This window comes from Ranitomeya imitator, chromosome 1 (assembly GCF_032444005.1).
Source record: "Ranitomeya imitator isolate aRanImi1 chromosome 1, aRanImi1.pri, whole genome shotgun sequence".
In the NCBI taxonomy this organism is placed as follows: Eukaryota; Metazoa; Chordata; class Amphibia; order Anura; family Dendrobatidae; genus Ranitomeya; species Ranitomeya imitator.
Window position 1 is genome coordinate 71,939,686 of NC_091282.1, and position 506,543 is coordinate 72,446,228.

Below are 506,543 nucleotides of genomic sequence, written 5' to 3' on the forward strand. Positions count from 1 at the left end.
GTAAAAGTAAAAAAAAAAAAACAGTACATACTTACATTCCGGTGTCTGTCACGTCCCCCGGCGTCAGCTTCCCTGCACTGTGTCAGCGCCGGCCAGCTGTAAAGCAGAGCACAGCGGTGACGTCACCGCTGTGCTCTGCTTTACGGCCGGCCGGCGCTGACAGTCAGTGCGGGAAGCTGACGCCGGGGGACGTGACAGACACCGGAATGTGAGTATGTACTGTTTTTTTTTTTTAACTTTTACAATGGTAACCAGAGTAAACATCGGGTTACTAAGCGCGGCCCTGCGCTTAGTAACCCGATATTTACCCTAGTTACCAGTGAACAGATCGCTGGATCGGCGTCACACACGCCGATCCAGCGATGACAGCGGGTGATCAGCGACCAAAAAAAAGGTCCTGATCATTCCCAGTGACCAACGATCTCCCAGCAGGGGCCTGATCGTTGGTCGCTGTCACGCATAACGATTTCGTTAATGATATCGTTGCTACGTCACAAAAAGCAACGATATCAGTAACGAAATCGTTATGTGTGAAGGTACCTTTAGACGTCGATTTATCAGATGGTATCACACATGATAGGCTCAGACGCCGGTTTATCAGACAGTATCACACATGATAGGCTCAGACGTCGGTTTATCAGATGGTATCACACATGATAGGCTCAGACGTCAGTTTATCAGATGGTATCACACATGATAGGCTCAGATGCCGATTTATCAGATGGTATCACACATGATAGGCTCAGACGCCGGTTTATCAGATGGTATCACACATGATAGGCTCAGACGCCGGTTTATCAGATGGTATCACACATGATAGGCTCAGACGTCGGTTTATCAGACAGTATCACACATGATAGGCTCAGACGTCAGTTTATCAGATGGTATCACACATGATAGGCTCAGATGCCGATTTATCAGATGGTATCACACATGATAGGCTCAGACGCCGGTTTATCAGATGGTATCACACATGATAGGCTCAGACGTCGGTTTATCAGATGGTATCACACATGATAGGCTCAGACGTCGGTTTATCAGACAGTATCACACATGATAGGCTCAGACGTCGGTTTATCAGACGGTATCACACATGATAGACTCAGACGCCGGTTTATCAGATGGTATCACACATGATAGGCTCAGACGCCGGTTTATCAGATGGTATCACACATGATAGGCTCAGACGTCGGTTTATCAGACAGTATCACACATGATAGGCTCAGACGTCGGTTTATCAGACAGTATCACACATGATAGGCTCAGATGCCAGTTTATCAGACAGTATCACACATGATAGGCTCAGACGCCGGTTTATCAGATGGTATCACACATGATAGGCTCAGATGCCAGTTTATCAGACAGTATCACACATGATAGGCTCAGACGTCGGTTTATCAGACAGTATCACACATGATAGGCTCAGACGTCGGTTTATCAGACAGTATCACACATGATAGGCTCAGACGTCGGTTTATCAGACAGTATCACACATGACAGGCTTAGATACAGCAGCTCTGCAGACAGTATCACACAGGACAGAACTTGTCTGGTGCTGTGGCCCCTGCAGGTACAGATTGGTGATGAATATGAAGATTTGCTGACACTTACTGTCATTATGGGCAGGATACGTAGACGTAAGACCATGGCGCCCTGGGGCAGGTGACTCCCTATGGTTTACAGCTATCAGCAGCACAAATCTTTCCTTGTCCTGAGAGTTTTATATAATGTATCAGTGCAGGTAAAGTGTATCTGGGATTCTGGAAGTTTAACTCCCAAAGAATTGTCTACATCAGAGAAGTGTTAGGTCTTTTCTGTCCTATAGGTCCACCAAAGTCACTTCAAATGTGATGTGGTCCCTAAAGAAAATGGTTTGTAAATTTTGTTGTAAAAATTAGAAATTACTGATCAAATTTTAACCCTTCTAACAAAATAAAATTTTGTTTAAAAAATGATGCACACTTAAAGTAGACATGTGGGAAATGTTTACTTATTAACTACAGTTAGGTCCATATATATTTGGACAGAGACATTTTTCTAATTTTGGTTATAGACATTACCACAATGAATTTTAAACAAAACAATTCAGATGCAGTTGAAGTTCAGACTTTCAGCTTTCATTTGAGGGTATCCACATTAAAATTGGATGAAGGGTTTTGAAGTTTCAGCTCCTTAACATGTGCCACCCTGTTTTTAAAGGGACCAAAAGTAATTGGACAGATTCAATAATTTGAAATAAAATGTTCATTTTTAGTACTTGGTTGAAAACTCTTTGTTGGCAATGACTGCCTGAAGTCTTGAACTCATGGACATCACCAGACGCTGTGTTTCCTCCTTTTTGATGCTCTGCCAGGCCTTCACTGCGGTGGTTTTCAGTTGCTGTTTGTTTGTGGGCCTTTCTGTCTGAAGTTTAGTCTTTAACAAGTGAAATGCTGCTCAATTGGGTTGAGATCAGGTGACTGACTTGGCCATTCAAGAATATTCAACTTCTTTGCTTTAATAAACTCCTGGGTTGCTTTGGCTTTATGTTTTGGGTCATTGACCATCTGTAGTATGAAACGACGACCAATCAGTTTGGCTGCATTTGGCTGGATCTGAGCACACAGTATGGCTCTGAATACCTCAGAATTCATTCGGCTGCTTCTGTCCTGTGTCCCGTCATCAATAAACACTAGTGACCCAGTGCCACTGGCAGCCACGCATGCCCAAGCCATCACACTGCCTCCGCCGTGTTTTACAGATGATGTGGTATGCTTTGGATCATGAGCTGTACCACGCCTTCGCCATACTTTTCTCTTTCCATCATTCTGGTAGAGGTTGATCTTGGTTTCATCTGTCCAAAGAATGTTCTTCCAGAACTGTGCTGGCTTTTTTAGATGTTTTTTAGCAAAGTCCAGTCTATCCTTTTTATTCTTGATGCTTATGAGTGGCTTGCACCGTGCAGTGAACCCTCTGTATTTACTTTCATGCAGTCTTCTCTTTATGGTAGATTTGGATATTGATACACCTGCCTCCTGGAGAGTGTTGTTCACTTGGTTGGCTATTGTGAAGGGATTTCTCTTCACCATGGAGATTATTCTGCGATCATCCACCACTGTTGTCTTCCGTGGGCGCCCAGGTCTTTTTGCATTGATGAGTTCACCAGTGCTTTCTTTCTTTCTCAGGATGTACCAAACTGTAGATTTTGCCACACCTAATATTGTAGCAATTTCTCGGATGGGTTTTTTCTGTTTTCGCAGCTTAAGGATGGCTTGCTTCACCTGCATGGAGAGCTCCTTTGACCGCATGTTTACTGCACCGCAAAACCTTCCAAATGCAAGCACCACGCCTCAAATCAACTCCAGGCCTTTTATCTGCTTAATTGAAAATGACATAACGAAGTGATTGCCCACACGTGTCCATGAAATAGCCTTGGAGTCAATTGTCGAATTACTTTTGGTCATTTTAAAAACAGTGTGGCACATGTTAAGGAGCTGAAACTCCTAAACCCTTCATCCAATTTTAATGTGGATACCCTCAAATGAAAGCTGAAAGTCTGAACTTCAACTGCATCTGAATTGTTTTGTTTAAAATTCATTGTGGTAATGTTTATAACCAAAATTAGAAAAATGTTGTCTCTGTCCAAATATATATGGACATAACTGTATTTTGTGTGATATGACTCTCTGGTTTAAGGGCATAAGAATTCAAAGTTGGAAAATTGCGACATTTTCAAAATTATGAAGTTCTACAAGACTCAGGCAGGGGCATAACGACAGCGGTAGAAGAGTTCGCGACTGCGGCCGGGCCCATGCGGTAGAGCGGTCCGCCAAAGTCAATTGAAAGTTCAGCTGTATGTGCATCCTCCATATCAGAATGGGGGATATATAGCAGCATGGAGCATATATACACGGGTCAAAAAAATAAAGGGAACACTAAAATCCCACATCCTAGATATTACTGAATGATATATTCTAGATGTAAATCTTTATTCATTACATAGTGGAATGTGTAGAGAACAATAAAACCTAAAAATGATAAACGTAAATCACAACTAATATCCCATGGAGGTCTGGAGTTGGAATGATGCTCAAAATCAAAGTGGAAAATGAAGTTACAGGCTGATCCAACTTCAGTGTAACTGCCTCATGACAAGGAAATGATGTTCAGTATTGTGTGTGGCCTCCACATGCCTATATGATCTCCCTACAACTGGGCATGCTCCTGATGAGGCGGCAGATGGTCTCCTGAGGGATCTCCTCCCAGACCTGGACTAAAGCATCCGCCAACTCCTGGACAGTCTGTGGTGCAACGTGACGTTGGTGGATGGTGCGAGACATGATGTCCCAGATGTGCTCAATCGGATCCAGGTCTGGGGAACGGGCGGGCCAGTCCATAGCTTCAATGCCTTCATCTTACAGGAACTGCTGACACACTCCAGCCACATGAGGTCTGGCATTGTCCTGCATTAGGAGGAACCGAGGGCCAACCGCACCAGCATATGGTCTCACAAGGGGTCTGTGGAGCTCATCTCGGTACCTAGTGTCAGTCAGGCTACCTCTGGCAAGCACATGGAGGGCTGTGCGGCCCTCCAAAGAAATGCCACCCCACACCATTACTGACCCACTGCCAAACCGGTCATGCTGAAAGATGTTGCAGGCAGCAGATCGCTCTGTACGGCGTCTCCAGACTCTGTCACGTCTGTCACATGTGCTCAGTGTGAACCTGCTTTCATCTGTGAAGGGCACAGGGCGCCAGTGGCGAATTTCCCAATCCCGATGTTCTGTGGCAAATTCCAAGCGTCCTGCACGGTGTTGGGCTGTGAACACAACCCCCATCTGTGGATGTCGGGCACGCAGACCATCCTTATGGAGACGGTTTCTAACCATTTGAGCAGACACATGCACATTTGTGGCCTGCTGGAGGTCATTTTGCAGGGCTCTGGCAGTGCTCCTCCCGTTTCTCCTTGCACAAAGGCTGAGATAGGGGTCCTGCTGCTGGGTTGTTGTCCTCCTACGGCCCCCTCCACGTCTCCTGGTGTACTGGCCTGTGTCCTGGTAGCGCCTCCAGCCTCTGGACACTACGCTGACAGACACAGCAAACCTTCTTGCCACAGCTCACATTGATGTGCCGTCCTGGATGAGCTGCACTACCTGAGCCACCTGTGTGGGTTGTAGAGTCTGTCTCATGCTACCACGAGTGTGAAAGCACAACCAACATTCAAAAGTGACCAAAACATCAACCAGAAAGCATTGGTACTGAGATGTGGTCTGTGGTCCCCACCTGCAGTACCACTCCTTTATTGAATGAGTCTTTGGATCGCCCCCAGACACAGGGCCACAGGTTACTCGGTACCGGTCCTTTCTGTCTCAGTTCTGGGGTTGTCACGGTGGCTGGACCCGGTCGTGACCCTGCTAAGGGGCGTCCAATAAAGGTGGTGATGGAGTCTGTCAGGGGTTCGTGACGCCACCTGTGGTGTTCGGTCAGGGTGAGCGACGCTGCTGTGGGGTCCGCTGGGGTGATGGATTGGCAGCTGGATGGTACACCTTCCCACAGGTGAAGTATGTCCCCAGGGCTTCCCAGTAAAGTGGATGGTGATGGTGTGAGGTGCAGGCAATAACAAGGACACAGGGTTGCAGTCTCTTTACTGAAGACTTCAGGATCCTCAATCCAGAGCACGTTTAACCGGGCTATCAGAGACCGGCCGGTCCGATGGGCACATCCAGAGTTTCCTTCGCAGATGGAAATCGTTGCCTACCAATAGCGCCTGTGTGTTGTAGTCCTACCCTGCTGAGCATTCGGAATAGTCCTCACAACTGCTGTTCTCGTTTCGTTCGTTCTCTACAGCTCTCTCTCGTTAGTTCCAGATGTTGCTAGTTTCTCGTCCCCCAGTATGTTTTGGCTAGGATGCACCCGTATGACGGGAAGGTTTGGAGGTCTTCCGGGACCCTAGAGACGCCCCTCTCCCAATGTTGCCCCCTATGTCTTCTTAGGAAATTTAAGGTAGACAGCCAACCTATAATTGACTGTCCGGTGGAGTTTGAAGTAAGGCCTGAAGTCAGTTACTCCTACGGTGTTCCGGCCACCGACTACGCGCCTCAGTAAGATGTTGCCTCTCTCTCTCTCTCGGCACGACTCTTACTGGCTCTCCTTTGTGCTTGATCTCGTTTACACTGTTCCACAATATCCTTCCCTTCGTGTCTCTCTCCTGGATACCGCCGCAAGGTGTGCAGGCGTGGTTCCGTTACGTTCTGTTCGCTAGGCACCTGCCAGGTTCCCACGCCTGACAGGGACCCCCCTGTGCCTTCTCCCTGCAACACCCCCTGCCACGGGATGTTGCCTGGTTCCAACCCAGTCATCTTCTGACTAACTTCCTCCCCAGCCCCTAGTTTTACCAGTGTGAGGAGTGGCCCAATAAATAAAGCCTTTTTCTCCCCCTAGTGGCCGGAGTGTGAAGTGTTATGTGTTCTGGTGATACCTGGTCAGGAGAACTCTTTAGTGCCATCAGACGTACCGCCACTCTCCTTAGCGGCAGAGTGCCATACTGCAACGACCAGGTCTCTGGGGCGCTGCATCTTGATAATTACCAGTAATTTCCATCTGTTGTCTATTCCATTTACACAACAGCAAAACAGGACAGTTTGATTTCATAGAAGCTTGATTTATTGGAGTTATAATCTGTTGTTTAAGTGTTCTCTTTATTTTTTTGAGCAGTGTATATGTATCTATGTATAAGGCGGGGAGCAGCAGCTGAGTTGGTGAGATTCTTCATCAGTTGGGGAATATTATAGTGTTTTGGATCTTCTTGTGCATGTGTTATTTGGTTCTGTAGCAGTAAAGCAGTATTGTTATGCAGAATCTCTTACATAACAAGGACTTCAGGCACATGTGAGTTTGTCAAAGGATTAATGATAATCACATTTTCTCTCCAGGTTGTCATAAAGAAGAAGCAGTGATAGAATGAAATACCTACGGCCACCACTATAGGGAACTCCTTACATACAGATCTATACAGCTGTCATTGAAGTCAAAGGGAGCTGTATAGATACAACAGTAGAGAGCTACCCCTTGTGGCACATGCAGGCAGTCAAAGTGTAAAATGTAGTTATGAGAAAGAGGAAAGTTGGAGCTTCAGTTTCTTTTACCTTTGACATGTGTCTGTACAGAATTTATTAGACCTAAATATGTAATAGCATTATCCATTCTGCATCCCAAACTACCAGTGAGGTTAGGTGTTAATATCTAAACGACTCTATCAGTAGCACAGCTACCGGGGGGGGGGGGGGGGGGGTAGAGGGTGCGGATGCCCAAGACCCCGCACCCAGAGGGGCCCACCCAGTGCTACCGTTACCATTAACTGTATCGGCATGTGCAGCATATATCGGCATGTGGCGAACTCAGTCGAGGGGTTCAAGAGAGGCCTGGATTTCTTCCTGGAGCAGAACAATATTGTATCATACAATTATTAGGTTCTGTAGAAGGATGTAGATCTGGGGATTTATTATGATGGAATATAGGCTGAACTCGATGGACAAATGTCTTTTTTCGGCCTTACTATGTTACTATTGTCGGGGTCGTCACGACAATACCCTTCCTTCACCAGTCATTCCAAATCAGATTAGAAGCAGTGGTACCAGATAAGAATGAGTCAGACAAAATGCTGGTTCAAACTCATTGCATGCTCGTACTTCCACACGTAGTGGGAACGTCACAGCAACTGATTTATTTCCTAATACACAACATTATATGATCTATTGGGGGAAGGTGTGCAGAGGGCGGGGTTAGGCGGGGTTTAAGCAATGTATCTAGTATTCAGTCCCTCTGGTTGGCTCTGGCATCATCTGATAAATCTTCCTTTCTCCACGTCGTTCTAAGTTTCGATTTCAAGACAAATGATACTTGGCTTCTGGAATGCGAAACTTTCTTTTTCAGCAGAGCAAATCTGGGACAAAGGTGAATACTGGCAGCCATCTTAAATAAATTTACATATGCATTAGCAAGCAAAGGGGAAAAACTTATTGTTTCACAGCACAAGAACATACAAAAGTACAAAAGAGCACAAAGAAAATATATTTTTACCTTGACAATCCCCCCTAAACACTAAGTTTTTCCCTAAAAAGAAAGATCCTTCGAGACTGTCCATGTGATGGGGAAAGGGGAGGTGGATTTCTTCATCCAGACACCTCAGAAGCTCTCCCTTTGTGAGAGGCCTCCAGGCAGCCGAACCCTTCACTAGCTTCACATGGAGTTCTCCCGTTGTCCCTAAACTAAATCTCTTAGCATCATCTGAGAGTAAGGGGTATTGTCTATCTTCTTGAGGGGGACATGCTTAGGGATCTCCCCTGGATCAGTGCCATCGTACTCTGGTGGGTCTACTTCTTGGTTGAGGAAGGTGCCAGTCGAAGTTGCCTCAGTGATAACCTTTTTATACAGGGGAATAACACAACAGAGGATTATCGATCCAACTACAAGAAGGGCAATCAGTACCAGACAAGCTTGTTGAAGAAATCCTTTGAGCCCACCCAACCAGCCGGAAAAGAAAGATGTGTCTACTCCAGCATTAGATTTTAGTTCTGCTGCTAACCCATTTAACTTTTTAAGGTCTATCATGGTCTTTCCATTTACCCCAGAGTTCTGAGGGATATAGGTGCAACACTCCTCTCCCACCACCCCACAGACTCCTCCTTTTTCAGCTAAGATCATATCAAGGGCTAGTTGGTTTTGGAGGGTCATTCTAGTGTTAGGGCCTAACTCCTCAACTATACCCTGGAAAGCATCACAGATAAAATTGACAAACCTTTGTTCACTGTAATATATGTAATTGATCCCATCAACATTTTTATTAATCTGCACTTGTGGATTAAAGAAGCAAAGCTAGCATAGATCTGGTTCTGGGCTTTAAATTGGTCAGGCACCCCCCTTGGCACTCCAATGCCATCGACATATACTAATGGATCTTCTTCATAACTTTTGTGGAGCTGATCGAGACTTCTCCTCTTTCTGGTATATTCATCAGGTGTGTCCGGATCCCAAGGTAAAATCTTGAACTGCACAGCTAGTTTAACAAGGGTGCATTGACCTATCCAGGCATTAGGCAACCTAGGACGGAGCTTACCATCTCCACATAACCAATAAATGTCGTACATGTACTGTGTGTGATTAACTAGCAAGTCAGTATATAGGGAACTGTTCTCTTTGCAGAACCCTGTCTCGAAGACCCCTACTGGTGTACCTGTAGTGTCGTGGGAATTATAGCAGGTATAATTATCAGCTAACACAGTTATCCCTCCTGGGACCTTTAGTTTAGGTGCTTCATGAATTAGTGGGACATAATCTGAGCAATCAGTGGACTTTAGACCCCTCAACAGATTCATAACACAGGCAGTGGTATTAAGTATATCCAATATATCCCAAATTTGATCATCTGGATAATCTGTGGCCCTAACCAATTTATCCCACATTTGTATAACTGACAATTTTATTGGCTATACCCATCTGTACTACTAATCTTTCATGATATTGTACAAACTTATTATTCAAGAATATTGGGGAATTTAGACTGTCCCATGCGGTTACCAATATTATTATATGGAAATACGAAAAACCAAAACATCATGTCCCCTTATTTGCCACTAGTCTGTTTGACCAGCTTGCAGTGCGATACGTGGATCCACGTCGGCCTTCCTTCCAGCTTTACTGACATAGGAGTAATGAGGACTTGGTAGGGACCGTCATTCAAGGGTTCTAGTCCGTATTTTCTGACATAGCTTTTCACGACCATAAAACCACCAGGCTTCAAGTTGTGACCAATATCGGTTTCTGCTGAATCTGGAAGGGAAGAAGAAACTAAAACATGGGTGTTAGCAACATTTTTACTAAGCTGAATAACATATTGAACAGCACGGTCAGTTTCTTCTGACAACTACTGAGACTGAAAATTTACAACTGAGAACCTAGCACCAAATAATATCTCATATGGGGACAGGCCATGTTTTGCAATAGGGGTAGTACGAATATATAAGAGCCCTGGCCATGGAGCCGTAGTCTCCTGCATCATTTTGGTCAATTGTCCCTTCAGTGTGTCGTTCAGCCTCTTAACTTTCCCACTGGATTGTGGATGGTATGGAGGGCTACAGTGGATCCAAGCATTGTCAGAACCTCCTGATACACATGAGAAGAAAAGGCCGGGCCTTGGTCACTTTCAGCAACTTCTGGAACACCATATCTGCATATAACTTCCATCACCAGTTTCTTTGCTGTGGTCTTTGCAGTCACGTTGGTAACGGGGAATGCTTCTGGCCAACTGGAGAACATGTCGACAACCACCAGACAATATTCATACCTTCCAGACTTAGGCAACGTGATGTGGTCCACCTGGAGCCTTTGGAAAGGATAGTCGGGCTTAGCAAGGTGCTTCGGGGTTACACGTTGAAGTTGACCGGGATTGCAGGTCTGACAGATACCTCGATGTGTGGGCCCATGCGCCCACGTGGCAATAGCAGGGTACATCTGCTTAGGGAGACACACAAGTTGGTCCTTTTTCCAGCGACCATTGTCCATACGTGCTCCATCAGCTTTCCACTGCTTCACTTCTTCCTTTGGGGACATTCTCTGCATCGTCATTAAACGGTCTCGCGGGGTCCGGCAGAAAACCTCAGTCTGTCGTAGATCATCAGGTTCCTGTAGAGTCAGTGTTTCTTGTAACTGTTTACGCTGAGAGCGTGTGGTCACCATAGCTGGTATGGGCTGTTAACAGGCAGGAGAGCAGCAGCTTTTGCTTGCATATCCGCAAAGGCGTTACCAACAGTCTGTGGTCTGTTCCATAGTACCGTGCTCCTTAACTTTGATAATGGCCACCTGAGTAGGTAATTCGATTGAGTCCATGAGGGCTTTAACAGCTTCAGCATTCTTCACTGAGTCCCGGCGGTAGTAACAAACCCTCGATTGGTCCATAGGGCTCCGAAATCATGAGCAATACCAAATGCATACTGTGAGTCCGTATATATTAGCCCGTCTGTCTTTGGCCAAAGTACATGTAGTAGACATATCCTGACGTTCTGCTTCTTGTGCTGACAGGGAGGGAGAGAGTGCAGCTCCGTGCAATACAGTATCTTCCGTAGTAACAGTGTATCCGGTGTGTAATCTGCCAAAATCATCACCATATCTTGAACAGTCTTTCAGGGCCTTGTAGAGAGGTAGCATTATGCGGGATGTGTCCGGTATTCACTGACAACAATAAGTACATAGTCCAAGAAAACGTTGGAGTTCAGTCTCATCTTTTGTAGCTGACGGCTATTTTTCTTTCTTTTTTTTTTCTGTGAGGTGTCTGGCACCCTGAAGGAGACAGTGACCCAAAAATATCACTTAACCAAGGCAGAACCGAAGTTTCGAGGCCGAAACCCGACAGTTCAGATCTGCCAGATACTTGTGAAAACTAACAGTGGCAACAATGGCTTCCTGCTCTGTCTGTGCACACAACAAAAAAACAAAAAATTACCCACATACTGAAGCAGTGTGACATAAGGATATTCTAACTGCCAGGGTTAGAGACACTAGACCCCCCCCCCTTTTTTTTTTTTTTTTACAAACTGATTGGGAAAGGGCATGTAAGATACACATCTCATTATACTCATCTACATAGGGGTTATTTAACGTAAGGACCACCTGACCATCATCTTGGCTCACCAACTCTCTAGGTCTGCTCAGGTGCACTTATACATCCATCATATTGTCTTTGTCTGTAACATGGGAAAGGTTTGTTCTCAGGGTCAGACAATTATTTTAGCGTAGATAGCTAGTGAGAGGGCTTCCAGGGATAATACTCCTGTATCTGTCTTACACTACCTGATATGGTTGGTTCTCTGGTGGTGGGGGTGACTAGATGACCGGTTGGGGGTGACATGACATGCTGGTCTACAGCTCCTTCCCAAAAGGATTACTGTCAGCTTACTCCCAAAAGTTAATGTCCCCACTACACACAATCCTGTGTCAGCTTCTTATATCACTACATGTGATCTTATCTGGACAGGATTCAGTGTAATTCACATAGGTTGGGTTGCAGCACAGATTATACAAGCATTTCTCCAGTCTGGGTTTGTCTGACCGCAATGTTTACAAATCCATCTGTCTTGTCTTGGTCTGAGAATTAACATGGCGAGAGAGATTTCCAGACACAGGGTTAAAATGGATATTGGAATATGACACTGGATTTGTGTAAGGGAGGAGGGCTGGAGCTGAAATCTGTTTCTTGGGCCACTGATAAGGAAGCGAGCTGCGACCTGTGTCCTTGAAGCTGCGGGGGCTAGAGAGCGATGGGGGCCAAGAGCGCAGCTGCTGATACAGAATAGGTTAAGTTCTTCTGGACTCAGCGCGTACTGAACCAAGGACAGAATATACACAACTTTATATTCTTCAGCGCAGCTGGCCCCCCTTTCTCTGGCCCGCAGCACAAAGAGGAGAAATCAAAAAAGAATTCGCGCAGGGGTTCACCCCTCCCATCAGCTATAAACACAGAAATAAGAATTTACAGCATTCCTCAACACAAAAGAAGAAAGGCACAGCGCAGCTGTTTGACCCCTCCCATCGGGTGTCTCGGAAAACCACAGTAACGGAATACAGCAATTCTCAGACTCAATTAATTTCTACAAAACCTTCACACAATTCATATACCAAAACACCTTAGAAAAACCAATGATTGAGATATTTTATAGCCAAACACGGGCTCTGCATCCTCTCATCCTCCCTCTCCATCAACCTCTTTTTTTAAACCTCGCGCAACTCGCAGATGAGCTTGCACTTGTTCTAACAATCCTTTCTCTTTCAACATTCTTGATTGCCTTCTTGCCCTCCCGTGACTCTACTATTGTCTTGACTTCCACAGCATCCTCACTTAACTCGTAGGGCACGGACTTCTTCTGCCATAAGAGACGCAACATGACTCACAGAATACTACGCCCTGCTGCAGCCCAGGATTCCTGACAGCGGTAACAACACTGGTTTCCCATCGAAAAAAACACGGAGCCTCTCGTTCGACGTGCTGTCCCTAACCTCTGAACACCAGTGATTAACAGTCTACCCTGTCACGATATTCTAACCAGTCGGGAGGCGGTCTCCTAGTGAGAGCCCTCCACAGAAAAACAGGTGGTCCCCTCTCGGGACGTCTTAATTACCTAGTTGGTACAATATCACAGAGGCTGCGTCTCCTGTCCCTTCTCTCAGCCGCCCCCAATCCACAAACTTCTTCAATCTTTCACTCTATCACTACTAGGCAACAATCACGGGTAGGGTGGTTGAATGGAGTACAATGACCGGTGGAGGAGGTGTGGTGTACACGAGGATGCGCAGAGTGCGACGTCTCTCAGTTGCTGGTTCGAAGCGTGGCACGGGATCGCGCTCGGTCTCACCACTCGACCGGTCACTCCCCAGACCCAAGGAGACCACAGACTAACCAATAATGGCTGAAACACTAGCAAGTGTGACACATACAGAATTTATGATCTCCACTTACCGTGTTTGGAGGGTGATCAGTCCTCGAGGTCAGCCACTACGGGTGTCGTCCACGGACGTCCAGGCATGGGTCCAGGGGGTCTCGGATCGCGGGCCACGCCCCACGTTGGTTGCGCCAAATTGTCGGGGTCGTCACGACAATACCCTTCCTTCACCAGTCATTCCAAATCAGATTAGAAGCAGTGGTACCGGATAAGAATGAGTCAGACAAAATGCTGGTTCAAACTCATTGCATGCTCGTACTTCCACACGTAGTGGGAACGTCACAGCAACTGATTTATTTCCTAATACACAACATTATATGATCTATTGGGGGAAGGTGTGCAGAGGGCGGGGTTAGGCGGGGTTTAAGCAATGTATCTAGTATTCAGTCCCTCTGGTTGGCTCTGGCATCATCTGATAAATCTTCCTTTCTCCACGTCGTTCTAAGTTTCGATTTCAAGACAAATGATACTTGGCTTTTGGAATGCGAAACTTTCTTTTTCAGCAGAGCAAATCTGGGACAAAGGTGAATACTGGCACCCATCTTAAATACAATTACATATGCATTAGCAATCAAAGGGGAAAAACTTATTGTTTCACAGCACAAGAACATACAAAAGTACAAAAGAGCACAAAGAAAATATATTTTTACCTTGACACTGTTACTATGTTACTATAATATTGTTAAGCTATGTAGTAGAGTAGGGAGACATGATCTCTGCACTACCACTCCCCGTTCTGCGGACCGCAGGTCGCTTCATGCCAGCGGTTTACAGAACAGCAGGATGATGGAGTGACAGTAGCACTGGCGCATGCACAAGGCGTCAGTGTCCCGGCGTGGTGATGTCATTGTGCAGTGCTGAGAAACCCTAATGTCCAGTATGTGGGTCGCCGCTCTGCAGGTGGGCTTATCAGGATCCTGGATTTGGTGCGCACATGATATTCTTTATTTTAATTAAAATGTGTGATGTGACTGTGGGAGCATCATAAAGTATGGGGGCCCCTCATGCATTGTACGGACTACTGTGGGCGACTCTCATACAGTTTGGGAAGCCCTTAGGTAGTGTGGGAGGCTACTGTGGGGCGTCTTCGTACATTGTGGGGGCTACTGTTGGTTGCCATCATACAGTGTGGGGGTTACTGTAGGGGCCCCTTAGACCTTGTTGGAACTACTGTGGGGGCCCTCATACAGTGTGGGGCTTCTATAGAGTATGGGCCATTATACAGTATGGTAGCTAATGTGGGGGCCATTATAAATGTTGGGACCTGCCGTGGAGGCCATCATATGGTGTGGTGACTACTATGGGGGACATTATGCAGTGTAAGATCTAATGTCGGGCCATTATACAGTTTGGGAGCTAATGAGGGGGTGATAATACTGTTTTCAGGGCTACTGTGGTAGGCCCTCATAGAGTGTGGTGACCTTCATAAAGTGTGGAGGTCATTATATGATGTGGGAGCCTTTACACAGTGTGGGGGCCATGATACAGTGGACGAGCTATTATAAACTTTGGAGGCCATTATACAGTGTGAGGACTGCTATGAGGTTCATTGTACTGTGTATAAGGGGTTCAGTGGGAATATCATACTGTGTATAAGGGAGCTGTTGTGTCATCATAATACTATGTATAGGAGAGCTGTGAGTCCATCTTACTGTGTATAAAAGAGCTGTGGACCTCTCATACTGTATATTGCAGATCTGTTGGCCCATCATGCTGTATATAGTGGAGCTGTGTTCCATCATACTGTGTATAGGGGAGCTATGGATCATCATACCGAGTATAGGGGAGCTGTGAGTCCATTATACTGTGTATTGCGGATCTGTCAGCCCATCATACCGTGTACAAGGGAGCTATGGGCCATCATACCGTATATAGGGGATTCTGTGGTCTTATCATACCTAGTATAGGGGAGCTATGAGCCATCATACCGTATATAGGGGATTCTGTGGTCCTATCATACTTAGTATAGGGGAGCTATGGGCCATCATACCGTATATAGGGGATTCTGTGGTCCTATCATACTTTGTATAGGGGAGCTATGGGCCATCATACTGTGTATAGGGGAGATGTACATGGGGGGACACAGCATACATTATTAAATGTTAAATAGGTACTAAAGGAGCTGTGGACCTCTCATACTGTGTATTGCAGATCTGTTGGCTCAGTATTGGGGTATCAGCAGGATGAGGAGTTTATGCAGGTTGGGAAAGATGAGTGCAGGGCCCCAGGTTCCTGGGCATTGCAGTAATATCATTCTCCTCTAGGGGGGAGTGATGTTACGTTTGGAGGCAATAAAAGAGATCTCTTTACCAGGTACCACAAACATGCAACACATTTCATACTCCAGTCCACCAGGGGGAGCTATGCACCTATTTATTAGGGCACTCTTCACACTTAGGTAAAACTGGTTGCCTGGAGAGGAAGTTAGGCAGTTGCTGGCTGAGCTTCGGCTCAGGTAGTTGGTCCCTGACAGGGGTGGGATCCTGTCAGAGGCCTAGACAGAAGGACACGGAGCAGCGCCTGCCCCACGTGCGGCAGTTCCTAAGAAAGGACACGAACAGAGAACTGTATTGTAGAGAGTGAGAAAGAAGTCATAGCAAAGGAGTGTAAACCAGAAGGAGTTCTGCCCTATACAGGCTGCCTCCTTCTGAGGCGCAGGATCCGGTAGCCGGAACACTGAGTGAGCAACAGTCCTTTATGCCTTGCTCCAGAGACCGGCAGGACAGCTAATTGCAAGTTACTGATCCGCCCTATACCCAGCAGGCAAGGTGGCACCCACGAGAGGCCGGGGCGTGCTAGAGTCCCTGTAAAAAGCCTCAGGCCACCGGTCATACGGGTTGTCCTATCCATCTGGGGGACAGAGAGAGACATAACATCTAGAACATCTACGACAGTTGTGAGGACCTTATGAGAGGCTCAGCAATAAGGTACTACAACATCCAGGTGCTAGAGGAAGGCTACTGATTTCCACCTGAACAAGGGGACTCTGGATTTGCCTCCAAACCGGCCAGACTCTGCCTGCCCTGTGATCTGGTGCTCTGGACTGTGGATGCTGAAGCCTTCAGTAAAAAGGTAAAGAGACTGCAACCTTGTGTCCTCGTTCTTCACTGCGCCTCACACCATCCACCATCCACACACTGGGAAGCCCTGTGGACATACTTCACCTGTGGGAAGGTATACCATCTAGCTGCCATAACATCACCCCAGCGGACCCCTAGCAGTATCGGTCACCCTGACCGAATACCACAGGTGGTGAAACGAGCATTTCCCCGTTAAAGACCATTCCCTTTTACAACGGACCTCCCGAGGGCCACGGACCGGGTCAGCCACCGTGACATCCCCCTTGAGAACCGAAGGACCCGGTACCGAGTACCCCACTGCCCACGGGGGCGCTCCATGTGGTCTTTGTAATTTCTGCAGATGAGTCGTGGCTGGAGAAGTTGTCTTGTCGGTCTGGGCCTGATGGAAAAGGCCATCATAGTTGTAATCAGGGTTACCTGGTCAGGGGCCCACTCAGATGTCCAGATGTCTTGCCCCTCTGATCTGAACCTACAGCTACGCCTCTGAACTATATCATTTCTGGACAATATCCCCAGCCAGACCACCTATCCTGATCATGTCTCGATTATATAGGACCCTGTGCAGTTTATCAGACCTCTCTTTTTCAATAGTGTGAGCTGGATACACTATTTTGCCTCATTGTCTGTATTGAGCCCCTTCAGCTGTGAGCCTGGGATCATGATCAGGAGAACAGGGCCATAGTGTTCCTGACATATCACTGCTCTACGGTGGAGGCCTCAGTCACAGCTTGTTCCCTGCTCACAGGAAGGGAGGATTTTCCTGGCAGCTTCCAAAACATTCCAAAAAACATTCCTCGCATCTGTAGATGTCAGAGAAGAAGGGGATTCCAGACATTTCTCACTTACAGAGTAAACACAAAGACAGCATGGATGAGATAGATCTGGACGGATGAGATAGATCTGGACGCAGCTAGATGGGGAATAGTGACGTCAAATGTGTAGAAAACAATGTGTTTCTAAGCATGAACCTTTGAAGTATATGTGCTTTCACATTACATTCTGGCACCCGTTCGTTGGTCACGTCATGGCTTACACTCAAAACCCCAGCAAAATTGGATTTGAATGTATGCGCCGACAGGGCCTTAGACTATAATAATGCTGGCAGATCGAATATGTGCTCTGTTGTGCATAATTTTCCGGAAGACAGACACCCTGGAGACGGACATCCAGACACAGTCTACTACATCTGTGTGAAGTACCCTAATTCTGGAGGGATGCTGGAGCTCAAAAAGGAGACTCAGACAAATTTTTGGAAGACGGCCATATTTGTCAAGTGTGTTGTTCTGGCTCGCTTAATGGGGAGGTGCAGCTTAGTGGGAAGGGGAAAGATGCTCCATATTGCAAAATGGGTGTAAATGTTTACTTCTCAATTGCTCGCCACACATGGTATGATGCTCCCACAGTGCCCTCCACACCCTATCATGCCTGCAGTGACCCCAACACATAACATAGTGCCCCAGTAATCCCCACACATTATGATGTCCACAATCCCACCACTCCCATTATGCTGCCCACAGTGAAACCCATAGCATGATGCCCCCATATTGACTAAAAACAGTATTATGTCCCCAAGAAATGCTGTATGATGACCTCACATTCTCCCGCAAAGTATTATGACCCTACAGTCCCCCCACACAGTATAATGTCCTCACCGTACTATATGCCCCAAAAATTAGACTTTACCAGTGGTCTCTACATAGTATACTACCCACACAGTATAAATTCCTACAGTATAATTACCTACACACAGTATGAATTTCCCTTAGTGACCCACTTGTCTGTGTATCCTGCTTCTTTGCAGAGCTTTTGCTGCGCAGTTGAAATGTGGACTAGGGACAGCCACAAGACGAGCGGTACAATCAGGGACGGTTTTGGACAAAGTTGAGCCCTAGACAAAAGTTTAAAATGGGGCCCCAAATGCTAACATATTGCACATCACACAGAAGCATTTCTGTTGTATTTACATGCGCTGAGTTCAGGCTGTTAAATGAATATGATCGAAAATACTGATGTCGTTCGACGCTTGTTTCCTGGCCTCATTACACCAACTGAGAAAGAATGACAAAAACAGAACAATCACTATTAGATCAATCTGTCCCCGTACATTATCATGTTATCAGCAGCACATCTACAGTTTACACCGGCGATGTGCTGCTGAGAACAATGATTTTTGTTTCGACATAAACAATCCAATCACTCGATGAATATGCAGCATTTTGCTTGTTTAGTATATGTAATGAACCGTGGTTGTTTGGTCGCCCCAGTTGTTTTCTGAAGGGGATTTATTTATATCCCACTTCCCAGTTCCAGTTTAAAACTTGCAGCTCTCTGGCGCCCCCCTTACCTTCAGATCAGACAGGGAACTGCTCCTAGGATAATTAGTCACCAGAAAGGCTGCCTTGCTATGTACTGGCTATTGGGCACACTGCAGCGAGGGTGATATAACTACTCCCGCTCAGGAGTGAAAAATAATTATGAACACCGTCAGGACACTTCCGCTGTCACCAGCTCCTATTTCTTCTAATATATAATTGCCTAGAATACTACTTCCTGCAATTTGTGCCAACTTCCGTGGCTTTGTCCGGAGCTAATGTCCAGAGCTAATGTCCGGAGCTAATGTCCGGAGCTAATGTCCGGAGCTAATGTGCGGAGATAATGTCCGGAGATAAGTGACGTCAACAGTGTCTGATTGGTTGCCGCCTGCTGCGAGCGACCAATCAGAAACGTGCCGTACTGTGACACACTCCGCCCGCCATTTTGGTGTGATTTTTGAATTTTTACCTCACAGCAAGTTTCTACTGCGTGGAGGCGGGCCCAGTGACGTTGCTCAAGCTCCTGCCGAATTTCGTCAAAAAAATGATAATACCATTTACCAAAACTATATATATTTAGTTGTGAAGTGGTTCAGTGACATTTTCACACCAATTTTGAACTTTTGTTTGGTGTTTTCTCCATATACTGCCTATTATTTTTGTTCTTTCTTACTATTTATTAACTAGATGGCAGCCCGATTCTAAAGAATCGGGAGTCTAGAATCCATATATACCTTATTTATTCAAATGTAAGAATAATACAATTAATAAATAATAGTAAGAAAGAACAAAAATAATAGGCAGTATATGGAGAAAACACCAAACAAAAGTTCAAAATTGGTGTGAAAATGTCACTGAACCACTTCACAACTAAATATATATAGTTTTGGTAAATGGTATTATCATTTTTTTTACGAAATTCGGCAGGAGCTTGAAGAGCAACGTCACTGGGCCCGCCTCCACGCAGTAGAAACTTGCTGTGAGGTAAAAATTAAAAAATCACACCAAAATGGCGGGCGGAGTGTGTCACAGTACGGCACGTTTCTGATTGGTCGCTCGCAGCAGGCGGCAACCAATCAGACACTGGACACTGTTGACGTCACTTATCTCCGGACATTAGCTCCGGACATTAGCTCCGGACATTAGCTCCGGACAAAGCCACAGAAGTTGGCACAAATTGCAGGAAGTAGAATTCTAGGCAATTATATATTAGATTGTATTATTCTTACATTTGAATAAATAAAGTATATAGGGATTCTAGACTCCCGATTCTTTAGAATCGGGCTGCCGTCTAGTATTTAATAACGAGTCAGGAGCCAACGCAATTAGTAGCAGTGGCCTAGGTCAGAGGCTTTAAAGGGACACTGTCACCTGAATTTGGAGGGAACAATCTTCAGCCATGAAGGCGGGGTTTTGGGGTTTTTGATTCACCCTTTCCTTACCCGCTGGCTGCATGCTGGCTGCAATATTGGATTGAAGTTCATTCTCTGTCCTCCGTAGTACATGCATGCACAAGCCAAGATTGCCTTGCACAGGCGTGCACTATGGAGGACAGAGAATGAACTTTAATCCAATATTGCAGCCAGCATGCAGCCAGCGGGTAAGGAAAGGGTGAATCAAAAACCCCAAAACCCCGCCTCCATGGCTGAAGATTGTTCCCTCCAAATTCAGGTGACAGTGTCCCTTTAAGGTAAGTTTTAGAGCAAGGAAAACAATGCTAGCAAATATTATAACTTTTACTCCCAAAAAAATCAGGCAGTGTTTACAAACGTATATAAAAGATATTATAAAATGAGACAATTATGTATCTACAGGCAATTACAAAATAAAAAGGGATTAAAGGAAGAAAAACACTTACAGTTGCTTACATCATTTCATAGCAGACCATGCGGTGCGGGGGGAGGGACAATACATCAAAATGCATCAAAGAGCGTCTCTTAGCTAGCTCCCTGGACAAAGACTAGTGCAAAACGAGGTCTCCCTGTCTTATACCCCCTGGTCGTGACATCACTGAGTGGACTGAATACGCCCCCTTTTGAAAGGTATGGAAAACCATCTATTAAGCATCACTCAGCATATGAACTTCGTAGAAGGATGCCACAATTACCATTTTTCTCAGCACAAAATGGACGTTCATTTAAATCCAAATACGGCTTGGCTATGAGCCTCAGTTAAGCAGTAATGCGTTTCTCAATTTCTGCTAAGCGCTGAGCTCCCAAAACCCACCAGTTGGGAGCCCTGTCCCTGCGGTTTCCAGAAATATGAACTGCCTTTTTTTGTGAATATCCTGTGTTGATATATTTGGTCTTAAAGAACCACTGTAGCTAAACAAAGGGATTGCCATGTGTTGCTACTCTTTACTTTGGGATTCACAGCTGCATGCAGGAGAGAGGGGGGAATGGTTTACAATTACACAGAGCTGGCAGGCAGAGGAGAAGTGTATACAACCACAGGCAGCTGGGGGGAAGAGAGGAGGGGTCAGAAAGCCCACAGTGTGTGTCTATAAAGCCATGGAACCTTCTAGAAGTATACTCGGAACATGGCATATTTACATTATCGTGACAGTATAATACACCCCATAGTCCTCCATATGTTATAATGTGCCCTATTGTCCTCCATCTATATATATAATTGTCTAAGGGTTTTTCCGTCTGTCTGTCTGTCTGTCTGTCCTGGAAATCCCGGCTCTCTGATTGGTCGAGGCCGCCAGGCCTCGACCAATCAGCAACGGGCACAGCGACGATGATGTCATAAAGGACGTAGAAATCCCGCGTCTGATTGGTCGAGGCCGCCAGGCCTCGACCAATCAGCAACGGGCACAGCGACGATGATGTCATAAAGGACGTAGACATCTCACGTTTCTGATTCAGCGACGGGCACAGTGTGCCGCGAATTCTGGAATCATCATTGTCCATATACTACGTGGACATGCATATTCTAGAATACCCGATGCGTTAGAATCGGGCCACAATCTAGTATATTATAATACACTCCCCATGGTCCTCTAAATAGTATAACACACTCCCAATAGTCCTTCATATAGTATAATACACTCCCTATAGTCTTCCATATATTAAAATACACTCCTCAGTCCTCCATATAGTATAATACATGGATCGCCCCCATGGGGCCGTGGGACCCGTCGGTACCGGGTCTTGCCGTTCACGGTGTCACGGTGGCTGACCCGGTCCATGGCCCTGGGATGTCCGTGTAAAAGGGAAACATCTTTAAACGGATAAAGTTTGAGTTCGTGACGCCACCAGTGGTATTCGGTCAGGGTGACCGACGCTGCTTTAAGGGGTTCGCTGGGGTGATGTTATGGCAGCTAGATGGTATACCTTTCCACAGGTGAAGTATGTCCCCAGGGCTTCCTGGTGTGTTGATGGTGGATGGTGAGAGGCGCAGTGAAGAATGAGGACACAAGGTTGCAGTCTCTTTACCTTTACTGAAGACTTCAGCATCCACAGTCCAGGGCACCAGATCACAGGGCAGTCCGACCGGTTTGGAGGCAAATCCAGAGTCCCCTTGTCCAGGTGGAAATCAGTAGCCTTCCTCTAGCGCTGCAGTGTTGTAGTCCCTTACTGCTAAGCTTCTCATAAGGTCCTCACAACTGTTGTAGATGTTATGTCTCTCTCTGTCCCCCGGATAGGATAGGACAAACCCGTATGACTGGTGGCTTGAGGCGGTTTATAGGGACTCTATCATGCCCCAGCCTCTAAAGGGTGCCACTGTGCCTCCTGGGTGTAGGGCGGATAGGTAACGTGAAATTAGCTGTCCTGCCGGTCTCTGCAGCAAGGCATAAAGGTCGTTACTCCCTCGGTGTTCCGGCTACCGGGCTTCTGCAACTCAGAAGGAGGCAGTCTGTGTAGGGCTGGTCCCCTTCTGATATCCACTCCTTTGCTATGACTTCTTTTGCATGCTCGCTGCAATACAATTCTGCCTTCGATGTCTCTTTCTAGGAGCTGCAGCTCTGAGGGCATGAACAGCTCCGTGTCCTTATCCCTCGATCTCTGACAGGATCCCACCCCTGCCAGGGACCAACTACCTGAGCGAAGCTCAGTCAGCAACTAACTAACTTTCCCTACAGATCACCAGTTTTACCAATGTGGGGAGTGACCTAATAAATAAGAGCAAGAGCTCCCCCTGGTGGCCTGGAGTGTGAAATGTGTTGCTTGTTTGTGATACCTGGATTCAGTTGTCCTTCTTTGCCTCCAAACGTAACATCACTCTCCCCTAGAGGAAAATGACATTACTGCAACGACCAGGACCTTGGGGCGCTGCATACACTCCTCAGTCCTCCATATAGTATAGTACACTTCTCCGTCCTCCATATAGTATAATACACTATGGATACAAAAATTGAAGGAAACGGATGGCACTCACCACTCAAAAAAACTTCTTTATTCCAATACTTTAAAACATCGGTGTCGGGAAGATGAAAGCAGGAGTTTAATGGACGACAGCTGTTTCACGCTGCAGTGGCGAGTCTGCTGGTCACACAGGTGAGTGAAACTAACATCACCTCTTTACAGAAGGACGGCAGCTAAACCCCACCACCGGTGCTTGAACACATGTGCAGCAGCTATACATAACAATTAAAATGCATTTAGAAAACAAATGAAAACACTACAAAAACACAATAAAACTGTCTTATTACAGGAAAATGGACATATCCAATCTTTCATTCAAACCAGCAGATTCTTGCACTCGAAACGGCTGTGGTCCATTCCACTCCTGCTCCCATCTTCCCGACGCCGATGTTTTAAAGTATTGGAATAAAGAAGTTATAATGCAGCTACCCCACAGAGTATAATGCAGCTGCAGCGCCCCAGGGTCCTGGTCGTTGCAGTAATGTCATTTTCCTCTAGGGGAGAGTGATATTACGTTTGGAGGCAAAGAAGGACAACTGAATCCAGGTATCACAAACATGCAACACATTTCGCACTCCAGGCCACCAGGGGGAGCTCTGCTCCTATTTATTAAGGCACTCCTCACACTTAGGTTGACTGTTGACCTGGGGAGGAAGTTAGTTAGTTGCTGGCTGAGCTCTACTCAGTTAGTTGGTCCCTGACAGGGGTGGGATCCTGTCAGAGATGGAGACAGAAGGACACAGAGCTGTGCCTGCCCTAAGTGTGGCAGCTTCTAGAAAAAGACACTGAAGGAGGACTGTATTGTAGAGAAGGTGAAGAAGTCGTAGCAAAGGAGTGGATATCAGAGAAGTTCTGCCCTACACAGGCTGCCTCCTTCTGAGGCGCGGGATTCTGGTAGCCAGAACACCGAGGGAGCAACGATCCTTTATGCCTTGCTCCAGAGACCGGCAGGACACGCCCTACACCCAGGAGGCAAGGTGGCACCCCTTAGAGGCTGGGGCATGATAGAGTCCCTGTAAAATGCCTCAAGCCACCGGTCATACGGGTTTGTCCTATCCATCTGGGGGACAGAGAGAGAGACATAACATCTACAACATCTGTGAAGACCTTATGAGAAGCTTAGCAGTAAGGTACTACAACACCACGGCACTAGAGGAAGGCTACTGATTTCTACCTGGACAAGGGGACTCTGGATTTGCCTCCAAACCAGCCGGACTCTGCCTGCCCTGTGGTCTGGTACCCTGGGCTGTGGATGCTGAAGCCTTCAGTAAAAGGTAAAGAGACTGCAACCTTGTGTCCTCGTTCTTTACTGCGCCTCACACCATCCACCATTTACACACTGGGAAGCCCTGGGGACATACTTCACCTGTGGGAAGGTATACCATCTAGCTGCCATAACATCACCCCAGCGGACCCCCTTAAAGCAGCGTCGGTCACCCTGACTGAATACCACAGGTGGCGTCATGAACATTCCCTTTAAAGACCTTTCCCCTTTAACACGAATGTCCCAAAGGCCACGGACCGGGTCAGCCACCGTGACATCCCCCTGTGAACCGAAGGACATGGTACCAAGTACCCCACGGTCCCATGGGGGTGATCCACCTTTTGGCGTCACGAACAGGATCTACTTAAGCCTGAAAATCGGGTCATGTGTGCCTAGAGACTGTGCCAGAATTGTGCTTGAACTGTGATTTACTAAAGGACTGTGTATTGCAAAAGACCGCCAAAATTCCAGCCAAAACCACCACCATTACAGCGCCACGAGGAGCGCAGGATAAGAAGGGCGTGCCGTCGTGGGCGTGAACTAACTGAGAAGCGTGAAAAATAATGGCCGCCCACTCCAAGTAATACTGTACCATACGGACATGTCCATCAGCAACAGAGATCCGCCTCCTGATCCTAAATAGTGGAAGAAAGAGAAAGAAGAAGCTCCGCCCCCGAAGGAGAGAGCGGGAAAGGGATGAGGACCCAGCAACAAGGAACATAGAGGACAAGATGGCGAGCGGCCAGGACCCGCAGCGTGGGGTGGAAGCCAAGGACTCCCCCAGCTACCAGGATGGAAGCCACAGTGAGCCGTCACCAGAGGTCCTGGAGTTCCTCAAAGCGGAGGTGGAAGAGCTCAGCGACCAACTCCTGCGGACGCAGCTGAGCACCGTGGCCAGGTGGAAGGAAGCCTTCATCGCGAGCCTTACCCAACGTCCGTCGGCAGCATCGTCTTGTCCGGAGCAAGAAAGAAGTTCCGGCACTCTGAAGCCAGAAAGCAAGGCCCTGCCGGAAAGTGAGATGCTGCTGAGGGAGGCAACAGCACCGCGGCCCATCCAGCGACCAGCGACTGCAGCTTCAACAGCGGAGCAGACCGGCATCGGAGGGACCGCATCTGAAGCAGGTATGAGGAACAACCCTGCCCCGGTGAACGACCCCACTCCAACGACTGCTTGTGCCACAGCTACTGACCCCTCTCCAGTGACTGACCTTACCGCAGCCAACGACTGTGCCACGCTGCAGACCGACGAATCACTGGTAGGCCCGCTCCCAGCACCATCAGCTCTCCGACCTGGTTGGGGCTGTTACAGTGTTCCCTGGGACCTGGGATCCGGGATGGAGAAGCACATGAGAGCACTGCTAAAACTCACAGGCACACCACTGGAGGTGAGCACAGAGGAGGACATGATCATGCTCCAAGGGGAAATCCCCATGATAACCTGGCAAGAGCACTGTAAATGTCAGGAGAAGCAGGGAAGACAACCATCCCTGGCAGACAAGCATAAGAGAAAATAAAAAGAAAGAATGTGACTGTAAATAGTTAACTGTTTGCTGCAAGTTCTTGAATTGACTGTTGCTGTTTTCAAGTTTAATGAACCCTACCAGGGTTTCTTCTTAAAGGGGTCCCCTGTTTAAAGGGATCCTGTGTTTTGCACTGTTACCTTCCATTTAAAGAACATTGGAATCATGGACGGTGAATGATTCACAAACTGTCTTGTAAATAGTTTGCACCTTCTTAAAGGTGCTTCCTACTGGTTTTACAAAGGAGGCTTTTACAGAGACTGCCTCCAACAGAGACTGTTACTAATCTTGTTCTTTGCACTGTTTTGTTTTTCAGAGACATTGAAGAAAAACCCGTTGGTGTGGCAGAATTCCGGGTCAGGATACTCGCCTTGTAGCCCGCCCAAGGCAAACGGTGGGGGGTTCGTAACGGGTCCCTCGCATCACGTCACTTATGTTGCTAAACTGACTTGAATATTGATGTGATTGATATTGCACTACCTCATTGAGTTATTTGAACCCATAAAGGGTTCAATGTTTCATTGTTGCACTTGCCAGAAGGTTAATATAATACAGGGTTAATATAGCAGATAAAGTTAGAAATTTAAATCCAAATAGAAATGGTGTTTACATAGTCAATAGTATGTAGTTGAGAATATAGAGCACTTTGAATAAAATTGAGATTGAGTTAGATGAAAGCAAATGATTAATGATGCACTTTTGAATAAACTGAATGAAGATGCAGTGAGCCCGTGGGGGTTGATAGGCTGTCCTGCATCGGAGTGGAGAAAATGATTGTTTTGCACTTAATAGATAGCATACCTGTAAGGGTAATAATAATAATAATAATCTTTATTTTTATATAGCGCTAACATATTCCGCAGCGCTTTACAGTTTGCACACATTATTATCACTGTCCCCGTTGGGGCTCACAATCTAAATTCCCTATCAGTATGTCTTTGGAATGTGGGAGGAAACCGGAGTACCCGGAGGAAACCCACGCAAACACGGAGAGAACATACAAACTCTTTGCAGATGTTGTCCTTAGTGGGGCTTGAACCCAGGACTCCAGCGCTGCAAGGCTGCTGTGCTAACCACTGTGCCACCGTGCTGCCCAATAAGGGTACTTGTATGTCATAGCTAGTTTATGGCTATATTGTTTCATGACTAAGTTGCGCGCGCACAATGTAAATATGTTTTGTTATGCAACGTTTAAGTGTCCTCACCTCCCATAAAAGGAGGGGGGGGGGGGGTTTAGTGCAGCGCCCCAGGGTCCTGGTCATTGCAGTAACATCATTTTCCTCTAGGGGAGAGTGATATTACGTTTGGAGGCAAAGAAGGACAACTGAATCCAGGTGTCACAAACATGCAACACATTTAGCACTCCAGGCCACCAGGGGGAGCTCTTGCTCTTATTTATTAGGTCACTCCCCACATTGGTAAAACTGGTGACCTGTAGGGAAAGTTAGTTAGTTGCTGACTGAGCTTCGCTCAGGTAGTTGGTCCCTGGCAGGGGTGGGATCCTGTCAGAGATCGAGGGAGAAGGACACGGAGCTGTTCATGCCCTCAGAGCTGCAGCTCCTAGAAAGAGACATCGAAGGCAGAATTGTATTGCAGCGAGCGTGCAAAAGAAGTCATAGCAAAGGAGTGGATATCAGAAGGGGACTAGCCCTACACAGGCTGCCTCCTTCTGAGTTGCAGAAGCCCGGTAGCCGGAACACCGAGGGAGTAACGACCTTTATGCCTTGCTGCAGAGACCGGCAGGACAGCTAATTTCACGTTACCTATCCGCCCTACACCCAGGAGGAAAGGTGGCACCCCTTAGAGGCTGGGGCATGATAAGAGTCCCTGTAAAATGCCTCAAGCCACTGGTCATACGGGTTTGTCCTATCCATCTGGGGGACAGAGAGAGAGAGACATAACATCTACAACATCTGTAAGACCTTATGAGAAGCTTAGCAGTAAGGTACTACAACACCACGGTGCTAGAGGAAGGCTACTTATTTCTACCTGGACAAGGGGACTCTGGATTTGCCTCCAAACCAGCCGGACTCTGCCTGCCTTGTGGTCTGGTACCCTGGACTGTGGATGCTGAAGCCTTCAGTAAAAAGTAAAGAGACTGCAACCTTGTGTCCTCATTAGAGTTGAGCGACTTTTACTTTTTTCGGATCAAGTCGGGTTTCACGAAACCCGACTTTGTCAAAAGTCGGGTCGGGTGAAATCGGCCGATTATTGCGAAAAGTCGGGGGCCGACTGAAACACGAAACCCAATGCAAGTCAATGGGGAATCAAAGTCGGCAGTGAGTGGAGGACAGGAAAACACCTACAGTGCCCATTTTAATGCCAAAAACATCAATTCTTATTACTTAAGCTTGTCAATCTTAATTTACTTTATAATAATAGTTAGGCATTGAAAACTGGGGGTCATTTGGCTAAAGTTGTGGGGGGGGGTAGGGCTGACTCAAGATTTTCGTGGGCCCAGGAAACGCAGAATACATCACGGTGTCGGGGCAGGGAGAGGTAAGTATTTCAACTTTGCAAGTGCTGTGATCCAGAGCAAGCAGGGGGGCCCACTCGTTGGCACTGGCACAGGGCCCCTCATAGTACTGCGGTGTGTTTGACGGCGGGTGGCGCCTCCCACTGGCAGAGACACTTTTGCGTACTATGAGGGGCCCTGTGCCAGTGATGTCGCCAACGAGTATGCCCCCCCACCTGATGAAGGAACCTGCACTTTCATCTGCACCTTCCTCTTTGCCCCCGTGTAAGGTGGCAGAAAGGGGAACCTGACTTTCAACAGGGTCAGATTCTGGCTGTGTAGAGTGCAAGGGGAATGTAGTGGTCTGGGTCAATGCACCAGCAGACTCATCTAGCAGTGGCTGGGCAATGGGCAGGATGAGGAGGAAACACAGATATAGGACCAAATAATAAAGTAGGCTAAATGCAGTTCAAAATTGGTAACAGGACTAAACGGGTGGCATTGCTTTGTTCAGTGGAGGACAACTGTAATGAGTGGCAGACATAGTTAGTAGGCCCAAATACTAAAGTAGGCTAAATGCAGTTCAAAATTGGTAACAGGACTAAACAGGTGGCATAGCTTTGTACAGTGGAGGACAACTGTAATGAGTGGCAGACACAGTTAGTAGGCCCAAATACAAAAGTAGGCTAAAAGCAGATCAAAATTGGTAACAGGACTAAACAGGCGGCATAGCTAGGTACTGGGGTGGGCTCCTCAGCTGAGTAGCAGACAGTGGTAGTAGGCGCAAAGTATTAACTGGTCTAAATGGAGGCCAGGGCCCCTGTATATTTTAACTATCATAGTAACATAGTAACATAGTTAGTAAGGCCGAAAAAAGACATTTGTCCATCCAGTTCAGCCTATATTCCATCATAATAAATACCCAGATCTACGTCCTTCTACAGAACCTAATAATTGTATGATACAATATTGTTCTGCTCCAGGAAGACATCCAGGCCTCTCTTGAACCCCTCGACTGAGTTCGCCATCACCACCTCCTCAGGCAAGCAATTCCAGATTCTCACTGCCCTAACAGTAAAGAATCCTCTTCTATGTTGGTGGAAAAACCTTCTCTCCTCCAGACGCAAAGAATGCCCCCTTGTGCCCGTCACCTTCCTTGGTATAAACAGATCCTCAGCGAGATATTTGTATTGTCCCCTTATATACTTATACATGGTTATTAGATCGTCCCTCAGTCGTCTTTTTTCTAGACTAAATAATCCTAATTTCGCTAATCTATCTGGGTATTGTAGTTCTCCCATCCCCTTTATTAATTTTGTTGCCCTCCTTTGTACTCTCTCTAGTTCCATTATATCCTTCCTGAGCACCGGTGCCCACAGTACTCCATGTGCGGTCTAACTAGGGATTTGTACAGAGGCAGTATAATGCTCTCATCATGTGTATCCAGACCTCTTTTAATGCACCCCATGATCCTGTTTGCCTTGGCAGCTGCTGCCTGGCACTGGCTGCTCCAGGTAAGTTTATCATTAACTAGGATCCCCAAGTCCTTCTCCCTGTCAGATTTACCCAGTGGTTTCCCGTTCAGTGTGTAATGGTGATATTGATTCCCTCTTCCCATGTGTATAACCTTACATTTATCATTGTTAAACCTCATCTGCCACCTTTCAGCCCAAGTTTCCAACTTATCCAGATCCATCTGTAGCAGAATACTATCTTCTCTTGTATTAACTGCTTTACATAGTTTTGTATCATCTGCAAATATCGATATTTTACTGTGTAAACCTTCTACCAGATCATTAATGAATATGTTGAAGAGAACAGGTCCCAATACTGACCCCTGCGGTACCCCACTGGTCACAGCGACCCAGTTAGAGACTATACCATTTATAACCACCCTCTGCTTTCTATCACTAAGCCAGTTACTAACCCATTTACACACATTTTCCCCCAGACCAAGCATTCTCATTTTGTGTACCAACCTCTTGTGCGGCACGGTATCAAACGCTTTGGAAAAATCGAGATATACCACGTCCAATGACTCACCGTGGTCCAGTCTATAGCTTACCTCTTCATAAAAACTGATTAGATTGGTTTGACAGGAGCGATTTCTCATAAACCCATGCTGATATGGAGTTAAACAGTTATTCTCATTGAGATAATCCAGAATAACATCCCTCAGAAACCCTTCAAATATTTTACCAACAATAGAGGTTAGACTTACTGGCCTATAATTTCCAGGTTCACTTTTAGAGCCCTTTTTGAATATTGGCACCACATTTGCTATGCGCCAGTCCTGCGGAACAGACCCTGTCGCTATAGAGTCACTAAAAATAAGAAATAATGGTTTATCTATTACATTACTTAGTTCTCTTAGTACTCGTGGGTGTATGCCATCCGGACCCGGAGATTTATCTATTTTAATCTTATTTAGCCGGTTTCGCACCTCTTCTTGGGTTAGATTGGTGACCCTTAATATAGGGTTTTCATTGTTTCTTGGGATTTCACCTAGCATTTCATTTTCCACCGTGAATACCGTGGAGAAGAAGGTGTTTAATATGTTAGCTTTTTCCTCGTCATCTACAACCATTCTTTCCTCACTATTTTTTAAGGGGCCTACATTTTCAGTTTTTATTCTTTTACTATTGATATAGTTGAAGAACAGTTTGGGATTAGTTTTACTCTCCTTAGCAATGTGCTTCTCTGTTTCCTTTTTGGCAGCTTTAATTAGTTTTTTAGATAAAGTATTTTTCTCCCTATAGTTTTTTAGAGCTTCAATGGTGCCATCCTGCTTTAGTAGTGCAAATGCTTTCTTTTTACTGTTAATTGCCTGTCTTACTTCTTTGTTTAGCCACATTGGGTTTTTCCTATTTCTAGTCCTTTTATTCCCACAAGGTATAAACCGCTTACACTGCCTATTTAGGATGTTCTTAAACATTTCCCATTTATTATCTGTATTCTCATTTCTGAGGATATTGTCCCAGTCTACCAGATTAAGGGCATCTCTAAGCTGTTCAAACTTTGCCTTCCTAAAGTTCAATGTTTTTGTGACTCCCTGACAAGTCCCCCTAGTGAAAGACAGGTGAAACTGCACAATATTGTGGTCGCTATTTCCTAAATGCCCAACCACCTGCAGATTTGTTATTCTGTCAGGTCTATTAGATAGTATTAGGTCTAAAAGTGCTGCTCCTCTGGTTGGATTCTGCACCAATTGTGAAAGATAATTTTTCTTGGTTATTAGCAGAAACCTGTTGCCTTTATGGGTTTCACAGGTTTCTGTTTCCCAGTTAATATCCGGGTAGTTAAAGTCCCCCATAACCAGGACCTCATTATGGGTTGCAGCTTCATCTATCTGCTTTAGAAGTAGACTTTCCATGCTTTCTGTTATATTTGGGGGTTTGTAACAGACCCCAATGAGAATTTTGTTACCATTTTTCCCTCCATGAATTTCAACCCATATGGACTCGACATCCTCATTCCCTTCGCTAATATCCTCCCTTAAAGTGGACTTTAGACAAGACTTTACATAGAGACAAACCCCTCCTCCTCTCCGATTTTTACGATCCTTTCTAAACAGACTGTAACCCTGTAAGTTAACTGCCCAGTCATAGCTTTCATCTAACCATGTCTCGGTTATTCCCACTATGTCAAAGTTACCTGTAGATATTTCTGCTTCTAGTTCTTCCATCTTGTTTGTCAGGCTTCTGGCGTTTGCGAGCATGCAGTTTAGAGGATTTTGTTTTGTTCCAATCTCCTCACTGTGGATTGTTTTGGAAATGTTCTTACCTCCCTTCTGAGTATGTTTTCCTGGGTCGTCTTTGTTCGAGTCTAATGTTTTTCTTCCCGTCCCCTCTTCTTCTAGTTTAACGCCCTCCTGATGAGTGTAGCGAGTCTTCTGGCGAATGTGTGTTTCCCAGGTTTGTTGAGGTGTAGTCCGTCTCTGGCGAGGAGTCCATCATACCAGTAATTCACACCGTGGTCCAGGAATCCAAATCCTTGTTGTCTGCACCATCGTCTTAGCCAGTTGTTTGCATCAAGGATCCTGTTCCATCTCCTGGTGCCATGCCCGTCTACTGGAAGGATAGAAGAAAAAACTACCTGTGCATCCAGTTCCTTTACTTTCTTCCCCAACTCTTCAAAGTCCTTGCAGATTGTCGGTAGGTCCTTCCTTGCCGTGTCATTGGTGCCAACATGTATCAGAAGAAATGGGTGGACGTCCTTGGAGCTGAAGAGCTTTGGTATCCTATCGGTCACATCCTTGATCATCGCACCTGGAAGGCAGCATACTTCTCTTGCAGTTATGTCCGGTCTGCAGATGGCTGCTTCGGTGCCTCTCAGTAGTGAGTCTCCCACCACCACCACTCTTCGTTGCTTCTTGGCTGTACTTTTTGCTGTCACTTGTTGCTGTGTGCCCTTTTCTTTTTTGCTTGCTGGTATTGCTTCATTCTTAGGTGTGCCATCTTCATCCTCTACAAAGATTTGATATCGGTTCTTCAGTTGTGTGGTTGGTGATTTCTCCATGGTCTTCTTGCTTCTTTTGGTCACATGCTTCCACTCATCTGCTTTTGGAGGTTCTCTGACACTTTTTGCACCTTCTGTGACCAGTAGAGATGCTTCTGTTCTGTCTAGAAAGTCTTCATTCTCTTTGATGAGTTTCAAAGTTGCTATTCTTTCTTCCAGACCCCGCACCTTTTCTTCTAAAAGGGCCACTAGTCTACACTTCTGACAGGTGAAATTGGATTCTTCTTCTGGTCGATCTGTGAACATGTAGCACATGCTGCAACTCACCATGTAGGTTGTCACATCTGCCATGTTGCTCCTAGATCCTGCTGACTTGCTGTGTGTTTTCCTTCTTGTGTAATCTACTCAGCCAAGCTCTCTTGCAATAATGTCCTACAGGCAAAAATTTGCGCGCCTATCATCTATCATTTCAACAAATTTGTATTGACAGTGCCATTGAAGGATTTAACAGCACAGACTACACAGTGGTGGAGCAGGGAGAGGTAAGTATTGCAAGTGGTAGAGCACTGTTTGAGCTGGGGGGGAACACTCTCTCGTGGGCAGCGGTACTGGCACAGGGCCCCTCATAGTACGACGGTGTGTCTGACGTTGGTTGTGCACCACCACCGTCAGAGACACTTCATTGTACTATGAGGGACCCTGTGCCAGTGCCGTCGCCCAAGAGTGAGTCCACCCACCTGTCCAGGCAAACGGCACTCGCACGGGTAGTGACCACGGCCCTGTGGGGGAAGTCAGCCCATTTAGGGAGGTATAAAAATTGAACTTTCTGAAGAGGAGGTGAAAGAGCTAGAGGCTGAGTCAGCAAGGAAAGCCAAAACTTTTTCCTGCTGCTCCGGCTTTAAAAGCTGTTTTCCTACTCCCAGATAAGGGAGCCTTCGAGGCCTTGTGTAGACAGACGATGACGCTGGCTCAACACCTCCAGCCTTAGGTCTATTGTGCTTTTGCCACTACCACCAGATGCACAACCACCACCATCAGTACCAGCTGGCAACCACCGCTCACGGGCTCTTCCACCAGACTTCGTAATTTTTTGGAAAATTTAACCAAAATAACAACCGTTATATGGTACTGTAAAACAAGGTAGAAGGTGTATATAAACTTGTTGAGAATTTAAATCTCCCTTTTTTTGGGGGGGAGACTGAACCAAAACTCAGGCCAAGTGTATATAACAACGCAATCTAAGTGGCAGAAAGTGGCTGGCTGACATACGACAAACTAACAGGACTGCAGTAGATCCACTTTGTGAGAATTTGAATCTCACGTTTTTTTGGGGAGACTGAACCAAAACTCAGGTCCAGTGTATATAACAACCAGAGGCGTAGCTAGGGTTTCAACTTAAGGGGGGCAAAACATCTGAGTGGGCCCCTAACCAGCTAACCCTGATTACAGCTAAGGTTGCACACTCAAATTGTGAATATAGGGGAACCTCAGAATATGACCGCTCTGTTATTGAAAATAAATCTACCGGTATATACAAAAACGAACATTGACTTTACTGCCATATTGTGACCATATGCAACTTTGATGGTCACAATACTCTGAGTGCCCCTATAACAATGATGCTTAAGTGCCCACTTAACATTTAATAATGTCCCCTAAGTTCCCCCATATACTGCTCCATTATATACAGTATGATGAGCTTAAAGCTTCCCTATACACAGTCTAAGTCCCCCACAGCTCCCCTATACCCAGTATGATGATTCTATAACTCCCTGATACACCGTATGATGTTCCCACTGCTCCCCTTTACACAGTATGATGTTCCCACTGCTCCCCTCTACACAGTATGATCCCACTGCTCCCCTATAGATAGTATGAGCTCAATGCTCCCCTATACACAGTATAATGCTGACAGAACTCCACTATAGAAAGTATAATGCTCCCCAGAGCTCCCCTATATACAGTGTAATGGGCCAACAGCTCCCATATGCACAATATGCCTTCACAGTTCCCTATACACAGTATGATGGGCCTGCAGCTCCTATCAAACAGTATGATGTCCCCCACAGTTCCCCTGTACATAGTATGATGGGGCCACAGCTTCCTTATGCACAGTATGATGGGCCCGCAGCTCCCTTATCACAGTATGATGAGCCCGCAGCTCCCTTATACACAGTATGATGGGCCCACAGCTCCCTTATACACAGTATGATGGGCCCACAGCTCTCTTATACACAGTGTGATTGGCCCGCAGCTCCCTTATACACAGTGTGATTGGCCCGCAGCTCCCTTATACACAGTATGATGGGCCCGCAGCTCCCATATACACAGTATGATGGGCCCGCAGCTCCCTTATACACAGTATGATTGGCCCGCAGCTCCCTTATACACAGTATGATTGGCCCGCAGCTCCCTTTTACACAGTATGATGGGCCCGCAGCTCCCTTTTATACACAGTATGATGGGCCCGCAGCTCCCACATACACAGTATGATGGGCCCGCAGCTCCCACATACACAGTGTGATGGGCCCGCAGCTCCCTTATACACAGTATGATGGGCCCGCAGCTCCCATATACACAGTATGATGGGCCCGCAGCTCCCTTATACACAGTATGATTGGCCCGCAGCTCCCTTATACACAGTATGATTGGCCCGCAGCTCCCTTTTACACAGTATGATGGGCCCGCAGCTCCCTTTTATACATAGTATGATGGGCCCGCAGCTCCCACATACACAGTATGATGGGCCCGCAGCTCCCTTATACACAGTATGATGGGCCCGCAGCTCCCTTATACACAGTATGATTGGCCCGCAGCTCCCTTATACACAGTATGATTGGCCCGCAGCTCCCATATACACAGTATGATGGGCCCGCAGCTCCCATATACACAGTATGATGGGCCCGCAGCTCCCTTATACACAGTATGATTGGCCCGCAGCTCCCTTATACACAGTATGATTGGCCCGCAGCTCCCTTATACACAGTATGATGGGCCCGCAGCTCCCTTATACACAGTATGATTGGCCCGCAGCTCCCATATACACAGTATGATGGACTCACAGCTCGTTGTCATGATTTGGATGTCTCAGTTATTTACTCATCCTCCGGCATATTCACTCTTTTGTGGCACTGCTGCAGTGCCGCTGCTCAAACTTATGAGTGTAGCTTCTGACAGGCCAGAAGTTAGAAGCAATGTCACAAGCGCTCAATGTAAGACTATGAGGCTATGTGCACTTGTTGCGGATTCGGGTGCGGAATTACCGAGGATTTCCTGTGTTTTTTGTGCAATTTCACCTGCGTTTTACCACCTGCGGATTCTTATACAGGAGCAGGTGTAAAACGCTGCGGAATCCGCAAAAAGAATTGACATGCTACGGAAAATACAACGCAGCGTTTTCGCGCTGTATTTTCCGCACCATGTGCACTACGGATTTGGTTTTCCATAGGTTTACATGGCACTGTAAACCAGATGGAAAACTGCTGTGAATCCGCAGTGGAAAATCCGCACCGTGTGCACATTGCCTGAGAGTGAGAAAGAGGCCAGAACGAGGCTCCCATAGACTCACATTGATTAGTGACCACTGCGCTGCTCCATGAAACACTGGAGCCGCGGACAGGTCACAAACTGCAGGAGATGGAGCCGAGTGGAGACAAAAACAGATGAAAATGCCAGAAGGTGAGTATCAGACTGGAGGCAGGGGACTTGGATTTTCAGCACCGCTCCAGCAATGAAATAAAAAAAAATGCTGGAGTGGGGCTGTAAATGTGATGCAGCTCTTGGTTACTGTATGCGGGCTCCTTATACTAATACTCATAAAAGACCCAGGTGGTATGTTTCAATAGCCCCCTACCCCCCCCCCCCCCCACCTCCAATCTCCAGCCTCCCCCCAATCTCCAGGCTCCCCAGACAGCAAATATTACATGTGATGAAGTACATATAATATCATAACAAAACATAATATTCAGCCCCCAGTGACCTGTCCCCCCTCCCCAACTTCAGCCCCAATGCCCCCATCAACTCACATCCACCCCTCAGTGCCCTGTCCCACCTCACCCACCTTCTGCCCTCACAACCCCCAAATGGTCTCACATTCACCCCCCAGTACCCTGTCCCCCTTCACTCACTTTCAGCCCCCACAATACCCCAACGGTCTCACAGTGACAAACTTGAATTTAATAAACCTAAAAAGTTCCATCCCCACTTACTGATGAAGTTTGCACTGCTGGCAGGACCAGGAAGTAAGTGAAATGCACTAGGACCCAGCATGCCTGAGTCAATCCCAGCTTGCACAGACTGAAGAAATACTGCAGCGCCAGCCAGGAAAAGCTTCATGATCACCAGGTCAGACGGGCAGCACCATTCACTGCAGGAGGGAGACTCTGCCGCCGGCCACTGTACGACAAACTAACAGGACTGCAGTATATCCACTTTGTGAGAACTTGAATCTCCCTTTTTTGGGGGGAGACTTAACCAAAACTCAGGCCCAGTGTATAAAACAACACAATGTAAGTGGCAGAAAGTGGCTGGAAGATATATGAAAAAATACAAGGACTGTAGTACAATTTCAATCTCCCTACAATGATCTCAGGACAATTATAAAGGACTGCTGCACACAAAAGTGTGGACAAAGAAACAAGAGAACTGTGCAGAAAGGAGCAACAGGATTTTTGCTTTTAAAAAAGCAGTTGGTTTGCACAGCGGCGTACAAACAGCAATGCAGCTATCAGGGAGCCTTATAGGGCAGCCTAAAAAGCTACAGAGCTGATGCACAAAAATATAAACTCCACTGTCCCTGCAAAGAAAAGGTGGTGTTGGACAGTGGAAATCGGTACAGCACAAGCAGTTTCGTTGCTTAATCTTCCCTCCCTAACTATATCCCTTCCTCTGATGAAGCTGCAGCAACCTCTCCCTATGCTAAGATCGGCAGAAGTAAGATGGCGGATGGCGTGCATGCACCTTTATAGCCCCTGTGATGCCGCAGAAAGCAAGCCAATCACTGTAATGCCCTTCTCTAGGATGGTGGGGACCGAGACTTATGTCATCACGCTGTGAAGGGTGATCTCTTAAAGTGAGATCAATATGATTGCTTGTAGAGCGCCCCCAGACGCAGGGCCGTGGGTTACTCGGTACCGGTCCTCTGCTGGCTCGGTTCTGGGGATGTCACGGTGGCTGGACCCGGTCCGTGACCCTGCTAAGGGGGGGTCCAATGAAAGGTGATACGAGTCTGTCAAGGTTTTGTGAAGCCACCTGTGGTATTCGGTCAGGATGACCGACGCTGCTTGGGGCCCACTTGGGTGATGTGATGGCAGCTAGATGGTAAACCTTCCCACAGGTGAAGTATGTCCCCAGGGCTTCCCAGTAAGGTGGATGGTGATGGTGTGAGGTGCAGACAATAACGAGGACACAGGGTTGCAGTCTCTTTACCTCTTTACTGAAGACTTCGGGATCCGCAATCCAGAGCACAGTTAACAGGGCTGTCTGAGACCGGCCGGTCCGAAGGCACATCCAGAGTTCCCTTTGCAAGTGGAAATCATTGCCTACCGCTAGCGCCTGTGTGTTGTAGTGCTTCCCTGCTGAGCATTCGGGATAGTCCTCACAACTTCTATTCTCGTTCGTTCTAATTCGTTCCAGTTCTTTCTAGTTCTTTCTATTCTCCGTCCCCCAGGTACAGTTAGGGCCAGAAATATTTGGACAGTGACACAAGTTTTGTTATTTTAGCTGTTTACAAAAACATGTTCAGAAATACAATTATATATATATATAATATGGGCTGAAAGTGCACACTCCCAGCTGCAATATGATAGTTTCCACATCCAAATCGGAGAAAGGGTTTAGGAATCATAGCTCTGTAATGCATAGCGTCCTCTTTTTCAAGGGACCAAAAGTAATTGGACAATGGACTCTAAGGGCTGCAATTAACTCTGAAGGCGTCTCCCTCGTTAACCTGTAATCAATGAAGTAGTTAAAAGGTCAGGGGTGGATTCCAGGTGTGTGGTTTTGCATTTGGAAGCTGTTGCTGTGAGCAGACAACATGCGGTCAAAGGAGCTCTCAATTGAGGTGAAGCAGAACATCCTGAGGCTGAAAAAAAAGAAAAAATCCATCAGAGAGATAGCAGACATGCTTGGAGTAGCAAAATCAACAGTTGGGTACATTCTGAGAAAAAAGGAATTGACTGGTGAGCTTGGGAACTCAAAAAGGCCTGGGCGTCCACGGATGACAACAGTGGTGGATGATCGCCGCATACTTAATTTGGTGAAGAAGAACCCGTTCACAACATCAACTGAAGTCCAGAACACTCTCAGTGAAGTAGGTGTATCTGTCTCTAAGTCAACAGTAAAGAGAAGACTCCATGACAGTAAATACAAAGGGTTCACATCTAGATGCAAACCATTCATCAATACCAAAAATAGACAGGCCAGAGTTAAATTTGCAGAAAAACACCTCAAGAAGCCAGCTCAGTTCTGGAAAAGTATTCTATGGACAGATGAGACAAAGATCAACCTGTACCAGAATGATGGGAAGAAAAAAGTTTGGAGAAGAAAGGGAACGGCACATGATCCAAGGCACACCACATCCTCTGTAAAACATGGTGGAGGCAACGTGATGGCATGGGCATGCATGGCTTTCAATGGCACTGGGTCACTTGTGTTTATTGATGACATAAGAGCAGACAAGAGTAGCCGGATGAATTCTGAAGTGTACCGGGATATACTTTCAGCCCAGATTCAGCCAAATGCTGCAAAGTTGATTGGACGGCGCTTCATAGTACAGATGGACAATGACCCCAAGCATACAGCCAAAGCTACCCAGGAGTTCATGAGTGCCAAAAAGTGGAACATTCTGCAATGGCCAAGTCAATCTCCAGATCTAAACCCAATTGAGCATGCATTTCACTTGCTCAAATCCAGACTTAAGACGGAAAGACCCACAAACAAGCAAGACCTGAAGGCTGCGGCTGTAAAGGCCTGGCAAAGCATTAAGAAGGAGGAAACCCAGCGTTTGGTGATGTCCATGGGTTCCAGACTTAAGGCAGTGATTGCCTCCAAAGGATTTGCAACAAAATATTGAAAATAAACATAACCCAAACAAAATATTTTTATTTGTCCAATTACTTTTGACCTCCTAAAATGTGGAGTGTTTGTAAAGAAATGTGTACAATTCCTACATTTTCTATCAGATATTTTTGTTCAACCCTTCAAATTAAACGTTACAGTCTGCACTTGAATTCTGTTGTAGAGGTTTCATTTCAAATCCAATGTGGTGGCATGCAGAGCCCAACTCGCGAAAATTGTGTCACTGTCCAAATATTTCTGGCCCTAACTGTATGTTATGGCTAGGACGCACCCGTTTGACGGGTAGGCTCGGAGCTCTTCCGGGACCCTAGAGACACCCCTCTCCACGCGTTGCCCCCTATGCTTGCTTAGGTGAAGTAAGGTAGACAGCCAACCTATAATTAACTGTCCTGCGGTATTTGAAGTAAGGCATGAAGTCAGTTACTTCCTCGGTGTTCCGGGCACCGGCTTCGCGCCTCAGTAGGATGTTGCCGTTCTCCAGGCACAACTCCTACTGGCTCTCCTTTGTGCTTGATCTCGTTTCTCACTGTCCACAATATCCTTTGCTTCGTGTCTCTTTCTTAGGATACCTCCGCGGGTAGTGCAGGCGCAGTTCCGTAACGTTCTGTTCTTGTCGCTAGGTACCTGCCAGGTTCCCACGCCTGACAGGGACCCCCCTGAATCTTCCCCCTGCAACACCCCCTGCCACGGGATGTTGCCTGAACAAAACCCAGTCAGCTTCTGACTAACTTCCTATCCAACCCCTAGTTTTACCAGTGTGAGGAGTGGCCTAATAAATAAAACCTTTTGCTCCCCCTAGTGGCCGGAGTGTGAAGTGTAATGTGTGCTGGTGATACCTGGTCAGATGAACTCCTTTAGTGGCATCAGACGTACCATCACTCCCCTTAGTGGCAGAGCGACGTTACTGCAACGACCAGATCTCTGGGGCGCTGCACTTGTAACTGACCAAATATAAGCTGAGTGCTAGCTTAGAGGCTAAGAATGTATCAGATTCACAGAGACGATTCACACTGCCTCTCTCAGTCAAAGTTGGTGCCCAACTTTACTTAGACATACAGATTTTCTGTTGTTCTACACCATGCTAAAGTTACTTGCAGCAATTCCTCATCTTCCAACTTCCTTTTTTTCCTTTAATAACTCCCTGCCATTCTAACTACTGTAATCTGCCTTTCTCGGGGAATACACATATTTTCATTAATCACCTCATATTCTCTATATACTTCTTCCCCCCTCTGGCAAACACTATCCTACAGCAGTCTTATCTGCCATCATCACATTCCCTCTTCTCTTATGGAACTGCAAAAACTTCTCCACTTTCTGCTGGCTTTAGACAAACAAAAAGACAGAGTTATCCAGTCACCAGAAGTCCCAGCCCAAATCTATGAACCGCACAGAAGATGAGATGTGTCTGCTGTATTAACGCCATGTCTCCCCTCGGACCTGGACCGAGTTACCTGGTACCACACAGAATTTGCGCACACTCCAGCACCAACACTAATCTCGCCATAGCTGACGTGCGGTCACAGATAGGACGGCTAATTCTGGAAGAGGGACAACACTCTCAGACACACATAACCAGACGGACGGACAAACACAAAACTGACCATCCTCTGTAACTAGGATTTCCATCTCAGACCTTGTGCACAATGCTAGGGTTCAAAGAGGTTTCTACCGGTTTTTGCACTACATGGTTCGACCACCCATAATTCCATCATGCCATGCTCCGCACCCGAAACTCTAGGAACAACTTTGCGCTCACCGTATCATAGACAACCTCCTCTCCCCCTGCATGCTACACACAGGCAGAGACTCAGATAGCCCAGCACAGTGCTGGTATGAGACAAGACATGCAACAGGTTACAAGCAGTCAATCATGGTTTGTGCTCCTCACAGCCAGTAGCCGTGGGTTCTTTAGGCCACCAGGTGTACGTATCCCACACCCACCGTGTCAGGGCAGCACAGACACTCGGCAAACACAAGTACAGAACACACAGAATGGTTCGAAAAACACAGGCAAGTACTACAGATTCATAAAGGAATCAGCAGACTTACCGTGTATTTATGGAGGTGATCAGTCTCCTAGTCGAACCACTCTGGATGTTCTTCCTCGATCCATTCCGGGTGTCAATGTCTGGGGAGTGTACATCCTCATTGAGCCCCACGTTTTGCGCCAAAAATGTGAGGGTGATCTCTTAAAGTGAGATCAATATGATTGCTTGTACCTGACCAAATATAAGCTGAGTGCTAGCTTAGAGGCTAAGAATGTATCAGATTCACAGAGACAATGCACACTGCCTCTCTCAGTCAAAGTTGGTGCCCAACTGAACTTTATTCTCAAAACAAAGGAATATACTAAGAGCAGGAAATAGGGGGGTCACACAACTTCTGTACAGCTAGTCACTTTGTAATTGGTACAGTCCAAGTTTCATTTTCAAATATGGTGTATTCCAGTATCTTCACTCCTGCATTCCAAAGTTTCCTTCCAAGACAGTTTCAAGGATCTCCAAGACATCTTCAAAGACACAATCGCCATCTTGCTACACCATATCTGAACTGACTTATATAAGGTTTAATAATTGATTTTATTAGCCATTTTCTCCTTCACAACGCTGCCCACACTCTGCGTCCTCCTTCATTGGCTGAAAAATGGCACTGAAAGCATCATACGAAACGTGACTTTTGTGTGCAGATCGCCGACCTCATGGCCGATCCCACAGTAGGATTGGGTCGGGTTTCATGAAACCCGACTTTGCCGAAAGTCGGCAATTTTTGAATTTGTCCTCGTTCTTCAATGTGCCTCTCACCATCCACCATCTACACACTGCGAAGCCCTGGGGACATACTTCACCTGTGGGAAGGTATACCATCTAGCTGCCATAACATCACCCTAGCGGACCCCCTTAAAGCAGCGTCGGTCACACTGACCAAATACCACAGGTGGCGTCATGAACATTCCCTTTAAAGACCTTTCCCCTTTAACACGGACATCCCAAGGGCCATGGACCGGGTCAGTCACCGTGACATCCCCCTGTGAACCGAAGGACCCGGTACCGAGTTCCCCACGGCCCCATGGGGGTGATCCACAGCCACCCCAGAGTATAATGCAGCCACCCAACAGAGTATAATGCAGCCACCCCAGAGTATAATGCAGCCCCACCATACAATATAATGTAACCCCCATAGAATATAATGCAGCCCCCTTAATATAGTATAATGCAGCTCTTCCATAGAATATATGGTAGCCCCCTCATAGAGTATAATGCAGCCCCCCACAGAATATAATGCAGCCACTCCATAGAATATAATTCACCCCCTTATACAATATAATGTAGCCCCTCCATAGAATTCAATGTAGCCCTCCTCACAGAGTATAATGCAGCCCCCATAGAATATAATGAAGCCCCCCATACAATATAATGCAGCCCCCCATACAATATAATGCATCCCCCCATAGAATATAGTGTAGCTCCCATAGAACATAATACAGCCCACCCATAGAATATAATGTACCCCCATAGAATATAATACAGCCTCCCAAAGATTATAACACAGCCCACCCATAGAATATAATACAGCCCACCATAGAATATATTGTACCCCCCATAGAATATAATACAGCCTCCCCATAGAATATAATGTACACCCCATAGCATATAACACAGCCTCCCCCATAGAATATAATGTAGCCCCATAGTATATAACACAGCCTCCCCCATAGAATATAATGTACCCCACACAGTATATAACACAGCCTCCCCCATAGAATATAATGATCCCCCATCTATATATATATATAATTGTCTAAGGGTTTTTCCGTCTGTCTGTCTTTCTGTCTGTCTGTCCTGGAAATCCCGGCTCCCTGATTGGTCGAGGCCGGCACAGCATCGACGTAGAAATCCCGCGTCTCTGATTGGTCGAGGCCGCCAGGCCTCGACCAATCAGCAACGGGCACAGCGACGATGATGTCATAATGGTTGCCATGGCGACGATGATGTCATAAAGGTTGCCTCGACCAATCAGCGACGGGCACAGTCTGCCGCGAATTCTGGAATCATCATTGTGCATATACTACGGGGACATGCATATTCTAGAATACCCGATGCGTTAGAATCGGGCCACAATCTAGTAGTATATAACACAGCCTCCCCCATAGAATATAATGTATAATGTACCCCCATAGTATATAACACAGCCTCCCCATAGTATATAACACCGCCTCCTCCATAGAATATAGTGTAGTGCCCCAATAGTATATAACAAAGCCCACCATAGAATATAATGTACCCCCATAGTATATAACACAGCCTCCTACATAGAATATAATGTGCCCCCCATAGTATATAACACATCCTCCCCATAGAATATAATGTACCTCCCATAGTATATAACACTGCCTCCTCCATCTATATATATAATTGCCTAAGGGTTTTTCTGTCTGTCTGTCTGTCTGTCTGTCCTGGAAATCCCGGCTCTCTGATTGATTGGTCGAGGCCTGGCGGCCTCGACCAATCAGAGACCGGCACAGCATCGACGTAGAAATCCCGCGTCTCTGATTGGTCGAGGCCGCCAGGCCTCGACCAATCAGCAACGGGCACAGCGACGATGATGTCATAAAGGACGTAGACATCTCACGTTTCTGATTCAGCGACGGGCACAGTATCGACGTAGATGTCATAATGGTTGCCATGGCGACGATGATGTCATAAAGGTTGCCTCGACCAATCAGCGACGGGCACAGTGTGCCGCGAATTCTGGAATCATCATTGTCCATATACTACGGGGACATGCATATTCTAGAATACACGATGCGTTAGAATCGGGCCACAATCTAGTAGAATATAATTTGCCCCCCCCCCCCCCCATAGTATATAACACAGCCTCCTCCATAGAATATAATGTGCCCCCCATAGTATATAAGACAGCCTCCTCCATAGAATATAATGTGCCCCCCATAGTATATAACACAGCCTCCTCCATAGAATATAATGTGCCCCCTCATAGTATATAACACAGCCTCCTCCATAGAATACAATGTGCCCCTCATAGTATATAACACAGCCTCCTCCATAGTATATAATGTGCCCCCCATAGTATATAACACAGCCTCCTCCATAGAATATAATGTACCCCCCATCTATATATATATATAATTGCCTAAGGGTTTTTCCGTCTGTCTGTCTGTCTGTCCTGGAAATCCCGCGTCTCTGATTGGTCGAGGCCACCAGGCCTCGACCAATCAGCAACGGACACAGCGACGATGATGTCATAAAGGACGTAGACATCCCGCGTCTCTGATTCAGCGACGGGCACAGTATCGACGTAGATGTCATAATGGTTGCCATGGCGACGATGATGTCATAAAGGTTGCCTCGACCAATCAGCGACGGGCACAGTCTGCCGCGAATTCTGGAAAAATCATTGTCCATATACTACGGGGACATGCATATTCTAGAATACCCGATGCGTTAGAATCGGGCCACAATCTAGTAGTATATAACACAGCCTCCTCCATATAATATAATATAGAACCCCCCAATAGCGCCACAGTCCAGTACTCACGGATACATAAAAAAAAACACACAATCCTCACCTCTCTTCGTGCCCCGTGCTGCTCCTGGCTCCAGTCTCAGCCACTGCACTGCTCAGGCCCAGCACACAGTAGGTGCGCGATGATATGACGTAATTGCGCACCCGCAGTGTCAGAGGCAGAGGGGAATGATGGGAGAGGGAGCATCAGCTGACACTCTCTTCTCCTTCATTGCTATGAACTGTACCGGCGTCTATGATGCTGGTATAGCTCAATGCGGCGGTGGGGGGAGTCAGTGCTGGTGGCAGGCGGGCCCCCTGCCTCCCGGGCCCCATAGCGGCTGCGTGATGTGCCGCTAGTTGGGGGCCCCTAGGGGAGCGGGGGCCCTAGGTGGCTGCCAGGTCTTCCTGCCGCTAACGCCGGCCCTGGGTACAACAATCAGCAGACATGCACAAAGATTAGATAATATAAATATTTACTAACCAGTTTATGAAAACAAAGGAAATGATGGCAAGTAAACAATGTATAAGTACCAAATACAATGACAGCGATTACCCGCAATAATACCGACAGGTATATGAGAGTAAAATATATAAAAAAAAAATAACACAATTAACCCTTTCTATGCATAAATCAAGAAAACTACAGCGTTTACCTTAGTAATCACCTACTCGGAGCAGTTTTCGAAGTGTCTCTTAGGCTACTTTCACACTAGCGTCGGGCTCGGCCCGTCGCAGTGCGTCGGGCCGAGGTTACCGACGCTAGCGTTGTTTGCGCCGCACAACAGGTGCAGCGGATGCAGATTTTCATCGCATCCGCTGCCCCATTGTGAGGTGCGGGGAGGAGTTCCGGCCGCGCATGCGCGGTCGGAAAAAGCGATCCGTCGGCAGCAAAAAACGTTACATGTAGCGTTTTTTGCTCCCGACAGTCCGCCACAACATGGCGCAACCGTCGCACGACGGTTGCGACGTGTGGCAATGCGTCGCAATGCGTCGCTAATGTTAATCTATGGGGCAAAAACACATCCTGCAAACAACTTTGCAGGATGCGTTTTTTCCCATAAAAGACGTATTGCGACGTATTGCAGTTAACGCTAGTGTGAAAGTAGCCTTTCACACATCATGTTTTTGTTTTCAGGCTAAATCCCGCTAAGAGAGAGAGAGAGACGGCCGCCGTATTCATGGTTTCACACGTCTGTTTCATGTGTTTTTGGCCGATTCCGTCTATGTGCGTTTTTTTTCCGCCAGACAAAAAAAATGTTGCAGTGGACGTTTTCTCCGTCCGCCGGAAACGACAATTTGGACAGATCCGGAAAAAAAAAAATGGATGAAACGTCTGGCCATCAAGCACAATCCAGCACTATTAAAACACTTTGGGGAAAAAAAACAAAAAAACGGATCCGTTTTTAAAAAAAATTGCGCCTGAAACAAAAAACCTGATGTGTGAACGCAGCCTTACAGAAGAGGCCTTTTCTCGCGATTAACTGGACCTCTATAAGGCTGTTTATTTACGCGCATAATGTTCAGATGTAGGATAGTACCGATACATCCTGGAACTGAAGTAGAAGGGTCCTTGCTGGGCTGAGTCCCAAATAATCAGAAACGCCATCTTGAAGCTCTTAGGGAATGCCGATTTCTCCAACACAGGGTTTCTCTAAGTCCTTAGAGATAAGGCATCACATGAGCTACCCCAAGATGCTGGCCTCACTGAGTTGGCTCATGTCAAGCCCAACCACACACCAACCGCCAAAAACCCCAACTCAACTTCAGCCTCTCGCCTTTACTGGCCAGATCATATATTGCATCACAAATCTCCAACATTACGGTAAACTGTGATTAACACTTACACAGTTATCAGTCTCCAGGCAGATGGAAAGGTAGAACAGGAATCTGTCGGCTCCCTGCTCTACCATTGTGTTCAACTGTATTTATTGAACACGTTCTGTATCCGCTGGCTCTGGAACTGTGACAAATATGCAGCGCCCCAGAGTCCTGGTCGTTGCAGTAATGGCGTTCTTCCACCAGGGGGAGCGATGTTACGACTGATGGCACCAAAGGAGTTCACCCTGCCAGGTATCACAGCCACACACACACACACACTTCACACGCTGGCCACCAGGGGGAGCAAAAGGTTCTATCTATTAGGCCACTCCTCACACTTGGGTAAAACTGGGGGTTGGTTAGGAAGTCAGACAGAAAGAGTTTGGAGTCGGGAGAAGCTGACTGGAGGGAGAAGGAGGTAGTCAGGAGGAGAGGAGTAGAGCAGACTGGGCTCGGCCCAGGAAAGGGAAAGAAGGACACGGAGCTGCGCCTGCAACCCATGCGGCAGTCTCCTAAGAAAGGACAAGAAAGGAAGTGTGCCATAGTGAGTGAGCACAGAAATCGTAGCAACAGCAGTAAAACACCAGTGGGAGACCAGCTAGAAGCAGGCTGTCTGTTATGACCTGGTGGTTAGGACAATAATGGACCTGGTGGTTAAGAGCACACGGAATGACCTGATAGTTACTAATAATACAGGACAAGCTCTGGGACGTGGGAACTCTGCTGACCGCAATCCCTAATCCTATCACACACACTAGAAATAGCCGTGGATTGCTCCTAACGCTCCCTATGCAACTCGTCACAGCCTAAGGAACTAGCTAGCCCTAAAGATAGAAAAATAAAGCCTACCTTGCCTCAGAGAAATTCCCCAAAGGAAAAGGCAGCCCCCCACATATAATGACTGAGTTAAGATGAAAATTACAGACACAGAGATGAAATAGATTTAGCAAAGAGAGGCCCGACTTACTGAACAGACAGAGGATAGGAAAGGTAACTTTGTGATCAGCACAAAAACCTACAAAAGACCACGCAGAGGGCGCAAAAAGACCCTCCGCACCGACTCACGGTGCGGAGGCGCCCCTCTGCATCCCAGAGCTTCCAGCAAGCAAAAAAAAAAAAGACAAAAATCAAAATAGCAAGCTGGACAGAAAAATAGCAAACAAGAGAAAAACAAGCAGGAACTTGGCTTCTGCTGGGAAGACAGGTCACAAGAACGATCCAGGAGCGAACTAGACCAATACTGGAACATTGACAGGTGGCATGGAGCAATGATCTAAGTGGAGTTAAATAGAGCAGCCAGCTAACGAATTAACCTCGTCACCTGTGGAAGGAAACTCAGAAGCCGCAGCCCCACTCACAACCACCAGAGGAAGCCCATGGACAGAACCAGCCGAAGTACCATTCATGTCCACAGGAGGGAGCTTGACAACATAATTCACAACAGCTGTCTCCCACTGAGCGCAGATCCGGTGGCCGGAACACCGAGGGAGTAATAGACTCTACGCTTTACTTCAGAGACCGGCAGGACAGTCGATTCCAAGTTGGCTGTTCGACCTAAGAACCTAAGCAGACAAGGTGGCAACGCGGAGGAGGGGCGGCGCTAGGGTCCCTATAAAATAGCCTCAGGCCACCACCGTCATACGGGTTTGTCCTATCCATCTGGGGGACAGAGAGAGAAGAGTAACAAGAGTGATGACCTTATGGTAGCTAATGCAAGTAAGGACCTACTACATTACTGTGCGCAAGGGGAAGGCTACTGATTTCCACCTGGATAAGGGGACTCTGGAATTGCCATCAGACCGGCCGGACTCTGCCTACCCTGTCATCTGGCACCCTGGACTGTGGATGCTGAAGCCTTCAGTAAAGGTAAAGAGACTGCAACCATTGTGTTCTCGTTATTCACCGCGCCTTGCAACATCCACAATCACCATCTACACTTCTGGGAATCCCTGGGGATATACTTCACCTGTGGGAAGGTATACCATCTAGCTGCCATTCCATCACCCCAGCAGACCCCTAAGCAGCGTCGGTCACCCTGACCGAATACCACAGGTGGCGTCACGAACACTACCGTTATCTACAAACTTTACCCCTTTTACTGGGCGCCCCTCATAGGGCCACGGTCCAGGTCAGGCCACCGTGACATCCCAGCTGAGGGAACTGAAGGACCCGGTACCGAATACCCCATTGCCCTTACGTGGGGGCGTAGCAAAATCTTGGCATCACGAACAGGATCTACTTAAGCCTGAGAATTTGGGTCATGTGTGCCTTAGAACTGTGCTAGAATTGTGTGTGGACTGTTTCTGCTGAAAGAACTGTGCATTGCCATTTACCGCCAAAAATTCCCGCCAAGATTGCTGCCATTGCAGCGCCACGAGGAGCGCTGGAGAAGAAGGGCGTGGAGTTGTGGGCGTGAACGAACTGACGAGCGCAAACAGCAATGGCCGCCCAGTCTAAATATCTCTGTACCTTGAGGATGTGTCCGTCAGCGGCCGAGATCCGCCTCCTGATCCTCAATGGCGGGCGGAGACAAAGAAAACGAAACCGCCCCAGAAGAAGAGAGTGGGAAAAGGACGAAGAGGACAGCAGCCACATGGAGGACACCATGGCAAGTCACCCGGAGCCAGAGCGTGGGGTCGGAGCAGGAGACTTCCCCCAGCTACCCGGAAGGTTACCGCAGCCAAGTCCTCACTGCTGATGCTGAATCCTTGCAGCTCGGAATGGAGGAGCTAATAGATCAGCTCCTGCAGCTGCAGGTGAAGACTTAAACCTCGTACCAGGTGGTGCCTGCGGAAGCACTACAGACACTGTCACCATTCCCTGCACCGCTGCTGGAGCCGCTACCGACGCTGTCGCCGGTGGAGCCAGCTAGGACCCAGGACACCGAGGTGGTAGGTAAGGACGCTGATCCTGCCCTGGTGACTGAAGGCCTGCTTGTGGGCCCTGTCGCAGCGCCACCTCCCCGCGGTACTCACCGCCTCCAGCGCCTAGAGCCCTGGGAACAGGCCACGGGTATGGAGCAACTCCTAAAGGCCTCGATCGCGCCCACCACCCTGCCGGGCGAGGTCTACGTGGAGCAGACTGTATGCCGCTGGGTGAACCCCGGGCGAAATTTTATGGGATTTCCCGGGGCCAAACAGCAAGAGGGGGAGACGGTGGAGGTCCTCAGCTGGGAGGATTATCAGGCCCAACTACGCAGACCCCTGTGTGGAGTGAAGGAGCCCCTTATGTGGCATCTGGTAGCCGCCAGTATCCGGCTGGGCTACCTCGACCTTTGATACCACCAGAACTTCGATAAACCTCGAAAACCTGAAGAACTGTACATAGTTAACTGTTCTTTCTTTGCTGCTTTAAACCCGTCCAGGGTTAATTCTTAAAGGGATCCCTTAGTTTACCCGGGATCCCTATTTTGTTCCAGTTTGCACAAAAGTTCATCATGGTTTTAAAGGAACATTGGAATCATGGACGGTGAATGGTTCCCGAACTGTCCTCTGTAAATAGTTTGTACCTTCTTAAAGGTGGTCTCTACTGGTTTTACAAGCAAGAAGACTTTGCGAAGAAAATGTTCCCGATGACGACGTGAAAGTTTATCTTGTCTTAAAGTTTATAACTGACTTGTTGATTGTTTGCACTACCTCGGAAAAGACTAGTTTCTCTCTTAAAGGGAATGTTCGGTTGTTGCACATTAATAATGTTTACATAGCTGTTAGTATGTAGCTAGATAGTGATAAAATGTTAATCACGTACTTTATATAAAAGTAAGGTTTTAGGAAGAAAGATGCAGTAGGCCCGTAGGGGTAGACAGATAGTCCTGCATGTGAAGAAGAAGAATAAAAAAAAATGTTAAATTGCACATTAAGGGTTTATGATAGTATACCCTTAGAGGGTACTTGCACTTAGTAGATAGAATACCTGTATGGGAAATTGCATTTCATAGTAAGTTAGTAATTGTTCTCTTTTATAATACGCACAATGTGAATATGTTTTTGCTTGCAACATTCAAGTGTTCTCACCTCCCATAAAGGGAAGCACTGTTAAATTTATTTGTTTAAAGCATTCAAAAATTTTGCATGTCTTTTGCTAACCTGTAATTGTTGTGTTCTTTTCCCAGCCCGGGAGTGCTGGATTTAACGGGGGGGGGGGGGGGGGGGGGGGGGGGGGGGAAGTGCAGCGCCCCAGAGTCCTGGTCGTTGCAGTAATGTCATTCTTCCACCAGGGGGAGCGATGTTACGTCTGATGGCACCAAAGGAGTTCACCCTGCCAGGTATCACAGCCACCCACACACTTCACACGCCGGCCACCAGGGGAAGCAAAAGGTTCTATCTATTAGGCCACTCCTCACACTTGGGTAAAACTGGGGGCTGGTTAGGAAGTCAGACAGAAGGAGTTTGGAGTTGGAGTCGGGAGAAGCTGACTGGAGGGAGAAGGAGGTAGTCAGGAGGAGAGGAGCAGACTGGGCTCGGCCCAGGAAAGGGAAAGAAGGAAACGGAGCTGCCCTGCAACCCATGCGGCAGTCTCCTAAGAAAGGACAAGAAAGGAAGTGTGCCGTAGTGAGTGAGCACAGAAATCGTAGCAACAGAAGTAAAACACCAGTGGGAGACCAGCTAGAAGCAGGCTGCCTCCCACTGAGCGCAGATCCGGTAGCCGGAACACCGAGGGAGTAATAGACTCTATGCTTTACTTCAGAGATCGGCAGGACAGTCGATTCCAAGTTGGCTGTTCGACCTAAGAACCTAAGCAGACAAGGTGGCAACGCGGAGGAGGGGCGACGCTAGGGTCCCTATAAAATAGCCTCAGGCCACCACCGTCATACGGGTTTGTCCTATCCATCTGGGGGACAGAGAGAGAAGAGTAACAAGAGTGAGGACCTTATGGTAGCTAATGTAAGTAAGGACCTACTACGTTACTGTGCGCAAGGGGAAGGCTACTGATTTCCACCTGGATAAGGGGACTCTGGAATTGCCGTCAGACCGGCCGGACTCTGCCTACCCTGTCATCTGGCACCCTGGACTGTGGATGCTGAAGCCTTTAGTAAAGGTAAAGAGACGCCCCTCATAGGGCCACCGTGACATCCTCGCTGAGGGAACTGAAGGACCCGGTACCGAGTACCCCATTGCCCTTACGTGGGGGCGCAGCAAATACGTTGCTGTCAGCCACCTCTGGTCACTACTTATCTCCTATGATTATAAAAGATTAGGCATATTTAAGTTTGACTGGTCGTTATCTCCCACGATACCTGGCATTGTGGTAAGTGAGGACCTCACTTACATTAGACATTATATGGTCCTGCAAAAATCAGCAAGCAGGCAATATAATACGAGATAACATGAATAATTGAAATTTTTAATGACATGTAAGTGTGAAAATGAGAACGCTCTGCGGAGTATAATATGGGGACTATTACATGGAAATATAATAAGCAGCCATCGAGGGAGGGGGCCAGCCATAGCACAGCGAATCAGCCTGATCTATATCCATTAGGCTGCAGTATGGAGAAGCTATTAGCAGCCTCCTCCATCTTACATTATACCAGGAGAGCAGCTTCTTGTCCCTGGGGCTGGATCTGTCTTATCAATTTAAATGACATTAATCACCAGGTGGCCGATGCAGAATGGGGTTCAGAAAATGAGTCCTTCAGTTCAGGAAGTGGAGACAATCTAAAAAAAAAAAAAAAAAGTATAAAATGAAAAAAAAAAAAAAAAAAAAAAGTTGATTTTTGACAGGTCCTTTTTAAATAGATTGTGTCATCACAACATGACCAATTGTTTAAAGCAATATATTATTTTATCACTACCTGTATTGCAGAGGCATAGCTAGAGTTTTGGTTCTAGATGGTGAAACTTCTGAGTTGACTCCTAATCAGGTAACCCTGATTACAACTGAGTGGCGTCCCCACAATAGTGTAGGAGAACCTCAGCAGATGACCGCGCTGTCGCTGAAAAGAATGACCATACAAAGACCGACACTGATATTATCACCATATTGTGACCATATAGTGGTAAATACCAGTGCTGCAGAACATGTAATATATTACAGCACAGTTACAGATGGTGACAGTGTCGGACTGGAGCACCTTGGGCCCACCAGAGAAAATCATTCTTGCGGCCCACTATGTAGCTACATAGAAATAAAAACAAGACCACCAATTGCGTGTTAAAACACGCTAATATCAGGGTATAATATAAGGTAGTACACGTCTTAACCCCTTCATGACCCAGCCTATTTTGACCTTAATGACCTGGCCGTTATTTGCAATTCTGACCAGTGTCCCTTTATGAGGTAATAACTCGGGAACGCTTCAACGGATCCTAACGGTTCTGAGACTGTTTTTTTTGTGACATATTGGGCTTCATGTTAAATTTTGCAATTTTCAAATTTTGAATTTTCATTCTGTTAAACCAGAGAGTTATGTGACACAAAATAGTTAATAAATAACATTTCCCACATGTCTACTTTACATCAGCACAATTTTGGAAACAACATTTTTTTTGCTAGGAAGTTATAAGGGTTAAAATTTGACCAGCGATTTCTCATTTTTACAACGAAATTTAGGGACCACCTCACATTTGAAGTCAGTTTGAGGGGTCTGTATGGCTGAAAATACCCAAAAGTGACACCATTCTACCTCTCAAGGTACTCAAAACCACATTCAAGAAGTTTATTAACCCTTCAGGTACTTCACAGCAGCAGAAGCAACATGGAAGGAAAAATGAACATTTTACTTTTTAGTCACAAAAATGATGTTTTAGCAACAATTTTTTTATTTTCCCAAGGGTAAAAGGACAAATTGTACAATAACTTTTGGGGTCCAGTTTCTCCTGAGTACGCCGATATCTCATATGTGGGGGGGAACCACTGTCTAGGCGCACGACAGGGCTCTGAAGGGAAGGAGCGCCATTTAACTTTTTTAATGAAAAATTGGCTCCAATCTTTAGCGGACACCATGTCGTGTTTGGAGAGCCCCTGTGTGCCTAAGCATTGGAACTTCCCCACAAGTGACCCCATTTTGGAAACTAGACCCCCCAAGGAGCTTATGTAGATGCATAGTGAGCACTTTGAACCCCCAGGTGCTTCACAAATTGATCCGTAAAAATGAAAAAGTACTTTTTTTTTTTTCACAAAAAATTTATTTTAGCCTCAATTTTTTCATTTTCACATGGGCAACAGGATAAAATGGATCCTAAAATTTATTGAGCAATTTTTCCTGAGTACACCGATACCTCACATGTGGGGGTAAACCACTGTTTGGGCACGCGGCAGGGCTCGGAAGGGAAGGAGTGCCATTTGACTTTTTGAATGAAAAATTAACACCAATCGTTAGCGGACACCATGTCGCGTTTGGAGAGGCCCTGTGTGCCTAAACATTGGAGCTCCCCCACATGTGACCCCATTTTGGAATCTAGACCTCCCATGGAACTAATCTAGATGTGCGGTGACCACTTTAAACCCCCAAGTGCTTCATAGAAGTTTATAACGCAGAGCCATGAAAATAAAAAATCATTTTTCTTTCCTCAAAAATTATTTTTTAGCCTGCAATTTTTTATTTTCACAAGAGTAACAGGAGAAATTGGACCCCAAAAGTTGTTGTCCAGTTTGTCCTGAGTATGCTGATGCCCCATATGTGGGGGGGAACCACTGTTTGAGCACACGTCGGGGCTCAGAAGGGAAGTAGTGACTTTTGAAATGCAGACTTTGATGGAATGGTCTGCGGGCGTCACCTTGCGTTTGCAGAGCCCCTGATGTGCCTAAACAGTAGAAACCCCATACAAGTGACCACATTTTGGAAACTAGACCCCCCAAGGAACTTATCTAGATGTGTGGTGAGCATTTTCAACCCCCAAGTGCTTCACAGAAGTTTACAACGTATAGCCGTGAAAATAAAAAAATCATTTTTCTTTCCTCAAAAATTATGTTTTAGCAAGCAATTTTTTATTTTCACAAGGGTAACAGGAGAAATTAGACCCCAATAGTTGTTGCCCAGTTTGTCCTGAGTACATTGATACCCCATATGTGGGGGTAAATCACTGATTGGGCGCACGTCGGGGCTCGGAAGGGAGGGAGCACCATTTGACTTTTTGAATACAAGATTGGCTGGAATCAATGGTGGCGCCATGTTGCATTTAGAGACCCCTGATGTTCCTAAACAGTGGAAACCCCTCAATTCTAACTTCAACACTAACCCCAACACACCCCTAACCCTTATCCCAACTGTAGCCATAACCCTAATCACAACCCTAACCCCAACACACCCCTAACCACAACCCTAACCCCAACACACCCGTAACCCTAATCCCAACCCTAACCCTAATCCCAACCCTAACCACAACTTTAACCCCAACACACCCCTAACCCTATCCATAACCCTAACCACAAGCCTAATATTAACCCTATTTCCAACCCTAGCCCTAATTCCAACCCTAACTCTAATTCCAACCCTAACCCTAAGGCTATGTGCCCACGTTGCGGATTCATGTGAGATTTTTCCGCACGATTTTTGAAAAATCCAAAATTTGAAAAAAGGTAAAAGGCACTGCGTTTTACCTGCGGATTTACAGCGAATTTCCAGTGTTTTTTTGTGCGGATTTCACCTGCGGATTCCTATTGAGGAACAGGTGTAAAACACTGAGGAATCCGCACAAAATTGACATGCTGCAGAAAATACAACGCAGCGTTTCCGCACGGTATTTTCTGCACCATGGGCACAGCGGATTTGGTTTTCCATAGGATTACATGGTACTGTAAACCTAATGGAAAACTGCTACGAATTCGCAGCGGCCAATCCGCTGCGGATCTTTGGCCAATCCGCAGCGGATCCGCAGCCAAATCCGCACCGTGTGCAAATACCCTAACCCTAGCCCTAACCCTAACCCTAGTTCTAACCCTAACCCTAGTTCTAACCATAACCCTAACCCTAGTTCTAACCCTAACCCTAGTGGAAAAATAAAAAAAAATATTTTCTTTATTTTATTATTAGCCCTACCTATGGGGGTGATAAAGGGGGGGTCATTTACTATTTTTTTTATTTTGATCACTGTGATAGGTTTTATCACAGTGATCAAAATATACCTGGAACGAATCTGGCGGTGGCCAGATTCGGCGGGCGCACTGTGCATGCGCCCGCCATTTTGGAAGATGGCGGCGCCCAGGGAGAAGACAGACGGACACTGGGAGGCCTGGTAAGTATGAGGGGGGGAGATCGGGGCATGGGGGGGTGTCAGAGCACGGGGGGTGGCATAGGAGCACGGGGGGAGCGGACAGGAGGACGGGGGAGCGGAGCACAGGACGGAGGGGAGCGGACCACAGATCGGTGGACTGGGGGGGGCGATCGGTGGGGTGGGGGGGCACACCAGTGTTTCCAGCCATGACCGTTGATACTGCAGCATCGGCCATGGCTAGATTGTAATATTTCACCAGTTTTTTTAGGTGAAATATTACAAATCGCTCTGATTGGCAGTTTCACTTTCAACAGCCAATCAGAGCGATCGTAGCCACGGGGGGGTGAAGCCACCCCCCCTGGGCTAAAGTACCACTCCCCCTGTCCCTGCAGATCGGGTGAAATTGGAGTTAACCCTTTCACCCGATCTGCAGGGACGTGATCTTTCCATGACGCCACATAGGCGTCATGGGTCGGATTGGCACCGACTTTCATGACGCCTACGTGGCGTCATGTGTCGGGAAGGGGTTAATTATGTAGCAGGGGTTGAGGTAGCCCCCCTCATAGAATATAATGCAGCCCCCTCTCATAGAATATAAAGCAGCCCCCTCTCATAGAATATAATGCAACCCACCTCATAGAATACAATGCAGCACCCCACAAAATATAATGCAACCCCCTCATAAGGTATAATGCAGTCCCCACCATAGAATATAATGTAGCACCCTCATAGGGTATAATGCAGCCCCATCATAGAGTATACTGTAGCCCCCTCATAGGGCATAATGCTGCCCCCTCATATAGTATGATGTATGTTGTGAATAAGGCAATTCAGTACCACAATGGACATAGAAGCCAGAGCACATACAGTGACCTGACAATAGCCCAAAAACATAGAACGAGCTCTGAGACGTGGAAACTCTGCTGACCGCAATCCCTAATCCTCTCCAACACACACTAGAGGCAGCCGTGGATTGCGCCTAACGCTCCCTATGCAACTCGGCACAGCCTGAGAAACTAGCTAGCCTGAAGATAGAAAATAAGCCTACCTTGCCTCAGAGAAATACCCCAAAGGAAAAGGCAGCCCCCACATATAATGACTGTGAGTTAAGATGAAAAGACAAACGTAGAGATGAAATAGATTTAGCAAAGTGAGGCCCGACTTTCTGAACAGAGCGAGGATAGGAAAGGTAACTTTGCGGTCAACACAAAACCCTACAAAAACCACGCAAAGGGGCAAAAAGACCCTCCGTACCGAACTAACGGCACGGAGGTACACCCTCTGCGTCCCAGAGCTTCCAGCAAGCAAGCAAAAAACAAACAAGCAAGCTGGACAGAAAAAAACAGCAAACAAAATAACAAAGCGGAACTTAGCTACGCAGAGCAGCAGGCCACAGGAAAGATCCAGGAGGAAGCAAGTCCTATACTAGAACATTGACTGGAGGCCAGGATCAGAGCACCAGGTGAAGTTAAATAGAGCAGCACCTAACGACTTCACCACATCACCTGAGGAAGGAAACTCAGAAGCCGCAGTACCACTCTCCTCCACCAACGGAAGCTCACAGAGAGAATCAGCCGAAGTACCACTTGTGACCACAGGAGGGAGCTCTGCCACAGAATTCACAACAGATGTAGCCCCCCAGAATATAATGTAGTCCCCTGAGAGAATAATGCAGCCCCACCACAGAATACAATGTAGCCCCCCCATAGAGTATACTGTAGCCCCCTCTTATAGTATGATGTAGCCTCCAGAATACATTGTAGTCCCCTGAGAGAATATTGTAGTCCTTCCACAGAATATAATGTAGCCCCCTCATAAAGTATAATGCAGCCCCCCTCAGAGGGTATAGTGCAGCCCCTCTCCACCTCCATCATTGTTCTTCCCCTCCACCCCATCATTGCCTTATCCCCCACCACACCTATCATTGCCCTTTCCGCCACCTCCATCATTGCCTTCTCCCCCACAACCCCCATCATTGCCCATTCCACCACCACCATTGTCTTTTCCACCACTACCATCATTGTCATTTACACCACAACCATCATTGCTTTCTCCCCCACCACCCCATCATTGCCCATTTCATCACCTCCATCATTGCCTCCTTCCCCACCACCCCATCAATGCCAATCCCCAATACACACATCTTCAATACAAACACACACACAGCACCACTCTCTCTCACTCACACACACAAAGCACCACACCACATACACACACACACACCACCACTCTCACACAAAGCACCGCATCACACCACATACACACAGCATCACTCACCTCTCGCAGGACATCCCGGCAGACTCTTCCTCGCCAGCAGCTTTCTGTCTGAAACAGCCACACACTGAATGATGACATCATCCAGCTGCGCTGTCTCAGACAGGAAGCGCTGGGAAGGAAGCAGGACAGACACTGGGATGTGCTGCGAGATGTGAGTGGTGCTGTGTGCCTGTCTGCGTGCGTGTATGTGGTGCAGTGCGGTGCTTTGTGTGTGAGTGTTAGAGAGTGGTGCGGTGGTGATGGGGCTTTATATACGGGCAGTGTTAGCTGCAGCCTGCGGCTATCGCTGCCCGCTATTAAAGTGAAATAGTATTCACTCCTTTCCATGCCCATGAGGGCGTGGAGAAGTGTGATTATTCTTTTCTCTTTAGCAGCAGGGGCAGGCGTGGCTTCCTGTCACCCGCTGCTGCTTCACTGGCACAGGGCGGGCCTCCTTGACTCAGGGGCCCCATAGCCACTGGCTCTGGGCCCCTAGAGCAGTGAGGGCCTTAGGCAGCTGCTGGCCAGTATGCCAGCAGGTGTCAGTGCCTGGGCCCACCAGAGAATCCTCTGGTTCTCTTGTGGACCAGCACGACCCTGGATGGTGACTTACCGCTGACGTTCTTTCTGATGGAATCGTTCACTTTTCCCATATTTTTTATCTGGCCCAGACTGACATGACAACTTCTCCAGTCAGGACTCGGCTGCAGAGATTACAACAGACACATTTGACTTCTAACGTTTCCTGCACCATCTCCATCTATTCCCAACCTGCACAAACGCCTCATCTTGCTGAAACCCCAATACTGATCCACTGCTGCCGTATGTGTCCCTATTACTGCACCTGCTGTGTGGTACTATGTGTCCTGTAGATGGTAAAACAAACCACTAGAATATAGTAATGCCCTGTGCAAGTGCCCTAGAAAACAGTGCCCACATTTTGACCCCTAGAAAGTAATAATACCCTGTGTACCCCTTTGACAGTCACAATAACCTGAATTCCCCTATAACAATAAGTGCCTACTATAATGTCCTACGTCTCCCCCTCTGTACAGCTCCCCTCTACATATTATAATGCCCCTACACAGTATACAGACCACTTAGTAGTCCCCAAACTGTTTTATGACTCCAATACTGTTTGATGACACCACAATAACTTCCACACTGTATGATGCCCCCTCACTGTAATCCCCACACTGTACGATGGCCCCCTAAATAGCCTCCATATAGTATAATGCACCAGATTGTCTCCAATATAGTATAATGCATTCCCCATAGGAATCTATATAATGTAATGCACTTCCAACAGGCTTCCATATAGCATAATGCACTCCTCATAGACATATATATATATATACCATATATACTTGAGTATAAGCCGACCCGAGTATAAGCCGACCCCCCCAATTTTGCCACAAAAAACTGGGAAAACTTATTGACTCAAGTATAAGCCTAGGGTGGGAAATGCAGCAGCTACCGGTAAATGTCAAAAGTAAAAATAGATATCAATAAAAGTAAAATTAATTGAGACATCAGTAGGTTAAGTGTTTTTGAATATCCATATTGAATCAGGAGCCCCATATAATGCTTCATAAAGTTTATGATGGGCCCCATAAGATGCTCCATATTAAATTATGCCCCATATAATCCTGCATAAAGGTTAATAATGGCCCCATAAGATGCTCCATAGATATATTTACCCAATATAATGCTGCGCAAATGCTGATTATGGCCCCATAAGATGCTCCATAAAGATATTTGCCCCATATAGTGCTGCACAAACATTGATTATGGCCCCATACAGACACTTGCCCCATATAGTGCTGCACAAACGTTATGGCCCCTTATAGTGCTGCACAAACATTATGGCCCCATATAATGCTGCACAAACGTTATGGCCCCTTATAGTGCTGCACAAACGTTATGGCCCCTTATAGTGCTGCACAAACGTTATGGCCCCTTATAGTGCTGCACAAACGTTATGGCCCCTTATAGTGCTGCACAAACGTTATGGCCCCATATAGTGCTGCACAAACGTTATGGCCCCTTATAGTGCTGCACAAACATTATGGCCCCATATAATGCTGCACAGACGTTATGGCCCCTTATAGTGCTGCACAAACGTTATGGCCCCTTATAGTGCTGCACAAACGTTATGGCCCCTTATAGTGCTGCACAAACGTTATGGCCCCTTATAGTGCTGCACAAACGTTATGGCCCCATATAGTGCTGCACAAACGTTATGGCCCCTTATAGTGCTGCACAAACGTTATGGCCCCTTATAGTGCTGCACAAACATTATGGCCCCATATAATGCTGCACAAACGTTATGGCCCCATATAGTGCTGCACAAACGTTATGGCCCCTTATAGTGCTGCACAAACATTATGGCCCCCTATAGTGCTGCACAAACGTTATGGCCCCTTATAGTGCTGCACAAACGTTATGGCCCCATATAATGCTGCACAACAACGTTATGGCCCCTTATAGTGCTGCACAAACATTATGGCCCCATATAATGCTGCACAAACGTTATGGCCCCATATAGTGCTGCACAAACGTTATTGAGAATCCAAAGAGAAAAGCATTACTGCAACAAGTCGCACACCTGCAATTAATGAACAACAAAATACAAGCTGATTTTATTGACAGATCAAAGAAAAAACACACCATAAACAATAAAAACATAATGAAAAACATATAAGCACCATCAAAAACACACAGGAAAAGCGGACCATAATACAGTGTAATAAGGTAACCCAAAATTAACCCAAATGGCTCATGGGGTACAGCGCAAAATTGTAAATAGCGGGACGGTGCCAAAATAGTAAGCCAGGATGCACACAGTGCCAGGCCAACAAAACAATAGTAGGCACAACAATATGTCCCAAGCAGAAGTAAAAAGAAGCGAGCCCAAACAATGGCTAATGGGAAACCTATATATGGTGAAATCACTGGGTCACAGAAGGTAAACGGGAGATAACCTCCCACAAAGATACAACCTGGTGTGGTGATGCCCCACGCGTATCGCCCGGCGGACCAGGCTTCGTCAGGGAAGATGTGTGCTTGAGCTATCACACAGCCTTAAATAGTGTGAGCCAAATAGCTAATTAGAAACCGGTGTGGGCAGTCAGCTGACAGGGAAGCGGCATTGGTAGATAATGCTGACTGCAAGCCTTAGCTATAGATGCGGACATACACCACATTCAGGTAGACAATTACAGATCGGAAGAGGCAGGTGTCCATAGAGAATGTGTAAAGGGCATCGAGGCCATAATGCGCCGAAGATGTATGGCGTTACCGCTGGAACCCACCAAACAGCGGCAAACTGAAAAAGGCAGGCACTCACCATATAGGAATCTGGGGAGCCGCAGCCATATAGCGCACGCAAGCGCAGTGCGCAACAACACACTGCGCAAACGCCGATCGGGCCCAATAAAGAAATGAGCAGGGCGCCTACGTATAAGGCAGGGAACACGGACACAGGTCCAAGAGAGGCCTGCAGACCCGGATAAGGAGACCTAAGTAGGAGGAGGGGACGCAACACGGCAGAATGACCGTGACAAAGCTTATACAAAGCCTAATAATAATGAGTAATAAATACATAATAAACAGCCCTAAGTATATAAATATCGGCTATCTGCAAATAATGAAATAAAAATTGCAGATATAATGGGAGCCTGTGTGAGAGGAAAAAAAAAAAAAAGGGATCATAGACATATATGAGCACTGAAGGATGAAACCACTCTTAAATGCAAATATATAGCAAAGAGTAGATATAACCGCATGGAGCCAGGGTGGCAAAAAAATGCCAAAAGACTTAGTAAGAATAACAAGGTGACCTGAGACCTGAAAAGATATATATAAATTTTAATATATAGATAGGTCATGGAGCCCATATAAACCCAGACAACCATGCAGCCAGTCACTAAACACAAAGCATTCCCCCGGGGGCATACAAATACACACATTTGTACACGCTCTCATAATGTGAATAAAGTAGTAAAACATGCTGCATGATGACAAGACATAGTTTTATTAGAACAAAAATATAAACATCATGAATACATAATAGATCATATAAATGTTTAAATATAATTATAAACTAATCACATATAAATATAGTTATAAACTAGTCAGAACCTGCCAAGAGCCAAATTACCCATCATATAATGGAAATCCAAAAAAGTGGTGGAAATCACAAAGGAGGAGGACCATTATGGCCAATAACCGCTGTGCTGGAAGACAGCACCCCCCATGAGCCAACACAATATTATGTGTCTTAGTGCAAAACCCCTTAAGCCATTATATAATACAAATAGAGCCGAAAATACAAAATATATATATATATATATATATATATATATATATATATATATATATAAATATGCATATAAAAACATACACATGTATACACACATACATAAAACCACCCTCTCTCTATTACCCGGACTAATGGAAAAAAAAAAAAAAAGTGACAGTCCTGAGATGGACGACAACATGGACACCTCTACTCTTGGGCCAAGCACACCTGAAGGGATGCTGTGGAAACAATTTTATTCTGAAAAAATCAAATAAGACAATAAGATGTAATAAGCCCGCCGCTGATGTTAGAGGCAATACATTTCCAGTAAGGTCCATAAAAATTGCAGCCGGATAATGGTTTGTATGCACGATTTCAGACGGAGAGCAGAAAATGTCCAGATTCTGCAGACACCCAAGGTACAATAGGCACATATCACTAGGGCCGATCCATGATGAAGCACAAGGAGACTTAATTATCCAAGAAATCCAGTAAATAACAGTTCTTCAGTATAGTGTTTATTACTGTTACCGCACCCTCATAGATGTCTTTATATAATTATATGGCAGTGCGCCCAATCCCCTTTTAGCTTTGCTAGACTTTTTTACTCACCTTATGGTGGGTGTTTCTCTTGGGCCGCACGCGTTCTATCTAGAAATACATTTATTATATAGTCGTGCAGATTTATATTAATTGCACGTGTGTTTTCATGATTATATTTTTTTAGTTACCGGTAGTGTTCAGCCAGCACGGTTAGCTATGGACTGGGATGCCCATGAAGCCGCATGGCGGGCTCAATCTATGGATGTATTCTCATCAGGAGAGCAGACGGTTCCGGACTCTGATTTTAATAAACTTGCTTCGGAGTTGACAGCCGCACATCGGGCAGGTATCAGACTTTGGTGGAAAAGCCGCAGCCTTGAGGAGTGTATTAAACTCAGTATTGCTCCTCGGGGCCTTAGAGTTTCCATATATCCAGCATGGGAGCCCTCCTCTGGGTTTCGGGACACATGGGAACAAGGTCTTTTAAAATGTTCCAGTATCATCATGAATATGCTTTTGGAGCACGACCGTGAGTTATTGGCCAAAACAAAAGGTGACATCAAGGATTTAGAAGCTAAGTTGGTGAATTTTGACAATACCATACAGGTGCAGCCCTTTAGGATCAAATTAAAGGAGGGCTTGGACAAATATGACCGTGAAGTAATGTCAAAGAAGAAATCCAAATTTTCTAGGGATCGGAACGATTTCGACTCTAAGAGGGCATTTAAATGGAGGCATCAGGGGAATAGGAGACAGGGCTCTCAGCCTCAAAAAGTTGTCGATACTAAACAAACTGCTGTGGCAAGGATGACCGGCATCTCAGAGAGCGATTTTTTTATCGTCAGTAGAGAGCGACCCCGACACCGGACACGTAGGGGGCGGAGGCGCCGCATTCCTGCCACCACGGACGACGAGATACGGAGGTCGCCGACCGACCTCTCAGAGGCCCTACAAGACCCAACGCAAGTAATGGTTTTGGATTCTTCAATGGATGTTCCCACTTCTGCTCAGGTACCTTCTGATACGTTACAGGTTGTCAATCTGTCTGACCATGTCCTGTCTCCTATAGAGTTATCTGTATTACAACGTGGCCTAACTTTTTCTCCAGTCCATGAACTAGATAAGTTCACTGTGGTTAAGGACCTTTACTTATTTTGTAGGCGTCTCTTGCTACAGGTACTACACAATAGACCACATATGACGGAGGGAGTTGATCAAACCGACCAGCAAGTTTTTCGTGACTTACTACAACTCCTGCAAGAAAATGGTCCTGATGATGGTAAGGATCCTCGTCCTTTTAGGAACAAGTCTAAAGTAGCCCCACCGTTTTCCCTAGTTCCCGCCATTAGGGTGTTCTTTGAGCTCACTAAAAGGGATATTGTGGCGTTACGTCCATGTTCATCTACCCTGGGCAATCTCAGTGGGGAAGAAAGACGTGCTCTTAGAGACCTTAGGTCCAACAAAACCTTCTTAATTAAAGAAGCAGATAAAGGGGGCAATGTGGTCCTTTGGCCACACTCACTTTATCTTGAGGAAGCACATCGCCAGCTTGGGAATTGTCGGTTTTACAGGAAACTTCCGTCTGACCCTACAGCTGTTTTTGCGGGCAAGTTTAGACAGCTCTTGGAGAGGGCAAGGGATCTTGGAATAATTAGTCATCATGAGTTGGATTTTATGTGGGTAGAGGTTCCTATTACGGCAACCTTCTACATGCTGCCGAAAATTCATAAGTGCTCACAGAGACCGCCCGGCCGACCCATTGTGGCCGGCATTGGCAATCTCTGTGAGAAAGCTTGTATGTATGTGGATCACTTTCTGCAGCCTCTAACTAGGAATTTACCATCTTTTGTCCAAGATTCATCGCATTTCATCCGCATATGTCGAGAGGTGTCTCTGCCCACTGACTTTATTTTGGTTACGTGCGACGTGGAGTCGCTCTACTCCAATATTAGCCATGATGATGGAATTTCTGCTACTCTGTATTTCCTTGATCAATTGGGGCATTCGGACAGAATGCACGATTCCCTAGTGGTCGATCTGTTGGAGTTTATCATGAAGCACAATTTTTTCCTGTTTGACAGGGCCTATTACCTCCAGACCTCAGGGGTGGCCATGGGGGCGCGCTGTGCCCCGGCCGTTGCCAATCTTTTTCTTGGTTGGTGGGAGGCCACCATGGTCTACCCCTTGGAGGAATTTAGACGTCATGTCTGCCACTGGAGTCGATATATCGATGATGTATTTTTTATCTGGACTGGCAGCATTGACGAGTGTCAGCAGTTCATCAACTCTCTAAACAGGAATTCTCATAATATCGTGCTGACTTATTCTTTTTCTCCTACGACAGTGACCTTTTTGGATTTGCAGGTTATGGCTAGAGATGGTTTTCTCCACACCAAGTTGTTTCGGAAACCAACTGCGACTAACAGCCTCCTGGATTATAGGAGTTTTCACCCTATGCACACCAGGAATGGGGTTCCCATTGGGCAGTTCCTGAGAATCAGAAGAAACTGCACTTCAGATGGAGACTTTCGCCATGAGGCTCTCAAACTGACTAATCGTTTTCGACAAAGGCACTACACACGGAGAAGTATCTCTGCAGCCTTTCAGCGGGCGAACGCCCATACACAGGAGTCCCTTCTGGTGCCTCACAATAAGGTACGCGACCCAAAACCGAGATTCATCACCAATTTTAACAACAATTGGTCGCAAATTAGAACCATTCTTCAAAGGCACTGGGGCATTCTAACTACAGACCTTTCTACCTCTAGAATAGTGGGTGACCTACCACAACTTACAGCCAGGAGAGCGCCTAATTTTAGGGATCTCTTGACAAGCAGCCACTACAAACGACAGACTATCAGGCTTAATCGGGGCATTGTACTTCATGGTTCATTTGCGTGTGGTAGCTGTAGCATTTGTTCACATATGTGCCCTACTAGAGACTATTTTGTGAACCCCACCGATCAGAGTAGACATAGGTTAGCTTCATACATCAATTGTAGGACGACCCTTGTTGTATATGCCCTTATCTGCCCATGCCAACGTGTTTACGTTGGCCAGACTTCCCAAGAGTTAAGGCGTAGAATACAAAAGCATTTTTCTACCATTAGTTTGGCACGCAGTGACTCTTTGAAGGGCAGAATACTCACTCCAGTGGCATCCCATTTCTTGGCACAACACGATGGTCAGATTTCAGGTACCAAGGTCATTGGGTTGGACAAAGTACGAATTTCGAATAGGGGTGGTTGCCACAAACAGTTGTTGTTACGTATGGAGGCTAGATGGATCTTTAATCTCGGTTCCATTGCTCCCGCAGGCCTCAACGAAGAACTGTTATTTACTGGATTTCTTGGATAATTAAGTCTCCTTGTGCTTCATCATGGATCGGCCCTAGTGATATGTACCTATTGTACCTTGGGTGTCTGCAGAATCTGGACATTTTCTGCTCTCCGTCTGAAATCGTGCATACAAACCATTATCCGGCTGCAATTTTTATGGACCTTACTGGAAATGTATTGCCTCTAACATCAGCGGCGGGCTTATTACATCTTATTGTCTTATTTGATTTTTTCAGAATAAAATTGTTTCCACAGCATCCCTTCAGGTGTGCTTGGCCCAAGAGTAGAGGTGTCCATGTTGTCGTCCATCTCAGGACTGTCACTTTTTTTTTTTTTTTCCATTAGTCCGGGTAATAGAGAGAGGGTGGTTTTATGTATGTGTGTATACATGTGTGTGTTTTTATATGCATATTTATATATATATATATATATATATTTTGTATTTTCGGCTCTATTTGTATTATATAATGGCTTAAGGGGTTTTGCACTAAGACACATAATATTGTGTTGGCTCATGGGGGGTGCTGTCTTCCAGCACAGCGGTTATTGGCCATAATGGTCCTCCTCCTTTGTGATTTCCACCACTTTTTTGGATTTCCATTATATGATGGGTAATTCGGCTCTTGGCAGGTTCTGACTAGTTTATAACTATATTTATATGTGATTAGTTTATAATTATATTTAAACATTTATATGATCTATTATGTATTCATGATGTTTATATTTTTGTTCTAATAAAACTATGTCTTGTCATCATGCAGCATGTTTTACTACTTTATTCACATTATGAGAGCGTGTACAAATGTGTGTATTTGTATGCCCCCGGGGGAATGCTTTGTGTTTAGTGACTGGCTGCATGGTTGTCTGGGTTTATATGGGCTCCATGACCTATCTATATATTAAAATTTATATATATCTTTTCAGGTCTCAGGTCACCTTGTTATTCTTACTAAGTCTTTTGGCATTTTTTTGCCACCCTGGCTCCATGCGGTTATATCTACCCTTTGCTATATATTTGCATTTAAGAGTGGTTTCACCCTTCAGTGCTCATATATGTCTATGATCCCTTTTTTTTTTTTTTTCCTCTCACACAGGCTCCCATTATATCTGCAATTTTTATTTCATTATTTGCAGATAGCCGATATTTATATACTTAGGGCTGTTTATTATGTATTTATTACTCATTATTATTAGGCTTTGTATAAGCTTTGTCACGGTCATTCTGCCGTGTTGCGTCCCCTCCTCCTACTTAGGTCTCCTTATCCGGGTCTGCAGGCCTCTCTTGGACCTGTGGCCGTGTTCCCTGCCTTATACGTAGGCGCCCTGCTCATTTCTTTATTGGGCCCGATCGGCGCTTGCGCAGTGTGTTGTTGCGCACTGCGCTTGCGTGCGCTATATGGCTGCGGCTCCCCAGATTCCTATATGGTGAGTGCCTGCCTTTTTCAGTTTGCCGCTGTTTGGTGGGTTCCAGCGGTGCCGCCATACATCTTCGGCGCATTATGGCCTCGATGCCCTTTACACATTCTCTATGGACACCTGCCTCTTCCGATCTGTAATTGTCTACCTGAATGTGGTGTATGTCCGCATCTATAGCTAAGGCTTGCAGTCAGCATTATCTACTAATGCCGCTTCCCTGTCAGCTGACTGCCCACACCGGTTTCTAATTAGCTATTTGGCTCACACTATTTAAGGCTGTGTGATAGCTCAAGCACACATCTTCCCTGACGAATCCTGGTCCGCCGGGCGATACGCGTGGGGCATCACCACACCAGGTTGTATCTTTGTGGGAGGTTATCTCCCGTTTACCTTCTGTGACCCAGTGATTTCACCATATATAGGTTTCCCATTAGCCATTGTTTGGGCTTGCCTCTTTTTACTTCTGCTTGGGACATATTGTTGTGCCTACTATTGTTTTGTTGGCCTGGCACTGTGTGCATCCTGGCTTACTATTTTGGCACCGTCCCGCTATTTACAATTTTGCGCTGTACCCCATGAGCCATTTGGGTTAATTTTGGGTTACCTTATTACACTGTATTATGGTCCGCTTTTCCTGTGTGTTTTTGATGGTGCTTATATGTTTTTCATTATGTTTTTATTGTTTATGGTGTGTTTTTTCTTTGATCTGTCAATAAAATCAGCTTGTATTTTATGTACTTTGTTGTTCATTAATTGCAGGTGTGCGACTTGTTGCAGTAATGCTTTTCTCTTTGGATTCTCAGTATAGTGTTTATTACTGTTACCGCACCCTCATAAATGTCTTTATATAATTATATGGCCGTGCGCCCAATCCCCTTTTAGCTTTGCACAAACGTTATGGCCCCATATAGTGCTGCACAAACGTTATGGCCCCATACAGTGCTGCACAAACGTTATGGCCCCATACAGTGCTGCACAAACGTTATGGCCCCATACAGACACTTGCCCCATATAGTGCTGCACAAACGTTATGGCCCCATACAGACACTTGCCCCATATAGTGCTGCACAAACGTTATGGCCCCATACAGTGCTGCACAAACATTATGGCCCCATATAATGCTGCACAAACGTTATGGCCCCTTATAGTGCTGCACAAACGTTATGGCCCCATAGATGCTCAATACAGTCACTTGCCCCATTTGCTGTAAAAAAAAAAAAAAAAAAATCACATACAGGTCCTTCTCAAAAAATTAGCATATAGTGTTAAATTTCATTATTTACCATAATGTAATGATTACAATTAAACTTTCATATATTATAGATTCATTATCCACCAACTGAAATTTGTCAGGTCTTTTATTGTTTTAATACTGATGATTTTGGCATACAACTCCTGATAACCCAAAAAACCTGTCTCAATAAATTAGCATATCAAGAAAAGGTTCTCTAAACGACCTATTACCCTAATCTTCTGAATCAACTAATTAACTCTAAACACATGCAAAAGATACCTGAGGCTTTTATAAACTCCCTGCCTGGTTCATTACTCAAAACCCCCATCATGGGTAAGACTAGTGACCTGACAGATGTCAAGAAGGCCATCATTGACACCCTCAAGCAAGAGGGTAAGACCCAGAAAGAAATTTCTCAACAAATAGGCTGTTCCCAGAGTGCTGTATCAAGGCACCTCAATGGTAAGTCTGTTGGAAGGAAACAATGTGGCAGAAAACGCTGTACAACGAGAAGAGGAGACCGGACCCTGAGGAAGATTGTGCAGAAGGACCGATTCCAGACCTTGGGGAACCTGAGGAAGCAGTGGACTGAGTCTGGTGTGGAAACATCCAGAGCCACCGTGCACAGGCGTGTGCAGGAAATGGGCTACAGGTGCCGCATTCCCCAGAGGCGCCTGACCTGGGCTACAGAGAAGCAACACTGGACTGTTGCTAAGTGGTCCCAAGTACTTTTTTCTTATGAAAGCAAATTTTGCATGTCATTCGGAAATCAAGGTGCCAGAGTCTGGAGGAAGACTGGGGAGAAGGAAATGCCAAAATGCCTGAAGTCCAGTGTCAAGTACCCACAGTCAGTGATGGTGTGGGGTGCCATGTCAGCTGCTGGTGTTGGTCCACTGTGTTTCATCAAGGGCAGGGTCAATGCAGCTAGCTATCAGGAGATTTTGGAGCACTTCATGCTTCCATCGGCTGAAATGCTTTATGGAGATGAAGATTTCATTTTTCAGCACGACCTGGCACCTGCTCACAGTGCCAAAACCACTGGTAAATGGTTTACTGACCATGGTATTACTGTGCTCAATTGGCCTGCCAACTCTCCTGACCTGAACCCCATAGAGAATCTGTGGGATATTGTGAAGAGAAAGTTGAGAGACGCAAGACCCAACACTCTGGATGAGCTTAAGGCCGCTATTGAAGCATCCTGGGCCTCCATAACATCTCAGCAGTGTCACAGGCTGATTGCCTCCATGCCACGCCGCATTGAAGCAGTCATTTCTGCCAAAGGATTCCCGACCAAGTATTGAGTGCATAACTGAACATTATTATTTGATGGTTTTTTTGTTTGTTATTAAAAAACACTTTTATTTGATTGGATGGGTGAAATATGCTAATTTATTGAGACAGGTTTTTTGGGTTATCAGGAGTTGTATGCCAAAATCATCAGTATTAAAACAATAAAAGACGTGACAAATTTCAGTTGGTGGATAATGAATCTATAATATATGAAAGTTTAATTGTAATCATTACATTATGGTAAATAATGAAATTTAACACTATATGCTAATTTTTTGAGAAGGACCTGTACTCACCTCTCCGTTGCTCAGGCCCCCGGCGCTTTCAATATTCATATGCTGATCGTTCCGGCGCCACTCCATCTTCAGCACTGGCGTTCAGGCTGAGGGCACGCACTAACCACGTCACCGCGCCCTCTGACCTGAGCACCACTGCTGAAGATGGAGCGGCGCCGAAACGAGGAGCAGGTGAATATCGCGCAGCGCTCCCCTCCCTGTTATACTTACCTGCTCTTGGCGCTGTGCAGTCCCTGCTTCCCTGGCGCTGCAGCTTCTTCCTGTAGTGATCGATCACTGTTACCGCTCATTACAGTAATGAATATGCGGCTCCACCTCTATGGGAGGTGGAGACTCATATTTATTACTGTAATGAGCGGTACCATGTGATCGCTCAGTACAGGAGGAAGCTGCCGGCGCCGGGAAGCCAGGGACCTGCAGGGACCGCGCCAGGAGCAGGTAAGTATAATTAGACAGCCCCCGCTCCCCCTCACCTGCCGACCCCTGGGTATGACTCGAGTATAAGCCGAGAGGGAGACTTTCAGCCCAAAAAAGTGGGCTGAAAATCTCGGCTTATACTCGAGGATATACAGTATGTATATATTGTATAATGCACTCCACTTAGGCCTCTATAGTATAATGCCCTCTGCATAGGCCTCTGTATAGTATAATTCACTTTCCATAGGCCTATACTGTATATAGTATTATGTACTCCCCATAGGCCTTTATAGTATAAGGGACTCTCCATAGGCCTCTATATAGTATAATGCACTCTCCATATGCCTCAATATAGTATAATGCACTCCCCATAGGCCTCTATATAGTATAATGTACTCCCCATAGGCCTCTTTAGTATACTGCACTCTCCAAAGGCCTCTATAGTATAATGCACTCTCCATAGGCCTCAATATAGTGTAATGCACTCTCCATAGGCCTCTATATAGTATAATGCACTCCCCATAGGCCTCCATATAGCATAATGCACTCTCCATAGGCAGACTCTATATAGTATAATGCAGTCCCCATACTCCTCTATATAGTGTAATGCACTCTCCATAGGCAGACTCTATATAGTATAATGCAGTCCCCATAGGCCTCTATATAGTATAATGCAGTCCCCATAGGCCTCTATATAGTGTAATGCACTCTCCATAGGCCTCCATATAGCATAATGCACTCTCCATAGGCAGACTCTATATAGTATAATGCAGTCCCCATAGGCCTCTATATAGAATAATGCATTCCCTATAGACCTCTATATACTATAATGCACTACCCATAGATCGCTATAGTATAATGCATTCCCCATAGGCATCTATAGTATAATGCACTAGGCCTGTCACGCTGGGAGTAGTTGTCCACATTTTCCCATCCTGCCTGTACACCATTAACTAAGGGTGATGCCTCTGACTCCATGTTAGTGGTCAGTTGGATATACAGTACTTTCAATTTTTTTTATTTTTTCAATTTTTTATTTTTCATTTCATACTTTTTGTATTAATTAATTATTCATTCTTGTTTTCCCCCTTTTTTTTTTTACACTTTCCCTCTTGTTTGTGGCGCTTTATTAACCAACAGTTAAAGCTTCTAACAGATACCGCTCTGTTGTGAGTTCTGTTTTTGGGCTCCCTCTGGTGGTTACTGATGGTACTGGGTGACTTGTCTTTCCTGGGTTTCTGGGTTCCACCTGTTCCATCAGCATATGGGAGTTTCCTATTTAACCTGGCTTTGCTGGCATTTCCTTTCCGGTTATCAATGTATCCAGTGTGTCTTGTTACCTCTGCTCCCTGCTCCTAGAACCTTCTGGACAAGCTAAGTTTGGATTTTCCTGTTTTGTGTTTTGCTTAATTTGGTTTTTAGTCCAGCCTGCAGATATGTGATTCTCTGCTGCTGGTTGCTCTAGTGGGCTGAAATTGCTTTTCATGTACCATGAGTTGGCACATGAGTTCAAGTAATTTCAGGATGGTTTTTTGAAGGGTTTTTCGCTGACCGCGCAGTTCACTTTTGTATCCTCTGCTATCTAGCTTTAGCGGGCCTCATTTTGCTGAAACTGTTTTCATACTACGTATGTGCTTTCCTCTCATTTCACCGTCATTATATGTGGGGGGCTGCTATTTGCTGTGGGGTATTTCTCTGGAGGCAAGAGAGGTCTGTGTTTCTTCTGATAGGGGAAGTTAGATCTTCGGCTGGAGCGAGACGTCTAGGATCATCGTAGGCACGTTCCCCGGCTACTTTTATTTGTGTGTTAGGTTTAGGGTCGCGGTCAGCTCAGGTTCCATCGCCCTAGAGCTTGTTTGTATCTGTGCTTGTCATTTTTGTGATCCCCTGCCATTGGGATCATGACTGTATAACCGGCCACAAAGTGTTAATTGTATTGGCTGAAGTAGGAGGATAAGTAGTCTGAGGAAGTTTTTTTTTTTTTTTTTTCTTCCCCTTTCCCTCAGAGTTTGCTGCCTAGCCTTATTGCAGCCTGGCTACTTCCTCCTCCTCTTAATCTTTGAATGGCTCTAATCTCAGCTGTTTATCATGGACGTCCAGAGTTTGGCTTCCAGCCTGAATAATCTTGCCGCTAAGGTTCAAGATATACAGGATTTTGTTGTACATGCTCCTATGTCTGAACCTAGAATTCCTGTCCCAGAGTTTTTTTCTGGAGATAGATCTCGTTTTCTGAATTTTAGGAACAATTGCAAGTTGTTTCTTTCTTTGAAATCTCGCTCCTCTGGAGACCCTGCTCAGCAAGTCAAGATAATTATATCTTTCCTGCGGGGTGACCCTCAGGATTGGGCATTTGCATTGGCACCAGGGGACCCTGCGTTGCTTAATGCGGATGCGTTTTTTCTGGCATTGGGTTTGCTCTATGAGGAACCTAACCAAGAGATTCAGGCTGAAAAAGCTTTGTTGGCCCTCTCTCAGGGGCAAGATGAAGCAGAAATTTATTGTCAAAAATTTCGGAAGTGGTCGGTACTTACTCAGTGGAATGAGTGCGCTCTGGCTGCAAAGTTTAGAGATGGCCTTTCTGAGGCCATTAAAGATGTTATGGTGGGGTTCCCTGCGCCTGCTGGTCTGAATGAGTCTATGACTATGGCTGTTCAGATTGATCGGCGTTTACGGGAGTGCAAACCTGTGCATCATTTGGCGGTGTCGTCTGAACCGTCACCTGAGATAATGCAATGTGATAGAATTCAGTCCAGAAGTGAACGGCAAAAGTATAGGCGGAAAAAAGGGTTGTGCTTTTATTGTGGTGATTCAGCTCATGTTATATCAGCATGCTCTAAACGCACAAAAAAGGTTGATAAGTCTGTTGCCATTAGTACTTTACAGTCTAAGTTCATTCTGTCTGTGACTCTGATTTGTTCATTATCATCCATTTCCGTCGATGCCTATGTGGATTCAGGCGCTGCCCTGAGTCTTATGGATTGGTCATTTGCCAATCGCTGTGGGTTTAGTCTGGAGCCTCTGGAAGTCCCTATTCCTTTGAAGGGAATTGACTCTACACCTTTGGCTATGAATAAACCTCAGTACTGGACACAAGTGACCATGCGTATGACTCCCGTTCATCAGGAGGTGATTCGCTTCCTGGTACTGTATAATTTGCATGATGTTCTAGTACTTGGTCTGCCATGGTTACAAACTCATAATCCAGTCCATGACTGGAAATCAATGTCTGTGTTAAGCTGGGGTTGTCAGGGGGTTCATGATGATGCACCTCCGATTTCTATCGCTTCATCTACTGAGATTCCTGTGTTTTTGTCTGACTATCGGGATGTTTTTGAGGAGCCTAAGCTCAGTTCGCTTCCTCCTCACAGGGATTGCGATTGTGCTATAAATTTAATTCCAGGCAGTAAATTTCCTAAAGGTCGTTTGTTCAATCTGTCAGTGCCAGAGCATACTGCTATGCGGGATTATGTTAAGGAGTCCTTGGAAAAGGGACATATCCGTCCATCTTTGTCCCCTTTGGGAGCAGGTTTTTTTTTCGTGGCCAAAAAAGATGGTTCCTTGAGGCCTTGTATAGATTATCGTCTTTTGAATAAGATTACCGTAAAATATCAGTATCCTTTGCCATTGTTGACTGATTTGTTTGCTCGCATTAAGGGGGCTAAATGGTTCACTAAGATTGATCTTCGGGGTGCGTATAATCTTATACGAATAAAGCAAGGTGATGAGTGGAAAACCGCATTTAATACGCCTGAGGGCCATTTTGAGTATTTGGTAATGCCTTTTGGACTTTCTAATGCTCCTTCAGTCTTCCAGTCCTTTATGCACGATATTTTCTGTGAATATCTGGATAAATTTATGATTGTGTATTTGGATGATATTTTGGTTTTTTCTGATGACTGGGAGTCTCATGTTCAGCAGGTCAGGAAGGTGTTTCAGGTCCTGCGGGCCAATTCCTTGTTTGTAAAAGGCTCAAAGTGTCTCTTTGGAGTCCAGAAGATTTCTTTCTTGGGGTATATTTTTTCCCCTTCTACTATTGAGATGGATCCCGTCAAGGTTCAGGCTATTTGTGACTGGACGCAGCCTACATCTCTTAAGAGTCTACAGAAGTTCTTGGGTTTTGCTAATTTCTATCGTCGTTTTATAACTAATTTTTCTAGTGTTGTTAAGCCTTTGACGGATTTGACTAAGAAGGGTGCTGATGTTGCTAATTGGTCTCCTGCGGCTGTGGAGGCCTTTCAGGAACTTAAGCGCCGGTTTTCTTCTGCTCCTGTGTTGCGTCAGCCAGATGTTTCGCTCCATTTTCAGGTTGAGGTTGATGCTTCCGAGATTGGAGCGGGGGCGGTTTTGTCACAGAGAAGCTCCGATGGCTCAGTGATGAAGCCATGCGCGTTTTTTTCTAGAAAGTTTTCGCCGGCTGAGCGGAATTATGATGTTGGTAATCGGGAACTTTTGGCCATGAAGTGGGCATTTGAGGAGTGGCGTCATTGGCTAGAGGGTGCTAGACATCGTGTGGTGGTCTTGACTGATCACAAAAATTTGATTTACCTTGAGTCTGCCAGGCGTCTGAATCCTAGACAGGCTCGTTGGTCACTGTTTTTCTCTCGTTTCAATTTTGTGGTTTCATACCTGCCAGGTTCAAAGAATGTGAAGGCGGATGCTCTTTCTAGGCGTTTTGTGCCTGACTCCCTTGGAAATTCTGAGCCCTCTGGTATCCTTAGGGATGGGGTGATTTTGTCTGCTGTCTCCCCAGACTTGCGACGTGCTTTGCAGGAGTTTCAGGCGGGTAAACCTGATCGTTGTCCGCCTGAAAGACTGTTTGTTCCGGATAATTGGACCAGTAGAGTCATCTCCGAGGTCCATTCTTCTGCGTTGGCAGGTCATCCTGGAATATTTGGTACTAGAGACTTGGTGGCCAGGTCTTTTTGGTGGCCTTCCTTGTCGAGGGATGTGCGTTCTTTTGTGCAGTCTTGTGAGGTTTGCGCTCGGGCTAAGCCTTGCTGTTCTCGGGCCAGTGGATTGTTGTCACCTTTGCCTATCCCGAAGAGGCCTTGGATGCACATTTCCATGGACTTTATTTCGGATCTCCCTGTCTCTCAAAAAATGTCCGTCATCTGGGTTGTGTGTGATCGCTTTTCTAAAATGGTTCATCTGGTACCCTTGTCTAAGTTGCCTTCCTCCTCTGAGTTGGTCCCTCTGTTTTTTCAGAATGTGGTTCGTTTGCATGGGATTCCTGAGAACATCGTTTCTGACAGGGGATCCCAGTTTGTGTCTAGATTTTGGCGGACGTTCTGTGCTAAGATGGGCATTGATTTGTCCTTTTCGTCTGCATTCCATCCTCAGACGAATGGCCAGACTGAACGAACTAATCAGACCTTGGAAACTTATTTAAGTTGTTTTGTTTCTGCTGATCAGGATGACTGGGTTACCTTTTTGCCGCTGGCCGAGTTTGCCCTTAATAATCGGGCTAGTTCTGCTACCTTGGTTTCTCCTTTCTTTTGTAATTCGGGGTTTCATCCTCGTTTTTCCTCTGGTCAGGTGGAACCTTCTGATTGTCCTGGAGTGGACATGGTGGTGGATAGGTTGCATCGGATTTGGAGTCATGTGGTGGACAATTTGAAGTTGTCCCAGGAGAAGGCTCAGCAGTTTGCTAATCGCCGTCGCCGCGTGGGTCCTCGACTTCTTGTTGGTGACTTGGTGTGGTTGTCTTCTCGTTTTGTTCCTATGAAGGTCTCTTCTCCTAAGTTCAAGCCTCGGTTCATCGGTCCCTATAGGATCTTGGAAATTCTTAACCCTGTGTCGTTTCGTTTGGATCTCCCGGCATCGTTTGCTATTCATAATGTGTTCCATCGGTCGTTGTTGCGGAGGTATGAGGTACCTGTTGTTCCTTCGCTTGAGCCTCCTGCTCCAGTGCTGGTGGAGGGAGAATTGGAGTATGTTGTGGAGAAGATCTTGGATTCTCGTGTTTCCAGACGGAAACTCCAGTATTTGGTCAAGTGGAAGGGTTATGGTCAGGAGGATAATTCTTGGGTGGTTGCCTCGGATGTTCATGCTGATGATTTGGTTTGCGCTTTTCATAGGGCTCATCCTGGTCGCCCTGGTGGTTCTCGTGAGGGTTCGGTGACCCCTCCTCAAGGGGGGGGTACTGTTGTGAGTTCTGTTTTTGGGCTCCCTCTGGTGGTTACTGATGGTACTGGGTGACTTGTCTTTCCTGGGTTTCTGGGTTCCACCTGTTCCATCAGCATATGGGAGTTTCCTATTTAACCTGGCTTTGCTGGCATTTCCTCGCCGGTTATCAATGTATCCAGTGTGTCTTGTTACCTCTGCTCCCTGCTCCTAGAACCTTCTGGACAAGCTAAGTTTGGATTTTCCTGTTTTGTGTTTTGCTTAATTTGGTTTTTAGTCCAGCCTGCAGATATGTGATTCTCTGCTGCTGGTTGCTCTAGTGGGCTGAAATTGCTTTTCATGTACCATGAGTTGGCACATGAGTTCAAGTAATTTCAGGATGGTTTTTTGAAGGGTTTTTCGCTGACCGCGCAGTTCACTTTTGTATCCTCTGCTATCTAGCTTTAGCGGGCCTCATTTTGCTGAAACTGTTTTCATACTACGTATGTGCTTTCCTCTCATTTCACCGTCATTATATGTGGGGGGCTGCTATTTGCTGTGGGGTATTTCTCTGGAGGCAAGAGAGGTCTGTGTTTCTTCTGATAGGGGAAGTTAGATCTTCGGCTGGAGCGAGACGTCTAGGATCATCGTAGGCACGTTCCCCGGCTACTTTTATTTGTGTGTTAGGTTTAGGGTCGCGGTCAGCTCAGGTTCCATCGCCCTAGAGCTTGTTTGTATCTGTGCTTGTCATTTTTGTGATCCCCTGCCATTGGGATCATGACACCGCTCTCCATTCATTCCGATTGCTCTGTAGTGGTCTAATCATCTTTACAGCAACAATACAGAGCCATCTGCGCCTGTGCGCTCTCTAAACCGCTGAGTGATACGCAGTGCTTCGGCTACTTTCGGCCGTCACAACCCTGCACACACGCACTAGCGCGTTCAGCCTTAGCCGGCTTATACCGGAAGCTTTTGGTAGTACTTCCCTGCCTTACGCTTACATGCCGGACGCTGGCAGTAGCGATTCAGGCACTGGCACCTCGCCATCGAACGGTAGTTCCCGTACCACGCAGGTAAATAGAGTCACTGGGCAATTCCGGAGCATGTATTCCTTTGCTACTAACCGTACCTGGCGTTCTTTGCAACCAAACCCCCCTCCCCTTTTTTGGCGCCTATTCCACTATAGGCAACGTTCCTTTCTGTATTTTTTTGCCCTAAGACTTTTTGATTAATAGATGGGTATTTATTTTAGGCATGACTGTGAATTAAATTCCATGACCAGAGACCCGTGTCTGCACAGGTAACCCTGGTCTATGTCTGTATGTCTTAACGTCAGCCTTTAGTATAATATTGTATATATTCTTTATTGTTTCACTAACATCGGTCCAATGCCAACTGCTTTATTTCGCTAGTGAATATACACTCTTACAAAACTTCTTTTTTTTTTAAATTGAATATTTGTCTTGTTACTATTTTTGCTTTTGGTGACTTATGGGACTCCTATGATTATTTGATTATTTAATATTCTCGTTTTTGATGGTCATGCCCTGTTTTGTGAACAATTCTTGGAGTAGATAATTTTCTGCGTATTAATTTGTATTTCTAACACTATCTAATATATAATTACCTAGAATACTACTTCCTGCAATTTGTGCCAACTTCCGTGGCTTTGTCCGGAGCTAATGTCCGGAGCTAATGTCCGGAGATAAGTGACGTCAACAGTGTCCAGTGTCTGATTGGTTGCCGCCTGCTGCGAGCGACCAATCAGAAACGTGCCGTACTGTGACAAACTCCGCCCGCCATTTTGGTGTGATTTTTGAATTTTTACCTCACAGCAAGTTTCTACTGCGTGGAGGCGGGCCCAGTGACGTTGCTCTTCAAGCTCCTGCCGAATTTCGTCAAAAAAATGATAATACCATTTACCAAAACTATATACAGTGGGGCAAAAAAGTATTTAGTCAGTCAGCAATAGTGCAAGTTCCACCACTTAAAAAGATGAGAGGCGTCTGTAATTTACATCATAGGTAGACCTCAACTATGGGAGACAAACTGAGAAAAAAAAGTCCAGAAAATCACATTGTCTGTTTTTTTAACATTTTATTTGCATATTATGGTGGAAAATAAGTATTTGGTCAGAAACAAAATTTCATCTCAATACTTTGTAATATATCCTTTGTTGGCAATGACAGAGGTCAAACGATTTCTGTAAGTCTACACAAGGTTGCCACACACTGTTGTTGGTATGTTGGCCCATTCCTCCATGCAGATCTCCTCTAGAGCAGTGATGTTTTTGGCTTTTCGCTTGGCAACACGGACTTTCAACTCCCTCCAAAGGTTTTCTATAGGGTTGAGATCTGGAGACTAGCTAGGCCACTCCAGGACCTTGAAATGCTGCTTACGAAGCCACTCCTTCGTTGCCCTGGCGGTGTGCTTTGGATCATTGTCATGTTGAAAGACCCAGCCACGTTTCATCTTCAGTGCCCTTGATGGAAGGAGGTTTGCACTCAAAATCTCACGATACATGGCCCCATTCATTCTTTCATGTACCCGGATCAGTCATCCTGGCCCCTTTGCAGAGAAACAGCCCCAAAGCACGATGTTTCCACCACCATGCTTTACAGTAGGTATGGTGTTTGATGGATGCAACTCAGTATTCTTTTTCCTCCAAACACGACAAGTTGTGTTTCTACCAAACAGTTCCAGTTTGGTTTCATCAGACCATAGGACATTCTCCCAAAACTCCTCTGGATCATCCAAATGCTCTCTAGCAAACTTCAGACGGGCCCGGACATGTACTGGCTTAAGCAGTGGGACACGTCTGGCACTGCAGGATCTGAGTCCATGGTGGCGTAGTGTGTTACTTATGGTTGGCCTTGTTACATTGGTCCCGGCTCTCTGCAGTTCATTCACTAGGTCCCCCGCGTGGTTCTGGGATTTTTGCTCACCGTTCTTGTGATCATTCTGACCCCACGGGGTGGGATTTTGCGTGGAGCCCCAGATCGAGGGAGATTATCAGTGGTCTTGTATGTCTTCCATTTTCTAATTATTGCTCGCACTGTTGATTTCTTCACTCCAAGCTGGTTGGCTATTGCAGATTCAGTCTTCCCAGCCTGGTGCAGGGTTACAATTTTGTTTCTGGTGTCCTTTGACAGCTCTTTGGTCTTCACCATAGTGGAGTTTGGAATCAGACTGTTTGAGGGTGTGCACAGGTGTCTTTTTATACTGATAACAAGTTTAAACAGGTGCCATTACTACAGGTAATGAGTGGAGGAAAGAGGAGACTCTTAAAGAAGAAGTTATAGGTCTGTGAGAGCCAGAAATCTTGATTGTTTGTTTCTGACCAAATACTTATTTTCCACCAAAATATGCAAAAAAAATGATAAAAAAACAGACAATGTGATTTTCTGGATTTTTTTTTCTCAGTTTGTCTCCCATAGTTGAGGTCTACCTATGATGTAAATTACAGACACCTCTCATCTTTTTAAGTGGTGGAACTTGCACTATTGCTGACTGACTAAATACTTTTTTGCCCCACTGTATATTTAGTTGTGAAGTGGTTCAGTGACATTTTCACACCAATTTTGAACTTTTGTTTGGTGTTTTCTCCATATACTGCCTATTATTTTTGTTCTTTCTTACTATTATTTATTAATTGTATTATTCTTACATTTGAATAAATAAAGTATATATGGATTCTAGACTCCCGATTCTTTAGAATCGGGCTGCCATCTAGTTTGTACATATTCTCATAACAGATTTGACTTGAAAAAGGCATCTTTTTGCCACATCCTTGCAGCAGAAGTACATCTGTTTTACACCTGGGTCATTTTTTCCTTTTTTTCTCTTTTTATATGGTAGTGGTTTGCCTCATTTTTCATATGAATATTTGGTAATAAATTTATCTTTTGAGTGCCGAAGTTTTTTGTTTCTTTACTTTTTGGAATTTTCTTCAGAGCACCATGATTCACTAACAGTGAGCACCCCTTATATTCCATATATCAGAAGTGACTGAGTCAGATGGGAGAGAAAACGCCCATGCTTGTGAGTCCTCCGGAGGAGCGCGATTATAATCCCCACCCGTTGCTGCTCTGTACCTGAGGGTACTGTGTAGGAAGATGGATCAGAATAGTGGTCTCTCTTGCGTGTCTGGGCCAGAACTGTCGGGACTGTCACCATTGTTGCCGGGGGAAGCACTTTCTGACTGGAGTAGACCTTTGCATCTGACTATTGGGGGCGGGTGTGATATAAAAGAGATGGAGCGAGCGGGAACGGGGCTTTTGGCGGGTACCCAGCGTGCGCTACAGGAGAAGGTTGACTCCCTCTCTGCTGATCGACGCAAACTGACAGGCCCGCATTGCATCGTTCCATCCCCTGCACATACAGACTGTGCATCTCCCGAGACCAACTCCCCGTTACCCTCTGACCCCTACAGTACTAACCAGTCGGTGCATCTGACATCTCTGCTGACTCTTTGCAACGCTGATTCGGCATTGCACGCGGTTCACAGCGGTAAGGCTGCAACCTTCCCTTCGTGACTTTGTACATCCTTAGCTGTGCAGCAGACCTTTCCTCTGTCAGCACCTTGTTCCAGGATCACAAGAACACGTACAGGAAGACCAGGATACTTCGTCGCCGTACAGAGAGTGCTTCACTTTTCTCCAGGACCGGCTCAGAGACTTCTCGCACCACCTACGGCGCCATCGTGGGATTTTCCAGCCACCATCATCCAGGAACCAGAGACTGATTACTTTATTGCTGTATACATATTGTGGGCCTGTATACTTACAGGCCCTAACTCCCTGCGTGAAGTATTAACTGCTGTGATAACTATATATAAAAAAGTTAACTCTTGATCTGCCTCCTGCTCATCACCGCATCCCACATTCCTGCTAGTTCCTTACACTGGACGCAACCTGAAATAAAGTTTGCAGGCCTCACGAAACAACTCCCCCAGAGAACCTGTCCGGTAAAGTGACCTTGGGCTCAACAAAGGTTTGCCTGGAGAGCGATATCCCCACACCAGATGTAATAAGGTGCTATGAAACCACCATGCGCAAATCTGCCACCTCTAGACTTAGCTTCGATTCAATTCGAATAATAATCTTTATTTTTATATAGCGTTAACATATTCCGCAGCGCTTTACAGTTTGCACATGACGAGTGACCTGGGACCAGGGGGTACCTTTCTTGGCCCTAACACTAGGGGGCGCCCTAGCTCGTTCTGTTCCCTGGGATATTTCAGATGGCGAAGATGCCAGGGCCTCCACCCTTGCCTTATCTCCTAGAACAGCCCATCATCTGTCCTCTTCCCCCACCCGGGGAAGTGTGGCACTACTGTGTACCATAGTACATCAACCCAACAGACATGGTGACAAAGACAAGGGTAAAATGAAAACTCCACACACACAAAATATACACTCACATATAACAGAGGTATTCACCAGGGTGTGCAGGGATGGGGAAGAAAGTAAAATGGGAAAGGATAAAGAATTTCCAAGTGTACAAACCAGGCAACAGTCGCTAATAAACTCCTCCAGCTCTCATTCACAACACCAGCTTTGTCCACTCCAAAATCAATGTAGCTATTGCTAACTCTGATGATGACTTGGTAATTGAGCCCAGATTTTATAGGGAAAAGGAGTGGCTAACTAAGCACTGCAGAATGTAGGAGCTTTCCAATATGGCCCAATAATCCCTGTTCTGCTGGAAGAAACAAACACGTTTAATACACTGGAGAGGTGCTTCTTCTCAGCGTAGTAGGAGCAAACAGACGCTGTGGACTTTTGACTCCGCTCCATTGCGGTAACTCCGTGACACCTGCCTTCACACTCTGGTCACCCAACTGCCTCCTTCTGCCTATTGCGGTGCTGTGGATTCCTCCCCATCTGCTCTGCTGTCCTCGCTCTGCATGGCATCTTTCCATATTGGGTCAGTGACTTCATCATTCACCACCTCATCTTCCTCTTCCATACTCTTGTCCTCCTGACTTGTTGACGTAAAAACATCACTGTGCTTCATCATCTACCTGTTGAAACACTAATTGCTGTTCCCCACCGTCATCTTCTTCTGACCGTGGCTGCTCAAATATTTGGCCATCACTACACATGAACTCCTCATGTACCTCTGGCAAGAGGCCATAATCAATAAATGGAATTGTAAAGAGCTCCTCCGAGTGTGGAATCACTTGTCTCCTGGGACTCGCCATGGTGGGAGGAAAAAGGATCAGGGTGAGGATTCTGTGGTCCAGACTGCTGGCTAGTGAGACTGGATCGTGTGTAAGACAGGTAGTGCTGGGAAACAGACTGGAAGCATTATCTGCCATTTAACTGACCAACTGGTTGCACTATTCTGGCTTTAAGAGTGGTGTCCTGCAACCCCCTGAAAAGTGGGACAGGAAGCTATGTCTCATGGATGAGTGTGTTTGTTGTGTTCCCGCAGCACACAAAGTTTCACCTGGCCCATGGACTCAGCCCCTGCATGCACCATTAGCAGCACGTAAACTTTCCTGTCCCTTACCCCACACCTTGTGCTTTTTTATATTAGGTATAAAATATGTTTGCAAATTTTGGGGTATTAATAGGGAAAAGAAAATATGTAGCCTTACAGCAGCAGTATACCTATGGAAGGACTGTAAGGCAATAAACCCTTCCTATATGCCTCTAATCCAAAACTACTTGAGAATGGCGCTTGAGTACCCACGATGCTTGATCGAGTATCGAGCAGTGGTAAGCATGCTTGCTCATCACTTCTAGATGCACCTCTGGCTCATACCGTATATAGGCGGCTATGTGTTGTCTCATACTATATACACAAGGCTACGTGAGGGCTCATATTGACTATAGAGAGGCTAGGTAGGGGCTCATACTCTATATAGAGAGTGTTCTGCCTTCCTCCATGTAGGATGCTGTGTGGATTCCAACATACGGCTAAACCTTCATCCACATCCCAGTAAACAGACTGTGTTGATGTTTAAGTCTTATTTATTAGGGTGATGATAACCAATACTATAACGTTGAACAACAATGGTGGACAGTATTCATAGTAAATGATCGAATAGTGAATGATGTTGATGTACAAAGTGGATGTTCAGTGAATAATCATAGTGGATGACTGGTGAAAAACTGTAAAGAATAACAGCATTTCAGTATATGCACATACAGGGTGCAATCACATAAATAACTGGGACATTATAGCAAAAATTATACAGAGTGCATTACACAGTAATTCTGCAGCACTGCCCTATTCTATACAAAGATGCATCTATCTAAATGCAGAGTACACATTAACCTAACTGCAAGCTGCAAAGCACAATCTGCCTAACTATATCTGACTATAGGAGCTGCATAAGGCTTAAATACTAACACAAACATAAGATGCATTAAACCTTTATAAACGTACCGAGATCCATTAGGACAGGGGTAAGAAAGTAAGCGAGACAGGAGCACGTGTGCCTCTCTTCAGACCTGAGGAAAAATGGCTACTGAAGCTTGTCTTCCACAAGAAGAATGAGGGCGGAACTCACCCAGAAGACATTGCTCTTCTGAGGGAAAGGTTGGTAAACAACATGAAAAGTAGGCAACTGATGACCTCCAGTGGCCACAACTTGAGTAACAAGATAATTAACTTTCTGCACATTAAGATGGGCAGAACACTCCCCGCTTGGCGTCAATAGATGCCACAATTAGGTTCTTTTGGGGAAAATAATAATACAAGCTCGGTAATGGGCCTGAGGAACAGTTTGTTCTCCCCAAGCTTGCACACTCTGACCTCTACTTTCCGTACTTTCCCATCTTTACTGGGAAGGGTCTCAATGACTAGGCCGAGTGGCCACTCGTTCTGATGAGACTGACTGTCTTTGACGAGTACAACATCTCCAGATTGAATGTTTGGGCGGTCTTTCTGCCACTTTGTCCTGGTTTGCAGAGTGGAGAGATACTGTTTCCTCCATCTATCCCAGAAGACGTTGGACACGCTTTGTACTTGCCTCCATTGTCGTCTGTAGAGGTCTTTGTCATTGAATTCTCCGAGTGGAGCTTTCGGGACACAGGTTTTCTGTGTGAGTAACATTGCAGGAGTAAGGATGGATGATCTCCAGAATCACTAGAAAGTGCTGTAAGTGGCCTGGCATTCATGATGGCTGAGACCTCTGCCAAGAACGTGGATAAACTCTCTTGTGTAAGTCTGGTGTTAGCTTGCAAGAAAATAGAGTCTAATATTCTGCATGCTATCCCTATCATCCTTTCCCACGCGCCTCCCATGTGCGAAGAGTGTGGTAGATTAAAGGTCCAGGTACATCCTTGCTCACCTAGATACCTTTCCACATTAGCGATGTCCAGATTGGAAGGGATTTGGAGTTCTCTTGCCGCTCCGACGAAATTCGTACCTCGGTCAGAACGAATATGCTTCACAGGGCCTCTGATTGCGATGAAGCGTCGAAGTGCGTTTTTAAGAAAGATAAACTTGGCACACACTCAGTGGGATGCAGTGAAAGATTTTAATGAGGAGAGTACATACAGAGTTGACGTTTCGGTCAAACATAGACCTTCATCAATGTACTGAAACAGGAAAAAGGCAATAACAAAAATCAAAAAAATAAAGTATTTACAGTATAAGTCCATAGATGGGTCAAACGTAAATAAATAGGTCTATTCACATAGATGTATTCACATAGATAGCAGTATCCGGTTATAATGTATACATGGATAAATAACCGTTATTCCAAGCATCATAGAATATCCTAGCATGAAAAGAACAATAGTAACGCTAAGTGAGGTCAGTGTGCGTGCTACTATATTAGGACCAGTGTACCATATACAGGGGGAATGGAAAGGTACCTACCCTCTCAAAACACCACAAAATATAATGGGTCACTATGGTGATCATAAGAAGAAACCTAAAGCAGCATAAGGGGGAATAATAAAAGGGGCCACAGTTACATAAGACCGGACCGCTAGTGCCCTGCCAATATGTGGTGACACAAAAACAATTACCTACCCTGCTTGCTGCAGAGAGAGGGAAGAGAGGATGGACGGCACTGTGGGGTTAAAACAGTCACTGTGAACTAAATGCAGAGTATGCAGGAGCGGTGTCTCTGGTGTATATCTATATGACTTACCAGGTGCCAGAAGTGGAGACGGACGCGGTTTCCGCCGCTAGTCCAGGGAGTGACAGAGGTGCTCTGATGCAGCCTTAAAAAGAGCGCTGCACATGGGACGCGCTACCGGAAATGCCAACCTGGAAGTGACGTGGTTGTTCAGGAAGACTCAGTGCGTTCCACTAAGGGAGAGGTGGGTGGGGAAATGCGTTCCACACTGGGCATGCGCATAGGGGATGAGCTGCAGACAGCGTTAGTGGCCCTTTCCATAGGTTAACAGTGAATGTGCCACTTGCAATAGGTGTGATAGAAATTCGCTGCTTTATATCCATGTGACGGGTGAATAGGTGAGGGAGAGGATGCTGATCCTGGCCACAACAGATTAGTATAAGCGATTCTGTAAGACAAATGTTACAATTAGTACAATGAATAAAAGGAGGCGCACCTAAAGAAGTAATAACAGCATGAAAATGGAATGTTAGGACAAGGAGGATAACATATCATAGTCCCTATTTGATATAGAGGCGCACATCAGACAATGGTACCAATATAAGGGAGATATGGGTTATTAGGACAAAAAGGGTAAAATATCATAATCCCTATTTAAACCCACAGGGGACAGAGTTTGCAGCTCATGTATCCAATATGCTTCTCTTTTTTTTGAGCAGGTTCACCCTATCGCCCCCTCTTCGGGGCGGTGTGACCTGCTCCAATACCTGAAACTTGAGCTGTGCGATCGTATGTCCTTGTGTTATAAAATGGTGTGGAATGGGCAGTAAGGTATTCTTGCACCTAATAGTGGATTTATGCTTGGAGATTCAATTTTTTATTGGTTGCTTCGTTTCTCCTATATAGCATAGCCCACACGGACATTTTATCAAACAGATTACAAATGATGTCTCGCAGGTGAAGTAACCTTTGATGTTATATTGCTTTCCATTGTGGGGATGGTGGAAGGTGGCACCTTTTATGACGTTGTTGCATTGTGTGCACTGTAAACATGGAAAGGTTCCATATTTCGGGTTAGAAAGGAAGCGTTGTCCTTGTGTCGGATGTGTTGAGCCCAGGTCAGCCCTTACTAATTTGTCACGGATGTTACGAGGCCTCCTAAAGCACGGAAGAAAGGGTTCCTTGAATTCCTTAATCCTAGGGTGAGCTGTGCCTAGGATATGCCAGTAGCGTCGTATGGACCTATGTAAAATGTATGATAGGGGGTGGTAGTCATGGACAAAGGGGATGCGATCCTTAGACTTCGTTCTGGTACTGGAAGTGGTTTCTGATGTATTAAGAATCTGGGGCGGATAGCCCCTTTCTAAGAATTTAGAGCGCATCTCATCTAACCGTTGTGTCTGTCTAGTTTTGTCCGAGACTATCCTATGGACCCTTTTAAACTGAGATTTGGGAATGGAATTTTTCATTCTGGTGGGATGGAAGCTTTGATAGTGGAGGAGACTGTTCCGGTCGGTGGGCTTGGTAAACAGGTCTGTAGAGAGTTCGCCTTCCTCATTTTTGCAGACCAAGGTATCTAGAAAGTTAATCTCTTTCAAGTTGTATGACATCGTGAAATCAAGGCCAGGCCATGATGATTTCAGAAAGAGAAAGAAGGTTTTCAATGTTTCTTCAGGCCCATCCCAGATACAGAATATATCGTCGATATACCTTTTCCACACTCTAGCGTGTGTCTGGAAAAGGTCATTGGTGTAAATGGCAGTCTTCTCATAGTCCGCCATGTAGCAGTTAGCGTATGGAGGCACTGCGTTACTGCCCATGGCGGTCCCACAGGTTTGTAAGAAGAATTGATCTTCAAAAAGAAAACTTTTTTTAGTCAAAATGATAGAAAGAAGGTCACAACAGAGGTTGATTTGTACCGGGTCCATATTAGAGGATGTGAGTAATGTCCCGACTGACTGGATTCCCTCTAAGTGTGGTATCGATGTGTATAGGTCTTTGGCATCCAATGTCACTAAAAACGCTTCTTTTGGAATGATGGTCAGGTTCTGAATGAGTTGTAGGAATGTCCCTGTGTCTAGTAGGAAAGAAAGGGCTTGTTGGATTAGAGGGGTAAGGATCTTTTCTAGAAATTTCGAGATTGGAGATAGGATGGATTCAGTTGAGGCGACAATAGGTCTACCTGCTGGATTATCTAGGCTCTTATGGATCTTTGGCAAGATATAGAAGACTGGGGTGATAGGATTTTGTTTTGTCAGGTATTCACATGTCTTCTGATCTAGAACGCCTTCCTCACAGTATTTCATCAGAGTAACCTTGATCAGTTCCTTGACCGTGTTGGTGGGATCCCTATTAAGGGGGGTATAGATGGATGTATCATTTAACTGGCAATGTGCTTCTTGGATATACTTAATCTTATCCATAACCACTATCCCACCCCCTTTATCCGCTGGTTTAATGATAATCTCCTTATCAGTCTGTAGGGAGTTAAGGGCATGTTGGTCAAGAGGAGTAAGGTTTGAAGTTCCTTCCTTCCTTCAAACCTTAGGGTACCGTCACACTATACGATTTACCAACGATCACGACCAGCGATACGACCTGGCTGTGATCGTTGGTTAGTTGTAGTGTGGTCGCTGGAGAGCTGTCACACAGACAGCTCTCCAGCGACCAACGATGCCGAGGTCCCCGGGTAACCAGGGTAAACATCGGGTTACTAAGTGCAGGACCGCGCTTAGTAACCCGATGTTTACCCTGGTTACCAGCATAAAAAAAAAAAACAGTACATACATTCCGGTGTCTGTCCCTTGCCGTCTGCTTCCCGCACTGACTGACTGCCGGCCGTAAAGTGAAAGCACAGCACAGCGGTGACGTCACCGCTGTGCTCTGCTTTCACTTTACGGCCGGCAGTCAGTGAGTGCGGGAAGCAGACGGCAAGGGACCTGACGGACACCGGAATGTGAGTATGTACTGTTTTTTTTTTTTTTTTTACATTTACGCTGGTAACCAGGGTAAACATCGGGTTACTAAGCGCGGTCCTGCACTTAGTAACCCGATGTTTACCCTGGTTACAAGCGAACGCATCGCTAGATCGGTGTCACACACACCGATCTAGCGATGACAGCGGGAGATCCAGCAACGAAAGAATGTTCCAAACGATCTGCTACGACGTACGATTCTCAGCAGGATCCCTGATCGCTGCTGCGTGTCAGACACAGCGATATCGTATGGATATCGCTGGAACGTCACGAATCATACTGTCATAGCGACAAAAGTGCCACTGTGTGACGGTACCCTTACTCCTCTTGACCAACATGCCCTTAACTCCCTACAGACTGATAAGGAGATTGTCATTAAACCAGCGCATAAAGGGGGTGGGATAGTGGTTATGGATAAGATTAAGTATATTATTTACTTTTGACCTATCTATGGACTTATACTGTAAATAATTTATTTTTTTTATTTGTGTTATTGCCTTTTTCCTGTTTCAGTACATTGATGAAGGTCTATGTTTGACCGAAACGTCAACTCTGTATGTACTCTCCTCATTAAAATCTTTCACTGCATCCCACTGAGTGTGTGCCAAGCTTAGCTTTCATATTATATGGTTTGGGCACCTACTTGAGCACCACTGTATTAAAGCTGTGCCTACGGCTATCTATCTAGAAGTGCGTTTATAAAACTTGATGTGTCCATCGATTCGATTACTTCGATATGAATGGCTCTGATGGACAGACACGTGAATAGAACTGCCCAATACTTTGCTTCCGTAAGTATTTTTCTAGTCCGTCGTGTAGCCACAGACCAAGGACCGAATACATCTAGTCCAACGTTGGTGAAGGGGGGTTCAGTACTGAGTCTGTCGGGTGGAAGATTGCCCATCTTCGGATTTTGGAATGTGCCCCGGAGTTTGCGACACATAACACAGTCGAAGATGAGTTTGCTCACTCTTCTCTTAGCACCAACTATCCATAGTCCAGCTGCCCGTAGGTTTCCTTCAGTGAACAAACGGCCTTGATGTCTCACTAAGACATGATGATGTTGAATCAGCAGGGTTGTTACGTGATGACGTCCAGGAATTATCACGGGGTGCTTCTCTGAAACTTCTACCTCAGCTTCTTGAAGACGACCACCGACTCTCAGCAGCCCATCTTGATCGACAATCGGATCGAGCTTCCTCAGCCCACAGACTTCAGGAATGGGTTGTCCCTTGTTGAGGTTGTCTATTTCTCTGCCATAGGTTTCTCTTTGTACGTTATGAAGTATTATAACCTTGGCTCTTTCCAGATCGGGAGCAGTAAACGCAAGCCTGCAGTGATGCCAACCTTTACAAGGTCTCTGGCTATCAGGTAGTGCTGACTTGTAGGACTGGGTTACATGAAATAGACAAGCTATAGCTCGAACGAGTGACTTCCAGGTGGAGAACCTGCTGAACCGGTGAGATTCGAGGTGGCAGCTTGAAATCTCTGTATGTAGAGCAGACACTTGAGGTCGGATCTCTTCGTCTGTGTCTGGACCCACAAGTTCGAAAGTTTCAGGCCTGCTGATGTGGGGCATCGAACGGTAAAAGAGGTAGGACCTGTGAACCATGAAGTGTCCTTCAGATATCTGGGTGCAACGGATCTAGTCGCGTGGTCCGCAGGATTGTGGTGAGTAGGTACGTAGTGCCACTGATTAGGGCCGGTGGATCTTCTTATCCGAAGTACCCGGTTGCTGACGTAGACGTAGAAGCGTCATGTCTCGTTACAGATGTACCCCAGTACCACCTTGCTATCGGTGTAGAACTCTACATCCTTGATCTTCAGACTCATCGCATCCGAGATCAGTTCGGCCAACTCAACTGCGAGGACAGCAGCACAGAGTTCCAGTCTGGGTATCGTGTGTTCACGAAGTGGCGCCAATTTCGTCTGACTCATAACGAACCCGATATGGCATTGTCCGCTTACGTCTATGGTTTTGAGGTACGCTACTGCTGCAATCACTTTGACTGATGCATCACAGAAAATACAAAGTTTTTCCGTTTTAACCTTTGTGGATGGCACAGGAGCATACGGTCGTTTCACATGAAGGTTGGTCAGGGCTTCAAGAGACTTCCTCCACTCCGCCCACAGGTCAGCCTTTTCTGCTGGAAGTGGATCATCCCAATCAGTAGTGTCTTGGGTGAAGTCCCTGAGCATCAGCTTTCCTTGGATGATTACTGGAGCTACAAATCCCAAAGGGTCGTATAAACTATTCACGAAGGAAAGAACTCTTCCGCGCGTGAAGGGTTTCTCATCCTTAGTAGACTGATTGTGGCCTCACTTGTCGGTGTGGACTTCAAACAGTCATCCACGTAAAAATCCTTTTCCACAAAGAACCTGACGTCCGAGTCATACTCTTCTTCACCCTTTTTGGCAGAATGTCGGAGGCCGTAGATTGCGACCGCTGGGGAAGGGCTGTTCCCAAAGATGTGTACCCGCATCCGGTACTCTTCGATGTCTTTGCCCGGGTCGTTGTCACGGTACCAGCAGAACCTCAGGTAGTTTCTGTGTTCTTCTTTGATGAGAAAACAGTGGAACATCTGTTGTATGTCAGCCATAAATGCCACTGAATCTCTACGGAAACAGAGTAATACTTCCAGAAGTCTGTTGTTGAGGTCTGGGCCCGACAGTAAGACATCATTCAATGACACGTCTTCGCATTTGGTGCTTGAGTCGAATACCACTCTAATTTGACCTGGCTTCTTAGGATGGTACACTCCGAAGATGGGCAGGTACCAACACTCCTCTGCGTGTCGAAGTGCAGGTGCAATCTCTGCGTGGTTGTTCTGGAATATCTTTCCCATGAAGGTAAAGAAATGTTCCTTCGTCTCAGGTGACTTCTGAAGCTTGTGTCTTAGGGACATGAATCTGCTGTAGACCAATTCCTTGTTGTTGGGTAGACGTCTCCTCTGAGGTCGAAATGGTAGAGGTGCGACCCAACTATTCGACGTATCCTTGACTGTTTGTTCGTCCATGATGTCCAAGGATATCCTGTCTTCTATAGACATCGCTACCTTGTTGTCTTCCTTCGTTCTGTGGAAGACTGTACATCCTACGTGGTCTTGTTCACCTTCACAGGCGTGGTCTTCGTTAATAGGAACTGAGAAAGGGCAAGGTAGGGGAGTGCTGCTCGGTAGTTCCTTTACCAGCAGACTATTGTGACATGGCTGGAAGAGAGATGGACCTCCATTTTCTAGTGTGCTGTTAAGCATACTGTTGACTGAGACCGGCTTGTGTGCTCCTCCTAGACAGACATCTCCTACAATGACCCGTCCAAGGTCTTGCCTCTGAGCGTATGGAGCATTCCGTGAGCCGTTGATATATTCTCTAGTCTTGTGGACTCGTAGTATATCTCTTCCCAGAAGTAAAGCTATTGGGGCTTCTGGTTCCAACTCAGGTATCAGGTGGGCTACACGGTTCAGGTGGGGGTGATACTTTGCCACCTCTGGTGAAGGTATCTCAGACCTGTTGTCAGGAATCTGGTTGCACTCCAGGATGGTCGGTAGTGACAGACAGGTCTGGCCATCCATGGACTCCACTTTGTATCCGGTTGCTTTCCTCCCCGCCGTCTCGACGGTACCTGAACATGTCCTAAGGGAGTAGGGAGAACCGGGGGCCTACAATGTTGAAGTTGTCAAAGAAGATGGACCTGGCTAAAGACCTATTACTTTGGTCATCTAGGATTGAGCGCTTTGTCTCTGTGGCCTGTTGGATATACTCGGACAAGGCAGATTTTTGAGCAGGATCTTCCTCCCGTGAGTCCCTTACAGATCTCCGTACATTGAGAGATGACCTCAGGGGTGTCTTCGTCGGTGTTCTTCTGTTTCTCATCGTGCTCCTCTGCTTGTGACAACACTCCTGGAGGTGGTCCAGGATGCAAGGCTGTATTGTGATCCGTGCTGCTGCATTCTGCACATTTCACGCTAGCTCCACAGTTCCTGGCGAAGTGAGAGGTTGTAGCACAGCATTTGAAGCAGATGTTGTTTTCCTTGAGGAAACCTTTGCAATCCTCTAAAGTCTTCTCCCTGAAGGCTCTGCACTTTAGTAGAGGATGTGGTTTCCTGTGTAGAGGACACTGCTTACTGACATCCTGAGGTTTGCTCTCTTCCGTAGGGGGCTTAGTTGTCTTGTGTGGAGGACCTGTGTAATCAATATCAGTTTTATGGACTGCCACAGGTGTCTTACTGGGTTTGACACCAGGGGTAGTGGAACATGACAGAGTGAAGTCAAAACTAGGCTCATTTCTGATCTTGGCTTGCTGGGTGACAAACTCAACAAATACAGTAAAAGGAGGGAATGGTACGTTATGAATTTGTTTATACCGTGAACCATGTATAATCCACCTTTCTTGAAGATTGTAATGAAGTTTTTGTACTATTGGATTGACACCCCTAGCAGTGTCTAAGAATGCCAATCCAGCTAAGTGACCTTCCTTCTGGGCCACCTGTAACTCTATCAATAAATCACTCAATTCTCTAAGTCTTTGATAACCCTTGGGCCCTATCTTAGGGAAATCATCAATTCTTTTGAATAAAGCATTCTCTATTACTTCTATGGACCCATAGCATTCGTCAAGTCTTTCCCACACTTTACGTAGACCTATGTGTGGGTATTCTATGTTAATGTCTCTTAGTCTTTTAACATGCTCGACCGATTCAGTTCCAAGCCACTTTACCAGGAGATCTAACTCCTCACTACTAGAAAGGTCCAGTCCCTGAATGGCGTTCTGGAACGAAGTTCGCCACGACCTATAGTTTTTGGCTTTGTCAGTGAACTTTACAAGTCCTTTTGTTACCAGTACTCGGCGGGCAAAGAACTTTGCCAAGTCTACGGTGGCTTGATCAGTGTTGGTACGAGCCGGTATGTTATAGCTATGTCTAGTGTGTGGTGCATCACCATACCTGTGAGACGCTCTTGGCTTCGGACAGTCTGCATAGTACCTTTCTGGTGAAGAAGATGTCTCTTTAAGGTGAGGTGAGAGCTGTACCTTCTTCTCAGTGGAACGGTAGCTGTGGTCGACTCCTCTGTGTTGGACGTCTTCTTGTTTGTAGTAGCGAAGTTTGGGGTTGGATCGATGATAATCGACATACAGTAGGCTGATCGATGTAGTCTGTCGAGGGTGTTGTCCATGCTGGAGTGTCGATGAACGTACTCTGCAACGCGCTGAGCTGGATCTTGCTGCTCTAGATCTGTTCCAAGAACGTTGCTGCGTCTCTCATAATCAGGATCCTTCATGGCTTCCAAGTACTCTGCCTTAGCTATTGCAGCTGCTGCCTCTTTGTCTGCCATAAGTCCTTCTAGAGACACTTGCAGGCACGTACTTTTTGCCTCTTGCTCTGCCCGCAAACGTGCGGTTTCGTCTTGCAGGCGTGCAGTTTGTTCTGCCTGCAAACGTGCTTTTTCTGCCTCATGCTCTGCTTGTCTCAGCTTTAGATGCATTTCTTTCTTGGCAAAGGAGGACCTCGCTTTGGCTGCTTCAGCTTCAGCACGAGCGACAGCAGCCAGCTCTGCTAATGATGACCTGTTAGAGCTTGCTCGTGACCTCGTCTTGAGTGAGGATGTGCTGTTTCGAGACATTGTGCGCTTAGCTGCGTACTGCTGAGTATTTTGGCGGGAAACCAAGTCTATGGGCGGCGAGCTTCCGCGTGGCGGGAACGATGTAGCTCTTCTTGGCGGGCTGCAGTATAGTTGCGGCTGTATGGTGGCTGCTGTGATACCTGAATGCGGAGCAGTGAGGGTGTTAGCGGTTCCATACAGTCTGATCAACTACAGCCTGAGACCAGCTATAAGTTTCACTGAAGGCAGCTAATCTGTTCTTACTTTACAATCACCGCCGGCGACTGGCAGTCTCGTTTTTCACTGTTCTGCATTCCTCCACGTAGGATGCTGTGTGGATTCCAACATATGGCTAAACCTTCATCCACATCCCAGTAAACAGACTGTGTTGATGTTTAAGTCTTATTTATTAGGGTGATGATAACCAAAACTATAACGTTGAACAACAATGGTGGACAGTATTCATAGTAGATGATCGAATAGTGAATGATGTTGATGTACAAAGAGGATGTTCAGTGAATAATCATAGTGGATGACTGATCATAGTGGATGACTGATCATAGTGGATGACTGGTGAAAAACCGTAAAGAATAACAGCATTTCAGTATATGCACATACAGGGTGCAATCACATAAATAACTGGGACATTACAGCAAAAATTATACAGAGTGCATTACACAGTAATTCTGCAGCACTGCCCTATTCTATACAAAGATGCATCTATCTAAATGCAGAGTACACATAACCTAACTGCAAGCTGCAAAGCACAATCTGCCTAACTATATCTGACTATAGGAGCTGCATAAGGCTTAAATACTAACACAAACATAAGATGCCTTAAACCTTTATAAACGTACCGAGATCCGTTAGGACAGGGGTAAGAAAGTAAGCGAGACAGGAGCACGTGTGCCTCTCTTCAGACCTGAGGAAAAATGGCTACTGAAGCTTGTCTTCCACAAGAAGAATGAGGGCGGAACTCACCCAGAAGACATTGCTCTTCTGAGGGAAAGGTTGGTAAACAACATGAAAAGTAGGCAACTGATGACCTCCAGTGGCCACAACTTGAATAACAAGATAATTAACTTTCTGCACATTAAGATGGGCAGAACAGAGAGGCTCTTACAATTTATGGAGAGGGGCTATGTGAGGACTCATACTGTATGTAGGAAGCTAGGTGTGAGCTCTTACAGTACATAGAGGTATAGAGGGGAGCTGTATAGGGGCTCATATGGTATGTAGGGGGTGTCAGCATACTTAATTCTGCTCAATATTAAGTTACACAATTATTATTAACTAGATTGTGGCCCGATTCTAATGCATCGGGTATTCTAGAATATGCACGTCCCCGTAGTATATGGACAATGATGATTCCAGAATTCGCGGCAGACTGTGCCCGTCGCTGATTGGTCGAGGCAACCTTTATGACATAATCGTTGCCATGGCAACCATTATGACCCATTATGACATCTACGTCGATACTGTGCCCGTTGCCGATTGGTCGAGGCCTGGCGGCCTCGACCAATCAGGGACGCGGGATGTCTACGTCCTTTATGACATCATCGTCGCTGTGCCCGTCGCCCGACGCGGGATTTCTACGTCGATACTGTACCCGTCGCTGATTGGTCGAGGCCTGGCAGCCTCGACCAATCAGAGACGCGGGATTTCCAGGACAGACAGACAGACAGACAGACGGAAAAACCCTTAGACAATTATATATATAGATATAAAATAATAATTGTAATTAATATGTTACGGTCTCTCATGTAGCCCCTTGGGAGAATTAATAGCCCAACCCTGCTATATAGTAACATAGGCCGTAGTGTCCTCTTCTATTTACTGGCCATTTATCCTACAGTAGGATGTCCACCTCTACATCCAACCATCCATATAATATAATCTTCTGAAATAAAGTGGGATATATAGGTTATTATTGGTGATTTATCACTGTTCAAATCAGTAGAAACTACTCCGGAATTACATTGTATGGTAATAATGACATTTTGGCATTTTATAAAAGTTTTAAGAGGTCAAGGTGGATAATTAGAGTCCATTTCATTTATATAGTAATGAATTGGTTGTATGGCCTGCTCTGGTAGCTTTAACCCCTTCATGACCCAGCCTATTTTGACCTTAAAGACCTTGCCGTTTTTTGCAATTCTGACCAGTGTCCCTTTATGAGGTAATAACTCAGGAACGCTTCAACGAATCCTAGCGGTTCTGAGATTGTTTTTTTCGTGACATATTGGGCTTCATGTTAGTGGTAAATTTAGGTCAATAAATTCTGCGTTTATTTGTGATAAAACCGGAATTTTGGCGAAAATTTTGAAAATTTCGCAATTTTCACATTTTGAATTTTTATTCTGTTAAACCAGAGAGTTATGTGACACAAAATAGTTAATAAATAACATTTCCCACATGTATACTTTACATCAGCACAATTTTGGAAACAAAATTTTTTTTTGCTAGGAAGTTATAAGGGTTAAAATTTGACCAGCGATTTCTCATTTTTACAACGAAATTTATAAAACCATTTTTTTAGGGACCACCTCACATTTGAAGTCAGTTTGAGGGGTCTATATGGCTGAAAATACCCAAAAGTGACACCATTCTAAAAAATGCACCCCCCAAGGTACTCAAAACCACATTCAAGAAGTTTATTAACCCTTCAGGTACTTCACAGCAGCAGAAGCAACATGGAAGGAAAAAATGAACATTTAACTTTTTAGTCACAAAAATTATCTTTTAGCAACAATTTTATTTTCCCAATGGTAAAAGGAGAAACTGAACCATGAAAGTTGTTGTCCAATTTGTCCTGAGTACGCGGATACCTCATATGTGGGGGTAAACCACTGTTTGGGTGCACGGCAGGGCTTGGAAGGGAAGGAGCGCCATTTGACTTTTTGAATGAAAAATTGGCTCCCCTCTTTAGCGGACACCATGTCACGTTTGGAGAGCCCCCGTGTGCCTAAAAATTGGAGCTCACCCACAAATGACCCCATTTTGGAAACTAGACGCCCCAAGGAACTTATCTAGATGCATAGTGAGCACTTTGAACCCCCAGGTGCTTCACAAATTGATCCATAAAAATGAAAAAGTACTTTTTTTCACCAAAAAATTCTTTTAGCCTCAATTTTTTCATTTTCACATGGGCAACAGGATAAAGTGGATCCTTTAATTTGTTGGGCAATTTCTCCTGAGTACAACAATACCTCACATGTGGGGGTAAACCACTGTTTGGGCACATGGTAAGGCTCGGAAGGGAAGGAGCGCCATTTGACTTTTTGAATGAAAAATTATCTCCATCGTTAGCGGACACCATGTCGCGTTTGGAGACCCCTGTGTGCCTAAACATTGGCGCTCCCCCACAAGTGACCCCATTTTGGAAACTAGACCCCCCCAAGGAACTTATCTAGATGCCTAGTGAGCACTTTAAACCCTCAGGTGCTTCACAAATTGATCTGTAAAAATGAAAAAGTACTTTTTTTTCACAAAAAAATTATTTTCGCCTCAATTTTTTCATTTTCACATGGGCAATAGGATAAAATGGATCATAAAATTTGTTGGGCAATTTCTCCCGAGTACGCCGATACCTCATATGTGGGGGTAAACCACTGTTTGGGCACACGGCAGGGCTCGGAAGGGAAGGCACGCCATTTGACTTTTTAAATGGAAAATTAGCTCCAATCATTAGCGGACACCATGTCACGTTTGGAGAGCCCCTGTGTGCCTAAACATTGAAGATCCCCCACAAATGACCCCATTTTGGAAACTAGACCCCCAAAGGAACTAATCTAGATGTGTGGTGAGGACTTTGAACCCCCAAGTGCTTCACAGAAGTTTATAACGCAGAGCCATGAAAAGAAAAAAAAAATTATTTTCTCAAAAATGATCTTTTAGCCTGCAATTTTTTATTTTCCCAAGGGTAACAGGAAAAATTTGACCCCAAAAGTTGTTGTCCAGTTTCTCCTGAGTACGCTGATACCCCATATGTGGGGGTAAACTACTGTTTGGGCACATGCCGGGGCTCGGAATTGAAGTAGTGACGTTTTGAAATGCAGACTTTGATGGAATGCTCTGCGGGCGTCACGTTGCGTTTGCAGAGCCCCTGATGTGGCTAAACAGTTGAAACCCCCCACAAGTGACCCCATTTTGGAAACTAAACCCCCCCCAAGGAACTTATCTAGATGTGTGGGGAGCACTTTGAACCCCCAAGTGCTTCATAGAAGTTTATAATGCAGAGCCATGAAAATAATAAATACGTTTTCTTTCCTCAAAAATAATTATTTAGCCCATAATTTTTTATTTTCCCAAGGGTTACAGGAGAAATTGGACCCCAAAAGTTGTTGTCCAGTTTCTCCTGAGTACGCTGATACCCCATGTATGGGGGTAAACCACTGTTTGGGCACACGTCGGGGCTCAGAAGGGAAGTAGTGACTTTTGAAATGCAGACTTTGATGGAATGGTCTGCGGGCATCACGTTGCGTTTGCAGAGCCCCTGGTGTGCCTAAACAGTAGAAACCCCCCACAAGTGACCCCATTTTAGAAACTAGACCCCCCAAGGAACTTATCTAGATATGTGGTGAGCACTTTGAACCCCCAAGTGCTTCACAGACGTTTACAACGCAGAGCCGTGAAAATAAAAAATAATTTTTCTTTCCTCAAAAATGATGTTTTAGCAAGCATTTTTTTATTTTCACAAGGGTAACAGGAGAAATTGGACCCCAGTAATTGTTGCGCAGTTTATCCTGAGTATGCTGGTACCCCATATGTGGGGGTAAACCACTGTTTGGGCACACATCGGGGCTCGGAATTGAGGGAGCACCATTTGACTTTTTGAATACAAGATTGGCTGGAATCAATGGTGGCGCCATGTTGCGTTTGGAGACCCCTGATGTGCCTAAACAGTGGAAACCCCTCAATTCTACCTCCAACACTAACCACAACACACCCCTAACCCTAATCCCAACTGTAGCCATAACCCTAATCACAACCCTAACCACAACCCTAATTCCAACCCTAACCCTAAGGCTATGTGCCCACGTTGCGGATTCGTGTGAGATTTTTCAGCATCATTTTTGAAAAATCCGCGGGTAAAAGGCACTGCGTTTTACCTGCGGATTTTCCGTGGATTTCCAATGTTTTTTGTGTGGATTTCACCTGCAGATTCCTATTGAGGAACAGGTGTAAAACGCTGCGGAATCCGCACAAAGAATTGACATGCTGCGGAAAATACAACGCGTTTCCGCGCTGTATTTTCCGCACCATGGGCACAGCGGATTTGGTTTTCCATAGGTTTACATGGTACTGTAACCCTGATGGAACACTGCTGCGAATCCGCAGCGGCCAATCCGCTGCGGATCCGCAGCCAAATCCGCACCGTGTGCACATAGCCTAATTCTAAAGGCATGTGCACACGCTGCGGAAAACGCTGCGGATCCGCAGCAGTTTCCCATGAGTTTACAGTTCAATGTAAACCTATGGGAAATAAAAATCGCTGTACACATGCTGCAGAAAAACTGCACGGAAACGCAGCGGTTTACATTCTGCAGCATGTCACTTCTTTCTGCAGATTCCGCAGCGGTTTTACAACTGCTCCAATAGAAAATCGCAGTTGTAAAACCGCAGTGAAATGCGCAGAAAAACCGCGGTAAATCCGCCATAAATCCACAGCGGTTTAGCACTGCGGATTTATCAAATCCGCAGCGGAAAAATCCGCAGAGGAACAGAATACGTGTGCACATACCGAAACCCTAACCCTAACACTGCGCATGCGCCCGCCATTTTGGAAGATGGCAGCGCCCAGGAAGAAGACGGACGGACCCCGGCAGGATCGGTAAGTATGAAGGGGTGGGGGGGAGCACGGGGTGGGGGATCGGAGCATGGGGGGGTGGATCGGAGCACGGGGGGGTGGAACGGAGCACAGGGGGGTGGAACGGAGCACAGGGGGGTGGAACGGAGCACGGGGGGGTGGAACGGAGCACGGGGGTGGAACGGAGCACGGGAGGTTGGATCGGAGTGCAGTGGGGGTGATTGGAGCACCGCGGGGTGATTGGAGCACGGGGGGAGCGGACAAGAGCACGGGGGGAGTGGAGCACAGGACGGAGGGGAGCCGGAGCAGTGTACCGGACAGATCGGAGGGTTGGGGGGGCGATCGGTGGGGTGGGGGCACATTAGTGTTTCCAGCCATGGCCGATGATATTGCAGCATCGGCCATGGCTGGATTGTAATATTTCACCAGTTTTAATAGGTGAAATATTACAAATCGCTCTGATTGGCAGTTTCACTTTCAACAGCCAATCAGAGCGATCGTAGCCACGGGGGGGTGGGGGGAGTGAAGCCACCCCCCTGGGCTAAACTACCACTCCCCCTGTCCCTGCAGATCGGGTGAAATGGGAGTTAACCCTTTCACCCGATCTGCAGGGACGCGATCTTTCCATGACGCCACATAGGCGTCATGGGTCGGATTGGCACCGACTTTCATGACGCCTACGTGGCGTCATGGGTCGGGAAGGGGTTAAATAACAACTGCTGCTCCTGCTGATGATGTCACGGAATGTTGTGGTTTCTGGCTCCGCCCCTTGCATTATGACATCACACACATTGTGTAAGGAGCTGCAGAGCCAACATTCCATGTGACAGTTGCGGACGGCGGAGAGAGAGGTAAGTCGGCTCTATGTCGTCTCTTGTGTCCTTCATTCTCTTCTATCATCTATATCTCATTTATTTTTTATTCATTATGGAGTCATTATTCTATATAATGTAAACAGGCCTAAAATAAATAGTGACCCCCTCATATTAGGAGATGTCCACATTTTACAGCATTTCTTCCAATAGTTAAAAAGATATATAGGATGAGAAGGGATTTATCTTCAAGTACAGAAATGACAATGATTTACCGATTATCCATCACATTTTATTGGTTTCTGACTTTCTTGCTCATCAGGTTCATAGATTAGTTATAATTGAGAGAATCCCCTCAGCCATAACTGGAACATGACAACTTCTCAATTTTTAGGGTAAGTTCACACAGGACTTTTTTGGTGCGTATTTAGTGCGGTTTTTTTCCTCTTTTTCCAGGCTAATGTCCTTGGATTTTCAGCAGCAAAAACGCAGCAAATAATGATACCTGCGTTTTTTCTGCATTTTTGCTGCGTTTTTTTCAACACCCATTCAAGTCAATGGGTGAAAAAACGCAGCAAAAACACTGAAAGAAGTGACATGCTCTATGTCAAAAAACACAGCAAAGCACAAAATACTGATCACACAAAAAACCAATGTGTCTGCATGAGATTTCTGAAATCTCATAGGCTTTGCTGGTACTGTAAAAAGCAACTGAAAATTAGCATAAAAAAATGCAGCAAAAAAGTCCTGTGTGAACTTACCCTTAGGCCATAAATTGTTATCGGATCATAGAAATCAGGGAGATTAAAGTTATATCCTGTAAAGGGAACACGTGTAAAGGTACCGTCACACTTAGTGACGCTGCAGCGATACCGACAACGATCCGGATCGCTGCAGCATCGCTGTTTGGTCGCTGGAGAGCTGTCACACAGACCGCTCTCCAGCGACCAACGATGCCGGTAACCAGGGTAAACATCGGGTAAATAAGCGCAGGGCCGCGCTTAGTAACCCGATGTTTACCCTGGTTACCATCCTAAAAGTAAAAAAAACAAACACTACATACTTACCTACAGCCGTCTGTCCTCCAGCGCTGTGCTCTGCACTCCTCCTGCACTGACTGTGAGCACAGCGGCCGGAAAGCAGAGCGGTGACGTCACCGCTCTGCTTTCCGGCTGACCGACGCTCACAGCCAGTACAGGAGTAGTGCAGAGCACAGCGCCGGGGACAGACGGCTGTAGGTAAGTATGTAGTGTTTTTTTACTTTTAGGATGGTAACCAGGGTAAACATCGGGTTACTAAGCGCGGCCCTGCGCTTAGTTACCCGATGTTTACCCTGGTTACCAGTGAAGACATCGCTGAATCGGTGTCACACACGCCGATTCAGCGATGTCTGCGGGAGATCCAGCGACGAAATAAAGTTCTGGACTTTCTTCCCCGACCAGCGACAGCACAGCAGGGGCCTGATCGTTGGTCGCTGTCACACTGGACGATATCGCTAGCGAGGACGCTGCAACGTCACGGATCGCTAGCGATATCGTCTAGTGTGACGGTACCTTTACATGAAGATAATTATGTAATTGTCGGATGTTATTGAGACATATAGTAATATACAGTTCAGATCAAAAATATAAATCCAACCAATATTGGGAAATCCTTGTACAACACCGATGTATTTACATATTAGCTCCATATGTAGTAAAACTATTCAAATATTCCCCACATTGGTAGGATTCGTATTGTTTGATCTCTAGTATATTATTGGGCAATGTCCTTCAATGGAAGTGAGGCTGTTGGATCGCACCCATTAGCTGCTACTTGTGATGTCACGGAATGTGGTGGTTGTTGGCTCCGCCCACATTAGCTGCTCCTTGTTATGTCTTAGAGTGATGGGATTGTTGATTCCACCCCCATTAGATGCGTCATATGATGTCACGGAATGTTATGGTTGTTGGCTCCGCCCACATTACCTCTTATTCGGCATTTCACGGAATGTTTTGGTTGTTAGTTTTGCCCCCATAAGCTACTACTTGTGATGTCACTGAATGAGGATGGTAGCCCTTCAGAAGAGAATGGCTCTTGACTGTCTGTTAGCAATTGAAGGGGCACTTGTGCTGTTATAGGTGAGGGATGCTGCCCCTAGATTAAATATGCTCATGATTCAATAGAGGAACATGGATAAAGTAAAGGAGCTGCAGCAAAAAGCTAGAGATATATCCAAGGAGGGATGGAATCCCTTTTCTGGATGGGGTCTATCAGAGTTGGATTAAACAATTTACTCTCATCTTTTCAATAGCCCATAGTTGTAGTGATAGCATTCATTGCATAGTTTGCTCTTCATGTTGTGTTTTTTTGAATTTTTTTATGTTAGCTGTTTTTGATATTAGAGTAGCACTCGCAAGTTTATGAGGACCCTTGACGTTGGGTTGCGGGCTTATCCATTTTGGCCAAAATTGTAACCTATACCTCATATAATGTATTTCATACATTATTTAATTTTTCATTTTTTTGCACTTTTTATCATCTTTTTGCAGGGTGCAGCAGGGCCTCTTTATGTTGTTTCTTGTGTGTTGCATGTATATATATATTGCTGGATGGACGGCCGGCCTGCTAATACTATGGGCGTGATCAATAGGTTGTCCAGACACTGTGCATCACATTTATCTGTGTGAATAGTGTCTTATACAAGCCTTACCTGTGTGCATTTTTTCTACTAGGCAGCCAACCCCTCCAATGTTTGGGCGAGTGGGTGGTTGCTCTCATCAGTAGCTCGCACCTGTGCTGCTTTAGTATTTATTATCGGGGGCCTGCTGCATCCTGCGAGTGCATTTGTCATCTGACAAGGTTTTGGTGAGTTTTCTCTTCATGTTGTGTTTTTTGGATTTTTCTATGTTAGCTGTTTTAAACAATTTACTCTCAACTTTTCAAAAGCCCATACTTGTAGTGATAGCATTCATTGTATTGAGCTTGATTGCCTGGAAATTATTAATGTGATGTGATTCTCATTGCAGGAAATTAATTATACATTGGAGCCACTGGAAGACACAGACAGAAGAGGGACACTGTGCATGAACAATATATGGACCCTTTGCAGGCCAATAACTCATCATAACGCACAATTTCATCTGCTTTGGGGGTGGAAATGGGTCCCCTTACATCTTGGCCCGTATGCAGTTGCACAAGTTGCACCAATAACATGTCCGCCCCTGTCCACCCCTGATTGGAACCATAGGAAAGATGACACTACAGCTACAGAGGTGACCGTCTGATAGCCTAGCTCGACTACCCATCTCTCCTGAAGACCCTTTCAGCTTTTTGAGACTTGGGTGGAGGACATCATCTCTGAAAATAGGGTCCCACAGCTGCCAACCATTTGAGCACTCTAACACGAGTAAATTGCCTGAAAGCAGAAGGGGGTGCGTAACCCCTGACTGTGTCACTGAGGATGATAGCATTCTCCAGGGATTTCTCCTGAGTGTTTCCTGTGGTGGGATGCAGGTCTGGACAGCTGTCGTCATCATATTTGATAGATTAGAATTAATGCGTGTTTATGCTTTATAGGGAATCTGTCACCCCCCCGAGATGTATATGACCTATTAATATGGGCATACAGGTAATAGAAATGTTAAGCTATTCCTACCTGTATGCTTCATATTAATGGTCTTGTTGTGGAGAAATGTTACATTCAGTATTTATGCTAATGATCAACCCAATAACTCATCATAACGCACAATTTCATCTGCTTTGAAGGTGGAAATGGGTCCCTTTACCTCTTGGCCCATGTGTAGTTGCACCAATAACATGTCCGCCCCTGTCCATCCCTGAATAGAACCATAGGAAAGATGACACTACAGCTACAGAGGTGACCGTCTGATAGCCTAGCTCGACTACCCATCTCTCCTGAAGACCCTTTCAGCTTTTTGAGACTTGGGTGGAGGACATCATCTCTGAAAATAGGGTCCCACAGCTGCCAACCATTTGAGCACTCTAACACGAGTAAATTGCCTGAAAGCAGAAGGGGGTGCGTAACCCCTGACTGTGTCACTGAGGATGATAGCATTCTCCAGGGATTTCTCCTGAGTGTTTCCTGTGGTGGGATGCAGGTCTGGACAGCTGTCGTCATCATATTTGATAGATTAGAATTAATACGTGTTTATGCTTTATAGGGAATCTGTCACCCCCCCCCCCCTCGAGATGTATACGACCTATTAATATGGGCATACAGGTAATAGAAATGTGAAGCTACTCCTACCTGTATGCTTCATATTAATGGTCTTGTGGAGAAATGTTACATTCAGTATTTATGCTAATGATCAACCCAATAACTCATCATAACGCACAATTTCATCTGCTTTGAAGGTGGAAATGGGTCCCTTTACCTCTTGGCCCATGTGTAGTTGCACAAGTTGCACCAATAACATGTCCGCCCCTGTCCATCCCTGAATAGAACCATAGGACAGATGACACTACAGCTACAGAGGTGACCGTCTGATAGCCTAGCTCGACTACCCATCTCTCCTGAAGACCCTTTCAGCTTTTTGAGACTTGGGTGGAGGACATCATCTCTGAAAATAGGGTCCCACAGCTGCCAAACATTTGAGCATCACTCTAACACGAGTAAATTGCCTGAAAGCAGAAGGGGGTGCGTAACCCTTGACTGTGTCACTGAGGATGATAGCATTCTCCAGGGATTTCTCCTGAGTGTTTCCTGTGGTGGGATGCAGGTCTGGACAGCTGTCGTCATCATATTTGATAGATTAGAATTAATACGTGTTTATGCTTTATAGGGGATCTGTCACTTCCCCCCCCCCCCGAGATGTATATGACCTATTAATATGGGCATACAGGTAATAGAAATGTTAAGCTACTCCTACCTGTATGCTTCATATTAATGGTCTTGTTGTGGAGAAATGTTACATTCAGTATTTATGCTAATGATCAACCCAATAACTCATCATAACGCACAATTTCATCTGCTTTGAAGGTGGAAATGGGTCCCTTTACCTCTTGGCCCATGTGTAGTTGCACAAGTTGCACCAATAACATGTTCACCAATGTCCACCCCTGATTGGAACCATAGGAAAGATGACACTACAGCTACAGAGGTGACCGTCTGATAGCCTAGCTCGACTATCCACTTCTCCTGAAGACCCTTTCAGCTTTTTGAGACTTGGGTGGAGGACATTATCTCTGAAAATAGGGTCCCACAGCTGCCAACCATTTGAGCAGCACTCTAACACGAGTAAATTGCCTGAAAGCAGAAGGGGGTGCGTAACCCCTGACTGTGTCACTGAGGATGATAGCATTCTCCAGGGATTTCTCCTGAGTGTTTCCTGTGGTGGGATGCAGGTCTGGACAGCTGTCGTCATCATATTTGATAGATTAGAATTAATACGTGTTTATGCTTTATAGGGAATCTGTCACCCCCCCCCCGAGATGTATACGACCTATTAATATGGGCATACAGGTAATAGAAATGTGAAGCTACTCCTACCTGTATGCTTCATATTAATGGTCTTGTGGAGAAATGTTACATTCAGTATTTATGCTAATGATCAACCCAATAACTCATCATAACGCACAATTTCATCTGCTTTGAAGGTGGAAATGGGTCCCTTTACCTCTTGGCCCATGTGTAGTTGCACAAGTTGCACCAATAACATGTCCGCCCCTGTCCATCCCTGAATAGAACCATAGGAAAGATGACACTACAGCTACAGAGGTGACCGTCTGATAGCCTAGCTCGACTACCCACCTCTCCTGAAGACCCTTTCAGCTTTTTGAGACTTGGGTGGAGGACATTATCTCTGAAAATAGGGTCCCACAGCTGCCAACCATTTGAGCAGCACTCTAACACGAGTAAATTGCCTGAAAGCAGAAGGGGGTGCGTAACCCTTGACTGTGTCACTGAGGATGATAGCATTCTCCAGGGATTTCTCCTGAGTGTTTCCTGTGGTGGGATGCAGGTCTGGACAGCTGTCGTCATCATATTTGATAGATTAGAATTAATACGTGTTTATGCTTTATAGGGAATCTGTCACCCCCCCAAGATGTATATGACCTATTAACATGGGCATACAGGTAATAGAAATGTGAAGCTATTCCTACCTGTATGCCTCATATTAATGGTCTTGTTGTGGAGAAATATTGCATTCAGTCTTTGATCAGCCCAATAACTTATCATAACGCACAATTTGTTTTCTCTTTTGTCATTGGCACTGTAATTTTGCACTTTATGTATTTGACCAAAGGATTTAACTAAATGACTCTTATTAAAATAGATTTAGTTAGCAAAATATTTGGTGGGAATGTGTTATGAAGCTTTTATGTTTTGGGCATTGACCACTCTCTGGTTATTATTAACCAATGTGTATAGTATTATTAATATTATTATTATTTATTATTATAGCGCCATTTATTCCATGGCACTTTCCATGGGAAAAGGAGTATACACAATAAAAACAAGTACAATAATATTAAACAATACAAGTCACAGTACAGGAGGAGAGAGGACCCTGCCCACGAGGGCTCACAATCTACAACTATATGAGATGATTTAAAGGCATTTAGTGTAGAAATTCAGCATAGCCTATATTTCTATTTCCCATATTTCCTATTTGGTGCTGAAATTCAAGAAAGGCCATATTAGGACTATTACTATCATCTCAAACACATTCATCAACAATAACCAGAACATGGCCAAACCTTTTAATCGTAGTTTAAAGTTTTGCAAGAATTTATTTTAAAGTATGTCACCCTTTATATCATAAAATAAACAGAAACAACTTTTCTAATAGACTGGCATGTCCAGAAGAGATCCCTTATTAGCAGTCACCTCATTATCATAAGAAGCAGGATTACAATGAGAGATAACAGAATCCACCATTCACAGTAGGTAGTGTCACAGCTCACCTCTTCCCCCTTGCTGTACAATAAAATCTGCATTTCACTAAACATGAGAACATGAATAGAAATATCTCCCAAGGAAATAGAGTCCCCTATAATGTCTTACGATATATACTGTATATGTCCAATGTCCATATCTCCAAACGGGCAAGAGCGCAGCTTCCATAAATGTACAGGAAACAGAATACAATAATCCGCAGTCAGAAATACAGATTATACAAAAGATTATAACAATCTGATTTCACTTGGTTTAAAAAATGTATGTGACACATTCCCTTAAAGAAAAATAAATAAAAATATACCTAAAAAGATTATTGGATATTTTAAGAAATGTTTAATACGTTAGAGTAGAGTAGGGCCCTGCCAAAAGAGTCTACCTTGTCGTGGTGGCAGGCTTAAATAATCTGTTGGTCAAAACAAAAGCTGATTGGTTATGTGATATGGTTCTATGGGAACTGTTACCGTGTGATTTCCTTTTCTTTTCCTTCATGTTGTTTAACTCCATTTTGTATATTAATTAGAACATTTTCAATAAAAACAATTCGAACAATAAATAGAATATCTGCTTAGTAAAAAAAAATGCTTTTGTGACTCCTTCACGAACATCCTGTGCTAAAGAAGAGCCACGTCCAGATGAACCAAGGTGAAGAATGATAATGGGCTTTATCTGGTCACTTCACAAATATTCTTGATGGTGCCCATCAGGAGGTGGCCAGTTGCTGTGATTTTTATTCTCATGCCGAATTAATATGAGAAAAAAAATGCAGATCTGCTCTGCCCCATGGTATAACATTGGGCCTAGTGCTATCTGACAAGACATCAGATAGTTCTAGGCCATATTATATGGTTATGTGAACAAACTCTTATTGTAATTAACTAATTTACTTTTAATTTGGAACAGCTGTGATCATGTTGGTTTATTATCCAAAACAAAGCAAAACAGGGAAGGAATTTCCAAGCATACAAACCTAGCAACAATCCCTAATAAATTCCTCCAGCACTCCTTCACAAAACCAACTTCTCCCACTCCTATGTCTCGCAGCAATGGCTAACTCAGAAAAGGACTTGGTAATGGAGCCCAGATTTTATAGGGGAATGGAGTGGCTAACCGAGCTCAGCTGAACGCAGGAATTTCCAACATGGCTGATTAACCCATTTTCTGCTGAAAGAAACAAACACGTGTAATACACTGGAGAAGTGCTTCTTCTCAGCGGCGGAGTAGGAGCCACCAGACGCTGCAGTCTTCTGGCTTCGCTCTGTAGCGGTAACCCTGTGACAGTACCCCCTCTTGTACGAGGGAGCTCCGGAACCTCAGGGCCAGGATTATCTGGGTGTGCAACATGAAAGGTTCAAACCTGTCTGGTCGCATGGACGTCAGAAGCTGGTACCCACATCTTCTCCTCAGGACTGTACCCCTTCCAATGTACCATATATTGAAGCGACCAACGAACGAGATGAGAGTCTAAGGCTATGTGCACACGTTCAGGATTTCTTGCAGAAACTTCCTGAGCAAAACAGGGCATTTTCTGCAAGAAATCCGCATTCGTTTCTCTTGCGTTTTTACCGCGTGTTTTGTGCGTTTTTTTGCAGATTATTCCGGAGGTTCCCAATGCAATAATATAGTGGAAAATTAATGAACATGCTGCGTTTTTTTCGTGGAAAAAAATGCATCATGTGCACAAAAATTGCGGAATGCATTCTAAATGATGGGATGCATAATGTATGCGTTTTTTTCACGTTTTTATAGCAAAAATGCGAAAAAAACGCAAAAAGTCTGCAAGTGTGCACATAGTCTAAGACCTTTGCTATCTGGACCTCCAGATTACCATCAATAATGACAGGAGAAGGTGGTAGAGGCGAAGGTACTGCAGATGCCACGTACTTCTTGATAAGCAAACGGTGAAAATCATTATGGATTCTAAAGGTAGGTGGCAGAGCAAGGCGGAATGCTACCGGATTTACGACCGCTAAGATCTTATAAGGACCGATAAACCTGGGACCTAGTTTCCAAGACATAACCTTCAGCTTAAAGTTTCTCGAGGACATCCATACCAAGTCACCAACACACAGGTCTGGACCCACCAAACGTCTCTGATCAGCCACACTCCTATACTTGGAACCCATCTTTCGCAAAATATTAGTCACCCTCTCTGCCATATGGTAGGAATGGAAGATGAAAACCTTTCTACATCTGGTAATCCGGTAGGGTGATTACCATTGAAAGAACTAAACTGCGGATGGAATCCATATCCCGAAAAATTAACCAGTTGATTCTTGACAATGATTACTTACCGCAAATTCAGCCAACGGGAAGTAGGTAACCCATTCCTCCTGATTCTTGGACACGAAACATCTGAGATATGTCTCTAAATTCTGATTAACCCATTCAGTTTGCCCGTTAGACTGCGGGTGAAAAGCAGAAGAAAAAGACAAATGGCTCCCCAGACACACTGTTATGGAAGATCTGTGGATGACACACTGTTATGGGGATCTATAAGTGACACACTGTTATGTGGCACCTGTGGATGACACACTGTTACGGGGAATCTGTGGGTGTCACACTGTTATAGGGGATCTGTGGGTGACACAGTGTTATGGGGGATCTGTGGGTGACACACTGCTATGGGGGATCTATGGGTGACACACTTATTGGGGATCTCTGGGTGACATAATATTATGGGGATCTGTGGGTGACACACTGCTATGGGGGATCTATGGGTGACACACTTATTGGGGATCTCTGGGTGACACAATATTATGGGGATCTGTGGATGACACACTGTTATGGGGGATCTGTGGGTGACACTGTTATGGGGATCTATGGATGACTCACTGTTATGGGGATCTCTGGATGACTCACTGTTATGGGGGATCTGTGAATGACACACTGATATGGGGGATCTGTGGGTGACACACTGTTATAGGGGATCAGTGGATGACACACTGTTATGGGGATCAGTGGATGACACACTGTTATGGGGTGTGAACGAAACCCAGTTCCTCCCATGTTACCAATCTGTGATGTAACTACACAGGCACAGCTCTCTGGCGCCCCCTTTGTCTCTCAGGTCAATAAGGGAAATGCACCTAGAGCAAATGACCGCCGGTGAGACTTCCCTATTACCCACGCTGGATATTCTAAGACTCGCAATCAGAGTAAAAGTATCAGCCCAAAATTAATTTATGATTTAATTGCCTTAAGGGCGCACTAGGTAATTACAAAAAATATACAGTCAAAATATATCAAGAGTTACAGTCAGAGTAAAATATAATAATCATAAGACAAGGCTTAAAGGTATAAAGCTGGAGGTCAATTTACCAGGTTGAAGGTCGCTTGTGGAAGCCGGGGGGCTCAGCGTTCTGCAGGTCTAAGACTTAGTTGCCGGGCAGCCCCCAGAAAGCGTGTGCTTGCTCCCCTCTGGCTGGCATACCCTCTCCCTTAGTTAGACATCTTCCTTTGTTCTGTCTTACTCTCCAAGGGCCCCAGCTCTTAACCCTGCTGTGTCCCTCCCCTGTTATGACCTGGTGGTTAGGAGCACCCGGAATGACCTTATAGTTAAACCTCATACAGGACAAGCTCTGGGATGTGGGAGCTCTGCTGACCGCAAGCCCTAATCCTATCGCACACACTAAAAATAGCCGTGGAGCGCTCCTGACGCTCCCTAGGCGCCTCGTCACAGCCTAAGGACTAGCTAGCCCTAGAGATAGAAAATAAGCCTACCTTGCCTCAGAGAAATTCCCCAAAGGTAAAGGAAGCCCCCCACATATATTGACTGTGAGTAAAGATGAAAGTCACAAACGCAGAAACAGGTTTCAGCAAAGGGAGGCCAGACTTACTAAATAGACAGAGGATAGGAAAGGTAACCTTGCGATCAGCACAAAAACCTACAAAAGACCACGCAGAGTGTGCAAAAAAGACCTCTGCACCGACTCACGGTGCGGAGGGGCCACTCTGCATCCCAGAGCTTAAAGCTAGCAGGACAAAATCATGATAACCAGCTGGACAAGAAAACAGTGAACAAATAATGACTATCAGGAACTTAGCTTCTGCAGGAGAAGGCAGGTCACCAGAGAGATCCAGGAGCGAACTGAACCAATGCAAAAACATTGACAGCTGGCATGGAGTAATGATCTGAGAGGAGTTAAATAGAGCAGCCAACCAAAGGATAAACCACGTCACCTGTGTAAGGAACCTCAGAAGCAGCAGCTTCACTCATAGCCACCAGAGGGAGCCCATAGACAGAACTCGCCGAAGCACCATTCACGACCACAGGAGGGAGTTCTGTTGTGAATTCTGTTGTCGGACTCCCTCCTGTGGTCATGAATGGTACTTCGGCTGGTTCTGTCCATGGACTTCCTCTGGTGGGTGTTTCTGAGTTTCCTTCCACAGGTGACGAGGTTAATTCGTTAGCTGGCTGCTCTATTTAACTCCACTTAGATCTTTGCTCCATGCCACCTGTCAATGTTCCAGTATTGGTCTAGTTCACTCCTGGATCATTCTTGTGACCTGTCTTCCCAGCAGAAGCTAAGTTCCTGCTTGTATTTCTTTGGTTTGCTATTTTTCTGTCCAGCTTGCTATTTTTATTGTTGTCTTGCTTGCTGGAAGCTCTGGGACGCAGAGGGAGCGCCTCCGCACCGTGAGTCGGTGCGGAGGGTCTTTTTGCGCCCTCTGCGTGGTCTTTTTGTAGGTTTTTGTGCTGACCGCAAAGCAACCTTTCCTATCCTCGGTCTGTTCAGTAAGTCGGGCCTCACTTTGCTAAATCTATTTCATCTCTGTGTTTGTATTTTCATCTTTACTCACAGTCATTATATGTGGGGGGCTGCCTTTTCCTTTGGGGAATTTCTCTGAGGCAAGGTAGGCTTTATTTTTCTATCTTCAGGGCTAGCTAGTTCCTTAGGCTGTGCCGAGTTGCATAGGGAGCGTTAGGAGCAATCCACGGCTATTTCTAGTGTGTTTGATAGGATTAGGGATTGCGGTCAGCAGAGTTCCCACGTCCCAGAGCTCGTCCTTTATTATCAGTAACTATCAGGTCATTCCGTGTGCTCTTAACCACCAGGTCCATTATTGTCCTGACCACCAGGTCATAACAGAGTTCGACAACAGAATTCACAACACTCCCCCCTGTACCTGGGCGGGCTAAGAATCTCCACCCCTCAGCTTCCCTGCAAGATCTGTATCCAATATCTAATAAATGGGATAACTTCTCTCAGGATGATCAGATGAGCACACGGGTGGTACCAGCGCACAAGGTTTGTTCTGCCGGTCGCCCAGGGACCAAACCCGGACCCATTCGGTCACTGTGGGAGGCTGATCTCCATATCTCAGGTACCAGAACTCCCACGGACCCGGGAGTTGCACTGTCAGATGCGCAATTTCTTTAGGGCGAGGGGGATATTTTTTATGAGCCTGTACCTCAGACGATGTGTCCATAATTCATGGTTCCATGTTGGAGACGGTTTGACTGGAAGGCCACAATAAATGTGTATCCTGTGGCCACTTGATATGCGTGCTTTATTTAAGGCCCCAGGCACCTCCTTGTCCCCTGCTGGTATGGCTTCCTCATTGAGCTTTGAAGTACCTTCTGCCTGCTACACTGCTAAAAGGAACTTTATTCATGAGAAAAGGTGGGGGCCGGGAGCGCTCATCTCTGCAGACCTGTGACCAGGAGACAAAATGGAGTCACGCCAATCTCTGTTAGTATGCCCGTATCCAAAATGGCGGCGGCTCCCTCATCACATGGGGGATCTGTGAAGGACACTGTTATGGGGGATCTAATAATAATAATAATAATAATCTTTATTTTTATATAGCGCTAACATATTCCGCAGCGCTTTACAGTTTTTGCACACATTATCATCACTGTCCCCAATGGGGCTCACAATCTAGAATCCCTATCAGTATGTCTTTGGAATGTGGGAGGAAACCGGAGAACCCGGAGGAAACCCACGCAAACACGGAGAGAATATACAAACTCTTTGCAGATGTTGTCCTGAGTGGGATTAGAACACAGGACTCCAGCGATGCAAGGCTGCAGTGCTAACCACTGCGCCACCGTGCTGCCCGATCTGTGAATGACATACTGTTATGGGGGATCAGTGGATGACACACTGTTATGGGGGATCAGTGGATGACACATTGTAAGGCCTCCTTCACATGTCATTGTGTATGGTACGTGTGGTGACAATTTTCACAAGTACTGGAGATACTTAAACAAGTAGACTCATTCAAATCTATGGGTCTGTGCATGTCAGTGTGTTCACATGGAACGTCTGTCCAAGTGCAAAACACATAGACATGTCACTGATGACACATAGATAACAGTACTCTAATTCCTGTATATTCCACAGTCTGATGATGGCTGGTAACAACTCATGAATATTGTAGGAACTGGCTTGACATTGCAATTCCTATGTGTGCTAAGCTTGGTGATGCATACATGTACTCATGATAGTGCTGGTGCTGTATTCATGTACTAATTATGATTCTTTATGTTCTGATGATGGTTCTGGTGCTGCATTCATGTACTAATTTTTGTTCTGATGCTGCGTTCATGTACTGATTTTGGTTCTAGTGCTGCATTCATGTATTGATGTTGGTTCTGAAGTTGTATTCATGCACTAATCATGGTTCTGATGCTATAGTCATGGATACATAAAATCCCTCGAAAGGTGGACTGGAATACATTTGGAAAACATTTTGCGACTATTCAAAAAGTTGCAAATGATGAATCAGGCAAAAAGCTTAAACTCCACTATAGAGGATGAATATATATATACAGTCATTTATTCATCTGTGAAAAAAAAATATTACATTTGTTACAGAGACAGGAAACAAACAAATGACAGGAATGATACAAAATAATAAAATGTCTGCACAGCACAAGGGCTCCACAGCATATTATAGTGCAATGTCTCCAAGATTGAGGCATCAACGTGATGGGGAAGTGAGGGGTACATATTTTAGTTTCTAGTGATTTTTTTGGCAGTGACCACATTTTATATTTAAATTATCTTGCAAAATATTAAACATCCATGAAATGATTACATTATTATGCATTGGGATACCTTTATATTTTTTTTCATTTAAGTGCCTTTTCTTCATTTTTTTACTTTATTAGACAAGTATATAAAAGTATATAAATATGCTATTGAAAAATATATAAAATGGAGGACCAGAGTCTCCGGGAAGACAATCAATTATACTGATATATGCAGTCTCTGCTTAGTGTTGCGAAATTCCAGATGAAGCTGCAGTGACTTGCTAGAAACAATCGCCTGACTATCTAAATTTCTGGAATATCAGATGTAAAGTTGTAGAAAAACTGGTGGTTGTCACTTTCCTGAATACCCCATCCGCCCCAACAGCTTCTTCCTAGCAGAACCACATTTTATAACATGGATTCTGCATAAAATGCACCAGCTGGTGGACACATTTCAGACTTTAAACCCGGTCAAATCCTTTAAATATGACTGGTCACCTGCATAAATGTATGTATATTTTTTTCACCTGGTGTAAATGCTGCTTTTTACCAAGTGGGTGTGGTCATCAATACTTCTCACCAGGAATCATCTTGATAACCATGCCCTGTTGGCTACACACATCTGTGTATTATGGTTCGAGCCTGGACTGTCTGCGGTCTCTTGATCTGACCTGCCGAGGCTGCCAAGTTGGGGCCAAGAGACCTGTGGATGGTCCAAGCCCGGACTGTCTGCCATTACCTAATATGACCTGCCGAGGCTGCCAAGTTGGGGCCAAGAGACCTGCGGACGGTCCAAGCCCGGACTGTCTGCAATTGCCTAATCCGACCTGCCGAGGCTGCCAAGTTGGGGCCTAGAGACCTGCGGATGGTCCAAGCCCGGACTGTCTGCCATTGCATAATCCGACCTGCCGAGGCTGCCAAGTTGGGGCCAAGAGACCTGCGGACAGTCCGTGCTCGGACTGTCTGCCATTGCCTAATCCGACCCGCCGAGGCTGCCAAGTTGGGGCCAAGAGACCTGCGGACGGTCCGTGCTCGGACTGCCTGCCATTGCCTGATCCGAACTGCCGAGGCTGCCAAGTTGGGGCCAAGAGACCTGGGGACGGTCCGTGCTCGGACTGTCTGCCATTGCCTAATCCGACCTGCCGAGGCTGCCAAGTTGGGGCCAAGAGACCTTGGGACGGTCCGTCTTCGGACTGTCTGCCATTGCCTAATCCGACCTGCCGAGGCTGCCAAGTTGGGGCAAAGAGACCTGGGGACGGTCCGTGCTCGGACTGTCTGCCATTGCCTAATCTGACCTGCCGAGGCTGCCAAGTTGGGGCCAAGAGACCTGGGGACGGTCCGTGCTCGGACTGTCTGCCATTGCCTAATCCGACCTGCCGAGGCTGCCAAGTTGGGGCCAAGAGACCTGGGGACGGTCCGTGCTCGGACTGTCTGCCATTGCCTAATCTGACCTGCCGAGGCTGCCAAGTTGGGGCCAAGAGACCTGGGGACGGTCCGTGCTCGGACTGTCTGCCATTGCCTAATCCGACCTGCCGAGGCTGCCAAGTTGGGGCCAAGAGACCTGGGGACGGTCCATGCTCGGACTGTCTGCCATTGCCTAATCTGACCTGCCGAGGCTGCCAAGTTGGGGCCAAGAGACCTGCGGACGGTCCGTGCTTGGACCATAATACACACATATGTTACATTAATGATTTTATTAGCTGGAAGTGCCCTGACAACTGGTTTTCTACATCCGATATGCGCTCATGGTGGTTGTTACTTCCCATCTTACATGTAATCTCAGGTAATATAAACATCTATTAAAAGAATGAAATCCCTGAACATCTCTTACAGGAGAATTTATAAGGCACTTTATATAGAAACGTTATATACAGGAGAGCTGTCTAGTCATAATAGGGGCTGCATCAATGAGGGTCCGACAGCTGGGATGTGAATAATTAAAATGAACACGCACCTCCTCTGCTTGTCCACACCAGTTTTTTTTTGGCCACTGGTATTATTGGGGTCCTTGGCTGACAAATTTAGATAATGTCTATTGTCTGACCAGAAAAATATTTAGAATTGAGAGTCCTCAGTGGTTGATACCTTTTAATGGCCAAGATATATATCTTTCCTGTATTGTCTGACCAGTAAGTAATAATATATTTTTACTAAAAAGAAGGTGGTTCTTAAAGGGCAACACATGGAAAGATGATTGCCCTTTTTGGAGGATCAATCCCGTTGTTGCAAGTGTATAATGCCTAATGAAGTCAGGTAGTGTTTACTGAAAAAGTGGCGAGAAAATCTTAGAATAATTTTTCTGGGTAACTGATGACAATTGCCCATTTCCGTGGTTTTGATAAATAAAATATTCACATTTTATTTAGTCCGCCATGATTTTCTGCCTCCTATAATCCTTGTATCCTATGAAAAAGTAAACAAGATGCTGTAGAAATGCCCTAATTCCTCAAAAATAGAGGATGCAAATGTGTTTGATAAAGTAATCCCAGAAGTTCTAAGTGGGAGGTGGAAATACAGTTTCACCCATGCCCCTCCCTTATGTGAACCTTCAGAACCAATCAGAAGGAACAAGCCCTCCCCTAAGGGAACCCCCAGAACCAATCAGCAGAAAGAGGTGGAGCCACATGACTTCACAGGAAGTAGGCTGCTTATAAGGTGTCAGACGCCAGAGATGACTTTTTCTGGCTCCTGATTGGCACTTCAAACGACAAGTTTTAGCAAGTATTTATGGCTGATATTTCAAAAAGAAGTCACATTCCCCTTTAAGATCTCTTTTTGAATGACTTCTTTCCTTCCTCACTAGGTCATTATTCTTTCATCCTGGCAAAACTAGAAGGAACCTGCATATAGTGAAGGTTAAAAACTAATTAGAATAGTCTGAAATTTAAAATAAATAAAAGTGTGTATTTTTAGTTTGTGTGACTTTATAAGAGGTATGAAAAATTAAACACCTTAAATGACTCATAGTGCCATATAAATGCTGGGGCTACATGGTGGTGGCACAGCCAAAATTCGGTCTATGCCGCTGCTATATCGTGGCATAATGGAGACCCCTAGGTTAGTACGACAAGCAAGTCACAAAAAAACAATTGTTGTGACTATCTGCAACTCGCTTGTCGAGGTACCGTAGTGGTGACAGTGCAACCCCCATTCACATGCTTTATGCTGTGACATCTTTGGCTGTGCATCTGGCATTGTGGCCAAATTTGCTAATTAGCCTCGGCCTGAATCTCAATTATTGTATAATGAAATGTACAACTGCTACAATGCCTCATCAATTTCAAGATCTCTGCATGCTGTTGGTACAGTTTTCTGAACATCTAGATGCAGAGTACCTTCCTGACATGGTCCCGTGCACACTGCTGGTAGGTTTATCACAATGTTTCTGCTGCAGTGTAAATACAATGGCTCCGATTCATCATTTGCAGGTTTTTTTTTAAATTCCCTTTTCCTTCTACATCTTGTGTTATTTGTTGACTTTTTTTGTCCAAAATGGTGCACGTGGTTCAATAATGTTCTTTATTTTTGTTGTTTACAATTTTTGCGCCTTTTTAGCACAAAAAGTCGCATGATCCTAACATAAAAATGTGGCACGTTAGTCTACAACTGGGGAAAAATATATATCCAAAAACTTTACTCCAGGCAGTGACTGTCGTCAGATGTGCCACAAAAATGCGACATGTTAAAAAGTCGCGTTTCATGAATCTATCCAAAAACATCTGGATTGGTAAAGTTGTCGAAGAAAAATAAAAAAAGACTAAAAAGAGAAAGACAACTTAAAAATGGTGCAAAATGCATAAATACTAAAGTTACTAAAATTACTCCCAGAAACGACAATGATGAATCCGAGCCAACCTATTTTTTGTGCACTGGTAGCAAGCAGAGATTTTGACATTGGTAAGGAATGGAAACACAAAGTATAAAATGAATTTGGAGAATTTCTCATCAATAAAAAAGCAACGTTTTTATCCTCTTAATATCTTAATATTTTGCAATCATCATATTATACAGCACAGTGTACTTACAATTGCTCATTTTGCCTTTCTACCCAGCTAATTCTTCACTTTTCTTTGCTTTATGTAGAAACTGAAGTCTTTTTTCTCCTACATGAGTCACCCACTCTTCAACTCCCAGCTGCTCCTTGCTCTGTCAGGGACTTTTGCAGTGACTAATGACTCATGCAGGTAAAACTGACCTCCTATTTCTACATAGAGCTTAGAAGGATTCAGCTTGTTAGTTTTTAATCACCTGTCATAGACCTATAGAAAAGAGAAGAATTATCTGGGTAGAAAGGAAAATGAGCAATTGTAAGTACACAGTGCTGTATAATATGATGACTGCAATATATTAAGAGGATAACAATTTTGATGGGAGGAGGAGGAGGGCTTCTTTAAGCTCATATAGGAGAACAGACGGGCACTTTGTCCCTTTGCGTTGCTCTATCTCACTACGTTTCCTGCTAATTTACATAATTAAATACAGGCACAAAAAACAGGCTTAAATTATAACAGCATGGGGACAAAAAATGATTATTAACTTGTGAAATCACAACACTATGGACACCAAAGTTCTAATTACCAGGTGACATTTCAGGCAGCATTTAATCCTTATTCCGGGAGGAATTTTCAAATCCATATAAAGATGCCATTAAGAAAATTGGTTGCAAAAACAAAAATAGAATTAAGGAAAGTAAAACGGTTTTCTATAAAACGAGGAAGCCAAGTGCAATGGAAAATTTCTACAAAAATAAGCTTTGAAATCCTTTGGCAACGTATCGATCCCTGTGTGATAAATTTGGCACTGATATCTGAAAATGTTACATTTAAATAATTGAAATCTTTAGTAAACAGCTTCTGTCTCTTTAAAATCCCCAAATCCAAGATGGCCACCGCATGACGTAAACATGGAGGCCACTTGCTTATATGGCTTTTTATCCCGTCTCGTTCATCCACAAGGAGCTCAGTAATAGGAAAAGTTGGAAACCAGCCGTTGTCCTTTCTCGAGGCACGATGACATTCATAGTCGTGGATTGGCGCTGTCATGCCCTCTGTCTTATCGCCTCTCATTGGGGGAGAACCTTCCTGTTTGGTGGAAAGGTATCTTGGAACGGAAAGTTTTGCCAGAGGTGATGAGGTCTCCATAACCTTGTGTGTGGGAGAAGGCGTATCCAGACCGGCGGGAGCTGGTGCGGCGTATCTTCACTTTGCGCGGAGGTGGAACTGGGCGCTTTTTCGCCTCTTTGATTTTCCTTTGAATCTGGAGATTAAAGAAACCATTGTTAGATATTTCTAGAAGAAGCAAAAAAATATATTGTTAATTTATATAGCACCATTAATTCCATGGTGCTGTACATGAGAAAGGGGTCACATACAGGTTACAGATATCGTTTACAGTAAACGAATTTACAATGACAGACTGGTACAGAGGGGAGAGGACCCTGTCCTTGCGGACTTACATTCTATGGGATAATAGGGAAAAGACAGAAGGTCGGGGGTGCGGCAGCTTGGGAGGTTGGTGAGGCCGCAGCTCGGGTAGTTGGTGACGCTGCAGCTCGGGCGGTTGGCGACGCCACAGAATGGTTATTGCAGGCTGTAGTCTTTCCTGAAGAGATGGGTTTCCAGGTTCCATCTGAAGGATCCGAGGGTGGAGGATAATCGGACGTATTGAGGCTTGGAATTCCGGAAGAAGGGGGATATTCGGGAGACATCTTGGAGGCGGTTGTGTGAGGAACGAATAAGTGTGGAGGAGAGTAGGAGGTCTTGGGAGGATCGGAGATTACATGAGGGAAGGTAGTGGGAGATTAGTTCAGAGATATAGGGAGGGGACAGGTTGTGGATGGCTTTGTAGATCAGCGTTAGTAGTTTGAATTGGATTCGTTGGGGAATTGGGAGCCAGTGGAGGGATTTGCAGAGGGGAGAAGCAGGGGAGTAGCAAGGAGAGAGGTGGATTAGCCGGGCAGCAGAGTTGAGGATGGACTTGAGTTGTGCAAGAGAGTTAGTGGGGAGGCCACAGAGGAGGGTGTTGCAGTAATCGAGGCGGGAGATGATGAGGGCATGCACAAGAGTTTTAATAGAATGTGGGCTGAGGAAGGAACGGATTCTGGCAATATTTTTGAGTTGGAGACGACAGGAGGTGGCAAGAGTTTGGACATGCGGTTTGAAGGACAGGGCAGAGTCGAGAGTTACCCCGAGGCAGCGAATTTCAGGTGCGGGAGAGAGCGTGATGCCTTTTACTGTAATAGATAGATCAGGTAGGGGGGGAACGCGAGATGGGGGAAAGATTATGAGTTCGGTTTTGTCTACATTGAGTTTTAGGAAGCGAGAGTTGAAGAAGGAGGATATGGCTGATAGACACTCCGGAATTCCGGACAGCAGAGAGGTGACATCTGGGCCAGAGAGGTAGATCTGAGTGTCGTCCGCATACAGGTGGTACTGGAAGCCATGGGACTTTATGAATTGTCCTACACCAAGGGTTTAGATGGAAAAAAGTAGGGGCCTTAGAACAGAGCCTTGAGGGACTCCAACAGAGAGAGGGCGGGATGAGGAGGTGGTGTGGGAGTGGGAAACGCTAAATGTGCGGTCGGAAAGGTATGAGGCAATCCAGGACAGGTGTTATGACCTGGTGGTTAGGAGCACCCGGAATAACCTGATAGTTAAACCTCATACAGGACGAGCTCTGGGATGTGGGAGCTCTGCTGACCGCAAGCCCTAATCCTATCACACACACTAGAAATAGCCGTGGAGCGCTCCTGACCAGACCCTAGGTGCCTCGTCACAGCCTAAGAACTATCTAGCCCTAGAGATAGAAAATAAAGCCTACCTTGCCTCAGAGAAATTCCCCAAAGGTAAAGGAAGCCCCCCACATATATTGACTGTGAGTAAAGATGAAAGTCACAAACGCAGAAACAGGTTTCAGCAAAGGGAGGCCAGACTTACTAAATAGACAGAGGATAGGAAAGGTAACCTTGCGATCAGCACAAAAACCTACAAAAGACCACGCAGAGTGTGCAAAAAAGACCTCTGCACCGACTCACGGTGCGGAGGGGCCACTCTGCATCCCAGAGCTTCCAGCTAGCAAGACAAAATCATGAAAACCAGATGGACAAGAAAACAAAGAACAAATAATGACTATCAGGAACTTAGCTTCTGCAGGAGAAGGCAGGTCACCAGAGAGATCCAGGAGCGAACTTGAGCAATGCAAAAACATTGACAGCTGGCATGGAGTAACGATCTGAGAGGAGTTAAATAGAGCAGTCAACCAAAGGATAAACCACGTCACCTGTGTAAGGAACCTCAGAAGCAGCAGCTTCACTCACAGCCACCAAAGGGAGCCCATAGACAGAACTCGCCGAAGTACCATTCACGACCACAGGAGGGAGTTCGACAACAGAATTCACAACAGACAGGGCAAGGTCTTTGATGTCAAGGGAAGAAAGAATCTGTAGCAGTAGGCAGTGGTCGACTGTGTCGAAGGCAGAGGACAGGTCAAGAAGGAGGATTATGGAGAACTGTTTGTTAGCTTTGGCTGTGAGTAAGTCATTAGTAATTTTTGTCAGGGCAGTTTTGGTGCTGTGTTGGGGGGGCGGAAGCCAGATTGGAGGTTGTCAAGAAGAGAGTTAGATGAGAGGTGGGAGGAAAGTTGAGCATGGACATGCTGCTCAAGGAGTTTGGAAGCAAATGGGAGCAGTGATATGGGGCGATAGCTGGGCATAGCAGTTGGGTCAAGGTTAGCTTTTTTGATGATGGGTGTGATGGTGGCATGTTTGAAGGCAGAGGGGAAGGTATCAGAAAGGCAGAGGGGAAGGTATCAGAAGATAGCGATAGGTTGAAGAGATGGGTTAGGGCTGGAATGAGCATGTAAAAAATATATCTCTCCCATCCCATCCCATGCCCAAGGGTAAGTAAAGAGGATGTTACAGTTTACATTTACATATACACCTGTAATGTGTTCACAAAGTGGTGTGGATTGTGTGGGTACACTGGCCTTTGTAGGACAGAAGTGGATTCCTCAATCAGGGGTGGTGTAAGTAATGCAGATGGACACCTGTAGGAATCAGATCACTATCTCTTTTGTCTCCTTCACAACAACTACATTTATATTGCGCATTTGTCACTATGGACTTATATCCCCAGAGCTTCATGGCCCCATCTTAAAATCACCTCTCCTGGCAGCAGGACTCTGCAGTAGCTCTTGTCTGGGACCTTGCACACTCTTGCGGTCTTCTCACTCTCTTCTCACGGATATGCCATACAGTGTCAATGGACTTTGGGGGAATCATATATTGTGTGGGTGGTCGTGGGGGTATAATTCTATTTGTAATGAGTTTTTGGGGCATCATATTGTGTGTGTGTCACTATAGAGGCATCATTCTGTGTGGTGAACATTTGGGGCATCAAGATGTGGGGGGATGAACTATGGGTGTCATCATACTGTGTGTGGGGACACTGGGAGCATCATGTTAAGTGGAGGTGTAGCATAATCTGTGTCAGCGTCTGTGGGGACAATATACTGTGTAGGGGGCAATAGGGGCATCATAATGTGTGTCAGTAGCTGTGGGGATAATATATTATATGTAGGGGACACTGGGAGCATCATATTACATGTAGGGGCATCATACTGTGTGTTGATGGCTGTGGGGACATCTTACTGTGTGTGGAAGAAACTGGGATCATCATTTGCGTGTAGGGGCATCATACCATGTGTCGGAGGCTGTGGGAACAACATACTGTGTGTGGGGCAAACAGAGCATCATATTGCGTGAAGCGGCATCATACTGTGTGTTAGTGGCTGTGAGAACAACATACTGTGTGTGGGGGACAGTGGGAGTATCATATTGCATGTGGCGACATCATACTATGTGTCGGCAGCTGTGGGCACAATATAATGTGTGTGGAGAACAGTGGGAGCATCTTATTGCATGTAGGGGCATCATACTGTATGTTGGTGGCTGTGGGGACATCATACTGTGTGTGGGGGACAGTGGGAGTATCATATTCAGTGTAGGGGCATCATACTGTGTGTCAGCAGCTGTGGGCACAATATATTGTGTGTGTGGAGAAATTGGGAACATCATATTGCGTGTAGGGGCATCATACTGTGTTTTGGTGCCTGTGGGGACATCGTACTGTGTGTGGGGGAAAGTGGGAGTATCATATTGTGTGTAGGGGCATCATTCTTTGTGTCGGCAGCTGTGGGTACAATATACTGTGTGTTTAGAACAGTGGGAGCATCATATTGCGTGTAGCGGCATCATACTGTGTGTGGGGCACACTGGGAGCATCATATTGTGTGTAACGGCATCATACTGCATGGGAGGCTGTGGGAACAACATACTGTGTGTGGGGCACACTGGGAGCATCAGATTGCGTGTAACGGCATCATACTGTGTGGCAGGCTGTGGGAACCACATACTGTGTGTGGGGAACACTGGGAGCATCAGATTGCGTGTAACGGCATCATAATGTGTGGCAGGCTGTGGGAACCACATACTGTGTGTGGGGCACACTGGGAGCATCAGATTGTGTGTAACGGAATCATACTGTGTGGCAGGCTGTGGGAACCACATACTGTGTGTGGGGCACACTGGGAGCATCAGATTGTGTGTAACGGCATCATACTGTGTGGCAGGCTGTGGGAACCACATACTGTGTGTGGGGAACACTGGGAGCATCAGATTGCGTGTAACGGCATCATACTGTGTGGCAGGCTGTGGGAACCACATACTGTGTGTGGGGCACACTGGGAGCATCAGATTGTGTGTAACGGCATCACACTGTGTGGGAGGCTGTGGGAACCACATACTGTGTGTGGGGCACACTGGGAGCATCAGATTGCGTGTAACGGCATCATACTGTGTGGCAGGCTGTGGGAACCACATACTGTGTGTGGGGAACACTGGGAGCATCAGATTGCGTGTAACGGCATCATACTGTGTGGCAGGCTGTGGGAACCACATATTGTGTGTGGGGCACACTGGGAGCATCAGATTGCGTGTAACGGCATCATACTGTATGGCAGGCTGTGGGAACCACATACTGTGTGTGGGGCACACTGGGAGCATCAGATTGTGTGTAACGGCATCATACTGTGTGGCAGGCTGTGGGAACCACATACTGTGTGTGGGGCACACTGGGAGCATCAGATTGTGTGTAACGGCATCATACTGTGTGGCAGGCTGTGGGAACCACATATTGTGTGTGGGGAACACTGGGAGCATCAGATTGCGTGTAACGGCATCATACTGTGTGGGAGGCTGTGGGAACCACATATTGTGTGTGGGGAACACTGGGAGCATCAGATTGCGTGTAACGGCATCATACTGTGTGGCAGGCTGTGGGAACCACATACTGTGTGTGGGGAACACTGGGAGCATCAGATTGCGTGTAACGGCATCATACTGTGTGGCAGGCTGTGGGAACCAGATATTGTGTGTGGGGCACACTGGGAGCATCAGATTGCGTGTAACGACATCATACTGTGTGGCAGGCTGTGGGAACCACATACTGTGTGTGGGGAACACTGGGAGCATCAGATTGCGTGTAACTGCATCATACTGTGTGGCAGGCTGTGGGAACCACATATTGTGTGTGGGGCACACTGGGAGCATCAGATTGTGTGTAACGGCATCATACTGTGTGGCAGGCTGTGGGAACCACATATTGTGTGTGGGGCACACTGGGAGCATCAGATTGCGTGTAACGGCATCATACTGTGTGGCAGGCTGTGGGAACCACATATTGTGTGTGGGGCACACTGGGAGCATCAGATTGCGTGTAACGGCATCATACTGTGTGGCAGGCTGTGGGAAGAACATACTGTGTGTGGGGCACACTGGGAGCATCAGATTGTGTGTAACGGCATCATACTGTGTGGCAGGCTGTGGGAAGAACATACTGTGTGTGGGGAACACTGGGAGCATCAGATTGCGTGTAACGGCATCATGTCGTGTGTCAGTGGCTGTGTGCACATCATACTTTTTTCATGGATAGAACTCAATCACTATAATCTTTAGGACTGTACACGTGTCTATGTTTTTCTGATGTCTGAGCAATCTGAACCAAAACATGGAGACACGTCTTCATTTTATCACAGTCACAAATTAAACTCACCAATGCAAGTCTATGGGTCTGTGAAAAAAAAGATAAAATCGGACAGCACTCAGATGCCATCAGTGTGCCACTTATATAATATCAAACTTTCATGTTTTCATGTTTTTTGGTAGGAGAAACTGGAAATCTTTTTATTTTTTTGGATGAGAGATAAATCACTGATGTCTGAATGAGCACGTACTCTTCTGCTGACCTAGGCCTTCTCACACAGGCTTTGGGCTTGTAATAAGGTGTGACCAACAGCACAGAGAAAAATATATAAAATATAACTTTTATTAATTCATATTAAAAAAAACTACCTTATAAAAAATGTGTCCAAGTGCCAAAAACAAAAACACTTAACCACAACATGTCCGAACGGACCAAACAACATAGGGATCCGAATATTAGTTGCAATAAGAACGTGCACAGGGATGTTTAGGGCTATTGACAAAAGGGTCAGCTGTGGACTGCCATTGTAAGGGCGGGAGCAATTTGTGGTTAGGGCCGCAATAGCCTTTACAGGGCATAATAGGGCAAGACTACCCCATTTTCCTGGCTTACAGAGCGGCTACCTGGAAGGGAAGAACTAATGGTCGGCACCGGAGCTGCTGATGGGTGAGATCTTTCCAGATTACTTGCTTTGCAAAATAGTGTGGGAATTTATGCATGCACCCAAGTAAGCAAGTCCACGTGGAGACTGTGATTTTTTGCGGATCAAACATCGTACTTAATACTGGGATCCTTGGTTTAATTTCATAGTCTATAAACGTATATGATTTGGTATCTAACCTAAATGTGGATCGGAATTGGAACTGGTCATGATTACATTATATAGGGTTCTTATTGCAACTAATATTCGGATCCCTATGTTGTTTGGTCCGTTCGGACATGTTGTGGTTAAGTGTTTTTGTTTTTGGCACTTGGACACTTTTTATAAGGTAGTTTTTTTTAATATGAATTAATAAAAGTTATATTTTATATATTTTTCTCTGTGCTGTTGGCCACTTGAAGGAGAGAGAATTGCGGGTTTTGACCCTGTGCTATTTTTCTGCTTGTAATAAGGTGTGACTAGCGACCTAATCTAAGTCTCCGTCAGTGCAAAAATCTGTTCTGTGCTTCCAACTCCTGGATGTAAACAGAAATATTTCATTTTACTTACAGCAAACAGTGACCTGAAACTGAAAACCAATATATCCAGATAATCAGGATGGATTCTGAGGTTCCTACTGTAATGTATCGCCAGGTTCAGCTACGTCTGATGTTGGTGGTCCCTCCTCTCATGCCCCATCGTGCCCCATACAATAGGCGCTCAGTAGATAACCATTTCTGATCGCTTTGCACTATGCTGTCCTGAGGATGCCAGATTATCAGAATTTAACAGTAATTTCAGTTTAGAACGAGCTTTATATTTTTGCAGCTAATGTAGGAGTCTGAAAAATCGTTCAACAGTCAATAATCACAGCCACACTATAGTTCCTGAGACTTGCGGTCCTACCATGTAATGAGAACAAATCACGGCAGCGGCTTCTTACCCTGTCGCTGAATGTGGGTTTGAGCTGTGATCTCAGGAACCTGTAGGCCACCACCGGCAGCACGCAGAGCACCATTGTCAGGAAGATGGCGAGCCAGATGCTGGGCTGGTTCAGAGAATTCCGAGCCGTCCCTGATGGAGAAGAAAACATGGCTGTTACATCTCTGGGTACCACCACACCGATGTGTCAACGTTATATACAAACAAATGAACATGAAAAAAGCACAGGTCACTCACCGATGAAGGGGAACGAGCCCGTGAAGATCAGATACATGCCGTCACTGTACGTGGTGAAACTGATGGCAAAGTACACCGCCAAACTGCCCCAGATGAAGAACTGGTTTACTGCAGTCCAGTAAGCGGTGTCCAGGCCAATCTAAGGAGACAAAGGGAGGGCTGATGAGCCGAGACTATAGGTATGACACTTGTGGTACAGGATAATGACACTGACACTTGTGGTACAGGACAATGACACTGACACTTGGGGTACAGGATAATGGCACTGACACTTGGAGTACAGGATAATGACACTGACACTTGGGGTACAGGATAATGACACTGACACTTGGGGTACAGGACAATAACACTGACACTTGGGGTACAGGACAATGACACTGACACTTGGGGTACAGGACAATGACACTGACACTTGGGGTACAGGATAATGACACTGACACTTGGGGTACAGGATAATGACACTGACACTTGGGGTACAGGACAATGACACTGACACTTGGGGTACAGGACAATGACACTGACACTTGGGTTACAGGACAATGACACTGACACTTCGGGTACAGGATAATGACACTGACACTTGGGGTACAGGATAATGACACTGACACTTGGGGTGCAGGACAATGACACTGATACTTGGGGTACAGGACAATGACACTTGGGGTACAGGGTAATGGCACTTACACTTGGGGTACAGGATAATGACACTGACACTTGGGGTACAGGACAATGACACTGACACTTGGGGTACAGGACAATGGCACTGACACTTGGGGTACAGGATAATGGCACTGACACATGGGGTACAGGATAATGGCACTGACACTTGGGGTACAGGATAATAATACTGACACTTGGGGTACAGGATAATGACACTGACACTTGGGGTGCAGGACAATGACACTGATACTTTGGGTACAGGATAATGACACTGACACTTGGGGTACAGGACAATAACACTGATACTTGGGGTACAGGATAATGACACTGATACTTGGGGTACAGGACAATGACACTGACATTTGGGCTACAGGATAATGACACTGACACTTGGGGTACAGGACAATGACACTGACACTTGGGGTACAGGATAATGACACTGACACTTGGGGTACAGGATAATAACACTGACACTTGGGGCACAGGGCATTAATACTGATACTTGGGTACAGGACAATGACACTGATACTTGGGGTACAGGACAATGACACTGACACTTGGGGTACAGGATAATAACACTGATACTTGGGGTACAGGACAATGACACTGACACTTGGGGTACAGGACAATGACACTGACACTTGGGGTACAGGATAATGACACTGATACTTGGGGTACAATACAATGACACTTGGGGTACAGGATAATGACACTGATACTTGGGGTACAATACAATGACACTTGGGGTACAGGACAATGACACTGATACTTGGGGTACAGGACAATAACACTGATACTTGGGTACAGGATAATGGCACTGACACTTGCGGTACAGGACAATGACACTGACACTTGGGGTACAGGATAATGACACTGACACTTGGGGTACAGGATAATGACACTGACACTTGGGGTACAAGATAATGACACTGACACTTGGGGTACAAGATAATGACACTGACACTTGGGGTACAGGATAATGACACTGACACTTGGGGTACAGGACAATGACACTGACACTTGGGGTACAGGACAATGACACTGACACTTGGGGTACAGGACAATGACACTGACACTTGGGGTACAGGATGATGACACTGACACTTGGGGTACAGGACAATGACACTGACGCTTGGGGTACAGGATAATGACGCTGAAGCTTGGGGTACAGGGCAATAACACTGATATTTGGGTACGGGACAAGGACACTGATACTTGGGTACAGAACAATGGCACTGACACTTGGGGTACAGGATAATAACACTGATACTTGGGGTACAGGACAATGACACTGACACTTGGGGTACAGGACAATGACACTGACACTTGGGGTACAGGATAATGACACTGACATTTCATTTAGGGTACAGGATAATGACACTGACACTTGGGGTACAGGATAATGACACTGACACTTTGGGTACAGGATAATGACACTGACACTTGGGGTACAGGATAATGACACTGACACTTGGGGTACAGGATAATGACACTGACACTGGGGGTACAGGATAATGACACTGACACTTGGGGTACAGGACAATGACACTGACACTTGGGGTACAGGACAATGACACTTGGGGTACAGGACAATGACACTGATACTTGGGGTACAATACAATGACACTTGCGGTACAGGACAATGACACTGATACTTGGGGTACAGGATAATGGCACTGATACTTGGGGTACAGGATAATGACACTGACACTTGGGGTACAGGATAATGACACTGACACTTGGGGTACAGGATAATGACACTGACACTTGGGGTACAAGATGATGACACTGACACTTGGGGTACAGGATAATGACACTGACACTTGGGGTACAGGACAATGACACTGACACTTGGGGTACAGGACAATGACACTGACACTTGGGGTACAGGACAATGACACTGACACTTTGGGTACAGGATAATGACACTGACACTTGGGGTACAGGACAATGACACTGAAGCTTGGGGTACAGGATAATGACGCTGACGCTTGGGTTACAGGACAATGACACTGACGCTTGGGGTACAGGGCAATAACACTGATATTTGGGTACGGGACAATGACACTGACACTTGGGGTACAGGATAATGACACTGATGCTTGGGTTACAGGACAATGACACTGATACTTTGGGTACAGGACAATAACACTGATACTTGGGGTACAGGATAATAACACTGATACTTGGGGTACAGGATAATGACACTGACACTTGGGGTACAGGATAATAACACTGACACTTGGGGCACAGGGCAATAATACTGATACTTGGGTACAGGACAATGACACTGACACTTGGGTTACAGGACAATGACACTGACACTTCGGGTACAGGATAATGACACTGACACTTGCGGTACAGGATAGTAGCAATGACACTTGGGGTACAGGACAATGACACTGATACTTGGGGTACAGGACAATGACACTTGGGGTACAGGGTAATGGCACTTACACTTGGGGTACAGGATAATGACACTGACACTTGGGGTGCAGGACAATGACACTGACACTTGGGGTTCAGGACAATGACACTGATGCTTGGGGTACAAGACAATGACACTGACACTTGGGGTACAGGACAATGACACTGACACTTGGGTTACAGGACAATGACACTGATACTTTGGGTACAGGACAATAACACTGATACTTGGGGTACAGGATAATAACACTGATACTTGGGGTACAGGATAATGACACTGACACTTGGGGCACAGGGCAATAATACTGATACTTGGGTACAGGACAATGACACTGACACTTGGGTTACAGGACAATAACACTGACACTTCGGGTACAGGATAATGACACTGACACTTGCGGTACAGGACAATGGCACTGACACTTGCGGTACAGGATAGTAGCAATGACACTTGGGGTACAGGACAATGACACTGATACTTGGGGTACAGGACAATGACACTTGGGGTAGAGGGTAATGGCACTTACACTTGGGGTACAGGATAATGACACTGACACTTGGGGTACAGGACAATGGCACTGACACTTGGGGTACAGGATAATGGCACTGACACATGGGGTACAGGATAATGACACTGACACTTTGGGTACAGGACAATGACACTGACACTTGGGGTACAGGATAATGGCACTGACACTTTGGGTACAGGACAATGACACTGACACTTGGGGTACAGGAGAATGGCACTGACACTTGGGGTACAGGATAATAACACTGACACTTTGGGTACAGGACAATGACACTGACACTTGGGTTACAGGACAATGACACTGATACTTTGGGTACAGGACAATAACACTGATACTTGGGGTACAGGATAATAACACTGATACCTGGGGTACAGGACAATGACACTGACACTTGGGGTACAGGATAATGACACTGACACTTGGGGTACAGGACTGACACTGACGCTTGGGGTACAGGATAATGACGCTGACGCTTGGGTTACAGGACAATGACACTGACGCTTGGGGTACAGGGCAATAACACTGATATTTGGGTACGGGACAATGACACTGATACTTGGGTACAGGATAATAACACTGATACTTGGGGTACAGGATAATAACACTGACACTTGGGGCACAGGGCAATAATACTGATACTTGGGTACAGGACAATGACACTGATACTTGGGGTACAGGATAATGACACTGATGCTTGGGGTACAAGATAATGACACTGACACTTGGGGTACAGGACAATGACACTGACACTTGGGTTACAGGACAATGACACTGATACTTTGGGTACAGGACAATAACACTGATACTTGGGGTACAGGATAATAACACTGATACTTGGGGTACAGGATAATGACACTGACACTTGGGGCACAGGGCAATAATACTGATACTTGGGTACAGGACAATGACACTGACACTTGGGTTACAGGACAATGACACTGACACTTGGGGTACAGGATAATGACACTGACACTTGCGGTACAGGACAATGGCACTGACACTTGCGGTACAGGATAGTAGCAATGACACTTGGGGTACAGGACAATGACACTTGGGGTACAGGGTAATGGCACTTACACTTGGGGTACAGGATAATGACACTGACACTTGGGGTACAGGACAATGGCACTGACACTTGGGGTACAGGATAATGGCACTGACACATGGGGTACAGGATAATGACACTGACACTTTGGGTACAGGACAATGACACTGACACTTGGGGTACAGGATAATGGCACTGACACTTTGGGTACAGGACAATGACACTGACACTTGGGGTACAGGATAATGGCACTGACACTTGGGGTACAGGATAATGGCACTGACACTTTGGGTACAGGACAATGACACTGACACTTTGGGTACAGGACAATGACACTGACACTTTGGGTACAGGACAATGACACTGACACTTGGGGTACAGGATAATGACACTGACACTTGGGGTGCAGGACAATGACACTGATACTTTGGGTACAGGACAATAACACTGATACTTGAGGTACAGGACAATGACACTGACATTTGGGGTACAGGATAATGACACTGACACTTGGGGTGCAGGACAATGACACTGATTCTTTGGGTACAGGACAATAACACTGATACTTGGGGTACAGGATAATGGCACTGACACTTGGGGTACAGGATAATGACACTGACACTTTGGGTACAGGACAATGACACTGACACTTGGGGTACAGGATAATGGCACTGACACTTTGGGTACAGGACAATGACACTGACACTTTGGGTACAGGACAATGACACTGACACTTGGGGTACAGGATAATGACACTGACACTTGGGGTGCAGGACAATGACACTGATACTTGGGGTACAGGACAATGACACTGACACTTGGGGTACAGGACAATGACACTGACACTTGGGGTACAGGATAATGACACTGACACTTGGGGTACAGGATAATGACACTGACACTTGGGGTACAGGATAATGACACTGACACTTGGGGTACAGGACAATGACACTGATACTTGGGGTACAATACAATGACACTTGGGGTGCAGGACAATGACACTGATACTTGGGGTACAGGACAATAACACTGATACTTGGGTACAGGATATTGACACTGACACTTGGGGTACAGGATAATGACACTGACACTTGGGGTACAGGATAATGACACTGACACTTGGGGTACAGGATAATGACACTGACACTTGGGGTACAGGACAATGACACTGATACTTGGGGTACAATACAATGACACTTGGGGTGCAGGACAATGACACTGATACTTGGGGTACAGGACAATAACACTGATACTTGGGTACAGGATATTGACACTGACACTTGGGGTACAGGATAATGACACTGACACTTGGGGTACAAGATAATGACACTGACACTTGGGGTACAAGATAATGACACTGACACTTGGGGTACAGGATAATGACACTGACACTTGGGGTACAGGACAATGACCCTGACACTTGGGGTACAGGACAATGACACTGACACTTGGGGTACAAGATAATGACACTGACACTTGGGGTACAGGACAATGACAATGACACTTTGGGTACAGGATAATGACACTGACGCTTGGGGTACAGGATAATGACGCTGATGCTTGGGTTACAGGATAATGACACTGACGCTTTGGGTACAGGGCAATAACACTGATATTTGGGTACGGGACAATGACACTGATACTTGGGTACAGAACAATGGCACTGACACTTGGGTTACAGGACAATGACACTGATAATTTGGGTACAGGACAATAACACTGATACTTGGGGTACAAGATAATAACACTGATACTTGGGGTACAGGACAATGACACTGACACTTGGGGTACAGGATAATGACACTGACACTTGGGGTACAGGATAATGACACTGACACTTGGGGTACAATACAATGACACTTGGGGTACAGGATAATAACACTGACACTTGGGGTACAGGATAATGGCACTGACACTTGCGGTACAGGACAATGGCACGGATACTTGGGGTACAGGATAATGGCACTGATACTTGGGGTACAGGATAATGACACTGACACTTGGGGTACAGGATAATGACACTGACACTTGGGGTACAAGATGATGACACTGACACTTGGGGTACACGATAATGACACTGACACTTGGGGTACAGGACAATGACACTGACACTTGGGGTACAGGACAATGACACTGACACTTTGGGTACAGGATAATGACACTGACGCTTGGGGTACAGGACAATGACACTGACGCTTGGGGTACAGGACAATGACACTGATGCTTGGGGTACAGGGCAATAACACTGATATTTGGGTACGGGACAATGACACTGATACTTGGGTTACAGGACAATGACACTGACACTTGGGGTACAGGATAATAACACTGATACTTGGGGTACAAGACAATGACACTGACACTTGGGGTACAGGACAATGACACTGACACTTGGGTTACAGGACAATGACACTGACACTTGGGGTACAGGATAATAACACTGATACTTGGGGTACAGGACAATGACACTGATACTTGGGGTACAGGACAATGACACTGACACTTGGGGTACAGGATAATAACACTGATACTTGGGGTACAAGACAATGACACTGACACTTGGGGTACAGGACAATGACACTGACACTTGGGTTACAGGACAATGACACTGACACTTGGGGTACAGGATAATGACACTGACACTTGGGTTACAGGACAATGACACTGACACTTGGGGTACAGGATAATAACACTGATACTTGGGGTACAAGACAATGACACTGACACTTGGGTTACAGGACAATGACACTGACACTTGGGGTACAGGATAATAACACTGATACTTGGGGTACAGGACAATGACACTGATACTTTGGGTACAGGACAATAACACTGATACTTGGGGTACAGGACAATGACACTGACACGTGGGGTACAGGATAATGACGCTGACGCTTGGGTTACAGGACAATGACACTGACGCTTGGGGTACAGGGCAATAACACTGATATTTGGGTACGGGACAATGACACTGATACTTGGGTACAGAACAATGGCACTGACACTTGGGTTAGAGGACAATGACACTGATACTTTGGGTACAGGACAATAACACTGATACTTGGGGTACAGGATAATAACACTGATACTTGGGGTACAGGATAATAACACTAATACTTGGGGTACAGGATAATGACACTGATACTTGGGGTACAGGATAATAACACTGACACTTGGGGCACAGGATAATGACACTGATACTTGGGGTACAGGACAATGACACTGACACTTGGGGTACAGGACAATGACACTGACACTTGGGGTACAGGATAATGACACTGACACTTGGGGTACAGGATAATGACACTGACACTTGGGGTACAGGACAATGACACTGACACTTGGGGTACAGGACAATGACACTGACACTTGGGGTACAGGATAATGACACTGACACTTGGGGTACAGGATAATGACACTGAGACTTGGGGTACAGGATAATAACACTGATACTTGGGGTACAGGACAATGACACTGACACTTGGGGTACAGGACAATGACACTGACACTTGGGGTACAGGATAATGACACTGACACTTGGGGTACAGGATAATGACACTGACACTTGGGGTACAGGATAATGACACTGACACTTGGGGTACAGGACAATGACACTGATACTTGGGGTACAATACAATGACACTTGGGGCACAGGGCAATAACACTGATACTTGGGTACAGGATAAAGACACTGACACTTGAGGTACAGGATAATGACACTGACACTTGGGGTACAAGATAATGGCACTGACACTTGCGGTACAGGATAATGGCACTGATACTTGGGGTACAGGATAATGACACTGACACTTGGGGTACAGGATAATGACACTGACACTTGGGGTACAAGATAATGGCACTGACACTTGCGGTACAGGATAATGGCACTGACACTTGGGGTACAGGATAATGACACTGACACTTGGGGTACAGGATAATGACACTGACACTTGGGGTACAGGATAATGACACTGACACTTGGGGTACAGGATAATGACACTGACACTTGGGGTACAGGATAATGACACTGACACTTGGGGTACAGGATAATGACACTGACACTTGGGGTACAGGATAATGACACTGACACTTGGGGTACAGGACAATGACACTGACACTTGGGGTACAGGACAATGACACTGACACTTGGGGTACAGGACAATGACACTGACACTTTGGGTACAGGATAATGACACTGACACTTGGGGTAAAGGACAATGACACTGACGCTTGGGGTACAGGACAATGACACTGACGCTTGGGGTACAGGGCAATAACACTGATATTTGGGTACAGGACAATGACACTGACACTTGGGGTAAAGGACAATGACACTGACACTTGGGGTAAAGGACAATGACACTGACACTTGGGTTACAGGACAATGACACTGACACTTGGGGTACAGGACAATGACACTGATGCTTGGGGTACAAGACAATGACACTGACACTTTGGGTACAGGACAATGACACTGACACATGGGGTACAGGATAATGACACTGACACTTCGGGTACAGGACAATGACACTGACACTTGGGGTACAGGATAATAACACTGATACTTGGGGTACAATACAATGACACTTGTGGCACAGGGCAATAACACTGATACTTGGGTACAGGACAATGACACTGACACTTGGGGTACAGGATAATAACACTGATACTTGGGGTACAGGACAATGACACTGATACTTTGGGTACAGGACAATAACACTGATACTTGGGGTACAGGATAATAACACTGATACTTGGGGTACAGGACAATGACACTGATACTTTGGGTACAGGACAATGACACTGACACTTGGGGTACAGGATAATGACGCTGATGCTTGGGTTACAGGACAATGACACTGACGCTTGGGGTACAGGGCAATAACACTGATATTTGGGTACGGGACAATGACACTGATACTTGGGTACAGAACAATGGCACTGACACTTGGGTTAGAGGACAATGACACTGATACTTTGGGTACAGGACAATAACACTGATACTTGGGGTACAGGATAATAACACTGATACTTGGGGTACAGGATAATAACACTGACACTTGAGGCACAGGGCAATAATACTGATACTTGGGTACAGGACAATGACACTGATACTTGGGGTACAGGATAATGACACTGATGCTTGGGGTACAAGACAATGACACTGACACTTGGGGTACAGGACAATGACACTGTCACTTGGGTTACAGGACAATGACACTGATACTTTGGGTACAGGACAATAACACTGATACTTGGGGTACAGGATAATAACACTGATACTTGGGGTACAGGATAATGACACTGACACTTGGGGTACAGGATAATAACACTGACACTTGGGGCACAGGATAATGACACTGACACTTGGGGTACAGGATAATGACACTGATACTTGGGGTACAGGACAATGACACTGACACTTGGGGTACAGGACAATGACACTGTCACTTGGGGTACAGGATAATGACACTGACACTTGGGGTACAGGACAATGGCACTGACACTTGGGGTACAGGATAATGGCACTGACACATGGGGTACAGGATAATGACACTGACACTTTGGGTACAGGACAATGACACTGACACTTGGGGTACAGGATAATGGCACTGACACTTTGGGTACAGGACAATGACACTGACACTTGGGGTACAGGATAATGGCACTGACACTTGGGGTACAGGATAATGGCACTGACACTTTGGGTACAGGACAATGACACTGACACTTTGGGTACAGGACAATGACACTGACACTTTGGGTACAGGACAATGACACTGACACTTGGGGTGCAGGATAATGACACTGATACTTTGGGTACAGGACAATAACACTGATACTTGAGGTACAGGACAATGACACTGACATTTGGGGTACAGGATAATGACACTGACACTTGGGGTGCAGGACAATGACACTGATACTTTGGGTACAGGACAATAACACTGATACTTGGGGTACAGGATAATGGCACTGACACTTGGGGTACAGGATAATGACACTGACACTTTGGGTACAGGACAATGACACTGACACTTGGGGTACAGGATAATGGCACTGACACTTTGGGTACAGGACAATGACACTGACACTTTGGGTACAGGACAATGACACTGACACTTGGGGTACAGGATAATGACACTGACACTTGGGTTACAGGACAATGACACTGATACTTTGGGTACAGGACAATAACACTGATACTTGGGGTACAGGATAATAACACTGATACTTGGGGTACAGGATAATGACACTGACACTTGGGGCACAGGGCAATAATACTGATACTTGGGTACAGGACAATGACACTGACACTTGGGTTACAGGACAATGACACTGACACTTGGGGTACAGGATAATGACACTGACACTTGCGGTACAGGACAATGGCACTGACACTTGCGGTACAGGATAGTAGCAATGACACTTGGGGTACAGGACAATGACACTTGGGGTACAGGGTAATGGCACTTACACTTGGGGTACAGGATAATGACACTGACACTTGGGGTACAGGACAATGGCACTGACACTTGGGGTACAGGATAATGGCACTGACACATGGGGTACAGGATAATGACACTGACACTTTGGGTACAGGACAATGACACTGACACTTGGGGTACAGGATAATGGCACTGACACTTTGGGTACAGGACAATGACACTGACACTTGGGGTACAGGATAATGGCACTGACACTTGGGGTACAGGATAATGGCACTGACACTTTGGGTACAGGACAATGACACTGACACTTTGGGTACAGGACAATGACACTGACACTTTGGGTACAGGACAATGACACTGACACTTGGGGTACAGGATAATGACACTGACACTTGGGGTGCAGGACAATGACACTGATACTTTGGGTACAGGACAATAACACTGATACTTGAGGTACAGGACAATGACACTGACATTTGGGGTACAGGATAATGACACTGACACTTGGGGTGCAGGACAATGACACTGATTCTTTGGGTACAGGACAATAACACTGATACTTGGGGTACAGGATAATGGCACTGACACTTGGGGTACAGGATAATGACACTGACACTTTGGGTACAGGACAATGACACTGACACTTGGGGTACAGGATAATGGCACTGACACTTTGGGTACAGGACAATGACACTGACACTTTGGGTACAGGACAATGACACTGACACTTGGGGTACAGGATAATGACACTGACACTTGGGGTGCAGGACAATGACACTGATACTTGGGGTACAGGACAATGACACTGACACTTGGGGTACAGGACAATGACACTGACACTTGGGGTACAGGATAATGACACTGACACTTGGGGTACAGGATAATGACACTGACACTTGGGGTACAGGATAATGACACTGACACTTGGGGTACAGGACAATGACACTGATACTTGGGGTACAATACAATGACACTTGGGGTGCAGGACAATGACACTGATACTTGGGGTACAGGACAATAACACTGATACTTGGGTACAGGATATTGACACTGACACTTGGGGTACAGGATAATGACACTGACACTTGGGGTACAGGATAATGACACTGACACTTGGGGTACAGGATAATGACACTGACACTTGGGGTACAGGACAATGACACTGATACTTGGGGTACAATACAATGACACTTGGGGTGCAGGACAATGACACTGATACTTGGGGTACAGGACAATAACACTGATACTTGGGTACAGGATATTGACACTGACACTTGGGGTACAGGATAATGACACTGACACTTGGGGTACAAGATAATGACACTGACACTTGGGGTACAAGATAATGACACTGACACTTGGGGTACAGGATAATGACACTGACACTTGGGGTACAGGACAATGACACTGACACTTGGGGTACAGGACAATGACACTGACACTTGGGGTACAAGATAATGACACTGACACTTGGGGTACAGGACAATGACAATGACACTTTGGGTACAGGATAATGACACTGACGCTTGGGGTACAGGATAATGACGCTGATGCTTGGGTTACAGGATAATGACACTGACGCTTTGGGTACAGGGCAATAACACTGATATTTGGGTACGGGACAATGACACTGATACTTGGGTACAGAACAATGGCACTGACACTTGGGTTACAGGACAATGACACTGATAATTTGGGTACAGGACAATAACACTGATACTTGGGGTACAAGATAATAACACTGATACTTGGGGTACAGGACAATGACACTGACACTTGGGGTACAGGATAATGACACTGACACTTGGGGTACAGGATAATGACACTGACACTTGGGGTACAATACAATGACACTTGGGGTACAGGATAATAACACTGACACTTGGGGTACAGGATAATGGCACTGACACTTGCGGTACAGGACAATGGCACGGATACTTGGGGTACAGGATAATGGCACTGATACTTGGGGTACAGGATAATGACACTGACACTTGGGGTACAGGATAATGACACTGACACTTGGGGTACAGGATAATGACACTGACACTTGGGGTACAAGATGATGACACTGACACTTGGGGTACACGATAATGACACTGACACTTGGGGTACAGGACAATGACACTGACACTTGGGGTACAGGACAATGACACTGACACTTTGGGTACAGGATAATGACACTGACGCTTGGGGTACAGGACAATGACACTGACGCTTGGGGTACAGGACAATGACACTGATGCTTGGGGTACAGGGCAATAACACTGATATTTGGGTACGGGACAATGACACTGATACTTGGGTTACAGGACAATGACACTGACACTTGGGGTACAGGATAATAACACTGATACTTGGGGTACAAGACAATGACACTGACACTTGGGGTACAGGACAATGACACTGACACTTGGGTTACAGGACAATGACACTGACACTTGGGGTACAGGATAATAACACTGATACTTGGGGTACAGGACAATGACACTGATACTTGGGGTACAGGACAATGACACTGACACTTGGGGTACAGGATAATAACACTGATACTTGGGGTACAAGACAATGACACTGACACTTGGGGTACAGGACAATGACACTGACACTTGGGTTACAGGACAATGACACTGACACTTGGGGTACAGGATAATGACACTGACACTTGGGTTACAGGACAATGACACTGACACTTGGGGTACAGGATAATAACACTGATACTTGGGGTACAAGACAATGACACTGACACTTGGGTTACAGGACAATGACACTGACACTTGGGGTACAGGATAATAACACTGATACTTGGGGTACAGGACAATGACACTGATACTTTGGGTACAGGACAATAACACTGATACTTGGGGTACAGGACAATGACACTGACACGTGGGGTACAGGATAATGACGCTGACGCTTGGGTTACAGGACAATGACACTGACGCTTGGGGTACAGGGCAATAACACTGATATTTGGGTACGGGACAATGACACTGATACTTGGGTACAGAACAATGGCACTGACACTTGGGTTAGAGGACAATGACACTGATACTTTGGGTACAGGACAATAACACTGATACTTGGGGTACAGGATAATAACACTGATACTTGGGGTACAGGATAATAACACTAATACTTGGGGTACAGGATAATGACACTGATACTTGGGGTACAGGATAATAACACTGACACTTGGGGCACAGGATAATGACACTGATACTTGGGGTACAGGACAATGACACTGACACTTGGGGTACAGGACAATGACACTGACACTTGGGGTACAGGATAATGACACTGACACTTGGGGTACAGGATAATGACACTGACACTTGGGGTACAGGACAATGACACTGACACTTGGGGTACAGGACAATGACACTGACACTTGGGGTACAGGATAATGACACTGACACTTGGGGTACAGGATAATGACACTGAGACTTGGGGTACAGGATAATAACACTGATACTTGGGGTACAGGACAATGACACTGACACTTGGGGTACAGGACAATGACACTGACACTTGGGGTACAGGATAATGACACTGACACTTGGGGTACAGGATAATGACACTGACACTTGGGGTACAGGATAATGACACTGACACTTGGGGTACAGGACAATGACACTGATACTTGGGGTACAATACAATGACACTTGGGGCACAGGGCAATAACACTGATACTTGGGTACAGGATAAAGACACTGACACTTGAGGTACAGGATAATGACACTGACACTTGGGGTACAAGATAATGGCACTGACACTTGCGGTACAGGATAATGGCACTGATACTTGGGGTACAGGATAATGACACTGACACTTGGGGTACAGGATAATGACACTGACACTTGGGGTACAAGATAATGGCACTGACACTTGCGGTACAGGATAATGGCACTGACACTTGGGGTACAGGATAATGACACTGACACTTGGGGTACAGGATAATGACACTGACACTTGGGGTACAGGATAATGACACTGACACTTGGGGTACAGGATAATGACACTGACACTTGGGGTACAGGATAATGACACTGACACTTGGGGTACAGGATAATGACACTGACACTTGGGGTACAGGATAATGACACTGACACTTGGGGTACAGGACAATGACACTGACACTTGGGGTACAGGACAATGACACTGACACTTGGGGTACAGGACAATGACACTGACACTTTGGGTACAGGATAATGACACTGACACTTGGGGTAAAGGACAATGACACTGACGCTTGGGGTACAGGACAATGACACTGACGCTTGGGGTACAGGGCAATAACACTGATATTTGGGTACAGGACAATGACACTGACACTTGGGGTAAAGGACAATGACACTGACACTTGGGGTAAAGGACAATGACACTGACACTTGGGTTACAGGACAATGACACTGACACTTGGGGTACAGGACAATGACACTGATGCTTGGGGTACAAGACAATGACACTGACACTTTGGGTACAGGACAATGACACTGACACATGGGGTACAGGATAATGACACTGACACTTCGGGTACAGGACAATGACACTGACACTTGGGGTACAGGATAATAACACTGATACTTGGGGTACAATACAATGACACTTGTGGCACAGGGCAATAACACTGATACTTGGGTACAGGACAATGACACTGACACTTGGGGTACAGGATAATAACACTGATACTTGGGGTACAGGACAATGACACTGATACTTTGGGTACAGGACAATAACACTGATACTTGGGGTACAGGATAATAACACTGATACTTGGGGTACAGGACAATGACACTGATACTTTGGGTACAGGACAATGACACTGACACTTGGGGTACAGGATAATGACGCTGACGCTTGGGTTACAGGACAATGACACTGACGCTTGGGGTACAGGGCAATAACACTGATATTTGGGTACGGGACAATGACACTGATACTTGGGTACAGAACAATGGCACTGACACTTGGGTTAGAGGACAATGACACTGATACTTTGGGTACAGGACAATAACACTGATACTTGGGGTACAGGATAATAACACTGATACTTGGGGTACAGGATAATAACACTGACACTTGAGGCACAGGGCAATAATACTGATACTTGGGTACAGGACAATGACACTGATACTTGGGGTACAGGATAATGACACTGATGCTTGGGGTACAAGACAATGACACTGACACTTGGGGTACAGGACAATGACACTGTCACTTGGGTTACAGGACAATGACACTGATACTTTGGGTACAGGACAATAACACTGATACTTGGGGTACAGGATAATAACACTGATACTTGGGGTACAGGATAATGACACTGACACTTGGGGTACAGGATAATAACACTGACACTTGGGGCACAGGATAATGACACTGACACTTGGGGTACAGGATAATGACACTGATACTTGGGGTACAGGACAATGACACTGACACTTGGGGTACAGGACAATGACACTGTCACTTGGGGTACAGGATAATGACACTGACACTTGGGGTACAGGACAATGGCACTGACACTTGGGGTACAGGATAATGGCACTGACACATGGGGTACAGGATAATGACACTGACACTTTGGGTACAGGACAATGACACTGACACTTGGGGTACAGGATAATGGCACTGACACTTTGGGTACAGGACAATGACACTGACACTTGGGGTACAGGATAATGGCACTGACACTTGGGGTACAGGATAATGGCACTGACACTTTGGGTACAGGACAATGACACTGACACTTTGGGTACAGGACAATGACACTGACACTTTGGGTACAGGACAATGACACTGACACTTGGGGTGCAGGATAATGACACTGATACTTTGGGTACAGGACAATAACACTGATACTTGAGGTACAGGAAAATGACACTGACATTTGGGGTACAGGATAATGACACTGACACTTGGGGTGCAGGACAATGACACTGATACTTTGGGTACAGGACAATAACACTGATACTTGGGGTACAGGATAATGGCACTGACACTTGGGGTACAGGATAATGACACTGACACTTTGGGTACAGGACAATGACACTGACACTTGGGGTACAGGATAATGGCACTGACACTTTGGGTACAGGACAATGACACTGACACTTTGGGTACAGGACAATGACACTGACACTTGGGGTACAGGATAATGACACTGACACTTGGGGTGCAGGACAATGACACTGATACTTTGGGTACAGGACAATAACACTGATACTTGAGGTACAGGACAATGACACTGACATTTGGGCTACAGGATAATGACACTGACACTTGGGGTACAGGACAATGACACTGACACTTGGGGTACAGGATAATGACACTGACACTTGGGGTACAGGATAATAACACTGACACTTGTGGCACAGGGCAATAATACTGATACTTGGGTACAGGACAATGACACTGACACTTGGGGCACAGGATAATAACACTGATACTTGGGGTACAGGACAATGACACTGACACTTGGGGTACAGGACAATGACACTGACACTTGGGGTACAGGATAATGACACTGACACTTGGGGTACAGGATAATGACACTGACACTTGGGGTACAGGATAATGACACTGACACTTGGGGTACAGGACAATGACACTGATACTTGGGGTACAATACAATGACACTTGGGGTGCAGGACAATGACACTGATACTTGGGGTACAGGACAATAACACTGATACTTGGGTACAGGATATTGACACTGACACTTGGGGTACAGGATAATGACACTGACACTTGGGGTACAAGATAATGACACTGACACTTGGGGTACAAGATAATGACACTGACACTTGGGGTACAGGATAATGACACTGACACTTGGGGTACAGGACAATGACACTGACACTTGGGGTACAGGACAATGACACTGACACTTGGGGTACAAGATAATGACACTGACACTTGGGGTACAGGACAATGACAATGACACTTTGGGTACAGGATAATGACACTGACGCTTGGGGTACAGGATAATGACGCTGATGCTTGGGTTACAGGATAATGACACTGACGCTTTGGGTACAGGGCAATAACACTGATATTTGGGTACGGGACAATGACACTGATACTTGGGTACAGAACAATGGCACTGACACTTGGGTTACAGGACAATGACACTGATAATTTGGGTACAGGACAATAACACTGATACTTGGGGTACAAGATAATAACACTGATACTTGGGGTACAGGACAATGACACTGACACTTGGGGTACAGGATAATGACACTGACACTTGGGGTACAGGATAATGACACTGACACTTGGGGTACAATACAATGACACTTGGGGTACAGGATAATAACACTGACACTTGGGGTACAGGATAATGGCACTGACACTTGCGGTACAGGACAATGGCACTGATACTTGGGGTACAGGAGAATGGCACTGATACTTGGGGTACAGGATAATGACACTGACACTTGGGGTACAGGATAATGACACTGACACTTTGGGTACAGGATAATGACACTGACACTTGGGGTACAGGACAATGACACTGACACTTTGGGTACAGGATAATGACACTGACGCTTGGGGTACAGGACAATGACACTGACGCTTGGGGTACAGGACAATGACACTGATGCTTGGGGTACAGGGCAATAACACTGATATTTGGGTACGGGACAATGACACTGATACTTGGTGTACAGGATAATAACACTGATACTTGGGGTACAGGACAATGACACTGATACTTGGGGTACAGGATAATAACACTGATACTTGGGGTACAAGACAATGACACTGACACTTGGGGTACAGGACAATGACACTGACACTTGGGTTACAGGACAATGACACTGACACTTGGGGTACAGGATAATAACACTGATACTTGGGGTACAGGACAATGACACTGACACTTGGGGTACAGGATAATAACACTGATACTTGGGGTACAAGACAATGACACTGACACTTGGGGTACAGGACAATGACACTGACACTTGGGGTACAGGATAATAACACTGACACTTGGGGTACAGGACAATGACACTGACACTTGGGGTACAGGATAATAACACTGATACTTGGGGTACAAGACAATGACACTGACACTTGGGGTACAGGACAATGACACTGACACTTGGGTTACAGGACAATGACACTGACACTTGGGGTACAGGATAATAACACTGATACTTGGGGTACAGGACAATGACACTGATACTTGGGGTACAGGACAATGACACTGACACTTGGGGTACAGGATAATAACACTGATACTTGGGGTACAAGACAATGACACTGACACTTGGGTTACAGGACAATGACACTGACACTTGGGGTACAGGATAATAACACTGATACTTGGGGTACAGGACAATGACACTGACACTTGGGGTACAGGATAATAACACTGATACTTGGGGTACAAGACAATGACACTGACACTTGGGGTACAGGACAATGACACTGACACTTGGGGTACAGGATAATAACACTGACACTTGGGGTACAGGACAATGACACTGACACTTGGGGTACAGGATAATAACACTGATACTTGGGGTACAAGACAATGACACTGACACTTGGGGTACAGGACAATGACACTGACACTTGGGTTACAGGACAATGACACTGACACTTGGGGTACAGGATAATAACACTGATACTTGGGGTACAGGACAATGACACTGATACTTGGGGTACAGGACAATGACACTGACACTTGGGGTACAGGATAATAACACTGATACTTGGGGTACAAGACAATGACACTGACACTTGGGGTACAGGACAATGACACTGACACTTGGGTTACAGGACAATGACACTGACACTTGGGGTACAGGAAAATGACACTGACACTTGGGTTACAGGACAATGACACTGACACTTGGGGTACAGGATAATAACACTGATACTTGGGGTACAGGACAATGACACTGATACTTTGGGTACAGGACAATAACACTGATACTTGGGGTACAGGACAATGACACTGACACTTGGGGTACAGGATAATGACGCTGACGCTTGGGTTACAGGACAATGACACTGACGCTTGGGGTACAGGGCAATAACACTGATATTTGGGTACGGGACAATGACACTGATACTTGGGTACAGAACAATGGCACTGACACTTGGGTTAGAGGACAATGACACTGATACTTTGGGTACAGGACAATAACACTGATACTTGGGGTACAGGATAATAACACTGATACTTGGGGTACAGGATAATAACACTAATACTTGGGGTACAGGATAATGACACTGACACTTGGGGTACAGGATAATAACACTGACACTTGGGGCACAGGATAATGACACTGATACTTGGGGTACAGGACAATGACACTGACACTTGGGGTACAGGACAATGACACTGACACTTGGGGTACAGGATAATGACACTGACACTTGGGGTACAGGATAATGACACTGACACTTGGGGTACAGGACAATGACACTGACACTTGGGGTACAGGACAATGACACTGACACTTGGGGTACAGGATAATGACACTGACACTTGGGGTACAGGATAATGACACTGACACTTGGGGTACAGGATAATAACACTGATACTTGGGGTACAGGACAATGACACTGACACTTGGGGTACAGGACAATGACACTGACACTTGGGGTACAGGATAATGACACTGACACTTGGGGTACAGGATAATGACACTGACACTTGGGGTACAGGATAATGACACTGACACTTGGGGTACAGGACAATGACACTGATACTTGGGGTACAATACAATGACACTTGGGGCACAGGGCAATAACACTGATACTTGGGTACAGGATAAAGACACTGACACTTGAGGTACAGGATAATGACACTGACACTTGGGGTACAAGATAATGGCACTGACACTTGCGGTACAGGATAATGGCACTGATACTTGGGGTACAGGATAATGACACTGACACTTGGGGTACAGGATAATGACACTGACACTTGGGGTACAAGATAATGGCACTGACACTTGCGGTACAGGATAATGGCACTGACACTTGGGGTACAGGATAATGACACTGACACTTGGGGTACAGGATAATGACACTGACACTTGGGGTACAGGATAATGACACTGACACTTGGGGTACAGGATAATGACACTGACACTTGGGGTACAGGATAATGACACTGACACTTGGGGTACAGGATAATGACACTGACACTTGGGGTACAGGATAATGACACTGACACTTGGGGTACAGGACAATGACACTGACACTTGGGGTACAGGACAATGACACTGACACTTTGGGTACAGGATAATGACACTGACACTTGGGGTACAGGACAATGACACTGACGCTTGGGGTACAGGACAATGACACTGACGCTTGGGGTACAGGGCAATAACACTGATATTTGGGTACGGGACAATGACACTGACACTTGGGTTACAGGACAATGACACTGACACTTGGGGTACAGGACAATGACACTGATGCTTGGGGTACAAGACAATGACACTGACACTTTGGGTACAGGACAATGACACTGACACATGGGGTACAGGATAATGACACTGACACTTCGGGTACAGGACAATGACACTGACACTTGGGGTACAGGATAATAACACTGATACTTGGGGTACAATACAATGACACTTGGGGCACAGGGCAATAACACTGATACTTGGGTACAGGACAATGACACTGACACTTGGGGTACAGGATAATAACACTGATACTTGGGGTACAGGACAATGACACTGATACTTTGGGTACAGGACAATAACACTGATACTTGGGGTACAGGATAATAACACTGATACTTGGGGTACAGGACAATGACACTGATACTTTGGGTACAGGACAATGACACTGACACTTGGGGTACAGGATAATGACGCTGACGCTTGGGTTACAGGACAATGACACTGACGCTTGGGGTACAGGGCAATAACACTGATATTTGGGTACGGGACAATGACACTGATACTTGGGTACAGAACAATGGCACTGACACTTGGGTTAGAGGACAATGACACTGATACTTTGGGTACAGGACAATAACACTGATACTTGGGGTACAGGATAATAACACTGATACTTGGGGTACAGGATAATAACACTGACACTTGAGGCACAGGGCAATAATACTGATACTTGGGTACAGGACAATGACACTGATACTTGGGGTACAGGATAATGACACTGATGCTTGGGGTACAAGACAATGACACTGACACTTGGGGTACAGGACAATGACACTGTCACTTGGGTTACAGGACAATGACACTGATACTTTGGGTACAGGACAATAACACTGATACTTGGGGTACAGGATAATAACACTGATACTTGGGGTACAGGATAATGACACTGACACTTGGGGTACAGGATAATAACACTGACACTTGGGGCACAGGATAATGACACTGACACTTGGGGTACAGGATAATGACACTGATACTTGGGGTACAGGACAATGACACTGACACTTGGGGTACAGGACAATGACACTGTCACTTGGGGTACAGGATAATGACACTGACACTTGGGTACAGGATAATGACACTGACACTTGGGGTACAGGACAATGACACTGACACTTGGGGTACAGGACATTGACACTGACACTTGGGGTACAGGATAATGACACTGACACTTGGGGTACAAGATAATGGCACTGACACTTGCGGTACAGGATAATGGCACTGATACTTGGGGTACAGGATAATGACACTGACACATGAGGTACAGGATAATGACACTGACACTTGGGGTACAAGATAATGGCACTGACACTTGCGGTACAGGATAATGGCACTGACACTTGGGGTACAAGATAATGACACTGACACTTGGGGTACAGGATAATGACACTGACACTTGGGGTACAGGATAATGACACTGACACTTGGGGTACAGGATAATGGCACTGACACTTGGGGTACAGGATAATGACACTGACACTTGGGGTACAGGATAATGACACTGACACTTGGGGTACAGGACAATGACACTGACACTTGGGGTACAGGACAATGACACTGACACTTGGGGTACAGGACAATGACACTGACACTTTGGGTACAGGATAATGACACTGACACTTGGGGTACAGGACAATGACACTGACGCTTGGGGTACAGGACAATGACACTGACGCTTGGGGTACAGGGCAATAACACTGATATTTGGGTACGGGACAATGACACTGACACTTGGGTTACAGGACAATGACACTGATGCTTGGGGTACAGGATAATGGCACTGACACTTGGGGTACAGGATAATGACACTGACACTTGGGGTACAGGATAATGACACTGACACTTGGGGTACAGGACAATGACACTGACACTTGGGGTACAGGACAATGACACTGACACTTGGGGTACAGGACAATGACACTGACACTTTGGGTACAGGACAATGACACTGATGCTTGGGGTACAAGACAATGACACTGACACTTTGGGTACAGGACAATGACACTGACACTTGGGTTACAGGACAATGACACTGACACATGGGGTACAGGATAATGACACTGACACTTCGGGTACAGGACAATGACACTGACACTTGGGGTACAGGATAATAACACTGATACTTGGGGTACAATACAATGACACTTGGGGCACAGGGCAATAACACTGATACTTGGGTACAGGACAATGACACTGACACTTGGGGTACAGGATAATGACACTGACACTTGGGGTACAGGATAATGACACTGACACTTGGGGTACAGGATAATGACACTGACACTTGGGGTACAGGATAATAACACTGATACTTGGGGTACAGGACAATGACACTGACACTTGGGGTACAGGACAATGACACTGACACTTGGGGTACAGGATAATGACACTGACACTTGGGGTACAGGATAATGACACTGACACTTGGGGTACAGGATAATGACACTGACACTTGGGGTACAGGACAATGACACTGATACTTGGGGTACAATACAATGACACTTGGGGCACAGGGCAATAACACTGATACTTGGGTACAGGATAAAGACACTGACACTTGAGGTACAGGATAATGACACTGACACTTGGGGTACAAGATAATGGCACTGACACTTGCGGTACAGGATAATGGCACTGATACTTGGGGTACAGGATAATGACACTGACACTTGGGGTACAGGATAATGACACTGACACTTGGGGTACAAGATAATGGCACTGACAGTTGCGGTACAGGATAATGGCACTGACACTTGGGGTACAGGATAATGACACTGACACTTGGGGTACAGGATAATGACACTGACACTTGGGGTACAGGATAATGACACTGACACTTGGGGTACAGGATAATGACACTGACACTTGGGGTACAGGATAATGACACTGACACTTGGGGTACAGGATAATGACACTGACACTTGGGGTACAGGATAATGACACTGACACTTGGGGTACAGGACAATGACACTGACACTTGGGGTACAGGACAATGACACTGACACTTGGGGTACAGGACAATGACACTGACACTTTGGGTACAGGATAATGACACTGACACTTGGGGTACAGGACAATGACACTGACGCTTGGGGTACAGGACAATGACACTGACGCTTGGGGTACAGGGCAATAACACTGATATTTGGGTACGGGACAATGACACTGACACTTGGGTTACAGGACAATGACACTGACACTTGGGGTACAGGACAATGACACTGATGCTTGGGGTACAAGACAATGACACTGACACTTTGGGTACAGGACAATGACACTGACACATGGGGTACAGGATAATGACACTGACACTTCGGGTACAGGACAATGACACTGACACTTGGGGTACAGGATAATAACACTGATACTTGGGGTACAATACAATGACACTTGGGGCACAGGGCAATAACACTGATACTTGGGTACAGGACAATGACACTGACACTTGGGGTACAGGATAATAACACTGATACTTGGGGTACAGGACAATGACACTGATACTTTGGGTACAGGACAATAACACTGATACTTGGGGTACAGGATAATAACACTGATACTTGGGGTACAGGACAATGACACTGATACTTTGGGTACAGGACAATGACACTGACACTTGGGGTACAGGATAATGACGCTGACGCTTGGGTTACAGGACAATGACACTGACGCTTGGGGTACAGGGCAATAACACTGATATTTGGGTACGGGACAATGACACTGATACTTGGGTACAGAACAATGGCACTGACACTTGGGTTAGAGGACAATGACACTGATACTTTGGGTACAGGACAATAACACTGATACTTGGGGTACAGGATAATAACACTGATACTTGGGGTACAGGATAATAACACTGACACTTGAGGCACAGGGCAATAATACTGATACTTGGGTACAGGACAATGACACTGATACTTGGGGTACAGGATAATGACACTGATGCTTGGGGTACAAGACAATGACACTGACACTTGGGGTACAGGAAAATGACACTGTCACTTGGGTTACAGGACAATGACACTGATACTTTGGGTACAGGACAATAACACTGATACTTGGGGTACAGGATAATAACACTGATACTTGGGGTACAGGATAATGACACTGACACTTGGGGTACAGGATAATAACACTGACACTTGGGGCACAGGATAATGACACTGACACTTGGGGTACAGGACAATGACACTGATACTTGGGGTACAGGACAATGACACTGTCACTTGGGGTACAGGATAATGACACTGACACTTGGGGTACAGGACAATGGCACTGACACTTGGGGTACAGGATAATGGCACTGACACATGGGGTACAGGATAATGACACTGACACTTTGGGTACAGGACAATGACACTGACACTTGGGGTACAGGATAATGGCACTGACACTTTGGGTACAGGACAATGACACTGACACTTGGGGTACAGGATAATGGCACTGACACTTGGGGTACAGGATAATGGCACTGACACTTTGGGTACAGGACAATGACACTGACACTTTGGGTACAGGACAATGACACTGACACTTTGGGTACAGGACAATGACACTGACACTTGGGGTGCAGGATAATGACACTGATACTTTGGGTACAGGACAATAACACTGATACTTGAGGTACAGGACAATGACACTGACATTTGGGGTACAGGATAATGACACTGACACTTGGGGTACAGGATAATGACACTGATACTTGGGGTACAGGATAATAACACTGACACTTGGGGCACAGGATAATGACACTGACACTTGGGGTACAGGATAATGACACTGATACTTGGGGTACAGGACAATGACACTGTCACTTGGGGTACAGGATAATGACACTGACACTTGGGGTACAGGACAATGGCACTGACACTTGGGGTACAGGATAATGGCACTGACACATGGGGTACAGGATAATGACACTGACACTTTGGGTACAGGACAATGACACTGACACTTGGGGTACAGGATAATGGCACTGACACTTTGGGTACAGGACAATGACACTGACACTTGGGGTACAGGATAATGGCACTGACACTTGGGGTACAGGATAATGGCACTGACACTTTGGGTACAGGACAATGACACTGACACTTTGGGTACAGGACAATGACACTGACACTTTGGGTACAGGACAATGACACTGACACTTGGGGTGCAGGATAATGACACTGATACTTTGGGTACAGGACAATAACACTGATACTTGAGGTACAGGACAATGACACTGACATTTGGGGTACAGGATAATGACACTGACACTTGGGGTGCAGGACAATGACACTGATACTTTGGGTACAGGACAATAACACTGATACTTGGGGTACAGGATAATGGCACTGACACTTGGGGTACAGGATAATGACACTGACACTTTGGGTACAGGACAATGACACTGACACTTGGGGGACAGGATAATGGCACTGACACTTTGGGTACAGGACAATGACACTGACACTTTGGGTACAGGACAATGACACTGACACTTGGGGTACAGGATAATGACACTGACACTTGGGGTGCAGGACAATGACACTGATACTTTGGGTACAGGACAATAACACTGATACTTGAGGTACAGGACAATGACACTGACATTTGGGCTACAGGATAATGACACTGACACTTGGGGTACAGGACAATGACACTGACACTTGGGGTACAGGATAATGACACTGACACTTGGGGTACAGGATAATAACACTGACACTTGGGGCACAGGGCAATAATACTGATACTTGGGTACAGGACAATGACACTGACACTTGGGGCACAGGATAATAACACTGATACTTGGGGTACAGGACAATGACACTGACACTTGGGGTACAGGACAATGACACTGACACTTGGGGTACAGGATAATGACACTGACACTTGGGGTACAGGATAATGACACTGACACTTGGGGTACAGGATAATGACACTGACACTTGGGGTACAGGATAATGACACTGACACTTGGGGTACAGGACAATGACACTTGGGGTACAGGACAATGACACTTGGGGTACAGGATAATGACACTGACACTTGGGGTGCAGGACAATGACACTGATACTTGGGGTACAGGACAATAACACTGATACTTGGGTACAGGATATTGACACTGACACTTGGGGTACAGGATAATGACACTGACACTTGGGGTACAAGATAATGACACTGACACTTGGGGTACAAGATAATGACACTGACACTTGGGGTACAGGATAATGACACTGACACTTGGGGTACAGGACAATGACACTGACACTTGGGGTACAGGACAATGACACTGACACTTGGGGTACAAGATAATGACACTGACACTTGGGGTACAGGACAATGACAATGACACTTTGGGTACAGGATAATGACACTGACGCTTGGGGTACAGGATAATGACGCTGATGCTTGGGTTACAGGATAATGACACTGACGCTTTGGGTACAGGGCAATAACACTGATATTTGGGTACGGGACAATGACACTGATACTTGGGTACAGAACAATGGCACTGACACTTGGGTTACAGGACAATGACACTGATAATTTGGGTACAGGACAATAACACTGATACTTGGGGTACAAGATAATAACACTGATACTTGGGGTACAGGACAATGACACTGACACTTGGGGTACAGGATAATGACACTGACACTTGGGGTACAGGATAATGACACTGACACTTGGGGTACAATACAATGACACTTGGGGTACAGGATAATAACACTGACACTTGGGGTACAGGATAATGGCACTGACACTTGCGGTACAGGACAATGGCACTGATACTTGGGGTACAGGATAATGGCACTGATACTTGGGGTACAGGATAATGACACTGACACTTGGGGTACAGGATAATGACACTGACACTTGGGGTACAGGATAATGACACTGACACTTGGGGTACAAGATGATGACACTGACACTTGGGGTACACGATAATGACACTGACACTTGGGGTACAGGACAATGACACTGACACTTGGGGTACAGGACAATGACACTGACACTTTGGGTACAGGATAATGACACTGACGCTTGGGGTACAGGACAATGACACTGACGCTTGGGGTACAGGACAATGACACTGATGCTTGGGGTACAGGGCAATAACACTGATATTTGGGTACGGGACAATGACACTGATACTTGGGTTACAGGACAATGACACTGACACTTGGGGTACAGGATAATAACACTGATACTTGGGGTACAAGACAATGACACTGACACTTGGGGTACAGGACAATGACACTGACACTTGGGTTACAGGACAATGACACTGACACTTGGGGTACAGGATAATAACACTGATACTTGGGGTACAGGACAATGACACTGATACTTGGGGTACAGGACAATGACACTGACACTTGGGGTACAGGATAATGACACTGACACTTGGGTTACAGGACAATGACACTGACACTTGGGTTACAGGACAATGACACTGACACTTGGGGTACAGGATAATAACACTGATACTTGGGGTACAGGACAATGACACTGATACTTTGGGTACAGGACAATAACACTGATACTTGGGGTACAGGACAATGACACTGACACTTGGGGTACAGGATAATGACGCTGACGCTTGGGTTACAGGACAATGACACTGACGCTTGGGGTACAGGGCAATAACACTGATATTTGGGTACGGGACAATGACACTGATACTTGGGTACAGAACAATGGCACTGACACTTGGGTTAGAGGACAATGACACTGATACTTTGGGTACAGGACAATAACACTGACACTTGGGGTACAGGATAATGACACTGACACTTGGGGCACAGGATAATAACACTGACACTTGGGGCACAGGATAATGACACTGATACTTGGGGTACAGGACAATGACACTGACACTTGGGGTACAGGACAATGACACTGACACTTGGGGTACAGGACAATGACACTGACACTTGGGGTACAGGACAATGACACTGACACTTGGGGTACAGGATAATGACACTGACACTTGGGGTACAGGATAATGACACTGACACTTGGGGTACAGGATAATAACACTGATACTTGGGGTACAGGACAATGACACTGACACTTGGGGTACAGGACAATGACACTGACACTTGGGGTACAGGATAATGACACTGACACTTGGGGTACAGGATAATGACACTGACACTTGGGGTACAGGATAATGACACTGACACTTGGGGTACAGGACAATGACACTGATACTTGGGGTACAATACAATGACACTTGGGGCACAGGGCAATAACACTGATACTTGGGTACAGGATAAAGACACTGACACTTGAGGTACAGGATAATGACACTGACACTTGGGGTACAAGATAATGGCACTGACACTTGCGGTACAGGATAATGGCACTGATACTTGGGGTACAGGATAATGACACTGACACTTGGGGTACAGGATAATGACACTGACACTTGGGGTACAAGATAATGGCACTGACACTTGCGGTACAGGATAATGGCACTGATACTTGAGGTACAGGATAATGACACTGACACTTGGGGTACAGGATAATGACACTGACACTTGGGGTACAAGATAATGGCACTGACACTTGCGGTACAGGATAATGGCACTGACACTTGGGGTACAGGATAATGACACTGACACTTGGGGTACAGGATAATGACACTGACACTTGGGGTACAGGATAATGACACTGACACTTGGGGTACAGGATAATGACACTGACACTTGGGGTACAGGATAATGACACTGACACTTGGGGTACAGGATAATGACACTGACACTTGGGGTACAGGATAATGACACTGACACTTGGGGTACAGGACAATGACACTGACACTTGGGGTACAGGACAATGACACTGACACTTGGGGTACAGGACAATGACACTGACACTTTGGGTACAGGATAATGACACTGACACTTGGGGTACAGGACAATGACACTGACGCTTGGGGTACAGGACAATGACACTGACGCTTGGGGTACAGGGCAATAACACTGATATTTGGGTACGGGACAATGACACTGACACTTGGGTTACAGGACAATGACACTGACACTTGGGGTACAGGACAATGACACTGATGCTTGGGGTACAAGACAATGACACTGACACTTTGGGTACAGGACAATGACACTGACACATGGGGTACAGGATAATGACACTGACACTTCGGGTACAGGACAATGACACTGACACTTGGGGTACAGGATAATAACACTGATACTTGGGGTACAATACAATGACACTTGGGGCACAGGGCAATAACACTGATACTTGGGTACAGGACAATGACACTGACACTTGGGGTACAGGATAATAACACTGATACTTGGGGTACAGGACAATGACACTGATACTTTGGGTACAGGACAATAACACTGATACTTGGGGTACAGGATAATAACACTGATACTTGGGGTACAGGACAATGACACTGATACTTTGGGTACAGGACAATGACACTGACACTTGGGGTACAGGATAATGACGCTGACGCTTGGGTTACAGGACAATGACACTGACGCTTGGGGTACAGGGCAATAACACTGATATTTGGGTACGGGACAATGACACTGATACTTGGGTACAGAACAATGGCACTGACACTTGGGTTAGAGGACAATGACACTGATACTTTGGGTACAGGACAATAACACTGATACTTGGGGTACAGGATAATAACACTGATACTTGGGGTACAGGATAATAACACTGACACTTGAGGCACAGGGCAATAATACTGATACTTGGGTACAGGACAATGACACTGATACTTGGGGTACAGGATAATGACACTGATGCTTGGGGTACAAGACAATGACACTGACACTTGGGGTACAGGACAATGACACTGTCACTTGGGTTACAGGACAATGACACTGATACTTTGGGTACAGGACAATAACACTGATACTTGGGGTACAGGATAATAACACTGATACTTGGGGTACAGGATAATGACACTGACACTTGGGGCACAGGATAATGACACTGACACTTGGGGTACAGGATAATGACACTGATACTTGGGGTACAGGACAATGACACTGACACTTGGGGTACAGGACAATGACACTGTCACTTGGGGTACAGGATAATGACACTGACACTTGGGGTACAGGATAATAACACTGACACTTGGGGCACAGGATAATGACACTGACACTTGGGGTACAGGATAATGACACTGATACTTGGGGTACAGGACAATGACACTGACACTTGGGGTACAGGACAATGACACTGTCACTTGGGGTACAGGATAATGACACTGACACTTGGGTACAGGATAATGACACTGACACTTGGGGTACAGGACAATGACACTGACACTTGGGGTACAGGACATTGACACTGACACTTGGGGTACAGGATAATGACACTGACACTTGGGGTACAGGATAATGACACTGACACTTGGGGTACAAGATAATGGCACTGACACTTGCGGTACAGGATAATGGCACTGATACTTGGGGTACAGGATAATGACACTGACACATGAGGTACAGGATAATGACACTGACACTTGGGGTACAAGATAATGGCACTGACACTTGCGGTACAGGATAATGGCACTGACACTTGGGGTACAGGATAATGACACTGACACTTGGGGTACAGGATAATGACACTGACACTTGGGGTACAGGATAATGACACTGACACTTGGGGTACAGGATAATGACACTGACACTTGGGGTACAGGACAATGACACTGACACTTGGGGTACAGGACAATGACACTGACATTTGGGGTACAGGACAATGACACTGACACTTTGGGTACAGGATAATGACACTGACACTTGGGGTACAGGACAATGACACTGACGCTTGGGGTACAGGACAATGACACTGACGCTTGGGGTACAGGGCAATAACACTGATATTTGGGTACGGGACAATGACACTGACACTTGGGTTACAGGACAATGACACTGACACTTGGGGTACAGGACAATGACACTGATGCTTGGGGTACAAGACAATGACACTGACACTTTGGGTACAGGACAATGACACTGACACTTGGGTTACAGGACAATGACACTGACACATGGGGTACAGGATAATGACACTGACACTTGGGGTACAGGATAATAACACTGATACTTGGGGTACAATACAATGACACTTGGGGCACAGGGCAATAACACTGATACTTGGGTACAGGACAATGACACTGATACACTGATACTTGGGGTACAGGACAATGACACTGATACTTGGGGTACAAGATAATGGCACTGACACTTGGGGTACAAGATAATGACACTTACACTTGGGGTGCAGGGCAATGACACTGATACTTGAGGTACAGGACAATGACACTGATACTTGGGTACAGGACAATGACACTGACACTTTGGGTACAGGACAATGACACTGATACTTGGGGTACAATACAATGACACTTGGGGCACAGGGCAATAACACTGATACTTGGGTACAGGACAATGACACTGGCACTTGTGGTACAAGATAATGATACTGATACTTGAGGTACAGGAGAATGACACTGACACTTGGGGTACAGGAAAATGACACTTGGGGTACAGGAAAATGACACTTGGGGTACAGGGCAACAACACTGACACTTGGGGTACAGGACAATGACACTGACACTTGGGGTACAGGATAATGACACTGACACTTGGGGTACAGGACAATGACACTGACACTTGGGGTACAGGACAATGACACTGACACTTGGGGTACAGGATAATGACACTGATACTTGGGTACAGGACAATGACACTGACACTTGGGGTACAGGACAATGACACTGACACTTGGGGTACAGGATAATGACACTGACACTTGGGGTACAGGACAATGACACTGACACTTGGGTTACAGGAGAATGACACTGACGCTTGGGGTACAGGACAATGACACTGATACTTGGGTACAGGACAATGACACTGACACTTGGGGTACAGGACAATGACACTGACACTTGGGTTACAGGAGAATGACACTGACGCTTGGGGTACAGGATAATGACACTGACACATGGGGTACAGGATAATGACACTGACACTTCGGGTACAGGATAATGACACTGACACTTGGGGTACAGGACAATGACACTGATACTTGGGGTACAATACAATGACACTTGGGGCACAGGGCAATAACACTGATACTTGGGTACAGGACAATGACACTGATACTTTGGGTACAGGACAATAACACTGATATTTGGGTACAGGACAATGGCACTGATAAATGGGGTACGGGACAATAACACTGATACTTGGGTACAGAACAATGACACTGGCACTTGGGTACAGGATAATGACACTGACATTTCATTTAGGGTACAGGATAATGGCACTGACACTTGGGGTACAGGACAATGACACTGACACTTGGGGTACAAGATAATGACACTGACACTTGGGGTACAGGATAATGACAATGACACTTGGGGTACAAGATAATGACACTGACACTTGGGGTACAAGATAATGACACTGACACTTGGGGTACAGGACAATGACACAGATATTTGGGGTACAGGATAATGACCCTGACACTTGGGGTACAAGATAATGACACTGACACTTGGGGTACAGGACAATGACATAGATATTTGGGGTACAGGATAATGACACTGACACTTGGGGTACAGGACAATGACACTGATACTTGGGGTACAGGACAATGACACTGACACTTGGGGTACAGGATAATGACACTGACACTTGGGGTGCAGGATAATGACACTGACACTTGGGGTACAAGATAATGACACTGATACTTGGGGTACAGGATAATGACACTGACACTTGGGGTACAGGATAATGACACTGACACTTGGGGTACAGGATAATGACACTGACACTTGGGGTACAGGATAATGACACTGACACTTGGGGTACAAGATAATGACACTGATACTTGGGGTACAGGACAATGACACTGACACTTGGGGTACAATACAATGACACTGACACTTGGGGTACAGGACAATGACACTGATACTTGGGGTACAGGACAATGACAAAGATACTTGGGGTACAGGATAATGACACTGACACTTGGGGTACAATACAATGACACTGATACTTGGGGTGCAGGACAGTATCTATGGCTAGAGACTCACCTGTGCAGATACCACAAGCAGCAGACAGGTCTGAGCCATCAAAGCAAATGACTGGTAGTCAGATATGGCTTTGCCATCATCCCTCACTGTGTCGTACAGGGCTCCATAAGGCACAAAGAACAGAACGAGGGAGCTGTAGACTCCATGGATCACACACTTCATAAACTCCTTCTTATTGAAGTAGCGGTTCTTCTGTCCGGGATCATACAGCTGCGGATACTCCATGCTCCAGCGGTCGTCCACGTCCTGGTGACACGATATGGCAAATATGACAAAGACCATTATACTAAAATCTGTCTAGTTCTGTAATGATGCTCTTCAGAGGTCCCAGAAAACTGTCTCACGATCCCTGAGGATGACCACACTGGTGAACTAGACTTTACTTGCCTACTTTTACTGAAGGTAATAAATTGCATTGGAGTCCATACCTGATCAAACAGACTCATCCCCAGCACCGGCAGCGAGGTGTACACCAGATTGTACAAGGTGATGAACCATTCGTCATACACGGTCTGTAAAAACAGCACCAGATGAATCACACGACTAAGCTGCGGCACAGATAAATGGCCACAAGATGGCAGTACTGAGCCAGCATGAACATCGGTCTCGGTGGTGTTACTGGCGGGTTCATATGTGATCAGCGGTACAATTATAAGAAAAGCATTGATAAAGCTCATTTTATTCATTTGCTCCAAGAAACTTAACCCTATAATTCTATTTTCTATATTCCCACCTGAAAATTATCACATTTATTGGCTTTTTATTTCATGGAGCTTACAATCTACCTCACTGTAGGGTTTTTGTCATCTTACCTGGGCAGAGAAGCCGCAGAAGAATGCATACCAGAAATGAACCAACGTGAAGGTGAAGTTCTTGTAGAAAAAGTATCTCAGGAACTGGCACATGCGGATATAGGACCAGCGGCCGTGTACCAGCAGGAGGCGCTGCAGGTATCGAAACTGGGCGAAGGAAAAGTCACTGGACAGCACAGCTTGCATCCCCTCCTGTCCGCTGATCCCCACCCCAATGTGAGCCGCTGGGGAAAGAGGGAAAAAGAATTAGCTATGGATATACAAATATATAATACCAGGGGCTTTATCATCAGGGTGATGACATTGCTCACTATTCAAGGCATTATATGTAATACATGTCCCAATCTGCTGAGAAAAGAAATGATCCATGTGAAGCCATCATCATCTCTATAATAATAATCTTTATTTTTATATAGCGCTATCATATTCCGCAGCGCTTTACAGTTTGCACACATTATCATCGCTGTCCCAGATGGGGCTCACAATCTAGATTCTCTATCAGTATGTCTTTGGAATGTGGGAGGAAACCGGAAGAAACCCACGCAAACACGGGGAGAACATACAAACTCCTTGCAGATGGTGTCCTTGGGGGGATTTGAGGAGCAAGGAGTCTTCTCTGATCACAGAACGGAGAGGCTGATATGTGGCAGCTGCTCTGTTCCATCTTCTCATGATAAAAGAGTTGTGTAAGAACATCAAAGACTGGGACAAGAAACTACTGGAAAACTCCAACTGGGAAAAGAAACCACTGGACACCTGCAACTGACACATGAAACCACTGGTCATTTACAACTGGGACAAGAAACCACTAGATACTTCCAACTGGGAAAATAAACCACTGGACACTCGTCTGAGACAAGAAACTACTGGACATGTCCAACTGGGACACTAAACCACTAGACACTTCCGACTGGGAAAATAAACCACTGGACACTCGTCTGAGACAAGAAACTACTGGACATGTCCAAATGGGATAAGAAACCACTAGACACTTCCGACTGGGAAAATAAACCACTGGACACTCGTCTGAGACAAGAAACTACTGGACATGTCCAAATGGGATAAGAAACCACTAGACACTTCCGACTGGGAAAATAAACCACTGGACACTTCTGACTAGGTAAAGAAACCACTGGACACATCCGACTGGGTAAATAAACCACTGGACACTTCTAACTGGGTAAAGAAACCACTGGACACTTCCGACTAGGTAAAGAAACCACTGGACACTTCCGACTAGGTAAAGAAACCACTGGACAGTTCCGACTAGGTAAAGAAACCACTGGACAGTTCCGACTAGGTAAAGAAACCACTGGACAGTTCCGACTGGGTAAAGAAACCACTGGGTACTTGTGACTTGGATAAGAAACACTGGACAAATCTAACTGGGACAAGAAAACATTGGATATTTCTAAATGGGACAAAAACCACTGAGAACTTCCAACTGGTATATGAAACACTGGACACTTGTAAATGGGACAAGAAACCGCTAAACAAAATACCAAGTCTTGTGGAACCAAATCTTTAAATATGCTGGACTGGGGCTGAAGATCAGGAGAACAAAAACAATGAATAAGACAAACAAGACCAACAGACATCTGAAACTGTGGAATCACACAACTAACCATACTGGACTATGGAACCGAACAACTAACCATACTAGACTGTGGAACCGAATAACTAACCGTACTGGACTGTGGAACCGAACAACTAACCATACTAGACTGTGGAACCGAACAACTAACCATACTGGACTGTGGAACCGAATAACTAACCATACTGGACTGTGGAACCGAACAACTAGCCATGATGGACTGTGGAACCGAATAACTAACCATACTAGAGTGTGGAACAGAACAACTAGCCATACTGGACTGTGGAACCGAACAACTAGCCATGATGGACTGTGGAACCGAACAACTAACCGTACCGGACTGTGGAACAGAACAACTAGCCATACTGGACTGTGGAACCGAACAACTAGCCATGCTGGACTGTGGAACAGAACAACTAGCCATACTGGACTGTGGAACCGAACAACTAGCCATACTGGACTGTGGAACCGAACAACTAACTATACTGGACTATGGAACCGAACAACTAACCATACTGGACTGTGGAACCGAACAACTAGTCATACTGGACTGTGGAACCGAACAACTAACTATACTGGACTGTGGAACCGAACAACTAACTATACTGGACTATGGAACCGAACAACTAGTCATACTGGACTGTGGAACCGAACAACTAGTCATACTGGACTGTGGAACCGAACAACTAGTCATACTGGACTACGGAACCGAACAACTAACTATACTGGACTGTGGAACCGAACAACTAACTATACTGGACTGTGGAACCGAACAACTAGTCATACTGGACTGTGGAACCGAACAACTAGTCATACTGGACTACGGAACCGAACAACTAACCATACTGGACTGTGGAACCGAACAACTAACTATACTGGACTGTGGAACCGAACAACTAACTATACTGGACTATGGAACCGAACAACTAGTCATACTGGACTGTGGAACCGAACAACTAGTCATACTGGACTGTGGAACCGAACAACTAACTATACTGGACTGTGGAACCGAACAACTAACTATACTGGACTGTGGAACCGAACAACTAACTATACTGGACTATGGAACCGAACAACTAGTCATACTGGACTGTGGAACCGAACAACTAGTCATACTGGACTGTGGAACCGAACAACTAACTATACTGGACTGTGGAACCGAACAACTAACTATACTGGACTGTGGAACCGAACAACTAACTATACTGGACTGTGGAACCGAACAACTAACCATACTGGATTGTGGAACCGAACAACTAACTATACTGGACTATGGAACCGAACAACTAGTCATACTGGACTGTGGAACCGAACAACTAGTCATACTGGACTGTGGAACCGAACAACTAACTATACTGGACTGTGGAACCGAACAACTAGCCATGATGGACTGTGGAACCGAACAACTAGCCATGATGGACTGTGGAACCGAACAACTAACTATACTGGACTGTGAAACCGAACAACTAACCATACTGGACTGTGGAACCGAACAACTAGCCATGATGGACTGTGGAACCGAACAACTAGCCATGATGGACTGTGGAACCGAACAACTAGCCATACTGGACTGTGGAACAGAACAACTAGCCATACTGGACTGTGGAACCGAACAACTAGCCATGATGGACTGTGGAACCGAACAACTAACCGTACCGGACTGTGGAACCGAACAACTAGCCACGATGGACTGTGGAACCGAACAACTAACCGTACCGGACTGTGGAACAGAACAACTAGCCATACTGGACTGTGGAACCGAACAACTAGCCATGCTGGACTGTGGAACAGAACAACTAGCCATACTGGACTGTGGAACCGAACAACTAGCCATACTGGACTGTGGAACCGAACAACTAACTATACTGGACTATGGAACCGAACAACTAACCATACTGGACTGTGGAACCGAACAACTAGTCATACTGGACTGTGGAACCGAACAACTAACTATACTGGACTGTGGAACCGAACAACTAACTATACTGGACTATGGAACCGAACAACTAGTCATACTGGACTGTGGAACCGAACAACTAGTCATACTGGACTGTGGAACCGAACAACTAGTCATACTGGACTACGGAACCGAACAACTAACTATACTGGACTGTGGAACCGAACAACTAACTATACTGGACTGTGGAACCGAACAACTAGTCATACTGGACTGTGGAACCGAACAACTAGTCATACTGGACTACGGAACCGAACAACTAACCATACTGGACTGTGGAAACGAACAACTAACTATACTGGACTGTGGAACCGAACAACTAACTATACTGGACTATGGAACCGAACAACTAGTCATACTGGACTGTGGAACCGAACAACTAGTCATACTGGACTGTGGAACCGAACAACTAACTATACTGGACTGTGGAACCGAACAACTAACTATACTGGACTGTGGAACCGAACAACTAACTATACTGGACTATGGAACCGAACAACTAGTCATACTGGACTGTGGAACCGAACAACTAGTCATACTGGACTGTGGAACCGAACAACTAACTATACTGGACTGTGGAATCGAACAACTAACTATACTGGACTGTGGAACCGAACAACTAACTATACTGGACTGTGGAACCGAACAACTAACCATACTGGACTGTGGAACCGAACAACTAACTATACTGGACTATGGAACCGAACAACTAGTCATACTGGACTGTGGAACCGAACAACTAGTCATACTGGACTGTGGAACCGAACAACTAACTATACTGGACTGTGGAACCGAACAACTAGCCATGATGGACTGTGGAACCGAACAACTAGCCATGATGGACTGTGGAACCGAACAACTAACTATACTGGACTGTGGAACCGAACAACTAACCATACTGGACTGTGGAACCGAACAACTAGCCATGATGGACTGTGGAACCGAACAACTAGCCATGATGGACTGTGGAACCGAACAACTAGCCACGATGGACTGTGGAACCGAACAACTAGCCATGCTGGACTGTGGAACCGAACAACTAACCATACTGGACTGTGGAACCGAACAACTAGCCATGATGGACTGTGGAACCGAACAACTAACCATACTGGACTATGGAACAGAACCGCTAAACATCTTGGGTTGAATTACTAGACATTCTGGACTGGGGTGCCAGCTATTACCACCAAGAAATGGAGCAACATAACAATGGACCCTAAACTATAAGGCTGCCGTCACACTAGCAGTATGTGGTCAGTATTTTACATCAGTATTTGTAAGCCAAAACCAGGAGTGGGTGATAAATACAGAAGTGGTGCATTTGTTTCTATTATACTTTTCCTCTAATTGTTCCACTCCTGGTTTTGGCTTATAAATACTGATGTAAAATACTGAGCAAATACTGCTAGTGTGACGGCAGCCTAAGACAGCAAGGAAAGGAACAAAACCAGAGACCAGGTTAAAAAAATATAGAGCAGACAGTGGGAAATAGAGCAGCAAATCATTAGACAACCATGAATGCTGAACATCGGGGAGTGACCCACAAAACCACAGGAACTGGGCAGACAAAGTGAATTAGACATTACTAGCAAGTTATTAGGCGGGTACTATATGACAAGGACCTAACTTTTGGAGATGGGTGAATCTATGTATATTTAAAGGGGCTCACCAGTGAAAATACATAACTTATTGATCAGTGAGAGTCCAACAGCTGGGATCTTCACCAACAGGCAGAATGGAGAACGTTCATCCCCCATTAGCATGGAGCCGCAGTGTACATGTCTGAGCTGTGCTCCATTAATTAAATAGTTAGTATTGCAACATTTGTAAACATCCGATTTACGAAAACAGAAAATGATTTAACCTGCACTGTAAAAAAAATTAAAATGTAAGAATTGCAGGGTTCTTTATTAACAAACCTGCCCAAAAAATGTTCTAAAAATTAATCAACACTTTGAATGTACCACAAAATAAAACTACCGCTCGTCACACACAAAAAAAAACCATTCATACAGCTCCATTGAGGAAACAAAATTATGAAACTTAGAAAATGGTGAAACAAACTAATTGTTTTTTTTTTTTTTTTACAAATTAGAGAATTTTTTAAAACAAGTTTGGTATGATAGTGATTGTCTTGACCTGGACAATCATGTCGCTAGGTGACTTTTACTGCACAATGAAAGTCACCTTTTCACCACAATGGAAATTTTTTCCCTCCAATGTATAGTTCTTCAAAACTACTATTTGCCCCACATACAAGTTCCCATACAAGAAAAAATTAAAAAGTTCTGACTTTCAGAAGAAAGTGAAGAACAAACGAAACTGCTGAAATGAAAATTGGTTGTGGCATGAAAGGGTTAAGTGTTCGCTTTGGGTTTTCGGAATGTTCAGCTCAGCTCTTTTCACAGAAGATTTGATTTCTTTTGCCTATTTTCTGCCCGTGGTGGAAACATTCAGGTCAGTGAGAATAAATATTTTCCGTTTTATTTTATAACAATTTTTTTTCCCATTAGAACTGGAAAAGTCTCAGCGCGGAACGAGCATCTGATTACATATCCAGCTGACGGCGCGTCCCTACCATGGGCTGCCAGGACAAAGAGCGAATGTTGGGTACTGGTATAATCTCCTCCAGATGTAACTTCATCGTTTTCATTTCCTTATTGTCGGAGCAGGAAATAATTACACCAGAAATAACTCTGTGAATGATACCCCGAGGCCTGGGGCAGTGACCGCGCCACTATATAATGCCACCCAGTGCCACCCTGCAACCACCAGGACTTACTCTTGATCATGCTGACGTCATTAGCTCCGTCTCCTATGGCCAATGTCACCGCCTTTTTATACTTTTTCACCAGCTGCACCACCTGCGCCTTCTGGAGAGGGGTCACCCGACAACATATGACCGCCTGACACATGCACGCCGTCCTCAGAAGTTCCACCTCCATACTCTCGTCCAAAGCAAAAGCCTGTGTGACCGGAAATCAAGTAGTGATGTGTCAGAAGAAACAATGATCAAACTCATTTTACATCTTACTTCTATATATAAATTTATCAACTTTGCAAAAACTTTTTTTTTTTTTACATTATTACACTTCAGTGCTGCAATCATAATTCTGCTCATTTCCTATTATGAATGCAGTGACAAACAGGTGTCAAAATGTATTGTCTTTTTTAATGTTTTTTTTTACATATATGCATGTAATTGGCTTTAAAAAATCATTTTTTCAATTGGTTTTCATAAAAAATTTTCCACTGTTAGCTTTTTACTTTGAAATCCAATTTATTAATGCTTTTTATCCCAATTACACATTGTCCTGGAAGGTGGACAAGCCCTTTAACACCGTTTCCCATCTGCATCGCAGCAGAGCGTCCTCGGTGCAGAGACTGGACCAGCAGCAGCCGGCACTGCGAGGACATGTGCTGCAATTCCGGAGCAGCTTGATTGTCCGGTGACCGGAGTACAAGACATCGTGTGACTTCAGATTAGCCCGAGATAAGTAACACAAAGTATTTACAAAGTGGCTGGACATTATATCTGAGTGTAAACTGTGAGATCATTTTCAAAAGTGGAGTTATGGCTTAAAGTAAATATTTTCCCTGGCTGTAAACGAAGTTTCCATTTCCTTCTGTACACAAGTCAGTATGTGACTCTTGGAGAACTTCACTCTGCTCCATATTTGTGAGTAACGAGGACTTTTATGTTCAGATACAATCATGGTCATCAATCCAGACGTGTATATAACCTGGGGGACTGAGGACGGAGCACCCAATCTTCTTCCTGAGCTAACAATGCTTCCATCATTATATGGAGCTGTGCAGGAATCCGAAAAATGGTTGTGCTATTTATGGTTGAAAGGAATCAATATAATGTTATAGGGGTTATCATGAAGAAATAAGGTTCTGTACTCACCTTCCCCAGGTCCACCAACGAGTCTCTGCCACTGCTCCCGATGCCTGGCACTGGCTGTGCTGACATCACTTCAACAGCTGGAGAACTAATCAGCGAGGTCAGGAAAACGGCCAGTGTAGACGGAACGTTTCAGAGCCGCTGATGTCAGGGGAAGGTGAGTATAGCATTTATATACTGAAAAGGGATCAAGACCTTTAAAGTCTCATCTAGTGGGATTTTACTGCAATCCACTGGACTACAGTACCACAATCTATTGGCTTGCACAACAATCTAGTGGGCTGCACAACAGCACTGCCATCTAGCAGACTGCACTGCAGCACTGAAATCCAGTGGACTACACTACAGAACTGCCATCTAGTGGACTGCACAGTAGTACTGCAATCCAATGGACTACACAACAGCACAACAATGCAGTGTACTGTACAGCAACACCACCATTTAATGACCAGCCCATTGGGTACCGCCATCTAGTGACCAGCATATTGGGTACCGCTATCTAGTGTCCAGCCTATTGGGTATCAACATTTAATGACCAGCCTATTGGGTACCGCTATCTAATGACCAGCCTATTGTGTACCACTATCTAGTGACCAGCCTATTGGGTACCGCCATCTAATGACCAGCCCAATGGGTACCGCCATCTAGTGACCAGCTTATTGGGTACCGCAATCTAGTGACCAGCCTATTTTGTACCGCAATCTAGTGACCAGCCTATTTTGTACCGCTATCTAGTGACCAGCCTATAATAATGACCTATTGTGTACCGCAATCTAATGACCTGCCTATTGGGTACCGCCATGTAGTGACCAGCCTATTGGGTACCGCCATCTAGTGACCAGTCTATTGAGTAGCGCCATCTAGTGACCAGCCTATTGGGTACCGCTATCTAGTGACCAGCCTATTGGGTACCGCCATGTAGTGACCAGCCTATTGGGGACTGCCATCTAGTGACCAGTCTATTGAGTAGCGCCATCTAGTGACCAGCCTATTGGGTACCACCATCTAGTGACCAGCCTATTGGGTACTGCCATCTAGTGGACTACCCAACAGCACTGCCATCTACTAGACTGCACAGCAGTACCACCATCTGGTGGACAGTACAGCAGCAAAGACTGGACTGTAAAAAAGAGCCACCATCTCGTGGACTGCACTATAGCACTGCCATCTAGTAATTTGATTTACATTAAAGGGACACTGTCACCTGGATTTGGAGGGAACAATCTTCAGCCATGGAGGCGGGGTTTTGATTCACCCTTTCCTTACCCGCTGGCTGCATTATTGGATTGAAGTTCATTCTCTGTCCTCCATAGTACACGCCTGCGCAAGGCAAGATTACCTTGTGCAGGCATGTACTACGGAGGACAGAGAATGAACTTCAATCCAATATTGCAGCCAGCATGCAGCCAGCGGGTAAGGAAAGGGTGAATCAAAAACCCAAAAACCCCGCCTCCATGGCTGAAGATTGTTCCCTCCAAATTCAGGTGACAGTGTCCCTTTAAAGTGGATCCTAGAAACTACAGTGTTGTGAACATAAAACTAAAATTGCCATTCAGCCTTATTCATTTGAGCAGGACTAATCTGCGGTACCAGATACGGGGTCACGTAGGAATAATGGAGCATCAGCCAAAGCAGTTCTGGCATTCTACAAGCGCCATTACTCCCTTTGTTCTCCACATCAGTGGCAATGCTAATGGTGGCATATCCAGTGATTAAATTACATTGGTCAATGCTGCCATCACACCCCGATTTTTTGACAAAGTTCCTTGCTCACACCCCCTATAAGGTAGCACGCTTTTTCTCAGGCTGATAATCGGCCAAATGAGAGTGCGCACAAATCCTCACACCACCCATGAGGAAAGGGGAAAATCTGAACTTGTGCCTCCACATTCTAAGGGTCCCTAAAATATCAGCCTCTGTGGTTTGTCCTCCTTATTTATGAGCTGCACTGAATATGTCACAGTCTTATCCATCTCAGATCTGTTATTGATCTGTAGATCTTTTATTGGATCACACATTAACTTTGGTTAAGAAAGATCTGATTTGTTAAGAAAGATCTGATAAACTGTGGCACTCTGCGCCCAATAAGTATCACCCCCATCAGCACAATCCGAGCTCACACACCAGACTGTGGCCGTTGATGATGATTCCGTAGGAGTGTTCTCCTTTCAACTCGTCATCTGGGATCACTTGTGACCTTTTCGACCATTTTTTTATCTGCACGTTGACATCATAATTGTCCATAAATGAATCTGGATTCATTTTCCTCCGCGCCGTCCTGGGTACAAACATAACTGTGTTTAGATGAAGTCCACCATTCACCCTTCTGGTGGAGCAATCAGATTGTGGGAAACTGGGATTTTACCTGAGCTCCTCCTGAACCTCCTCAGGGCTGGTGCCTCTAATGATGAAAACCTCCTTCATCTCATCTTGCAGCATGTTACACGAGTAACCAATGTTCTCAGCCGTTTCTGTGGAGAATTGGAGAAGATTAGATCAATACCAACACAGAAACAATCCTCCTCAAGCTGATGTGAAGTCAGAAGCGTTCTAACCCAATAGAGATCCACTGACGTGTTTCACGGACTTGACACTTTTGTCACTAGAACTTCAAAGAGGAATGGAAGTTAGCGGGCCCCATAGAAAAAAATAGAAATTAAGACTCCTTTCTAAGAACGGGAAAGACTCATGCGTGCACGCTATGTACCCCCTTTAAACCACCCAATAGTAAGGTCCTTACAAGTGGTAAAAATACCATGTACCCAACATAACATAGGACTCCCTTCATTACATTAGCCCCAAAGCATCTTAAAATATATACCACTAAATTTGGGGGCAATTAAGTCCCGCCCCATAACTTCTCCCAGCTTTAAAAAAACTCAGCCTCCTCTAACCTTGTGCCAAAAAACAGGAGCCATGAGTTCTTCTAAGAAGCAGTCTAGCACTCAGAAAAGTAAAATGGTGGAGGCCCACAAAGCAGGAGAAGATTATATGAAGATAGCAAAGCATTGTCAAGTTGCTCCGTTCGAACTGTAATTAAGAAATGGAAGTTAAGAGGAACAGTAGAGGTAAAGATAAAGTCTGGAAGACCAATGAAAATTTCAGTGAGAGCAAGACCCCTGTATAAATATGGCCTTCGTGGAAAAGTCAACAGAAGAAAACTTCTCCTGTGTCCTCATCATAAAATTCAGCCTCAGAAGCATGCAAAGCATGCACTTTAGAAACAAGTCCTGTGGACGGATGAGGTTAAAATAGAACTCTTTGGCCACAATGATTAAAGTTATGTGTGGAGAAAAAAGGGCACAGAATTTCAGGAAAAGAACATCTCGCCAACCATTAAGCATGTTGGTGGATCAATCACGCTTTGGGATTGTGTTGCAGCCAATGGCATAGGGAATTGTTGATGGAAACATGACACCATCTGTAAAAAAGCTGAAGTTGAAAAGAGGATGGCTTCTACAAATGTATAAATGTATGTCTAAATCCACAACAGACAACCTCAAAATGCACAAGCTGACGGTTTTACAATGGCCCTCACAGTCCCCTGATCTGAACATCATTGAAAATGTGGCTAGACCTCAAAATAGCAGAGGATGCAAGACGACCCAAAAATGGCACAGAACTGGAAGAATTTTACAAGGAAGAATAGATTAAAATCCTTCAAACAAGAATTGAAAGACTCTTGGCTGGCTAAAAAAAAAGTGTTTACAAGCTGTGATACTTGCAAAAGGGGGTGATACCAGGTAATAACCATGCAGGGTGCACAAACCCTTGCATAGGCCCATTTTCCTTTTTGTAATTTTTAAAATGTAAAAACTGACAATATATTTCTTTTTTTGAATAAAATACAAAGGAAATGTGTCATCTTTAACTTTAGGCCTTTTAGAGATGATTTCATTTTCAACTTGCTTATCTGTTCAAAATAACAATGATTTTGACTAAGAGTGCCCAAATTTTTATATACCACTGTATATGTATGTATATATAATATATATACATACCATAGCATTAATTGGAACCCACGCATTTCACCTACAGGGGTTTTTCTGACTGCCCATCCTTCATGCATAGACATTAATATGGAGTCGATATTTGCAGTATAACAGCTTCCATTCTTCTGTGAAGGTTTTCTACAAGATTGTGGAGGGGTCTGTGGGAATTATCGCCCACTCATACAGAAGAGCATTTGTGAGGTCAGACACTGACGTTTGGGAGAGAAGCAGGATCATAAAGGTGTTGAATAGGGCTGAGGTACAGGCTCTGTGCGGCCGGTCATGTTCTTCCATCAAACTCCCCTCACCATGTCTATATGGACCTTCTGCACTGGTCACAGTCATGGGGAACAGAAGAGGGTCTTCCCTAACCTGTTCCTACAAAGCTGGAGGCTACAACAGTCCACAATGTCTTGTGCTGAAAGATTAAGATTTCTCTTCACGTGAACCAACAGGCCGACCCCTGAAACCAGGCCCTTAGCATTATCTCTCCTCCACGAAACTGGCAGTCAGGCGGGTAAAGTTCACCAAACCCAGTGACTGATCAGTCACTCCAGGTAGAGTTTCCCTTTAACCTTCATCATGGTGAAAACAGGAAGGCCATACGAAATCTTCCATACCCCTATCTTTATATCTGTTATGTACCTTGTTTGTCTCCTGTTAGCACCCATATTTTAATGTTGGCCTTGGTGAGGGTCTCAATGGTCTGGGGGACGCCATCTTGTAGTTTATCTTCTATTGCAGATGCTCCAATTAACTAAAACAAAGATAACGATTCAGTAACACTGTGGTGACATACGATTGAATGTAAAGTTGAAATGAATGGGTTCCACCGGTGATCAAGAAGAGGGGGAAGTGGGAGTGGGGTAACATGACTGCAGAATCAGACTACAGAGTGTTTATTTGTAGTCTGTTACCATGGAGACACATGACTGAATAGGAAATGTAGGTACAAAACAGGTGCACAAATAGCATTAATTGTTTCATTTTTTGTTATAAGCAATAAGAGAAAAAAATGCAAAAGTGTTCAGACTCTAATATGAGCGGCAGACCAAGAATTTTTATTATTCTCAAGTAGTTCTGATAAAAGAAAAAAAAAAAATCTGGGAAAATTCCCAAAGACATGCAGCCAATAGAAAATACGTGGACTTAGATGCAAAGTAGCAGAAACGTCCTCTACACGGACCTTCAAGTCTTTTTCAATCTCCTCATACAGGACTGACAACTTCTCCTCGCGATTTTCCAGTGACGTGCTTGCGTCGTGGTGACGCCTCTTCCAATCGGTAAAGTAGACCTTGTCCAAATCCTTATAGGCTAAAACCAGTGTGCGCAGACCTTCCCCGGCAAACTCCTGTAACACGGGACCAAAGAGAGATGATGAGGGATAATGATAGAGGATGAAGCAGCCCAGAGACCTAGTGAGGAACGCCCGATAATCGGGGCATAGAGGTGCGGAGCAGAGCATCGGCAGGGTAGACGTGAGACTTCTCAGATATTTCACACCTCTAACTTATAACTTATAAGAGGACATCCAGTATTAGTAAAACAAGGCAGCTTTTTAACCAAAAACAGTGCCACAGTTGTTCACAGGTTGTGTGTGGTATTGCAGCTCAACACAATTTATTTCAATAGGGCTGATCAGCAGAGTCATAACTAAAATGGGTTCAGGGGTTGCACCCGGGCCCTGGAGCTTAAAGGGCCCAAACGGTCTCTTTGGCCAATATTAGGTGGGTTATCCACCTTTGGAGACATTTTTTTTAAATTTAAAAGCATATATTTGGGGATAAAAAAAAATCATATTTGCAATTGGGTTTATTAAAAATTTTGCGCCGCTTTCCTTGCACTGCCAATTGCTGGCTTCAAAATGAGTTAACTGAGAATGCGTCAGAAGGGCCTGTAAAAACTAAACGGTGCAAAAAATTTAATGAAACCCACTAGCAAAAATGAATTTTAGCCCAAAATACATGTATTTACGGTAAGTAAAAAAAATGGAGAATCCATAAACTGATGACAACTCACATTCAGATGTTCAGTGGTCACTTCCTTCAAATCTTCACTGGAGCGGTCAAGGAGTTCATAGACGATAGTGTCGGCTCCTTTACAGTACAAGGTCAGGCGGCCCTCCGGGCTCCGAACTGCGGCACAGGAGAAATCATTAACTTTCCAATCTATACGAATAGTCATAACCACACATCACCCCCACACCATACATATATATATATATATATATATATATATATATATGTTACCTCTATGTGCAGTCACCTAGCACATTGTAAAAATCCAGTATTTTACCATTTTTGCAATTTTAATTCCAAGCATAACATTTTCTATGAACGATATCTACTAAAAATAAAAATACAACATGTTCTTGTATGCACTTACCAAATCCCCAAACCTGCATGTCCCCCTCCCCAGCCAAGAAAAAAAATAAAAAATCAGTCACGTAAATTAAATAAATGAAAAGAATAAAAATTAAAAAAGGACAAAAAAAATAACCAGGTCCTCTGTATACTGTGGATATGAGTCCCTCACTTTTCTTTCCCTCTGACCACAGGACTCACCAATCACAGACATCCTTTTACGTTCATTGTTGAAGTCCAATATGGCCAAAACATCATACACCTTGGTCTTCCCCATCTCTACCACCGTGATGGTTTCTGGTGTACGGGAACGGAAGACGAAGCCAAAGTTCCTGGCGGCAGTGACCAGTGCCCCCTCATCCGGAGACTGCGCCTGATAGATCAGTTCCCCTGAGATTGACATAGGAAGAGGAGATGTTACGGGATGTCCTTCCTAATGGGCCAGTAGAGTTTGGACTGCTCATAGTGTGAAAAGGCCGAAAAGCCAATGAATAAATAGGAAGAGGAGAGAAATGAGTAGAAGGAAGGGGGATAAGGATGTGCTGGGTAATTAGGGTGGAGTATGAAAGTAATATTTGGGAACTGAGTTGCAGTATTATGTGGGAACAATATAGCAGCATTATGTGGCTTTTTGTCTTCCAGACATTTTAGAGTAGTGAACTGTATATGCCATTACTATTTTGGCGGTAACATAAGGGTTAAACTGATAAGAATAAATGTCTAAATATATAAGCAGGGGACCCCACTGTTGCCAATGGCTGAACTTTTTATAAATCAGTCCTGTTCCCCTTAAAGTAAAAAATCCTTCTTCATCGTTGACTGCAGGATGAGTGGTCTTTCTAAATACTGTTTTCATCCAAACTCCTGACGTCAGGAGGTTGTACGGCTACATGACCAGCAGATAAACCATGGTTCAAGACATCTGTATCTACATCCTGTACCTCCAGGGGACTTTTCACTATCTTAGTGCATTATCATAAAATCATGCACAGTTGTACAAACCCTTCCATATAAAAAAAAAGTGTCCAGTTTTTATTCTTGTTTTATTCCCACTGCTCCCATGATTATTTCTTTATTTTGTTTTTTTTTCAATTCCGCCATACGGATCCAGAGATAAGGGTCTTTTCATTTTCTGCAAATTTGTATGGTCTTTACCAAAGGGGGTGTGGCTCACAGGGTAATAATGCAGAGCAGTCTAATGACGCACCCCAGAGGATCCTTTGAGCCACACCCCAGAGGATCCTTTGAGCCACGCCCCAGAGGATCCTGTGAGCCACATCCCCTTATTAAAAGACAACAAAAATTAGTACTAAAATAGGCCCAATCTCTGGAACCATATGGCGGAAATAAAAAAATGTTGAATACTCAGAGGAGCATATATATATATATATATATATATCCTCCAAGTCCAAAAGTCTCTTCCTCACCTTGTTTTTTCTCTTCGGACATTGCTGTGTGACACACCGCCAAGAGCCGGAAGAACTCATGTGCAGCCGAGTCTTCCATCTTTACCGTTTCCACCAATTTGTGATCGTGAAAGAAGAACTTGGGATCGGCCAGAGGGTTGTAGGAAAAATCCACCTTTTCTGTGTACTGAGATGCAGAAGGGATGGTTTTATTAGAAGACTCAATGTCTGAGCTGTCTGTCTCTCGATCTACGGGCACTTTGTTTTACTATATTAGACTCTCCCTACCATGCAAGTCACCAGAGCAAGCTGGGTGCAGACACCGAACAAGCTAGGAAGGCTCAGAGATTTCAGCTCCAAAGCATGCAGACCAGTGAATGCAGCACTGTGCATATGTACACTGTAAGTGAGGTTTAATGCTTGATATACAATAAGAATTTTTTTTATTATTAAAACGGTTTGGGAAAAATTCCCCTACCTCATTTATTTCAAGCCTATTTCCTGCATAGTCAAATACGTCACCTGTAAGGAAAAAAAACCAATGTATTATCAGGATACAAGAGATATCTGTAATAAATAATGTGTAGGGTGCTGGAGTAGAGTCCAGAAGGGCACTAAGTTATGAGGCCCCTCAGTGACCACGTAATGGCTGAGGCCAATGATATACGGGATTTCATCTCCGGTAGCCTAGAACCAAAGACTGAGGCGGGACCACCAAAGCATCTCTGCTGGATTGGGGGAGAATGTGGGAGGGGAGTATTTCTTTTAGAACATTTTGTGCCCTCCTTTTTTTTAATCTAGAACGACCCTTTAAACCATTACTGATATGCGACAACCAACCTGAAAACTAATGTGGCAGGCACTTGTGACAATCATGACAGTTTAACCCCCTACATGCCATAGTCAATAGCGACCATGGCACCTAAGTCGCCACAGAGGGGTCTCGCTCTGTCACCCCAACAGCCGCCTTCTGTGACATAATCACTGAGTGTGAATGGATTGTCGTGACAGCCGAGGACTTTAGTGTTTGCCAGCATTTACTCGTATTATCACAGGAAGACTAGGGTTTAAAAAACAAAGGTTGCGGTGAGAAAGCATTAAACTGATTGTCCACTCCTCGGACAACCCTTTCTGAATCCATTTGTTTTTCCCAGTAAAATAAAACTCTTATACTCACCTCCGGTGCTGGTGCCGTTCCAGCGGTATCACACACCCGGGGCTTGTGTGACATTATGTCACACGATCCCTGAGGCCAATCAGCGGTGGCTTCATGCACCCTTCCTTCCGACAAATCAAGACATCTGGAGGAAGTGAGAGCTTTGGCTGCGCTCTAACTTCCTCTGGATAACAATTACTTCCGTAGGAGAGTGAAGCCGATGCTGTTTGACCGCAGGGATCACGTGACATAACAACGTCACGCAAGCCCCGGGAGGTGGAGAGTCGACACTGCTGGAATGGAGCTGGAGGTGGGTATTTGTCGTCATTTTACTGGGGGAAAACATAGGGATTCGGAAGGGGGGGGATGTCCAAGTAGTGGACAACCCCTTTAAGCATAAGCAAGGAAACAAGGTGTAAAAGATGCACAAAAAAAATGTATGTGATGAAAAAAGGATTGACAAGAGGACATTCAGAAGGTTTCACCTGACCACATTTACACCCAGTATAGAGAGCTTTGGATGAGAACAGCAATAGAGAAGATGTCTAGCCCTAAAATTAAAGGTGTACTGTCAAGTTTGAAAGTTATCCCCTGGATAAGGGTTAACTTTCTGTTCGCTGAGGACTCGACTCCAGGGACCCCTACTGATCCTGAGGTCGATCATGCGCACTGCATTCATTCTCATGGGCAGACGAAGGCTAACAGAGAGCAGCGCTTGGCTATTTCTGTCGATCTGTTAACGAACGAATGAATGAATGAATGAATGAATGGAGCAGCAGTATGAAGATCGACCAACGCTCCATTTACACTGGGATCTTTAGAGCCCTAGATCTCTGGATTGGTGGGAGTCCTACAAGTCGAACCTCTACCGATCAGGAAACTATTCCTTATCATAAGGATAGGGGATAACTTCTAGATTTGTGAATATCCCTTTAAGGAGGTTTTTTCCTACTTAGAGACGTTTTGTCAATGAACCCATGGTCTGGAAATAAAACAAGAAATCTATAATCACCTCCCGGACTGGTACCACTCACTGCTGTGTCCCTCACTGGTCTCGTAACATTTTGTCCATATGACACCTATGATGGATGTGGAGGCCTGTTATGAAAGGTAATTCAGTACCACAATGGACATAGAGGTCAGCGCACATACAGTGACCTGGCAATAACCCAAAAAACAAGAACGAGCTCTGAGACGTGGGAACTCTGTTGACCGCAATCCCTAATCCTCTCCAACCACACTAAAGGCAGCCGTGGATTGCGCCTAACGCTCCCTATGCAACTCGGCACGGCCTGAGAAACTAGCTAGCCTGAAGATAGAAAATAAGCCTACCTTGCCTCAGAGAAATACCCCAAAGGAAAAGGCAGCCCCCACATATAATGACTGTGAGTTAAGATGAAAAGACAGACGTAGAGATGAAATAGATTTAGCAAAGTGAGGACCAACTTTCTGAAAAGAGCGAGGATAGGAAAGGTAACTTTGCGGTCAACACAAAACCCTACAAAAACCACACAAAGGGGGTAAAAAGACCCTCCGTACCGAACGGCACGGAGGTACACCCTCTGCATCCCAGAGCTTCCAGCAAGCAGTAAAAAACAAATTGACAGGCTGGACAGAAAAAAACAGCAAACAAATAGCAAAGAGGAACTTAGCTATGCAGAGCAGCAGGCCACAGGAACGATCCAGGAGGAAACAGGTCCAATACTAGAACATTGACTGGAGGCCAGGATCAAAGCACTAGGTGGAGTTAAATAGAGCAGCACCTAACGACTTCACCACATCACCTGAGGAAGGAAACTCAGAAGCCGCAGTACCACTTTCCTCCACCAACGGAAGCTCACAGAGAGAACCAGCCAAAGTACCACTTGTGACCACAGGAGGGAGCTCTGCCACAGAATTCACAACAGTACCCCCCCCTTGAGGAGGGGTCACCGAACCCTCACCAGAGCTCCCAGGACGACCAGGATGAGCCATATGAAAGGCACGAACAAGATCGGGAGCATGGACATCAGAGGCAAAGACCCAGGAATTATCTTCCTGAGCATAACCCTTCCACTTAACCAGATACTGGAGTTTCCGCCTTGAAACACGAGAATCCAAAATCTTCTCCACAATATACTCCAACTCCCCCTCCACCAAAACCGGGGCAGGAGGATCAACAGATGGAACCATAGGTGCCACGTATCTCCGCTACAATGACCTATGGAATACGTTATGTATGGAAAAAGAATCTAGAAGGGTCAGACGAAAAGACACAGGATTAAGAACCTCAGAAATCCTATACGGACCAATAAAACGAGGTTTAAACTTAGGAGAGGAAACCTTCATAGGAATATGATGAGAAGATAACCAAACCAAGTCCCCAACCCGAAGTCGGGGACCCACACAGCGTCTGCGATTAGCGAAACATTGAGCCTTCTCCTGGGACAAAGTCAAATTGTCCACTAGATGAGTCCAAATCTGCTGCAACCTGTCCACCACAGTATCCACACCAGGACAGTCCGAAGACTCAACCTGCCCTGAAGAGAAACGAGGATGGAACCCAGAGTTGCAGAAAAACGGTGAAACCAAGGTAGCCGAGCTGGCCCGATTATTAAGGGCGAACTCAGCCAAAGGCAAAAAGGACACCCAGTCATCCTGATCAGCAGAAACAAAGCATCTCAGATATGTTTCCAAGGTCTGATTGGTTCGTTCGGTCTGGCCATTAGTCTGAGGATGGAAAGCCGAGGAAAAAGACAAGTCAATGCCCATCCTACCACAAAAGGCTCGCCAAAACCTCGAAACAAACTGGGAACCTCTGTCAGAAACGATATTCTCTGGAATGCCATGTAAACGAACCACATGCTGGAAAAACAATGGCACCAAATCAGAGGAGGAAGGCAATTTAGACAAGGGTACCAAATGGACCATCTTAGAGAAGCGATCACAGACCACCCAAATGACTGACATCTTTTGAGAGACGGGAAGATCTGAAATAAAATCCATAGAGATATGTGTCCAAGGCCTCTTCGGGACCGGCAAGGGCAAAAGCAACCCACTGGCACGAGAACAGCAGGGCTTAGCCCGAGCACAAATCCCACAGGACTGCACAAAAGTACGCACATCCCGCGACAGAGATGGCCACCAAAAGGATCTAGCCACTAACTCTCTGGTACCAAAGATTCCAGGATGACCAGCCAACACCGAACAATGAACCTCAGAGATAACTTTATTCGTCCACCTATCAGGGACAAACAGTTTCTCCGCTGGGCAACGATCAGGTTTATTAGCCTGAAATTTTTGCAGCACCCGCCGGAAATCAGGGGAGATGGCAGACACAATAACTCCCTCTTTGAGGATACCCGCCGGCTCAGATACACCCGGAGAGTCGGGCACAAAACTCCTAGACAGAGCATCCGCCTTCACATTTTTAGAGCCCGGAAGGTATGAAATCACAAAGTCAAAACGGGCAAAAAACAACGACCAACGAGCTTGTCTAGGATTCAACCGCTTGGCGGACTCGAGATAAGTCAAGTTCTTATGATCAGTCAAGACCACCACGCGATGCTTAGCTCCTTCAAGCCAATGACGCCACTCCTCGAATGCCCACTTCATGGCCAGCAACTCTCGATTGCCCACATCATAATTTCGCTCAGCAGGCGAAAACTTCCTGGAAAAGAAGGCGCATGGTTTCATCACCGAGCAATCAGAACTTCTCTGCGACAAAACAGCCCCTGCTCCAATCTCAGAAGCATCAACCTCGACCTGGAACGGAAGCGAAACATCTGGTTGACACAACACAGGGGCAGAAGAAAAACGACGCTTCAACTCTTGAAAAGCTTCCACCGCAGCAGAAGACCAATTGACCAAATCAGCACCTTTCTTGGTCAAATCGGTCAATGGTTTAGCAATACTAGAAAAATTGCAGATGAAGCGACGATAAAAATTAGCAAAGCCCAGGAACTTTTGCAGACTTTTCAGAGATGTCGGCTGAGTCCAATCATGGATGGCTTGGACCTTAACAGGGTCCATCTCGATAGTAGAAGGGGAAAAGATGAACCCCAAAAATGAAACCTTCTGAACACCAAAGAGACACTTTGATCCCTTCACAAACAAAGAATTAGCACGCAGAACCTGAAACACCGTTCTGACCTGCTTCACATGAGACTCCCAATCATCCGAGAAGATCAAAATGTCATCTAAGTACACAATCAGGAATTTATCCAGGTACTCTCGGAAGATGTCATGCATAAAGGACTGAAACACTGATGGAGCATTGGCAAGTCCGAATGGCATTACTAGATACTCAAAATGGCCCTCGGGCATATTAAATGCAGTTTTCCACTCATCGCCTCGCTTAATACGCACAAAATTATACGCACCACGAAGATCTATCTTGGTGAACCAACTAGCCCCCTTAATCCGAGCAAACAAATCAGATAACAATGGCAAGGGGTACTGAAATTTAACCGTGATCTTATTTAGAAGGCGGTAATCTATACAAGGTCTCAGTGAACCATCCTTCTTGGCTACAAAAAAGAACCCTGCTCCTAATGGCGACGATGACGGGCGAATATGCCCCTTCTCCAAAGACTCCTTCACATAACTCCGCATAGCGGCGTGCTCAGGCACAGATAAATTAAACAGTCGACCTTTTGGGAATTTACTACCAGGAATCAAATCGATAGCACAATCACAATCCCTATGCGGAGGTAGGGTATCGGACTTGGGCTCATCAAATAAATCCCGGTAATCAGACAAGAACTCAGGAACCTCAGAAGGGGTGGATGACGAAATAGTCAGAAATGGGACATCACCATGTACCCCCTGACAACCCCAGCTGGACACAGACATGGATTTCCAATCTAATACTGGATTATGGACTTGTAGCCATGGCAACCCCAACACATGGCAACCAACAACATCTGGTAGACTGGGACAATATCCTCAGAAATAAGAATACAGATAATAAATGGGAAATGTTTAAGAACATCCTAAATAGGCAGTGTAAGCGGTTTATACCTTGTGGGAATAAAAGGACTAGAAATAGGAAAAACCCAATGTGGCTAAACAAAGAAGTAAGACAGGCAATTAACAGTAAAAAGAAAGCATTTGCACTACTAAAGCAGGATGGCACCATTGAAGCTCTAAAAAACTATAGGGAGAAAAATACTTTATCTAAAAAACTAATTAAAGCTGCCAAAAAGGAAACAGAGAAGCACATTGCTAAGGAGAGTAAAACTAATCCCAAACTGTTCTTCAACTATATCAATAGTAAAAGAATAAAAACTGAAAATGTAGGCCCCTTAAAAAATAGTGAGGAAAGAATGGTTGTAGATGACGAGGAAAAAGCTAACATATTAAACACCTTCTTCTCCACGGTATTCACGGTGGAAAATGAAATGCTAGGTGAAATCCCAAGAAACAATGAAAACCCTATATTACGGGTCACCAATCTAACCCAAGAAGAGGTGCGAAACCGGCTAAATAAGATTAAAATAGATAAATCTCCGGGTCCGGATGGCATACACCCACGAGTACTAAGAGAACTAAGTAATGTAATAGATAAACCATTATTTCTTATTTTTAGTGACTCTATAGCGACAGGGTCTGTTCCGCAGGACTGGCGCTTAGCAAATGTGGTGCCAATATTCAAAAAGGGCTCTAAAAGTGAACCTGGAAATTATAGGCCAGTAAGTCTAACCTCTATTGTTGGTAAAATATTTGAAGGGTTTCTGAGGGATGTTATTCTGGATTATCTCAATGAGAATAACTGTTTAACTCCATATCAGCATGGGTTTATGAGAAATCGCTCCTGTCAAACCAATCTAATCAGTTTTTATGAAGAGGTAAGCTATAGGCTGGACCACGGTGAGTCATTGGACGTGGTATATCTCGATTTTTCCAAAGCGTTTGATACCGTGCCGCACAAGAGGTTGGTACACAAAATGAGAATGCTTGGCCTGGGGGAAAATGTGTGTAAATGGGTTAGTAACTGGCTTAGTGATAGAAAGCAGAGGGTGGTTATAAATGGTATAGTCTCTAACTGGGTCGCTGTGACCAGTGGGGTACCGCAGGGGTCAGTATTGGGACCTGTTCTCTTCAACATATTCATTAATGATCTGGTAGAAGGTTTACACAGTAAAATATCGATATTTGCAGATGATACAAAACTATGTAAAGCAGTTAATACAAGAGAAGATAGTATTCTGCTACAGATGGATCTGGATAAGTTGGAAACTTGGGCTGAAAGGTGGCAGATGAGGTTTAACAATGATAAATGTAAGGTTATACACATGGGAAGAGGGAATCAATATCACCATTACACACTGAACGGGAAACCACTGGGTAAATCTGACAGGGAGAAGGACTTGGGGATCCTAGTTAATGATAAACTTACCTGGAGCAGCCAGTGCCAGGCAGCAGCTGCCAAGGCAAACAGGATCATGGGGTGCATTAAAAGAGGTCTGGATACACATGATGAGAGCATTATACTGCCTCTGTACAAATCCCTAGTTAGACCGCACATGGAGTACTGTGTCCAGTTTTGGGCACCGGTGCTCAGGAAGGATATAATGGAACTAGAGAGAGTACAAAGGAGGGCAACAAAATTAATAAAGGGGATGGGAGAACTACAATACCCAGATAGATTAGCGAAATTAGGATTATTTAGTCTAGAAAAAAGACGACTGAGGGGCGATCTAATAACCATGTATAAGTATATAAGGGGACAATACAAATATCTCGCTGAGGATCTGTTTATACCAAGGAAGGTGACGGGCACAAGGGGGCATTCTTTGCGTCTGGAGGAGAGAAGGTTTTTCCACCAACATAGAAGAGGATTCTTTACTGTTAGGGCAGTGAGAATCTGGAATTGCTTGCCTGAGGAGCTGGTGATGGCGAACTCAGTCGAGGGGTTCAAGAGAGGCCTGGATGTCTTCCTGGAGCAGAACAATATTGTATCATACAATTATTAGGTTCTGTAGAAGGACGTAGATCTGGGTATTTATTATGATGGAATATAGGCTGAACTGGATGGACAAATGTCTTTTTTCGGCCTTACTAACTATGTTACTATGTTACTATGTTAACACGACCACATCATGCAGATTATGCAACACCAGAAAGCGAATAACCTCCTGATGTGCAGGAGCCATGCACATGGTCAGCTGGGTCCAGTACTGAGGCTTATTCTTGGCCAAAGGCGTAGCATCAATTCCTCTCAATGGAATAGGACACTGCAAGGGCTCCAAGAAAAACCCACAACGCCTATCATACTCCAAGTCCATCAAATTCAGAGCAGCGCCTGAGTCCACAAATGCCATGACAGAATACGATGACAAAGAGCAGATCAAGGTAACAGACAGAAGAAATTTTGACTGTACCGTACCAATGGTGGCCGACCTAGCGAACCGCTTAGTGCGCTTAGGACAATCAGAGATAGCATGAGTGGAATCACCACAGTAGAAACACAGCCCATTCAGACGTCTGTGTTCTTGCCGTTCAACTCTGGTCAAAGTCCTATCGCACGGCATAGGCTCAGGTTTAAGCTCAGGTAATACCGCCAAATGGTGCACAGATTTACACTCGCGCAAGCGTCGACCGATCTGAATGGCCAAAGACATAGACTCATTCAGACCAGCAGGCATAGGAAATCCCACCATGACATCCTTAAGGGCTTCAGAGAGACCTTTTCTGAAAATAGCTGCGAGCGCACCTTCATTCCACTGAGTGAGTACGGACCACTTTCTAAATTTCTGACAATATACCTCTATTTCATCCTGACCCTGACACAGAGCCAGCAAATTCTTCTCTGCCTGATCCACAGAATTAGGCTCATCGTACAGCAATCCGAGCGCCAGGAAAAATGCATCGATATTACTTAATGCAGGATCTCCTGACGCAAGAGAAAATGCCCAGTCCTGAGGGTCGCCACGCAAAAAAGAAATAACGATCCTAACTTGTTGAACTGGGTCACCAGAGGAGCGAGGTTTCAAAGCCAGAAATAGTTTACAATTATTTTTGAAACTCAGAAATTTAGTTCTATCTCCAAAAAACAAATCAGGAATAGGAATTCTCGGTTCTAACATAGAATTCTGAACCACAAAGTCTTGAATACTTTGTACTCTTGCCGTGAGCTGATCCACACATGAAGACAGACCTTTAATGTCCATTGCTACACCTGTGTCCTGAACCACCCAAATGTCTAGGGGAAAAAAAAGGCAAAACACAGTGCAAAGAAAAAAAAATGGTCTCAGAACTTCTTTTTTCCCTCTATTGGGAATCATTAGTACTTTGGGCCTCCAGTACTGTTATGAAAGGTAATTCAGTACCACAATGGACATAGAGGTCAGCGCACATACAGTGACCTGGCAATAACCCAAAAAACAAGAACGAGCTCTGAGACGTGGGAACTCTGTTGACCGCAATCCCTAATCCTCTCCAACCACACTAAAGGCAGCCGTGGATTGCGCCTAACGCTCCCTATGCAACTCGGCACGGCCTGAGAAACTAGCTAGCCTGAAGATAGAAAATAAGCCTACCTTGCCTCAGAGAAATACCCCAAAGGAAAAGGCAGCCCCCACATATAATGACTGTGAGTTAAGATGAAAAGACAGACGTAGAGATGAAATAGATTTAGCAAAGTGAGGCCCAACTTTCTGAACAGAGCGAGGATAGGAAAGGTAACTTTGCGGTCAACACAAAACCCTACAAAAACCACGCAAAGGGGGCAAAAAGACCCTCCGTACCGAACTAACGGCACGGAGGTACACCCTCTGCGTCCCAGAGCTTCCAGCAAGCAGTAAAAAACAAATTGACAAGCTGGACAGAAAAAAAACAGCAAACAAATAGCAAAGAGGAACTTAGCTATGCAGAGCAGCAGGCCACAGGAACGATCCAGGAGGAAACAGGTCCAATACTAGAACACTGACTGGAGGCCAGGATCAAAGCACTAGGTGGAGTTAAATAGAGCAGCACCTAACGACTTCACCACATCACCTGAGGAAGGAAACTCAGAAGCCGCAGTACCACTTTCCTCCACCAACGGAAGCTCACAGAGAGAACCAGCCGAAGTACCACTTGTGACCACAGGAGGGAGCTCTGCCACAGAATTCACAACAGAGGCCCTAAGACCAGGGGGAACACAGCAGCGAGTGTAGAGAAGTTGCGCCCATTGACAATAATTTCTAAAGTAGGGAAAACTCCTTTAAGCTGATAAAAAGGTAACATTAAAAAAAGGAGATGGTTCCCAGAGTGGACGAGGCTACTCACCGTATGAATTGCCATTGATAGAGCACTTATTGAAGGTCATGATGTTCTGAGTGAGAGTCCCGGTCTTGTCAGAAAAGATATATTTAATCTGTCCCAGCTCCTCGTTGAGGGTGGTGGTGCGAGCCTCTGATGGAGTGTCCTTCTTTGGGTAATACATCTTACGGTCCCAATTGATATAGAAGCTGTTACCAAGACGAATGATTTCAACACTAAGGACAAAAAAAAAGTAAAGAAATTCAGCAGTGGCTTAAAAAGTGACAACTATTTTGTCTGCACGTCCCTTGATCACTTTTGCAAAAACGACAGCTGAAACTCAATTGACAATATTTCTTTAAATCTGTCAGCAGGTTTTTGCTATGTAATCGGAGAGCCGCATGATATAGGGACAGAGACCCAGATTTCAGCGGAGTGTCACTTAGTGGGCTGTTGTTTCATGAAAATCAGTGTTTTATCAGCAGGAGATTATCACTACAGGACTAGTTGTCTCGTGCCTTCTAGTCAACTGTGGTGTGTAACCACGCCCCCACCACTGATTGGCAGTTGTACATTTATAGAAAGCTGCTAATCAGTGGTGTGGGCGGGATTATATAGTGGTGTGGGCGGGGTTATACAGGGCTCAACATTTGAGCACTGCATGATCTGCAGCAGAGAAAACAGGGATTGTATCAAAATGGCAGCAAGCAGACAAGAAAGTGACACATCACTAGAATCAGGGTCTCTGCCCATACATCATGCTGCTTTCAGATAATAATGTTATTTTCATACTCTCCTTCTCTTTTTATGTTTGTCAATATATCAGGCGTTACCGGTTCATAAATAAAGAAAAGACCTATCAGTTTTTCACCATTTTTTATAACCACCAAAATAAATTTTTAAATTTGTTCCCCCATCTGTAATAGTTATTTTTCTATATCAGATGAGGTTTTTCTTTTCAATGGGTTTTATTTACTTTTCGCCAACTTTTTAATCTTCTTATTTTTAATTTTTTTTAAATATATATTTTACATGTTGTGCTCTCCATAAGGTCACGAAGGACCTCTGGGAGCAATTTTGAAACTTGAAAACCCTATTTTTGTAATCCAATTTCCTATTACTGTTGCTGTTATATTGGCCTTCTCGCTACATAGCAAACCTGACTGTGTCTCCTAGGACCAAACAGCTCCTGCTTCCTCCCTACACCCAGCGATCATGAGTGCTGTTAGCGCTTCCTATTACTGCATACCAAACGCTGCTTCAGAGCTGTGTAAATAGCCATCAGGAAGGCAGAGTTGGTAATTAACCATCTCTGCCTTCTTTATGGGGATCTCAGCAGTCAAACAGCCGGCTCCCTGCTCAGGTAATTGTGTGCGCCTACTCTTCTCTACAGTGCAGCGTAGAACGTGGACCGCCCGGACTTTTATAATCTGTGGCTGGTGGGGAGGTAGTAAAAGGGATGTCCACTTATGGGGTCTTTTTTTCACTTAAAATACATGTATTTTGGGTATAAAATCAATTGTGTTTCATTAAACATTTTGAACCGTTCGGCTTTTAGAGGATCTTTGTTTTGATGTGGTCAGTGTCCATAAATCAGCTGAAAGGATTGAAAAAGATAAATAAAAGGGAGTTACAAACTCCTCTTCGGATTGTCAGAACGAGCTCAGTGATAGATTCAGCCAACAAAAAATCAACACAGAGACGATAAGATGCAAATGGTGGATTTTTTTTTTTTTTTAACTAAACCCTACTGCAAAATGACTCCAAGAAAACAGCTTCACCAAGCTTTGAATCGGCAGCTGCACAAGGAGACATGACAGCGAAAGGAGGCATTAGAAAAAAACATAGAGCTAACCATAAACTGGCCAAAACAGAGCAATTTGAAGCTTTCAAGATTTCTTTTGTATAACAAACGGTCTTAAGTCTAACGAGTCAAGAGAAAACCGAATTATTTCCAGATGGGCTCCTGAATCCCAAAGAAACTCAACCCAAAGTTGCTCCACAACCATTAGAGATATAGGAGATCATCTTCATTTATTTTCTAAGGGTCGTAGATTAGTAGACAAAAGTCCAACCTGACGTAAAGTGAGATGGGAACCACAGTATTGAGGATAATGACATAGGACCAAAACATGAGGAACCCGGAGAAGGCTGCGTTGTTGACGTCTTTTGGCCATGGCAGGTAGACTTGGAAATAATAGCCTTGTTTGCTTTCCCAAATTCCATTCCCAATAGCAAGAATAATGCACATAATCGCCAGAAACCCAAAGATCTGTCGAAAAAAAACGAGAGAAGAAACGTAAAGGTTTGTCCTTCGTTATCATAAATTAGGTCATTTTATACATAGATATAAATTACATGTTTTATAACTTTCCAACTTCTGATTTAAAGAAAAGTGTGTGTGTGTGTGTGTGTGTGTGTGAGAGTGTGTGTGTGTGTGTGTGTGTGTGTGTGAGTGAGTGAGTGAGTGTGTGTGTGTGTGTGAGAGTGTGTGTGTGTGTGTGTGTGTGTGTGTAAAGGAGGAGGGGATGTCAATATTTTTGCAATGGACCCAGTAGGCTTAAATTTGTTGGATGGATTAAGTGAAAATACACGTCCATACATATCATATCCATTTCTCTCTCCTCCAGTAATGAGATGTATCGGAGCACGTTGTTATAAGTGACGTACCCAAAGGACAAGGATGTTCATAAGCCGGTCAATGCTGGTCCTTTTTAGGGTTGTCCGACCACTGTTCTGCATCAGTTTTGTGTCAGGTCCTAAAATTAAGAAATTAGGTCAATTAACATATGTCTTTTCCTAGGAAACTTGCCAGGGGGAAACTTGGACATCAACTAACCTGCGAAGATGACCATCCCAAAGCACCACTCTGTGTTCCTAAGAGTGCAGCCCCGCAGTAAGATCTTGCCATTGTCCAGGGCATATTTTTCTCCCTGGTAGGTCAGGGTCCCAGTGAAAGTGTCCAGTCTGTTATTGGGAGCCTCACATGCAATTTCACCTAGAAGAACAAATTGAAAAATAATAAGATTTTTCTTAGATAGTTGATCTTTTGCCCGATATTGACAGCTAAAACATTAGAAATATGGTAACTACGATAGATAACCATGAAAGTAAAGTTCTACAGCCAGGCGGAAGAGTGAGCCATGTGTTACAGACAACAGAGCTGCTTGCCTGTTGATTTGGGAAGTTCTGGCTTTTTACAGTGGGGTGTAATAAAATGTATGTCTACATCTGTGGACAGGACGGACAGTCTCCATGTGACTCTACATATTAAATTTGTGGCCCTAGGCTAAAACACATATCTGGCATACCATCAAACTGCGAGAGATCTGTCAGGTTCTCTCCAAGGTCTCCTGTTATGGTAAGAGCCTGCTTCACCTTCAGATTGGTCTCCCTGAAAGAAGTTACATAAAATTAGGTGCCTATGGGGTCAATACAAAGACATTAAGGGATTCTCTACACAAGCCGGGCTGCTGAGCTCCACGATGGGCTGCAGCGCTGTTGATGTGACCTCACTGCAGACAATAACAGACATAAAGCAATAACGGAGACTCAGTGCCAGGATCTTATTTTTTTAAACAAAAACGGCACCTGGGGACAATTTTCCTAAAAAACCCATTTCATTTCCAACAATAAAGTGATTTCAAGCAATAAAAACTACTATAATACTGCCCTTATGTACAATAAAATAACTACTATAATACTCCCCCCTATATACAATAAAAATAACTACTATAATACTGCTCCTATTTACAAGAATATAACTGCTAGAATACTGCCCATATGTACAATAATATAACTACTATAATACTGCTCCTATTTACAAGAATATAACTGCTATAATACTGCCCCTATGTACAAGAATATAACTACTATAATACTGCTCCTATTTACAAGAATATAACTGCTATAATACTGCCCCATGTACAAGAATATAACTACTATAATACTGCTCCTATGTACAAGAATATAACTACTATAATACTACCCCATGTCCAAGAATATAACTACTATAATACTGCTCCTATGTACAAGAATATAACTACTATAATACTGCTCCTAAACACAAGAATATAACTACTATAATACTGCTCCTATGTACAAGAATATAACTACTATAATACTGCCCCTATGTACAAGAATATAACTACTATAATACTACCCCTATGTACAAGAATATAACTACTATAATACTGCTCCTATGTACAAGAATATAACCGCATGACAAACATAGAGATTGGAACAGCACCAGGGCTCGCCTTCTGGTTCTATGCCCCTTTGCTTATTTCACCGATATATACCAATTGCGTTTTCCAGATAAAGCTACTGGATACGGTGCTCTGCTCAATAAGTAACAGCAATCTTCATATCTCATCAAAGGATAATAAAAGAAGCGGCACTCACCAGTTTGCTGAAAAAAGTGTCTTTAATGCAGCCTTAATCCATGCTTACAGGCTATTCAGACACGTTGCAGGTGATTGTGAGGGTGCGGGGAGTGAAGGAGGACCTTCACTCCCCGCACCCTCACAATCACCTGCAACGTGTCTGAATAGCCTGTAAGCATGGATTAAGGCTGCATTAAAGACACTTTTTTCAGCAAACTGGTGAGTGCCGCTTCTTTTATTATCCTTTGATGAGACAAGAATATAACTACTATAATACTGCCCCCTATGCACAAGAATATAACTACTATAATACTGCTCCTATGTACAAGAATATAACAACTATAATACTGCTCCTATGTACAAGAATATAACTACTATAATACTGCCTCTATGTACAGAATATAACTACTATAATACTGCCCCTATGTACAGAATATAACTACTATAATACTGCCCCTATGTACAAGAATATAACTACTATAATACAGCCCCTATGTACAAGAATATAACTACTATAATACTGCCCCTATATACAGAATATAACTACTATAATACTGCCCCTATGTACAAGAATATAACAACTATAATACTGCTCCTATGTACAAGAATATAACTACTATAATACTGCCCCTATGTACAGAATATAACTACTATAATACTGCCCCTATGTACAAGAATATAACTACTATAATACTGCTCCTATGTACAAGAATATAACTACTATAATACTGCTCCTATGAACAAGAATATAACTACTATAATACTGCCCCTATGTACGAGAATATAACTACTATAATACTGCCCTCTATGTACAAGAATATAACTACTATAATACTGCCCCATGTACAAGAATATAACTACTATAATATTGCCCCTATGTACAAGAATATAATTACTATAATACTGTCCCTATGTGCAAGAATATAACTACTATAATACTGCTCCTATGTACAAGAATATAATTACTATAATACTGCTCCTATGTACAAGAATATAACTACTATAATACTGTCCCTATGTGCAAGGATATAACTACTATAATATTGCCCCTATGTACAAGAATATAATTACTATAATACTGTCCCTATGTGCAAGAATATAACTACTATAATACTGCTCCTATGTACAAGAATAAAACTACTATAATACTGCCCCTATGTACAAGAATATAACTACTATAATACTGCTCCTATGTACAAGAATATAACTACTATAATACTGCCCCATGTACAAGAATATAACTACCATAATACTGCCCCCTATGTACTAGAATATAACTACTATAATACTGTCCCTATGTGCAAGAATATAACTACTATAATACTGCCCCCATGTACAAGAATATAACTACTATAATACTGCTTCTATACATGAAAATGTAGTTGTTTTTCTAAGAACCATTAGGCTATGTGCACACGTTCAGGTTTTTTCTCATTTTTTTATAAAAACTCATTAAAAATGCATACATTATGCATCCTATCATTTAGAATGCATTCTGCATGTTTTGTGCACATGATGCATTTTTTTCCGCGAAAAAAAAGCATCGCGGTAAAAAAAGCAGCATGTTCATTAATTTTGTGGATTTTCTGCGTTTTTCCCGCTATTCCATGCATTTGGGAAAAAACGCACAAAAACGCATCAAAACGCGAAAGAAAAAAACGCATGCGGATTTCTGGCAGAAATGTCCGGTTTTTGTCAGGAAAATTTCTGCAAGAAATCCTGACGTGTGCACATACCCTTATAGTTCTGAGCTGTGGATTGTGAGATAGAATCACTTACCCGTCCAGCTCGGCCGTTTCGACATATATCAGGCTGTTGGGTTCGCTGCTAGAAAGTAACAGCAGATCTGCCTAAACACAAGAGAGCAGTGATATCTCTTTGTACTAGAACAGTGGACGTTACATAACAGAGGAAACGCTCTTATCTCTATTGGAACGGACTGGTCACCATCAGAAATCTCAATCTATAAAATGAAGACAGACAGGGCCGACCCGGGGCAGGAAAGGCAACAATCCCAACCAGCTATTATTAGCTAAACGTATTTCAGATCTCAAATAACTGGACGTGGAAGAGGTAATGGGACATTTATTTCTATTTTATATTTTTTATTGTTGTGTTGTGCTACGTTGCAATTTTTTATGCATTTTGGCTGCAACATTTTTTTTGGCAATATCAACAGTATATGAATTCTGCAATCTCTTGTATTTGTGGCTATTTTTTGTCTAGTTTTTCTGTTTTAGGGCTATTTTGTGCTTTTTTTTTTAAGTTGTGCCTATTTTGAAGTCTGATTTCTACTTCTATTCTCTACTTTAGTTTTTGCCTGCTTTTCCGTTTGTTCGCCAGCACTGATGTGATTTTTGTAATTCTGATATTCACTATTTGCAAGTTTTTTCAAAGTCGTATAAAATTTTGCACAAACATACTTCAGGTCCGCAAAATATGACAAACATGTTTATATTCTTTGTGTGTATCAGAACAACACAGAATAAAACAGATAAAATAAGGCAAATTGGACATAATTTCACACAAAACTCAAAAATTGGGCCGGACAAAATAGTGGGTAAATAACTGTTTCAAGCATGTGATGCTCATTCAAACTCACCTGTGGCAAGTAACAGGTGTGGGCAATATGAAAATCACACCTGAAATCAGATAAAAAGGGAAGAAGTTGACTCAATCTTTGCACTGTGTGTCTGTGTGCCAAACTAAGCATGGAGAACACAAAGAGGAGAGGAGAATTGTCTAAGGACTTCAGAACCAATATTAATGAAAAATATCAACAATCTTAAGATTACAAGTCCATCTCCAGAGATCTTGATGTTCCTTTGTCCATGGTGGGTAACATAATCAAGAAGTTTACAACTAATGGCACTGTAGCTAATCTCCCTGGACAAGAACGGCAGAGAAAAATTGATGAAAGGTTGCAACGCAGGATAGTCCGGATGGTGGATAAGCAGCCCCAATCAAGCTGTCCTGCAGGCTCGGGGTGCATCAGTGTCATCGCGAACTATCCGTCGATATTTAAATGAAATTAAAAGCTATGGCAGGAGGCCACAAATTTTGGAAAAGTGTCAACAATTTATCTGGCCCATTTTGGGGATTTGGTGTGAAATTATGTCTAATTTTATTTTTTTCTCTTTTTTTGAGTTGTTCCAATACACACAAAAGGAAATAAACATGTGTGTAACAAAATGTGTAACTGCAATCATTTTCTGGGAGAAATATTATATTTTCTGGAACACTTTCAGCCATGACCGATTATATATATATATATATGTATATATATATATAGGAAAAAAACAAATCAGCACTTCCAATGTGAACACGTGCAAGCTGCAAACTGCAACACAGATATAAAAAAAGACCACAGCAGCACATGTACATGAATCGGCCATGTGAGAACACAGACAAATATACATTTCACAAAAATATTTTTTCATAAAAATTTTTTCAAAAATTTTTTTTTTCATAAAACTTACAGTTAAAATGGAGATTCTTAGCGCATAAATTGTCCAATTCATGTGTACCCATCAACCACAGCAAGGTGATCTCCCCCTGATGGGTCCTACTCTACTGTACATGCCACTCTTGGGCCACCAGCCTACAACTTCGGACAAACACGTCACTCTGGGCTAGACCTACAATTTATGGGCAGGTAGAGTTAATTACCGCCACCTGCTGATTTGTTTTTTTCCTCTATTTGTATGGATGTGGCAACATCCAGACTTATCTTGCACTCCCCCCATTGACCTTGCAGGTGGCGGTAATTAAATCTCTATTTTAACTGTAAGTTTTATGAAAAAATTTTTTTGTGAAATGTATATTTGTCTGTGTTTTCACATGGCCGATTCATGTACATGTGCCGCTGTGGTCTTTTTTTATATATGTATATATATATATATATATATATATATATATATATATATATATACATATATATATATATATTTATATATATTTTTTATTTATTTATATATATATATACCGTATATATATATATATATATATATATTATAACGTTGGGAGCGTCACTCTGTCCGAAGCCTTTATAGACTGCGCAAGTGCAGTGCGCCGGCGCAGTCTGGACCCCACAGGGCGACGCTCCCAGGAGATCGCGGTATGCGTAAACACTGAACGCACACCACGATCTCCAAAGGAGAGGCAGGGACCGCCAGAAGGGTGAGTATATTCACCTGTCCCCCGTTCCAGCGCTTCGTGCGGCTCCGTCTCCGTGTCCCGCTCCTCTGCCTGTGACGTTCACAGTTCAGAGGGCGCGATGACGCGCTTAATGCGCGCCGCCCTCTGACTGAACAGTCACAGCCAGAGGAGCCGGAAGAAGCGGCGGGCAGCGCTGGAACGGGACAAACAGGTGAGTATAGCAAGTGCTGGGGGGCCTGAGCTGGCAGCGATACCGGAACCTGACCCCCACAGCGCGCCGGTGTCCCCGCCTGCTCAGGCCCCCCAGCACTCAGCGCCCAGCGACGATAGGTGAGTATGGTATTTTTTTTTTAATATATCGCAGCAGCATACGGGGCATATATTATGGAGCATCTTATGGGGGCCATAAACCATAATGGAGCAGTGTACGGGGGCATATACAATGGAGCATCTTATGGGGGCCATAAACCATAATGGAGCAGTGTACGGGGGCATATAATACCATGGAGCATCTTATGGGGCCATCAACCATAATGGAGCAGTGTACGGGGGCATATATTATGGAGCTTCTTATGGGGGCCATAAACCATAATGGAGCAGTGTACGGGGGCATATATTATGGAGCATCTTATGGGGGCCATAAACCATAATGGAGCAGTGTACGGGGGCATATATTATGGAGCATCTTATGGGGGCCATAAATCATAATGGAGCAGTGTACGGGGGCATATACAATGGAGCATCTTATGGGGGCCATAAACCATAATGGAGCAATGTACGGGGCATATACCATGGAGCATCTTATGGGGGCCATAAACCTTTATGGAGCAGTGTACGGGGGCATATAATATGGAGCATCTTATGGGGGCCATAAACCATAATGGAGCAGTGTACGGGGGCATATAATACCATGGAGCATCTTATGGGGCCATCAACCATAATGGAGCAGTGTGCGGGGGCATATATTATGGAGCATCTTATGGGGGCCATCAACCATAATGGAGCAGTGTACGGGGGCATATAATATAGAGCATCTTATGGGGGCCATAAACCATAATGGAGCAGTGTACGGGGGCATATACTATGGAGCATCTTATGGGGGCCATCAACCATAATGGAGCAGTGTACGGGGGCATATAATATGGAGCATCTTATGAGGGCCATAAACCATAATGGAGCAGTGTACGGGGGCATATACTATGGAGCATCTTATGGGGGCCATAAACCTTTATGGAGCAGTGTACGGGGCATATAATATGGAGCATCTTATGGGGGCCATAAACCTTTATGGAGCAGCGTATGGGGCATATGGATGGGAGCAGCAAATTACAGAACGGTGGCGCAGGATGGGAGCAGCAAATTACAGAACGGTGGCACAGGATGGGAGCAGCACATGACAGAACGGGGCACAGGATGGGAGCAGCACATGTCAGAATGGGGGCGCAGGATGGGAGCAGCACATGTCAGAACGGGGGTGCAGGATGGAAGCAGCACATGACAGAAGGGGGGCGCAGGATGGCAGCAGCACATGTCAGAATGGGGGCGCAGGATGGGAGCAGCACATGTCAGAATGGGGGCGCAGGATGGGAGCAGCACATGTCAGAATGGGGGCGCAGGATGGGAGCAGCACAAGACAGAATGGGGGCGCAGGATGGGAGCAGCACAAGACAGAATGGGGGCGCAGGATGGGAGCAGCACATGACAGGATGGGGACGCAGGATGGAAGCAGCACATGACAGGATGGGGACGCAGGATGGAAGCAGCACATGACAGGATGGGGACGCAGGATGGAGCAGCACATGCCAGAATGGAGACCATATACCAATATAAATGCTCACCACCCGGGCGTAGAACGGGTTCAATAGCATATATATATATATATATATATATACATATATATATATATATATATATATGTATATATATATATATATATATACAGTTAGGGCCAGAAATATTTGGACAGTGACACAATTTTCGCGAGTTGGGCTCTGCATGCCACCACATTGGATTTGGAATGAAACCTCTACAACAGAATTCAAGTGCAGATTGTAACGTTTAATTTGAAGGGTTGAACAAAAATATCTGATAGAAAATGTCGGAATTGTACACATTTCTTTACAAACACTCCACATTTTAGGAGGTCAAAAGTAATTGGACAAATAAACATAACCCAAACAAAATATTTTTATTTTCAATATTTTGTTGCAAATCCTTTGGAGGCAATCACTGCCTTAAGTCTGGAACCCATGGACATCACCAAACGCTGGGTTTCCTCCTTCTTAATGCTTTGCCAGGCCTTTACAGCCGCAGCCTTCAGGTCTTGCTTGTTTGTGGGTCTTTCCGTCTTAAGTCTGGATTTGAGCAAGTGAAATGCATGCTCAATTGGGTTTAGATCTGGAGATTGACTTGGCCATTGCAGAATGTTCCACTTTTTGGCACTCATGAACTCCTGGGTAGCTTTGGCTGTATGCTTGGGGTCATTGTCCATCTGTACTATGAAGCGCCGTCCAATCAACTTTGCAGCATTTGGCTGAATCTGGGCTGAAAGTATATCCCGGTACACTTCAGAATTCATCCGGCTACTCTTGTCTGCTCTTATGTCATCAATAAACACAAGTGACCCAGTGCCATTGAAAGCCATGCATGCCCATGCCATCACGTTGCCTCCACCATGTTTTACAGAGGATGTGGTGTGCCTTGGATCATGTGCCGTTCCCTTTCTTCTCCAAACTTTTTTCTTCCCATCATTCTGGTACAGGTTGATCTTTGTCTCATCTGTCCATAGAATACTTTTCCAGAACTGAGCTGGCTTCTTGAGGTGTTTTTCTGCAAATTTAACTCTGGCCTGTCTATTTTTGTATTGATGAATGGTTTGCATCTAGATGTGAACCCTTTGTATTTACTGTCATGGAGTCTTCTCTTTACTGTTGACTTAGAGACAGATACACCTACTTCACTGAGAGTGTTCTGGACTTCAGTTGATGTTGTGAACGGGTTCTTCTTCACCAAATTAAGTATGCGGCGATCATCCACCACTGTTGTCATCCGTGGACGCCCAGGCCTTTTTGAGTTCCCAAGCTCACCAGTCAATTCCTTTTTTCTCAGAATGTACCCAACTGTTGATTTTGCTACTCCAAGCATGTCTGCTATCTCTCTGATGGATTTTTTCTTTTTTTTCAGCCTCAGGATGTTCTGCTTCACCTCAATTGAGAGTTCCTTTGACCGCATGTTGTCTGCTCACAGCAACAGCTTCCAAATGCAAAACCACACACCTGGAATCCACCCCTGACCTTTTAACTACTTCATTGATTACAGGTTAACGAAGGAGACGCCTTCAGAGTTAATTGCAGCCCTTAGAGTCCATTGTCCAATTACTTTTGGTCCCTTGAAAAAGAGGACGCTATGCATTACAGAGCTATGATTCCTAAACCCTTTCTCGGATTTGGATGTGGAAACTATCATATTGCAGCTGGGAGTGTGCACTTTCAGCCCATATTATATATATAATTGTATTTCTGAACATGTTTTTGTAAACAGCTAAAATAACAAAACTTGTGTCACTGTCCAAATATTTCTGGCCCTAACTGTATATATTAACCAAATATTCAAGATGCACATAATGAATCTATGGGATCGGAAAGTTAGTCAGGGTAATGCAGTTCCCTCATAATAGAAAGAATATACGAAAGTGGAGTACTCCTGATCATTGCTAGCAGAAAGAAAAAATGGAGTAACCATAAACCACAAAAAGTGAGGCAAAAGAAGAAATGTATTAAAAAAAATAATTTACATTAAGATATCACGTACCAAAGAATAAGTCATGAGAACAAAGGAGGAACAAACAATAGGGGGATATACTCTAAAAAGATGATATATATGGGATCAGAAACACAGAGTAATGATAAATTATGTACGGTAAGTGCAGCCATATCAATATACTGCATATTGATCATAAAATGTGACATTAAAATGTCAGGCATCGGGTATTAATTATTCAACATATTATCATTTTAATTATCCAATATGTTAATATTACAATCTGCAATTTAATGCTGAGACAATCCGGACTCTAGAGTGAGAAAAACTCACAAGTTTTGTTGCTAGCATGTGGTATATAGTAATTAACCCCTTCTTGATGGGGCGATTTTCCATTTTGTGCAATTTTGTTTTTTCATCTTCTTCTTCCAAGAGCCATAATTTTTTTTATTTTTCCATCCACACGGCCTGTTTTTTTGATGAGTTTTACTTTTGATAGACACCATTCATTTTATCATATGATGTACTCGATAGCAGGCAAAAAATTCCAAGTGTGGCAATAAAGCAAAAAAAAAAAAGCGCAATTATTTTTTGGGGGGGTTTTATTCACCATGTTCCCTATATAGTAAAACTGACCTAGAAATATGATTCTCCAGATCAGAATGATTATGCAAATACTAAACATGTATAGTACTGAAAAAAACCAAAAAAAAATTGTGAAATAAAAACAATTTCACGTGTAAGATTTTGAAGTTTTGGTCGATGAGGCTTTGTGAAGGCGTATTCTTTGTTCACAGAGTTGACATTTTTATTGATATCACTATGGCCGAAAACGGTAATTCTGACGTTTTGATTTTTTTCTCGTTACGCTGTTTAATGATTGTGATTTATTTTATATTTTGATAGATCGGACATGAAGGAGCGCAACAATACCAATTATGTGTATTTCTTTTCTTTATTTTTAAAGGGAGATAAGTTGGAAAACTTTGAAATATTTTTTTGTTTTCTTCAAAACATTTTTTTTCCACTTTCTACTATATTTCTTAGCTTGAAGTTGCAATCATTTGTACTATACACAAGAATACCATAGTATTCATATCTACAGCAAAAATCACTTTCCTTCATAATGTAAGACGGGGCTGAACTTGTTTTGTAGAAATAATCAAAACTATGAAATGGAGTTATGGATAAAGGCTGGAACAAAAAAAGTTCAACTTTCATGTTAGGATATGGCTATAATATCCTTATTTTAGCACAAAACTGTTAGTGAGTGCAAACATTTGTACTGGGACATAAAGAGACAGAAGTTTGGACACGGACACGTCACTGCTTCCTCAGTGTGAGAGGTGGAGAGAGGCGGATGATTCGGGGTAGGGACACAGAGCGTTACATATGGCTGCTAGAATGAGCAACGACTGGCGGTAAGTGTAGGAGGAGTTTGTTAATTAATTTTGTTTAAACAGTTTGTTTACTTATTCTCCTTTATTTACAAATAAGGAATGTTTCCGGTTATTCCAAATGAATGATGACCATGAATGAACGTAAAGTATCAAACTTACCGTCACAAAGTTGTTGTTTTCCAGTTTTATGATGTCGCCCACTTGTACTTTCATCCATTTCTCACTTGTAAACCTGAAGAAATCACTAATTGAGTGACATGAAATATCCAAAGCATCAATCCCCTGATGAGCGGAGCTCCGCACGATCACCGCACCGTTCTTACTCGACTGAGACTTTTCAGATCCAGTGGGTTTTTTGCACTATTAGATTATTTATTACTTCTATATATAACTAGTAGTGTCACAATGAGGATTCGCTAACCAGAGAACTTTTACTGTATCCTGTAATAGATTTATTTAGGGGTTGTCCAGTCTTGGGTTACAAGTCTGCAGTCACATTATATGACTGCAGACCTGTGAGTCCTCACTGCTCGCCCAGTGCACGCTGTCAGGATTCTACCAGGAGCGGGCGAGCGCATGACTAAAAGTATGCGATTTGGTGACCTGGTGGCCTTACTCAATATATGTGAATTAAGAAAGGCTTGGCAGGTCTATTCGTAATGTGGCTGAAAGTATGCATATCGAATACTTGAGGTCATACATGCCACTACCATAGGATCCTGACAGCATGAACTGGGGTTGCTGTGAGGACTCACAGGTCTGCCTTCATAGAGTGACTGCAGACTTGTACCCCAAGACTGTGGGGCTAAGGAGGGTTTAAATAAGGCGTACTTTACTGCACAGGTCTGAACAGTGACTACTGCTTTGCTGCATTGTCAAGTGGAGTCAGAGGTAGCCTGAAACCCTTCTCCTTTCCAATCAGCTGCTCAGGCTGATGTTGTGCCATCCCCAATGCTTTACACTGCTGTCAGCTGCTTTACTTCTGCTGTACATAAGCATAAAGTAATCAGGAAAAGAATAATAAAAGACTGCAAGCAACGCAAATAAAAATAAATAAAGGGAATTTACACTGTTCAGCGCTGCATCAGAATGCAGACTCAGCCTATAGGGATATGTACACCTATTACCTATTACTAGTACTTCACTATTGGACAACCCCAGTTTTATCAATTCAGGACCCCATGTGGGGTAAAGTCAGTAAATACTCACCTCCCGCAGCTGTTCCCGGAGAGTGCCGTGATTTGTTGTGTCACAGGCAGGCTACAACCTATGAGCGGCCATCGTCAGCTGCAGCCTTTACTATTTGGTCATAGCGGACCTAGCTGATGGCATATTGTTGAGCCGCAGCGGACGAGTGGCTGCAACAAGGTCACCGCCGGGACAACAACACCAACATCGTTGGAATAGCGTTCCTGCTGGAAATCAGTATAGGTTGTTTCTATTTGTGGAATCCTGAATTGATTAAGCTGGGGTTGTCCTGTATTGAACAATCCCTTTAAATACACTGTACTGTTGACATTAATATATGAAGCATATGTAGTAATTAACTGTACCCCCTACGTACAACCCGTGATGCAATGACCGATGCTGCAGCTAGGGGGTGCTGTGTGTGCTTCTCAGGATACGCATGGAGGTGTAACTGTAATGGTGATAATGAGTTAGTGACTGGCATTATTGTAAATGGCTGGTATGTGTCGCAGAGGGAGTCTGCACTGTAAGCCAGTAATGTTGTTGTTCTGAGCCCTGTAGTCCCACAAGTATTTGTATAATTGCAAAGGGAGGCTTGCAGGATTAGTTGTAGACCAGGGCGGGTCTGACTAACCACACACACCTCCCACCCAGGGGAGAGGTTACAGATATATAATGTGACCATGGTGGTCACATGAGAGAGTGTGTAAGCCCTGGAAGGCTTGTGTGTTGAGAGGTCCTGTGTGTGGACCGGATCCCTGAATAGCACACTGAGAGGCCGTGGACCTGAAGGCTTGTTTGTTGGGAGATCCTGGGAGTAGGATCGGATCCCTGAATAGCACACAGAGAGGTCGTGGACCTGAAGGCTTGTGTGTTGGGAGATCCTGGGAGTAGGATTGGATCCCTGAATAGCGCACTGAGAGGCCAGGGATCTGAATGCCTGTGTGTTGGGAGGTCCTGTGCGTGGACTGGATACCTGAATAGCGCACGGAAAGGCCGAAGGTGCAGAGTCGGTGACGGCTACTGTGTTGGGGAGCTACCGATCTTCGCAGGGTCTGGACTGTCGTGAGTGCCCTGGTCGCAAGGACAGTGATCCCTGTTAGGCTGCTTCCCAGGAGTGTGGACTGACAAGGAGACAGCGTGTGGAGCAGGAGCTTCAGTAAGGTAACTCAGAGTTGGAGAACTGTGTACACTGATGAGGGTCAGTAATGAACTGTGTGGTCTCCCATGGTAACTGGACGAAGTGAGGTCCGTCGGGTTTAGAGACTGCGAACCAATATCGTGTGCGCTATATGAGTAGAGACATCATTACGGCATACGGACACCCCAGGGAACTAGTCAAGGAGGACTGGCGGGTGTAGTGTCTGAACTGTGAGTTAAAGCCGTATATGAAAGTATCTAGGTTAAAGCTGCAAGTTAATGTTATCTGTTGGTGCCTATTGTGTGACCCGGTTTATGACTGCATCATTAACCGCATGGACTGTTGAATAGAGAAAATCGTGCCTGTGTGACTGAATCTCGTGGCTAAGCGAGTGTTCCCCAACACATGCAGTAAGCGCTATCTTACATATGGTGGAGAATGCAGACAACAGTCCAGAAAGCATGTGTGGAGGTGATTGCTGTAACTCGGCAGGTTACGAAGTTTGTTGTGGATCGGCGGGTCCACGAAGCTTACAAGCGTCTGGCTGTAACTCGGCAGGGTTGCGAAGTTTGCTATGAATCGGTGGGTCCACGAAGTCTGCGGTGCAGAACCTTGTGGAGAGGAGCTGCAGTTGCAGCAAGAAGTTCTGCAGCAGCCGGAGCTACAGTGGCAGCAGCAGTGGCTTGTGATCGGCAGCCGGAGGTGCCGGCGGTTTGTGATTGCAGCAGGAGCTGTGGCAGTACCAGCAGGAGCTGGTGAGGTGTCATAAAAATATTGGTGGTCCAGGTCGTACAAACTCTTAAAGGGCAGTGCGACCCTAAGAGATGTTTTGTTTGTACTGTACCTAAGAGTACCATGGGAAGTCCATGGGGTGTACCCCAGGGAAGGGGTGGTGTCCCTAAAAGTAGGCGGTGACCCAAACAGGGAAGGTTGCCCAAAAAGGGGTGGAGTCCCAAAAAGGGGTGGTAACCCAAACAGGGATAGTTGCCCAAAAGGGGGCGGTATCCCAAAAGAGGGTGGAGTCCAAAAAGGGGGCGGTGAGCCAAAAAGAGGCGGCGGCGAATGTGCCATTGGACAGTAGCTGGGAGCAGAGAAGTTCCTGCAATGCAGGTCCATGCTATACGGTGGATTGCTCGGCCAATAAGGCGTCACGACACTGTTCCTCATGGCTAGATGGGGAAAGTGTGATGGGGCCGATAGACCCGGGGAGTAGAGTGTCTTTGATGAGGATCCCTCCTGAATGTTCTGTGTCACCTGGAACAGGGTCGAGAGTGAATGGCTCCGGTGGGGACATTAAAAGACGTTTGACAGCCTACCTCTACATTGACGCGACTGAGGGGTCCATGTACCAGGAAGTGACTGAAGTCCCGGACTTACTATACACTATGGTAATAGGGCGGGACATGGAAGCCCTATGGGATTAGTGGATAAAAGGGAAAGTCTCGGTAGAAATAATGTGTATGGGAGGTAGTAATGCGGAGAATGCGCCCCCTAGAGTTGACAGTCCTAAAGTAGGCATGACCAAGGAAAATGGTGGACGGGCCCAACTAAGTGACACGACGGTGGCAGTAACACCTCCCAAAACTGATGGGTCAGACATACGGATGACCAGACGAAAGGATGCGTCTGCCCAACTTACTGACCTGACGTCCCCTGAAGTGTATGAGAGTATGGCTGATGATGATGTGGTAGTTAAACAGAGTGGAGCTGACACCCAGATAGAGAGTAATTTGAGGGTTCACCATACTGTGGGGTGTGACAACGACTCCGGGGGTGACTGTGACTCTGAGAAAGTAAGGGAGTACAGTAAAGAAGAGCCCCACAAGGAGGGCAAGTCCTTTCATCGCCGGAGAAACAAGGGCCACAAAGAAGTTGTTCAAGTGACTATTGGTGATAATAGAAGGTCGTGTACTTCTACCTCCCAAATGAGTTCTCTTTCAGACGCTGAAGAGATCGGGAAGGAAGGTGTCGTGTCATTGCCCCCAGCAACCGCTAGGTTGGAGTCGGATGACCGGCCAGTTGATGGCGCTGTAGGAGAAAAAACCTGGAGAATCCACAAAGATCATGAAGAACTGACCCACAGACCCACGTCTGCGGTGACAGAGAGGTGTGAAATAGCGGAGTATGGTGAAGGCTCCATAGTACCTGATGCTGAAGAGCTGGAGTTCTCTGAAGTTACCAAGAGTCGAGAGGTACCTGAGGGTGACCGGGCCAAGAGCCCAGCAGAGACCCTAGAGGTGGTCAAAGGTGATAGATGGAAAACCCAAGAAAGAGTTGAACCTGCGGATGAAGAAACAGGTGGGCAAGATGGCCCATCTGAATATATATTTAAAGAAGTGATGGTGCGACAAGTGCTAGCCAAAAGAGAACAGGTTCACGAAATAGAGCTGATTAAAGAGACAGTGAAAGAACTTGTCGAACGAGAAAGGGTCCTGAGACAAGTGGCTGAGCACAGGGTGGATGAGCTGGAGAAGGAAGTCTCTGAGCTCAGAGGTCACCTGTCCACGTGGCAAAGTGTGTATAAGGACTTAAGGGAAGATGTGCAAGAGAAGCATTAAGAGGTCTTCCGCCAGAGAAGATGGTGGTCGCAGACTTACAGTGGCAGTGCCAGAGAGGTTACGAGGTGAAGCGGCCAATGCCCATCTTAGCCAGGGGCACGGAAGAGTGTAAAGTAGAGGAAGAGTTAGCACTAAAAGCAGAACAAGACAGTCACCTGGTCGTGGCAGATGTCTTGATGGAAATATCTGAGGCAAAACGGGAGCCGTCCGTTCGTGAAGTAAGTGAGACCTCGCTCTTCAAGTGCGTGAAAAAGATACCTGAGGACGTGCGGGATGCATGTACCAGTGAGGGTGTGCATCAGACCTTTAAAAAGGCATAAAAGCATGAAGTGTGCACTGGGCACCAGAGACGAAACAGTTGGTGATACTGTCGACTAAGGAAGTCACAGCAAAGCGGGTGGCTATCCTGAGAGATACGCACCTACAATGCCTCCACACAAAATGGATGATCCTGTTGAGGAATAAGGAAGCAGCTCGACGTGTGGAGCCTGCAAAGAGAGCTCAAAGTTGGCTGGGCTTGGTGGAAGACATAGTGCAAGTACCCAGAAATCTGGTTGGGAAAGTCATTGGAAGACTTGGAAAAGTGATGCAAGAACTCGTGAATAGATCCAGTGTGGCTAGAGTGAGGATTCCAGCTGATGGTGAAGTCCAGGTAGCTGGTGAAGATGGGATGGTACCATTTGTCATTGTTGGCTCAATGGAAAGCCTTACGTATATGCGAATACTCCTCGAATATCGGGTGACATAAATGAAAGAGCAGTTTAGACTGGACCGACTGCAGGTTAATAAACAGCTGCAGGACATAAGGTGGTGGCCGCCTTCAACCCAAGGAAAAGGGAACAAAAAGGACACTCCAAATAATGGAATGGCTGACCGCCAAAGACATTCAGAAAGACAAGGAGGTCGAGTATCTGAAAGTGGAAGTTCTACTCCCAGTACAAAACTAAGGGACTTGGACAGTAGCGGACGCAGTAACGAAGGGTCAGACTCAGATCAGTCGCTAGGCTCGACTGGACGGTGGACGCATGACCGCAACAACCGTGAGTGGCGGCCATGGAAAGAACGGTCACATGAAGGGGCGCACTCGGAAAGTGTGGTGACGAAAGGTCTGGTGACACAGACAGACTGTGACTTAAGGGCCAAAGCTCAAGGCCTACATGTGACCGCTGGGGGCGGGGTAAACCTAACAAGGGTGTGATGATGTATGATGCTCAAAACCAACTGAGACGGTTCTCTCGACTGGTAGGGCAAGGTAACGTGCGTGACCCCTCTAGAGACCCTGGGTGTATGACAGGTGTTCAATCCCACAAGTTGGAACAGAGGGGGAAGGGGTATGTGATGCAGTGACCCGTGCTGCAGCTAGGGGGCGCTGTATGTGCTCCTCAGGATACGCATGGAGGCGTAACTGTAATGGTGATAATGAGATAGTGACTGGCATTATTGTAAATGGCTGGTATGTGTCGCAGAGGGAGTCTGCGCTGTTAGCCAGTAATGTTGTTGTTCAGGGACCTGTAGTCCCACAAGTATTTGTATAGTTGTAAAGGGAGGCTTGCAAGGTTAATTGGAGAGCTGGGCGGGTCTGACTAACCATACACACCTCCCACCCAGGGCAGGGGTTACATATATATAATGTGACCATGGTGGTCACATGAGAGAGAGTGTGTAGGCCCTGGAAGGCTTGTGTGTTAAGAGATCCTGGGAGTAGGATCAGATCCATGAATAATGCACGGAAAGCCCGAATGTGCAGAGTCGGTGATGGCTACTGTGTTGGGGAGCTACCAACCTTCGGAGGATCTGGACTGTCGTGAGTGCCCTGGTCTCAAGGACAGTGATCCCCATTAGGCTGCTTCCCAGGAGTGTGGATTGACAAGGAGTCAGCGTGTGGAGCAGGAGCTTCAGGAAGGTAACCCAGAGTTGGGAACTGTGTGCTCTGACGAGGGTCAGTAATGAACTGTGTGGTCTCCCACGGTAACTGGATGAAGTGAGGTCCGGCGGATTTAGAGACTGCGAACCAATGTCGTGTGCGCTATATGAGTAGACACATTGATACGGAATATGGACACCCCTGGAAACTAGTCAAGGACGACTGGCGGGTGTAGTGTCTGAACTGTGAGTTAAAGCCGTATATGAAGTATCTAAGTTAAAGCTGGAACTTAATGTCATCTGTTGGTGCCTATTGTGTTTCATGAAGTATATAATGAACTGTGCATGACCCGGTTTATGACTGCATAATAAACCGCATGGACTGTTGAATAGAGAAAATCGTGCCAGTGTGACTGAATCCCGTGGCTAAGCTAGTGTTCCCCAACACATGCAGTAAGCGCTATCTTACAAACCACACCCATTATTCACATGTTTGGCACCAATTTTATGCATATTTATATGTGAGTTTGTCATACTATTTGCATTAGTGCAACTGATCTGAAGAAGGGATATTAACCCCATATGTTACCAATAAAACACCTTGAAATGAGCTACATGAGGCGCTGGCAACAGAAATTTTTTTAACTTCATCATATAGGATTCAATTAAGGCTGAGTTTTAGGATCTTTTTTATTTATGTAAGAACAAACACTGGCGCTCCAAAAAAATTCCAATGGAGGAGAAATCCTCTATGTAGAGAGCTGCTGGCGAATATAACAGGTTCTGTGTATACCTGTTAACTGTATAGTATGCTTGCTAGTATGGATAGTATTCGCTGCGCTATTTATATATGGAACAGTACATAGAAAAAACCTGAATAATAAAATACACTTACTGCTGATATCGTCGGTGATATAGTGAATTGTAGATCCTAATCTGGTACCATTTACAAGTAGAATCTTAAAAAATAAATAAATGGATTAAAATTTTATAGCAACTCTGGTTCTAAGTGAACCAGGATAATGAGATGCATATAGATAAATATACAGATTTACTTACGTAATTTGTCATTAAAGGTATAGTTTGCCGAAGATCCAAAAATGCTGTGGATAGCGTGTTGCTAAGGGATGCTCTTCATCATAGGATTTAAAATTTCCCACTGATTAAACAGATTTGTATTAATAATGTGGGGATATATGTAGTTTAGATCTGTAAATGTTTGGTATACTTACTAATATTTTCGTTGGTGATATAGAGAAGGACCTTAGGCTACGTTCACATTTGCATTTGTTGGTGCAGCGTCGTCGACGCAATGCACAACGCATGGCAAACGCATACACAACGCAGCGTTTTTGTCCTATACAATTGAAGATCCAAAACGCCCCCAAAAAATACATTTAGTCAAAAGATGCATGCGTCAAAAAACGCGGCTCAACGCAGGCACCTGCGCCCTATGCGTTTTTCATAGACACTAATGTGTTTTTTTGGCGCATTTACGACACAGGTGCGTTGCATGCGTTTTTCTTCAGAAATGTGATGCATCAAAACTGCAACCTGTAGCATCGTCCGTGTCCTATCTGGTGCGCCAAAAAAATGCATGCGTCATAAAACGCATGACAAGGCATATGGCGCATGTCCATGCGCCCCCCATGTTAAAGATAGGAGAGCATGATGCATGCGTCGATATGCGTCGACGACGCTGCGCCCCACGGCGCAAATGTGAACGTAGCCTTAGAAGCAGGCAATGTAGTTATACTGTGCAGGGTCCGTTGGCAGAGATGTTTTGCTCAAGGACATGTGTCCCGTGAATTTGAGTACGGAGGGACCTTCCCTTTCCCATTAGCAACACGCGATCCGCAGCATTTTTGGATCTTCGGCAAACTATATCTTTAATGACAATCTAAGTAAGTAAATCTGTATATTTATCTATAATCAAACAAAGTCCAGCTGACCATCGTCGACATCCTTGGAGACTCGGAGCACGGAACCGCTGTGTCAGGGCATAGAAGAATCAAAGAAATGACGAGGAATCCAGCTCAATGAGATAGTGAAAAAAAACCTTTTCTTAGTCATGACTAAGGCCGGCTTCACACTTGCAAGTTTTACGGACGTAAGAGCGCAGAAACTACGTCCGTAAAACTCGCAAAACATACGGCACAATTATTCTCTATGTCCCTGCTCCTATCTGCCGTATTAAACTGATCAGTATTATACGGCTTTCTACGGCCGTAGAAAATCGCAGCATGCTGCGTTTGTCACCGTATTGCGCAAATAAAACGTCAATGAAAGTCTATGGAAGCCCCAAAAATACGGATCACACACGGACCAGCAGTGTGACTTGCGAGGAATACGCAGCGGTGTTAGAGAGAAAAGCCGGTAATTCAGTGCGGTGTACAGTAAAATCACACTGACAGCTTCCAATAGAATAGGTAGAATAAATGTGTACACATAGAATAGGTATATATATATATATATATATATATATATATGTCAGTGAGACACATATATATATATACAGTATATATATTAATATTTCTTCCAGCGCTAGACAGCTTTAAAGCCGGTAATTCAATTACCGGCTTTTGCTATCTCCTTCCTAAACCCGACATGATATGAGACCTGGTTTACATCCAGTAAACCATCTCATATCACCATTTTTTTGCATATTCCACACTACTAATGTCAATAGTGTGTCTATGCAAAATTTGGCCGTTCTAGCTAGTAAATTAAGGGGTTAAATGGCGGAAAAAATTGGCGTGGGCTCCCGCACAATTTTCTCCGCCAGAGTAGTAAAGCCAGTGACTGAGGGCAGATATTAATAGCCTGGAGAGGGTCCATGGTTATTGCCCCCCCCCCCCCCCCCTGGCTAAAAACACCTGCCCCCAGCCACCCCAGAAAAGGCACATCTGGAAGATGCGCCTATTCTGGCACTTGGCCACTCTCTTCCCATTCCCGTGTAGTGGTGGGATATGGGGTAATGAAGGGTTAATGTCACCTTGCTATTGTAAGGTGACATTAAGCCAGATTAATAATGGAGAGGCGTCAATTATGACACCTATCCATTATTAATCCAATACTAGTAAAGGGTTAAATAAATACACAAACACATTATTAAACATTATTTTAATGAAATAAAAACAAAGGTTGTTGTAATATTTTATTGATCGCCCAATCCAATCACTGAAGACCCTCGTTCTGTAACAAAAAAAACATAATAAACCAACAATATCCTTACCTTCCGCAGATCTGTAAATCCATCTGAAGGGGTTAAAATATTTTGCAGCCACGAGCTTTGCTAATGCAACATTGCTCATGTCTGCAAAACCCCGGAGAATGTAGGTAAAGTAGGTCAATGACCTATATTTACCTGCATTTGCGGTGAGGCGCCCTCTGCTGGCTGTTCCTAGATCGTGGGAACTTTCCTAGAAAGCTCCCTGGCTCGAGATCATAAGAGGCGCCCTCTGCTGGTTGTCCTCATATGAACTCGACCGGCTTTCTGCTATATCGCGCTGGATGAAATATAAATATATGTACATATATGTGTCTACTGACATATATGTATATATATATATATAGACAGTATATATATATATATATTTTTTTTTAACACATGGATCCCTTGTATATCCGTATGTCGGTTTTGCAAGCCTGCGATAAAAACACGCAGTACGGCTGCCATACGGATTACATACGGAGGATGCCATGCGCAAAAAACGCTGAAACACCCTGCCTACAGAGGAGCTACGGACCACTATTTTCGTGACTTTTCAGTGTATTACGGCCGTAATATACGGACCTTATTTTCATACGCTGAGTGTGAAGCCGGCCTAAGGGGGCTTGATCACCAGAAACGCGTTGATATAGCATTTTATTCTCTGTAATTGCTGATGTTTTTATCCTCCACTGAACACATTTTCCAAGTGAATAAAGAAAAGCTTTTTTTCACTATCACGTTGAGCTGGATTCCTCATCATTTCTTTGATATTCATCTATATGCATCTCATTATCCTGGTTCACTTATAATCAGATTTGCTATAAAATTTTCATCCATTTATTTATTTTTTTAAGATTATACTTGTAAATGGTACCGATTTAGGATCTACAATTCACTATATCACCGACGATATCAGCAGTAAGTGTATTTTATTATTCAAGTTTTTTCTATGTACTGAGTTTTAGGATCTGCTTTAAAGAGGAATTATCACCAAGTCAGAAGTGGCCATTTTTGCGCTTATTTTATTCCCACTGCTCCCCTGATTATTACATTTTTAATTTTTTCTAAATCCACCATACGGTTCAAGAGATATCGGTCTTTTTATTTAGTGCTATTTTTTATATTCTTTTCCGTGGGGGCGGAGCTTACAGGATCCCCTGGGGCGTGGCTTTAGGCTGCTCCGCATTATTACCATATCTCTGGATCCGTATGGCGGATTTTAAAAAAACAAAAATCAGAATACTCAGTGGAGCAATGGGAATACAATAAAAGCATAACTGGCCACTTATCACCTAGAGACAGGTCCTCTTAACAGTTGGCAGTGCATGCTGAGTAGTATATTATTATATACAGTGCTAAACAAGTGCTAAAGTTAGAAGGCTGCCAAAAACTGCTGACCACTTACCCTCCTCTACTAAGTACCTGGACTGTCCGATTATTGACATGGTTGTCACTTTTGTGTCGATACTGAAACAATAAAATAAAATTATTCAGAAATCCAGGGGAAAACACATAGAAGTTTAGGAAATAAACCACATTTTATGAAACTATCTCCCTACATCTTAATATTAATTAACAGAAATTGTAACAAATCGTACAATGTGGAGAGTTAGATATCATATTATTTTAAAACTGACATTTTATTTATTGGGGATTGGGATTGAAATGGTTAATATTAACCTAGTGACTATAAGGTTAATATAGAAAAACTGGCAAATCACATTACAGTTTGCACTAAATAAGATAAGACTAGAATCTTACAAAATCATCCATGGCATCTTTTACTGCGGACACAGTGAGCACCAATACCAATGGGACTACGGTAGTAAACCATGACAGGGAAGACACTTGAGGAATGAACTGAGAAGGGAAAATAAAATAGATTTTTTTTACACATTGAAAAACATAGTTATGACTCACATCCACACACGAGTAGTAATCGGTCATCTCCTGTTTGCTGTGTCATAGCAGCTTCCTGCACCTGACACTAGAGGGAGCTCTCGGCATATACAGAGTAGTGATACAAATTCAAATACAAAGAGCTCCCCCTAGTGGCGACTCCAGGCAAAAAGTATCATATTATTCTTTAAGTCAGAGAAGAAGAACTCCTCTATACAAATGTTTTAATAGATTATTCAACATAAAGTAATGGAATTAGAATGGTGGACATCCATGATACAAAAGCTATAGAACATTTATGAAGCTCCTAGTAGGGAATGAGGCTCAATGTGATTTTTTTTCCATGGAGCCCTATGGTTCATGTGTATACCCTTGTCCACAGCTACATTCACAATTCTGATGGCAGCCTAAATTTATTAACCAGCGAATGACTCTTTATAGATTTCTTGTGAAGCCCGTGCCCCAAAAATGGAAAACGACAGCTATGTGGCATCGATTTTCATCATAAGGACGCAGTAAGACTGAGGACTGAGATAGGACTACAATGCACGGACTGGCCGGTGGGTCTACCCACCCGAGCGTGACAGCTTCATAGAAATATATAGAGATGTCACGCATGGGTAGGGAGACCCACCGGCCAGTCCGTGCATCGCAGTCTGATCTCGAGCTGATTTATACAGCCGTCTGACTGCACCTTAATTGACCCTAATTTTTTGCATATGTGACAGTAGATCTGTGAGTCCGTGAGCAGCCTCATCCCCTCCCGATAAGACCTGTCCACTCTTTAGACAAGGAGCAAAGGAATCCAAAAATAAAATAACACAATTTTGAGCCACTAGGATTTGCCCCCTAAAATATGAAGCTTTCCAACAGCCAAAAACTGGAGCAGGGTCCATCATACTTACATGTCAGGACACTAGGCTCCATAATGAGCCCATCAATATCTAAAAGAAATACTCACCTGCAGGATGAGGAGGAAGACGAAATAGGCGTTGGCCACTCGCTGGAACTGCTCAAAGAGGTTGAGGGGCAGGAAGGTAAAAACATTGTATTTGGAGGTCTTGATTTCATTGGTCTGCAATTAAAATAAGTAAATAAATGAATGAACAGGTAAATACTGTACACAGATGAATCAATAGGAAAATAAACAAATAATTAATAAAAACGAACGGGTAAATAAACAGATAAAAAGGAGCCGGTTACGCATTGTAAATTTCACCCAACACAATGACCTCTCTGTAGACGGCCATGACTGAATCCTTCCCACCGTAGATGATACAAGACATCCTGTGTTATGACTAGTAACAAGATGGGTGGCTCAGGGGTTCACCCTGCAATCATCGGCCGCTGGGTCCGCACAACAGCTGTGGAGATTACATGTTCTTCCGTTTTGCATTTCGTCTGGGTACTCCAGTTTAGGCTACATGCAAAAGAACATATTTTCCGTCAGTGCTCTCTGCGTGCAACGGACTGCACGCGGACCGATGTTTGTCAATGTACAAGAGGAATACATCCCTGTTGAAAAAGTCCCAACATGCATTGGTCTCACAATGCCAGCTCCAGTGATGGTAGCAGATACTTCCCGTATGAGGAGTGCACACAGATGCATATGGGCCCTATGGGCCTAGCCACATCCACAACATGCGGACTCGACTTGTCAGGGAATGGCAAAGTAGAGGCTTTTAAATAGACATTAAAGTCACCTTTCTTATCCTAAGTGCCCAAGGAAGCATCTATATTGTCTCCTTCTTTTACTAGAGTCTGTCAAGCAATGAGTTTCAGAACAGTCACCTGACCTAGAATGTTTTGTCCCAGTTTGGAGGCAGCTAACGACAGCAGAAATCTCCGACACTGCTCACTTTGCAATAGAGTCCTTCCCTGAGCCTCATCTTAGGATCTTACGGAACTATCTAAATTTTTTCAGATTTGCAAAATGTCAGAATATTTAATAGGGGTATAACAAAACCAACTCAGGCCCTTTTAACATTGTGTTCTTCCCCACGTTCAGTCGGGGTTACGTCCAAACCCTTGCAAATTGGAATTTGGCATACGCGCCGACGGTGCCATTTGCTACAATGGTGCCTACAGAGTCAACGTGTGCTCTGATGTAAATCATTTCCACGCGTATACGCCTACTGGACGTGGATACTCAGACGTAGTAAACTGCGAAGTAGTTCCAGAATAAACAGGATCTTAAGGGGGTTTCCTCATCTTCTGTCTTCCGGAGCGTGCTGGTCGCTCCTTTACTTCTTGGCTTTCTTCTTGCCGGAAGGGGAAGAAAAGGAGGGAGTGAGCTCCTGAAGATTTAGGCCACATTCACACGTTCAGTATTTTACCTCAGCATTTGTAAGCCAAAACCAGGAGTGGAACAATTAGGCTATGTGCACACGTTCAGGAATTCATGCAGAAAATTCCTGAGAATTCCGGACATTTTCTGCATGAAATCCGCAAGAAAACCGCATGCGTTTTTGCCGCGGTTTTGCCGTGTTTTTTTCCGGACACTTCCCAATGCATTTTGGAGTGGGAAATCCGCAAAAAAACCGCAAAAAGATAGAGCATGTCCGGATTTTGTGCGGTATGCGTTTTTTTTTGTGGAAAAAAACGCATCATGTGCACAAAACATGCGGAATTCATTCTAAATGATGGGATGCTTATTGTATGCGGTTTTTTTGCGGTTTTATAGCGTTTTTATCGGGAAAAAACGCGAAAAAAACGCGAAAAAAACGCAACGTGTGAACACAGCCTTAGAGGAAACGTATAATAGAAACATGTGCACCACTTCTGCATTTATCACCCACTCCTGGTTTTGGCTTACAAATACTGAGGTAAAAAACTGACCAAATACTGATCGTGTGAACATGGTCTAATACTGTGGCCAGTGACATGACTTGCCTCTGCTCTCCAACCTGTGCTCTCCTCCATGCTGCACACAAAGGTAGATTTCACTCTGCAGCATTATAGGAGCGCAGGAGAGCATCCAGCCGGCTTCAGAGCAGCGCTTCTTCCATTCCATGCTTCCAGACAAATAACTTTAAAAGCGCTGCACTCCTTGCCCAGGAAACCAGTAGCCCGTTCTAGACTGCAGTGGTGGTTGGTAACCTAGGCAAAGAGTAGTAAACTATAGAAGTAAAAATCCCTCCGTTCTTGAGAAAGGAGAGGAGTTTTAACAAACGGTAAACGTGAGGTGAAATTACCGAATTTTCTCTCTCAAAATTTTTTAAAAATTTGACGGATCCTGCCTAACAGCAAAAACTAATGTGTGAAAGTAGCCTTAGTCAGGGTTTCTTTTGTAATGGCAACCTCAACACATCCTGGATGGAGCCACTCACTGGAATGAAGCTGATGGAGTCTCTTAGGACTCTCTCCGACCTCTGCTCTGACAGTATTGTTTTTTTTCAGACATGCACAAAAACATGGCAGACCACTTTTAGAATCATATCTCAAAAAGAGGAATACTGCTGAGACACATGGGAAAAAATGTCCAAAGTCGCTCAGTTTGCTTCACTAAGTGAATGGCTCCGTCCGGGATGTGTCGAGGTTCCCATTGGAATCCAATTTTTCAGGGATTGAGACAGAAACCCTGACGTAGTGCTTAGCGGAGAGCATTGTAATTGTGTGTGAACCTAGCCTAAAAAAATAACACGTTGCAGATAGGTGACCTTTAAGCATTCAGTGTCAGGACAGTTCTACTACTAATTTGCATGTAGCTTTAAAGGGCACCTGTCACCCCGAAAATCGCGGGTGAGGTAAGCCCACCGGCATCAGGGGCTTATCTACAGCATTCTGGAATGCTGTAGATAAGCCCCCGATGTTACCTGAAAAAGGAGAAAAAGACGTTATATTATACTCACCCAGGGGCGGTCCCGCTGCTGGTCAGGTCGGATGGGCGTCTCCGGTCCGCTGCGGCGCCTCCTATCTTCTGTCCATGACGTCCTCTTCTGATCTTCAGCCACGGCTCCGGCGCAGGCGTACTTTGCTCTGCCCTGTTGAGGGCAGACAAAGTACTGCAGTGCGCAGGCGCCGGGCCTCTGACCTTTCCGGCGCCTGCGCACTGAAGTACTATAATCTGCCCTCAAGAGGGCAGAGCAAAGTACGCCTGCGCCGGAGCCGTGGCTGAAGATCAGAAGAGGACGTCATGGAAAGAAGATAGGAGGCGCCGCGGCGGACCGGAGACGCCCATCCGACCTGACCAGCAGCGGGACCGCCCCTGGGTGAGTATAATATAACGTCTTTTTCTCCTCTTTCAGGTAACATCAGGGGCTTATCTACAGCATTACAGAATGCTGTAGATAAGCCCCTGATGCCGGTGGGCTTACCTCACCCGCGATTTTCGGGGTGACAGGTTCCCTTTAAAGCTCGATTTCTCAGAGCTAGCGCATTGGATTACAACAAGGCAGGTATCATTTTTTATTGTTACACCAGGACCTAAGAAGCCTTATCAAAAGTGTTAGCGGGAGATTAATTTCTGTACTGTCCAGCTGTTCAACAGTGAAGACATATTTATTCGGGAACAAAAATAACAGCTTACAACTAATATTTCTTTTAGCTTAGGATCTTAGCATCTTGTCTGTCAGCTTACAAAGTGAAAGTAAACCTGTGCTCCAGCTACACACACAGTGAGTGAACAGGAACTTCCTGTTTTGTTTTGCTGTTAACATTGCTTTATTGGCAATATACAAGGGGTGTTCATTAAAGGGAATCTGTCATCAGTTTTGGCCTATATAAGTTATGGCCACGACCTTTCAGGGTTGATATACAGCATTCTATAATGCTGTATATCTGCCAGAGGCGTAGCTAGGGTTTTGGTTCAGGGGGGCGAAGCTTCTGAGTGGGCCTCTAACCAGGTAGCCTTGATAACAACTGTGTGACACACCCTAATAATGAGGGCAAACCTCAGCAGATGATCGAGCTATTACTGAAACTAATCTCTACATCAAGACCAACATGGATATTACCGCCATATGATCAGTGGTAGATACCAGCCCTACAGAACATATAAGAGATCACAGCACAGTTACAGATAATGGCTTACCACTGACGTTCTCTCTCATGGAATCGTTCACTTTTCACGTCTTTTCCATCTGGTCCAGACCGACATGACAACTTCTTCCAGCTACAACTCGTCTGCAGAGAATACACCAAAGACACGTTTCACTTCTCATATTCCAGCCATCACCATCTATTCCCAACCTGCACAAACTCCTCATCCTGCTGATACCCCAATACTGAGCCGCTGCTGCCGTATGTGTCCCTATTACTGCACCTCATACCCCAATACTGAGCCGCTGCTGCCGTATGTGTCCCTATTACTGCACCTGATACCCCAATACTGAGCCGCTGCTGCCGTATGTGTCCCTATTACTGCACCTGATATCCCAATACTGAGCCGCTGCTGCCGTATGTGTCCCTATTACTGCACCTGCTGTGTGGTTCTCTGTACCCTCTAAATTCTAAAGTAACCCACTATACCATAGTAATGCCGGGTGCAAGTGCCCTAGAAAACAGTGCCCACATTTTGTCCCTTAGAAAGTAATAATGCCCTGTGTGCCCATTTGATAGTCACAGTAACCTGAGTTCCCCCATAACAATAAGTGCTCACTTTACATTTAATAATGTCCAGAGTCTCCCCCTGTACAGCTCCCCTATACACAGCATGATGCTCCTTTATACACAGCATAATAACCCCTCACTGTATAGTACCACCCACACAGTATACTGACGGCTTAGTAGCTCCCAAACTGTTTGATGGCTCCAACACTGTATAATGGCCCCTTCACTGTAATCTCCACACTGTATGATGGCCCCCATAGATAACCTCCATATAGTATAATGTGCCAGATAGTCCTCAATATAATACAAGGCAGCACCCCCATAGGCAGATCCTGTAGCATAAGGCTGCACCCCCCCATAGGCAGATCCTGTATATCAGGCAGCACCCCCCAAAGGCAGATCCTGTATACAAGGCAGCACCCCCCCCATAGGCAGATCCTATATATAAGGCAGCACCCCTCATAGGCAGATCCTGTATATAAGGCAGCACCCCCCCATAGGCAGATCCTGTATATAAGGCAGCATCTCCCCATAGGCAGATCCTGTATGTAAGGCAGCACCCCCCATAGGCAGATCCTGTATATAAGGCAGCATCCCCCCATAGGCAGATCCTGTGTATAAGGCAGGACCCCCCATAGGCAGATCCTGTATGTAAGGCAGCACCCCATCCCATAGGCAGATCCTGTACATAAGGCAGCACCCCCATAGGCAGATCCTGTATATAAGGTAGCACCCCCCCATAGGCAGATCCTGTATATAAGGCAGCACCCCTCATAGGCAGATCCTGTATATAAGGCAGCATCCCCCATAGGCAGATCCTGTATATAAGGCAGCACCCCCCCATAGGCAGATCCTGTGTATAAGGCAGCACCCCCCATAGGCAGATCCTGTATATAAGGCAGCATCCCCCCATAGGCAGATCCTGTGTATAAGGCAGGACCCCCCATAGGCAGATCCTGTATGTAAGGCAGCACCCCATCCCATAGGCAGATCCTGTACATAAGGCAGCACCCCCCATAGGCAGATCCTGTATATAAGGCAGCACCCCCCCATAGGCAGATCCTGTATATAAGGCAGCACCCCTCATAGGCAGATCCTGTATATAAGGCAGCATCCCCCATAGGCAGATCCTGTATATAAGGCAGCACCCCCATAGGCAGATCCTGTATACAAGACAGCCCCCACATAGGCAGATCCTGTATATAAGGCAGCACCCCCAAAGGCAGATCCTATATATAAGGCAGCACCCCCCATAGGCAGATCCTGTATATAAGGCAGACCCCCATAGGCAGATCCTGTATGTAAGGCAGCACCCCCCCAAAGGCAGATCCTATATATAAGGCAGCACCCCCCATAAGCAGATCCTGTATATAAGGCAGCCCCCCAAAGGCAGATCCTGTATATAAGGCAGCACCCCCCATAGGCAGATCCTGTATATAAGGCAGCACCCCCCCATAGGCAGATCCTGTATGTAAGGCAGGACACCCCCCATAGGCAGATCCAGTATATAAGGCAGCACCCCCATAAAAAAACCTACAATAAATACTCACCTCTCTTCCTCCTTATTCCAGCAGCACTCCCTGCTCCCGCTCATCTCCTGACAGCGGGCGCCGGGTAGTGACGTCATCGCGCCCGCTGTCAGACGATGTGAGGGATGATGGGAGGAGCGCAGCACTCCTTCCCTCATCATTGCGGTAAACTGTATCGGCTAGTTGCCGATACAGCTGACCATGCGATGACGGCCGGGGGCTCACTGCTGGCACCGGGCACCCCCGCCTACTCAGGGGCCCCATAGCGGCAGAGCAGGGAGATTGATGCTCCCTGCTCTGCTGCAGAATGTAACTGCATCGGGGGGTGCCAATGCAGTTACAGTAGCGTAGCTTCGGGTGGGCCCCCTCAGAGCGCGGGGCCCGGGGCGATGGGCCCTCTGCCCCCCCCCCCCCCGGTAGCTACGCTACTGATATCTGCCCCCAACCCAACTTGTAAGAGTAGAAAAATTACTTTTTTATATACTCACCAGCGGGGTGGCGCCTCCCATCTTCATACGTTCACATTCAGTTCACAACTCTACATACGTTCTCATTCAGTTCACAACCCATATGTAGCCCAAATAGAAGCATGCTCCTGTGGCTTTGACATTCTAACGAATCCCCCTTATTCACCCAACCTCTCAACATCGGACTTCCACCTGTTTCCAACAATGAAGTTATTTTTGAAGGTCAAGCATTTTCCAGATGAGACTGATTTCCGAAGTCACAACGTGGCTTTTGGAGCAACCTGTCGACTTCTACAAGCGAGGTGTGCACAGTTGCTTAAAGAGATGGGAGCCGTGTGTCCCTTGGTGGCACCTACGTAGAGAAGGACTAATAACTGTGCCAAGGTTCATTGCTCTCAGTCCACAGGAAGAGGGTCAGGGGAAATCTTCAATAAACTTTGAAATATTATTATTTTTGCAAATACAATGATTCAGAATATTCTATTATGACAATTTTCTGATATTTAAACAGAAATTAAAACTGGAAACAAGATGGAAAAACAACACTTAATCAGATTTTTGAAAACGAAATGTTATTATCGTTTGAACAAATTCATGGCAAGTTCGGAATTCCCCATAGAAACTTTTATAGATATCTGCAGCTGAGACACGCCATAATGTACCAGTTCCCGTTTACCTAGAATGGGAATATCTAAATCTCCATTGATAGGAGTATTATCAACTCAAGGACCCACAGGTCTGATATCCTCCCCATATACCTTTTTGTTAAACTCTAGAATTGCATCCACTCAGCTCGCTGTAGAAAGTAAGTGTTGACGCCTAATACCCACTATCACTGATGATCAGTGGAACGATGCCCTAGATCAGTGTTCCCCAACTCCGGTCCTCTAGAGCCACCAACAGGTCATGTTTTGAGGATTTCCTTAGTATTACACAGGTCAGTGAATGCTTGCTTGTGCAGGTGATGCAATTATCACCTGTGCAATACTAAGGAAATCCTGAAAATGTGACCTGTTGGTGGCTCTTGAGGACCGGAGTTGGGAACACTGCCCTAGAGGCACACACGATGGTGTCGCCAGCTGCAAATAACAAGTTAATACAATTGCATATTCTTCACCAATCCTATCCGACCCCAAGTAGATTACATACATTTAGTAGAGGGGTAACTGATGAATGTCATAGGTGTGGGGAATCGGGAGCGGATTTCTGGCACCTTTTTTGGGACTGTAGAATTATACGAAGATATTGGAGTGAGGTCATTGGAATACCGATCGAATGTGGACCGGAATTGTGCATCCCGGGTGCCGTGGATGAGGAGATGTCGGTCCACCATGATAGAATATTTCTTCGGGAAGTTCTATTTATGGCTAGGAAAGCGGTAGCGTTGAGGTGGATAGGCAGGAAATCTCCTTTGATTAATCAGTGGAAGAAACTAGTGAATGATATAATTCCTTATGAAAACATATTATATAGAAACAGAGGATGTCCCCAGAAGTTCCATAGGATTTGGGAAAGGTGGTGCGATTCACCCTTGATGCACTTGGTCTCCTCGATCTCGCGATACAGTCCCTGATGTATATCCCTTCCACACCATGAAAGTGATGATTTGGGTAGGCATAATAATATGTGTCTACTATAATTCGACCTGGAATGGGTTTAAAACTCGTATAAAGAATCTGTTGGTTAGGAGGTGCAATGCCTGGTAGAGTATATTGTGCTGAATGTTACGTTTCATTTGTTTTGTTTGTTTACTTTATTATTGAAAGTGTGATGTTATGTCTATGTCAATGTGAATGGTGATCATACGGATTATTTTGACTACATTGTCATATGTTTGTTATCTTATTCTGTGGAACTTTTCAATAAAAAGAGTTTTAAAAAAACATAAATAAACATAATTAAAACATAGCTTTTACTTATAAGTACCAAAATCTAACCACAAGATTTTAAAAATGAGCGATGATCATGCAACCAAGGTGATTAAATATTAAATCACCAATAGAAACAACTCCGATATTGAGAATATCGATGAGATAATCTGATCCGATAAAGGAAACACAATCATCCAATCAGATGAAAACTGCAGTATGTGCAAAGTAGAACGGTCAGCTAAGGGTTAATCTGCTGGCTAGAAGAACATGACAATGGGCAAATCCTCTAGTAGTACAAGTAACCTAACACGTAAGCAGAAACCACACAAGAATGGGGTTGAAAAACGGAGTTTTGGCAATCGCCAGTTGTCAGATGTCACCCAGTTCGTTCCAGAGATATGGGACTTTCTATTTAGTTCTACTTTCTATTGTCTTTACCAAGGGGACGGGCTCACCAGATCCTCTGGGTCGTGTTCTTAGGCTGCATTAGTACCCTGTAAGTACTGCCCCCATAGAAAAGACCATCAAAATGCACCAAATACAAATAATAATCTTTATTTTTATATAGCGCTAACATATTCCGCAGCGCTTTACAGTTTGCACACATTGTCATCACTGTCCCCAATGGGGCTCACAGTCTAAATTCCCTATCAGTATGTCTTTGGAAAGTGGGAGGAAACCGGAGAACCCGGAGGAAACCCACGCAAACACGGGGAGAACATACAAACTCCTTGCAGATGTTGTCCAAGGTGGGATTAGAACCCAGGACCCCAGCGCTGCAGTGCTATCCACTGAGCCACCGTGCTGCCCATAATAAAGACCCATAACTCTGGAACTGCATGACAGATTTAAAAAAAAAAAAGAAGCGGATAACACAGTGGAGCAATGGGAATAAAATGAGAGCAAAAAATGTCCACTTTTGACCTGATAACAGGTCCCTTTTAAAGGGATAATCTGATTAAGGCATGAAACATATTGGGAGTCAACTTGTCGGACACCAACTAAGAACCTAAAATAGGGGTCCTGTCCAAGAAATGATCCAGGCAGACAGATATGTGGGGTTCCAGGCAGACATATGTGGGGATCCAGGCAGACAGATATGTGGGGATCCAGGCAGACAGATATGTGGGGATCCAGGCAGACAGATATGTGGGGATCCAGGCAGACAGATATGTGGGGATCCAGGCAGACAGATATGTGGGGATCCAGGCAGACAGATATGTGGGGATCCAGGCAGACAGATATGTGGGGATCCAGGCAGACAGATATGTGGGGATCTAGGTAGACAGATATCTGAGGATTCGGGCACATATGTGGGGATCCAGGCAGACAGATATCTGAGAGGATCCAGGCAGACAGAATTCGCCCTTTTCTTAATTTCGACTCTGCAAAAACTCTGACTGTTTCACTTATTCATTCTCGTCTGGACTATTGTAACTCTCTACTAATCGGTCTCCCTCTTGCAAAACTCTCCCCGCTCCAATCTGTCCTGAATGCTGCAGCCAGGATCATATTCCTCACCAACCGTTACACCAATGCCTCTACCCTGTGCCAGTCATTACACTGGCTACCCATCCACTCCAGAATCCAGTACAAAACTACTACCCTCATCCACAAAGCACTCCATGGCTCAGCACCACCCTACATCTCCTCCCTGGTATCAGTCTACCACCCTACCCGTGCCCTCCGCTCCGCTAATGACCTCAGGTTAGCATCCTCAATAATCAGAACCTCCCACTCCCGTCTCCAAGACTTTACACGTGCTGCGCCGATTCTTTGGAATGCACTACCTAGGTTAATACGATTAATCCCCAATCCCCACAGTTTTAAGCGTGCCCTAAAAACTCATTTGTTCAGACTGGCCTACCGCCTCAATGCATTAACCTAACGATCCCTGTGTGGCCTATTTATAATAAAAAAAAAAAAAAAAAAAAAGGTTCCTCGCATCATGTTCTCATACACTTTATGCAGTATTAGCCCTCTGTGTCTGTACTGCTACATACTTAGGCAGGTAACTGGTTCATGCAGCTTTACATGAACACCTGAGCCTTACACTATAGCTGGTCCGAATAACTAAAGCAATTGTTACCATCCACCTCTCGTGTCTCCCCTTTTCCCCATAGTTTGTAAGCTTGCGAGCAGGGCCCTCACTCCTCCTGGTATCTGTTTTGAACTGTATTTCTGTTATGATGTAATGTTTATTGTCTGTACAAGTCCCCTCTATAATTTGTAAAGCGCTGCGGAATATGTTGGCGCTATATAAATAAAATTATTATTATTATTATTATATGTGGGGATCCAGGCAGACAGATGTGTGGGGATCCAGGCAGACAGATACTGTATGTGGGGATCCAGGCTGAAAGATATATGTGGGGATCCAGGCAGACATATATGTGGGGATCAAAGCAGACAGATATGTGGGGATCCAGGCATACAGATATGTGGGGATCAAGGCAGACAGATATGTGGGGATCCAGGCAGGCAGATATGTGGGGATCAAGGCAGACAGATATGTGGGGATCAAGGCAGACATATGTGGGGATCAAGGCAAACTGCATGACAGATTAAAAAAAAAAAGAAGCGGATAACACAGAGGAGCAATGGGAATAAAATGAGAGCAAAAAATGTCCACTTTTGACCTGATAACAGGTCCCTTTTAAAGGGATAATCTGATTAAAGGCATGAAACATATTGGGAGTCAACTTCTCGGACACCAACTAAGGACCTAAAATAGGGGTCCTGTCCAAGAAATGATCCAGGCAGACAGATATGTGGGGATCCAGGCAGACAGATAAGTGGGGTTCCAGGCAGACAGATTTGTGGGGATCCAGGCAGACAGATATGTGGAGATCCAGGCAGACAGATATGTGGGGATCCAGGCAGACAGATATGTGGGGATCCAGGCAGACAGATATGTGGGGTTCCAAGCAGACAGATATGTGGGGATCCAGGCAGACAGATATGTGGGGTCCAGGCAGACAGATATGTGGGGATCCAAGCAGACAGATACAGTATGTGGGGATCCAGGTAGACAGATATCTGAGGATCCAGGCAGATATGTGGGGATACAGGCTGACAGATGTGTGGGGATCCAGGCAGACAGATGTGTGGGGTCCAGGCAGACAGATATGTGGGGATCCAGGCAGACAGATGTGTGGGGATCCAGGCAGACAGATGTGTGGGGTCCAGGTAGACAGATATCTGAGGATCCAGGCAGATATGTGGGGATCCAGGCAGACAGATATGTGGGGATCCAGGCAGACAGATGTGTGGGGATCCAGGCAGACAGATGTGTGGGGTCCAGGCAGACATATGTGGGGATCCAGGCAGACAGATATGTGGGGTTCCAGGCAGACAGATATGTGGGGATCCAGGCAGACAGATATGTGGAGATCCAGGCAGACAGATATGTGGGGATCCAGGCAGACAGATATGTGGGGATCCAGGCAGACAGATATGTGGGGGTTTAGGTAGACAGATATCTGAGGATTCAGGCAGATATGTGGGGATCCAGGCAGACAGATATGTGGGGATCCAGGCAGACAGATATCTGAGAGGATCCAGGCAGACAGATATGTGGGGATCCATGCAGACAGATGTGTGGGGATCCAGGCAGACAGATACTGTATGTGGGGATCCAGGCTGAAAGATATATGTGGGGATCCAGGCAGACAGATGTGTGGGGTCCAGGCAGACATATGTGGGGATCAAGGCAGACTGATATGTGGGGATCCAGGCAGACAGATGTGTGGGGATCAAGGCAGACAGATGTGTGGGGTCCAGGCAGAGAGATGTGTGGGGATCCAGGCAGACAGATATCTGAGGATCCAGGCAGTCTGACTCTTTGACTTTAACACCAACTTATGGGAATTTTCCAATACAAAGAGTCACCAAGGGAAATATCACTTTGTGAATGTTCTTGTAATTTGAACTAATGCCATAAATTCTTGCGATTATATTGATAAGCAGTGCCACTGATACTACACTCCCCATTGTATCACTATATGCAGGGTGGTGGTAATGATAGCTGATGTGACCGGGCACCGGTACCCCGCTCCTTGTTGTTTCCACTATGCCGTCCTGTGATACAGAAAGGTGATATCACACGGCACTGATACTACACTACCTGCATCTCATCCTACACAAGGCAGTGGTAACGACAGGTCATGTAACAGGCACTAATATCATGCCCCTTATACTTACACAACCAGGTTTAATAGCACACAGTAATGCCACATCTAAGAGTTTCCCAGAGGACAAGGACATAGTTGAGTCATGAGATAAGAGATTGATTAAAAATATAATTTATCATTCAGGTTTCATTTTAATAATCAATTCCATTACCTTCAGATAATTAAAGGGAACCAGTCATTAAATTCATGCTGCTTGAACAACAGAGCAGCAGGAATCAGAGCATGTTGGAAAAGCCATCCTGGGACTATACGCAGAGGACTAGTCCAGCTCAGCACAGCCCCGCCCCCCTCCAGTTGATTGACAGGTCTCTCTTGAATGAGTGTATGTATAAGGTGTGTAGAACAGAGCATGGAGACTCTGGATGAAGATGTCATCAGATTTGTCAGATTTCTCCATATGATCACTGGCCCCCGTGCCCTCCAATCCAGCAGCATTCAGCTATGTGAGATTACACTCCCTCCCTAACCAGCTCTGTATAACATAATTCAGGTTAATAAAAGCTTTATGAAAGCATTTATGACATCCGCTTTTCCTATGCTAATGAGAGCTTTGACTAGTCGATGGGACATTAGTTGCCCCAGGCTAGCCTGCCCTCTTTCCATGTTATCAATCCCCTGTGGGCGACATAATTTGTAAAAGCCGGCGTCATCACCGCTTATGCAATTCTAGCGCATGCGCACCGCTCATTCGGCAGCATCACTTCATCCCTGAAGCTGGGTGAACGCTTCCCAGCTTCAGAGGTGCACCCTGCGCATGACCAGAAGCCATCCCCTGAACTTGCGGTCATGCATAGTGCGCCACTGAAGCTGGTTGAAATACACAGTAATCTCCAGAGATCTCAGGCAGGAAGGTAAGTATAAAAATGATTCCTTTATTTCTTTCATTAAAAGAGCATGTTACTGGCAGTGGAATGCTGTAGATAAGTCCCTGATGCCGATGGGCTTAGCTCACCTTCGATTTTGTGGGTTGGGGGTGACAGGTTCCCTTTAAGGAGTAGCTATTACTTTTTATTTCCCTAGTTATCCTCCTAGTTATGAAATATTATAATATACTTCATTACCTGATTTTGCTTCCTCCTCTCCCAAATACCTACTGCAGTGCTCTTTCAATGCCCGATTCAAGCTCCTCTAGTATCTGCTTTCAACTGCTGCTCAGCCAAGATCTGTACACTGTAATCAGACTGTGTACAGGACTTTCCCTGTCTGAGCCTCTCTTACATGTCCACTGCTCTCGTCCTTAGAGCCCAGTGCCTGGTACCACTCAGTGTTAGAACAGCAGGGCATGATGCTTATAATTAATTATGGCCTCTGCTCCCTATTTAATACACAGAGGCCAAATTTGACAATAAAGGAGTTGTCAGATGTCAAAACAATACTGTCTGCTCTTTACGAATTGCAAAAAAAATAAAATTGAACTTACCAATACAGTTTATCAAATTTGCTCAGATTATGTTACTTCAGACCTTTCATTTGGTCCCAGCACCACAATTTCCATGATTATTCTAACACAGGGAACTTTCTCCTCTCTCTCTCTGTGTCAGTGATGCGTATGAAGGGGGCTGGCTGCTGTGCTCAGCTCGTTAGCCAAGCCAGCCTCCTTCTCATAATAACCTGAGTCAGCCAGACAGTCCCTTTCATCACAGCATCATCACAGTTTGTGTATAAGAAACGCAAAAGTGGAGGTACTGATATCATTAGAGGCGGGGTGAAATAGCACAATCTGAATAGATATGATGAGTAACGTATGTTGAATTTTTATGACTTATAGACCTTGGAGAAGCCCTTGGTTTTACTGTGACTCACAAGCAACTGTAAGTCATTAAAGGGATTATTGGGGGACAATTTCTTTTTTACCATGGGCATAAGTACTAACAGGCAGGTAGTTGCTACCTACCTGCCTGCTGTCCCCGATGCAGATCTCTGCTGCCACAAAGCTTTCACAGACTGCTCTCGTTGGCGATTCTGCAGCTTCCGGTAATGTCACGTTGACAGGGCAGCGGCTTCTCTTCTGCTCTGCTCTGCTGACGTGTATGATTTCCAATGTCATGCTGATAGTTAGCCGGCTACCCGTTGTCACATTGCGACTGTCAATCAGCATGATGTCGGAAGTGACAGCTCTGTGCCAGCGCTGGGTAGAACAAACAGGTAGTTTGCAACTATCTGCCTGTTAGTTTTTAGGCCCCATAGTTAAAAAAACAAAAAACAGTCCTGGATAAACCGTTTAACTGTAAGTCTTGATGTTAGAGATGAGCTATGGGATTGCATGTCTTAGATTGGGGTGCAACTAGATGGAGGTTCAGGCCCCCATACACATTAGATGAGACGGGACTTCCTGCTGACAGGAGGGCGTGGGGAGAGCAAAGAAAGGGCGAGCAGCAGCAGAGGGATAAGAGCCAAGAAAGGGCGAGCAACAGCAGAAGGATAAAAGGAAAAAGCAGGAGGAGGGTTTGGTGCCAGGGCAGAGCAGCGCGCAGTCGGGTGAGCAGCGCGCTCCGCTCCCCCATCCAGAGACAGAGTACCAGTCCTGCGACCGGATGTGCTGCAGTTGAACAAGCGGTCCGGGACATCGTTCTGCAGAGAGAGCCATGCAGAGCGGAGGAAAGCCGTGCAGAGCGGAGCAAAGCCATGCGGAGCAGAGCCGTGCAGACCACAGGTGTGCAGAGCCGTGCACACAGAGCGGAGCCGTGTGTCGCAGCAGCCACAGAGGGGAGTGCTCCGTCAGGGATTATTAGCACCAAGCAGTTCAGTGTCACCCGCCGCCAACAGCGGGGACCCAGGAGAGCGGGACGTGCTGTGTGTGTCCAGTGACCGCCAGAGAGAACCAGGTGCTGTACACGACGTGACTGTGAGTACTGCACATGCACTGCACAAGAGAGACCACATGCAGAACTGACACTTGCGCCCTGATGTGGGCACAGAATAGTTGTCCGGACCCTTGGTGTCTGACCACACCAGTTAAGACAGTAAAGGAGCTACGTTGGGCTCGTACAGGTCTGTGGCCCGTACCTCTATTAGCCACATTATATGGACAAGGGGCAGTAGAAGGTACCGGAGACTGACCACTTCCGCCAGAAGACGGACCATCGTCCCACGGTGTTTTCCTGGAAAGGACACCGCGCCAACCATTGCCGGCGTTTTCAGTTCGCAGCAGGAGCTGCAGTTTACGGACTTCCTGACACAAGTGCTAACGACCTGCCTTTATCTGAAAGGTATCCTTTGCCACTGTTTTATCCACTGTTTAACCCTACACCTCCCTGCGTGGAGTATTCCCCTGTAAATGAACCTGTTAACCCATCACTGCATCCCACGTTCCTGCTAGAACCTTACACTTCCATGACAGATGATATTGGGGGAGAGAAAGACCCAGCCAGCTAAATTTTAACAGCCTCTCATCTTGCTTGGTGGGGGGGATAAGTTGCCGCCCTAAGTGCTTGGCAGCGGCTCTCTCAGACAGAAGACAGCAGCGCTCAGGAATCGACCATGTGCATGGAGCCGCCAGAAGAGATAGCTGGCAGACCTCCGTCTCATCTAATGTGTATGGTCGAGCTTAGTTTTCAACCCAAAAAATAAGTAAAGCACAGAATTTGCAAAGTTACTATTTATATAGATACTAAAGGTGAAATTTTATTTTAAAAAAATCGAGTCTTCTCCTGGCAGCTATTGCTGCTCATGCACTGTCTATTTACTGCCAGTCGCCCGGTGCTGATTTATATAGCTACAGCTAACATTTACACACAGCTCAAGTCAATCATCCGATTGCATGCCCGGTAATTGCCAGGTCCCACGCTGGCAGTGCCCTGTGCTCTCGGGCTGTGTATCAAGCAGGAGGAGCTGTCCGGTTCCCAGGGCACAGGGAAATTATGGTGATGGCGCTGTTTATAGCATGTGGATCTCAGAATATTTCACTGGCAGAGAATTACAGGACCCTGCGATGTGCAATCAGATGTTAACTGTGTGGGAACGGTCACCATAAGTCCGGTAAAACACTTTTTTTTGGAGGAGGGGGAATAAACATTATGCTCGGTGATGATGGCAATAGAGTAATAATGGAAAAAGAAGCTGGAGAAAGGAAGAATATGGTGCAGACGCAAAAAGTCCCGACAAAGAGGAATAGTAAATAGTTAAAAGTAATTGAAGGTAAAACTAAGGAAGTGACATTCCCCCTGAGCTAAAATGATCTCTAAAGTGTTTTCAGTTGGACAAATCCAATGAGTTTTTAAAGCCAAACCACATCAGGAAACACTTCTTTTTGGGGAGGTTTAGAGGAGTCCTTCTTTTCCGAAAGCAGTTTTGAAGAGCTTTGGAACAGTTATTTTTTTCTTAAAGAGGTTGTTCCCTTTCAGTTAATGTTCATTCCTGGGTGCAATTTCGTATATATATATTCAGTATATATTTATATATGTATACATAGCAGTAGGTCGGCTCACTCAGCTGCTCACAGAGGCAGCCACAGGAGCCCTTTCTGTTTCAACTGGTTTATTGAAAAAAGGTGCTGCATAAACCAGTGCAAAATTAGATAAACATACACAACCCTTCTGGCATAACGGGAAAGCAAAATTACATACAATACAGTCTGTGTGGCATTATATGAAAAAGGACACCCCCTTTAAGCATCTTTTTTTTTTTTTTTGCAGCCTTTTGATTTGACAGTGGCTAATTTGGAACAGATCCTTCAGGAGACGCTTCAAAGTCGAAACAGAAACTTTTTCTCTCCTAACATTTGTTTTTTAGAAAAATAAAACAGGCTAAGAACTCTCTATATAATCTGAGCAGTGGATTTCCCATAGAAATAAATAAGAAGAGATTGTCAATCCTTTTCGTTGCAGTTTTGGAAGAAGTTTTTGATGAAAATCCCCCCCCAAAAAAACTACTAAAAAACACAGTGTGAACTTAGATTATCCCCTTAGTGACAGCCAATTTGGTACTTCATGACCAAGCCAATTTTAACAATTCTGACCACTGTCATGTTCTGAAGTTATAGCTCCGGAATGCTTCAACGGATCGCACTGATTCTGAGTTAGTTTTTTCGTGACATATTGTACTTCATGTTAGTGGTAAAATTTCTTCAATATAACTTGCGTTTATTTATGAAAAAAAATGGAAATTTGGTGAAAATGTTGCAATTTTCAAACATTTAATTTTTGTACCCTTAAATCAGAGAGTGGTGTCACACAAAGTAGTTAATAAATAACATTTTCCGCATGTCAACTGTACATCAGCACAATTATGAAAACATTGCTTTTTTTGTTAGGAAGTTATAAGGGTTAAAAGTTGACCAGCGATTTCTCATTTTTTCAAAACAAAATGTACAAAAACATTTTTTAGGGACCACCTCACATTTCAAGTGAGTTTGGGGATGGTCAATATAAGAGAAAATGCCCAAAAGTGACACCATTCTAAAAACTACACCCCTCAAGGTGTGCAAAACCACATGCAAGATGTTTATTAATCCTTCAGGTGCGTCACGAGAACTAAAGCAATGTGGAAGGAAAAAATGAACATTTTACTTTTTTCACAAAAAATTTACTGTGGACCCAAATGTTTTTATTTTCACAAGAGTATCAGGAGAAAATGGACCACAAAATTTGTTGTGCAATTTCCCCATAAGTGGGGAGCATGGCAGGGCTCAGAAGGGAGGGAGCACCGTTTGACTTTTTGAACGCAATATTGGCTGGAATCAATGGCAGGTGCCATTTCGCATTTGGAGACCCCCTGATGTACTTCAACAGTGGACCCCCCCCCCCCAATTCTAACTCCAACCCTAACCCCAACACACCCTTAACCCTAACCTGAACCCTAACCACAACCCTAACCCCATCACAACCCTAACCCTAGCCCAGCCCTAAACCTACTCTAACCCTCGCCCCCAACCCTAACCCTAGCCCAACCCTAAACCTACTCTAACCCTAGCCTCAACCCTAGCCCAAACACTAACCCTAGCCCAATCCTAACCCAACCCTAACCCTAGCTGTAGACCCAACCCTAACCCTAGCCCAACCCTAACCCCAATGGAAATAAATACATTTTTTTAATTTATTGCCTTTACTTAACTAAGGGGGTGATAAAGGGGGGTTTGATTTACTATTTTTTTATTTTGATCACAGTGATCAAAATGAACCAATAGGAAGAAGATACAGACGGCCAGGGGATGCAAGAGGGTCCAGAGACACCTGAAGTACCGGGGGGCTCAAGGGACCTCATTTCTCTCTCCTCTGATGTGCTAGATCATATCAGAGGAGAGAGAAATTAAATGGGAAATCAGACTTTTTTTTTGTGGTCGCCACTCTTCCATGAATAATGATGATCGCAACACTGGAGACGGTAAAAACCGACCTGAATCATGTTCTCTGGGGTCTCAGCTACCCCTGGTAGCCGAGACTACATAGAAGTTCTGACACTGGGGAGCACTATAACCTTATTTCTCAGCGCCGTTAAAAAGCGGCACTGAGGAATAACTTCCCTTAACTGCTGCCGTTAAAAGGCGTATCGGTGGTCATTTAGGGGATAAGATTTTAAGTGATTACCATGTAGGCACCACCCATGTCTCTCAGTCTATAGCCCATCACTTGTTAGTAAACAGTAGTAAAATGCACCAAATTTATTAAGTAATGCAATACCTCTTACAGGGCATCTGTCAGTAGGACCAACCCTCCCGAAACCATCTATATGGGCATTCAGATCATAGAAAGCTGAATAAATGATGCCTTGATATCTGCAATCTGATGTCTTGTTTCAGAGAAATCTACGTTTTTCTTAATATGCAAATGAGCTGTTAAGATCTATGGGTCAGACATAGATCTCTCTGAGAATCTGCCTCAAGAGCTTATTATAAATGACAGGGGCCATTACCAGTATGAGACATGTAATGACTGACAGCCTGCTCCCCTCATCTGTAACTGGGAGACAGGACAAGTTATGACTGATCTGCTTTGTTTTATGTGATTAGTTTCTATGGCATAGATTTTGTTTTAGAAAGTTTCAAAAATATGACCCTGTAAGGGTCCACAGGGGCGCTTGTCACTTTTTGAAACTTGAAAACATTGGCAAAGTACAGAAAGGTTAGATTGGAACTTCCATCGTTGGCATCATTGATAAGATCATCACTAGTAAAAAGGAGTTGGCGCTAGGAACTTCCCAAAGCAAGAAAGCACTTTGGATTGGGTGAAAATAAAAAGACAATGGTTTAGAATCTCCTCTTATGTGGCCCCTGGATTACTGGAATTTGGGTGTAGTAGTGTCCTGCTCTGGATACTATCACCTCCTCGTGAGAAGCGGCTCATGGCGTCTAATCCCGGTCATCAATCCTCCACAAGTATGCCTGGTATTAGCGGATTTCCCCGCCCTACATGCACGGTTTCATGATGTAGCTCAATGTATTAGAAGGCTGTGTAATTACAACAGGTAGATAAATAATTGGATAAATAATAATCCTCACATGGAGCCTGTGGCCTGAAATAATCTGCTTAAAACCCAGCAGTGCCGTTCGGATGCCTTTTAATAACTTGCTTTTAATTAAGAGGCGTCTTACTCCATGGAAAAGAAAAACGTTATATAACTTGCTACTATGGATGATTGAGGAGCACATGCCCCTAAAAATAACCTGACTTTTACTTTTGCGTTAAAAAGTTTCTTATGGCCGCCATTAAAGTATCTACCCACATGTCAGACCACGAAAGGGGCACAGTGTGCGCTAATTTGCATTAATCTAGGGGCAGAAAGGAGCAATTCAATTTGCGTTGCCCTAGTGTGGCGCTCAGTCCGGTCCTCCATGGCTGGTGGTCTTCACTTCTGAGCCCGGCATCTGCAATGTCATGAAGTGTCTCGAACCGTGATGCCATATCCTCATCTGGCCTAGTAAACACCAAGGATGTGGGAACAAAAATGAAGACCGGCTGCCACGGACGACCCAACTGGAAACCAAGCCAAGAGCTAGAGTGGTTTTACGGATGTATAATAAAGGTGACCTATCATTAAAAGATCTGATTGTTGGGGTCCAGCTCCCCCACTCCACTTATCAGCCGAATGGGGGGCTACAGCACTCTAGTGAATGAAGTGCCCACTCATTGCCAGCCAGCAGAACTATAACGTTGGCGGTGACTGTGCCTGAAGCAACAATTTATGGCAGCTTAGTACCTGTCAAATAACTAGGACTCATCAGAAGTACCTGCTACAAACACATTAAAATGTATGGTGCTTTGCCACATTAAAATGTATGGTGCTTTGTCTGGTAAGAAACAAAGCACCAAAACCTTAGCTCGATGTCACATCCTAAGGGTAAGCCATCAACATTAAAGATCCAGAAATCCCAATATAAAGGCATTCCCATTTTGAAATGGGAAGAGGACTGAAAAGTCCTACAATTTGGAGTTCCTACATTAGTTTCTTTCCTCTGTGGTTTTCTGCTGTGTTTCCTATGTATCAGCCTTTACTATAGAAATGGAATTATACATAATAGAAACTAAAGGGTAAAATAATTCTGCATCTAAGATTGGCAAGTTTTGTAGTTGAATTTTCATAGAAAGATTAGAGGGCATACCCCGATACTAGAAATCAGCAAATAGATTTGCAGGACCCTTGTCCAGCCGCCACCTCAGTACTCCATGTCCCCTGGAAGGAGACCTACGTACCACCTCCTACCCATGCATCCCATTTCCTCTTTTGATCGGACGGCCTAACGAGCCATGATTGTTGTCGCACATAGGCAGGAAGGAAGCAGTTTGCAGGCTCCCGTCCAGGGGGCAAGTAGTAGTGTTGTGGCCTCTGGACCGGGGCCCGGAGATGCGATTCATTCCAATGAAGAAACAACCGAGATTTATCAATAACTATTAACAAAAAATGACATTTACAGAATGATAAGTTTGGTACAAGTCTGGGCACCCTAGGCACATTTTTCTTCATGGCTACAGTACACGTGCACCAATATATACTTTAGATTTTATATTTATCTTTAGCCACAGCTCCTGTGTAGAAACAGTAGGCAACAAAATGAAAAGCGCATGAAAACTTTACACAATTATGATTTCAGTAAATTGCAGAGCCTTTGAGCATTTGGCTCAGTAAATCTCCCACAATGATTCCAAATCATGAACTCACCGCATACTTGAATTTGAGGTTGAATTCCCGGTCGTTTGCTCGCAGATGCCTCTCTTTTTCTGCAACGGGGAAAATAAAATTATAAAAAAATCCCCAAATTTAAACAGTGAAAAAAATGCACTAACACTTTCCATGGTTGCTCAGTTTCCCCATTTTTAGCTAATTTGCCGTTTCATGTAAAAGCTAAATCAGCATAAATTTTCTAAGATAAATTGTGTTTCACTTCTCACTTTTTGCATGATTGCTATCAGTGAATGGGTTCATAATTTTTTACATCCAAAGTCAACATAACTCTTTTTTTTATACTTCTCACGGCTGAAGCTTTGTTACAATTGTATCCATTATAAACACATCTGAAGATGCAATCTTTCTCCTGCCCCGATAGATTGTTCCAATGTTTCAGTGTCAATTAACTATATCAAGCAGTTTATCTATATTATATTATCTATATCAAGGAGGGAATTCTCTATAATGGAAACAACTGTAACAAACCCTCAGCAGTGAAAAGTATTAGATCTCCGGTGGCCTGTAAAATATTGGGCATCCCTGGTCAAAATTACTGCTATTGTGAAGAGATAAGGAAGATGAAGATGAAATGATCTCTAAAAGGCCAAAAGTTAAAGATGACACATTTCCTTTCCCAATATGTGTGTGTATATATATATATATATATATATATATACTAGATTGTGGCCCGATTCTAACGCATCGGGTATTCTAGAATATGCATGTGCCCGTAGTATATGGACAATGATGATTCCAGAATTCGCGGCAGACTGTGCCCGTCGCTGATTGGTTCGAGGCAACCTTTATGACATCATCGTCGCCATGGCAACCATTATGACATCATCGTCGCTGTGCCCATCGCTGATTGGTTGAGGCAACCTTTATGACATCATCGTCGCCATGGCAACCATTGACATCATCGTCGCTGTGCCCGTTGCTGATTGGTCAAGGCCTGGCGGCCTCGACCAATCAGAGACGCGGGATTTCAACGTCGATACTGTGCCCGTCGCTGATTGCTCGAGGCAACCTTTATGACATCATCGTCGCCATGGCAACCATTATGACATCATCGTCGCTATGCCCGTTGCTGATTGGTCGAGGCCTGGCGGCCTCGACCAATCAGAGACGCGGGATGTCTACGTCCTTTATGACATCATCGTCGCTGTGCCCGTCGCTGATTGGTCAAGGCCTGGCGGCCTTGACCAATCAGAGGCGCAGGATTTCTACGTCGATGCTGTGCCCATCACTGATTGGTCGAGGCCTGGTGGCATCGACCAATCAGAGACGTGGGATTTCCAGGACAGACAGACAGACAGACAGACAGACGGAAAAACCCTTAGGCAATTATATATATATATATATATATATATATATATATATATATATATATTAGATAGATAGATAGATAGATAGACAGATATTATATTTTACAAACTACAAAATAGAAGAATGGGCCAATGCACAAGTTTGGGCACTCTTGGAGATTTGTGTTCTCAGATAACTTTGACAAAGGTTTCAGACCTTAATTGGCCTGTTAGGGTTATGGCTTGTTCACTACCATCGTTAGGAAAAACCATGTGATGCAAATTTCCCAGCTTTTTAAAACCCAGCCTCCTCCAACCTTGTGCCAAAAACAGAAGCCATGGGTTCTTCTAAGCAGCTGCCTAGCACTCTGAAAGTTGAAATGGTGAAGAAGGCTATAAGAAGATAGCAAAGCATTTATAAGTTGTCCTTTCCTCGGTTCAAAATGTAATTAAGAAAATGGCAGTTAACACGAACAGTGGAGGTCAAGATAAGCGCTGGAATACCAAGCAAAATTTCAATGAGAGCTGCTGGTAGGATTGCTAGAGAGGCAAATCAGAACCCCCGACTGACTGTAAAAAGACCTTCAGAAAGATTCATCTGACTCTGGAGTTGTGGTACATTGTTCTACTGTTCAGAAGCATCTGTGCAAATATGGCATTCATGGAAGAGTCCTCAGAAGAAAACCTCTCCTGCATCCTCACCATAAAATTCAGCGTGAGAAGCATGCAAAATACATCTAAACAAGAGCAATAAGTGGAAAAGCAGAAAAAACGGCACCAAACTGTTGACTGCAGTCTGAATCAGTCCTTAATATAAAGCATACCACTTGATAATGAGCTAGGTGGTGCCTGAAAAATGTGTTGAAGGTCAAGTGGAAACAAGTCCTGTGGACTGATGAGGTTAAAATATAACTCATGCTTTGGGGTTGTGTTGCAGCCAATGGCATGAGGAACATTTCATGGGTAGAAGAAAGAATGGATTCAATGAAATTATAACAAATTCTTGATGCAAACATAACATCTGTAAAAAAAAAGCTGGAGGTGGAAAGAGGTTGGCTTCTACAAATGGATAATGATCCTAAACACACGTCAAGATCCACAATAGACAACCTCAAAAAGCACAAGCTGAAGGTTGTACAATGGCCCTCACAGTCCCCTGATCTGAACATCATTGAAATTCTGTGACCTCAAAATAGCAGCATATGCAAGACGACCCTGGAATCTCACAGAACTGGAAGAATATTGCAAGGAAGAATGGATGAAAATCCCTCAAACAGAAACTGAAAGACTCTTGTCTGGCTACAAAAAGTATTTACAAGCGGTGATACTTTCAAAAAAGGGGGTGCTACTAGGTATTAGCAATGCAGGGTGCCAAAACTTTTGCATTGGTCCACTTTTCTTTTAATGTAAAAGATGAAACATATATATATATATATATATATATATATATATATATTGCCTAAAATAGGAAGGAAATGTATGCTCTTTAACTTTAGACCTTTTAGAGATCATTTCATCTTCAACTTGCTTATCTGTTCGCAATCACAGTAATTTTGATGAGGGGTGCCCAAACTTTTACATGCCATTGTATATAGATGTTTTGCCCTTGGAGGTAAATAAGAATATTACAGTTTCTGACAGCAAGCAGGGAGGATTTTTGTTCACACAAATGGTTTTGATGCGATTTGGCTGCTGCAGAATTTGAGAGGACGAGACGTGTAGAGATCCGAATGAAACCTTTGCAGCATTATGGGCTTGAAGCAGTTTCTATTTCCTTTCTGTATGATTTTCGCCAATCCTTGAACATGTGTCCCCCCTATCAGGCTACGAGGCGACGTATTTAAAGGGGTTGTCCACTACTGGACAACTCCAGCTTAATCAATTCAGGACAGCTCTAGTACTGTGCTTTCCTCCTTGTCTACAACTTGTTTTCTGAGCCCTCATACTATCACTAAGTCTGACTTTGCATATCTTGGTCTGAGTGCGTCCAGGAAGGACGAACCGGTCGATGGTCTCCTGACCTGAACTCAACAGCCTCATATATACTTATACGTCGTGGTCTGTACTCAGACTGTGATTTCCAGATCTGTGGAGCTAGTCTAAGGGCAGGTGCAGACGGCCATGGATTCTCTCATCCGAGAGAATGGGGTCGATTATGCAGCTGACACTCCGATCTGAATTTGATTAGTATAATTCAATTCTCTCAGAGGAGGAGAATATAGACAAAATAATGCCTCCATCTTCTCCATTCCGTCAGCGTATGGAAATCGGACTGCACTCAGTTGTCATCTGAGTGCAGTACAATGTTTTCCACAGACTCATTCATTTGCATGTCAGATCAATACTGCGATTTTTAAAAAAATCTTGGACAGAGTGTTAGGGGTCGAGTTCCCGCTTCTGCACAGGGGGAATCTCGAGCCACTTCCGCTGCGGTCTCCCATTCTTGTCCAGCCGCAGTGGAGCCTGCTCAGCAAGGACGTCGGTCCCAGCGTCTTGCTCATTCTCACTCTGTTCTGAGAGTTAGTGCTGCTTCTCCAGTCTCTGCCTTTAAAGTCAGTGCTGGTCAGCAGCGAGCGGACTTCTCTGGGACTAAGTCCTTGTCTGCATGTACTGAGCATGCCCAGCGTAAGGTCTCCCGTTGGAGATCGAGGGTCATGTGCTCAGGCTCTGCAGCACATTCCATTGGTCCTCTTGGCAGGTCCTAGAAGGGCAAAAGTGCTGTGGCCACTTCCTGTGCTGCTGTTATATAAACTGCGCATGACCGCACGGCCATGCGCTAGTATTGTTTTACAATTGCTTATGTGTGTATGTTGTGAGTGCAAGTCGTCCTTGGAAACCCCTACCCTATTGAATGTCTGTTCGCGGAAGGTGTATGGCTGCTACCTAGCGCCCGACTTAGCCTACAGCACTAACACACATCACAGCGTCCTGTAGCTGTGCCTGCCAGTACGGCGCCGTGCGCCTGCCTTGCGCTTTCCATACCCGAGTCTGGGTGGTTAGTGGCGTCCGTTAGTGCGGCATCGCTCGCACTCTTGTGCACAGATTGCTTAAGGTTCTCTACACACCCAGTTGCGGTGTTACGCCAGCAAGGGTCTAATCGGGCTCCAATCCCTTCTGGGGTTAAGTCCGCTGACCACTTGCTCGCGCACTAGTGCGGTACTGCGGTCCTGTGAATTAACAGGATCGCTTTCTTCACGCTGGGTGAGGTTTAACCCACGCGTGTATACTTTAGTGTACCGCCATATTGTCTGCTAATTGCTAGCAGCAGGTTCTCACCTGCACGGTGGACCCCGGACTGCGAACGCACCTTTATCATCTGTCTTGGTGCGTTCCGCCAGTCCTAACAGAATACTAGCGCCAGGGTCTGGCTAGTAAAATGGCGGACGATCAGCGTTTACAGCGGTACATCCAGCAGCTGGAGGGAAGGTTGGCGGCTTTTGAGCGTTCAACCTCAGCTGTGGATGTTACTGCTGTCGCTGTTCAGGCTGCAAGTGTGGCTGCAGCTACCTTGTCCACTGCCGCTCCTGTACCGACGCTATCTCGCCTCCCGCTACCAGAGAAATTTTCTGGTGACAGTAAGTCCTGTAGGGGTTTCGTGAGTCAGTGCTCAATACATCTCGAGCTTCTGGCCTCTCGTTTCCCTACAGAGCGGGCTAAGGTGGGCTTTATAATTTCCTTATTGTCGGACAGGGCGTTGCAGTGGGCTACGCCGCTGTGGGAGCGTGGCGATCATGTGGTGCAGAGTGCTCCGTTATTCCTGAGCACTCTGAAACAGGTCTTTCTTGGACCTCGTGTCACCCATGACACGGCGCTCCAACTGTTGGCACTGACTCAGGGCTCGTCCTTGGTCAGCCTTTTTGCCGTCCATTTCCGCACTCTGGCATCTGAGCTGGAGTGGTCGGATAAAGCCCTTATCCCTATATTTTGGAGGGGGCTGGCTGACCACGTTAAGGACGCTCTGGCCACTAGGGAGATTCCCGCCACACTGGAGGAGTTAATAGCAGTATCTACTCGCATTGACCGCCGTTTTCACGAGCGGAGGTTAGAGCGAGCCCAGTGTAGGCAGAGGTTTCGGCTGGCTCCCACCTTCGCCAAACCTTTGGAATCTCCAGTTCAGGCTCCTGAGGTTCAGGAACCTAAGGTGGTGTCACGAGCGGGATCTAAGTCCCAGACTGCTCGTGCACTCCAGGGTTGCCAGGTTTGCCAACAGTCAGGACATCTTGCCACCAGATGTCATCAGCGGTCGAGGAAACGTCAGCGTCTAGTGGTAGTAGGTGGAGGTGCACTAGACACTGCGACGTTTGCCTCCAAATTGTCCTTTAAGGGGACAATTACCTTTGGCTCATCCTCCCACTCGGTAGACCTCTGCGTGGATTCTGGGGCGGAGGGCAATTTTATGTCTTCTGCCTTCGCCCAACGTCACGCAATACCACTGGTTATGCTATCCCAACCAGTAACGGTACGAGTGGTGAATGGGTCGACACTCCCCGCACAGATAACACATCAGACCATCCCTGTTACTCTGTCCCTGTCGCCATCCCATCAGGAGATTATTTCTCTACTCGTCATTCCTGAGGGTATTGATGAGGTCCTGTTGGGGATACCTTGGCTACGGTACCACTCTCCTCACATCGAGTGGTCCTCAGGCAGAATTCTGGGATGGGGTGAATCATGTGGGGGTAGGTGTCACCGAGAGTGCGTTCAGGTTGCTACTACTGAGGTACCCGCAGATCTATCCTCCCTCCCCAAGCAATATTGGTCTTATGCAGACGTGTTCTCCAAGAAGGCGGCGGAGACCCTTCCGCCCCATCGCCCCTATGACTGTCCTATCGATCTCTTGCCTGGTGCTGAGCCTCCCCGGGGTCGAGTCTACCCATTATCTCTCCCGGAAACGGAGGCAATGTCTCAGTACATACAAGAGAATCTGGCAAGAGGGTTCATTAGGAAGTCAGTGTCACCTGCTGGGGCAGGGTTCTTCTTCGTGCAGAAGAAGAATGGAGAACTACGTCCATGCATAGACTACAGGGGTCTTAATGCTATCACAGTTAAGAACAAGTACCCTTTGCCGTTGATATCTGAGCTTTTCGATAGGCTTCGGGGAGCTAGAGTGTTTACGAAACTAGATCTGCGGGGTGCTTACAACCTGATTCGCATCCGTGAGGGGGACGAGTGGAAAACGGCATTTAACACCAGAGATGGGCACTATGAGTATCTGGTGATGCCCTTCGGGCTCTGTAATGCACCTGCCGTTTTTCAAGACTTTGTCAACGACATCTTCCGGGATATGCTTTCCACCTCGGTTGTAGTCTATCTGGATGATATTCTCATCTTTTCTCCAGATATTGACTCCCACCGGAGAGATGTTGGCAGAGTCTTCGACCTCCTACGGGCAAACTCTCTTTACGCAAAGTTGGAGAAGTGTGTGTTTGAGCAGGAGTCCTTACCTTTCCTGGGCTATATCATCTCCGCCCAGGGATTGGCTATGGATCCTGCCAAACTACAGGCTGTGATGGACTGGCAAGAGCCCCATTCTCTTAAAGCGGTGCAGCGCTTTATGGGGTTCATAAACTATTACCGCCAGTTCATTCCCCACTTCTCAACTCTGGTGGCTCCCTTGGTAGCCCTCACCAAGAAGGGAGCGAATCCCAAATTGTGGTCGGAAGAGGTCTCCAAGGCCTTCACTTCTATTAAGTCCCACTTTGCTAGCGCTCCCATCTTACATCGTCCCGATGTGGATAAGCCATTCCTACTGGAGGTGGATGCCTCGTCCGTTGGTGCTGGAGCAGTCCTCTACCAAAAGGATGCTCAAGGTCGGAAGCATCCATGCTTCTTCTTCTCCAAGACCTTCACGCCAGCGGAGAGGAACTACTCCATCGGGGACAGGGAGTTGCTAGCAATGAAGTTGGCCTTTTCGGAGTGGAGACACCTTCTGGAAGGTGCGCGGTTTCCCTTCCAAGTTTACACGGACCACAAAAATTTGGTCTATTTGCAGACAGCCCAGCGGCTAAATTCTCGCCAGGCCAGATGGTCCCTGTTCTTCTCCCGGTTCCACTTTTCCCTGCATTATCTCGCCGGGGAGAAGAATATCCGTGCTGACGCTCTCTCTCGCTCCCTTATGTCAACTGAGGAGGAGGAAGAGGAGCCTCGGCTTATTGTCCCTTCCGAGAGCCTGAGAACTGTGGCGCCGGTATCGCTAGAGTCTGTGCCTCCGGGCAAGACTTTTGTGCCCATTAATTTGCGACCGGAGGTTCTCTCTTGGGCTCATTCGTCCAGGGTGGGTGGACACTTTGGGACAAAGAGGACATCTGAGCTACTGGCGAGGACGTACTGGTGGCCGCATATGGTCCGGGATGTCAGGGATTACGTTCTGGCGTGTGTCTCCTGCGCCAAAAATAAATCTCCGCGTCAAAGGCCAGCTGGTTTGCTCTATCCCTTGCCGGTGGCAGATAGGCCCTGGGAGATGGTCGGGATGGACTTTGTTGTGGGTTTGCCCAAGTCTCGCGGCTGTACCATCATTTGGGTCATCACCGATCATTTCTCAAAAATGGTGCATTTGGTGCCGCTGCCGCGGTTACCTTCTGCACGGGCCTTGGCAACGTTGTTCATCAGACATATCTTCCGCCTACATGGTATGCCAGACAAAATTGTCAGTGACCGGGGTCCCCAGTTTGCGTCTCGGTTCTGGAGAGAGCTCTGTCGTCTTCTCAGTATTGAGTTGAATCTCTCTTCCGCTTATCATCCCGAGACGAATGGGTTGGTAGAGAGGGCCAACCAGACCTTGGTCACATACCTGCGACATTTTGTTTCAGCCAGGCAGGATGACTGGGCATCCTTGCTATCATGGGCAGAGTTTGCACTGAACAACGCCGTTGCCGACTCCACTGGACAAACCCCATTCCTCCACAACTATGGTCAGCATCCACGGGTACCTGTGCCTATGCCCGTGTCTTCCGCCGACTCCAGGGTGGCAGACTGGGCTGTGGAGGCACGGGATATTTGGGACCGCACTCAGGATGCTATTCGGGCCTCTAAGGAGAGAATGAGGTCCTCCGCTGATGCTCATCGGCGCCCCGCCCCGACCTTTGCTCCTGGCGACTTGGTGTGGCTCTCCGCCCGTAACATCAGGCTGTGAGTTGAGTCCACTAAATTTGCTCCTCGCTACTTGGGTCCATTCAAGGTCCTCGAGCAGGTTAATCCTGTGGTCTATCGTTTGGCCCTTCCGCCACGCCTGGGTATCACCGACACCTTTCATGTGTCCCTCTTGAAACCCGTGTATATGTCCCGCTTTTCCGAGTCATCTGCTGGGACATCGGGTTCGTCTACGGACGATTATGAGGTGAACGCTATTTTGGGGTGCAAGGTGGTGCGTGGTAAAAAATTTTATTTGGTGGACTGGAAGGGTTATGGCCCCGAGGACAGGTCCTGGGAACCTGTTGAGCACATTCGGGCCCCGCAGCTCATTGCTGCCTTCGAACGTAGCGAGGCCCAAGGAGGGGGGGGCCCTAGGAGGGGGGGTAATGTTAGGGGTCGAGTTCCCGCTTCTGCACAGGGGGAATCTCGAGCCACTTCCGCTGCGGTCTCCCATTCTTGTCCAGCCGCAGTGGAGCCTGCTCAGCAAGGACGTCGGTCCCAGCGTCTTGCTCATTCTCACTTTGTTCTGAGAGTTAGTGCTGCTTCTCCAGTCTCTGCCTTTAAAGTCAGTGCTGGTCAGCAGCGAGCGGACTTCTCTGGGACTAAGTCCTTGTCTGCATGTACTGAGCATGCCCAGCGTAAGGTCTCCCGTTGGAGATCGAGGGTCATGTGCTCAGGCTCTGCAGCACATTCCATTGGTCCTCTTGGCAGGTCCTAGAAGGGCAAAAGTGCTGTGGCCACTTCCTGTGCTGCTGTTATATAAACTGCGCATGACCGCACGGCCATGCGCTAGTATTGTTTTACAATTGCTTATGTGTGTATGTTGTGAGTGCAAGTCGTCCTTGGAAACCCCTACCCTATTGAATGTCTGTTCGCGGAAGGTGTATGGCTGCTACCTAGCGCCCGACTTAGCCTACAGCACTAACACACATCACAGCGTCCTGTAGCTGTGCCTGCCAGTACGGCGCCGTGCGCCTGCCTTGCGCTTTCCATACCCGAGTCTGGGTGGTTAGTGGCGTCCGTTAGTGCGGCATCGCTCGCACTCTTGTGCACAGATTGCTTAAGGTTCTCTACACACCCAGTTGCGGTGTTACGCCAGCAAGGGTCTAATCGGGCTCCAATCCCTTCTGGGGTTAAGTCCGCTGACCACTTGCTCGCGCACTAGTGCGGTACTGCGGTCCTGTGAATTAACAGGATCGCTTTCTTCACGCTGGGTGAGGTTTAACCCACGCGTGTATACTTTAGTGTACCGCCATATTGTCTGCTAATTGCTAGCAGCAGGTTCTCACCTGCACGGTGGACCCCGGACTGCGAACGCACCTTTATCATCTGTCTTGGTGCGTTCCGCCAGTCCTAACACAGAGACTATTCGAGGGAAAAATCGGACATGTGCGTGGCCCCATAGATAATATTGGTCCGAGTGCGATCCTATGTTTTGAGAATACGGTCATCTGCACCTGCCCGAACACTGAGGGACGGAAGGGGGCGAGCACAGAGCCAACAGGGGCGCCTATACCACTCCGTCAGATAAAGAATGGAAACACTCTGCAGCAACAGAACATTTTTAATGGAGACTAATTATAAAGTTGCTTAACTTTGCATTTAGGAAGCAAATAAGCAATAAAAAAAAGTTCTGCGTAAAGGTGTCCGTAGCGTTTAATACCACGTGTTATAATGTCGGCCCGTCATTCTCTCCGGGGGAGGATTATACGGCAGCTGCTGCTTAGCTACTGTAAGAATTCAGAATGTGAGGCTGTTTACTTTAATTAAAAGTTATTGACTTAACTTATTAACGGGCAAAGTAGCGTCATATCAAAGAAATAACACAAACATGTCTATTCATGAGGGGCAGAAGTGAAATGGAGCCCCCGAAGCCAATCACGTGCCCCAATTACCACAGCAAATTCAGAACACATGAGCGTTAGGTGACCGGACTGGATTACCGACCCCTGGAAAAAGTCAAGTCCAGCACAGTCCCACAAAGAAGCCATACAAAATGGAGTTGTCTGATGCAGTGCTCTTCATCTCTATAAGTCAGGTACCCCCAATGTTAAGAAGATGAGAACCCCAAATGGACGATTAGTTAATCCAGGAAATAAAGAGAGATTGTGCACAACAGTGACTACGTACCCCCAGGTACAAGAAACTCCAGCTGAGAACCCCCGAGGAAATGCTCAGTAATAAATGCACGCACATCAGATCCTTCCATCATGTTGGGACCTCAATGAACTGCTCTATAGGTGTGTGGATGACAGCGCACGTTTAGAGATGAAGTCTACGCTCCTGATGAAAGGCCATCAATGGCAAGGGTTAAAAGGTTTGTCTCTGCAGTCAGTGTCAGATTGGTAGGGATCTGTGATCCTCACCCCACTGATCAGCTGTGCAGAGCTCCTGCTATGACCTGTGTGCACAGAGTGCGCAGTTCAGCTCCCGTTCATATCAATGGGAGCCAAGTAAAACATTGCACAAGAAAGTAGAAGAATGCGGCACTCACCCAGGTTGCGAAGTGAATATATTTAATCTGTCTTTAATCCATGTACAGACTTTGCATAAAAGACAAACGGAGACGACGAGGGTGCGGGGAGAGTGAGCTGGACGATGGCCGTTTCGCACATGGACCCGTGGAAGCACTAATTGTGCGAAACGGCCATCGTCCACCTCACTCTCCCCGCACCCTCGTCGTCTCCGCTTGTCTTTTATGCAAAGTCTGTACATGGATTAAAGACAGATTAAAGATATTCTCTTTGCAACCTGGGTGAGTGCCGCATTCTTCTACTTTCTTGTGCAAAGTTTTACTGTGCTGTTATGGCTATTGATGCTGAGCACCACGCTCTAGTACCGCATGGATACCGCACGCTGTGGGTCTAAAGAGGTGTATTTGATTCAGCGCTCCTGATACTGCATTGCTGAGTCCTGGTGCCGTTCGTCTCTTTGAACTTTTCAATGATTGACAGGTCTGGCTTTTTACTGATTGACAGGTCTGGCATAGAGTCAGAAAAAGGGAAGAAAAGCTTAATGCGCCACACAAAAGTTCTCCTGATGCCTTCTCTCGTTTGAATTACCATTGTCATTTATGACTTCCTTCAGCAAACCTAAAAATCAATACATTCCACACAACCTGAACAAGGTTATAGACCCCTGGCCAGATCAACCTTCATACAGAAATGACACACGCACCCTCATCTCCCCTCCTGCCACCCAGCATACAGATCCTACACACTTGTAGTATCTCTCACAATGCGCCATATTTGTAAACAAAAACCAGGAGTGGGTGATAAATACAGAAGTGGTGACGTGTTTCTATTATACTTTTTCTCTAATTGTTCCACTCCTGAATTATTGATGTAAAAAAACTGACCAAATACTGACCGTGTGAACAGGGCCTAATAGGGTACGATATGTGGAAATATGATCCAACAGGGGGCAGAAGAGAGCTGCTGGGCTCAGCATCTTGCCAATCAACAGAGCTTTTGAATGCAGCTTTGGATGTAACTAGAATGTAAATATTTACCAGATAAATAAAAATATTTAGAATGTTGAACATCCCATACAGAATGAAACTGTGCGGGTATGTGCACACAGAGGATTTTCTGGAGTCATTCAGAGCAGGTAGGCTCCGGAGATGACAGAAAAAATGCTCAAAAAATGCTCGAAAGACTCTTGTTATATTATATATGATATTGACATTTATATTGTAAAATCACTTTGCTGTTCATCTGTTCGGTCTTTTTAGCTTTTTTTTTTTGTACTTCAACTTCAGGTTTTGAAAATCATCTGATGGGAGAAAAAAACTACCTGTCATTTCATTAAAGAGGCTCCTGATGGTGAATACGCCAAAGTTGGCACCGTCCAATCAAAAGGATACAAAACACACTGCAGGTAAAACAAACACTTTAAAAAATAAATAAATTCAAAAACTTTCAAAAACAACTGGAATCCAAGAAGTATCGTTTCTCCTTGTGGAGAGTGACATGTTCAGCATGCTGAGATGAGGAGACTTAAAGCCGCAATGCTCTGGGAAACATGCAAATTGTCTATTCAGAGAGGGATCCCGGTCAGATGCCTCCCACTCAGCCAAACCAGATCTCACACTTTGCACTGATGAGGGGCAGTACCCCGAAACATAGTGTCTGCAAAAAATTGAGATTCTGGTTTTGGCTTTTATTCTAAGTCTTGTGACAAGGCTCGTTAAAAGGTCGACATTGACTTTTAGGATTGCTACTTGCAATAGGTGGCGCTACAGTTCTAGTTCTCTTCCTCTCTGAAGAGATAATTTGCAAAAATAATTGGAAAAAAACTCTTCAGAACCACTTCAAGAAACAAAAAACGTCTCCAAAAACTTCACGAAAGAAAGCTCACCACTTTTAACCAACTCAAACAAGCCTAAAATGATGTTCCCAGGAATGGTGAAGCGGGGGTCTCGGGGTGTGGACATACAGGACATGCACTATTCACCCCGGGATGGAGCGCACAGTCTGGAGCCACTCCTTCCATACACTATACAGACACACCAGGAATGCCTTTATAAAGAGCGCGCTTCCCTTCTCACACTCTCTTCACGGAGTAACACTCCACACAAAACAATCATCTCGAAACACAAAGTGTAAGGCTGCCGTCACACTCGCAGTATTTGGTCAGTATTTTACATCAGTATTTGGAAGCCAAAACCAGGAATGGAACAATTAGAGGAAAAGTATAATAGAAACATGTCACCACTTCTGTATTTGTCATCCACCCCTGGTTTTGGCTGAGAAATACTGATGTAAAATACTGACCAAACACTGCTAGTGTGATGGCAGCCTAAGAAGTTCATGGTGAGTTCCCGGAGTTCAGCGTAAACCATCAAAAGCCAGAAGTCTAAACATCAGGAAACAATGTGACAAGTGTAAGAGAAACAATGTGCTCAGCTCAGGCATCAGATCCAGCATGAGGCTTCTTATGGCACATGACTCTGTGGTCAGACATGGGCCCCAGGAGCAGAAGATAAGAAGACCATTTCAGAGAGAAGGATCGGGCAGGTGGAATTTCAACAGCCGATCATTGGCTTTCATGAGAGATAAGCCGCTGTCAGATGACTCGTCCTACCGTTATCTCATATGGGAGTTGACGGTTTCAGAAAACCTTTGTCCCTTGCCGTTTATTTAAAAAAACAAAAAACTGAACTTTTCTCACCCTCCCCAGGTCCAGCACTGAGTCTCCATTGCCGCTTCTTGTGTGTGTTATTTTCTGCAGCACTGACTTCACCTCAACTGCACTGCAAGCCAATAACTGAGCTCAGTGCCTCCGCACAAGATGACAAGAGCCGCTGAGCTCACTGATTGGCTGCAGCGCTGTCTACGGTATGTCAGCACTGCAGATAATAACACATATCAGATCAATGGCGGAGACTCAGCGCTGGATCTGAGGAGGGTTGTAAAACAAATTACAGCCAGGGGACAAGAGTTTTTGAAAACCGGAAAACCCCTTTAATGTAAAATCTACAAAACAAGCAAATTGTGACTCCATGGCGTTAAACTACAGATCCCAGCATATCATGAAAGCTGCGCAGGCTGATTATACACTGAAATATGGGACAACTAAAGTTAAAAAAGCTCTACTCCTCCTCCTCCTCCCATCAAAATCTTTATCCTCTTAATATATTGCAATCATCATCATATTATACAGCACTGTGTACTTACAATTGCCCATTTTCCTTCTACCCAGATAATTATTCTGTTTTCTCTATGTAGAAACAGGAAATCTCTTGTCCCTGCATTTATCATTTCCCATCTTTAACTCCTGACCCAGCTGCTCCTTGCTCTGCCAGTGACTTTTGCAGTGACTGATGACTCATACAGGGAAAATTGACCTCCTGTTTCTACATAGAGATTAGAAGGAATCAGTCTCTTTTTAATCGCATGATGTAATAGACCTAATGGAAAAGAGTAGAATTATCTGGGTAGAAGGGAAAATAAGCAATTGTGAGTACACAGTGCTATATAATATGATGACTGCAATATATTAAGAGGATAAAGACTGACGACAGGAGGAGGAGGAGAGCTTCTTTAATTTACTACAACCCATAAACAGTTACAAACACACAAAATAAACATAGACAACAAAAACATTTACTGCCCTCTACCAAGACTTCAGTCTTTACCGCTTTGCTATATACTCGGTATATGGCAGTACTACTTAGGCAGCATTAATTGGTCATTGAATGACATTACTACATTGGATATATATGGCTGTTATGTGGACACTATATGGCAGTATATATGGAGATCATGTGGGCAGCACTGTATGGAAGCAGATTTCGGTACTATATGCTAGCATTAGGGTATAACATTGGGGTAAAGCATAGATACAATGTGTATATTGGTTTGATCCATATATGTTTCTGATATATAATGATGCCAGTAGAGCGCTGTGCAAATTAATAGCACTAAATAAACAAGTAAAATAATTAAAAAATACATAAATATCTGAGGGTAGACTCATAATGAACTCATTATATAAATATAACTGGCGCTCATGATGAAATATAGACATCTCAGGAAGAGGAACCAAGGCGGCTGAGTGCCAAGAATTAATAATAACACTACAACATTACAATAATTACACAAGTATAAAACAGAGTTGCCAACATGACTTTTTATTTTTTTTTCTGGACAGCTTATCATAAAATCACAGACAGACACTACTTTTTACAGACCGATGGGAAAACCATAATAAACTATTACAAGTGATCCATGTCTACAATCAGGGTTGGACTGGCACACAGGAGAACAGGACAATCCTCCGGTGGGCCCCTGTGCAAGAGTGGTCCACCACCCTCCTATGTGAGCAGTACTGGGCCCTATATACATGAATCACTATGTACAGGCATCTTACTCATTTATCAATCTACCAGTTCATTGTTCTATAAATTTGTGATTGACGATAATGTCACATTTGCATGTAGCTGAAAAGTGGGGCCCTGGAGTTGGTTACTGGTGGGCTCTTGGCACCCCAGTCCGACTCTGTGACTACAGCCCATTATTCTGATATGAAGACATCATTTGCATTCACTGTAAAATGATGGTAATTACAGTCAGGTATGGGTGTTGTGTGTGACCTCCAATTACATGGTGGCGTAGCGTGTGATTCACAAGAAGTCTCCTGCAGTCTTATATCATCAGGCGGGTTACAAATTAACTACATAGTGAGACCTCCCCTCCATCGTTGCCAGACATTATAGCTTATCCTCACCAGTGATGAGTGATGCGGACTGTGAATAGGAATGATGGGAATGTGCACGGCTCCCTGGGGTCCATAAACCTTCTAAAATCTTATATTTTTCTTGTCACATAACATGCAGAATAATTAATTCAGCTTAATTAAAGAGTAACCATTGCTATAATTTTTATTTCATAATACACATAAAAATAAGAAACTTTGAAATATTTATTATGAGAGAAATCTGCTTCTTTCTCCATCTGGACTGATCAGTCATAGTGATGAGTGAACGTATAAGGTGTTATCCGAGTGTCTCCAGCGTGCTCGAAAACTATGTTTGAGTCCCCACGGTCGCATGTCTCGCGGCTGTTAGACAGCCACAACATATAAAGGAATAAGCCTGTTTGTTAGGTAAGGCTACGTTCACATTTGCGTTGTGCGCCGCTGCGTCGGCGACGCAACGCACAATGCAAATAAAAACGCACCAAAACGCACGCAAAAACGCTGCGTTTTGCGACATATGCGTCGTTTTTTGCCGAAATTTGGACGCAAGAAAAACTTGTTGCGTTTTCTGCGCCCGACGCTTGCGGCAAAAAAAACGCATGCGTCGCACAACGCAGCACAACACATGTCCATGCGTCCTGTTATGGCTGGCAATCAGGCAACACAGCGTGCAGTAATCAGCGCACATACAGAGATCTGGCAAAAACCAAAAACAATAGGACGAGCTCTGAGACGTGGAATCTCTGTAGACTGCAGTACCTGATCTATCCTCACACAACTATAAGCAGCAGTGGATTGCGCCTAACAACTACCTATGCAACTCAGCACTGCCTGAGGAGCTGACTAGCCTGAAGATAGAAATACAAGCCTGACTTACCTCAGAGAAATACCCCAAAGGAATAGGCAGCCCCCCACATATAATGACTGTTAGCAAGATGAAAAGACAAACGTAGGAATGAAATAGATTCAGCAAAGTGAGGCCCGATATTCTAGACAGAGCGAGGATAGCAAAGAGAACTATGCAGTCTACAAAAAACCCTAAAACGAAAACCACGCAAAGGGGCAAAAAGACCCACCGTGCCGAACTAACAGCACGGCGGTGCACCCCTTTGCTTCTCAGAGCTTCCAGCAAAAGTTAATAGCAAGCTGGACAGAAAAAACAGAAAACAAACTAGAAGCACTTATCTAGCAGAGCAGCAGGCCCAAGGAAAGATGCAGTAGCTCAGATCCAACACTGGAACATTGACAAGGAGCAAGGAAGACAGACTCAGGTGGAGCTAAATAGCAAGGCAGCCAACGAGCTCACCAAAACACCTGAGGGAGGAAGCCCAGAGACTGCAATACCACTTGTGACCACAGAAGTGAACTCAGCCACAGAATTCACAACAGTACCCCCCCCTTGAGGAGGGGTCACCGAACCCTCACCAGAACCCCCAGGCCGACCAGGATGAGCCACATGAAAGGCACGAACAAGATCTGGGGCATGGACATCAGAGGCAAAAACCCAGGAATTATCTTCCTGAGCATAACCCTTCCATTTGACCAGATACTGGAGTTTCCGTCTAGAGACACGAGAATCCAAAATCTTCTCCACAATATACTCCAATTCCCCCTCCACCAAAACAGGGGCAGGAGGCTCCACAGATGGAACCATAGGTGCCACGTATCTCCTCAACAACGACCTATGGAATACATCATGTATGGAAAAGGAGTCTGGGAGGGTCAGACGAAAAGACACCGGATTGAGAATCTCAGAAATCCTATACGGACCAATAAAACGAGGTTTAAATTTAGGAGAGGAAACCTTCATAGGAATATGACGAGAAGATAACCAAACCAAATCCCCAAAACGAAGTCGGGGTCCCACACGGCGTCTGCGATTAGCGAAAAGCTGAGCCTTCTCCTGGGACAAGGTCAAATTGTCCACTACCTGAGTCCAGATCTGCTGCAACCTGTCCACCACAGAATCCACACCAGGACAGTCCGAAGACTCAACCTGTCCTGAAGAGAAACGAGGATGGAACCCAGAATTGCAGAAAAATGGAGAGACCAAGGTAGCCGAGCTGGCCCGATTATTAAGGGCGAACTCAGCCAACGGCAAAAATGACACCCAATCATCCTGGTCAGCGGAAACAAAACATCTCAGATATGTTTCCAAGGTCTGATTGGTTCGTTCGGTCTGGCCATTAGTCTGAGGATGGAAGGCCGAGGAGAAAGATAGGTCAATGCCCATCCTACCACAAAAGGCTCGCCAGAACCTCGAGACAAACTGGGAACCTCTGTCAGAAACAATATTCTCAGGAATGCCATGTAAACGAACCACATGCTGGAAGAACAAAGGCACCAAATCAGAGGAGGAAGGCAATTTAACCAAGGGCACCAGATGGACCATTTTAGAAAAGCGATCACAGACCACCCAAATGACCGACATTTTTTGAGAAACGGGAAGGTCAGAAATGAAATCCATCGAAATATGTGTCCAAGGCCTCTTCGGGACCGGCAAGGGCAAAAGCAACCCACTGGCACGTGAACAGCAGGGCTTAGCCCTAGCACAAATTCCACAGGACTGCACAAAAGCACGCACATCCCGTGACAGAGATGGCCACCAGAAGGATCTAGCAACCAACTCCCTGGTACCAAAGATTCCTGGATGACCGGCCAGCACCGAACAATGAAGTTCAGAGATAACTTTACTAGTCCACCTATCAGGGACGAACAGTTTCTCGGCCGGACAACGATCAGGTTTATTAGCCTGAAATTTCTGCAACACTCTCCGCAAATCAGGGGAGATGGCAGACACAATGACTCCTTCCTTGAGGATACTCGCCGGCTCAGATAACCCCGGAGAGTCGGGCACAAAACTCCTAGACAGAGCATCCGCCTTCACATTTTTAGAGCCCGGAAGGTATGAAATCACAAAATCAAAACGAGCAAAAAATAACGACCAACGGGCCTGTCTAGGATTCAAGCGCTTGGCAGACTCGAGATAAGTCAAGTTCTTATGATCAGTCAATACCACCACGCGATGCTTAGCACCCTCAAGCCAATGACGCCACTCCTCGAATGCCCACTTCATGGCCAGCAACTCTCGGTTGCCCACATCATAATTACGCTCAGCAGCAGAAAATTTCCTGGAAAAGAAAGCACATGGTTTGAACACTGAGCAACCAGAACCTCTCTGTGACAAAACCGCCCCTGCACCAATCTCAGAAGCATCAACCTCGACCTGGAACGGAAGAGAAACATCAGGTTGACACAACACAGGGGCACAGCAAAAACGACGCTTCAACTCCTGAAAAGCTTCCACGGCAGCAGAAGACCAATTAACCAAATCAGCACCCTTCTTGGTCAAATCGGTCAATGGTCTGGCAATGCTAGAAAAATTACAGATGAAGCGACGATAAAAATTAGCAAAGCCCAGGAATTTCTGCAGACTTTTTAGAGATGTCGGCTGAGTCCAATCCTGGATGGCCTGAACCTTAACCGGATCCATCTCGATAGTAGAAGGGGAAAAGATGAACCCCAAAAATGAAACTTTCTGCACACCGAAGAGACACTTTGATCCCTTCACGAACAAGGAATTAGCACGCAGTACCTGGAAAACCATTCTGACTTGCTTCACATGAGACTCCCAATCATCTGAGAAGATCAAAATGTCATCCAAGTAAACAATCAAGAATTTATCCAGATACTCACGGAAAATGTCATGCATAAAAGACTGAAAAACAGATGGAGCATTGGCAAGTCCGAACGGCATCACCAGATACTCAAAATGACCCTCGGGCGTATTAAATGCCGTTTTCCATTCATCTCCCTGCCTGATTCTCACCAGATTATACGCACCACGAAGATCAATCTTAGTAAACCAACTAGCCCCCTTAATCCGAGCAAACAAGTCAGAAATCAATGGCAAGGGATACTGAAACTTAACAGTGATCTTATTAAGAAGGCGGTAATCAATACACGGTCTTAGCGAACCATCCTTCTTGGCTACAAAAAAGAACCCTGCTCCCAATGGTGACGACGATGGGCGAATATGTCCCTTCTCCAGGGACTCCTTCACATAACTGCGCATAGCAGTGTGTTCAGGTACGGACAAATTAAATAAACGACCCTTAGGGAATTTACTACCAGGAATCAAATCGATAGCACAATCACAATTCCTATGCGGAGGTAGGGCATCAGACTTGGACTCTTCAAATACATCCTGAAAGTCCGACAAGAACTCTGAGATGTCAGAAGGAATGGATGACGAAATAGACAAAAATGGAACATCACCATGTACTCCCTGACAACCCCAGCTGGTTACCGACATAGAGTTCCAATCCAATACTGGATTATGGGTTTGTAGCCATGGCAACCCCAACACGACCACATCATGCAAATTATGCAGTACCAGAAAGCGAATAACTTCCTGATGTGCAGGAGCAATGCACATGGTCAGCTGGGCCCAGTATTGAGGCTTATTCTTGGCCAAAGGTGTAGCATCAATTCCTCTCAACGGAATAGGACACCGCAAAGGCTCCAAGAAAAATCCACAACGTTTAGCATAATCCAAATCCATCAGATTCAGGGCAGCGCCTGAATCCACAAACGCCATGACAGAATACGATGACAAAGAGCACATTAAGGTAATGGACAAAAGGAATTTGGACTGTACAGTACCAATAACGGTAGAGCTATCGAACCGCCTAGTGCGTTTAGGACAATTAGAAATAGCATGAGTAGAATCACCACAATAGAAACACAGTCTGTTCAGACGTCTGTGTTCTTGCCGTTCTACTTTAGTCATAGTCCTGTCGCACTGCATAGGCTCAGGTTTACTCTCAGGCAGTACCGCCAGATGGTGCACAGATTTACGCTCGCGCAAGCGACGACCGATCTGAATGGCCAAGGACATAGACTCATTCAAACCAGCAGGCATAGGAAATCCCACCATTACATCCTTAAGAGCTTCAGAGAGACCCTTTCTGAACAAAGCCGCTAGTGCAGATTCATTCCACAGAGTGAGTACTGACCATTTCCTAAATTTCTGACAATATACTTCTACATCATCCTGACCCTGGCATAAAGCCAGCAGATTTTTCTCAGCCTGATCCACTGAATTAGGCTCATCGTAAAGCAATCCGAGCGCCAGGAAAAATGCATCAACATTACTCAATGCAGAATCTCCTGGTGCAAGAGAAAACGCCCAGTCCTGTGGGTCGCCGCGCAAAAAAGAAATAATAATCAAAACCTGTTGAATAGGATTACCAGAAGAATGAGGTTTCAAGGCCAAAAATAGCTTACAATTATTTCTGAAGCTCAGGAACTTAGTTCTGTCACCAAAAAACAAATCAGGAATCGGAATTCTTGGTTCTAGCATCGATTTCTGATCAATAGTATCTTGAATCTTTTGTACATTTACAACGAGATTATCCATTGAGGAGCACAGAGCCTGAATATCCATGTCCACAGCTGTGTCCTGAAGCACTCTAATGTCTAGGGGAAAAAAAAGACTGAAGACAGAGCTAAGAAAAAAAAATGATGTCAGGATTTCTTTTTTCCCTCTATTGGGAATCATTGGTGTGGCTCCTTGTACTGTTATGGCTGGCAATCAGGCAACACAGCGTGCAGTAATCAGCGCACATACAGAGATCTGGCAAAAACCAAAAACAATAGGACGAGCTCTGAGACGTGGAATCTCTGTAGACTGCAGTACCTGATCTATCCTCACACAACTATAAGCAGCAGTGGATTGCGCCTAACAACTACCTATGCAACTCGGCACTGCCTGAGGAGCTGACTAGCCTGAAGATAGAAATACAAGCCTGACTTACCTCAGAGAAATACCCCAAAGGAATAGGCAGCCCCCCACATATAATGACTGTTAGCAAGATGAAAAGACAAACGTAGGAATGAAATAGATTCAGCAAAGTGAGGCCCGATATTCTAGACAGAGCGAGGATAGCAAAGAGAACTATGCAGTCTACAAAAAACCCTAAAACGAAAACCACGCAAAGGGGCAAAAAGACCCACCGTGCCGAACTAACAGCACGGCGGTGCACCCCTCTGCTTCTCAGAGCTTCCAGCAAAAGACAATAGCAAGCTGGACAGAAAAAAAACAGAAAACAAACTAGAAGCACTTATCTAGCAGAGCAGCAGGCCCAAGGAAAGATGCAGTAGCTCAGATCCAACACTGGAACATTGACAAGGAGCAAGGAAGACAGACTCAGGTGGAGCTAAATAGCAAGGCAGCCAACGAGCTCACCAAAACACCTGAGGGAGGAAGCCCAGAGACTGCAATACCACTTGTGACCACAGAAGTGAACTCAGCCACAGAATTCACAACAGCGTCCCCAATGTTAAATATAGGGGCGCATGATGCATGCGTCGCCACTGCGTCGCCCGACGCAAACACGCAAAACGCTAATGTGAACGTAGCCTAATCCCTGTTTGTGTTGTGACTGTGAACAGGCGAACCGCAGAAGGCATATTATGACTTGGCCTTGCAGGACGATAGAGAATACGCCAAGTTAAAAGCTGAGATCGTGGCACACTTAGGAGTGACTCTATCAGGGCGCAACGGGTGCACCAGTGGGCCTATTGCAGTGACAAACATCCCCGGTCCCAAATGTTTGACCTCCTACACCTGGTCCAAAAATGGTTGCAACCTGAATTTTCCTCCCCAGCACAGATGGTGGAGAGGGTCGCTATGGACAGGTTAATACACTCCCTAACAAAGGCGATGCAATCCTGGGTTTCCCATGGAGATCCCCGAAATGTTGATGACCTAGTGAGCCTGGTGGAAAAGTACCAGGCGATCGAGAGTTCCTTAGGGAAGAAAGGGGTCTTAGCATCTCCATACTGGGGTTCAAAGGGGGGCTGACACCCAAAAGAGGGGAGCTAGACCCACACCTGGGGTGAGTCCAAGAGCCCAGGAGTTATTGTCAAAGGCCCCATCCAATAGTGTAATTTGTTGGAGGCATAATACCACAGACCACATAGCCGCCCATTGTCCCATGACCACCGAGGCAATAGACTGCAGCACAGGACGGCGCTGCTCATATTTTGTATATCTTGCCTGCAGTGATGTCCCTCTAACGGTAGAGGGGCCACAGGCATGCCCCATGTCAGTAAACGGAGTGCATATGACTGGCCTGATGGACTCGGGTTGTTTGGTAACCCTTGTGAGGGCTACCATTCCTCATTGGTTGATTCTTGGGAAGAAGGTGGGCGTCTGCTGTATTCATGGCGTTGCTAAAGACTTGCCTGTAGCCTGAGTGGTCATAAACACTAAAGGCCCCTTCACATTAAGCGACGCTGCAGCGATCCAGACAACGATCCGGATCGCTGCAGCGTCGCTGTTTGGTCGCTGGAGAGCTGTCACACAGACCGCTCTCCAGCGACCAACGATGCCGGTAACCAGGGTAAACATTGGGTAACCAAGCGCAGGGCCGCGCTTAGTTACCCGATGTTTACCCTGGTTACCATCCTAAAAGTAAAAAAAAAAAACAGTACATACTTACCTAACGCTGTCTGTCCCCGGCGCTCTGCTTCTCTGCACTCCTCCTGTACTGGTTGTGAGCACAGCGGCCAGAAAGCAGAGCGGTGATGTCACCGCTCTGCTTTCCGGCTGACCGACGCTCACAGCCAGTACAGGAGGAGTGCAGAGCACAGCGCCGGGGACAGACAGCGGTAGGTAAGTATGTACTGTTTGTTTTTTTTACTTTTAGGATGGTAACCAGGGTAAACATCGGGTTACTAAGCGCGGCCCTGCGCTTAGTTACCCGATGTTTACCCTGGTTACCAGTGAAGACATCGCTGGATCGGTGTCACACACGCCGATCCAGCGATGTCCACGGGAGATCCAGCGACGAAATAAAGTTCTGGACTTTGTTCAGCGACCAACGATGGCACAGCAGGGGCCTGATCGTTGGTCGCTGTCACACATAGCGATTTCCTTAACGATATCGTTGCAACGTCACCAAAAGCAACGATATCGTTAACGATATCGTTATGTGTGAAGGTACCTTAACTGTGGCACCGAATCCCATGAGGTCAGCGCAGTCAAGGACCTATTTCACCCTATTAAAATAGGGCGGGACTTTGCATGATTTTGGGACTTATGGGGAAAAGGAAGACATCTGGTTGCCTGGACAAAAGCCAGGTCACTCCTAAAGAAACCTCGTCGCAGGCCGCAGTTGACCGTTTTCAAATTTGTGTGTTTGTTGGCGATGAGGATGAAGCAGCATCCCTAGCCGCCAACATCCCTGAGCTGGAGATGTCCAAGGAAAGCTTTGGAACCGTCCAACTCAGGGATTTAACTCTAAAAGGTGCGTTTGATAATGTGATGTTACTTAATGGTGTTGCTCAAGAGCCATGGGCTGACACCCCGTACCCATATTTTGCCCTGAATGAGGAGTTAATATATCGGGTCACTAAGCTGAGAGGGGAGGTAATAGAACAGCTACTAGTACCAGGGCTCTACAGACGCAAGGTGTTCGATATGGCCAATACTCATGTGTTAGGTGGTCATCTAGGGGTAGAAAAAAAACAGGAACTGATCCTTCAGAGGTTCTATTGGTCTGGTTGTCACCTGCCAGCTGATTTCCCCAATGGCCCACTTTCATAGCCCCTTAGTGTGCATTGCCCATTACTGAGGTGCCATTTGATAACACTACAATGCATCGAGTGGGACACCTGGTCATGTTCCCCAGAGGGCATCAGTATATCTTGGTGTTTCTAGACTAGGCTACGCGATCCCTGGAGGCCATTACACTACGTAACTCCTTGGCCAAGTATATCGCCCAACAGTTGGTCCATGTCTTCTCTAGAACGGAGTTGCCTAAAGAGAGCCTGACGGACCAAGGGACACAGTTTATGTCAAAGGTGAAGAAGGAGTTGTGAAAACCCTGCAAATCACACAACTCCTGACCACAGACTACCATCCACAGACGGATGGCTTGGTAGAAAAGTTCAATAAAACCTTGAAGGCCATGTTAAAGAAGGTCGTAGAGAAGGATGACTGGGGTTGTGCCTGTCTAATTCTGTACCTTCTATTCTCCATCAGAGAAGTCCCACAGGCCTCTACTGTGTTCTCCCCTTTTGAACTTTTGTGTCTCCGACACCACCCGTGGGCTCCTCGACGTAGCAAAAGAGACATGAGAGGTGGAGTCTACACCCTATCGGAGTGTAATCGAGAATGTGGCCCAGATGCAAGAGAGGACTGCCAAGGTCATGCCCATTGTGAGACAACATCTCCTCAAAGCACAAGAGGTGCAGTCGAGGGTGTACAATAGGTCTGGGAGGGTGAGACACTTTGAACCTGGGGATCGAGTACTGGTGCTGGTACCTATGGTAAAGATCAAATTCTTGGCCACATAGCAGGGTCCCTACGAAAATGTTGAAAAGGTTGGTGAGATGTCAACTATAAAGTCTACCAACCAGGGAGAAAGAAGCCCTTCCAGGTATACCACGTCAACCTGATTAAGCCATGGCGAGATAGGGAGCCCGTGAAAGCTTCGTGTTTGGTGGCCAAGCCTAAAGCTGATGTGGAAGAAGTTAAGGTGGCAGAGATGCTGTTATGTTCCCCAAAGCAACAGTGCTGAGAGTTGCTACAGCGGAACAGAGACCTGTTCTCAGAACTGCCAGGTTGTACGAAGGTCATAGAGCATGAAGTTCAGACGTAGCCTCATGTCCGGGTCAACTTGAAGCCATATCGGATTCCCAAAGCCCGCCGAGAGGTAATATCAAAAGTGGTGAAGCTGATGCTGAGCCTGGGGAGTCATCGCGGAATCCAATAGTGGGTGGTCCAGTCCAATTGTCTTAGTGCCAAAACCAGATGGAGATTGGCGATTTTGTAATGCCCCGTGTCAATGAATTGAGAGGCTAGGGCCAGCTGGGTACATTACTACTCTTGACCTCACAAAGGGTTTTGGCAAATCCCCATTTCCCAAGACGCTAAGGGGAAGACTGCCTTTTCAACACCAGATGTATGCTTCCAGTACACTAGGATGCCATTTGGGTTACAAAGGCACTACAGTCACATTTCAGAGAGCCATGGACCAGATTCTAGATCTCAAAAAGAGGTACGCAGTGGCCTACCTGGACGACATTGTGATCTTCAGCCAAGATTGGGGAAGCCATCTGAGCAAGGTCCAGGCGATACTTGATGCTCTACGGAAGGCGGGGTTTTACATAAACCCGAAGAAATGTGCCTTGACAATTGAGGAAGTGACATACTTGGGTTATGTTCTAGGCAGGGACGAAATAAAGCACCAGATAAATAAAGTTGAGGCAAACCAGTGTTGGCCACAATCCCTCTCAAAAAAGCAGGTCAGAGCTTTCCTGGGTATTGTGGGATATTTCCTCCAGTTTATCCCAAACTTTGCCATGGTAGCTGCCTCTCTGACGGACCTCCTTAAAGGTAAAAAGTCAGATATGGCTAAGTGGTCTCCAGACGGTAAGCAGCCTTCCAGGAACTGAAGCTAGCCCTGTGTAAACAGCCGATGCTGGTGGCACCGGATTTCTCTAAGGAGTTTGTGGTCCAAATGGAAGCGTCTGATGTCGGGCTGGGCGCTGTCTTATCACAAGAGGTGAACGGGGAAGAGCACCCCATAATGTATCAAAGTCAGACGTTGTCATCCTGCGAGAAGAGAAGAATTACGCCATGGTTGGACACTCTTAAGATACTACCTCTTAGGCAGGAAATTCAGACTAGTGTCAGAACATGCCCCACTGAAGTGGATGAGGGAGAAGAAGGGGAACAATGCCCGAGTGACCAGGTGGTTCCTAGCACTTCAGGATTTTAACTTCCATGTGGAGCATAGACCAGGGAAACTGCATGGCAATGCTGATGCTCTGCCAAGAGTCCACTGTTTGATGGCAGAAGCCAAGCCCCCCGGCTTTGGGCAGATGAGGGGTATGTAAGATGGCTGCCGGACAGGTCCTTGAGGGGAGATATGTGTCATCGCTGCTATTAGCTGCCGTGCTGTGAGCTCGAAAGCATATTTCAGTACATATAGTGCTGAGAGAGTTATTAGGCCATTCTAGGGCCAGGTTTTATGTACAGTCATAAGAGATGGGTGGGAATGACAGCTCACATATCCCAACCCCAGAGGCGTGGTTTCGCTAATAAAATGGAGGCCGAGTGTGTCATTCACAGTGTCTGGAGCTGGAGATGTGTGGATCTCCTGTGTGTTGGTCTGTGCTAAGGCCTAAAGAACCGAACACTTTCCTGAGCGGGCGGACCCACTGTATGCTGTATGGACTTTTTGTTTTATGTTTTCACTTTGTGCCGGAAAAGGCTGTTCTTTTGTTTTGCTATCCTTAGCAGTTTATGCAGTAGTGACCGAGCCAAATTTTTGAAATCTGACCAGTGTCACTTTATGTGGTAATAACTCTGCAACGCTTCAACAAATCCCAGTGATTTTGAGATTGTTTTTTCGTGACACATTATACTTTATGATAATGGTAAATTTAGTTCAACATTTTTTGTGTTTATTTATAAAAAATATAAAAATTTTTAGAAAAATGTTAAAAAATTAGCAATTTTCTAAATTTGAATGATTATCCCTTTAATCCAGATAGTCATACAACAGCTAAACATTAATAAATAACATTTCCCACATGTCTGCTTTACATCAGCACCATTTGTAAAATGTTATTTTATTTTGATAGCATTTTAGGAGGTTTAAAAATGTAGCAGCAATTTTTCATTTTTTCAAAGAAATTTACCACATTTATTTTTTTAGGGACTTATCCATGTTTGAAGTGACTTTAGGGGTCCCATATATTGGGAAACCCCCAAACGTGGTACCATTTTAAAAACAGCACCCCTAAACATATTGAAAACTGCTGTCAGGTAGTTTATTAACCCTTCAGGTGCTTTACAGGAATTAATGCAAAGTGGCATGACAGAAATGAAAATGTGTATTTTTACCACCTAAATGTTGCTAACTTCTAAACAGATTACCGTATTTTTCGGACTATAAGACGCACCGGACCATAAGACGCACCCCAAATTTGGGGTGAAAATTGCAGAAAAAAAGATTTTTTATAACATGGGGGTCCGTCTTATTGTCCGAATTTACAGTATCTTATGGCGGTGGCAGAGCAGGGTCACAGGAGGCAAGGTGGGGTGATGCTGGGATGAGGAGGTACTGGGATGAGAAGGTGCTGGGATCAGGAGGTGCTGGGATCAGGAGGTGCTGGGATCAGGAGGTGCTGGGATCAGGAGGTGCTGGGATCAGGAGGTGCTGGGATGAGGAGGTGCTGGGATCAGGAGGTGCTGGGATCAGGAGGTGCAGTGAGAGGTATGGCGTGAGAGGGGTCCCTGGCGTACCATGCAGGCTTACCTAGGTGGCAGAGGTGCGGTGGCAGAGGTCCGGTGGCAGAGGTGCGGTGGCGGGGGTGTGGCAGCAGAGGAGGCGCAGGAAGCGGGGTCCCTTTCCCCGGTATGGTGATGCAGCAGGCCCGGTATGCAGCAGAGCCGGGTGAATCCTCTTGTTATCGGTGGGCGCGGCCATCTTCCTGAGGCCGCGCGTGTGCAGATGAAGCGCTCTGCTCCCGGGGCTTCAGGAAAATGGCCGCGGGAGGCCGCGCGTGCGCAGATGGAGATCGCGGCGGCCATTTTCCTGAAGCCCCGGGAAGCAGAGCGCTCCATCTGCGCATGCGCGGCCTCCGGAAAATGGCCGCCACCACCGATAACAAGAGGATTCACCCGGCTCTGCTGCATACCGGGCCTGCTGCATCACCATACCGGGGAAAGGGACCCCGCTTACTGCGCCTCCTCTGCCGCCACACCCCCGCAACCGCACCTCTGCCACCGGACCTCTGCCACCGCACCTCTGCCACCTAGGTAAGCCTGCATTGCGACTATTAGACGCACCCCCCATTTTCCCCCCTTTTTTGGGGGGGAAAAAGTGCGTCTTTTAGTCCGAAAAATACGGTACTATAGCCGTCAGACTCTAAGGCCACTATTTGGTCATGAATTGCCATCGCAAACATCAGGACAACAAAATCATGATCTGAGGGCACCAATTGGGATAAATAAGAAGCCCCCACACTCTGTTAACCATTTATAATGATGTAGTCACTATTGACAGCAGCATCTAAGGGGTTAAACAGATTTAGAAGGTGCAAATACTGATCGTGGCTGATACAGCAAGTTGTCAGCTATAGTGTACAACCAACAGATGCTGGATTGTCATCTGTATGGGGAGGCTATTCTCTTATATCTCAGGTCAGTTAAAAGACGTATTGGCGGTCATTAAGGGGTTAAATACACTTGCCTGGACATTTCAGCAATACCGCTTTCTGTGCCCACCTCAACCGCAGCCGAGTGAGTACAATCCTCTACACTGCTTATAACTGGTCAGCATCATACAGGGTGAGAAGCACACTGCACCCCATGAAAACTATCTAATAGCAACCAATTGTTAAAAAACTTAACTTATTAGATACCAAAATTTAAAAAAAAGTTTTATTCCAATCTGCAGCCATTACATCCTCTGTCTAGTACAACATGAAAAATTTGGTGAAAAGTTTGTAAACAATGAGTTGTTTTCTGATGATAAGCTGCATTACTGCCATTATGTGCACCTTTATAGTCTTAATATTACCCAAGCTCTGTAAAATTCACTACAAATACAGTAGTAAAGTTATAAATTTCCATATTATTTAAATACGGTTTCCGTTTTATTTGATACTGCGTATGGTTTTTTTGTTCTTCATGGAACTATTCATAAAGATTCTCTTGTTGCTTAAAGAGGCCTTGTCACCAAGTCAAAAGTGGTCAGTTTTTGGTCATTTTATTCTGACTGCTCCCCTGAATATGTCATTTTTTGGGTTCTTTTATAATCCCCCATAAGGTTCTAGTGATGTGAGCTGTTTTATTTAGTGCTAATTTCTATAGTGTTTACAAAGGGGTGTGGCTCACAGGAACCTCTGGGGCGTGGCTTCTAGCTGCCCATTTGAGTCTCACCCCCTTGTAAAGACCAAAAAAAAGTGCACTAAATAAAATAGTCCATATCTCTGGAACCGTATGGCAGATTTGAAAAAAAAAAAAAAACGTGTAATATTAAGAGAAACAATGGGAATAAAATAAGAGCAAAAACTAGTCACTTTTGACCTGCTGACAGGTTCTCTTTAAGCTAATTTTTCAGCTTTGCTGTGTAACCTGGGACAGAATCTGCCATCTAACAGACCCTGAAGAAACCCCTTTAGGCCGGTTTCACACTAGCGTTTTGAGGAGCTGCGAAGGGCTGCGGACTTCCTCCGTGAAGCCCCACCCTCGGCCGCACCTCCGCCGCCAGCTCCGCCTACTTCTGCATGCAGCCTGCATGCGGCCTGCGTACCTATCTTTAACATTAGGTATGCAGGTCGTGCGGCTGTATGCGGATGCTTCCGCATGCGTCGTTTTGACGATGTGGCAACCAGCATAGGACGCAGCTGGTAGCAATTTTTTTTCTCCGCATCGTCAAAACGACGCATGCGGAAGCATCCGCATACAGCCGCACGACCTGCGTACCTAGTGTTAAAGATAGGAACGCAGGCCGCATGCAGAAGTAGGCGGAGCTAGCGGCAGAGGTGCGGCCGAGGGTGGGGCTTCACGGAGGAAGTCCGCAGCCCTCCGCAGCTCCTCAAAACACTAGTGTGAAACTATCCTTAGTTTAATAAAAAAACACAAATGCCATAACATATTAGGCAGTTGATGATCAGAAGATGGGACCCTACTAATCCCCCCAGCTTAGGGTAAGCGTGTTTTATGAGCCTGCCTATTTTAGTAACATTGGGGACTCACAGCCTCCGCTCTGTGTTGGACATTTTGGATACTTGCACTGAGCTTGCATGAATTATTAGTAAAACAACCTGGATCCCAGTCTCCTAGAACCAGAACACACAGACCGTAGCTGCTGCCTCTGTGAGAGAGCTTTCTCCCAAGACCATGTTTGGTGATGGCTGTGGAGCCATCGGCCTCGTACAGAGCGGAACTCACTGGATATTGAACGTTGTCAGAGGTCAGTGATCATACACGACAAGCTATAAGCCAGCTGCTGCACACTCCTCTCAGATTCACATATTCACTTTTGCATATTTCTGGAAAGTTTTTTCCTGCAACCTTATTTGAGGGCACCTAAGCCTTAAAGGGGTTGTCCACTTACAAAATATTGATGACCTATTTGCAGAATAAGCCACCAATATCAGATCGGTGGGGGTCCGACACCTGTTATTTGCTCCGGCAGCTGCCGAATGTAAACACGGTAAATAGCGTGGTGCGTTTATCCAATAGGAAGTCAAGTATATATTAGCGAATGGATATAATAAAACTTTACCTTTATTTAGGTCTATTAAAAAATTACCAAAAACTCCAAAACAAGAGGAGGAGGGAGGGGGAGAAGAGGAGAACCCCAGTGTATGATGTGCCCTAGTACCAACACAGAATAGGAAGACAAAATGCAAACAACAAAAAAACAAAAACACACTATATAAAAACCAACAGTGCAAGATGGTCACCGTCTTTTCTGACCTGACAATCAAAGCAAAAGGACTGGAGGCTGTGGAGCTCCTCTACAGTATAACGCACACAGTGTGCAATAGCAAATAATAGTGGGGGAAAACTGAATACTGTTTTGTATTTTATATCATAGACATCACTTTTACATCCTAGGGACTAATAGGGTCAGCTGTTTTGGGACAGTCTTCGTTGAGCGGGGGCGCCATATGCGCAGGTTCTCCTAGGGTGCCAACCTCCACGATAGGTAGGGCACAAGGAGTGTAGGAGTATATCTGTATAGGGTACATTAGGGACACGTCTTCCAACCTGTTGGGTCGGTCAGGTGGTATTCCGTACATTGTAATGTGATGATTCCGCAAGGTTGAAACGCGTCGGGGACGCTGTCCACAGCAAGAGTTTCACCCCTGTCTTACCCCACTAGCATTAGAGAGATGGCATACAGAATGGGGCTTCTCCAACTTGTGGGTTTATGTAACATGCTGACTCACGTATATTAGATTTGTGTTATATTGCTACAACAACTGCAACCAAGAATCCATATGGGACACCCATATGTAATATATGAGGAAGCATGGTCCTATGAGCATATGGATAATTATTTTTATATAGCGCTAACATATTCCGCAGCGCTTTACACACATTATCATTGCTGTCCCCATTGGGGCTCACAATCTAAATTCCCTGTCAGTATGTCTTTGGAATGTGGGAGGAAACCGGAGTGCCCGGAGGAAACCCACGCAAACACGGAGAGAACATACAAACTCTTTGCAGATGTTGTCCTTAGTGGGGCTTGAACCCAGGACTCCAGCGCTGCAAGGCTGCTGTGCTAACCACTGTGCCACCGTCGCTACTACCGATTGGATGGTTTAGTGAGGTCCTTGAATCGGCCCCGCCGGGGTCCGCCAAGACCCTGGCGGAGAGCCGAGAAGACGATCGAACTTGACTATCTAGAGGAAGTAAAAGTCGTAACAAGGTTTCCGTAGGTGAACCTGCGGAAGGATCATTAACGGGCGAGAGAGACCGTAACCGATATGAGGCGCGGAGCCGGAAGCCGAGGCCAGCCACCCGCCAAACCGCGATAAGGGGGCGGTGGTGGGGCCTCCTTCCGCTTCGCCGGCGCGCTCCGCAGGGCGGGGGGCGGCGAGGGCACGCGAGGACAGCGGGCGGGGGACGTCGGGAGGGCGCGGGGAGCCCCTCTCGCTCCGTCGCCCGGGAAAGACGCCCGGCCTCGCGACGACGATTATTTTTTTGCTCTGCCGCTGCCCGCCGAGGAAAAACGAAGCCCCCCGCGAACGCGAAAGGCCGTCCCGGGTACCATTATGGATAAGTGGTTGCGCTTTAGAATATAAATTTGAAGCCTTGTGGACATGCTGCTATGTGCACCGACAGTCACCAAATATATTTGTATATGAGTAACAAATTACTTGGCATAATGTATTTTTATAGGACTCGTAGGCTAAACAATGGGGCACAGGTACCATTTGAACCAGCCGTTTGATAGATCAGATAGATAAACCAGACAGTGAAACCATTTGACTAACAAGGTATTGGGTTTCACATGCTGCGAAGGCATGTATAGGCTTGGCTTACTGTACCATTTTAGCGTAAAAGTGGTGTCTATGATATACAATACAAAACAGTATTCAGTTTCCCCCCACTATTATTTTCTATTGCACTCTGTGTGCGTTATACTGTAGAGGAGCTCCACAGCCTCCAGTCCTTTTGCTTTGATTGTCAGGTCACAAAACACGGTGACCATCTTGCACTGTTGGTTTTTATATAGTGTGTATTTGTTTTGTTGTTGTTTGCATTTTGTCTTCCTATTCTGTGTTGGTACTAGGGCACATCATACACTGGGGTTCTTCCCTTTCCCCCTCCCTCCTCCTCTTGTTTTGGAGTTTTTGGTAATTTTTTAATAGACCTAAATAAAGGTAAAGTTTTATTATATCCATTCGCTAATATATATACGAATGTAAACACATTGCTTTCACCTCAGTGTGATGAGGCTGCTGCCGGGTGCTGCAGAACAGCCGTGTACCTTTCAATAGGAGCTGCTCTGCAGCACCTGGCAGCCACCGCTATTCGCTGAATGGGGCTGCACTTTGCAGCTCTGTTCAAAGTGTTTACATTTGGCGGTTGTCAGAACTTCTAACACCTGATCAATGGGGGTGTCGGACCCCACTGATTTGATATTAATGACCGATCCTATAGATAGGTCATTGATATCCCATTGTTCCTCAGATATATTATGTTATTCCACTGAAGCAGCATTCTAAATTCTACTGTTTCTTATTAGTCCTTTGAATGAATTTAAAATCTGCTGTAAAGTCCACAAGATTTTTCCATGGATTAACCTCTGTACTGTGAAAAATATACAGTAGATGTTATTTTAAGCTGCAGGATCTCAAATCTTCATTCTGCCCCAAACCGTAGCTGCGCTCATCTCTTTCCATCAACCCCATAGGGTTCCATGTTTCAGTTACACAGCTACATTACCCTGAATTCCATTGTACGGCCACAGAACGACACGATAATAATCTTGCAGCAGCCACCACTAGAGGGAGCTTTTATAGGATACAAAATACAGTAGTTATTGAGGTCAGTGAACTCTTAAATTCTGCATGCAATGAGCGCCCCTTAGTGGTGGCTCCAGGAAGAAAGAATTTTATCATGTAACTCAGGCCTGCACGGCATAGGGCCCACGGGCCACATGCAGCTCACAAAGGGGTTAGGATTAAGGAGATGCCGGCTTCCTTCTTCATGTATTTAAATGTATTTGCGTCTTTCAGTGAATACAGTACAGACCAAAAGTTTGGACACGCCTTCTCATTTAAAGATTTTTCTGTATTTTCATGACTATGAAAATTGTACATTGACACTGAAGGCATCAAAACTATGAATTAACACATGTGGAATTATATACTATAAAAGTGTGAAACAACTGAAATTATGTCTTTTATTCTAGTTTCTTCAAAGTAGCCACCTTTTGCTTTGACAAGACATAATTTCAGTTGTTTCACACTTTTTTGTTAAGTATATAATTCCACATGTGCTAATTCATGGCTTTGATGCCGTCAGTGTGAATGTACAATTTTCATAGTTATGAAAATACAGAAAAATCTTTAAATGAGAAGGTGTGTCCAAACTTTTGGTCTGTACTGTATATCTGAAGACTTGGGCACTGGGACAGGAGCTGAGGAGCGCTTATCTACCACCGCCCCGACGTACGATGCTGACCTCATCACACTGCTGCTGGGCCCGGCACTACAGACGAGCGGAGACGTCGGGCGCCGGCGATGAAAATTAAATGTGGTATCAGTTTAGATGAGGGGGCCGGGGCAAGCGAGGATTGGTGTTACTTCCCAAGGCACATTATAGAGCAATGGAGGACTTTATGGGGCTATGGGGGACATTATGGAACAATTTACCTGGAAGTAAATGTTTATTTGTGATACTGATTGCGTCTCATCAATACTGTGTTTCCTGTATGGTCCGCAGTGTGATGATGGCTGGAAGAAACAACTGCCAGTGTCTCCTTAACATTTTTAAAGGGGTTGTCTGGTCTAAACCAATAAGTCTGCAGTCACTCTGTGTAACTGCAGACTTATGAATCCCCCCAGCACACGCACTGTACGCTGTGGGTTTCAGACCCGGGATCAGCTGTTATGTATGAATTATACATATGCTTGGCCAGTGGATGTGGCCTCCCTCTCCATACACGCCCACTAGCTGTCCAAGTCACTAGACGGGATGCAGTCTCGCTCAAAACAAGTGTATGGAGCGAGGCCATAATTCATACATACCCGCCGTTACTGGGTGTGAAACCGGCAAATCCCCACAGCACATAGTGAGTGTGCTGGGGGATTCATAAGTCTGAAGTCACATGAAATGACTGCAGACTTATCGATTTTGACCAGACAATCCCTTTAAGGATATACTAGGAATTGTAGGTTCAAGCAATACAATTATATATGGGGCTGACCTGACATTACAGTTGATCGCTGTACTAAGCTTGGTGCTCTATACATGTACTGATGGTGGTTCTGGCGTTGCATTCATGTATTGATGGTGTTTCTGGCGCTTCATTCATGTACTGATGGTGATTATAGAACTGCATTCATTAACTGACAGTGGTTCTGGCGCTGCATGCATGTACTGATGGTGGTTCTGGAACTGTATTCCTGTACTGACGGTTGTTATGGTGCTGCATTCATGTACTGACAGTGGTTCTAGTGCTGCATTCATGTAGTGATGGTGGTTCTGGTATTGCATTCATGTACCAATGGTAGTTCTGGTGCCGTACTCATGTGCTGATGGTGGTTCTGATCTTGTACACATGTAGCAATTCATAACGTAGTTCATTGCTGTGTTACAACTTAAAAATCCTCAAAAGTTAAAGATTTAAGATTATAAGGAGGATTTGGCGAGTTTCTGGTCCAAAAACTCAGTTTAGGTTAGCGTGTGTTCATTCTGATTTTTTTGGAGCAAAAACTTAGCAGAACCTTCCAAATCATCCAAAAATACTCAAAAGTTGGTTCTGGTGAAGTATTATTGTATTGATGGTTGTTTTGGTGATGTATTCATGTAAGTACCGTTTTAAAAATGTTTGCAGCCCTTGGGATTGGTTCAGTATGACAATGTTGCCCTTGGACCAAAAAGTGTTGTGCACCCTTGATGTAATTATATAACTATAAGATGGAAAGCAGGGAATTTGGAGCACTATGGAAATCCTTTTTCCACTGAATTTTGCAACTAATGAGATTAAACAGATAGTTTTAGGAGTGGTATTGAATGAATTGTGAAACATCAGTATTTTTACTCATACTGTATATGCTGCTCGCATCTCACACATTCCACATCCAGTGCAAACTTTGCCTCTTAACATTCTTCTCCATTATTTTACAGCCCCCTTAATGACTAAAAGCAAACACTGTAAATATGCTTTTTGAAGGGTAAAATGTAAATGGCTCTTGAACATCGCACTTATCCACACCTATATATCTGTGGGTATACTTTCAGTTTCAAATATTCCTTTAAAAAAGGTGTGGGGAACCGTTTTTCTGTCAGGAGTCATTTGGATATTTATACCATCATTTGTAGGCCATAACAAATAATTTATTTTAAATTTATTCTGCTATATTTGGTCAAACAATTAATTAACCCCTAATGTGATGACGGGATATCACAGGAGGGACTGGGGGCATATAAACATCACAGGAGGGGCTGGGGGCATATAGACATCATACGAGAGGCTGGGCATATAGACATCACAGGAGGGGCTGGGGGCATATAGACATCACAGGAGGGGCTGGGGGCATATAGACATCACAGGAGGGGCTGGGGCACATAGACATCACAGGAGGGGCTGGGGGCATATAGACATCACAGGAGGGGCTGGGGCATATAGACTGTTGTGAATTCTGTTATTGAACTCCCTCCTGTGGTCATGAATGGTACTTCGCGAGTTCTGTCCATGGACTCCCTCTGGTGACTGTGAGTGGAGTTGCTGGTTCTGAGGTTCCTTCCACAGGTGACCTAGGTTATTCTTAGGCTGGCTTCTCTATTTAACTCCACTCAGATCGTTACTCCATGCCAGCTGTCAATGTTCCTGTACTGGTTCAGTTCGCTCTTGGATCTTTCTGGTGACCTGTCTCTTCCTGCAAGAAGCTAAGTCCCCGATTGTTATTTTCTGTTCATAGTTTTCTTGACCAGCTTGCTTTCATGATTTTGCTTTGCTAGCTGGAAGCTCTGGGATGCAGAGTGGCACCTCCGCACCGTGAGTCGGTGCGGGGGTCTTTTTGCACACTCTGAGTGGTCTTTTGTAGTTTTTTGTGCTGACCGCCCAGGTACCTTTCCTATCCTCTGTCTGTTTAGTTAGTCTGGCCTCCCTTTGCTAAAACCTGTTTCATTTCTGTGTTTGTGACTTTCATCTTTACTCACAGTTAATATTTGTGGGGGGCTGCCTTTTCCTTTGGGGAAATTTCTCTGAGGCAAGGTAGGCTTTATTTTCTATCTCTAGGGCTAGCAAGTTCTTAGGCTGTGTCGAGGCGTCTAGGCCATGTTAGGTACGCTCCACGGCTATTTCTAGTGTGTGTGATAGGATTAGGGATTGCGGTCAGCAGAGTTTCCACTTCCCAGAGCTTGTCCTGTATCGGTTTAACTATCAGGTCTTTTCGGGTGCTCTTAACCACCAGGTCCATAACAGTACAGCTGGCCCGAAAGTGTTAATGCATCTCAATAGAGGGATAAGTTCTGAGACCATTTTTTTTTCCTTTGCAGTGTGTTTTGTCTTTCTTTTCCCCTTGATCTCTGGGTGGTTCAGGGCACAGGTGTAGATATGGACATTCAAGGTCTGTCCTCTTGTATGGATCATCTCACTGCAAGGGTACAAAGCATTCAAGATTTTGTAGTTCAGAATCCGATGTTAGAACCTAGAATTCCAATTCCTGATTTGTTTTCTGGGGATAGATCTAAGTTTTTGAATTTCAAAAATAATTGTAAACTGTTTCTAGCTTTGAAACCCCGCTCCTCTGGTGACCCCGTTCAACAAGTAAAAATCATTATTTCTTTGTTGCGTGGTGACCCTCAAGACTGGGCATTTTCCCTTGCGCCAGGAGATCCTGCATTGCATGATGTTGATGCGTTTTTTCTGGCGCTTGGATAGCTTTATGATGAACCAAATTCAGTGGATCAGGCAGAGAAAATCTTGCTGGCTTTGTGTCAGGGTCAGGATGAAGCGGAGGTATATTGTCAGAAATTTAGAAAGTGGTCTGTGCTTACTCAGTGGAATGAGTGTGCCCTGGCGGCAATTTTCAGAAAGGGTCTTTCGTAAACCCTTAAGGATACTATGGTGGGATTTCCCACGCCTGCTGGTCTGAATGAGTCTATGTCCTTGGCCATTCAGATTCGGCGTTTGCGTGAGCGCAAAGCTGTGCACCATTTGGCGGTACTCTCTGAGCATAGGCCTGAGCCCATGCAATGCGATAGGACTTTGACCAGAGCTGAACGGCAGGAACACAGACGTCAGAATGGGCTGTGTTTTTACTGTGGTGACTCCACTCATGCTATTTCCAATTGTCCTAAGCGCACTAAGCGGTTCGCTAGGTCTGCCACCATTGGTACTGTACAATCTAAATTTCTTTTGTCCGTTACTCTGATTTGCTCTTTGTCGTCCTATTCTGTTATGGCATTTGTGGATTTAGGCGCTGCCCTGAATTTGATGGACTTAGAGTTTGCCAGGCGCTGTGGTTTTTTCTTGGAGCCCTTGCAGTATCCTATTCCATTGAGAGGAATTGATGCTACGCCTTTGGCCAAGAATAAGCCTCATTACTGGACTCATTTGACCATGTGCATGGCTCCTGCACATCAGGAGGATATTCGCTTTTTGGTGTTGCATAATCTGCATGATGTGGTCGTTTTGGGGTTGCCATGGCTACAGGTTCACAACCCAGTATTGGATTGGAAATCAATGTCTGTGTCCAGATGGGGTTGTCAAGGGGTACATGGTGATGTTCCATTGCTGTCAATTTCGTCTTCCACTCCTTCTGAAGTCGCTGAGTTTTTGTCGGATTACCAGGATGTATTTGATGAGCCCAAATCCGGTGCCCTACCTCCTCATAGGGATTGTGATTGTGCTTTTAATTTGATTCCTGGTAGTAAGTTTCCTAAGGATCGACTGTTCAATTTATCTGTGCCAAAACACGCCGCTATGCGGAGTTATATAAAGGAGTCCTTGGAGAAAGGGCATATTCGCCCGTCGTCATCACCGTTGGGAGCAGGGTTCTTTTTAGCGGCCAAGAAGGATGGTTCTTTGAGACCTTGTATTGATTACCGCCTTCCTAATAAGATCACGGTCAAATTTCAGTACCCTTTGCCGCTGCTGTCTGATTTGTTTGCACGGATTAAGGGGGCTAGTTGGTTCACCAAGATAGATCTCCGAGGGGCGTATAATCTTGTGCGTATTAAACAGGGCGATGAATGGAAAACAGCATTTAATACGCCCGAGGGCCATTTTGAGTACCTGGTGATGCCATTCGTGCTTTCTAATGCTCCATCTGTGTTTCAGTCCTTTATGCATGACATCTTCCGAAAGTACCTGGATAGATTCATGATTGTATATTTAGATGATATTTTGGTCTTTTCAGATGATTGGGAGTCTCATGTGAAGCAGGTCAGAGAATGGTGTTCCAGGTCCTTCGTGCGAATTCCTTGTTTGTGAAGGGGTCTAAATGTCTCTTTGGGGTTCAGAAGGTTTCATTATTGGGTGTCCTTCTTGCCTTTGGCCGAGTTCGCCCTTAATAATCGGGCCAGCTCGGCTACTTTGGATTCGCCTTTTTTCTGTAATTCTGGTTTCCATCCTCGTTTTTCTTCAGGGCAGGTTGAGCCTTCGGACTGTCCTGGTGTAGATTCTGTGGTGGACAGGTTGCAGCAAATTTGGACTCACGTAGTGGACAATTTGACATTGTCCCAGGAGAAGGCTCAACGTTTCGCTAACCGCCGTTGCTGTGTTGGTCCCCGACTTCGTGTTGGGGATTTGGTTTGGTTGTGGTCTCGTTATGTTCCTATGAAGGTTTCCTCTCCTAAATTTAAGCCTCGTTTCATTGGCCCTTATAAGATTTCTGAGGTTCTCAATCCTGTGTCATTTCGTTTGGCCCTTCCAGCTTCTTTTGCTATCCATAATGTGTTCCATAGGTCGTTGTTGCGGAGATATGTGGCACCTATGGTTCCCTCCGTCGACCCCCCTGCCCCGGTGTTGGTCGAGGGGGAGTCGGAGTACGTGGTGGAGAAGATTTTGGATTCTCATATTTCGAGACGGAAACTCCAGTACCTGGTCAAGTGGAAGGGTTATGGTCAGGAAGATAATTCCTGGGTTGTTGCCTCTGATGTTCATGCTGCCGATCTGGTTCGTGCCTTTCATTTGGCTCGTCCTGATCGGCCTCGGGGTTCTGGTGAGGGTTCGGTGACCCCTCCTCAAGGGGGGGGGTACTGTTGTGAATTCTGTTATCGAACTCCCTCCTGTGGTCATGAATGGTACTTCGGCGAGTTCTGTCCATGGACTCCCTCTGGTGGCTGTGAGTGGAGTTTGTTGTGAATTCTGTGGCTGAATTCACTCCTGTGGTCACAAGTGGTACTGCAGCTTCTGGGCTTCCTCCCTCAGGTGTTCTGGTGAGCTCGTTGGCTGCCTTGTTATTTAACTCCACCTGATTCTGTCTTCCTTGCTCCTTGTCAATGTTCCAGTGTTGGATCTGAGCTTCTGGATCTTTCCTGTGGCCTGCTGCTCTGCTTAGATAAGTGCTTCTTTGCTTTTGTTGCTGTTTTTTCTGTCCAGCTTGTCTATTCGTTTTTGCTGGAAGCTCTGAGACGCAGAGGGTGTACCGCCGTGCCGTTAGTTCGGCACGGTGGGTCTTTTTGCCCCCTTTGCGTGGTTTTTTGCTTTAGGGTTTTTTTGTAGACTGCAAAGTTCTCTTTGCTATCCTCGCTCTATCTAGAATATCGGGCCTCACTTTGCTGAATCTATTTCATCCCTACGTTTTGTCTTTTCATCTTGCTAACAGTCATTATATGTGGGGGGCTGCCTTTTCCTTTGGGGTATTTCTCTGAGGCAAGTCAGGCTTGTATTTCTATCTTCAGGCTAGTCAGTTCCTCAGGCTGTGCCGAGTTGCATAGGTAGTGTCAGGCGCAATCCACAGCTGCCTTTAGTTGTGTTTAGGATAGGTTCAGGTATTGCGGTCTACAGAGATTCCACGTCTCAGAGCTCGTTCTATTGTTTTTGGGTTATTGTCAGATCACTGTATGTGCTCTGATTACTGCACACTGTGTTACTGGATTGCCTTCATAACAGTACAAGGAGCCAAACTAATGATTCTCAATAGAGGGAAAAAAGAAGTTCTGACATCATTTTTTTTTCTCAGCTCTGTGTTCAGTCTTTTTTTTCCCCTAGACATTAGGGTGCTTCAGGACACAGCTGTGGACATGGATATTCAGGCTCTGTGCTCTTCAATGGATAATCTCGTTATAAATGTACAAAAGATTCAAGATACAATTGATCAGAAATCTATGCTAGAACCAAGAATTCCTATTCCTGATTTGTTTTTTGGTGATAGAACTAAGTTTCTGAGCTTCAAAAATAATTGTAAGCTATTTCTGGCCTTGAAACCTCATTCTTCTGGTAATTCAGTTCAACAGGTTTTGATTATTATTTCTTTTTTGCGCGGCGACCCTCAGGACTGGGCATTTTCTCTTGCGCCAGGAGACCCTGCATTGAGTGGTGTCGATGCGTTTTTCCTGGCGCTCGGATTGCTGTACGATGAGCCTAATTCAGTGGATCAGGCTGAGAAAAATTTGCTGGTTTTGTGCCAGGGTCAGGATGATATAGAAGTATATTGTCAGAAATTTAGGAAGTGGTCAGTACTCACTCTGTGGAATGAATCTGCGCTGGCAGCTTTGTTCAGAAAGGGTCTCTCTGAGGCTCTTAAGGATGTCATGGTGGGATTTCCTATGACTGCTGGTTTGAATGAGTCTATGTCTTTGGCCATTCAGATCGGTCGTCGCTTGCGCGAGCGTAAATCTGTGCACCATCTGGCGGTATTGTCTGAGATTAAACCTGAGCCTATGCAGTGCGATAGGACTATGACCAGAGTTGAACGGCAAGAACACAGACGTCTGAATGGGCTGTGTTTCTACTGTGGTGATTCCACTCATGCTATTTCTGATTGTCCTAAGCGCACTAGGCGGTTCGATAGGTCTGCCGTCATTGGTACTGTACAGTCCAAATTCCTTCTGTCCATTACCTTGATATGCTCTTTGTCATCGTATTCTGTCATGGCGTTTGTGGATTCAGGCGCTGCCCTGAATCTGATGGATTTGGATTATGCTAAACGTTGTGGGTTTTTCTTGGAGCCTTTGCGGTGTCCTATTCCGTTGAGAGGAATTGATGCTACACCTTTGGCCAAGAATAAACCTCAGTACTGGGCCCAGCTGACCATGTGCATGGCTCCTGCACATCAGGAAGTTATTCGCTTTCTGGTGCTACATAATCTGCATGATGTGGTCGTGTTGGGGTTGCCATGGCTACAAACCCATAATCCAGTATTGGATTGGAACTCTATGTCGGTATCCAGCTGGGGTTGTCAGGGGGTACATGGTGATGTTCCATTTTTGTCTATTTCGTCATCCACTCCTTCTGAGGTCCCAGAGTTCTTGTCTGATTATCAGGATGTATTTGAAGAGCCCAAGTCCGATGCCCTACCTCCGCATAGGGATTGTGATTGTGCTATCAATTTGATTCCTGGTAGTAAATTCCCTAAAGGTCGTTTATTTAATTTATCCGTGCCTGAACACACCGCTATGCGCAGTTATGTGAAGGAATCCCTGGAGAAGGGACATATTCGCCCATCGTCATCACCACTGGGAGCAGGTTTTTTTTTTGTAGACAAGAAGGATGGTTCGCTGAGACCGTGTATTGATTACCGCCTTCTTAATAAGATCACTATTAAGTTTCAGTATCCCTTGCCATTGTTATCTGACTTGTTTGCTCGGATTAAGGGGGCTAGTTGGTTCACTAAGATAGATCTTCGTGGTGCGTATAATCTGGTGAGAATCAGGCAAGGAGATGAATGGAAAACGGCATTTAATACGCCCGAGGGTCATTTTGAGTATCTAGTGATGCCGTTCGGACTTGCCAATGCTCCATCTGTTTTTCAGTCTTTTATGCATGACATCTTCCGTGAGTATCTGGATAAATTCCTGATTGTTTACTTGGATGACATTTTGATCTTCTCTGATGATTGGGAGTCTCATGTGAAGCAGGTCAGAATGGTTTTCCAGGTCCTGCGTGCTAATTCTTTGTTCGTGAAGGGATCAAAGTGTCTCTTCGGTGTGCAGAAAGTTTCATTTTTGGGGTTCATCTTTTCCCCTTCTACTATCGAGATGGATCCGGTTAAGGTCCAAGCCATCCAGGATTGGACTCAGCCGACATCTCTGAAAAGTCTGCAAAAGTTCCTGGGCTTTGCTAATTTTTATCGTCGCTTCATCTGTAATTTTTCTAGCATTGCCAAACCATTAACCGATTTTACCAAGAAGGGTGCTGATTTGGTTAATTGGTCTTCTGCTGCCGTGGAAGCTTTTCAGGAGTTGAAGCGTCGTTTTTGTTCTGCCCCTGTGTTGTGTCAACCAGATGTTTCTCTTCCGTTCCAGGTCGAGGTTGATGCTTCTGAGATTGGAGCAGGGGCAGTTTTGTCACAGAGAGGTTCTGGTTGCTCAGTGTTGAAACCATGTGCTTTCTTTTCCAGGAAGTTTTCTGCTGCTGAGCGTAATTATGATGTGGGCAACCGAGAGTTGCTGGCCATGAAGTGGGCATTCGAGGAGTGGCGTCATTGGCTTGAAGGAGCTAAGCATCACGTGGTGGTATTGACTGATCATAAGAACCTTACTTATCTCGAGTCTGCCAAGCGCTTGAATCCTAGACAGGCCCGTTGGTCGTTATTTTTTGCTCGCTTCGATTTTGTGATTTCGTACCTTCCGGGCTCTAAAAATGTGAAGGCGGATGCTCTGTCTAGGAGTTTTGTGCCCGACTCTCCGGGTTTATCTGAGCCGGCGAGTATCCTCAAGGAAGGAGTCATTGTGTCTGCCATCTCCCCTGATTTGCGGCGAGTGTTGCAAAAATTTCAGGCTAATAAACCTGATCGTTGTCCGGCCGAGAAACTGTTCGTCCCTGATAGGTGGACTAGTAAAGTTATCTCTGAACTTCATTGTTCGGTGTTGGCTGGTCATCCAGGAATCTTTGGTACCAGAGAGTTAGTGGCTAGATCCTTCTGGTGGCCATCTCTGTCACGGGATGTACGTACTTTTGTGCAGTCCTGTGGGATTTGTGCTAGGGCTAAGCCCTGCTGTTCACGTGCCAGTGGGTTGCTTTTGCCCTTGCCGGTCCCGAAGAGGCCTTGGACACATATTTCGATGGATTTCATTTCTGACCTTCCCGTTTCTCAAAAGATGTCAGTCATTTGGGTGGTCTGTGATCGCTTTTCTAAAATGGTCCATCTGGTGCCCTTGGTTAAATTGCCTTCCTCCTCTGATTTGGTGCCTTTGTTCTTCCAGCATGTGGTTCGTTTGCATGGCATTCCTGAGAATATTGTTTCTGACAGAGGTTCCCAGTTTGTTTCAAGGTTCTGGCGAGCCTTTTGTGGTAGGATGGGCATTGACCTATCTTTTTCCTCGGCTTTCCATCCTCAGACTAATGGCCAGACCGAACGAACCAATCAGACCTTGGAAACATATCTGAGATGTTTTGTTTCTGCAGACCAGGATGATTGGGTGTCCTTTTTGCCGTTGGCTGAGTTCGCCCTTAATAATCGGGCCAGCTCGGCTACCTTGGTCTCTACATTTTTCTGCAATTCTGGGTTCCATCCTCGTTTCTCTTCAGGACAGGTTGAGTCTTTGGACTGTCCTGGTGTGGATTCTGTGGTGGACAGGTTGCAGCAGATCTGGACTCAGGTAGTGGACAATTTGACCTTGTCCCAGGAGAAGGCTCAACTTTTCGCTAATCGCAGACGCCGTGTGGGTCCCCGACGTCGTGTTGGGGATCTGGTTTGGTTATCTTCTCGTCATATTCCTATGAAGGTTTCCTCTCCTAAATTTAAACCTCGTTTTATTGGTCCGTATAGGATTTCTGAGATTCTCAATCCTGTGTCCTTTCGTCTGACCCTCCCGGACTCCTTTTCCATACATAATGTATTCCATAGGTCGTTGTTGCGGAGATACGTGGCACCTATGGTTCCATCTGTTGAGCCTCCTGCCCCTGTTTTGGTGGAGGGGGAATTGGAGTATATTGTGGAGAAAATTTTGGATTCTCGTGTCTCTAGACGGAAACTCCAGTATCTGGTTAAATGGAAGGGTTATGCTCAGGAAGATAATTCCTGGGTTTTTGCCTCTGATGTCCATGCTCCAGATCTTGTTCGTGCCTTTCATGTGGCTCATCCTGGTCGGCCTGGGGGCTCTGGTGAGGGTTCGGTGACCCCTCCTCAAGGGGGGGGTACTGTTGTGAATTCTGTGGCTGAATTCACTCCTGTGGTCACAAGTGGTACTGCAGCTTCTGGGCTTCCTCCCTCAGGTGTTCTGGTGAGCTCGTTGGCTGCCTTGTTATTTAACTCCACCTGATTCTGTCTTCCTTGCTCCTTGTCAATGTTCCAGTGTTGGATCTGAGCTTCTGGATCTTTCCTGTGGCCTGCTGCTCTGCTTAGATAAGTGCTTCTTTGCTTTTGTTGCTGTTTTTTCTGTCCAGCTTGTCTATTCGTTTTTGCTGGAAGCTCTGAGACGCAGAGGGTGTACCGCCGTGCCGTTAGTTCGGCACGGTGGGTCTTTTTGCCCCCTTTGCGTGGTTTTTTGCTTTAGGGTTTTTTTGTAGACTGCAAAGTTCTCTTTGCTATCCTCGCTCTATCTAGAATATCGGGCCTCACTTTGCTGAATCTATTTCATCCCTACGTTTTGTCTTTTCATCTTGCTAACAGTCATTATATGTGGGGGGCTGCCTTTTCCTTTGGGGTATTTCTCTGAGGCAAGTCAGGCTTGTATTTCTATCTTCAGGCTAGTCAGTTCCTCAGGCTGTGCCGAGTTGCATAGGTAGTGTCAGGCGGAATCCACAGCTGCCTTTAGTTGTGTTTAGGATAGGTTCAGGTATTGCGGTCTACAGAGATTCCACGTCTCAGAGCACGTTCTATTGTTTTTGGGTTATTCTCAGATCACTGTATGTGCTCTGATTACTGCACACTGTGTTACTGGATTGCCTTCATAACAGGAGTTGCTGGTTCTGAGGTTCCTTCCACAGGTGACCTAGGTTATTCTTAGGCTGGCTTCTCTATTTAACTCCACTCAGATCGTTACTCCATGCCAGCTGTCAATGTTCCTGTACTGGTTCAGTTCGCTCTTGGATCTTTCTGGTGACCTATCTCTTCCTGCAAGAAGCTAAGTCCCCGATTGTTATTTTCTGTTCATAGTTTTGTTGTCCAGCTTGCTTTCATGATTTTGCTTTGCTAGCTGGAAGCTCTGGGATGCAGAGTGGCACCTCCGCACCGTGAGTCGTGCGGGGGTCTTTTTGCACACTCTGCGTGGTCTTTTGTAGTTTTTTGTACTGACCGCACAGATACCTTTCCTATCCTCTGTCTGTTTAGTTAGTCTGGCCTCCCTTTGCTAAAACCTGTTTCATTTCTGTGTTTGTGACTTTCATCTTTACTCACAGTTAATATTTGTGGGGGGCTGCCTTTTCCTTTGGGGAAATTTCTCTGAGGCAAGGTAAGCTTTATTTTCTATCTCTAGGGCTAGCTAGTTCTTAGGCTGTGTCGAAGCGTCTAGGCCATGTTAGGTACGCTCCACGGCTATTTCTAGTGTGTGTGATAGGATTAGGGATTGCGGTCAGCAGAGTTTCCACTTCCCAGAGCTTGTCCTGTATCGGTTTAACTATCAGGTCTTTTCGGGTGCTCTTAACCACCAGGTCCATAACAATAGACATCACAGTAAGAGCTGGGGGCATATAGACATCACAGGAGGGGCTGGGGCATATAGACATCACAGGAGGACTGAGCGCATATAGACATCGCACGAGAGGCTGGGAGCATATAGACATCACAGGAGGGGCTGGGAGCATATAGACATCGCACGAGAGGCTGAGGCATATAGAATCACAGGAGGGGCTTCGGGCATATAGACATCACAGGAGGGGCTGGGGCATATAGACATCACAGGAGGGGCTGGGGGCATATAGACATCACAGGAGGGGCTGGGGCATATAGACATCACAGGAGGGGCTGGGGGCATATAGACATCACAGGAGGGGCTGGGGCATATAGACATCACAGGAGGGGCTGGGGGCATATAGACATCACAGGAGGGGCTGGGGCATATAGACATCACAGGAGGGGCTGGGGCATATAGACTGTTGTGAATTCTGTTATCGAACTCCCTCCTGTGGTCATGAATGGTACTTCGCGAGTTCTGTCCATGGACTCCCTCTGGTGACTGTGAGTGGAGTTGCTGGTTCTGAGGTTCCTTCCACAGGTGACCTAGGTTATTCTTAGGCTGGCTTCTCTATTTAACTCCACTCAGATCGTTACTCCATGCCAGCTGTCAATGTTCCTGTACTGGTTCAGTTCGCTCTTGGATCTTTCTGGTGACCTGTCTCTTCCTGCAAGAAGCTAAGTCCCCGATTGTTATTTTCTGTTCATAGTTTTCTTGACCAGCTTGCTTTCATGATTTTGCTTTGCTAGCTGGAAGCTCTGGGATGCAGAGTGGCACCTCCGCACCGTGAGCTGGTGCGGGGGTCTTTTTGCACACTCTGCGTGGCCTTTTGTAGTTTTTTGTGCTGACCGCACAGATACCTTTCCTATCCTCTGTCTGTTTAGTGAGTCTGGCCTCCCTTTGCTAAAACCTGTTTCATTTCTGTGTTTGTGACTTTCATCTTTACTCACAGTTAATATTTGTGGGGGGCTGCCTTTTCCTTTGGGGAAATTTCTCTGAGGCAAGGTAGGCTTTATTTTCTATCTCTAGGGCTAGCTAGTTCTTAGGCTGTGTCGAGGCGTCTAGGCCATGTTAGGTACGCTCCACGGCTATTTCTAGTGTGTGTGATAGGATTAGGGATTGCGGTCAGCAGAGTTTCCACTTCCCAGAGCTTGTCCTGTATCGGTTTAACTATCAGGTCTTTTCGGGTGCTCTTAACCACCAGGTCCATAACAGTACAGCTGGCCCGAAAGTGTTAATGCATCTCAATAGAGGGATAAGTTCTGAGACCATTTTTTTTCCTTTGCAGTGTGTTTTGTCTTTCTTTTCCCCTTAATCTCTGGGTGGTTCAGGGCACAGGTGTAGATATGGACATTCAAGGTCTGTCCTCTTGTATGGATCATCTCACTGCAAGGGTACAAAGCATTCAAGATTTTGTAGTTCAGAATCCGATGTTAGAACCTAGAATTCCAATTCCTGATTTGTTTTCTGGGGATAGATCTAAGTTTTTGAATTTCAAAAATAATTGTAAACTGTTTCTAGCTTTGAAACCCCGCTCCTCTGGTGACCCCGTTCAACAAGTAAAAATCATTATTTCTTTGTTGCGTGGTGACCCTCAAGACTGGGCATTTTCCCTTGCGCCAGGAGATCCTGCATTGCATGATGTTGATGCGTTTTTTCTGGCGCTTGGATAGCTTTATGATGAACCAAATTCAGTGGATCAGGCAGAGAAAATCTTGCTGGCTTTGTGTCAGGGTCAGGATGAAGCGGAGGTATATTGTCAGAAATTTAGAAAGTGGTCTGTGCTTACTCAGTGGAATGAGTGTGCCCTGGCGGCAATTTTCAGAAAGGGTCTTTCGTAAACCCTTAAGGATACTATGGTGGGATTTCCCACGCCTGCTGGTCTGAATGAGTCTATGTCCTTGGCCATTCAGATTCGGCGTTTGCGTGAGCGCAAAGCTGTGCACCATTTGGCGGTACTCTCTGAGCATAGGCCTGAGCCCATGCAATGCGATAGGACTTTGACCAGAGCTGAACGGCAGGAACACAGACGTCAGAATGGGCTGTGTTTTTACTGTGGTGACTCCACTCATGCTATTTCCAATTGTCCTAAGCGCACTAAGCGGTTCGCTAGGTCTGCCACCATTGGTACTGTACAATCTAAATTTCTTTTGTCCGTTACTCTGATTTGCTCTTTGTCGTCCTATTCTGTTATGGCATTTGTGGATTTAGGCGCTGCCCTGAATTTGATGGACTTAGAGTTTGCCAGGCGCTGTGGTTTTTTCTTGGAGCCCTTGCAGTATCCTATTCCATTGAGAGGAATTGATGCTACGCCTTTGGCCAAGAATAAGCCTCAGTACTGGACTCATTTGACCATGTGCATGGCTCCTGCACATCAGGAGGATATTCGCTTTTTGGTGTTGCATAATCTGCATGATGTGGTCGTTTTGGGGTTGCCATGGCTACAGGTTCACAACCCAGTATTGGATTGGAAATCAATGTCTGTGTCCAGATGGGGTTGTCAAGGGGTACATGGTGATGTTCCATTGCTGTCAATTTCGTCTTCCACTCCTTCTGAAGTCGCTGAGTTTTTGTCGGATTACCGGGATGTATTTGATGAGCCCAAATCCGGTGCCCTACCTCCTCATAGGGATTGTGATTGTGCTATTAATTTGATTCCTGGTAGTAAGTTTCCTAAGGATCGACTGTTCAATTTATCTGTGCCAGAACACACCGCTATGCGGAGTTATATAAAGGAGTCCTTGGAGAAAGGGCATATTCGCCCGTCGTCATCACCGTTGGGAGCAGGGTTCTTTTTTGCGGCCAAGAAGGATGGTTCTTTGAGACCTTGTATTGATTACCGCCTACCTAATAAGATCATGGTCAAATTTCAGTACCCTTTGCCGCTGCTGTCTGATTTGTTTGCTCGGATTAAGGGGGCTAGTTGGTTCACCAAGATAGATCTCCGAGGGGCGTATAATCTTGTGCGTATTAAACAGGGCGATGAATGGAAAACAGCATTTAATACGCCCGAGGGCCATTTTGAGTACCTGGTGATGCCATTCGGGCTTTCTAATGCTCCATCTGTGTTTCAGTCCTTTATGTATGACATCTTCCGAAAGTACCTGGATAGATTCATGATTGTATATTTGGATGATATTTTGGTCTTTTCGGATGATTGGGAGTCTCATGTGAAGCAGGTCAGAGAATGGTGTTCCAGGTCCTTCGTGCGAATTCCTTGTTTGTGAAGGGGTCTAAATGTCTCTTTGGGGTTCAGAAGGTTTCATTATTGGGTGTCCTTCTTGCCTTTGGCCGAGTTCGCCCTTAATAATCGGGCCAGCTCGGCTACTTTGGTTTCGCCTTTTTTCTGTAATTCTGGTTTCCATCCTCGTTTTTCTTCAGGGCAGGTTGAGCCTTCGGACTGTCCTGGTGTAGATTCTGTGGTGGACAGGTTGCAGCAAATTTAGACTCACGTAGTGGACAATTTGACATTGTCCCAGGAGAAGGCTCAACGTTTCGCTAACCGCCGTTGCTGTGTTGGTCCCCGACTTCGTGTTGGGGATTTGGTTTGGTTGTGGTCTCGTTATGTTCCTATGAAGGTTTCCTCTCCTAAATTTAAGCCTCGTTTCATTGGCCCTTATAAGATTTCTGAGGTTCTCAATCCTGTGTCATTTCGTTTGGCCCTTCCAGCTTCTTTTGCCATCCATAATGTGTTCCATAGGTCGTTGTTGCGGAGATATGTGGCGCCTATGGTTCCCTCCGTCGACCCCCCTGCCCCGGTGTTGGTCGAGGGAGAGTTGGAGTACGTGGTGGAGAAGATTTTGGATTCTCATATTTCGAGACGGAAACTCCAGTACCTGGTCAAGTGGAAGGGTTATGGTCAGGAAGATAATTCCTGGGTTGTTGCCTCTGATGTTCATGCTGCCGATCTGGTTCGTGCCTTTCATTTGGCTCGTCCTGATCGGCCTCGGGGTTCTGGTGAGGGTTCGGTGACCCCTCCTCAAGGGGGGGTACTGTTGTGAATTCTGTTATCGAACTCCCTCCTGTGGTCATGAATGGTACTTCGGCGAGTTCTGTCCATGGACTCCCTCTGGTGGCTGTGAGTGGAGTTGCTGGTTCTGAGGTTCCTTCCACAGGTGACCTAGGTTATTCTTAGGCTGGCTTCTCTATTTAACTCCACTCAGATCGTTACTCCATGCCAGCTGTCAATGTTCCTGTACTGGTTCAGTTCGCTCTTGGATCTTTCTGGTGACCTGTCTCTTCCTGCAAGAAGCTAAGTCCCCGATTGTTATTTTCTGTTCAAAGTTTTGTTGTCCAGCTTGCTTTCATGATTTTGCTTTGCTAGCTGGAAGCTCTGGGATGCAGAGTGGCACCTCCGCACCGTGAGTCGTGCGGGGGTCTTTTTGCACACTCTGCGTGGTCTTTTGTAGTTTTTTGTACTGACCGCACAGATACCTTTCCTATCCTCTGTCTGTTTAGTTAGTCTGGCCTCCCTTTGCTAAAACCTGTTTCATTTCTGTGTTTGTGACTTTCATCTTTACTCACAGTTAATATTTGTGGGGGGCTGCCTTTTCCTTTGGGGAAATTTCTCTGAGGCAAGGTAGGCTTTATTTTCTATCTCTAGGGCTAGCTAGTTCTTAGGCTGTGTCGAAGCGTCTAGGCCATGTTAGGTACGCTCCACGGCTATTTCTAGTGTGTGTGATAGGATTAGGGATTGCGGTCAGCAGAGTTTCCACTTCCCAGAGATTGTCCTGTATCGGTTTAACTATCAGGTCTTTTCGGGTGCTCTTAACCACCAGGTCCATAACAATAGACATCACAGTAAGAGCTGGGGGCATATAGACATCACAGGAGGGGCTGGGGCATATAGACATCACAGGAGGACTGAGCGCATATAGACATCGCACGAGAGGCTGGGAGCATATAGACATCACAGGAGGGGCTGGGGGCATATAGACATCGCACGAGAGGCTGAGGCATATAGAATCACAGGAGGGGCTTCGGGCATATAGACATCACAGGAGAGGCTGGGGCATATAGACATCACAGGATGGGCTGGGGGTATATAGACATCACAGGAGGGGTTGGGAGCATATAGACATCACAGGAGGGGCTGAGCGCATATAGACATCGCACGAGAGGCTGGGAGCATATAGACATCACAGGAGGGGCTGGGGGCATATACAACCCCTGGCAAAAACTATGGAATTGCAGCGCCCCAGAGATCTGGTCGTTGCAGTAACGTCGCTCTGCCACTAAGGGGAGTGATGGTATGTCTGATGGCACTAAAGGAGTTCTACTGACCAGGTATCACCAAGCACACACTACACTTCACACTCCGGCCAATAGGGGGAGCAAAAGGCTTATTTATTGGGCCACTTCTCACATTGGTAAAACTAGGGGTCGGACAGGAAGTTAGGCAGAATGAAGCCTGGGAGAGGTCCAGCGAGGACCTGTCAGAACTGGGAAATCTGGCAGGTACTTAGCGAAAGAACAGATTGTTACAGAACCGCGCCTGCACTACCTTGCGGCGGTATCCTCAGAAAGAGACAAGAAAGGAAGGATATTGTGGAACAGTGAGGAACGAGATCAGCATAAAGGAGATCCAGTAGGAGTCGTGCCCCGAGAACGGCAACATCTTACTGAGGCGCATAGTCGGTGGCCGGAGCACCGAAGAAGTAACAGTCTCCACGCATTACTTCAAACAGTGGCAGGACAGTTAATTACAGGTTGGCTGTCTACCATACAACACCTAAGAAGGACATAGGAGACAATTGTGGGAGGGGGGCAACACTAGGGTTCCAGAATAACTCCAGGCCTACCTGTCATAAAGGTGCGTCCTAGCCATAACATACTTGGGGGACGGAGAAGAGAAAGATCTAGAACGAACGAGAACAGAAGTTGTGAGGACTATCCTGAATGCTCAGCAGGGAAGCACTACAACACACAGGCGCTAGTGGGTAGACACTGATTTTCACCTGCGAAGGGAACTCTGGATGTGCCTTCGGACCGGCCGGTCTCAGACAGCCCTGTTGAAAGTGCCCTGGATTGAGGATCCTGAAACCTTCAGTAAAAGGTAAAGAAACTGACCCTGTGTCCTCGTTATTCCTCGCACTACGCCCCATCACTCTTTATTGGACGCCCCTTAGCAGGGTCACGGACCGGGTCCAGCCACCGTGAAAACCCCAGAACTGAGACAGAAAGGACCGGTACCAAGTAACCTGTGGCCCTGTGTCTGGGGGCGATCCAGAATCACCGGCCTTGGAGAATGTTCATTCAGTTGTTTAATTTTGTAGAAAAAAAGCAGATCACAGACATGGCACAAAACTAAAGTCAACTTTCTGGCTTTAAGAAACACTAAAAGTAATCAAGAACAAAAAATGTGGTAGTCAGTAATGGTTACTTTTTTTAATCAAGCGTAGGGTAAAAATTATGGAATCACTCAATTCTGAGGAAAATATTATGGAATCACCCTGTAAATTTTCATACCCCAAACTAGCAACTGCATCAAATTAGATCTGCTCGTTAGTCTGCATCTAAAAAGGAGTGATCACACCTTGGAGAGCAACAGCACCAAGTGGACTGACATGAATCATGGCTTCAACGCAAGAGATGTCAATTGAAACAAAGGAGAGGATTATCAAACTCTTAAGAGGGTAAATCATCACGCAATGTTGCAAAAGATGTTGGTTGTTCACAGACAGCTGACTCTAAAATCTGGACCAAATACAAACAACATGGGAAGGCTGTTAAAGGCAAACATACTGGTAGACGAAGGAAGACATCAAAGCGTCAAGCCCGAAAACTTATAGCAATATGTCTCCAAAACAGGAAATGCACAACAAAACAAATGAGGAACGAATGGGTGGAAACTGGAGTCAACGTCTGTAACCAAACTGTAAGAAACCGCCTAAAGGAAATGAGATTTACATACAGAAAAGCTAAACGAAAGCCATCATTAACACCTAAACAGAAAAAAACAAGGTTACAATGGGCTAAGGAAATGCAATCGTGGCCTGTGGATGACTGGATGAAAGTTATATTCAGTGATGAATCGCGAATCTGCATTGGGCAAGGTGATGATGCTGGAACTTTTGTTTGATGCCGTTCCAACGTGATTTACAAAGATGACTGCCTGAAGAGAACATGCAAATTTCCATAGTCATTGATGATATGGGGCTGCATGTCAGGTAAAGGCACTGGGGAGATGGCTGTCATTGCATCTTCAGTAAATGCACAAGTTTATGTTGATATTTTGGACACTCTTCTTATCCCATCAATTGAAAGGATGTTTGGGGATGATGAAATTATTTTTCAAGATGATAATGCATCCTGCCATAGAACAAAAACTGTGAAAACATTCCTTGAAAAAAGACACATAAGGTCAATCTCATGGCCAGCAAATAGTCCGGATCTCAATCCAAGTGAAAATCTTTGGTAGAAGTTGAAGAAAATGGTCCATGACAAGGCTTCATCCTGCAAAGCTGATCTGGCTACAGCAATCAGAGAAAGTATTGGAGTGTTTTTTTATTTGTTTTTCATGATGCCATAATTTTTTCCTCAGAATTGAGTGATTCCATATTTTTTTCCCTATGCTTGGTTAAAAAAAGTAACCATTACTGACTACCACATTTTTTGTTCTTGATTCCTTTTAGTGTTTCTTAAAGCCAGAATGTTGCCATTTGAAATGACTTTAGTTTTGCGCCATGTCTGTGATCTGCTTTTTTCCCCACAAAATTGAACAACTGAATGAGCATCCTCCAAGGCCGGTGATTCCATAATTTTTGCCAGGGGTTGTAGACATCACCTGAGACTACCATAGATGTTAAATGTGCATCGGGTGTGGTTCTTTCATTGTTTTGGAGTCCTCCCCATGTCCTTGTGTATATGGGTGCCCTTTATTCATGGAGCTATATTTCATAATACCCATATGCACTGACTTTTGTTTATATACTATGCATGCCGTTTTATTATAACTGGTATCCATATGCAATATTGGGATTAAGGTTTAATTCTTATTTTTGATCTCTGATCAATTTATATTCATTCTATATTTACTACTTTGTACTTATTTATATTTCATTATTCCATATATATACGGTATTTTGTGCTTGGTATTGAATTTATTTATGTATCATGTTACTCATTATTGTTATGCTCTCCTGCTTTGAATATCCTGTGCCCTAATGTTTTTAATAATGTTTTAAATAGTATCCCACCGCTGCCACCACTTGTAAGGAAAACACACACACGCGAGAGGACCGGGGGAATACAGATATCACCCCGCCATCACCAATCTGTGATGGAGCTTATACAGTCACAGCTCTCTGGCGCCCCCCTTACCTTCAGGTCAGTCAGGGAACTGAGAGGCTGCCCTGTCACGCACTGGTTATCGGGGCACTCTGCAGTGAGGGCGGTATATATATCACCAGCCCCAGCCCATGAATATATATATATATAAACCTCTGATCCGTCACTACCAGGATCCCCCAAAAACATCAAAACGCTATGCTGCCACCAGTTCCTCGTTAGATATAAGTCCGGTTCGTTAACAAGCTTATATCGGGTCAGAAACCAACCCCAGGTAGCATTTTAAGTACTAGCCGAACTCACGGACGTCGGAAATCGGGTTTTGAGATAAAAGAGCATCCCAAAATTAATTGATATTTTATTGCCGAAAGGGCGAACTAGAATCTACAAATATACACAGAGAAATATGCAGAAAAACCAGCCAGAGGTACAGATAAAAATTAGGGTACGTCAAGTTACCAAGTCTTCTAGCATGTGGGCCCCAGTGAAGCTCTTGTACCCACAGTTACTTCCTTAGTTTCTGGTCCATCTCCACACGTGATGCGACATGGCAAAACAAAGACGGGGCTAAAAGTGTGTAGCTAGCTTTTAACCTTTTGCGCGCCCCCTCCCATATTTGCCATCGCCCCTCTGGGTTGGGCTGAATTCTCCTCATAACTTCTCAGTGGGAGGTCCAAACGGGACGACTGACATCTCAACGAGTTCGTTGGGGCTGGACCGATACAGAGTCCAAACTCGGGTCAGTTAAGTGGTTCTGGAGGACCAGTCTTGATAGATCGGAATCTGGGACTGCTGGAGAAATATAAGATGCAGGGGTGCGTGCACGGGGACCCCAGGGTTCTGGTGGTATATCGGACATAGCCCTGAGACGCACGGTACTTTCATAATTCATCTCTAGATGTCAGTGATGTTCGGTCTAGAGTTTGCTTTGATGTTGTATGCCTTGTACAAAAAAGACAGCAGGGGGTCCTAGCTCTGTTCGTCTTCATTATTACAGTTATATGAAAAGGTTTGTGCACCCCTATTAATCTTAAGCTTAATGCTTTATAAAAATTATTTTTGTTTGCAACAGTTATTTCAGTTTCATATGACTTCTGTGACTTCTTTATTTCTATACCGTTCCCCTATCCTGCTGGGCTCGTGGTATGCTGCACATGTCACCGGGGGGTATAGGGGCCATTATGGCTGTTACTTTCTACCTGCCCCATACCGCTGATTAGGTCCTGCGTACGGGCTGCTACACATTGGTTAGGGTGATACTGTGGTCACAGAGGCTACTCCAGTTGCCAATACAGATTTCTTCCTTATTTCCTGGGCCCTGTTATGGTTGCATTTCCCTTTACTTTCAGTGCACCTATTTTATGATGCTCATTATATCACCAGCATTTGTTACAGTGTGTTGGGGTGGCTAGATGTGGGGTGTTCCTTCCCCCCTTCATGTGTTATGCTGTGGGTTACCATGTGATACTACTGATGTCCAATGACTGTTTTAACTCTTTTGTAGTAATAAAGATTATCTTATTTATATCTTTACCATATGCTCCCTGTTTTTCTCCTTGCTTTATAATCTAATAACTGTTGGACACAGTAATGTTTCTGCCTTTAAATGAGGTTTATTGTACTAACAGAAAATGTGCAATCTGCATTCAAACAAAATTTGACAGGTGCATAAGTATGGGCACCTGTTGTGGATTCTGTTTTTGGGCTCCCTCTGGTGGTTACAGATGGTACTGGGTGACTTGTGTTCTCTGCGGTCTCTGGTGTCCACCTGTTCTATCAGGATATGGGAGTTTCCTATTTAACCTGGCTTTCTTGTCATTTCCTCGCCGGCTATCAATGTATTCAGTGTGTCTTGTTACCTCTGCTTACCGCTTCTGTATTCTTCAGGACAAGCTAAGTTTTTGATTTTCCTGTTTCACGTTTTGCTTAATTTTTGTCTTAGTCCAGCTTGCAGATATGTGATTCCTTTTTGCTGGTTGCTCTAGTGGGCTGATATTACTCCTCATGTTCCATGAGTTGGAACATGAGTTCAAGTAATTTCAGGATGGTTTTTTGTAGGGTTTTTCGCTGACCGCGCAGTTCACTTTTGTATCCTCTGCTATCTAGCTTTAGCGGGCCTCATTTTGCTGAATCTGTTTTCATAACTACGTATGTGCTTTCCTCTCATTTCACCGTCATTACATGTGGGGGGCTGCTATTTCTGTGGGGTGTTTCTCTGGAGGCAAGAGAGGTCTGTGTTTCTTCTAATAGGGAAAGTTAGTTCTTCGGCTGGCGCGAGACGTCTAGGAATCATCGTAGGCACGTTCCCCGGCTACAGCTAGTTGTGTGTTGAGGTTCAGGATCGCGGTCAGCTCAGTTTCCATCACCCTAGAGCTTGTTTTGTTTTTTGTGCTTGTCCTTTTGTGATCCCCTGCCATTGGGATCATGACAGTATAGCCGGCCAAAAAGTGGTAATCGTATTGGCTGAAGTAGGAGGAAAAGTAGTCTGAGGAAGTTTTTTTTTTTTTTTTTTTTTTCCCCTCAGAGTTTGCTGCATAGCCTTAATTGCAGCCTGGCTGCGTCTTACCTCCTCTTAATCCTTGAATGGCTCTGACCTCAGCTGTTTATCATGGACGTCCAGAGTTTGGCTTCCAGCCTGAATAATCTTGCTGCTAAGGTTCAAAATATACAAGATTTTGTTGTACATGCTCCTATGTCTGAACCTAGAATTCCTATCCCAGAGTTTTTTTCTGGAGATAGATCTAGTTTTCTGAATTTTAGGAACAATTGCAAGTTGTTTCTTTCTTTGAAATCTCGCTCTTCTGGAGACCCTGCTCAGCAAGTCAAGATTGTTATATCTTTCCTGCGGGGTGACCCTCAGAATTGGGCATTTGCATTGGCACCAGGGGATCCTGCGTTGCTCAATGTGGATGCGTTTTTTCTGGCATTGGGTTTGCTCTATGAGGAACCTAACCTAGAGATTCAGGCTGAAAAAGCTTTATTGGCTCTCTCTCAGGGGCAAGATGAAGCAGAAATATATTGTCAGAAATTTCGGAAATGGTCGGTGCTTACTCAGTGGAATGAGTGCGCCCTGGCTGCAAGATTCAGAGATGGCCTTTCTGAGGCCATTAAAGATGTCATGGTGGGGTTCCCTGCGCCTACAGGTCTGAATGAGTCTATGACTATGGCTATTCAGATTGATCGGCGTTTACGGGAGCGCAAACCTGTGCACCATTTGGCGGTGTCTTCTGAACAGGCACCTGAGACAATGCAATGTGATAGAATTCAGTCCAGAAGTGAACGGCAAAACTATAGGCGGAAAAATGGATTGTGTTTTTATTGTGGTGATTCAGCTCATATTATATCAGCATGCTCTAAACGCACAAAAAAGGTTGATAAGTCTGTTGCCATTAGTACTTTACAGTCTAAGTTCATTCTGTCTGTGACTCTGATTTGTTCATTATCAGCCATTTCCGTCGATGCCTATGTGGATTCAGGCGCTGCCCTGAGTCTTATGGATTGGTCATTTGCCAACCGCTGTGGGTTTAGTCTGGAGCCTCTGGAAGTCTCTATTCCTTTGAAAGGAATTGACTCTACACCTTTGGCTATGAATAAACCTCAGTACTGGACACAAGTGACCATGCGTATGACTCCCGTTCATCAGGAGGTGATTCGCTTCCTGGTACTGTATAATTTACATGATGTCTTAGTGCTTGGTCTGCCATGGTTACAAACTCATAACCCAGTCTTGGACTGGAAAACGATGTCTGTGTTAAGCTGGGGATGTCAGGGGGTTCATGATGATGCACCTCCGATTTCTATCGCTTCATCTACTCCTTCTGGGGTTCCGGTATTTTTGTCTGATTATCGGGATGTTTTTGAGGAGCCTAAGCTCAATTCGCTTCCTCCTCACAGGGATTGCGATTGTGCTATAGATTTGATTCCTGGCAGTAAATTTCCTAAAGGTCGTTTGTTCAATCTGTCAGTGCCAGAGCATACTGCTATGCGGGATTATGTTAAGGAGTACTTGGAAAAGGGACATATCCGTCCATCTTCGTCCCCTTTGGGAGCAGGTTTTTTTTTGTGGCCAAAAAAGATGGTTCCTTGAGGCCTTGTATAGATTACCGTCTTTTGAATAAGATTACAGTTAAATATCAGTATCCTTTGCCATTGTTGACTGATTTGTTCGCTCGCATTAAGGGGGCTAAATGGTTCACTAAGATTGATCTTCGGGGTGCGTATAATCTTGTGCGGATAAAGCAGGGTGATGAGTGGAAAACCGCATTTAATACGCCTGAGGGCCATTTTGAGTATTTGGTGATGCTTTTTGGACTTTCTAATGCTCCTTCTGTCTTCCAGTCCTTTATGCACGATATTTTCCGTGAATATCTGGATAAATTTATGATTGTGTATTTGGATGATGTTTTGTTTTTTTCGGATGACTGGGAGTCCCATGTTCAGCAGGTCAGGAAGGTGTTTCAGGTCCTGCGGGCCAATTCTTTGTTTGTAAAAGGTTCAAAGTGTCTCTTTGGAGTCCAGAAGATTTCTTTTTTGGGGTATATTTTTTCCCCTTCTACTATTGAGATGGATCCCGTCAAGGTTCAGGCTATTTGTGACTGGACGCAGCCTACATCTCTTAAGAGTCTACAGAAGTTCTTGGGCTTTGCTAATTTTTATCGTCGTTTCATAACCAATTTTTCTAGTGTTGTTAAGCCTTTGACGGATTTGACTAAGAAGGGTGCTGATGTTGCTGATTGGTCTCCTGCGGCTGTGGAGGCCTTTCAGGAACTTAAGCGCCGGTTTTCTTCTGCTCCTGTGTTGCGTCAGCCAGATGTTTCGCTTCCTTTTCAGGTTGAGGTTGATGCTTCCGAGATTGGAGCGGGGGCGGTTTTGTCACAGAGAAGCTCCGATTGCTCAGTGATGAAGCCATGTGCGTTCTTTTCTAGAAAGTTTTCGCCCACTGAGCGGAATTATGATGTTGGTAATCGGGAGCTTTTGGCCATGAAGTGGGCATTTGAGGAGTGGCGTCATTGGCTTGAGGGTGCTAGACATCGTGTGGTGGTCTTGACTGATCACAAAAATCTGATTTACCTTGAGTCTGCCAAGCGTCTGAATCCTAGACAGGCTCGTTGGTCACTGTTTTTCTCCCGTTTCGATTTTGTGGTTTCATACCTGCCAGGTTCAAAGAATGTGAAGGCGGATGCTCTTTCTAGGAGTTTTGTGCCTGACTCCCCTGGAAATTCTGAGCCCACTGGTATCCTTAGGGATGGGGTGATTTTGTCGGCTGTCTCCCCAGACTTGCGACGTGCTTTGCAGGAGTTTCAGGCGGATAAACCTGATCGTTGTCCGCCTGAAAGACTGTTTGTTCCGGATAATTGGACCAGTAGAGTCATCTCCGAGGTCCATTCTTCTGCGTTGGCAGGTCATCCTGGAATATTTGGTACTAGAGACTTGGTGGCCAGGTCTTTTTGGTGGCCTTTCTTGTCGAGGGATGTGCGTTCTTTTGTGCAGTCTTGTGAAGTTTGCGCTCGGGCTAAGCCTTGCTGTTCTCGGGCCAGTGGATTGTTGTCACCTTTGCCTATCCCGAAGAGGCCTTGGACGCACATTTCCATGGACTTTATTTCGGATCTCCCTGTCTCTCAAAAAATGTCCGTCATCTGGGTTGTGTGTGACCGCTTTTCTAAGATGGTTCATCTGGTACCCTTGCCTAAGTTACCTTCCTCCTCTGAGTTGGTCCCTCTGTTTTTTCAGAACGTGGTTTGTTTGCATGGGATTCCGGAGAACATCGTTTCTGACAGGGGATCCCAGTTTGTGTCTAGATTTTGGCGGACGTTCTGTGCTAAGATGGGCATTGATTTGTCCTTTTCGTCTGCATTCCATCCTCAGACGAATGGCCAGACGGAACGAACTAATCAGACCTTGGAAATTTATTTAAGGTGTTTTGTTTCTGCTGATCAAGATGACTGGGTTACCTTTTTGCCGGTTGCCGAATTTGCCCTTAATAATCGGGCTAGTTCTGCTACCTTGGTTTCTCCTTTCTTTTGTAATTCGGGGTTTCATCCTCGTTTTTCCTGTGGTCAGGTGGAGCCTTCTGATTGTCCTGGAGTGGACATGGTGGTGGATAGGTTGCATCAGATTTGGAGTCATGTGGTGGACAATTTGAAGTTGTCCCAGGAGAGGGCTCAGCAGTTTGCTAATCGCCGTCGCCGCGTGGGTCCTCGACTTCGTGTTGGGGACTTGGTGTGGTTGTCTTCTCGTTTTGTTCCTATGAAGGTCTCTTCTCCTAAGTTTAAGCCTCGGTTCATCGGTCCCTATAGGATCTTGGAAATTCTTAACCCTGTGTCGTTTCGTTTGGATCTCCCGGCATCGTTTGCTATTCATAATGTGTTCCATCGGTCGTTGTTGCGGAAGTATGAGGTACCTGTTGTTCCTTCGCTTGAGCCTCCTGCTCCGGTGCTGGTGGAGGGAGAATTGGAGTATGTTGTGGAGAAGATCTTGGATTCTCGTGTTTCCAGACGGAAACTCCAATATTTGGTCAAGTGGAAGGGTTATGGTCAGGAGGATAATTCTTGGGTGGTTGCCTCTGATGTTCATGCTGATGATTTGGTCCGTGCGTTTCATAGGGCTCATCCTGGTCGCCCTGGTGGTTCTCGTGAGGGTTCGGTGACCCCTCCTCAAGGGGGGGGTACTGTTGTGGATTCTGTTTTTGGGCTCCCTCTGGTGGTTACAGATGGTACTGGGTGACTTGTGTTCTCTGCGGTCTCTGGTGTCCACCTGTTCTATCAGGATATGGGAGTTTCCTATTTAACCTGGCTTTCTTGTCATTTCCTCGCCGGCTATCAATGTATTCAGTGTGTCTTGTTACCTCTGCTTCCCGCTTCTGTATTCTTCAGGACAAGCTAAGTTTTTGATTTTCCTGTTCCCCGTTTTGCTTAATTTTTGTCTTAGTCCAGCTTGCAGATATGTGATTCCTTTTTGCTGGTTGCTCTAGTGGGCTGATATTACTCCTCATGTTCCATGAGTTGGAACATGAGTTCAAGTAATTTCAGGATGGTTTTTTGTAGGGTTTTTCGCTGACCGCGCAGTTCACTTTTGTATCCTCTGCTATCTAGCTTTAGCGGGCCTCATTTTGCTGAATCTGTTTTCATAACTACGTATGTGCTTTCCTCTCATTTCACCGTCATTACATGTGGGGGGCTGCTATTTCTGTGGGGTGTTTCTCTGGAGGCAAGAGAGGTCTGTGTTTCTTCTAATAGGGAAAGTTAGTTCTTCGGCTGGCGCGAGACGTCTAGGAATCATCGTAGGCACGTTCCCCGGCTACAGCTAGTTGTGTGTTGAGGTTCAGGATCGCGGTCAGCTCAGTTTCCATCACCCTAGAGCTTGTTTTGTTTTTTGTGCTTGTCCTTTTGTGATCCCCTGCCATTGGGATCATGACAGGCACCCTTATCATTTTCTTGTTTTAAATACTCCTACCTACTTTTTACTGACTTACTAAAGCACTTTTTTTGGTTTTCTAACCTCATTGAGCTTTGAACTTCATAGCCAGGTGTATGCAATCATGAGAAAAGCTACTTAAAGTGGCCACTTGCAAGTTGTTCTCCTGTTTGAATCTCCTCTGAAGAGTGGCATCATGGGCTCCTCAAAACAACTGTCTAATGATCTGAAAACAAAGATTATTCAACATAGTTGTTCAGGGGAAGGATACAAAAAGCTGTCTCAGAGATTTAACCTGTCAATTTCCACTGTGAGGAACATAGTAAGGAAATGGAAGAACACAGGTACAGTCCTTGTTAAGTCCAGAAGTGACAGGCCAAGAAAAACATCAGAAAGGCAGAGAAGAAGAATAGTGAGATCAGTCAAGGACAATCCTCAGACCACCTCCAGAGAGCTGCAGCATCAACTTGCTGCAGATGGTGTCACTGTGCATCGGTCAACTATACAACGCACTTTGCACAAGGAGAAGCTGTATGGGAGAGTGATGCGAAAGAAGCCATTTCTGCAAGCACGGCACAAACAGAGTCGGCTGAGGTATGCAAAAGCACATTTGGAGAAGCCAATTTCTTTTTGGAAGAAGGTCCTGTGGACTGATGAAACCAAGATTAAGTTGTTTGGTCATACAAAAAGGCGTTATGCATGGTGGCCAAAAAAACACAGCATTCCAAGAAAAACACTTGCTACCCACAGTAAAATTTGGTGGAGGTTCCATCATGCTTTGGGGCTGTGTGGCCAATGCCGGCACCAGGAATCTTGTTAAAGTTGAGGGACGCATGGATTCCTCTCAGTATCAGCAGATTCTTGACAATAATGTTCATGAATCAGTGACAAAGTTGAAGATACACAGGGGATGGATCTTTCAGCAAGACAATGATCCAAAACACCGATCCAAATCTACTCAGGCATTCATGCAGAGGAACAATTACACTGTTCTGGAATGGCCATCCCAGTCCCCAGACCTGAATATCATTGAACATCTGTGGGATCATTCGAAGAGGGCTGTCCATGCTTGGCGACCATCAAACTTAACTGAACTGGAATTGTTTTGTAAAGAGGAATGGCCAAAAAAACCTTCATCTAGGATCCAGGAACTCATTAAAAGCTACAGGAAGCGGCTAGAGGCTGTTATTTTTGCAAAAGGAGGATCTACTAAATATTAATGTCACTTTTCTGGTGGGGTTCCCATACTTATGCACCGGTCAAATTTTGTTTGAATGCAGATTGCACATTTTCTGTTAGTACAATAAACCTCATTTCAAGGCAGAAATATTACTGTGTCCAACAGTTATTAGATATATGAAACTGAAATAGCTGTTGCAAAAAAACAATTTTTATAAAACATTAAGCTTAAGATTAATAGGGGTGCCCAAACTTTTTCATATAACTGTACGTGGCCTCTAATTCTCTGGCCAAATGGCGAAGTTAGACTCTTTATAGGTTTTCTCTGTACATAAAGATGGCGGAGGCTATAAGAAGATTGCCAACACTCTGAAACTGGGCTGCGTTTAACAAGATGGGTTCCACTCAGAACTGGCCTTGCCATGGTCAACCAAAGAACTGAAGTGTCATATCCAGAGGTCATCTGTCACGACTCTGTTGTCAGGTGTCCTGAGACCAGGCGCTCCTTCCCTGTCCCTAACAATAGGTGGCACCCTAGTTCACCCTGTTCCTCATGTTACTTCTGATGGTGAAGATGCCAGGGCTATGTACCTTGCCTTAGCTCCTGAATCGCCCTCAGTTTGTAACCCCCACCCAGGAGAGAGGGTAGTAGTGTACCATAATACACCAACCAGACTAACAAGGTAACGGAAAATACCAAACATACAAATATACACTCACATATAACAGAGGAATGCACCCTGTAGTGGAGGATGGGGTTAAACCAAAGTAGGAGAAGAAAGGGAATTATCACACTCACAAAAACCAAGCAACTGTCACAGATAAATCCACCAACTGACTACTTGAGAAACCACCAACACCTCTCCTCCAGCCATGCAGCATAAGGTAGCTCTGACGATGTGTGTTAGTCAGGTCCCAGATTATATAGGGGATGGGAGTGGCTAACAGTGCTCAGCTGAGAGCCTTAGCTCCCAAAGCTCTCAACATGGCAGTGCACTGCACTACCCAACGAAGTTAACAATGTTTAATAAGAAGGTGAAGTGCTTCTATTCAGCGCAGGAGTAGGAGAAATCAGATGCTGCAGTCTTCTGGCTCCTCTCTGTCACGATAGCCCTGTGACATCGTCTTTTCAAAATAGACGTATTGCTGCAGAAGTTACAGGGGTGCGGGGTCCCCCTGTGGCTGCTCAGACCATACACATTGTTACAGAAGTTACAGGGGTGGGGGGTCCGCCTGTCAATGCTCAGACCATATGCCATACACTGCATCTAATTGGTCTGCATGGCTGTCATCCTAGAAGCTTCTTCTAAAGATAATGCACAAGAAAGCCCGCAAACAGCTTGCCAAAGACTAGCAGACTAGGGACATGGACTACTGGAACCATGAACTCTGGTCTGATGAGAACAAGTTAAACTTGTTTGGTTCAAATGGTGTCAAGCGTGTGTTGTGGCAACCAGGTGAGTAGTATAAGGAAAAGTGTGCCTTGCCTACAGTCAAGCATAGTGGAGGGAGTGTCATGGTTTGGAGCTGCCGGCTGTGAGGAGCTACAGTTCATTGAGTGAACCATGAATGCCAACATGTACTGTGACACACTGAAGTAGAGCATTATCCCCTCCCTTCAGAAAATGGGCTGCAGGGCAGTATTCCATCATGATAACGACCCCAAACACCTTCAAGACGACCACTGCCTTGCTAAAGAAACTGAGAGTAAAGGTGTTGGACTGGCCAAGCATGTCTCCAGACCTAAACCCTATTGAGCATCTGTGGGACATCCTCAAACAGAAGGTGGAGGAGCGAAAGGTGGAGGATCACAAGGTCTCTAACATCCACCGGCTCAGTGATGTCATCACGGAGGAGTGGAAGAGCATTCCAGTGGCCACCTATGAAGCGCTAGTGACCTCCATTGAGAGTTAAAGAAGTGCTTGAAAATAATGGTGGCCACACAAATTATTGACACTTTGGGAACAATTTGGCCATTTTCACTTAGGCATTAATAGCTGTGTGTTGACTATTTAGAGGGCACCAAATTTACACTGCTATACAAGCTGTACACTGACTACTTTACATTGCATCAAAGTGTCATATCCTCAGTGTTGTCCCAAGAAATTATATAAAATATTTACAAAAATTGGGAGGGGTGTACTCAGGGCCGGTGTTAGGGGAAGGCAAACCAGCCGGCCGCCTAAGGCCCCGGCTCCTCCAAGAGCCCACAGCCAGCCTCTATGTGGCACCTGAGTAAGAGGTGCCTGGCGCCGCCTCTCCCTCCCGACCCCTGCATCCAACTTATTGGCATCATAGATGCCGATACAGTTGAAAGCAGTGATGGAGGAGAGAGCATCATGTGACTCTCCCTGTCCCATTACTCTCCTTCTGCCTCGGACTCAGCAACGTGTGCAGGCAGTGGAGCTAAGATGCTCTGCCAAAGCCAGAGCAGAGGGGGAAGGAGGAGGAGAGGTAAGCAGTGTGTGTGTGTGTGTGTATGCATTATAGTGTGTGTCTGCTGCACCATACTGTGTGGGGGGACTGCACTATACTGTGTGTGTGGGGGGCTGCATTATACTGTGTGTGTGGGGGGCTACATTATAGTGTGTGTGGGGGATGCATTATACTGTGTGTTGGGGGTGCTGCACTATACTGTCTGTGTGGGAGGGGGTTGCATTATACTGTGTGTGGGGGCTGCATTATACTGTGTGTGTGTGTGGGGCTGCATTATACTCTGGGGGGCTGCATAATACTGTGTGTGTGTGGGGGGGGGCTGCATTATACTCTGAGGGCACTGCATTATACACTTAGGGGGCTGCATTATACTGTTTGTGTGTGGAATGCTGCATTTTACTGAGTGTGAGTGGGGAGCTGCATTATACTGTGTGTGAGGGGCTGCACTATACTGTGTGTTTGTGGGGGGGCTGCATTATACTGTGTGTGTGTGGCTGCATTATACTGTGAGGGGAACTTTATACTTTGGGGGGCTGCATTATACTGTGTGTGGGGCTGCATTATACTGTGCGTGTGGGGCTGCATTATACTGTGAGGGAGGTGCATTATACTCTGAGGGGGCTGCATTATACTGTGTATGGGGGCTACATAATACTCTGCTGGAGCTGCATTATACTCTGAGAGGCTGCATTATGCTCTATGAGGGGGGCTGCATTATACTCTATGAGGGGGGCTGCATTATACTCTGAGTGGGGCTGCATTATACTCTATCAAGGACCATGGAGAGTGCATTTTACTATATGTACTATACCTGCATTATACTGTATCGAGGACTATCTGTACTAATCATTTTTTCTCAGCCGGAGTAAGGGTAGGTGCACACGGTCAGTAAACGCTGCAGGTTGGACGCTGCGTACTTCTGACAATTTCCAATTCAGTCAGGGAAAAAAACAAGTGTGTGCACAACATTTCTAAGAAAATATTGTAAAAACTACTGTATTACTGAACTGTAAAAAATGGCTTTCAATTTGCATGAAAACTTGCTGAAAAAATGCAATATGTAAACAACCCGACCTATAAGAACTGAAAAATAACTTTTATTATACTCACCTGCAGGGTGGTCCGGTCCGATGGGCATCACAGGTCCTGGTCAGGCGCCTCCAATCTTCTTGCGATCATAAGTAGATGGGAAGTGCCAGACCAAGACAAGTGATGCCCATCGGACCGGACCGCCCCGCAGGCAAGTATAATAAAACTTATTTTTCAGTTCTTCCAGGTCGGGTTGGGGGCAGATATACAGCCCTAAAAGGTGATGGCCGTAACTCGTACCGGCCAAAACTGCTGACAGATTCCCTTTAATAGTAAAAACGTTTTTCAAATTTGGTGCATTTTCCATAAAGTTTTTCTATTACAAGTACAGTATGTTCTAGGTATACTTTTTTCCCAAGACCAAAAAACACCACCTGAATCACTTACCGTATTTAACCCCTTAATCCCATATGACGTACTATCCCGTCCAGGTGACCTGGGACTTAATTCCCATGGACGGGATAGTACGTCATATGCGATCGGCCGATCGCGGCCGGGTGTCAGCTGCCTATCGCAGCTGACATCCGGCACTATGTGCCAGGAGCGGTCACGGACCGCTCCCGGCACATTAACCCCCGGCACACCGCGATCAAAGATGATCGCGGTGTGCCGGCGGTGCAGGGAAGCATCGCGCAGGGAGGGGGCTCCCTGCGGGCTTCCCTGAGACGATCGGTACACGGTGATGTGCTCACCGTGTACCGAGCGTCTTCTCCCTGCAGTCCCCGGATCCAAAATGGCCGCCGGGCTGCATCCGGGTCCTGCAGGGAGCACTTCCGGGTCAGGATCAGGCTGCAGCTGCAGCTCTAATCCTGCCCGGCTGTATGTCAGATCACCGATCTAACAGAGTGCTGTGCACACTGTCAGATCGGTGATCTGTGATGTCCCCCCCTGGGACAAAGTGAAAAAGTAAAAAAAAAAATTTCCACACTTGTAAAAAAAAATAAAAAAAAAATTCCTAAATAAAGCAGAAAAAAAAAAATATTATTCCCATAAATACATTTCTTTACATAAAAAAAAAACAAAAAAAACAATAAAAGTACACATATTTAGTATCGCCGCGTCCGTAACGACCCGACCTATAAAACTGGCCCACTAGTTAACCCCTTCAGTGAACACCGTAAGAAAAAAAAAAAAAAACGAGCCAAAAAACAACGCTTTATTATCATAACGCTGAACAAAAAGTGGAATAACACGCGATCAAAAAGACGGATATAAATAACCATGGTACCTCTGAAAACGTCATCTTGTCCCGCAAAAAACGAGCCGCCATATAGCATCATAACCAAAAAAATAAAAAAGTTATAGTCCTGAGAATAAAGCGATGCCAAAATAATTATTTTTTCTATAAAATAGCTTTTATCGTATAAAAGCGCCAAAACATAAAAAAAATGATATAAATGAGGTATCGCTGTAATCGTACTGACCCGAAGAATAAAACTGCTTCATCAATTTTACCAAACGCGGAACGGTATAAACGCCTCCCCCAAAAGAAATTCATGAATAGCTGGTTTTTGGTCATTCTGCCTCACAAAAAATCGGAATAAAAAGCGATCAAAAACTGTCACATGTCCGAAAATGTAACCGATAAAAACGTCAACTCGTCCCGCAAAAAACAAGACCTCACATGACTCTGTGGACCAAAATATGGAAAAATTATAGGTCTCAAAATGTGGAGACGCAAAAACTTTTTTGCTATAAAAAGCGTCTTTTAGTGTGTGACGGCTGCCAATCATAAAAATCCGATATAAAAAACTCGCTATAAAAGTAAATCAAACCCCCCTTCATCACCCCCTTAGTTAGGCTAGGTTCACATTGCGTTAATGGGTTAACGCTAACGGACAGCGTTGCACGGCGAAAATGTCACAATTAACGCCGTGCAACAGGTCCGTTAGCACAACCATTGACAGCAATGTGATTTTCGGGTGTAGCGCATCGCTAGAGCGTGCCATTTTCGGCTCGCGCTAGCAAGGTGCCGTTCTTTTGTGGCGCGCCTCAGACGCTGCTTGCAGCGTCCGCGGCGCGCCCGAGGTCCGATCCCCGATCTTCCAGAGCGGGGACGTTAACGCGACCACTAAACACGACACCTAAAAAGACATTGCGTTAGCGCAATCCGCTAGTGCTAAACGGATTTCCCTAATGCAATGTGAACCTAGCCTTAGGGAAAAATAATAAAATTAAAAAAAATGTATTTATTTCCATTTTCCCATTAGGGTTAGGGTTAGGGCTAGGGTTAGGGCTAGGGTTAGGGTTAGGGTTTGTATTACATTTACGGTTGGGATTAGGGTTGGGATTAGAATTAGGGGTGTGTCAGGGTTAGGTGTGTGGTTAGGGTTACAGTTGGGATTAGGGTTAGGGGTGCGTTTGGATTAGGGTTTCAGTTATAATTGGGGGTTTCCACTGTTTAGACACATCAGGGGCTCTCCAAACGCGACATGGCGTCCGATCTCAATTCCAGCCAATTCTGCATTGAAAAAGTAAAACAGTGCTCCTTCACTTCCGAGCTCTCCCGTGCGCCCAAACAGGGGTTTACCCCAACATATGGGGTATCATCGTACTCGAGACAAATTGGACAACAACTTTTTGGGTCCAAGTTCTCTTGTTATCCTTGGGAAAATAAAAATTTGGGGGGCTAAAAATCATTTTTGTGGGAAAAAAAAGGATTTTTTATTTTCACGGCTCTGCGTTGTAAACTGTAGTGAAACACTTGGGGGTTCAAAGTTTTCACAACACATCTAGATAAGTTCCATGGGAGGTCTAGTTTCAATATGGGGTCACTTGTGGGTGGTTTCTACTGTTTGGGTACATCAGGGGCTCTGCAAATGCAACGTGACGCCTGCAGACCAATCCATCTAAGTCTGCATTCCAAATGGCGCTCCTTCCCTTCCGAGCTCTGCCATGCGCCCAAACAGTGGTTCCCCCCCACATACGGGGTATCAGCGTACTCAGGACAAATTGAACAACAACTTTTGGGGTCCAATTTATTCTGTTACCCTTGTAAAAATACAAAGCTGGGGGCTAAAAAATCATTTTTGTGAAAAAAAAAAAGAATTTTTATTTTCACGGCTCTGCGTTATAAACTGTAGTGAAACACTTAGGGGTTCAAAGTTCTCACAACACATCTAGATAAGTTCCTTGGGAGGTCTAGTTTCTAATATGGGGTCACTTGTGGGGGGTTTGTACTGTTTGGGTACATCAGGGGCTCTGCAAATGCAACGTGACTCCTGCAGACCAATCCATCTAAGTCTGCATTCCAAATGGCGCTCCTTCCCTTCCGAGCTCTGCCATGCGCCCAAACAGTGGTTCCCCCCCACATATGGGGTATCAGCGTACTCAGGACAAATTGGACAACAACTTTTGGGGTCCAATTTATTATGTTACCCTTGTGAAAATACAAAACTGGGGGCTAAAAAATAATTTTTGCAAAAAAAAAAAAAAATTATTTTAACGGCTCTGCGTTATAAACTGTAGTGAAACATTTGGGGGTTCAAAGCTCTCAAAACACATCTAGATAAGTTCCTTATGGGGTCTAGTTTCCAAAATGGTGTCACTTGTGGGGGGTTTTAATGTTTAGGCACATCAGGGGCTCTCCAAACCAACATGGCGTCCCAACTTAATTCCAGTCAATTTTGCATTGAAAAGTCAAATGGCGCTCCTTCCCTTCCGAGCTCTGCTATGCACCCAAAAAGTGGTTTACCCCCACATATGGGGTATCGTCGCACTCAGGACAAATTGCACAACAACTTTTGTGGTCTAATTTCTTCTCTTACCCTTGGGAAAATAAAAAATTGGGGGCGAAAAGATCATTTTTGTGAAAAAATAAGATTTTTTATTTTTACGGCTCTGCATTATAAACTTCTGTGAAGCACTTGTTGGGTCAAAGTGCTCACCACACATCTAGATAAGTTCCTTAAGGGGTCTACTTTTCAAAATGGTGTCACTTGTGAGGGGTTCCAATGTTTAGGCACATCAGGGACTCTCCAAACGCAACATGGCGTCCCATCTCAATTCCAGTCAATTTTGCATTGAAAAGTCAAATGGCGCTCCTTCCCTTCCGAGCTCTGCCATACGCCCAAACAATGGTTTACACCCATATATGGGGTATCAGCGTACTCAGGACAAATTGGCCAACAATTTTTGAGGTCCAATTTCTTCTCTTACTCTTGGGAAAATAAAAAATTGGGGGCGAAAAGATCATTTTTGTGAAAAAATATGATTTTTTATTTTTACGGCTCTGCATTATAAACTTCTGTGAAGCAATTGGTGGGTCAAAGTGGTCACCACACATCTAGATAAGTTCCTTAGGGTGTCTACTTTCCAAAATGGTGTCACTTGTGGGGGGGTTTCAATGTTTAGGCACATCAGTGGCTCTCCAAACGCAACATGGTGTCCCATCTCAATTCCTGTCAATTTTGCATTTAAAAGTCAAATGGCGCTCCTTCCCTTCCGAGCTCTGCCATGCGCCCAAACAGTGGTTTACTCCCACATATGGGCTATCAGCGTACTCAGTACAGATTGTACAACAATGTTTGGCATCCATTTTATCCTGTTACCCTTGGTAAAATAAAACAAATTGGAGCTGAAATAAATTTTGTGTGAAAAAAAGTTAAATATTCATTCTTATTTAAACATTCCAAAAATTCCTGTGAAACCCCTGAAGGGTTAATAAACTTCTTGAATGTGGTTTTGAGCACCTTGAGGGGTGCAGTTTTTAGAATGGTCTCACACTTGGGTATTTTCTATCATATAGACCCCTCAAAATGACATCAAATGAGATGTGGTCCCTAAAAAAAAATGGTGTTGTAAAAATGAGAAATTGCTGGTCAACTTTTAACCCTTATAACTCCCTAACAAAAAAAAATTTTGGTTCCAAAATTGTGCTGATGTAAAGTAGACATGTGGGAAATGTTACTTATTAAGTATTTTGCGTGAGATATCTCTGTGATTTAAGGGCATAAAAATTTAAAGTTGGAAAATTGCGAAACTTTCTAAATTTTCGCCAAATTTCCGTTTTTTTCACAAATAAACGCAAGTTATATCGAATAAATGTTACTACTAAAATGAAGTACAATATGTCACGAGAAAACAATGTCAGAATCGCCAAGATCCGTTGAAGCGTTCCAGAGTTATAACCTCATAAAGGGACAGAGGTCAGAATTGTAAAAATTGGCCCGGTCATTAACGTGCAAACCACCCTCGGGGCTTAAGGGGTTAAAAACACAACAAAGTCTAAATAAAGAAAAAATAATAAAAAAAGCTATGTGTGAAGTAATCCATAGGGAATGTGTACATATGGAAAAGGCAGCCTCGTTCACTTTTTCTGTACTGATGACGTAAAGTGTTAATTTTGGCAGCACTGGTTGTTCTTTCTATTTCTCCACTATTTAGGGATGTTTCCATTCTCAGAGTCTCAGGGCTATAAGTGCAAATCCAAATGTGACTTTAGTGGGAAAGAAGCAGGGAATTTTTCAGGAAACACAAATACAAATGAAATATCAAGATTAATAAACAGAGGCATTAAAACAGGAAGTTCCCCGGACAAGGGCTGTTTGTTTTCATTGCAGGGGAAAGTTTAAAACTTGGTCACACCTTTCACTGAATGTCAATGGTTAAGCATTGAGGAGTTACATTTTCTCCTATCTCATGCGATGAGTTTGGAGGCATAACTACCATAATACTATTTTAATGTATAAGACTATAACTACGGTACTATAATACTGCTCCTATGTACAATAATATAACTACTATAATACTGCCCCCTATGCACAAGAATATAACTACTATAATACTGCTCCCCTATACACAAGAATATAACTACTATAATACTGCTCCCTATATGCACGAATATAACTACTATAATACTGCCCCCTATGTACAAGAATATAACGACTATAATACTGCTCCCTATGTACAAGAATATAACTGCTATAATACTGCCTCCTATGTACAAGAATATAACTACTATAATACTGCTCCCTATATACAAGAATATAACTATTATAATACTGCTCCCTATGTACAAGAATATAACTACTATAATACTGCCTCCTATGTACAAGAATATAACTACTATAATACTGCTCCCTATATACAAGAATATAACTACTATAATACTGCTCCCTATGTACAAGAATATAACTACTATAATACTGCTCCTATGTACAAGAATATAACTACTATAATACTGCCCCTACGTACAAGAATATAACTACTATAATACTGCCCCTATGTACAAGAATATAACTACTATAATACTGCTCCCTATGTACAAGAATATAACTACTATAATACTGCTCCTATGTACAAGAATATAACTACTATAATACTGCCCCTATGTACAAGAAGATAACTATTATAATACTGCTCCTATGTACAAGAATATAACTACTATAATACTGCCCCTATGTACAAGAATATAACTACTATAATACTGCCCCTATGTACAAGAATATAACTACTATAATACTGCTCCTATGTACAAGAATATAACTACTATAATACTGCCCCTATGTACAAGAATATAACTACTATAATACTGCTCCTATGTACAAGAATATAACTACTATCATATTGCCCCTATGTACAAGAATATAACTACTATAATACTGCTCCTATTTACAAGAATATAACTACTATAATACTGCCCCTATGTACAAGAATATAACTACTATAATACTGCTCCCCTATACACAAGACTATAACTACTATAATACTGCTCCTATGTACAAGAATATAACTACTATAATACTGCTCCCTATGTACAAGAATATAACTACTATAATACTGCCCCTATGCACAAGACTATAACTACTATAATACTGCTCCTATGTACAAGAATATAACTACTAAAATACTGCTCCCTATGTACAAGAATATAACTACTATAATACTGCTCCCTATGTACAAGAATATAACTACTATAATACTGCTCCTATGTACAAGAATATAACTACTATAATACTGCCCCCTTTGTACAAAAGTATAACTACTACAATACTGCTCCTATGTACAAGAATATAACTACTATAATACTGCTCCTATGTACAAGAATATAACTACTATAATACTGCCCCTATGTACAAGAATATAACTACTATAATACTGATCCTATGTACAAGAATATAACTACTATAATACTGCTCTTATGTACAAGAATATAACTACTATGATACTGCCCCTATGTACAAGAATAGAACTACTATAATACTGCCCCTATGTACAAGAATATAACTACTATAATACTGCTCCTATGTACAAGAATATAACTACTATAATACTGCCCCCTATGTACAAGAATGTAACTACTATAATACTGCCCCTATGTACAAGAATATAACTACTATAATACTGCTCTTATGTACAAGAATATAACTACTATGATACTGCCCCTATGTACAAGAATATAACTGCTATAATACTGCCCCTATGTACAAGAATATAACTACTATAATACTGCTCCTATGTACAAGAATATAACTACTATAATATTGCCCCCTATGTACAAGAATATAACTACTATAATACTGCTCCTATGTACAAGAATATAACTACTATAATACTGCCCCTATGTACAAGAATATAACTACTATAATACTGCCCCCTATGTACAAGAATATAACTACTATAATACTGCTCCTATGTACAAGAATATAACTACTATGATACTGCCCCTATGTACAAGAATATAACTGCTATAATACTGCCCCTATGTACAAGAATATAACTACTATAATACTGCTCCTATGTACAAGAATATAACTACTATAATACTGCCCCCTATGTACAAGAATATAACTACTATAATACTGCCCCTATGTACAAGAATATAACTACTATAATACTGCCCCTATGTACAAGAATATAATTACTATAATACTGCCCCCTATGTACAAGAATATAACTAATAATACTTCCTCAATCCGCTGTTGTTGCTGAGCACTCATTTTCTTTATGTACAACATAGCTTTACTCATTTTCACAGGGGATTGTCCCATAAACAATATTTATCACTTATCCACAAGATATCCAGAGTTTGGAGTCCAGTTGATAATGAAATCTGTGGTGCTAAAGTCCTCTATGAGAACAGAACAGCAGTAGTGCACCTCTGCTCTCACGGACAGTAAATGGAACAGTAATAACGTGTGCTCACTACCGCTATATTCATGGAGACTGTAGGATTCCCATATGTGTAATCGGTAGGGGGGTCACAGCTTTCAGGATGCCCATTACAGGCCAGCCCTGCACTATCGAGCAGGAAGAGGACTCTGCTCACCACAGGAGTATGGACAGGTAAGAAGGATAAGTTATTGGGAAAGTTTCAGGCTAGGGATCATGGTTACAAAATTCGAGACAAAACGGGGGACATTATTACAGGATGGGGGCAATACAGGTAGGGAGCCAGGATGGGAGACATTATTACAGGATGGGGGCCAGAAGGGGAAACATTATTACAAGATTGGGCCAGGATGGGGGACATTATTACAGGTTGGGGGCTAGGATGGGGGACATTGGTGCAGGAAGGGATCCAGAACTGGAGACATTATTACAGGGAGGGGTCAGAAGGGGAAACATTATTCCAAGATTGGGCCAGGATGGGGGACATTATTACAGGAAGGGGCCAGTACTGAAGACATTAATACAGGATGGAGACATCATTATAGGATTGGTACAGAATGTGGACGTTATTACAGAATAAAGGCCAGACCAGGGGTTATTATTACAGGAAGCGGCCACAACGAGGTACATTATTATAGGATGGGGCCCTGGACAAATGACATTATTACAGGATAGGTGCCAGGATGGAGGACATTATTACAGGATAAGGGCCAGGACATGGGTGATTATTACAGGAAGTCGCTATAACAAGGTACATTATAATAAGATGGGGTTCAGGATGGAGGACAATAATATAGGATGGGGCCAGAATGAGCGACACTTCTACTGGATAGGGGCCAGGACAGAGGACATTGTTACAGGATAGGTGCCAGGACTTGGGACACTACTACGGGATAGCGGCTACGATGGGGGACCTTATTACAGGTGCCACGACAGAGGACATTATTTCAGAATATGGGACATGATGGGGGACAGTATTACTGGACAGAGGTCAGGACTTTATTACAATGGCCCGTACAACTGACCAATGTGTTGGTGGGGATCCAGGTTCAAATTTTGCATCGTGACCCATAGGACTCTAGTTACGCCACTGGAAATACGCGTCTGTATTCACATTTTTTTACATTTTTAATACCACAGAGGGCCACTAAAATATATATTAAATTGTGTTTCATTTTCTATTTTTTTATCGTTTTTACTTGTTTAACTACGATGGGATAGGGCTAGAAACAGCATTTCAGATTAGCAGTTGGCTTTCTACTTTTTTGGTTCATTTATTTATTACATTTTATTGCTCTTTCTTTGTATGTTTATTTCTTGCTTATTTCACACAGATAAGATCAGAAAATACCTTTGGCGATGGGGATATGTGAACAGTAAATTACTTTTTTTTATATAGCTGATTTTCCCTCATATAAGTCCCAGTTACAGGGCACTAACCGCAAAGTCGCAGCAGCTCTGGCTCTCTCCCATCATCCCACGACCACTAGAACTGGTGAAAGTGCTGATAGAGCTTCCTAAATTGTATAAACCGCGCGCTTTCTTTCAGTGTATACAGGCATCAGTCGGGCAGAGATGGTAATGAACCAACTCTACCTTCTCTATGATCTGGCCGTTTCTAGCATTAATCCAGCTGCTCCCCAGTCCTGCAGCTGTTGGCTATGCGATGACTTTCTAAAACGTCTACGCAAAGTCACATGCGGATCATTCCAATGTTTTAAGCCGATGGGCCGTCCACAGGTAGTTAAACAATGAAAGGTCTTCAAAAAATGGAGGAGGATCATGCAGAAGAATGGAATGCGGGAGATTTCGTGGTTGATCTGTTCGTGTCTAGCAAGTCAACCAGAACTTTTGGTATTAACCTTTTCATTACACATAAACTACAAGGGATGTTGTTATTCTCACCTTTTAGGCTCCAGTATGTGCACACGCTGCGGATTTTGCTGCGGATCCGCAGCGGGTCCGCAGCAGTTTCCCATGCGTTTACACTACAATGTAAACCTATGGGAAACGCAATCCGCAGTGCACATGCTGCAGAAAAAAACGCGCGGAAACGCAGCGGTGTATATTCCGCAGGATGTCAATTCTTTGTGCGGATTCCGCTGCGGTTTACACCTGCTCCTCAGGTGTAAAACCGCACTAATTCCGCAATAAATCCGCAGGTAAAACGCAGTGCCTTTTACCTGCGGTTTTCACAAATCCGGTGCGGAAAAATCGGCAGAGCTCCAAAATACGTGTGCACATACCCTAATACTCTGGACCACCAGGGAAGGGGGCATTCACGGTACCCTGGACCAATGATGATGTTAGAACTATTTCTTTCATTACCAAAGACACCAAGTAATGGTTCCATTATCCTATTCACTATTGTAGCCCACAAGGCACATAGGCATGAATCCACCAGGGACAATGGCATTAACCCTTACAATACACTATCCACTAGAGATGTTGGTTTTTACACCTTTGCTACTTTAGACAAAACTATGTAGGTGCTACATTGGCACTATGTATCAAGGTAACAATGTCAGGTCATGATATCAGATGTCTAAATGTCTGGTAAAAGCTAGGAAAGCACTGAGTGTGGCGGTGGGCAAGAGAAGGACTCATTTCACAGTTTTTGAGAAATCTTTGGAGTGTAGTGCAAATCACAGCTCAGATGCCTTCTTGCAAAGCACCTACCTTCTTCCTTCTTTTTCCCACAGTTTATCCCGCACAGAGGCATTCCCAGATATTACCGTAATCCGGCTACAATCCCATGGAACTTCTAGGAAAAACACAAAGATACAATGTTATTACAGCTACAGGTGAAAAACACATTTTTACTGCCTGACTGAATAAAAATAATAATTTCTCAGCTCAACAGATTCCATATGTTCCCCGATGGGCGACTTAACAGCCAATGTCAGCGGAAAATGCACAAATATGTGAGGGACAGATAATGAAAAAAATAGCGTAGCTTTTAGAACAATTAAGGTCCTGTTCAGATTACCCTACTGAATTCCTATTTGCTTGACATATACAGTAGCAGGTCAATAGGATTCCATTAAAGAGTCTTCTTTTTGCCTCATAGAAAAGGACATTAGTATACAAATAAGTTCTAATGTTATAAATTATGCCAGCGCCATACACTAGAATGCATTAAAAAATGTAAAATGCACAGTATACTTTTTTTAGTGCAACATAACAATGGAAAACTAAATGTGCCTGTCCCTCAATTTATGCAGCACAATCCACAGATCAGAGATGTGAATTTTCGGGGAATACAGTTTGAAGACCTGGATAATTGACAGGTCTCTCCATATGTACACACAAGAGAGATTCCTGTCCATCACCTAGAGTAGTATGGAGAGAAGCCGGCAGGAGGTGGCGATGGCACCGGAGGAATATTATCTCTGCCTTTGGTCCCTGGACACCTCAAGTATTTTCTCTGACATGTCAGATTGTTTCAGAGAAAAATATACCAGGCTGCAATCTTGCATCTAGGCTCTGATTCATGCTGCTCGAGGTTTGGACAGCATGAAGAAGCTTTATTGGACCAAAAGCAATGTCAAATCCAAAGCAGCTGTTGTAATCGCAGTGCACCACTAGCCACAGTATATAACCAATATAACACTGCCCCCTATGTACAAGAATATAGCTACTATAATACTGCTCCTATGTACAAGAATATAACTACTATAATACTGCCCCTATGTACAAGAATATAACTGCTATAATACTGCCCCTATGTACAAGAATATAACTACTATAATACTGCCCCTATGTACAAGAATATAACTATTATAATACTGCTCCTATGTACAAGAATATAACTGCTATAATACTGCCCCTATATACAAGAATATAACTACTATAATACTGCCCCTATGTACAAGAATATAACTACTATAATACTGCCCCTATGTACAAGAATATAACTGCTATAATACTGCCCCTATGTACAAGAATGTAACTACTATAATACTGCCCCTATGTATAAGAATATAACTACTATAATACTGGAAAAGAAAAAGCAACGAAGATCAGCTCACCTCCTCTCAGGCCCAGCGCACGGATCATGCAGTGCAGCAAGTAGTTTGAAGAAAAAGCAGAAGTCCAGCGCGGGTGATGTCCGTAAAAAATACCTTTTATTCCATATTCGTTAAAAGGACATAAATCCAAAGTCCATCTTCATATCCATAGACACAAAAACGGGTGATTCATACCAGTGACAGTCACAGGCTTAAAGTGCATTAAAATCATACGCGTTTCAACGGTCGTGCCGCCTTACTCATTGTGAGTAAGACACAAAATGAGTAAGGCGGCACGACCGTTGAAACGCGTATGATTTTAATGCACTTTAAGCCTGTGACTGTCACTGGTATGAATCACCCGTTTTTGTGTCTATGGATATGAAGATGGACTTTGGATTTATGTGCTTTTAACGAATATGGAATAAAAGGTATTTTTTACGGACATCACCCGCGCTGGACTTCTGCTTTTCCTACTATAATACTGCCCCTATAAACAAGATTATAACTACACCCACAATTAAAAAAAAAGAGACACACACACTCAGTCACCAGCTTCGGTAGGAGCAACATAATTAGCCTACATATACAGTAACAAAACAGCAACTGTTATTAGGCTACATTCTCACGATCAGTAATCGGCAGCACTTTGGACACAGCACATGTCCGCTGTATCCAAAGTACTGCTGGCTTCTGAACGCATGTGTTCACTGAACCGTGCGGAATCACCGCGCCCTATACATTGGATGGGTGATATTTATCTTGTGGAGACTGAGAGTCTCCGCAAGATAAACAGACATGACGCGGTCTGGAAAGACACACCGCATGTCCATCTCCGCAGGGAAGCCGCGGGCACCGATGCACGCACAGTGGACATGGGATTTCTTGAAATCCCATCCACTATGCTGTAACATCTGGACGCTGCGGGTTGAACGCTGTGGATGTACGCAGCGTCCAACCCGTAGCGTTTACGGACTGTGGGAACATACCCTCAGAAATCTGCATGAAATGCAATATCTGTTTATTTTATTTTTTTTAAATGTAAAAAAATTGCGTGAGTTCCCGCGTAATTTTAATAACCAGCAGAGGGAGAGCCGACAGCTGAGGGCTGATGTTAATATTCTGGGAAGGAGCCAATAGCCATAAAAGTTCCCAGGCTATTAATATCAGCTCACAGATGTTTGCTTAGCCTTTACTGGCTAGTTTACAGGGGAACCCCAGAAAAACATTGACATGGGGGGCCCCCCTATAAATCGAACCAGCAAAGGCTAGATTGACAGCTGCGGGCTGATCTTAATAGCCTGGGAAGGGGCCATGGATATTGGCACCCCCCAGGGTAAAAACATCAGCTCTCAAGCCACCCCAGAAAAGGCACATCTCTAAGATGCGCCAATTCTGGCACTTAGCCTCGCTCTTCCCACTTGCCCTGTAGTGGTGACAAGTGGGGTTCATATTTGTGGGGTTGATGTCACCTTTGTATTGTCAGGTGACATCAAGCCCACGGCTTAGTAATGGAGAAGCGTCTATTAGACACCTATCCATTACTAATCCTATAGTTATATGGTAAATGTAGTCCATTACCGAATGTCCCACGACGATCTCACATGTAGAACAGTCACAAAAAGTGTCAGAGAACCTCCAAAAGCAGATGAGTGGAAGCATGTGACCAAAAGAAGCAAGAAGACCATGGAGAAATCACCAACCACACAACTGAAGAACCGATATCAAATCTTTGTAGAGGATGAAGATGGCACACCTAAGAATGAAGCAATACCAGCAAGCAAAAAAGAAAAGGGCACACAGCAACAAGTGACAGCAAAAAGTACAGCCAAGAAGCAACGAAGAGTGGTGGTGGTGGGAGACTCACTACTGAGAGGCACCGAAGCAGCCATCTGCAGACCGGACATAACTGCAAGAGAAGTATGCTGCCTTCCAGGTGCGATGATCAAGGATGTGACCGATAGGATACCAAAGCTCTTCAGCTCCAAGGACGTCCACCCATTTCTTCTGATACATGTTGGCACCAATGACACGGCAAGGAAGGACCTACCGACAATCTGCAAGGACTTTGAAGAGTTGGGGAAGAAAGTAAAGGAACTGGATGCACAGGTAGTTTTTTCTTCTATCCTTCCAGTAGACGGGCATGGCACCAGGAGATGGAACAGGATCCTTGATGCAAACAACTGGCTAAGACGATGGTGCAGACAACAAGGATTTGGATTCCTGGACCACGGTGTGAATTACTGGTATGATGGACTCCTCGCCAGAGACGGACTACACCTCAACAAACCTGGGAAACACACATTCGCCAGAAGACTCGCTACACTCATCAGGAGGGCGTTAAACTAGAAGAAGAGGGGACGGGAAGAAAAACATTAGACTCGAACAAAGACGACCCAGGAAAACATACTCAGAAGGGAGGTAAGAACATTTCTAAAACAATCCACAGTGAGGAGATTGGAACAAAACAAAATCCTCTAAACTGCATGCTCGCAAACGCCAGAAGCCTGACAAACAAGATGGAAGAACTAGAAGCAGAAATATCTACAGGTAACTTTGACATAGTGGGAATAACCGAGACATGGTTAGATGAAAGCTATGACTGGGCAGTTAACTTACAGGGTTACAGTCTGTTTAGAAAGGATCGTAAAAATCGGAGAGGAGGAGGGGTTTGTCTCTATGTAAAGTCTTGTCTAAAGTCCACTTTAAGGGAGGATATTAGCGAAGGGAATGAGGATGTCGAGTCCATATGGGTTGAAATTCATGGAGGGAAAAATGGTAACAAAATTCTCATTGGGGTCTGTTACAAACCCCCAAATATAACAGAAAGCATGGAAAGTCTACTTCTAAAGCAGATAGATGAAGCTGCAACCCATAATGAGGTCCTGGTTATGGGGGACTTTAACTACCCGGATATTAACTGGGAAACAGAAACCTGTGAAACCCATAAAGGCAACAGGTTTCTGCTAATAACCAAGAAAAATTATCTTTCACAATTGGTGCAGAATCCAACCAGAGGAGCAGCACTTTTAGACCTAATACTATCTAATAGACCTGACAGAATAACAAATCTGCAGGTGGTTGGGCATTTAGGAAATAGCGACCACAATATTGTGCAGTTTCACCTGTCTTTCACTAGGGGGACTTGTCAGGGAGTCACAAAAACATTGAACTTTAGGAAGGCAAAGTTTGAACAGCTTAGAGATGCCCTTAATCTGGTAGACTGGGACAATATCCTCAGAAATGAGAATACAGATAATAAATGGGAAATGTTTAAGAACATCCTAAATAGGCAGTGTAAGCGGTTTATACCTTGTGGGAATAAAAGGACTAGAAATAGGAAAAACCCAATGTGGCTAAACAAAGAAGTAAGACAGGCAATTAACAGTAAAAAGAAAGCATTTGCACTACTAAAGCAGGATGGCACCATTGAAGCTCTAAAAAACTATAGGGAGAAAAATACTTTATCTAAAAAACTAATTAAAGCTGCCAAAAAGGAAACAGAGAAGCACATTGCTAAGGAGAGTAAAACTAATCCCAAACTGTTCTTCAACTATATCAATAGTAAAAGAATAAAAACTGAAAATGTAGGCCCCTTAAAAAATAGTGAGGAAAGAATGGTTGTAGATGACGAGGAAAAAGCTAACATATTAAACACCTTCTTATTCACGGTGGAAAATGAAATGCTAGGTGAAATCCCAAGAAACAATGAAAACCCTATATTAAGGGTCACCAATCTAACCCAAGAAGAGGTGCGAAACCGGCTAAATAAGATTAAAATAGATAAATCTCCGGGTCCGGATGGCATACACCCACGAGTACTAAGAGAACTAAGTAATGTACCGTATATACTCGAGTATAAGCCGAGATTTTCAGCCCAAATTTTAGGGCTGAAAGTGCCCCCCTCGGCTTATACTCGAGTCACGGTAGCGGTGGGGTCGGCGGGTGAGGGGGTGAGGGCGCTGAGGAATACTTACCTAGTCCCAGCGATCCTCGCGCTGTCCCTGCCGTCCCACGGGCTTCGGCGCTGCAGTTTCTTCCTCTCTTCAGCGGTCACGTGGGACCGCTCATTACAGAAATGAATAAGCGGCTCCACCTCCCATAGGGGCGGAGCCGCTTATTCATTTCTCTAATCAGCGGTGCCGGTGACCGCTGATAGAGAAAGAAGCTGCGGCACCGAAGACAGGAGGGGACAGCGCGAGGATCGCCAGGACTAGGTGAGTATAGCATATTCACCTGTCCTCGTTCCAGCCGCCGGGCGCCGATCCATCTTCCCGGCCGGCGCCTCCATCTTCCCGGCGTCTCTGCTCTCTGACTGTTCAGGTCAGAGGGCGCGATGACGCATACAGTGTGCGCGGCGCCCTCTGCCTGATCAGTCAGAGCAGAGACGCCGGGAAGATGGAGGCGCCGGAACGAGACGCCGGGAGCTGCAATCAAGGGAGGTGAGTATGTGTTTTTTTTTCTTTATTGCGGCAGCGGCGGCACAAATTTATGTGGAACATCTATGGGGCACAGTGAACGGTGCAGAGCACCGTATATGGCACAGCACAGCTATGGGGCACAGTGAACGGTGCAGAGCACCGTATATGGCACAGCACAGCTATGGGGCACAGTGAACGGTGCAGAGCACCGTATATGGCACAGCACAGCTATGGGGCACAGTGAACGGTGCAGAGCACCGTATATGGCACAGCACAGCTATGGGGCACAGTGAACGGTGCAGAGCACCGTATATGGCACAGCACAGCTATGGGGCACAGTGAACGGTGCAGAGCACCGTATATGGCACAGCACAGCTATGGGGCACAGTGAACGGTGCAGAGCACCGTATATGGCACAGCACAGCTATGGGGCACAGTGAACGGTGCAGAGCACCGTATATGGCACAGCACAGCTATGTATGGGGCACAGTGAACGGTGCAGAGCACCGTATATGGCACAGCACAGCTATGGGGCACAGTGAACGGTGCAGAGCACCGTATATGGCACAGCTAGGGGGCACAATGAACGGTGCAGAGCACTATATGGTTCACACCTATGGGGAAATATGAACGGTGCAGAGCACTATATGGCACAGCTATGGGGAAATAATGATCTATTTTTATTTTTGAAATTCACCGGTAAATGCTGCATTTCCACCCTAGGCTTATACTCGAGTCAATAAGTTTTCCCAGTTTTTTGTGGCAAAATTAGGGGGGTCGGCTTATACTCGGGTCGGCTTATACTCGAGTATATACGGTAATAGATAAACCATTATTTCTTATTTTTAGTGACTCTATAGCGACAGGGTCTGTTCCGCAGGACTGGCGCATAGCAAATGTGGTGCCAATATTCAAAAAGGGCTCTAAAAGTGAACCTGGAAATTATAGGCCAGTAAGTCTAACCTCTATTGTTGGTAAAATATTTGAAGGGTTTCTGAGGGATGTTATTCTGGATTATCTCAATGAGAATAACTGTTTAACTCCATATCAGCATGGGTTTATGAGAAATCGCTCCTGTCAAACCAATCTAATCAGTTTTTATGAAGAGGTAAGCTATAGACTGGACCACGGTGAGTCATTGGACGTGGTATATCTCGATTTTTCCAAAGCGTTTGATACCGTGCCGCACAAGAGGTTGGTACACAAAATGAGAATGCTTGGTCTGGGGGAAAATGTGTGTAAATGGGTTAGTAACTGGCTTAGTGATAGAAAGCAGAGGGTGGTTATAAATGGTATAGTCTCTAACTGGGTCGCTGTGACCAGTGGGGTACCGCAGGGGTCAGTATTGGGACCTGTTCTCTTCAACATATTCATTAATGATCTGGTAGAAGGTTTACACAGTAAAATATCGATATTTGCAGATGATACAAAACTATGTAAAGCAGTTAATACAAGAGAAGATAGTATTCTGCTACAGATGGATCTGGATAAGTTGGAAACTTGGGCTGAAAGGTGGCAGATGAGGTTTAACAATGATAAATGTAAGGTTATACACATGGGAAGAGGGAATCAATATCACCATTACACACTGAACGGGAAACCACTGGGTAAATCTGACAGGGAGAAGGACTTGGGGATCCTAGTTAATGATAAACTTACCTGGAGCAGCCAGTGCCAGGCAGCAGCTGCCAAGGCAAACAGGATCATGGGGTGCATTAAAAGAGGTCTGGATACACATGATGAGAGCATTATACTGCCTCTGTACAAATCCCTAGTTAGACCGCACATGGAGTACTGTGTCCAGTTTTGGGCACCGGTGCTCAGGAAGGATATAATGGAACTAGAGAGAGTACAAAGGAGGGCAACAAAATTAATAAAGGGGATGGGAGAACTACAATACCCAGATAGATTAGCGAAATTAGGATTATTTAGTCTAGAAAAAAGACGACTGAGGGGCGATCTAATAACCATGTATAAGTATATAAGGGGACAATACAAATATCTCGCTGAGGATCTGTTTATACCAAGGAAGGTGACGGGCACAAGGGGGCATTCTTTGCGTCTGGAGGAGAGAAGGTTTTTCCACCAACATAGAAGAGGATTCTTTACTGTTAGGGCAGTGAGAATCTGGAATTGCTTGCCTGAGGAGGTGGTGATGGCGAACTCAGTCGAGGGGTTCAAGAGAGGCCTGGATGTCTTCCTGGAGCAGAACAATATTGTATCATACAATTATTAGGTTCTGTAGAAGGACGTAGATCTGGGTATTTATTATGATGGAATATAGGCTGAACTGGATGGACAAATGTCTTTTTTCGGCCTTACTAACTATGTTACTATGTTACATCAGGAGATGTGACAGCTCTACTCGGCCGCCGGCGATACACTGACAAGAGGTAATTGCTCCCAAAGTGTATCACTGCGCTGCCGTGAAAGTTCACAGTATCACAGTATCGCAGTATCACTGTGTGAGAACTTTCCCATGCAGCGGTGCCACAAGTGACAGCACTGGAGCTGATCAGCTGAAACACTGCGGGAGATATTACCTCCTGTCAGTGTATCGACGGAGCCCGGGTAGAGACCGCCGTAGGACACTCGGATTACCTGGACTACGGCGGAAAGGAAGTATATGTTGGTTTATTATTTTACATTATTTCTAGGAGACGAGGGTGTTGGGTATTTGATGTTAGGTGAGTATAATGGTTTTTTATTTTTCTGTGAATATGTAAATAATTTAACTTTTTTTTTTAACTACTGTGAGCACAGGCACCGGCAGATGATACTACTCTCGAATCAGTGGCACCTGCTGTCACTCTTATCAGTGGAAGCAGATATAGCCAGATGGGAAGAGTAGTCTCATCGGCCTACGTCTGCTTTTTTACCGCAGGTCACCGCTGTGGGACACAGTCAGCTGCGGAATCACACTGACATCTGCCAGCTTGATCCCGCAGTGCTGTGACCGACAGTACAGGCGGTAGCATTACCACACACAGCAGCACACACCAGCACACACACACACAGACATCCGCACAGACACAGACATCCGAGCACACACAGCCGCACAGACACCAGCACACACACAGACACCCACAGACAGACACGTATATTCTCTGCTCACACACATTCTACGCCCAAACACACATTCTACACCTACAGACTATTCCTCCTTCTGACATCATTTTCTTTTCTGCACCATTTTTGCCAGGACATCCACAAACCTTTTTACACCGGTGGTTTTGCTGCGGATTTGACTGACTCAATGGAAGGCAATGGGAGCAGAAATGGTGCAGATCCGCAAAAAGAATTGACATGCTGCGGAAAATAAAATGCTGAGAATAAGGACAGAATTTTCTGCAGCATGTGCACAACAATTCAGGAATGCCATTGATTAACACTGCTTTAATAATCCAGTGCGGATTTAAAGCATTTCTGCGCAGAAAAAACGCTGCGGAAACGCAACAAATCCGCAATGTGTGCACATAGCCTTAAACTGCACCCATGTACAAGAATATACAATGGGTACGGAAAGTATTCAGACACATTTAAATTTTTACTCTTTGTTTCATTGCAGCCATTTGGTAAATTCAAAAATGTTCATTTTTTTCTCATTAATGGACACTCTGCACCCCATCTTGTCTGGAAAAAAAACAGAAATGTAGAAATTTTTGCGAATTTAATAAAAAACAAAAACTGAAATATCACATGGTCATAAGTATTCAGACCCTTTGCTCAGACACTCATATTTAAGTCACAAACTGTCCATTTCCTTGTGATCCTCTTTAACCCCTTCCCGACCTGTGACACAGCGTATGCGTCATGAAAGTCGGTGCCAATCCGACCTGTGACGCATATGCTGTGTCACAGAAAGATCGCGTCCCTGCAGATCGGGTGAAAGGGTTAACTCCCATTTCACCCGATCTGCAGGGACAGGGGGAGTGGTAGTTTAGCCCAGGGGGGGTGGCTTCACCCCCTCGTGGCTACGATCGCTCTGATTGGCTGTTGAAAGTGAAACTGCCAATCAGAGCGATTTGTAATATTTCACCTAAAAAAATGGTGAAATATTACAATCCAGCCATGGCCGATGCTGCAATATCATCGGCCATGGCTGGAAATACTAATGTGCCCCCACCCCACCCCACCGATCGCCCCCCCCAGCCCCCCGATCTGTGGCCCGCTCCCCTCCGTCCTGTGCTCCGCTCCCCCATCCTCCTGTCCGCTCCCCCCGTGCTCCAATCACACCCCCCCGTGCTCCAATCAAACCCCCCCGCACTCCGATCCCCCCCCGTGCTCCGATCCACCCCCCCTGCACACCGATCCACCCCCCCTGCACACCGATCCACCCGCCCGCACACCGATCACTCTCCCCCATGCTCCGATCCCTCCCCCCCGTGCTCCGACGCCCCCCCGTGCCCTGATCTCCCCCCCCCTGTGCCCTGATCTCCCCCCCTTATACTTACCGATCCTGGCGGGGTCCGTCCGTCTTCTTCCCCGGGCGCCGCCATGTTCCAAAATGGCGGGCGCATGCGCAGTGCGCCCGCCGAATCTGCCGACCGGCAGATTCGTTCCAATGTGAATTTTGATCACTGTGATATAATCTATCACAGTGGTCAAAATAAAAAAAACAGTAAATGACCCCCCCCATTTGTCCCCCATAGATAGGGACAATAATAAAATAAAGAATTTTTTTTTTTTTTCACTAAGGTTGGAGTTAGAACTAGGGTTAGGGTTAGGGGTAGGGTTAGGGGTAGGGTTAGGGGTAGGGTTAGGGGTAGGGTTAGGGGTAGGGGTAGGGTTAGGGGTAGGGTTAGGGGTAGGGTTAGGGGTAGGGTTAGGGGTAGGGTTAGGGTTAGGGTTTCGGTATGTGCACACGTATTCTGGTCCTCTGCGGATTTTTCCGCAGCGGATTTGATAAATCCGCAGTGCTAAACCGCTGCGGATTTATGGCAGATTTACCGCGGTTTTTCTGCGCATTTCACTGCGGTTTTACAACTGCGATTTTCTATTGGAGCAGTTGTAAAACCGCTGTGGAATCCGCAGAAAGAAGTGACATGCTGCGGAATGTAAACCGCTGCGTTTCCGTGCAGTTTTTCCGCAGCATGTGTACAGCGATTTTTGTTTCCCATAGGTTTACATTGAAATGTAAACTCATGGGAAACTGCTGCGGATCCGCAGCGTTTTCCGAAGCGTGTGCACATACCTTTAGAATTAGGCTATGTGCACACGGTGCGGATTTGGCTGCGGATCCGCAGCGGATTGGCCGCTGCGGATCCGCAGCAGTGTTCCATCAGGTTTACAGTACCATGTAAACCTATGGAAAACCAAATCCGCTGTGCCCATGGTGCGGAAAATACCGCACGGAAATGCTGCGTTGTATTTTCCGCAGAATGTCAATTCTTTGTGCGGATTCCGCAGCGTTTTACACCTATTCCTCAATAGGAATCCGCAGGTGAAATCCGCGGTAAATCCGCAGGTAAAACGCAGTGCCTTTTACCCGCGGATTTTTCAAAAATGGTGCGGAAAAATCTCACACGAATCCGCAACGTGGGTACATAGCCTTAGGGTTAGGGTTGGGTTGGAATTAGGGTTGTGGTTAGGGTTAGGGGTGTGTTGGGGTTAGGGTTGTGGTTAGGGGTGTGTTGCGGTTAGGGTTGTGGTTAGGGTTACGGCTACAGTTGGGATAAGGGATAGGGGTGTGTTGGCGTTAGAATTGAGGGGTTTCCACTGTTTAGGCACATCAGGGGGTCTCCAAACGCAACATGGCGCCACCATTGATTCCAGCCAATCTTTTATTCAAAAAGTCAAATGGTGCTCCTTCCCTTCCGAGCCCCGACGTGTGCCCAAACAGTGGTTTACCCCCACATATGGGGTATCAGTGTACTCAGGACAAACTGGGCAACAATTACTGGGGTCCAATTTCTCCTGTTACCCTTGAGAAAATAAAAAATTGCTTGCTAAAACATCATTTTTGAGGAAAGAAAAATGATTTTTTATTTTCACGGCTCTGCGTTGTAAACGTCTGTGAAGCACTTGGGGGTTCAAAGTGCTCACCACATATCTAGATAAGTTCCTTGGGGGGTCTAGTTTCCAAAATGGGGTCACTTGTGGGGGGTTTCTACTGTTTAGGCACACCAGGGGCTCTGCAAACGCAACGTGACGCCCGCAGACCATTCCATCAAAGTCTGCATTTCAAAACGTCACTACTTGACTTCCGAGCCCCGACATGTGCCCAAACAGTGGTTTACCCCCACATATGGGGTATCAGCGTACTCAGGACAAACTGGGCAACAATTACTGGGGTCCAATTTCTCCTGTTACCCTTGAGAAAATAAAAAATTGCTTGCTAAAACATCATTTTTGAGGAAAGAAAAATGATTTTTTATTTTCACGGCTCTGCGTTGTAAACGTCTGTGAAGCACTTGGGGGTTCAAAGTGCTCACCACATATCTAGATAAGTTCCTTTGGGGGTCTAGTTTCCAAAATGGGGTCACTTGTGGGGGGTTTCTACTGTTTAGGCACACCAGGGGCTCTGCAAACGCAACGTGACGCCCGCAGACCATTCCATCAAAGTCTGCATTTCAAAAGTCACTACTTCCCTTCTGAGCCCCGACGTGTGCCCAAACAGTGGTTTACCCCCACATATGGGGTATCAGCGTACTCAGGAGAAACTGGACAACAACTTTTGGGGTCCAATTTCTCCTGTAACCCTTGGGAAAATAAAAAATTCTGGGCTAAAAAATTATTTTTGAGGAAAGAAAACGTATTTATTATTTTCACTGCTCTGTGTTATAAACTTCTGTGAAGCACTTGGGGGTTCAAAGTGCTCACCTCACATCTAGATAAGTTCCTTTCGGGGTCTAGTTTCTAAAATGGGGTCACTTGTGGGGGGTTTCTACTGTTTAGCCACATTAGGGGCTCTGCAAACGCAACGTAACGCCCGCAGAGCATTCCATCAAAGTCTGCATTTCAAAACGTCACTACTTGACTTCCGAGCCCCGACATGTGCCCAAACTGTGGTTTACCCCCACATATGGGGTATCAGCGTACTCAGGAGAAACTGTACAACAACTTTTGGGGTTAAATTTCTCCTGTTACCCTTGGGAAAATAATAAATTGCAGGCTAAAAAATCATTTTAGAGAAAATAAAATTTTTATTTTATTTTCATGGCCCTGCGTTATAAACTTCTGTGAAGCACTTGGAAGTTCAAAGTCCTCACCACACATCTAGATTAGTTCCTTTGGGGGTCTAGTTTCCAAAATGGGGTCATATGTGGGGGATCTCCAATGTTTAGGCACACAGGGGCTCTCCAAACGTGACATGGTGTCCGCTAATGATTGGAGCTAATTTTCCATTTAAAAAGCCAATTGGCGTGCCTTCCCTTCCGAGCCCTGCCGTGCGCCCAAACAGTGGTTTACCCCCACATATGGGGTATCAGCGTACTCAGGACAAACTGGACAACAACATTTGCGGTCCAATTTCTCCTATTACCCTTGGCAAAATAGGAAATTCCAGGCTAAAAATCATTTTTGAGGAAAGAAAAATTATTTTTTATTTTCATGGCTCTGCATTATAAACTTCTGTGAAGCACCTGGGGGTTTAAAGTGCTCAATATGCATCTAGATAAGTTCCTTGGGGGGTCTAGTTTCCAAAATGGGGTCACTTGTGGGGGAGCTCCAATGCATAGGCACACAGGGGCTCTCTAAACGCGACATGGTGTCCGCTAACAATTGGAGCTAATTTTCCATTCAAAAAGTCAAATGGCGCGCCTTCCCTTCCGAGCCCTGCCGTGTGCCCAAACAGTGGTTTACCCCCACATATGAGGTATCGGCGTACTCGGGAGAAATTGCCCAACAAATTTTAGGATTCATTTTATCCTATTGCCCATGTGAAAATGAAAAACTGAGGCGAAAAGAATTTTTTTGTGAAAAAAAAAGTACTTTTTCATTTTTACAGATCAATTTGTGAAGCACCTGAGGGTTTAAAGTGCTCAATATGCATCTAGATAAGTTCCTTGGGGGGTCTAGTTTCCAAAATGGGGTCATTTGTGGGGGAGCTCCAATGTTTAGGCACACGGGGGCTCTCCAAACACGACATGGTGTCCGCTAACGATGGAGCTAATTTTTCATTCAAAAAGTCAAATGGCGCTCCTTCCCTTCCGAACCTTACCATGTGCCCAAACAGTGGTATACCCCCACATGTGAGGTATCGGTGTACTCATGAGAAATTGCCCAACAAGTTTTAGGATCCATTTTATCCTGTTGCCCATGTGAAAATGAAAAAAATTGAGGCTAAAAGAATTTTTTTGTGAAAAAAAAGTACTTTTTCATTTTTACGGATCAATTTGTGAAGCCCCCGGGGGTTCAAAGTTCTCACTATGCATCTAGATAAGTTCCTTGGGGCGTCTAGTTTCCAAAATGGGGTCACGTGTGGGGGAGCTCCAATTTTTAGGCACACGGGGGCTCTCCAAACGTGACATGGTGTCCGCTAAAGAGTGGAGCCAATTTTTCATTCAAAAAGTCAAATGGCGCTCCTTCCCTTCCAAGCCCTGCCGTGCGCCCAAACAGTGGTTTACCCCCACATATGAGGTATCAGCGTACTCAGGACAAATTGGACAACAACTTTCGTGGTTCAGTTCCTCCTTGTACCATTGGGAAAATAAAAAAAAGTTTCTAAAAGATAATTTTTGTGACTAAAAAGTTAAATGTTCATTTTTTCCTTCCATGTTGCTTCTGCTGCTGTGAAGCACCTGAAGGGTTAAAAAACTTCTTGAATGTGGTTTTGAGCACCTTGAGGGGTGCATTTTTTAGAATGGTGTCACTTTTGGGTATTTTCAGCCATATAGACCCCTCAAACTGACTTCAAATGTGAGGTGGTCCCTAAAAAAAATGGTTTTGTAAATTTCGTTGAAAAAATGAGAAATCGCTGGTCAAATTTTAACTCTTATAACTTCCTAGCAAAAAAAAATTTTGTTTCCAAAATTGTGCTGGTGTAAAGTAGACATGTGGGAAATGTTATTTATTAACTATTTTGTGTCACATAACTCTCTGGTTTAACAGAATAAAAATTCAAAATGTGAAAATTGCGAAATTTTCAAAATTTTCGCCAAATTTCCGTTTTTATCACAAATAAACGCAGAATTTATTGACCTAAATTTACCACTAACATGAAGCCCAATATGTCACGAAAAAACAATCTCAGAACCGCTAGGATCCGTTGAAGCGTTCCTGAGTTATTACCTCATAAAGGGACACTGGTCAGAATTGCAAAAAACGGCCAGGTCATTAAGGTCAAAATAGGCTGGGTCATGAAGGGGTTAAGATGGTTCTACTCCTTCATTGGAGTCCAGCTGTGTTTAATTATCATAGTTAGCAAGGCCAAAAAAAGACATTTGTCCATCCCATTCAGCCTATATCCCGTCAGAATAAATCCCCAGATCTGCGTCCTTCTAAAGAACCTAATAACTGTAAGATTCAATATTGTTACGCTCCAGAAAGACATCCAGGCCTTTCTTGAACCCCTCGACTGAGTTCGCCATCACCACCTCCTCAGGCAAGCAATTCCAGATTCTCACTGCCCTAACAGTAAAGAATCTTCTTCTAAAGGCCCCTTCACATTAAGCGACGCTGCAGCGATACCGACAACGATCCGGATCGCTGCAGCGTCGCTGTTTGGTCGCTGGAGAGCTGTCACACAGACAGCTCTCCAGCGACCAACGATGCCAGTAACCAGGGTAAACATCGGGTTACTAAGCGCAGGGCCGCGCTTAGTAACCCGATGTTTACCCTGGTTACCAGCGTAAAAGTAAAAAAAACACAAACACTACATACTTACCTACCGCTGTCTGTCCCCGGCGCTCTGCTTCTCTGCACTCCTCCTGCACTGACTGTGAGCACAGCGGCCGGAAAGCAGAGCGGTGACGTCACCGCTCTGCTTTCCGGCTGACCGACGCTCACAGCCAGTACAGGAGGAGTGCAGAGCACAGCGCCGGGGACAGACAGCGGTAGGTAAGTATGTAGTGTAAGTATGTAGCGGCCCTGCGCTTAGTAACCCGATGTTTACCCTGGTTACCAGTGAAGACATCGCTGGATCGGTGTCACACACGCCGATCCAGCGATGTCCACGGGAGATCCAGCGACGAAATAAAGTTCTGGACTTTGTTCAGCGACCATGATCTCCCAGCAGGGGCCTGATCGTTGGTCGCTGTCACACATAACGATTTCCTTAACGATATCGTTGCTACGTCACAAAAAGCAACGATATTGTTAACGATATCGTTATGTGTGAAGGTACCTTAAGTTGGTAGAAAAACCTTCTCTCCTCCAGACGCAGAGAATGCCCCCTTGTGACCATCACCTTCCTTGGTATAAACAGATCCTCGGAGAGATATTTGTATTGTCCCCTTATATACATATACATGGTTATTAGATCGCCCCTCAGTTGTCTTTTTTCTAGACTAAATAATCCTAGTTTTGCTAATCTCTCTTGGTATTGCAGTTCCTCCATACCCTTTATTAATATTTTTGCCCTCCTTTGTACTCGCTCTAGTTCCATTATATTCTTCATGAGCACCGGTGCCCAAAACTGTACACAGCACTCCATGTGCGGTCTAACCAGGGATTTGTACAGAGGCAGTATAATGCTCTCATCATGTGTATCCAGACCTCTTTTAATGCACCCCATGATCCTGTTTGCCTTGGCAGCCTCTGCCTGGCACTCGCTGCTCCAGGTAAGTTTATCATTAACTAGGATCCCCAAGTCCTTCTCCATGTCAGATTTACCAAGTGATTTCCCGTTCAGTGTGTAATGGTGATATTGATTCCTTCTTCCCAGGTGTATAACCTTACATTTATCATTGTTAAACCGCATCTGCCACCTTTCAGCCCAAGTTTCCAACTTATCCAGATCCATCTGTAGCAGAATACTATCTTCTCTTGTATTGACTGCTTTACATAGTTTTGTATTATCTGCAAATATCGATATTTTACTGTGTAAACCTTCTACCAGATCGTTAATAAATATGTTGAAGAGAATAGGTCCCAACACCGACCCCTGCGTCACAGCGACCCAGTTAGAGACTATACCATTTATAACCACCCACTGCTTTCTATCACTAAACCAGTTACTTACCCATTTACAGACATTTTCCCCCAGACATAGCATTCTCATTTTGTGTACCAACCTGTTGTGTGGCACGGTATCAAACGGTTTGGAAAAGATATACCAAGATACACCACATCCAATGATTCACCTTGGTCCAGTCTATAGCTTACCTTTCATAAAAACTGATTAGATTGGTCTGACAGGAGCGTTTCCTCATAAATCCATGCTGATATGGAGTTAAACAGTTATTCTCATTGAGATAATCCAGAATAACATGATAATTAAAGTGATAGGTCTTGATTTGGAAAGGCACACAGAAATGTCTGTCTGGACCTGGTCTACCTTTATCTTCGCTTGCCTACTCTGGCGCCATGGGGGTTACTCAGTATATGCTCCAGGTACAGCATGTTTTTAATGTGGTCTTGCATTTAGTTCATTTAGGAGGCCTTTATGGCACAGCGAATAAAAAAAACGTAGTGTAGGATTGCCCCAATATGAGATTGCCGTGAAGAGGCGGGGTGGCTCAAAGAATTGATCAATTGTTTGCTAAATGTCTCATTTTGAAAATACAGTTAGAAATTAATATGTGCATTTGCACTTTATGTATTGCGTCTTAACCTTAGGCTGCGCTGGCTTCTCCCCTTTTTTGCTCTACTATAATACTGCCCCTATGTACAACAGTATAACTACTATAATATGGTTCGTATTTACAGGAATATAACTACTATAATACTGCCCCTATGCACAAGAATATAACTACTATAATACTGCTCCTATGTACAAGAATATAACTACTATAATACTGCTCCCTATGTACAAGAATATAACTACTATAATACTGCCCCTATGTACAAGAATATAACTACTATAATACTGCTCGTATGTACAAGAATATAACTACTATAATACTGTCCCCTATGTACAAGAATATAACTACTATAATACTGTCCCCTATGTACAAGAATATAACTACTATAATACTGCCCATATGTACAACAATATAACTACTATAATACTGCTCCTATATACAAGAATATAACTACTATAATACTGCCCCCATGTACAAGAATATAACTACTATAATACTGCTTCTATATACAAGAATATAACTACTATAATACTGCCCCTATGTACTAGAATATAACTACTATAATACTGCTTCTATATACAAGAATATAACTACTATAATACTGCTTCTATATACAAGAATATAACTACTATAATACTGTCCCCTATGTACAAGAACATAACTACTATAATACTGCTCCTATGTACAAGAATATAACTACTATAAAACTGCTTCTATGTACAAGAATATAACTACTATAATACTGCTCCCATGTACAAGAATATAACTACTATAATACTGCTTCTATATACAAGAATATAACTACTATAATACTGCCCCTATGTACAAGAACATAACTACTATAATACTGCTCCTATGTACAAGAATATAACTACTATAATACTGCCCCTATGTACAAGAATATAACTGCTATAATACTGCCTCCTATGTACAAGAATATAACTACTATAATACTGCCCCTATGTAAAGAATATAACTGTTACACTACTCCTTACCGTGGATCTGTATGTTCACATCTGAGTGGAGCTGGTTTGTAATAATGTCGGGTGTTTCTGTCTGTACCATATGTGACTCTTCCAGGTTGTTTGTTTTTCATAGTATATACAGTATGTATCAGGAACATGCAGTAAGTGGAAGCACAGGACTTACATTACACGAACCCCGTCCCCACTTGCAGCAGGTGGGACTCATCTTCCCAGCAGGACACCATGGTTGCTGTTTGATCTCAGTACCTCCATGTGGACAGGAATCACCCAGAACCGCTGCCAAGTCTGCACAGGCTTCATAGGCAGCACACTGAGTTATGGCTGAGGCCACTTATCTGTTTACTTTTAGGATCATGCAGTGATAAAGTCTCTGGATTAACCCTTCCAAAACTCCTGTTATGAAAACTGGAATTAACTCCAATAGTAACGAGGGGCTTTAAACCCACTGCATCCCCCACCATGGAGTGTTACTGGTTGCTGGTGCATCTAAGCCTATCATGTGTGATACAGTCTATGGAGCTCGAATTTCCAAGTGCATTATGCGTAATATTGTCTGACGACCAGGAGTGTATCTAAGTCTAGCATATAATATGATACAAGTACACCTATCATGTGTTATGTTATCCAATGGAGTATCTAAGCCTATCCTGTTATGATCAGGTCACCTTGGAGCAGCATGAAAAACTTTCCCTGGAGTAGGTGGTAACTATACAGACCGCAAACCCTGATCTTAACACCGCAACTAGAAGTTGCCGTGGGGTGTGCCTAACAAAACCTAGACACGTCGACACAGCCGGAGGACTAAATACCCCTATAAAGGGAAATAGGAATACTATCTTGCCTCAGAGCAGAACCCCAAAGAATAGACAGCCCCCCACAAATAATGACTGTGAGTAGCAGAGGAAAAGACACACACAGGCAGGAAACAGGATTTAGCAAATGAGGCCACACTAGCTAAATAGGAAAGAATAGGACAGGATACTAAGCGGTCAGTATTAAAAATCCTTCCAAAAAAATCCACAGCAGAAAATACAAAAACTCCACCATCTAACTAAAGATGTGGAGCGTATATCTGCAACTCCAGAGAATCCAACAAGACTGAGAAAACCCTGACACAGTCTAAGCTGGACAAGAGAAAAACAAATGAATAGCACAAAATACAAGCACATTGCATGTGTGCCACGGAAAAAGAAACAGACACTTATCTTTTGCTGAATTGGCAGCTAAGCAGGAGAAGCCAGAAAGTGATCCAACACTTCACAAGAAACATTGACAACTGGCAAGGACTAATGAGTCCTGCAAACCTAAATGCCCCAGTCAGATTTGCAATCAGCAGATACACCTGTCCAGAACTGCAGGCCAGGGACAACTGCATTACCACCTACAGCCACCGGAGGGAGCCCAAAAGCAGAATTCACAACACTATCCCATGTGATACTGTCGGATAAGGTATATGTTAAACCTATCACGTCCTACTGACAGCAGAATCAGGGTCTGTAAATGTATCATGTGGAAGAACACCATCAAAAGAGGCGACAGTGAGTTATTATACATCTAAGTCAACCAGTGTCTTATTGTAATGGGGGCACACGAACGGTTGCCCTTAGGGGGTGATGCTGTATCTAAGCTTATTTGTGTAATACTGTACAGTCAGCTGATGTATCTAATCCTGTTATGTCTGGTAGTGTATGGTAAACTGCTGTAAGCATATTTGTGTAATATTGTATGGTAAGTTGATGTATCTAAGCCTATTATGTCTGGTAGTGTATGGTAAACTGCTGTATCTAAGATTATTTGTGTAATATTGTGCGGTAAGTTGATGTATCTAAGCCTATTATGTCTGGTACTGTATGCTAAACTGCTGTATGTAAGCTTATTTGTGTAATATTGTATGGTAAGTTGATGTAGCTAAGCCTATTATGTCTGGTACTGTATGGTAAACTGCTGTATCTAAGCTTATTTGTGTAATATTGTATGGTAAGTTGATGTAGCTAAGCCTATTATGTCTGGTACTGTATGGTAAACTGCTGTATCTAAGCTTATTTGTGTAATACTGTACGGTCAGCTTATGTATCTAAGCCCATTATGTCTGATACTGTATGGTAAACTGCTATATCTAAGCTTATTTGTGTAATACTGTACGGTCAGCTTATGTATCTAAGCCTATTATGTCTGCTACTGTATGGTAAACTGCTATATCTAAGTCTAGTATGTGTAATACTGTAAAGTAAGCTGATGTATCTAAGCCTATGATGTTTATAGCAACCTGCGGTACATAAACTTTTTATGTGCACTGTATGGTAAGGTACTGCATCTAAGTCTGTAATGTGTCATACCCTACGGTAACTCACTGTATCTAAGCCTATTAAGTGTAAAATTGTTGTAAGCTGCTGCCTATTAGGTGTGATATGATCGATCTGATATATTGCTGTATCTAAGCCTCTCTTTTGTGATATGATCTTGATGAATAGTAATTCTAAGCCTATCAAGTATCACACTTTCCAGTAAGCTAGTGTATCTCAGCCTATCATATGTGATACAGTCTGATGAGCTATTGTATCTAGGCGTATAATGTGTGATATATTCTTATGAGCTAGTGTATCTAAGCCTATCATCTGTGATACAGTCTGTGGTTCACTTCTATATATTTCTTATCAGGGTAAATACATAATGTCTGTTTCACAAGAGACGCCACAAGAGAAGTCGCCCACATTTCTTTGAGACGTTACAAAACTGCGCAGAAGGTGTAGACGCCATTATTAAAAAATCAGGGGATACATAGTGTTGTCTTCTAGTAGCAGCCAATCATATTCTGCCTTCCATGTCAGTGGTAAAACACATTGTGTGATTGGTTGATGATCAATTTCAATCAATACTCACTAGGGAAGGTTTTGGCCATAACAGCCAATCAGAAGAGTCCTTCCATATACGAGTCTGCAGTACCAAACTGAAACTCGAGATCTGATTGGTCGCTATGGGAAACACATTCCCTTTGTGCGGTTACATATGTAGATAAGAATAAAGATGTTGCGCCAGTAATGGAGCCAGTAAGCGCAGCACGTGCTGTCCAGACTATGTGTGAATAATAGAACATGAGTGCCCAATACTCTACCTCATATACAGTACACATAGTGCACCCCCGATAAACAGTACTGACAGCAGAGAGCCAATAACAATATGCCAGCATGGCATCAATAATGCCAACCAATAAACAAACCGAGAAGACTGTCCCAGAAACAATAATGCCAGAACAGTACCCATACAAACAGTGGGAACAGAGTGATATCTAACAACCAATAGTCCCATTATTATGTCCGACATGAACAGTAGAAACAGAATGCACTGTAATAAATAATCCCGCCAGCAGTGACTCACATAAACAGCACCAGCAGAGTGCCCCGATGGTGCCCCAAAAAACGTTTCAGATTTTCCCTCTGAAAGGCTGGTAGCATGGCACCCTGTTAATCAGTACTGGCATTAAAGTCTTGAGCATCCCAGCAAAAATAATTCCAACAAGACCATCCTCAATAAACAGCGTCACTTGGGTGCCCCACACAAATAATGTCAGCATTGTATCCTCAGTAAACAGTACTGCCACTAGTGTCCTGCACAAATAACGCCTCTAGAGTGCTCTGGATAAATAATGCCTCCAGTGTACTCTGCATAAATAATGCTTCTAGAGTACTGTGCATAAATAACGCCTCTAGAGTGCCCTACATAAATAACGCCTCTAGAGTGCCCTACATAAATAACTCCTCTAGAGTGCCCTACATAAATAACGCCTCTAGAGTGCCCTACATAAATAACGCCTCTAGAGTGCCCTACATAAATAACGCCTCTAGAGTGCCCTACATAAATAACTCCTCTAGAGTGCCCTACATAAATAACGCCTCTAGAGTGCCCTACATAAATAACGCCTCTAGAGTGCCCTACATAAATAACGCCTCTAGAGTGCCCTACATAAATAACGCCTCTAGAGTGTGCTACATAAATAACGCCTCTAGAGTGTCCTACATAAATAACGCCTCCAGAGTTCTCTGCATAAATAATGCTTATAGAGTGCTGTGCATAAATAACGCCTCTAGTGTGCGCTACATAAATAATTCTCCTAGAGTGCCTTACATAACATAAATAACAACGCCTCTAGTGTGCCCTACCTAAATAATTCTCCTAGAGTGCCCTACATAAATAACGCCTCTAGAGTGCCCTTCATAAATAACGCCTCTAGAGTGTCCTACATAAATAACGCCTCTAGAGTTGCCTACATAAATAACGCCTCTAGAGTGCCCTACATAAATAACGCCTCTAGAGTGCCCTACATAAATAACACCTCTAGAGTGCCCTACATAAATAACTCCTCTAGAGTGTCCTACATAAGTAACGCCTCTAGAGTGCCCTACATAAATAACGCCTCTAGAGTGCCCTACATAAATAACGCCTTTAGAGTGCCCTACATAAATAACGCCTCTAGAGTGCCCTACATAAATAACGCCTCTAGTGTGCGCTACATAAATAATTCTCCTAGAGTGCCCTACATAAATAACGCCTCTAGAGTGCCCTACATAAATAACGCCTCTAGTGTGCGCTACATAAATAATTCTCCTAGAGTGCCCTACATAAATAACACCAGCAGAGTGCCTGCAGTGACAACAGTACAGCAGAGTGCATGGGAGCAGGGCACCCCAATAAACATTTCTGTGCAGAATCCTGTGAGCTAAGGCCCACTTGGCAAATAGCAGAAAAATGGTCACTAAATAAAATCTCTAGAAACATATGCAGGTTTAAAAAACCCAAAGAAAACAGAATACTCGGGGGAGCAGCAGGAATAAAATAAGAACAAAACATGGCCCTGTTTGACCTAGTAACAGGCTCTCTTCAGATATATAGATAGGTAATTCTATTATCTATCATTGATCTCCTGCTTATTTCCATTCTCCATTATTACATCGCCCCTTACATGAGTGGCGGTACTACTGTGCGGTACATGATGCCAAATACTCTATATACAGTCATGGCCAAAAGTATTGACACCCCTGCAATTCTGTCAGATAATACTCAGTTTCTTCCTGAAAATGATTGCAAACACAAATTATTTGGTGTTATTATCTTCAATTAATTTGTCTTAAATGAAAAAACACAAAAGAGAATGAAGCAAAAAGCAAAACATTGATCATTTCACATAAAACTCCAAAAATGGGAACAGACAAAAGTATTGGCACCCTCAGCCTAATACTGGGTTGCACAACCTTTAGCCAAAATAACTGCGACCAACCGCTTCCGGTAACCATCAATGAGTTTCTTACAATGCTCTGCTGGAATTTTAGACCATTCTTCTTTGGCAAACTGCTCCAGGTCCCTGATATTTGAAGTGTGCCTTCTCCAAACTGCCATTTTTAGATCTCTCCACAGGTGTTCTATGGGATTAAGGTCTGGACTCATAGCTGGCCACCTTAGCAGTCTTTAGTGCTTTCTCTCAAACCATTTTCTGTGCTTTTTGAAGTGTGTTTTGGGTCATTGTCCTGCTGGAAGACCCATGACCTCTGAGGGAGACCCAGCTTTCTCACACTGGGCCCTACATTATGCTGCAAAATTTGTTGGTAGTCTTCAGACTTCATAATGCCATGCACACAGTCAAGAAGTCCAGTGCCAGAGGCAGCAAAGCAACCCCAAAACATCAGGGAACCTCCGCCATGTTTGACTGTAGGGACCGTGTTCTTTTCTTTGAATGCCTCTTTTTTTTCTCCTGTAAACTCTATGTTGATGCCTTTGCCCAAAAAGCTCTACTTTTTTCTCAGCTGACCAGAGAACATTCTTCCAAAACGTTTTAGGCTTTTTCAGGTAAGTTTTGGCAAACTCCAGCCTGGCTTTTTTATGTCTCGGGGTAAGAAGTGGGGTCTTCCTGGATCTCCTACCATACGGTCCCTTTTCATTCAGATGCCGACGGATAGTACGGGTTGACACTGTTGTACCCTCGGACTGCAGGGCAGCTTGAACTTGTTTGGATGTTAGTTGAGGTTCTTTATCCAACATCCGCACAATCTTGCGTTGAAATCTTATCCTCTTCCCTAATCCCCATAATGTTGTGTTAACCCCTTCGCGACATGCGCCGTACTAGTACTGCGCTGCCGGCACTGCATTTGTGCCAGCAGCAGTACTAGTACGGCGCACCAATCACCGCGGTCTCACGCTGAGCGCCGCGGTGATCGGGTGCGGGTGTCAGCTGTATATGACAGCTGACACCCCGCAGCAATGCCCACGATCGGCGCTAGCGCCGATCGCGGGCATTTAACCCCTCTGATGCCGCTGTCAGTAGTGACAGCGGCATAGAGGGGGATTGCGCAGGGATGGGGGCTCCCTGCGCTCTCCCACCGGAGCAACGCGATGAGATCCAAGATGGCCGCGGGACTCCTTCCGGATCATGAAATGACCTGGCTAGCCGGCACCTGCTGAGAGTTGCTGAGAGCAGGCGCCGCAAAGCCACCTAAACTTGCCTGTCAGATCGTTGATCTGACAGAGTGCTATGCAGACTGTCAGATCAACGATCTGATATAATACAGTGATGTCCCACCCTGGGACAATGGTAGAAAGTAAAAAAAAAAAAAAAATAGTATGTATAAAAAAAAATTAAAAAAATCCCCACATAAAGAAAAAAAAAACATTTTCCAGTAAATCCATTTATGTAAATTAAAAAAAAAACAATAAAAGTACACATATTTGGTATCGCCGCGTCCGTAACGACCCGCTCTATAAAACTATCCCACTAGTTAACCCCTTCAGTGAGCACCGCAAAAAAAAAAAAAAAAACAGGGCAAAAAACATTGCTTTATTATCATACAGGCGAACAAAAAGTGGAATAACACGCGATCAAAACGACGGATATAAATAACCATGGTACCGCTGAAAACACCATCTTGTCCCGCAAAAAAAAGCTGCCATACAGCATCATAAGCAGGAAAATAAAAAAGTTATAGCTCTCAGAATAAAGCGATGCAAAAACAATTTTTTTTATATAAAATAGTTTTTATTGTGTAAAAGCTCCAAAAAACAAAAAAAAATTACATAAATGAGGTATCGCTGCAATCGTACTGACCTGAAGAATAAAGCTGCTTTATCAATCTTACCACACGTGGAACAGTATAAATACCCCCCCAAAAAGAATTTCAGGAATTGCTGGTTTTTGATCATTCCGCCTTCCAAAAATCGGAATAAAAAGCGATCAAAAAATGTCATCAGCCCGAAAATGGTACCAATAAAAATGTCAACTCGTCCCGCAAAAAACAAGATCTCACATGACTCTGTGGGCCAAAATATGGATAAATTATAGCTCTCGAAATGTGGTGATGCAAAAACTATTTTTTGCAATAAAAGCGTCTTTTAGTGTGTGACAGCTGCCAATCATAAAAATCCGCCAAAAAACCCGCTATAAAAGTAAATCAAACCCCCCTTCATCACCCCCTTAGTTAGGGAAAAATAATAAAATGTAAAAAAAATGTATTTATTTCCATTTTCCCATTAGGGTTAGGGTTAGGGTTGGGGTTGGGGTTGGGGCTAGGGTCAGGGTTGGGGTTAGGGCTTCAGTTAGAATTGGGGGTTTCCACTGTTTAGGCACATCAGGGGCTCTCCAAACGCGACATGGCGTCCGATCTCAATTCCAGCCAATTCTGCTTTGAAAAACTAAAACAGTGCTCCTTCCCTTCCGAGTTCTCCTGTGCGCCCAAACAGTGGTTCCCCTGTTGTGAATTCTGTGGCTGAATTCACTCCTGTGGTCACAAGTGGTACTGCAGCTTCTGAGCTTCCTCCCTCAGGTGTTCTGGTGAGCTCGTTGGCTGCTTTGTTATTTAACTCCGCCTGATTCTGTCTTCCTTGCTCCTTGTCAATGTTCCAGTGTTGGATCTGAGCTTCTGGATCTTTCCTGTGGCCTGCTGCTCTGCTTAGATAAGTGCTTCTTTGCTTTTGTTGCTACTTTTTCTGTCCAGCTTGTCATTTCGTTTTGCTGGAAGCTCTGAGACGCAAAGGGTGTACCGCCGTGCCGTTAGTTCGGCACGGTGGGTCTTTTTGCCCCCTTTGCGTGGTTTTTTGCTTTAGGGTTTTTTGTAGACTGCAAAGTTCTCTTTGCTATCCTCGCTCTATCTAGAATATCGGGCCTCACTTTGCTGAATCTATTTCATCCCTACGTTTGTCTTTTCCTCTTGCTAACAGTCATTATATGTGGGGGGCTGCCTTTTCCTTTGGGGTATTTCTCTGAGGCAAGCCAGGCTTGTATTTCTATCTTCAGGCTAGTCAGTTCCTCAGGCTGTGCCGAGTTGCATAGGTAGTGTCAGGCGCAATCCACAGCTGCCTTTAGTTGTGTTTAGGATAGGTTCAGGTATTGCGGTCTACAGAGATTCCACGTCTCAGAGCTCGTTCTATTGTTTTTGGGTTATTGTCAGATCACTGTATGTGCTCTGATTGCTGGCACACTGTGTCACTGGATTGCCTACATAACAGTACAAGGAGCCAACCTAATGATTCTCAATAGAGGGAAAAAAGAAGTTCTGACATCATTTTTTTTTTCTCAGCTCTGTGTTCAGTCTTTTTTTTCCCCTAGACATTTGGGTGTTTCAGGCCACAGGTGTGGACATGGATATTCAGGGTCTGTGCTCTTCAATGGATAATCTCGTTACAAATGTACAAAGGATTCAAGATACTATTGATCAGAAATCTATGTTAGAACCAAGAATTCCTATTCCTGATTTGTTTTTTGGTGATAGAACTAAGTTTCTTAATTTCAAAAATAATTGTAAGCTATTTCTGGCCTTGAAACCTCATTCTTCTGGTAATCCTATTCAACAGGTTTTGATTATTATTTCTTTTTTGCGCGGCGACCCTCAGGACTGGGCATTTTCTCTTGCGCCAGGAGACCCTGCGTTGAGTAATGTCAATGCGTTTTTCCTGGCGCTCGGATTACTTTACGATGAGCCTAATTCAGTGGATCATGCTGAGAAAAATTTGCTGGCTTTGTGCCAGGGTCAGGATGATATAGAAGTATATTGTCAGAAATTTAGGAAGTGGTCAGTACTCACTCTGTGGAATGAATCTGCGCTGGCAGCTTTGTTCAGAAAGGGTCTCTCTGAGGCTCTTAAGGATGTCATGGTGGGTTTTCCTATGCCTGCTGGTTTGAATGAGTCTATGTCTTTGGCCATTCAGATCGGTCGACGCTTGCGCGAGCGTAAATCTGTGCACCATTTGGCGGTATTGTCTAAGATTAAACCTGAGCCTATGCAGTGCGATAGGACTATGACCAGAGTTGAACGGCAAGAACACAGACGTCTGAATGGTCTGTGTTTCTACTGTGGTGATTCCACTCATGCTATTTCTGATTGTCCTAAGCGCACTAAGCGGTTCGATAGGTCTGCCGTCATTGGTACTGTACAATCCAAATTCCTTCTGTCCATTACCTTGATATGCTCTTTGTCATCGTATTCTGTCATGGCGTTTGTGGATTCAGGCGCTGCCCTGAATCTGATGGATTTGGATTATGCTAAACGTTGTGGGTTTTTCTTGGAGCCTTTGCGGTGTCCTATTCCGTTGAGAGGAATTGATGCTACACCTTTGGCCAAGAATAAACCTCAGTACTGGACCCAGCTGACCATGTGCATGGCTCCTGCACATCAGGAAGTTATTCGCTTTCTGGTGCTACATAATCTGCATGATGTGGTCGTGTTGGGGTTGCCATGGCTGCAAACCCATAATCCAGTATTGGATTGGAACTCTATGTCGGTATCCAGCTGGGGTTGTCAGGGGGTACATGGTGATGTTCCATTTTTGTCTATTTCGTCATCCACTCCTTCTGAGGTCCCAGAGTTCTTGTCTGATTATCAGGATGTATTTGAAGAGCCCAAGTCCGATGCCCTACCTCCGCATAGGGATTGTGATTGTGCTATCAATTTGATTCCTGGTAGTAAATTCCCTAAAGGTCGATTATTTAATTTATCCGTGCCTGAACACGCCGCTATGCGCAGTTATGTGAAGGAATCCCTGGAGAAGGGACATATTCGCCCATCGTCATCACCACTGGGAGCAGGGTTCTTTTTTGTAGCCAAGAAGGATGGTTCGCTGAGACCGTGTATTGATTACCGCCTTCTTAATAAGATCACTGTTAAATTTCAGTATCCCTTGCCATTGTTATCTGACTTGTTTGCTCGGATTAAGGGGGCTAGTTGGTTCACTAAGATAGATCTTCGTGGTGCGTATAATCTGGTGAGAATCAGGCAAGGAGATGAATGGAAAACTGCATTTAATACGCCCGAGGGTCATTTTGAGTATCTAGTGATGCCGTTCGGACTTGCCAATGCTCCATCTGTGTTTCAGTCTTTTATGCATGACATCTTCCGTGAGTATCTGGATAAATTCCTGATTGTTTACTTGGATGACATTTTGATCTTCTCAGATGATTGGGACTCTCATGTGAAGCAGGTCAGAATGGTTTTCCAGATCCTGCGTGCTAATTCTTTGTTTGTGAAGGGATCAAAGTGTCTCTTCGGTGTGCAGAAAGTTTCATTTTTGGGGTTCATCTTTTCCCCTTCTACTATCGAGATGGATCCGGTTAAGGTCCAAGCCATCCAGGATTGGACTCAGCCGACATCTCTGAAAAGTCTGCAAAAATTCCTGGGCTTTGCTAATGTTTATCGTCGCTTCATCTGTAATTTTTCTAGCATTGCCAAACCATTGACCGATTTGACCAAGAAGGGAGCTGATTTGGTTAATTGGTCTTCTGCTGCTGTGGAAGCTTTTCAGGAGTTGAAGGATCGTTTTTGTTCTGCCCCTGTGTTGTGTCAACCAGATGTTTCTCTTCCGTTCCAGGTCGAGGTTGATGCTTCTGAGATTGGAGCAGGGGCGGTTTTGTCACAGAGAGGTTCTGGTTGCTCAGTGTTGAAACCATGTGCTTTCTTTTCCAGGAAGTTTTCGGCTGCTGAGCGTAATTATGATGTGGGCAACCGAGAGTTGCTGGCCATGAAGTGGGCATTCGAGGAATGGCGTCATTGGCTTGAAGGAGCTAAGCATCGCGTGGTGGTATTGACTGATCATAAGAACCTTACTTATCTCGAGTCTGCCAAGCGCTTGAATCCTAGACAGGCCCGTTGGTCGTTATTTTTTGCCCACTTCGATTTTGTGATTTCGTACCTTCCGGGCTCTAAAAATGTGAAGGCGGATGCTCTGTCTAGGAGTTTTGTGCCCGACTCTCCGGGTTCATCTGAGCCGGCGAGTATCCTCAAGGAAGGAGTCATTGTGTCTGCCATCTCCCCTGATTTGCGGCGAGTGTTGCAAAAATTTCAGGCGAATAAACCTGATCCTTGTCCGGCGGAGAAACTGTTCGTCCCTGATAGGTGGACTAGTAAAGTTATCTCTGAACTTCATTGTTCGGTGTTGGCTGGTCATCCTGGAATCTTTGGTACCAGAGAGTTAGTGGCTAGATCCTTCTGGTCGCCATCTCTGTCACGGGATGTACGTACATTTGTGCAGTCCTGTGGGATTTGTGTTAGGGCTAAGCCCTGCTGTTCACGTGCCAGTGGGTTGCTTTTGCCCTTGCCGGTCCCAAAGAGGCCTTGGACACATATTTCGATGGATTTCATTTCTGACCTTCCCGTTTCTCAAAAGATGTCAGTCATTTGGGTGGTCTGTGATCGTTTTTCTAAAATGGTCCATCTGGTGCCCTTGGTTAAATTGCCTTCCTCCTCTGATTTGGTGCCTTTGTTCTTCCAGCATGTGGTTCGTTTGCATGGCATTCCTGAGAATATTGTTTCTGACAGAGGTTCCCAGTTTGTTTCAAGATTTTGGCGAGCCTTTTGTGGTAGGATGGGCATTGACCTATCTTTTTCCTCGGCTTTCCATCCTCAGACTAATGGCCAGACCGAACGAACCAATCAGACCTTGGAAACATATCTGAGATGTTTTGTTTCTGCAGACCAGGATGATTGGGTGTCCTTTTTGCCGTTGGCTGAGTTCGCCCTTAATAATCGGGCCAGCTCGGCTACCTTGGTCTCTCCATTTTTCTGCAATTCTGGGTTCCATCCTCGTTTCTCTTCAGGACAGGTTGAGTCTTCGGACTGTCCTGGTGTGGATTCTGTGGTGGACAGGTTGCAGCAGATCTGGACTCAGGTAGTGGACAATTTGACCTTGTCCCAGGAGAAGGCTCAACTTTTCGCTAATCGCAGACGCCGTGTGGGTCCCCGACTTCGTGTTGGGGATCTGGTTTGGTTATCTTCTCGTCATATTCCTATGAAGGTTTCCTCTCCTAATTTTAAACCTCATTTTATTGGTCCGTATAGGATTTCTGAGATTCTCAATCCTGTGTCTTTTCGTCTGACTCTCCCAGACTCCTTTTCCATACATAATGTATTCCATAGGTCGTTGTTGCGGAGATACGTGGCACCTATGGTTCCATCTGTTGAGCCTCCTGCCCCGGTTTTGGTGGAGGGGGAATTGGAGTATATTGTGGAGAAAATTTTGGATTCTCGTGTTTCTAGACGGAAACTCCAGTATCTGGTTAAATGGAAGGGTTATGCTCAGGAAGATAATTCCTGGGTTTTTGCCTCTGATGTCCATGCTCCAGATCTTGTTCGTGCCTTTCATGTGGCTCATCCTGGTCGGCCTGGGGGCTCTGGTGAGGGTTCGGTGACCCCTCCTCAAGGGGGGGGGTACTGTTGTGAATTCTGTGGCTGAATTCACTCCTGTGGTCACAAGTGGTACTGCAGCTTCTGAGCTTCCTCCCTCAGGTGTTCTGGTGAGCTCGTTGGCTGCTTTGTTATTTAACTCCGCCTGATTCTGTCTTCCTTGCTCCTTGTCAATGTTCCAGTGTTGGATCTGAGCTTCTGGATCTTTCCTGTGGCCTGCTGCTCTGCTTAGATAAGTGCTTCTTTGCTTTTGTTGCTACTTTTTCTGTCCAGCTTGTCATTTCGTTTTGCTGGAAGCTCTGAGACGCAAAGGGTGTACCGCCGTGCCGTTAGTTCGGCACGGTGGGTCTTTTTGCCCCCTTTGCGTGGTTTTTTGCTTTAGGGTTTTTTGTAGACTGCAAAGTTCTCTTTGCTATCCTCGCTCTATCTAGAATATCGGGCCTCACTTTGCTGAATCTATTTCATCCCTACGTTTGTCTTTTCCTCTTGCTAACAGTCATTATATGTGGGGGGCTGCCTTTTCCTTTGGGGTATTTCTCTGAGGCAAGCCAGGCTTGTATTTCTATCTTCAGGCTAGTCAGTTCCTCAGGCTGTGCCGAGTTGCATAGGTAGTGTCAGGCGCAATCCACAGCTGCCTTTAGTTGTGTTTAGGATAAGTTCAGGTATTGCGGTCTACAGAGATTCCACGTCTCAGAGCTCGTTCTATTGTTTTTGGGTTATTGTCAGATCACTGTATGTGCTCTGATTGCTGGCACACTGTGTCACTGGATTGCCTACATAACATTCCCCCCAACATATGGGGTATCAGCGTTCTCAGGACAAGTTGGACAACAAGTTTGGGGGTCCAATTTGTCCTGTTACCCTTGGGAAAATAAAAGCGTGGGGGCTAAAATATCATTTTCGTGGAAAAAAAATATTTTTTATTTTCACGGCTCTGCGTTATAAACTGTAGTGAAACACTTGTTGGTTCAAAGCTCTCACAACACATCTAGATAAGTTCCTTGGGGGGTCTAGTTTCCAATATGGGGTCACTTGTGCGGGGGTTCTACTGTTTAGGTACATCAGGGGCTCTGCAAATGCAACATGACACCTGCAGACCAATCCATCTAAGTCTGCATTTCAAACGGCGCTCCTTCCCTTCTGAGCTCTGCCATGCACTCAAACAGTGGTTCCCCCCCACATATGGGGTATCAGCGTACTCAGGACAAATTGGACAATAACTTTTGTGGTCCAATTTCTCCTGTTACCCTTGGGAAAAAAATTGTGGGCTAAAACATCATTTTGTGGAAAGAAAAAATGATTTTTTAATTTTCACACCGCTACATTCTAAACTTTAGTGAAACAATTGGGGGTTAAAAGTGGTCACCACACATCTAGATAAGTTTCTTATGGGGTCTTCTTTCCAAAATGGGGTCACTTGTGGGGGGTTTCCACTGTTAAGGCACGTCAGGGGCTCTCCAAATGCGACATGGCGTCCGATCTCAATTCCAGCCAATGTTGCATTTAAAAGTCAAATGGCGCTCCTTCCCTTCCGAGCTCTGCCATGCGCTCAAACAGTGGTTTATCCCCATATATGAAGTATCAGCGTACTCAGGTCAAATTGCACAACAACTTTTGGGGTCCAATTTATCCTGTTACCCTTGGGAAAATAAAAAATTTGGGGCAAAAAGATCATTTTTTGTGAAAATTAATATTAAATTTTTTTTTACGGCTCTACATTATAAACTTCTGTGAAGCACTTGGAGGTTCAAAGTGCTCACCACACATTTAGATTAGTTCCTTAGGGGGTCTACTTTCCAAAATGGTGTCACTTGTGGGGGTTTCCACTGTTTAGGCACGTCAGGGGCTCTCCAATCGTGACATGGGCTCCGATCTCAATTCCAGCAATTCTTGCATTGAAAAGTCAAATGGCGCTCCTTCCCTTCTGAGCTCTGCCATGTGCCCAAACAGTGGTTTACCCCCACATATGGGGAATCGGCGTACTCAGGACAAATTGTACAACGACTTTTGTGGTCCAATTTCTACTGTTACCCTTGGTAAAATTAAACAAATTGGACCTGAAGTAAAAATTTTGTGAAAAAAAAGTTAAATGTTACATTTTTTTTAAACATTCAAAAAATTCCTGTGAAGCACCTGAAGGGTTAATAAACTTTTTGAATGTGGTTTTGAGTACCTTGAGGGGTGCAGTTTTTAGAATGGTGTCACTTTTGGGCATTTTCTGTCATATAGACCCCTCAAAGTCACTTCAAGTGTGAGGTGGTCCGTAAAAAAAATGGTTTTGCAAATTTTGTTGCAAAAATGAGAAATTGCTGGTCAACTTTTAACCCTTATAACTCCCTAAGAAAAAAAAATTATGTTTCCAAAATTGTGCTGATGTAAAGCAGACATGTGGGAAATGTTGTTTATTAACTATATTATGTGATATAACTCTCTAATTTAAGGGCATAAAAACTAAAAGTTTGAAAATTGCAAAAATTTCATAATTTCCGACAAATTTTTGTTTTTTTCACAAATAAATGCAAGTCATATCGAAGAAGTTTTACCACTATCATGAAGTACAATATGTCACGAGAAAACAATGTCAGAATCACCACGATCCGTTGAAGCGTTTCAGAGTTATGACCTCATAAAGTGACAGTGGTCAGAATTGAAAAAATTGGCCCTGTCACTTAGGTGAAAACAGGCTTTGGGGTGAAGGGGTTAATTATTAAGAATTTAATGTCAAAAAGATGTAATGCTCGACACAATTTGTAAAGTAATAAAAATTTATGTTTAAAAAAAAAAAAAGAAATCTCTTGTCAATTTTTCTTTTCCGTCCACATCTAGGGAGGTTAGCCACAGTGCCATGGGCTTTAAACTTCTTGATGACACTGCGCACGGTAGACACAGGAACATTCAGGTCTTTGGAGATGGACTTGTAGCCTTGAGATTGCTCATGCTTCCTCACAATTTGGTTTCTCAAGTCCTCAGACAGTTCTTTGGTCTTCTTTCTTTTCTCCATGCTCAATGTGGTACACACAAGGACACAGGACAGCGGTTGAGTCAACTTTAATCCATGTCAACTGGCTACAAGTGTGATTTAGTTATTGCCAACACCTGTTAGGTGCCACAGGTAAGTTACAGGTGCTGTTAATTACACAAATTAGAGAAGCATCACATGATTTTTCGAACAGTGCCAATACTTTTGTCCACCCCCTTTTTTATGTTTGGTGTGGAATTATATCCAATTTGGCTTTAGGACAATTCTTTTTGTGTTTTTTTCATTTAAGACAAATTAAATGAAGATAATAATAACAAAGAATTTGTGTTTGCAATCATTTTCAGGAAGGAACTGAGTATTGTCTGACAGAATTGCGGGGTGTCAATACTTTTGGCCATAGTTAAATAAATAAGGCAGCACACTGCAGCGCTAGAACATACAAACTTGAAATACGAAATTCGAACTGCATTACTGCACTAGAAATATGAAAAATGAGAGCGTTTAGCGCATAAAAATGTCCAATTTTATGTGTACCTGGTAGCCACTTTACGGCATCTCTCTTATACCAGGTCCTACGCTTGCCTTACCTCGCTGAGAATAAAAGTCTACATCTGAATGGGTACATGTGAAACCTCTTCCTAGACTAAAATTCTCTCTCTCTATGGAGGGGTATTGGACCTGCTGTAATTAAAACACCTGTGGCTAGAAGGCGGAGTGCACGATCAGAAGGCTAGAGAATACATTTCAAAAACCTGACCTGCACATCCAAACATAGAATAAGTGTGAACAGGTGCTGAACCTAGAGTCGCCAACTCGTATATAGTTAAATAAATAAGGCAGCACACTGCAGCGCTAGAACATACAAACTTGAAATACGAAATTTGAACTGCATTACTGCACTAGAAATATGAAAAATGAGAGCGTTTAGCGCATAAAAATGGCCAATTTTATGTGTACCTGGTAGCCACTTTACGGCATCTCTCTTATACCAGGTCCTACGCTTGCCTTACCTCGCTGAGAATAAACGTCTACATCTGAATGGGTACATGTGAAAGTACAAGTTTGTATGTTCTAGCGCTGCAGTGTGCTGCCTTATTTATTTAACTATATACGAGTTGGCGACTCTAGGTTCAGCACCTGTTCACACTTAGTCTATGTTTGGATGTGCAGGTCAGGTTTTTGAAATGTATTCTCTAGCCTTCTGATCGTGCACTCCGCCTTCTAGCCACAGGTGTTTTAATTACAGCAGGTCCAATACCCCTCCATAGAGAGAGAGAATTTTAGTCTAGGAAGAGGTTTCACATGTACCCATTCAGATGTAGACGTTTATTCTCAGCGAGGTAAGGCAAGCGTAGGACCTGGTATAAGAGAGATGCCGTAAAGTGGCTACCAGGTACACATAAAATTGGCCATTTTTATGCGCTAAACGCTCTCATTTTTCATATTTCTAGTGCAGTAATGCAGTTCAAATTTCGTATTTCAAGTTTGTATGTTCTAGCGCTGCAGTGTGCTGCCTTATTTATTTAACTATATACGAGTTGGCGACTCTAGGTTCAGCACCTGTTCACACTTAGTCTATGTTTGGATGTGCAGGTCAGGTTTTTGAAATGTATTCTCTAGCCTTCTGATCGTGCACTCCGCCTTCTAGCCACAGGTGTTTTAATTACAGCAGGTCCAATACCCCTCCATAGAGAGAGAGAATTTTAGTCTAGGAAGAGGTTTCACATGTACCCATTCAGATGTAGACGTTTATTCTCAGCGAGGTAAGGCAAGCGTAGGACCTGGTATAAGAGAGATGCCGTAAAGTGGCTACCAGGTACACATAAAATTGGCCATTTTTATGCGCTAAACGCTCTCATTTTTCATATTTCTAGTGCAGTAATGCAGTTCAAATTTCGTATTTCAAGTTTGTATGTTCTAGCGCTGCAGTGTGCTGCCTTATTTATTTAACTATATACGAGTTGGCGACTCTAGGTTCAGCACCTGTTCACACTTAGTCTATGTTTGGATGTGCAGGTCAGGTTTTTGAAATGTATTCTCTAGCCTTCTGATCGTGCACTCCGCCTTCTAGCCATAGGTGTTTTAATTACAGCAGGTCCAATACCCCTCCATAGAGAGAGAGAATTTTAGTCTAGGAAGAGGTTTCACATGTACCCATTCAGATGTAGACGTTTATTCTCAGCGAGGTAAGGCAAGCGTAGGACCTGGTATAAGAGAGATGCCTTAAAGTGGCTACCAGGTACACATAAAATTGGCCATTTTTATGCGCTAAACGCTCTCATTTTTCATATTTTTAGTGCAGTAATGCAGTTCAAATTTCGTATTTCAAGTTTGTATGTTCTAGCGCTGCAGTGTGCTGCCTTATTTATTTAACTATATACGAGTTGGCGACTCTAGGTTCAGCACCTGTTCACACTTAGTCTATGTTTGGATGTGCAGGTCAGGTTTTGGAAATGTATTCTCTAGCCTTCTGATCGTGCACTCCGCCTTCTAGCCACAGGTGTTTTAATTACAGCAGGTCCAATACCCCTCCATAGAGAGAGAGAATTTTAGTCTAGGAAGAGGTTTCACATGTACCCATTCAGATGTAGACGTTTATTCTCAGCGAGGTAAGGCAAGCGTAGGACCTGGTATAAGAGAGATGCCGTAAAGTGGCTACCAGGTACACATAAAATTGGCCATTTTTATGCGCTAAACGCTCTCATTTTTCATATTTCTAGTGCAGTAATGCAGTTCAAATTTCGTATTTCAAGTTTGTATGTTCTAGCGCTGCAGTGTGCTGCCTTATTTATTTAACTATATACGAGTTGGCGGCTCTAGGTTCAGCACCTGTTCACACTTATTCTATGTTTGGATGTGCAGGTCAGGTTTTTGAAATGTATTCTCTAGCCTTCTGATCGTGCACTCCGCCTTCTAGCCACAGGTGTTTTAATTACAGCAGGTCCAATACCCCTCCATAGAGAGAGAGAATTTTAGTCTAGGAAGAGGTTTCACATGTACCCATTCAGATGTAGACGTTTATTCTCAGCGAGGTAAGGCAAGCGTAGGACCTGGTATAAGAGAGATGCCGTAAAGTGGCTACCAGTTACACATAAAAATGGCCATTTTTATGCGCTAAACGCTCTCATTTTTCATATTTCTAGTGCAGTAATGCAGTTCAAATTTCGTATTTCAAGTTTGTACGTTCTAGCGCTGCAGTGTGCTGCCTTATTTATTTAACTATATACGAGTTGGCGACTCTAGGTTCAGCACCTGTTCACACTTAGTCTATGTTTGGATGTGCAGGTCAGGTTTTTGAAATGTATTCTCTAGCCTTCTGATCGTGCACTCCGCCTTCTAGCCACAGGTGTTTTAATTACAGCAGGTCCAATACCCCTCCATAGAGAGAGAGAATTTTAGTCTAGGAAGAGGTTTCACATGTACCCATTCAAATGTAGACGTTTATTCTCAGCGAGGTAAGGCAAGCGTAGGACCTGGTATAAGAGAGATGCCGTAAAGTGGCTACCAGGTACACATAAAATTGGCCATTTTTATGCGCTAAACGCTCTCATTTTTCATATTTCTAGTGCAGTAATGCAGTTCAAATATCGTATTTCAAGTTTGTATGTTCTAGCGCTGCAGTGTGCTGCCTTATTTATTTAACTATATACGAGTTGGCGACTCTAGGTTCAGCACCTGTTCACACTTAGTCTATGTTTGGATGTGCAGGTCAGGTTTTTTAAATAAATACTTTTGGCCATGACAGTACAAGAGGTTACCCTTTGTCCTGCAAACTATTCTGTAGGAAATGCAGATTATCAGAGCTCTCCAATCTCAGTGTCTGTACAGGAGGATGGGTCGGGGGGATACAAGTATAAGGACCACGCTGGATTATAATTTCTTAACTGTACTAACATTATATATAACATCTCGCTATAAAAGTCGCTGCTGTACGGGCGGTGCTGGCGATATGCAATTGTCCTGATCCCATTTCCACTTTTATTTCCTCAGCCTTATAATTGTCCACATGTCCTGGCGTCGTGACAAGACAGAGTTACACAGACTGTCTCCACCCAATTAAAAATGCCTTCTTTATATAAAGCAGATATGAGTCCTCTGGGAGTCTCCGGGTTATTGATTTTCCTTCCGGTAAAAAAAAACAAAAAAGTATTTTGTTTTTGTTTCTGGGGAATATAACATACCGGTAATAATATCACTGTTCTAATGCTGTACCAAAAGTTGGAAAGTTTAAAGGGCAATTACACTGAAATCTAATTATAGGCGGTATTACAGAATGACCCTATACAAAGTGGCATATCTTGAAGCTTGTGGGCCACAATGCAACATCTCCAACAGGGCCTATAACTACAGCTGCTTCTCACAAGATCAGAATATCATCAAAAAGTTAATTTATTTCAGTTCTTCAATACAAAAAGTGAAACTCACATATTATATAGAGTCATTACACACAGAGTGATCTATTTCATGTGTTTATTTCTGTTAATGTTGATGATTATGGCTTACAGCCAATGAAAACCCAGAAGTCATTATCTCAGTAAATTAGAATACTTTATAACAATAGCGTGAAAAATGATTTTAAAATCCGAAATGTTGGCCCACTGAAATGTATGTTCAGTAAATGCCCTCAGTACTTGGTCTGGGCTCCTTTTGCATCAATTGCTACATCAATGCGGCGTCGCATGGAGGTGATCAGCCTGAGGCACTGCTGAGGGGTTATGGAAGCCCAGGTTGCTTTGATAGCAGCCTTCAGGTCATCTGCATTGTTGGGTCTAGGGTCTCTCATCTTCCTCTTGACAATACCCCATAGATTCTCTATGGGGTTAAGGTCAGGCGAGTTTGCTGCCAATCAAGCACAGTGATACTGTTGTTTGTAAACCAGGTATTGGTACTTTTGGCAGTGTGGACAGGTGCCAAGTCCTGCTGGAGAATGAAATTTCAATCAAAAAGCTTGTCGGCAGAGGGAAGCATGAAGTGCTCTAATTTTCCTGGTAGACGGCTGCGCTGACTTTGGTCTTGATAAAACACAGTGGACCTACACCAGCAGATGACATGGCTCCCCAAACCATCACTAATTATGGAAACTTCACACTAGACCTCCAGCAGCTTGGATTGTGACCCCTCCACTCTTCCTCCAGACTCTGGGACCTTGATTACCAAATGAAATGCTAAATTTACTTTCATCTGAAAACAACACCTTGGACCACTGAGCAACAGTCCAGTTCTTTTTCTCCTTGGCCCAGGTAAGACGCTTCTGGTGTTGTCTATTGCTCATGAATGGCTTGACACAAGGAATGCGACACTTGTAGCTGTGAGGCAGTGACCGATGTTACATGTGAGGGGCAGTGTTGTGAATTCTGTGGTCAGGCTCCCTCCTGTGGTCATGAGTGGTACTTTGGCTGGTTCTGTCCATGAGCTTCCTTTGGTGGATGTGAGTGGGGCTGCGGCTTCTGAGTTTCCTTCCTCAGGTGACGAGGTTAAGTCGTTAGGTGCTGCTCTATTTAACTCCACCTAGTTCTTTGTTCCTGGCCTCCAGTCAATGTTCCAGTATTGGTCTTGCTCTCTCCTGGATCTTTCTTGTGGCCTGTCTGCCCTGCATAAGCTAAGTTCTGCTTGTGTTACTTTTGTTTGCTATTTTTTCTGTCCAGCTTGCTATATTGGTTTGTTTTGCTTGCTGGAAGCTCTGGGACGCAGAGGGAGCACCTCCGTACCGTTAGTCGGTGCGGAGGGTCTTTTTGCACCCTCTGCGTGGTTGTTTGTAGGTTTTTGTGCTGACTGCAAAGCAATCTTTCCTATCCTCGGTCTATTCAGTAAGTCGGGCCTCACTTTGCTAAAATCTATTTCATCTCTGTGTTTGTATTTTCATCTTTACTCACAGTCATTATATGTGGGGGGCTGCCTTTTCCTTTGGGGAATTTCTCTGAGGCAAGGTAGGCTTATTTTTCTATCTTCAGGGCTAGCTAGTTTCTCAGGCTGTGCCCGAGGCGCCTAGGTCTGGTCAGGAGCGCTCCACGGCTACCTCTAGTGTGGTGTGATAGGATTAGAGATTGCGGTCAGCAGAGTTCCCACGTCTCAGAGCTCGTCCTATGTTATTAGTAACTATCAGGTCATTTTCAGTGCTCTTAACCACCAGGTCCATTGTGGTTCTAAATCACCAGTTCATAACAGTACTGGAGGCCCAAAGTACTAATGCTTCTCAATAGAGGGAAAAGAGAAGTTCTGAGACCATTTTTTTTTCTCTGCACTGTGTTTTGTCTTTCTTTTCCCCTAGACATTTGGGTGGTTCAGGACACAGGTGTAGTGATGGACATTAAAGGCCTGTCTTCTTGTGTGGATCATCTCACTGCAAGAGTACAAAATATTCAAGACTTTGTGGTTCAGAATTCTATGTTAGAACCTAGAATTCCTATTCCTGATTTGTTTTCTGGAGATAGAGCTAAGTTTCTGAGTTTTAAAAATAATTGTAAACTATTTCTGGCTTTGAAACCCCGCTCCTCTGGTGACCCAGTTGAACAAGTTAAGATCATTATTTCTTTATTACGTGGCGACCCTCAAGACTGGGCATTTTCCCTTGCGCCAGGAGATCCTGCATTATGTGATATTGATGCGTTTTTTCTGGCGCTCGGATTGCTGTATGATGAACCTAATTCAGTGGATCAGGCAGAGAAAAATTTGCTGGCTCTGTGTCAGGGTCAGGATGAGGTAGAGATATATTGTCAGAAGTTTAGGAAGTGGTCTGTGCTCACTCAATGGAATGAATGTGCGCTGGCAGCAATTTTCAGAAAGGGTCTCTCTGAAGCCCTTAAGGATGTCATGGTGGGATTTCCTATGCCTGCTGGTCTGAATGAGTCTATGTCTTTGGCCATTCAGATCGGTCGACGCTTACGTGAGCGTAAAACTGTGCACCATTTGGCGGTATTATCTGAGCATAAACCTGAGCCTATGCAATGTGATAGGACTTTGACCAGAGCTGAACGGCAAGAACACAGACGTCGGAATGGGCTGTGTTTTTACTGTGGTGATTCCACTCATGCTATCTCCGATTGTCCTAGGCGCACTAAGCGGTTCGCTAGGTCTGCCACCATTGGTACGGTACATTCGAAATTTCTTTTGTCCGTTACTTTGATCTGCTCTTTGTCGTCCTATTCTGTCATGGCATTTGTGGATTCAGGCGCTGCCCTGAATTTGATGGACTTGGAGTATGCTAGGCGCTGTGGGTTTTTCTTGGAGCCTTTGCAGTATCCTATTCCATTGAGAGGAATTGATGCTATGCCTTTGGCCAAGAATAAGCCTCAGTACTGGACCCAACTGACCATGTGCATGGCTCCTGCGCATCAGGAGGATATTCGCTTTTTGGTGTTGCATAATCTGCATGATGTGGTCGTGTTGGGGTTGCCATGGCTACAAGTCCATAACCCAGTATTGGATTGGAAATCTATGTCTGTGTCCAGCTGGGGTTGTCAGGGGGTACATGGTGATGTTCCATTCCTGTCTATTTCATCATCCACCCCTTCTGAGGTCCCAGAGTTCTTGTCAGATTACCGGGATGTATTTGATGAGCCCAAGTCCAGTGCCCTACCTCCGCATAGGGATTGCGGTTGTGCTATCGATTTGATTCCTGGTAGTAAATTTCCTAAACGTCGACTGTTTAATTTGTCTGTGCCTGAGCACGCCGCTATGCGGAGTTACGTAAAGGAATCCTTGGAGAAGGGTCATATTCGCCCGTCGTCGTCGCCATTGGGAGCAGGGTTCTTTTTTGTGGCCAAGAAGGATGGTTCGTTGAGACCTTGTATTGATTACCGCCTTCTAAATAAAATCAGTCAAATTTCAGTACCCCTTGCCGCTGCTGTCTGATTTGTTTGCTCGGATTAAGGGGGCTAGTTGGTTCACCAAGATAGATCTTCGTGGTGCGTATAATCTTGTGCGTATTAAACAGGGCGATGAATGGAAAACAGCATTTAATACGCCCGAGGGCCATTTTTGAGTACCTGGTTATGCCATTCGGGCTTTCCAATGCTCCATCAGTATTTCAGTCCTTTATGCATGACATCTTCCGAGAGTACCTGGATAAATTCCTGATTGTATACTTGGATGATATTTTGGTCTTCTCGGATGATTGGGAATCTCATGTGAAGCAGGTTAGAATGGTGTTCCAGGTCCTGCGTGCGAATTCTTTGTTTGTGAAGGGGTCAAAGTGTCTCTTTGGTGTTCAGAAGGTTTCATTTTTGGGTTTCATTTTTTCCCCTTCTACTATCGAGATGGACCCTGTTAAAGTTCAGGCCATTTATGATTGGACTCAGCCGACATCTCTGAAGAGTCTGCAAAAGTTCCTGGGCTTTGCTAATTTTTATCGTCGCTTCATCAATAATTTTTCTAGTATTGCTAAACCATTGACTGATTTAACCAAGAAGGGTGCTGATGTGGTCAATTGGTCTTCTGCTGCTGTGGAAGCTTTTCAGGAGTTGAAGCGTCGTTTTTCTTCTGCCCCTGTGTTGTGCCAGCCAGATGTTTCGCTCCCGTTCCAGGTCGAGGTTGATGCTTCTGAGATTGGAGCAGGGGCTGTTTTGTCGCAAAGAAGTTCTGATGGCTCGGTGATGAAACCATGTGCCTTCTTTTCCAGGAAGTTTTTGCCTGCTGAGCGTAATTATGATGTTGGCAATCGAGAGTTGCTGGCCATGAAGTGGGCATTCGAGGAGTGGCGTCATTGGCTTGAAGGAGCTAAGCATCGCGTGGTGGTCTTGACTGATCACAAGAACTTGACTTATCTCGAGTCTGCCAAACGGTTGAATCCTAGACAGGCTCGTTGGTCGCTGTTTTTCTCCCGTTTTGACTTTGTGGTTTCGTACCTTCCGGGCTCTAAGACTGTGAAGGCGGATGCCCTGTCTAGGAGTTTTGTGCCCGACTCTCCGGGTTTGCCTGAGCCGGCGGGTATTCTCAAAGAGGGGGTAATTTTGTCTGCCATCTCCCCTGATTTGCGGCGGGTGCTGCAAAAGTTTCAGGCTGATAGACCTGACCGTTGCCCAGCGGAGAAACTGTTTGTCCCTGATAAATGGACGAGTAGAGTTATCTCTGAGGTTCATTGTTCGGTGTTGGCTGGTCATCCTGGAATCTTTGGTACCAGAGATTTGGTGGCTAGATCCTTCTGGTGGCCGTCTTTGTCACGGGATGTGCGTTCGTTTGTGCAGTCCTGTGGGATTTGTGCTCGGGCTAAGCCCTGCTGTTCTTGTGCCAGTGGGTTGCTTTTGCCCTTGCCAGTCCCGAAGAGGCCCTGGACACATATCTCTATGGATTTTATTTCGGATCTCCCCGTCTCTCAAAAGATGTCGGTCATCTGGGTGGTTTGTGATCGCTTCTCTAAGATGGTCCATTTGGTACCCTTGTCTAAATTGCCTTCCTACTCTGATTTGGTGCCATTGTTTTTCCAGCATGTGGTTCGTTTACATGGCATTCCGGAGAACATCGTTTCTGACAGAGGTTCCCAGTTTGTTTCGAGGTTTTGGCGAGCCTTTTGTGCTAGGATGGGCATTGATTTTTCTTTTTCCTCGGCTTTCCATCCTCAGACAAATGGCCAAACTGAACGAACCAATCAGACCTTGGAAACATATCTGAGATGTTTTGTTTCTGCTGATCAGGATGATTGGGTGTCCTTTTTGCCTTTGGCTGAGTTCGCCCTTAATAATCGGGCCAGCTCGGCTACTTTGGTTTCGCCGTTTTTCTGCAATTCTGGTTTCCATCCTCGTTTCTCTTCAGGGCAGGTTGAGTCTTTGGACTGTCCTGGTGTGGATACTGTGGTGGATAGGTTGCAGCAGATTTGGACTCATGTAGTGAACAATTTGACATTGTCCCAGGAGAAGGCTCAACGTTTCGCTAACCGCAGGCGCTGTGTGGGTCCCCGACTTCGTGTTGGTGATTTGGTTTGGTTGTCGTCTCGTTATATTCCTATGAAAGTTTCCTCTCCTAAGTTTAAGCCTCGTTTCATTGGTCCGTATAGGATTTCTGAGGTTCTTAATCCTGTGTCTTTTCGTTTGACCCTCCCAGCTTCTTTTTCCATCCATAATGTATTCCATAGGTCATTGTTGCGGAGATACGTGGCACCTGTGGTTCCATCCGTTGATCCTCCTGCCCCGGTTTTGGTTGAGGGGGAGTTGGAGTATATAGTGGAGAAGATTTTGGATTCTCGTATTTCGAGACGGAAACTCCAGTACCTGGTTAAGTGGAAGGGTTATGGTCAGGAAGATAATTCCTGGGTCTTTGCCTCTGATGTTCATGCTGCCGATCTGGTTTGTGCCTTTCATTTGGCTCATCCTGGTCGGCCTGGGGGCTCTGGTGATGGTTCGGTGACCCCTCCTCAAGGGGGGGGGGATACTGTTGTGAATTTTGTGGTCAGGCTCCCTCCTGTGGTCATGAGTGGTACTTCGGCTGGTTCTGTCCATGAGCTTCCTTTGGTGGATGTGAGTGGGGCTGCGGCTTCTGAGTTTCCTTCCTCAGGTGACGAGGTTAAGTCGTTAGGTGCTGCTCTATTTAACTCCACCTAGTTCTTTGTTCCTGGCCTCCAGTCAATGTTCCAGTATTGGTCTTGCTCTCTCCTGGATCTTTCTTGTGGCCTGTCTGCCCTGCATAAGCTAAGTTCTGCTTGTGTTACTTTTGTTTGCTATTTTTTCTGTCCAGCTTGCTATATTGGTTTGTTTTGCTTGCTGGAAGCTCTGGGACGCAGAGGGAGCACCTCCGTACCGTTAGTCGGTGCGGAGGGTCTTTTTGCGCCCTCTGCGTGGTTGTTTGTAGGTTTTTGTGCTGACTGCAAAGCAATCTTTCCTATCCTCGGTCTATTCAGTAAGTCGGGCCTCACTTTGCTAAAATCTATTTCATCTCTGTGTTTGTATTTTCATCTTTACTCACAGTCATTATATGTGGGGGGCTGCCTTTTCCTTTGGGGAATTTCTCTGAGGCAAGGTAGGCTTATTTTTCTATCTTCAGGGCTAGCTAGTTTCTCAGGCTGTGCCCGAGGCGCCTAGGTCTGGTCAGGAGCGCTCCACGGCTACCTCTAGTGTGGTGTGATAGGATTAGAGATTGCGGTCAGCAGAGTTCCCACGTCTCAGAGCTCGTCCTATGTTATTAGTAACTATCAGGTCATTTTCAGTGCTCTTAACCACCAGGTCCATTGTGGTTCTAAATCACCAGTTCATAACAGGGCAGTGACGGGTGTTAATGTGAGGGTCGCTATATGTTCCCCCCAGGATGCACACGGAGGCGTACTGAGGCCATGGGAGTGCATTGCAGTCACAGGAGTTGCTATGATTGCAATACGAAACACAAAGCAAGTGTTAGACCTGGACAAGCTATTTGTCCAGGTCAGAATTAAGAAAACCTGTGTGTGGTGACTCTTGAAGCAATGACTCCAGCAGCAGTCCACTCCTTGTGAATCTCCTCCACATTTTGGAATGGCCTTTTCTTAACAATCCTTTCAAGGCTACGGTTATCCCTGTTGCTTGTGCACCTTTTTCTACCACACTTTTTCCTTCCACTCAACTTTCCATTAATAAACTTGGATACAGCACTCTGTGAACAGACGGCTTATTTAGCAATGACCTTTTGTGGCTTACCCTCCTTGTGGAGTGTGTCAGTGACGCCTTCTGGACATCTGTCAAGTCATCTGTCTTCCCCATGATTGTGGAGCTACTGAAACAAACTAAGGGACTTTTTTACACGCTTATGAAGCCTTTGCAGGTGTTTTTTGTTAATTATTCTAATTTACTGAGATAATGACTTGTGGGTTTTCATTGGCTGTAAGCCATCATCAACAATAACAGAAATAAACACTTGAAATAGATCACTCTGTAATGACTATATAATATATGAGTTTCACTTTTAGCACTGAAATAAATTAACTTTTTGATGATATTCTAATTTTGTGAGAAGCAGCTGTATCATAGGTCTATACAAGCATTGGTCTTCTAATATGTGTCAAAGAGATAATCTGGACCAGGGGTGTCAAACTGCATTCCTCGAGGGCTGCAAACAGGTCATGTTTTCAGGATTTCCTTGTACTGCACAGGTGATAATTTAATCACCTACACACATAATGACTGCAGCACCTTGTGCAATGCTAAGGAAATCTTGAAAACACGCATGGTTTGCGGCCCTTGAGGAATGCAGTTTGACACCTCTGATCTGGACCCCTTAGGTTCCAGGGTCTGGGTGCGATTCCAACCACTGCACCTATTATAGTTACCCGCCAGACTGCATTATGCCCGTGGTACAGTTTGGTGGAGGAGGGATAATACTATGGGCTTATTTTCAGGGATCTGCCTCTTAGTAAAAGGAAATCTTAATACTTTAGTAGAAGACATTGTGGACCATTGTAGGTTCCAGCTTTGTGACAACCGTTTGCGGAAGGTCCAGTACTGTTCCCCACGACTGTGCCCTGTGCACGAGGTCCATAAAGGAATGGCTGGGGAACTTTGGTGAAAGAACATGACCGGCCGCACAGAGCCCGGACCTCTAGTCCATCCAACACTTTTGTAATAAACTGGAAAGTACATTATGAGCCCGTCATCTCCCCAACATCAGTGTCTGACCACACTAAATGCTCTTCCGGATGAATGAGGAAAAGCTCCAAGAGACACCTCCAAAATCTTCTAGAAATCCTCCAGAGAAGAGTGAACATTATTACAGGAAGAGGCAAAAATGGGAACATTATTACAGGAAGATGCCAGGATGGGGACATTATCACAGGGAGAGGCCAGAATGGGAACATTATTACAGGAAGATGCCAGGATGGGGACATTATTACAGGGAGATGCCAGGATGGGGACATTATTACAGGAAGATGCCAGGATGGGGACATTATCACAGGAAGAGGGCAGGATGGGGACATTATTACAGGAAGATGCCAGGATGGGGACATTATTACAGGGAGATGCCAGGATGGGGACATTATCACAGAGAGAGGCCAGAATGGGAACATTATTACAGGAAGATGCCAGGATGGGGACATTATCACAGGGAGAGGCCAGAATGGGAACATTATTACAGGAAGATGCCAGGATGGGGACATTATTACAGGGAGAGGCCAGGATGGGGACATTATTACAGGGAGAGGCCAGGATGGGGACATTATTACAGGGAAAGGCTAGGATGGGGACATTATTACAGGAAGAGGCCAGGAGGTGGGACATCCAACATCCAACACTTTTGTAATAAACTGGAAAGTACATTATGAGCCGGTCATCTCCCCAACATCAGTGTCTGACCACACTAAATGCTCTTCCGGAAGAATGAGGAAAAGCTCCAAGAGACACCTCCAAAATCTTCTAGAAATCCTCCAGAGAAGAGTGAACATTATTACAGGAAGAGGCAAAAATGGGAACATTATTACAGGAAGATGCCAAGATGGGAACATTATCATAGGAAGAGGGCAAGATGAGGACATTATCACAGGGAGAGGCCAGAATAAGAACATTATTACAGGAAGATGCCAGGATGGGAACATTATCACAGGAAGAGGGCAGGATGGGGACATCATCACAGGGAGAGGCCAGAATGGGAATATTATTACCAGAAGATGCCAGGAAGAGGACATTACTACAAGGAGAGGCCAGGTTGGGTACATTATTACAGGGAGAGGCCATGAGGAGGACATTATTACAGGGAGATGCCAGGATGGAGACATTATTACAGGGAGAGGCCAGGATGGGGACATTATTACAGGGAAGGGCCAGGATGGGGACATTATTACAGGGAGAGGCCAGGAGGTGGGACATTATTACAGGAAGAGGCCAGAATGGGGACATTATTACAGGAAGAGGCCAGGATGGGAACATTATTACAGGAAGATGCCAGAATGGGGACATTATTACAGGGAGAGGCCTTATGAGGACATTATTACAGGAAAAGGCCAGAATGGGAACATTATTACAGGGAGAGGCCATGATGGGGACATTATTACAGGGAGAGGCCATGATGGGGACATTATTACAGGGAGAGGCCATGATGGGGACATTATTACAGGAAGATGACAGGAGGTGGGACATTATTAGAGGAAGAGGTCAGGAGGCGGGACATTATTACAAGAAGAGGCAAGAATGGGGACATTATTACAGGAAGAGGCCAGGGTGGGGACATTATTACAGGAAGATGCCAGAATGGGGACATTATTACATGGTGATGAAGGGGGACCAAGACATATATCTTTATAGGATCTAGAATACTACATCTGACCAATATGCTGTTGGGTTGGGGGCCCAGGTCCAAATTTTGCACTGGAGCCCATCAGACTCTAATTATGCACAGCAAATTGACTTGCTAGATGCTTCCAAACTGTCTCTAGAAGTTATATATAGGGGAAAAGAGGGATAGTCATCATGAATTTCAACAGGAACCTACTCCCCTCATGCACAAAATATTGGTGCTGTAACGCCTTATATTTTCAGTATTCCCATTTTACTCTTTAGGACACCCCCATCCCATAAGACAGAACAAAGGGCAGCGGCATCTCCTGGTGGCCGTTGGTATTGACGTACCATAAGAAGACCGCCTTCTATCAGTAGCCACCATGTAAGTCTTTTACCGCCCCACAGAGCCGCACGCGTGCTCCTCCGCTCTCTGACTCTTCAGTTATTTTTACTTTTTCTCTTTTTGTGCTTATGTTTCCTTCCACGGTTTGTACTGGAAGACATCTGTCTGGTTTCAATAAAAGCTTGGCTCTTGTTCCTGTCTCTGTGCTGGGACATTATCTGAACTACACCCATTATTCGCCGCCGTGTTACTGTACACCCTGGAATGATGACACGCTGACGGCATGGAGCACGCTGGCACATCTGGAGGGGAGTTGGCAGGTTTGGCCTTATATACAAAAGAACCTGTCAAAATCTCCATCTTGTCCATTCTATCAGTGCGTGGAAATTGGACAGCACTCAGATGTCACCCGAGTGCAGCCGATGGTTGCCACGCACTCATTGACTTGCATGGCTGAGTACGATCTGAATATCTGAACAAACTCGGGCATGATTTGATTTTGATTTTTTTTTTACCTCGGACAGGTTCTGTCTGAGGATAGAATCGGACATGTGCACGGCCCCATAGAATAACATAGGTCTGAGAGCACTCCGATGTCTTGTCCGATAGCACTCGGACCGGAAATACAGAACCGGCCCTAAACCAGAGCTATGGGAATGAAGGATGGTAATTACATGGTAATTTATTGTTTGTACATGTCCCCGCTTAATTGTAAAGTGCTGCGGAATATGTTGGCGCTATATAAATAAAAATTATTATTATTATTACATGTATTATGGAGCAAAGAAGCAGAAATCTCACTGATTCCAAGGACAAAGAACTGTACTGATGGGAACATCTTCTATAAATATTAGGTGAGGCTCCCACCATGTTTCCTGTACAGATAACAGCTGTCCGCAGCGGCCGTATCAGCACCATTACCCAGCATGCACCGCGACGGCTAGAAAAAGTGCTATCTACAATGAGAAGGCCACTTACGTCAAGGGAACACGTCGGATAAGGGAACTTTGGAGCAGCTGCAACTGAAATCTCAGCTCTTACTACTGTTCAGGTCTTCTAATGCCGTCCATACACTTTCCATTATTGTCCTGGATCCTGCTGACTTCCATGGGATCTCTAAAGCAGCAGCAGACGCTTAAGACCCCCATACACAATAGACTATTGTCGACCAAACCCGCCATTATCGACCGTCTGATGTGTATAGAAGCATCAAAAGGACAGAAGGATCCGGCGTGGCCGACTGTTTTCTACCAGATAAGCCGCCGCCAGTGACAGGACAGAGGCTTTCCCATAGAGAACGCAGGAGCGCTCGGCTAGAGAGCTACCGGTCACACCACACATCTATCTAAAGTGCACGGGGGTCTTCATCCTCGTTTTTTACATTAAATACCATGCAATATAAGCATGAGCCCCAGAGAATAGATCCACCCGAATCCCCTGAAAACTATCCCTGGTCATAAGGTAGTGCCAGGCCGTAAATTGCCTTCATAGTAGCGGCCACGATGCTATGTCACGCCTGTGCTTATAAAGAAATGTGCGCCAAATAGTAGCAGTGTCAATACCGTAACATAATTCCAGCAGATCTGCCCATCATTTATCCTATGTGACACTGTGCACATTTTTGTTTTCTAGAGATGGCATGAGAATGTTACTTTCTTTGCCAAAGTGCCAAAAAAAAGTGCAAGAAAATAAAAAGTGCACAAACATGCTGTCTATCATATAAGCCATACAATAGGAGAAGAGCCACGAATTATAATGGAGGTTACAGAGGTTTTCCCAGTTATGCAAATTATGGTGCATATATATGTACAATTGTTATGTTACACTTGCACTTTTGATGCTATTTTGCCCTGTTTCCTGGGTGGTATGGATCTGTGTCCTATATTCTTTTATTATACCTTTAATCATGGTTATGTCACGTTTCTGATTAATTACAAATAAAGGTTGTTATGTTACAGTTTGGCCGTCTGCTTCCATTTTCTTTGGGCTTCTGCAATCAGCATCTGCTTAGATGTCTCTCTCTGTTCCTGTGCCAGTCTGTGCAGACATATTAATTAGTGCAGGAGAAGAGCAGTCAGGAAGAAAGGATCCCTGATGTGTTCATGGCCAGAAGTGAAATAACACAAAGCAGAAAGGGGACGCCTTACACACAGGTATTTAGATCTGCTTCTTGAAAGTCTGGGTAGCAAACAATGTGGGAAACTTTGAAGTATCCACAGAAAATGTCCATTTAAAACCTTTATCCAGAACTTTTTTTTTACTATGGGCTTAAAATTAACAGGCAGGTAGTTGCTAACTACCTGCCTGTTCTACCCAGCGCTGCTGACCGCTCCTGCCAGCAATTCAGCTGCTCCCTGTCAACAGAGCAGCTCTTCCTCTTCTGGGCTGCTCTGTGTTGTGAATTCTGTGGCAGAGCTCCCTCCTGTGGTCACGAGTGGTAATGCGGCTTCTGAGTTTCCTTCCTCAGGTGATGTGGTGAAGTCGTTAGGTGCTGCTCTATTTAACTCCACCTGGTGCTTTGCTCCTGGCCTCCAGTCAATGTTCTAGTATTGGTCTTGCTTCCTCCTGGATCGTTCCTGTGGCCGTCTGCTCTGCATAAGCTAAGTTCTGCTTGTGTTATTTTTGTTTTGCTATTTTTTCTGTCCAGCTTGCTTTATTGGTTTTTCTTGCTTGCTGGAAGCTCTGGGACGCAGAGGGAGCACCTCCGTACCGTTAGTCGGTGCGGAGGGTCTTTTTGCCCCTCTGCGTGGTTGTTTGTAGGGTTTTGTGTTGACCGCAAAGTTATCTTTCCTATCTTCGGTCTGTTCAGTAAGTTGGGCCTCACTTTGCTAAATCTATTTCATCTCTGCGTTTGTATTTTCATCTCTACTCACAGTCATTATATGTGGGGGGCTGCCTTTTCCTTTGGGGTATTTCTCTGAGGCAAGGTAGGCTTATTTTTCTATCTTAGGCCTAGCTAGTTTCTCAGGCTGTGCCGAGTTGCATAGGGAGCGTTAGGCGCAATCCACGGCTGCCTCTAGTGTGGTTGGATAGGATTAGGGATTGCGGTCAGCAGAGTTCCCACGTCTCAGAGCTTGTCCTATGTCTTTTGGTTATTGTCAGGTCACTTTGTGTGCTCTGAACTTCAAGGTCCATTGTGGTTCTGAATTACCTAATCATAACACTCTGTGGGCAAAGTGCGACTGTTTACATCTTACTTATTGGCTGCTGACTCCCCACAGTTAGGCAGCGGGAAGATGGCTGTCAATCAGCATGACTCTGGCTGTCACGCCCTGTCATCAGAGCGGAAAAGTAGCCGCCACTCTGTCGACGTGACGTCACCGGAAGTTGCAGAATCACCGTCAGGAGCAATCAGTTACTGCTGTGTGCCGGCAGAGGCCGGCGCTGGGCAGAAGAGGCACGGGGCTAGCACCTACCTGCCTATTAGTTTTTAAGGCCATAGGGGAAAAAAATAGTCTTGGATAAACTCTTGGGTCTTATATTTTTTTATAAGTACCCGGATAAAACTGATATAGTAGGTGAAGTGTAGATACAGCAAAGAGCCGACCATCATGGATAACTGTTCAAATCTTGGAAATAGAGAAATGAAAAAAGTGAAATGAGACAATGGGTGTGGACTTCATATAAGAATCCATTAGTCACAGACTAAAAATGAATGTGACTAGAGACGTGATCTGCGGAGAGCGTCTGCTCCCGTCCAGCTCCGACATGTCGTGCAATGACTCATTGACATGACTCCACGTGTATCGCTGGGGAAGTTGTAACCTACCGCAAAGAATGCAGAGCGGAATATAATAACGTGTAATAACGGTGTATACATCACACCTGGACAACCTAAGAAAGCCATGCTGGAGAAATGCACGGAAATCTACTTCTAACATAGCAATAAATAATGACATAATGATCCCTCCAAATTATGGGCAGGGAGGGTAAGTTCCCATCTTCCTCTTACGTGTCTGTCAGCAGAATACTGAATTCAGGTGCGGTTTACATTGGGAAGATGGCACGTTCTTACATTTACGTGTAGACTGACTTTACTAAAAATGAAACCACTGCGGAAAAAGTTCCTTCCACATAGACTAGCCCTGTGCTGGCACTCCGCAAACCAGATTAGCCCTGTGCTGGCACTCCGCAAACCTTAAACGACTGCTGGCCAAATGGTGGTTCAGCCTGCAGCTGTCTCGGCAGTCTCTCCTATACATGGCAGCGCTCACTCAGACAAGAACGCCTGTGTTTTCTGTCAGAAAGTTGATGGCAATCATCTCAGGGAGAACGAAAGGATCATCGGCCCAAAATTGGACATGACAGATCCTTAACTCGCCCGACAATCGTCTGTTCGGGACCCCAATACACAACAGCCGATGTTAGTCTACTATGTATGGGGGGCTCAGGATACAGCCTCAGGATCTCTACGTAAGGTATAAAGCCACCGCCTTCCATAACATCCGCTGCTGTCATCCGTCCACTTTACAGTTCACTTTAATGGGAGCTGAGCTGCAGTACCTGAGAAGGCCACTACACCGTGTATTGAGCTGTACTTCCATGAGAACAGCTGATCATTGGGGTACTTGGTGTTAGACCCCCAATCATCTAATATCAATGACTTATCCTAAGGATAGGCCTTCACAATCAAAGTCCTGGACAAACCATTTAAGAAAAAAAATCTTATGGATGAGGCCGACATGAAGATGGAGTAGAATCTGTTTATTGTGGTAAATTATCCTTAAAGGAAACCCTTCATCAGGTCTTCCCAATATGAAGTACGGCCACCACCTTTAAGGCCTATTTTACAGCATTCTAGTAAGCTGTATGTGTATCATAGATAATAGATAATCATAGATATATCATAGATATATCATAGATAATCTTGCCTTGAGCATGCATATACTACGGAGGACAGAGAATGAACTTCAATCCAATATTGCGGCCAGCATGCAGCCAGCGGGTAAGGAAAGGGTGAATCAAACACCGAAAACTCCGCCCATATGACCAAAAACCGGTCCCGCCAAATTCAGGTGACAGGTTCCCTTTAAGACCAGAGACGCCCATCTGACCAGACAGCGCCATCTCCAGGTATAATGAAAACTTTATGTTTTAAGGCATTTTTATTACTTACTGAAAAGTCAAAAGATTACATGCACTAAGATTATTCTGCCTTTAATTCTGGAATGCCCATATGATGATGTCATGTGTTTGGAAGCTTCTGATATGTTGCCAAAAAAACTGAGTTCATTAGAGACACACCTGAGGATATATTTTAATACACACCTGAAACACAGTTCTTTGTGTAGCATCATGGGAAAGTCTCAAGAAATCAGCCAAGATATCAGGAAGAGAATTGTGACCTTGCACAAGTCTGGCTCATCCTTGGGTATAATTTCAAGATACCTGAAGGTGCCTCATTCATCTGTACAAACAATTATACAGAAGTACAAACAAGATGGAAATGTCCAGCCATCATACCGCTCAGGAAGGAGACAGGTTCTGTGTCCCAGAGATGAATATACTTTGGTCCAACATGTGCCTATCAACCCAAGGACAAAAGCAAAACACCTTGTGAAGATGATGGCGGAAGCTGGTAAGATTGTGTCGATAGCCACAGTGAAACGAGTACTGTATCAACATGGGCTGAAAAGCCACTCTGCCAGGAAGAAGCCATTACTCCAAAAGAAACATAAAAAGGCAGATTAATGTTTGCAAATGCACACAGGAACAAAGACCTTAATTTTTGGAGTCATGTCCTGTGGTCTGATGAAACTAAAATTGAACGTTTTGAGCATAATGACCATCGTTATGTTTGGAGGCAAAAGGGAGAAGCTTGGAAGCCTAAGAACACCATCCCAACTGTGAAACACGGTGGTTGCAGCATCATGTTGTGGGGTTTTGCTGCAGGAGGGACTGGTGCACTTCACAAAATAGATGGAATCGTGAGAAAAGAAAATTATGTGACAATAGTGAAGCAACATCTCAAGACATCAGCCAGGAAGTTACAGCATGAGCGGAAAAGGGTCTTCTAACTGGACAATGACTGACAAAATGGTAACAAAGTGGCTCAAGGATAACAAAGTCAATGTTTTGGAGCGGCCATCACAAAGCCCTGATCTCAATCCTATTGAAAGTTTATGGGTAAAGCTGAAAATGCCGATGCGAGCAAGGTGACCTACAGACCTGGATCAGTCACACCAGTTTTGTCAGGAGGAATGGGCCCAAATTCTGACCAACTATTGGGAGAAGCTTGTGGAGGAATATCCCAAACGTGTGACCCAAGTCATTCAGTCATTTAAAGGGACACTGTCACCTGAATTTGGAGGGAACAATCTTCAGCCATGGAGGCGGGGTTTAGGGGTTTTTGATTCACCCTTTCCTTACTATGGAGGACAGAGAATGAACTTCAATCCAATATTGCAGCCAGCATGCAGCCAGCGGGTAAGGAAAGGGTGAATCAAAAACCCAAAAAACCCCGCCTCCATGGCTGAAGATTGTTCCCTCCAAATTCAGGTGACAGTGTCCCTTTAAGGGCAATGGTACCAAATAATAATGAAATGGATGGAAACTTTTGACTTTGCAATAAGTAATAAAAATGCCATAAAACATTCTCTCTCTCTCATTATTCTGGCATTTGGCAAATATTAATAATTATGGTAATCCTAATTGGACTAAAACGGGAAAGGTTTATTCTGATTTCATGTCAGATATGGAGAAAATCCTGCAGATGTGTCTTTATATATAGTGTATAGAAACTTCTGGCTTCAACTGTACATACAGCTTACTAGAATGATGAAAAACAGGCGTTAAAGGTGATGGTCGTACTTTATATTGGGAAATCCTGGTGACAGGTTCCCTTTAATCACACACTGGTCTTAAATACTTTATATACAGTAAAAAGTACGCCCCTCCCCTCCCCCGAGGAAGCTAGAAGTGCGAAACGCGCGTTGCGGTTGTTTCATTCCAGGTTCAGGAGCAGGTTGGTTCATTTGTCATATCGGTCACTCTTCCATCTTTTTGACTATGGGACTCTTTCTCTCTTCACTGCCGTTTTGTTAATTCCAATATGCCACGTCTGCTAGCCCACATGGGTATTGATAGGAGGATATGGTGATCAGATTTACTATTTGGTCCCAGTATATGGTAACGGCACTTTATATTGTGCGCCCCTAATGAGATATTGATAGAGTGCAATCGCCATTGTAGCGTTTATCTGGACTGTGTATATTGCACTACTGGCACTTTTATATACGGTACGTAGGATCTGCTATTTATCTTTAACCCTTTATGGGTATGAGACTACTCAATCAGTATATGTACTATTAATATGCCTTAGAAAACAATTTTTTGGTCTCTGGATATTTGTCAGCCTATATTTATTTAATTCTGCATTGTGTGCCTCTAGTGGGACATTGATATTGTATATGGTAGCATTTATTTGGAGTTTATATTCTTTACACTACTGGCACTTATTATGTATATCTCTAGTAGCTGATGATATATACAGATCTACTATGATGCTTTGAACCATTAATCCACCTATAGTATTCTTTAATTCATCTTCACAAACCTTTAATGGTATTATTTTGAGACTATCTATGTATTTATTGGTGTAGTTTGTACGTAATACGAAGTGGTTTATACATTTAAGGCTACTTTCACACTAGCGTTAACTGCAATCCGTCACACTGCGTCGTTTTGCAGAAAAAACGCATCCTGCAAAAGTGCTTGCAGGATGCGTTTTTTCCCCATAGACTTGTATTGACGATGCATTGCGACGGATTGCCACACGTCGCATCCGTCGTGCGACGGATGCGTCGTGCTTTGGCGGACCGTCGGGAGCAAAAAACGCTACATGTAACGTTTTTTGCTCCTGACGGACCGCTTTTTCCGACCGCGCATGCGCGGCCGGAACTCCGCCCCCACCTCCCCGCACCTCACAATGGGGCAGCGGATGCGCTGGAGAAATGCATCCGCTGCCTCCGTTGTGCAGTGCGTTAAACGCTAGCGTCGGAATCTCTGCCCGACGCATTGCGACGGGGAGATTCCGACGCTAGTGTGAAAGTATCCTAACCTGCACTACTTTTTTCCTGTACTTGGTACTAGGATTGTCGTCTATCTCTTGTCTATTGCGTCTTATTTAATTACAAACTTAGGTATTATTGTTTGAATACAATTTTTAGAATATTTTTCAATAAAAGAATTTTCTAACATTTTAATAGCTTTAGTGCCCATCTTCTTTTGGGTTTTAATATACAGTAAAGACTCCAATAATCCTTAATAAACAAGGTTCATTGCTCCTATACTATTGTCTATGCACCATAGGGAACAATGACGTATAGGCAGTGTATAGCAGTATTATTAAAACAGTGTAATACTGTAATTCGGACACTGCACGCTTTTATTATACTAGCACAATATAGCACTACTTTACAGGGCACTATTTGGATGCATTCACACAGGACTGATATAGATTAGCACAGAATCATGCAGTAACCAGATCACAAATGACATGCGCATCTGCCCCCGCAGGATCTCATATTCAGGCTGCGCAGTAATTGTAGTCTGGAAACACAGAGACATGCCAGGGGGAATTTATCATTGGGGTTTTTTTATAATTTTTTTTCTATTTAGACGCATATTTATAACTTGTAAATGTTTTTAAAAGATGTCTAAAAAACGTTGCAATTTCAATTTAGTAGAGGGAGGTGACGTAAAAAGTAATATTTCTAGACAGAAGTGTAATATCTTAAAGAGTAACCGTCATTTTAATTTTATAAATCAATAGTACACATGAAAATGAGCAACTCCGATCAGAGAAGTCTGCTTCTTTCTCCTCCTGGACTGAATTTTCACTTTAAAGTCATGGATAAATTCTGTATTCATTGGTGCTTTTAAATTCTATAAAGAGGCGAGGAGGATGAGGAAGATAGAGCTAGGGGCAGAGACAGACATTCTACTGCAAGCTCCATAGAACAGTATAAGCACCAACTGTCCTCTCCTATCTCAGTAAGGGAACATCTATATTCCCTGAATACAGAGTTTAGAATTGAGAATTTAGGGAATTAATCAACAGTCCTGGAGGAGAAAAAAAAGCAGATTTCTCTGATAAGATATATTACGAAGTTTATTTTTTTCACATATATTATTGATTTATGAAAAAAGAATGAAGGTTATTCTTTAATTAGGATGCACCAAACGTATCAAACATTATGCAATATTGTGATAATTTAGCAGCAAATAATGGCACAAGCAAAACTAACCTTCATGATAATCTTCCATACAGTATAATAGCCCGACATAGTCCTCCATACAGTCTAATAGCCTTACATAGTGCTCCATACAGTATAATAACCTCATAGAGTCCTCCATACAATATAATGGCCTCATATAGCGCTCCATATAGTAAAATGGCCTCACATAGTCCTCCATACAGAATAATGGGCACCACATAGTCCTCCATACAGAATAATGGGCCCCACAAAGTCCTCCATACAGAATAATGGGCTCCACATAGTCCTCCATACAGAATAATGGGCCCAACATAGTCCTCCATACAGAATAATGGGCCCCACATAGTCCTCCATACAGAATAATGGGCCCCACATAGCCCTCCATACAGAATAATGGGCCCCACATAGCCCTCCATACAGTATAATGGGCCCCACGTATTACTCCACACAGTATGATGGGCCCCACACAGTCCTCCATACAGTATGATGGGGGGCGGTGCTGGCGTCACAAGACAAATATAATCACCCTGTTGGCCAAAATTGTTTGACATGTGTGACTATTTGGGAAGTTTTTATTGTTGATGCAATTCATGGTGCAAGAAAAATGTCTGCAGAATGCACATATGCCTTTAAATAAAAGTGGTAGATGTCATCATATGCAGCACACAACACTGATTTGCACCCATCCATATGGACACAATCAATAAGCAATTTAAGACCCCATAGACATATTTCACTGATATATAGAAATATATAGATTGCCCCTGAGCGCTCATCTTACGGACACATTTCTATGTACCATCCATATGGAGGAACATTTTTAACCCAACAGTGCCACCTCCCTATACTATGACATCCTGCAAATCTAAACTGAGACCAAACTTTTCATTCAAAATATTAGCAAAGATGTCCAAGGGGTTAAATAACAGATTGAGCTCTGCTACCTCTGAGCATGCTAACAACACATAGTATATCCATAGAAAACCATCATTACATCCCACCCAGGACAGAGGGAGCTGCTGTTACATGGTGTCAGTGTTGTGTCCTGCTGCTCACACAGTGGCAGTGGGATGTACACAGCAGCACGTGTGGTGTTACCCTCCACCAGTGTTTTATCTGTGCCCCCTCCCCCCGGAATGTGACCAACACTCAGAGTCCCCAGGGGACGTGCTCCCTGCAGGACACCCCTGGGGTGCAGCACTCCCCCTACCCCAGACATAACGCCCCACCGAGGGGGCACCTTACCCAGTGTGGGGGCTTCAGGCTGTCCCTCGGTCCCCCATCCTCAGTGAGTGAGGCACTGAGTGCTGGAGAGTGTCCAGGCTGAGGCAGCGTCCTGCAGATACAGGCTGATGTGTGGATGGCTGCTCTGCACGCTCAGAAAACAGGCTGAGGAAGTTACAACACTCCACACACACACAGTCCTTCCCACTGAGGGTGCAGCCCCGGGAATAGTGAGAAGGAGTGTCCCTGTGTGACGGCCTGACACCCCTAAAGTATACACCACCCTCCTACAACACTGTGCCCCCCGCTCCTCAGACACCTCACTGCCACTCCACATTATCCACACCTCAGTGCCACTGCCTGCACCCACACATCACTGCCACGCCACATTATCCACACCTCAGTGCCACTGCCTGCACCCCACTCCACCCACACATCACTGCCACTCCACATTATCCACACCTCAGTGCCACTGCCTGCACCCACTCCACCCACACCTCACTGCCACTCCACATTATCCACACCTCAGTGCCACTGCCTGCACCCCACTCCACCCACACCTCAATGCCACTCCACATTATCCACACCTCAGTGCCACTGCCTGCACCCCACTCCACCCACACCTCACTGCCACTCCACATTATCCACACCTCAGTGCCACTGTCTGCACCCCACTCCACCCACACCTCAATGCCACTCCACATTATCCACACCTCAGTGCCACTGCCTGCACCCACTCCACCCACACCTCACTGCCACTCCACATTATCCACACCTCAGTGCCACTGCCTGCACCCCACTCCACCCACACCTCAATGCCACTCCACATTATCCACACCTCAGTGCCACTGCCTGCACCCCACTCCACCCACACCTCACTGCCACTCCACATTATCCACACCTCAGTGCCATTGCCTGCACGCACTCCACCCACACCTCACTGCCACTCCACATTATCCACACCACAGTGCCACTGCCTGCACCCCACTCCACCCACACCTCACTGCCACTCCACATTATCCACACCTCAGTGCCACTGCCTGCACCCCACTCCACCCACACCTCACTGCCACTCCACATTATCCACACCTCAGTGCCACTGTCTGCACCCCACTCCACCCACACCTCAATGCCACTCCACATTATCCACACCTCAGTGCCACTGCCTGCACCCCACTCCACCCACACCTCACTGCCACTCCACATTATCCACACCTCAGTGCCACTGCCTGCACCCCACTGCACCCACACCTTACTGACACTCCACATTATCCACACCTCAGTGCCACTGCCTGCACCCACACATCACTGCCACTCCACATTATCCACACCTCAGTGCCACTGTCTGCACCCCACTCCACCCACACCTCACTGCCACTCCACATTATCCACACCTCAGTGCCACTGCCTGCACCCCACGGCACCCACACCTCACTGCCACTCCACATTATCCACACCTCAGTGCCACTGCCTGCACCCCACTCCACCCACACCTCACTGACACTCCACATTATCCACACCTCAGTGCCACTGTCTGCACCCCACTCCACCCACACCTCACTGACACTCCACATTATCCACACATCAGTGCAACTGCCTGCACCCCACTCCACCCACACCTCACTGACACTCCACATTATCCACATCTCAGTGCCACTGCCTGCACCCCACTGCACCCACACCTCACTGCCACTCCACATTATCCACACCTCAGTGCCACTGCCTGCACCCCACTGCACCCACACCTCACTGCCACTCCACATTATCCACACCTCAGTGCCACTGTCTGCACCCCACTCCACCCACACATCACTGCCACTCCACATTATCCACACCTCAGTGCCACTGTCTGCACCCCACTCCACCCACACCTCACTGACACTCCACATTATCCACACCTCAGTGCCACTGTCTGCACCCCACTCCACCCACACCTCACTGACACTCCACATTATCCACACCTCAGTGCCACTGCCTGCACCCCACTGCACCCACACCTCACTGACCCTCCACATTATCCACACCTCAGTGCCACTGTCTGCACCCACACATCACTGCCACTCCACATTATCCACACCTCAGTGCCACTGCCTGCACCCACACATCACTGCCACTCCACATTATCCACACCTCAGTGCTACTGCCTGCACCCACACATCACTGCCACTCCACATTATCCACACCTCAGTGCCACTGCCTGCACCCACACATCACTGCCACTCCACATTATCCACACCTCACTGCCACTGCCTGCACCCACACATCAGTGCCACTCCACATTATCCACCCCTCAGTGCCACTGCCTGCACCCACACATCACTGCCACTCCACATTATCCACACCTCAGTGCCACTGCCTGCACCCACACCTCAGTGCCACTGCCTGCACACACACATCACTGCCACTCCACATTATCCACACCTCAGTGCCACTGCCTGCACCCACACATCACTGCCACTCCACATTATCCACACCTCAGTGCCACTGCCTGCACCCACTCCACCCACACCTCACTGCCACTCCACATTATCCACACCTCAGTGCCACTGCCTGCACCCACTCCACCCACACCTCACTGCCACTCCACATTATCCACACCTCAGTGCCACTGCCTGCACCCCACTCCACCCACACCTCAATGCCACTCCACATTATCCACACCTCAGTGCCACTGCCTGCACCCCACTCCACCCACACCTCACTGCCACTCCACATTATCCACACCTCAGTGCCACTGTCTGCACCCCACTCCACCCACACCTCAATGCCACTCCACATTATCCACACCTCACTGCCACTGCCTGCACCCACTCCACCCACACCTCACTGCCACTCCACATTATCCACACCTCAGTGCCACTGCCTGCACCACACTCCACCCACACCTCAATGCCACTCCACATTATCCACACCTCAGTGCCACTGCCTGCACCCCACTCCACCCACACCTCACTGCCACTCCACATTATCCACACCTCAGTGCCACTGCCTGCACCCACTCCACCCACACCTCACTGCCACTCCACATTATCCACACCTCAGTGCCACAGCCTGCACCCCACTCCACCCACACCTCACTGCCACTCCACATTATCCACACCTCAGTTCCACTGCCTGCACCCCACTCCACCCACACCTCACTGCCACTCCACATTATCCACACCTCAGTGCCACTGTCTGCACCCCACTCCACCCACACCTCAATGCCACTCCACATTATTCACACCTCAGTGCCACTGCCTGCACCCCACTCCACCCACACCTCACTGCCACTCCACATTATCCACACCTCAGTGCCACTGCCTGCACCCCACTGCACCCACACCTCACTGACACTCCACATTATCCACACCTCAGTGTCACTGCCTGCACCCACACATCACTGCCACTCCACATTATCCACACCTCAGTGCCACTGCCTGCACCCCACTGCACCCACACCTCACTGCCACTCCACATTATCCACACCTCAGTGCCACTGCCTGCACCCCACTGCACCCACACCTCACTGACACTCCACATTATCCACACCTCAGTGTCACTGCCTGCACCCACACATCACTGCCACTCCACATTATCCACACCTCAGTGCCACTGCCTGCACCCCACTGCACCCACACCTCACTGCCACTCCACATTATCCACACCTCAGTGCCACTGCCTGCACCCCACTGCACCCACACCTCACTGCCACTCCACATTATCAACACTAAATGACACTACCTGCACCCAATGCCACCCTTTGACTCTCCACAGTGCTGCCAGCACAGGAATACTGTTAACAGCAAGTCCAAGTGTTTCATGCCCACTCAGGATGCAGCATTAGGGATTCTAAACAGAGAACCCAATAACTGTAACACAGCCAACACCATCAGCACCCACAACGCATTGAAACGTGCTGAAATGACAGAATTTGCACATTTTACCACTTCGGCATCAGTACACGACATCCAGCATGACTGACACCTCCACAATAAGGACTCCTGCATCCCTGACAACCCTAAACCTCATCAATGACCCCATATTACAGACCTCCTGCCTCACTGACCCCACACTGCACACCTCCCGCATCACTGACCGCACACTGCACACCTCCCGCATCATTGACCCCCACTACACACCTCCCGCATCACTGACCCCACACTGCACACCTCCCGCATCACTGACCCCACACTACACACCTCCCGCATCACTGACCCCACACTAAATACCTCCCGCATCACTGACCCCACACTACACACCTCCCGCATCACTGACCCCACACTACACACCTCCTGCATCACTGACCCCACACTAAATACCTCCCGCATCACTGACCCCACACTAAATACCTCCCGCATCACTGACCCCACACTACACACCTCCCGCATCACTGACCCCACACTACACACCTCCCACATCACTGACCCCACACTACACACCTCCCGCATCACTGACCCCACACTACACACCTCCCGCATCACTGACCCCACACTAAATACCTCCCGCATCACTGACCCCACACTACACACCTCCCGCATCACTGACCCCACACTACACACCTCCCGCATTACTGACCCCACACTACACACCTCCCGCATCACTGACCCCACACTACACACCTCCCGCATCACTGACCCCACAGTAAATACCTCCCGCATCACTGACCCCACACTACACACCTCCCGCATCACTGACCCCACACTACACACCTCCCGCATCACTGACCCCACACTACACACCTCCCGCATCACTGACCCCACACTAAATACCTCCCGCATCACTGACCCCACACTACACACCTCCCGCATCACTGACCCCACACTGCACACCTCCCGCATCACTGACCCCCCACTACACACCTCCCGCATCACTGACCCCACACTACACACCTCCCGCATCACTGACCCCCCACTACACACCTCCCGCATCACTGACCCCACACTACACACCTCCCTCATCATTGACCCCACACTACACACCTCCCGCATCACTGACCCCACACTACACACCTCCCTCATCACTGACCCCACACTACAGACCTCCCGCATCACTGACCCCACACTACACACCTCCCGCATCACTGACCCCCCACTACACACCTCCCTCATCACTGACCCCACACTACACACCTCCTGCATCACTGACCCCACACTACACACCTCCCGCATCACTGACCCCACACTAAATACCTCCCGCATCACTGACCCCACACTACACACCTCCTGCATCACTGACCCCACACTACAGACCTCCTGCATCACTGACCCCACACTACACACCTCCTGCATCACTGACCCCACACTACACACCTCCCGCATCACTGACCCCACACTACACACCTCCTGCATCCCTGACCCCACACTACACACCTCCTGCATCACTGACCCCACACTACACTTCTCCTGCATCACTGATCCCACACTACAGACCTCCTGCATCACTGACCCCACACTACACCCCTCCTGCATCACTGACCCCACACTACACACCTCCCGCATCACTGACCCCACACTACACACCTCCCGCATCACTGACCCCACACTACACACCTCTTGCATCACTGACCCCACACTACACTTCTCCTGCATCACTGATCCCACACTACAGACCTCCTGCATCACTGACCCCACACTACACACCTCCCGCATCACTGACCCCACACTACACACCTCCCGCATCACTGACCCCACACTACACACCTTTTGCATCACTGACCCAACACTACACTTCTCCTGCATCACTGATCCCACACTACAGACCTCCTGCATCACTGACCCTACACACCTCCCGCATCACTGACCCCACACTACACACCTCTTGCATCACTGACCCCACACTACACTTCTCCTGCATCACTGATCCCACACTACAGACCTCCTGCATCACTGACCCCACACTACACACCTCCTGCATCACTGACCCCACACTACACTTCTCCTGCATCACTGATCCCACACTACACACCTCCCGCATCACTGACCCCACACTACACACCTACTGCATCACTGACCCCACACTACATGTGCTGTTCCATGTATATTCCTCAGTTTCCATGTATGTTGTTATATTTTACTCTGCTGCCAACCAATGGCCTTTTTCTGTATGGCAGCTTGTTTTTCATGTATTTCTTGTGGGCATGTCTTACATCCGGTTCAGGGGTCAAATCTTCTCTTCCTCTGGCAGCCATTTCCAGTTTACTTTCTGTTGTGAGAGGACGTGCTTTTGAACTGGGCTTAGGAAGGCATCAGTCTTTCGACCACACTCTCTCATGCTGCTCACACTTGCAGACACATTTGGTGCTACATCTTACTGTACCCTGTCTACCCTGCATTTCTGGAGAAGTTCTGTATTACCAGTTATACGCTGTATGTCCAGATCTACAAAATAAACAAGTCTGGATTACACAATCCCTGGAGTGCATCATCTCTCTGAACACTGAGCAGCATTGGTCCTGTCTGCCTCACATCGAAGAAATACGGAGGTACGTTTCTCTCTCACAACACTTATTAATCAACCACACCTCCATTCGCCTCATGTGGGGACAGAACAGTCGAAAGACTGCCTTGAAGCCCGGCCAGAATCACCCTTATATCACTATTCACGTGCCCGCTCTCTGCCCGCTCACATACTGCAGCCCTGCTCTGCTAAGAAATCTCCTGCAGCATCACCTCAGACTGCATTGTACATAAAGACTCTCTGTGTATTATACCGCACTGCTGCAGATCGTCGGACCGCAGAACCCCACAATTCTCCAACAACACCTTGGGAATCTTATCAGGGGGTCGCAACTAAGCTGCACCGCAATTTCCAGCCCCTAATTTAAAGGTTCAGTTTCTTAAAGGGACAGCGCACCTTAAATCAAAATGGCCGAAAAGGACCTTCCACAGTTCCCCAATGCTGAAACAGAGCAAATACAACCTGATACTGTCCATTATGAAGACCAGGAAGCAGAGCCCGCTTCCACAGCAGACCCAGATGCACGACCAGTACGTTCCATCAAGCCAACATTAAAGGTCCTCGAGAATAACTGTTCCACAAGGGATGAGTTCAATGACAACTTGGACGACCTATGGGAACGAGTCGCCTCCCTTATGTCAAGCGTCCAACGCCATAAAAATGATGCAGCGGGTTTACAGGACACTATAAGACAGCTAGACGTGGCCCACGGCAGATACAAGAGACTGTCCACAAAGTATGCTGCCTTCCTTAAAGAATCTAAAATCGAAGCCCTATCAGAGTTAAGCAAGGCAGATTCCACAGACAGAGAAAGGGACGCCGCCGTGCAAGACGCCAAAGATAAAGCGGAGCTTCGTATCACCCATCTGCAAGAAACTAGATCGCACAGGTCAGCCTCGTCTAAACACTCTGCTCGGTCGTACAAATCATCCTGCTCAAGAACTTCAGCCCTCAGCGACAGAATCCTAGAGGCCCGTTTAAATGCAGAGCGGTCCAAGCTAAGATGTTCATACACCGAAAAGAAAACGGAAGCAGAAGCGAAGAGAGCAGAAGCAGAGGCTAGAGCAAAGATTCTTCAAACAGAAATGGAGGAAGAAATTGCATTAGCCGAAGTAAAAATACTCGAGCAAGCATTGAAGCAAAACCTCGACCCAATTTGCCTGCCACCACAGGAAGAAGACGACCCAGCTGTTCGTACCAGAGACTACGTGCAGAAACAGATACCTGCAGCGCACACCTTCTCCAGTGACGTTCAACCCAACATTGCGGAAACGTCCAAGTCAGCCCAACCTATGGTGCCAGTATCGCCCACAGCCCCTACAGAGAACCAAGACCAACGCCGTGATGTACCCCCTCAGGAACAATCATCATCGCAAGACGACCGCAAGGCACACTCCAGCCCGCCTCCACAGTTCAAGCAGCAGTCATCGGAATCTCTAGAGGTTAAACCACAGCTCAACCCTGCAGCGACATCATTCTACTCGGGAACAATTCACCCTTCCACGCCACACGGCTTATACGCCCGAGGGGCACCACAAGCTAATATGGTAACAAGGAGTGAAGGATCAGACATGTCCGAGTTTGCCAGGTTCATGGTGAGCAGGGAGCTAATCAGCACTAGCCTCTCAAAATTCGACGACTGTGCAGAGAACTACAGAGCCTGGAAAGCAACCTTCAAGGCCGCCATTGCTGATCTCAACCTATCCGCGGAGCAGGAGCTCGACCTCATGGTAAAATGGTTGGGTCCTGAATCCACAAACCGTATCAAGAGTCTTAGGACCGTCTATGTGGGGCAAGCTGAAGCAGGTCTCGCTGCTGCCTGGCAGAGACTCGAAAGAACCTACGGCAGCGCTGAAGCCATAGAAAAGTCCCTATTCAAGAGACTGCAGAACGTTCCAAGGATCAACCTTAAGGAAGCCCACAAGCTTCTGGATTTAAGTGACCTGCTTATGGAGCTGGAACTTGCTAAAAGAGACCCTCGTCTGTCTGGACTGTGCTACCTGGACACTGCCCACGGGGTGAACCCGATCATCTCAAAGCTGCCACACAGTCTGCAAGAGAAGTGGGCAGTGTGCGTCTCCAGGTATAAAAGGTCACATGACGTCACCTTTCCTCCGTTCATTCAGTTCTGCAAGTTCATTGACGAACAAGCCCAAATGAGGAACGACCCTAGCCTCGACTTCCTGGAATCTAACACTGCAGCTCCAGCAACACCTTCATCAAGGTATGAAAGCGTCGCACATAGACGCAAGGACTCAAGGAACAGTGTAAGCGTCAGAAAGACTAACCTGCCATCACCTGCAGTACCTGCCGACAAGCAGTACACTATTCCGTCGAGGGATAAGTCTTTCAATTGTGAGTGTCCCATTCACAAAAAACCACACTCACTGAACAAATGTAGAGGCTTCAGGTCCAAAACCATGCAGGAGCGCAAGAAAATCCTCAACGAACTTGGGATATGTTTCAAATGCTGCGCTTCATCAGAACACATGGCCAAGGACTGTAAATCTGCCATTAAGTGTGAAGAGTGTCATAGCGACAGACACCCATCAGCCTTGCATCCAGGCTCAGTCACCAGCGATCCAGCAGTCGCAGTTACCTCTGGTCCCGCTACAAACCATGGCGGGGAGCCACAGAATCACGCCAAGTCCACCACAGCTGTGTCCTGCTCATGCTCAGAGGTATGTGGGGAGAATCAAAGTGCTAAATGCTGTGCCAGGATATGCCTAATCAGAGTCTATCCAGAAGGGCAACCAGAGAAGGCTGTAAAAATGTATGCCATCATTGACGATCAGAGCAATCGATCCCTAGCTGGACCTAAGTTCTTTGAAGCCTTTAGAATCAAGGGACCAGCAATGCCCTACACTCTGAATACTTGCTCGGGGCGCATAGAGACTAGCGGCAGAAGAGCACAAGATTTCATCGCTTCTCCTGTCAATGAAGACGTAGAAATACCCCTACCTACGCTAATTGAATGCGATCAAATACCAGACCAAAGGGATGAGATCCCTACCCCAGAAGCTGCTTTCCACCAACCACACTTAAGGCACCTAGCCAGCGTTATCCCACCTTTGGACACAGATGCTGAAATCCTACTTCTGCTCGGCAGAGACAATTTGAGGATACATAAGGTCCGCCAACAGTGTAATGGTCCTGACTACGCCCCCTACGCCCAGAGACTTGACTTGGGGTGGGTAGTCATAGGAAATGTATGCTTGGACCAAACAGGAGTCCACTCCTTTAAGACGTACGTACGCCGAGACGGGCGCACTACCTTCTGCAAACCATGTCCTCATCACTATGAGGTGAAGGAAAAGCTTCCAGATTCTGTACAGCTGCCTGATGTTATCACTTCTCCCTATGCAGACAACTTGGGAAAATTGGTGTTTCATACCACTAAGGATGACAACAAAGTAGCCCCATCTATGGAAGACAAGGAATTTGTCAGGATAATGGACAATGAGTTCCTTAAGGACGAAACCAATCACTGGGTTTTCCCCTTACCCTTCCGAGCTACCAGGGTAAGGCTCCCGAACAATCGTGAACAAGCCTTGTCCAGATTTAACTCTCTCCAGCGCACGCTAAGCAATAAACCGGAGATGAAAGAACACATTGTCACCTTTATGGGCAAAATATTCCATAACAACCATGCGGAGCCAGCGTCTCCCTTAAAGGAAAACGAGGAGTGCTGGTACCTACCCTCATTTGGAGTATATCACCCGAAGAAACCTAAACAAATTAGAGTTGTCTTTGATTCAAGCGCCAAACATCAAGGCGTATCTCTCAATGATGTCCTCCTCACAGGTCCTAATCTGACAAACAACCTAGTAGGAGTGTTGATGAGGTTCAGGAAAGAGCCCATTGCCATCACCGCCGACATTGAACAGATGTTCCACTGTTTCATAGTCCGAGAGGACCACAGGAATTTCCTCAGGTTCCTGTGGTACAAGGACAATGACCCCAGCAAAGAGATGGTGGAGTATCGCATGCGGGTGCACGTATTCGGGAACAGCCCTTCACCCGCTGTGGCAACATATGGCCTGCGGAGAACCGCACAAGAAGGAGAGTCCAAGTATGGAACAGACGCCAGAGACTTTGTAGAGCAAGACTTCTACGTAGATGATGGACTAAAATCTCTACCTACAGAAGAAGCTGCAATCGACCTACTCAAAAGGACCCAACATATGCTGTACCGAGCTAAGCTTAGACTGCACAAAATTGCTTCAAACAGCCCGGCTGTCATGAGAGCCTTTGAGTCAAGCGACCACGCACCTGGATTCAAGGACATAGACCTGGGACCAGACCGTCCGCCTGTGCAGAGAAGCTTAGGCCTGAGGTGGAACCTGTCAGCCGACACCTTCGGATTCCAAATCAACTGTGCAGACAAACCATTCACTAAACGTGGTGTCCTGTCAGTGGTAAATAGCCTGTATGACCCACTGGGATTCGTAGCACCAATTACCATACAAGGTAAATCCCTTCTGAGACAGCTGTCCGAAACTGTCAAGGACTGGGATACCCCTCTACCTCCTGATAAGGAACCAAAATGGGAAACCTGGAAGCAGTCTTTGTGTGCCTTGGATAAAATCCATATACCGAGATGCTACGCTGGAATCTCACTTGCTGCTAGCACTAGGACGGAACTCCATGTGTTCTCGGATGCATCCACGGAGGCCATTGCAGCTGTTGTCTACCTGAAGGTAACGGGATCTGACAATCAAGATCATGTTGGGTTCGTTTTCGGCAAAGCTAAGTTGGCTCCCAAGCCTGACCACACTATTCCCAGGCTGGAACTCTGTGGGGCTGTGCTTGCAGTAGAACTCGCAGACTTTATTCAGCATGAGCTGGACACTCACATAGATGACGTACAATACTACAGTGACAGTAAAGTTGTCTTAGGTTACATCTACAACCAAACAAGGCGCTTCTACGTGTACGTCAGTAACCGCATTGAGAGAATAAGAAGGTCTTCCAAACCTGAACAGTGGCACTATATCCCATCTGAACTTAATCCAGCCGACCATGCCACTAGACCTATGTCTATAAATTCCTTTGCTAACTCTTCTTGGCTTTCAGGTCCAAAGTTTCTGCTGGAACAGAAGGGAAGTGAATGTGTTCAGGAATTCTTCAGCATCCAGGATCCGGACGATGATCCAGAAGTCCGCTCCGAGGTCAGTGCTCTGGCCACGAATGCAAAACCAACCTCCACCCTCGGTTGTCGGCGCTTCGAACGCTTCTCCAATTGGATGAAACTCATTAAGAATATTGCAAGGTTAGTCCACATTGCAAGATCTTATCACAAGCCACATGGAGACAAAGACTGTCATGGTTGGCACGTCTGCCAAAAAATACTCACTATCGAGGACATTCCGGTAGGATAAACTATGAACAGAACACTGCACTACTATTTGTCCATTGGATTACAGTGGGTCAGAGATAGTTTGGCCTAGTGCGGCTTCTCTGATCCGAAGATGGGTTTTCCATTGGATTATCTCAGGAACTGACTTAATGTCTTGTTTAAAGTTATTATTGCATTACATGCATGTTTGGTTTCATTTTCTAGGTTGTTGGACTTTTTAAGGACATTGATATAGTGAAATCCCTTTCGGAATTTCAGACGGGGAGTGTGCTGTTCCATGTATATTCCTCAGTTTCCATGTATGTTGTTATATTTTACTCTGCTGCCACCCAATGGCCTTTTTCTGTATGGCAGCTTGTTTTTCATGTATTTCTTGTGGGCATGTCTTACATCCGGTTCAGGGGTCAAATCTTCTCTTCCTCTGGCAGCCATTTCCAGTTTACTTTCTGTTGTGAGAGGACGTGCTTTTGAACTGGGCTTAGGAAGGCATCAGTCTTTCGACCACACTCTCTCATGCTGCTCACACTTGCAGACACACTTGGTGCTACATCTTACTGTACCCTGTCTACCCTGCATTTCTGGAGAAGTTCTGTATTACCAGTTATACGCTGTATGTCCAGATCTACAAAATAAACAAGTCTGGATTACACAATCCCTGGAGTGCATCATCTCTCTGAACGCTGAGCAGCATTGGTCCTGTCTGCCTCACATCGAAGAAATACGGAGGTACGTTTCTCTCTCACAACACTTATTAATCAACCACACCTCCATTCGCCTCATGTGGGGACAGAACACTACACACCTACTGCATCACTGACCCCACACTACACACCTCCCACATCACTGACCCCACACTACACACCTCCTGCATCACTGACCCCACACTACACACCTCCTGCATCACTGACCCCACACTACACACCTCCCACATCACTGACCCCACACTACATACTTCCCACATCACTGACCCCACACTACACACCTCCTGCATCACTGACCCCACACTACACACCTCCCACATCACTGACCCCACACTACATACCTCCTGCATCACTGACCCCACACTACACCCCTCCTTCATCACTGACCCCACACTACACTTTTCCTGCATCACTGACCCCACACTACACTTTTGTTTTTTTCTTTATGCAAATAAAATGTTTCCAAGCTTCTCCTGTTTATTACAGAATAATAAAGGACAGCACTATGATGCTGCGCTGATAACTTATTTTTTTCAAGAACCTATTATCTTAAACTCCGTATAGAAACCATTGCGTGACCGGGCCCATAGACCATCATGAGTAGTTGTTCTATCTGTACTTGTTCTATCTGTGCAAAAAACAAAGATGTGTGAATGAGGCTTTACAATGTGCATCTCCTGCATCACAGACCTCACACTACACATACCGACACCTAACACCACAGGCCTGCTGTATCACTGACAGGGGTGTCATTTACAGAGGCCGCATGTAGAGCTGGGTATCTGTGTACGCTACCTCTTCTGCATCACTGACCCCACAAACGTGGGCCGCACTGACACCTTACAATACTCCGCATTCATGTTTGTAGGATTTTCCAGTTTCTCTATTAACTTTACTGGCCCTAAAGGGTTTGTTGGGGCAAAATAAAACTTTGTACAGGGACGGGATATGTAGGAAATCCCAAACTCCATCATACTGATCTCCCAGCACTCAGGTCGTTCCGTGGTGAGCGCAGAGACAGGAATCGTTGATGTCACCGCTCCACCAGCCACCGGACCACTGCAGCTTGTCATTAGCTGCAGCAGTCAGGTGACTTGAGCTGCTCATCATCTGATGTTTTATGTTGACACGATACTCCAGTGGTCCCCAAATCCAGGCCTCGAGGGCCGCCAACAGTGCAGGTTTTCAGGATTTCCTTAGTATTGCACAGGGGTTGGAATCATCACCTGTGCAGATGATCACATTACCACCGATGCAATACTAAAGAAATCCTGAAAACCTGCACTGTTGGCGGCCCTCGAGGCCTGGAGTTGGGGACCTCTGCGCTGCTCAAAGTCATCTGACCCCTGCAGCTAATCACAAGCCGCAGTGGTCCGATAGCTGGTGGGACGGTGACGTCAGTGCTTCCTGTCTCTGCGTTGACCACTGTGCGGACTGCGCTGGACCCAGGGTAGTGTTGGGAGAGGACTATGACTGAGTTTGTGATTTTTTTTTACATATCCCCAAGGCAAAGTTTTATTTTGCCTGAAAAAACCCTTTAAAAACAATTGACATCTGTAAATGATCAACTAAAGAAATGCATTGTTGTAGTACAAGTGACGTAACTTGAAGCTAATGGGCACCAATGCAAAAGCTCCAATGGGGCCCCCAATTATTGCAAGTCTTTAATAGCATTGATCTTTGTATATAGGCGAAAGGGAGTTTTGGGGCCCCCTAGACTCCAGGGCCCAGCTGCGACTGCAACCCCTGCACCTATAGTAGTGGCGCCCCTGCTGCATTAGATCCCCGTATACCCTTGGGTTAGGAGTTTCACTATGATGTAAGGGTGATGGATTCTTATAGGGTCTTCATAATGTCCTTTCTTTTGGCGCCCCCTAAGGACCCCGCTTCGTATTGCATGATACGATACGATACGATACGATACGATACACTTTATTGATCCCGTGGGAAATTATGGTATCACAGCAGCACAACTTAAATCATAAAAATCATAAAGGAATTCCATAGTTGACATGACAGTTTGTTGACAGAAGAACATTATACATTAGAATAGGACATACACAACGAGTGAACTGAAATGTAGAGAAATAAGTAGACATTCACCTTGGTGGTTTAACCCTAATGTTATTGTTGTACATTCCCATGGCAGTTGGCACAAACGATTTCCTATATTTTTCCTTCTTACACCTCAGAAGTATTAGCCGGTTGCTGAAGGTGCTCTTCTGTCTCATGAATAGCTCATATAATGGATGTGCATTATTGTTCATAATTGTCATACACTTTCTCAGAGTTCTTTTCTCCACTACCTCCCCAAAAGAGTCCAGATTGCAGCCCACAGCAGAACTTGCCTTCTTAATAATCTTATTCAGCTTATTAGCATCAGAGGCCCGCACACTACTACCCCAGCACGTGATTGCAAAAAAGATGGCACTTGCCACCACAGATTGGTAGAACATTTCTAACATTTTGCTACACACATTAAAAGACCTCAGTTTCCTTAGGAAATACAGTCTGCTCATCCCCTTCTTGTAGACAAACTCTGAGTGGCATCTCCAGTCCAGTTTGCTATCCAAATGGACCCCCAAATATTTGTAACTCTCCACCTGCTCGACCTCCTGACCAGCAATAGTGATCGGTAAGCATTCCAACTTTATCCTGCTATAGTTGGCCACCAACTCCTTAGTTTTCTTAACATTTAGCTGCAGATAGTTACCATTGCACCAATCCACGAAATTCGACACCACCCTTCTATATTCCTCATCCCCCTGATCTCCCCTAATGCATCCCACAACCACAGAGTCATCCGAAAATTTTTGAAGATGGCAAAGTTCAGATTTATACTGAAAGTCTGAAGTATACAGTGTGAATAGAAAGGGCGCAAGCACCGTTCCCTGGGGGGCACCTACACTGCTCAATAATCTGCTTGACACCACTGCTCCCATCTGTACAAACTGTGGCCGATCTGATAGGTAGTCAGTTATCCAATTTCTCATCCCCTCCACCTTCATATCAGTCATCTTTTTGTGTAGTAAAAGTGGCTGCAGGGAGTTAAATGCACTCGAGAAATCGAAGAACATCGCTCGCACCGTGGTTCCATCAATCTCCAGAAATGAATGTACCCTATGTAACAGAGAAAGGATAGCATCATCCACCCCCTGATGTAATCAGAACTCTGCTAGAAACAGGGTCCTTTACATCCAGGGGCGAAACCTCGTCCTGACCTGGTGCAGCTTACAGCTAATGATTTTGGTACAAAGTACAAGTACACATTGCAGCAAACCCTCTTACTATGCAAGTAATGCCAGGTGATAATAAGTTTGAAGTTTTAAGATGTAAACGAATAAGTATCCATTCCCTGACCGCAAAAAGAGATCTTTAAAATGTTGATGAATTGACACACAAAAATACATTGGAGAGTCGGGCTATGTTCATATGTTGCTTTTTTGCGGCATTTTTTTTTCTGCCACCAAAACCTGCTCTTTCAGCAGTAAAAAAAAATCAGATTTTTGCAGCGTTTTTGGTGCAGATTATGTCATTTGTCTACAGTAGACGATGACTAAAGTTGATTTCATTCACCAAAAAAGGAGCAAAATCTCAGCAAAGACGCATGGTTGCAATTTTTGCACTTATTATTTTCTATGTTGAAAAAATGGTGCAAAAAGGCTGAAAGAAGAGACGGGCTGCAGTTTTCAAATTCCGTCAGGAAAAAAGAGCAATTATGTGCATTAGATTTCTGAAATCTCATGTGTTTTTTATGGTAGTGTAAAACACAGATTTAAAAAAATGCATAAAAAAAAAGATGCAAAAATGCAACGTGTAAACATAGCCTTAGGGCTCATTTCCACTTGCGAGTAAAACGGACGAGTGCAATCCGATAAAAAATGGGATTGCACTCGGACCAATGTTATTCAATAGGTGTCTTTTCATTTGCGATTTTTTTCTCAGCCGAAATCAGACTGAGAAAAAAATCGCAGCATGCTGCGATTTGCTGCGAGTCTCGGACGAGACTCGCCAATGCAAGTCAATGGGTGCGATAAAAAAAACGCATGGCATACGGAACATCCGTATTCCATCCGGTTTTTATGGATACCTTACCATTCTGTGTCATAGAACACTGTAAATAGTCCTGTAAATTACTGTATAAAAATAGTTGCAGAGAAAAAAAACGGATTGCATACGGATGTAAAATGGATGGTGCGATTAAAAAATCGCATTGAACTCGCATCACAAACGCATGACAAACGCATACTTTTCATCCCTTTTTTCGGTCCAGATTACGGACCGATTTGTCTATCACAAGTGGAAATGAGCCCTTAGAGGTCTTCTCATTAGGCACACAGTAACATCTAGTCACATCACAGATTGAGCAGAGACAAATGATCTTCTTCATCCAAGTGTACAATGCCAGGAAATGGGACTAATTGAATGACACGCGAAATTTTCGCAACCTCGTGTCCCCATGACCTCAGGAACACCGGAAAAAACTCCTTCAGTCCCAAGTCTTTATGTATGCCCAGACAAAGAAAACACAAGTGCCGTCTTCCTTACACACTTGTGTTGCTGGGAGGGACGCCCTTCACATTACAAGGGGCAAGTTCATGGCTGGGACCATGGTGGTTCCTCGGTTCATAGACATGAGGGAAGATTTAGATGTGTTTTGTCCAGTTTTACATGTTCCGCTCCTGGTTTTGGAGAGTTTGCACCCAATTCAACATTCCATTTGTGCCCTTTGTAAAGCCTATTTCATATACGTAAATCATAATTAAAAAAATGTCCTCAACTCTTTTTTTCTTCTACTTTGTGGGCTAAATTTAATGATTCCAGATGTTATCGGCTGACTCTTTATGTGCGACTTTTTTAAATTTTGCTTTATTTTTTGTGCAACTGCCCTCCAATATGCCAGAGAGTTTCTGCCTATCAAGCCAAAAGTTTAATTTTTTTAAAAATTTTGAAAAATATACAACGTTTTGTCCCCCCCCCCCAAAAAAAAAAATTTGCAAATTTTTTTTTACTAATAATAAAAAAAAATCCCATCTTAGAGTTTGTGTAAAATGCATGATCCTCATACGCCATTTCGTTGAATTTTGTGCAATAAAAGTCAGCAAATACCACGTGACAAAAAAAAAGAAAACTGTCAAAAAAAAGGAATTGGTGAATCGGGGCCTTAATGTTGTCACAAGCAGCAAGAAAAGATTTTGACAGTAGTAAGGAACTGAAATATAACATATATTAGAAACTTGCGAAAAACATTTACACTTATACAAGATTGTTATTTGCAAAACTGTACGATTCATTTAGGGCACGCAGAGTCTTTTCGAGTGAGTCGGTTAAAAAAAAAAGTCTGAAAAATTGGCAAAACTACTGTTCAGTTTATATAAGTTTTATGAGCATTTTTTTGTTCTGTTTCAGGTTTTCAAAAACGCCTGGAGGAAAACAAATAAAGAGAGTGCATATAATTTCTGTAACGTGAATCCTGATGGAAAACGCTGGAAACAAGGTACTGTCCAATCAAAAGGCCGCAAACTAAAAAAAAATCAACAAAAACTCCCCAAAGAAGGAGTTTTTGAGGAAACAGTTTCCACAAGAAAACACCGCCGTCAAAAAACCCTCATGCGCATAGCCGCGTACCCTTACTCACCCGGCTCCCTCGCAGCGTCCTGTCCTCCCGCAGCTTCTCCTGTATGAGCGGTCACGTGGTGCCACCCATTACAGTCATGAATATGCGGCTCCACCTCCCATAGGGGTGGAGCCGCATATTCATGAGTGTAATGAGCGGCACCACGTGACTGCTCATACAGGAGAAGCTGCGGGAGGACAGGACGCTGCAAGGGAGCCGTGTGAGTATTTTATTACCAGCGGGTGGGCGCACAGGGGGTGGGAGGGGGGTGGGACAGGGATCTTTATTTAAAACACGAAAAAAAAAAAAAAAAAGGATTTTTCATATCTTCTTTCCAGCGAACGCTGCTGGAGAGAAGATATGAATGGCGGCTTCAGCACCAGATGCAGGGGACAGCGCTTATCGCTAGCACTGTCTCCTGCATGCTCCGTGTGGTACCCAGTCGGCACACGGGCGGCACACGTGTGCCACACGGATGGCCTACGTGAGCTCATGGACACACGGACACGGATAACTCCGGTACCGATTTTTTCGGTACCGGAATTATCTGGACATGTGAGACTGGCCCAACCCAGTGAGTTTTTGATGCTTCATATTTTCATGGGCAATAATCCGCAGTGTCTTAAACGCCGCAGAAACCGATGTGCGGGGAAATTTTTAAATCTCAATAATAAAATAAAAATGGAAATAAATGGTGTTTTCATTGAGGATTTTTCTCATAGACTTGAACTAAATTAGGAAAATCTGCCGATAAAATCTGCACACGCGTTTTAGGGAGTTTCAGTAGCAGAAAAGCAATAAAAAACTCATGTAATCCGCACATGACATTATCAATAAAGTTTTATCAAAGCTAAATGAGAAGAAGTATCCAAGATAATGCAGCTTTATTTAAAAACACAACACGCCAAAGGAGGAATAAAACAGAAATATAAACTAGAGTTGAGCGAATTTTTCAAAATTCAGTTCTGATTACGATCGGCGAATATTGTTTTTGCAATATTGGCCAATCACAGCCGAACGTCATTGGAGTCAATGAGAGTAGAAATAACCGAATATGTTCGGAGTCGATCATCAAACATAAATTCGGCACGAATAGGGAAACAATATGACACGGATATGGCAAATTCAGATTCGGCGACTGATTCAGAATATATTGGCTCAACTGTAGTAAAAACACATGTAAAAAAATGCAAGTAACCTCGTTTAATTAATTGAGGAGAAAAATCTGAGGACTCAAAAACTCACCAAATATCGTGGGAACTTAGCCTAAAAGTCAGGAAGACCGAATTCTAAATTCATGAACTAGTATATAAGAATAATCAGAGCAGATGCTATGTGAGAGCGCCATGTCTTTGCGGAGGGCACTGATCTGCTGAGGTGGGCGACTATAGTCATCAGGCCTATATCACTTGCCATACCGCTATGGTCACATGCACCTTAGATCGCTGTTGGCTGAGCACACAATCACTTTTTATCTTGACACCCCACCCCGTTTAGGGGCGCATCCGTGGTTAGGCCGAGTGGGCATGTGTTCCCAATGGAAAGCGGAAGAAGGAGCTGCCTGATCCTGCTTTCCTCCAGAGGTAACACGTCAGGGTAGAGTCTGGAGGCCCTCACACACGTTAGATACCCAAATCATCAGGTCCATCCGACATGAACGTGTACGGAGGTTTTCACCTGCGGCCAACATGGAGCCTCCTGCTGCTTCTGAAGTTTGGCAGTTCAGCGGCCTGGTCTCACTGCTGGTCTGAACTGGGCCATCTCTGATGCTGTCGCCAGAGGTAACGTTACCTCTGCCGTGTCGGAGGATGAGGTCAGGGGCACTGAAGTTGGCTGGATCCAGTGATCTGGTCAGCTTTAGGGTTGCGCTTATAAGCTGTATAGAATTGAATTTGCAAGCACAAGCTCCTTGCTAGGTGACCAGCCACCACTGGAAGACTGCAAAGGTGTCCGGTGACCTAGGCACCAAGTTGTAAACTATAAAATTGAAAGTCCCTCCATTGCTAAAAACAGAGAGGATATTAAATTGGAAGTGAATTGTAAAGCTGATTGTTTTTCAAGGTGAGACAACTGCCATCATTATGCGTTGATTTCTCCTTTGCAGCTACAACAGCTCATACTCTTCTGGGAAGGTTTTCTTCAAGATTTTGGAGGGGTCTGTGGGAATTTTTGTCCCTTCATCCAAAAGAGCATTTTTGAGGTCAGACGCTGATGTTGGGGTGAAGCCAGAATCACAATCTCCATCCTAGTTCATCCTAAAGGTGTTGGATGGGGCTGAGGTTTGGGCTGTGTGTGAGCGGTCATGTTCTTCCACCGAAGTCCCCAACCATGTGTTTATGGCCCTTGTGCAGTGGGCACAGTCATGGGGAACAGTAAAGGGCCTTCCCCAAACTGTTCATACAAAGCTGGAGGCTACAATTGTCCAAGATCGCCTTTCATAAAGCATTAAAGGTACCTTCACACTCAGCGACGATGCAGCAATACCGACAACGATGTCGATCACTGCAGCATCGCTGTTTGGTCGCTGGAGAGCTGTCACACAGACAGCTCTCCAGCGACCAACGATCCCGAGGTCCCCGGTAACCAGGGTAAACATCGGGTTACTAAGCGCAGGGCCGCGCTTAGTAACCCGATGTTTACCATGGTTACCAGCGTAAACGTTACAAAAACAAACACTACATACTTACCTTCCGCTGTCTGTCCTCCGGCGCTCTGCTTTCCTCTTCACTGTCAGCGTCGGTCAGCCGGAAAGCAGTGCCGTGACGTCACCGCTGTGCTTTCTGGCTGGCCGGCGCTGACACAGGATGCAGGAGGAGTGCAGAGAAGCACAGCGCCGGGACAGACAGCAGAAGGTAAGTATGTAGTGTTTGTTTTTTTAACGTTTATGCTGGTAACCAGGGTAAACATCGAGTTACTAAGCGCGGCCCTGCGCTTAGTAACCCGATGTTTACTCTGGTTACCAGTGAAGACATCGCTGGATCGGTGTCACACACGCCGATCCAGCGATGTCAGCGGACTTTCCTCAGCGACCAACGATCTCCCAGCAGGGGCCTGATCGTTGGTCGCTGTCACACAGAACGATTTCGTTAACGATATCGTTGCTACGTCACAAAAAGCAACAATATCGTTAACGATATCGTTATGTGTGACGGTACCAAGGTCGATCCATTGAAAACAATAACATAGTATTATCCCTCCTCCACCAAACTGTATAGTGGGCACAATGCGGTCAGGTGGGTAACATTTTCCTGGTAGTCACCAAGACTCGTCCATCAGACGTCAGATAGAGACGTGTGATCCCTCATTGCACAGAACACTTTCCTCCAGAGTCCTGTGGTGGCAGCTTTACATCACTCCGATGCTCGGCATTGTGCTTGGTGATGTAAGGCTGCATGCAGCTGCTTGGCCATGAAGCTCCCAGCAGGGCCGCAGTGTTTGTGCTGATGTTATTATCAGAGGAGGTCTGGACTTTGAAGTTATGGAGTCAGCCGAGCATTGCTTTTTCTGCCCTCTGCTCCTCAGCACTCGGTGATCCCGATCTGTAATGTTTATGTAATGTTTCGGGGTCTTCACTTCATGGCTGAGATGCTGCGGTTCCTTCCGCCTCTTAACAATATCACTCACAGATGATGGGGGAAGATTTGGGAGGGAAGAAACGTCATGATCTGATTTCTTGTACCGGTGGCTCCTATTACAGGACCACACTGGTATCAGGGAGCGCTGTACCACCGGCCATTCTGTCGTCATGCTCGGCCCTTATTCACATTTACGTTATTTGACATATGGTAAGGTTTTAATGCCAGAGGCTAGGACTGTCCAGAAAAGGGTCACCATGACGCGGTGGGATGGTTTTTACATTTTTTTAATCAAAATTATGATAAGTATGTACCCTATGTTATTTTCAGGCACTTTTGCTATGTATTTATTTATTTACTACAAAGCATTTGCTCATTTTGCATTTATCTTAGGTTTTGTAAGATGTCTGTGAATTGTTCTCTGTACTGAGGGATCTCACAGGCTGGGAAAATTCCCGATCATTATACAAAGGGGTGGGATTTGGAAACAGTTCAGCATCAGTTTTACTTATTGTAACAGCTTGGGGGCAGGTAGCTCGTGGGATCTCCATCTTCTGGGTAAGATGGTTGACAGAAGAAGACCGTTCACTCCAACACACTGGATAAGGTTCAAAACTGTCTACAACCAGCATTGTTATCATCATACAGAGCAAAGCAGCATTTTACACTGGAAAAATAAATCCTTGTCTGTCTGGCCCCTATGTAGTGTCACTATCATAGGTTCTTAGTATACTGCTCGTCATATAAAAAGAATGCCAACATGGTGGTGACTCCCGTACAGACCGCCAGTGCCTTGTCTTGAGGCTCGGAGCCTTCTCTCAACAAAACACCTTTTATTTCGGGAGCAGTTTAGATGACACCTCATTTGGCTCATTACACAGCCCAAATACAGACTGTCAGGGTGAAGCGGGACCCTGCCCTTCTCCTCCACAACTCCAGCAACCAGCTCCTATTTTGTATTTTGGCCACAACCGAAACCAGAACTTTTTTTTCTACTGCAAATACATCATGTTACTTGGGATCCAATTGTGTCATCTTCATATCTGCCCTGCTGCATTAGAAGCCAAAATATATCAGTTTACAGACTTTATACATAGGTATAAAGTAGTATACTAGTTATATTCTTGTACATAGGAGCAGTATTATAGTAGTTATATTCTTGTACATAGGAGCAGTATTATAGCAGTTATATTCTTGTACATAGGGGCAGTATTATACTAGCTATATTCTTGTACATAGGGGGCAGTATTATACTAGCTATATTCTTGTACATAGGGGGCAGTATTACATTATTTTCCTGTACATAGGGACAATAAGACTGTAGTAACACTCTAGTACATTGGATAGAGTGACAACCAGGTTTGTAAGTGAGAAGTGAACAGATTCACTTTAAACAAGATAAATTATCAAGCAGAAGGCGATAATGAAAGATTATGAAATCTGTGCTGTCTTCTGAGGCATCATGAGAGATATTTAAAGTAAAACAAAATGTTATTTCCTTACTTTATAACTCAGGAATCTTCACTGTCTTCTTTCTAACTCATCAAATTGACCATCATCTCAATACAGTAGAGTCGGGGCGGACATATCACTGATGCAACCTGTGCAGCCGCCCGGAGGCCAATTTCACCTCCAGAACAGGTGGGATTCTGGAGCTATTGGGCTACAGAGGGCCCATATTCTGTTCTTGTACATATGTCTGTGTCCGCCAGTGCAGAAAAGTATATTCAGTATATGTCATTTACTATCTCTCTATGGAAGAACCGTTGGGTGATCAGATATGTTATTTTGATTTTCGTTCTAATATATAATATTAAAAATGTACTGTAATGACGAAACGTTCCTAAATATCAGCCCATCCCCAGAGAAGTGAATACAGTGATCATACTTAGCCCCGATACCATAAATTATTGCACTAATTTTCCCAATATTAAACACAGTCCCCCTTCCATTAGACGTACAGGTCCGTCACACGCCCATTAGAGTGTCAGCTCATCAGTCCAGGGGGCGCACAACAGCCAAAGTATGGAAGAACAGGTGCTTACCTCTGCTTTTTAGATGAAGATCCAATGGGGGGTCACAAATCTCTAGGGGTCAACAATAGTCCTCCATCACTGTGAACGGGAGAAGGGAGAGAGGCAAGAAATTTGGGGGGCTGGCGACAGAACAGGGGACGCAGACAGACAGACAGCAGCAGGTGACAGGCAGGAGATGGGGCAGGGTAGGACTGAGCAAATAAAGGAAGTCGCCCTTTGGACTGTGACTTTTTTACAGCAGGTGTTATATGACACCTGTAAATGGGGAGCGAGGACAGGTCAGAGACAAGGGGGACACAGGAGCCCCCAGAACTCATGCTGATGTTAACCACCTCAATTACGGAACCATCAAAGAAATATGTGAGTGTTAATGATCTGTGTGTTGTCTCTCCCAGGTAACGAGCCCGAGGTGCACACAAAGCACGCGTCAGACTGGTTTATGAGATCCCATTACCTGCACTAGCAATGCAGACAGCCCAATCCTACACTACAATAGTATTATATTTAGCACTAATAGTAATCTTTGTAATATTAATACTATTAATATCATTTTTATATTATTCATTCCGAATTTATAAAATATAAAATCTTTATCTAGATTACCTGGTCAATTTATTAAAGGGAAGCTGTCACCTGAATTTGGCGGGACCGGTTTTCGGTCATATGCTCGGAGTTTTGGGGTGTTTGATTCACCCTTTCCTTACCCGCTGGCTGCATGCTGGCCGCAATATTGGATTGAAGTTCATTCTATGTCCTCCGTAGTACACGCTAGTCTCTAGCGCTGGGGGTGGGACTACAGAAGGCGTGTATTATGACGAAACGCAGAACGGTATAAACGCCTCCCCCAATAGAAATTCATGAATAGCTGGTTTTTGCTAATTCTGCTTCACAAAAATCGGAATAAAAAGCAATCAAAAAATGGCACGTGCCCGAAAATGTTACCAATAAAAATTTCAACTCGTCCCGCAAAAAAACAAGACCTCACATGACTCTGTGGACCAAAATATGGAAATATTGTAGCTCTCAAAATGTGGTAACGCAAAAACTAATTTTTGGAATAAAAAGCGTCTTTCAGTGTGTGACGGCTGCCAATCATAAAAATCCACTAGAAAACCCACTATAAATAGAAATCAAACCCCCCTTCATCAACTCCTTAGTTAGGGAAAAATTAAAAAATTTAAAAAATGTATTTATTTCCATTTTCCCATTAGGGTTAGGGCTAGGGTTAGGGCTAGGGTTAGGGTTAGGGTTAGGGCTTAACACCTTGATGGTGGCTTAGGGATAGTGTTAGGGTTTGGATCCCTTTATCACCTTGATGGTGGGGGGTGGCTTATCAGTGTCTAGACTTGTTTTTCTCTATTGAAACGCATGCGTTCAAAAACGCATCCAAACGCATGTGCTTAAAAACGCATGCATTTACATAGACAGCAATGTGTTTTTTTTACGCAAACCGTGCGCAATCGAACACATGCGTTTCCTTGAGGCAAATAGACGCCTCTAGAAATTACTACATGTTGCATTTCTGCGCCAAGCCGCAAGTGACAAAAAGACGCATGCATCGTCAAACGCGGCAAAACGCGAACAAAAAAAACCGCATGCATTTACATAGACAGCAATGTGTTTTTTTACGCAAACCGTGCGCAATCGAACACATGCGTTTCCTTGAGGCAAATAGACGCCTCTAGAAATTACTACATGTTGCATTTCTGTGCCAAGCCGCAAGTGACAAAAAGACGCATGCATCGTCAAACGCGGCAAAACGCGAACAAAAAAAAACGCATGCGTTTTTAATGTTAAATATAGGAAAACACGACGCATGCGTTTATATGCGGTACAAACACTGCGGCAAAAAGCGCAAATGTGAAACCAGCCTAAGCATGCATGTTGTATTTAAATTTAGGAGATTCTTCCCTCTGCTAAAGGTCTTTGAGCATTTCTTACAGATAACTTTGCACTGATCATTCGGATCTTGGTTAAAAAATTGCCACACTGCAATCTTCCTACTATGGAATACCTTTTCAGGCATTGCACGCTGTGTTACTTTCACCGGATGGCCACGCTGTCCTAAAACTGTTTTGGATTTGACATTTTTGGCCTGATACGGGCCTGCCAGATGACAGCTGTTGCGATGTAGATGGCTGCTGCGGATCATCCTCCTCCGCTTCAGAGCTACAGGCAGCGGCACCCTCTTCCCCCAATGGCTGCCAATCTGGGTCAACAACTGGGTCATCTATCACCTCCTCTTCAATGTCATGTGCACCTTCCTCTGTGTCACCGTGTAAGCCGGTGCTATAGCGTTCGGGACAGGGCACCATAGTCTCATCAGGGTCAGATTCTGGCTCAGTACACTGCGCGGGCAATGTAGTGATCTCCTAAACCCTTCATCCAATTTTAATGTGGATACCCTCAAATGAAAGCTGAAAGTCTGAACTTCAACTGCATCTGAATTGCTTTGTTTAAAATTCATTGTGGTAATGTCTATAACCAAAATTAGAAAAATGTTGTCTCTGTCCAAATATATATGGACCTAACTGTAAGTGGCAGAACGTGGCTGGAAGATGTACGACAAACTAACAGAACTGTGACGTAGATCCACTTAGTTCCACTTTAAATCTCCCTTTTATTTGGGGGAGACTGCAACAAAACTCAGGCCCAGTGTATCACACTACACAATGTAAGTGGCAGAACGTGGCTGGAAGATATATATATAAAAAAATACAAGGTCTGTAGTACAATTTCAATCTCCCTACAATGATCTCAGGAAAAGTATGGCAGCAATATAAAGGACTGCTGCACACAAAAGTGTGGACAAATACACAAGATAACTGTGCAGAAAGGAGCAACAGGATTTTTGCTATTAAAAAAGCAGTTGGTTTGCACAGCGGGGTACAAACAGCAATGCAGCTATCAGGGAGCCTTCTAGGGCAGCCTAATAAGCTACAGAGCTGATGCACAAAAATGTAGCCTCCACTGTCCCTGCAAAGAAAAGGTGGTGTTGGACAGTGGAAATGGCTACAGCACAAGCAGTTTGGGAGTTAATGGACCCTGCCTAACGCTATCCCTGCTTCTAACGAAGCGGAAGCAACCTCTCCCTATGCTAAGATCGGCAGCAGTAAGATGGCGGTCGGTGTGCACGCCCCTTTATAGCCCCTGTGATTCCGCAGAATGCAAGCCAATCACTATAATGCCCTTCTCTAAGATGGTGGGGTCCGAGACCTATGTCATCACGCTGCCCACTCTCTGCGTCCTCCTTCATTGGCTGAAAAATGGCGCTGAAAGCGTGATATGAAACGCGACTTTGGCGCGAAGATCGCCAACCTCATGGCCGATCCCACACTAGGATCAAGTCGGGTTTCACGAAACCCGACTTTGCCGAAAGTCGGCGACTTTTGAAAATGTCCGATCCGTTTCACTCAACCCTAGTGGCAGCTGTACACCACTCCATGGGCATTGTGCTTGGTGATGTAAGGCTGCATGCAGTATGAAACTCCTGGCGGGGGCGCAGTGTTTGTGCTGATGTTAATCTAAGACGAGGTCTGGCCTCTGCAATTATGGAGTCAGCCGAGTGTTGGTGACTTTTCTGCCCTCTGCTCCTCAGCACCCGGTGACCCCGCTCTGTAACGATACGGGGTCTCCACTTCATGGCTGAGGTTCCTTCTACTTCTCAATAATATCACTCACAGGTGATGGGGGAAAATTTGGGAGAAAGAAATGTCATGACCTGATTTGTTACCCCTGTGGCTCCTATTACAGGACTGCGCTGGTATCAGGAAGCTGTGCACCACCAGCCGATCTATCACGTTAGTAAAGGCAGATGGCATGGTGGGGGGCCGGATGTTATACACTGGGGGAGAGGAGCGGGATGTTATACAAGAGTGAGGAGCCAGATATTATACACAAAAAGCGAGGAGCCAGGTATTATACATGAAGAGCAAGGGGCCGGAAGTTATAGACCAGGGCGCGAGGGGCTGGATGTTATATACTGGGGAGCGAGGGGCTGGATGTTATAGACCAGGGGGCGAGGGGCCGGATGTTATATACTGGGGGGCGAGGGGCCGGATGTTATACACCAGGGGCGAAGTGACTGAGGTTATACACCAGGGGGAGAGGGGCCGGATGTTATACACCAGGGGGAGAGGGCTCAGATGTTATACACCAGGGGGAGAGGGCTCAGATGTTATACACCAGGGGGAGAGGGGCCGGATGTTATACACCAGGGGACGAGGGGCCGTAGGTTATAACCAGGGGGAGAGGGGTCGGATGTTATACACCAGGGAGCGAGGGGCCGGATGTTATACACCAGGGGTGAGGGGACTGAGGTTATACACCAGGGGGAGAGGGGCCGGATGTTATACACCAGGGGGAGAGGGGCCGGATGTTATACACCAGGGGGAGAGGGGCCGGATGTTATACACCAGGGGGAGAGGGGCCGGATGTTATATACCAGGGGGAGAGGGGCCGAATGTTATACACCAGGGGGCGAGGGGCCGGATGTTATACACCAGGGGACGAGAGGCCGGATGTTATACACCAGGGGGAGAGGGGCCGGATGTTATACACCAGGGGGCGAGGGGACTAATGTTATACACCAGAGGGCGAGGGGCCGCATGATTTACACCAGGGGGTGAGGGGCCGGATGTTATACACCAGGGGGTGAGGGGCCGGATGTTATACACCAGGGGGCACAGGGTCGGATGTTATACACCAGGGGGAGAGGGGCCGGATGTTATACACCAGGGGGTGAGGGGCCGGATGTTATACACCAGGGGGCCGCATGTTATACACCAGGGAGCGAGGGGCCTGATGTTATACACCAGGGGTGAGGGGACTGAGGTTATACACCAGGGGGAGAGGGGCCGGATGTTATACACCAGGGGGAGAGGGGCCGGATGTTATACACCAGGGGGAGAGGGGCCAGATGTTATACACCAGGGGGAGAGGGGCCGGATGTTATATACCAGGGGGAGAGGGGCCGAATGTTATACACCAGGGGGCGAGGGGCCGGATGTTATACACCAGGGGGCGAGGGGCCGGATGTTATACACCAGGGGACGAGAGGCCGGATGTTATACACCAGGGGGAGAGGGGCCGGATGTTATACACCAGGGGGCGAGGGGACTAATGTTATACACCAGAGGGAGAGGGGCCGGATGTTATACACCAGGGGGAGAGGGGCCAGATGTTATACACCAGGGGGCGAGGGGAGTGATGTTATACACCAGGGGCCGCATGATTTACACCAGGGGGTGAGGGGCCGGATGTTATACACCAGGGGGCCACATGTTATACACCAGGGGGCGAGGGGCCGGATGTCATACACGAGGGGGCGAGGGGCCGGATGTTATACACCAGGGGGCGAGGGGACTGATGTTATACACCAGGGGGTGAGGGGCCGGATGTTATAAACCAGGGGGCACAGGGTCGGATGTTATACACCAGGGGGAGAGGGGCCGGATGTTATACACCAGGGGGTGAGGGGCCGGATGTTATACACCAGGGGGCCGCATGTTATACACCAGGGGGCGAGGGGCCGCATGTTATACACCAGGGGGCGAGGGGCCGGATGTTATACACCAGGGGGCGAGGGGCCGGATGTTATACACCAGGGGCGAGGGGCCGGATGTTATACACCAGGGGGAGAGGGGCCGGATGTTATACACCAGGGGGCGAGGGGACTGAATAAAACACTTGAATCCTATGATTATTGGGGCTACCCAGCAATGTCCAGAGCCATTTGCTTCTACATCGTAGGTGATCAGGGCCAATGACATTACTGTCCGCGCACCGGCTGAGACATATGCACAATTTCTGCGATCGTGCACGTGTCCCGTCATGTCCGTGGGTCTAAACCTCATCATCTCCACATTTCCTGCAGAACTGAGAGGGTCCGGACATCGCCAGCAGCAGGTGTATTTAAAGACCACCTAGAGCGGTAAAGGGGCTGTGGAGTTCTAGAAAAGCGTTGCTGCTTCAGGTTGTACGTTATTGTAGTGCCACAGCCCCAATTTTTATGGAATTGTGCTACGAGCAATTTCCTAAAACATCATTATTATTGGATAACTGCATTTCCAAGCCCGAGCTCCGGCCCTGAAGGCGCCTTCCTTCTGCGGTGGGAGTTGGCGCAGTCCTGCCCGGCTGGCACGAGGACTTGATCGTGACCGTCGCATTTGCTTCAAAGATAACGTAATATGGAGGCAAAGTGCAAGAGGCAAAGTCCACCCGGAAATCTGTTACTGTGAGCAGCCATCTATGGAGGATAATCTCTGACCGTAGGAGTGAATACATCTCTAAGGCTACACAGGGCACGCTGCCTGAAATACTCTGTGCTGCTGGGATACAGCTCAGATATATAAAATGCGGAAAACCGGGTCATTGGTCACTGCGATACAGGTCATTGAATCCTTAGACACAGACTTCCCAGTGCTGTAAATTGCTTGGGTGCCTTATTAGGATAATAGGCACTTTTCTATTTGTACTTAAATCCATGCGGTTTTGTTACGAAACTTTTTTTTTTTTTGTAATTGGGTGCCATTAAAAAAATTCAGTTCAGTAAGAATTATATATTTTCCTTCGTAACCAGCTCACTGACAGATTCTCAGTTAAAGGGAACCTGTCACCTGAATTTGGCGGGACTGGTTTTGGGTCATATGGGCAGAGTTTTCGGGTGTTTGATTCACCCTTTCCTTACCCGCTGGCTGCATGCTGGCTGCAATATTGGATTGAAGTTCATGCTCTGTCCTCCGTAGTACACACCTGCGCAAAGTAATCTTACCTTGCGCAGGCGTGTACTATGGAAGACAGAGAATGAACTTCAATCCAACATTTCGGCCAGCATGCAGCCAGCGGGTAAGGAAAGGGTGAATCAAACACCCGAAAACTCTGCCCATATGACCCAAAACCAGTCCTGCCAAATTCAGGTGACAGGTTCCCTTTAACTCATTCTGCAACAGGTAAGGCTACGTTCACATTTGCGTTGTGCGCCGCTGCGTCGGCGACGCAACGCACATCGCAAATAAAAATGCACCAAAACGCACGCAAAAACGCTGCGTTTTGCGAAGCATGCGTCCTTTTTTGCCGAAATTTGGACGCAAGAAATATGCAACTTGTTGCGTTTTCTGCACCTGACGCTTGCGGCAAAAAAAACGCATGCGTCGCACAACGCAGCACAACGCATGTCCATGCGTCCCCCATGTTAAATATAGGGGCGCATGACGCATGCGTCGCCCGACGCAAACACACAAAACGCTAATGTGAACGTAGCCTAAAATAGTAGAACACAGAGGATATATAAAGCAAAACTGTGCAAAATGTTTAACTTCTTTTATTCAGCTGATATTTTTAGCCATAAATACATAAAACCCTGAATGTGTTTTCATATTTTAAAGATTGTGGTCACACAGCTGTCCTGGAGTCCTAAACAACAAATCAAATCTTGGATTCTATATTTTACAGTTTAATATGCCCTATAATTATAATTTTACATCTGAAGACCAAAGCTGGTGAAGAACTACAAATAGCAGCATGCACTCACATGTGATACATTACTTGGCTGATAAGTTTGCACTAGCAGCAGCGACATCTGGTGGTCACTAGCAGTACTGCAGAAAATACTAAATCTGATAGAGCCATGAGTAATATTATCCTGAGTGGAGGCGACAGTCTTGTGCGACATTAATAAATCAGCAGCAGCCACCGCCATGACATCTATACTACTCGAGTCCGCTTATGTACCTAGAAGCCATTGTACCGCCTAATGGCTGTGACACTGCTATTGTCAAAAACTCTACCTACAAGCCAGATCAATAAATATTACCCGGCTTTATAATCCTGTTTTCTAATCATCTAATTACAGCAGCAAAGTATTTGATGTCATCGCTGGATCAATAACTCCAAAGTCTCACCTTACATGTGGGCAGGATCCGCGGTACTGAAAATAAGAATTTTGTTTTTCCATATTCAATCTAGAAGACAATTTCATTATATTTAAATTAAAAATATTCTTAAGATATATTTATAGTTGATAAAGCAGCATTTTATCACACAGAGCTCCAAATCTTCTGCATAGACAGAAATTAAAAATATAACATTCTGCCGTCACCACTAGAGGGCAGTGAGGAGCTCGGTGCATACAGTTGTACCTGGAACTAAATAATAAGCATTAAATGGGGGATCTGGATTATATATTTTTCATCATTTGGCAAATGATAAGGCGTGAGGCGGGAGCTATGATTAGTCATCATTCTCAAACTGCATAATCATTTTTGTGTAACCACATTTTAGATCCATAACTTTATTTTTCTATCTGCTTAGCTTTTGTCTATTTTGCAGACCGGGTTTTAGAGGATTTTGGGGCACATATGATTTTTTTTTTTAATTGAAATTTATTATGGTTTTTTTTTATGGAGGGAATAAGAAAAAACAAAACATTAAGGCCGTGTTCACATGTTGCATTTTTGCTGCACTTTTCTTTCCTGCAGGCACAACCTGCTCTCTTGCTGCTTACAAAAAGCTCATTTTTGCTGCGTTTTTGTTGTCTCTTGTGCATGCGGATAAAGTTTAGTGCACCCCCAAAAGATCATGATGCCATTTCCTTAAGGTTTTTGCACCAAAACCTGATACCTGTGTTTTTGGCTGCATTTTGCATTTACTCATTGCTTTCTATGGCTCAAAATATGCTGCAAAAACGCAGAAAAAAGTGACAGGCTGCAGTGTGCAAAAAATGGAACAGTTTTCCAACTCACTCAGGTAAAAAAAAAAATGAATGTGCATGCATGAGATTTCTGCGATTTCATCACTTTTTTGCTGGTACTGTAAAATGCAGCTTAAAATTTGCATAAAAAAGCAAAGTGTGAGCATAGCTTAATTCTGCCACTTTTTTTGCGCGGTTTCAGAAGCCTGGGAGCTTTCTAGGTAAGTTCCCACGATCTATGAACAGCCAACAGAGGGCGCCTCACCGCAAATGAAGCTAAATATAGATCATTGACCTATATTTAGCTTCATTCCCCGGGGTTTTGCAGCAAGGAGCAGCCTGCATTAGCGGAACTCCTTGCTGCAAAATGTTTTAACCCCTTCAGAAGGATTTACATCGTTGGACTTTACAGATCTGCGGAAGGTAAGTATATTGTTGGTTTATTATGTTTTTTCTTTCACAAAACGAGGGTCTTCACTTCAGTGATTGGATTGGGCGTAGAATAAAATATTACAACCTTTGGTTTTATTTCATTAAAATAATTTTTAATAATGTGTGTTTTTTTTTAACCCTTTCATTCAATTGGATTAATAATGGATAGGTGTCATAATTGACGCCTCTCCATTATTAATTAGGCTTAATGTCACCTTACAATAGCAAGGTGGCATTAACCCTTCATTACCCGATATCCCACCGCTACACGGGAATGGGAAGAGAGTGGCCAAGTGCCAGAATAGGCGCATCTTCCAGATGTGCCTTTTCTGGGGTGGCTGGGGGCAGGTGTTTTTAGCCAGGGGGGGCCAATAACCGTGGACCCTCTCCAGGCTATTAATATCTGCCCTCAGTCACTGGCTTTACCACTCTGGCGGAGAAAATTGTGCGGGAGCCCACGCCAATTTTTTCCGCCATTTAACCCTTTAATTTAGTAGATAGAACGGCCAAATTTTGCAGAAACACACTACTGACATTAGTAGTGTGGAATATGCAAAAAAAAAGGAGAGAAGACATGGTTTACTGTATGTAAACCATGTCTCATATCATGTCGGGTTTAGGAAGGAGAAAGAAAAAGCCGGTAATTGAATTACCGGCTTACAAGCTGTATAGCGCTGGAATAAATATTAATATATATACATATATGTGTCTCACTGACATATATATATATATATATATATACCTATTCTATGTGTACACATTTATTCTACCTATTGGACTGTAACCCGTCAGTGTGATTTTACTGTACACCGCACTGAATTGCCGGCTTTTCTCTCTAACATCGCTGCGTATTTCTCGCAAGTCACACTGCTTGTCCGTGTGTAATCCGTATTTTTCACGCTTCCATAGACTTTCATTGGCGTATTTCTTGCGCAGTACGGTGACAAACGCAGCATGCTGCGATTTTGTACGGCCGTAGAAAGCCGTATAATACTGATCAGTAAAATACGGCAGATAGGAGCAGGGGCATAGAGAATAATTGTGCCGTATTTTTTGCGAGTTTTACGGACGTAGTTTCTGCGCTCTTACGTCCGTAAAACTCGCAAGTGTGACGCCGGCCTAATACACACCTACACACTGGAAAATATGGGCCAAACTTGTGACTACCTACCTGCATGTTTGGCCCATCTTTTCCAGTATATAGGGTTGTTTTTTTGTTTTTTTTCACGGACCCATTTTAGCTTATTGGTCTATTTTTCTTTTGCATGTCGGCAAATAAAAAAACTGCAGATTCAAGGGATCCTTGAAAAAAACAAAAAAAAACGACCACATTGATTCCATCATTTTTTTTGTTTTTTTTTTACAGTTTAATGGGCAGAAGAAGCTCAGATATTATTTTCTTTTTTCATACAAAAAAAAAATCACAGATGCCACATCGATGGTAGAAATGGACATGGATCAAAAACGGATGAAAATTGGACCCTGAGCGCTGATGAAAAACGGTCCGTTTTTATCTTGGTATATGGGAAAAAAAGAAATCACACATTGCGTATTAGCAGCGTTTATTTCTGCACAAAGCACCAGAATGGACGGACATAAATTTCTCCTCCTCTTAAGTAAAAAATGAAAAAAATATTAGAAAAAAAAAGAAATAAAAAACACCCACAGACCAGCACAAAAGTATGTTTATTAGTCACCGATTATTACAAAGCCAGATATTAGAGAAAGTTGCGTTATAAGCTGTTCCATATAAATGAATAACAAATCACAAATTATTACATTTCTGTTTTATTCCAATGTTTTCAAAATGTCCTATACAGAACCAGAAAGTAAAAACTCCACCATTATTACCTAGAAAATACGGACAGCACAATATAGGGATCTCACTACCTGAGGAGTACATCTAGCGCCAACGTGTTTCAGACACAATGGCAATTAACTTGCCCTGAGATTAATGGGTTGTACAAGATTGGAAATACCTTAGCTGCTTGCTTTCAGAAACAGCGCCACGTTTGTGCACAGGTTGCATGAGGTACTGCAAGCTCAGATTAATTCACTTCAATAGAGTGCAGTACCAAACACCACCTGTGGATCGGCGTGGCACTGTTTCAGAAACAAAAAAGCCATGCTTTCCTAATCCTGAAACAACCATTTTAACTATAGTTTCTCAATGACATCAAGGATTATTTAACCCTTTAAGTAAAAAGTTCCTGGTTAATATAAAGTTGTCATATTCCAACTTTTTTTCATCTAGCTATGCATTTTAGAGAAAGCCGAGTGACAACCGATAAGACCAACACTCCCGACGGTCTTGAGCAGCAATTGTAGTTATGTATCTCAAAACCTATGTCTCCGAGTAAGGCTAAATGGAGACCTCTGCAATGCCTGGGCCACCCATGGGTTTCCAGACCTGAACCAACGTTCTGCTAGGCTTATAGGAGGCCATCAGTTCAGGCCAGAAGACCTGTGTTTGGTCTGAGCATTGTGGTCCGTATACAAAACATAGAGGTCTGATTTCAGGCCGATTAGCCAGACTTGCCATTCGGGACCACAAGTTGAGTGGTAACCCATGTGAGAGCGGTCGTGGTGGCTGTATAGATTGTCAGGAGAATCATTATTTTTAGCTTCGGGGGGAAAATGCTATTTGATTATTCCAGTTTATTGTGTAAGTAAGAGAGGCAATAGTTTTTATCCGCCGCGGACCACCAGATACACTGGATCTCCAACTCTGAACATCCCGGTTTTGTCCACCCCATAATACTGCCCGAAGAGAGGAGCTTTTTTGTAGAGGTGGCTCAGGGATTCATCACTCAGTCGGAAGGTTCTCAGTGTATCCAGTGGTTCCTTCCGGCTCATAACTCCAGTATTTGGGTCAACTGTGGTTAAAATACATCGACCACATGCCATGACTCTCTTCAGTCTTGTTGTGCCCACCTTGACATCTTCCCAACCATCCTCCGAAAAAGCCTCACACCCGGACACAACAATACTGGGACGGAAGTTGGCGAGCGAGACAGGATTTTCCAGTCGCCTGTTGAGTTCTTCCAGTGAGGTGTCAGATAGCAGCATTATGGGACTGGCGTCAGGATAGGCAATGACATCTTTTTCCCGGAATGGTTTTTCTGTTTCATGGGACTTCCGTGGCTTCATTACACTGGGCTCAAAATGCACCAAGCGGTAAGGTGTACTACTCTGAAGGTAGGTTGTCAGCCAATGAGACACCTCGTCCCCACAGTCCCGACCCTGGATGTCAAGACTGAATACTCGGCAGTCCAAAATTTTATTGCTCTTGGGTTGTGCCACTGGGACAAATATCTTCTCCATCCCGGGGGCTTCTAGACACAACGAGTCTCCAGTGCCAGTTACTGAGATTAGGACAATTCGTGGCTCTTGCCGACCTGTCACCATCTGTCCTTCCTCGGTCACCACCAACCAGTGCCGATCTTCAAGTTCTTCATGTCTCAACCCTAGCTCCATACATTCAGCTTCTTGCACTGGAATCGCTTTACATGACTTGATGGGGTATATAAGAATCTGGGAGACTGTACCTACTTTTCTCAGCTCCACCCGCTCTCCATATTTCTTTCTCCACCACATCCAAGAAGCAATTGCTGTGACTCCAAGGCCGGCTGCACATAGCAGTGGCAATTGATGGCGTTGGAAATTTTCAACCACTGATTGCATCACTCCAGATATGCTTGAGGAGCTGGCCATTTTCTTGGGAATTCCTGGGTATTTTCAAATGCCTTTAGTTCAGGTGCCCTTGATGTTGTTGGTCGCGTGGCTCCTCGGACCCTACAATGAGAAAATATCAGGTTTATACAACTGTCCTACCAAAGGGAACCAACCATAATATTCTCAACATTTATGACCAACACAGGAACATCCTTCACTACAATCTGGGGCACCTGACCAAATTATAGCCTCTTCTGACTCGTTTCGTTAAGCCACCAGAAGGGAAGATGCCAACTGGTGGGTTAACACTGTCCATAACAAACGCTGACCGATGATATATCAAGTTGAGTAGCACTCCTTTAAGACCCTTTTTCATGGGCCAATGTAAACTCTATGGAAACAAAATATTAAGATAGGTTTGTCTCCCTACAGACTGATGTCATCAGCGGTACATCTACTGCTTACTTGATGTGCTGCCAACAACAATTTTTGATCATTGTCTGATCTTTACCGTGTTTATATGGGCCAAAATTTTGGCATCGGAACTTTTACGAATTCTTGTGCAGCCGAATATTAATTGTGGTAGAGGGACTCAAAAGCTTCACATTACTGGTGTTTCTCCACAATCACAACCCATCACCTACTCACAAAATCGGTGGCACTATATTGCCGCGGGCCCCATTGCCGACACCCCCAGTGATCACAAGCATGTGGGTCTTGTCCCAATTGAATGTAGCATGGATGCTGCCACTCACCATGCAAAGCCTCTGCGTGCCCATCAGCCCCAGTCAGTGACTAGAGCGTCAGTGTGGAAGCTAATTGGAGCCAAGTAACAATGATCGCCTATCCTGGGAAAGAGCAGTAGGGTTTATGAAAATGTCCTTTCAACTATAGATTTCAGATGGCTGAAGTGGCGCCTTTTGACCATTTTCTACTGCATCTAGAAGTCTGAGACATATCTGTAAGTCAGAAACATAAATAGATTAAGTTGGTGCCCTGCCAGTGAAGTTAGTGAAGATGCGGTAATTAAATTTAAAATACCCTTTTATTACATTCATGTAATTCCTTCATCATGCTATATGTCACTTTTATTAAAATATTGGACACTTTTATATGTTTAAAAAAAAATATTCAAATGTAATTTCTGCCTACACGTGCATTTAAACTACATTTATGGGAACAAATAACTAAAAATGGACATGTGAATATGTTGTCACCCCTTTTGCTATGAAGCCCATAAAAAAATCCCATCAAATCTATTATCATCAAATGGAAAGAACATGGTACCACAACAAACCTGCAAGTAAGGGCCACCCACCAAAACTCTCAACCTGGGCAAGGAGGGCATTAATAAGAGGCACCAGAGACCAAAGGTAACCCTGAAGGAGCTGCAGAGTTCCCAAGCACAGACTGAAGTGTTTGTCCATACAACCACAATAAACCATATACTCCATAGAGGTGGCCTTTATGGAAGAGTGGGCCGAAAAAAAGGTTTTACTTACACTCACAAATTGTAAGGCTCTTTTTTAATTTGCCAAAAGACATGTGGGAGACTCCCCAAATGTATGGAGGAAGGTGCTGTGGTCAGATGAGAACAAAATTGAACTTTCTGACTAACAAGGTAAACGCTATGTCTGGAGCCAAACCAACACAGCTCATCACCCCAAGAACATCATCCCCACAGTGAAATATGGTGGAGGCATAATCATGCTGTGGGGATGTTTTTTGGCAGCAGGGACAGGGAAAATAGATGGTGCGAAATACAGGGATATTCTTGAGCAAAATCTGTTTCAGTCTGTCAGGATATGTGCACACGATTCAGGTATTGTCAGCTCTTTGGACGCAGCACACGTCCGCTGTGTCCAAAGTGCTGCCGGATATTGAACGCAGGTGATTCCGCATATGTTCATTGAACCGTGCAGATTCATCGCGCCAATACATTGTATGAGTGACATTTATCCTGCGAAGGCTCTCGTCTCAGTAAGAAATAGACTTGCCAGGGTCTGTAAAGACACGACCCATGTCCGTCTCCGCAGGTGATCCATGGGCGTCTGTGCACACATAGTGGGCATGGGATTTCTTGAAATCCCATACACTATGCTGTAACATGTGGACATTGCTGGTTGGACGCCGCGCAAGTAGGCAGCGTCCAAGCCGCAGCGTTTACTGATCATGTGCACATACCCTCATTGGATTTGAGACTGGGACAGAGGTTTACCTTCCAACAAGACAATGACTCAAAGCAGGGTTCCCCAACTCCAGTCCTCAAGAACCACCAACAGGTCATGTATTCAGGATTTCCTAAGTATTGCACAGGTGATGGAATTCTTGCCTGTCCAGGGGATGAAATTATCACCTGAGCAATACTAATCCTGAAACCATAACCTGTTGGTGGCTCTTGGGGACCAGACTTGAGGAACACTGACTCAAAGCATACTGTTAAAGCAACACTCGAGTGGTTTAAGGGGAAACGTGTAAATGTTTTGGAGTGGCCTAGTCAAAGTCCAGACCTTAATCCAATTGAGAATATGTAGTCAGACTAGAAGATTGCTGTTCACCAGAGGAAACCATCTAGCTTGAAGGAACTGGAGCAGTTTCGCCTTGAGGAATGGGCAAAAATCCCAATGGCAAGATGTGGAAAGCTCATGGAGACTTATCCAAAGCAATTTGCAGCTGTAATTGCCTCAAAAGGAGGCTCTACACAGTACTGACTTTAGGAGGGGGAGGTGAATAGTTATGCACGCTGAAGTTCTCAGTTATTTTGTCCTAGTTGTTGTTTGCTTCGTCATAAAAAGAAAACCCAATGTTCACCCTTGTAGGCTTGTTTTTTTTTTTTACATGAACTTATGCAAACCCTCAAAAAAAAAAAAAAAGTATTCCAGGTTATGAGGTAGCAAAATACAAAAAATGCCAAGCGGGGTGAATACTTTGCAAGCCACTGTATATTCCAAGTGCTACATTCCGCACCATTGAACTTATTTTTTTATATCTTGAGATTCACGCATGACTGTCGGCAATACTTAGAAAGTGGTTTGTGCTAATTGTATGTCTGATTAATAAAGGTCCAGCCCAGGTCCCGGACCAGGGCAGCGATTAATCTGTCGTTCTACAGCCATGATTTCATTGCTTATTCTTGGTTTGCAAGCAGTTTACCTAGTTTGTGCCGGCGAGCACCTCTTGTGCAACATCTTACCACATGACAGTGACCTTCATCGTTTGGTGGCTTTTGCACTTTATTGGGTAATGCACATTGTGTGTAGTTGCCAGCCAAACATTCGTGTTCAAAGTTATTGCCAAGAATTCATATAATTAATAACCAATAGATAAAAAGGAATAAAAGATTACAGAAATGAATACTACAATACTTCTGCTAAAAACACCATACTACATATCCAGCAATGTAGTAACCTCTATAACAATACTACCTCTGTATGAGGAATACAAAATCTTAATATAGTGCCGATAGTGGTGCTCGGCTAATTGCCCAAACCACTCATCGCAATAGCTGTGGATATACTCCCACCAGATTGTAGACAAGCAAGAGAGAACAGAGTAATACATCCACCATGGAGTAAATTTATCACAAAATTTCATTATAAATAAAACAAAACAAAAAAAGCACTTACATATTAATGGCATAATTGTCAAGTGACAGAATTATAGCAAGGGAAACCAGGCGCAGCAAAGGTACAAACTCCACTAAAACAGTGCAAGAGGTACTATGCTGACGTGACCACACTGGGTTTTGGATCCATCATTGCACTGTCACTTTATTTTGATATGGATGGAGGTATTTGTCCAAAACTTAACATTAGGCCACAACCTAGTCACATAATATTAATCCTCTTACCCATGGCTGTAAGGAGTGCCGCACACGCCACCCCGACGCGCGTTTTGCGTGGGCTTCTTCCAGGGCTAGTGTTCAGTTTTGGACAAATATCTCACTTGATGATACACTGTATCTATGCTGACCTGACCACACTGGGTTTTTAGATCCATCATTGCACTGTCACTTTATTTTGATATGGATGGAGGTATTTGTCCAAAACTGAACATTAGGCCACAACCTAGTCACATAATATTAATCCTCTTACCCATGGCTGTAAGGAGTGCCGCACACGCCACCCCGACGCGCGTTTTGCGTGGGCTTCTTCCAGGGCTAGTGTTCAGTTTTGGACAAATATCTCACTTGATGATACACTGTATCTATGCTGACCTGACCACACTGGGTTTTTAGATCCATCATTGCACTGTCACTTTATTTTGATATGGATGGAGGTATTTGTCCAAAACTGAACATTAGGCCACAACCTAGTCACATAATATTAATCCTCTTACCCATGGCTGTAAGGAGTGCCGCACACGCCACTCCGACGCGCGTTTCGCGTGGGCTTCTTCCAGGGCTAGTGTTCAGTTTTGGACAAATATCTCACTTGATGATACACTGTATCTATGCTGACCTGACCACACTGGGTTTTTAGATCCATCATTGCACTGTCACTTTATTTTGATATGGATGGAGGTATTTGTCCAAAACTGAACATTAGGCCACAACCTAGTCACATAATATTAATCCTCTTACCCATGGCTGTAAGGATTGCCGCACACGCCACTCCGACGCGCGTTTCGCGTGGGCTTCTTCCAGGGCTAATGTTCAGTTTTGGACAAATACCTCACTTGATGATACACTGTATCTATGCTGACCTGACCACACTGGGTTTTTGGATCCATCATTGCACTGTCACTTTATTTTGATATGGATTGGACCCATTACTGCATTGTCACTTTATAGTGATATGTATGGAAACAAAAATATCCTTACCTCTTGCACTGTTTTAGTGGTGTTGTACTTTTGCTGCACCTGTTTTCTCTTGCTATAATTCTGTCACTTGGCAATTATGCCATTAATATGTAAGCGCCTTTTTTGTTGTAATTATAATTCTATTTTGTGATAAATTTACTCCATGGTGGATGTATTACTCTATTCTCTCTTGCATAGCTTCTGTATAATAAGTCCTGAAGGACAATGAATAGAATTCTCACCATACGCCATGCCAATGAACCATGTCACACACAGTGCCCTGGCCTATGTTTCGTGTAATGCTTCATCAGGGGGTCCCCTCATTCAGGGCTGACTAAGCAATATGCGAAACATGTCAGGGTACTAGGCAGTGGGTATTATAAAGTCCTTATAACCAAGAATCTGTAATAGAAGCATTGTAATCATTATCTGTGTAGTCTTTTCTACCTTTTACTCACCTAGTCACTGTTGTATTTGCATTGATAGGTTTTGTATTATGCTATTGTTGGACCCCTATAATGTGACCACACTGCCTTAATGTGTTTTTTGATGTGGCGATTTTAAATTTTTGTGGGCAGCTCTTCAGTATGAATTATTTTATGTTAACACAGTTGTAAATTCTTTATAATCATGTTAATATTTAAAACAATTTTTCAGTCATAAAAACATTGTAGACATAACAGAAATTTCTATGTCTTGCAACCAGAGGCGGACACCACGCAGAGGGCCTCTTGCTGCTAAATTGCACAATTCTACGGTTGTGGCCACTTGTGGTTTTCACATTGTGGCCATGATCCAATATACCAATTGGTCTGGTTATAACTAGGAGACAGGATGAAGAGATTTTCACCCTCCTTTCCTATGCTTTCAGTTAATATAAGCAATAGTTTGCAATACCTATATACTGAATGATAGTTTAAATTACTGGTTATCATTAGGTACAGTGTAGGGTTTTCTAGGGCTGATTAGGGACAGCTACTGTGGAGCGGGGGCGCCATTTCTCAATTTTATCTAGGGTGCCAACCTCAAGCTGTCAGGTAGTTTTAAGGATAGGGATGCATTAGTATCTCAATAGGGATCAGCTTTAATTTGTATACGTTTTGTGTTCTTTTATTAAATATCAAATAAAGTAATTGTTTTTAGGGTTTTTTTCTGTTACAGCCCCGTCCTATTAGCTGCAACACAACCCAAAGCATGATAGATCCACCCCCATATTTAATGGTTGGCGAGAGGTTCTTTTCCTGAAATTCTGTGCCCGTTTTCTCCACATATACCTTTGATCAATGTGGTCAAAGAGTTCTATTTTAACCTCATTGGTCCACAGGGCTTGCTTCCAAAATGCATCAGGTTTGTTTATATGTTCTTTTGCACACTATGGATGCTGAATTTTATGGTAAGGATGCAGGAGAGGTTTTCTTCCGATGACTGGTGTCTTTGAACAGTAGAACAATGTGACACACAACTCCAGAGTCTGATAAATCTTCCTGAAAGTCTTTTGCAGTCAACTGCGGGTTGCCTTTCTAGCAATCCTACGAGCAGATCTCACTGAAATTTTGCTTGGTTTTCCAGACCTTATCTTGATCTCCACTGTTCCTATTAGCTGCCATTTCTTAATTACATTTTGAATGGAGGAAAGGGAAAACGCTTTGCTATCTTTTTATAGCCTTCTTCTTTGTGGGCCTCCACCATTTTTATTTTCAGAGTGCTAGGCACCTACTTAGAAGAATTCATGGCTGCTCTTTTTTTGCGTAAGGTTAAAGGAGTCTGAGTTTTTATAAAGCTGGGAAATTTGCATCACCTGGCCTTTCCTAATGATGGTGAACAAGCCATAACTAACAAGCAAATTGAGGTCTGAAACCTTGTCAAATTATCTGAGTACACAAATCTCCAAGGGTGGCCAAACTTTTGCTCATTTTCCTTTTTGTAATTTTTAAAATGTAAAAAAATGACATTTTTTGTTTGCCTAAAATACAAAGGAAATGTGTCTTTTAGGCTTTTAGAGATCATTTCATCTTCAACTTAACTGTTCACAATAACAGTAGTTTTGACCAGTGGTACCAAAACTTTTACATGCCACTGTACATACAAGGATGGAGGGTGCATTTATTTATATATTAATGACGGGGGGACTGTCCAAATCTTGAACAGAGGTCCATGAGACTCTAGTTACACCACTGCCAATATACCTTAGATTAGACATAAAGGAGGGCCCCATATATGTTTGTTAAAATTGTTAGGTAGTGGGACTTGTAGATTCATAAAGCCTATGCACTAAACACAAGAAAATAAAAACATTTACTCCTGGGGGTATACATGTAAGAGAATTGTAGAGGTAGGCCTCATACACATCCTGTGAAAATTATGAAGGAGGGCTGCATGATGGAACATTTGAATTGGCTTTATGTTCCACTGATGCAATCCGGAGGGGTTGAGAAGTCTGGGCAAATCCAGGCCTTGTTTATTTTGATAAGCGCCTGTCAGCATTTTCAGTTGACAGGTGGATGCACCTATCAGTTATGCCACCTGCGGCCCTAAAAATCCCCTTTGACAAAACACTAGAGGCAGGACAGGCCAGCACCTCCAAGGCATAAAGGGCAGTCCAGCTTGTATACCCAATAGTTGTACGGTGCAGAAGTATCATGGAGGACGCTGATACGGTCTGCTAGAAACTCCTTCACCATCTTCCAAAACTTTTCCCTCCTTGTCAGACCACACCACAATCAGGGTCTGGAGGGTTTAATGAAACAGTCCCAGACCTTTGATAGTGTTCCTCTTGCTCTGTTGGATTTGGTGTGTGTCTCCCTCGTCTCTCCTCCCTAGTTGCCCAAGGATCTATTACCTCTGCTGCCAGCATTATCACATGGGAATTTTTGTACTAATTGTTCTATTACGGTCTTCTGGTACTGCACAATTTTACTAGCCCTCTCCACCACAGAAGGAGAGATGAAAAAAATTTCCTTGCAGCATCGGTCAAGAAGGATGAACAACCAGTAACTGTTAGCCAAAATCCATATAATGTGAGGGTCATAGGAAAGGCAGCAGAACATAGTCAGTCATGTGTGCGACACTCCCAACAAACAAGATTTCCCTGTCCTCACTCACCAGGACGACTCTCCATCTCCTCCTCTTCAGCCCATCCATGATGAACAGATGGGATGAAGCTGGTGTGGTTAGTACCCTCTGTAGAGCAGGCAACCATCTCCAGTTAATCCTCCTCATTATCACCCAATCCGAGCTGAGAAGAGGAGATGCGGCTGGGCTTAGTATCACTGTGTACTTTCTTCCTCCTTCTTGACATCCAAAGCTTCCTCTTTGTGAGCAGCGAGAATTTGAGTAGACACTGAAGCGGGATGGTTACACGGATTATGGCGTCATCGCTGCTAAGCAACTTGGTTGACTCCTCAAAGTTTTATAGAACCTCACAAATAAAAGACATCCATGCCCACTAGTCGATTATGTGCAGAAGCTGACTAATACCGACAGGCATGTTGTAGCTCATATTCAACTACTGCCCTCTGCTGCTCACAAAGCCTTGCTAGAATGTGTGATGTGGAGTTCCAGTGCGTGGTCCCCACATCTGCATAGGTGATGTAATGGGACACGTGCTGATGTAAGGCGGGGACGGCGCACCAGAAAAATAGTGGTGGCAACTTTTAAAGGGCAAGCATTCTGGAAATGTGCCCATTTACTGATTAGGCCTGGGGGTGGGTGGCTGAGTATTTCCATTTGCATTCCAAGGCCTGAAACAGGAACAGCTGAACACTGTCCTGGGACAAAGAATTGCACATGGTTGATTATGGTGCTTGCCAATGTTAACAGGTGCAGGACGGGTAGCATCTGCACTTTTGTCCTGGACATGAGATTGGCAAGCAATTGTGGACCCAGGAGTATGGTCCACCTAGTCGAGTGCTTTGATGACATGTGCCTGAATGAGTATGCTGGTGGTGGTCTGGCCCTTACTGATCTTGGTATGGCACAGGTTGCCAATGGCCTTTTGTTTATCATCTGCACTCTAAAAGTGTCAGACAGGGGAACACCTAACCAATCGCCTGGGAACTTGTAATGCATGGGTACTCTGGGAAACTACCGCCTTCTCCCTCTGACCACCCTACTGCCTCTCTCTTCCTGTTTCGGTGCTGCAGATCCTCCCCTTTGCACTGCTCTTCTTGCTTTGCATGGCACCTTCAAAGGTTGGGTCAGTGATTTCATCGTCCACATCTTCCACTTCCGCACACAGGTCCTCCTGACTTGTTGACTTAACAACATCACTTGTTGGCAACTGTGTCTCATAATCATCTAGCTCTTGTTCCGACCGGGGCTGCTCAAATACTTGGGCATCACTACACACGATCTCCTAATGTTCCTCTTGAAACAGGCAGGATGAGGGGCCAGAATCAATAAATGGTGTCCGAGTGTGGGATCACTTGTCTCCTGGGACTTGCCATGGTGGAATGAAGGAGGATCAGGGTGAGGATTATGTGGTCCAAACTCTTGGCTAGTGAAAATGCATGATATGGAAGACAGGTTGGTATTGGAAAACATACTGGAAGCAATACCTACCATCGAAATGATCACCTGTTGGTACTGTTCCAGCTTCAAAAGCGGTGTCCCGCATCCCCCTTGCAAAGTGGGATAGAAAGCTAGGTCTTGTGGAAAGGTGTTTGATGTGTTCCCGCAATAGGTACAGTTTCACCTCGCCCTAAATTAGGTATATAATGTCTGACTTCAAAATTTCCATATTAATAGTGAAAAAAAATTGTGCAGCAGCAGTATACAAGTACTGCAATAGAAATATTAAACCCTGCCTATATACCTCTAGTCCAAAACTATCCCTCCTCTACGAGCTATGCCTACCCTAAATGCAGGTAATAGCGGTTTTACTAGAGAAAGGACAGTATGTAGCCCTGAAAATGACTTTTCTTTTAATGGTGCAGCAGCGGTATACATGTACTGCCAAGGCAATGTTAAACACTGCCTATATGCCTGCTCTAAAATACACTCTCCCTCCTATAACAACTCTACCTGAACAGCTTCCAGAGGACTGTGCCGACTATTGCAGGACCCGTTGAAGTGCCGTGGGCACGAAACGGCCGTCGTCCTTCCTTGTTCACATGCCTCCCTGCTGTCTTTTTATATATGTCCAAATAAAGTGGTGACTATTTTACCTAGGTAAGTGTGCTCCATTCCTTTTCATTTTTTCTACGAACATTGCGCACTTTTTTTTTGGATGCAGCACCCTATTGGTTTGAATAAAGGATATTATTGGCAATAGCACAAAAGGTTGGATTTTCCCAAGGGCCAGTTGATCGCAGCGGTGCGGGGGTGCATCTTTTTTGGTATATGCAAAATACAGGGTGCCCTGGGAAATTCGATAAAATATGGGACTTCTGGAACTTAACACCTGTCACAATCTAACAAGTGCCTAAGAATATCGACGTGGAGGGGGTGCCCAAACCATATTTACAGGTGTGTCGGATTTTCCATCAGAAATGCTAATTTTTAGTTATTGTTATGTAAATAGTTATTGGGTATCGGTCTAGTTTCGAGGTCGATGTTATATGCAATCCAGTAGATGTATACTGAGATAAGTTAGAATGTGTGGTTAGATGTATGTGAAATATATAACCACAGTGTAACATTGCTGGAGACATGGGAATGAACACTACTAATTCATAAATTGTTCTAATTTTGTAAACCAGTGTAATAAAGTGTACTCCTGTTTATGGACATCGGAAATGTGTTTGTTCTTATGTATATTTTCAATAAACAAAGTAAAAAAAATAAATAATGCTTTCACAAGAAGGAATCAATATCACCATTACACACTGAACGGGAAACCACTGGGTAAATCTGACAGGGAGAAGGACTTGGGGATCCTAGTTAATGATAAACTTACCTGGAGCAGCCAGTGCCAGGCAGCAACTGCCAAGGCAAACAGGATCATGGGGTGCATTAAAAGAGGTCTGGATACACATGATGAGAGCATTATACTGCCTCTGTACAAATCCCTAGTTAGACCGCACATGGAGTACTGTGTCCAGTTTTGGGCACCGGTGCTCAGGAAGGATATAATGGAACTAGAGAGAGTACAAATGAGGGCAACAAAATTAATAAAGGGGATGGGAGAACTGCAATACCCAGATAGATTAGCGAAATTAGGATTATTTAGTCTAGAAAAAAGACGACTGAGGGGCGATCTAATAACCATGTATAAGTATATAAGGGGACAATACAAATATCTCGCTGAGGATCTGTTTATACCAAGGAAGGTGACGGGCACAAGGGGGCATTCTTTGCGTCTGGAGGAGAGAAGGTTTTTCCACCAACATAGAAGAGGATTCTTTACTGTTAGGGCAGTGAGAATCTGGAATTGCTTGCCTGAGGAGGTGGTGATGGCGAACTCAGTCGAGGGGTTCAAGAGAGGCCTGGATGTCTTCCTGGAGCAGAACAATATTGTATCATACAATTATTAGGTTCTGTAGAAGGACGTAGATCTGGGTATTTATTATGATGGAATATAGGCTGAACTGGATGGACAAATGTCTTTTTTCGGCCTTACTAACTATGTTACTATGTTACATAGGCATTTGTCATTTTTGGGTTTATCATCATCTCAACTAAAAAATTGCTGAGTTTGTGAAAAGTGACTTAAACAAGTATCCGGATGTGGCAGGTGAACCATGAAAAAGATCAGCCTAATCCAATTTCTGAAAGAATATTTAAGATCTGCTCTGAAGAGCTGCATAAATGAAAAAAAACCCTCAATATTTTGTAGTGTAAAGTAAAAATAATAATTTAAGACACCAGTCACATGAAGGTTCAGAGGAGCGCATGAAAAAAAGGGGCTAATTTTAATTTGCATGGTCATCAGCATTTCACCCCTGCGTCATTCTTACGTCTGTATGAAATCCATGCAACATCCATTTTTATACATCAGCAGGTAAGAAAATAATTTCAAGACCGAATCTATTTCCCTATGTTAATGATAGAAACTGTAGAAGTAAAAATCAGTTGCAATGCGGAAAAACATGGGATCAGATTTCTTTTGCGCACCAATAGACATGTTGAGCGAGTATCATCCAATACGCGGAAAATTATAGTCCATGCTGATATTTTTCCCACACGGACACTTAGGTCTGTGAAAAAAATTTTTATTTTTTTTTTAAAAACAACCCCATAGAGTTACATTGTTCCGAGTGCTGTCTGTTTGGTATCCAATTTTGACAAGGACACCGCATCTACCATATAATTGTCTAAGGGGTACTTCCGTCTGTCCTTCTGTCACGGATATTCATTGGTCGTGGCCTCTATCATGGAAATCCAAGTCGCTGATTGGTCGCCGCAAAACAGCCACGACCAATCAGCGACGGGCACAGTCCGGAAGAAAATGGCCACTCCTTACTCCCCGCAGTCAGTGGCCGGTGCCCGCTCCATACTCCCAGCTCCCCGCAGTGTCCCCGGCGCCCGCTCCATACTCCCAGCTCCCTGAAGTGTCCCCGGCGCCCGCTCCATACTCCCCGCAGTGTCCCCGGTGCTCCGCTATATACCCCCCGCAGTGTCCCCGGCGCTCCGCTCCATACTCCCCGCAGTCAGTGTCCCCGGCGCTCCGCTCCATGCTCCCCGCAGTCACTGTCCCCGGCGCTCTGCTCCATACTCTCCGCAGTCAGTGTCCGCTCCATACTCCCCGCAGTCACTGTCCCCAGCGTTCTGCTCCATACTCTCCGCAGTCAGTGTCCGCGGCGCTCCGGTCCATACTCCCCGCTCCATGCTTCCTGCAGTCACTGTCCCCGGCTCCATACTCCCCTCCGGTTACCGCTAACACAGGGTTAATAGCGGCGGTAACGGACCGCGTTATGCCACGGGTAACGCACTCCGTTACCGCCGCTATTAACCCTGTGTGTCCCCAACCTTTTACTATTGATGCTGCCTATGCGGCATCAATAGTAAAAAAAAAAAGTAATGTTAAAAAAACCCAAAACCTGCTATACTCACCCTCCGTTGTCCGCTGAGGCGCTCGCCGCCATCTTCCTTTCCCAGCGATGCATTGCGAAATTACCCAGAAGACCTAGCGGTCTCGCGAGACCGCTAAGTCATCTGGGTAATTTCGCAATGCATCCTGGGAACGCAAGATGGCGGCAGCCGTGCGCCCATCGGCACAGAGCCGTTGGATCCCAGGAGGCCGAGAGACGGGACGCTGAGGAGCAGCGACCAGAATGGTGAGTATGTTAACCTACAAGGGGCCCTCGGATCGTTAGGTGAGTATGTTTATTTTTTAACCTGTGACATACGTGGCTGGGCAATATACGTCGCTGTGCAATATACTACGTGGCTCTGTGCTGTATACTACGTCACTGGGCAATATACTACGTGGCTGGGCAATATACTACATGGCTCTGTGCTGTATACTACGTCACTGGGCAATATACTACGTGGGTGGACAATATACTACGTGGCTGGGCAATATACTACGTGGCTGGGCAATATTCTACGTGGCTGGGCAATATTCTACGTGGCTGGGCAATATTCTACGTGGCTAGGCAATATACTATGTGGCTGGGCAATATACAGTGCCTACAAGTAGTATTCAACCCCCTGCAGATTTAGCAGGTTTACACATTTGGAATTAACTTGGCATTGTGACATTTGGACTGTAGATCAGCCTGGAAGTGTGAAATGCACTGCAGCAAAAAAGAATGTTATTTCTTTGTTTATTTTTTTTTTAAATTGGGAAAAGTTTTTTCAGAGGGTCATTTATTATTCAACCCCTCAACCCACCAGAATTCTGTTTAGTTCCCCTAAAGTATTAAGAAGTAGTTCAGGCACAAAGAACAATGAGCTTCACATGTTTGGATTAATTATCTCTTTTTCCAGCCTTTTCTGACTATTTAAGACCCTCCCCAAACTTGTGAACAGCACTCAAACATGGTCAACATGGGAAAGACAAAGGAGCATTCCAAGGCCATCAGAGACAAGATCGTGGAGGGTCACGAGGCTGGCAAGGGGTACAAAACCCTTTCCAAGGAGTTGGGCGTACCTGTCTCCACTGTTGGGAGCATCATCCGGAGGTGGAAGGCTTATGGAACTACTGTTAGCCTTCCACGGCCTGGACAGCCTTTGAAAGTTTCCTCCCGTGCCGAGGCCAGGCTTGTCAGAAGAGTCAAGGCTAACCCAAGGACAACAAGGAAGGAGCTCCGGGAAGATCTCATGGCAGTGGGGACATTGGTTTCAGTCAATACCATAAGTAACGTACTCCACCGCAATGGTCTCCGTTCCAGACGAGCCCGTAAGGTACCTTTACTTTCAAAGCGTCATGTCAAGGCTCGTCTACAGTTTGCTCATGATCACTTGGAGGACTCTGAGAATGACTGGTTCAAGGTTCCCTGGTCTGATGAGACCAAGGTCGAGATCTTTGGTGCCAACCACACACGTGACGTTTGGAGACTGGATGGTACTGCATACGACCCCAAGAATACCATCCCTGCAGTCAAGCATGGTGGTGGCAGCATCAAGCTGTGGGGCTGTTTCTCAGCCAAGGGGCCTGGCCATCTGGTCCGCATCCATGGGAAGATGGATAGCACGGCCTACCTGGAGATTTTGGCCAAGAACCTCCGCTCCTCCATCAAGGATCTTAAGATGGGTCGTCATTTCATCTTCCAACAAGACAACGACCCAATGCACACAGCCAAGAAAACCAAGGCCTGGTTCAAGAGGCAAAAAATCAAGGTGTTGCAGTTGCCTAGTCAGTCTCCTGACCTTAACCCAATTGAAAACTTGTGGAAGGAGCTCAAGATTAAGACATGAGACACCCAAAGAACCTAGATAACTTGGAGAAGATCTGCATGGAGGAGTGGGCCAAGATAACTCCAGAGACCTGTGCCGGCCTGATCAGGTCTTATAAAAGATGATTATTAGCTGTAATTGCAAACAAAGGTTATTCCACAAAATATTAAACCTAAGGGTTGAATAATAATTGATCCACACTTTTATGTTTAAAATTTATAAAAATTTAACTGAGCAACAAAACTTTTTGGTTTGTAAGATTTATGCATCTGTTAATAAATCCTGCTCTTGTTTGAAGTTTGAAGGCTCTAACTTATTTGCATCTTATTAAACCTGCTAAATCTGCAGGGGGTTGAATACTACTTGTAGGCACTGTACTACGTGGCTGGGCAATATACTACGTGACTGGGCAATATACTACGTGGCTGGCCAATATACTACGTGTCTGGGCAATATACTACGTGGCTGGGCAATGTACTACGTGGACGGGCAATATACTACGTGGACATGCATATACTAGAATACCCGATGCGTTAGAATCGGGCCACCATCTAGTGTATGTATAATGCCCTTGTGTGAACGAGCCCTGGGTGGCCGTATTATACGGTCTGTATACGGACGACCCTCGCACACTTTACATATTGTGGTCTGCATTTTGCATTATTACTTCTAAGACAATACCAGTATTGTGCCCAAATATACATAAAAGGGGCAAATCCTCCGTTTACCACTTTTCTGTTTCGTTTACACATCACAGCTTACAAACTCTACTGCAAAATACCGGCAGATTCAAACAAGTGTGAACGAGGTCATAAAAGGATCTGTACCTGCTTTCCCTTCTGACCCCATGACAGATGGAGACACCAGATCCCTGATGCGCATGCTTCCAAGTACTTTACTTGCCAGTAAGGGTTAAATCCTTTTAAACTACATCGCAAGCAGCGCCATCATTATCAGTGCAAGTACTGATTGATTTGCAAAAAACCCTAAAAAAAAAACTTTTTTGCTCCACCACATGTGGTAGAGGACCCCAAGATTGGAAGCTTTATCACTTTTTTAGGCCACAGTCCAAGCCCGGATTTTTGCAGCTTCTACCTGATCAGTTTCTCAGGCCGCACTGCTCTTTTTAAGAGCCAGGAACAAAAATAAGGATTATTTGATCAGTTTTGCTAAGTTTAGTTGAGGCATAGCCAGCTGAACACTCACCGTTCTGCAGCCGCGGAGAATGCTATATTCAGCACTGCTCTACAAAATCTCCTTCCTGGGGCCAAAGAACAGGGAGAGGCGAAGCCCGGCCCCTCTATCATTGCCAACTATTCACAGCTCCAGAGGCAAACACGGGATATGTAATCTGCAGAGTAAAGGTCTCTGAAAGTGCGAAATCCTCAGTAGTTTTCCTGTCACCATGCAATGGTGCTGCTGTATCTAAGTCTAAAGTGAGATACTACCTGCTAATCTGATGCATCTAATCCTACCATGTGATTAACTGCAGTCTGGGTATCTGACCGTTTTTGTTTTGCTTTCACACTGTGGCACTGTGTGCACACGTTGTGAATTTTGAAGCGTTTCCGCAGAGTTTTTGGATGCGAGAAATTGCATCAAATCTGCCGTGTAGTACAGTAACAATGATAGTCAATGGGAATTTGAGAATTGCTTTGCACATGCTGTGGAAAAATCAGTGCAGATTCGCTGCATTTATTTTCCGCAGCATTTCTGCACCCATTGACTAAGGCACCCATTGAGTAAGGCAAATCCGCACATCAAAAAAATGCATGACAATCTGCAACAAATCGGCAAGTAATCCGCAAGAAACCTGCATCAATTCCGCATTAAATCCGCAAGCATTTTGGCCTGCGTTTTCTGCCAAGAGATGCAGATTCTGTGCGGAAGATTCAGCAGGCCAATCCGCAACGTGTGCGCATACCCTTACATCAGAGCAGATACACCCCAGGTGTCTGCAGACATCTTAATCCAAACCATAAGTTGCTCTCATGTGCCGTTACCTGATGAAGTCAAGGGTAATTCGCAAAAGCATCCAAATCAGTTCTCCCCATAGACAAGGTGGGAGATGTTGTGAATTCTGCTTTTGGGTTCCCTCCAGTGGTTGTAGGTGGTAATGCAGTTGTCCCTGGCTTGCAGTCCTGGTCAGGTGTATCTGCTGATTGCAGTTCTGACTGGGATACTTAGATGTGCAGGATTCATTAGTCCTTTCCAGTTGTCCATGGTTCTGGGAGGTTTTGGATGTTTGTCTGGTTCCTCCTGCCTTGCTGCCAATTCAGCAAAGATAAGTGTCTGGTTTTCGTTTCTGTGGCACACATGCTGTGTGCTTAATAATTCTGTGCTTTTCATTTATTTTCTCTTGTCCAGCTTAGATTGTGTCAGTGTTTTCTCAGTCTTGTTGGATTCTCAGGAGTTGCAGATATACGCTCCACATCTTTAGTTAGAGGGTGGAATTTTTTGTATTATCTGCTGTGGATATTTTTTGGAAGGGTTTTAATACTGACCGCTTAGTATTCTGTCCTATCCTTTCCTATCTAGCTAGAGTGGCCTCTTTTGCTAAATCCTGTTTCCTGCCTGCGTGTGTCTTTCTTCTACTACTCACAGTCAATATTTGTGGGGGGCTGCCTATCCTTTGGGGTTCTGCTCTGAGGCAAGGAAGAATTCCTACTTCCATCTATAGGGGTATTTAGTCCTCCGGCTGTGTCGAGTTGTCTGGGATTTGTTAGGCACACCCCACGGCTACTTCTAGTTGCAGTGTTAAGTTCAGGATTTGCGGTCAGTACAGTTTCCACCAACTCCAGAGAAAGTTCCATGCGGCTCCAAGGTCACCGGATCATAACAGGGAGACCACAATAACAGAATAGGAACACACGATATGGCGAAACAGATATAGACACCTGACAAACACTAATCCGCTCTTTGGACATCCCTTGTGTCTCTTTTGCAGCCATCACTCTACTGGGAAGACTGTTCACAAGATCTGAGTGGGTGCCAGAATTTGTGCCTATTTAGCCAAAAAAGCATTTGTGAGATCAGACACTGGTGATAGAGGAGAAGGTCGGGCTACTAATCAGTGCTCCAGTTCAGGGGATCGAGTTTTTCCACTAATGACCCACACTTAAGGACCCCCATACACATTAGACTAATGTTGGCCGAACCCGCCGATATCAACAAGTTCACTTGACGGTGTAACGTGTACGGCAGCAATGACCGATTGATGGTCAGTAGATGTCGATCGCACATGTCCGATTTCGGACTGGTGATCGCATTGTTCTCCCAGAGATAAGACGGCGGCTTTCTCATAGAGAACACAGGAGCGCTGGTCCGAACGAGAGCTCCCGTCTATGGAAGAGTCAACCAAGATGGCTGTAAGCTGAAGCACCATTTATTTGGCCGACAGACATCTAATGTATATGGCCGTCTTAATGCCAATGTTCGCTTACAGAAGTTACGAGTGTTGGATATTATGCACCCGCTTCCAATGGTTGTGACCTAAACAGCTGAACTCAAGATATGGAAGAAGGAGGGTCACATACTTTTAGCCATACAGTGCAGGTATTTTTAGTCCCCCCCTACCACTTCATTCCCTTAAAGACAAGCCGTGAATCTGAACTGCATTTTATTTATCATTACATAAAGAAACTCAATTTACGTTGTACAATACAACTTTACAAATCAGATTGAATATTTTTGCACAAATTTTCTAACTTGTTTTGCATGAGCACACAAGTCACATCCAAAAGTCTCAGCCTTCTGCCATTACCCATTAGAGAACCATGGATCATAAGCCCTTAAACAGTTACACCGTTCAGAACTTTTTTGCTTTTGCTTTGGATGTAACTGGAGGATAAAAGACAGACCTCCAGATCAGTGCACACTGAAGTCATGCAAAGTATCTCCAAAGTCAGTAGAAAGGGATTCTTCCGGTGAAAACAAGTCATTCTCTATGTGGCACCCGCAAAGAAGCCAAGCACCGAGCTTTGCAGCCACATGGAGTTACTGTTGAGCTTGAGCACAGCCACTAACAGGACTAAAAAAAAAATATTTTTTGCTTTATAATCTTTTTACTGTTTCAAGGGAATATCCAGATTTTTCACATGTTACCAAATATGGAATGAAATGTTATAAAAATAAGAGTGGGAAAAAAACATTACCTACTTCTTAACCTACTCATGACCCTAGTGGTCCTTACTGTTCCTACAGTGACGTCCCATCTCGTACTCACGTGGCCCCTGCGAGGTATGACCGTTTTCAGATCCGAGTTTTCCATGCTACGTATACAGACCACAATACACTCCTGACCCGCTGTAGGTCCGTGCATTGAGGCCCGCACATGTATCGTGAAAAACACTCATCTGAAAGCAGATCCAATGAGGCTCACTGTTATGAATGGAGTTAGAATTATGTAAATTTTGCACCCCAATATGAGCAGTAAATTAAAACCATCCAGCTTTCTCGAGCAACTACATTCGCGCTCTTCAGGGTTTGTGGGCACATTAGAGCAAGAAGAACAAACTTATTACATTTTAGTTTTAACATACAAAAACAAGTACAGAGCCTAAAATTTGGGGGCATACAAGTAGTATAATATAACGCATTTTTTTTTAATTGTACATCATTGACATAATTCGTAACTCCACCAACTGGAGTGAGTAATAGAGGGGAAGTCTCTCACGGATCACTCAAGGGATTCAAAAGACAAGTTTTTTTTTCTTAAGATTTATATAACGCTGAGTAACTTTACAAATACTTTGTTTTACTTTTCTAATACTGATCTTATGTTCCATTGTAGTCTTACATATCAGTAACATCTGGAGCAGCATCTACCGCTCTTCTGTTACTACAATGCACAGTATTGCACAAAGAATTGATCAAGCATTTTGGTTGCATTTTTGGCAGATGGCTTTCTTTTGACAATAAAGAGGAATAGGATCCATGAGAAAAAGTGGTTTATAGTAGGAGGCCCCCTATAGTCAGTGACTGCTTAAAGTTAAAGGGAACCTGTCACCCCCAAAATCGAAGGGGAGCTAAGCCCACCGGCATCAGGGGCTTATCTAAAGCATTCTGTAATGCTGTAGATAAGCCCCCGATGTATCCTGAAAGGTGAGAAAAAGAGGTTAGATTATACTCACCCAGGGGCGGTCCTGCTGCGGTCTGGTCCGATGGGCATCGCGGTCCGGGGCCTCCCATCTTCTTAGGATGACGTCCTCTTCTGGTCTTCACGCTGTGGCTCCGGCACAGACATACTTTGTCTTCCCTGTTGAGGGCAGAGCAAAATACTGCAGTGCGCAGGCGCGAAAGGTCAGAGAGGCCCAGCACCTGCGCACTGCAGTACTTTGCTCTGTCCTCAACAGAGCAGACAAAGTATGTCTGTGCCGGAGCCACAGTGTGAAGACCAGAAGAGGACGTCATCCTAAGAAGATGGGAGGCGCTGGACCAGACCGCAACGCCCATCGGATCAGACCGCCCCTGGGTGAGTATAATCTAACCTCTTTATCTCATCTTTCAGGATACATCGAGGGCTTATCTACAGCATTACAGAATGCTGTAGCTAAGCCCCTGGTGCCGGTGGGCTTAGCTCACCTTCGATTTTGGGGGTGACAGGTTCCCTTTAAGGATTGCTGCGAGTATGCAAACCCTACTCCAGTTTTTTTCTGGAGTGTCTATGACAAGAAGAATCAAGGGGTGTAATACAAAAAATAATTAGACTTTAAAAAAAAAAAAAAAAACTAACAACATTTCAACATGAAACACAACATCAAGTATTGTCCAAGTGTGGAAGGTCCCGGTCTCTTTGTGACAGCTTTAGTAGAGCAGCAGGCTGGGCTACACTCAGCTCCATCTTGCTTTTCTTGCGCACAGAAGTAACCACTTCTCGTAATAAGTCAAAAATAAAGTCCTGGCTTTTGCGCTCATAAAGAGCTTTTACCACCAGAGATTTACGGCCCCTGGGAAATTTGGCACAAAGTCTAGGGGCACCGACCGTTGTTGAGTCCTTTAGGGCTGCTTGGACTCTAGTTACATTTTGGTTATGATCCAATATTGCTAGCTGGGTCCTGGCCACCATTTCGTCCATGTAAAAACGAAGCCGACTAGGTCGGTATTTTCGACATGTGCTATGGAAGATCTCCAGAGAGTCTGAATGGCAATAGAAGGATACACGCTTTAAGTCTCTCTGCACAGAAGGGCTGAGCACAATTTCTTTAAGTCTACGGTAGGCCAAGGAACCCTTCGAAAGCCACCTGGTAGGTTTGGAGCCTACATTGTGCTGGCACTTCCAGTAGTCAGAACTGGAACGCCATTCGTGCACATTATTAACATGGTACTGCAACGCATTCCAGCGATCCAACAACTCTTCTTTGTTTTCATCGCAGGTCTTCACACACCACCACAAGTGCGATTTGACGGGCAATGACCAATCCAAGAGGACTTCACAGTGTTTTTTCTTGGCCTGGAAAAGTATTTTATTATTAATGGATCTTGCCAAGTGCCAAGGGTCAACGCGGTGAACAATATTGCTATAACTATCCTTCATTATTTTCCTAACTCCGACGCCACGGTCGGTGGTTACCATTTTAACATTGACCCCTTTTTCTAAGACGCAATTCAGCGCTTTCTTAAATGTTATGTTTTTGTGGTGAGCTTGAGATAAACTGGGCAGATGTTGCTGTATGTGAAATCCAAGAATCTTTTTAGTTTCTGCATCCATCATGACACAGGTATAATACTTAGTCAAGTGGTCGGGTCGGGCGGCTTGGTAGTCCCCTGCCAGGCATACGGGCTTCTCTCTAAGGCGGGTTATAATAGACTGCTGCTCCATGAGCCAGTGACGATTTAAGGTTGGAAACAAATGTGTTAACTGGTTTTTGTAATAGGTGGATTTTTTGACAAATTTCAAGTTCAACAATTTTACCATTTGAAGAATTTTGAGGAAACTTGTGCCGCTATATAAGACAGCAGCTGATGCCAAAACATCCCCCAATGGTTGTTTGCCCAGTCTTGGCTGGCTCTCCCATATGGTTTTGGTGTGGCCGCTTGCACATTTGACTTCTACAATTACAGATGACCCCACGAAGCTCTTTCGAACATGTGTTACACGATCCTCACATTTACTCTGTGCCTGACATGGTATCATCCCAATAAGTTTATTAAGGCAACTTTCAAACACTATAAACTTTTTGTCACGGACGGGACTCTTGGGACCCTCGTAGATGCATCTGAATTCTTCGTTATGGGTTTCATCCTCTGCATCTTCATCGCTTTCAACGTAGAATGATTCTTCTTCCTCCTCTTCGTAGTCAGATTCATGAAAGGTACAATCAACACGTTTTGGGCATCTTCTATCCTTTAGACCTTTGTGACTACTTTCCACTCGAGTCTCATTTTGCCCTTGAAACATTCGTACTGACGTTTGAGTTTGTGCATGTTTTTTTCCAAACTTTGGTGTCATTCCGATTCTCTCAGAATCTGTATTGGTACCTCGATCAACCACAACTTTCCACACCCTACTCGGTTCTGTGGAGATGGAAGATGGATTATCAAAAAGCAGTGGATTATCCTCTCCTATTTGGATAGTATGGTATAATAAAGGTTTACTTGAGGTGGACGGACCTTGATCCGCCACAACCCGATAAGTCTGAGATATTTTTCTTTTTTTCCTCTTTGGACCATCTTCTTTTGGAATTACACAGTTTGGTGGTGTTCGGACAAATAGAGTTGGTATAGAATTTCTTTTCAAAGTTCGACGAAAACCATCGTTCATGTAACAATCATCAGTAAAATGCTTGGAACACATGCGATAGATATCAGAACTCTTTCCTACGATGATCTTTTCAACTGAGGCGTCCAAGTCGTTATCAAATTGACCAGTTTGCTGTAACCATTGCCTTATAATCATTGGGTTGTTTGGGAAGGAGTGCATAATGATGCCTGTACCTCTGGACTTCCATGTGTAACCACATCCTTTAACGATACATGAAGGCATGATGGATCAACCTGTAATTAAAAATAATAATGCCAATTAATATAGCAATAAAAAAAGTACAGTGGAAATATGACAGCAGGATCAGACACGTAAGTATATTAAAAAATGTGACTTTTTCACATTTGGGTCTAGTAAAATCTATTTTAATAGGTTTCTTAAAAAAAATAAAAAATTATTAATTAAATTCAACACTGGTCTGTCTTTGCCAGTACAACTAGATATGCTACATCTAAAGAGTCACTGACTAGCGCTGTATAATTAATAATCTACAGGCATATGACAAGTGCCCGTTTTCTTACAGCGGTCCACGCACTATGTGGCCGCTTTTTATATTACAGTAAAATTCACTTCACTTGGCATCAAGTATCAGATTATCAAGCATTCTGGATTATTGGCCGTCATAGATGAGCACCATAAGGACCAGGAGAGTTTTCACTTGTTTGTTTTTTTTCTCCCCTTCTTCCAAGAGCCATGACTTTTTTTCAACTTTTCCATCAAGACAGCTTATTTTTTGCGGGAAGAACGGACACCATTATTTTTACTATACAATGAATTGGAAGATGGAAAAAGAAAAAAAAAGTGCTGTGGAATTAAAAAGAAAAACAAAACAGCAACTCAGTGGCTTTTTTTGTGCGTTTTTGTGCTCGTGACGTTTGTAATAAAAATGAACTGGTAACTTTGCTCTAGGAGTATCTAGAGATTAACTCTGGAGCACCGGATAACAAAGCCAGCACCTGCAATAAATGTAGCAGGCTCCTGTAATCCCGCTTTATGTAAGGAGTGCACACGTCCGCCATACATGTATGGCGAGGTTCCTCGGGGGAGGGACTTCAGGCTGCTGTTAGCCACGCCCCCCTGTAAAGACCATAAAAATTAACACTACATAAAAAGGCCCAAATCTCTAGAACCATAGAATGGATTTTGAAAAGGAAAAATTCAGAAAAATCAGGGGAGCAGTGGGAATAAAGTAGAAGCAGGAACTGGCCACATTTTATCTGGTGACAAGTCCTCTGTCACACACTCGCTCTGTTAATTTCCAAGCATTTGACCACTGTACAGCCAATTATTATACTTATGCATATTCCATATTTTGTACTTACCTAGATTTACACTCCTTTGCCATTTTTTCAGTGCACTATGGGAGGTATACCAGCTGCTCCGTACACGAAGCTTCCAGTTTCTGACTTTTCATTAGCACAAGTGAACCGAAGTCTTTTATATGTATTTCTTAACACATTTACCGTAATAAAAAAGATTTCTTAACCCTTACATTGGTTCCAAGATATCTCTTTACATTTCCTGGCTGCATTTAGAGAACTATTTAAAGAGGTCTTGTAACCAGGTCAAACGTGTCCCACCTTTTGCTTTTATTTTATTCCCGATGCTTCTTTGATTGTGTACTTTATTCGTATTTCTTTTTTTAAAAGTCTTCCATTTTTCTCCAGAAATATTGGCTTTTTTACTTAGAGTTAATTCTTCTTGTCTTAGGAGGGGGCGAGTTCACAGGATCCTTTGGGGCATGTCTTGTAGTCAGCTTTGCATTATTACCCTGTGAGCCACGCCCCTTTGGTTAAGGGCCTAAAAATTGGTACTAAATAAAAAGGCCCATATCTCTGGAACCGTCTGGCAGATTATTAAAAAAAAAAAAAAAAAAGAGAGAATACTCAGGGGAGCAGTGGGGATAAAATGAGCAAAAATGGCAATTTTTGACCTGATGAAGGGTCCCTTAAAGTTTTCTTTCCGGGTTCCACAGCTGTGCCCAGGGTCATGTGTCCACTGCTAGGATTCTTTTTTATGCATTTTAGATAGAACTATGGGAATCAGAAAGAAACAAAACTTCCTTTCAGTACACGGCTAACTACATTGCCAGAAACAGAAAGTTATGAAAGCACAAGGGAAAAAAAAAAAATAAAAGTTTGTCTTAAACTCTTGAGAGTACATATTTGAGATTCCACCAAAACCTCCCATACACATTAGATGAAAATTGGCCAAGCGGATGTGTATGGCGGCCTTCAGACTGTCCACCAACAGATAAGGATCAGGCAGCTGTCATTTCGGCCCCAATCTTTTTGTTCAGGGGCAATAAGCCGCTGACATGGGGAATTTCTCAGCGGCTTTCCCCACTGTTGCCTTTTAAAGTGCATTAACACAGTCAATCCTAACGCTCATGTGTATGGGGGAGTCAGAAGAGAACGGTCTACAGAGAAATCGTGAAACAGCTCTCATCTACGAGGGCAGACTGAAGGTGAGGAGTAATCCGGTTAAGGTGAAGATCTGGCGATCCTCCCCAGGTGCCCATCGCAGTGAGAGTATCAGCAGGTGTCAGCTAAGTCCTATTAGGTCTACATGAATGGACGGCACTGGATCACCAACTATCAATAGGTGTCTACTAAGTACATACACGGTTAGGTAATCCCTGCATGTGTTGCAGGCGTATATTATTCAGCCGTGGGGACACGAACATATTTTTTGAGCACGCCGAAGAAACTCGGTTAGCACATGAGCATATTCGTTCATTACTAATATCTAAAAAAAAGTTAATATTTTAATTGTAGTATTTTCTCTGTGCGCTATACCCATTGCAGAGCCTGGTCTCAGTGTTTTGGATAAAAGTAACAAACCCTTAAAAAAAAAAAAAAATCATAATTTGAGCCAGGTCATTTTAGAAGGCTTGATGGAAAATTCAGGATTTTCATTTATACTCCTATGCTGGGTCCATCACAGGTACCCAGATATATCACATACAGAATAAAATAAAAAAATATATATTACCTTTGCCCCTAGGTAGATCCCTTTTCTCCACAGATATTACAGTGCTACATTAAGCCTCTGTATAAACCGCTAGACTTCACCACACAATGTAAGGCTATGTTCACACGTTGCATTTCTGCTGCGTTTTTTTTCTGCACGCAAAACCTGCTCTTTTGGCAGTAGAGAAGCGGCTTTAAAAAAAAAAAACAACAAAAAAAAAAACAGGTTTTGCTGCATGTTTCATGATACAGATTAGTGCCTGTTGTTCCTGAGTTTTCTGCAGCAAAACCTCATACCTGTGATTTTTAACTTTTTAATTGCTTTCTATGGGTGAAAAAACGCAGAAAGAAGTGACATGCCGCAGTTTTAAAAAACGCAGCAATTTCCCAATTCAGTCAGAAAAAAAGAGAAACATTGTGCGTGCATGAGATTATGGAAATCTCATAGCTTTTGCTAGTAATGCAGCTTTTAATTTGCATAAAAAAGTAGCAAAAACGCAACATGTGAGCGTAGCCTACGTCCGCTCTTATATATTTATTTTGTAGGATGTGTGTACTTTTGTTCCCAAAAAAATAGTCTGCAAATACCGACTAAAAACCCAATTACAGCAAAAGTGACCAACTCCAACATGTCAGATCGTTACAAAAATCAGAATTTTCTTTATAGTTCGCTTTCTTTCCTTAAGTTTATTTTTTTATTTTAAAGGTTCTTAACACGCTCTCATCGGAGCCAAATTTTATTATTGCACACTTTGTTTCCTTACTCTTCTTCTAAGGGCCATCTTTTTTTTTCAGTCAATATTACCGTACAAGGGCTCATTGTTTGGGAGACGGTTTGTTGTTTGGAATGCTGAGATTTTTTTATTTTTTGTTTACCATTTAAGAAATTGAATAAATTAAAAGATGAGGAGGAAAAAATAAGTAATTTAGCTATTGTTTTAGGCTTTGGTTTGTTTTATATGGGTAAACATTGTGGTGAGAATCACCTAGCTGTAAAATTACAGATTACGGAGATACCAAAAAGACTTTTTATTTATTTATTTACATTTCAGTAGTTTAAAAAAAATAAAAAAAAATTCTAAAACTATGAAAAAATAAAACTCTTTGTGATCATTTTTCAACTACTGGCTGTGTAAATAATGGAGGGTTTTGTCGTGGTTGTCATGGATACGTCCACTGACTGACTTAATTCTCTTCTTTGTTTTCCTTTCCATTTAGGTTAGTAGTTGTAGCCACGGCAACCAGGATAAAAAAAAAACTCCATTGTTTACACCCCAGGCAGAAAACGGTTTTCCAGTATAAGGTGGTTTACAATGAAAACCTACAGGTATGTCATGGAGGACGTCATAGAAAGAGAAAAACATTACTCTCCCGGGTACCATACTGGTGAAGGGATCAGATCCACCAGAGGGCGCAGTGCGGCACCAGCTACATACAATTATTTTATCCATTAATTGCCGGTACAGGGAATGATCACGGAGAGACCCCGACGGTGTATATGCCCCCGATGTGCTGCGAGGGAAGAGGACTGTGTTACTAATCACAGTCACTGAGAGTTCAATATTCGCGCCAGTCTTGCCCATGGATCGTGTCCGGTGTCACAGCGGCGCGCCAACTAAATAAATAGCAGTTTCAGCTGCAATACCACACACAACCAGGGGACAGGTGTGGTGCTGTCTCCATGTTTTTACAATCCTACCCCATGAACTAAATCCAAATGACCGATCCCGTCCCTCCTTCCACCATTCATTCACCTCCATCAGAAGCCAGCGGCTTTTATCTAATGTGCATGGGTAGGAAGAAGCCAGCCACAGACGCAAGACTTTTTCTGCAGATTGTTGGCACATCCAGCTAAATTTGGCGAGATCTGGCTTCAATGCAAAATCGCCAACATGCCACCCCATCCAAAAAAATCATGGGCCCTTAACAGTCTTCTCACATGGCCCAAAGGGATCTTTTAAGGCCCCATAGGCTGTAGAGGTCCAGAAGCGACTTCAGCCTCGGCACCCACTATAGTTCCGCCCTTGTGTGGTGGTTCTACACATACGAAGATAAGAGGTAAGTGACACCGATCTGCAGATAGATCCCTCATGTCTAAAGGGTCATCGGACTATAAAAGATTTAGGTATCATTAAAAGGTGTCTCTCCCAGTCATGAGCTTGTCAACCTTGCTCCTGTGCAGAAACACTCGCTCCTGTGATAACACATTTACTTACCTGTTTGTTTAATCACAGGAGCGAGTGTTTCTGCAGAGTCTCCAGCCCCCTGAACTTAATCAAGTCCGCGATGTAGGCCGCTGAGCTTATAGGTCACTGACTTGATGAGTTCAGGGAGCTGGAGACGCTGCAGAAACACTCGCTCCTGTGACTAAACACACAGGCAAGTAAATGTGCCATCACAGAAAGCAGCAGCCCCAAGACCCTGACAGGAGCTGCGGTATGTGCCGACCATGAGCGGCAGCACCTCTGCATGGCAGGAGGCTGTACGGGACCTTGCTGGACACTACAAGCTGTAGGTTTTTTGCATCGGTTTGGGATATATATGTTATCTATAGATATTTTTTTCTCTTAAATACAATATATTTAGGGATCAAATCAGTTTTGCAATTGGGTTTCATACAAGATTTTGCACCGGCTTTTATCGGCTCTTTATTTCCCAGCGTGTTCAACTTGGATGTGGTCAGAAAAGTCAGCGAGGAACTAAAACAAAAAAAAAAAGCTACAAACTCTCCTGTCAGACCCTCATAGTGACGAATCCTCAGCCAGGAATAGACGATGCAATGCGGCGACAGAGAGGGAACATTGTTAATGAAACCTAAATCGAAGAAAAAGAAACAAAAACGATTTTTGCCTTTAAATACATACACTTAGATGACAAAAAAAATAAAAAAAATTTGTCTCCAAAAGGTGGACAACCCCTGTAAAGGCCCATTCAGACCTGGCCTCAAAGGGGTTAAAGAAACGCAGGGTAAAAGGAAAAAAAAGAGCTGAGATTGAGGAAAATCACAGATATATACAATCCACAGGGGGTGAGGCTGCCCTGAGTGTGCACAGTGCCGGCGGGTGGCACAGGGTAACGTACCCGCCGCTACTCACCCGCTCCTCCCGGGCACACGTCAGCCGCTCCCGCTGCCCACACAGGCACTGACACCAAACACCAGAAGCGTCGGTCAAAACTGCGGGAGGAGCGTGAGCGCCATCTAGCGCCTGGTGGACCAAACTGGCCTTCCCTTAACTATTTCATGTCCAAAACCCCTCACTGTGAGCAGAGGTCTCCACAACCCCCACCAGGAAAGGTTCACACCCCCCTCAGGGGAGAAAATAATCATATTAATGATCTGATCCATCATTTGCATTTTTTAAAGTCATTTTCCTTGGTGTTTTTTTTTTTTTTTTTTGTTCGTCTTGCGGCATTCGATCACATAATGGCGCACGTGGTTTCCGAATTGTGCGCAAAATAAAAAAATGTTTTTTTAATCACGTTTTTAATATTTTTTGTTACATTCTTAGTGGAATCACCTAAAAAAAAAAAAATATTGCACCAAAATATCTGGGCGAATGTGAAAATCCCTCTAGGGTGAGAGAAATTTTGTTCATTTTTTATAATTTAAAAAAAAAAAACGCTGATAAGGAATCAGCCGATAACATCTGGAAAACACAAAAGACCGTAAAAAAAAAAGAAAAAAAAAAAAAGGCATAAATGGAAAGGTAAATATAGTGCAAGAAAAAAAAAAAGCGCCAAACACTAAAGGGAATGTGCAAAGAATGAGCACATGCGATGTCGTCGCGGCTCGCTGCTCATATTTTAGTCTTCTCAGCTTTTTTTTTACCTCTTCAGGTCTCTGAATATATGAAGCATCTAAAAGAAGTGACCCGACCTTTCCTCTGGAGACTTCTGCTTGGGAGCTGCTCAATAGTTTATATCAAAATGTCTAAAAGAAAAAATGAAGGTGGAAAAAAAAAATGATCAAAATGATGCTTAAATGGGAAGTCCGGCCTCGGGCTACAAGTCTGCAGTGACTCTGTGATTGGTGAATCCTTATAGCGCACACTACACGCTGTGAGGATTCCCCGGCGGTGGCGGTGCCATTTATGTACTTGTGGCCACATTCAGACTAGACGTGTCCAGCCTCTCCCTATACACTTGCATCGAGTGTACGTCTAGTCGGCATGTGACTGCATGCAAATCACATTGTGGTCACACACCCGCTGCCGGCCCCCGAGAATCCGTACAATGGAGCAATGGAAGGCGGCGGCCCGGCCTCACCAATCACCTTACTTCTTATGATGAGGTCGATCTGGTGTGTCCGTCACTTATCGGGGGAGGAGATGGCACCAGGAGGCTCTATAGGAAGAAGACCGGCTCAGATGTCCTGCTGGGAACCTTGTGTCCTGGCATCATGAGCATATGACCTATACCACCCACCTAACCATTACATGGACCAAGTCCCCCTCTTCATGGCAGCGCCAACTTTCAGCAGGATAATGCCTCGGTCACAGGACTTGTTCAGGAACAGTTTGAGGAACATGAGATCACGGGGACGACTCGTCTCCAAACCCTGAGCTTCCACCCAGTCTGATCCATGGAGGAGGCACCGTCAAGGCCAGCAAGGCTTAACCCCCTTTTCACCAACGCCAATTTTCATTCTTACGCTTTTGTTTCTTCCTTTTCTTCTCGGAGTCATAACTTTACAGTGGGGATAATAAGTATTTGATAACTTGCAAAATCTGCAGTGTTTCCCACCTACAAAGAATAGATGTCTGTAATGTTTATCGTAGGTACACTTCACCTGTGAGACAGAATCTAAGAATAAAAACCAGAAAATCACATTGTATGATTATTACATGATTAAACTGCATTTTATTGCATTAAAGGAAACCTGTCACCCCGAAAATCGCGGGTGAGGTAAGCCCACCGGCATCAGGGGCTTATCTACAGCATTCTGTAATGCTGTAGATAAGCCCCCGATGTTACCTGAATGAGGAGAAAAAGACGTTATATTATACTCACCCAGGGGCGGTCCCGCTGTTGGTCAGGTTGGATGGGTGTCTCTGGTCCGCTGCGGCGCCTCCCATCTTCATTACAAGACGTCCTCTTCTGATCTTCAGCCACGGCTCCGGCGCAGGCGTACTTTGCTCTGCCCTCTTGAGGACAGAGGATAGTACTGCAGTGCGCAGGCGCCGGAAAGGTCAGAGGCCCGGCGCCTGCGCACTGCAGTACTTTGTCTGCCCTCAACAGGGCAGAGCAAAGTACGCCTGCGCCGGAGCCGTGGCTGAAGATCAGAAGAGGACGTCTTGTAATGAAGATGGGAGGCGCCGCAGCGGACCAGAGACGCCCATCCGACCTGACCAACAGCGGGACCGCCCCTGGGTGAGTATAATCTAACGTCTTTTTCTCCTCTTCTTTCAGGTAACATCGGGGGCTTATCTACAGCATTACAGAATGCTGCAGATAAGCCCCTGATGCCGGTGGGCTTACCTCACCCGCGATTTTCGGGGTGACAGGTTCCCTTTAAATAAGTATTTGATCACCAACCAGCAAGAATTCTTATTCTCACAGACCTGCGCAGTATGCTTTGCCCAACTGCGGGCAAAGCCGAAAAGCATTAGTGCTCATGCGCCGGCGCACTATATCCCAGAAGTATTTAGCTGTGTTCCGGTACATAGTGCGCTGGCGCATGCGCACTAATGCTTTTCGGCTTTGCCCGCAGTTGGGCAAAGCATACTGCGCGTGCACAAGGCAAGAATGCATTGCGCACGCATGTACTATGGAGGAAACCTAATCAAATTCAAGACAATATTGTGGCCAGCGGGAAAGGAAGGGGTGCATGAAAGAAAACACCGCCCATCGGACCGTAAACAGAGCCCGCCAAATTCAGGTGACAGGTTCCCTTTAAGAAGCTCTCCTACTCTGCACACATTACCTGTATTAGTTGTACCTGTTACCTGTATAAAAGACACCTGTCCACACACTCAATCACATCTAAACCTCTCCCCCATGGCCAAGACCAAAGAGCTGTCTAAGGACACCAGGAACAAAATTGTAGACCTGCACAAGGCTGGGATGGGCTACAGGACAGTAGGCCAGCAGCTTGGACAGAAGGCAGCAACTGTTGGCACAATTATTAGAAAGTGGAAGAAACACAAGATGATTGTCAATCTTCCTCGGTCTGGGGCTCCATGCTAGCTCTCACCTCGTGGGGTAAGGATGATTCCGAGAAAGGTCAAGAATCAGCCCAGAACTACACGGGTGGACCTGGTCAGTGACCTGAAGAGAGTTATTACTAGAGTTGAATGAATTTGGGTTCCTGCTTATTCGGCAAGCTATAGCGCTTACTGAATAAGCTGCAGGGGGAACCCAGATACATGGAGCCAACACACACGGGCTCTTCATACATGTGCTGTGGCTGTGACTGTGACACAGCCGCGACACATGCAGCTGCAGCGCCGATCAGCCGGCGCGCTCCATGTATCCAGGTTCCCCCTGCAGCTTATTCGTTAAGCGCTATAGCTTGCCAAATAAGCAAATAAGCAGGGACCCATACAAATTCACTCAACTATAGTCAGGGCCACAGTCTCAAACATTACCATCAGTAACACAGTATGCCATCATGGATTAAATCCTGCAGGGCATATAAGGTCCCCCTGCTCACTCCAGCACATGTCCAGACCCATTTGAAGTTCGGCAATGACCATCTGAATGATCCAGAGGAGGCATGGGAGAAGGGCATGTGGTCAGATGAGACCAAGATAGAACTTTTTGATATCAACTCCACTTGCCATGTTTGGAAGAAGAAGAGGGACAAGTACAAACCCAAGAACACCGTTCCAACTGTGAAGCATGGTGGGGAAACATTATACTTTGGGTGTGGCTTTCCTGTAAAGAGGACAGGAGGAATGCATTGTATTAAAGGGAGGATGGATGGGGTCATGTATTGCGAGATTTTGGCCAACAACCTCCTTCCCTCAGTAAGAACATTAAAGATGGGTCATGGTTGGGTCTTCCAGAATGACAATGACCTGAAACACACAGCCAGGGCAACTAAGGAGCGGCTCCGTAAGAAGCATTTCAAGGTCCTGGAGTGGTCTAGCCAGTCTCCAGACCTGACCCCAATAGAAAATCTTTGGAGGGAGCTGAAACTCAATGTTGGCCAGCAACTGCACCGAAACCTGAAAGATCTGGAGATGATCTGTATGGAGGAGTGGGCCAAAAATCCCTGCAGCACTGTGTGCAAACTTGGTCAAGAACTACAGGAAATGTCTGACCTCTGTAATTGCAAACAAAGGTTTCTGTACCAAATATTAAGTTCAGATTTGATCAGATGTGGAGAAGAGGAAGAATAAAACAGTCTGTGAAAATCGCATCTCACTCGGATGTCTTCTCAGTGAGGTGCGACATTTTCATGGACTTGAATGGCCGAGTGCGATCCAATTTATGGAGGCAAATTGTGCATGTGGCAACATGTTTTGCCTCAGAACACCTGGACGGCGCCATAGTGTAACATTGATCTGAGTGCAATCAGTGTCGGATCGCACTCAGAATGGAAATATGGTTGTGTGTACGAGCCCATACTGTGCGGCACCATAGCTGTAAACATGGTCACCTGGTTAGGGACCCCCACACTAAGCCCAACCCCTAGCTACGTCTCTGCTCGACCTTAGTATTTTTTCATCATTTTTTTTAAATAAATTAGAACATGTACGATACCTGCCTACATACAGATCTGCCATGTGGCATGGGGCTAATGTTGGGTGGTCCTTCTATGTGGACATATAAAGAGATCTGGCTGGCACTAGCAAAGAAAACAATTGGCACCACAACCACAAAACACAAAGTAAAAAAAAAAAGTTTATGCTTTATTAACTTCTTTGACAAACAGGATTAAAACAGATTTCACAGTATGAGAATTGCATTGGCAGCAGGAGAGGAGACAGCTCGTACGACAAATAGTACATCATCAGTGACTGCAGCGGTAATATCCACAGCACACACATCAGGATGGTGCAGGAGGCAAAAAAGGCAGAAAGTGTGAAGCTAAATAATGCAGACTGGGGGGAAATACATACCCAGATGTTCTCTGCTGTGATGGCAATTGCTCTCGTGCTTTTTGTTCACCTTGGGGTGTCGCCATCTCGGCAGGAAAGCGCTGCTATGCCCTATACTGCCGCATGTGTGCCCGCTAATAAGACCAGCACACCTGGGTGCCCGTGCGATGCCGCGCCCGACGCCAAGCACATGACCTGTGTCAATGCAGCCCTACAGTCAGAGGCCCAGTAGGAGTGCGACGCTCAGGACCGCGCATGTGCACCATGCCCGACTACACCATTCATTCCACCATAATCCACTTTTTTTAAGGTTTTCATTTTGACCTGGCAACACAATTCTCCAGATCACTACAATTACAATATTTTTTAATATATATTAAAACACACTATAATGAGTTAAAAGAAATGGAGAACTTTGCAAAAAAAATAAAAAATGTATAACTACGGTATGTCTCGATGATGGAGCTGTGTCACAGCTTGTTTTTTGTCGATTTTTATACCATTTTGGGGTGCATACGATGTTTTGAGAATTTTTTTTTCTCCGGTTTTTAGAGGGGAAAAAAAACAGCAATTCTGAAGCTTCACCTTTTTTTCCGTCCCGATGTTCACCTTATGGAATAAGTTATTTTATATGAGTGCGCGTGTTAACGCTCCACGTTTTGCTACTTACATTTCTACAAAAATGACAATGATTTAAGCATATATATTATTTTACATTTTTTGCCACTTTTCATCAGACCACTTAGGCTACTTTCACACTTCCGTCTTTTTAGATCCGTCACAAATGATCCTGCAAATGTGCCCGCAGGATGCGTTTTTTCCCCATAGACTTGTATTAGCGACTGATCGCGACATATGGCCACACGTCGCGTCTGTCGTGCACTGGATGCGTCGGTATTTGGCGGACCGTCGTAGCGAAAAAACGTTCAAGGGAACGTTTTTTCGAAGTTGTGTCCTGCATTTTAAACTGCGCATGCGCAGCTGGAACTCCGCCCCCTCCTCCCTTGGAGTTTACTATGGGCAGCAGATGCGTTGAAACACTGCGTCCGCTGCCCACGTTGTGCAGAAAATCACCAATGTCCGTTGGTACGTTGCGCCGACGCTTTGTGACGACCCCGTACTGACGGAAGTGTGAAAGAAGCCTTAGGGCACTTGCCTATGATAGGCTGCAGCGCTTACGTACTGCTCCATTTAAAAGGAACCTGACGGGGGCGTGTCCTAGCTGGCCATGTGAGCAGACGCAGGGAAGAGCGCTCCCGCTGCCAGAAGGACAAAAAATCCTGTTTTAACCCCGACTTGCGGGGATACTTACAATCCTCCGGCTGGCTGAAGGTCCGGAGAGGGCAGCGGTGAGGAACGGCGTGTCCGGAGTCGGCGGCGATGACCAGGAGGCGGCAAAAAGACGCTGGCACCGGCGATGCAGGAGCCGATGTAAGGGAGGACGCCGAGAAGGAGAAAGCCGCATGTCAGCGGCGAATGGAGGTGGCCGCAAAGCTGCAGCAGTATGCCAGAGTGGAGGCTGCTGAGGAGGCAGAGGCAGGATCCGGAGCTGGAGCTGATCAGGAGATGGTGGGAGCAAGCGCAGCCGAGCAGCATGAGGTACAGAGGGGGAAGGAGAGAGGCAGCATGGCTGGGGCTAGTGGGGGACCTGGAGGCATACCGCAGGGAGAGGAGCCGACCCTTAGGGATGTAATCACCCTGATCTCCTCGTGTCAGCAATCCCTGAATTCCCTAGCCCAGCAGATGCAGGAAGTTAAAGGGGACACGGCACAGATTAATGCAGCTCTGCAGAAAATGGACAAACGTATAGGAGTGGTGGAGGAGAGGGTGAGCACGGCAGAAGATCACATAGTTAAGCTACAAAAAGCTGAGAAGAAGTTCGCCCAAGCAATAGCCGAGCTCGCTGCCAAAAATGAGGATCTGGAAAATAGATCCAGAAGAAATAATATACGTATAGTGGGGCTGCCTGAAAAGACTGAGGGGAGAAATCCCACTGAGTTTGTTGAAAACTGGCTGCTGGAGAAGATTGGGAGCACAGTGCTGACAAAAGTCTTTGCTGTTGAACGTGCTCATAGGGTCCCGCCGCAGCCCCCTGCCCCAGGAGCGAATCCCCGTACCATGCTTGCTAAAATACTGAACTACAGGGACAGAGACATTATTCTCAGGAAGGCTAGAGAGATGGAGGATCTGACGGATGGAGGTCAGAAAATTGCCATTTATCCGGATTATTCCGCTGCAGTTCAGAAGCAGCGGATGAAGTTTACTGGAGTCAAGCGGCGACTGAGGGAGCTGGGAGTGCAGTACTCAGTGATGTTTCCTGCCAAGCTGAGACTGGTGGCTTTTAATAAGACACATTTCTTCCTGACACCGGAGGACGCTACCCAGTGGCTTGACACCAGTGAGAAAAAGTTGAAAGGAGTGGGAGACTGACATGTCGACGAGATCTAGCTGGAAATTGGTTTCTCTGTTGCTGGCGGAGAGTTTTGCGCTTGTTAGCGTCGGTTAAAAAAGTTGAGCAACTGCTGAGGGTTCTGCTAGGCCATGTTGAGGACTGGCCGGAGGGGACAGTACTGTCTACTAAATGTGGGGGAGGAGGGCTATGGAGGGTACTGTAAATTGGTTTACTATTTTTCTTATATGTCATAGAAGTGCAATGTTAAGTTATAATAAAGTTAAAGTTAGGGGAAATTATGTTTAGTGTGGCAGTGGGACGCGAATGGAGAGGGTTAAGTGAGGGAGAGTGTTCGCAGTGGAGCCCCACTCTTGCTGAGAGGAAGAATGCGTTACACTGGGGGGGTTAGGGGGGTAAGTTGGGAGGGGGCAGGGGGGGTGGGAGGGGTGGGGCAGCTCATACTTGGGAAATTGGATACTATGAGAAATGATGAGCCACAGGGGGGGGGAGATTGTATTAAAATATTGAGTTGGAATGTGAGAGGTCTGGCGGATAAAACACGGCGAGCGGCAAGTCTACAGTATGTCCGAGAACAGAAGGTCTCAATGATATGTCTGCTGGAAACACATTTAGTGCGGGAGAGGGTGAACGTATTGAATAGGCGCTGGATACAGAGGGCGTATCACTCTACTTTCTCGACGTACTCTAGGGGGGTGTCTGTGTTGATTCCTACTGGGGTGCAGTATGAGGAGGTAGCGGTAAAGGAAGATGTGGATGGTCAGTATGTGGTGGTGAAATGTAAAATGAATGGAGTATTGATGTGTATAGTGGCAATGTATATTCCGCCCCCATACTCAAGCAAGAAGATAAGAGAGGTGCTGGAGAGGGTAGAGCGCTGGGGACCGTTACTATTACTAATTATCGGCGACCTTAATAATATATGTGATGACTTTGGGATAAGAACAAAAACCCCCAGAATAGGACGGCGGGACATATCACTACGTTTGGGACTTATGTCGGGGAAGTGGGCATGGTTGATTTATGGAGAGTTAGGCATGTCGGGGAAAGGGCGTATTCATGCTACTCACCAGCTCATGGTACGCTGTCTAGGATTGATCTGGCACTGGGTAACCGATTACTAGATACGATGGTAGGGGAGGTGAGATATTTGCCTAGGGCTCTCTCAGACCATAGTCCAGTTGAAGTGGAATTTCGACCAGTGGGGACACGGAACGGGAGCAGAAGGGAGTGGAAAATTCACCCTAATTGGCTACACAGCATAGACTTGGAGAAGATTAAGAAGGAATTGGTGGAATATTTTGAGATAAATGAGGGAAGTGTAGACGTGCTTACTGTGTGGGAAGCCATGAAGGCGTACTTGAGAGGGCTGTTTAGGGATATTAGCAGGTGTAAGCGGAAATCGAGAGAGGCAGAGAGGCTGGCGATAGATGGGCTGAGGGTGGCTGAAGATGAGATGGTAATAATGGGTACTCTGGAGGCTGGGAGGAGGTTAAAAGCGGCTCAAAACCAGCTAGAGGCGGTCTTGCTGAGTAAGGCTGAAAGGAAGAGGGAATTCATGAATCTGGCCTATTATCAGGAGGGTGAATCAGTGGGTCATTTGATGTCGCTGGTGGCATCTGCCCAGAGAAATACTTCCTTTGTTCACTCTCTGGTGACTGGGAGTGGTGTTACTGTTTCGGAGACTTCAGAGATTTTGGAGACTTTTGCAGATTTTTACGCAGACTTATACTCCTCTCGGGTAGATGGGTCAATGGAGGACACGGTGGCGTTCCTTGAGGAGTTGGAGCTCCCGAGGCTGAGTGACAGGGATAGGGAGGATTTGGAGGCTCCCATTACGGAGGAGGAACTGGGACGGGCATTGCAGTCGATGGCTAATGGGAAGGCGCCTGGCGTAGACGGATTTCCTGCCGAAATTTATAAAAACTTGGGGGAAGTGTTGATCCCTAAATTGAAGGTGGTCTTGGAGGAGGCTAGGAATGGCGGAAGGCTGCCGGCATCTATGAGGGAGGCCACAATAGTGGTAATTCCAAAGGAGGGGAAGGACCTGACACAGCCGGACTCATACCGACCAATTTCTTTACTTACTATCGACGTTAAACTCCTGGCTAAGGTGTTGGCGATGAGGTTGACAAGTGTTATTTCTGGCCTGATACACTCAGATCAATCTGATAGGTCAACTGCGATCAACTTGCGAAGGCTGTATGTGAACTTGCAACTCAGAGCTGATAACTGTGGCCAGAGAGTTATTGCATCTTTAGACGCTCACAAGGCGTTCGATAGTGTGGAGTGGGGATATCTCTGGCAGGTGTTGCGAAGAATGGGGTTTGGACCGCAGTTCATATCATGGATTCAATTAATGTACTCGATGCCGATGGCCAGGGTTAGGGTAAACGGGGAGTTGTCACGGACCATACAATTGGCTAGAGGGACGAGGCAGGGATGTCCGCTCTCCCCCCTTTTGTTTGCTCTAGCAGTGGAACCGCTGGCCGCTACGCTTCGACGATCTGATGAGATGACGGGATTTAAATATGGGGTGATTGAAGAAAGGGTGGCGTTGTATGCGGATGATATTTTGTTGTTTCTGGCTGATCCAGTTGCATCCTTGGAGGGAGCCATTGGGATTATTGAACGATTTGGATCAGTGTCTGGGCTTAGGATAAATTGGAGTAAGTCTATCTTGTTTAAGGTGGCTGGAGGTGACGAGTAAATTTAAGTACCTGGGAATATGGGTATCTATGCCGGTAACTGATTATATACATGAGAATCTGACTCCAATCTTGGGTGCCCTCAAGGCAAAAGCGGATGCTTGGCTTAAGCTGCATTTGTCTGTGGTAGGTAGGGTGAATCTTATCAAAATGATTCTGATGCCGAAAATACTGTATATTCTTCACAATGCGCCGGTTTGGATACCACGTGGGAAATTTAGACAGATCAACTCTCTGTTTAGGAATTTGATTTGGGGGAGGCAGCATCCGCGTATCAAACTGGAGACACTTCAGCGACCCAAGGATGATGGGGGTCTGGCATTGCCTAACCCTGAGTTGTACTTTCTTGCAGCCCAGAGTCAGCATCTAAGGGGCTGGGCGCATGAAGGGTCATCTGGAGCGGTACAGCGGTTGATGGAGGTGGTGACAAAAAGAAGGCCAGTGGTACAATGTTTGGAGGATGGATCCTTGGAGAGTTTGGGGAAGCTATATCTGACTTTGCTGTTGATACGCAAGCTGTGGAGTAGATTGAGGCACATACGTGGGATCACGGACTTGACTAGATACTCGCCGATATGGCATAATAACAATCTGAAAGAATTTGAGGCATTAGGGGTACTGATAGAGTGGTTGGGCAAAGGGATTCAGTATGGGTACCAAATAATTGAACAAGGTGAACTGAAATCATTTCCCAATTGCAGGCGGAATTTGGCCTTGGGACTGCAGGGGAGTATCAATATTTGCGGATGAGGCATGCCTTTGGAGCTCAGAGTAGGAACGGAGGTATTAGGATTCAAAGGGATATAGTACTGGAGTATGTGTGTAATGACGGGACGACTGGAGGGGTCATATCCACGCTGTACAGGGATCTGTTGCGCACTTTCCTATTGGGGTTTCCAATAATGGCGAGAGCTAAATGGGAAAGGGATTTGGGCCCAATAGATAACGAGACTTGGGAGTCGGTGTTGGAATGGATCCCAAGACTGTCGCTGAGTGAACCGTATAGACTGTCACAGCTCTATGTGATACACAGAGTTTACAGGTCTCCGATGGTGCTATATAAGGCAGGATTGCGTAATGACTCTGAATGTCCGAGGTGTAAGTCTACGGATGCAGACATTTTCCATATGATGTGGACATGTCCGAGGTTGGCTGCCTTCTGGGTGGTAGTTTTGAGTCGTATGGAAGGTGCGTATGGATGCACGGTGCCAAGGGATCCAGTTGTCTGTTTGTTGGGATGCGTGGATGAGATTGGAGTGGATAAACACCTAAAGATAGCTATAGCCAGATTGTTATACATGGCTAGGAAGGTGATAGCTAGAAACTGGATTAGGGAAGAGCCGCCGTCAAGAGGAGAGTTCCTCCAGTATGTGAAACAGGGCCTGACACTAGAAAAAGGGATTTATAAGAAGAAAGGGAAAACTGAAACGTTCAATAAAATGTGGTCTCCATGGATTGCTATGGGATAGTAATGTGAAGTGTGGCTTATACGAATGGTTGAGGGATTAGATATTCTATCGTTTTAATGATGGTAGTAATTAACAAGATGAGCTGCCTTGTGGGGTGGGGGCGGGGGGCTTTGGGATCTAAGGGGGTTGTTTGAAGGGGGAGGGGGGGAGGAAATACTCTATATTGAAAATGTAAATGAAACATGTTAATTGCCTTGTTATTCTTAATAAAAATTTATTTGAGTTAAAAAAAAAAAAAAAAGGAACCTGACGGCTGTGAATCTTGCTGCCCGAGCCCCCGAGCAGCATGCCGGCTGTATGACAAACATATGCTGCCCATGGATCGGGCACAGCATGGATCAGTTGTTATGTTTCCTTAAAGAAGGGATTGTTCCAATTGGTGGATAACCCCTTAAAAATGCAATTGGGGTCTTTTCATACATTTTTTTTTCAAGTTTCCCAAGAAGTATAATAAAAAACCAACACAAAAAAAGCAGTTTTATCGTGATTTCAACGCACAGTGGACACATATTCTTCACAGAAAAAAAATGCAGCGGAGAGTGGATTGACAAAAAGAAAAAGTTAAGACTATGTTGGTGGTGTGTGGGGACAGTGTATACTAGTGGAGAGGATGGAGTAAAAATGACGATTAAAAAGAAATCAGTCAACTTGTGACGTGAGCAAATAAAAAAACGAATAAAAACACACTGTGCTCCATTATAAGCCAGGTTGTCAATAACATTAATAAAGTGCATATTTGTGGTACTTAGTTTGGCAATTTGTGTTGTTTTTTTGGTTTCGAGTCCGACTTCTGCTAAAGAGCTGCCATAAGGGTTGGATGACTGGATTGTTCCAATCAGATTGTATGGAAGACGAGCGTCACCAGGTGTTTGTTTCACGCCGATCTTCGCTGCTGCACTGAATAACACAAATATTATGGCGCACTCAGACGGCGGTAGGAATCAGAACGCAATGCTCGGACGGGCCAGCGGCTCTTCTGACCGGAGCGGGACGCATGCATAGAAATATAAGCAGCTGTCGCGCTTAGGGCGGGAGAGCCACCGGCCCGTCCGAGCATTGCGGTCCGATCTCAGAGATTTAAATGCCCTTAGTTTGGCTAGCAGCTGTACCATATATACAGAATATACCCTGTTTGGACTCAGGGTCAAAGTTAAATTATCAAAGACAAACTTTTTTTTTTTTTTTTTTATAATCCTCAAATTGTAAAATCCTTGGCAATATTTTTCCATCCAGTCGAGGCAGCACGCACCTCCAGGATAATCCCTCCTACCTGTACTGTTCAGTGAGTTCTTTATAGGCTTAGGTCACATTGGTTGCACTGTTACACAGGATGCTGGGGCCATGGCGAGGTTCCCTGTAACCATTGTGCAGAATGCAGCACCTCCATACTGATGTCTGGATATGATGTCTAAAAACAAAAGTTATTAGTAGTGCAACTCCGTCCGGACCCCCGATGCCAAAGCAGTCGACATCCTGGGGTGTGCGGGCACAAGCGTCCTCCAGGCACTGAGTGAATTCTAGTCTCTGTCCAAACTGCAACCGCCTCCATCTTCTCCAGCGCTACCTGTCCTGCTGCACAATCAGGTTCTTGAACCAGTTACTGACCGCACAGTCAACCCTTAAGACCAGAGCGATTCCGAAGAGGAGGAAGAGGCTGCTGACCACAAAGCCCAAACCTTCAAACAGGAACCTGGGGGAGACAGAAAAAGATGTGACGAGGGCGGCTGTCCCGCGTCTAGTGGTCACCTAAGCTCCGCCGCATTCTGCCTGCCTCCCATTACCGGCTTTCTAAGTGGTTTGTGCGGTATGGATTCCAATCAGCAGCAGGCAGAATTGTGAATGCAGCTCTGGAGGACTTGATCCATTAGCATGTACCAATACTCTGCCCACATTTTTGGTGTCCCAATAAAGCTACAGTAGACAAATACATTGCAGACTATTACTCAGCACCATCACACTGCGTACAGTCTGCTGAAATCTTGGCAAAAATAAGATTAGTCATTAGAATTCATTTTAATATATTTTTGTCCTTATGAAAAAGAAAACCAGTTATATGTAAAGTCTTTAAAGGGACTCTGCCATTTAATCTGAAAGGAGCATAATGTAGAGGGTGAAAGCCAGGGATGCGCCACTTGCTGTAGTTTCAATACAATAAGTATTTTATCAGCAGGAGATTATCACTATAGGATTAGGTGTCTCGGGCAGGCCAGTCCAGCTCATCTGTGTAACCACCACCGATTGGCAGCTTGCTGACAGTGTACACAGGAAGCTGCCCAATCAGGGGTGTGGGCGGGGTTATACAGAGCTCAGCATTCTGAGCTCTGCTAGATCTGCAGAAGAGAAAACACGGATTCTATCAAAACTGCGCCAAGCAGCCCAGTAAAGCAGGGGTGTCAAACTGCATTCCTCGAGGGCCTCAAACCATGCGTGTTTTCAAGATTTCCTTAGCATTGCACAAGGTGCTGGAATCATTCTCTCTGCAGGTGATTAAGTTATCACCTGTGCAATACAAGGAAATCCTGAAAACATGACCTGTTTGCAGCCCTCTAGGAATGCAGTTTGACACTCCAGCAGTAAAAGATATATAGCTGGAATCGGGGTATCTGCCCCTACATTATGCTGCTCTCAGATTACGTAGAAAAACCTGCTGACAGATTGCCTTTAATTATATTATATAACAGTAGATAATTATAAAAGTCTCATGTCGCACTTACTTTGGTGCAAATACTTTCCAGACCATTAGATGGCGACGGAGAATCATGGCAGCACAGACGCAGGACAGCAGCTGGGAAGTCACAGACACACGTCACGTTAGAATTAAAGGCAATGTGTCATCAGAAAATTACCTTTTGTTTAGAACAGGTTTTTATGTTAAATGCATCTTTTTTTTTTTTTTACAAACGTTTGATGCATCTTTTTAGCTTTCCTATCAATAGCGATGGTTCAAAATACAAATTCGGAACGCTTGCAATTTTCACACTGGCCACTAGGACTAATACTGGACTCGCACTTCCTGTTCTGTACAGAAGCCTTTTCAGCAGTCTCGTTATCATCACAGGCAGGATCACAGTGACAGGTAGGGCTTCTATATACAGTAGATAACACGGGATCCACCATTCACAATAGGCGATATCACAGCTCAAAAGGATTTCATTATTTTTCTTTATAAACATTCCTGATTTTTTTCCCCCCATCACTAAATATAAAAAATAAGACTCCAGCAGCCTCTGTAAGCGCAATCATTGAATATATGAATTGTGGATGGCATTAGCTGCAATTGACTGACACAAGCGCTACTGAACTGAATTGGAAGTAAGCAAAAAAAAGCTGTTATTCATCAGAGCAAAAATCATTGGGAAGGAAGGAGGAGGAGGTGAGCTTTGATATCGCCTTTAGTGAATGGTGGAGCCCGTGTTATCTACTGCATATAGAAGCCTTACCTGTCACGGTCATCGTTGAGGAGAATCATGATGCCCGGTCATTTTTACCATAAGATGTACGCCATAAAAACAATTCCTACATGCTGGTGTGCTTTAAAAGGCCGTTATCAGAGGACGACAGCGGCATTTTATGCGCTAACAGTATACATATAATGGTGTGTGCAGAGAGGCAGGATACATGCCGGACAAGGGCACCTGATTTATTTGGGTTGTGTTCTGATAATACATGGATCTGAAGGTTTTCTTTAATATGTGCCGTGACATGTAACCCCGGGAATCCGGTACCTGCACTCCCTGGATGAAGAGATACTTGCTCCCAAGCTGCAGCAGAGCTCCAGAGAACCTGTCTGGGTCCTCCCGAAGCCTCATCTCCATCATGGGCATATCATCATCTTCAGTCTCCCCCTCTCGGCTCTCCTTTTTACCTTTCTTTCTTCGGGCAGAGGGGGCTTCACACAGAAATGGCCAAAGTAGTAACAGACATGATCCGGCTTCCTCAGGAGAGAGAAATAGAGTTCAATGAAAACGGTTAATACAGGCATGTTCCCGATGTGATCCTTACGATCCGCACCGAGGCGCAGCAGAAATCCAATGTCTGCAGGATGGACGGCTACCTGAGAACAGGATGTTGGCGGAGAAGGTGTTCGCTGCCACCATCAGGGCCGGGACGATATTATTCGTGTGTCCGTCCTGAGTTCCCACAAAAGCCGAGTTCCAGTGGATGGCAGGGAAGACTGGCTGGTGACCGGTGGAGTAGAAGTTCTGGCAGGAGGCCAGGGACCACGCCAGCACAGCGTACCAGGGGACACTAAACAATTCTGCAGGAGGAAAATAGCAGAAAAAATCCAATCAATGACATATTCCGTAAGCTGTGATACCGGGCAATCAGCAAGCCAAAGCCTAGGAGATGGCAGCTATGAGGACAGGAAGGACGTAGACCCCTGCATCCCAGATCAGACCCCAAAAAGTGCATATCTCAATCCAAATGTCCTCATTTCAGGCTACATTCATTGTACGCTCAGTGAATATGTCTGGAACTGCACCCGGAAAAGACACCGAACATCCCTATAATCTAAAATTGGCCAGATGTGCGCAAAAAAAAAACCGTTATTCTGCCCACATGAGCGGTAATGGTCACCATATTGGTTAACTCCCTGGTAGAAACATATCCCAACGTTATGTCTATGTAATATATGAAAATACAGTTTAAAGTGGTGGTCCAGATCAAGAAATAGTGTCTTTAAATATGATTATTATAGCAAGATAAACAACTTACTCATACATTTCCAAAGATGTCCCAATGTATCAGCGTCAGGTGCAAATAAGGGTATAATAGGGACAACTTGGAATTTTGGTTTCCTACCTCTCGGGAGTTTATTGGGGTCTGATAATCCCATTGTATAGACACATCTCTCATGTATTTTGCAATTGTGTGTTTCAGGTAGTAATTTAATAAACGTTATGTATTTTATGGGTTCAATATATGTTAATCTTGGTAGTTTTCTTTCTTCATCAGATGCTACAGAGAAGTGGGCTGGCTTAGCTATTGGAATGAGCCAGCCCCCTTCAAATGGTGACAAAAGGAACGCTGGAGAGAGTGAAGGACAAGTGAAAGGTTTAATTACAGGAGATAAGACACTGTGTCAGCACCTAAAAAGCAATTAGAGGGAAAGGGGACTGACTGCGCATTTCCAGAGCTAGGACACCCCTTCTCTTCTAATCAATGGGACATAAAGGAGAAGAGGGCTGTCTCGGCTACGGAAATGAGATAGCCGGTCATGCCCCGTTCCTTACAGATAGTGGGAGCGCTTGTGTTAATAATCACATTTAAAAAGAGAACTGTTTTAAGCTGGACAATCCCTTTAAATTCAGCAAATCCAGTAGCCACAATGCTGAACTCTATGATTACTTACCAACGCCGTCACTGTAAAGATTGGCGACATGTCCGTGGATGTGCAAGATAACGAAGGCCTCCAATAAGAGCAGCAGGAAGGCCGGGGTCAGCCTCTCGCTGTGCAGCAATATCAGGAGCAGAGTCAGGATAGACAGGGTGATCACCATGCTGGCGGAGTACACACTGCCCAGACCATAGGCCTCAACCGCCGCTCCACTCTTCCTCTCCTCGCCTTCGCGCCCGTGCTGGAGGCGGCTCTTCAGCGTGCGCTGCATTTTCCTGTAGATCTGGGGGATTACGTGCTGCAGTTCAGCTGCAGAGCCAGGAGCTCCGCGGTAAGTGGTTACTGTGTGGTCATCATCAGAGGCCTTGCTCTTCACATAGACTGTCATAGGGCTCCACAAAGCCAGGAGGAGGCCCAGGCCGGCCATGGCGTAGATAGCTCTGGGACAGGCCACCAGAGCGAGCTGTGTGAGCTCCCGCAGCTTGGCGAGACTATCCTCTGTCCCTGCGTTCAGGGCCCAGTAGCAAGCAATTCCTAGAACGATAAGAGAAAGGCCCCAGCGGACAAACAGCACCAGGGGAGAGGAGCTGTTCAGGTTTCCATAATGTTGCAGCCACTTTCTGATGAGGAAGACCATGAAGCCAAGACACACGACACAGAAAACGTAGCAGAAGTTCTTCATCTGAGGGTCCTGAACGCTGGAGAGGGGGGACAGGAAGGAGGACGGCTGACAGTCTGGAGTCTCCTCCCGGCAATTATGGAAAAGTCCAGACAGACGAACAATAATTCCCAGTGCTGCCAGTAACCACATAAGTCTTGTGCCATCCTTCCTGTAAGCCGGGGTCAGGGAAGCTTTCCAAGACTCGCTCCCTAGAGGGGTAAACGTTGGCAGCGCTAGTTTGCCATCCCAATGTAGCTTCACCACGGTCACCGAGAGCAGAGACGTGAGAAGGAAAGGTGCCACGTACCCTTCCGCCACCACGTAACTGTCTGAAAACAAGGAACAGCAGCGGAAAAAAAGCACCACACAAGGGCCGGACAGCAGGAGATAAAACGGACGCGTCCTCCATCGCATCTGTGAACACTTCCTTCTCTGAAAGCTGAAGTAAAAACTGATCTGGGAAACCACAGTGGCTGCGGCACAAAGAGTTACTAGATCAAGAGCCACCAGGGACATCCATGTAGCCAGGCCCAGCACGGCAGTAACCATTAAAGAAGAGAGAAAAGGATATCCTAGAAGACACTTGTAAGGCAAAGCGACAGCTGCCCCAGCCTCTGCGATAATGTAACAGAGGAAACAGGAGGCCAGCAGGATGACGCAGCCCACGAGCATCTGTACAGGGTGGAAGCGAGCCCACGACTCCATGCAGACACTCCTGACTTGGGTCAGGTAGTCCTGGAGCCCGAGTATAGTCTTCTGCAGATGAGCGTCCATCTCTTCCTCAGGCAGCTGATCCCACTGTGACAGAAGCTGCTCATATTCTGCTGTCAAGGAGGAAAACAGATCCGCCAAAGCGCGCAACTTCTCAGCGGGCAGGTCCCCCGCAACTCGAGAATAGGAGTCCAAGTAGCGAGCCACCTAAGAGAGAAAGAAAACGGCGGATGTAGGAAACAGATTCTCAACAAGTAGCCATCAGAAGGAAAATACAAGCCCCAGAGAGCAGTCAGAATGGGGTATTCTGGCTATAAATGAATTTGTGACCAGTAAAGCCGCTTGTCAGCAGGTGCATTAATGAAGAGAGCAAAACGCTAAGACTTTAACCTGACCAGGCTTAAAGTGCATTATCAGATGTAGCCCCCCTCAACACTTTCGGTATTTGCCAAGCAGGGCTGTGGAGTCGGTAACCAAACCTCCGACTCCACGACTCTGACTCCATAATACCAGGGCTGTGGCGTCGGTAAACCAAACCTATGACTCCTCAATTTCCATGACACCGACTCCACGACTCTGACTCCCTGATACCAGGGCTGTGGAGACGGTAAGCCAAACCTCCAACTCCACAATTTCTATGACACTGACTCCGACTCCACGAATCTGACTCCCTGATACCAGGGCTGTGGAGTCTGTAAACCAAACCTCCGACTCCTCAATTTCCATGACACCGACTCCACAACTCTGACTCCTTGATACCAGGGCTGCGGAGTCGGTAAGCCAAACCTCCGACTCCTCAATTTCCATGACACCGACTCCACAACTCTGACTCCTTGATACCAGGGCTGCGGAGTCAGTAAGCCAAACCTCCGACTCCACAATTTCTATGACACTGACTCCGACTCCACGACTCTGACTCCTTGATACCAGGGCTGTGGAGTCGGTAAACCAAACCTCCGACTCCTCAATTTCCATGACACCGACTCCACCAAAATGAGCTCCGACTCTGACTCCACAGCCCTGCTGCCAAGCCCATAAGAGAGTCTACAGAAGGGCTCACTGAAGGGTGAGATAAAAGCACACGCTGCACAAGGTGTGAATGTAGTATCTGCGGCCGTCAGGGCATACTATGCCAGCTGGTCTAAGGCTAGAATATCTTGTTGTAGTCTTGAATGCTTTTTTGCTTTCCATAATATTTCTTTCAGGATTTAGTCTTAGTTATGGCATTTAAGCATTACTATAATAAAAGGGTAGAGAAATGCAGGCAAACATGGGCAGCAGACACTATAGGAATATACACAGAGTATAAACGTACCTGCTGGGCATTGAGGTAGTAAGCGCTGGTCTTTGATAACTTATCTTCAGGGAACCCAAAGAGGTCGTCAATAACAGCTCCCAAGTTACTGTACGGAATGGGAAGACCGAGAAGCAGCGACAGGCTCGGCACCAGGTTCACTTGAGGAACTGCTGCAGGGTCCTGAGAAATAAAAGTACTGTTCGCACGTTCTCTCCCGATGGGGTGATATTACTCATTATCTGCTACATGTAGTGTTAACCCTGCCCTAAAGTAATACCCTGTGTAGCTGGTCACCAAACAGAGGGGCCTTGCTGTACAAGAAGAGCGCTGCTGTCACTTCCTGCTCACTGTCTCCTCCGTGGTCTCCGGTGTCTGTCATCCCATGGTCTCCGGCCACCACCAGCAGCGTCCTGTCATCCAGATGCTCGATGAGTGACCTGTGGAACAAGACCACAACTTCTGTTACCAGATATTCAGAACATCTGCAACATTTATTGTCGGTGATGGACCCAAACATTGGATCCTGGGGTCTGGAGAAAGTCTTAGAATATCTCAAATAGCAGATTCATTAAAATGTAACACAAGCAGCATAAAAAACAGTTGTGCTCACGTGATGACTTGATTCATCTGCATCAGTTTCTTGGCAGTCTCTGGGTGGTCCGGACCATGCTTGTGCCCGCAATGATCAACACCAAGAAAATGGGCGATGACTACATCCCAGTCTCCTTCATCCACTGTTCAGACAAATCACAAGGTGTCTGGTTTAGAGAAGACGTCCTCCATTATAGAGCGAAGAACAGCTCCACACACAGGTTATTGTTGTGGAGGATTCAGAAGGCGAGTGGGCTACATGGACCGACAGATTATCTCTAAGGTGCCATGTAAGGCTATGTTCACATGGGGCATTATTGCTATGTTTTCTGCATGCAAAACCTGCTCTCTTGGCAGTAAAGAATCTGCTTACAAAAAGCCTGTCCGACTAGTTTCCTGTGCACCTCTGTCCTCAGCGACTTAAATTATGCTTTATCCTAATACACAGCAGCATTTCAGATTACAGATAGCTCCTAAACTATGAAGACCAATGCTGACTACTCAATCCTCATAGCCCCTAGGGGTGTTTAAATGTAAAATGTGATTTTAACGTTGCACTCAGCTCCTCATGGCTGTGGTTGGGGAAGAACCAAAGGACCTACTTCTCTGCTCCAACGATCAGTGGGACTCATTCAGGCTGGTGATACTGGTGATTTTGTACGTTTTTACGTGTATTAATATTATCAAAGCCTAACTCATGGGATCTGATGATGAGTTCTTCTTATATACCTCAATAATATATCACAAGATTTTTGGGGGCATTTCCCCTTGAAATGTTTTCCTCAGACCAAATCTATTGACTATAATACAACCATTGCAGAACAAAAACATAAAGACGATGGGAGAATAGAAGAAGGTAAAACGGAAAACACTTTTTTTTTACCATATCTACAGGAGAGCAACTGACCTCCACCTTCCATGATCTGATCACGAAAAATGAAAATGTCCGACCCTAAAAGCTAAAATATTCATATAATGTCACTCACCGGTTGGGTACAGATGCCGTAAGATCCCGTCATCCACAGTATGCAGATCCTTTACATTGAAGGATGGGAAGAAATAAGACTTGTAGAACTTTCTGGGGAACAGCCCGTCCCAGGTGTCGTCCCCCATGAACACCACTCTCTTCCCTGTAAGTCAAGGACAGTAGCTCAGTGACGGCATAGTCATACCTTTCCAGAATATATTACATCTTACAATGGTAATTGGAGGGTAAATGGAAAGACATGCCAGAACCTAAAAAACAGAGGGATCAGGGAGCAACAACCATCCACTAATCTCCAGAACAAAAAAGATACAACTCTAAAGAGTGTACAGAGCTGATCACCGCTGATCGGTGGGGTCACAGACTTTAGACCACCACCAACCTATTTTAAGGTTCAGTCATTTATATCAAAGAGTGTACAGCCCATTTAAGTGCTATGTCCATCGTAATATTACCGTAATATACTGTCTATGGCCCATATTCAGCTCTCAGGACCAGAGCAGAATTATGAATGAAAATATCCCAGTGACAACACGCACCGTTTTGTACCATCTGATGGATCAAGTTGTCCTCCTGAATGGCATAACTGGCAAAGTTGCTACCCACATCCACAAACGTCGGCAGTGAACCAGTGGTGAATCCTTTAATCCTCTGCATGGTGGTGGTCGGAGGGTCTGCCCGAAAAGGGTAAAGCCTGGCATGCTGCGGTTGTGAAGCAGTGAGCTGGTGGATCACTCCCAGCTTGTTCTCATATGGCTTCGGGATGGCGTTTGCTGGGTTGTATCGGGCAAAGTCGTATTTGAGAGCATCGATAATGACTATAACGGCCTTATCAAATCTCTGCGGGAACCAACAGGGGCCGGCGTGGGGGTGGAGAGCAGGAGACGGCGGCAAGGAGCATTGACTCTGGTTATTAAGCTCAATTCTCATCAGAAGGAATCCGCTCATGAAAAGCCAAATGCCCGAGTAGAAGGAGAGCGAGAGCCAGGCCAGGAGGAGAAGCAGCGGCGCCCTCTTCATCCTGCAAGATCTAAACAAGAGACATATAACAATTAGCGACCGCATAAACACAGGGGTTCTTATTCATATAGTATACGAGCATGTGTTCACAAAGTGTCTACATAGCAATTCCTTAAAGGGGCTCTCCAGGCAAATGATACTGATAAATATCAGTCTGACACACAGCACCAGCTGTAATTGGCAGACCCTGTTGCCGATATCTGTAGTACCCAGATCTGTGCTCCTGCCTATGTGACGTAGACGGCAGAGTCTCAGCGTCTCCTATGAGACGTAGACGGCAGAGTCTCAGCGTCTCCTATGTGACGTAGACGGCAGAGTCTCAGCGTCTCCTATGTGACGTAGACGGCAGAGTCTCAGCGTCTCCTATGTGACGTAGACGGCAGAGTCTCAGCGTCTCCTATGTGACGTAGACGGCAGAGTCTCAGCGTCTCCTATGTGACGTAGACGGCAGAGTCTCAGCGTCTCCTATGTGACGTAGACGGCAGAGTCTCAGCGTCTCCTATGTGACGTAGACGGCAGAGTCTCAGCGTCTCCTATGTGACGTAGACGGCAGAGTCTCAGCGTCTCCTATGTGACGTAGACGGCAGAGTCTCAGCGTCTCCTATGTGACGTAGACGGCAGAGTCTCAGCGTCTCCTATGTGACGTAGACGGCAGAGTCTCAGCGTCTCCTATGTGACGTAGACGGCAGAGTCTCAGCGTCTCCTATGTGACGTAGACGGCAGAGTCTCAGCGTCTCCTATGTGACGTAGACGGCAGAGTCTCAGCGTCTCCTATGTGACGTAGACGGCAGAGTCTCAGCGTCTCCTATGTGACGTAGACGGCAGAGTCTCAGCGTCTCCTATGTGACGTAGACGGCAGAGTCTCAGCGTCTCCTATGTGACGTAGACGGCAGAGTCTCAGCGTCTCCTATGTGACGTAGACGGCAGAGTCTCAGCGTCTCCTATGTGACGTAGACGGCAGAGTCTCAGCGTCTCCTATGTGACGTAGACGGCAGAGTTTTTTGTGCAAATATCAGATGGGCTAGGATCTGACAACCAGAACCACCACCAATCGGCTGTTTTCACTGCTGGTCGCAGCCTGATATTAGTGGTTGTGGAGCTTAACCGCACACACACACAGCTCCATAAAACTGTGAAGTGGCAGCAGATAGTTACTGCAGATCCACTCCTAGCAATTGGATCTGCAGTACCCAGGCACGACCACTACACAGTTGACAGAGCTGATTGGTGGGTGTTTGTGGGTGTGGGGGGGGGGGGGGGTTTGGGGGGCGATCTGAAAATAGGCTGCTTAAAGGCTTATTTCACATCTCCATAGATGTATATTGTCAGATAGTGAGTGTAAATACAAGCACTTTTGCAATTCACCACTTATTACAATATTGAGCCGTTTTTGAGACATTAGTCCTTTTTTTGTTTGTTTACAGCTCGCTGCCTTGGAGGCCGACCCCCGCTGCCAGGCAGCCGAACACACAGCGCTTACATGCTCTTTTCCATTTGGCTTGTAAGCACTCATTTTGCTACAGCACACTGCTACTTCCTAATCTGACCAACTTCAAAACGGTGCTAACCAGCTAGATAGCGGCAGTGGTCGGTCTCCTGGGCAACTAGCTGTAAACAAAAGAAAACTTAATATCTCGAACGGCTGCACATTTTAATAAGCGGTAAATTGCAAAACGGCTTGATTTTTGACGCGCAATCAGAAAATATCCATCTATGAAGGTCGGAGCAATCCTCTAAAGGGATTTTCCCCACGAACAAAATTAATTTAAAAGTTGATTTTAATCAATAGATCTTGGAATAATAATAATTTCCACAATTGGATGTGTTAAATAAAATGTTCCTGTGCCGAGATAATCTTATACATGTGCCGCTGCTGTGTACCGTGTAATGGCCGTGTCTGACCGTTCCGAATCCGGTTTTTCATGCATTCTCCAGATCTCTCTCTCCGATTCCTCCCCCCAGGTTAATTTTAAAAAAAAGGGATATTAATTCATCTTTACTACAAACTCCAAAGACGCACCAAAGGGTACAAAACACAGCATGTGAATCCTGCCCGATCACAGACACTGGGTGCAGCACTGGCCTGTAATAACCCACAAGACCCAATCTGTGTCCTCCCCGGCTGTGCACAGGGCTGCAGGGGTTAACAGTGCGCGGAATAATAGAATGCAGTGAGACATAACCGTGGTCATTAGTAATAATGGCGGACAGTGGGCGCTCTCCGCTGTACCTGGCACCTGCAGCTGCCGCGCTCCGTCCTCAGACTCCTCACATTGATTCTGAGGTCAGGAGGACCCGGAAGAGCAGGACAGCGTCACCACGGCAACGCTACCACAGAGAGGAGGCCGCAACCACACAGAGAAGAGCTAATAGAAGCGCCGCCTATCGACATCTACTGGCCGGAGGTAAGATTGCAGTCTTATGGCGCATGCTCAGTAGCATTTAGTTTGCACTTGTGCCTAGTAAGAACTAACCGAAGCGCCGCCTATCGACATCTACTGGTTGTAGGTAGTATTGCAGCCTGCGGGCGCATGCTCAGTAGGATTTAGCTTGCTGTGGTTTTCACAGGTCGTGGACGGTTACAGCACGGAAAATGTGCTGAGACTTGTAGTGCAGGTTAAAGGTGTTTTTTTTTTCTCTTTTACTTCAATGCAATGTATTTAGGGCTTAAAACGTTTGGAATCCTTTTTGGCTTGTCAGGTCCTGATTCATTTTGGTCTTTGGCCCATTTTTTGGTGTATTTTTTGCGTTTTCATTATTCTATTTAATATGTGATCGCCTCTTTTTCTTTCTTCCACTTTATTGGAGGAGTTTAGTGATTCCAGGTATTTATTGCAACAGATTAATCAATTGCAACTTTTAAAAATTACCAAAAACCAACAATTTTGACCACGTCTCTCCCAGGGATTCAGTCCGCGGTCGCCCCTTCATCCTGAACCAGAGGCCATCTTTGCCCCCTTTATGGGGCTGTGCGCTGTCACCACCAACCTGCAGACACAGAGTGTCACCTTATGATCTGAGATTCTGCCCCTTCCCTCCAATTTGCACACAGAGAACCTCAGTGTCATGTCTTCCCCAAGTTCCCATTATTCCACCTCCTGATTATCCTTCGTTATCACAGATTGGAGACCTAATGGCCAGTGATCCCCTCCAATATTGCACTACAATGGGAAGATACACACGTGATCAAAATTGTTGGCACACCTCGTTTAATGACAGAAAAACCCACAATGGTCACAGGAATAACTTGAATCTGACAAAAGGAATAATAAATAAAAAAAATTATGACAATGAACAAATGAAAGTTGAAAGTCAGACATTGCTTTTCAACCATGCTTCCACAGAATTTCAAAAAATAAAATAAAACTCATGAAATAGGCCTGGACAGAATTGATGGTTCCCTTAACTTAATATTTTGTTGCACAACCTTTTGAGGTAATCACTACAATCTAACAATTCCTGTAACTGTCAATGAGGCTTCTGCACCTCTCCACAGGTATTTTGGCCACTCCTCAAGAGCAAACTGCACCAGTTGTCTCTTGTTTGAAGATTGCCTTTCCAAGACGCCATGTTTCAGCTCTTTCCAAAGATGCTCAATAGGATTAAGGTCAGGGCTCATAGAAGGCCACTTCAGAATAGTCCAATGTTTTCCTCTTAGCCATTCTTGGGTGTTTTTAGTTGTGTGTTTTGGGCCACTATCCTGTTGCAAGACCCATGACCTGTGACTGAGACCAAGCTTTCTCACTCTGGGCAGCACATTTCTCTCTAGAATCCCTTGATAGTAATGTGATTTCATTGTACCCTGCACAAATTCTAGATACCCTGTACCAGATGCAGCAAAGCAGCCCCAGAACATAACAGAGCCTCCTCCATGTTTCACAGTAGGGACAGTGTTTTTTCTTGATATGCTTCATTTTCCATCTATGAACACAAAGCTGATGTGCCTTGCCAAAAAGTTCCATTTTGTCTCATCTGTCCATAGGATATTCTCCCAAAAGCTTTGTGGCTTGTCAACATGTATTTTTTTTCAAATTCCAGTCTGGCTTTTTTATGATTTTTTTTTTTTAGCAATGGTGTCCTCCTTGGTCGTCTCCCATGAAGTCCACTTTGGCTCAGACAATGACGGATGGTGCGATCTGACACTGATGTTCCTTGAGCTTGAAGTTCACCTTTTAGGCTATGTGCACACGTTCAGGAATTCATGCAGAAAATTCCTGTGAAAATCCAGACATTTCTGGCAGATTTCCGCATGAAATCCGCATGCGTTTTTTTTGTGCGTTTTTGACGCGTTTTTTTCCGGACATTTCCCAATGCATTAGACAGTGGGAAAACCGCGAAAAAAAACGCAAAATTAATGAGCAGGTTCATTATTTTTCCGCAATGCGTTTTTCATGTGGAAAAACGCACATCATGTGCACAGATATTGCGGATTTCATTAAAAATGATAGGATGCTTAATGTATGCAAATTATTTGCGGTTTTATAGCGTTTTTATAGCGCAAAAACGCTAGAAAACCGCAAATAATCTGCAACGTGTGCACATAGCCTCAATCTGTTTAGAAGTTTTTCTGGGCTCTTTTGTTACCATTCGTATTATCCGTCTCTTTGATTTGTCATCAATTTTCCTCCTGCGACCACGTCCAGGGAGGTTGGCTACAGTCCCATGGATCTTACATTTCTGAATAATATGTGCCACTGTATTCACAGGAACATCAAGCTGCTTGGAGATGGTCTTATAACTTTTACGTTTAACATGTTTGGCTATAATTTTCTTTCTAATCTCCTGAGACAACTCTTTCCTTCGCTTCCTCTGGTCCATGTTCAGTGTGATACACACCATGTCACCACACAGCACAGTGAGGATCTGTAGCCCTATATACAGGCCATTCACTGATTCCAGGATTGTAGACACCTGTGATGATAGTTAGTGGACACACCGTGATTTAACATGTCCCTTTTCTCCCATTATTTTCAGGGGTGCCATCATTTCTGTCCAGGCCTATTTCATGAGTTTTATTTTTTTACATTCTGTGGCAGCATGGCTGAAAAGCAATGTCTGACTTTCATTTGTTCATTTTCATAGATTTTTTATTTATTATTACATTTGCCAGATTCATGTTATTTCTGTGACCATTGTGGGTTTTTCTATCATTAAACGAGGGGTCCCAACAATTTTGACCACGTGTGCACTTGTATTCTCAGGATCCTTCCTAATGCATGGAATGAATTATGTGTATCCTGATTTTAAGGGGATGTCTCAGCTTATGAAAGGGGTACAATCGGACAGGGTTTGTATAAATGTGCAACTTTGCAATTTACTTTTTATTAAAAATTCTCAAGAATGAAGATATTTTTTATTCAATAGTTTACCAGCCACCACTGCAGGTGACCGGATTCTTAGGCAAACTTTGTAAAAAGCGCAGCTCCATAGCTCCCTAGATCACCGGATCTGGCCAGCTTCATTGTGCCAGCACTATCCCATGCTACAATGGCAAAGCTGGAGAGTGACCATGCCACTAGTCCGAACTGTCAATAATGAAGAGCGCACCGCTCCCGGCAGTGAGGAAGAGAAGTAGCGGTGCACTCCTGAAGATGGAAGAAGAGGAAACGCTTTAAGGTTCCAGTAATCAGACTATATTCGGCTGATAACGGGTATTGGGGCTTCCAGCCACAAATCCTTTTGTTTTCCAAGGAGATGAGCCGCCAGGGGGTCTGGGAACGCTGCTCTCATAGAGGACACATGAGCCTTCATCTAATGTATGGGGAGTCGCAGAAATATCTACTGCCGAACATTTGTCGAAGGATGCGTTCACACGTCCAGGAGTGATCTGTTAGAACGGATTCAGCAGCAATTCATTGATAAAAAAGTGCAGACAACTTTCTAAATAACTGATCTCTGCTGGATCCAATTTTTCTTTTTACATTGAAGTCTATTAAAATGGATCCGTTAATCATCCATCTGTTTTTCTCTCTTTTGAGACAGGTAATTTTATGGATATAAAAAAAAAAAATCTTTTCAATCATTTTTGCTTTCTCAACCATTAGGGTTAGGACAAATGGTGTCATCGGTCTAAACCTCGTCCCACCGTGCTGACCAAAGTAGAAGAAAATCAACCGGCCATGGGGATGATGTCGCGGGTGGGCAGAGCTTTGGCCACGACCCTTATTTTTGGGTCACCTACCAGTGTCAAACTCTGCATGAATGCAGAATCACGTGACTGCTGTGTATGGAGACCCTCTCGTGTGTCCGCACGTTCCCAGTTAGAGGTTTACAGCCCCTGACGTGTTGTCTGACCGCTGTATAAAGTCCCATATGCTGAGCTCCCCCTAGTGGTGGCTGCTGGTAGCCAGTTTTGTCAGCTGTACAGAGACTTCCAGACGGACTCCTGAGGTCAGAAATGCTGCAATGTTCAGAGAATACATAACATTAAAAGCAAGCTGGGGAATAAGGGGGAAGAGTCTTCTGGATCAGTCCCGCAGGATTCTCCCGCTCTGTCGGGGTCTCTCCCTACAACATACACAAGGTGAGACCCTCCAATCAAGATGGACGGGGGAAAAACCCAAAAGGAGCCTCTGACCAGACACTTCTCCCTCTGCCCGGTTTTTTCTTCATGCTATGTTCTCTCTTGGGTCTGGGCAGCGTAAAAGCGATTACAGGACCCCTTTAAGAGAGCGGATTTCTGTACGAGTGTCACAGCCCTCAATCTATCGAGGCACAAAGAAATAATGGAATCCATCTTTGTTCGAAATCATATATTATGTGACAAATCGTAATTACAGTACAAAATCTCCCAATATCGAGCAGTGTCGTCAGCGTGCGGCCCGGCAGGAGCGGCCATCAGGACCTCGGCTTCAGCTCCTCTGTATCCGGGAATCCGGCGGCTCCCGCTGGTCCTAATGGGGGACTGTTCTGTGGGAGGTTTTTCGTCAGTGTGCCGTATATTCCCATGGCCTGTGCGCAAAGGGAGAGAAACATTACCCAGAGGTGAAGAGAGATCCGATACCGTAGTGGTGTCCGATCCGGGGCTTTCCAAATCTACAACTCCAAGCATGCCTGCTCAGTACATAGTGGGAGTTGTAGTTTCCCCATGAGACTACTTGCACACACACCTGGGTCACCATGCTGCTGATGTCTCCAGTGTTCGAAGGCAGTAGGATCGTGTTGGATTCTTTCGCCAGTTTGGAGAAGGCGGTCACGTACTGTTCTGCTATGGAGAGCGATGCCGCAGCATTACCGTGCTGGAGAGAAACAAGACCAGTAAGGTTATTATACAGGACGCCATCCACAACCATCACCTGTGATTGGGAGAAACTGGGGACTCAATGTTACATGTCCCAATTGGGGCTCACAATCTAGATTCCCTATCAGGATGTCTTTGGAGTGTGGTAGCAAAGTGGAGAACCCAGAGGAAACCCACACAAACATGAGGAGAACATACCAACTCTTTGCAGATGTTGTCTTTGGTGGGATTAGCACCCAGAACCCAGCGCTGCAAAGCAACAGTGCTAACCACTGAGCCACCATGCTAACCACTGAGCCACCATGCTGCCCTTTAAGTACATATTATGATTATTCTATTCTTATTTTAAGAGGAGGTGCTGGGTGTTTAGACCCTTCAAGCTTTCTTTGCATAAAACCCATTTCGTTACTGGTTGACCCCATTAAGGCTGGGCCTACATGGCCAATACTGTGTCATATGTCCATTCACCAAACCGGAGAGAGACACATCTGAAAAGAGCGGTCCATCCGGTGTAGCCTGCATGGTATTCACACCCCTCCAAGAAAACGTTTCCATCATGTAAGTATGAAGCTGGATGGACAGATCCTATAGCACTGAAAGACAACAGGAAGCACAGGGAATATGTAACGTCAGGGAGGGCTCCAGAGACGTTACCTGCTGGGTGAGGGAATCTGCCACCACACGTATCGCCTCGCCCCGAGCCTTAGCCTTGGCTAGGATTGCATTTGCTTCACCTGATAGAAAAAAAAATGAATGAAAAAACATTAAAAAAAAAACAACTTACATGTCCATAAACTTTACAGTCTACAGATCCATCATATGTAAAATTGAGGGCAGAACAGGAAGAAATTTTCTTTAGGTCAAATGCACAGACCAAATCAACACAGAGTATCCGTCATTTAATCTTCATTTCATGAATAGCGCACATGACAATAAGCAGCTTTGTAATGTATCTTAACTGAGAAATTTGCTGGTTTCACTCTCAGTTCAGGGGTAAAAGTGATATTCAGCGAAGATACGAGATGACAGTTGGTGATTTTAAAATTCTATGGAGGGGGAGGAGCTAAAGGCCGAAACATTCTGCTGCACGTTCTCCCAAGGAGATGACGGTTGGTGCTCAAAATTCTAGAACTGTCAGGAGAACTTGCAGCAGAATGTCCGGCTCCGCCTCCAGCTCCTCCCCCTTCATGGCACCAACCGTCACCTTGTATCTTAGTAATGTGAACAATTGCCTTCACTGAATAGATTTACCCATGAACATGTGAATTAATGAAGCAGATTTCTTTGATCGGATACATCATAAAGTTGTTATTTCCATGTGTGTTATTGATTTATTTGGGGAACAGTTCCCAAATGAAGTTGTCGTCATATATTACATCTGACAAGCCAATGATAGAGGTCAGAAGGGGAAACTGGGGACGGGCCGTAGTACAGACATCTCCGCACATGAAGATGAATGTTTGACCAGACTCTGCCCATGTGCTGGGAGTTCTCCTCTGAAGTCTGGGGTGACCAATGGGCCATGGTGGGCGACTAGTTCAGCACAGACACTGACCTGCAGCTCTGTTAATCTGCTCTGCTCGCTCTGCCTCGGAGGCCAAGATCTGGGCCTGCTTTTGCCCCTCGGCCACATTGATGGCAGATTCTCTGGTCCCTTCAGATTCTAACACCATCGCCCTCTTCCGACGTTCGGCTTCAACCTGAAGAGACATTAATCGTTTTATCGCATGATCGACAATTCGATGATAGCGTTACACAGAAAAACAAGTTGCCCTAGGAAGAAGCCAACAGGCGAAACCCAGGGTCAAGTAGAAGCTGGCGTTCCGCGTGTTTTACATTTTTATGCGTTAACATATCTATACTTGGGGGTAAAACAAAAAAACTCAACTGCTCTGTCTATTGTTGGGGGTAATGGCTGGTGGAACTACTGGTCTCAGCAAGACTGACAGAACCATCACTGGAGGAAAACATTGATATTGGAAGTTTGATGAGGAGGAAGGATCCTGGATGTTGTGGATTCTGCACTAAAGATCGTTGATTTGGTAAAGATGTGTTTTACTGTATGCAGTAATATAAGGCCTCCAAAGGTGGAACTGAATTTGGCTCCAGCGAAGTCTCCGCTCCCACGGGCGGAACCAGCGGAGTCTCCGCTCCCACGGGCGGAACCAGCGGAGTCTCCGCTCCCACGGGCGGAACCAGCGGAGTCTCCGCTCCCACGGGCGGAACCAGCGGAGTCTCCGCTCCCACGGGCGGAACCAGCGGAGTCTCCGCTCCCACGGGCGGAACCAGCGGAGTCTCCGCTCCCACGGGCGGAACCAGCGGAGTCTCCGCTCCCGCGGGCGGAACCAGCGGAGTCTCCGCTCCTACAGGCAGAACCAGCGGAGTCTCTGCTCCTATAGGCCATTCCTGCGGTATTTCCGCTCCTACAGGAGTTTCCTGTGGAGTATCTGCTTCTATAGGTGGGTCCTGCGGCGTTACTGGGTGAAAACTGTTTGTACTATTTTATATGAAGTTCTGTGGATAACAGGACCCTGGTTGCGCACAATCTACATAGGATTGAATAAATGGAAACTTAAGCACCTGGGCACTAATAATCGATGGGCATCATATATTCTAGGGGAGAGTATAACTAGGAGAGTCACTTGTAGAGAAGGATCTGGAAGTCAATCAGCGGCTTCTTGTGCCCCATAACTCATTCAATTCTATAGGAGGTAAAGAGTAGCTCAGCCGCAGTGTAAAGCATGGTGGCAGGACCAGCACTGTACAGGGAAATACTGTGAAGAAACCTCTTCATTTTTAGGATAGGCACGGGTCCTACAATTCGTACTCTGACCAATCATACATTGATAGCATGTCCTAGTTACATATTATCACATCGTAATACCTCTTAAAGGGAACCCATCAGCTGATCCTTGCTGCTTATGCCACTGGCAGCAAGAATCAGACCCCGGCCACGTAACTGCAGCCGTGTATATACTACTAGGACTAGGAGACCAAGACAGCGAGTTCAAAACTTCTCCTCGCCCTGTTCCTCTAATTAGAGAGATGAGTGTCAGTCTAGGGAAGGGGGACAGCGAGGAGCAGCCGGGGGTCTGCCTCCTGGACTACTTGCCCTAGTTGCATAGTGCTTAGCATCAAAGCATGTCCCATCTGAAAAGCAACAAATCATCATAGTAACACATACAAGGCGTCAATAGCACAGACCATGTCTGATTGATGATCAGGGTCTACAATGTGTTCCCTTTATAACAGAAAACCCTCTATAGCTTTATGATAAAGCTGCGTGCAGCAGTTGCCGGCCAGGGGGCACAGGAGGACCTACCTGCATCTGCATGGCCTCTCTCACTTTTGGAGGCACGTGGATGTCCTTAATTTCATACCGCAGACACTTGATGCCCCAGTAATCAGAAGCCTGGTTAATTGCGTCCACAATATTGGAGTTGAGCGATTCCCTCTCCTGATTCATTCCGAAACATGAAAAAACAAACAAATCGTTTTGCTGTCCAATTCCTAACCCAACTTTGGACATAAATATTATTTATGCTACATCTCCTTCAAAGGGTTTTCCGGTTTCGTAAAAACCACCATCTTGTTTAAAAAAACAAAACAAAAAAAACTGAACTTTACTCACCCTCCCCAGGTCCGACGACGACTCTCCGCTGCTGCGCTTGGTGCCGGTTAATGTTTGCAATGACGACATCACGTTGACACTGCTGCAGCCGATCAGTGAGCTCAGCGTCTCATACCACCAACTGGGGAAGAGCTCACCGACTGGCATCAGTACTGTCGACGTGGCGTCAGCACTGCAGACAATACCAGACACCATAAGCTGCGGCATAGTCTCAGAGCCGGACCTGGGGAGGGTGAGTAAAGACCAATCCTGTATTACAAGGATGAGAAACTAGTGACAAAAGATAAACTTACCCGGAAAACCTTGTCTAATGTCAGTTTTCCAAGCTCAGATCGCATGGTGGTCTGTGCCAACTGAGTGACTGCGTATTCTGGATCTTCCACGCCGTAACTGGCCTGAACACAAACCACAACACAATAAATGGATGCAGCTACAGATGCTATATATTAAGGGTCTAGCGTATAAAAAAATTTTTTTTATCATTATTAATGGAAACTCTGAAGCTAAAAACACATACTGATCTAGTCCTGCTCTCACATCTGTGGGCTTTATGCAATGTGTCAGTGTTGAAAATCCCATGTTGGTTTAAAGAGGACTTTTTCAAGCATGTTAAACTGGTCATAACCTGGAAGAATGGCTGCAGAGCCGAGTAAAACAGTTTTTATTGGGATAGAGCAGAGCTGAGGGCGATTACAAACACTCCCAGATCTCCTGTCATGGCAGTCATTGTGGGGGGAGGAGAATACATACCTGAGTGTACAGCTGAGCGTCATTACAAACATTTCCAGATCTCCTCTAACTGCAATCGGTGAAGGGGAGGAGAATACAAAGCTGACTGTATAACCAAATTTCATTACAAACATTTCCGGATATCCTTTCCTTGCAGTCAGTATGGGGAGAGAAGAATACATAACTGACTGTATGGCCAAGTGTAATTACAAACACTTCCAGATCTCCTCTCACCTTAGTCAACATAGGGGAAGGAATCTACGTAGCTGAGTGTATGGCAGAGCGTCATTACAAATTCTTCTAGATCGGCTCTCGCAGCAGTCAGTGTTGGGAGGAGGAGAATACATAGCTAAGTGTATAACCAATTGCCATTACAAATACAGTTTGCTCTCACAGATCCACCCCTCCCCCACACTGTCCAGAGAGGAGATTTGGAAGCGTTTGTATTCGTACTCAGCTCTCCTATATCCCTTTCAGACAGACTGCTGTGACAGGAGGACTAAAAGTGTTTGCGATCACATTCAGCTCTGCTGCATTCTTCCTCCCTCCCCACTGACAGCCTTTTACAGGAGATTTGCATTATCACACTTGGCAATACCGTGATCAAATTCCCCACCCCCGTACCCCTCTACACACACACACACACACACACACTCAGCAATACTGTGTTCTCCTACCCCCGAATCTCTCTCTTTCCACAAACACACACAAAGATCTGGAATTTTTTGTAATCACACTTCGCTTTGATCTATACTACACAGTTGCTGCAGAGATCAGGGTTGGGAGTAGAGTTGTCTTTCAGAAGAACGCCTGTTCAGACCTTCTGAAGGAGGATTCTTTTTCCCCTGCATGACACTGACCAATCATTAGCAGGAGACGTCATGCAGGTGACAAAGTACACACCCCCAGAGAAAAATCTCTGGTAACGCCCCCTTTGACTTATCATAAACTATAAATATTTCTGCAATGGAGAAAAGAAATAAAAAAATAAAAACTATATTTTATTCAGCTCTACAGCTGCTACATTGCATTTTTTGATGAAAGTGCAAAAGCCTCCAATCACATCAAGGTGACCTATATGGATGGTCCCTAACCACTAAATGTCCTACCTCTCCATGTGCCAAACCAGCCTCATCTGAATGGGGAGTGAAAAGGAAACCAGGCTTACAATGAAAACCTTGTGTGGGAAAGATGGGTGGAGGAGGGTGGTGGGTCTTTAGTGTTTAGGAACCATCCATATTTAGGTTCACCTTGACGTGGTTGGAAGGTTTTGCACTAAAAGTTATCACCTTACATTTTTAACGTTTGCAGCAACATTGGAGATCATTAATTCATTATTCGCCGTGTGCTGATGCACCGTGTCTCTATATGTTCAGTGTTGCAGTTGTCGCATCCCCCAATATCATAGAAAGACGAGTGCGTAGAGAAGGAGATGTGAGGCTCACCTTATAAGGGTCCATGACACGTAGGTAAAGGACTCCATCTATCTGTAAGGTCACATTGTCTGTAGAGAGGGGACAACATCATTCGTCATCATTAGTAACCAGCACTGAGGGTCTGAGTACAGCAATATCAGAGTCCTGCTCTTTACTGATGACTTAAAGGGAACCTGCCACCCCCTAGGGCCTATTAAGGTAAAAGAGCCACCTTCTGCAGCACTAAGGCTGCATTCTGTGAAGGTGGCGCTTATGTTTTTGATCCCTAATAACGTTGAAATAGTCACTTTTATAAATTGCGCCCCATACCTGTATTGAGTCCGGGGGGAACGTTTTCTTCCCCTGACTCAGCCGTCCATCATCCCCTCACTGCACAGAGTGCCGCCTCCTCTATCAGCAGCTTCCTAGTCATCGTAACCCAATATACAGTGCAGAAGAGCAATTATTACAGCGGCTGCTCTCTTTACGGTGACTATATCTGCGTCGGCGCCGCCCCCGTGACTGACACTGGAACTTCAATTTCTCCCCATATCTGCAGATTAATAGCATTTTTTTCTAGCGACAGGTCCCCTTAACTTCATTGCGCTGTCCATATTAAAAAATGGGATCTGGGTTTGAACACTCTAACATAGCAAACATTCACCAGCACCAGAAATGGCTTCACGCCAGGGCTATGTGTAGCAGAAATCACGATTTCCTATGAACGTCGGTCACAAGCTGGCATTCACAGGAGAATCATAATGACAGGTACGGGGATCATCAGCAGATCCCCAGCTTTCATGAAAACCTATCGGCGTACCTCGATCACATGACGTGGAAACCCGCTGGGTAGGATTTATGATGCGCTTCTGGCCGACAAGTGTTAATGCCGGGTTTAGTGATTAACAGTGGAACTTAACTGATTAACAACCACAGTTGGAAGTGGAACACAGATCCACCCGCGGCTGTTAAAGGCATATCACGATTAAATCCGTTGTCATGTGCGGGAAAAAACACGAGCTCAGCGTCACAGCCCACATCAAAATCAGGGACCGGACATATGATGTAAATATACGGATAAGGCAGGGGATGATAACTTTAGAAGATTATGACTCCATTAGGGTATGGCATTAAAAACATATCCAGTATATTGAACAATATTGACCAGTCCAGCGTCAAAACCGCACGAAATTGGTCTCTGTCACAGAAAATAAAATGAAAAGATCCAAAGATATCAGGAGACTGACCCAGGCTGACGGCGGACTGCTCAGGAACGTTGATCACGATCTCCTTCAGGCTCTGTACATATCGGATACGATCTAGAAATGGAATGAGGATGTTCAGACCCTGAAAAGACAAAAGCAAAACTGTAACACATGTAACACCAGTGACATTCTGTATAAGACACATTAGTGCACAAGACCAGTGGAGCACAGGACAATGGGGGGAGGGGTAAGGCGGCGATGACATAAACAGGGAACAAACCCAAAATAACCCAGATTAAAAATGAATGGTGGCAACATAAAAAAAAAAAAATTCAAGCAGGAGAATACTTTTACAAAGTCTGTGTTACAGGGAACATGTACAGGCAATATGTACCTACACTAAAATCCAAAGGGGTAAATCATTTTAAGGCAAGCCCGGCAGGGGATGTTGTATGGCTAATGTGCCCACTTACAGGTCTATAGAGTAATCCACAAGGATGAATACTTTTTGCACGCGTTCATATTCTGTCTAGAGCCTACATAAGGGGTACTTTGGGAGGGGATCCAGATAGACCCCTGACAGGGGCCGAGATGTAGGCGATTATATAGGCACATGGTGACCAATGCTGGGCGATTAGAGCGCTATAGATACATCTGGCTTCTCGGCCGGGAGATTCTCTTAGTTTACACTTGATACGTGATGTGAACGCGCTCTTAGTCGCACCACAACTTCTTTTCTGAATACAGATAATCTAGACGCAAATCCTGCACCAACCGGCTCCAAAATGCGGTGGAATCTGCCCATGCGCTCCACCACCCAGGCCTCCTGCTGGGGGACAAACAGGACCACCGTGTTCATTGGAAGTCCAGATGAGGCGTAACGCTGCACCTCAACGTTCCAGGCTCTTGGACCACTGATTTGGGAGCCCTGCGGAAAATAAGAAATGGCAGGAGATCAGAGAAATAAAAGAAACCCGAACCATATAAATACTGCAAACTCCTGGGGGCCTCATCAAATGCAACAGCGCCTGTAATATAAAGTGCACACGCACCAGCCAGAGCTACACGACTCGCCTGTGCTCTACTTCTGCTGTAGGGCAGCCACTATTTCCTGATGGGCTTGTATACACAGAAAACAAAATCAGTGCTGCAGTGTAAAGCATGGGGGACAGAGGAATGGAAAACCTGATCTGGCCAGACAAGATGGCCAAAAATAATGCAGCCCAGCCCCCACACCTGTCCCTGCACAGTCACCCCGCGCTATACATCCCCAGTACACAGCAATAGTCAGAGGGCAGGTCACAGATCAGCATACACAGGAGGACAATCAAAGGGTTAATGTTTGCCACTACAGCCCCCAGTGTCCGTCCTCACCCTCAGCAGGGCGCCCCCGGCCCGGCTCACTGCCCGCAGCATGTCCCCGGTCTGATCCTGCACTTTCTTCTACTGCAACCAGTGTGCAATCTCTCCAGCGGCGCCGGATAATGACGTCACTGTCAGCCGCGGACTGTCATGCAGAACGAAGAGACGCACAGTGATGACGACATGGAGGTGAAGCCGGCGCCATACTGATAAGGTCACAATCACGAAAAGAATTAGTATGACGCCATCTTGGGAGTGGCAAACGTAGACTCTTGTTCAACGTTCAGGTTTTTCGTCTAAAGAAAATGAACTTATTAAAAGATTTCTCCCAACAGACAAGAATATGTGTCCGCATCCAGTCATGGGAACCTCAGGATACTGGTTTGAAAAATACAATTCAGACATAACCATTGATCATGTGTCCATGAGCTGTCCCCGTGTGTTTTCATTCTTGAGCAGAACAGTGAGTGCAGCTCTGGGGTATAATACAGGATGTAACTCAGGATCAGTAATGTATGTACACAGTGACTGCACCAGCAGAATAGTGAGTGCAGCTCTGGGGTATAATACAGGATGTAACTCGGGATCAGTAATGTATGTACACAGTGACTGCACCAGCAGAATAGTGAGTGCAGCTCTGGGGTATAATACAGGATGTAACTCGGGATCAGTAATGTATGTACACAGTGACTGCACCAGCAGAATAGTGAGTGCAGCTCTGGGGTATAATACAGGATGTAACTCGGGATCAGTAATGTATGTACACAGTGACTGCACCAGCAGAATAGTGAGTGCAGCTCTGGGGTATAATACAGGATGTAGCTCAGGATCAGTAATGTAATGTAAGTACACAGTGACTGCACCAGGATAATAGTGAGTGCAGCTCTGGGGTATAATACAGGATGTAACTCGGGATCAGTAATGTAATGTATGTACACAGTGACTGCACCAGCAGAATAGTGAGTGCAGCTCTGGAGTATAATACAGGATGTAACTCGGGATCAGTAATGTAATGTATGTACACAGTGACTGCACCAGCAGAATAGTGAGTGCAGCTCTGGGGTATAATACAGGATGTAACTCGGGATCAGTAATGTAATGTATGTACACAGTGACTGCACCAGCAGAATAGTGAGTGCAGCTCTGGGGTATAATACAGGATGTAACTCAGGATCAGTAATGTAATGTATGTACACAGTGACTGCAGCAGAATAGTGAGTGCAGCTCTGGGGTATAATACAGGATGTAACTCAGGATCAGTAATGTAATGTATGTACACAGTGACTGCAGTAGAATAGTGAGTACAGCTCTGGGGTATAATACAGGATGTAACTCAGGATCAGTAATGTAATGTACACAGTGACTGCAGCAGAATAGTGAGTGCAGCTCTGGAGTATAATATAGGATGTAACTCAGGATCAGTAATGTAATGTATGCACACAGTGACTGCACCAGCAAAATAGTGAGTGCAGCTCTGGGGTATAATACAGGATGTAACTCAGGATCAGTAATGTAATGTATGTACACAGTGACTGCAGCAGAATAGTGAGTGCAGCTCGGGGGTATAATACAGGATGTAACTCAGGATCAGTAATGTAATGTATGTACACAGTGACAGCAGCAGAATAGTGAGTGCAGCTCTGGGGTATAATACAGGATGTAACTCAGGATCAGTAATGTATGCACACAGTGACTGCAGCAGAATAGTGAGTGCAGCTCTGGAGTATAATACAGGATGTAACTCAGGATCAGTAATGTAATGTATGTACACAGTGACTGCAGCAGAATAGTGAGTGCAGCTCTGGAGTATAATATAGGATGTAACTCAGGATCAGTAATGTAATGTATGTACACAGTGACTGCACCAGCAGAATAGTGAGTGCAGCTCTGGGGTATAATACAGGATGTAACTCAGGATCAGTAATGTAATGTATGTACACAGTGACTGCACCAACAGAATAGTGAGTACAGCTCTGGAGTATAATACAGGATGTAACTCAGGATCAGTAGTGTAATGTATGTACACAGTGACTGCAGCAGAATAGTGAGTGCAGCTCTGGGATATAATACAGGATGTAACTCAGGATCAGTAATGTAATGTATGTACACAGTGACTGCAGCAGAATAGTAAGTACAGCTCTGGGGTATAATACAGGATGTAACTCAGGATCAGTAATGTAATGTACACAGTGACTGCACCAGCAGAATAGTGAGTGCAGCTCTGGGGTATAATACAGGAGGTAACTCAGGATCAGTAATGTAATGTATGTACACAGTGACTGCACGAGCAGAATAGTGAGTGCAGCTCTGGGGTATAATACAGGATGTAACTCAGGATCAGTAATGTAATGTATGTACACAGTGACTGCAGCAGAATAGTGAGTGCAGCTCTGGGGTATAATACAGGATGTAACTCAGGATCAGTAATGTAATGTATGTACACAGTGACTGCAGCAGAATAGTGAGTGCAGCTCTGGGGTATAATACAGGATGTAACTCAGGATCAGTAATGTAATGTATGTACACAGTGACTGCAGCAGAATAGTGAGTGCAGCTCTGGGGTATAATACAGGATGTAACTCAGGATCAGTAATGTAATGTATGTACACAGTGACTGCAGCAGAATAGTGAGTGCAGCTCTGGGATATAATACAGGATGTAACTCAGGATCAGTAATGTAATGTATGTACACAGTGACTGCAGCAGAATAGTGAGTGCAGCTCTGGAGTATAATATAGGATGTAACTCAGGATCAGTAATGTATGTACACAGTGACTGCACCAGCAGAATAGTGAGTGCAGCTCTGGGGTATAATACAGGATGTAACTCAGGATCAGTAATGTAATGTATGTACACAGTGACTGCACCAGCAGAATAGTGAGTGCAGCTCTGGGGTATAATGCAGGATGTAACTCAGGATCAGTAATGTAATGTATGTACACAGTGACTGCACCAGCAGAATAGTGAGTGCAGCTCTGGAGTATAATATAGGATGTAACTCAGGATCAGTAATGTATGTACACAGTGACTGCACCAGCAGAATAGTGAGTGCAGCTCTGGAGTATAATAGTCATGTGGTAGTAGAAGAGCACTGTGTTGCATTAACATGTCGACACTGAATAACCGTTGTACGTGTCCATGGTAAGCAGTACTATGTAAGCCTGGTGGGGAGTAATAATGTAATTCTCAGCTTCTGACTATTGCTCATCGTCATACTGTATCTTGAAAGCTCATTCATGCTTTATCTGTAATTCTCCACTTGTCTTTCCACAAAATACCCCAAATAATTCACAAACAATTAGTCATCCACAGGTATTGTATATCTCCATTTTATTTTCAAGGAAGCATGACGGCAACATCTGGGTATAAGTTGGTGACATTTGGCACATACTTTAACCCCCTTTGTGCTGCAGAGTTCAAATATAACATCTTTCCTATAAAAAAAACAACTCAGTTTTCTACAGATAAAATCAGATTTAATATACATGGCAAGACCTTTAAAATAATAAATAGAACAAAAAAAATATGGTTTAGTGAACGGTTATCCTGTTCGGCAGAGCAAAGGGGAGCGGCGCTTGAGGACACGGTGACTTCAGCAGCCAATTAGATTGTTACTCTTCCGTAGAATTGAGAAACAGTTTGGTTACCGTGGGAACACCAACTATTGTAATTAAAAAAAATAAATAGAGGTCAACTGTCAAGATAGAACCATGATGGGGACAACAACGTGATCATGACCGAGCGCCATGGAATTACATCACTAATCCCCAGCTACCGGCTCCTCGGGAATTACTTTATTGAGAATATGACATGTTGGGTGACAACCATAGGAATAGTAATGTCCAAACTCCAGAAACGTCTAGGAATCACGTGAATGATCTTTTAAGCAGATGGATCAATAACCTTACCTAAAATTTTACTAGAGAAAAAAAAAAACAACATTTGACAGAACCTGGTGTGCGCCTTTTGACTTGTCAGCCTCTAAAAAAGACTCGTCACTTCCCTCTAATGTGTAATTCTTTCACTCGGTCTAAATGCCGCTTTTCTCCTGAATCTGGCAATGCTTTTTTTTTTTCCTTTTGTTTCTACTCTCCATTCATGAGATATGACCCCATCTTCACTGTATATGAATCTAGTCTTATTAGGCAAGGGGGCGTGGTCCTCAACCACGCCACTCCCACTTGGCTAACAAGACTAAATTTATATAAAGAAAATTAGGGGTCATATTTCAAGTACGGAAAGGAGCAGCAAGAAAAGAAAAACATCGCCAGATTCAGGAGTACAGAGGCATGTACAACAGGTAATGACAAGTAGCAAAGTGTTATGGCCACAAAATTAATGCTGCCAGAACCACAGGCGGTACTAAACGTGGACAGACTGAAAATGATCCCGAAATGGGGAGAAAAGTCAAGGAGGCAGCAAGTGTCCAGCTTCTCCTCGCTCAGATATTTCCGCATAGGAAGAGGCCTGTGACCTGGCGCGGAGGAGCCCACATGACTCATTTTTAGAGTTTTCTTTAAAAAAAAAAAAAAAATTCTAATAATATGGTAATGTGTAGCCTTATTTAAGGAGCCTGCCCTCTTTTCTTAGGACGCAGAGTTGTGCTCTTCCTCTACAAAATGTTTCCATGCCTGTTCATTTTCAGTAGTAGTAGAGGAATGCCACAATTTTAAGATGTATGCAAAGAGGCTCCAGACGTTTTATTTCATGGGAACGTAAGGGTTAGACCGATGGTAGACCTATTGGCCTTTGCACATGGGGGTGATTTAGTCACATGTGATCAAACACACTGTGTAGTCTCACTTTTAGTATTTAGTTAAAGGGAACGTGCAATGTCCCCATATTAACCTGCAGATATGGGGTTAATTGGTAGGTTAATTGCATTCCAAAGCTGCGTGGCCACTGTACTGAAAGTCTGGAGGAAATTAGCTTTATTCCTCCCTGCAGCCTCCGGCTTTCAGTCATAGTGGCGCGGCTACAGTCCCTGCTCAGTACATAGTGAGCAGCGCCTGCAAGCACTCCCCAGTAGTGACTGACAGCCATCCATGCTTTCAGTCAACCCCATATCTGCAAGTTAATAGCATTCCAAAGCTGTTCGCCCACTGTACTGAAAGCCCGGCTATCTGGAGGAAATGAGCTTTATTTCTCCCTGTAGCCTCCGGCTTTCAGTCATAGTGATGTCACTACAGTCACTGCTCAGTACATAGTATGCAGCGCCTGGTAATGACTGACAGCCATCCATCCATGCTCTCAGTCAACCCCATATCTGCAGGCTAATAGCATTTGGGGATATGACAGGATCCCTTTAATTAATTAAAAGAGCATGTCCTTATTAAACTCGATTAGGAAATGTAAAAACCACAACTTTTTCTTAAATATAAATGTGAACCGTAAGACAGAGGTCCCCCCAAAAATTAAAAAATAAAATAAAATAACAGTCATCTACACAACACAAGTGTTTGTTGTGAACTCACATATGAAAAATAATAAAAATAAGTAATAAATGTCTAAATGTGAAATTACCATAAGGGATCAGAAGGAGGGCGCCGGATGTCTGGGCCACTAAATAACCACTTATGCAAGACCACATAGCTGAGCTTATGGTAGAAAAATAATAATACATCAGGCAGTTGTTCCTATGTGGTTCCTGTTCTTCCAGGCAATGTAATAACATTTGATAAATGTGATGGACATTATGCAAATCACTTTATTAATACATTAAAAAAAACACTGCAACATTTCAGCCACTAGGGGTCTCCCTTCTGTCTGCTCCCGGAGATGGATTGCAGGAGCGAGGGTGAGGATGGAAGTTCTCGGCTATCAGTTCAGGGCATGCAAGCCACTGAAGAATAGCAGAAGCCATGATGGGAAGCATTAAATGAGAGTTCCAGCACCTATAGTGCTGGAAGAATATTGATAAAGGGAAACCATGCAAAAAAAAGTAGATTGGGACAGCTCCTGGGCTGGTAAGTGCGGAATTGCCTTGTAGTAGGGACGAGGGCAGAAAGACTGTTTTTTCTTCAAGTGTTCTGTGAAAGGACAGGTGCTGTTCGAAACGCTAAAACAACCATGGGGGGCAACTGTGCAGACCCTCATGTAAACTTTTGATCTGAGAAAAAGAAGTCTTCTAAAAATAATAAGGTCAGTGTTACATCAGGGTTCTATCATAGATATTGGGGGATTGGAGAGGTCTTCTTTTTTACCTTTTTAACAAACTGATACATTTGTCCCATTACTCACAATGTTCTCTCTGCCCACCAGCTCTGCAGACATAGGGGGCAACAAGTGAAGTCCGGATTGGCCACATTACCCGACCGTGTGCCTCAGCGTGGACAGCGAATCTTGCCTGTGCCGCACTTTGCTATAATTTAACATTTTAAAAAATAAAAGCATTAAATAAAAAAAAATAAAAATATTAAAATAAAATAAAAATTCTAGACTTGAAATTTTCAGCTGAAAGGTTTTTAGTGGAGTCCAGATGGACCATAATTCACCACCCCATGAGGGGCACAGGGGCGAGGGTGGCAATTATGACGAGCGTTTTATCGGGGTGGGGCGGTTAATAAATAAAAGCGGTGCGGAATCGGCAGGGGGGGCGAGGGAGAGCGTTCTATAGTTCTTATACCCTTGGGGAATATTTAGGGTTCTTAGGGGCTTCGGTGAAGGATTTCAGTTCATAGGGAATGCCAGTGTCCATCTCTATAGATTTCCGGGAGAATAGTAAGCGAATGTCTTCGTTGAGGTATATCTTTCCAGATTTTGAGCGCTGAAACCTGAAAGAACAAAAGATTATTGTTTAGGACATAGAAAATTGCTTCTTTTTTTAAATTTTTTTTAAGTAGTTTTCCCAATAACTGGTAAACCGCTCACCGTTCTTTTATACCTTTTTTCCTATAGTAATTTTATATCTTTACTAGCTATTGCACCCGTTCTGCCCCCAGGTGGCGAATATTTTTATTGCTAGCTTTTTGTGCCATGTGAAAGGGAACCTGTCACCAGAAACAACTTTGTTAACTGCAGATATGGGGTTAATCTGCAGGGTAACGGCGTTATGATGCTGTCCGGCGTCTGCACGCAGGCGAATGCAGCAGGAAGAAAATGATCCCTTATTCTCCCCGCCAGCATTTGGTTCCAGTCATGGCTCTCAGTACACACAGTGCTCAATGTAACCGCGCCCCCGGCACTGACTGACCGCCGGCGACTATGCCCAGCGTGTGCGCACTGTCTACAGGGCATGTGAATATTTCACAAAAATGGCAGAGTCTCTCCCTGCTTGTGAAGAAGCTGCTACTGACGTCCTGAAGATAATGGCGCCATAGTACAGCATGCGCTGACTCCTGCACAGCACTGCACAGGCTTCAGAGGGAAGGACACAGCTCCGGTTATATTACAGATGCAAAGAAGTTATTGTCAAATAGTGAAGGGAAGGAAGAGACGCATCAAATCTGTTATAGTTGCAGAGTCTGTGAGATGGATTGCCCGAAGTGTGGGCAGGTCCTCGCCCCTCTCTACAGGAAGAGCGGGCAGGTCCTCACCCCTCTCTACAGGAAGCGTGGGTCCTCACCCCTCTCTACACGAAGTGAGGGTGGGTCCTCGCCCCTCTCTACAAGTTGTGTGGACGGGTCCTCGCCCCTCTCTACAGGAAGTGCGGTCGGGTCCTCACCCCTCTCTACAGGAAGAGCGGGTGGGTCCTCACCCCTCTCTACAGGAAGAGCGGGTGGGTCCTCACCCCTCTCTACAGGAAGAGCGGGTGGGTCCTCACCCCTCTCTACAGGATGTGTGGACGGGTCCTCAACCCTCTACAGGAAGCGTGGACGGGTCCTCACCCCTCTCTACAGGTAGCGCAGGTGGGTCCTCGCCCCTCTACAGGAAGCGCGTCCTCGTCCCTCTGTACAGAAAGCGTGGACGGGTCCTTGCCCCTTTGCTCCTGCTGTCTTCTGTCAAACGTCAAACAGCCATAACCCCCCCACTTGGAGAGGATGCCAGAAATATAAGAATAAGGAGAGTTCTAGTACATAGTAGACTGGTATGTGTGCCAAAAGCAGTTTTGTACTTGTGGTGGAAGATGAGAGTGGCTTTCTTACATATTTTGCGTGAAAGGACAGAAACGCATGATACAGGGGCGGGTATGTAGCAGAGAATTAGCAGATTTGGATTTAAAAAAAAAAAAGGATAAGAAACCAGAAGCCACTGAAGATCATCACCAGTCATCCCTCAAAACTAATTGGCAAATCTGGCCATTTATGCAGCAATACAGGAGAAAACGAATACATAAATATATAATAAAAAAAAAAAACTACACACTTGCTATTCTGGACTCTAGAAAATCTGGGTGACAAACGGTGTGAAAGTGATCATCGGCCCATTGTCATTTAGCCATACCTCAGATGCATGAGGTAGCACAGGATCCTCTTGGCTTTCTCCTTAGCAGCAGCTCCTCCGGAGGCACAGTGCGGCCCTTCATTCTCTCCGTCGTTCTCTTGCACGGGAACCAGGAAGATTCGGTGACGCAGGAAAGTCACATGGTTGACGGGCATGTCCTTAAAGTCGTAGGTGACGAGGAACATCTTCACCACGGTCTTATTGGGGTTAAATAAGGTCTGAAAGGAAGAAGTCAGAGAGAGGGACTCAAAACATACAACAAATAAACATGAAAACATGGGGGGGTTTATTATCATAATGCATATATTTGCAATAAAATAACGGGGAAGGGGGGGGATCTAAAATTAATAACTTATTTTATTTTTGTTAGAAATATTTTTATGTGCTTGTGACTGAACACACCATTTAATCCCCTCCACTTGGATTGTGCTAATTTCCTGCAATGCGCCTTCTCAGCTGCATCCAGAACACAGGCCTGAATACACACATATTTATTGTAGCAGGGACAGGGTTAAGTCCAGCTCTGCAGGATATAAAAATTTATAAAACATTTCCGTTTTGGTATGTGTCCTCTGCATGTGCCATTTTTCTTAGATAGCACAGATACCACATGGTAAGGTTTTTAATATTAGACAGAGTAGGCCCGTCTTGATCGGAGTCACCTTGACGCGGTGGGATGGCTTTTATGCTATTTTTGATCGAAAAACAGTATTACTAAAAACTTATTTAAATGCACTTTTTGATTTTTAATTGTTTTGCTATAACAGGGTTTTTTGCTCTTTGTTTCTTGTAGGTTTTGTATGTATATTAATGATGGCAACATTTATGGGACTGTATGTACTTTCCCATTTAGTCTGCATTTCTAGGATACATATGATCTATGCAGCTGTCCCCATATTGTGTGCACCCCAGTTTTGTAGAGTTCATCACATGACACGTGTTATCATCTTCTCCCCATACCCTGCTATACATATGTTTGTTCGTTATATTGGACCGGCAATTGTCTTTTTTCCTGCTTTGTTCTATATAGGGAGGGAACATAACGCTGCATGAACCTGTCACCAGCCACTGTGTACAGTACACACTAACATTAACACACACACGAAAAAGTGGTTAACCCCCTTTGTAAATAGGACACTGCGCCCGGCGGGATTTATCATAGAATCAGACTTATCTGGAAGTTAAAAAAAATAAAAAAAATTTGAATCAATATTTAAGAAAAAAATATATAAGTGTCCAGTTATTATTGGAAATGTCTGGATTTTTATTATACTATTTGACTGCACATTCTGACCCACTCAATACCATATTGTAGAAAAAAAAATAAAAAAGAAAGAAAGCCCACTATGATGGTGCCAAATTCAGATGCTAAGAACAATGCAGCACCACTATAATACTAGAACAACCGGGAATATCAGCAGGTTTGGCTCCATTGATAAGATGTACAAACAAAAAAGAAAAGCTGAATCCATTCATAACAATAAAGGACAAAGAAGGGTACTACATGGAGGCTGAATGATCGGTATACTGCTGACACCATGTGGTGAAAATGCAAACTGCAGCCCAGCTCAAAGCCTAAACCTGCAATACACTACTCAACATTGAAAGTGTAACAAAGAAAGAAACGTTGTGGAATTATGGAAATCACAGGATTGATAGATATGTTAAAGATATGCACAAAATGACAAAATAGAAACAAAATCATCAAAACATCTTGATTTATTCATTATGTAGTATGAGCGCCATGTGCAGAAATCCTGACTCTTACAGCCTCGGCTGCTATCAGTGAGGTTATCAATGGTCGTCTGAGGAATGTACTGCCATGGTGAATGCACTTGGGAAAATCATCAAGATCCGCTGGTGGCAGCTCACATGCACATTCTGACCAATTTCAAGCCCATCTGGGACATCATTGATCGGCAATTACACAGGAGCTGCCAGCAGCGGATCTTGATGATTTTCCCAAGTGCATTCACTGTGGCCGTACATTCCTCAGGCGACCATTGATAAACTCACTGATGGCAGCAGAGTGTGTCGGGATTTCTGGTTCTGGTGCTTGTAATAATCGGTACTGAGTAAATCAAGAGATTTTGAACATTTTTGTTTCCCATTTTATTCATCATTCTGACTTTTTTCTTCTTGGTGCTGCAACGTCAAAGTGGAGTGCAAAGCCCTGAAAATGATCAGCAAAACGTCTTACAGACAAAACCTAAAAAATTAAATAAACAAATAAAAATGGGGGCAGCCCTACAAAAGTCAGATGAGGACAGTCTGGAAGAGGATCGCGCAGAGGGATTAAAAAACAAAAAACAAAACCCTTTTCTTTCAAGGACGGCAGAGGTCAGGTATCAGATCTATTTAGCCTGACCCCCTGTATTGTATGACGGACTTGTGCGCCCCACAGTGGTGTGAAGCCCACGTCTATGGTGCCAGGAGCTGTGACCACAGACACCATCACCACTATTAAACAACAAAAAAAGAGAGAACAAAGAAGGACTGCCAATCCAATGTATAATATACATTGGATTGGCAGTCCTTCTTTGTTCTCTCTTTTTTTGTTGTTTATATTGAAGTCTGAAGGGATCATTCTATATTTGAGGATATTTATTGGTGTAATAACTATCACCACTATTACAGGCCTCCAGTACAGTGGTGACTACCATCAGCACAGCTCCGCCGGGATGATGCTTTTACATTATACAGTTCCGATTATGAGGAAAAAACCTGTGTATCACACCAGTCTAAATAGCAAGGATAGGCTGTAATCACAGTGATAACATCACTCTCTATAGTGAATGGATAGGCTATATTCCCAGTGATGTCACCAGTCTCTAGTGAATGGATAGGCTGTATTCTCAGTGATGTCACCAGTCTCTAGTGAATGGATAGGCTATATTCCCAGTGATGTCACCAGTCTCTAGTGAATGGATAGGCTGTATTCTCAGTGATGTCACCAGTCTCTAGTGAATGGATAGGCTATATTCCCAGTGATGTCACCAGTCTCTAGTGAATGGATAGGCTGCATTCCCAGTGATGTCACCAGTATCTAGTGAATGGATAGGCTACATTCCCAGTGATGTCACCAGTAGTCTCTAGTGAATGAATAGGCTGTATTCTCAGTGATGTCACCAGTCTCTAGTGAATGGATAGGCTACAATCCCAGTGATGTCACCAGTTTCTAGTTAATGGATAGGCTGTATTTTCAGTGATGTCACCAGTCTCTATAGTGAATGGATAGGCTATATTCTCAGTGATGTCACCAGTTTCTAGTGAATGGATAGGCTGTATTCCCAGTGATGTCACCAGTCTCTAGTGAATGGATAGGCTACATTCTCAGTGATGTCACTAGTCTCTAGTGAATGGATAGGCTACATTCTCAGTGATGTCACTAGTCTCTAGTGAATGGATAGGCTGTATTCCCAGTGATGTCATCAGTCTAGTGAATGGATAGGCTACATTCTCAGTGATGTCACTAGTCTCTAGTGAATGGATAGGCTGTATTCCCAGTGATGTCACTAGTCTCTAGTGAATGGATAGGCTGTATTCTCAGTGATGTCACTAGTCTCTAGTGAATGGATAGGCTACATTCTCAGTGATGTCACTAGTCTCTAGTGAATGGATAGGCTGCATTCCCAGTGATGTCATCAGTCTCTAGTGAATGGATAGGCTGTATTCTCAGTGATGTCACTAGTCTCTAGTGAATGGATAGGCTACATTCTCAGTGATGTCACTAGTCTCTACTGAATGGATAGGCTGCATTCCCAGTGATGTCATCAGTCTCTAGTGAATGGATAGGCTGTATTCTCAGTGATGTCACTAGTCTCTAGTGAATGGATAGGCTGCATTCCCAGTGATGTCATCAGTCTCTAGTGAATGGATAGGCTGTATTCTCAGTGATGTCACTAGTCTCTAGTGAATGGATAGGCTACATTCTCAGTGATGTCACTAGTCTCTACTGAATGGATAGGCTGCATTCCCAGTGATGTCATCAGTCTCTAGTGAATGGATAGGCTGTATTCCCAGTGATGTCACTAGTCTCTAGTGAATGGATAGGCTACATTCTCAGTGATGTCACTAGTCTCTAGTGAATGGATAGGCTACATTCTCAGTGATGTCACTAGTCTCTACTGAATGGATAGGCTGCATTCCCAGTGATGTCATCAGTCTCTAGTGAATGGATAGGCTGTATTCTCAATGATGTCACCAGTCTCTAGTGAATGGATAGGCTACATTCCCAGTGATGTCATCAGTCTCTAGTAAATGGATAGGCTACAGTGATGTCACCAGTCTCTAGTGAATGGATAGGCTACATTCCCAGCGATGTCACCAGGAGTCTCTAGTGAATGGATAGGCTACATTCCCAGTGATGTCACCAGTCTCTAGTAAATGGATAGGCTACAGTGATGTCACCAGTCTCTAGTGAATGGATAGGCTACATTCCCAGCGATGTCACCAGTAGTCTCTAGTGAATGGATAGGCTGCATTCCCAGTGATGTCACCAGTCTCTAGTGAATGGATAGGCTGCATTCTCAGTGATGTCACCAGTCTCTAGTGAATGGATAGGCTACATTCACCGTGATGTCACCAGTAGTCTCTAGTGAATGGATAGGCTGTATTCCCAGCAATGTCACCAGTCTCTAGTGAATGGATAGGCTGCATTCCCAGTGATGTCACCAGTAGTCTCTAGTGAATGGATAGGCTGTATTCCCAGTGAAGTCACCAGTCCCTAGTGAATGGATAGGCTGTATTCCCAGTGAAGTCACCAGTCCCTAGTGAATGGATAGGCTGTATTCCCAGTGATGTCACCAGTCCCTAGTGAATGGATAGGCTGTATTCCCAGTGATGTCACCAGTAGTCTCTAGTGAATGGATAGGCTGTATTCCCAGTGATGTCACCAGTCTCTAGTGAATGGATAGGCTACATTATCAGTGATGTCACCAGTAGTCTCTAGTGAATGGATAGGCTGTATTCCCAGTGATGTCACCAGTAGTCCCTAGTGAATGGATAGGCTACAATCTCTTATGACAAGGAAAGGCAGATGAACGGTATAACCTGTGTGCTGTCACTGCTCTATAATACATGTATCAGCTGCATTCCCATGATGCTCTCTGTGGGGCGCTTGCCTTTACCCCCTGAACTGCATGTTGATGCCACTTACCACTTGTATGGTTCCTGTGCTGGGGACACTGTATCCCTTCCTGCCGACGCCATCAAGATCAATAACTCCCTGCAGAAAACAAAGAACAGAAATTACTCTTACGATGGAGGATGACAATGGACACACAATGGAGGATGAGGAGAGTCCATTGCAGCACAGATGATTTAGAACTGAACTTTCTTTTATCACCATGGAATCAACATGTTTCCATAGGGCTGAAGATTTTGTGGTGTCCCCCGGCCTCCTCCGCACCCCAATAATCTGCCTAAGTCTTCCCCGAATCCGGGGCACAGGAGCTATATACATCACGTCTAAAGTGAAATTCACCATTCTTACCAGGAAGGGCGAGGGGGCGCTGTGCTCGGAGATATGGAAGTACGTGACCTCCACTGGAAGCGTGACGTGCTGAGGACAGTATGAACCGCTGGCGCCAATTTCTGCCGTGAAACCTTCAATCTGGCCGGATGGAGCAAATCTTCCCCGTAGGATGGACTCCTGGATGAGAGGTGAAGCCGCATTAACACTTCTGCCTTTCCCCAAGAAGCAGTGTCCTCCCCACAGCAGCACAGAGCATTTCAGAAGAAGCACGTTGCAAGAGGTCACAGACTAAAGGTTGCATAGTGGAAAGAGCCAAAAACCCCAGCAGCACAGAGGATTTCAGAAGATAAGTGGATGGATGGGGATGATAGTGGAGGACAGGGCAGTATAAGGGCAATGCCAGGATATGAGAGGTCACAGACTAAATGTTAAATAACGGAAGGCGCAAAGTCTCCAGCAGCACAGAGGATTTCAGAGGAGGAATTTGCTTCTGACCGTGAGGACATGGCTGTGTAAGGCTGGTGCCATGATTTAGGAGGTCACACACTGGAAATACCTCAAAGTTCCCGAGCAGCGGTCGACTGACACAAGGTTTTGCCCAGTTTCCAGAGCAGCTCCTTCCCGCTTGTCCTTTCCTTAAATTACGTAATGTACGACTAAAATTTAAAAAAAATAAAAAAAATAAAAAAAAAGATGAATATTCTAATTTGTCATATAAATTAGTAAACCGCAGAGCTGACAATCTATGGGGCCGTCCAGAGCGGAGAGAAGGCGCCCAACTTACGATTTCAGGCGCAGCTCTCGCTTCGTCCTGCGGCTCGTACAGTCCGTCGGGCTCTGATGGGAGGAAATTGGAAGCATCAGACAGAGATACCAGACAGCGCTGCCGGCAGTCACCGCGGCGGACGGTCACGTCACTGGAGCGCTACAAATCAGTGATGTCACAATCGGAATGTCTAACCCAGCTGTGGATCTACGATCTACAATCTCACACTCTAGTCACATCCAAAGCTGCATTTACACGAAGTACAAAAAAAATAAAAATTGGAAAATATGATTATTTGATCTCTCATAGATAAATGTGACATGAAATCACTGAGAAAGTCTATGACCACCACAATGAAAAAAAGCTCCACCTCGAGGGTGTGACTATAGTGAGTGCAGAGGGTGCAGACGCACCCGAACCCTGGAGCCTAGGGGCGATCCACCCAACAGGTCACTTTGGCCGCATATGAGAAGACCAAAACTATTTTAGTGGGGGGCCCTGTTGATAATTTTGCATTGGGGCCCAGAGCCTTAAAGTTACACCAGTGCTCAAACCATTGGACACCTAATCCAACAGGGTTAGTTAAAAAAAAAAAAAAAAAAAAGTCACAGGTCATCCTATAAAAGGCACAGAAAGGCATAAAATGGTTGTCAGGAGCCATATTTAAGGGCAGAAAAAAATCCTCTTGATTTTACTTAGAGCAATCAGATTTCTTGATGGGGATTTATTCTAAAACACAGAGTTATATTATATATGCGGAGTTTTAAGCAAACAATGAAGCATGATATTGGGCTGTAAAAGTTAGGTGCCACACTTACTGAAATCTTTACATAGCATTTATAAAAAAAAAAAGAAAAAAAAGCATTTATAAAAAAAAATTAAATAAAATAAATAAAAAGATTTACCTCTCTATACAGCCCTTTCCTTCAGGTACTGAGTGGCTGTCCAGGGTCTCACACTGTGCTAGTCGCCCCATTTATCTGAAGATCATGATGGCTGAATCTTCCTTTAAATTTAGCTTAAAAAAGAAGAAATCCTAAATGCTCCTGACAGACAGAGGTAGAACAGAGCACGCCGCTCAGGTAGGTATATTATAGGAAAACATATATGGGGGTCATCCCTACCATAGCCAGGTCCATAGCTCCGCGCTCTTCCTCAAGTCTCTCCCCCAAGCAGCCTCGGTGGCCCCAGCACCGTCCTCGTAGACAGGGCCGCATCCCAGGAACCTCGTGTGCTCTGTGCCATGCCCCAAATCCCCCCCTGTCCTGTGACCCCGCTGTTCTGCATTCTACGCCCTACCTGCCTGTCACACACCTGTCACTCATGGGACGAGGGGGGAATATTCTAGGTGCTGAAGCTATAAAGGACCTCCCTGCCTCCCCCACCAGCCCAAACCCTATAAAAGGGGATTTATAATTTTCATTGCAAAATGGCGACTGATATATTTTTTACGTTGCCGCCTAATATTACCATATCTGAAGCTTTAAATTTAATTTTCACTATTAATTTAACTTCCCCTGCCGACCGCTTATCACATACAAGAGAGAAGGATTGGTTGTTTATTTTTTGACATTTGGCACAGAGCGGAGCTCAATAGTTCAGGACAGAAAGCTAAAAAGGCCTGGATGTCTGTGGTGCCTCATGTTAGGAAGCGAGTGACCGGACACAGACGCTCTGGGAAGGATTAGCTCCAAAAACGACGACGAAAATATTAAAACCATAAACTCGAAAACTAAAACCATGAAACGAATGAGACGCCCGACGCCCTGGATGTGAAGCCAGGAACAGAAGTTCAGCCAAAAGCCAGGAGAAAACTACAACCAGATGTGACAGAAGCGGAGGGGATTCCTGGGCTGATGAGGGGGGACGCTGGATGCAGTCTAGTGACCGGGAGGGGACAGGGAAGAAATTCATTACTATAGTAAAAGTGAGAGCGACGCGGACAGGAGAGGACGAGGAGGATTAGACAGGATTATCTCACACCCTCAGGAGCTGAGAGAACACCGTGTATCCGGGATGTGCGATACTGGATCCAGCCCGTGGGATGAGGATAATGGGGCCACATGTGATACCGGCAGAGTAAAATAGAGCAACTTCTAGAATCCATGCATAGGAGAGAGGGAAAAGGAAACATGAGGGAAAGCAACAGAAAAAGCAGAAAGGGAGACAATCACCATGTACAAGAATATAACTATTACAATAATACTGCCCTTATATACAAGAATATAACTATTATAATACTGCCCCTATGTACAAGAATATAACTACTATAATACTGCCCCTATGTACAAGAATAACTGCTATAATACTGCCCCTATGTACAAGAATATAACTACTATAATACTGCTCCCTATGTACAAGAATATACCTACTATAGTACTGCCCCATGTACAAGAATATAACTGCTATAATACTGCCCCTATATACAATAATATAACTACTATAATACTGCCCCCTATGTACAAGAATATAACTACTATAATACTGCCCCATATGTACAAGAATATAACTGCTATAGTACTGCCCCTATATAAAATAATATAACTACTATAATACTGCCCCCTATGTACAAGAATATAACTACTATAATACTGCCCCCTATGTACAAGAATATAACTACTATAATACTGCCCCTATGTACAAGAATATAACTACTATAATACTGCCCCTATGTACAAGAATATAACTACTATAATACTGCCCCTATGTACAAGAATATAACTACTATAAGACTGCCCCTATGTACAAGAATATAACAAAGGCGGCACGGTGGCGCAGTGGTTAGCACTACAGCCTTGCAGCGCTGGTGTCCTGGGTTCAAGCCCCACTAAGGACAACATCTGCAAAGAGTTTGTATGTTCTCTCCGTGTTTGCGTGGGTTTCCTCCGGGCTCTCCGGTTTCCTCCCACATTCCAAAGACATACTGATAGGGAATTTAGATTGTGAGCCCCATTGGGGACAGTGATGATGATGTGTGCAAAATGCAAAATGTAAAGCGCTGCGGAATATGTTAGCGCTATATAAAAATAAAGATTATAAAAAAAACTACTATAATACTGCCCCTATATACAAGAATATAACTACTATAATACTGCCCCTATGTACAAGAATATAACTACTATAATACTGCCCCTATGTACAAGAATATAACTACTATAATATTGCTCCTCTGTACAAGAATATAACTACTATAATACTGCCCCTATGTACAAGAATATATCTACTATAATACTGCCCCTATGTACAAGAATATAACTACTATAAGACTGTCCCTATGTACAAGAATATAACTACTATAATACTGCCCCTATATACAAGAATATAACTATCAGGGGCGTACGATCAATATCGGCAGCCCACTTGGCCACTATTAGGTCTGTAAGTTGGGGTGGGGTCAGTAATAGTGGGGGCCAATCATACGAAACGGAGGGAGGGTGGGGGCCAATCATACTGAGTGGAGGGCTGGTAGGGGACGATCATACCAAGTGGGCCATTGTAATGAGTGGCGGTCTGGTAGGAAGCTAGTCGGAGCCACTGATGGGAGGCTGTGGGAACCATAATAATGTGTGAGGGGATGTGGGGAGCTGTGTGGACCTCACACTGAGCTGGGGAACAGTAGGGGTCCTCCGTTTGGGAGGTAGGTGGCTCTAATACTTTTCGAAGATGTGTGGTAATTCTTATGCGGAGTGGTGGGCTATGGGAACCATCATATTGAGTAGGGGGCTGTATGGACCCTCATACTGTAAGGGGGCCATGATACTGTGTGTATGTGGGGAGAGAACTAAGGGAATATCATACTATAGAGGGCACACTGTTGTTGGCATTTTGGAGACATCATACCTTGCTGGAGGCAATGTGTAGTTGGAGCGCCCCCACGTCAGGGCAATGGGGTACTCAGAGCCGGGCCCTTTGGTTCTCGTCAGGGATGGTGGCCTGAAATCAGTAGCCTTCCTCTAGCACCTGAGTGTTGTAGTACATCCCTGCTGAGCTTCTTGGTGAGGTCCTCACAACTGATGTCGGTGTTCTGTCTCTTTCTCTCTGTCCCCCAGATGGTATGGATAGGACAAACCCGTATGACTGATGGCCTGAGGCTTTTTACAGGGACCCTACAACTCCCCAGCCCCCACATGTTGCCACTGTGCCTCCTGGGTGTAAGGTCAGGCAGCTAACGTGGAATTAACTGTCCTGCCAGTCTCTGAAGTAAAGTAGAGTTTCTTACTACCTCGGTGTTCTGGCTACCAGCTTCTGCGCCTCAGAGGGAGGCAGCCTATTGCAGGGCAGAACTCCCTCTGGATTCCTCTCCTTGTGCTATGTCTTAGTTTCTCACTCTCAGCAACGCAATTCTCTTCGTGGGGCAGGCGCAGCTCCGTAACCCTCTATCTAGGCCTCTGACAGGATCCCACCCCTGTCAGGGACCACTCTGTCTGCAGCTGTTTGATGTTCCTCCTTTCCCCTGTCTGCCTGACAGGTGCTGCCTGGGTGAAGCCCAGTCAGCTTCTCTCTCACTTCCTATCCAGACCACCAGTTTTATTTAATTGTGAAGAGTGCCCTACTAAATAGGAGCATAGCTCCCCCTGGTGGACTGGAGTGTGAAGTGTGTTGTGTGGTTTGTGATACCTGGTAAGGTGACCTCCTTTATTGCCTTCAGACGTAACATCACTCCCCCTGGTGGAAGAATGACATTACCGCAACGACCAGGACCCTGGGGCGCTGCACAGTCATGTTCTACACTGTACGTGTGGGGTAAAACTGACAATACAGTCCGCCTGGTTTATGAAAGTTGGGAGATATGACACCATCGAATAGATATATTGCAAATTATATATATATATATATATATATATATATATATATATATATATATATATACAGGTCCTTCTCAAAAAATTAGCATATAGTGTTAAATTTCATTATTTACCATAATGTAATGATTACAATTAAACTTTCATATATTATAGATTCATTATCCACCAACTGAAATTTGTCAGGTCTTTTATTGTTTTAATACTGATGATTTTGGCATACAACTCCTGATAACCCAAAAAACCTGTCTCAATAAATTAGCATATCAAGAAAAGGTTCTCTAAACGACCTATTACCCTAATCTTCTGAATCAACTAATTAACTCTAAACACATGCAAAAGATACCTGAGGCTTTTATAAACTCCCTGCCTGGTTCATTACTCAAAACCCCCATCATGGGTAAGACTAGCGACCTGACAGATGTCAAGAAGGCCATCATTGACACCCTCAAGCAAGAGGGTAAGACCCAGAAAGAAATTTCTCAACAAATAGGCTGTTCCCAGAGTGCTGTATCAAGGCACCTCAATGGTAAGTCTGTTGGAAGGAAACAATGTGGCAGAAAACGCTGTACAACGAGAAGAGGAGACCGGACCCTGAGGAAGATTGTGGAGAAGGACCGATTCCAGACCTTGGGGAACCTGAGGAAGCAGTGGACTGAGTCTGGTGTGGAAACATCCAGAGCCACCGTGCACAGGCGTGTGCAGGAAATGGGCTACAGGTGCCGCATTCCCCAGGTAAAGCCACTTTTGAACCATAAACAGCGGCAGAGGCGCCTGACCTGGGCTACAGAGAAGCAGCACTGGACTGTTGCTAAGTGGTCCCAAGTACTTTTTTCTGATGAAAGCAAATTTTGCATGTCATTCGGAAATCAAGGTGCCAGAGTCTGGAGGAAGACTGGGGAGAAGGAAATGCCAAAATGCCTGAAGTCCAGTGTCAAGTACCCACAGTCAGTGATGGTGTGGGGTGCCATGTCAGCTGCTGGTGTTGGTCCACTGTGTTTCATCAAGGGCAGGGTCAATGCAGCTAGCTATCAGGAGATTTTGGAGCACTTCATGCTTCCATCGGCTGAAATGCTTTATGGAGATGAAGATTTCATTTTTCAGCACGACCTGGCACCTGCTCACAGTGCCAAAACCACTGGTAAATGGTTTACTGACCATGGTATTACTGTGCTCAATTGGCCTGCCAACTCTCCTGACCTGAACCCCATAGAGAATCTGTGGGATATTGTGAAGAGAAAGTTGAGAGACGCAAGACCCAACACTCTGGATGAGCTTAAGGCCGCTATTGAAGCATCCTGGGCCTCCATAACATCTCAGCAGTGTCACAGGCTGATTGCCTCCATGCCACGCCGCATTGAAGCAGTCATTTCTGCCAAAGGATTCCCGACCAAGTATTGAGTGCATAACTGAACATTATTATTTGATGGTTTTTTTTTTTTGTTATTAAAAAACACTTTTATTTGATTGGATGGGTGAAATATGCTAATTTATTGAGACAGGTTTTTTGGGTTATCAGGAGTTGTATGCCAAAATCATCAGTATTAAAACAATAAAAGACCTGACAAATTTCAGTTGGTGGATAATGAATCTATAATATATGAAAGTTTAATTGTAATCATTACATTATGGTAAATAATGAAATTTAACACTATATGCTAATTTTTTGAGAAGGACCTGTATATATATATATATATATATATATATATATATATATATATATATATATATATATATATATATATATATAGGGGGGTCCCAATTAGAACTCAGTGTGGGGCGCTGTGATTTCTATGTCCGTCCCTGATAACTTCTATTGACCTGCTCTTCGGTACAGGACGAGACATCACTTGGCCTTGCCGCTCTTCCCGCCATCTGCAGACATAATCTAGGCCCATTTGAGGCAAATGCCAACAATGAAGGAGTTAAGAGCATGAAGCCTATGCTGTATACGCGTGTCCCAGAACGTTGCATTCACTGAGTGGACGGCCATTACTGTGCATGCTATAGATCTCCGGCACAGAACAGTATTGGGGGAAGAGCTGGTGTTGCTGGAATACTCAGGGGCCTGGGACACAATGGGGACAATGACGAGAGGGTAGCTCATAGGACAATTCCCACTGCGTGCTCCGGTGTATGTTCTCTTTTGGCATCTAGGAAAGATGGGGGATTTTTTTTTTTAGAAGCTTTGAATAGAACCTTACTTTTCCAAATTCCCAAAATCAGCCCCGTTTATGCGGTCATACAATCCCCCAGTCCCTGTTATGGAAAATATAGTAATCCTCGCTCAATTTTATCTGTTGGAAAACTCAGTGGCTGTCGAAATAAGCAAAAAAGGAAGAGTCAATCACTTTGGTTCCATTCCTATGGATTTTTTATGTGGATTTTGAAGCAGATTCCACATCAAAACCGCTTTAAATAGTCTTTGAATAAGCTACCTACAGATTTAAACATATCTATAGTGCACAGGTTTTCAATGTGGAAGAAGCAGCAAGCTTGGAAGAAAAGAAAAAAAAAAAAGCTCTAAACTTGACAGTCGAATAAATAGAAAAAAAAAACATTTTGAAGCTTTTTCTTGATGCAAATATTTCAGCTAAAAAAATCCACATTAAACATTAAAAAAAAGAAATCACGGTCACTAATGTGAACAAATGTATGTTGTTGATATGAGGAATAAAATGTTTAGGAACAGTTAAGTGGTTGGGACCAGCCCAATTAATGGGAGGGGGTTAGGTTATAAAAAGGTGGACACTTCCTGCTTTAGGGAGATGAGAAGATTAGATTGAAAGTGTGACAAGTCAGAGTGCTGAAAAGCACAAGAGTATGAACTTTGGGCACAACACCACTAACTTTTGCAGACCTTCCTGTAAACGTCCGGGGCCTAGAGCCAGAGTTAGGTACAGAGGAGCATGCCTTTATCACTTTCCAGAAGAGTAAACCGGATGATGGGGAACCATATCAGAAAGGCGGGTCAGAAACCATGAGAGCTGCAGTGCCCGACAGAGTATCTCAGGGGCCAGGGGAGCCAGACAAACAAAGGATAACTCAGGTCGAAAGAAACGTGAGTGGAACATCGTACTGTGCTGTGATCAATGTGCGGGGGTTCCTGGATCGTGCAGAAAAAACGGAGGCTTCCGGCCAAACCGTGAGTGTTATAATGTGCACCCACATCCCAAGGGAAACGGGACACCATCTACTTGTGGGGAGTCAGGGTGTGGGAACACAGCAGACTCTTGCCCATGACTCCCACCCTAGACACCTTACATGAACACGCCCTTAGGCTGTGTGCACACGATGCAGATTTGGTGCAGAAAAATCTGCTGCAGTTCTGCACTAAGGCTATGTTCACACGTTGCGTCGGGTCCCTGCGGGTTCTCCCGCAGCGGATTTGATAAATCTGCAGGGCAAAACAACTGCGGTTCTCCCTGCAGATTTATCGCGGTTTGTTCCGCGTTTTCCGCTGCGGGTTTCCGCCTATACTATTGATGCTGCATATGCAGCAATATGCAGCATCAATAGTAATGTTAAAAATAATAAAAATTGGTTATACTCACCCTCTGATGTCCGGATCTCCTGGACGCTGCACCCGGCGGTCCGGTTCCTAAGATGCTGTGGGAGAAGGACCCTTCGTGACGTCACGGTCATGTGACCGCGACGTCACCGCAGGTCCTGGTCGCACAGCAACTCTGACCGGACGGCCGCGTGCAGCGCCCAGGAGCTCCGGACATCAGAGGGTGAGTATAACCAGATTTTTTATTTTTTAACCCCAAATATGGTTCCCAGGGCCTGGAGGAGAGTCTCCTCTCCTCCACCCTGGGTACCACCCGCACATTATCCGCTTACTTCCCGCAACGTGGGCACAGCCCCATGCGGGAAGTAAGCGGTTCAATGTATTCCTATGGGTGCAGAATCGCAGCGATTCTGCACAAAGAAGTGACATGCTGCAGGTTGTAAACTGCTGCGTTCCCGCGCGGTTTTTCCCGCAGCATGTGCACAGCGGTTTGCGGTTTCCATAGGGTTTACATGTTACTGTAAACGCTATGGAAACTGCTGCGGACCCGCAGCATCAAAATCGCGGCGGTTCCGCGGTAAAAACCGCTAAGTGTGAATATAGCCTAAATCTGCATCTCCTGGCAGAATCTGCAGGTGCGTTTTTGATGCGTTTTTTATGCGTTTTTTGAGCACAAATCTGCACAAAAAAACGCACCAAAAACGCACCTGCAGATTTCTATTATGGAGGGGTGCAGAAACGCTGCAGAACTGCACAAAAGAAATGACATGCACTTCTTTGAAATCTGCAGCGTTTCTGCGCAGATTTTTCTGCACCATGTGCACAGCTTTTTTTTTTTCACATTGATTTACATTGTACTGTAATCACAGTGCAGTTCTGCAGCGTTTCTGCTGCAGAAAAATCTGCTGCAGTTCTGCACTAAATCTGCATCGTGTGCGCATACCCTTATGCTTACCTAATTTTCTATATCTATGTAAAAGCTGGTTTTGCTCCAAAATCAACATAAAAAGGGACTATAAAATACTCTTGAAAAAGCATCCTATAGATTTCCAAGGAAAAAAAAAAAAAAAACGACATCTAGGCTGTGTTCACGGGACCTCTTTTTCGAGTGGATTTTAAATGCATCAAAAAAGTAAAAAAAAAAAAAAAAAAATGCATGCAAAAAAAAAAAAAAAGTAAAAAAAAAAACAAAAAAAAAAACCCCAAAATAAAACGACTACAAAAGATATCCAAAAACCCCCACCAGAAAAAAATGCTCAGGAAATGACCCCAAAAAGGCACAAAAATGCTTCAGGGTAAAAAGAAAAAAATCTAGATTTTCCCGAATAGTCTTCCGATTTAAAAACTCATCGGGTTCGCCTGAGTGTCTAAGACGCCGTGTGCACACAGCCCTAGAGTTCACATTTTGGGCTTCTTTTCCACATGTGGCAGGTTTTACTTTTTTTTGAAACATTTACCAGCAGAATGCTGATTCAAGGAGCATTTGAAGCAGTTTTTGGAGCAGAATTCACTTCAAAATCCTCATTAAAAAAAAAAAGTCTTATATGAACATAAGGCTTTGAGGTTACAGCAGATTTAGGTTGACCTTGAACATGGCAGGACCCCTTTTAGTGCTCACATGACACTTTCATAATGAAGACTTTCGGCTTCAGCCATCTTAGTAATTTACAAGGGAAATGAGAAGGTTTCATAAGAATGAAGAAATTCCCTTTATTAATGTTTTTTTTTTTTATGACCGATTTCCACCCCCCGTGCGCTTCCTGTTACACAAGTGTGTCGGGGTGTGCAGTTATCACACGCTCTGCGATATATTCACACATGTCTTGTGTCACCCTTCTGTCCCGCACGTCATGTATCCTCGCGCTTTCGTAAACATTGCATCAAATCCGTTTTTTGTGTGAAGCCTGTGTGTGACCACAATGCCTTAAAGGGGAACTCCACACACAGGGTCTCAATCAGATAGGTCCAAAAAAGAACCATGGTGCTCATAACTAAAGCTGAGTTATGATTGGTTGCCAAGTCACAAACAGCGCCACCCCTGTCCATGGTTTGTATCTGGTATTGCAGCCCAGATCTCCGAATGAGGCAGAGCTGTAATACCGCACACAATCTGGGGAAGGCGTGCTATTTTTTTTTTTTTTGGAAGTAAGCAACCTTGTTTTTCTAGCCTTGGAAAATTCCGAGCCCTCCCCCTGAAAATATGTCTTTTGTACAGATGTAAACTCTACATTTTCCAGTAGCACATCACCGCATACTTCATGTAGACACTGAACCAGCAGCTGGTAAGACGTTGGGTCCTGAAAACTAACAGAGGTAAGATCCTGAGAGCTAACAGGAAACCAGCAAACGCCTGAATGTAGCTTTGAACGTGACTAAAGAACAAAACAAAATTTACCAGAAAAAAAGAAAAAAGTATTCATTACATTTCATAAAACTGCAAGTAGATTTTCTTACTGGGGCACCCAATAATTATAATTTTTAAACAAAAATAAAAATAACCAAGCTGAAGATGTCATCAGGGGATCATAAAAATATCATCAGATTTCAGCCACAGAGTATAACTACATGCAGTGACCATTGGGCGATTCCAATGTATCCCCTTAGAATACTTTATATAGCTGGAAAACCCTGTTAAAAAAAAAAAGTTAAAATGGTCAAAATAACAAAAGGAGTAATAATTTCCTTACCAATTCTCTGCTGTTTCTTCTGCTAACACTTCCTAGGTCCCCCACAATTGGTTGCTGGCACATTTGCCCCCAAAACTCAGCACCCACAGCACGTGCCCAGTTACTACACACCTGAAACAATGTAGATTAAGATTCCTGGAGGCCATCTTACCTTCGGAGAATTCCTTGCGGTTGGCAACAAATGGTTCCAAAAAGGTGCAGCCTTGGAATCTGTGCTTCGGCAGGACCCATGGAGTGTCTGGCAGCTCTCCCCTCCCCTCCATCTTTTGCTGTGTCCTTCATCTTCGGAACAGGAGTCTTCCATCTCAGTGGAAGGGAGGAGCTTCCTCTTGACTGCCGTGCTGCAACTTGCTGGGGAGCAGAGGCGGGCAAGCCCAGGAGGAGTCCTCTCTAATAAGCCAGGGTCTTCTACATCTGCAGGATCTGCAGTCTGCGGCTGTTGATCTTGCATACAAAGTGCAGAGGTTTCCTTGGATGTGTCTAAAGATGACAGACCCGCAACGGAGTTGCCATTGGCACTGCTGTGACTGCCACCCAGGTTACCTGCCACCAAGTTTTCTGTAAACGTCTCTGGATGGGCAGTGTTGTGCAAAACATTATCAAGTATGTGCTGGTTGCTGGTGGACTCCTCAGAAGTCCTAGGGTCAATGGAGATGTTTGATCCGTTGGTTTCAGAGACAGTGGACAATCCTTTGGAGTCCTTCATCTGAGTCTCTTTTGGGCTCCTTTTGTGCAAATTGGTGCAGGGTGAAGGAAAAGAGGAGTAAGTCTTTCTACAAGCAATTTTCGGGTAAGACTGCATGGTTACTCGCCTTCCTTGAGGCTCTTGGGAAGAAAACCCTTCAGCTCTGTGTTCAACGACTCTCAACCCGCTATGGGAAAAATGCTGAGCAGAACTACATGTTGGGATTTCTTCTGTAAGCAATCCGTCCTCAAAAGTGTCATCATCATCGGCTAGTGGGCAGCTCATATAGTCCCCATCAGACTGGTAATTCCCAGGTGGACACTCACTTTTAGTGTGACCCCAGAAAGCTCTCCTTGGGCTCCTTGGTGGCTCAGGAAGCTGTTCTGCTGGTCCCCTCTTCAAGGCTTGTCGGCAAATGGCTTTAGACCCAGGGCTATCAGATGTTATGGAGACGTGATAGACTTTTTGGAGTTTATGCTCATGCACAGGATAGTCCACCAATACCCTGCAATCCTGACTAGCATTAAGAACACCAGTCTGGCCTGTAGAAGTTACATCCACAGATGTAGACCGGCTGTTCTCGCCACCATTCTCCTTCTTCTTGGGTGGTGGATCCATCTGGATATGCCTCATCGGTCCAGCACGATGGAGACTCCGAAGAGTTGGATAGGCTATGGAAATGGGCAACCTCCAGTGAAGTCTTCTGTGTATAGAAGGACCAAGGAAAGAGCTTTTCTCCAGTGGATTACTCAAACCCCGGTGATTCCAGACAGCTCTGCATCTGAGAAAAGAGAAGACAAGATCTCAAAACCAGGACCAATATTCAATATTTTTGCATTTTTGAGGCATAGCCAATAATTAAGGGGGAAAATACTAGGTCACAGATGGTTAAGGGGGTTAAAGCCGCATTGCCCCTTTTATCACTACCCTACTGTTGGCACACAAACAGGTACCAGGTCATTCAACATTGAAAAAGTCCTTATTACTTCAAGAAGATATGGTTCCAAAGTTTGGAACTTTGTTCTTTTCTTCTGAGCGCCTTATGTGGCCATATTAGAGTTCAGCTGAACTTTGATGTAGTCTGTGGTCATAAAAACATGTAATTCTATACAGATTTAAGAAAAATAAAATGTGACTGGAGGTGTGTTTTAATTAAAGAGGACGTTTCATTGGATTTTTTTAATTAAAAATGAGCAGTATCTCTAATTGTCTTTACTCCATTGATTATTTAACAGTTTTCAGTTTCTTCAGTGCCCCTCTTCTCCAAAGTTATGACCCCCACTAATAGAGCAATTTTTTCCCTACAACCAACTAGGTGTGTACCACAAAACTTCCTAGACATTTTACTTTTTCTTCTCGGATGCTGGCCAATCAAAACACAGCTACACCCTCAAATGTTCGGTGGTATACGCCCAGTTGGCTGTAGGGAAAATTTGCATAATTTTTAATTTGCATTATTTATTTTTTTTTACCAGAGGGGCACAAAAGAAAAACGAACAACTGTTCTTGAATCATTGGCGCAGTGGCAAGAAGTTCAAATGTGAAAAAACATAATCCAGCGAGAGGTCCTTTTTAAAAAGAATAAAGTCAAACCTTGAAAAATAAATAAAAAATCCAGGGAGAGAAAAGATAAAAAATTACTTTTAGCTGCACAATATAGCTACTGAAATATCAAGTATTTTTCTTTTCTTACACTTTTGGTTACAACTGGCCAACAAGCTCTTACCTCTGTGTGTTTGTGTGCTGCCTTTGGCAGGACGACCCCTCCGCTATGGCAGCCGATATTCCAACCTGGCACATCTAGCTGGTGAGTGCGGTCATACTGGCACCAAGAGCTGCGAGAGAGGCGCAGGGTGGGAGCGATACCCAACAGCATACCGGAGAGGAACTCCGCCTGGAACCAGTCCTGCTCCAAGTGCTGGAAGAGAAGGAGGAAACCCCAAGATAATTAGAGATTACCGTATAGATGTATTTTAAATTGCCGTGTGTGCGTGAAGAAACAAATATATAATATACCTATCAAAAAAATAAGGCAGCACAAGCAAAATAAGGCAAAATGCAGTTGGTAGGATGCATACATATACATTATATACAGGGTGGTCCAAAAGTAGGTGGACAGTATGTGTAATAGGGTTATGAAGGGGGAGATTTATCAAACATGGTTTTTGGGGTTCAAAGTTCTCACCACACATCTAGACAAATTACTTGGGGGGAGTCTAGTTTCCAAAATGGGGTCACTTGTGTGGGGTTTCTACTGTTTAGGTACATCAGGGACTCTGCAAACGCAAAGTGACGCCCGCAGACCATTCCATCAACGTCTGCATTCCAAAACGTCACTACTTCCCTTCTGAGCCATGCCGTGCGCCCAAACAGTGGTTTACCCCCACATATGGGGTATCGGCGTACTCAGGACAAACTGGACAACAACTTTTGGGGTCCACTTTCTCCTTTTACCCTTGGGAAAAAAAAAAAAAATTATTGCTAAAAGATCATTTTTGTGACTAAAAAGTTAAATGTTCATTTTTTTTCTTCCATGTTGCTTCTGTTGCTGTGAAACACAAAGGGTTAATACATTTCTTGAATGTGGTTTTGAGCACCTTGAGGGGCGCAGTTGTCAGAATGGTGTCACTTTTGGGTATTTTCAGCCATCTAGAACTCTCAAACAGACTTAAAATGTGAGGTGGTCACTAAAAAAAAATGGTTTTGT

At 45.1% G+C, this 506,543-nt stretch overlaps 6 protein-coding genes across 9 annotated transcripts in view; all 6 read right to left on the bottom strand.

The window, feature by feature from the left end:
- Positions 1-115,597: 115,597 nt before the first annotated feature.
- LOC138662352 (phospholipid-transporting ATPase ID-like) lies at positions 115,598-398,776 on the bottom strand. 2 transcript variants are annotated; one of them, XM_069747882.1, is made up of 28 exons: positions 374,895-375,035; positions 315,866-315,950; positions 238,022-238,080; positions 216,280-216,393; positions 215,181-215,279; positions 214,825-214,886; positions 203,615-203,687; positions 195,918-195,988; positions 193,065-193,147; positions 192,593-192,751; positions 192,424-192,512; positions 191,829-192,025; positions 189,781-189,989; positions 179,851-179,894; positions 179,394-179,559; positions 178,168-178,356; positions 177,623-177,738; positions 176,790-176,954; positions 176,249-176,360; positions 173,977-174,082; positions 173,736-173,889; positions 170,487-170,670; positions 164,154-164,377; positions 163,770-163,853; positions 163,342-163,587; positions 128,681-128,819; positions 128,445-128,575; positions 115,598-121,078 (listed from the first exon to the last, which is right to left on the bottom strand). In XM_069747882.1, exons 2-28 carry the CDS (start codon positions 315,906-315,908, stop codon positions 120,875-120,877), a joined length of 3,522 nt encoding a protein of 1,173 aa, XP_069603983.1. In that variant the 5' UTR covers positions 315,909-315,950; positions 374,895-375,035; the 3' UTR covers positions 115,598-120,874. The 2 variants fall into 2 exon arrangements, with proteins under 2 accessions (XP_069603983.1, XP_069603973.1); XM_069747872.1 differs by lacking the exon at positions 374,895-375,035 and adding an exon at positions 398,609-398,776 and having other exon boundaries at positions 120,395-121,078.
- A 10,611-nt stretch (positions 398,777-409,387) lies between these two features.
- Positions 409,388-439,855, bottom strand: LOC138662367 (mitochondrial amidoxime-reducing component 1-like). Of its 3 annotated transcripts, XM_069747922.1 has the most exons (3): positions 439,806-439,855; positions 433,912-433,971; positions 409,388-411,515 (listed from the first exon to the last, which is right to left on the bottom strand). In XM_069747922.1, exon 3 carries the CDS (start codon positions 411,432-411,434, stop codon positions 410,409-410,411), a length of 1,026 nt encoding a protein of 341 aa, XP_069604023.1. In that variant the 5' UTR covers positions 411,435-411,515; positions 433,912-433,971; positions 439,806-439,855; the 3' UTR covers positions 409,388-410,408. The 3 variants fall into 3 exon arrangements, with proteins under 3 accessions (XP_069604023.1, XP_069604015.1, XP_069604007.1); XM_069747914.1 differs by lacking the exon at positions 433,912-433,971; XM_069747906.1 differs by lacking the exons at positions 433,912-433,971; positions 439,806-439,855 and adding an exon at positions 427,183-427,318.
- LOC138662361 (uncharacterized) lies at positions 431,575-433,905 on the bottom strand. The gene has a single exon (XM_069747895.1). It carries the CDS (start codon positions 433,895-433,897, stop codon positions 431,735-431,737), a length of 2,163 nt encoding a protein of 720 aa, XP_069603996.1. The 5' UTR covers positions 433,898-433,905; the 3' UTR covers positions 431,575-431,734.
- Positions 439,856-452,530: 12,675 nt separating the features above from the next.
- PIGO (phosphatidylinositol glycan anchor biosynthesis class O) lies at positions 452,531-464,273 on the bottom strand. Its single transcript, XM_069747933.1, has 11 exons — positions 464,176-464,273; positions 461,465-461,955; positions 460,927-461,070; positions 459,960-460,083; positions 459,627-459,786; positions 459,368-459,529; positions 456,696-458,259; positions 455,397-455,600; positions 455,068-455,273; positions 454,057-454,127; positions 452,531-453,032 (listed from the first exon to the last, which is right to left on the bottom strand). The coding sequence occupies exons 2-11, from the start codon at positions 461,943-461,945 to the stop codon at positions 452,903-452,905; spliced, it is 3,246 nt and encodes a 1,081-aa protein (XP_069604034.1). The 5' UTR covers positions 461,946-461,955; positions 464,176-464,273; the 3' UTR covers positions 452,531-452,902.
- Positions 464,274-468,683: 4,410 nt separating this feature from the next.
- On the bottom strand, positions 468,684-477,663 carry STOML2 (stomatin like 2). Its single transcript, XM_069747946.1, has 10 exons — positions 477,540-477,663; positions 476,941-477,093; positions 476,208-476,307; positions 474,991-475,049; positions 473,110-473,211; positions 472,508-472,642; positions 470,741-470,885; positions 469,840-469,919; positions 469,055-469,183; positions 468,684-468,896 (listed from the first exon to the last, which is right to left on the bottom strand). The coding sequence occupies exons 1-10, from the start codon at positions 477,579-477,581 to the stop codon at positions 468,783-468,785; spliced, it is 1,059 nt and encodes a 352-aa protein (XP_069604047.1). The 5' UTR covers positions 477,582-477,663; the 3' UTR covers positions 468,684-468,782.
- A 3,177-nt stretch (positions 477,664-480,840) lies between these two features.
- ATOSB (atos homolog B) overlaps positions 480,841-506,543 on the bottom strand; it is a 61,920-nt gene continuing 36,217 nt past the window's right edge. Inside the window, exons 2-9 of the mRNA XM_069747959.1 lie at positions 505,563-505,754; positions 503,303-504,617; positions 492,170-492,222; positions 491,942-492,041; positions 491,404-491,562; positions 491,068-491,136; positions 485,910-486,127; positions 480,841-484,300 (exon numbers count right to left, since the gene is read on the bottom strand). Coding sequence (XP_069604060.1) covers positions 484,147-484,300; positions 485,910-486,127; positions 491,068-491,136; positions 491,404-491,562; positions 491,942-492,041; positions 492,170-492,222; positions 503,303-504,617; positions 505,563-505,636 — 2,142 coding nt within the window. The 5' untranslated portion in view covers positions 505,637-505,754 and the 3' untranslated portion in view covers positions 480,841-484,146. The remainder of the gene's footprint in view (positions 484,301-485,909; positions 486,128-491,067; positions 491,137-491,403; positions 491,563-491,941; positions 492,042-492,169; positions 492,223-503,302; positions 504,618-505,562; positions 505,755-506,543) is intronic.

What these genes read in the sequence shown, in the direction of transcription:
- PIGO (XM_069747933.1), bottom strand. Translation starts at nt 461,945, where the DNA reads ATGAAGAGGGCGCCGCTGCTTCTCCTCCTGGCCTGGCTCTCGCTCTCC. An exon ending in TTGGTGACCAGCTACACAGG is followed by an intron (nt 459,530 to 459,626) that starts GTATTACTTTAG and finishes TTTATTTCTCAG; the next exon opens with GACCCTGCAGCAGTTCCTCA. An exon ending in ACTACCTCAATGCCCAGCAG is followed by an intron (nt 458,260 to 459,367) that starts GTACGTTTATAC and finishes TTTCTCTCTTAG; the next exon opens with GTGGCTCGCTACTTGGACTC.
- LOC138662361 (XM_069747895.1), bottom strand. Translation starts at nt 433,897, where the DNA reads ATGCACTCCTTCCCAAACAACCCAATGATTATAAGGCAATGGTTACAG.
- LOC138662352 (XM_069747882.1), bottom strand. Translation starts at nt 315,908, where the DNA reads ATGCCTCTGTGCGGGATAAACTGTGGGAAAAAGAAGGAAGAAG. An exon ending in TCTTCCTCCTCATCCTGCAG is followed by an intron (nt 215,280 to 216,279) that starts GTGAGTATTTCT and finishes TTCCCTTCTCAG; the next exon opens with TTCATTCCTCAAGTGTCTTC. An exon ending in TATCAATGGCAATTCATACG is followed by an intron (nt 179,895 to 189,780) that starts GTGAGTAGCCTC and finishes TTTTCCTTACAG; the next exon opens with GTGACGTATTTGACTATGCA.
- LOC138662367 (XM_069747914.1), bottom strand. Translation starts at nt 411,434, where the DNA reads ATGGCCAGCTCCTCAAGCATATCTGGAGTGATGCAATCAGTGGTTGAA.
- STOML2 (XM_069747946.1), bottom strand. Translation starts at nt 477,581, where the DNA reads ATGCTGCGGGCAGTGAGCCGGGCCGGGGGCGCCCTGCTGAGG. An exon ending in GCAGTCCGCCGTCAGCCTGG is followed by an intron (nt 475,050 to 476,207) that starts GTCAGTCTCCTG and finishes CCCTCTCTACAG; the next exon opens with ACAATGTGACCTTACAGATA. An exon ending in GCAGATTAACAGAGCTGCAG is followed by an intron (nt 469,920 to 470,740) that starts GTCAGTGTCTGT and finishes TTTTTCTATCAG; the next exon opens with GTGAAGCAAATGCAATCCTA.